The following is a 576,716-nucleotide window of genomic DNA, read 5'->3' as shown; positions in this document are numbered from 1 at the left end:
AACCTGGCCTAGTGAAAGGTGTTCCTGCCCATGGCAGGGGGGTTATAACAAGATAATATTTAAGGTCCCTTCTGGCTCAAACCATTCTATGATTCTATCAAATACTGTCTAAATGTAGAGGGCCCACAGCAGAGCTGTGCACAAATGGGAACAAAGCTGTTCACCCTCACACCCTCAAATGTTCCTCAAATTGCCCCAGCCATCCTCCTTTCAGGATGGGTGTCTCTATTAGCCTGTTTTTGCTGAGCTCAACAGCTGTTCTTGCAATGGATCACACTGACAGATGCAGGCAGGGAGGCACCGGTGCTGTGAGCTGACCTAGTAAATTCATTCTGTTTGTTACTTGTGCCTTGGCTCTCCCTGCCAGCAGCTGGTCTTCCCCTGCTCCTGAGACAGCTGTTGGGCCAGGATGCTCCTGCAGGGCCCATCGAAGAGCTCAGGCACAGGATGCAGTCTCAGCATGTACCCTTCATATAAAAGGCAATGACTTCCTTGGCCTGAGACTACTCAATCCCCTGTCTTTCTCAGGCTGTTGCTCACATTTCCTGGAGACACTGGAGGAAGAAGTTTGGGGACAGAGAAATGCAGCTGAAATGAGCTGGGCTTTGTATGTCTAGGATTTGGGGAATGATTTTAGTTACTCTGCCTAATGCAATTATTGAGATTTAGTGTCAGTGGTGTGACTCCAGGCATGACACATGCTCCCTTTTTCACTGAACCCAGCTGAGACTTGGACTCTGCCTCTGTGAAGCTCTTCCCCTCTGTTAAAGCTGTGAAAAAGGAGAAAACCATTGCCTGAGCAGCTGTGGGACAGCAGAGCCACAGAGTTGGTGCAAGTCCCTCCACCCCAACAAGGTCTCAGAGGACCTTCTGCTGTTTGCTGTTTTGTCTTGGTGGCCTTTCCAGGTCCTGCTAATCCCTTGGAATGCTCCAGGCCGTGGTGGTATCTCTCCAAGGCCTGGCAGGATGATGATGCTCCTCCTCTAGTGAGCACATTGCAGAGCGCTGGAGGGGGCAGAGTGCAGTACTGGCCATGGACACTGGATGCTCCCACAGACCAGGCAGTTTTATCTTGTCTGTTCAGTGCAGTTCAGCTTTGCCCTTCTGCCACCAGGCTGTGATCCTTGCAATGAAGTTTATGTAAAGCCCAAGCTCCTGGACTGTAGTGATTAGGTGAGACCTAAACTTCTACCTCCCTAAACACATGTATGTATTTCTATATGCATTTATATAGTTTAAGCCCATCTGATATGAGGTCAAACCATGACTCAAGAAGTAGGCTGATAAAACTCAGAGACAGAAAACCAAACTTGTTTGAAACATCAGCATAATGTTGTATTGTAGGGGAGAAACAATTTTGGTGGACTAAATCCCAGGCCCTGTTTTGTTTGTAACTCTGATTAGCCCTGGGTCATGTCATGCAAGTGTTCCTCTGGTAGCTCCAGGAGTCTGGTAGATGCCACAGGTGCTGAGACAAAAATATGATCCTCCTTGCTGAGCTCTCATAACAGCCCTTATTCCTGCCTCCACAGGAGTGGAGGAGATGAATGTGGGGAGATGAATGTCCAGGGCACTCTGCTCTAGGACATGAGTGTGGGTATGAACCCCTCTGCCCACCTACAGCACGATCAGGGCTGGGAAGGGATGGTAGGACCTGCAGATACCACTTCAACCTTGCTCTGTTGCTTTTGGGGCACGTCTGTGTTGTCTTGAGAAAGTCCTGTTGTGTCCATGTTTCAGTGAGACTTAGGAATAGGGAAAATGCACTGATCCAGGGGTCCAGGAATGGCTTGAGTGAGTACATTTGCTGCTAGGTCCTTATAGAGCTAGAGAGACTGACGCTGGCTGCAGGAACACCCTGCCCTGTCTCTTCAGGTAAGATCAGGTCACTCTGTGCTGTCTCTTGCCCCTGTAAAGCTGCTGCAATCCAGCTGTCGCTGGCTAATTGGCTCTGGCAGAAGCTTTAGCTCAAAAGCTCCTGTCTGGTTTCCTTCCCAGACTTTAGTACACTGCATGTCCCATGCCTGTCCCAAGGCTTCTGCTCAACTGTGGAATGGCAAGGCAGGAAGGGGGTGTAAAGCTCAACTGATTCTTGTGAAAGATTGATCAGTGCTGGAAGCTCTTCCCGTGGCTCTCCATTTGCACTGGTTACTGCTGAAATTGTCTGATAGCTTAGTGATGTTGCTGCTCTCTGGCTTGATTGAAGTCTTTGGAGGTAAAAACGTGACTTACTTTCCCTCCATAGTTTCTGGAATTGTGCCCTGTACTTGATTGAGTCATGCACTGTGGGTCTGTAATTATCTGTGCTACCTACATATCCATTAAGGGGTTTCATATGTTAATCTCACAAGAGCTACTGCTCATTTTGACGTTTTCATCTTGCCGGCTGCCCATAACCCCTGCAAGCAACATGCTGGGTTAACTGCAGGGTGAGTAGAGATGCAGCAAGCATTTCTCCTTGTCTGCCTCTCCCTAACTCGCCTTTATCCCTGATCCCAGCTGTGCAGGTGGGATCCCAGCACCCACCTGAGGCTCCTGGACCAGCACCGAGCTGTGGGGCTCTTGGCACATGGGCTTCAACATGCCTTTCCAAGCATCAGAGGGTGATGACTGGCTCTGCATCAGCAAGGTAAGTGCAGCTGGACAACAATTTTGTAGCATCTCTAAGTTTAAAACCAGAGAAACTGTCACATAACTTGGTCAGGTATTGCTGGAATAAGTGAAGGACAAGCCATGCACTCAGTTTTATCAGTGAAAACAGTGTCATCTCATTTCCATAAAACTGAATCTTATATTATTTACTAGTTGCAGAACTAAATCCACCTAACTTTACTTAATCTTCATCTGTCTAAAGTAATGATTTTTATAATGGGTTGTTTGACAATTTTAGTGAACCAACCAAACCAATCATATCAGATTAAGGAAAAGAATTCAGTGTAGGTTACTTAAATTCTTAAAATTTAGGACCACTTGAAAGTGGAAATGCACAAAAATGCAACATTTTGATTCTGTTTAAAGAATTCAGAAGTTTCAAGTATTTGCTTGCTTTCTTCCAGCTGTAGCTACTCATTAAATCTAAAACAAAGTAGCTTAACAGCTTCTGTTTATCTCAACTAATTTACTATTTCTGGGGGTGTGGATCTTGCCTAGATGTGAGTACGACCCAGTCTATCTGAAGCTCAGAATTTCCTTGAAGTGTTAGACACAAATTATTTAGCTTTTAATACCATTTGTCATAGAAAAAGACTTCACAACATACCTGTTATGTCACATCTGTAAGGCATTAATCAGATTTTAAAAAATCCCACATCACTTTATCATTTTCATCTCTGAGGCAGTTTAACACACTTAACTTTTCCGAAAATGTGCTCATTTTGGTCCTGGTTCAAGGAATATCCATCATTAGGACAGCAGAGGGACCCAAAAGTGCATCAGTTGCAGTTTAAGTGACTGCTTGAAATTCTGCTCATACTCCCCCACTAAACTGATGCAGCTTTCACTGCTCACAAATGTCACATGCCTGTGTATGTCATGAAATGTGAACTGAATATAGAAAATTGGGTAAACAATCATAAGTTTTGCAAAATACAATTCTAGAGCCACCTCAGCTTGCCCTAGGAAGCAGGGTGTCTTAGACAGTTTTACTAGAATTTGTTAAATAATTTATATTATTCTTCCTGTGCCACCATTTGTTCTTCCAGTATGACCCAAACTAGGGGAAAACACTTAAGGGACAAAGTTTGATGTCTACCAATGGATCTCTTGGCTTTTAACATGCCAATAATGTACAAAAGCCATCCAACCACTCAGACATTCCAATGCCACAGCACATTGCCTGTCATAGAGCAGGAGCCCACTGGGGCAATGAAACAGAAACTGGGAGATATGACAGACCTCAACATCAAGAACCTTTCAAGAAATGAGGAAAAAATTATAGAGTATTGAAGGAAACAGAGGAAAGGAGGGTTTTACCAGCAATATTACTATGAGAAAATGCTCAGATATACAACTCTTGAACATCAGCTTTGACACCCATTTTTTTTTAATCATCTGTGGACATTTTCCTATAATATGAAAATTTAAATGACTTTTCTGAACAGCCTGAGAATCATCACTCATGCCCAGCTGTCTGTGCTCAGGAAGGAGCATGACAGGTCCAATCCAGGGGTTGATCTTGCAGCAAGTAGAACAGACTGGAGATGAAAAGCCCAATCAAATCTAAAGGTTGAGATGTTTTGCTCAAGCGTTTGTATTCGACTATGACTTCTCTGATGCTCTAATCCTGAGCTTGACTTGCTTTCCTCTCAAGAGCAGCATAAATAGTGATGAACAAGGCTCCCACTGTTGAGTACCAAATGCATTAACAACACAGATATTTAGCACTAAAAATCTGATGCAATTTTAGTGTTTCAAAACACCAAGGTCAGTCTTCTGGGGTGTTGCAAGTGGAGGAGGGGACATCACTCAGCAGCAGTGCCCCATACAGGCTCTGCTCCAGGTCACCCAGTCCCCTTGCATGCATGAGCTCCAACCAACCCTGGCTCCTGCCATGATAAATGATAAAAGCTGCTCTTTTCTGATATATAAACACCTTGACAAATGGTGGGGGGTGAGCAGAGCTAGTGTGCAATTCCAACCAGAGAGTGGATGGAAAAAAAAAAACCAACAAAACCAACAAAAACTTCTAAGCAATGTTAATGATGCACTTTTTGCTGTGCCTGGCACCCCACTCATAGTGCTTAGAGCATTATGCAATTTGAGAACAAGTTCCCTTTGACTTGTACCCATTCTTAACAGAAAATGAACTGGTAGGAAAATTATTTGCTAGGAGAGACGTAGAAATTAATGGCATGGCATTGTATGTGTCTGTGTGTGGCAAGGACACAGGCCAAGCTCTGCATAGACTCCTGAGAACTAAATGAGCATCCAAGTGCTCAAAGCAGAATCAAAGGATCTCCAGAGATGAGCAAACTTCCTAAACAAGCATAAATAATGAAGCTCGGGGCTGTATGAGAAAGCTCATCAGTATATAAATAGTTCATTTTGAAATCCCCTATTATAAAACACCTTTAGAAAAGGGCAGGTGAATGAATGGGGAGCTTGAGGCCTTGTGTGATTACCAGTGATCTAAAGGATAATGGGGGGTGATACAGATGGGCTGGGAAACACAGATCCAAAGTAGACCAGGTGCAGCAGGTAAAGCCAGGAGAGTCAAACTTGGCACCATGAGCCACTGGAGTCATTTTTCACCTTTTCTCTAGGAAAACCTAACCAGAGATGCTCATCTCTCCACGAGGCAGTTCTTACTGAATTTTCTGGGTTGCTTATACCTAAAACATGCCCTCATTAGTGAAGAGCCCATTCAAAGCACAGATGTCAGCACCACTCACTGGTAACAGCATATTGCTAATATTACTCACACAGGAAACTCGTAACACTTCGAAGATGTGCCTCATCTTCTCTAGGATAGAACAGTATTTTTCCCTTCTAGTCCTGTTATTCTCTCTCTCAACATTTTCTTTTCACAGAAATTTTTCTCTGTCAATCCCCCAGCCAAAGCACTTCATCAGGACCCTACACTGGATGCAGCAGTCACCCAAACTACTGCACAGTAGCACCTGCCACAACTCCTGCAATGCCAATAGTGTAATGTAAAATAGTGTAATGTAAATAGGATTCTGCCCTCTGACACCAGCATTTCTTGTTTTAAGCAGCTGTAATGAATTAGGAGAACTGAGTATTTTTCTTTACCCTCTGAAATACAGTTTTTACCTGGCCTTTGTCTTACTGGGGGCAAGCGTTCAGCGCTTCTCACATCAGTCTTAAATACATCCTGAACAGACAGAGTGGAAAATTGTCTTAAACCCTTTGGCATCCACTTGCTGTCAGTTGAATGTCAAGTCAGGAATAAAAATTGGCAACTAGCTGTAGATTTCACAGTCATGCAGCAGGATTTGTGGAGCTGAATTTGCAGTTCCATTCTTGGCTTCAGCTGTCACTCCATGTACTTCCAGTGATGAGCATTCATGCCACAGTGAGGAATTGGAGTTGTCAGATATCCAGGGCTTACTGAAATAACTTCATTTTAAAATGAACTGCCTCTTCTGGTCTGAATAATCAGACAGAACAACATACAAAATGTTTGACATGTATTGGGAGCCTGGTACAGTCTCTGACACATGAAAATATTTGGAATATTTCAGAATCCATTTAATGCTTCCCCAGAGTTTTGCAGAATGGTAAATTACAAGCTCTGTAATTAAGCCATACATTGCCTTTGATTATGCTTCAATCCTATTTCTTTTAATAGAGATTATGAAAGCCATTGATCAAATACTTCTCAGGCACCTCAATATAATCTAAAAGGAAAGTAAATGTTAACAGGCAACTTATAAACTTTGCTGTTAATAGTTATTCCAAGGCTCAACTACACTTAGGAAATGCAAGTAAGTCAAAACTGCCCTCTCTATTGAAAAGGCAAAACAAAGAAATCAGCAGAGGTGTTTTCCTCTGAATTTATAAGTAATAAATATGTTGTTCTAGAGCTAAGCAGAAAACTAGCCATTTATCCTTGCAGTTATTCTGGTAGTTTGGCACAGAATCATATTGTATGTATAGCCCAGAGAAGCCATGTAGTACAGTGAGGAGCTGTTGTGAGTGACCCACTGTCATCTTCCTGAGCACCTCCAATTCTATTATTACGGATATTGGACCTTCTTAGCCTATTTCAGATCAGCAAATACTCTGAAATTCTGGGACAAAATCGCAGTGTCACCGACATAAAAGAAAATCAAAATGGATTTTTTTAAAATGTTCCTTGTATAAAGCAAAAGGAAGGAGTATTGCTCATTTACTGTTAACCTTCTGTTTGTAGACTAACTTTAAGCAAAAAAATATGGGAATATCTTTGAATACATTCCCTTCGTTTGGCTTTCTCTCTCTGCCCATCACAACAAACTCTACAGGTGATTCAAGTGCAGCGTCTTGACTTTTTTCAATTGTTTAAATTCAAAGGAATTCCACTGCACCATGTACCAGTCCTACATTCCATTATCTATGTGGCTGCAGCCTTTCCAATAAAGGATCACTGTTCTAGCCTCAGGGGTTCTCCCTGGACTGTGTGTACAGGAGTCAGTCAGCTTCTAGATCAGAAATCAGCTCTAGGAGACAAAACTCCAGATATTCACCTTCCACACTTACCTAAAACGTGATTTTTATGCATCAGGTTTCTGGTTTACCAGTTTAAAACACAGCTTGGGTTGGCATTAAACCACACAGAGCCGTGGTTATGAAACTATATTTTCTGACAGGTCACTGAGCTGGAGCCTTGTGTGCTCAGCCCAACAGCTCATCTGTGCCCGCTGTCCTGACAGTCTGACATGTGCTGTCAAGGTTCCTTTCCCAGCCAGGCTGGTGCTCCACTATTCAGCACCACTGTCCTAATCTGCAGTGGCACATACCAGTCTCTTACTTAACTACTGACGCAAAACCCGTGCCTCTGGAATCCAAATAAATCCTCCAAAACCCCCAAAATTAGTATTATCGATGGTTTCTCTATTATGCAAGCTAAATGTTTAAGGCAGCACAGGACACAAACTATGAAAAAGGTCTTTATTATTTACACAACTGCTATAGTTCCTTAAGAACAATATATACCATTTTTATTTGAAAGGGTCAGTCTTCTTTCAAATACATGAACTGCATAATGCACAAGTGTTGGAAATGCCAAACAGCAGTCACATCACACTTCTCTAGTGCAGGCATAAGCAGCGCAAGTAAATGATATTTTAAGAACAGTATGGCTGAATATTGTATTTAAACACAGTGTTTGCACTTTGACAAGATTTAGCTAGAAGAGAACAAGGGTTTTGTTCATGCTTTGTTAGGAATGTGACTTTCCCATCTGAGGTTTAAACCCTTTATCTGGCATAGGGGAATTTTTCAGGCAGACTGCTTTTCACTGACCAAATAACAGTGGGTTTCTCTCCCTCAAACTTCAATCTTTTGTTTTCCAGTAAACACTGCTTTATAGTACAAGTTCACATACTGGGGTAAATTTGCCACAGAGGTGGTACTTTCCCATCTTACTGTCTTGCACAGAGAAACACTGACATACTAATACATACCAAACTTAGACAACTTGTAATTTATAGACTTAAATACTGGAATGGGAGAGGGAGACTGTTTCTAAAGATGGAGGGAATAGAGGACTTATACAATTCATACACTGCCAAGGTTGGCTTTTTACTCAACTTTTTTTGGTCTAAATATTTCTTTCTAGTTTCAGAATGGTTTTGGTCTTTGATGGTTATGGTTGTACTTGGGCAGCAAAGGAGAGGAACGTATTTTGAGAAGTAACGCCAGAACTGAATGCAAGAAAAAGCAACTGACTTGTTTCTCCCACTTTGAGCTTATTGCTGTGATCTTTTAAAAAACCCACAACCAACCAACTGGAAGACCAAGTTTAGCAGTCATTCTGGCATTGGGTCCAGTGTCCAGCACTATTATACTCTAGCATAAAAGCAAGGAAAAGTCCAATGATCTTAGTGATGTTCCCTTCAACTCAGTGCCACACAGTTTTATTAGTGTTATTGTCCTTGCTTCTTTGAAAGATACCTGAAAGAAATAAAAGTACAGTTTTTCACAACATAAGAGGTAGGCACAAATATATCCAGGATCTTAATATCAAAGTATGAATCTGCTTTCTTTTCTCACTAACAATGCCCCTATTGATAACCCCAAACTAGAAATGCAATCAACACCACTTATTATTTTTATTTGATTTCAACATTTTTCAGTTCCCTGATAGGTTATCTTACAGTAATTCAAAGTCATGTTTTTAGTTAGACTCTATCAGGCTTTTTAAACAAAAGGGAGGAAGGAAATGGAAACCTGTTTTATTTAAAGAGGATGGAAAAATTACATCAGCTGGAAAAGTGGCTATTACATCTCTTAAGATAAAAAGGCCCATTAGTAATGGCACTCCTTCAAATAAATTCAGCACTTCAGTGAACAGTGATCCAGCATAACCTGAAAAGAACAGCCTTCCACCAGCTTCTTTAGAGAATCTGAGTGATGTTAAATGGCTTGTATTCTGATCCCACAGCTCTCCTAGCACTAGAGCTGGAACAATCCGTGGTGTGACAGTGAAGGCTTTGCAACTACTCCAGAAAAAAGAATCCAACCAATTTCACTGACAGTGTGAGTTATCCAGTGACTTTCACTGCTTTTAAGGTTTAATATTTGACTTTCTGTCTAATCAGAAACAAGAAAGAAAATTGTACCAAGCCTGCAAGGCTGTTCTCTTAAGCACTGAACAGGTGGTTTTCAAACAGCAAATTGCACACACTTTTCTTCACATGCATTGAAGCTTCAGGCTGTTGCATAAAACCATTAAGAAGAATTTTGCCCAAACACTTCAGCTAGTTATTTTCTACCAAGAATTAGGTTGATAACTGGTGCCCTGAGCACTTGGAAAACTCTTGTTCATAACACAGTAACTTGGAGCTGATGAATACTATGAAACCACACAACCAGGGTAGTGACAGAGAACCACTCTGTAACACCCCAGAGCTCTGAAGTAACTGCCAGAAAAGTTGCCACCTAACAAAGGAGCTGGGATCTGAACTGACAGCCTAACTTTGCAGGGAAAAGAGAGAGATTTCCAAGAATCATGTTCCTTCAAATATTCTTTTCCTTTTAGGAAGCATAATTGCATAATTGGCAGTCCTGAATACTGGAGAAGTATGAAAACACAGATGCATTCTGTCAAAATCTTATCATTTTAGGGAACTTGCCCAAACACTACAACCTTACTAAAATTCTACTCAAACTGAAGGATCTTCATAACTTCATAAGTGATGCCAAAGTTCATCAGCTCCACTGTTTCTGGTCTTTGTAGAGACAACCTCAAGCAAAACATGTGAGGTCAGGGACAGAAGGAAGCAAGAATTTTGACTTTGTTCTTACCTTTCCCAATGTTTGTGATTCAGCTCCAAAAAGTCATCTAGTTTTGCTATTTCTTTGAGGTATTGAGTGAGCTTTAGAAGCTCCTTGTCTTTATCCCGATTTAAATGTGCTTTCATAAAGGGCCTTATCTACACAAAATAAATAAACTGAGTATAACCATTGGCTCACAAAAAAAAGTTTTAGATTCTTTATCATTTACCATTAATTAAGGTATATTTTCAGTACTATCTCAAGTTATAACTTCTTACAGGTAGGAGGAAGAAAAACCTTTCCATTAGTGGTCACATCCAATTTGCCCTGTTCTTCCTGCAAACTGGACTGTGGGTGTTTTGCTTTGCACCACCCTGGAACAAATTTGTTTTCTCTTGCACTTTTTTGAGCCTTCCCCTCCCAGACAGACTGATAAAATGATCTGGAATGGACTGGCACATTTTCTAATATGATTTCACAGAGATTTTCGCAAGAGGGGTTTTCAGCCCTGCATTATGAACTGTGTGGCATCACTGGAACAAGATGCTTTTTTTTCAATAAAAAGCCTTTGACAACAATCAGAGCTTCTGTGAAAAGAGATGTCAGAAATAAAGCTTATCAGACAGCTGCTTTAAGCCTGGAACACATTATACCTGGGCCTTGTTTTAGTGATTCAGTGTTTTTGTCTGCAGCTGTTAATGACAACACCTTTCAAATCTGAGCTAGAGGGACCTCTCTGGATAATTCTCTCCCAGCAAGATCTTTGCTATTCCTGATTCTCCTTCCAATTAAGATCATCTTGTTAGATCTCATCAACTGCTACCCTTTTCACATCATGGATACTTTCAAAGAAATCTTGAATTCCTGCATTTGAAAACATCTTTTTCATTTTAAAAGAAATTTATGAAATTTCTTTTAGTACCACACTGCTCTACCATCATATATACGAAGAAATTTAGGTTTCATTCTTATTCAGAATCAGCACTAATAACGGAGCACAAACTGGTTGACAGTTGTATAAAATGAAATATTTGCTGTTCTGTGTCAAAACAGCTCAAGGTACTAATTATTTATCCAAAGAGAACACTCGTGATTACACTGGCATACTACCATGAAGTACAGTCACTTGTTATTTGATTTATTTTCTGTCTATTTAATATGACCACTCTTGAGATTGAACTGCATATATTTCAATGGTGCCTGTCAGCAATGCCCAGCTCAATTATAGCTTGCAGGTATAACTTAAACATAAATCATAATTTTATTGATTTTGGTAGTCTCTTAAAAGCTCAGTTAATAGTGAAACAAAGTTTATTTAATACTACTCTTAGGGAAATATTAATCCAGACAAATGGCACTGTAAATAATAAAATATGCAACTTTTCTAGTTACGAATAGCCTTTCCTTATGATATGGCTGAGAAGTATGAGAAAATACTATTTGAAGGATGAAGAAAAAGTAATAATAAATGAAAATTCCAGTTTACCTTGAGTCCATTTTGTGGATTCATTAGGAAGTTTCGGCCAATATCATCAAACATAATAGTATTCTTTTTGCTGTAATATTCTGAAAACTTTCCCCAGATAACACCAAGAGGCTTCACCTGGAAATACAACACATACAAGGTACCTGAGGCAAATCAGATCATATATAGGAGCTGAAAATACCATCTATAGGAACCTGATTCCAAACTTAAATAGACACTTGTATTCTTTTCCTTTAGCATTAGCGGGTAGTTTGGCTTTAATAAAGGAAGATATGTGAAATAATATAACATAATAAATACTCCACACTAAGGATAAGCTTTCTCTTGGTACTAAATTTTCTTGCAACCGTTACCTACTATTTGATTTGAAACCTGTGACATACAAATGCATGACTCAAAATAAAACATTAATAGAGACTTTAAGTAGCAAAAAAAATCCGTGATTTTAAGATTCTTACAGTTTTCTTGCACGAAAACTTCAGCACAACTTTATTGTTGAATATTCCAAAAGGGTATGGTAACAAGTCAGTTGAATGTAGAAAAAGATCAGGAGAAAATAGGTACTTACATCTATTAGTCCTCTTCGAGGAGTGTGCACTGTTATCATGGCAGCACTGTCCAGCATGAAAGTTATCTTGTAATTTGTGTTGGTACTCACTCCAAGCTCCTGCATCATAAAAATTTACTATTAAAGCTTCTAATTAAGACAGTTTTACTGCTGAACAACTGGAGCCACAATTACAACACATTGTTTGTCACAGGGTGAGCAGCGGAGGATTACCAGAGACATGCTAAAAATAGATATCTGGGGCAATTTAAATTTGTTACACAATGAGAATCATAAATGTCCACTGTTCTACCATGAGAAAAAAGCTGATAGGAATTTATTTTTGCAGTGTTTAGTAGCAGTAACTTAAAAACTGATGTCAGCATAAAATCAAAGCAACTCTGCAGAAAAGGCAAAATACAGAGAGGCCTTGCTCATACCTTTATGCAAAATCTTTCACAAGTTCTACATGCCTCAACTTTACTACCTATAGCAACTGACTGCTATTTGTTCCTTACAGTGAGTTGCACAAATCACAGCCCAATTTAAGATGAAATATTTGTAACAGTTCATTGTTAGCATTCCCTCCTGCACATGTCCAAGACATAAGCCAGAAATCTGTCAGTTTGCACTTTAAAGATTTGATAACTCTTGAGATAAAGACTCTAAGGAAAACGTCCTTTTTAAAGCTAAAAAACTTTAACTAGATGAGAGAGCATCATTTCCACTTCAATTCCTTTCAAATGCTGAAAAGTAGTAGTAAAATCTGCTGACATGGTATAACACAGATATTGCTGATGACTTCTGGTGTGTCCAACAGCAGTAATATGCAAAGCTACATAACAAGGAGAAAATATCCACTGAAGCAGCTCTCCTGCAAATATCCAGCCACATGTAACTGATTTGCTTTCATATGAAAAAGTGAATCTGGCAAATGAAAAGCACTACCTGCCTGGGTCAGTATCCTGTTATACTGACAGAACCAGCTGTTCTAGACTGTTTGAATTCCAGGCATAAATAGATGGCAAATGAGAGATTAAATTTGGTTATCTGATACTCCCTTCTTTTTAGTGCTGTTCCTGCTTTGTAGTTTAAAACAAAAACTTCAGTGCCAAGCATTGCTGGGACCACTGTTCCCTGACAAAAACTGAAACTTTTGTAGATAAGCACTCCTGGTGCCACCAGTTTAAGGAGAAACAGCAGGTGGGATCTAGTGGTAGGAATCTCAATGGATCAAGATTCAGGAACAGGTACAGAGAGAGATTCAGTAACATGAAAGGGCTGGGAAAGCAAACTAGAAATGTAGAAAGGTGACGAGTGCAGGGGAAACAGCCCAGTTTTGAACACTGGTTTTCCACAAGATCAAATCCTTGCACTACACTGACAGACACAAGATAAACATGTAACACTGCCACATGAAGTACAGTGTTTGCAAGGCTCAACACTGATTGTACTTGCATTAACTTCACTTTACAGTTCTGACTACAGGTTCCCATTTCTGAGATCACTCTGAGGCATTTTTGTTTAGAAAAAAATTGTAGAAATTAATTATTTTGAGGAAGAGAACACTAGAAAAAATGTGCTTTGCTCTGTTAAAACCTGAAAAAAATAGTGTATAATAATAAGTGGAGATATAAAAGCTTAAACTTGGAAAACCTTTTCCCGAGGTGGAAACAAGCTTTGATTTATAAAATGCCCCAACCCACAAACCAAACACACAGCAATTCTTAGTAAGCTCATTAGATTTACAGCTAAGCCTGGACAGTAAATATGTTTACCACGGGGTTAGCTGTGCAAAACTGGCTTCCTGCCCGATTTCAGTACGGAAGAAACCAGGACTGAAAGAAGAGCTCTTACAGGATGTTTAATAAGGCAGAGGAAGTCACAGAACCACACAGCTGCAATAGGTAAAGATAAATATGAAGAGTTTCCTCTTGATAACCTACTGCAGCATCTCACATCTGTCTGCTCCTTTAAAAAAAATTACATTTAAAGACTAGAGATCTATAATTAGAGGTGAGATGAAAGCAACTGTGAAGGCTGCATGACAAATCCAAGTTTCAGTAGGTACTGACTTGAGTTTAGTTCTGCTAAATTTAGCACCTATGCTGATAGTTTGTGTGGAATTCTAAAGTTAGACTTAATCTAGTTTTTTGATGGAAACAATTTAAAGTGACTATGAAAATTTAAAATACTGAGGTTATGATTCATACAACCTGCCCAGTTTCTAACCCGTTCTGTAACGATAAGATGAGCCCAACTACACGAAGAGTTACCCAAACCAGGAACCAATCACACATTTTCAGGACAACTTACTTTCATTTTGGCTTCAATCCACTTCATATTAGTAGCAGCTGAAACAAATGGGAGAAAACAGAAAGAATACTTTATCAAAATAAGTCATTAACAGGCAAAAAATGAATAAGCCAAGAAATTGCTCACCTCATAAGTCAAATTTTTACACAAAATTTAATTTCAGAAAGATCTATCTTTATTGTAGCTTGTAGGGTTACTGCCTTAAAGACAGTCTTCCTTCATGGAAGTCTGTTCTTATCTGGAAAAGCTTACTTTTCAGATGAAGAACTAGATGAGCAGTGCAAGTGTTGAAACCATTTTCTAGATCAGCTGTTACTAAACTCTACAGTCTGCAGGACCATAAGGAATGGGGTACACCTGGTTTGAGGAATCACACTGCCTGTGCAGATTTCCTCCTGGAAGCAATGATAAGAATACATAAGGTCTGGAAAGGACAAAGTCTCAACATTGCCCACTTACCTAAGAATATGTAGAAATATTGTTCCAGACTAAAAAAATGACATTTTGCAATATAATTTTAATATGGTTTGAACCCTGCTCTGGCTAAAGTCTGTTCTGCAGCTATTGGACAGGAAATAACCCAGCATGCAAAGGCAAAGGATCAACCATCCCTGTAGACAGGAGAATTTGGTTCATTTGGAAGTTCACTAGGTATTGTCTGGATGGAGATTATTTGTAAAGATCACTATCAAACAGTGTTTGAATGTTGATTATATAGTTCTGTTACTTCAAGCACTTGTTTATTTGTACAAAGTAACACTCAGTAAAGTGATGCTGAGACCCATTGCTGTCAGCTTTTTCACGTAAGAATTACTATTTTTCTAAAATATCCCTAATAGCCGTGTGACTTACAGCCAAACACTTCTGTATTGTTTCAGATCTTGTGATTCACACTAAAAAGCAATATAAAAACCTCCTACCTGGAGTGTCTGCTCTGAATGACAATTTACTCTAAACTCTGAGGTACTGAGTATAAAACTTACACCAAATTACAATATCATAATCCTCATATGCAGAAGTCAGGAATTCATGAAGGTATGGCCTCATCAGTTCTACCCCAGTTTCAGCACACGATCTGTGGTCTAAAAAGAATATAAGAGATAAGCAATTCATTATTAAAGTATAAGTTATTAAAGTTCAGACTGACTTTCTTATCTATCCAAAGACCTGAAGAGTTTCATGAGGGAAACACTGAGGCACTATAAGATCATGCATGAATTCATAGCAAACTACCATCCCTGTTTTAAAGGCAGAAAGAAGAAGCAGAGAGGATATTTATCTGTTTATCCTTAAAAGTCCTTGAGGGCTTAGCTAATAATTAAATCAGTTCTCTGAGTATGAGTATCTTTGAAAAGTCAGGACAAATAGTTCATCTGTGCACTTAGCAAATTTGTAACAGGACATATATGAAACAGACTCCTTAAAACCTAGTCCAGCTATTTTGTAGGCATATATCAAGCTCATTTTAAAGATGCAAACATTGCCTGTTCCAATTCAAAAACTGTTGCCAAAACCTGCTAGCAGAAGACCTTTAAATAAAAATTTTAAACTCAGTAATGGGTTGAACTTTGATCTTAGATTGGAAACAAACCTCATCAAAAAGGAAAGCTATTATTTACTACTCACAGTTATGCTGCCATGACACACCTACATCCCAGAAAAAATTAAGTCAGAAGGAAAATTCTGGCTTCCAAAAAAACCAGCTTGACAGAATTTTCAGGTAAAACATGCTTTTGTGAATGTTTAGTAATAATTTGTAAATAAAATTTGAAGCTATTGTCCCACCCCCCCAAAAAATGGAGTCAATCAGGTACAGACCAGGATGACTATCTTACAATATCTTGCCCTGCCACAAAACATAAGGTGTCAAGAGAAAGACTATTCAGACAGAATACTAAATTGCCACTTTTTTATATCTTCTTGCACTAAAATCAACACCATGCAACATTTTAAAAGCCCAATGCTTTTTAAAATGTGAGCAGAAGACCACAAAATCATACAAAGCAGAAGGTATGTTGTATAAGACAGCAAAGCAAAACTCAAGAAATGTGATCTGGCAAATAAACCGAGCTCTTAAACAAAAACATCCCACAAGTTGCATAAAAACTCACCAAAAAGTGTATAATCAACATCTAGAACCAGCAGCTTTTTCCCTTCTCTAGGAGGATTCAGAATTTCCACTTTGTATTCTTTAACTCTACGGGAAATTTTTAGTAGATTTTCTTCCCTAATGTAACAGTGCAAAAAGTTACAGTTAATTAAAATGCACATTCTACATTCAATAAGAAACAAACTGTTTTAATAGCTAAAACTCCTAACCTATTTTCTACTTCCACAACTTCCTCTTCGATATCAAAGTCATTTACCACGTCATCGTTATCGGGAGGTGGCCCAAGGACATCTTCCTAAAGGAATAATAATAATAAAGGATAACTAGAATCACAGAAGGAAAATAACAACGGATATCAAGTTTCTGTTACTGCACATTACAGGACAAAAATACTATTTAACCAAAATGATTTCACTTAAGTAGTGGAAAGAATTACTAAAGTATACTGATGATCGATCAGATCTGAGAAGTCAGTGAATATCATAATAATAGGTTTGTACTTCAAGTCCAGAGCAATACAGGAGTTTCATGAATACACACTGCTCTCAGAAATCTTCAGGAAAGCTAACTTTACATAGAAAAATGAATGCAAACAGAAATCTACTGTACTATATAATTTAACAAATGATGACTGAAATATTCAAAATTTAAAATCGCAATTTAAATTGAATTTAATTAAATTAAATTTAACCTAATAAACAGGTAAAATATTTACCAAACTCTCTTCACGAGTGCCCATCATCATTATTTTTGTATTTGGTTTCAACTTGAGAGCTCCAAGCTTAACATCATCATCTGCAGGTTTGCCTGTAACACAAACAGGTAATATTTGAATTTTTTTACTGGGATAGATTTTAGAAAAATGTCAATACATTTCATGCTTAACTGAAATAAGCTCCCTGTAAAATACCAGATATCCCAAGCTGTATTATCATTCTCTTCCATATACAGTGTCCTGGTTTCAGCTGGGATTGAGTTAATTTTACTCCCAGTAGCTGGTGCAGTGCTGTGTTTTGGATTTAGTATGGAAATAATGCTGATAACACACTGATGGTTCTTTGGTGCCAAGCAGTGCTCACTATAAATCAAGGGCTCCTCAGTTTCCTGTGCTCTGACAATGACCAGGTGTGCAAGAAGCTGGGAGGAACTGGCCAAAGGGATATTCCATACCATAGAACATCGTGTCCAGCATATAAACTGGGGGGAATGGGCTGGGAGCCACCGATGGCTGCTCAGGGACAGGCTGGGCATCAGTCAGTGAGTGGTGAGCAATGGTATTGTGCATCACTTGTTTCTCTTGGGTTTTACACCTCTCTCTCCCCTTTTCATTACTGTTTTTATTATTATAATTAGTATTATATTTTATTCTGCTTCAACTGTTAAACTGTTCTTATCTCAAGCCATGACGTTTACTTTTCTACCCCCAGTTCTCTTCCCCACTGGGATGGGGCAAAGACCCAGCATCTCTGTGGTCCTTAGTTGCTGGGTGGGTTTAAACCACAACGTACAGACACATTGCTTATCTGGCTAGCAGCAATTTAACTTCTATTTAGCATCTACTTTGCACACTTCCATGGCAACCACTAAAAAATTACCAGGTAAATGTATCAATAATAATCAATATCTGGTGATGTATAAAATGTCTGTATTCATGTTCACTTGAGAGCTAGAACTGGGAGGTAGATGCCCTGTTAGTGGGCATCTTGCCTAGGTTTAGAGGATGTTTGTCCTTAAACATCTCAGGCACATCCATAACAAACATCAAACAAGAATAGTTACCCTTCATTTTAAGCCCAAGTAGTTTTTGACGCTCCGGTAACACTCCAGTAAGGCCTTTAAGAGACTGTTTCAGGTCCAACACTGTGTCTTCTTCTGACAGCGAGGTTATTGTATACTCCTGTCCACCCCATTTTATTATGAGAGAGAGAGACATCCTTGAAGCATATGTTCAGTATTGTTTTCTGAAAAATCTGCTGCAGGAGGAAAACAAAGATCACGTAAGGAAGAAATAGGAGAACTGCTCTTTTCAGAAGACAAACCATAACATCTATTTAAAGTATTCTTGATTTTTTTATTATATTGCACATCAAAGAGCTGTTTGTTTCGCATGAGCGGATGATAAACATGTTGACAAAGTGTTGAAACAAAGGGATAAAGAGCAGTGCTGGAACTGGGGCTCTGAGTTCCACTTTGATGTATTTAGCAATGTCACATTCACCGTTGGCTGTGTTCTGTGCAGGTACAGCCTGTGCACTGCACACCCAGCACTTGAGCAGAGCACTGCAGCACTGTAAAAGTCATTGCAAAGCTCAGAAACGTCCTCTGCAACACTTATGCAACCAAACCACCCATGGGTACCTTTACACATGCAGTAATAAAACAGCAAATATTAAATACCTAAAATACATAAGCACACAAAAATAGTTTTCTGAACACAACAGTCCATTTTTGGCAGTGGATTTCTCTAATTCCTTTCACTGTGCATTACCTGCAGTAATACACACCCCAGGTCACATCTCACTGTAGCAATATCAATGTAGGAATTTGAAAACAAAGCCAAAACATACACCCGCACAATGCAATTACATTGTAAGAACTGCACTTGCATTGCAGTGCTGACAAAACAACCATAATTATGCTATCCTTAGTTTACACAGCATCGTTTATACAAACTGTATTTAACAGTTCAGTCCTACATTAAACACAGCAGAAATCCAAGATTTTTAGGTTAATGCAAAATTAAGAATGTGGTTTTGTCTGTTAGGGCTTGGAAACAGAGAATCAAGGAGCTAGAAAGGTATGAAAAGGCTGATACAGTGTGTCAGGAGATGCAGAGAAGGCCTCTGCACCACTGATGGTTAAATTGTCCTCAAAAGACTGCTATTCAAAGAGAGGGCAGACCTGTGAAAAACCTGGGGCTATCCACCTTCAAGAAATGCATTACACCAATAAATGCAGGTCTGACAACTCTAAAAAATCTCAGAATCCAAAAATCTGATTCTTCTTCCTCTCTAGCATTGTATTGTCAGTGGTTACCTGCTCTCAGACAAAATACTTCTCTTTTATGCAGTAAAAGCTACTGGGAACAAACAAGTAATTGCTCACGTATCCCCACCAAGCTCAGACCAGGTGAGAAATAGGCTAGATACAACCTGCTTGCTGAGGACACTGCAAGCCTCACCTCCACACTACTGCCCCTGTGAGTCCTGAAAGCAAACTGAAGAGGAAAAGTGGTATCACAAAAAATGAATGTTTTTTTTTCCTTTTTTCCCCGAATATTCTCAAATCAGATAGGGACCTGGTATTATACTGTGAAAAAGACTCATGAAGAAGGGGTCTTAGAAGCACTAAGAGGTTCGACTGAGATTAAGGCTGCAGTGTCAAGCAACATTGATACATAGGGTTACTGCCATAAATTATTGCTGTCCACATCCTTGGACTAAGTTTACAGAAAGAAGGGTTTATTTGCCTGTTTCCTTACCTGTACCATACACCTCAAATCATTCTGCAAGGAAATGTACAGGGAAAGAACTGCAAGAAAACTTCTCAAGTCTCTGTCTAGTGCTAAATCGAAACGCTCATCCCTCCAAAGCTGAGCACTTGACCAACCCTTGCTCCTTACACAACCACAGCCCCACCACGGTGAGCAGCATCAGGGACAAGGCACCTTTATCCCACACCAAACACTACGGGACCGAATCACTGAACACAGGAAAGCGGATCAGAAGCAGAGGAAGACACGGGGAGAAGGGCTCTACCATGGGGGCTGGGTGCTGTGAAATACAACTTCCTTGGGTTAATTACACCTCCTGAGCCTTCACAAGGCCCTTGGACCACCAGGAGCCAATGGAATGGAAGGTCACAGAGAAAGCGTTGAAGTCGTGCTGTGAAATTGTAGCATCGCACCGATTTATCTTGGCAGATCGCGAAGAGAGACATCCACATCTTTAAGTCCCACTAAGCAACATAAAGATAAACCCCCCGAAACACACAAAGTGCCTGATGAGCCGTACAAAGTGCGGCCCCGTAACAGGTGGGGAGTGGGGTCTGGGGCCAGCTCGGTGCCAGCTCGGGATCGCCCCCCTCCCCCGGCCGGGCTGTCCCGGCACCGACACGGCCTTGGCGAGGGGAGCTCCCACACGGCGCTGCTGCGGCCCCGGCGCCGCTCCCGCCCCGCGGGGGCAGCGGCACGGCCGCCACCACCGCCCGCCCCCGCCTCCCTACACCGGCCCGGCCTCCCCCCCGGCCCCGCCGCACCCACCGGGCTGCCCGGGGCCGCCGATCCTCCCCCGCCGCACCCACCGGGCTGCCCGGGGCCGCCGATCCGCCCTCGCAGCGCGGAGCGGCCGCTCACCGGCCGCGGCACCGGCCCCGTCCCGTCCGCCCGCAGGAAGCGGAACTGGCGCCCGGCGGAAGCGGGAGGCCCCGGATGTGCGCGGGGCCGGGCGGGCAGCGCCAGCGGGGCTGCTCCGTCAGGGACCTCCCTGGGAGCCGGGTCGCGCAGGGAGCTGCGCCCGTGGGAGCTCAGCGCCGGGGGAGGCCGCAGAGGCGGTTTGCAGGGGCAGCTGTGCCGCCAGTGTGCCTTTTCTGTCGTTAACCTTTAAAGAAGATTGTTCCGTACCCACCGATACCGACTGAGACACCCCCCTGCAGCGCTGCCCCGCTCTGAGGTCCCCAGCGCAGGAAGGACATGGAGCGAGTCCAGAGGAGGCACCAAGATGATGAGAGGGATGGAGCTGCTCTGCCGTGAGGAAAGGCTGAGAAAGTTGGGATTGTTCAGCCTGGAGAGGAGAAGCTTCGGGATGGCCTAATTGTGGCCTTCCAGGGCCTGAAGGGAGCCTAAAGAAAGATGAAGAGAAACTTATTTACAAGGGCCTGGAGTGACAGGACAAGCGGGAGTGGCTTCACACTGAAGGAGTAGGTTTAGATTAGATGTTAAGAAGAAATACTTCCCTGTGAGGGAGGTGAGACACTGGCACAGGTTGCCCAGAGAAGCTGTGGCTGCCCCATCCCTGAAAGTGTTCAAGACCAGGTTGGATGGGGCTCGAAGCAACCTGCTCTAGTGGAAAGTGTTCCTTCCCACTGCTGGAGGGTTGGAATTACATGATCTTTAAGGTCTCTTCCAACCCAAACCATTCCCTGATTCTATGACTCAAAACTCCCTTCACTCCTAAGCTGACTCTCTACAGGTATATTGTTGTATCTGTTGAATCAGGGGTCACTTCTTGGCTACTGGTGGGATTCTTGGGAACTGGCTTCAGCTGCAGCGGTTTTGTGGGTGGATAACGGATGTAGAAGAAAAAATGTACTTTGCCCCAAAATGGCCTTTTGCACTCACATATTCTGCTTTACAGAAATAGTTTAAAGGGAAGAAAGTTGTTGTGCAGTAGTGTGGTCTCTTATGTGAAATCACGTGGAGGTGACACAGACTGCGGTTCCACTTGGTAGAGATGGTGGAAAATATGGGGAAGGAGGTGAAGATTTCAGTCCTCCATTACCTTAGGTCTTGCTGTGTTGAGAGGTTAGATAGTTTTTCTCTTTCTTTTTAATTTGGTGATAAGTAGGGAAGAGAACAAAAGAGCAGAGATAAGCAGCTCTGTACTGAGTCCAAGTTTCTTTGGAGTAGCTGCTGGAACTTCTAAGAGCTATTCCTAGTATAAATAAATCTCAGTGGAGAAGGGCAGTATAAGCAAAAAGTGTGTAGAAGCCTGATTTCTTTCCTAAGTGGATATTAATTTAATGTATTTCCTGCCTGGATATGAATTCTGAGTTTGTTCTGTGTTCAGGTTTTCACGTAAAAGCACTGCTTTGGTTTCCAGAAGAGTGGTGCAAATGGGAGATTGCTGTAATGGCTGTTCTTGTCAAGTTTAGTTTCTGACTGCATGTAAGTCCACTTAAAACCAGTTGCTGTGTTTGTATCCCAGTCACCAAGGGTTTACTTTTTGCTTTAATGACACACAGTTGTCCTCTGCACACAAGGCAGCACGTTGCAGTAGTGCTGGGAAGCTTCCAAAACTGCAACTAGTAATTGAAGTCACACCCTGTCATGAAAATATGCACCCTCTAGGCCTTCTTAAAAATTCAGGCTACAAAAATGACATGTAGTGCGATCGCCTCTCTAGTTATGATTTTTTTTAAATATTTTTTATTGTTTTCTTGTTGGCTTTGAAAAAGCTCTCTTGAAAAAGAGGCAGTAGGGTTTGGGGTTTGGGGTTTTTTTCTGTTTGAGGAGTAATATGAAAAGGTATTTATAGGTATTCATACATATCTAGTTTCTGGTGTGATGCTGGTGTTTTAGTATCCTGGCTTTGAGGACATCCTCGAAAGATGCTCTGATACTGACGACATTCATATGGTGCAGATAAATAATTCCATTTATTTAGCTGTGAAAACACATGGTGGTGCTCAATCCTAACGTTAATAAGTGCAAAGTGGTGATTTGATTATGACCATATAATTACAATTCAGAACCCAAACAGCATAATCTTTTCTTTGTACTGAGGAATATGTTTCTTGGTGGGTTTGCACTGTGGTAATTTAGTAGAGGCAAGAGGCAGGAAGAGCAGTGTGGAAATTCTAAAGCACATGCACGTTCCCTTTCACCTTGATGTGCACTGCTACGTCCTGGGATACTCTAGGGTGAAATAAAAGAAGTGACTGCATGTCAGATTGATGCCTCCTGGCTCCCTTCCCGTGCCTCAGGTTCACATCACGCATTTCTGAGCGTTTTGAGCTATGCACTTCTGTGCATAACTACTGAAGCCCAGGAGCTCTTCTCCTAAATTGCTGTTCATGCTGCATGTAAGAGAGAAAAAACTCCCACAAATAACTCAGGGGGAAGCTAGGTAAGAATCCTTGAAAATTTAAAGCGGAAAACTGTGTGGAAAGCTCCAAAGGTTGCTTTGGGAATTAAGAGATTAGATCACATCTCTGTGATCTAAGGAGTTAGAAAGCAAAAGGTGATGATGTTGCAGGCCTGAGAGATGCTAAATATTTCTCTATTCAGTGACTTTAATGGGGAGAGTCAGTGCAGGTGTTAATGTGCTGCACACTAAGAAGGGACCAACAGACAGATTTCAAGGTCTTAAAAGTTTTGTTTTTTTTTTTTTTTTCCAAATTGCTTTTAGTTCAGAAAACTCACTTGAATATGCACCAGCCTCTCTACCCCACTTATAAATTGAACCCACATTAGGAAAAAATCTAGAACAGAGCCCATATTCTGCACTAAGAATAGAAGAATCCTTAAAATACCTTGGTAGCAGTGTATTTTACTCTTAATATGTTTTATGCTCTTTGGTTTCCTCTCACACCTCTTTTTACAGTTTCCTACAATACTTTATTGCTTTTTTCTGTCCCCTTTCTCTGTTACATAGTTTGTTCTAAGCAGGTGCTAGAAGCAGTGATGTCTGAGAATGTCATACTCTGGAAGTCTAATCCCATCCCAGTGTTCCAGCCTGACTCAGCCGTGTGTGCAAGTCTCCTGCCCTGCTTATCACCACTTGACTGCAGCAGAGCAGCCAGCGGGGTGTGCTGGACACTGCCATCACTGTGCCCCAGAAATGCAGCATTTGAATGCTCCCTGTGATTCTGAGTCACTGTGACTCCAGGCACAACGCTGAGTGCTGCATTCCCAGTGTTCAGTAATGCTTTAGGAGCTGGCAGCTCAGCTAGAGACATGGAAATGTCTCAGGTTTGAAATTAAACACTTTTCCAGGTTATCACTAATACAGTAAGTCTCTGTCTCCGCTTCTTTATCAATAAAGGGGAGGTTAGAATAATATTTATGTAGTTTCCTTACAGGAGTTTTTCAGGATTATTTAGTTATTGTTGGCACTGTGAGATGCTATAAATACTAGAGGCTTGTACCCGTGTACCATATGATTTTCCACTTTCTGAATGCAACTGTTATTCTTCTGCCACTATTCAGCCCAATGATTTTTATTTTATTTACTTCGATTCTTTGTATTCTAGATTATGCCCCACTGGCAAGGGATCTTGGGAAAGAACTGTGATGCTTTTGTTCGCTGAACAAAACCTGATTCATCCCTTTCCTTACATCACCACCCAGCTCTCCAGCTTTTCAACACAGAGATTGCTATGGCTTTCCTTTAGGTACACTGAAAATCACAGCAGCTGTTTATTTGGAGTCAGCACTCTCCAGCATTATGAAAGTGGTAAAAATATATGTAATCATAGGAGAGATTTAATTATCAAAGATATTGCAGAAGTGGTTTCTTGAAGAGAGTGAAAACAAATAGGAAATTGAGAAACTGTGACTGGCTGAATTCTAGAAAGAGCTCTGAAAAGCAGTGAGAGGAAAAATAAGGGTTGATGAGAAGCTAAGTGATGGGCAGAAATTTAGGAAATAGGGTCACAGATAATGAAAAGCAGGGGAATTTTTGAGATGGGGGTACAGAATAAGAGTAGGTAAATCAGAGGGAGATGCACTGGCTCTGTTGCTATTGTGGCACCCAGTAATGCTCCCAATTTCTGTGCCTGGGTATGTGTTTCTGCCTGAATTAAAGTTTAATTAAAATTTATTCATTCCTTTGTTTAGTGAATGGGATAAAATTGCAAGAAGAGAACGGAAAGGCTTTGGGGGCTGGCTGCCATCAGTATTACACACAAGGCACCAAATTAGGTTTCACAGGCAATCTTAATTTTCGCATTATTTAACTTTTGTCTGACTTTATGCAATATAACCTACTTGTTAAGACATTCCTTTGCTATTACATATGTATGTATGAGTATTTTCTGAAACAATGGCTTGTAAAAAGCTTCAAATAAAACTGCCCATGTTATTGTCCACCTTATGCATGCAGCGTCAGCATATTTTGCTGTTCTTTGAGAATTCTTATGAGGGATTTTCTTTGTAAGCAGTTTGGGGTGCTGGCATTTGTCCATCTGCATGGACAAATCAAGCTTCCACATTATCTGAACTCTGAGAAGGTCTTTTCAAAGTTTTAATGAGATATCACCATAGCGGTGCCCTTCTGTCTTCAGTTGCTGATCACTGAAATTCTGGAATCCAAAGGCCTCTGTTAATAATGAGAGATGAACAGTCATTGAGTTCAGAATTCTCAGCCACCCAGTGTAAAATGCAGGAAAGGCTTTTAAAATTCCAGAGAAATGAAGCAGAAAGTTGAGGTGCTTTAAAAAAGCCATGTCTGACAAAACAGTGGTAATGGCACATACCTGATCTGCTCATTACAAAGCCTTTGCTTTTGTGAAGTAGCACATTTACAGAATTATATGCTGAGAGATGATAGAATGAAATAAAGGTGGGGTTCAGTTCCTATTGTTTGCTTGCAAATGGAAGCGAGAACTTTGGGGATTTGCTACAATACTTTCATGATATAATTACTTCTAAAATAATAACAGATACTTCCAGTTCAACTCCTATAAATACCTGTTACCGTCTATAGTTGTGAATATGTATTTGTTTCTCTGCTGCTTGCTGTCTTTTTGTCTCCCGTGCAGCTTTGCAGAGAGGTAGGACTTAGAGGTCCTGCACCATTCCCATAACCTCAGTCAGCGTTGAACTGAGCCCACAAAGAACAGAAAAGAAGTGACTCATGAATTTTTTCCATCTATGGCATGAGTAGACAAGCAGCCCCTAGAAATGAGGCCGAAATTCTTATGCCTTATATGACACTGATTCATACTCCTTGTGATAAGGAGTGAGGTACTGGCAAGTGTTGAACAAGGGCACAGTAGTGAGTGGGCTGAGCCAGGCAGAAAAACAGGGTGGCTGGAGACTGGTGAAGCAGAGTGCAGGGTTTGGAGCGGTGTGTTTACCCCAGGTACAACAGGATTGACTGATAGTGGCATGATTGTTAACAAGATACATAAAACAAGAGCTGCAAACATTTGTCATGCAGGGACCTGTTAAGTGACAAAGGAGGAAACCCAACTGCTGAGAGGAGACACTGAGCAGATCAGAGAAGCCCTGTGCACAAGGGGCTCTGTGAACCTCCTAAGCCTGACCAGAGCACGGAGTGCTTATGAGTAACAATCACATGTGTACGTCCTTAGTTTGGCTGGACATGCAGGTTGGTTCTTTCGAAAGAGAAGAATTACTGAGTTTAGGAATCCTTGCATGGACTGTTTGCTTCAAACTAAGAATTTTTCAATAAAAAGCCTGTTATTTTTTCAAATAGCATTAAAATCTGAAGCTTGTGAAAAATTGTGCTTAGCTCCTCTGTGGTACCTGCAAAGGTCTGGGACACCCCTGTCAGTTGTGCCATTTGGTCTCCTTCCTTCTGCATTGTGGACTGACTGGAGTTTGGGAGACTGGCCCAGTGTGAACACCAAGTGCAACCAGCTGAGGATGCAGCAGAGCAGAGCCCCACCACAGACACGTTCAAACTACCCTTCTCTCGGCTTAAAAATCTTTGGGTACTCAGACAAGGGTAATGTTGCAAAGCAGAATGCCAATAAGACACCCAAACCTCTTATTTTAATATCTCTGCTTCACAGAGTTAGACACTGTGTTAAAGCCATGCACTGTTAATACCCACGTCTGTGAATGCTCCAGTTCTCATTAGAGATGGAAGGAAAAAAGCAATTATTAAGTTGGCTAGCCCAACCCTAGTGAACTACAGGATTTTCCAGTTCAGTGTATTCCCTCATTCCTCACTGCAGCAAAGTTTTTTTTCATGTTCCAGACAATGCGGCTTTGTATTTTTTTTTCAAATATTAAGGTAAAAAACATTACTTCTCTTGGATCATAATTTTTTCCATACCACTTAGGAATGTGTGCTAGGGCCTGGCCACACAACCTTTACAGGATGAGTAAATACTGGTGAGACTTTTCATGCAAAGGCTCTGCAGCATGAACTGGGCTGAGGGAGCTGCCTCTGGCTCAGGTCTCCAGCTGAAAAATGACAGTGCAGTAATACAGAAATTCTGGTGTTTTTTCTGGTTGATCTCACAACAAAGATGACTGGAGATTCTGCAGTGCAACACTGGAAAAAACCAGAGTCAGCCTTTAGTATTTGAAATTAATACAGCACTTTATGTTCCACAAGGCCACTAAAGAGTATTATTAAAATAGCAGGGCTGCCTTTTAAACATTTGCCCAGACACTACCTCAAATTTTGCTGACCGGCTTTTCTGAGTCATCTCCCAGACTCGCCGCTGCCCTGGCGAGTCCACGCGTCCCGGGAGAACCCCAAACCGAACCCAAACCTCAACTTCTGCTATTTCGTGGGGGCGGGCGAAGAGCGTTAGTGCCACACCCCTCTAGCCGGCAGGGAGCGTCACCTCCCCAGCCGAATTCCCGGTGCTTTCCACCCAAAACCCCCTTCCCGTGCCCGGCTCCGGGCGGGGGCGGAGGGGCCGCTCCGCGGGTGGGGCGGGGCCCGCGCATGCGCGGAGCGGGGCGGCGCGCGCGCGCAGGCGAGCGGGGCCATGGCCGCCCGTGCGCGGGGCCGCGCGGTGTCGGCGGCGCCCTGAGGCGGCGCGGCGCGGCCATGGTGCCTCGAGGAGCCGCTCTGCCGCCGGGCACCGACGAGCCGCCGCCGCCGTCGGCGTGAGAAGCGCGGAGACACCGGGGAGCGGGAGCAAGAGGAGGGGGTGGAAGAGGAGGAGGAGGCGGCGGCGACCCCGCGGGCTCAGGTGATTCCCGCGCGCGCCCGCCGCTCCCGCGGCCCCTCCGCGCCCCTGCTTGTCCGTGCCCGTGTCGGGGCTCCCCGGCCTTCCCCGTGCGCAGCCCCCCCCTTTCCTCTCCCCGCCCTCCATCCCCCCCTTCCCCTCCCCGCTCCCCTCCTCCGCCGGCGCCGGGAGCCGCCGGGGTTACTGGAGTTCAGCGGGGCCGGGAGGATGCGCGGGGCCGCCCGCGGCGCCGGCGGTGAGCGCGGGAGTTGCGCCGGGCAGGAGAGAACTCTCCGGCTGGGGAGCGGGGCGGGAGGGTCTCGGGATTCGCTGCCTGCCTGTGCGGGCCCCGGGGATGAGCTGCGGGCTCCTGCCGCCCTGACCGAGGTGCTGCCTTGGCCGGGGGGCTCCGTGCTCCCCACCCTCCGTGGGGTCTGTGTTTTCCCTCCGGTCCCCTCGGCCGGCTGTGCATCCCCCAGTCCGTGCGCTGTCACGGGTGAGACACGGAGCGGAGCCGGGCACCCCTCCTGGAGACGGGCCCTGGAGCATATGGTCATGCTTATGTAAGGAGCAGCCTGCCCGTGGCGTGGAGAACAGGGCTTTTTCCATCTTTCCTACTTGTGTCATGTCAGTCGGTTTTTTGAGACCTTCTGTAGCCTTTTAAAATAAGGTTTGTGATGAGAATTCTCATTTTTCTTCCGTGCTCGAGTAGTTCCGTGTACCAAGTACACTTGTGACAGATGGAGCTCTTAGAGGGATTCTTATCTTCTGGTTGTGCTGTCTTTTTGGGGGTGTGTGTGTGGGACCTGGTGCATAAATAACGTGGTTCAGAGAATAAAGTGGAAAAAAATGTTAATGTTTTTTGTGTAATGCACGCAAGTATCAGCAAACCAGAGAGAATATTAGATACTGGAGGCATACGATGCCACTTATTTACCAAAGAAAAACGAGATTTGTGTAACATGTTTGACTCATAAATATTAGCCATTTGTGATCTCATTCAGTATACTTTTTTTTGAAGTCTGTAGGTGTTGCGGTATTCATTTCTTATGCAGCTTTTAATAAAAGAGTTTCTGTTAACTTGTGTTTCAGACTTGGATGCTTTTACGTGTATTTCAGTTAGGGGTTTTTGTCTGTGTAGTGTGTCCGTAGAGATCAAATGTGGGAGGAGAAGAAGGAAATAATTACTCTTTGATCACTTTTGTTTGTAGGTCAATGAAGATAGATTTAAATATTAAAAAAATACTGTGTTAAGGTGGGAGCTGTTAAGCTATTGCATCCGGTAACTTCGGTTTATCTGTAACCTTGGCTTAGTTTTGCCAGTTATCTTAAATACAAGCTGCCTGTGCATGAGAAACTGTATCTTTTTTTTTTCTAATTAGCTTTAATAACTGTGGTAATCAGCTCTAGTTTTTGAGTTGTAATATCACTAAAGGATTCAATTAATTCATAAACTCATTATCGTTAGGAAATGGTTGTCTTTGTGACCACCATTATGTGGAAGGATCATCAGAAATCTTACAGAGTGATATAAAAGTGCTGCTTGTCCAAAGCACAGGATTCACCTTGTTTGTATCAGTCTTATGAAGAGCTTCTGATGTTAGAGCTTGATTCTGGTGGAGATATGAACTGAGCAAAGTGTTGGAAGAAGTACTGGGGAATTCCTTCCTTTGGAGGTGATGGAAAGAGATCAGTATCTCACTCCAGTTCAGCAGCTGGAGTCCGTGGTGCAGATGCAGAAAGGCACATCATGCCAGTGAGATCTGAACGAATGGGTGTGTCCTGGAAAACTGTATAAGCCTGCCTTGTGTTTCATGTTGCACTCGAAAAAACATTCTTTGAGCTGTTTGCTAAACTTGGGTCGGTTTCCTCCTCTTCACACAGACGTGCAGATGGCTTCTCTTCCCGTCCTCTGGAACCTGGGTGGTGGTTTACTCTTCTGAATCCATTTTTAGCTCCAAATGCACCTGGCAGTGTTTGATGTGGTTAGACTGGACAGTTCACCGTAGTTATGCTTTTTAAGTGCATATCCAGGTCCAGCTCCTTCAGTGTGATTCAGACACCTGAGCCTGTTTCCCTGCCCTTACAGCATCTCCTCTCATTGCAGAGAGGCCCTGCTGCTCTGTAATTAGTCGTGTACTTGGGAGGAACACTCAGAAGTGGGTACTTAGTCTCGTGGAGTTTCTCTGGAAGAATTCTTTGGTTGCATGTCTTGAGTTTGAACATGTTTTAAAAGGAACTTTTCTAGATATTTTCACCATTTGTTTGGTATTTCTGTTACATGAGCCTGGTGCTGCAGGAAGCTAAGCTGCCTATTTCACAGGCCTGGAAGCTGATGCTCTTTATTTACATGACTTAAACAGATAAGGCAGCAGCAGCAATGGAAACTTTATCAGTGTGGACCTAGAGAAATCTTGAAAGTCTTATTTTATGTTTTAACTTCTTACCAGTCAGGTAACTAGTTATTGGCATTGCAGATTCTAAACATAGGCTGGGTCTGTAGCTGAAATGGCTAAAAACTGTCTGAGAAACTGTGGAAGATGAAATATATTTCATCCAGCCATGTAACTTCGTCCTGGTAACACATTTGAGTTGCAGGGTTTTTTGTGAGGCTGATGGGGTATGGCAGCTTTACTTGTGTGTCTGGTTATCCTGTGATCCAGCTCTCCGAGGTGGGATGTCACAGACTGCATCATCCCGGGCTGTCGTTAGTGCTCAGTGTGCAGGTCCTCTGGGTATTCTCTCCTCTGCAGAGGCGCTTTGGGATTGCTGCCCAGATTTTCTCAGAATGTGCTGATACAAATGTGGTTAGGCAGGCTGGTAGGTGTGGGCTTGCAAACACGGCTGTGATGGTAAAAAAAAATGCTGAATAACTAGTTAATAAACCAAACCTTGGACTGGCAAGAGCCAAGAAGGACCTCAGAGCGGTTTAGTTTGTTGATTCAATCTAGATTTTCTTCTGAAGACTTTAATTAAAGATATTATTAATTATAGTTTAATTTTAATGAATTAGACTCCTGTCTTTCAGGTGCCTAACTAAACTACAATCTTAAAATCAGGCAGCCCCTCTTAGTGTGACTGGATTTGAACTGAACATACGCAGGCAGAGTGCGGATCCTGTAGGAATCCACAGAAGGATTTTGCTGCATAACTGGTGGATCTGTTAATCTTTGTTAACACATGTTAGTCCCCGAGTTCAGCTCCCTGGTCTTACCTGCTCATTATGAAAACTAAAAGACACAGGATGTTTTACAGGCTGCCCATAAATAATATAATGCATTTGCTGTATAATTGAGAGTGGGCTGAAACTGTTCATAGTGTATAAATGTACTCGAGAAATAAATCTTTGAGGAAAATTTCACAGCTCTATGATATGTATCTTCATTTTCCTGAACTGGTTTTCTTCTCGCTCATATGAAACTTGCTAGATTTAATGAAAGTTGGAAATATAGATTATTTTATTATTCTCTGCAGTTAACCTTCTCTTCTCTCGTTGTTTTTGTCCTTTTTCAGTATGCCTTTAACATGAATGCATGTTCACTGAAGTTCCTATGAACAGATAAGAGGTTGACCTAATTTGTTTCGCAGTAATATTTGGTTTTTGCAAAATATGTTCTGTATTTGTTTGGAATGGTTAACCTTAGCTGTGCCCCAGTTCACAACTGAATGAGTCTTGAGTGAGTAGGAATGTAGGAATTACTGTGTTTTCTAGGTAGAAATACCAGTTCTCCAGTTACACCACTGCAGCAGCTCTATAGCAATCTGTGTTGTCAGACCAGATGGGAAACAAAAAGAGAGAAAAAAAAATTTGTTTGTTCTTGTTAACTGCTTACATAGCAAGATCAAGCTGTCTGTTTGCTGACCAACTCTTTCTAAACCTTTAAATTGAAGGCTAAATACTCTCTGGTTATTATTTGAAATGACTGAACTGTTGTAGTGATCTGCAAGACCTGAATATTATTGGAAGCGGTGACTGGCTGCCAATGCCAGTGTTGCTGTGCACGTCTGCGGTGTTTCACTGCTTTATTAGTACACTTGGTATCTCGCTGGATCTGGCCTTCTCAGCAGAAATTTTCAAGTGCTGTCCTTGTTAGCCAGTTTGAATTGTATGGGAGCAAGACGTCTTTTCCTTCTTTGCCTCTATCTGCATGGGAAACAGCTCTTTTGATGGATTGGTGACTCACATACTCTGAGTTCTAGGTTTGGGGTTTTTCTTCTGCAGACTCACACAGGGAAATTCTTTTCTGAGTGCATATCTGACAAGCCTTTTCGTCCTGTTCCTTCCATTTGCTCCTCTTTTTTTCTCCCTCCCAAAATGATGACATAAAGATCTATGTCTCTGAAGAATGGCTTTTTTCTGAACTTCAAATTCTTTTTGCTCCCCAGACCAGGACAGCATAAAGAAGGAGTGGTTCTGGGGAGTGAATGGGTACCACTCAACTGTGGGTCTAATTTTAGTATTTGTGCTCTTACACTGAACTCTTCCTTAGCTACAGGTACGAGTTGTAGATTTTGTGTTGGGTTTATTTTTTTTTTCCTCTTCAAAGTCTGTCTAGCAAAGTTTACCTGACAGGAAAACAAAAGCTTTTCCTGGTGATATTTTTGGTTCCAGAATGTATTACTGAAAAATAATCCAAAGTGGAAACTAGACTACAGACCAAAGTCAGCTTGTCAACAGAGACATATAAAAAGTAACTAAAATTTCATAGATGTGAGAAACAGAAGTTGAAATTGTCTCTTTTGGTTTTTAGCCAATCTTGCCAAGTGTTTTAGGTTGTAATATGGTAGGAGAATGAGCATCTTGTTCACAGATGTGAGGCTGAACGTTGCAGGAACAAGTTTGGTTTTGAAGTTCTGATCTTGTCTGGAATTACTGTCTCTTTCTATGGTGATTTTTGATGGCAATAGCATTAGAATAACTCTTAAATTTGCAGATATTCCAGCGTATTTCTGTAACTCTTAATTAACTTCATGATTAATGCTTTCCTAAATGCAGAAACTCTGCTCTGTTGATGTAATTTTATACCTGCTTGGATAAATGGATGCAGGTTTTCTGTGGCCTCATGTACTGCTTTTTACCAGGGTGTATTTTCTGCCTGTGATGTGATAGATTTATATTTATGTTGCTGCAGAAACAACAGCTACACTGGTTTAAGTGGCAGAATTCACAGCTTCAGCTGAAATTTTATGTCATGACAAAACTTCAGAAAGAAAATTCTGTCAAAGGGAAAATATGTGTTATCTTTGAGGGGGTACGTGTCATGTGAGCACACTCAAGGTGATCTCTTCTGCTGATAGAATGAGCTGGGACAGACTAAGGATAGTCCTTTTTTTTTTTTTTTAAATTGGTTTTTGCTAATTCTACTGTTTTCTTTAAAGCTAACCAGGAATATGCTTTTGACAAAATGGGTGTGTCAGGTGAGGGAGGGACTTTTGAAAAATCCTTGTTAGAAAACAAAAATGACCAAACAGTTTTGATGGGAAATTTTTAAAAGCTTGTTTTGGTCAAACAGCACAACTTAAGGTGTGAAGTCTGAAGTTCTTGGTCCTGGTTTTGGCTGTGATTGAGTTTCTTCCTAGTGGCTGGTGCAGTGCTGAGCTTTGGATTTAATATGAGAACTACATTGAGAACACACTGATGGTTCTTTGGTGCCAAGCAGTGCTCACTATAAATCAAGGACTCCTCAGTTTCCTGTGCTCTGACAGTGACCAGGTGTGCAAGAAGCTGGGAGGAACTGGCCAAAGGGATATTCCATACCATAGAACATCGTGTCCAGCATATAAACTGGGGGGAATGGGCTGGGAGCCACCGATGGCTGCTCAGGGACAGGCTGGGCATCAGTCAGTGGGTGGTGAGCAATGGTATTGTGCATCACTTGTTTCTCTTGGGCTTTATTCCACTCTTTTTTAGTTGTGTTTTTGTTTGTTTATCTAGTTTTGTTTATGTTTGTTTTGGTGGTTGGTTGTTTGTTTTTGTTTGTTGTCTCCCTTTCATTACAGTTGTTACCATCATCATTATTTTATTTTATTTTAATTATTATGCTGTTCTCATCTCAGTCCAAGGGTTTTACCCTTTTTCCTGATTAGCCTCTCCATCCCACTGGGAGAGGTGATGGTGAGTGAGTGGCTGTGTGGTATTAGCTGCTGGCTGGGGTTAAACCATGACAATCTTTCCTAAGACTGTTCTCTTTCTTCTGATTTGGAACAGGGAGATGTTTGAAATCATGGGAAAAAAATTTTGAAACACAAGTTACTTCCAAGTCCATTTTTTGTCTTTGTACAACAAGTGACCTATTTTTTTTTCCTTAACCTCTGAACATCCAGCAACTCATGTCATCATCATTTATCTGAGGGTTTTAGAGGTTTAATGTTTGGTCGGTTTTTTTGTTTGTTTTTACACCAATCAAAATAATGTATTGTGAGAGCTCTTTACAATATAATGAGCTTAGAGCAATGGACGTTGTTGCTTGCCTGTATTACATTCTGTTAGAACTTGGCAGCCATTACAACTGAGGCTTTATTTAACACATCCACATTTCTAGTGGAGTTCATTTTAAAGGGTTTCTTATTAGTATTGGATGGTTTGTCAGTCAGTGACAGAAGATGCTGTGGAGCTGCAGTGGCTGCCCCTCGCAGTCCATCCCTTGTGACATGATGTGGTTTTCAAAGTTTGTTTTGCTTTTGTTTTAACAGCATTTGAAATTTAGATTGTTTTCTTAGATAATCTAAATGCTGCACTTTTTAGTTCCCTGAGTTTGTGTGTAAGAGCTTTGGAGGTAGAATTATTCAGCTTAATTTGAACGTGCTAACCCTCGGTTAACTTTCAGTATTAAGAGAAGTTGTCCGTGGGATTCTGGTTTTAGAGTAATTAGGAAAGTGAAAACAAGTGAAAATTTCCTTCTTGTCCTACATGTTTGGTTGTTGTTGATGACTGGAAAAGGTTTGACAGTTTTGAGAATGTCATTTGGAATCAGGTGCTTATTGTCACTTTACATGGGTATTTTTGTGACAGAGTGAAAACCTGTCAGTCAGTCCCTGCCCACCCTTGTCCTGATCTACTTGGAAAAGGATTCCAGCAAAAAACCAGAAGACAGCTTAATTTCAAAGTTTTAATTAAATTTACGGGCTTGGCAAAATAGAAAATCTGAAAAATTCCAAGACATTTTAAAATATTCTCATATGAATTATTTAAGCTGTGTGCCCTGATATTTCTTGTAACTCTTTGTATAATCTGTGTAACTCCCAATTTTGTTTGTACAATACCATCCCTTTAAACTCCCATCTTTTATTGGCATGAAATGCTGAATGCTTGGATTCTGAGGTAGCTGCTTGGGTGATAGTTTTGATTGTTCATTCTAAATATTTGTAGTCTTCTGGCAAACCTTTCAGCATGTTTTGAGCAGCATTGTGAAATGCTGGTGGTGTGTGGGGTGCCCCATGTAGTGAGAAGACGCTTCCTGTGCGAGGGGAAGGATGTGCTGCCCTTGGGGTTTGTAGAGCTGTTGCAAGAGCTCTGTAAAAAGTGTCAGCATTTACATAACTTGAAAAGTCAGACTGAGGGCTAGACAGTGGCAACAGCAGCCCTGCAAGCTGAGGTTTATTGAGCCATATCTCAGTTTTGATCTGTCCTGACTTCTTGAGCTGAATTAATTTTATGTCCTCGTGCCTTGACAGGTGTGAATGTGGCTGAACGTGTGCACATAAGCAGTTTGTGGTAGTGCCTAGGACATGATAACACAAATAAAACCTCACATGAGGATTGTGTGTGTGTGAGTGGGGTTGGTTTTTTTGTTCCTGTATATTTGCATGGTTTCACTTAATGCTATACTTCCATGTTGAGTTGAGGTGTAAAACTTGCACAACTGCAAAAACTTTTATAGGTTACACAGGGACAATATGAAAAAAGTCCTGTAAAACTTTATTTAAATTAAAGTGCAGTTCAAGTGCAGATTTTTCTGTTTCTTTGGTCAGGATGCACTTTTTTTCCAATTGGCCCCCTAATAATTGGGTTGGGAGCCTTTTTTTAAATCTGAACCTCATCGGGGTGTTGATTGTGCTGCAGGTGATTTTCCTTTGAATGGCTTCTTGTGGATAAAACTTTGCTGGGTCATCCCCACCTTGGCCTTGAACACTTCAACTGTGCTTCTCTAATATTGTGTCTGTTACTGGTGCTCACAAACTCAGCCTGGGGTGAATCATGTTCCTGGGATGGGCAGGTGGTGTATGGTAAAACCAGCATATTTCGTTTAGGAACTGCTGTTAGTCTTAGGTGACAGGATGTGGAAATGGATCCTTTTGCTCTTCTTTTGTTGACTTTTAGGTGCTGTTGTGGACTAGCATTTGTTTCTGTTTTAAAAAGAAAAGTGCCCTTCACTGTTTTGCACCATCCATCTTATCTGATGACAAACTCCAAAATTAATTACCTTCTAGTATTTGGGAGTGAGAGGAATATGGTCTTTTGTTTGTATGATTCCTTGTGGTGAATTACATTAAAATGAGTAGAAAAGTTGCATTATTGGTGCTAATCTCCAAACACACAGCCCTCAGATTCCACAGATAAATTCGTAGAGGTTAATGAAGGCTGTAAATGATTTTTTTAAAAACTGAGGTATTGGACAATTATTTCAATTTACATTGAGGAAATGAATCTAAAATGTTTTAAGGACTCTTTTAATCAGTGATTTTTTAATTTCAGAGGCACAGAAATAGTGCTAAAGTAAATGGACACAAGTGTTTGATTTCTAAAGCTTACAGAGTATTTGCAGTTTAGTGCTGATCATGTTAATGTTTATGTAGTATCGAGTACATTGGGGCCTTTTGGCTGAGCTCTTGGATGCTACATTAGTGCAAATAAGAACGAAGGTTTGTTTAGTGCACACCCTTGGACCACTTTCATGTCATTAATCTGCCCTCTCCCCCATTTTACAGTATCACTGTGGAAAAACTGCTAGCAAATTGACCTTTATATAGCAAAAATAGAAGCTGTCCTGTTTGGATTTGAGTTTAACTCAGTTGATTCATTCAGTCGTTTGTGGCCACACAGGAAGCCCCATTCATACTATCACAAAGCCTAATGGCTGTTTGTACAGTGGGATTGATCTGATTACTCTTCTCTCTCTTGTGCTATTTACAGTCTGCTGCCAATTCACAGAAAGGGAGGAGAATGGCTGCAAAGGAGAAGTTGGAGGCAGTATTAAACGTGGCCCTGAGGGTCCCGAGCATCATGCTGTTGGATGTCTTGTACAGATGGGATGTCAGCTCATTCTTCCAGCAGATCCAAAGAAGTAGCCTGCACAACAACCCTCTCTTCCAGTACAAGTACTTGGCCCTTAATATGCATTATGTGGGTAAGTATACATCTATTAAAGAGAAAACACCACTGTACTAAATACCCTTTTCCTTAATAAAAGAATTTTAAGAATTTGGTAATAGCATGCTAATGTATTGATAACAATGCTAATATATTCATTACAGTTCTGCCTAAGGAACAGTTTATGTTAGCAATAAAGAAATCCTGTCCAGGGTTTTCTACTGAACTCTGCTATTTAGCCTTGACACATAAATAGAGTAAATCTGGTGTTTGGAAACACAGCTGAGGCCCTGAAAGAATAGCACGGTGACTTTGGCCTGTGTCTGACTGATGAGGAAGCTGCTGTGACATGCTGTGCAGACAAGAAGTATTATAACATTACTGGCATTAAACAAGGGACTAGGGAAAAGGTGGCCTGGTTTGGACTAACCACAGCACCAGACATTTAGCTTTCATCTGCTGCACAGATCTGTCATTTCAGTTTTCAACCTTATGAGCCATCTGTGTGCTGTGAGTGGATTCGAGTAGGTAGCAAGTCCTTGTGTTGCAGATAAATGGATAAAATTATTAACTCAGCTCAGGCAGCTGAGGTTTGAACCTTGGCCTGAAAGTCTAGCTCTGGAATGCTAAATGTGTGTTTTTAGGAGATGAAAGGATTGATGTTCTGGGACCTGCTCTCCAGGTGAGAGTGTGATTCATCTGCACATGGGGTTAATTAGAGATTGGATTCAGGCTGTTGAGGTTGATAGTCAGTGAGCATCTGCTTGAACACTGCCTGGCTTGGAGAGAAATGGATAGCATATAATCTTCCCACTCTGCAGTGTTTCTTCCTTGTAGATGAGTTTGGAGGATAAAGGTGCCCTGCAATCAGCTAAAGGAAACACACTCTAGTTAAGTAGTTAGAGAACTGTGGGTTTTTGAAGTAGCATGTCCTGATTTCAATCCTGACTGCACAAGTGTTGTGCATATGACTTCTCTTTTTTTTAATCTATTAAATGTCTGCAAATTATTTACTGCATTAAAAATATGTGCAGCTTTCTTTGTTATGACTGCACTATACTTGTGCTGGGATTACAATGTACTTGCAGTGCTAAAAGTTGGTGTCACAGTCCTGTGCCCTTTTCCTGTGTCTATGGGAGAGGACATCTTTGGTGCTGGAATGTGACACAGGACCAGGTGACATGTAACTACAGCTGGCTTTCCCATGCACTTGTATAAGCACATGTACCTTTGAGGAATCAGTTTCTCAGATCAGATTCTAATACAGAACCAGCAGTTGTGCAGTAGGTTTTCAAGATGTCAGTGGGTAATTTCCAGCTGTCACGTAGCCCATCTTTACAGTCATTTGATAATCTTGCCCTCACTGAAGTACGTTGAGATACACCAGCAGAAAGTGCTACAGAGAGGGTGAGTATTGTTACCAAAGTATTTCTTACCTAAATGCTATTTTAGTACTAAATCAGTGGATTCTTATTTTGCTTCTCATACAAGGAATGCTTTTGTGCTGGTGCACAATCACTCAGCAGTTCTTTTACTTTTGCTTTTATGATACTGAGTATCTGTACTTTTCTACCTGGTAGTTGCTGAGCAAGAAGAGCTTCTAAATTGTCAAAAGAGTTGCCTGTTTTAAAAGATTTTCAGACAGCTTTTAGTGACAAAACTTTGCTGGTACTTTTCAAATAAAATTGATTTGTTTCAATCCCTTGGTTGGTGGTTTTTTTGGTTTTTTTTTTATAAGCTTTGTCAGGGTAAGTCAGGGCTAAATCAATTTGCATGCCTACATGACATTTTATATAAATTTAGTTGCTTCAGTTTACAGTATAACATTAATTAAAATGACATATCAAAATATATAAATTGGATTTGTAAGGAAAACAAAGTACTTTTCCACTAGTTTGGGGAATTAAGCTTCTTTGAAGATACGTTGGGGAAAATTAACTGCCACTGTATAATTTAAATAACAATTTACTGTCGATGTGTTTCAACATGCTAATCTGTTTTATTTAGGAAAAAAATCCTCTGTTCATATTTGCAGTTAGGAAACACAGTATCAGCAAAAGCTGTGGCAGCTTTGCAATATCAAACAATCACTGAATTTCCCATATAGGCAGTGTAAGATACTGTCTCGTAGAAGTCCTTCCAGCAGCTGAGGAAATTGGGTGCATCTATCTCAAGCAGATGCACAAGGAACAATTTGATTAGAGAGCTATAAAAATTAATAAACTCTACCAATCTTGATATAGTGAACCTTTTCCTGGAACTAAGGAGGCAGAGTTGGAAGCTTGCTCAGAACTGGGGGTTACAGGAGTATCTTTTCCGTTTTAATGCATTAAATGAAGTGATGTATTTTACAGTGTTATTCACATTCCAGTTAACACTACTGGGAGTATAATAAAAGCCTGTAGGATGCAATTTGTTCTTTGAAACAACTTTTCCCTTTCATATCTTTCCACGAAACAGCCCTTATCTGCTTTAGTGGAGGAAAATATTCAGTCCTGATAACTGCTCAACAGCAAGTTCAGCTGCATGAAATGTAACTAAAGATGCATAAAGCAAAGCAATGCAAACAGAAGAGATAAAGTTCTGGTTAGAATTGGTGAATGTAAGATTAATTGCAAAGTAATTTTGTTTATGAACTTTGTCAGATGGCACTGTGGTTACTGTTTAGGCAGGTGTGAAAGGCCTGCGTTAGTCTTCAATGTGCACTGGTGGATAAAGTTTGTGTTCTGTTGTTTTATTTTATAATACTGTTTTCCTGCATATGAATTACCTTATAGAATTACCATGAAAATTGTTTTTCACTTGTGAAAACTTTCCTAGGTTTAAGTCTGTTTAAAAAGACAAATATCAAACTTATTTAAACAATTTTGGAATGTCTCTGGCAGAAAAATTTTTGTTCTACGTACATGGAAATTTGTGCTTGTTGGTCACAGGGTTGCCTCAAACTTAAAACTTGGTTGATCAAACCCAGTTCTGGAAATATTTTTGGTACATCTTACGGAAGACTTGCCAGACGACATTGAAAACTTAATTTAAAATTACTAGAGATGCTTTGAATGAAATTGCTTTTAGTTTGCTATTTCTACTGGCTATCTGTAAAAACAGGCAAGAATTGGTTAAAATGGGATTGCAGCCAAAATTTACGTGCACGTACGGGTGCTATACAGTCAGAAATTATATTTAAAATAGGAAAAATTCTTTTGCCCTCTGAAAGGAGTGACATGGAAGGTTTGGTTCTAAAACCTGGCCTGTTTAAATACACTAAAATGTGTACATGCACATATATTTTTCTCTTTTCTTCTAAGACTATTGAAAAAAACCTGAATTATTTGCCTTATTTTCAAATATTATCTGTGAGCATTCTGTAGTTCTTCCTGGAGTGTTCAGGAGTGTCTGGTCAATGACACTACAGTCCCAGGACTCTCTCCCAAGTACTCCAAGTCATCCTATTTAGTTGTTTTGGTAACCCATCCAGACGGGCTGAGGAGTAGAGTGTGATAACGTGTGCAGTTGGGCGGTATAACCAGATATAATTCTGACAGTTGATATTCTGTCTGTTACCTCATACACAGATCGGGGCGAAAGAAGCTTAAAAAGCAAACCAATTTTTTTGACCACAACTGTTGTAGGTATAATGTGGTTTCACTAAGATTTTGTTGAAATAATTTTGTATAAATTTAAAGTAGCCTGTTGTTCATGAAAGATCTGTGCTAACAAAAATGGCTTTTATCTCAAACCTCTATGTAGGGTAGACTGACACTGTTTCTGTGTTTTCTTCTGTGCTGTAGAGTAGCTCTGAGAAAACAGATACTTCTTTTTTTATTCCTTTGATGAAGAAAGTGGAAACAGTTGAAACCACATAATTTCCTCCTGTGAAGGGCAAAGCGATACTGTTTGTGCTAACTGGTAAATACTCTGAGCTGGATGGAAAAAGAAGAGTCATGAGCTTAACCTGTAATTAGTCAGACTTGGAATTTATGTCACTGTCATGCTAGGGACACAGAACTGCACTAAATACAGGGTTTTTCTTACTTAAGAGTAAAAATAGAGAAGTTTTCTATCCCAAACTGTATTTGTCGTGGCAAAAAAAAAAAACTCTCAGGGGAAAAAAAAGGTAAGGAAACTATTTAAATATTTGGAATAGGTGGAAGGTGTGACATCTGTCACAACCCTGTTTGTAATCAGTTTCTTGAACTGTGTGGTTAATACCTTAATCTGCTGGTCACATCACTTGCTAGGTGTGAGCTCCTTGTTCTGAATGCTGCCTTTACCAAGGGGCTTGAGGGAGGAGAACCTCCTCAACTTCCTGCCTTGGGTGTTTGCTGACTGCACACTTTGGTCTGCTCGCTGTTCTTTAAGCTCTTGTGCTTTAAGTAGAAGATCTTTTGTTTGCATTGCTTTCTTGTGTTCCCTTCTAAGAGGAAAGATATGGTACCTTGGTACAAACACAGTAAGAGGTGCCAAGTGAAGCTTCAGTGTGAGAAGAAAGAAGCTGGTTCATTACAGAAACAAATTTCCTAAAACGTGAGAAGAGGATATGAGTAAATGTGTAAATGCAGTTAATGCATACAAAGATGAGGTGCTGCTCAGGTTCAGCATCTCTGGGTTTGCTGTCCCATGTCTTCTGTCTCTCTCCTGCCAACACCATTTAGATAAATGGGTAGTAGAACTATTTTCTGAGTGTTACTATTTTATTTTAAACTGTAGCTATTTTTAACCAAATGCAATTTTATGACGTGGACTTGGTCTTCATTTCTTAAAATAATTACTTATGTCCTCTCATTTTCTTTTTGGATAAAATGCAGTTCATGCTGCAGTTGGTGGACACAGAAGGAGGCAGAGTGTGCTGTGCTCAAAATCCAACACATCCTTTTTTCATTTTCCAACTCGAGGCTGCCGATTCCAGTACTGTTCCCTTAGTGCTGTAGGCATTTACTAAGCAGCTTTCTCAGCATGTGTATACTTTCAGGTAACTTTTCTATATAAAGCTGGTATTTCTTTTTGGCAACCCACATCACTTCTTATTTAAAATAAAAGGAAGCCACTAGCAGTCTTCTTGAAAGGAGATGCTTAAAATTTTTGGCTCTGAGTACCAGCCTCATGACAGCATGGCAGTTTGTCCTAGTGATTTAGAATACATTGTGGCTTTTTATATTTTTATGGTTCCACTTCTGTGTTCTTTTCCACTTCCCTGGAAGATCTCCATGCTTGCTGTTAGTCCCAGAGCTCTAATCATTAGCTATGTTGTCTTGTAGAAACAGCCTCTGAATCATATGGCAGAACTAGAACCAAAAGTCTATTTTACTTGGTCAGATAATACTGCAAATCTCTGTAAGGAACTCAGTTCTTGGATTATTTATACTTTGAGTGCCCAATCTGTTATGCATTTAAAAATTCAAGAAACAGCTGTTTTTGGCAGTACCCCTGTAATGAGTAAATTGTTTTGTTGGCATTATTTTCACTGAGATGTGCAGATGTTGATAACAGGATTTCTGATCTCTGTTTACAGTTGTACTGTGCCATGACTGAGTAAATACTAATTTCCTTGTGTGCTTTCTCAGTTTAGAACTAATTTTCCATCATTTTCTGAAGGGCAAAGTATTTGCCACATTAGTTTCAAGTAGAGCACTTATTGCAGTGAATAACATTTGTTCAGGAGCTTTGGCTGAGTGGGAGGGTGAGGAAGAGGTGTGCCTTGGCACTGTCAAGCGAAAACATCGCTCCCCAAAAATGCAATACGTCCTAAAGCCTGCAACACGTGTGGCTGCCTGGAACAGGCACTCAGGTAGCAGTAGTGACACAGGCTGGGTGAAAGCTGCCCTTGGTGGTGGCACTTCTGGTGCTTTGGTGGCTGCTCAAGCCCAAGGGGGTTTTGTGTCGCGCTCTCTCAATGGCTTGGCTTCTGGGTTGATTTGAGGGGCAGATTTTGCATGAGCCAAGTGTTGGAGTCACCTCTGATGCAGGAGGGGTGTCTCTGTGTGGTGGCAGAGGGTCCGTAGGACGTTGCCTTCTGTAACAGAGCAGATGAACGACTCTCCCTCTCAGAAGGACAGCACAGGTGTCCCAGTCAATTCAGAAGACCCCAGTCTGAGTTACCCTTCAAATGATGATTAATACAAATTGAGGATGTACAAGAGCTTTTTGTCTCCCATTTTATGTGATTTAAAAATAAGTGGCTGTTGGGGTTCCTTCTGGGCTTGAGCTTGGGTCTCCAGGGAAGGGGCCACAGAATCTTCCTGGTAACTTGTGCATCATGTATTTAACTACCCCAAGGTCTAAAGTGTATCTTTTAAACATTATCCACTCTTGAGACAGATGATGTGGACATTGACAGTTTATTAAATCTCTGTGTAAATTGTAGTGTAACCAGTTTGGTGATTGATTATCCTGAGAATTAGGCACTCTGGAAATAAAGGTGCTGGCTGTTGTTATAATACTTCTGCCAGCTCCACACTTTCAGAAGTGTGTCGTGGTACTTTCATGTTGTGGCCAATCTGAATAAACTGAAATGGGGACAGTGAAGGATTTGGCTGAAATGAAGTGACTAACTCAGCAGTGCACTGATCCTGTGTTGAGCCAGGAGAGATGGATGTTGTGGTGCTGTCTGTGGCTCAAGATTTGCTGCTTCACAGCAGCATGACTGTGCAAGTCATGATAAGATGGACCCTTTATCCTCACAGGATATGAGCAAGTGGGAAGCTAGGGCCCCCCAAATTCTTTTCCAGTTAATTGTGCTCTTACTTTCTGGCACTGCAAGAGTTGGCGTGGTTTTATTAAGAAATGTTATAAACTCTTTGATGTGCAAAGTTCTCATTTTTAGACTAAATGTGCAGGAAACTTTTGAGTAATCATGTGAAGTGGACGCAAGGGATCTGTAATCATGCAAATGAGCACTAAAGTGTTTAATAAAGAGGATGAGTTGCGACTTTGATCATGCTCCAGAAGCCTCTGCTGTGTGCAGTCAATAAACCTCAGACTCCTGAGTCGGCAAAGAGGTAATTTAGGTGAGAGAAGCTGGGAAACACCTTGGTGGTGCACAAATGGAGGGAGATTGCTGAAAGGCAACGTGTGAGCTGCTGCTCACAGTAACAATGAACATTGCACAGCCAGAGGTTTTCATTGAGCTGAATCAACAAGTCGTAAATGAGGTTGTGAGCCAGTTAATGCATGCATTCTTGTCCAGCAAGGTTTAACTTTGCTTTTCTGCTTAGTATTATTTTCACAGTTTATTTTCTCTGGTGGGGCCTAAATCTGCACCATCTTTCACAAGAGGCAGTAGAAGTTCTCTCGTGCTTCTGAATAGGAACTGAGTGGGAGATCTGTGTATTTTTAAGGTTGGCTGAGTATGTCTTCTGTAGTGCTCCTTAGAGCTGGAAGCCTAAAGGTGTAAGTCTCTTTCTTGGTGCCCTGGCACCAGGGCACTATGACTGTATTCAGGAAAGAGATTATTCTGTCTTGTCTTTTTTCTTTTTTTAACATGTGTTAAACCCATTTCTTTACTGAGGCAGGAACTGTGCTTCTCTGAGCTTGCTGCTTACCCTGAAGCAGAGATGTACTCGGTGAGTTAAAAGAGACAATACACCAAGTCCCAAGGGCAAAAATAGCACAGCCTAAATCGAGGGAACAGAGTGCTCATTGCAGACACAGAGCTCAGAAAGCTTTGGATGGAAGTGAGCTTTAGTTACTTTTAACCCATGTCTAAAGGCTGCCCAGCAAAATGACTGTTTCTCAATCTGTAAATCCTTGTGTGGGGGGACTCTCTCCAAAGGGATATACATTCTCAGCATCAGGATTTCTTCTGACAGAGGAGGTGGATGAGAAAGCTGCTGTGAGAAATTTCATTTCCTGGTCTTTTTTTTTTTTTTTGAAGTGGAATCTTGTTTACGCCATACACTAATTACATCATTTGTCTGGGTGAGAACAAAGGGAATAGAATATTGCTGAATTTGAGCTTGTCTTCCTTTTCTTCTGCAATGAGTTGGTTTGGTAATGAATTATTTGCCTTTTTTTTTGGCAGAGGCGTTGTCGATAAAAATGAGGTTGGTACCACTTTGGGAATAGGGCCTCTGCAGTAAAAATGCAAATATTGCAGTGTGAAGTGTGTTGAAATCTCCCTCTTATCAAGGCACAAGAGGGAATTGTAAATAAGAGTGAATGGGGACTACTGCAAATGTCTATTGCTCTCCCTCTCTTCAAAATCTAACAATTAGACCAAATGGCTGCTTCAAAGGGAACATTTAAATTCTGGCCCAAACTTGTGAGTGGTAGAGTTCATTGCTCAGGCTTCTGCAGTAACCTTGGTTGTCTTGTGCTGCTTCCCTGCACAGTGTTATGAGCATCTGTGCTGTCTGGAAGCTGGTTAGAAGGCACAGTGACTGTTGTCTTCTCATCTTCTGATTTGTATTTAGACTTTATCTTTTTTTTTTTTTTTTTTTTTTTTTTTTTTCACTCCTTCAGTCTATTCTGAAGGATCCTAACTATTTTGGTTAAAGTTGTGATCATGTAGAGAAGAATGAACTTCAGTGACCTCTAAAATCCTTTCATCTAACTTGTCTGTGTTAGAGTGCAGTTGCTGCCCTCTAAAATGTCTTACAGAAATGATCCTGCCATCACTCAGATACATCATCATGTGGCCAAGAAGCAGACTTTCATGTGATAGAATAAGGTAAAGAAAATGGCAGAACTTAAATACAGATACAGTAAACAGGTGTTCTAAGACTATTTATAGAATAATTGAAGAATAAAAGACTGCATAATAAACTCCACTTAGTTCTTCACCTGAAGGTGAGTCATGGGCTACAGTGAGAAGGAAAGGTTTAGAGAGATTTGACTCACGTGCTGGAATGATAAATGGCTGTGGGTTGTTTCGCAGGGAGAATTGTCCCTCAGTAAGGAATCGAGGGAAGGGGGTGAATGCAGCAGAGATGAGGTGGAAGAATGTCAGGGGATGGTGTGAGAGGTGCTGGATCCAGCTCATGAGGCTGTGGTGTGGTGCAGGCTTGTTAAATGTCTTCATGGAGACTGCTGAGGAGTTCCTGCTCTTGTCATTTGTATATTTGGTAGATGAAAAGTGCTGAACAAAGAACGGGAATTCCACAAAATACAGGTGTTTGCTAAGAAAATGGATGATGTAGAACATCTGCTCTGTATAAAACGGTTGCTAGAAGGAAACCTGTAGTGCTATATTTCAAGCCCCCTTAAAAAAGCTTAAAATAAAAATTATACAACCATAGAATGGTTTGGGTTGGGAGGGACCTTTAAAGGTTCAACACCCTTGCAATGAGTGCGGGGACATTTGCAGCTGATCAGCTTGCTCAGAACCCCTCCAGCTTGACCTTGAATATTTCTAGGTGTGGGGCATCCACAACCTTTCTGGTCAGCTTGTTCCAGTGTTTCACCACACTCAAGTTCTTTCTTGTATCTCATCTAAATCGACCCTTTTTTAGTTTAGAACCAATACTCCTGGTCTTATCACTACTGGTTCTATTGTAAAGTCTGTCCCCATCTTTCTTATAATCCCCCTTTAAATGCTGAAAGGCTACAGTGAGGCCTTCCCAGAGCCTTCTGTTCTCCAGGCTGAACAGCCCCAGCTGTCTCAGCCTGTCTCCAAAGGAGAGGTGCTCCAGCCCTCTGGTCAAAGTGATACTGTACAGAAACTAGTGACTTGTATGATAATTCATTGTAATAAAAGAAACTATCAATTATTTCAACTTTTGAAAAGGCACATCCTCAGACAAATGTGCAACTTGTCATATCCACTTCATGAAGGTACTCGAAAAATTATCTTTAATGTTAAGTACATAAATTATATATTGGTGTTTAAAAAAGGTTAGTAAATAGACTTTGTCTGTCTTATCGTCACTCCTGTCATCTGTCTTACCTGAATTGATCTCTTCTTGGCATCCTGTGGGCCTGATGCCTTTTCTAGGAGCATCTTGCGAGATACTTTTTTGAAGACCAAACTGTTGGTAGAATTTTACAGAGGTGGCTTATTGAACATGGCAGGTACTAAGCAGCCTTCAAGTACTTCTGCATAAATACTGACTCTGACATAGTATCTTTTTCAAATATTCGAACATGCTGTGTTCCCAAGCTGCTTTATAGTAGCTGGTTATGTCACTGCTCATGAGTGCTTAATCTAGAGTTGCATTATTTAAAAAGCTGAAGGTATAAATTAATTCAGGAAAAAAGACTGTGCCTCATGTTGCTGCATAGATGGATGAAACTGTAAATGTAACATGACTAGTGTAGCTGTAAGGGTCAGGGTGAGTTCTTCTATAGCATTCTGTTCTTAGCTTCAGGGGAGTTCTTGGCTGTTGCTGGGTTGTTTTCCTAAATGGATTTCAGTGCCAGGCACTTGAGTTGACCTTCAGACGCAGCATGAGGGCACTGCATTGTGATGGAGAGCTCGGAAATAAAGATTAGTAAAGGCACCATGTGCTGGGGTTTTGACCTGCAGCCTGTCTGGGAAAGAGAAGAGTGTGGACATGTACCATCCAGTAAGGAAGTGGACTTCAAAGTACTGCTTTGAGTATCCAAATGAGAGCAGGCATGATAAAAAAATCAGTGTTCTGCTTGTTGGAGAGTCTACTGAGCAGCCATGGTCAGAGTAAAGCTGTATCCACATCATGTGTTTTTCCCCAGTCTCACTAAATGCTAACAAGAAGTGCAGGAACTGCTGGTATAAATGCCTGCAATCCTAGCCTGTGCCAATTCTTGTCCTTGATTTATGCAGCAGTGATGTATGAGGTACAGGCCGTGTGTCCCCATCTCAAATTATGGACGTGCAAAGAGTCTGCAAGCCATAGAGTGGAAGAATTAAAATGTGTCATGCTAATCAGCATGAAAAAGTGTTCTGTGTGTCCTGTGTTTGAGGAAAAGGATATTTTACATCAATGGACTGAATTTTATGATTGGATAGGCTACACTGAAAGTTGCTTTCACTTGGAAGAAGGTGGAGACCTAGGCCTGTTTTCTCTTTGTTGTACAGGTTATGTTCATTGTCATGTTAAAATACTGTGGATCAAGTCCCCTTCTTGACATGTAGATGTGATCTTACAGAAGCTGGTAAAGCTGTTTCTGGTCATGGAGAGAGAAGGAAAAAGGGGAAGGTATTTTGTGTGCTTTGTGTTTTGATGAGAGGAAAATGTAGGTAAGTGAAATTTAAGCCAAATGAAAACAAAGGTGTTAGAGATCTGAATAGTTTTGAGCGTTAGTTCATATTTTAGGAAAATTGGGGTTAGATAGTATTTTTTAAAATATCAATGTCTACTTTTTGTTGCAGGTTACATCTTAAGTGTTGTGCTGCTAACTTTACCAAGGCAACACCTGGTTCAGCTTTACCTGTACTTTTTGACTGCACTGCTGCTTTATGCTGGGCACCAAATTTCCAGGTAAGAATAAATGGATTCATTTTGTTAGCTTGGTTTGGGAATTAGAAAACTAACTGTTATTTTGTTAGTATCTTCTATAAATGGTTTTGTGGAGGCCGTTTTTCTATGTCCAGTGCCTAAATATATCTTGTTGTTCTTTGTGTTGGAAAAGTTTGTGGAACTAAATATGCAGTCAAGTAGTTCTTTTAAGTCATTGAAAATACACCAGGAATTTTGAGTATAATGTCCACTAGTCCGAGGAAAGAAAGCACTTACCACAAGACTAAATGTGGCCTCTGATACAATAATCTGAGTTTCTCAATGGCTCAGCTAACATGCTTTCAGCACTGGGGAGTTTTACAAAGCAGACAGGATGTTACTTGTAGTTCCCTGGCACCTGGAGAGCAAATAGGGATCTGGAAGATGGTAAAAGCAGAGTAATAGTGGGATTTATTCTTAAATTTGTCTTTGTGCAATATATTTTAACAGACAGGTGTTTGGGATCTAAAATGCAGAGCGAGAGGCTGGGGAACTCTGCATCAAACAAGACAAAGTGAACCATCTTTCTTTGGCCACAGCTAGATCTGTTGAAAGCCAATGTAAACTCTCACGATGTCTGATTGGAACCAGAGCAAGTGCCATCACATTAAAGGCTTTGTCAGGGAAGTTTTGAAAATATAGTCTTGAGCCTGACTTAGTTTGGTGCCTGCCGATGGGAAACATTTAAAATGTGCTTTCAATTGATTTAAGGGAAGTGATAGTTTTGTTATTTCTACATCAAAATTATTGTTCCGAAGCATTTGTTGGAATGTCTCTTGTTTCGTATGTTGCAGTTCAGGGGACTGTTAATGAAGGTTTTGTGGCAACTTGACTTGTCACTGTTGCGGCTGTCAGAGTTACAGTTAATGATTTCCTGAAACGATGAGTGTCCAAGAGAGAAATTATGGCCTCTTATTGCCTCAGTAGGAAGGAAAGAGGGATTTTTATCATCCTCAGGGGAGTCCTGAGTTATTATAGTTGGAGTTTGTGGCTGTTTCTTATAGGGTTGAAGGCTTACTTATTAGAAAAAGCAAACTAAACATTATTTGAGAACTTGTGTTGAAATAAAAATGAAGCTAGTAACAAATGCCCGTCAGGCTTTGGTCCAGAATATTTACAGCTAGAGAGGTATATTATATGCCATTCTGGATCTTTAAATGTTTTATAAGAAAGGGAAATGATATGCATTTGGTTGATACTTGAAGGGATAGATAGCACTGTTTGCTTTTAATATCCTTTTTGTTTGTGTTTCTATGTAATAGGAATTCTCACCTCTGTTGCTTTGTGAGGTTTGGGACTTCACAGGCATCATTGTAACATGTTTGATAACTATTGTTTGGACTGTTCGGTGTGTTCATAGTAAGCTTTCTCTATTTGATGCTTCCGGAGTGAGTTAATAAAGACTTTAATTAAATCTTGCATCAACTGGCACAAAAAATATATTTAATTAATAGTCCAGCAGTATTCCCGTGGTATTTTGCAAAGCAAAGGTAGTTGCTAACACTTTTGAGTGAGCTTACCCATTCCCTAGACATCAGGCTGATTTGGTTTGCAAGGAAGCACAGTGCCAGGGATTCTCTGCAGCAGCCTTTGTATAATCAGAGAATCATATGTGGGGAATGGCACTTGCAATAGCTTTACAAAAGAATTTTTGAATCCCGTTAGTTTTCGTATTGAAAATAGTAAAATGTAACAGACAAATCTGTTGGTGGAGCCCGTCCTTTTATTGCCAAAACTATCCAATTCCAACTGGTGTTTCTATTTAGCAGCCTGATCATAACAAACATGCAGTAGTTACATGTGCAAACTGTTCCTTCATGTTTTTTGTTGGCAGTTCTGCTTAGAGCTGAAAACTTGCAGAGACTTGCTTGCATGCACTACCAGTTGGGATGCTATTTAAGACCGATGAAGAGGTCTCATCCTGAGGCCAGTTTGGTTAGTGCAAATTATAGAACAAGACCAGAATCAGCTGGCACTTGTGACTCTGCAGTGTCCTGGAAATTCTGAGCTGTTGAAAGAATTCTTAGTGCTTTTTTTCCACCCCAGAAATAGCTTGCAGTTCATCTGCAAGTCTGGGAATAAGATCATCTGAATTTTATAGTTAAACTCTAACTTCAGACTTCCAGGTCTATGTGACCTTGACAAGTGACTTCATTTCTTAAATGTTTGTTTCCTTGCCTGCAGAACTGAGAATTACCTTGATGTGTAAAGATGGATTAGCTAGTATTTGTGAATACTTGAAGCATCAGAGATGATGCTAGGTTTGTATGTAGCATGTTAACCTGGCAATTTGGGTGGAAATAACATACCATCTGTTTATGGAAGAAAGAGATGTCAGCTTTAAAAAACCAAAATCCTTGTTAGAGAAATTTCTTTGCCCCAGGTTTCCCACAGCAGAGTCTCCAATTCCAGGAAAAATTAGTTTAATAATTCAGTGACACAGTAATAGGAACAGCTTGAGCTGGGTGCCTCCAGCCAGGGACCCAGAACACACAAATCCCTGGGCCTTTGTACCCTTACAATCTATCCACCCCTTCTTCACACACTCTTCATGTGCTTTGTACACACCTCTTGACCCAGTGGTGGGTTTTGGTTTGGGTCTTTTTGTTCCCTGTAGGACTCTGTCTCCAGGTGGGTGTTAGCTGCTTTTATCTGGCTGGGTTGCAGGTTCTGCTGGTAGTCGTGGCTTCCTTATCTTCCAGTTCCCAGTGGTCTCAGGGCGTCCCTTCGTGTAAGTGAGCAGAAATTCAAGATAAGTTTGACTTTTGTAGGTGGGAGTTTGCAGCTTGTGGCCTAAGACTCCAGCAACTTTAGCTAACTCATGCTGAGCAAAACTGCTCATCCAAAAGAATACAGTTGAAAGAATTCAGCCAACTAATCCTAATTTACAACAGTCCTCCCATTGCTTTTGTTAAGCATTCCTGCTAAAATGTCAAAAGGAACTTATGAAGTCTTTCAGGACCTTTAACTATGACCCTTAGTCTCACATATGTTGTTACAAGCAACAGGCACAATATAATCAGAGCAATCCAGGTCACTACTAGATGGAGCATCTGATTATAGATTCCTGTTGCTCTTGGTGACTGCCCAAAGAGAGTTTCCCAGCATTGGTGTTCTCCCTTCTTCTTCCCTCTTTTCATGACATGATGCATCTCTTCTGCATCGCAATGAATGGTGATTAGAGTTTTTTGTCCATTGTTTCATACACTTTCTAATAGTTGATACAGGTCATTGTGCTTAGGAGCTTCCTCACCAATGAAGGATTCATTCCAATGGGGGCAAGTAATAAATCTTCAGCTTATGTATAATTGCACTGTAACCATTGATAGGAAATAATAGGAGCTGAATAATTAAAATTGCATCCTACTGTGTTATTAGAGTTGGAAATAATTGAGTGATTATTTGTCCCTGAAGTGCTGTTATTTACAAACATAAGACTGCAGAGTTCTTACACGAGCAAATCCTTTTCCAGCATATACAAGTACAGTTTCAGGGGTTTCTTCAAAATGTATTTCAAGTGACAGACATTTTGTTCCATGTCAAAACAAATGTCTTGAGCTTTGATGGTTTCGCTTTCACAAATAACTCCCTGTTGTTCTCCTACAACACACGCATCAACACTGACAGTCTGCCATTTGATACTGTTTTGTTGGGCCCATATTCTCTGTTCTAGTGGATAGAGTGCAGTTCTATTGTGATTCAATCCTAATGCAGGGATTGGGTGTGTGGTATAATATGGATGTGTTGCATATTGTTGAGATAAAAGCTGTGGCCTAATTACTGCTGCAGTTATATGGGAAATTGGCTGGATACCACCACAATTGGAATTCTCTTTCCAAATCAGTTGCATTTTCCCAGATTTTCTTTTTTAAATTTCAATAGGAGAGATACCCCATTCCCCTTCTCTTACGGTTTTGGCTACTGTAGATTGTGTCTGCAGTTGTGCTTGGATGCAATTAAGAGCCAGTGCTGATTTCAGAAATTTGTGGGATCAGGTGGAGATGTAGCTAAGCATGTTGTGTTGGGCAGTGAGACAGTGTTTGGTATCAAGTTAATTATTTTTCACAGGTCACATTAACATATATTCTGTTTGCTTGAAATCTGGTGTCCAACTACACACAACAGCTGGAATTGAACATTAAGCAGCAGTTAGTAGCACTGGGGCAATGAACTTTGGTCTTGCTGGGTTTCTCTGTTAAAGCTGGATCATGAGCTGTATCTGATTCACAACAAAAAACGAGAGCTCCTTCATGGGGTTTTATAGAGGTTTGGTCACCCAGCCCATAAAAATCTACACAAACTTCCTCCCATTTAATATTGTTAACTTTATACCACACTGGCTCATACATTGATTTTATACTTAGCCATGCAGCTGTGGTCATCTGGGTTAACAGCACCAAGAGTAGGGAGCTGTCCCACTTCATCTCTTCAGAGTATCAGTTCTTCCTAGTGCCATCATTCATTAGCTGGGTGGTTACTCACCACTCGTTTGACATGAGAGTGGTGTATCTAATTTTCTTTCCCTAAATTGAGTAATGCATTTGTCCAGGGCTTTTATCCTCTAAGCGTTGTCGTAAATAAGTGAATCTTAATTGATTGAAAGTTCCATGTAGTGGCCAAATTTCCTGGGGCCCCCACCAGCTGTCCTAGTAATATATGGCCATTCCTCCTGGCACAAGGCCAGTGTGTGCCTTTCAGATAATTGAGCTGTACCATAAATCTTTTCCCAGTTTTGCTGTACTTCAGCCAAGGGCATCCCCTTTTCTATGCTGAGAAAGAAGAAAGAAAAAACAATAAAAAATACTTTTAGGGAGACCTTCCTATTGAGTCACGAGGTTCAGAAAGAATCTCCTTGCTTTCTGAACTCCTTCTCAGGGAGGAGTGTAGGTGCAGCTGAATCCTGTCTTATTCTCAGACTTGGCCAACAGTTTTTATCTAAAGGATTATATTTCCCAGTGCTAAGAGGGACTTGAGCCCCCTTCAAATGTGGAACTTAAACCCCCTTTCTATGTGCAGCCTTCTGCTGATCAGGCAGCACATCCATAAGTGAGCTGCAACAGCAGGGGTCTCAAACCCCCTGCAGTACTTTCTCCAAATCTGCTTAAGGAATTTTAACACTTACCCTTCAGTGTCTCCTGCTCCAAAGGTCCCAGGTGAACTCACCCGATGCCAGCAGTTGGATATTTGGAGATGAGAGGATGTGAAGGTGGTGGCCTAAAGTCCCATCTAGGTCACCAAATTTCTTTGCCCCAGGTTTCCCACAGCAGAGTCTCCAATTCCAGAAAAAATTAGTTTAATAATTCAGTGACACAGTAATAGGAACAGCTTGAGCTGGGTGCCTCCAGCCAGGGACCCAGAACACACAAATCCCTGGGCCTTTGTACCCTTACAATCTATCCACCCCTTCTTCACACACTCTTCATGTGCTTTGTACACACCTCTTGACCCAGTGGTGGGTTTTGGTTTGAGGTCTTTTTGTTCCCTGTAGGACTCTGTCTCCAGGTGGGTGTTAGCTGCTTTTATCTGGCTGGGTTGCAGGTTCTGCTGGTAGTCGTGGCTTCCTTATCTTCCAGTTCCCAGTGGTCTCAGGGCGTCCCTTCGTGTAAGTGAGCAGAAATTCAAGATAAGTTTGACTTTTGTAGGTGGGAGTTTGCGGCTTGTGGCCTAAGACTCCAGCAACTTCAGCTAACTCATGCTGAGCAAAACTGCTCATCCAAAAGAATACAGTTGAAAGAATTCAGCCAAGTAAATGAATTTGCCACAGTCCTGCCACTCCTGACAAGGTGGATGCTGGTTTTATTTTATATGTAGTTGCACAAATGTCTTGCTTAAAAAAATCACAATTCTTTTACCTATTTCCAGCTAAAAAGCTTGGGAAAATAAATGATGCAGTTATGGAGATTGGAGGTGATGCAGTTAAACACACTGTTAATGCTAAAAAATGGAGTCTACATCATTGTCTTATTTCATGTTTTATGGTTTTGTTATGATTGTATTCCAAGTGTTGCACCTCGCAGAACTTAAAATGGGAAGAAGGTGGGGAGCAAGAGACTGAATTGCTTCTTATGGATAAACTTAAAATACACAATTTTAAGGTTGTCTGTAGACATTAGAAAACTGTGAGAGTGTGTTTGTTGACAGTGGAGATTAATCAGCCAAAGTAAATGTCAGCGATATGAGTCAATTAGGTCAGATAACCACTGTGCCTTATGTCAGTCAATTACAAAGCATATTTTTAGTAACAGAAGACCTTTCTGCACTTTTGGTAACAAAAAATGATCATGTGTGAAGCACTGTATCTCTTTACCTTTTTAGAGCAAGATTAGTCATGGCTGGCCTTCAATGCCTGTTAACAGGCCAGTAGTTGGATTAAATGAGACTGGGAATGCATTCATAAAATGAACAGCAGGCAGTCTGATCGAAGCTTTATTCTTAAATCCAAATTTTCTGAAATAATATTGTAGTTTCAGTCATTTCATTAACTGGTAAATAATGATTTTAGCATTCTTGTTTTCTTACATTGCTGCAGTAAAGTGAACAATCCTCAAATGTAAAAGCTGCAGATTAATACAGCTTTAATTGATCAAAATTGAGTGCAGGCACTTGTTTTTTTCATCATCTTGTATGGCACTGCAGCTGTTCGAGGCATCTTCTGATTGGTATCTGTGCCAAAAGATCCTTGTGCTTGTCCGGGTAATAAGAGAATCATTGCTTTGGCTTCCCTCATTCAGACATCATCTACAAATACTGTTTAAAAAATTTAGGAGATCTTAAAACATTGCTTCTCCAAGCTGGTGGGCCTAAAACTCAATTATAATTGAGAGTTACTTAGAGAATTCAGCCGAGTGCAGACCTCAGTGCAGATGACTGAACCAGACAACAGCAAGAAATGTAGCTCGAAGAAATTTGGGTCATCTCCAGACACGTTCTGGTGTTGAAGAAGCAACCGTAAGTGTAGCTTTGTTTGTGTTTCTTAGCCAAGTTGTGTAAGGTCATCTTACTGCACTTAGTATCCTGGATGATTTTGTAACCTGCTTTCTAACAGATATAGAAGAAACTTGATGTCTGTAGAAGAAACTTGATGCTTTCCTTCTAGCAGCTTAGAAATAGCCAGTGTTTTCACCCTAAATTTGAGGATGGAGCATGATACTGCTAATACAAAGAGCAATTTTCAGCATGTTGCAAGTGCTGTTACTTTTTTCTCTCTTTGTAACTCTGATGGATTATCTTGTTTGTGTTGATGCTTTGAGAAAGTGCTTTCTGCTGGTTCATTTGATGTAAAGAAATAGAAAAATCTTTGTCCCAAAGATTATATCCTTATTGGAATACAATCCACCTTTTGGAAGGTGGGGAAAAAAGCATTAGTGTTCAGCTATAGCTTGATAACAAGGGGGAATTTTCTGTCTAGAATAGTTGTCTTAGGTGCCTTTCAGTCCTTGTGTATTTAATTGTAGGTTGCAGTCTGAAGAACCCATTTCAACATACCTCACGTATACTGTGACGCTTGAAAAGCTGCCGTGAGTAGGCAGCGTTGTCAGCTATGAAGAACAGGCTTTGAAGTGTTTGTTTTAGTACTTTGAGATTTATGTCTTGAATTCCTGAGATTTTTTTTTGCAAGTGAAAATGTGAATACCTTAACTTGGGGGGTAGCAAGTTAATACTAGGAGGGGGGGTATGTTTCCACATTTCTGGGGAGCAAAAAAATGCTTTCACCACCACTGAGTTGCATCTATTTCTACACTAAAATAAAAAGAGCAATGTTGTATTGGCTGTGGTTTCCGGTCCTGTTTGCTGTGTTTTGTCTGTAGCTGTTCCCAGTAAGTGTGGCTTGCTTTACTGATATAAATAAACATGTAATAAAAGAATTGCCCCTCGAGCAAGCAGACTCCCTTAGCTCCATGTGGGGTCAGATCAAGTGTGTCTGTCTGGCATCCCCAGGATGTGATGCAGGTAGACACAAATGGCTGGACAGGATGAGCCAGATACAAGCACAGGCTTAGTTGTGCTGCTGATGCCCGAGGTGGTGGTGCCCTAACACGGGTGGAATTGCAGTTGTCCTGGAGTGGAGCGGGAAGGGTCGCAGGGCAAGGAATAAAAATGGGCTGGAGAGTTGGATGTGAAAGGTCGGGAATACTGTCTGCTGTCCTATGGCAGGGTATTAAGGAGCCACTGGAGAATTCCTGCTGTGCTGTTCCAGGATTATCTGAAAGTGCAAAATGCTTGCTCTGAGTGTGAGTTTTGTATCTGAGTTCTGTTGCTGTTACGTGTGTTAACCTTGAAGACAGAGCCAATGGATAATCACCAACAGCAGGAAAATGCCCAATCTCCTCAAATTCTTACCTTCTACTTTGGTTGCCAGAGCCCACCCTCCCAGCCCACCCTGTTTGGGGGAAATTACAAATGCCCTTTCAGATTTTCAGACTCTTATTAGGTCTGTCAGTTTGAGGGTATCCAGTAGGTCCCCCAAGCTTCCCAGGATAGAACTACACTTTTAAATCATGTTGGATAAAACGATTACATAGCAACTCTGTTCCTGACTCTAGTCCATGACTGTCACTTTTCCTTCATACCTGTTTTTTACTTCAATGCAGAGAACTTGTTAGGTGCAAAATATTATGAGCATTAAATTGAAAGACCTCTCTGTCAAGCCCCCAGATTTTCTCTTCCACACGTTGCTGGTAGAAAAAGCAATTATTGTTAGGAAGAAAAACACTTAATAAGGATACTTAAAAATGGAATGGTGCTTAAGAGGCTTTGTCAATAAGCAGTTTGAGGCCACAGTCTGAAGAACAGCTTGGATGTCCCAAAGGATTTTTACAGCTCTGCCAGTGAGTCTAATTACAGATAATTCTGCTCTCGCTAAAGTCATGCTTCAGTTAGATCCTTCCATCAGTGAAGCTGCTGTAACAGTAATGTTAATATTGCTTTTTGTAATTTAGTTAATTGGCTGTGACATACATTGAAGTTACGTATGTGTGGAATGAATAAATTGCTTCTTGTCTGATCAGTTTGATCATAATAGTTTGTGCATTTATCTTTTTAGGGATTATGTGAGAAGCGAATTGGAATCAGGATATGAGGGACCAATGTACTTGGAGCCTCTCTCTATGAACCGTTTCATGACTGCTTTAGTAGGTAAGTGCTTTAAATATTTGAGATGCAGGAGAGAGCTCTGCCTAATTCTTTTCATTGAAACCCGTGCATGTTTTACCTCTTGGTTTCAATTCTCTTTTATTACTTTTAGTAGTTGTGATTCTTATTAATATGCAAAAGGCATGGGAGGATACCTGTATCCTGCCTGGCCTTTTCTATGCAGCTCTGAAATATTTTCCAGGTGTGTTTGTCATGCTCTGCCGCTGTGTTATTGTCGGATTGAGATTGTTACCATCAGATACATTTTGATTCAGGACAACTGGCTTGTCTATAGTAATATTTATGTGAAAGCACTATAGAAATTTCAACAATAACATGCATTTGTGGTGATTTTGTCAATTCAAGCGTTGTACACGTATTAATTCTTTATTGGGTTTAGAGATGAACATTATGGGTCTCTTACAAAACATGAGAAATATGTCTGTGGGTGTGTGCAGGGGACTACAGGCTACTGGTTTTTTTACAGAGTCTCCAGGATATTTCTAATTAAAGAGTTAAGGAATAAGAAGTCAAAAGTACATTTAAATTGTGTTTGATTAATGGCCGAGATGACTTCTCTACCTAAAAATCTCAAATCCTGAAGAACTGGACTTCCTAGACTGTTTTCCTAGCCTTTGAACTTTGACTGGAAGAGAATAAATGCAGCGTTAAGGTTGTTACAGCAAACCATATGTTCTTCTGAGAGGATACTGGAATACACACACCCCATGTATATTATAAAATTAAGCCTGAGACAAGCTTGGAAGAAAAATCTTCCTTAATTCCTTTCAGTAAGATCTATGATTTTCATCAGATTATTGACAGATTTAGTCAGCCATGTACTGTTGGCAAAACTCAGCTGCTTTCTGTTTACTTGCAGCTGCTACTGGCAGCTAGAAATGGGTTTACTACCCAACAGTATGTTAGGTCTGCCAGAATGTACACATCTCCTGTTTGCCTGCATCCTTACTTCCAAATGTGGCGTTTGTCTTTGCTTTTAGTATTTTTAATAGAAATAACATTGGTAATTTTCAAGGAAATGTTATTTAGTTATAGTTTCTTCTCTCTTGTGTATATTTTGCTGTCTCCTCAAATGACGCCAAAGTACAACTAAAGCTTTTAGCATGTTTCTGTGAGAAAATGTTTGTAATCAGTCCTTTGAATCTCTCTCAGGTGCAATGCAGGGTCCCATGGTAAAGCAGAATCCCTCAGAGAGCTTTGCAAAGCTGCAGGCAGGCCTGGGCAGGAGGAGATTCAGGAGGCATTGTGTCATCAGTAACACTTAGACAGAAACTAAACCAAGAGTCAAAATAAGGGAGGAAAAGATAATACTGGTTTTATCCAGTATAGTTTTGGGTTGTAGTGGGTGTCAGACTAAAGTGTCTCCATATTGTAATGGTGCTTCAGAAGTAGGTGCTTGACTGTACTAGCAAGTGTGTGTATGTTAACATATTTAATATCCCCATTCTTAATTTCCCCTGTTCTTTTAAAGCCAACTTGAAAGTGCAGTTTTGGTCTTTATGGCAAGAGGTCATCTTTGGGGAAGGCCTCTGAAAGTGAACTATGAGTCTTGGCAGTATTTTATATAAATATGAAACATTTTCTCAGATCAGTTCTCTACAAGTTCAGTGGAGTCTCAGGAACGCACGGCGCTCAGCGGTGTCATTGTCACACCAAAATGAATATACAAGTGCTTTGCTCCATCTTTTCCTCACATGTTCTGCCGGAGTGTTGTGCTGCAGCACTGTTGACAAGGACACTGAAGTTGGGTGTATGAGGGAATAGTGGTGCTACTGGTACAGCACTGGTTCCTAAAAGTTCTGGTCAGAATTGAGGGGGTGATGTACAGTGTGCCACTTGGTTCACAAATTTCATCTTTACTAATGCTTTAATTCATTAGTACATTTTGAATGGGCTCTCACAGTCATTTCTTCCCCTGCATCTAATTCAGCCTGATGACTGTTGAGAAGGGTTAATAATGCATTCCTAAGTGCTGGGTGGAAGAAATAAATGCCTTTGGAGATGGCCCCTTGGATGTGCATACTTTGGAAACACTTCAGCTGTGAATGTTACAAAGCTGCTGTGTGGTTTTGGAAGTGATGCTGCCATAAAGACTTACTTTTTTTAGTGCACAGTAATGGGATTATATATTAACTTTAGGATGCCCTGTTTTTGAGTTACAGTCAGTTGTGTAGCCAGGGAGTTTAACATCAGCTTTCAAAAATCGTGAATGAAATAAAGACGTTTCTCTACTCCAAGTGGCTTGTACAGTGCCACATCAGCTTTCTTGCTGTACATTTTCTATTAGCTTATAAGCTGGGAGGCTCTGGCTATGTGTCAGCAATGTTTGATGTATTTGTGGAGGTTTTGGGAAGGGAAGAGAGTGGACAGGAAGTTCACACAATGGATTTCTTCCTTATTGCCTCATTCCCTAGCAGAGAAACATGGTTGGTGTCCTGCAGGGGGATTCCAGTTCTTGGGTTCATTAGCTGTGTCTGGCAGTTTTCAGTCCACAGCATTTCAAGTCACCTGGATTTGATAGTCTTAGCTAGAGTGTTAAAATCTATGATTTGATATGAGGTAGAAACAAATTTCTCTGGCTGATCCTGCCGTGTGATGGTGTGATGTTGGTGACTGACAGTGTGCAACCCCACCTGGAGATAAAGTATGATTTACTGCAGATACAGATTGGCTGTCCTGAATGAAGGTGCTGCTGCCTCAGTTTAAAATGGAAAGTCCCACCACTCAAAGTTCTGTTGGAGACATTCACTCCCTTCCTAAAGAGGTTGAGAATTGACAAGGTGCACACTTCAGGAAGGAGGTTGGGACCTCCAGAGGAAGTGCTCCATATACTTCCGTTGCTGGTGTGTTCAGCTCTCTTCCCATGACAAACAACTTTTGATTGGTGTTTAAATTAAAAAGGTGGGAGGGTCAGAGTTGAGCAGGGACAACAGCATTCTTGGCACGTGGCTGCTGGAGGAAAGCAGGTTTAGCTGTTTACTGAGATAAGACTGGACTCAGAGGTTCTAATTTGTGATTGGAGAGCTCCAGAGTCATCCCAAAAAGCACTGAATTGTTTAATGTGATGCTGTCGCAGTGCTTTATTTCAGATGACGACACTGAGTAAATCCTGAAGAACATATTGGATGCTGGTGTTTGTGTCCCTTTGTGTGTGAAGCTGGGTTGCCTTAGTTACCGCGAGTCGCAGAAATCCTCACAAGCTGCCTGCCAGGCTCCTGAATATTACAGCACAGCAGTGTGCTGGTGGTGTCTTAAATAGGGTTGTAGCAACGTGTGTGTGGGCAGAGAACAACAAAGCAGAGGGAGAATGCTTCAGAGCTGGAGTCTGCTGAATGTTGAAAAAGATGAGTAGAGTAACTTTCTCTGAGGCTTATAAGACCCAGTATGCTGATAGTGTCTTGCTGAGAGCAACGGTGCTTGTTCTGAAAAGACATCTGCTAATTCAAAAATACATCTAGCAAATTGACAGTAGGAATTAAACTTGAAAGAGGACAGTGTGAAGGAGGGAGAACTTTGTATGCTTAAGCAGTAGAGATTAGAGATGTCTTTCAGCTCAGTTGCAGTTATTTTGAAAGCAGAAGACTTTTCCCAGGTAGGGAAGCTTGGCAGAATGAAAGCAAAACCCTGGTACTGCTGTTTCTCCTCTTGCAGCTTCCCTCCCCTGCCCCTCCAGAAGGGCTTACAAGGTCAGTGAGCTTATTGTGAGCACATGGAGTTCATGCTGACCTAGAGATGTTACTAGCCTTGATTTGGTTCCTCTGTTTTGCTAAGCCTAGCTCCTGGTTTCAGGAAGAGTTGTGAAATGCAAACATTAGTGGAGATTGTTCCAAAACAGGGCATAAGCACTTGGGTTTAGTACCACATATTGTGGCTTTTGGATATAAGCTGACATAGATGGTGAACAAGGGTCTGTTTTCAAATAATATGCAGTAGTATTTTTCCTTACTGCAAAATGATGAGTGAGAATTGTTCTTATACAGGTAATGTGCCTTTTGCCCCATGCCGTTTCCTCTGGGATCAAGGATACAACTTCCAGTGACTCTGATAGGAGCAGCTATAATGGAGTGGTCTGCCCTAGAAATACCACCCTCCAAATCTCTGGGCGTAGGGGGGAGATGTGCTTGTGTCCCCGCCAATTATTAAAGAGAATTTAGTTGTTAATTATCTCTCACTTGCAAGCTTCAGTGATAATTTTGAGCAACTGTCTCGGGGCGTTATGAAGTTATTGAAGTCTCAGCTGCTGACCTGGCTGTTCTCCTGTTGCTATTCTTGGCCAGTAATTCCTCTTGACAGTATAAATATTGTTGTTCTAAAAGCCATTGGGGACCTTTGATTGCTTTTTTTGTGTGGATTGGGATGAAATAGTGTAGCTGGGCTTCAGGAAAGCTGATGTGTATACAGATAACAATGAGATTTCAGCTGAGGTGGGGATGGTAAAGAAAAAGTGAGATGACTTTTGGTTTGTCCTCTATATGACTTTTTTCTGGGACTTCGTATTAATCTGATTCTGCATGTGTTTAGGGTTTACAGCTCACTAATCTGTGAAGTGAAAGCATGCCCTGTGCACAGTTTGAAAAGGGTAACTTTAGTGACCCAGCAAAAGACACGGAAGAGCCTGGTTTCATAACAGAGATGTCCTAGTTACAGCCGTCGAAATATGCTGGATGTTGATAACTGTGTTCTGGAAAGATAAAGTATTAAAATACGCTTTTTCCTGAAGGGGATAATCAGCTTGATTCTGAAATGCTGTGTCGCGTTTCCAGGGCAGCTGGTGGTGTGTACACTCTGCTCCTGCGTCATGAAAACCAAGCAGATCTGGCTGTTCTCTGCCCACATGCTCCCTCTCCTGGCGCGGCTCTGCCTCGTCCCGCTGGAAACCATCGTCATCATCAACAAGTTCGCCATGATTTTCACTGGTTTGGAAGTTCTCTACTTTCTGGCATCAAATCTTCTGGTGCCCTATAACTTGGCGAAATCTGCATACAGAGAGCTTGTCCAGGTAAGATGGTGAATGTAACAATTTTATTTTCCTTTTCCTGAGCCTTTTTTGCAGGAAGAAATAAAGTAGTACTTTGGCTGTCTTCTGTGCAGCTGTGTGTGTGTGTGTGTATGTGTGTGTGTGTGTGAATGTGCTAACTCATGCTTTCTTAGCAATCTGAATGTGCTCTGATCCGTGGCATCTTCTTTCTGTAATTTTATGATAGCTTTGTATTAGCCTGATTTACACTGCTGGCCAGCTGAGCATGTCCACTTTGCTTGGACATTGATTATTCCTTCCCAAATCCAGGCTAAAAGATAAGATTATGCCAGAAAGGAATACATTTAAAGCCTCATTAAATGAGCAAGGAAATCCCTGTGCATTCACTGTTCCTTTCAAGAAATGCCTTCTGTATGAAAAGTGTTTGTAATTATAGAAGTGTTAAATAGGGAGTAACACTGAAGATGATTTTGACTCTTAATAATCACTGACTTAGTGATTTGTAACTTGCACAGTGATTTGAAAGGTATTTTCTTTAGAACAGCAGCATTGCTGAGACCTTGAGCAAAAGGTGGCAGAAACAGAGAAGACTGATCTGACATGTGTCCATTTTGTTAATGCTTTGACATCTGATACATGCTTAGTTGAAAATTTACTTTCTCAGTGCTACAAAAACATCACACGTCATGGTTTTTTATATAAAGTATATAGGTTTATACATCCTTATATATATTTCAACATAAAAAGATTGATGCTTCCTTGACTTTTGACTGACTCACTGTTTCAGCTCTCACCACTGGCTGGATTTTTTTCAAACCAAGACACTGTTTTTTTTTCCTTCTGCTCTTCGGTCCAGAAGTAATCTGAAAACTAACTTGTTAAACTCTTTCAAAGCCTTCTTTAAAGCTCTTGTTTGCTGTCATATCTGTCATGTGCAAACAAAAACTTGGCAGCAGTAGGTGCCTGGTGTGCCAAGGTCTCAGCCTGTCATGTTGATCATTGATTTCTGGTTATTTATTTTGTATGTAGTTGGTCTTTAGAGCAGGATTATCCTTCCGTGTTTGTACAGCACCTAGCATGGTCTGACCTCATCCATGGAATCATAGACTTGTTTAGGTTGGAAAAGAACTCTTGAGATCATCAAGTCCAACTGCTAAGCCAGCACTGCCAAGGCCACCACTAAAACACGTTCCTAAGAGCTGCATCTACACATCTTTTAAATCCCTCCAGGGGCGGTGACTTCACCACTGCCCTTGGCAGCCTGTTCCAGTGCTTGACCACCCTTTCAGGGAAGAAATTTTTTCTAATATCCAATCAAAATCTTCCCTGGCTTGTAGATTTGATGATAAAAACTAATTCAGGAGCTAACTGGCAAAGCTTCAATATCCTATTTTCCAGGGAGAATAGGAAAATCTTGCTTAGTCTTTATTTAGAGAGTTAACTTTTGGGGTAATATTTGCATGTCTTTGTACAGTTCAAAGCCTTGAAACAGGTTGGAACCAGCACTTCCATTTTCCACCTGCATGAATGGATACACAGTTTAACTTCCTGAAGTCAAATTCAAATTGGATGTGGATTTGAGACTTGTATCTATTTTTTTATTAGACACATTTAAAACACTTCAGTATCTTACCAGTGTTTTAATTGCAAATACATTCCAGGTTGAGGGGGGAAATAGTTGTTTCTTGCTCATTTGTTTTGTTTGGTTTGTTTGTCAGAATTCTAAATATTGCTGTTACTGAGCTTTCCTCCTCATCTCTAGGATTGCTTGTCTCCCCCTTGCTCCATCACAGTGTTTCATATCTTTCAATGCTGGGCTGTATTACAGTGTCGTCATCATGAGGAAGAAATATTCCTTGTGCTTGGCCTTTGGACACTGATCATACTCTTTCTCCTGACTTTTTGTGCAGAAGGCATGAAGATTTTTTTCCTTGGGAATACAGAAAAAAGGATAGAAACTTTATAACATGTCACTGGGTTTATAAGAGTATTGGATGCTGTTTTTGTAAATGCATGGAGTAGAGTTGGAATGAACAGTTATGTGTGAGTAGGTTTTGACTTGTATTGAGAATATGGGAAAGCAGGATTTTTGTTTTTCAAGAGCTTGCTGCTCTTTGCCTGTGTTCCTGAAACAGAGCAGAAAATATATTGGCTAATACCGTGTTCATGTAACTGGGTGCAACTCTGCTACAAGTCAAGCTTAGTATGCATATTCCAGAGGAGGATATTGGCATTCTGTCTGGAATATTTTCCTAGTTGTGTTTCCATTGCTACAACTTTGAGCAGTTGTTAATTTTCAGTGGGTCCTTCATTGTGGTGTTTGAGAGTTTACTGCTATTTTAGGCTGGATTTGATTGCGGTTGTCAGTGTCAAAGCTTGGTGAATATTGGGATGTTAAACACTGAGACAGCCCTAACAAGTGGACTGTTAGTGTATGTTAGACTGTGCCTGAGGGTATAATTTAAAAGCAGGCCCAGACCCTTGGCTGGCTGTTTGCAGCAGAAGATGCCAAAAAAAGCCTCATGGTTATGAATCTACATTATAAGCATAGCGTGACCCTTTTCCGATGTGGTGGAGCCCTCTGCCAGGAGCTGCACAGGATTGCTTGCATTGGTCCCAGGCCAGGGGAGTCTCCCCCGGGCAGGTGCACTTCCTTCACAAGTCTGTGGGCAAAGCTGAGCACGGGAGCTTGGCACTGCACCACTGCCAGCAGCAATTGCTTGTCCATCAACCCCTGTACATACTGCAGCACGTCCCATTAATGGGGTATCCCTCATGCTTGCCATGAAAGACTAAGTAGGCAGCATTTTTAGCATTTGCTAAAATTTCCTTGCCATTATGGCTTGTATGTCACTGTGGGAAGCAGGTGATGAGGAATCAGTAGTTATGAGTGCTTTCCTTTAGACCTTTTGTAATAAGCCCAGCTATATGAAGTTCCAGCTTCTTGGAAACGACTGCATTGTAACTTAGTCTTTGCAATACAAAAGAAGTAATTTGAGCTTCAGAGTCTTCTGAAATAAGTCTTAAGCATGAATTTCTAAACACTTGGTGGATTAGGTACGTGTTCCTTTTTGAGATACTTACACATAAAATGTCTGAGGTATTAAGTTTTTTTCTTAAAAACCAGTCTGCAAAGTAGATTTACTTTGCTGTTGTGAATATACTGTTGACTGTCCTTTTGGTATCAAATCCCAGATGCTATGACCCAATAACAAATTGCCTTTTTGTGTCTTGCCCAGGTGGTGGAGGTGTACGGGCTCCTGGCGCTGGGAATGTCTCTGTGGAACCAGCTGGTCGTCCCAGTGCTTTTCATGGTGTTCTGGCTTGTTTTATTTGCTCTTCAGATCTATTCCTATTTCAGTACACGGGACCAGCCTGCCTCGAGAGAGAGGCTCCTCTTCCTCTTCTTGACCAGGTAATTGACTTATCTGCAAATAATTAGTTTTCTCAGTTGACTGTCTATTGAAGTGAATGTTGGTGCTCTTTGAAAGGTGAGATATGTATATTGGTTTTACTGCACTTGGATACCCATGAAATATTTGTCCTTACTGCAGTGACCATGTATACAAAATCTGTTAAGCTTGTCCTACAAAGGCATGGATCCCATTCAGAACAGACAGCATTAGCAGAACTGTGGAAGAGTTCTCAAAGAAAGCAAAATATTCCTTTGAGAAGGGAATAGCTATAATTAGAGCATTGGTCCAGAAGTTGTTTTCAGTATATAAATTGGTTTTAAGTCTGAGATGTTTCAGCTGAAGTTCAGTCCAAGTGATATTTTATTCATGCTCATGTTGCTTTCTGAGCCTTGTATGTCTTGTTTTATCATTTTGGTTTGGGACACATTCTTGAGCTCATCTAAGCAGCCAAAGCACCCAACTCTCAAAGTTAAAACAAACAGGATTTGCTGTTTAAAACTGTTCTGTGTCTGTCATTTTCCTTGTTCATCTCAAAATCTTTTCCATGGGTTTGTAACTGCTGTGATTTTTGGGAAGCCATGAAGAGTTCAGCTCTTTGGGACAATTTATAAACTTGTGCTTGACACGTAAACATAATAAAGCTCCCCAGGCTTCTCTTTGATCTCTTAAGCTCCTCTGGGACCCTTACATAGTAGATCAAGTTTAAGAAGAGTCCGAAAATGACTCAAGCAAAAAAATATTGGACATCAAGCAGAAAAGCCAGGATTCTTGATTTCTAATCATTTATTTTTAAGCAAAACTTAGAGTTCCTCAAATATTCTACAGAAATAACTGCTTTAAGTACTGTATTTCTCACTACCTTGACCTGCAGGAACATTTAAAAACTTTTTCAGCCCCCCTTGGCTTGGTAAACAGGCAGGATTTGGAGGGTTACCGGAAGCACTGTACATTGTATATGTAAACACATCAACGTTTTCTGCTGTGAATTGCTTTCAAAGGAGATTTCCGGTTTAAGTAGTCACTAAAAGAGACAAAGTAAATGCCTCTTGGATGAGCTTTGTTTATTTTTGAAGCATATGCTTCCTCAAACTCTTTTGTCAGAGCACTGGACTGCTTCACTCATCAGTTGGTTAATTAGCAGGACATGTTTTTGGCCACGGCACTTTCTCTCCTCACAAGACTGCTGTCCTGAGGAACAAATGAAGATTTTTTTTTTCTCTTTTTTAAATGAATGAGGTGTCAGTGTGTTACCTTGGATTATATATGTGAGGATTTCCAGATGTGTAACCCCTGACGACAGCTGGGTCTTTACCTGGCAGTGGCAGTGCTGTGTTTCAGAAGCCGAAGCACATTCAAATATTGCAGTGCCAGGACCAGCAGAAGAGCAGCCCGAAGGTGAGGGAGCTGAAGTGATGCAGCTCTTCTCAGCATTGTCAGATGTAGTCTGGGGTGTCAGTCTTTGGTGTTCCACTGCTGTAGTAACAGAGAGGAAGAAGCCTCCTGAGCGGGAGTGTCCTCCACTCTCTTATTCTGCTGCTTCCGGCTCAGCCATTAGAAATTCAGACAGGTCTTGCCTACCTGAACCTGGTGTGAATGCTGCCAAACAGCCCCAGTCTCCCAACAGGACTTACTAGTTTGATGTTTGTTTGTGTTACTGTGTGTATGAGGGGAACGTGCCTAAGTGAATCCATGTGCTCTCACTCTGTGGTGCTGGCTGATGTTCCAGCGAGTCAGCTGGGTGGGTTGGGGCTGTGGGATTGCCTGTGGTTCTGATCGCCCAGTGACAGCAGGACAGTGCCACCGTGTGGCACCGCGCTGAGGGGACTGCAGGAATGTCACAGCACAGACCTGGCTCCAGTGGGGAGCTGGGGTGAACTTGTGTCTTGGAAAGAATAGAATACATCTCATCTTTTTCTTCTGTTGGAGGATTTAATGGTGGTGTAGAGCTTTGAATATTTTCATTAAACCAATCCAGTTTTGCTTTAAAACCAACTTACACAGTTAACAGGACACGGGGAGAGCTCATCACATTGTTTTTAATTGATCAACCTTTCCTTTCTGTTCCTTTTCCCCTCTCCCCTCCCAGTATTGCCGAATGCTGTAGCACTCCGTACTCACTGCTGGGATTGGTCTTCACAGTCTCTTTTGTTGCTTTGGGAGTTCTGACTCTCTGCAAGTTTTACTTGCAGGGTTACCGAGCATTCATGAATGATCCTGCTATGAACAGGTAAGTGCCACAGTGTGCCTTGGGTTGAGAAAAAAACAGACAGAAAAGGGATTTATATAGAAATATATGGGTGGCATTGCAGTTTTTTCACTTTTGAACTCTTAGGTGTCCTTGACTGGCTTTTTGTTTGCCAGTCTATGTGTGTGTATTGGAAGGATTTGAGGTGAAAATACTTTTTACAGACTTCTTGGGAGATGATTCATTTCTCCAACAGGTTCAGGGCTGTTAGTTGGGATTTACAATTGCACAGTTTGATTGTCTTAATGCTTTCATTTTCATGAGTCACTGAAAAATTTTCAGAAGCATTAATAATATGAACACTTCTTATTTTCATTTCCTCGTCCCCCCTCTAGCCACGTATGAAACATTATTACTCTATGAGGCTTAAAACAAAGCTTTGTATGTATTGCTTGTAAATTACTATGGGAAATAGCCAAAATATAGAAATTACCTTTTCTCATGCTTGTCCAAACTTGTCTGGTATGAAATTGGGATCCTAGATCTGACAGTGCCTTTCTCAGTTACTCCAGCCCTTAACTCTATAGAAGGTTTCAGATCATATGCAAAAGAATGTTTTATGTTTGGGATTCCAAGATGGGACTCCTAGGTATAAATTTGGGCTACCTAGGAGTAGTCTACATTTGGTAAAGCATATACTTCTGGGTGATGTGTTTGACTGTGTCAAACAGTGGTATTAAAGTCAATCTGAGGTTCCAAGCCAGAAAGAAGTGGACAGTTGTATTTGGTTTAGGTACAAGGGGAATAAACTGAAAAATGGCAAAATTGCTAATTTGCCTAAACTGGGCACCTGGTGGGGTGTTAAATCAAGGGCCAAAGGACAGACAAGAGAGTGATGATGGGGAAATATAACAAGTAGAGAGGGTCTTCCTGGTGGTCTAGGAATGAGGCTGACTGGTGCCCAGATATAGACAGGACAGGGCTGTGTAGGCAACACTGGGGCTGGGGGGTTCCTCCTCTTAAGATGCAACCTGGGTCCTTAAAATGCTTTGCGCTGGATGATGTCTGAGCTGGATGTAGCCCAGATGCTGCTTGTCAAGAAATCTGCTGGTTTCTAACCCAAACTCTTCAGCGTTTCTGGAAACATTCCCCTCTGGTTAGAGCCTTAGCAGGGACGTCGGTGAAACCTAAAACCAGGGACATGTGAAAGGTTGAGACAGAAACAGCTTATTTCCTGGTGTTTCTAGATGTACTTTTGAACCAGCATTGACACACAGATGTGATTAATTGTTCTTTTGACTGTGTTGATCTGCAGGGGAATGACTGAAGGAGTCACACTCCTGATCCTGGCTGTGCAGACAGGTTTGATTGAGCTCCAAGTTGTGCATCGGGCGTTCCTGCTCAGTATTATTCTTTTCATTGTGGTGGCATCCATACTTCAGTCTATGCTGGAAATTGCTGATCCCATTGTTTTGGCATTGGGAGCCTCAAGGGACAAGTAAGACACTGGTTTCCTAAACTGAAAGTTACTCAATGCTCTTTTAGGAGGTGATAAACTAGTAATTGATGGTCTAATTTGGATTTTTAGTAGCTTGTAAAGTTACTCTGTTTTTTTCTGTATGCAGATTTCTTCTCTAGTCTAAATTCTCTAGTTTTTCCCTCTCTATCTTACCCCCCTCAAGGGCACACACTAATACTTTTCACCATACTCTGTGCTGACAAACAGGGCTGACTTTGGTCAGCTGCTCCTGCTCAGGACTGTGTCCATCCACCCTGTGCAAGACCACACTGCTCTGCAGCTGCTGGCTGCCCACTCCCTGTGTAAAACTGCTCATGGGTTACTCTCCCTAGCAGGAGTGTCAGTGCACTGTGGTCTCAGTTAAGCAATCCAGGACTCTGCTCTCCCCACCCACACTCCATTGTGCAGATTTGCAGAATGGTTTTTCTTAACCTCCACTGCAGTTGGGTGGGTTTCCCTCTAATGCAGTGATCTCACACAGCTATTGAGGGTGAGAAGTTTCTAGGAGTGACCCTGTATTAGATATTGTAAAATCTATTCTTTTGGTGAGGCTATGATCTCAAAACGATAGGGTTTACTGGCACAAAGTAAGAGGCAGAAGGTTTGCATTAGTGTCCCACATGTTCTGATCATGTGGGTCAGTTTAATTTGTGTTTTGAAGAGCTGTATTGGTGGTATCTGGTGTTTTCATGTTAATCTGTTTGTATGTTTGTTAATTGCTTTTGCTTTTTCCCTTTCTGTAACCTATAAGTGAAGAAATGAAAAGAGGTTTGTTTATGTGTAGTTTGTTTAGCTTGGAGGCTACTTGTAGCCAACATGCTCTGTCTGCAGCAACCTTAACTTCCAATATAGTAGCAGAGAGAAAGGGAGTAGAGGCAGGATATAAGCATCTGCCCAGCTTAAACAAGCATTTTGTGGTGACAGTGAGTTTAATTCTTCTGCCAAATCTCCCAGGCAGTTCTAAATTATCTAGGATCAGGATAAATTCCATTTCAGCTCTTACTTTCTCCCTCACCCACAGACACAGAATTTCAGACCTCAGAGTAGCATTGTGATGTTTCTTCAGACTATATGATTAACCAATTTGTGCTGCTGTCCTGTCCCCCAATAGTTTCACTTTTTCTGCACCTCATTTCCAGAGCTAAATGAGATTAAAACAAAACCTGAGGAACAAGTAGAGGTAGTATAGTAAATTACTCAAGATATTCTGAAAGCCTTCACAAGTGGGTGACTGTAAAAAGATTGATGGTGTATTTAGGCTGGGGAGGAGATTAGGAAGAAGTAAATGACAGAAGCAGAGAAAGGACTGGCAGAGATGAATGTTCAAGTCCTGCTACCTTTCTTCTTTTGTGATCTCTGAATTGGGGAATATACTTCTAAAGGCAGTAGGGTTAAATCTGGTGATGGAAGGAAATAGCATTGCCCCACACGTATTAGCAAAAAGATACAAAAGAGTTGCAAGAATTATATAATCTAGATACCTCTTATTTATTTAGAGAAGTGTCCAAACAGTTACAGGACTTTCATCTGAAACATTCAGTATATCAGATACTTTTTTTGTCTAACCAGTGACTTGATCCAGTATGACAGTTACTGTAAGTGAATTTTTGCCCATAATTTTTGTGTCTCTATTGAAAACAGCAAAGGTCAGATGAGAGGGAACTTTCCATAGTTGTAGGCCTGCATGAAGGATGGGAATGAGATTGTGCCCAAGTAAAATAGAAACTCTTTTCAACAAGTTAAAGCCTGGAGCAAACATCTGACAGGCCTACATCCAGCAGGCAGTCTGTTCTTATTCTGACAGTCAAATCTGACTTGAAAAATAAAACCCTATTGTGTTGTTTGCAGGAGTCTGTGGAAGCACTTCCGAGCAGTCAGCCTCTGTCTGTTCTTACTCGTGTTCCCTGCATACATGGCCTACATGATTTGTCAGTTTTTCCACATGGATTTCTGGCTGTTGATCATTATCTCCAGCAGTATTTTAACCTCTCTTCAGGTAAGAACGTTAGCCCTGTGAAGCATTAACTGCGATCCTGTTACTCTGAGGGGGGAAATACTTGATGAGAAAAGAGTAGGGATGATAGAAGGGCAGAATTACAAAAGATGATATAAAATCTCTTCCTTTATACTGTATCTGAGGCTAAGGAGCTCCTGGTGTGAGCTGAGAACATAGGTGAATAGAAGTCTATTTCAAAATGTAACTCCAGAAGGCTTTTGAGGGTGTAACGATTATAGGAAAAAGGTTTTTCCCCAAGTACTCATTTGTGTCATTACTTAGCTACAGATCTTTGAAAGCAATTTGATGTTCAAAACACATCAGTGTGAATACAGGAAATGTTTTGTGTTGTGAGTATTTGTTGTAACTTGATTTTTTTAATTATTAAATTTATAAAAGTGTCCCTCATGATGCTCAGAACTTTTGTTAAATCAACTAAGCTGTGCTCTGGACTAAGGAGGGTACAGAAGGGGAAGTACTTGGGAACAAGCTTAAATGCTTTGCAAGAAAGAGTGACTTTTATTTGTCTCAAAGTTCAGCAACAATTTCACTACTTTGGGGCTTGGCTGCCCTCTGTCCAGTTTGGGGTATTGTGTGTACAGAGCTCAGTGGACAATGCTGAATGATTCCAGTTCAGGACTGAATGCTGACCTCGTGGCCTTCAACTGTGTTACAGGTGCTTGGGACACTCTTCATTTATGTTTTGTTTATGGTGGAGGAGTTCAGAAAAGAGCCTGTAGAAAACATGGACGATGTGATTTATTACGTGAACGGCACATACCGGCTGCTGGAGTTCCTGGTCGCGCTCTGCGTGGTGGCCTACGGGGTCTCAGAAACCATCTTTGGTGAATGGACCGTGATGGGTTCTGTCATCATCTTCATTCACTCCTACTACAATGTGTGGCTGCGGGCCCAGCTGGGATGGAAAAGTTTCCTTCTTCGAAGAGACGCTGTGAATAAGATAAAATCACTGCCCGTGGCCACGAAAGAGCAACTGGAGCAGCACAATGATATCTGTGCCATCTGCTACCAGGTAGGAATGGAAGTGTCAAAATAATGGCTTGAACTGAATTACCTCCAGACTATCAAATTCAGTCTGCAACTAGTAAAATAAGTTACTTGAATTATGTTTAATGAATAATACTGTCCTCAGTAAGTTACTGGAATTACCCAGTTTTCTGCCTTGTGAAAATTGATTTGGAGCACTGTCACTGAATAGGCTTTATGAATGAGGAGATTGCTTTGAACAGATTTGTTTAAACTGTCATTCTTATTTCTCCAGTTACACAACAAACTGTGTCCTTGAGCTGCTTTGACACCTCTCATGTTTGGGTTGAGCTGGTCTCAGTAGCAGCAAATGTGCCCTTTCTTCATTAGTGGAAGATTTTGTTAGTGAAAGACAATGTGTTCTCAGTAGCTGATTTGTTATTATTCTGTAGAAGCAACTCAGTCTCTGCAGTCATTGCTACTTTATGTGCAGTGTCAGTTTTGTAGCAGAAACCTAATTATCAAAAGGTTAAGGGTCTTGCTAGTGTAAGCCAGCAGATGTAAGGACCTCAGACATTAATGCTGAAAGTAATATCTTTATCACACTTCTGGCTCCAAAGTCTCTTACTCTTGAATACAAATAGTAGTTATATGTGACAGTGAAGGAATCACCCTAAGATTAGTAGTGTGCAATTAGAGTATGATTGGAGTGACACTAAGCTTGATACAAATTCTTTGAATCTGCCAGATTGAACAACCGTGTTTGAAACACCAGACTATGTAGGTCTCAGCTGACAGAGTTTAGGGTGTCACTTAATTCCTGGTGTGATATTGTTATATGTTGTATCTGTAATTGTGCTGTTTTGTCTTGCACAATTGTTTCTTGAGCCAGCCAATCCTGTGACTCTTATCCTGCAAAAGCATGTGTTTAATTATACCTTATAAACAAAGATTTTTTTGCCTAATTTCTAATACCTGTAGTATAAAAAGCCAGACCCGTCCCATGTTTGAACTGTGTGTGTGTCAAAGAATCATTAAGGTTGGAAAAGACCTCCAAGACCATCAAGTCCAACCTTTGACAGATCCCCACCTTATCAACTAGACCATGGCACTGAGTGCCACATCCAGTCATGCCTTGAACACTTCCAGGGATGATGACTCCATCACCTCCCTGGGCAGCCCCTTCCAATGCCCGACAACCCTTTGAGTGAAGAAATTCTTCCTGATGTCCAACCTGAACCTCCCCTGGCACAACTTGAGCCCATGTCTTCTTCTCCTGTTGCTTGTTACCTGGGAGAAGAGCCCGACCCCCACCTGGCTACAGCCTCCTGTCAGGGAGTTGTAGAGAGTGAGAAGGTCCCCCCTGAGCCTCCTTTTCTCCAGGCTGAGCCTCCTCAGCTGCTCCTCATATGGAGGCTTGTTGGTATGAAGGAAGGAACCTTCTCTTGCTTGGCTGTGGACTGCTTCTGTCTCCTCCATGCCTGGTGGACCCGTTAGATGTGTGGGGCAAGAGGAGAGGAATGGGTTATAAATAATAAGATCTTTCTTTGTGTCTTTCAGGATATGAAAACTGCTGTAATCACACCATGTAGCCATTTTTTTCATGCGGGTTGTCTTAAGAAATGGCTGTACGTGCAAGAAACCTGCCCTCTGTGCCACTGCCAGCTGAAGAGCCCTTCACAGCTACCAGGACTGGGACCAGAGCCAGTGCAACAGCCAAATCCTCCTGCAGAGCGAAACACCAGGCCTGGAGACGCAGCTGAGCCACCTGGTGCTGAATGTGACAATAGGCCAAGTGTGAAAGACAGCCCGAGCAGGGGCAAGGGCCAGGCTGCCGATGGACACGACAGCCTGGAGGCCTCTGCCCATCCAGGGGGGTCTCACAGCATGGACAGTGACAAAAGCCCCTGTGAGGCCACCCAGGGAGCAGCTTGTGCTGCAGAACTAATTGCAGCCCAGGAGGGATGCTCTACTCGAGATCTAAGGGTTTGTGTCCAGCTCTGAGGCTACACAGGTTGACATGGGAACAAACACATTTCAGAGATCCACGTTTGACTCAGAAGAAAACCAGTCCTTCCACAGCTGTGAAAGAAGTGTAGCTATTTTTGCTGGTCAAAATGTAATCTCCCATGCTGAATTTTATGGGCTGCTCGGTAGCGGTAACTCCAGTGAGATGTAGTAGAAATGACTCCAGAAGCTCTCTGAACTGTGGGCATAGGAAGGATGTCTGGAAATAAATAGCAGTGAAAAAGAGTGTTTTCAAGATGTAGGAGAGGGGTAAGAGAAGCGAAAGGTCTGTGAGAGGTTGTAGCCAGACAGACAGAACGCTGGCTTGGTTTTGGTCGGGAAGAGGGGTTGCATACAGCCGTGTCCCAGGGTCCTGAGGGGTGTTAAAGGCCCTGAGTTGCCAGTCTCTGACTGATGTGCAGCTTTGGTTGCTGACGTTTTTTTATGGCACGTAAGCAAAAATCAAAGATGTAACAGCAGTGATTGTACGAGAAGATGGAAGCACTCCTAATACGTCATGTGTATGCTTTGGGTGTTCTTGGGGCAGTTGCATTTGAATTCATGTAATCTATAGTGACTCTTGACTTTTATGACGGAGTCGTCAGTATTTTGATGTATATGAAACTTTTGCTAATAATGGGCACAGTCTGGGCTGCATGAAGTAAACTAAAGCTCTAATGAACACTTTGACCTCTGCTGCCATGTGCAAGGAGGAAAGTGGGATGAGTTTTAGGGCACGGAGAGAAGCCTTGCTATACTGTGCTGTGTAATGTTTAATCCTTGCAGCTGAATTAAAACAGTATTAAACTCTGGCGATATTTGCACTTTGGGAATGAGTACATTATTGTGTATGATCAGACTCCGCAAATGCCACTTTTAAAGCTGTTAATAGGTTTGCACCTTTTTTTCTTTGACAAGGACATGTCCATACTTAAATTTTTACATTCATCATGGCTTCAAGTAGAACAAGGGACTGGGGTGGGGAAATAGGCGGGAGTAGGGGGCAGGCAATTTTTTTATGTGAATTTTGATATGAAGAGAAATTAGTCACTTATTTATACAATAGGCTTGACTCAAGTGTTTTTCAAAGTCGGTATTCCTAATGTGAAATGTGATACTATTTTATTTTTAGTAGTAAATTTGGATGTAGACTGACAGACATAGCTGAATGTCTTAATAAATTACATTTGAAGATTTTTACACCTGGTTATGTGATTCTTGCACTGAAATTCCATGAGTTGAGAGGTTGTTTTGCAGTAGTAACCCTTTGTCCCCCTTGGAGATCAGTGAAACTCCCTATGCCTGTGTTCTCCCCCATTTCTCTTTCAGTGCTATGTGTCCTGGTGGTAGCTCCTGGACTCCGCTGGTTCTTGCCAGCAGATCTTGGCCAACGAAGGCATGTTTGCTCCTGGAGGCTGTGCCTGCTGCTACTTAGCCCCAAACAAACCCCAAAGCTGTTTCCTTCTCACCTGACAGGATGGAAATATCAGTTCCACTTTGGGTTTTTTTACATATTAATCAGAAATTTGGAGTTACCGTGTGGTTCATTGATCATTCCAAAGCCTTTATTAACAGCTTGGTGTGTTTGGGGAGGGGAAAAAGAAAGCTGTTGAGAATATTTTTCATGAACTCATCTTTTCACTCCTTTCAGTCTCTGGTCTGGGTCCTGCTCTTCCATACCTGCTTTTCTGTGGAATTGAATCTTTCTCAAAGAGGTGTTTTGTATGTGTCCAAGCTTTCAATCTACATAATTTAGGCTGTTTCCATTCTAACCACACTTAAAAGTCTGCCGAGGCAGGAAATGGGGATTTTCTGGGCAGCACTGTTATGGAATGCTCCTTAGTATGGTGGAACAGAGACTTTCCCTCAATTCACAGGATATGTTTAAGAGGGATACTCTGCTAAACTCTGCTTGCCATCCCTGGATGTGAAAAAATAATCCCAGAAGCTTGTGACACGAGTGATGGGAAACTTTTCCTTTGTGTAAGATCTCCTCACTTCCATGGTAAGGAGCAGGTTACTGGGAAGAGGTGAGAACAGCCAGGCTTGGTCAGCCTCGTGGAAGGGAGGTTGGAGGGTCACGTCTGCTGCACAGATATTGGGGTGAATGCAGGGAAGGGAGAGGAACTTGTGCTCACCTGTAGTATCACATGAGGTCTGTAGTGCAGAAAGGAGTCACAGGGGTCATCAACACCAGCTCATTCCTATCCCACACTGTCACATTGTTTTTTTTCATAAATACAGGAAGTGGTGCTGAAAAAGTAACAAAACCCCAAGGTTTGCCTTCAGTGCTTATGCCAAGAAGCTGTTTCTCAGCCTGGCTGATCTTTTGGCAATTAACCTTTTAATTTATAACCTGAATTATTCATAGCTAACTGGTAATGCAAAAGCTATAGGAAGGGACTATGGATTTACAGCAACAGTCTGGAGGCTGCTCGTTAGGAATCAACAGGCCCACGGTGGGTTCAACAACCACACTGTCTGCCAAGACTACAGGTAGGAAACATGGATGTGGCACTGGAAAGGAGCCTGACAGACCAGGAAGGTACATGCTGTCTTTTAGCAATGATGCTGCAGTATTCCCAGTGGAGTGAACCAGAAGCAACTGTTCTCTGCTGGAGAAGGTGCTCGACGATGTGGTGGCTCAGACAATCTCAAGAGTCCTACACCCTGGCAAGAGGGATGGGATGAAAACAGCTCTGATGCACTGATTTTACTGAAAAAAAAATGATATTTTAAAGACAAAGGGGAGAGAGGCTTGCAGAGTTCATAGGATCAGGCCTTTCCTTCAAAGATGGAAGTTCCCTTCATTAGATGCCAACATGTTTACAAAGAGTTGTAAGAGCAGAATGAGGTGTAGTGTGTCCACTGCTGCAGGATGCATGAGGCAGAGCAAATTTGTCAGTAAAATCTGCTGGACTAGAAAGTTCAAGGGAGGTGATGTGTATGTTTTTGGGTTTGCTTCATTTTTGGTTTTCAACAACTCAAAAATGCTGGCAGAATACCATATTCTGAAAACTAGGTAGCTAGCTGGGGACAGCTAGCTCTGGAAGGAACTTAAAAATACGTCTGTGAGGGATGGGGGTGGGTGGGAAATAAATACTGATAAGCCAAGCAGGCCATATCTGGTGGGTCAGGAAGTTCAGGGCTGAAGTGAGAACTGCCAGAACTGAGGCCAGCTAAGAACTTGCAGAAGAAATAAACTTGAAGAGGGACAGGAGAAAAAGGGGGGAAGGCTGCTCTGGGGGAGCAGGGAGGTAAGGAATGAAATGAACAGTCTGTTTTAGTGCCCTGTAGAGCATGTGGGTGAACACTCCTGACCTCTGAGCTCTGTCTGGTGCAGAACTCCCTCTTAGATGCCGCTTTGAGTTGATTTTCTCTGCAGCTGTGCATGAGTAAATAGGAAAAAAATGCTTTTTGAGTGTTTACGATCAGGGTGTAACTGTAGGCTGAGGATTGAAATTATTTTCATGTGGACTCATGATGGTGGTGTGATTGATGAACATTTGGACTCAAAAAGATGCTTCCAGCTAGGTGATATAATGGGAACAGTTGGGAATTTTATGGCTGGTTGGTTTTTTGTTGGAAATAAGGCACTGATCATATGATGTGGTGGTGTGTGTCTAGTCAGTCCTATATGGTATCCCAGTGCTGCTGATTCATAGAGCCCATTGCTCTGGGCTCAGGGAAATGCATTTACACAAGGTGAGATGACTCCATGAGCAAACAAGTCTGTGGTGAGGAGTTTGAATCGAAAGCCTCGTTTTGAACTGCATTGCTCTCAGCTCCTTTGGGTTTTGGAAGTTTTGCAAGAGAGGAATCTATTTCCTTGCTTGTTCCTAGTGAAACACCTAATTTTGTGCCAAGGCTGAGAGTTCTTGAAATGCACAAGGTTTTCCAGCATGGGAAAATCTCTTCATTCAGAGTCCCCGTTTTCCTGATTAAATTCAATTTGTAAGCTACCTCGATAGTTTTCTAATATAGGCAAAAATTTGGGATTAAGCTATCTGAATGTTTCAGAACAAACTCTACAAGGATTTTGAGTTCAGTTGGTTCAAAATTCAAATTATCCTTGGCAAATAAGATACAAATACAAGAATGTTGATATGGTGTCTAGAAAAACACCCCACTCCTGGGGACAAGTGTCTGTTTGAAGCCTGTTATGTTGCTGGGTAGGATTCAGAATGAAAGTAGCCAAATGAAAGTGAATCTGGTGTTAGTGGATTTTGTTTGGGTCGGGATAGCAAAGGGCAGGAGCTTTAGGCAGGGCATGGTTTGGAGCTGGCAGGATGTCATGGTGATCACTGGGTAGGAACAATCCGTGGACCACTGCGGGTTTATGCTGCTCCGAGGAGGGCAGTGGAGACAACCAGGGAGATTGGTGCTCTATTTTCCCTCCCACATGTTGAGTTTGCACGAAGAGTCCTTTAATTTTTCAGCTTTTCAGTCTCTGCAGTGCCTGGAGCTGTTGTGTATTAGCCAAGTCAGGATTGCTCATTCTAAGTCTTGCCTGTGATGTTGCCCCACAAAAACATTTGTGGGAAAGAATTGACAAATACGTTTTCCTACTAACCCCTTGGCTTTTCTTGCCTAAAATTGTCGGTAAATGCAATTTTAAACTCCATTTTTCTTAGTGTTACAATACTGAATTTAATAATTGACTGGTCCCCATTTTTGTGATATGCATGTGCAATCACATTAAGGATCACAATTCACAGCCCCACACCCTGAAGATACCAATTTTCTTTTTGACAGTGCCTATTTCTTTTAACTGTGGCTATTTTACTTCCTGGTATCCTGCTGGAGTCCCAGGCTAGACGTGTGGTGACTTCTCTCCTTGGTGCAGTTCAGCTGTGCCTGGGAATGCTGAGTGCCAGCTGGAGACTCTGGCCAGGGAAATTCCATCTCTTTTCATAAAAGAAGTTATGATTCAGTTGATAAACCACTCAGCAAATGTATTCTGTGGCTCAAAGGCATTGCTTATTCTCTTGAAAACCAACACTTTCAGAGAAAAATGTTGCTTGCTAAACTTGGTGAACTCTCTACAACTTCCCAAAAAGTCCATAGGTTGCTCTCCAGAGAGTTCTGTCTTCTCCTTTTCAGTGACAGAGATGACCAGGATGAAGATGATGGAGTCAGGAGGAAAAGGGGGGGTTTGGAAGGGAAGAAGCAGGGGCTGGATGCCAGCAGCTTATTAAACAATGCTCAGAGACCTGGCACACACACAAACCTAAAGGTGACCATCCTGGTTAAAGAGAAAATACAATTAAAGAGAAAAACAATTTATATGCCTAACAACACCCAAATTAAAAAAAAAAAAGGAAAGAAAAAGAAAAGATTTCTTAGTGTTACAAGTAATTAGACACAAATTTTCCCAGTGGTTGCCATTTCCTGGAGGCTTATAATCCACATCCTTAAATAAATCTGGTAGCTGAAACACTCTCGACTTATACCACGGCCAAAGAGCAGACAGTCTGCAGAATTTTGCAGCAACAGATGTGAAAGGCCTAGGACTGTGACATGGATAAATGATTTAATTCTTAAGAATTTAAATTGTAAAACCAGCTTAATTGGATCAAAATAATCAATTGAATAGATATCTGGTATTTATAAATGAAATGATATAGAGTTCCTTAATTGACCATAGTCTGAGTTTTCTTTAAATTGATTGTTCGCTTCTAGCTTGGGGAAAAAATGCCAGCTGGAATGCAGAGGGATTAAGTTTTATTTATTTTCCTTGCTAAGAGCCACATTGTGCAATTTAAAAGGAAATGTCCTTGAAAGATGGGTTCCTTTGTAAACTGTTTCAGCCCTTGTTTGTTTTCAGATGGAAATTAATTTCTCAAAGGCCCTCCGTGTTAGAAAGTGTGTGTTGATAAGTAAGGAAAAATAAAAAATTGTAACCTGCTAAAATACATCTTGTTTTCAAGATAAAAATCTTTGCGTGCATGTAGCTGAGTTTGGGGTACAGCTGATCTGGTCATCTTGCTGGAAAAAAGGCTGGTAATGATCTCCATTGGCACAGGTGGTAGGAAACAGTGCATGGGAGAACCTCAAACTCAACTGTTAGATATTACTAGAATTCTTCTTTATGCTTTGATGTTCTTAAATACTGATTTTTAAGCACTGCAGAAGATGTAAGTGAGTATGGCATCTCCTTTCTGAGCTCCATGGGTGCAGCTGGGGGGCTCTGGTCTGTGCCTGTCCCTATGTCCAGCTGTAACACCCAGCAGTGAGGGTTCACTGAAGCTGTTGGAGGCATTTCCACTAAAATTGGGCCCCTTCGGCTATTTCTCACCAGTTACAGTTGCATTTAAGACAACTCTGGTGTTTTCCAGGTCCCCCCCCCTTTTTTTTTTCAGGCAGGACCCTGGAGACAGGTGTTGGTCTGGGATGATGTGCCGCTGCTGGTCAGCTGCTGTAAGTGCAGAATCGTGGAATGATTTGTGTTGGGAGAGACCTTAAAGACCAGGTAGTCCAACCCCCTGCCATGGGCAGGGACACCTTCCACTAGACTAAAATTGCTCAAACCTCCACAATCTCCTCAGTCTTGTTCTCAACAGAAAATATAAGTCTTACAGATTTTTTAGCTGACTCTGCCTGTACACTGATGGGTCTGGAATTGTTCCCTCTGGTTTTGGACACAAGTGTGCTCTGTATCCATCTGTGCTGTGCTTTGGAGGGGACCAAGCAGCAATGGCTGTGGTGGCTTCATGCTCCTCTGATGTTGTTCTCTATCAGACTGTGGGATTAAACTTTCCTCTGGGCAGAAACCCAGAGTGCTCCCGAGGATCCAACCCTTACACCGGTCCTGAAGATGTTTGTGTAAACATCGGGATGAAGTTATGCCCTGTGCAGTGGGACTCTCGGCTTCCCAGGAGCCCGGGTTCGCTTTCCAGAGGGTTTGTTCTTCTCTTCGGTGACAGAGATGACCGGGATGCAGAGGCTGGAGCGGGGAGGAAGAGGTGGGTGGAGGGCTGGGAGCGGCGGGGCCGGTGCCGGCGGCCGCCACGGCGGGGCAGTGCGGGACCGGCGGCGGCACCGGCAGCTCCTGCCAGCGCGTTTGGACAGTTTAAATAGTGCCCGGGAGACTTACAGGGGAAAAAGTACCAATAATAATAATAAAAAAATCCAGGTTTGAATTCACCGCCGAAGTCACGAGTGGAGCTGCGTTCTGTGGTGCTGATGCGCCGCTGAGTTTGCTGGAAAAATGGGATTTACGTTTGCAGGGAATCAGAACTCTGCTCTGACACTGGTGTTTTTCTTTCAGCTTGAAAGACGTTTTTTTCCCCCGTCTTAAAAAGCACAGCATAGTTGACTCTGCTCTCAGCGACAAAGCTCTGAGGGGCCATGAAGGCAATTCCTTCATTTGGAGCTTCCCACAGATAACAATTTGTATCATAGAAATAATTTCATTTGGATCAGGATTTCTGCTCAATATAACCCAAGGGTATTTTGAGAATTGCTTGGATTCTGGAGAAATCCCACTGGACGCCACTCAACACTGTCCGGCTTCAATTATGGGATCAGATATTTTTCTCTCTCCCCTTTGCAGAGGGTTTTTTAGCTCGGATGTGCAAATACAGGCCACTGTCACATGCTCTGATGGGAGGCTGCTCTGCAGCTCCTTGAATACAATATCTTTTGCCTTCTTACATAAATATTTTAATTGCTAATTTGCTGGTCTCATTTAACACAGATTTGGCATTTATCATTTGAACTTAAACTTGTTAAAATTGACAATTTTCTTGGGTACGTATGTTAATAATTTAAAGAGAAAGCTCATTATTAAATTATTATGGGTAATTATTTTGTAACTAGTGTGGAAATTGTAATTTCTGCAGCCTTAAAAGATCCTGGAACAAGCACATGCAGATCAATATGGATCAAATCCCAGAACGTGTAAAGATGCACAGGAAGTGTCTTATGCAGAAAATGTTATATAGCTGGGTGAAAATACTAAAGTTAGACTATTATTTTCTATAGTTGCAACTACAAAGCCTTGGAGATTGACGAATTAAAGTGATGTAGTTGGAGAGTCACGAGAACCTTTTTAAATCTGGGTTCTTTTTTGTTCTGAAGCTGTGGCTGGTGGGACGGGATTTGTGTGAGTGCACCTTGCAGAACTCAGCAACCCCCAGTCAGCATGTTCTCTGACAAAGGGAAACAGACCCGACAGGATTCTGTAGCTCCAGCACTCCCACTGAGTCCACACCATACCTGCTGGAATGAGGGTAGAGGTGGGCTGAGTCCCAGCCCCTCAGCATTTCCAGTGGTCAGGTAAATGCTGCTGATTTTAGTGAGTCAGTACTGAGTTTTACTGGGCAGAAACTCCTGCTCTGACCCCGTAAATGGTGTGGAGGAGCCTCTCCCTGCCTGCGGCCCCAGACTCCCCATCCCTGGGAGGTGTTTGTGCTGCACTCAGTGCTCACGTGTTTTTGCAGGTACCTGCACACTCCTCCCTGGCCCCAACGATGCCTCCGTTGGTTACACTTGCCAGAAGTTTGTTGTGTTTTGGCGGTGACATAGTCAGCATGGATGTAATTACCTTAAAAAAGGAACTTTTGGGGTGCCAGGCGTGTTACTGAGGTAAATGATGCCAGCACAGCCCCTCCAACATTCCCCCATTTCTCAGCATCCGGTCAGTGGTCTCTGCAGCTGGATTTAGCCCGTAGCAAAGCTGTGGAGAACAATGAGGTAGAGTGGAACCCCCTCCCTGCTCCCACCAGATGGCCCTCACGCTTTTTTAATTTCCCTCTAAACGGCTGAGAAATGCTCTGCAAGCACTTGGTGAGTTTAAAAGGGATGGAAATCTTTCCCGTCACTTTATTTTGGAAGCAGGCAGCGTGGGGTCCTGGGTGGTGCCGCGGCAGACACCCCCCAGCTTTCTCGGTCCCCCACTTTTCCTGGGTCTCTGGGCTGAATTCTGAAGGAGAAGCACGGAGGGACTTCAGGAGGACGCAGAGCAGGTTCTGGAAGTGCTGCCGGGCTGGACCTCACACACGTGTGTAGAGACACATCCAGCCTGTGCACCTGGGCCCTGTTCGAGGCAGGTTGGGCTGTTTCTTGCTCAGCCATCAGCCCTCGGTCTTTGCCTGTCGGTGGCTGCCAAATTCTGCCAGTGATGCTTTACACTTTTTGAGAGCAAGGGACAACTTGGGAAGTACTGAATCTGGCAATAACTTCTTTTTCTGTTGATCTCAGAAAAACAAAACCAAAAAAAACTGGGGCATTTTAAAGGGACATTTACCGACTCCTTGCCCCTCACTTTGATACTTGACTTCCAACTTTATGGTAGTTTTATAGTATCGAGAAATTCAAACATAACTTTTCAGCTTGGAAAATTGTGAATTCCTGAGTTTTGGCACTAGTATCAATCAGTCCTTGATCCTGGGTTTCCTAATGCTTGCGCCTTCCCCCCTACGCCAGGATCATTGTCCCTGTGAGAACAATACCGGATCTGGCTCTGTCGTTCTGTGCTGTTGTGGGAGTATTTTAGTGCATTAACCAGTAGATTTGTTTATGCACCGAAAGGTGCTGCCCAGCCCTCACTGCTATAAGCTTTTCCATCTGCATGCCCCCATCCTGACCTTGATCTACCGGGGGGCTCTGGAGGGCTTGTTCACGCTCCAGCCTTGCTGGCTTTTCTATCGGGATTAGCTTTAAGGGGCTCGAGTTGTTGAAGGGTTTTTCTACTGATAAATGGATTGAGACCCATATTTTAATCTCACGTCATCAAACATTCATCAGATACTCTTGGTCATTACCGACAGAGCCAGGTTTGAACTCGTGACCCCGCAGTAAAAGGTCCCATTAGCAATTTCCTTAAACTGTCAAGTCATTGCATGACACAAATGAAATGTGATGGGATTATTTTTTTTCCACAGGTAAAGGCAGTGGATTTCTGCCTAATTTTTATTTACTAATGACTGTGTTACCAAAACACTGTGTTAAAATCTTTGTGCTCTCGCACAAGAAATATGAAGAAATACAACAGTGGGGTTCATGAGATGAATGCAGCCCATCCATGCAGCTGCCCTTCATGGTCCCATGATGCCACACAAATGTCACCCATTTAGTCCATGAATGAAGAGAGGGTTGGAGAGTTCCAGTGGCAAATCCCATCCTCAGCATGCCAGCCACAGCACACACACCCCATGCCAAAATGGGTCTGGGCTGTGTTTCTGTTTCTGTCCATAAGCAATAAAAGCAGAAACTGGCAGACATTTAGGGGACCTTCTCTGGCCCACATCACACTGCACTGTTCTTTTACCAACAATTTTTGTACCTGAGTTCTTTCTCTCTTTGCAGAATCATTTGAAGAAATTTGTGAGGGGGGAAAAAAATTACCTCCGGCAGTCATGTTATAATGACTCTGGTGCTGACAGCCCTTTGGGAACAGTGGCAGCAGCAGGGTAAGTATATATGACATCTTTGTAGTGATAAAGAAACAAATAAATGTTCCCATTAACACTGCATCAGGTCAACAGCTATTCCAGACCAACATAATGTTAGAGGAACCGCTTTGATTCATATCATCTAAGACACACTTTTCTTGCAGCATATCTTCTGGAAGGCACATAAACCAGAGATCCTGCTCTGACCAGGTGGAGCCATTAAAGAATCAGTGAACTTTTTACAAGTTGCTTGAAATATCCTGGCTAGACTCCAGCTCCAGTGTTGCTGCCGTGTCTGTTTAACAGTTCCTTCATCACACCATGACAATGACTGTTTCAGTGCTGGAGGAAGTTATTTCTCCATACATCGTTTGTAACGCATTTTTGGAGGCTTCTGAATGCTTCCTAAGCCCTGCAGTGAGATCAGTGGGATGTGTGCCTTACCATAACAGTCTGCTCAGGAAGCATGAGCAGCATTTGTATGTCATCCATAATGAATGTGTGTGCATATGGAACAAACACACGTGCACACAGATGCCTGCTCAGACAGGCTGCCCCTTTCCTGTGCAATTCAGCATGAGCTGAGCTTCACTAAGGACTATGATGTCTCACTTCCCCCACAAGTGCTAGTTAGTGAACGGCAACTTCCAAGAAATTTTCACGTGTAAGAGTGTTTAAGCACACTTTAGCTTTGCTAAAATGCAGACTTTGAAACAGGTACAAACTTTATAACTAACACAAAATAACACAGAATTCCTAATGAATTCCCTTCCTTCCCATGTAACCAGCACTGTCCAGGTATCTTTTTACCAGAACTTTTCTTACTTTTTCACACAGGTTGAATATTTTTGACAAAAAGTCCTGAGAAGGGACATGAGAAGAGCAGGTGGATGTCTTTGGTCTGCCTCGAGTCACACAGATCCTACACAAAGATGAAAAGAAAAATCCCCTGATCTGGATCACAGAAAGCTGGGACTTGAAGTTCAAGTTGTCCAAAGCTCTGGAAAGTACATATAAACGTGAGTCTGTCTTGGTATCTTAAACTTCATTGCAACCAAAGCACTTCTGTGCTGTGTTCTGGTAAAATCTCACTGGTCAAAGGTATGCCTGTGGCTCCAGACAAATTTCTGAGCCAGATGAACCTAGTTCTGCTTCTGCTGAAATTGTAAGACCTTCTGATGTTGACATGAATGACAGAGAAAATAGGTTCCGAAATGGTCAGCACAAAAAGAACAGCCAAATCCTGAGCAATCCGGTCCTAGACATAGAAAACATAACGCTTACAACCTACCAAGAATCGAATCTTTAATTCCCCAATTTGATGGAATAGCCTGAGATTTTGGAGGGCATCCTTCAAAGGAGCTTGTGCACCTTTAAGTTGAAATCCCGAGAAGCGAAGTCCTCACAGTTCATGTAAGTGTTTAAAAGGAGATACAGATTCCAGAGTCACATAAATACTTTTGATAATATTCAGTCTTCATTCAGGAAAGTGTGTGACAACTTTAGTGGATATTTAAATCCATTCCATGTAATATGCTTAAACTCACCCTCTTAGAGGGAGGGAGTGCACACCTCTGGGTTTCTCCCTTCACTCTTCAATTGTAGACATGCTCTTACATCTCCCTGAAGCCAATAGCAGTTGATTATATGTTTACATGCTTTGCTGAACTGACAATGTAAAAATCGTAGCAAGGTTCTGTGTGATAAAAGAAACATGATTTGTCCAGTGCCTGCCAGCATAAACTGGTATTGCAAGCTTGTGTGAGTACTGTAGGGATCAAAAATCTGCAGTTGTCTATAACATAGCGCCATTTCCACCAGCATATCCTAGAATCACAGAATGGTTTGGGTTGGAAGCAACTTTGAAGATCATCTTGTTCCAATCCTCCTGCCATGGGCAGGATGCCATCCACTAGATCGGGTTGCCCAGGGCCCCCATCCAGCCTGGCCTAGAACACTTCCAGGGATTGGGCATCCACAACTTCTCTAGGTAACCTGTTCCAGTGCCTCACCCACCTCTGAGTAAAGAATTTCCTCCTGTCATCTAATCTAATCCCTCCTCTTTTGGTTTAAAACCGTTCCCCCTTGTCCTATCACTATCTGCCTGTGTAAAAAGTCATTCTTTCTTTTTTTTTTTTTTCAAACCCCCTTTAAGTACTGAGCCTGAACAACCCCGACTTTCCCAGCCTGTCCTCACAGGAGAGGTGCTCCAGCCCTCGGAGCATCCACTCCGACAGGCCCACAGTACTAAGGAAACAGATTTCGTCTGCACTTAACTGGTGAAAGTGGAGGGCGGTTTCCCCTCGTAGGGGCAGTGTTCCCTTTTCCCATCAGCTGGGCCCCCAGGACGGTCCCCCCGGGATGCCCCGTGCCCGCGGCGCCGCCGGGCGCAATTCCCCGCTTGGCCGCCAGGAGGAGCCGTGGGCACGCGGCGCGGCCCCGGCACCGCCCCCGGGGGTCCGGGCTCGGCCGCGGGGGCACCGCGGGGACCCCCCGACCCTCCGCGGAGCGGGACCCGAGCTGGGCTTCCCTCCCCTGCCCCGCTCCTGCAGCCCCGCGCAGGGCTCACCCCGACGTGACTCCGCAGCTCTGCTCGAATCCTCCCCCCGCTCCCGGGGAGTTGCCATGGGGGGCTGCTGCCCCGGGTAGTAACGGGGGGGGTTGAGCTTGGGGGCCTCGTAATCCTCCCACCTTCTTTCTGACGAGTTCCTGGGAGAGGGTTCACTCTGTCGGGCTCTTGCTGCTGTCTGACAACCCCCCTGCCCACCCTGCCCCAGGGTCCTGCACCCCTCCACCCCCGGGCTCCCAGAGGTGGGTCCCCCCTTCTCCGCCGGCTCTTGAAGGTCGGTGGGCAAATGGTCCCCTCAGAACCCCGCTGTTTCCGACTCGCAGGAGTTAACCCCGACCTGGAGGAAGAGCCCCAACGCCCCATCTTAGCCTGGGGGCAACCTGGGAATCCCTAGTCCCTCAAGGAAGGCAAGAGGAGGAAAGCTCCTTGATGAACCTTTCCATCCAGGTTGCCCTCTACTGCTTCTTCATGGCAGTTGGGGTAAAAGTGGGGTGCTGTCACCACCACATGACAAAGGCATCCAGTCTCCTTCCTCCTGAACAGGACAGGCAGAGCATCATATCCCAGTCCTCTGAGCCTTTTTCTAGTCTTGTCCTTCTCCCCAGGAGCAAGCCAGGTAGGAGGAATAAAACACCCCAAGTACCTAAACAGTGCCATCATCACCTCCCAGGACAGATATTGGGTTTATCTGTGCATGGGAAGTCTTTGTATCAAAACAGGAGCCTACTGGCCATAAGGAAAATAGATATGGAAAGCATTTTTGCTGGGGAGACTAAAAGTGAACTGTTCCCAAACCCTCAGAAAAGTGCAGGTACGTGCTCAGGACCCCAGTGCTCTGCTTTTGGTCCCACCTCGAGAAGAGAGGCTGCTTTTCCCTTTCCCCCCATCGGCACGAGTCTGTTGTTCATCTGCCTTCTCCCAGGAAGGGCAGGAAGGAGCGTGATCCCTTTGGGAGAACCTCATCCAGCTGCAAAGGTCAGGGAGGAGGGAGCAGAAGGCTTTTCTCTCAGAAATTCCCACTTCCAACTACTTCTTCCCTCCTTTGGAGTCTGGGCAGAGGGAAGTGAGGCCTGACTGTCCCCTCGGTGCTGGGAGCTCAGGGACTGGAGGCAGCAGGAGGGAGTTGTCCTGGATAAACTCCAGGTCAGAGGCGAGAGGGGCCTTGGGCTCACTTGGAAACGGCTTCAGGGCAGGGAAGAGACCTTTCCCTATGCAAGAGAGACTCCAGTGCTCTGGACTTTCTGTCTCCAGCTTCGTAGAGTTTGCGTTTGTCCTCTGGAGTGAGGCCTCCTTCCATGGCCCCCTTCTTCAAAGGCCTCAAAGCCAGTTGTTCCCCAGGAGCCCTGTTTTCTTCTACATAGGACAAGCCTTTACCTCCTCTGTTCCCTTTCACTGGCATTTGGATCTCAGCGTTGCCCCATCCCTGCTATCTGTGATGACCAGGGAAACTGTGACCATGTCCAGGTCCTGTCTGTAAACAGCTCTTGCCTGTACTGCAAAACCACAGCTCATGGCTTTGTGTTGCCGGGCAAAATCCACGGCTCAACCGCGCGGTTCTCGCTCGCTTTGGGAGCGGAGCGTTTGCTCACCCCTGGGAGAAAATCGCAGCCTGCAAGTCTGTGTGTGTTTTATTCTGCCTTGAACGTTGAGAGCATTTAACTCGGGCTTGCAGGGAAACCTCGCTGCAACGTGCCCAAGTTTCCTTCTGCAGCAAAACAGTTAAATGCCGAGTCCCAGCCAGTCCACTGAGCCCGTGGCGGGCTGAGGAGTGTCCTCCAGCTCCATTTGCCGTGCTGAGGAAAGGACAGACCCAGCTTTCCACATGAATATGCTCTGGCCTCATAACCAGCCTGACAGTGGTCTGTGTGCTGCTACAGTCAGACCGTGGTGGTCCAGAGAGCAGACTCAGGCAGGGGGCAGAAAGTGAGTGCTAAAAGCAACTGGGAATTCTTTAAAAATCAAAGCCTCAATACGCAGGGTTGGCCTCTGCAGGGTGGATGGAGCACAGAAGTCTCCTTGCCTGGTGACAGCTCTTTTTTTAAATTTTACTTTATTTTAGTTTTTTCACTTTCTCTCTCCCCCCCTTTTTTTTTTTACCCCCAAAGTCCTGACTTTCTCACCCCCTCCCTGTTTCCCTCTGCTTTTCTTTCACACTCCTCCAGCGGGGGTCGAGCCAGTGTTTAACTCTTTCGTCCCGGTAGCAATTAGTTGCTGGCTTTGAGAACATCCGTAAGCCTCAGGTGGGATATCTCCCCCAGCCTTCAGCAGGAGACTCCCAGACCTTCCTGTGTGTTGGACACAGAGGCACAAATCTTCTATAAGGAGGAAAGCAGTGGAGAACGTGTCACTCTTAATGTCGTGGCTGGCTGTCCCTGCTCGGTGGAGGTGCCCTCACACTGCTGCTGGGATGCTGTTCCTTTCAGCATCCAGGAAAACGCATGGAAACGGTCCCCTGATCCCCTGAACAGATTTGAAGGGCAAAATCTGCCAACTGCTCGGTATATTGATTCAAATGCATTATTCCTCCCTGGGCAGATCCCTGCCCTGGGAAAGGAGTAATCAGTGCAGGTGCAAATAGCTTTTAATTGCAAAATGTATCTCACCATGGAGGCATTTAGGCTGGATATGATACAACTGATACAGCAGCAGCCGGAGGAAGACCAATAAGACAGAGCACTGCAGGAGCCAAACTGCTCCTATGCAATACCTATGGTGTAAATATTCATGTGCGGCAGTATGTCCGTGTTCTTCCACATATCCCTGCGATATGACACAGTAGCATTATGAGAAGATTCAAATATCATCTTCGGGGAATGTGAAAACTTGCTATCTGCGACAGTTCCTGTGTGGGATCACAGCAAGCTTGGGATGGGGATGTTTCGTGTGTGGACTCTCCTAAAGCCAAAGATCGGGCGCAGTTTCTCAGTGCCAGCGAGGTGCTGGCAACGGGCTCTGTGCCTGATTTGGAGGGAGAGCTCTCTGCCCGAGGCTTAGCTGTGGGCTCAGGCGGCTGTGTCACACCAGGTGATGTACAGGTGGCTGGGACAGGGTCCTATACAGTTATCGGGCTGCCTTAGGTTGCCTCTGAATCTGTATAGCGGTGCTCAGAGCGTGTCGCACTGAGGCTGGCTGTTCTCTGGGCCCTTAGCTGGGCTTCGGGCAGCCCGCTCTCTTCACGGAGCTCTGCAGCCCCTTGAAGGGGCGGGTGGGAGCCGCCCGCCGCTCCCGGGGCAGCATCTCCCGCACCTCGGAGCACGGAGTGGGGGGATAGATGGACACGGGAGCAATTCAGAGAGAACGCAGACACTTCAGAGATTACCCTCCACACAACGGGTCGGGGGATCCCCCTCAAGCCTCTGCGGTGTGACATCGCCCAGGAGAGAGCGAGTCGCCCGGCTTGCCGGGATGCACGGAGTTTTGTTTCATTATACGTGCAAAGATGGGCACGGCAGTGTTTGGGGAGGCATAACCCATTCAGCCGGCACAGCGAGCTCCCATCGGCGGCAAGAGCCCGTGACAGAGGCCAGATCCCGGGCTCACGGGAACGAGTTGCGCGGGGAAAGGTTGGAGGGTGATGCGGGTAGAGAGGCAGGCGGCAGGTCGGGGAGCCCGCGGAGAAGTGCGGGACCGCGCCCGCTCCGCCGCCGCGCAACCAGCCCGGCTCTTCCCTAGCGAGGGCAAGAATTGGTTTTACTACTATTATTATTTTCCCTAGGAAAACAAAAATCGGACTTCCTAGGAAAAAAAAACAACAAAACAACCAAAAAGAAGGAACTTTCTCTGCCAACCGTCCTGTTCGGAAATCGAGTGCTTGTGCCGCAGAGCAGCGCAGCGTTCCCCGGGAGAGGAGTAGGAGCCAGGGCGAGCGGCGAGGGTCCAGCGGGGATTTGCGGTGGGGAAGTTTTCCCCCACGCGTGTTTCCAGCAGGGATAACCCCGCTGCGTGGGGCGGCCTCTCCTCCCCGGGCTCGGGTAGAGCGGGCACGGCCGGCGGGGCAGGGGCCGGCGGGCACAGGGCATCCCCAGCTTCGGGCAGTCGGGGTCGGCAGCCTGGCGCTGTCAGGGGATCCCCAAGGGAGCGGGGATAGCTCGACCACCTTCGCACTTCGCGGTGCCGCGTTCGGGCTGTGCCGGCGGTGCGGGCTGTGCGGGGGCGAGGAGTGCGGAGCCCTCACGGCGAGGGCCGGCCCCGGCGCTCGGGGAACGAGCCCCTCCGTGTCCCCCGCGGTGATCCCCGAGCCCCACCGCCGCCGAACAAAGGCGCGGCCCTGCCCGTGTCGGTCCCCCCGCCCCGGGGGGGTCCGGGGCAACTTCCCCGCGGGTCGGCCGGGCCGGCCGGGCGGGGCTATGCTAATGAGGGGGCGCGGCCCCGCCCCCGCCGCGGCTACTCGCGGGCGCCCATTGGCGGCGGCGCGGACGGGGCGGGGCGGTGACGCGATGCAAATGAGGGGGCGTGTCCGCAGCGGCACCGCCCCCCGCCCGCCGGGGCTGCGGGGCTCGTGTTCGGCGGCGGGGACAGTCAAAGTGGCTCCCATAGGGAGAGACGGCGAGTCCGCCCGGCGCTGCGGGAGAGGGAGGGGGCACGGGGAGCCCCAGGGTCTCCCTCCGGCCGTCCGTCCGCGCCGCCGCCGCCGCGGGTGCGCCCCTCTCGCTCCCTTTCCCGGCGTGCGCCCGGCTCCGGCAACTCGCTTCCTGCGCGGCTGGAGGAGGGAGGAGAGAGGAGAGGAGCGGAGAGCGCTTCGGCTGGGAGAGGAGAGAAGAAAGAGGGAGAAAAGAAAGAAAGAAAAGAGAGAGGGGAGAAGGGGGGGGGACTTGCCTCTCTTGTCACTGGAAAATGACACTTGATGTAGCAGAGCCTGCCGCAGCTCCCGTTCGTCCTATTGTTTCTTAAACTGCCATCTGAGATTTTTTTTTCCTGCTGCCATCCGAGGGGTGTCTTCATACAAAAGGGACTTCAAGTACTCCTCCGGCTTGTGAGCGCTGCAACCAGCCCCCAGCACCCCGCCAGCCCCTCCAAGCACCCAAACAAACTGCACACGCAGCAAACAGCAGCAACAAAACCGGGCTCTGATTGCCTCTGGATTTTTTTTTTTTTTTAATGTCCGTGCCTGTGATTGCTTTCTCCGACTTGCTTTGATTCCAGAGATCAGCTGCAGAGAGAGAAAAAGGAGAGAAATCAAAAAAACCCACATATAACAGTCCGCCTGGCGATTTTATCACTTTTTAAAATTTCGAGTAAAGAAGGAAGATTTGCGCTGTTGTTTCTGATTCATGTTTGGGATTCAGGAAAGCATCCAGCGGAGTGGGAGCAGCATGAAGGAAGAGCCCCTCGGCGCGGGGATGAACGCGGTGCGGACGTGGATGCAGGGAGCCGGCGTCCTGGACGCCAGCACGGCCGCTCAGAGGTAGGCAGGCTCCGCGCCCGCTCCGCTCCGCGCCCCGCTCCGCGCCCCGGGGCGCTCCCCGCCCGCAGCACTGCTCCCCGCGGGCAGCGCCTTCCCCCCCCCGCGCCAACAAAACCCCTGCCCTGCAGCTCTGCTACCAGCAGTGAGTTTCGCGTAGATGTCGCCAGTTAAATATTTATCCCTATTGTCCCGTAGGAATGACTTTTTATTAAATAATGATAACAATAATAAAGGAAGCAGCGAGTTTCACTAGGTACGGATAGGTGGGTTTAATCTCTCTGGCCCCTTGTGTTCGCTCGGAGGAAGGAGTTTTCAAAACTATGTTTGCTGCTGATTTAGTCTTGAGATCTCCAAATGACACTTTCCTCCTCCGATAAGCAGCGAGTTGTGCACAGATGTATCCAAAATATATTTCTCTACCTCGCTTTCCTATCCTCGTCACAATGAGCAGCTCCTTTTATTTTCCTCCGATAAGCAGGGAGTTTGCAAAGCTTTCTCCAGGAGAAATTTAATTTGAATCCCCTTAATAAAACCACTGTCACTTATCTTAGATTTTTTAAAAAGAAGTCACTCCAAATAGGAGGTGGTTTTGGCGAAGCTGCACCCAGCCTCGCTTTCTCTCTTATTTCTCTTTCTTCCCATCCTCTTCCTCGCGAAAAAAAAAAAAGGCACGAACCAAACCCTGATACCGGATTCGCAGCCTGAGCCCTGGAGCCGGCATCAGCCGGCATCAGTTTAATGTTGACATCTCCCTGTGTCTCCCACCTCGCCCCGCACCCCTCTCTTTGGAGCCCTCTAAGGAAGGGAAAGTTTCTGCAGGGACAACCCTGAAATATTTCAAGTTGTCTCCTGGGCTCGGTGTTTACCCACCGCTCCGGCGCGGGAGGAAAGGCTCACAGGACTGAGGCTGCAAGATAAGGCACATGGGCGCTGGGGTGACAGCTCCGAGCCGAGTTTGAGAAGTGGCAGGACCGATGCTGCTCCGCGGGGCAACGCGCCGGCGGCGCTGAGCGCGGCTCCGCCGCCATGCAGGGCCGGCTGCGGGCGGGCACGGCCCCTGGGGAGGGCTGGTGGGTACCGGGGCCGGGGGGGCTGCTTGGGGCCTCGGGATCGCTTCAGGGAGGGATGGAGTCGGGGCTCCGCGGGGTTCGGAACTTGAGCCTTTCCCCGCGCCCGGAGGGAAAAGCTCTGGGGCTACTCGAGGAAGGGGAAGATGCTAAGCCCCGGGGGGGGCCCAGCCGGGTCCCGGAGGGGGAAGGAACGGGCCTGGGAGTCGGCTCGGGGGGCGTGAGGCCGCATCGTCGGGGCTGCTGCTAACTCGCATGTTTCTGGTCCCAGCGGAGTGGGTCTGGCCCGGGCTCACTTCGAGAAACAGCCGCCTTCCAACCTGAGGAAGTCCAACTTTTTCCACTTCGTCCTGGCTCTGTACGACCGGCAGGGGCAGCCCGTGGAGATCGAACGCACTGCCTTCGTGGGCTTCGTGGAGAAGGAGAAGGTGAGTAGCCTTGTGCCCCGCGGGGGCTCGGCGGCCTCTCCCGGGCCCTCCTCTCTGCTCCGCTCCCCCGGGGCCGCGGCGTCGGCTCGTCCCGGGAGCCACCGCCGCCTCCCGGGCGCCTCACTCTTCCCCTGTCCCAGAGGGCGGACGAGGAGGGGGTGTCCCCGATCCCTCGCTATGCCCGGGGCAGAAGAGAGGGCTGAAAGCTGCCCCGTCCAGCCCCGGGGGCACCCGGCGCGCGAATGATGGAGAAACTTCATTGATACTCTTTTCCTTTTCCCTCCGGCCTCCCGCGCTCTCTTTGACATCAGGAAGCCAACAGTGAAAAGACCAACAACGGGATCCACTATCGCCTGCAGCTGCTCTACAGCAATGGTAAGGGCTGGGAGCCCCCGGTGTCAGCCCCGTCGCCCCCCGCCGCCTCTGCGGCTTCAGAACCCACCAGAGGCCGGGGAGCCGCTGCCCCGGCTCCCCTCCGCTCCGCGCACCCCCACACTCGGTGCCGGGGCGCTGCGGGGACACGGGCGGCCCCGGAGGGCCCGAGCCCTCGGGCGAGCCCAGGCGCTCTGCCCCGCTTCTCACGCCTCTGCCTTGTTTCAGGGATCAGGACGGAGCAGGATTTCTACGTGCGACTCATCGACTCCATGACCAAGCAGGTGGGTGCTGCGGAACGCCCGTGGAGGAGGGGGGTGCCGGGGGGGATGGCAGCCGTCGGGGCGGCCCCCGGGAGCGCGGCGGGGCGGCCCGCGGAGCCGAAACCCGCCCCCGCGGCGGAGCGGCTCTGCCCCGGCGGGGAAGGGAAGGGAAGGGGCCGCCGCCTCCCGCGGGCACGGCCGCGCTCCCCTCTCTGCGGCGTCGGGGCTGCGGGGCGGCGCGGAGGGTCCCCGCGGGACCCCTGCCTGCCGCCGGGCTGGGGGAGAAAAATACAGGCGACCCTCCAGCCATTCCAGCCAGGGCTGGGGCTGGATTTGCCGCTTAATTAATAAGAATTAACCTCCGGCCTCCGCCAGCCCCCGAGCGCCGCCGCCACAAGCCGCTGCCCCGGCGCGGGGCTCTGTCGGTCCGTCCGTTCTTTGCGCTGCCGCCGGGTCCGTGGGTTAAAGGAGGAGCGATTGTATCGTGACACGTTTGCATGTCGGAATAGTTCCCGAATCGCGGCGCGGGGAGCAGCGAGCTCGCTGTCGGACTCGGGAGGACAGCAGGGATTGTCAGTGGAATTAATCCTCATTTTACGCTTGCACTTTATTCTCCCAAACAGAGTAATAACGTGCGTGCATACCTGTAAAAAACGCTTTTCTGTTTAAAACCAGTATTGTTACAAAGGCACTATTTGAACAAATCGGTTCTTTCTCTCTCTTTTATTTATTTATTTATTTTTTTTAATTGCTACTTTGGCTTTTTCTTCTGCTCCTGTCAGAATATTTTCCTCATAGAATACGTTTCTTTCAAATAGTTGGGATTGCTTTTAAGCCTTTTCATCCTTAAAATATGTTTCTTCCCCTCCTAGTCTGTTTTACTTATTAAAGAAAATTCTTAAATTTTATTTAAGAAAAACATTAAGGTTTTTTTTTGTACCGATAGGAAAAGTCAATCCCTGTATGTTGTCTGTAGACACAAAACTCTTGGCTTGTATTTGGGTTTCTTTTCTATAGTAAAACATAAAAACATAAAGCTCTAAGGGCTGAGTTTGTTTTACAAAACTCTCTTTGATGGTCCCAAAACATCTCTTCCTGCTATTGAAGACTGTCTTTCAACAGAAAAAAAAAAAAAAGAAAAAAAAGAAAAAAGGAACTTGGATGAATTTTGCTAGACAATCCACTGTGCATCTGAACTCTGTTACACTGTACACTTCCAAACAGAGCCCATTCCCTGCAGGAATTAAAACAGCAGCAACATACCCTTCTTCATAAAAAACCCCTGGAAAGTGTTTGCTGTCATTCCTTGTTTTTCAGGCATAAATTGGTCAGTTTTTGTTAAAAGCAACCAAATCTTCCTGATAGATGAACTCTTTTTAGTCCTTTTGGAGCTTGTGTATTTCAGTGTAGACAGTGTGAGAGAGACTATCAATAATTATTATCTTTAAAAAGCTTTCCTATCGTTACGGAAATGCAGAAGTCTCTGCTCGTAATCCTGTTGAAAACAGAGCCCTGGACTCATGGAGAGCAATGGATACAAAATAATTTTCTTAACAAAGGCATCTTGCATATGAAGAGTTCATCCTAAGGCACTGTTTGACCTCTTGGTCTCTCATTATTATCAAGTCATCAGAGGGTCTTTGGAGAGAAAGGGGAAAAAATCCCCGAGATACAGTTTATTTGTAAAACCTACCGTGTAGCTTTAAAGCACGCTCACAATGAAGAAGAAGGAAAAAAAAATATCTCTGATTTCAGGAAGTCTTAGAAAAACAAAGTTAGTGCAAATTACAGATTTTGGGGAAAGTGCTGCGGGTTTGAGAAGTGGGGATTTGAGAACAAAAGCTCTCTGAACTTAGATTAGAAAACAGGGAGCGAAAGGCTATTTTAGACACAAACATGTTTGCTTACGTATTAATTTCATGCGTACAATTTCTTTAGACATGACTATAATTGCTTATGAAAAATAGGGCATTGTCACGTCAAAACTGTGGCATGTGTCGCTCTGAATTTTTTTGGGGGCCGGACGCTAATTTCTCCTTCTTCTGTTTTAATTCTTTCTTTTTAAAAGTGAAATTATTGCAGAGTTGGGATCGCGTCGGTTACTGAATGCTTATTAGGAAGTGAAGTACAACACATGACAGAAGCTCACCCAAATGTTGAATATATCATTTATATTTTATGACAGTGAATTATATAGAAGATTCTCAAGTAACTTTCAAATCATCAAACTGTAATTAAATATTGCAAAGACTGTCTGAAAATTCTTTAATTTTTAATGAAAGTTAAATATATATTGTCAGTCTACTTGAAGGTGTAGTATTTTAATGCACGACGCTCAGAACAAATTGGATAATGAAATGATTACTTTTAAATGAAACTGTTGCAGAAGCGTACACGTTTCAGCTGGCAAGTATCTTCTCAGTCCTCACACACACATTCACACACTCGATAATTGTGAATTCCCAGACTAAAATTACAGCTACTCTGAGGTTTCTGGTGGCAAATTAAAAATCCCACAGAAGCAAAGCTTGAATGAGCTAGGTTCCCCAGATCATACAGGAAAGTATCTGTGGCTTTTTTTATATTATTTTTTTTTTTAAATATGGACACGTCAGATTTATATGTATTCTCTTTGTCTCACAGTTACAAATTGCAAGGTTTTGTATGGTTGCAGATTAGTAAGTTAAGTAAGATAAAAGCAAATCAGACCTAGATTTCTGTACATAGGATTGCTGCTCAGAGATTTAATGTGAATGTCCCATCAGCAGCATGTATTCTACCAGCAGGTAGGCAGGGCTTGGCTGTGCTGAGGGCTGTGTATGTAACAAAGAGTAGATGTTCCTTCTCCTAAGTGTTCTTGATCTGTGTAAGTCAGGGGTTTGTTCATGTGGCTGTGCCCAGCTAAGAAACTCGGAGCAGGAGTCCTGTCATGGGTGGAACAGAGGGATCCACACGTCCTGGTGCGCGTGTGTGTGTTCTCTGTCAGCTGTGGAGCAGGACGGGAAGCGGGGCTGGAGAGTGGCGCTACTGAAGTAACCAAGAGTTTTGTTGTGAGCTGCATCCCAGGGCAGATCTGGGCTGTAGGATGAACTGTGCAGGCTCTACCCCAAAACATGAGCTTCAGCTGCTCGTGCGCTCCTTGGGAATGTGGGCTGTGGGACTTCCAAACGGGAAACTCCGGCAGGATTGGTTCAAAGTGCATCATTTTGAGTTGCATTTGGGATGACGCGCTTGGCCTTTGGTGGTGGCCCCGGAGAAGCGCTGGGTGAGACAGGAATTACTTGGCTTTCAGCGGTCTTAAAACGTGTCCCCATCATTTAAAAATTGTAAATACTACACACAAATCATTCATGTGGTGGGGAAGTTCTTTTTTTCAGTTTGGGTAACAGCATTCATTGTCAAAACTGGCTTAATTAAATTTTCTTTTACGTTATATTGGCACCTCATTTTATGTCAGGATCACATTCCTAATGTGTTCAAAACCCTGTAGGATCCCAAACTTTATAGCTGTTGCTTTCCGTAAAGCAGCAGCTCCTCCCGCAGTAGGTCTGGCTCTAACAATGATGCATTTTGAAATTGCCTGCAAAATGTGAAATATGTTTGCTCTAATAAACCCGGACTTTTTAGGCAAGTCTAAGGATTTTAATATATTTATGGAGAAGAGGTGCCTTCTATTTCTTTGGCTGTATTTTCATAAAGTTGAGATATTTCACTATTAGGAAAGATGGAGGAAATAAATCTGAAATACTTCTTCCCCACCCATTTTTCCTTCAGCCGTTCTCATCCATAAGATATAACGGATGCTAATATGGCTCAGGCATCTTAAGAATCATAAGTTTTGCTCGATTGCTATTGTCTATTTCTGAGAGTCCTCATGAGTCAAAAATCTTAAACTCTGTTTATATTTTGCTTTTTTTTCAGTACTGTAACTCCGGATGCAAATAGTTTTTCTGTCATTCTCTGTCATTCTCTGATGTCTGCAGATATTTGATCAGCTCCTATTCTGTGCATGGCATGGCCCTTCTCTAGCAGCTACATGCATGGGAAAAAAAAATGTTATCAATAAGTTCAGAGAAGCCTCAGCAGACTCAGAGAAATTTCACACAAACATAAAACAAAACCTAACCCCTATGACAGGGAAAGTTTACATTGCACCAGATTTTAGCAGCTTTCTTGTGCCTTTGGTGAGATGTCAGAAACGCAGGTGATTTTAATTTTCTTGTACAGAGAGGAATGGAGAAGTTTGGAATTTGCATGCATGATCAGGACCTGTGTTTGGGAAAATGTAAACTCATCACAGTGGAAAATGTGTTGTTTGGAGTCTGAGGGTGAAAACAAAGCTGAGGATTTTGGAGAGACTGCCTGAGCCAGATGGCCTGGTGCATTCCCAGTCTGGCAGCCCAACTGCTCCCTCCTGTATAATATACAGCCATTTGTTCTGGGATATTTACGCTAGAGCTGTTTCCATGTGAATGTTTGAAAACCATTAAAAATGAACATATTAGGAGAGATAAATTTATTTAATTCATGTGAATACGTCGATAAGCAGGCTGTGAATCAAAGGCAGAGAGAGACTGGATAAAATAATTAGATGCTTCTGAATTGTGCGTTGAGAGACAGAGCAAAAACTCCCTGTCCTCTCCCTGGGACCAGAACTCCGCTGCTTGTCTGGGATAAACCTCACTGGGATGAGTTGAAATTTTGCTGGGGGAAGGGGTAAAACCTCAGGTAACTAAGGGTTAAAGATTTGAAGCCAAATAAATGTAATTCACAGTATTTTCTGTGTAGATATATAGTGGATACAAGCCTAATCCTCCCTGGGTGAGACTCTGGCCCATCTGAAGTCAATTGCAAAGCGCCTATTGAATTCGGTGGGGCCAGGGTTTTATTTTCTCCCTGTGTGTACGGCCATATATATGTCATTCCAAATCATTTTAGTTCTGTTTTGGAAAAGACCCTAATTTTAATGAGTTTTTCCTTCTCCTTTATTTCTGTAAAGGAGATACTTTGTTTTGTGAAGCAGCCGAGGAATTTGAAAGCAAGTGGGTTTAGATGCATGTTGGTGATTTCTCTCCTTCTCTTACTCTTTTAAAATCAAGGCCATGACATAACTGAGTAATATAATGACCATGATCTCATTCCTTCAAGATTGTTTTTCGTCCAGTTCCGAAAGCAGGATTGCTTGACTGGCAAACCGACACCACAAGATGATTCTGCCCTCACTTGTACCAGCACAAATCTGGATTTAGTCAGGAATGGTTAAGGACAAAATCTGGCTCTATATTTTTCCAAATTATTTATCAACTCTTTTATTGCTTTATCCTGCTGTCTTTATTGGGGAAAAAGTGGATTATATGAGAACCGTAGTCTTGACTTTTATGTTACTCTCCTTCCTTTTATCTTTAATTTTTTAATTTTTTTTTTTTTATAGTGTGCTCTGTCGCTGAAAAGTTTAGGCAAATCGCTGGACGCACTTGACTGCGATGCGCCCAATTTAGGAATTTTTATTTGCTGGCAAGCAGCGAATTGCATTTAATTTAACTTTTTATGCAGCTTTTGTTTACATGGAAGTGAGGAAATCTTATATTTTTGACACCAATTTTTCGGGACCTGATTTTGAAATCCGCTTGTGCACGAGTGATTGTTACATGCTGGGACTTCTTGTGGAAAGGTTACTTGGGTGAATAACTACTTGCAAAACGGAAGATGAATTTTGTGGGGAAATGTTTAAGTTGCTCAGGAGTAGAAAAGCTATTTTCAAATGCTTATGACACAACACCAAGTTAAAACTACACAAAGTAAACAAAAAGAAAAAAACAAAGTCTATAATTTTGCATTTCCTCTGCTGGTGTTCTGTTGTGCAACCCTAATGTGTATTTGCAGGCTTATTTTTAGCTCTGCTGTGGTCTAAGTTTATGCACTGTAACTTTCACTTTATCTCTCATTAATGTGATCCCCATTTGACAAAATCACGACGATGCTGGTGTGACAGGGAATCCCAACACAATCACCCTGTTTTAAAGCCTGAACTTTAAAAAAAACATAATTAAAAAAAAAAATTAAGATATTTTTCTTAAGAGGAGTACCTTTTCAAATCCGAGAGTTAAACATTTTCGCAACAGTAACGTAGTAGACCCTTCCTGTAAAAATACTTCTGGCAGCTCTAACGATCTGAAACTTTAGCAGTTCCTGTTTCCCTTTTGAAACTAATTGTAGAATTAATGTTTTAGAGCAGCGCGGTTTGCGAGGCGGTCGAGTATCTGCCGTGCTCTGGGGCAGCCATTCATGGGAGTAAACAGTTGGTGCTTTACACACCCGCTCGCACGAGTGAATTGGGACACAGGAATGGGAGATGGGGATGAGCTGCTCAGAAATTAACTCAGCAAGTCCTCCCGCTTCCTAGAATTTCCTAGAAATTCCTGCAGGAATAGGGTATGCGGGAGTAGCTGCGCTGAACGTGGAGAAAACAAAATGTGCACGGGTACAACTTCTATAATTGAATGCAAATAAAGTGAAAAGCAAATCCTTAATGTAGAGGAAGGCAGAAGAGTGTCATGCACGCAAAGAAGGGATCACTGATGCTAAACACAACAGACAAGGTGATTATGTACCACGGTGTTGACTCTGCCCGTTCATTATTGCTATTTAGTTGAGTTATTTAAGTGGGTACCTGGAGGTTAAGTAAGCACAGCAGCAGGAAGGGGAGAAGAGGAGAGAAGGGAGAGGAAAAAAGGAAAGTAAATTTTGTGTTCTGGTTTGTAATTTCTAGTGCTTCCTTGGCCCACTGGCAACAAGATAACCCATACTGGGTAAATTTATTTTAAGATTTAAGAGTGTGAGAAGAACAAGGCATGTCCAGCAGCCCTCTCTCAGGCCCTGCTACCCTGTGTCACACTGTGATTGCCTGGAGGTGATGAGGAACTGGAGGTGCTTGTCCCCACTAAAGGCCTCGGGGGCAGATCTGCTCTTTCCCCCTTGCTCTGTGTTCTCAGAGGCCAATTATTCTTTAACTGTTGATGAAGTCCAAAAAGTGCCGTCAGCTTCCTTCTTGCCTTGGCCTGTCCCACTACCAGGTGAAAACTGATTTGGGGTTTTCTGGAGTCTTTGCCATGTCCCCACTGATCAACCCCACCAGGTGTCAGCCAGTTACTTCGATTCTCTGGTTTTGGCTGGAAGATGCTTCTCCCATCTTCCCCTTTAATGCTGGAAATGAAGATCTTCTGAATTTGTTCCATCTCCTGCTATAACACAGGGATGACTGTAATGCCACTTTACAAGGCTTCTTGCAAACTGTTTGTAGCTCTTTTGGGCACTGAGGGGGAAGTGCCTCAAGGCGGAGTCCCAGCTGGGGTCAGGGGGTTGCTGGTATCTGTGCTGGGGGGACTTTCCATGTGTCCTCTTTACAGGAATGCTGGGTTCACAGGTGTTGTGCCTCACTGCTGGAAACGAGGGGGCAGAAATCAGGTGAAACTCTGTGCCAATTAGTGGCAATGACAGTGGAGGCTTCTGTTTTATCAGCAGTGAAACCCCAACCCCGCTGGCTCTCAGGTTTTAGAGGAATGCAAAACTGAAACTAAAAAATTAAAACTAGCAAAGGTAAGGTAACACAGACCCATCCCTGATACTGTTTATGGAATTATTAAATCATTTTATAATGCATAATATTAGTATTGTATGTTACTATTTAAATGGTATTGAAAGTCAGCTCATGCTTCTTCAGATTTGTGTGTCTTGAGATTTTTACCTCCTCTGGAGGTACAACACCTCTTTCCTTTAGTAGGTTATATTTGTAAGGACTGGGAAACAGTTCATATGATCCTAATTCATCCAATATTAAGGTAACTTATTTTTCTGTCAGTATTTTCCACACTTCAATTTCAAAGTGGTCTCATTCCTTAGAATTTATTTCATCCGTATAGCATACTCATTAAATTTCAATATCTATTTTATCATTAGCTTTAGGGATACCCATAACAGAGGTCATTTTACCTGCAGAGTTTTTCTTCCCCGAGTTTCATCTTTTAAAGTCTGTGTTTTCAAGGCTGAAAAGGTCACACCAAGCTCAAGGGTAGCGCCGATGCTCACATGCAGGAGTGGTGGTCATCCCTCCAAGGCTGGGACTCTGATCCCAGCTCTGGAGTGGCACCCTAAAAGATTTGGGAACCTCAGTACCGTCTAAAGATGCTGTTGCAAAGGAAACTTCTTTTCACTCTTGTTTTACTGCTGGGGGTCTCGTGCCCGGGACCAGGGGTGGTTGGAAAACATAACTCTGTTGGGATGAGATGGCAGCCCTGTCCTGCAGGGGCTGTGAGCACTAACCTAGTTAGTGTGTAATGCCGATCCCTCGTCGCTGGTTCTGCTGGTGGGAGCAAAAGTAGACTCTTCTTGAAATGTGAATACACTGTCTTTCCACAGTTTTAGCTTAAAGGATTTTCCCCGTGCTGTCTCAGAGTCAAATTTCTGAAGCCGGTTGATCCTCTGTTTGTTTTGGTCTCCTCTGCTCTGGTAGGGCCTGCTCCTCACTTATTTATATCCCTGTAACTCCAGAGGTGCTCTCTGGAAAGTGGTGGATCATGAGGTTCAAGGGAAGAATCAGGCCCAGGCATTTTCTCAGGAGCTACCAGGAAAATGCCTGGGCTGTGCAGCTTTTGTAATTAAAAATGCATGAGCTCTCTCTTTTTTGTCCCTTTTTTTTTTTTTTAATGAATAGGACCCAAAGTATACCAAGCCTTGCTGAGTTTTTTTCCCCCTTTTTTTTTTTTTTTCCTTTTAATGCTATTAGGTTTATATTTTATTCTGAATTGAAAAGAAAATTGTGGTTGTCTTGACTACTAAAAAAACCCATCCTACACACTGCTCAAGAGATGTGCAACAGAGAGGAGGGAATTTAGCTGTACTCAGCTTGTGTTTTTTCCAGCTGCAAGTCTTGGAGCAGGTTCTGTGGAGACACCGTGGTCTCTTTAGCCTGTGCCGTGGTTTGAAGCTCCAGCTATGCCTTCGCTTACCGTGATGCATTTTTATTTTCTCCAAACTCAACCTGATGCACAACTGAAAATTGTGTTTTGTTTCTAGGCGATAGTATATGAAGGCCAAGACAAGAACCCAGAAATGTGCCGAGTTCTGCTCACGCATGAAATAATGTGCAGGTAAGAAATACCCCGCTTCCACTTAATTAGTGATGAGAAGATGAATCTGTCTCTCAAAATCTAGGTTGAACCTGCAGCTATTTTCGGACTTAAATTTGTCTTTCTTGCATTAAACAATCCCAAAATAACACAGTTCGGTGTGTGTAATTAGCAGCAAGGTCTCAGTCGTCACACTAGTTTTCAATTATTTATAAAGAGTTATTCTTAACAGAATGCTGCTGGTTTTCATTTAGACACTGTAGCTTGCAAAAGGTCTCCTCACCAAAATTAACAGTCTATTACAGTCTTCTAGCAATAAATGTCTCTGCCCCCAATTCCCAACAAAAACTCCTCAGTAAAATGACAAAATATTTTTTTTTTTTTTTTCGGGATGCACATTAAGGCGTGAGGTCAGGAGGCTTTTTTGTCCTGGTTGCTGCTCACTTGAGGTCCTTGCTCGGATGGAGTGGAGCAGGTGATGCTCCTCCATGCAAAAGACTTCTTCATCTTGATTTTCTTTAAACTTCCCCGTGCAGATTGGCTCTGCCCTGTGCTCTCTTACCCTGCCTAGGGTTGGTGACTTAAATTCAGGACAGTCAAATATCTTCTCCCCCAAACTTCTGCAGCTGCTTCCTTCTCTGTTCTGGCTGATTGAAATCGGTGAAGCCTCTTCTACTTCCTTTTTACCACAGAGAAAGCAGCATCTTCCCCCAGACCCCTCTGACACCTTGGAGAGCTTGACCTCTCAGTCTCAATAAAGTTAGTGGGTGTTTTTTGCATGTCTAAAAAAATCATTTGTTACATGTTGTTCGATGGCAGAAAATAATTCCCTGGTGGAAGACGAGGCATTCTTGCATAAGCTCATTGTTACAATCAGTTGTTTTAAGACTGTAAAAATGCCATTGCATGCATTGTAACTTTTGCAAAACACATTTACTGAAAAGGAGTAACTTGAGGGTAAAAACTAGTACCCACTTCTAAGAGAATAAACTTGGATGAGGGTTTCCTTGCAGGGGAGAGTCTTTGACAAAATATTCAGACTGAAATTTCTCTGTTGGCTGATTTTTTTTTTAATTATTATTTTTTGGGTGTTTTTTCATTCTTGGGATCTGCATGTTTTCATCCTCCATGACATCTCCTCCTGATAAAAACTTGCTGGAAGTGGCACCCTGTGATGCCAACAGGGAAGGAGCTTCTCTCCTTGCTCTGCCAGCCTGGGCAAAACCCTGCACAGCCTCCCCAAAATTCTTGCTTGCAGGATTTTGGGGGATTTTATCTTTCATGTTGTGTTTTTCTAGGCTGCTTCATTCAGTAGGTTCGGCTTCTTTCAGGAAGCCAAAGACAACCCACTAGAGCTCCAGAACAATCCCAGCAGATGGGTGTCTCCAAGAGGTGCCTCAGCTTCTGCTGCTGTTCAGAGCTGCAGTGTTGCTTTGCTGAAGAGTCTTGGCCAGTTCTCCTTTTCCAAATGGAAACCCAGTCATGTTGACAACTTGTAATTGCCCTAAAATTCATTGGCCCAATTAGCACCACTTTGACTCTGGATACACAGTTAGGAACAATTCATGGAAATATTAAAGGAGGCCCCTGACCTGATAAGACTGAAGTGCCTTTAGCTTTTCTCCTGTACCAGACCAGTAAGACATGGACACTGGGCACGTGAGTAAAATTAAGCACATGCCCAAGTGCCTGCAGCATCAGGGTCTGAATGTTGTTAGTTCTGGGTGATGTACCCTCCTGATCCTTAACCAGCAAAGTTTGGACGTAGGAATTACTCACTGAGCCAGAACAACCTACTTTCATGTGTTAATTTTCTCACAAATACTTTAGAAACATAAAGTGGATGAAGTAAATCAAAACTTTATATAGTGGGCTGAGTTTTAAGTAGAAGACCAAATACCTGCATTACAGATTTACAGCCGTTCAATATATTTTGACTGAGGCAAAATTATTTCTGTTCTGGGAACATGGAAAGATGTGCAGTCATTCCCTTTATTAAAGCACTTTGCTCTTTCTTTGTTCTTAAAATTCACTGGATCAGAAGCTTTATTCTTCTCCTTCTATTTATTTAGTGCTAGTCTTTGCTTTGTGTTTCATAACTGTAAGGTGAAGGAGTAGAAAAAAAAACAACTGACCATAGTAGGTAAATGCTGTGTGCCTGATGGGGTGGGGGAGATATATTCAAATTTCTTATAGCTCATATTAGATATTACCCATTTCCTTTGCTGCCTATATGTGTGTAAGAGGGTGCTGTTTGTTTACCAGGCCGCTTGACCCTATTGCACAAATCTGTCATCTATTGTGCTGCTAACACGCTTTTAAATTGCAAATCTGATGCTCTTTAGGGGTCTAGAAGGGAAAAAAACCCTCTCTCTCCACACCATTCTGTTTCTCTTGATTTCTTGCCTGTTGTAAGTGGAAGTTGGGATGTGCTGAATTTGCACCAGGGGTGCAAATGCAGCCTCAATTATAAGCATAAAATTAGAGTCTGTTCCCCATTAATCAGCCCAGCTAATTGCTATGCACTACCATTAGCCATATGGTGTGAAAGACAGCTTGCTCTCCCTAAGATGAAATTTCTTCATTTCAGACATGAAATAGTGAGGGCTCTGTATTTTAAAATAGCTTGTTTTAGATATTTAATTTCTAAACAACTTTCAGCAGTGCTTTCTATCAAGGCTAACTGCACAATAAAACTTTGCATTTATGTGACAAAGCTGGGTATTTATAGTGTACTACAGCTACGGCACAGAGGAGACAAAGAATTCAAATGTATAGGAGAGTCCTGGCTGTGGTATGAAAGTGGAGCTGAGGTTTGCTTCAGGTAGCTGTTTATTTCAAAGGATTTCACTGTGTTTTGTCAAATATAAAAATCTACACTGTTGGCGAAATGTTAATAGCTGGGGAGAATTCACAGCCTCAGTGGAATTTATTAGTATTGTAGGCAGCATGGGGAGGGACATCTATAGTTAATATTGCCTCAACAATTTCCATTATGAAACCTTCAGTGGCTTACAGCTTTGCCAAACTTAAACTGTTCTGGCTGAAATATCCTTTGCAGGGTGTCAGCCTCAGGCTGACTTTCTTTGGAAAGTTTTAGCTAAAATGGTTCAGTGATTTCTGAGAATGAGGTTAGAGTAAAATATGGGTTTTGTCTGTTTAAAATAAGATCCTACAGCTATTTTGGCAAGAGGGTCCTGTACCTCCACGCTTCAGGGTGAGGAGCCTGTTTGGGGCAGGGGTTGTCCTGAGCGCATCATCTGCGGGAGGAAACACACCTCGCTGGGGACCTTCTGCAAAATCTCCCACATGGACTCGCTGACGACTTGTTAGAGCCTGGCAGCTGAGGATCGGAAAGTCGCCTTTGCTTTGCTGGCCACGTGCCACGGCCCCGTAATTTCTCATTGTTCATTGTCCCCGCGGAAAGGCCCAGCGCAGACACACAAAGCAGGGCTCCTTGCACGGGGATGCTCCGGCCACCACCCCAGGGTGGGGACGGGAGCACTGCGGGGGGACAGGTGTGGGGGTGAAGAGACCATCTCCTGTGTGCCCGCAGTGGGGCCAGGCAGTGCAGGTAGAGATCTTCCAGCACAAGGAAGAGGAAGCTATGCAGAGAGAAGGCAGGAGGGCAGCAGGTCCCAAGAGGGTTGGGGTGAGGACAAAGGCATCAGTAGAAGCTGGGGACAGTGGTGGCCAGGGGAGAGAGAGGCCTCAGAAGGAGCAGGATGGGGATGGTGTGGGGCTTGGGCATGAGTCGTGAGGATGGCAATAGCAGGGGGGTAGATCTGGGTTGCAGGAGCTGGAGGAAGTTGTGATGACAGGCTGCATCACTATCAAGGAGTACTTGTTTTAAAAACAAGCAGACCCCAATACAAATCAATTTTCGTAGACTTTTTCTGTGGGCCAATGTGGCATTTTGTGTGAGCTGTGGCTCCTTGACCCACCTGGGGAGAGGTGTCCTGGAAGAATAGCAAAGACAAGTCCTCGTCCTCCTGGCTGCAAAGAGGTGGCATTCTCTACTCTTTCATAGAGCCTTACTGGGAGCTGGACGATTTCTAGGTGGTTTGGAGAAGCTCCTGGTAATTTTAAAATTCTTTCAGGAAAAGGAGAAAGGGTGCTGAATATTTAGGAACTTGTTTCCAAGTGTTAAGTAGGCACTAAAAGCCAAAGCTTTTGAGGCAAATTGAATTAAAAGCACTTTTAAACAGGTCTGAAACTCAGGGTTTGCATGATGTTTTAATTCTCTGCATAGAAAAACTAGAGCGAAGAGGCCTCGAGTTCTGCTTTTGGGGGAGCAAAAACGCAACAGACAAACTCAGGTTTAACCTGCAATTATCTAGAACATGAAAGAATATTTGGGGCCTCCTTTCGTGCCAGAGAGCCACCAGATGGTGGGGCGTGCCAGCCGTGCAGCCCTCCCACATCACCTCAAATGGTGATCAAGGAGTCTCCTGATACCACTGGGGCTACTGGGGTGCACATTTGGGAAGCCCTACCCAAATCAGGGGGCCACTTGATGAGCAATGAAGTGTTTCCTCCACTCTCAAAGCTAGGGTTGTCACCAGTGGTCAGTACCTGACTCCATCCTGCTTGTGGCAGGACCTGACATCAAGGCATTCCCCTCTCTGGGCCCCGTGGCCACCTCTCCTGCTGGGTTAATGCCCCGGGAAGGTGCCAACCTCTGAGCCTGGTGGTGCTTGGATGGTGGTATCTGCCCATCTCGTGCTGGGAGCCTGGGAACCTTTGCTTGCCTGAGTAAATGTGGCAATTTCTATCCCTCCAGTCTGCTGGGAGAATGTCAGGACTAGCCCTGATTCGCTTCAGTCACAAGAACTGCATTGTCTTAACTTGTGCCAACTCTGTTTCTAATTACATTTTAATCATTTAAAAATGATTAGCAGTTTTTATTGCCTTGTTTGTGGGTAAATTTTCTCACCCCACACATTCTAGCTGCGCTCCAATGGCAAGTCCTTTTATAGGCAAAAAAGCCCCCAAACGTCCACATGACTATTTACCTACAGCATATTTTATTCCTTCCTAAATTTTAATACTTTCAGAGTGCCAAGGCTCTTGCATTTTCTGGTGGATCAATTGTGGTATTGTGCTGTAAAATTAAGCAGTTTTTTTTGGCAATGCCAAACAATGTAACTTCCACCGAAATGAAGATACCGCACATGTGTTAACTGTGAAAAGTTTCAGCCCTGAATAGTTGCCTTGAAGCTTTTTGCGGTGAAAAGAATTATGTATTTTCCTCTCTTTGAAAACAAAATTATTATTTTTTTTTAAACCATGTTTAAACAGGCTGTTTTTGTAAAAGGCCCCTTTTTTGTTATCTTTAGTGTGGTTAGTTGCTTTATTGCTAATCTTGGTGGGTAACTGTATATTATTCACTCTATTGTTCAGCAACACAAGAGAACCTTTGTCATACTCCCAATAGGGCTATTTATATAGTGTGGCATTTCTGAGGGCTTCTTCCTGCCCTGATGTTCTTCCACCTTCTGGGGAAAGGAAAATAGTTCATCTAAGAGGGAGAGTGAGCAGTGGTCGCTCCTGACAGCTGCTGAAATACGGGCGATGTGCAGGTCCCTGGACTGCCTTTGGGAACAAGCTTGGTGGTTTCCAAAGACTTGGTTGTGTGTGGTTGAGGTTTACCAGAAAGTTTATGGAACAGAGAGATGTGCTCAGGTCTGGCCAGGGAGAGAAGCTGGGGTGGTCCTCGCTGCCTGTCACTTGGTGCCACCGTGGGATGGGGTCCCTGCAGCCCTCACCCTACAGAAGCTGCCCAGGCTTCATCCAGCAGGTTCTGGGGGATCAAGAAGTGCTTGGGAAGGTCAGGAGCTTCTTGATTTTTTTTTATTTTTTTTTGTTTTTTTAGTTCTTTGAAGCCTTGACTTCAGTGAGGGATTTTCTGTTAAGGGACAGCACAAACAGGAGCTTTCCTTGCAAGATGGGTATTTCCTCCCTGGAGCGGGTGGGTGGGTGAAAACTGAAGGCTTTGTTCAACTTTTTAGCTGGGACTTGGTCTTGTGGGTAAAGATGGGACTTCCTCTGGTGGGGAGAGCAGGACAGCCCTCAGCCAGAGCCCTACATGCACCAGGAGGGATTCCCACCCTGAGCATAAACGTGTATATTGCCTATGAACTTACCTGCAATATATTTATGGCTCCTTACAGACAATAACCCCTGACAAGGAATCATCACAAACAACAATTTAACTTCTCTTAGGAAACAATGAGCCACCTTAGTTCAAAAGAATCCCAGCCTTGAGGTCAGCCATGGAGCAGCGCTTTGGGAGACGGAGCTTATATTTCACATGCCTGCTTTGTCTCTGACCTGACGCAGGGCACCAGCCGTCGGAGCAGTGCTCTCCATGGCATTAGTGATCATTAACATGCTCGGAAAACTTGGGGAAACAGGCACGCTCGAGCATAAAAAGCTGCTGCTGACGGCTCTTGCATTTCAGCTCCCCCATTAACACCAGTGTTTCTTAGAGGGAGAATAATTGTGCTTTTGCAGTTCGGGGTGGGGGGGGTGGTTTCCCAGTAGCTGAGAGCTGTGTAGAAGCAGGAGTATCTTGTGGATGTGTAACATAAGCGTTAAGCAAATGTAAAAACCAGGCTCAGCAGGGAAAAATCTGCTTTATTTTGTGTGCCAGCATATGCGGGACAACTGTTAAACCCTATGGAAAAGAGGCTGCAAATAGGCAGGTCTCCCTGTTTTGGGCGATCCTTGAATTATTATTTGTGAAGGGGGCAAAACCCCTCTCTTTTTATATTTTCCATTGCTAACCAGCTGTGCAAGAAGTTAAACATAGTAATTAACCCATATGTGACCCACTACATTTGACTGATTTCCAGGCAGGGCCGGCGCGGTAACTCTACCCGGCAATTTGAACCTACCATGTTCGTAATGATGATTTTACAGTGTAATGGTCGCACTAAATCCTTTCGCTTTTCCTCTGTAGCCGCTGTTGTGACAAGAAAAGCTGTGGCAACAGAAATGAGACTCCATCAGATCCAGTGATAATTGACAGGTAAGGACTGCTATTGTTTCCTTCCATTTTTTTTTTCTCCCTCTCCTCATTATAATGAAACACCTGCCCTGTGTTGCTAATGGGGAAGAATTAGGAGTATATACCGATGAAATTTTGTTTTTGATACCGAATTAGTTGTGCTTTGCAATTGGGATTGCCTTGGAAGGACCATATGCAGGATAACGTAGGGATAACAGAGCACCCTGCTCTGTGGAGGGCTCCAGCTCTTGTAGCTGATTCATGTGCATAAAGAGGAGATTTTTCTTTCTGACTTTCTGTGACTCAATTCACATGCTATGCCAGGGAAGCTTCAGGAATAAAATAATAATAGTTTGTGATTTATGAAATGTGGTTGGATGCTTATAAATATTTAACTTTTATTTGAAAAATGTTTGAATCATTATCACTTAGCTACTGTAGTTCTGTTGGATGCAATCCATCTACATTTTAAGGCTTTTATTTATGCATAAAAACAGTTAAGAAAATAGATCTGCAATGTAAGGTTTTTTTCCCTCCTCTTATTTTCTTTGGTTGGAATACTATTTTGACTGTATTGTCAGTTGATTAATTCATTTTTGCCTGTCTTAATTATTGTGTTTTTAAACAGATCCATATTGCTAATCTGACATCACTGAGTAAATCATTGTAGTACAATAATGTCTATTTCAGTTGTTCCGAGCCACGTGTAGTTTCTGTGCTTGCAAATTATGCAAAATGGTAGCCAAAGAGCCATTTTTACCTTTTAATTGTCCAAATGCGTTGTACAAAGCCGTGTGTGATAACCAGGTTATTATGCAGCATTACTCTAGAGGAGTTAAATGGCCATGAAGCACTGAAAGTGTCTGTCATCAGCTGGGGAGAGGAACACCCTTGAGCTGATCTGTGAATAGAGGGACCCTGAAGGGAACTACCTAAACGTACAGGGGTGAGAGCACAGAGCAGGGGGCTTCTCCTTGCATTCTTGTCTCAGTTATGTTTGCTATATTAAATTTAAAGTATCTTCCATGCCCATGCATCCATTTTATGAAAGAAAGTGAGGGGGGGTTTGATGTGTTGGGTGCCCCCCATGGAGAGCGGTCCAGGGGCATCGCAGAGCCTTGTGCTCATCCCAGCTCCCAGTCTTACAGTTCTTGGTTGAATGTGGTAAGAAAGTGCATATACTGGAAGCTTATAGTAGATGTTTTGATTAGCTGTAAAAAGTAATCCTGAGAATGTTTAAATCTCAGAAGATATCTCTATTTATTTTAACTGGGCATATTTTCATCTCCTCTGAGCGTTAGGTAATACCAGGGAAAGTGTGTGGGGGGAAAACCCCCCAGTGAAATCTATATAGAGCTGTGTTTTATAAGCGTGCTGCAGAGTTGAACACTATAAACATGGTGTTAGAGTGGCATTTTGAGTGACATGAAAGCTACAAAATTCACATGAATTTTTCATTGTACTGGAAAGTGAGATGTTAAGATGCTAATGGCAGGTTTACAGAAATATTTTGTTTAACTATCTAGTATGCAAAACTGCTAGTTGCAAATCATTTTAAATTTTGAAAGCCAGGGATGCTTTCTGTTATATGCTTCCTGCAAAATGAAGAAAACAGGTACAGGAAAAAAACAGCTTTAGCTTTCTAGCAGTGATCCATTTCTCGGTCTTTACATAAATTGATGCAATAGGTACCAATTTTTAAGTTTCTTTTTAAAATGCAAGCTAAACATAATTTAAAGCTGATAATACAAACCCTACCTCACCACCCACACTGAACCGTGCTTGGCTTGTGAACGGGTTAAGCTTTTAAGTTCTTCACTTGGTTTTTAAATTGTGACTTTGATACAGAAGGTTGATATGACTGTGGTTTGAATAACACTTGATTTTGACCTGTTCCTGTGGGTTGCAATGGTATAAGAAATTTGACTCAGCAGTGCTGTAATTAGCCCTCCCCGTGTTTTTGAAACAGGATTGTGTTACCTGGATTGCATTAGTGTGGCTTCTATTGTTGCCGCTTCGCATCTGTCCCAGTAGGGTACTTAAAACCTTTTCTTGGCCAGGGCTAGTTCAAACAATTTAGGCCAAGTAAGTATGTGCTTTATACAGTTAGTGGCTTTAGTGATGTTTCTTGTGACATTTATCCTATTCATTTTTTTCTCCCCTTTGGTTTGGAAAGGATGAAGTGATCTATGTGGAGCCTTTTTACCTTAAAACGAGTCCTTTAAAATTGTTCTATGATTAAAATGCCTGCATGAGCCAGACCATGTGTTTGGTTGTACTCCACTGTCACTTCTCCACGCACACAGTTTTTAACTATTATGTCAATTGATATGCAAAACCATATTTAGATATTTTTATTTGCATTGAGCTTAGAGAATTCATTTACCATTTGGGCTAAAGCACTCCCACATGCCTTACGCTCCGATAAAGTCTTTGCCTATGGATTTAATCTAACTCTTGCCTTAAATCCTGCGAATCCACAGACTCTGACCTAACATAGAATTTGACATAGAATCTATCCATGGGATTTTTGACTTATGTACTTACATGGAAATGCTATCCTCTTCTGACAAGTTGGAATACTATTTTGGATTGATTAATTCTCTTTGATGAGGTTAGAGAGACTTGGGATAGGGAGGGCTCTGGCTTTGTGGTGGTTTGGTGAACTTGGAGAAGAGGCTGTTTGGCAACTTCAAAGTTACATGTGTTGTATTCTTTTTCAAACACTGGATATACATGAAAAGTGAATCATGTATTTCTATTTAATCAAAATGTGGGATTTTAAAAAAAAGTATGTAGCTGTGTTTGAAGCAGGATATGACTTTATCCTTTATAAAATTGTTCTATATTTTGCTGTATTATAGTATCAGCAGATACAGCGGTGAAAGGGACCTAAAGAAATTTATACTCATATAGTGATCTAAATACTTATAGAGCAGTAATTCCAAGGAAGTTTCTTGGAAATCTGTGTGTGTCTGTATCATCTTCTTAGCATAGCCTGTATATTTTATTGCTAATCGAGTTACATGTGTTGAGATGAAGATCTGATGAACAGGAACTCATTTTAAAAGGGGTATTATTGTCACAATACAAATGCACAATTCCTCTTACGAGTGCAGTGGCAGGGCTGTATTGTAATCACACTTAAAGAAAACACAGAGCACTTCCTGTTATTAAATTAAATTCTAGATTGATTTAACTTTCAAATTGTAACTCATATTTGAATTTAAAAGGTTCGCAATAAAATTCCTGTGAAGAAATTGAATAAATTGTAGTTTTATTACCACTCTGGATATCCTGGTGTCCTAACCTTTTTCCTTACAGTTATCTTAGTTCAATAAATAAAACCTCATTAGACTATTCCCATTTCAACGAGTTTATTAAATTTTACAGGAGTAATTAGCATAAGCTGTGCTAATTTTTCTGGAAGACTAATGAGAGAGCTTCCTAATTAGGTTTGCTTTGTAAGAATCAGAAAAGATGATAATGACAAAAGTCACATAGGGGAGAAAGTGGGGCTTTATGTTATTCCTTGGTTCAGGAAAGAGACTCCTCTCTCGACACACTGTTCCAAACTTTTAAACCCATTTTACCATTGTCAGGACTGATATTTAATGGTGTTACCAGTGCCTGCTGGGGCTTCTTTACCTTTTATGGCTGCATCCAGTAAATAGGAATCCTACTGACTGATAAAATAGGAATAACCACTGCAACCCCAAATATAGTGGCAGAAAATATATATACACCATATATATCCTATACCTCCAGCTTGTGACATTGCATGGAAAAAGGGCTGAAAACAGCCTGATTGGCAATTGCTGATTCATCCCCAATTTTCCTTCTTCCCAGAGTACTTGAGCAGGCTGATGACAGTGACCTGGAATTGTCTTTGCTGAGATTTACCAATACAGACAAGACCTACTTAAGAAATCTGGCCACTATCTTTTGGATAGACAATCTTTAGCCAAGGGGCTCTGTGCTGGAGCTCCCCTGGGTAACACTGTGTGCCCTCCAGGGGCAGGACACCATGGGGATGGCCAAGGTCTCTTCTGGCCCTGCTCTGGCAATACACTGAAGTTCTTCATGTGCTGCTTCAAGTGCAGTTTTGGAGCAATGAGGTTCCTCTGTCTTTGAAAATGTTTATACCTTTCCAGTTCCATCAGAGTTCTTGTCCATGAAGTGGGGGGGGGGGGGAAACTCGTGGATCGGAGGCTGTAATATTTTGTCTGCCTTATTATCAGATGACACCAAAGTGTGTTTTAATGCATGATCTGCTACCAGTGTCTGAAAGGCCTGTGTGCTTCCAACACCTGCTGTACAGGATGCTTGGCTGGGCTCTCCCCAGCACATCCAGCTTCTGTGGCTGTGGAGGGAGCCAACTTACCTACAGATGGTTTTGAAATCTTTCAGCCTTTAACCTGAAAAACTTTATGTTTGTGGGTAGGATTTCACTGTGCAATGACATGAAAAGTCAATGTCTCTGTTTTACCGCTTTACAAGTCATCACGTAGTGGATTGTATTTTACAGGCCTGATCATCTTTTAATCCTAAATACCAGGAAGGTGAAAAAGTGATACAGTGGACTGTATCACACTCCCTATATCCTTCCCCCAGATACACTGGTTAGGCAAATGTGGCGATTTAATGAATTTTGCAGTAGCTTTCCATGCCTGGAGGGAGAGTGATGGAGACGCAGGCAGAGCCTGCCAGCTTCAGGAGAGGTGCTGGCAAGGGAATGAGGTGGGTTTTGCTTGGGACGTAGCTGCTGAGGATTTCTTTGCTGCAGGGAATGGCATCAGTGCTGTAGCTGATCCTCACCAGACTACAGGGATGTGGGCTCGTCATATCACTGGTGACAGAGCAAAGTGACAAGAGATGCCAGGTGTTTTGGCAGGGGTTCCTTTGCAGGAGTCCCAGTTCCTGCCCTGTCCTGGTCATATCAGTACCACAGCCTAGCTGTATAGGGTCAGGGGAAGGCATGTGTGCTGCTCTCCCCTTGCTTATACGAGGTATGGGGCTGCAGGAGCCTGGGGGTCCCATCTGTCCTACTTCATTGGGTGGGCTTTGCACACAGGAGGAGCAGGAGGGCAGGCATGGTGTGCTTTGATAGATCTCAAAACTCAGGTGAAAAACGTTCCTGGGCCTAAATATTTGGTTGTTTTCTGTAATCTTGTACTGGAAAGTGCCCCCTGCATTGCTGTGCCCCTTCCAGAACCAGATGGGAGTTACGGATACAGCAGGGAGGGAGTTGGAGGAGCAGAAGCTGGATGACAGAGGAATACCCCCAGCACTGCACAGAGATGTCTCCCAGGCTGTCTTTTAAGACTGCGCTGCTTAAACCCTCTGGGCCTCTGAGCAGGGTGTTCAGAGAGGCAGAAGTTGGCCTCGAGCGCTTCATGCGAGCTCCTGGAGCCTGTGAACTCTTACATTTCTGAGAGGGGAGGGACCAAAACACGCGTACTCAAGGGTTTGGTTGTGATTGATGCAGCTGAGAAGCATTACCCAAAACATTTCCCACATGACTTAGGCAACCAAATGCATTTTGAGCTGCTGTGAGATAAATGGGAGACTCTGATCAGTAGATGCTTCTCACACAGAGATTCTGCTGTGTATGCTTGCCCCTCTACCAGTGTTCCTCCCGTGGTGTTAGTCCTCTTTCTGGTGATGAAATCATTAGAGCTGGGGGTAACTTTGCAAGGATTATTGCAAAAATCTCTTGGTTTCAGCCTATTGGGTTTGGCACACATCACTGTTGCTTCTAAATTCCTTTATTTTGCTCTTGGGGCCGAATGAACTTGGTCAGGGTCAAAACAGCTTCTGCTTATTGTTTGTTTGATTTCTCTTCCCTCCACCTCCAAGTATAAGAGTTTTTGTATGACCTTAAAAGTATTATGCAAAACCTTAATTTGGACTGAGTTTCACTCAGAAAGTTTGTGATTTTCTCAACAAACCTCTTCTAAGTTTTCAGTTTGTTATTAACCCCCAAACCAGGCAAGTCTTATGTGGATGTGGGTTTCACTGCAAACATTTCACACTAACAGTTACTTGCTTCTCTCAGTGATGCCTTTTGAATCTGCAGCTAGTGTTCTGGGCTTTAGTTGCAATCTTATGCCTGATTATTACTATTTAATATCACGGTGATATGGCAGAGGCTTTTATCACAAAAGAAGGCTCATTGTGCTAGACGCTCTCTAGTCTTTAAGTAGGTAGATGATCCCATTCCTGAAGAGAAATGGTTCTCCTGATGCAGCCTAAAAATTGAGGTTTTTCTGTGGAGAATAAAAAGCTTGTGTTGAATGTCCTGGGATGAAGGGAATTTGAAGACAAGACTAGTCTACTGCTTTTGGCATTTGACTATTAATGCTCATCCACAGCCTGTTTGGGCTTGGCCAATTGTGGCCTGAGTGCGCACCTGGGATGTGCTGGACCTGCTGCCCCGAGCCCCCAAGGTCAGCATGTCCATGTCCATAGGAATCTTCCATGTTGTGGGTGGAAGGTGATCCAGGGCTGAGCCATTCTTCACCTACTGTGTCCAGAGCTGGCTGCCAGCAGGTCAGTAAGTCCCTCGGGCTCTTTTGGAAAATTTCAGCCTTGGTCAGCAAGGATTAACAATTTTAGGAGACTGCACTGGTTTGTCTTAGTCCTCAAAGTCTGTCCTGAAGATCCTGTGGGTTTGCTTGTGCAGAGGAGTACCCTGAGGTCTAACTGAGACCTTGTGCATGACTCTGCTGCTCTGGATACAGGATTTGGGCATCCAAGGTTAGGGGTGCTTTAAAAAGTTTGTTTGGCTCTCTGCAGTGACCTACTGCAGTACCAAGAAAGCTCCAAGTGAACCGGTCTGGTCCCAGGAGGTGCCCAGGGCCTGGCAGGGTGATCCATCCCTTTGTTTCTCATCACAAAACTTCAGATGTGCTACTCATACCTATCAATTTCTTAATATGAACTCTTACTTCAAAGCATGTCCTGCAGCAGGGAGGATGTGCTCAGCTCAGTGGGCTCCCTGGCTCTATGCAGCTCAGTGCCAGTCCTCTCTCAAGAGAGGGAATTTTTTTGGGGGGGAAAAATAACACTGGCTCTTTCTCATATGCATATATATACGCACGTACTTTCTGGAGTGGATACATTTCCTGTTCCATCCTAGCACCTGATTTATTTCCATATTTGCTGTCACAGTGGGAATGCATACATGAATAAGAGCGATAGCGAAATGTATTTGCAAAGATCATCCTCAGTTTTAATGCAGATTAGCTAAAATTCTTCTGAACATGAAAAATGTATCTCAGCTCTATCCCAGCGTTTATTGGGTAAAAACAAAATCCATACTCATCCTGCAGACACTGAGGTGTGTGTGTAGTTTTCTTCTTGAGAGTAGTCATAAATGTTTGCGTGTCCCAGCCACCAAAATGTATTCTTGTAAGTAATTGGCCACATCTACAAAAACAACTGTGTTAAACTCAAAGGCACTTCTGCCTGCTGGAAGTATTTAATTTTAATACAACATCTAACTAATAAGGTTAAAAGAGAGTAAGAAACACTTGTAGGTTACTGTGCAAATCATGACTGAGATAACTTTCTAGAAATGGCTTTAACACTGTCCTCAGAGAGCAGCAAGTCTCTCTAGTAGTAGTGGGAAATGCTGGTATGAATTTTTCTTTTTCCCCGTAGCATCATGGGGTTTTTTTCTGTAACTCTTCTGGAAAAGTACAGAAAAGCCATACAAAGTTCCCAGTGTGTCACATTAGCAGTTTTGCATAGGTAGTTTGTGATCAGAATATATTACTGTATCAACTGGATGTTTACTTTTTTGCTAAGGACAGTATTTTAGAGGTTTTATTTTTTTTTTAATGGAACAAATTATTCTCTACCTACTTTTCAAAAAGAGCGTGTGGATATAGGAAATGTGAATACAAATTTTCTGGTGCTGTTAATATGTGAATTATATGAAATCAGTTACTAAAAGGCTTTATATCAAGTCACTGAAATTATACACTGGACAGTAGTAAGGTGACCCAGATATAGAGCCTTTCAGTGCAATCGTTGAGATGCTATGAACAGTACTGTTTTGTCTTTGGGTTCTTGCTGCCTCTAAAGGTGTAGGTAGATGAAGATAACTTTAAAAAGAGCTGTTTCTCCAATTACAAGCTTTTGTCCAAGAGCAAAGAAAGATTTTTAGACTAACAGCATTCAGTATAACAAAATTAAATTCCCTTCATCTGACAAGAAGCTGAGTTTGGCAATAGTTTGGAATTTTTTCTTGGAGATAGAGCAGAAAGTGCCCTCTGTACCCCCTGTTTTTCCCAGCCAGCCCTGAAAGGGGGTGACCTGAGCATGGAGGGAGTGAGGTGGGCAGGGTGGATGGGCACTGGGTGGTGGTGTCACACACTGGAAGAGTGGCCACCAGTTCGCTTGGGGACATCGTTTCCCCTTTGCTGGGTTCCCCCTCCAGGGGCCTGGGGAGGGGTGAGGGAGCAGCATCCCACTGCCACCCCCCTCTGTGCCAGGACACCGGGCCAAATCTTTTTGGTTTTGTAACAACACAGTAACGTCCAATCTGGAATTCCGCAACTATGGCATCTCGCTAACCGGCTGAGGCACAATAGTTCAGTAATGTAATATAAAAAGTAATGGTGTTAGCTAACACATCCTTAATAAGATATTGTCTGCTGCTCTGCCATATGCTACCGAGCAGGCTTTCCCTCTGTGGGGCTTTTGAGTTCTCTCAATAAGATTATTTCAAATACTCTAATCCTGAATCATTGACATGAATACAAAAGCCTAGTGACATCTAATAGATGCCTCTTAGCTTTGCTTTTCCTCTTGTTCCTTTCCTTTTTTTTTTCCTCTTTTTACCTGACAAAAAGCTTACAGACACTTGGGCTCTGTCTCTCAGTACCAGCATGTGGGTCCCCTCATGAAATATAAAGGAGGAAAAAGGGCTGACATAGGGCTGATAAGCCACAGAGCAAAGGACCATAGAATTAAGAGTAAATGCCAGTAAATCCTACCCTGTACACTCAGTTGTTCTTTTTTTGTTTTCTTTAACTCTTCCAGTGCCACGCTGGGCTAGAAAGAGATGGAAAGTGGGGTTACAAAAAAAAAAAGCTGTGTTACAACAACATAGTGCCAGGATCCTACAGGCTTGCTTGACACTTGAGTTTTCTTGGTGCTCCTCTCACCTTGACTTTCTTATCAGAGTTGCAAACTGTTTCAGCTAATTGCATCATTCAATGAGCTGAATGTTTAGGTCATTTTTTTTCAAAGATTTAATACAAAAATTAAAAAAGACACTTTTAAGAGTTATGACTGTGACCCTGGAAAGGATTAATTTTATATAACTAAATGTTAGAAAGACTTGAAATCCCACTGTGAGAGCCTAGCTGTCAAAAAATTATCTCCCTCTTAGTGTTGTCTCAATGACTGTCAGAGACAGAAAATCATTTTCTGTTCATCTTCTTTTGGACTTTGACAAACTATTCACCTGTTGATTCCAAAATTTCCTTTTGGAAAAAGTTATTGGTGCAGGATACAGCCGGTGTCTACAATGGGTTAAAAATTAGGTATTTAAAATATAATAATTTTCCTTAATTTTTTCCCATGATTTTGCATGTGAGACTGTGAGGTTTTCCTGACCAGGATAACCATCCACTTCCACCCAACTGAGTCAGGTCTTTTCTGTAAACTCCCTCAATATAATCTTTCAGTTGGATTTTTTGGCATCTGCATCACTGCATAACCATTGGCTGACTTCCCAGATGTTAAGTCACTTTGATAAGTGGATGTTAAAAACCACTTTACCTAGTTCAAATTTTGTAGAAGGATGACACAAGGAGAGGAGAAATGTATTCAGTATTCATTAGAACATTCTTTGCTCTAAAAGAAGAATAAAATTAGCCACACTCAGAGCTATTAAGATCTGATGGTAGCATCTCCTCCTGGCTGCTCCATGTACCTCCACGTTGCTGGCACAGTCCTTCATGAGCTGGAATTTGGCTGCAGACAGGAGCACACCTCATGCCACATCTTACTGGGGGTTATGCAGGCAGGAGAAGGAAAGGACTTGCAGATGTTCTGTGACAGCTGCCTTGCAGCTCAGATCAGGATTTGCCCCTTTTTAAATTAAAATGAGGAAGTCAGGCTGCATTACAAAGGAGTGCTTTGGACTTTTCTGGAGTCTAGGGCAGAATTTTTTTCACAAACTTGGGTTTATGTGCTAAAAGCAGCTCTGTAAAACTTGTTTTTTTCCTTATCTCTGGGTCTTGATTTCCCATTGGCACCATGGTCTGGTGTTACTGGGCCCTGCTGGGCTCCGATGCTGCTGAGCGAGGGATGCACAGCGAAGGAATCTTTACCCTACATAGCTGTTTAGGCAAGACAGGCTACATCTACCTTCTTTTTTTTTAAAAAATCCTGTGAGTTCCATAATAGCTGTGGCATTCTGAACAACGGAATAAACTGAACTGTGGTGTGGGAGGAAAACTTCTCGCTGAACCCCATTATGTGTACATAAATTGTCTGTAGTGTACTGTGTGGCAGGAGAGAGGAACTTTTTTTTTCTGAAGGATTGCCCTGCTGTGACAATGGTAACTTAATTTGTCACAAATTATAAGAAAATTAATGTATCATGCCTTAATTTGTCATTAGTACATTAATACTTTCGATGTCTTCGGAATTTCTCTAATAAATGTCTTCAAAGTTGGCTGGGCATTCATAAATTTGAGTTTTCAGTATTATAATTGTAACCGAGACACCTATGTTCCCTGATTAATTCTTGGAGCTGGTATTTAACAGTCAGCTTCGTTGACATCCGCAGCCGTACGCACTTTAAAGAATAACACGCTGTCGGTTAATATTTCTGTTGTTGTAAAGTGGCATGATTTGGAGGAAAAAAAAAATAGGGAGACTGTTCTCGGGGAAACAAAAGAGAATTTTGGGAATGCTTTTTGCCATGGTAACCCAGTTATCGCTCATTAATCTGTCACATATGAAACAAGTTCCAGACTACAACACTCTTACCCGAGGCAGCGTTCCCGGGGGGTTCACCTGCCGGCAGCCCCCGGCCGGGCTCTGCACAGTGCTGGAAGGGTTAACCATGGCAGCAAATCCCATCATGTGCCTGGTTGGGTCTGAAAGAGGGGGGACCCCCTCCCTGCTTGGGCCACCTGGGCTGCCTGGCCCTGCCACCCCAAAAGCAGCTCCCCGGGGAGATGGGGAGGCGGCCGATGGGCGCCGCTGCGCTGGCTTTAGGGGCCGCCTGTATCTCCAGAAGGAAGGAAGTTTTTTTCCTTCATTTCCAAGATAAGGTGTCATTCATGAGAGCAGCGTGCTGAACTAATCAGGTTAATTGAGAGGCCCTGAATAGCTCTCATTGAGCGGATCCCTCCTTCCTGCTCAAGGCAGATAGTGCGGACGGAGAGATTACAAGTGCTTTAAACTCTTTCTCTCCATCTCTGAATTTCACACCGATTTCAGGATGACGAGGGTCAGAGCAGACGTGTGACACGGGGTGGTACCATTTAGCTTTGCTGGGAGCAAGGCTTTTTTTGTTTTTGTTGTTTTTTTGTTCTGTTTTTTTTTTTTTTTTTTTTTTTTCTTTTCTCTTCATCATCATCATTGTGATTATTTTTTAGTGAGGCCAGTGCTTCCCAGCTCTCCTGATGCCAGGGACACCCTGCTGATTTACACCAGCTGGAGTGGTGTAAATTACTCCACTGTTTTGGAAAGATATAGAGCACTAATGCAGTCACACGATTGGCTCTAGATTGACCTGCTCCTGAGTGTTGTTAATATTAAAATTATTTCAGACCTCACTCATGGCAGGGCTGCAGGAAACATTAATTTTAAAAAGATGTTTTCAGTGTTTGAAGCAGATAGCAGTGGGTTTTATTGCTTTTATGGTATCATTTCCCTTTAAGCCCTTCTAATCGAAGTGGCTGTACATAATTTTATTCAAGTTTACCAGAATGCGAAAGCATTTCCCTCTGGATACTCTTGCCAGATTAGGAACATCCAGGCTCCAAACCTCACTCTAATCTTCCTACTTGCCACAGTCTACTACATTTTCTTTGCAAATATTGTAACTGTTAGAGTGAAGGAGAGAGAATTTTCAGGAAAACAAATTTCCCAAAAATAGTGTGTGTCCCCACTTCTCCAAAACATACTGGTTGCTTAGTTCAATTTAAACATGAGCATCATTGTCTCTGTTGGCCCTCTCCTCTCCCCCCCTGCTTCTTTTCCTTGGAAGTTTCAGGAATGACTTTAATTATCTCTACAATCAAATTCTCACTGCTGTCCCTGTGAAAGCGTGTAGTCATGGATTGCTGGGATTATTTTCTTTAGCACTTGGGGATAGAGAAACTGGTTGTTTGGAAATGAGAACCAGCTGGATTCTCAGAGCCGGCGTTTGGAGGAGCCACTTCGCACAGAAACTCGGCTCTGAGCAGAGTCGTGAACTAACCCCCAAACTGCCGGTGCCAGGTTTGTCACACGGGATTATGCAATATCAGGGCTGGTTTTTTGTTTACCTCATTAATATGCATCTGCAGGGTGGCTGCTGCCTGAGCTTGCCTTAACTCCTCACCAAACTTTCTGGAGGCAGAGGTGCACCCTGCAGTCCCTTTACCCCCCCGCTGGCTTCACCTGACTAAAGCAGAGAAAAGAAAATTAACCCCCTGCTACCAAATAACTGTATATCAGACCTATTTTGCAGATGACAAGTAAGCAGGTGAAGAGAGATTAATGCAACAAAAGAGAGCAGAGATAACTTCTGTTATCTTACATCTATTGTTGCCCTAGAAGATGAGCTGCAGGGGTGACGTTTTTCCTTTCTTCCTGCTTGGAGAAATTAGTTATTTGTCATACCTTATTAGTCCGTTTCAGTGCCAAATTCAGCTTAAAATTAGTACCATACATCTATTCAGAAATAATATGAGCTATGCTTCTAGCTGAGTATTTTGTCATAGGGAAAGGCACAGAAATCTTCTTCATTTAGTTGTACAGATGTAAATTTGGAGATATTTCACTGGACTTAAGAAAGCTGTTACAGATTTCTGTCTTTCTAAAAGAGAGAGGTGTTCATTCTTTGGAATACAAGGATTTGTTTCTAGGATTTATTTACATTTTAACATATCAATATAAAATACATATATATATATAATTTCTCCTTTAAGGGTTCTCTCATGCTCATGCATACTTGTATTTCTCTGCACACTGTTTTTTAGGGTGGTCTGTAGTTTAAATTGTGACTTCTTAATGTTTAAAATGCAATAGTGACTAAATGAGTAGCTTAGGCAAAAAGTCAAGAAAAGAAGTCTTCCTGTTTATTTATTTAAAAAAGTTTATTGCAAGGAAAATGACTGATCACTGAGCTTTGAACCACTACTTATAAATGATTTGATTTCTTTAATGCCTGCAGTATGACTTTGACTCTATTAATGTCCCCTTTAGCACAACTAAATTATTTTTTGAAAGATGAAATCATTTAGCTCTGAACATGCTTAGATCATACCATGACCTAAAATCTCTTATATACATTATATACATTCTCACAGTGGATTTGTATTTTTAGTGGTTTTGTTTTTGTTTCTGTTTTTTTTTTTTTTTTTTTTTTTTTTTTTTTTTTTTTTTTTTTTTTTTTTTAATCTGGATTTTCTGTTTGTTTTCTTTTTAATTTAATTTTATTTTTTTCCCCCAACAAATAACTGCTGCATTTCCAGTCACTCAAATTTGGACAGAATTTTACTTCCTGTTTCAAAGGTCAAGGAAAGCTGACCTCAACAGCAGTGTTGAGGCTGCTGAATTATTCATATCATTGACTTTGTGTCAGCTTCCACATTTGTGCAGAGGGATGTTTTATTCATTTATCTCATTTAGGGACCTGCTCTGCACCTGTTTCTACCATTAAGTACCCTGTAATTTGCATTTGATGCTAATTTAGTTTCATATCAGCCTGGTCCCCTCTTGTTAATTTAATTTTCTAAGACCCTTTTCATTACAGTAGAAATGTTTCCCTCTTTAAAGCAAACATCTATACAAGTAATTGTATAAACTGCCTTTTAAATAATATCTTTTAGAAGATTCCATCGTTTAATTCCTTAATTCCTATAATTAGCCATGGTTTGATTAATGTTTCAAAGGGTTAAATTAAAATGCAGAATTACTCAAATGCATACTTGAATAATTTTCTCTCTGCTGATAACAGTTTCTGCATTGCTGCTTTTATTCTACTCGTGATTCTGAATATTACACGTACTAACAAGCACTAATTTTCCTCATGTAGTGATTTTCCTTTGCTAAATGATAGCTGGTTTTAATGTATAATTGTTGAAAACTCCGTATTGCCAGTGGGATACTTAATTTTTTTCCTTCTGATCGATTGTAAACAGTTAAGAGGAAACGCTGTGGCTGAGGAGCTGCTCTGGGTTTCTCTCCAGATTGTAAGAAACTTAGGGATCTTTTATTTTGCCAACAAGCAGCGCTGCTGTGTTCTCACAAACAGCCTGATTAGCGCCGATGGCTGCAGAGAATAATTTGGAAATATTTACAACCATCATGGATTTGTTTGTGTAGGTGAAAATTTACATATGCTGTGATCCTACAGGGCAAAATGCTCTGGGGTTGTCACCTCCGAGCACATTTATGCATGTTCAGTGCAGGAATATGGCACCGGGGTAAATAAATGACCAGAGGGGCTATAGTGGAAAATCAAGTCCCTTCACTCCCCCACGGGTTTATTTAGAAGGAGGCTGGATAATTGCAGCTGGGGGTGGGCGCTGTGCCGAGGGATGGACATCCCCTTCCCTCCCCTCCTTTCCCCTCCCCTCCTTCCCCAGCCAGGGGAAAATGGAGATGTCGACTCAGAGGTTTCAGGGATGAGAACCCCCCCATTCCTTGGTGGGTGTTGGAGGCGTGACAGGGAGACCAGTAGAAACACGGGGGCTGGGAGCAGCGGGGAGCTGGGCTTCATTACCCAGCACAACAGCCCGTGCTAATTCCTCCCTCTGTTTACACTGGGGAGGGGGGAATCAGGGCATCAATCCCAGGGGACTGTCTCCCCAAATCCTTCTGTGCCCTCCTGGGGATGGGAGAGGTCTGGCTCTGTTTTGATGCTCTAGGGAGGGTCCAATGCCCAGCCGAGGCTCCAGGCTGGTGCCAGCCCACTGCTGCAGTGCCACGTGTGGCAGGAAGGATGCAAGTCCTGCATACAGGGGCAGTTTTGCATCAGCTTTTGTTTTGCCCCAGCAGAAGGTGACACTACTCTTCCTCCAGGTCCCCCTGAAGTCATGATGAGTTTGGGGAGAGATGCCTGTGGGGTTGGGCTGAAAGGGGGCTGTTTTGCCTCTGGGGTCCCACTGGCAGTAGTGCCCAGGGCTGCTCCAGGGGCTAAGTCTGGCTGTGATAATCCCAAAAGTGTCTTATGTTACCTGACATGCTGTTTAGACAGACGGGCCTGAGATGTGGGATCTGGGGCTGCTAATAGCACAAGGGTTTGATATTGGAAATTTGGATTGAAACAAACCCTCTGGTTTTGTGTTGCTGTTAGGATGTTTTGTTTTTACTTGTTGTGGTGACAAGGATGTTTCATGGGCTCTGTTTGTGCTGGCAGAGCCCCCAGACACCAGTGTTGGGGGTCCAGAGTGGGTTTGTGTCAGGGGTGCCCACCTGAGTGCAGCTGGTTGCAGGAGTACCAGGGCTGGATGATGGTTGGGCATGGACCTGAGTGCCTGCAAGCATCACGTCTCCCATCAGCTCCAAAATTCAGAAATTCATAATTGTTCACCCTTTATTTTATAATATACTCACAATGATGGCCTCAGAGCTGGGCATTTCCTGAGTATTAATGACCAGCTGGGGTTAATGGCCCTTGCTTGTGCCTTGAGCCATCAGCTCCTCCCGACTGGTCATTAATTCCCAGGAAAAGCCCTCTGTGGAGGTCATTATTGCCTAATTATCTCCATACACTTTAATGCCAGTTTTGACAATGTACAGTCTCATACTTTGAGTTATAGGTACTTTATAATTCATTAAATAGCTTATCATTAAAACTGCAGATGATCTTGATTATTATTTATTAATGTTTTCCCTTTGATTTTTTTTTTTTTTTAAATCTGATGCTCCCATTCTGTAGGAAGGAGGGGACAAAGGTAGACAGGGTATGGCTCCGACGTCAAAAACCGTCACACGGCAGCTCTTCCTGTCTGAAGGGGTCTCCCTGATTTTGAAAGGTCCCAAAGGCATGTGTCAGCTGAGCTCAGACCTCAGCTCTGAGCTCATCTTGCTTAGCCCTTGGCAGAAAGCCTTGAGCAGCAGTGGAATGGCCACCTCTGCTGGAGCTCCCTGTGCTGGCCCCACAGTGTACGAGCACTGGCAGGATCTGGCCCACAGTTTTGGCTGTTCTTGCCTCACTTTTCTCTTTATCCTGGTGCAAAGTCAGGCCTGGGGTTTGCTTCAGGAGCCCTTTATGCCCTTGGTGAGTTGTTCACGGGGTGAGCTCTCTTGGGGTTCATGGCTTGGCCCTTTCCCCAACAGCATCGTGCAGGTGATGTGTTTCAGTGCAGTTTAGTGGTGTGGGAAATAAATGGAACAGGCTCAAGCCAACCAGAGGGACTTTAATTTGTACTTTTTAATGAGAGTGTGCATCTCTTCCTCATGGGAGAAGCTTCTCTTCCTGTCACTCAGGTGTCCCTCTGCATGGTATGACAGAGCTGCAGGTGTAGAGGCTCAGTGTGCTGCCTGTGTGTGCTGGGAAAGGTGCCACTCGGAGCCCAGCCTGGATGGCTCTGTGCTGGGCTCTTCCCTGGAATCATGGCCTATGGAAATGGCCAGAGGAGCACTGACACTGACTAGGGGAATTTACTGTCTTATTTACCTCAAATGGCCCCATCCTGCAACCTTGGCTGGTTCTCCCCAATTTTCCACTTTTTTTTTTTTCTCCAGGCTTTACAAATGAAATGTCTGGAGAACAGAAAACTAAACCTTTGTGTCCGTGGTTCCTCTGAGGTTTGGGTGTGCAGGATCCCCGGTCAGCACCGAAGGAGGCTGTGACCTTGCTTGGGGGAGCTCTCCTGTGCTGGCTAAGGGGCTGTGATGCTGCCCCATGCTTGGGGTAGATTGCAGTGGAGGAGGACTCTGTTAGCCAGAAAACCCATTAGGATGTTTGCTCCCTGTACTCAGTCGTCACTTGTGTTTTTGTTGCTCTTGTCTGACAGCATCAACTAGTTTCAACAATAATAATAATGCAGTTTTGGAGCTGTTTTCTCCATTACCTGCATCTCTGTTGGTTTTGTGTTCTCTGGAGGAAAAGTTGTGTGTGGATGTGAAAATACTGGCCTCATTGAGCCATGCCATCGCCTTCAGAGGAGGCCAAATTTCACCCACTGTATTTGCTTTTCTACCTCTGAACCATGTTTGTTTACAAAACCTTCTTCTGAACTGCTGTAAACCGCCCAACTGAACTGCCTCCCGTCCCAGTTTGCTCTGGCCTTCCCCAGAAACCAGTCCGTTTTGATTAAAATCATAATGTCATTTGAAAGCAGGGAAACAAACCAACCCAAAGCCTCGTGCAAAGTTTGAAAGTAGCAAGTCGCTGCTGGGAGAAAAAGAAAAACAACCAAACCCCCTAAAATTCAGACTCAACGGGTCTCCTGTTATCGCTGTCAGGCAAGTCCAAGGGCTTGAGGCTGATGAAGAGTTACATCCTGAATAAAAAAAAAAAAAAAAAAGAAAAAAGAAAAGAGGGCAAAAGGGAGCAGTGTTATTTACTTATTTATTTAAGAGCGTAAAAGATTTATGGTAAAGCTAATTTAGGAGCGCGCTCGGCTCTGCATCCCGGCTGTGTGCGAGAGCGGCGGTGCGCGGGCAGCGGGAGCGGGGAGGGTTTGGGGAGGAGGGAGCAGCGCCGGGAGCGCCCCGCGGGCTCCCCCCGCCCGCTCTCAGAGGTGCCATTGTCGGAGCCGTGAATCGGGGCTCACATCGGGGGCTCCGCGCTGTAAATCCCGCCCGCGGGGCCCGGTACGTCGCGGGGCTCCCCGCGGGAGGAAGAGCGGCGGCTCCGGGATGTCGCCCGGGAGAGCGGCGGGAGCGGAGCGGGACGGGCCGGGGGCGCTGCGGGCGCGTGGCCCTTGCCCGGGGGGCGGTGCGGGGTCTCCCCCTGCCTGTCCCCTCTCCTTTCTCTATCTCTTCTTTTTCTTTCTCCTTTCTCCTCTCCCCCTCCTTATTGTCCCTCTCTCTTCCCCCGCTCTGTTATTTTTAATTTTTCTCTCCTATTTCACTTCTCTTTCACTCTTCTGTCTTCTCTCTTGTCTCTTCTATTTTATCTCTCCTCTTTTCTTTCTCTCATCCTTTTTTCTCTTTTCTTCTCTCTTCCCTTTCCCTTTCCCTTTCCCTTTCCCTTTCCCTTTCCCTTTCCCTTTCCCTTTCCCTTTCCCTTTCCCTTTCCCTTTCCCTTTCCCTTTCCCTTTCCCTTTCCCTTTCCCTTTCCCTTTCCCTTTCCCTTTCCCTCTCTATTTTCCCCTTTCCTTTTTTCCTTTTCCTTCTCCATTTCGTTTTTCCTATTACCTTTTTCTTTCTCCTTCTTCCCTTCTCTCCTTATTCTTCTTCATCTCCTTCTCCTTTCCTTTTCCTTCTTTTCCACTTTTTTCTTTCACTTTTTTCTTTTTTTTTGTTTCACTTTCTTCTCTCTTTCACTTTTCTCTCTCCTCTCTCCCTCTCTAATTGCTCCCTTGCTAAAAGCCAAAGACAGAATTACAAATGCTGCCTTGGCATTGTGGTTTGCAGCATTCTTCAGGGATGTTTTCTTCTGCACAGTATGTTCTGTATCTTCCTTTTGGATCGTCCTCTCTGTGAAAGAGAAAATATTCCTTCTCTTTTGAGAGCAGAGAAGCACGGTAGAATTATGAAGTGTAAAGAACATTCTTCCCTTTCTCAACATCCATATAATTACTGTTAAGCCAAACCAAAAAGCCTCAGGCGTAGAGATCACTAGAGTAAAGTTGCATTTCGCAAGACAAAAATTGAACTTGGTGCTCAAAACAAAAAAATTGGTGGCCGATTCCATGTCAAAGACTGTAAAAGCAGGCACGTTATTTTGTTAGGAAAAAGCAGAGGCACTCCAGTTTGTTGCTTTATGGAATATAAAATTAGTTATATTTATTTGTTTCTTCCTGCTTTGCACGGAGCAAACTGAGCTATTAAAAGTCTTGATAAGTTTGTTTTTCAAAAAGAATTAATAGAATGAATAAAGAAAACATTGGAACAGGGAATAGATGTGATGTACAGTGACGATGTTGCCTTTTTAAGTTCTAATTTCAGGGTGGGAGCACAGGAGCCGTGTTGGATGGGAAATGTATTCACGGCAATGAAAGGCTGTATTTGAATGCAGCTTTTTTGTTTACATTTTCAGCAAAACCAAGATGACACAGCTGGGCATGTTCAAAGTGAAATAAAAATAGGAGTGAATAAATAAATAGTAGTAAAGAATAGTAGTAAATAAAAATGAAACCAAGCGAGCGCCATGCTGAGCCTTGCGGAAGGCGCCCTCTGTGTTCCCTGGCGGTGTCGGGCTGGGAAGGTGGTGCCAGCTGATGCCCAGGGAAGGAGCGAGGGTGGTTGGGTGGTGTAGGGAAGCCAAGGAATGGGGCAGGAGTGGAGCTGGACTCCTCTTTGACAGGCTTATCCTCCCACGCTGCAGCCCTGTGGCTTTGACCTGCTTTGTGCTGTTGAGCTGAGCATTGTCTTGTGTGTTTTGGGGTGTAATATTTAGTTGAGAAGGGAAAATTTTGGCTGTCCATCCCAAGGCCATATAAAAACCTGCTCTCTGCAGGCAGAGGAAGAGGAGGGGGGGGTGTGGGAAAACCAGGGAGGCCGCTGGGGGGCTGGGAGCTGTAAGAGAAGAGGCTGGGAGACCTGGAAGTGGCAGGCAGACAGAGATAGATAGCAATTAGGATCTAGAAGCAGGCTGGGAGATAAGGAGTCACCGAAGATTTACTGTATGTATATGGACAGAAAGAAAGAGCGAGTACATTGGGAGCAGAGAGGGAGGTGTGCACGCACAGTAAATCTCCGGTGATGCCATATCTCTGGCGGCTTCTGCATCCTAATTGCCATCTCCTTGGCTGCTGCTTTCTGGCCTCCAGCCACTTTCTCTCCATTTCCCTTCCTACCTCCAATGCCACCTTTGTAAGCGAGGATTCAGCTCCCTGTATAGTTAGGAAGGGTGCTGCTCTCCTGACATGGCTGGAGCAGTTTTCCTATGCCTACTGTGACTTATGCTCTGCTTTCCAGGGCCTCCAGTAAACCCTGGGAAGCAGAAAGGAGCTGTAAATGCCATGTGTTTGCTCCTTGTGCTAGGAGTTTGGGGCACAGCTGGGTGACCTGCACAGCTCAGCTGTCCTTGGGTGTTTTCCCTACGGACAGTAAGAGCCCTTTGCACCAGCTGACCAGGAATCAGGGAATTATGTTTTCAGTGTGGGAATTCAAGAAGTGTTTCTGATTGTCACCTTGTGGCTCAAAGGCAGCCCTGAACTCCAGCTCATGCTTTCCAGGACAGCAATGATCTTTGCAGTCTCAGGAGAGTTTGGTCACTGCCAACACTTTAAACTTACTTTCAGGATCCTGTTCTTCACCTAGGAACAACCTGGAATTGTCTGAATCTTTGGGAAGATCTTTCCTCTCCTTGTTAACATTCGTATCCAGGTAGTTTCCCAGGTGATTTTTCTTGGGTCAAATTCTATTTGCTTTAGCAACATGAGTAGCCCCAAGGACCTTCTAACAAGGAGGATTTACCTCTTGAGGTCAGAAGGATGGTGGGATCTGCAGTATTGCACTGAACTTTGCTTCCCTTCAACTTTTAAGGATATTTTTTTTTCCCCTGCCAGACAGGAACAAATGCCTCTTTGAAGCGGAGTATCTTATTGTGTCATGAATCTTAGAGATCATCTCCTGATTTGTTCAAACTCATACCAGTAATGCTTAATTAGAATAGTTTTATAACAAGTAAATATTTTCTTAAATGCATAATTGATTGTGTAGGGAAGGAAGAACTGCAGGAATGGAAATAATACATCATTTCATTATTAATGGCAATGTCTAAATAAAATGCAGACCTTGTCATATTTAATGGATGGCTGAGTCCATTCTGCTTTAAAACGCAAACAGTTTTTTTTTTAAAGGTGCCTGCATAATTTCAGCCAGTTTAGGTGGCATTTAAGATTTTCATAACTGTGTTTGAGGGGTTTTAAGTTTGTATGACCTAAACTAGGTTTTCTCAAAGCAAACCAATGAGGAAATGGTCTTGGCATAGAGTTGAAAGTTAATATTCTCTTAAAATTTTTTCCCCTGAATAAATTAATTTGGGGATTTTCTTACAAACTGCATAACACCTAATGAAGGTTTTATTTTTTTTTATTGTATATAAAACTGAAGCTAGTGGAGCTCTGCAGATTTACACTCACTGTGGCTGTGGTGCATAGTGTTACCAAAGGGCAACTTCTGATTCTTGTCCTTTTATTGGCTGTGGGAGCTGGCGAGTGCTCTGAGAGTTGCTGAGTGATGCTGAGGTCTGAACAGGATATGTGCAGCACAAGTCAGGCTGCCCTGGCCATGAAGAGCCTGGGACCAGACAAAGGATAGAAGAAAGATATGGCATATGAGCACATCATGGATTTAAGCAATAGAGAGAGTCAAACAGGTTATGAAATGAAGATCTGCTGCTGGCTCAGTCCCTCAGCTTCTGGCTTCAGTGGAATTGGGGACCTTTGGGGCTGTGTTATGTTTGCTTCCACATGAAGAGACCTTGAGGGGTTTGTCTGTGTGGCAATCTGTATTGCAGAGCAAAGCGTTTTTGCTGGAGAAATGGTCCCCAACAGACTGAGGTGGGATGGGTGCATGGCTCTGTCTCCTGGGTTCAGTCCCATTGATCTCCCATGGAGAAAGGTTTGCTGAGGTGTTTGCAGGCTGGAGGCACAACATATTCTCTTTCCTTTTTTGCACCTTCTCTTAAGGACCAGATTCACCAGGGCAGCATTGGAAGTTCCTTTCAGCTGAGCTTCCAGACTTTCTCTCAGTGTCTTACAAAGCTGGAGAAATTTGTCATATTATCCACTGCATGAATGCCAATAACAACCACATGTTCCCATGACATGTACAGGTGCCAGACCTGGCAGAGGCTAATTTTCTTCTGTCAGGATCACTCGTTCTGTATTTTGGCAGTGCTGGGACAGGAGTGGATCCATGTCTGAGTTGTGTGAGTGATGCAGACTCTCCTTGCTGGGGACCACTACCTGTGACAGCCAGCATCCATACTGGGGGTCCTGACAATGATGGTGGGATGGCTGGAAGATGGGAGCAGGGTGACTGCAGGTGGAATGCAGTGGTAGGAAGGAGAATGACTGAACTTGAAGCATCTTGGCAACCCTGGGCACATGCTACAGCTGCTGCTTGCAAAAGGATGTCAGGGATTTTGTTCCCCAGAGTTTGGCAGAGCTGTTGTGTCTTCCTTGCCCAGCACAGACCACAGAGGACTTTAGATCTGAGCTGTGGAGAACTCCTGCTCTTCTCATCTCTAAATCTTTAAAATATTGCAAATAGTTCATTTGTTTTAAAGCTTTAAACTCAAGCCTTTGATGTTGCTTTTAGGAAGTTAAATAATAAAGCACAGTGTTCTCCAAACGAGGGCTTTTGTCAGAAAACCTTGCTTTACAATGAAAAGAAGGAAAACATAAATAAATGATACTCAAATATTTATAAAGGCATTCAGCAGATCAAAATGTTTCATTCTGCCTTTATATTGTTACTTCGTGTCTCCCCATCTGAGACTTTTTTTGTTTAAACCATGCAGTGCAGAATGTATTTTGCTTCTTATATCATTAATTTGCAGTGTTTTACTGAGTCCTTTCTCACAGGGACATCAATAGGGCATTCAAGGGATATGTATGTAAATGTATGAATGTTATTGGCTGTCGGTTCTGTGCCTCACTGCCAAGGATGGTGGGGCTCAGCTCAAAGCAGGAGAAACAAGGCTGGTCCAATGATAATATTAATTGCCCACAGTCTTTGTGTACTTCTGTTTGGACAGTGCACATGTGAGAGATGCCTCTGCCCCTGACGTCTATTAGGTGCCACTGTCTCCTCCTGCCCAGGGAATATGGGACTCCCTGTCTCCAGCTCCTCTTAACCCATCAACAGGAGTGCATCTTGATCCCATTGCTTTGAGCAGGGGGATTGGTGGCCTCCTGTCTGCTTTTTCCCTCCACATCCTTCTGGATCAATGGCGCACTGTGGAAGGGAAAACTGCTCAGGCTCCAAGGCAGGGGGAGTCTCTAGAGACAGAGATTCCAGGAGCTCTGTATGAGTCATGTTTTTGTTGGTTGTTTTTTTTTTTTTTTTTTTTTTTCCCAAATAAACAGTTGGCATCACTTCTGCCAGCATCTGAGATCCTTCTGGTCCTCATCTCTCCACACTGTCCATGAACTGTGTTGCCATCAGTAAGGTCTGGTCATGGTGTTGTTGCCCCAAGGAAAATCCTTTCATTATGACAAGAGGATCTTGGCCAGGTCCTTGGGAGTCTGTTACAATATCAATATGTGCTGCTAAACAGGAGAGGGAAAGATTTTGGCACCTTGAACCTGCTCTGAGGTTTCTACGTGCAAAATGTGCTTTGGAAAAACACAACCAAGCAATAAACTCAGTGAATTTTAACAGAGAAATCAGAGTCATTGTTCACATTTCTAATTTGCCTGGCTGGGGGCAGGGACTCAGAGCAGTGTCCTGTGGTTATCTCTGGGGACTTGGAAGAGGTTTTCAGATGTAGTTCTGAATCCATAGCATTCATTGCTTCCTGCAGCATATCTGACCTCTTTCATTTTTTTTTTATTTCTTTAAATATAAATAAAGTTGATTTATTTGTTTAAGTATTAGCCAAGTTTTGTATTGTAGGTTAGTAAAAAAACCTGCAATCAGTATTTGCTATTGAGAAATGTTAAATCCGCTAAGACCTAAGCCTGAGTGAGTTGTAGCTTTTGTTGCTGGAAACTCAAGGATTCCTGGAATTCTCACTGGGCAATGAGATTATCTATTTTTCTGTGGCTTTGAATTTAACATATTAATTTTCTGTTGTTTAATCACCCACAGTTCAAATGCAAACATAGAAGAAATCCTGTTGTTAAAGAGAGTTTGAAATGGATTAGAGAACTCTTGACAAAACTATGAAACCTCTTAAAGCATAAAGTTGTGTTACAGTTGTACTTTGGTATTCTGGTTTTCACTGTGGATGATGTGAAAAGAGAAAATGTAAATTGACCAAACATGCTGGCAGTTGGAGAAGCTGTTCTGAACCTTCCTATTCATCATTGGCAGAAAATGTTGTGCTGCGTTTCCAGGGCTTCGTCAAGGTACTTGAATTTCTGGGGTACCCAGCTTTGAGTTTTGGGGAGGGGTCCTGATTTCCAGAGCAGAGTTTTCACTCCAATGGTCAATATTTCACAGTTTGGCTTCCAAAGCCACTGAGCCAAGTGAGTGAATGAACCCCTGAGTCTGAGAGCTGAAGCAGCCACAGACATCTCTGGGAAGCCCCAGCTGTGGGGAACAGTGCTAGAGGAAGCCCACCTGGGCCGCTCCGGGGTGGTGTCCGCTCCCCACCATCGTTGCAGTCAGTCAATTGAGGTGTTTGCTTCTCTCTCCTCCGGCTGCGCTGTTGCTCTCCGGGGAGCGGAGCCGCTGGTGCCGCACCTCCCGCAGCGCTGTGATGATCCCGGGGTCATGCAGGGCGTCCTCAGCAGCGCCTGTGATTAGGGGTGTGGTCAGAGGGACCTCGACAGGAAGGTGTTCCCAGCAGCAATCATGTTGTAATGATGCAAATAAAACTGTTTCCTGACTTCTTCGTTCTGATGGGGCTGTAAGACTGTGGAGCTGCTCTGCAGCGCTTTCCATGTGCTTCCCAGCATAGGCTTATGATGAGATTCACTCTGTCCTGCTTTCCAGCTTGGAGTCTTCATGGAAAAGATTGTCTGAGACCTTTCTTTCCACAAAATTATATGTAGAAATTATGTCTTGTGCTGTTATGTGGCTCTCATGGAAATTGCAGTGGCCCTGGGCAGAGAGGAGAAATCTTGGCCAAACACAGTTCTCTCTTCCTGGCCAGCAACCTCCAGGGTAGAGGCCATTTGAGGGATGATGGAGAGGGTAGGAAGGAGAAAAGGGGTGACACCATGGAATAATGGTAAAGCAGCTTGTCCTGCTCACTCCAAAGGGGGCGATGCTGTGCTATCCCCATGGCACCTGCTCTCAGGAGGACCGTGCCCCTGGGTGGCCTCTGGCCTGTGGCATTGCCTGTGGAGGTGAGGAGTTGAGGTGGTTGTTTTCTAAAGAATGCAGCTTATGTTTACTTCTTCCCTAATCTCAAGGTGCTGCTTTTAGCTGTGGCTCCTCAGACATCTGGTCCTGGAAGGGCATCCTTCTGCCTGGCACTCCAGGGACTGCACAGTGACAGGGATCTTGGTGTGTCTGTCTGTCCATCCATGCAGTGCTGTGGGGCTGTGCAGTGGTGTGGTTTAATCTGTTAGGCTTTGCAGACACAAGCCTCATAAAGCCCCAGAGCCCCTGGCTTGCAGTAAACTCTGTGAGCACGGTGGGGACTTGCCCGGTGCCTTCACATGGAGATGGTGGTTGGGCAAGCATCCATCTGTCCCAGGAGTGTCAGTCCATCCTGGGAGTGTCTGTCCACCTCCCAAGTGTCCTGGGGCAGCATTGAGTCTCTGTGTCCTCTCACATTACAGGGCCTTCTCTGTGTCTTCCTTGGCCTATTATAATACAAACAAATAATCATAACAAAGCCCATGTGCCTCCTTGGGAAAATAACAGTTTTCACATGCAGATACTCAGGAAGTTAAAATTGGCAGCTCTGACTAGTCCTGCTGATTTGTCCACACATTTATTCTGATATGATGCTTAAACGGAATCAGGTTTCAGCTCTGGCACTCGCAAAACACAGCTTTCCTACCCCCAGTCTCAGCATAGGAGGAGCAGAGATGGGAAATAAGGTCTGTTTCTAAATGAGTGGGAGAAAAATCAGGTATGTGACTCCTCTAATTCAGACAAGACTGTCTCTCATTGTTTGGCAGTTCGACTATAGCTTCAGTACATGGGAAAAATTTCTCTTCCAATTACACAGCAGTTTTGTGGTGGCTGAGTGCTATAAATGGGACTGCTTTGCAGCCAAAGATATCTCATTCATAAATCCCACTGTTCCACTCTATAATTTTTCTCTTTTGGATAGATCAGTATTCTGTGGTCATATCAACCACAATCATGCAAGCAAAAATGAGTAGTTAAATATTGTGACAGTCCTATAAGTCTTCTTAAGGCGCTGTGCATAACACAGTTATTCAAAGTGTCACTTGGTGCATGGAAAGGGATTGACCCTTTACTAATATTTCCAGTAAAAGCTCTTGATTAAAAAAAATAAAATGCTGAGGATATCTGGCCTGGTTGGACAATTTATAAATTGTGCCAATATTTTGACACCCATGTATATAGACAGAGATATACAGAGATACACGTGGATCTATTTGGGTTATAAAAATGCAGATGTATTATATACTCACTCGTATATTTTTCTTTGTGTTGGGTTTGTGTTGCAAGATTTTGGTAGCAGGGGGGTTACAGGGGTGGCTTCTGTGAGAAGCTGTCAGAAGCTTCCCCTGTGTCTGATGGAGCCGATGCCAGCCAGGTCCAAGATGGACCCGCTGCTGGCCGAGGCTGGGCCCATCAGTGATGGTAGTGACACCTCTGGGATAATACATTTAAGAAGGTGAAAAAAAAGCTGTGTGATCACAACTGGGAGAGAGGAGTGAGAATATGTGAGAGGAACAGCCCTGCAGACTCCCAGGGCAGTGGGGAATGAGGGGCAGGAGGTGCTCCAGAGCTGAGATTCCCCTGCAGTCCATGGAGGTCCACAGGGGTACAGAGATCCACCTTCAGCCTCTGAAGGACCCCACACTGGAGCAGGGGGATGCCCAAAGGAGGCTGTGACACCATGGGAAGCTCATGCTGGAGCAGGCTCCTGACAGGATGTGTGAACTTATGGAGAGGAGCCCATGCTGGAGAAGGTTTGCTGGCAGGACCTGTGACCCCTCAGGGGACACATGCTGGAGCAGCCTGTTCCTGAAGAACTGCACCCCATGGAAAGGGATCCATGCTGGAGCAGTTCATGGAGACCTCCATGGGAGTGACCCAACACTAAAGGAGTTTGTGGAGGGCTGTCTCCCATGGAGCAGGGGAGGAGTGTGAGGAGTCCTCCCCCGAAGGAGGAAGGAGTGGCAGAGACGTGTGATGAACTGACTGCAGCCCCCATTCCCAGTCCCTCTGTGTTGCTGGGACGTGGAGGAGGTAGAGAAAATTGGGAGTGAAACTGAGCCCAGGAAGAAGTGAGGAAGGTGTTTTAAGATTTGTTTTTATTTCTAATTACCCTGCTCTGGTTTGATTGGTAATAAGTTGAGCTAATTTCTCCAAGTTGAGCCTGTTTTGTCTGTGACGGTAATTGCTGATGATCTCTCCCTGTCTTTATCTTGACTCACGAGTCTTTTGTTATATTTTTCTCCCTGTCCAGCTGAGGAGGGAAGTGATAGAATGGCTTTGGTGGGCACCCGGCACCCAACCAGGGTCAACCCACCTCATCTTTGTATGTTCTCTTACTTCCTACAGAGTACGTTTATGAATTTAACATGACTCTCCCTCTCTATTTGCTGTCCCTGGGAAAACCTCTAGCCAGAAAGCTAAAAAATGAAATACACATCTAAGGAACTGTTCCCATGAAAGAAATAACTCCCCGATACCAGTGCTCTGCACTCCTGTATCCATTAGCATTCGGAGCAGCAGCTACTTTACACAGACCCTGTAGGAGAGACCCAGGGTTTTCAGCACTCCCATAGACCCTGTGTCACCTGTTCAGATGGTGTAAATTGGGCAGTTCAGCAGAGCTGAGCTGGTTTTCGTGAGCTCAGAGGCTGGGACTGGCACCAAACTTTGGAGGGACTGAGCAAAGACTCTCCCTCACAACTACACACATTTTTGTGTACGTCTTTGCACGTGTCCCCATGTGTAGGAAGGATGGTGTACGTGAGTGCAATTGCATATCTATGCGTGACTTTTTTTTCAAAGCTGCCAGCTGATCAAAAATGCACAGAATGGTACTTTTGTTTGCACAACGCCCTTAACGGATTCTTTTCCCCCCACTGGTATCTTCTTTCATTTTTTTTTTTTTTTAAACTTAAGCAGAGCTGTCTGTCTAAAGTATATATTCACACCGAGAGGTCTAGTTATCCCATAATAAGCATGTGTAACTCCCATTAGTGTCAATGAGAACTTCACATGCATATCAAAGGGGAGAATAGATTCATGTGCTGTGAGCAGGAGCTGAAATTCAGATTTATAGTTCATGTTGCGTTTAATGGATAAATTCTTTGGCAGAGAGCTGAAAACTATGAGGTGTTTATAACATTCCAGGTTCCCTTCCTTTTTATTTAAAAGCAATAGCAGAACAAAAAATGTAACTACCATTCTGTTGTATTAAAAATGTACATATTTACAGCGAGTACTTTTTTCCCCTGCTCTTCTGATTTTTCTGTAATGGTTTTCCTGTTTTTAAAAACTCACAGATAGTGACCTCCAGGGTCTCTGAGGGCTGGACGCACTTGTGTGGCCAGAGACCAAACTAAAATGAAAGATTAAAGCAATTCTGAAAGATTTCCTGATAGTTCTCTGCCAGTGCTATTTCAGAAAAAAAGTCCCCTGTCATCTGGCCCTCAGCCATTTCCCGGCCACCTCCGTGGGTGTGGAGTGGAGAGACATTTCAGAGCTGCACTCGGAGTTTTTGTGGGACTCTTTATTAAATATTTAACCTTTCCCCTTTTTTTCCCCTGCCCCTGATTCAGCCACACCGCAAGGAGAGCAGTTTTCCTAGAGGTATCCAGCTGCTCTAGTGCCTCATAACGTGCTTTTTGGGAGGATGAGCCTTTGTAGCACAGCCGCGTTTCATCGATGGTTTAAGGAATCCTTTGTGTGTGTGGGGTGACATGGGGGTGGGCAGGGTCACGCAGACATTTTGGCTGGAGGGGACACACAGGCTTGGAGCAGGATCACAGCCTGTGAGATGTGTCAAAACACATCAGTGTGGGACCCTCGACCACCACAAGCCCATCCCACCAGTGCCACTGGTCCATTAATGCAGCGTCTCATCCCTCCGTTGGCCACCTTTGGGCTGGATGACCCTATTCTGGCACTTCCCTACACAAACAGCTGTTTTTCTCCCTTTTTGCCCACTCTGAAGAAATCACAGCACTGGGGACTTTCAATGGGATTTTCAGCTGTTTTTGTGTTTATGGGCAGCAGTATCCAAGCTCTTCTCACCATGGCAGAGCATCCCAGCAGTGCAGTGGGCAGTGACCCTGTAGGGGAACAAGGCATCCCCAAGCTCCTGCTCTGTCCCCTCCCCTGAAAAATCTATGCCTTGGTATCCAAGCCATTGTGTTTGAGGTAACACCCCACGGAGCCAGAGGATTTTAGTGTCTTTTTTTGCAAATAGATGGATAAACAGTCACTTTCTTGATGTTTAAGTGAATTGGTTGCAAAGGGGTGGCCACTGAGGAGTGGCAAGGTGGTCACAGCTGCCTATTAGCTGGGCAAGCAAAGGATTGGTCTTTAAATAAATTCTATTTCAGCCCCTTTCCCACTCAGAAATAATGTTCTGCATTCCAGCATTATCCAGGATTAGGTATTAAGAAACACAAACAGAAGTAAATGTTGTGGTAAAGGGTTCCTAGGGTGAATTTTGGGGCAGGGATATGAGGTGGGCAGAAACCCAGAGCTGCCCAGCCGCAGGCTGTGCCCCAGTTTGCCCCTTGGGCCAAGAAGATGCTCATCCATGTCCCAGGAGTGAGAGGTACTTCCTGCCTGGAGCCTGCAATATGCCAATAAAGCCAGTTCACTGCCTCCATGTAGGAAACATACATTTTCTCCACTATTTTAATTAGGTTTTAAGTGGAATCAGTGGCATAAAGTTGTTTAAAAAAATTGCACAACAGAAACCACAGCTGATCTTTAAAAACTCTTTTTCGGAGGGAAATGGTGATTATAAATAAGAAGGCAGTTTTATAGCTCAATTACTTTAGTAACTTGATTTAACAGCTTGTTTTTTAAATCTACACCAAACCTAAGATAAAGGATTGATAATGTAATATGTAGAATACATTCAGCATAAAAACTGCAAATCCTACATCATACTATTGGAAGAGTAACATAAATGCATGCTGAAGCCTACAGTGGTTTTATTTTAACTAGTATAATATAACAACATGACATGCTGTGAAAAATAAATAACTTTTGAAAATGCATTTTCCAGGAATGAAAGTAATATTGAAAAATGACTGAAGTAATCACTTTTGTATGGATTCTGAGAGCAAAAGAGACGAAGAGAATAATTCAGAACTCAATGCAGTGTTATACGAAAGCATAAAAGGGTTTTTTAAAACACACTGCTCAAGCCTGGGCTGTGTGTCTGCTTACGGTCAGATGTGGTGAACTTTGAGTGGTCCCTTTTTCTGAGAATAGTCTTATTAAAAGTGATGTATCCTGCTATGCATGCGGGCGTTATTCAGCCTTGAAGTGACAGAATATGACCTGTAGACAGAGCACGCGAGCTTCTAGACTCCTGCTAAATGCCATTTTTGCTTTGATTATCATTGTTTGGTGTGGAACAGACCAGCTATAGTGGAAATCTAATCTGGTTCCCGTTAGTCTTAATGGAAACGGCATTGTGTCTTCCCTTTTTTGGGGCGGGGATTGATTTCTTCCTGAGAAATCTCTCCTTCTGTTCTTTGCATACAACTTCCTATTATATTTTTAGCACACATTCATAACCAAATGGGATGTGACACTTGCAAGTTTTTGAGTATTTACCTGTCATTTAATACTTTTTAGTATTGGAACAGTAATGGAAACTGACTTAGGAATTTTGGGGTCTGAATCTTCTCTCACCTATGCCACTGTAAATTTGGAATAAATTTCTTAGAACTAGGAGAATTGATCATATGTGATATAGAGAGTATGTGAATAGCTGCAACTCCTGCTCTTTCCTGTGGATGGTGGCGAAAACGTAAAGAGACTCATACTTTGGGTAGGATACCTCAGGCAGGGCCCTCCATGGAATTGCAGTAGTCACCTCTCCAGTTGAAGGCACAGAAAATCCTGTGCTTGTGGTTGGGCAGTAGAGCAACTGTTATAGCATCTTTTCTCTGTGCTGCTGCTTGTTTTTTTGGAAAAGGAGGTGGTGCATCATTTTCAAAGCCTGTTGATGATGTGTATAAAGGGGACGTGAGGCAGTAGGGGTATTAAGCAAATGCTTGTTGGGCAAGGAAGATGCTTTTCTTTGCAGGGCTTACATTTCCACAGGAAAGTCTGGGCAGGTGGTAACAGAGAGGTGACACCTTGGTGGCCACAGCTGGGTAAGGGCTCCTGATCCACGGCACCACCAAAAGTATCTGTGCTGAACCCTTTGCGTGGTGCAAAGGAAAAACCTGCAGGTCCTAGACCTAAAATTGTCTTCTCCTGCATTGCCTTAAATATTTGCAAACTCTCACTGGGATCAGATAGGGCACAGGAAACAGGAATAGTGCCTGTAGAGTTAAATGTCCAGAAAAGATGCTTTATGTGGCCTTATGTTAGTTTTAATTTCCTGGTGGAAAATGCTGTTAATCTCTAGTGTTCTCCCTTACACTGTGTAAAACAGGATATTATACCTATAGCAATATTAACTTACTTTTATTGAGGAGCTTTTATTTTTGGTGCAAACAGTGACTTGAGCATTGTATAAAGTTGGTAGCCATGTGCAAGGGCAGGCATGAATAGGAGTGATTCAGTGTCTGGGGTACACTTAAGACATTCTTTGCATCCTGTTAATTATGTTAGTTTTGGGATGGACTTGAAAACCCTATGCTGTGGCAAAAAATGGTGTTTTGAAGCTAGAACAAAGGAGTCTGTTAGGTTTGCCTTCCTCAGACCTACAGAGGAGCATTTAAATGAAAGAAGCCTGTCATTTTTCTCCTGCTGCATTACTGTATGTGTAAAACAGTGCACAGGCAAGAGGGGGTTAATTCAATAAAATAAATATAAAATACTCTCCCGGCTGTTGGACAGAGCTGGAAGGGGTCAGAGGTTGCAGAGCTGCTTCACTAGCACACTAATCGATTTGCTGTCAAGGTAGTGGTGCTGGGGTTTCAAGTAAGAGAAGAATTGAGTGCCGCTCGGGCCCAATTTCCATAATTGCTCACTGCCTTTAGTGTACAACCTTTTATGAAACACAAAAAATATATCACTGAATTGTATTGATTAGCCATTGGTCTGAATAATTCACTTAGTATTTATTACCTGACCCTCAGAGGTTAAATAAATCCACTATCTAACTTTGGCTTGTGAGAAATATTACTTATTCATTGAAATGTGGACTGATTATTACACAATAGGAGTGTATCTTTGTTGTTCGTTTTATCTCCTGGAAAACTTAGTCCCTGCTGCATCTTAATGGCAACAAGTTAAAAGAAATATTTATGGATAGCGAAGAGCGTTTTCCAAAATAAACACTGACACATCCGTACTAGCAGAGCTTGCTTTTCTCTTGTGAAGGGTTTTTTCCCCCCTCATCCCATTGTTAGGGTCACATTTCAGGGTCAGAATTCAAAATCCTCCAAAGTGAACTTTTATGTGTGATGGTGAAATATATTCATACGCAAAGTTTTCACTGCAAGCATCAAGTCTGCATAACAGCTTTATTGCTTGTGATGGGATCTAAGTCCATTTTTATAGCACTATTTTTGGGTAGCTCCTGAAGGCCATAAATCTTCCTATCATATTAAACACCCTCTGATAATTAAATTCTCAAAGAAAACAGAAACCTTTCCTAACATGAAAAGATAAAATTTAAAGCAGTCAACCATGGACAGCTCACTGTCATTACAATAAAAATGATTTCACATCACCTTAAAATGTTTTGGACATAATCTGCAGGGCATTTTATGGCTTTGTCAAACATTAAGGCAATAATCAATTATTTATTGAGGAGGGTATTTACATATTGCTTTTAGCATAGCTAAACAATCCTTCTTTTGTTGATGAGCTGATATACCTCAAACACAATAGTGTAGCTCTTAAATTTAATTATATACTCATTTACCATAAGATCTAGTCATCTAGATAAAATTGTTCAGTAGCTTGAAGTATTCCCTCCAAAAAAGATTTCCTAACTTTGTGTAAAGTCTTTCCTCAGTTTCCGGCCTGCATCCTCCAGCATCCCAAAGTATTGTTTTTGAAGTTTGATGGAATTTGTGTTAGGTCAAGAGGAGGAAACTATGTGAAGTTTTTTTGTTGTTTTTTTTTTTTTTTTAAATGAAATGTAAAGGAAAAACCTAATGTGGTCTCAGTGCTACCTTGTGTTTGTTGATAGCTGTGTGTGTCTGTATCCAGGATCTGGGCTTCTAGTTAGCAGGAGCTCAAAACCCATGTTCTTGGTGTTATAATACTGAACCTCTTTTCCTGTATCGCATAATGGAAGGAAAAGTCTGTCAGAAAATAATGGGGATATAATATGTACAAGATCCTCTAACATTTACCCAGGTGGCCAACTTCCTGAGTCCTGAGCATGGTGTGATAGCAAATAGTATTTAACAGTGTTTCAGCCTCTTCAGCTCAGAGACCTGACTGGTGCCTCGGGTCACCAGCGCCGGGAAGGGGCAGTGCCATGGGATGTTGGGGGACCTAGGCACAGATTCCCATCTGGAGTGAGGCACAGCCGCTGGGAAGAGATAATTTTGCATCCATACAGACCTTCAATTTATAATTTGCCTGCTAAAGTGCTGCACGCAATGAACTGCCGGGAAGTCAATTTATCTGCCTCGCAGGCAGGAGTGGCTGTGAGGGGCACCTTGGTCCCAGGGAGTGGAGAATGGGGCTTTTCATGGTCAGGGGTGTCCATGAGGGCTCATCACCAACCACCAAGTCCTGCTAGGCTGTATAATTCAAAGAGGGTTAGTCCCTGTGCTAAGCCCAGCCCATAACTCTTGGCGGGAGCTCAGCCCACTGGTGAAGCTTGGAGAGAGATGGAGCAGCTGGTAGCGGTGATGGGGCTTTTGAAGTGGCTGCTGTAGGTGGGAAGGTCCTGACAGGACACTCCTAGGTCTGTCTAGGTGCCTAAATACCTGCACAGATTTGGCCTTTGGCTAAACTTGAGGGGCACGAATTCTGCCTGATGTGTTTATGTGACTGCTTTACACTCAGTTTGTATTAAAGGGATTCCTTTGTATTCCTCGAAGGGATGTCTTAATGTGTTTTGCCATTGTGAAGTGATATCATTCTGATGATGCCCTCACATTTCAGAGAGAGAAGGGTTAAGAAATGCATCTCTCTGTGTCTGATAGGAAAAGACAAATTGACTTCTTCCTCTGTTACCATTCCTTTGTTCAGGTAAAAACTTCCTAGCTGGGATGCACAAATCAGTAGGAAAACAATTTGAAAAAGCTTATGATGGCATCTTAGGATAATTCTGCTGTGGATGCTGAAAGAAATATGTTAGCTGAACAGTCTCATTTGGAAAGCTAATTATACAAATAACATTTTAAAGCAAGCTAATGTCATAATAAAGTCCATAATAACAGGTAAACATTCTATTAGTAAGAGGACCCTAAACCAGCAGCTCTGTCCTCTGAAGAAAAGAGGTGTAAGTTTCAGTTTAAGCCCCCAGTTTTGTTCACTACAGGAACTTTCTGACCCTTGTGCTCATCACTGTCTCCAATGGTCCTGGTACTGGCTCAGGGCTCTGTGCTCATCTAAAGTTGGTGTAAAACTCTATCAGGTACAATATTTTGGCAGTTTATATTAAAACTGGTCCTTCTTTCTGGTTTTACCTTCTTTCTCTGTAGGAGAAAAAAAAAAATAAAAAGAGAAAAGAAACTGTAGAAAAGAAAAACCCAGGGTGAGTAAGGCTGGTCCCTGCTCCCAGTTACATTTTAGGAAGGGGCACAGAGGAACTGACTGTCTACCAGTGCTGCTCAACTCTGCGCAAAACCAAACACACACACACTAAAATCCCCAGCTGACTCCCCGCCTCCCTGTGACCCATTCCTGGGGAGGGAGCGTCTCCTTCCAGCGGAGCTGAGTGGAGCAGGGGGTGGCAGGGCTGAGTGGAGCACTCCTGCCTTCCCACAGAGTGCTCCTACTCTGCCAACGCCGCCCTGAGATAAAAGATCCTTTCCATTTCCCTTCTCCCAGGAGGCCCTTGATGGGATGAGGCGAGAGAGGGAATGTACCACACACGCAGGGTGTACAGCCGGTGCCTCCCTGAAGCTGCTCTTCCCCACACGTAGTGGTGCATCTCTCTGTTGTTTCACGGGTGATTCCCTTGGCCCGTGTGCCTCCCACTGTGCTGTGCGCCCACGTGCGACGCCAAAGGTAGACATGGCAGTTCACAGCTTTTGTCCAAGGAAAAGAGAGGGGAATCCATCTCTTTCCCTGTCTCTCCTCCTCCCACCGTAGACTTTAACGCATCCTGAATCATACATTTACTTTTCCTTTTAGGTTGCACTGTACATAACATTTGAAAAGCCCTGTCAAAACAACTCATATGGGGGGAAAAAGTAATTGTCTTGATATGTGGTGATTATCTAGAGCTTAAGCAGCAGCAAAGAGAGGGTTATTTTGTGTGCAATTTAACTAGAAGTGCCCAAGATTTCCCAACTGTTCTATTTTTGCAAATGTAAAAGTTTCATAAAAGGGTCAGATTTAGGCCCCTGTGTGGGAAACAACTGATACTGCCAGCAACAGGGCAAGATCACTGCTGTGTTGTGGTTTAAATGTCTTGTTGCATTCCAGGCATTGCTGAACTGTATATAGAATGGATGACTCTAAATCTCTAGGACTTTGTGTGAATTAGTAACCTTTTGATTTTGTTTTAACATTTTTATATTATTTTTAACTCTAGATTTCTGTGACTTCTACCCTCCCCCCCAGTAAATAACACAGGAAATTATTGGGGCTTTTACAAACAACTCTTAGGAAAGAGTCCACTTTTCTATCTCTTTTTGGACTCTTATCTTTTTAATATTCTCATCTGGATAGCTTTGGCCCAAAGCTAGAAACAAATGGAGAACAGGGAATTGCCATCAGTACAGAAAATATATGGATTTCATGTGCAGTAATGATGTATCTCAGCAGAGTTAGTAAAACTAGAGATGTCACATTCACAGCTGGTTAACATTTTACACTTGAAGTCCTCATAACATTTGTATATGTTTCAACACTTCTTTTTTTCTAACTTGGGACCATCTGTATTTCTCATATGTGACACTGACTGGGAAGCACAAACTTTCACAGAACCAGCAAATGACTAGTTAGCTCTACCAGATGTCTGTCTCTTCCCTCTTTATCACTCTATATGCTATTAAATTGAAATTGGGTGGGGGAAACAGTGGACTTCTGAACTAAAAAACGTTCCCCAAAGAAGTTTCAAGTGAAGAATTTGGTTCCCAGGGTTTTTGCTGCATTTAGAAGAGCAATAATAAGAATGATAGACTTGCACATAAGGAAGATTTTTTAATTTTAAAATAGATAATCATAGACTAATCTAAGCAGGTATTGCATCTACAAGAAAGGCTGTTAAAACCTATTTTCCTAAATTTCATTTTGTCCTCTGTGTATCCCTTTGCTCAGCTATATAGATCTCATTATGCTTTACTTTTCATTTCGATGTACCAAACTTAATTTCTAATGCTTGCAAAGGATAAATGCATGAAAAAAACACCTTCTTTCCTGCTGCTCTGGTCCCATTAGGAAAAAAAACAGAGAAGTAACTGGTGTTCTCACTGTGTCTCTTTTGAGCAGTCCTGCCCTGGTGATTACTTTTCCCTCCCTCGGCTGCTGTTGAGCTGCTCAGCACTTCAGGTGTTTTGCAGTGCTATATTTACTACAGCCTTTTGCATTTGAAGGATTTTGTGATGGATTTTAGTGCAGAGTCAAACTATGCTGGCTGGGGGAAGGCTCCAGCAGACCCGGTCATGAGGATAAACAACAGCTTGGAACTGTACAGTGCAGCGTGATGGGTGTCCCCTGAAGTCAGAGACCTAAATTAATTACATTTAATCAAGCCATGCTGAACAACTGAGCTAGACACCTCAACCTTATCACGCTATTGCTTTAATGTCCTACTTACACTCAGAGCTGAGGCTCAGGGCATGGATGTGACCATGCCATTCTGGCCCTTTGCTGGGAAAATCAAAGATCCCTTCAAATGGAAGGTCTGTGGGTATGCCATTAAAAAGTGATACATAATGCTTGAAAAGAATATCACAAAGTTGTTTCAAATCACATTACTGCGAGCTTTCATTAAAGGGAAAACTTACTCCTATTCTAAGGTGTGCATTGTCAGTAACTAAAGTTAGCAGGAATCTGATTCCATTTTTTACGTTCAGACAGACCTGTAGAGACATATTAAGTAGAAAATCCAGAGAAAAGGAGAACCACCTATAGGAAATCTTGCAGGGTTCAGACAAGGGCAGTTTCATGTGACCTCGTAGATTGGATATAAAAAGGCTGCTATTAGTTCCATGTCAGTTCTTATAGTGAATGTTACAGAGTAATGGAGGGTGTTAAGCTGTCAAATACTAGCAAGGGTTAATAAGGTTAAAGAAGAAGTAAAAGCAGACCAACAATAAAAAGAAAAAAAAACCCATGGATAAATATGCCATAATAAATAAAGGATGGCATATCAAGGGGGAAACTAAAGTCATAACTTGGGAGCAAAGCAGTTGGAGAAATTCGTAGCAGGATAATACCATGTGTTTTCTTTTGTGCTGGTGCTATGGCTAACTCCAGGCAGTTTGGGATGCTGCAGGGCAAAGCTGAATCCCCTATTTCCCACAGATATTTGGAAAAAAAATGTAGTTGAATCCCCTAAATGTTCTAAATATAAATGGAGGGATGCAAATGAGTGAATAAATGCATACATGGACTAAGTAATTAAATAAGAGAATCCCAAGAACAGGAGCAAAGCACCTGAAGTTACATGTGAGCCATGTTTTGACATTGTCCTCTGAGATGATTTGAGCTTTGGTGCTTTTTTGTATCTGAATTCTAAAGTAATTCACATCTGTGATTTTTTAAAAATAGGAAAGGTAGAACTTGAAGCTTGAAATGGTATTATTTCTAGGATTTTCTAGCATTTGTCTTAATTTTGACCTGCTAGAACAATATTAAGGAAGGAGTTTTAAAACTTGCTTTCCTCCTTAGGAATATTCTACCTACTTTATAAGTCAGGCCTGAGTTTTGCAACTCCTTACGTGCACACTGTCCTTCATCTTCAGGCACCATTTCTGTGAGCTCAGTTATTCCGAAGAGATCAGTATTGCCTTATCTAAAGTTAAGACTCAAGCAGCATTTGCAGGTGAGAGCTACTGGACTGCAAAAAGTGCTTAGCTGTGACCTTGTTGGGCATTTTGACTTTATTAAAATTGCTGGCAGGTCTCACAAGCTGCTCTTGGGGTGACCAGATTTCTATCACAAACGCAGTGAGCAAGTTATGCCTTCTTTTGGTAAAGGTTCTGGTAAAGGTTCATGGATTTTTTTTTTTTTGTTTATAATGAATAAGGAGCTTGAGAGCAGATTATTTTGCTTCTGTAAGTAGTGGTCCTCAACCTTTTTAGTTGTAGCTCCACCTGTCTTACCTGGCAAAAATATTAGTCCAAAGGACTGTTCTATGAATTGTTTTTTATTTATAGCCAAGTAGCCAAAGTTAGCCAAAGCTAAACTTTGAACATTTGTCTTTGCTTTTGCCTTTCCACATTCTGGTTGCTCATCAGTGTGCCTGCAAAAGTACACAAATAATTTCTGAAAACCTTCTGTCAGTTCTCTCGCTGTCACTTACAGACCACCAGCAGACAGACATCAGGTTGAGAAACACTAAGAAAAGATGTAATGGGTCTTGACGTGGCTTTTAGGCTGCCGGGTTTGCCAGCAGCAGGCAGTGCTGGATCTCATCTGCTCTTTGCTGGGACCATGAGGCTGCAGAGAGCCCCCAGATTGTTCCCACTGATGGCCAACTCCCTGCCAGGGGTAGGAGCCTTGCAGAACGATGGGTGTTTCTGCAGCTACAGGAAAATACTGTCCCCATCCCAAAACACTTTGTGCAGCCATCTCTTTCCCTTTTGCCCAGGGACATTGATTTGGTGGGAGGAAGTTTGAATAAGAAAAGAATAAGGAAAAGATTGTATTTATTTCCTTCACGGAGAAGCCTGAGGATCTGTCTCATTCCAAGACATCTGATTAATTGCTCAACTGAAAGAGCATTGGAAAACGTTTACATCATTTATCAGTTTGGAGGAGGGAACTGAAAACAAAAAATATGTTTGTTTTCATCTTCTTTCCTTCTTTTCCTCTTCCATCTGTCCTCTTGCCCTCTGTTTCTCCCCTCCTCACTGTGGGAAGGGAGGGACAGCAGAGCAGAGAGCTGTGGTGGAGAGCAGCCCTCAGCTCCCTGGCTTCCTGAACTCAATTACAGGACTCATTGTTAATTTTCAGCAGAAAATTGGAACATTTCAGCAAATGGAAAATTTTTTTGTTAAGATGTTCTTTCCTATCCAAAACATTCTTTTCCAGAAAACTATTTTGATGAATAAAATTCTAGTTATTTCTGTCCTGGAAAACATAGCTGGAGGTTCAGCTCTGAGCTCCAAGCTGGCCGGTGTCTCCTGGATCTCTGACAGAAGTTACACATCTCTCTGGGAGCCACACTATAGGATGCTTGGAGCAGAGCAATATGTTTGTTTTTAATGATGCTGCTAGTTTTCGCTATAAATTTGAACAAAGTGGGCGGTATTGGAACCAGCTGCTAGAATTTTTTTGTTTGTTTGTTTTCACGAGAAAAATGGAAACGTACTGCAATAAATTAAACAATATACATATTTTTACATCGCAGTGTCTCTGAGCATCTAGCTGCTAGGAAATTACAGAAGCTGAGGGCAGCATTGGGCCCTGTGTTCATTTCACATGCACTGAAGTAAAGCGACAAATGTTTCAGAGTAACTGGATTTCCTTTTAAAGTGACACTTTATTTGTGCTTGAAAAATGTAATGAGCCTTCACTAAGAGATTTTTCTGGCTGTGTTCCTTCTTTAATGACCTGTGCTTACAAAATAAGCTAAGGAAAAATAATAATAATAAAAAAAAAGAAACAAAGGGAAAAAAACCCAAATCCATTTGGTCAACTTCTCTTTTCATTAAATGGAGAGCAGCAATGCTTTTAGATGGGGAAATAAAATGCAGAGCCTCGTAGTTTCCCATTAATTCCTCATCCTTAATTAGTGTTTTACAGCTAATCCTCATCATATATCTTAAGGAGTTTCACTTGAGTTGGTTCCCCACGAGTTTTATTGCACGCAGAATACTCAGAGTGGTGGCTGGGCGGTGGGAACGGCTGCGGTCTCGGTGTGGAGGGCGAGCTGCTGCTCCTAATTGATTGCTCACTGGAGCTCTCCCCAGCTCGTTACCCCCAGGCCTGACGTTCCTCCATATGCCTGGTGTCAAATTTGGGAAAGCAGCTGGTCACTCAGAGCTCATCCTGCGGGAAGTGGTGGGAGCCGGGGAGCAGAGGCACCACCAGCCGCTGAGGTGCCTTTTGCTGCTGGTTCTGCAGCCTTTAATTGAGCTGTGTGACACCACCAGCCAGAGCTATCAAAATAGAGCCTTTGAGGAGATTTGTGTTAACAAGTTTTCGAAGGAATGTGGGCTTTGTTGCAAGTGTAATATGCAGATAAGAACCTTTCACATCACAATATTCTGCCTCGTGCTGTACCCAACTCAGAGAGCTGTAGAAAAAGGCACTTTGTCAAAGTCAGTGTTATTCTGGTGAGCACTCCCAGGATGGGCTCATTTGGAAATTAACTAAATGCACTAATTTTAATGCCCTCAGTGTATAGAAAATAAGTATTTTACAACTAGCAGCAGTAACAGGAGTGGACTAGACCTTTCCCAGTATCCATAATTGAAAAGCACTGTAGGGCTCATTAAGGTAATTTAAAGTTTTGATGCAGTCTAATGGTATGAAACCATTATAGGGATCACACACGTGGCTGTAGAAATTAATCCCTCAACTATAAGCAGGCGCTGTGCATGTTTTTTTTTTTCAACGTTGCAGTACTTTAAGAATATATCAATTGTTTGTAGTAATTTAGCCCTAATGTTGTGTGCTTTTTGATAAAATATTAGTAATAATCGGCAGAGGGGCTGGGAATTAGCATTTGATTAAAGCCATCTTGGAAGTAAATGTTATTTCGTGGCCATTCTCTTTGCCATTCAGCATAAGTTTATTTTACATTCAAATAACCCGCATAGAAGTGATGGGCTCCTAGGTTTCAAATGATTCTCAGTAATTAAAGCAAAGAAGAATGTCTTGCTTCGTTCTACCCTCTCCCAGCTGTATGAGGACATTTGTCACCTTTCTACCTCTCTTGGGCTGCCAGGTACCAGCTGAGTAAGGCTGTGGGGGTACAGTAGATCTTGCTGCCATTTAGGCTTTGTTGTTGGCTCTCTTGCAGAAATCAATCTGCCAGGAGCTGTGTGCACTGCAGATGGAAATGAGAGTCTCGATTTCAATTTACTAAGCAAGAAAGTTGCATGGGAGGGGGTTGGTTAGGAAGGGAAAACCAGAATTCCTTAGCCTGGCCTTTGAGCCGGGTGATGTTGTGTGCTGAGCCAGGAATAGCACTGGCACTGGCCTGGGATGGAGGGTGCCAGAAACTTTGCTGTCTGTCCATCTACAACATGTAGCAAGTCAGAATTAAAAGAGTGAATTGGAAGAAGGGAGAAAGAGGACAAGTTCAGGGTTTGTTTCTCATTGTTTTCTGTTCTTTGGCAGTTGGTTGGGTTATTTTTCCTGTGCCATTGGATCCCATTCTAATTATTATTATAATTTTTTGTACAGCAGACCAAATATTTTTTTAAGCCTGTGACAGAAGTGTCAGCATAAAGTAGTACCAGAGTTCTGCTAAACATGTTAAATGATACTCAGTGATCAGAACTGAACAGCAAAGCAGAATCTGTGTTGAAGGGAATACCCACAAAAGAAGGGAGGAACACACACATTAATGAGCCTGATACAAAACATTTTTAAAGCATTTTTATAGTTGCTATAGAAACACCTTGGCCTTCACTCTTGCTAATTAGTTGGATTTTGCACATTTTATATTTGAAAATGCAAATTGGATTTCATAAATTATTACTTATTTTTCATATATATTTACAGTACTGTTATCCAGATACATGCAGGAAGTCTGAGATATTAATTAGTTATAGAACACAAATAAACGTGACATTTATGGTCACAGGACACCTCTTGTTTTAAATATTCGTCTGGTAAATGCTTGGAGGAATTGTGCAAAGATTAATGCTTTTGTAGGAGAATTAGGTAAATATAAATGAATGGGGCCTAACGAGTTTTTAATAAAGTGCATTTTTGGAGCAGTAGAACTATAATTATTTTGGTCTAAGGAATGCAAGCCTGTCATTAAGTGGTTATGCAGGGCTAAGAAAATTGCTCAGATTTTTCTCTTTTTCACCCCACTGGAAGCTCTCACCCCTGACACGGATGTGAGTCCAGGGAGGTCCCACAGATGAGGCAGCGTGTGAAATGATGCTGAAAAGCCGCGTGTTTAGTCCTGTCTGTTTTACTTTCTGAAGTCTTGTTTGAGGTGTTGTGCCAATCAATGCACCCTTCCAATGTTGTATGCAGTAGTCCAGGAAATACTCCAAATTCTTCCAGAATACACACAGTACCCTTCTCTCAGCTTTTCGTTCAGTAAACACCCTGTTTGAGTGAGTTAGTGAGGGCTGAGCTGAGGAACAGGCTGCAAAGAGCAGGCCGTGTCTGTGTATAAGTGTGAACAGATCTACCCGTTCACTATGGATATGTGTTTGGAGACTCTGAAAATTCAGTTCTTCTTATCCTTATTTGATCTGTGGATTTAATAACCAAACAAAAGCCTTTTTGCCTTGGTGGTCCAGTGGATTTTCTATTGTACTTCGCTAATTTTACTGTACTGTTTTAGTGATAAGCAAAAATAGCCTCTTTTCCTGCATCTGCAGTTCCGTGAAATACACATTTTTCCACATGCTGGATGCTAAATAGTTTTAGGAAGGCACTTGAATAAAAATCTGAAAAATGTGGCTTGTTCATATGTTATCTCATTAATCAGTGACTTCCGTAGGTGCATGTGTTCTGGACAGCACTCACTGTGGTTTAAATCAGTTTATTAGCTGAGAGTAGGAACAGCTTGTTCGAATCCGCTCTATTTAAACCATGTAAGCAAAATACTAAACAGACTTACTTTATATGTTGCAGTGAAAAGAACAAAAGTTTGGAAAAGGCTTCTTTTCTCTTTTGGAAATTGAAAGCGAGGTGGGCAGGGAACACTTGCACATGCGCCTGGCGTACTCCATAGCGGGAATGCTGCGGCCAGCGGCTATCGGAGCGCCGCAGACAATGCTAATGGAACAGCTCCCAGATCTGAAAACATTTTTGTTGGCTATTTGATACTTGAAATGCCAGCAGACAGCCAATCTGAAAAGGGAAAAAATTACATTTCTGATATGTTACATTGTGTTAAATTGGATTCTGTTGTCATGCCATGTACTGCTGTGTCATTTCATGTATCGACTTTTAACCGGCTGGAACCGTGTCGTTCTTGGAGATTGCAACCTGACAAAATCCAACCTGTGTTATTGAACGAGCAGGTGCTATTTCTCTTCTGGGGTTGTGGAAACCAGAGGAGGAATTCACTCCTAAGCATTTACGGAGTAAAGCATATGAATGTGGAGCACATTTTTTATGCTGATTACTAACTTTCCTGCCAAGCCAAAGAACAGTGCCTGTGGAAGTGAGGTGGACAGACAGCTACACACATGGAGGTCTAGATCTTGCAAAGTTAAACAATATGGAGGAACGGAGAGCGATTTTCTGCTGTATGTTCCACAGGTCTCAGTAAAACTGGATGTGAGCTGGTGAAAATTTTGTCCTCATGTTCTTCTTGCAGCAGTGTTGGCTACCACCCATTCACACCCTGCATTTATCTGATAGACAGGAGAGTACCTGGATAGATCCTGTGCAGCCCAAAGTGTAGTGCTGCTCACTGTGGTGGGTGGCTGAGCATCTGCAGAGGCAGCTGTCTTGGCTTTATGTGGCTTGACGAGTGGACTAAAATAGGGAGGATAATTTGATCCCTTGTAATGAGCTCCCAATTAAGTGTCACTGTGTAGAAATAACACATCAGAAATGCTTAGGTAGACAATGACACATTTTAACTCCTCAATAACAACCAAAATATAAATAAATTTATTTATTTGTATGAATAAAAGTTCAGTGATTCCTGCATAACTGAGGTAGGAGAAAATATTTGCAGAAATGGGACTCGGCCCTCTCTGAGTGATGTGCGTGAAAAGTAGTAATGGTGAATGTAAACGCAAAAGGAGTTAAAACATGAAATTTAAGGCACAGTTCAGTGAAAAGTCAAGGAGGACAGTGTGCACCAGTTCTCAGTCCGACACAGGGGCCGCTTTGCCAGGACGTTGCTGCAGTGGTAATTATCTCTGGAGCAGACAAGCTGTTCCCTGTAGCACTGGCCGGCATTTCGGCTCCAAACTGGGAGAAGGGGCAAATGGACAGTTCTTATTTTGTTGTTTTCTTTTTATGGACATCACCTCTTCTGCTCTCCAAGTCCTAAAAATGCTTTTGGTTTTTTTGGGATGGATTAAGCAAACATTGTTGCATTTTTTTTTGCTGTTTCTCCCCCAATACTTATTTGTAGAAAGAGGGCAGGAGACAAAATGAAGTAAAATGCAGAAGTTTTCCTTTCCAATTTCTTTGCCAAAATGGAGGTAATGAAATCAGGAATCCTCTTGGGATTTCTCTCTCTCTCTCCCTCACTCAAATTTTGGTATTTGTGACATTTGCTCCTCATATGAGGAAATGCTCCTAAAAAGTCCCGTGCCGAAAATGTCAATAAACAAAGCAATAAAAGAAGGTGGGATCGGTAACAAAAAGGCATTGTTTTTCGGTATGTGGTGAACAACAGCAGCACAAACCTCTCAAAATAGACTCCATCCTTCAGGACGAGGCCCCCATACCTCTCCTGCAGAGGATAAATGAAATGGCGAGGCATTTGCTGGTCCCCAACCCCACCAAAGCAAACAAGCCCTTGAATTCAGGGCTGTCATCAGTGCTGGGAAGGCCCTTGCAGGATCACAAAACAAATCGAGCAGCGGAGGGTTTCCGGGCAGCCAGCTAACAAAAATATACTCTCAGAGGATGCAGTCCACTGAGCTCTGCGTCCAACACAGCAGTGGGCTGCAAACCTGGGCTTCCGCTGCTCCGCTTCACCCCACATCTGGAGGGGCTGCGACCATCAGCCTCAGACCGTTTTAGAAATCAGATACTTGGGGTATCAGGAAGTTGATTCGACTTCCACTTCCTTAGCAAAACACACATTAATATTTAAGGTTTTCTTTTATAAAGCTGTGTTCTGTCTCAAGCACAGGGTGAAATTATGCACTGGGAAAATTTGCTGGGATGGAGCTGGAGCGTTCAGTGATTTCAGGCCATTTTCTAAAAAGCTCAGGCTAATTGAATCCTGCTGGTTTGTTAGTGCTTTTTGACAGCTTTATATAAGTACTAAATAATATTTGTAAAAAATGGATATATGTGTCTACACAGGCATACACACACCTACAGAAAGGAGGAAAAAAAAAATCTATAAAACATTTCCACACTCAGTTAGAAAAGAAATCATATTTATTATACTCAGTTCTGAGCTGTGTTCAGCATCTTTCTTCAATTAGATGGCCAGATGACACAGATCTTCCTGTTACTTTCAGTAAGCACAAGCTTTACTATCAAGGTTGGACCTTTTGCTTTTCCTTTCTTGAAAGACAATTTCCCTTTAACCCCCCCCATATTTTATTGTAACAGATTAATAGGGTGCCACAAAACTGATAATGCAATCTTGAATGCTGTGTGGAATTCCACTTCTAATCCAAAAGTCTCATTTTTCATACATTAAAAAATCTTTCTCGCTTATGAAAGTTCCTTTTTCCCCCCCCTTTAAATGTTGCTGGGATAAAAAACAAACAGCAAAAGAGTTCTTTAAGGGCTTTACTGATTCTGTGTGAATAATCTATTTTTTTAATAAACAGCCTGTATATGTTAATGTTATCTGAAGTTTCATGGTCAACAGATGTTCAGTGAAATAATATGCAGAGGTTTCAGTTCAGATGCTGAATGTTCTTTCATGGAAGGTTTACCTTGTGGATCCAGACATGTTGTCTTTTTGGAAACACTAAATCCTTTTTTCCCCTTTTTAATCAGAAATTAATGTAAATGTCCCCAATATACACCAATATTTAAAACAACAAGCACAATTTTGACAGCTCTTTACCCATGTGCTCCCATCTGTGGATAAACTACTACAGTCAAACCTCTGTCTCTCCCAAAAACTGGACTTAGGCAAATAGCTGAGACTTAAACTCAACAAACTCGGTCTCTGCAGGGCTGATGGTAAAAGAGCATTCCAGAGCCTGGAGTCATGTATCAGCCATGGCCTGTTTCCCATCCCCGCTTGCTCAGAGCTGGGAACAATTAACAAGAGGGCCACAGCTGATCCCGAATGATGGGCTGACAGATTGGGAGTGAAAGTGATCTCCAAGGTGCTTAGCCTCAAACCACAGCCTCAGGGATCTCTGGCAGAGATTTGCAGGGCATGTGAGGGGGGGCCAGGGCTGTGCCTCCAGCTGCCGAGGCTCAGCTTCGGGTGCTGCTGATGCTGGAAATGGTTCATGGGTGCCAGCCCTGGGGTCACATCTTGAGGTGAAGAAGAGGCGAGAGGCAAAGGGAGAGGAATAGAGGATTTTCTTTGTGGGAGCAATGGCTTCGCGCTTCCAGGTGGTCTCAAATTAATATTAGAAAAAGGGATTTTGTTGGTATTTAGGGCATTTAATTAATAAGCTGCCAGAGAGGGAAAACAGACTTGAAAGATGGCATTGCTTTCTTGCAATACAGGCTGGATTAGTGCCCCCCTTTAGCTCATGTTTAGCCACTCTGTTGCCTGCTCCTCTTGGTGTGAGGAGTCCACAAAGGCTTCATTTCCAGCATCTATCTGTCTGTCCATCCTCAGAGACATGGACCTTCTCAGTGTCTTCTTTTGTCAGCCTTGGCTTATGTGAGTCTGGCACGTGCTGAAGCAGGAGGGGTTGGGACAGGCTCAAATGTGGTGTGTGGATGGTACAACACCAGTGGAGTTTCCCAGCCCAGCCCATTCACAGCTCCCCATCGGCAGCAGCCCCTGCAGATCCCTCCTTGAGCGCTGCTGTGCAAGGACTGCAAATAGTCACTGTACCTGCTCCCAGTCCCTGAGCTGAGACCCATCAGCCACAAACAAGGGGCAGTTGGCAGTGCTTAAAATTTATAATTTTTTCCCCTGGGAAGCAGCTGACATGCAAACCTACCTACAGAGCCTGGGCTTGCTGCTGCTGCTTTACCTGGATGCTGAACTGGGTTTTAATTGGTTTCCCCAGCCTATTTTCCAAGTGTAATAACTGGGTTTGGGTCCTGAGCAAGTGTGTGTTGTTATTGTTAGGGACATTGCTGTGATTTTCCAAGGAGGCTGAAGGGGTGAGGTGCCCAGGTCCTTTGAAGTGTCAGCCTAAGCCCATTGTGCTACCAAGCTGTAAATCAGTAACTGATAAAATAGTGTCTCTGTGTGTGTGACCCCTTATGTGTGTCCCTGTGAGCAGGCTGAATCTTTAATGCATGGGAGAGGAAGGGGCTTTCTGCAGGTGAATATAAAAGAAATGTTGAGGCTCTTTAGAGGTGGCATCCTGGAGATAGTTATATGGGAAAAGTCAGACACAGCCTAGGGGTGCATCTTTATTTTATTTATTTGTTCATTTGGCCTGGAGCTGGACTGGTCGTATGATTGCAGCTGCTGTAAAACTTATGTAGGGGCCAGTACTGCAAAGTAGGACTGAGAGCCTTTTTGTGAATTCTCTGAGCATTCAGAGAACAATTTAATAAATAGACTGAGAAAGCCATCACTTCTTAGGTTTCTAGAATAATATATTTCCCTATCATTTTTCTCTTAACTGTTTTCTATTAAAATTTTTTAGGAGTGAAGTTAGGGGCACTGAATAATTTCACTTTTAAAAGATGGGAGCCATTTTAATAGATGAAGTGGTGGTTCTGGAGTGGTTTGTGCATTATAGAATTTACTTATCCCTTAAATCTGATGCTTATGCCCTCACTGCAGACTGTTTCAAATGAGGGAATTTTTGCTGGAAGGGGACAAGAGATGAGACACGAGATGGACTCGTCACTCTGGAGATGTCAGCTAATTCCTGCTCTGGTTTTTCTGCTATGCTGAAGGTGGTTGCCCCCCCAGTTTCCTGAGAAGAGCCTGGTATTTTGGATGCCAAGTTTTTCTGAAAAGGTGAAGAACAGAAAGTACTGAGAATTGCTGAGGGCTTGAGGTAGCTGTCATGCCTGAGCACTTGGAAACCTGTCCATGCATTTGTTCCTCCGTTCAGGGTGATGTCCTGGAGCGAGACAACTCCAGCTGCTTTCCAAAGAAGTTGGTTCTCATGGCCAGGTCTGCATCTCTGTCCTTCAGCCCTTTGCACAGGGGCACAGCAAGTGACTTGTATCTCAGCCAGTTTTCTCCTTACAAACCAGGACTGCTACGGTTAAAAGTTTAAACAAATCTGAAATACTTGATTCCCAGGTGTGTTCAGCTTGCAGAAATATTACCTTCTAAGTTAGCATGTCCCCAGCATCCTCACTTAATGAAGTAAACTTCTGTTTGGTGTTAAAACTGAAATATATTTTTTTTCTCTAGTTGAAGTGCATTTTTCTTTTTAAGGTATGAATGTTTCCTTTTATGTTCCTTCTGCTTTTTTTGGCCTAGGTACTCCCTTGGGTACCAATGCAATGGCCATTTGGTCATTCAGGGGGAAAAATACATTTAACAAATGCTTTTCTGACCCATATCTTGCCTTGTGTAGAAGATGGATAGCCCTAATACATTCTACTCTCTTCCTCAGACAAAGCTACCCAAATTTCATAGACAGAATGTATGTTTTCCGTGATGTGAAGCTGCAAATTGTATTTTCATCCAGATTATTGATGTTATTTTTGAGGGGTTGTAACTATGGGCATGGAACAGTCAGTCTGTGTATAAGAGAATGCAAAATGCCCCTTTAAATTATAAATACTCAGCATGAAAAGTTCTGTCACATTTCTTAAAAGCCTGCTGACGAATAGCTTTATGCTGGGAAATGGCTTCCTAAGCATGTTTGGTTGTGTGTGTCTTTATATCTGAAAATGGGGATATTTTATTTTAGAAAGATTCCCAAGAGATCTGCGCGTCTCTTGCAGAATGAACCCCTGTTCGTTGTTGATTTGTGTGAGGATGAGTGCAACGTCACTTTATTGCACTGATGGGATCATATTTAGCGGCCTCATTGCTTGGTTCTTATGATTGCCTGGAAACTGTATCGACACCGGTCATTTCAGAGCCTATTACACTCCAAAACCTAAAATACAGTTGATAGAAAACAGTATCAATCCTATGGCATTTGTGGAGGCTTTTCCATGGCACTGGAGTCTGAAGAGCTGTAACTTTGCAGAGATACACAAAGGCTGTAAGAAATCTGCATTCACTGCTCCTTTTTCCTGGTTATTACAAAGTAAGGAAGAACCCAACTTGGATAATTTTTTTCATCATTAATTTTCAATGAGAATGTGATTATGCTTTAATTGATGAGCTCTCCTGTGAAATCTTATGGCATAGATAATAAAGCTAACAGGTATTTTCCTGACCTGGGGAAAGAACAGACTTTGCCTCTGTATAACCATAGCACTAATGATGCTTAATAGAGAACATAATTTCACCCTTTTCTTTTAATTTTTTAAGTCTGCTCCATCACTCACTTAGGACCATATTGTCAGCAAATGTGTACAGCTTCACGTATTTTTTAAGATATGCTTGCTACCCGTGTGATAAGCCTCATTTTATGCCCCATCTTAGGCCCTCTTCCAGTCTGGGGGTTATTTGTTCCCTGGCTCTAGATTATCTCGGAGCAGGCCCTTCTGTGACTGTGATTTGGTGATTATTGTTCTTGACATTTTTCTCTGTGTAAAAGGAAGAAACTTTCCTGTGACTGCGTTTTGCTGTTCCAGGTGTATGCACTGCACAGCGTCTTTACTATCTACTGATACCCTTTCTGAGGTTAATCTATTGTAAAATTAGATTGTAAAAACGGACAGAGTTTCCACATTTACATGCCAGCACTGAAGGACTTGTGGACTAATTCAAATACTGCACAATTCCTTTCGCAGAAATCATTGCAAAATTCATTTGTAAGTGTAAACCATGCAAATTAGCATGGATTCTTCCTCAGTTCAATTCATCTTTCAGAGGTTGTTACCCTTCCCAATCTGATTGCCTTAAGAACACAGATTGTCTTCTCTTGATGGTGAAACTGCTTTAATCCCCTTTTCCAAAGGTCAACTAATCTGCAGTCTTAAGTGCAATAGATGCAAATACAGTTCTCTTGCAGTGTTCCTTCTAATTTAATTCTCTCCTAAGCTTTCATGTATAAACCTAGTAATGGATCAAGTTTGGAAGGGGTCAAAAGGTTTCTGTTCCAGTAAAATTTAAATTGACATCGCACACTGATAATGGTTTGCTCTACTTTACTATAAACACCAGCTACTACTCTACTGGGATATCATTTTGTGCAACCAGACAGTGATTCCAAGCAGCAGCAGATCACATTCTTTGTTTTGATGCAGAAGTTGATGTCTGCAACCTGTGATACAAGAGAATCAAAAATGCATAGTTTTTAATTCACAGTTGTTATACAGCATCTTTGGCCAACTTATTTTATTCCATCATCCCTAATTGCATTTATAATGAAAAAAAATGATGCAGATTGCACAGAAATATAAAATTAACAATTAATTACCTGCCCATTGCTGAGACCTAAATAAAGGCCCAAATGTGATTATTTTTTAATTAGTTGGAAAAAAGGCTCAGTATTAACCAGCTGTATGTAGCTGCTTTTCTTTTTTGGTCTTTGGTGTAGAAAACCCCCATCTTTAGAAGCCAGTGAATAGACACAGTCCAGCATCCAACTGACTGCAGACAGGAGAATGGCAAGTGTATTCTGAAATATTGACAGCGGTGTTTCCGTGGGTGGAATGTGCCTGTGACGTCCCACCGAGCTGGATCGCTCTTTCTTGTTAAATTCGGAAAAGGGCTCGTGTTATCAGCAAGGGACACTTACGGGATTTGATTGATAAATTTACTGCTCTTGTGGATTACCTTGTCCTTTTGTGCAGGACTGGCAGAGTGTCAGGATTGGGTCTTGACAGACACCAGAACATATGTCCATACTAATTTACGGTGAGGACCAGGGAGCCAGGACGTCGTTAGACACCAGGCCACCGTGACATGCAGTAGAAGGTCTGGATTTTGTTGGATGGCACTTTTTCCTCCTCGAAGGCAGCCTTTCCTATAACTGCTCTCTGTGATCTCACGATGTACTAGAAGTGCTGCGTGATCACTAACGGAGTACATGGAGGGGCACAGCAATAAAAGATGGGGTTATTGATTAGCTTGTCTTTTAAAACAAATGGTTGTACAGAGCTTATAGCTTCATGCAAGGAACTTACAATATTTTTTGTTCTAACCTTGTAAGAGTGTCTGGGCTGCCTCTTTTCTGCAGTGAAACACAGAAGTCGCGTTGGTGTTGCAGCTGTATGAGTCCCTGGTTGTGCCAGTGGGCTGCCCACGCTCTCTTAGGAAACTCTAAATGAGTATTTTTGAAACAAAACACTGCGTAAGGTATCAAATTCTAGCACATAAATATGGGTGTGCATTTTTCACCAAAGCAGATAAGGGCAGAAGATAAACAAGGCATTACATACTTGGAGGGTATTTTAATTTTCAGGCTATCCCAGCATGGGGGCAGGGGTGTGAGGGAGGGAGGCTGCTGGGAGACTCTGCTCACCCTGCTCTGCCCTCCAGGTGTGCTCCCACTGGGTTGGAGCAGGGAGCTTGTGGGAGGACTGCGTGGTTCTGCTCTTTTGTTCCCTGGCTCCCTGAGGTAAATGGCTGGGGAACTTCAGTGAGCATCTTTCGTTAGGTTTGCAAAAAAGGGGAAAAAAAAAAAAAAAGGAAAGGGGGAGAGAAAGAGAGGAACAATCCAAATGTGCCCTGGCAGACTGAAATAGCTCGCCACAGGTTTGAAATCCATTTCCCACAATGGTAAGAATTAAAAAGCCACAAAAGCCGACCTGTACGTTTGTGCTGTATGAGGATTGCTGATACACAGCAGAGCTGTCATTTTAGGAGGAAATCATCCATCATCTGCTTGCTAGTCCCCAATAATCACCTTCTATTACAGTCAGATTGAATCTTCAATCGGTGGCGTAATGCCAGTTTTTCCACAGTTCTCAGTTTCCTGTTCTTTACAGAGGTATTCAAAATAATTTGCCATTCAACTCTACAAATGTAGCACTTGCGGAGAATATTATTATTGTTAGCATGTTGCTTCAAAAGCAAATCTGTGCTGAAGCATGATTTGCTGAATTAATCATTGGTCAGCCATTGATGTTCCTCTCCCCATTTTTTCCCCCCACACCCAGTTACAGTTTTGTAATCGTAGTTGTTGTTGTTGTGGTTGTGTTTCATACACACTGATGCAATGTACAATTTGAAAAAGATGTTGAGCAATGACCCTATTGCTAACGGTAAAAGCAATGACCTGATTAGAGAGACTCCATCAAGCAGAAAGCTAAGGGTGCCAGTGCAAGGAAAACTCATGGGGATAAAATGTCTAGTGAAAATGGTAAATGTTAAGACAGAGTTTAGGGTGGGTTTTATGGCACCTCCCATTCTTTTAATTGTTGGCGTATGGGAATACATTAAAGACAACGAGGTTGTCCAAACCTCAAAGATTCCTGAGCAGACATCATGGGGAGTGTTTTGGGGGTACGAAAGGCCCAACAAAACTTACCCGTCTTTTAAATACTTTAATATATGTGAATTTTCACATCTCTTTTTCCTCTTCTCCCCAGTGTGAATTAAGATGCAGCCTTGTATTAAATTGAATCTCTGCCTATCTTTTGTGGTGCTTGTGATTGCCTCTGCTTTTCACATGTCATTTTAGTCTTCACCAAATAGATTTCTTTTAGTTTTTTGTGCAAAATTGAAGTACTGTATTAAAACAGAAGCCTTCAGGGCATACCGTTGTTTTTTTCCTTTTGGAAAATAAATAATAGTAAAATTTAATTACTGTACCTACTACTTAAGTAAAGTTTTGGTTCCTGAATCCAAAGTCCAATTTCCTACTTTGTGGTTAAAGCTCCAGCATGTTTTGAGGGCAGTGTACTGTTACATGCCTGAATTCAGCAAAGGAAAATAGGAAATAATTCACTCTGGCTTGAAAAGGGTGGGGATTTCTTTGTTTCTTTTTATATTTATTCAGGAAAAGCTGACAATCGTCCCACATTAATGAACAACACTATCAATCAAAGTGCTGACAATGAGCGGAAAAGCGAGGTAGATGTCAGACTGACGGCATATTGCTTTTTTCAGCGAGGCCAGGGCTGTTTATAGCACTTTTCACTGGCAAAACTCTGGCTGCAGCTCGACAGGAATAGAAAGCAGAATCAGAAATCGTGTGTAGAAAGTTGCTCCTGTGCTTTGTAATTTGAAATTAGCATCGAAACCCAGTGACTACCACGTCATTTTCATGTGTTTGCTTTACAAGGTGGCAGGGTTTTTCCTATCTCCTGGCGAAGAGATGATGAATCTTGCTTACAGTAATCAAGAGACAGCTCAACCAATGGCTGAAGCACCTTGTGAATAGAGCAGAGATAAAAATATAGCATGGAGTATAATCCAGTCTCTCCCTGGAGTCCCCTGCTCTGTGAAGGCAGAAAATCCTCCCTGTGGGCACCTTTTCCTTGCCTTTCTTTTTGTTCTGGGCCATTTGCTTGCAGCAAGAAGAAGCTGCCAGGTTCCCTCTCCTGCTGACTGGTCATGTGCCTGCAACAGTGTTGTTGGTACCAAATAGTTTTCTGTCCTGCTTGGCTGTGTGAGATGGGTGATGGGCCACCTGATTGAGGGAGGATGGAGGGATGTGAATACTCACAGCTGAGTTGCCAGATGGCACAGGACCTGGACCGCAGCAGAAATAAAAGCTCTGACATAGCAGAAAAAGAGTATTTTGTCCACTGCCCAACCTGTCAACTCATCTTCATCCTCCCTTGTTCTTTCTGGAAGACGTGGGTTACATCTATAGCCACCTAAATGCCTACCTGAGGAGTCTCCCTTTCTTACTCAGGATCTGTAGTCTAAACCACACGTATCCATTCTCCCTCTCCTCCCCTCCCAGCTGAACCAAGGCCAACTTTTGCTCAAACACTTGGCCTGACGCTGTGCCGTGTAACTCCTCCGGAGCTGCGGGGAGCAGCAGTGCAGGGCAGTGAATCAAGCCCTGCTTCTTTAAAGCCTTTACAGTAATGACTGTGTTATTGGAAATCACTTGAGTCATTGCCCCACTGCACGACCTTGGGCAAGTCATTTCCCCACTCTGTGCCACCATTTCAGCCCTCACCCTGCATTTGGCTGGTTGCTATAAACCGTAGAATCATCAGGGAAGGGCTCTGTCTCTCACAGACGTGCACACCAGCCTAAAGGCAAGATAAAGCAGAGACTTCTGGCTCAAAAAGTGGGAGAGGGAGTGGTGAACACAAAGCCCAGGAATGTTTTGGTCATTTCTGCTTTGAGAATTTAATAAGAAAACAGTTTTTCCTACTTCTCTGCCGATGTGTGGGAAAACTTTTATTAAACTTTTTCATATTTGAAACATCTGAGGGTTTTGAGTTTCCCTTAATTGTCTCTTTCCCACCCTCACTCAGCACAGAGAAAGAGGAGGAAAATGGGGAAAAATGATTAAACTGAAAAATAATGTCGGAGGGCGTCAGAACCTAATGTTTCCTTTTAATGCTTTGGAACTTTCCAAAGACAAGGAAGTCATGAAAGGTTGGAGCAGCAATTAAAAACAAATTAAAAAAAAAAAAAGAGAAAGAATCCCATAGAAGGGATTTCATAGAAGGCTCTGAAGCTTCAGGAGCTTTAAATAGGAGATTTTTACAGCTGTTTCCCTTCCTCTGCTTTTTCAGTGGAAGGGCATAACACAACCTCAGGGTAGGAGGTGCCTCCTGTGACCAGAGAGCATCTCAGCAGGGACTGGCATGGTCCAGATGGGAGGGTTTTAGCCTGACATCTCTCTGTAACTAAATACTGTATGGTCTCAGGTGCAGACTCGGATCTCCTCTGCCACGGGAGGGGATCATCTCGGCTGGCTTACATCAGGTTGCTGTTTAGAACTACGGAACACAGCAGATTTCTGCTTAAACAGAAAGGGCTGGTTCTGTGTTAGGAAGAGCCTCCCAACACAGGTTCCTGTGGGTCAGCTGTGAAAACCCTGACACAACCCTGTCTGGCTCTTGAGGGAGCTGGGTTAGCCCCCTCTCCTCTGCTACAGTGTCCTGCCGGCTCTGGGGCACATCCCTGCATGCTCCCTCCACTCCCCAGTCATGTGATGCTGTCACAGCTCTCTAGGGTGGGGTTAAAGACTGGGAACATTAGGGATGATTGGATGCTCAGGCAGTGCAGGAACCTGGAAAGGCATTAGCCTGAAAACCCCATGATCCATCTCAGACAGATGGGAACAATGCAAAGAGAAAGATGTCCATTAAACTTTGAGCTTAAACTTGTCTCTTTACTCCTGATTTTTTGGCTATAAATAGGAATACTTATGCAGCCTTCCCCCCCTCCCTGCAGTTGTACTCCTGTTGGGGACAAACCCCATCAAAAAGGCTCTCATTTCGACTTTGCAGCTTTCAATGGCCCATGAGAGAGTGTCTGAAGCAGTGAATTGCGTTTGTAAAAGAGCAGAGGGAACTCAGGAGGTTACAGTGTGCAGGGTGCTCTGTGGGAGACACGGAACACCAGCTCTGGCCTTTTCTTGGTGTCCCTGGAATGCATTTCCCACCACACAGCCTCTTCTGCTTGCTTGTAACCTTCCAGCAGCAGCACACATGATTCAGCCCAGTGCAAATCTGTGTGGTATTTGGCTTTCCTGAGACACATAACTTTCTTTTTAATGTTGTCCAGAGGGATCTGCCTTGGAGCAGTACTGCAGATTGCCTTCGGGAGCCTTGCTCCTTCTTTCTTCCGAGACAAACTGTGCTGCTTTTGCAGGACCAGCTGCAGGTACCGATTTACAGGGGTGTGGAAGAGGTAGTATTGCAGAAGGATGGAGGTACAAACAAGACATCTTGTACAATGAAAAGCTCATAATGGGGTGGAAGTAGGTGGAAAGACTGACTCTGTGGAGCTTAGGGAAACAGCTGCCCTCACATCTCCTTCTTCATCTGAAACAAATGAAAACGGGGCTGATAAAATTCATGATGCTATTCCCAGCTGTTTTGTTTAAAGGAAAGTTTCCTTACGTGGAAAGTAACTGAAAACTAGGGATGTAATTGCTGCAAAATGTAACAGTATCTAACAAAAATTACAGCCACTCGATGAAATATATATTTTCTCAGCATCAGCATAAAAGAAGGAACATTCTCGTCCAGAAATGGTATGTAAATAAATAAACTCTAATTGGTTTGACAATGCCCCTTTTCCTGGCAGTGCCAAGAATCCTAGCATTGTAATTACACAGTTCTGGGCAGACATGTGGTTTCCATTAAGAAAGACTTGTGATTGACTGAGTTCATGAGGCATGTCAGAAAAAACACATCAATGTCTTTACAACATGAAAAAATAGATCCCAATTTACTTCCAACTTCATGAGAAATGTGCATTTGTAAATACTCTTGAACACATTACAATAAATGGAAATAAGTCAAGTCACTATTGGGAAAATTTGCCAAATTCATGCTAAAATATAACCTTAGACAACTAAATGCACCTACTTCTTTATGTATAGAGGAGTTCTTGCACTTCTGGCAGGCGTTTAAAATGTTCCTAACTTTTTTTCCCAGTTGTTTCTATTCAGCAGTGTAGTAATTGAAAATGTTTCCAATGAAAATGAAAACGATATTCAAAGTCTCCCACATTTTGTTTTACCTACATCATGCTAGAGCACTTAGAGCTAAGGCATGAGCTTTAAGAGCAAAAAACCTGCACACAGTTGTTTTTTATTTTTTTGTGTGAAAAAGGAAAACTGGCTAGTTAGGTAAGGGAAAATTTTATCTAAGATGATTTTAAACTAAAATTCTAATGACTTGTTTTAATCACTTAAAGTGACTAAAATGTTGGATAGTTTATTTTCTGCCTTAGCATAAATACTTTTAAAATGACAAACATTTTAGGATGCTGCCAAATACTGTCATCTCTTGGCAACCTTAACATTTTATGCTAGATGTATTTTTCTTGACAACAAAACAATTCTGTCTGTTTCTCCTCTTCCCCCTCTTGAAAGGCAGCAGTGGCAAATACAGGGTGTTTTTAAAATGGATTATATCTGTGATGACTTCTTCTATATATAAATACAGATTTAAAATCTACTGACTTTAGAAAAAAAATCCAACTTTTGGGGTCACTGACTGTGCCCTTTTACAATTGTGTTAAATAATAACATTTCTTTCTTGACCCCTCCCAATATAAATTGAAAGAAAAATCTTAATTCTGTGACAAGAAACATTACTTTTATGGCTGGGTCACAGCACAGTGAATGTAACTGTCCTGCTGTGACTCACTGCTCTGCCACAGGCTCCTGGCATGGACATGGGCAAGTCATTTAAACCGTTTTGTGCCTCCACCTCATTGTTGTGAGGTTAAAATCCACTAATCACTGTGAAGTGCTTGCATGGCTCAGCAGGGAGGATCAGACAAGAACCTAGAAATATATGCCAAATCTAGCAAAGGATTTGAATTGTGCAGAATGACTGCAAAGCAGTTTAATACTTCTTAAACTTTTAAAAAATACTTTGAAATGCATTTTAAACTCCGGAGATATGTTGAATTAGCGGCAAAGACTATTCTGTTCAGGTAAGCCTAGACAATGGAAACAAGAAAAAAAAAATGGTCTAAGTTGTTAAAATGGTACAGGAATATATACAAGTTTCTGAAAGGCTTAGAAAGATTGAGATTAAGTTGTAGGACATTTATAAACTTCATGGGGTAAAATTACTTGTAGGGAACCAAATACAAATCTTTTGGCTCAAGAAGAAGAGCACCCTGTCACTTGCAAACACCTTTGGATCTTGGTCAGAATGTCAATGGGCTCCTTTAGCTTATTTCTTGCTCTCTAGAGATAATTTGGAAGTGTGATTTATTTTGATCATTCTCACTCCAAAAAGCCTACAGACTGAACAAAAGGGCTTTTCAGATGCCTTTTGACCGACCAGTCCATGAATTTGCTCACAGCAGAGAACCTTATCTTGCAGAATTAGCTTTTTTTATGTGTTTTAGGGAATAAAAGGAGCCACAATCTTAATTTTTATTAAGTGGGCCCTCGACAACAAACTTCTCAGAAAGAGAAACTGTGGACTTTCCTCAAATGATCACACAACATAAAAATCCATGTTCACTTTTGGGCTGTCACTTTTGTATACATGTATCAATAACTGCTTTTGTAAATAAGCTTTTAGGTAGTGTGTTTGTAAAATAACAGTTTGCAGGGAATGTATGGGAATTTTTAAGATCCACAGTTGAATTTCTGATAATGATACTGAATTTTTAAATCATTGCAATCTGCACAGAATACCTAAATGCATCTGTATTATATCACATCGACCTAAGAGTCATTGAAGGAGTCCCTCTACTCACTTTGTTCCTTGGAGCAGGCTCTGAGTGCTATGAGGTGTGTGGTCAACATGAAAATAGCTTGGAAAAATCCCCATCCTCACTTTGCCAGATACTCTTTCTCAAAGGGGAAGAACAGCTCTGGGGGGGCCCAGAGGAGATGGGGAGGATTCGAGCACTCACCGCTTGCAGTACCAGTCCCTTCATCAGAATATGATGAGCAGTTTCTGGAGCCATTGCATGTTTTATTAAAAATGCTTTTTATAGAAAGAATATCTCGTTCATAGTTTCTCATAGCACAGTTTCATTATGCTGTGCTCTTCTGCTCTGTATATAGTGCTGGTATTACTGATCAGCCCTATTAGCAAGGTTTCAAAAGAACAATTGTGTCTCTGTAAAACCTTGGTACAGCGGTTAAAAATAAACCTTCCAGACTGATTACAAAATCAGCACTGTACTGATGGCAAGAGCAATGCTTCCTTTGCTGGAGTAGCTGCCTGTTTACATTTTACTGTGAGTCTGGTGTCTTGGTTTTTGAGTCAGAAGCATGTAAGGACATTGGACTCTGCTGAGGCAGCCTGCAGTTTTGATGGCTAGGCCATAAAGCCTAAAGCTCTTTTTTTTTTTTTTTTTCCTTAAAAAGGCTCAGTTTAACATAATGATTCTGGGATGAGGGAACTAGGCTTAGTGTAAACCTTTGTCACTGAGATTTGGTGTCTGGGACTGATGACCATCACATCTGAACACAGTGGTCCAGCAAGCAGCCAGTGCACAAATGATTCCATTGAAGCCAATGGAGGATGAGAAGAAGGAAGGGGAGTTTTTGCTGAAACTCCCATGCAGGTGGCCTGCTTGGTGCTCTTATCATTGACTGTTAGTTGCTCATGAGATTTTATGACTTTATTTTATCATGCAGTGGAGAGGTTTTGGTGGCCATGAAGTTTGTGTTTTCGTTTGCTTGTGGAGTGTCAGCAAAAGTCAAGATGATATTGGTGTCTGTTGGGGGTCCTGGAGATGATACAACAGGGTTCTACCCATTAACAAAGGGGCCAATGCTGCTGTAGCACTATAGTGACATCAGCCATGTAGGAATATTTGGGAATCTTCTACCTGTAACTAAGCAGAGCTGTAGGTGTGACTGTGCCTGGGAAAATGGGCTCTTGGTTTGGATATCTAGCCTTGAGCATTTGTTCAGGAAGTTTGTGACAAAGTGGACATGTTGGTGGCAATGGCAGAGCCAGTGCCTTTTCCTTCTTCTTACCTTGTCTGTGACAATGGCACCAGAGCCCTGCCATGTGGACAGAGGCAGAGCGGGATATTGCCAGTGTGAAATCTGTGCACAAAATGGGGGAAAACTCAAGAATCCAGTAATCCTCACTCTTATTATAAGCTTCACAGGGCTTTGGAGGGACCCGGTCACCTTGGAGCAACTGCTGTGAAAAGCAGTGCATCTCTTCAGAGCTCCTCCACATAAAAACGTGTGGAGCGGTGTTGAGCTGTGATCCAGAATTTCCACCCTGAAGAGCTGTGGGGGGTGGGTTTAATGCCAGACAGCTGTGTGGCTGCTGATCCAGCTGCACTGCATTTGGGGGGAGGAAATTCAGGAGCCAGTACCACAGGGGCAGGCTTTTAGTAGCATCAGATGGCTGGGGCTGAGCTTCTCCACGCATCTTCCAGCAGTACTTTACCAGGCAGCTACACCTCCTCTGCTGAACTGAGGTTGCTAGTCCATCTGTTCCCAGCTCCAGAGATGATGGATAGGATGCTGAACGCCCTATTAGTGAGTAACCTAATGCCAAAGTCACAAAAATGTGAGGATCTTGGCTGCTCTGTAGGAACCTGCTTTTCCATTGCTTTGAAAGGAAAGTTAAGCATCTAAACTGAAGTGTAGGTATTGAAATACCTTCATGGATCTTGGATTGAAGCAAGGTTGGAATATGATATCCTTAATATATCACTTTGCTCCTTGTTTAAATATTTATGGGGAAGACTTGGGGCAAGGCGAGGGGGTGATCAGGCTGGTTGTAAAGTGAGAGAGGACATGGGGCTCTCTCTGATGTCACTGCAGATGAGTCATTTCTCCACATTAAGACTAATCTTACAGAGGATTATGAGCCTTATCAGGTTAAAAAGAACACTTTGAAAATATCTTTAAAGCCTTTTAAAGTGCCTGGGCTAGTTCAGGAGAAAGCTTTTTTGCGTCTCTTATTTTGATTACTGTTTGGCAGGGAACTGAACACTGGAAGTTTTCATTTGTTGGTTGTATCTCCAGAAACCCAAATTCCCCCCTGAGAATGTTTAAAATCCTGTAGAACCAGAGGATTCATGGAGTTTAAGCTGCAGGAAGTTCCTCTTTTGCGATAGATAAGAACCCCCTAAGTTTAATGGAGAACCCCCCCATATTTGCATGATCTGAGATTTCTCCCCATATATTAAATACTTCTCTGTATACAATTCCTTTGGATCATTCAAAGAGGTTCACCTTGGTGGGAGTCTCAGTCCTCCCATGCACTGTGATCCATTTTTCTGAATGGCATGTGCTGCTCCATGTTGCATCCACGTGGTAACTACACGTGCCTTCAAAGAGCACTGAAGATGGGTAGTCTTCAAGCTTGCTGCTTAATTACTTTAATTTCATCCTGTTACTGCCCATCACCATGCAATCGGAATCACTCACTGATATTGGAAACAGATACCTGACGGGATGGCCTTGGAGCAGCTGAGGTTATGGTGTAAGACAGTTTTAATAGGAATATGCAGTCAATTACACTTTCAGAAAGGCCAAGAAATGCTTGAACCTCTTCAGAAAGTGCATTTATATACACAGAAACTCCTCATGTTTCCTTTTGGTTCCTTTTTTTTTTTCTTTTTTCTTTTTTTTTTTGAATCATTCAATTTCTAGGAAACATAACCAAGCAGGAGACAAAGCTTTTTCAGTGAAAATGCCAAATAGAGTGCTTGTTTCATTTAAATTCCTGCCTTGAAAAGCAATAACCTTACATTCAGAAAAAATTGCAGTGGAGGATGGAGAGTAATGAAAATGCAGAGCCGAGGTCTATTTGTCCCATCTGAGGGAAAGCAGGGTTACAGAAAACCTTCTAATGAGGTGAATATGTTCTAATGCACATTTGATTTTTTTTTTTAATACTCAAGCTATTTCTGCAGAGTACTTTAAAATGTTGAATTAAGATGTGATTGTTTTCTGCCTGTTGGACTTTCCCTTGCAGCTCCAGCCACACCTCTTTGCTTAACCTGCCCCATTTATTATACTCTGAGCAACATATTATATATTCCAAAGGCATACCATATCCCATCCCAAAATACGTACAGATTTTTTACATGCTTAGATGGGATATATGGACCTAAAAGCAAGGTAACACCTGTGCCACTGTGGGTCTGTGTATGCTGTGTGCAGACTTTGAGGTTACAGAATAGAAATAATACAGTATTTAATATGGAAATAGTGATAAATTTCCAGGTAGTACTCGACTTTGTTATTTTCTAGGGGTATCTGGGGGCATTATGATGCCTCTAACACATGGATATTCTAATAGTAATGCATGCTGCAGTGATAATCTCCTGTACCAAAACAAATAACACATATTAGAATATGGAATTCAAAATTTTTCTGATTGTTAGGTAAAGTGATTTTTAAATTAGTTTTTAATGAGTTCTAATATTTTAATACAACACAAATTTTCAAGTTAGAGGTGCTTTATAGATTTTCTTTTTTTGTTTGTTTTAGACAAAGGGATACAATATTACTTTGTGGGATAACATTTAATTAAAATATACTAATTTATGTATTTGTTTATTAGTTTTATCCCTAAAGCAGCAAAAAACTCTGCGTAATTTTTATGAAAAATGTAAATGAGGACTTTGGCATCACTAATAAAGTGGAATTAGCATACATTTTAAAAGTGGCTTGTTTCACTTTAATAAAATTTATAGCAATCACTTTAAAAGTGCCGCTTTTCTTGGGAGCACAGTGAGTTTGCACTGAGGCGGCGGAGGTGACTTCTCTTTCCTCGGACCAGATTTGAGGCCATGTTTCACTGTCCCATTGAGTGGGACACGTGTGATGTGCCCCTTGCTTTGTCACGTCCTTGGCTCGTGCCCGTGGTGTGATCCTGGTTTACAGGGTCGGTGGCTGGGGGGATGTGCCGGTGGGAATTTGGCTCCTTCAGCATGAAGGCGTCTCCAGAGTTGGCTTTGGCTGAGGCAGGATCAGACTGCTCTGGGAATAACCTTTCATTTTTCTAATTTCCTTTTCAGCTTTATTAGGTTTTACCTGATGAGGTCTTGTCAAAAAGGAAAGTTTCCTCTTATTACTTTCAGCGTATGAGGAGTTGCAAGGCAAAAGCTCAGTCAGTCCTGAGACGGACAAAATTTCCATTGAAGTTTATAGGAATTTTGTCTGAGAAATGGTTGTTAAGATCAGGCCTCAGATTTTTATCCTGTGATATAACGCACCATTGCAAGACGAGCAGGGTTGCTGGCAATCTGCTAATGGGACTGTTTGTGTTTGAGTTTCTCTGTTGTTTTACTCATGAGTACTTACTTACATAAGTAAGACTCTGTAACTTGCCGTGGGCTCGATCCGTGCTGTCGAGGGGTTGTGGTCCGTGGAGTCAGCTCTTGTGAGCCAAAATCTGTAGCCATCAGTGTGGCTGGGCACAGACAGAGGTGCTGGCTGCACTGGCAGTGATGAGGTCTTGTTGTTTTGGGCTTGTTTGGGAGTATTTGTATGCATTTATTTGAAAGAAAAAGCAGCATCTCCTCCCACTCCACTTCCAGTTTCTCACCTCTTTCTTAATCTGCTTATAAGAATGATAAACATGAATACAGGAAGATAAATAGTTTCAGAAACATTTTGAGAGCACAGTGCCAAGCATTAGTTTCTGAAGCTAAAATACAAAAAAAGCTGGAACCCGGTGCTTCAGTGGGGCAGTCTGGTGGTGGATGACACAGGGATATGGGGAGCAGGAACATGCTCCATCTCCCTGTTCCCTCACCATTGAGATCCCTCCTGAGTGTTTAGTGTGAAGGCTCCTTGGTCCCCTGCCCATTTAGAAGAAACATGAAGGATTGTCTTCAATGCTCCTTCATTTAACCTCTCAAGGGGTTTAGATGCCCCTGGATATCCCCATCTCCCCCAGTCCCACACCTTCTTCCCCTTGGAAAATATCCCTGAAATGCAGCCCGACCCCTTTCCCCTCCATCCTCTCCCCCTCCTCCCTGCTGTTACTTATTTGGGTTCACACTTTACTTTAGTGCCTTCACAGACAGCCTGTGCAGGGGCTGTTTGTTCACAACCTGTCAATAAACATACGTGTTCTGAGAAAAATAGTGAGTTTCATGCACAGGCTGCTTGGGAGCGTGAAGCAGCAGGAGGTGGGGGACGGCTCTGCACTGGGAGGCTGGCAGGATGTTTGAGGCGAGAAGAGGAGGGCTGCTGGCAGCAGGAGAGCCATGAGGAAGGGATAGCAAAGGCCACTGAGGAGTGGCAGAGTGCCTGGACCCTGTGTGGGGACATGGGCATGAGCCTTTGTACAAAGCTTTCCCTTCCCCTCTTGGGTGCAGCAACAGGGGTGCCGGTTTGCCGCCCATCCAGAGCAACTTTGCAGAAAGTAAGGTTGCTTTTTATTGTTGTTGTTGTTTTCTCTTTCTCCCTCTCAATTTTTTTGGTCAATTATCCACGTCAGTGAAATGTTTTAATGAGGAAATCCTGACTGCGGGAAGGTCAGGAGATGAAAAGCAGAGCTGATTTTAAAAATAACGCCCAGTTTTACTGCGCGGCCAACTCCCAATGCGTTCTGAGATGAAAGGGAAAGAAAAGCTTCACAGTATTTAAGCAATAAAAGTACTACAAGGAAAAGCTCTTTCATAGTCTTTGGCTGGCATGGCAGGGTGGTACAAGGTATGGGGGAAAAACAACCAACTTCTTCAAAACGGCGTAGGATGTAAAAAGTAACTCACACAGAATTTATGTTCACTACATAGATGTCTATACGTGTGATTTTATATTACATATAGGCATAAGCAGATGTAGGGCCTGATTCTTCAGGCATGTTATGCAAATGAGAAACTTTTCTCATGAGCAGTTGAGATGATCATAAATTGGACTGATTAAGCACATGGTTAAATCTGAGCAGGATTTAGTTCACGTACTTATTCCTATATTCGCCTATATTCCATCAGTGTAAAAACAAATTACACTAATGTGACATTAATATCTATTTGCTACCATCTGGGATCTTTTAAAATGGTATTTAATTTCTTAATATTCTGAGACTTTTTTCCTTAAAAATTTCATGTATCATTAAAAAAAAGTCTAGTCTAAGTCACAAATGCATCCTTTTTCTCATGTATATTTGATACCAGGCTCCAGTCTAATCTGATAAAGTGCACTTTGCCTGTGGTGTCTTACAATAAGCTGGCTGCATTAGTGCCGGGAAAAATCAATACCGATTTATAATTTACCATTGCAAAAACCTATCACTTTTTATGACCCTCCATCCTGGCTCATTAATATTACATTAAAACACACACACACCCCTCTGCAACAGGGCGAAATTGTAAGCTTGTCAGGTTTGTAGTCATAAAGAAAGCTTTAATTGGTCTTAATTTGGGACTTCAGCATTAGATTTTGTTTATTTGTGCGATGACTATTTTTTTAAAAGTCTTGCTTACTTTTGGCTTATTTCTAAAATGCATCCTGGTAATGCATCAATTTCTCAGCCAACATCTCCTTTCAGGTTTGTTTTCTTTTTAATGCACAAAGACATGGTTTTCAAATAAAGCCTCTCCCTCCAAAATTTCAGCCAGGTTAGGTAAATCACTCGAAGGCATTCCTTGTTTGGGATTTACACTCTTGATGGAGGTGATAAAGTATAACAAGTTCTACCCATTGTTAACATTTATTTTTCTAATCATGGTTGGATTTTTTGTTTGTTTGCTTTCCATCAGAGTTCTAGAAGACTGTTTTGGGGCAGAAATATAGAAATTGAATCACTGTATATTATATTGCTTATCTCTCTTATAAAATGCCTTTGTTTCCTGAGCTGGCAAGAGCAAAGGGATCAGTTGGATCCTGTTGGCCCAGTCCTGCAGGGTACAAACAGCTCAGTGCAGTTTACAGAGCACCAGCATCTCCAGCTGATTTCAGTGGACCTAATAATTTCCTTTCTTCACTGTGCACAGAAGATGACAAGAACTGTGAAGTATAGAACCAATCATGAATTCAGTTTTTTCTTACATATTTTAGAAACAAAGTTAAAAAATCAAAACAAACCAAAACAATACCTCACCCCCTGCAAAGAAAATTAAAACAGTTTCATACTCATATGTTTTTAGACTCTAGAACTCCTTATATCTAAATTCTTTCCAGATAGTGTCAAAAATAATGATGTCAGTGTTTATATTGGCAACAGAAAGGTGCTCTTTATTTATTTCATACTATTCCCAGAGAGTTTCCAGGGATTATTTTTTTTTCTCTTGTTAATATTGTGGCGATTCCATCCTAACAAGATGATTCAGTCTCTTTCTTCCTGCATAAAATGTTAAGGAATACATAGGTAAACGACGTGTTAACCCAGAAGTTTTTTTTAAATAAATAAATAAATAAATAAATAGAAACCCCAGGAAATTCAGTGTGTTCTCAAGTGTGCAGTGGATCCGCACCATGCAGCAAGTACATGTCGTGATTGGGTTTTTAAAAGACGTTCGCCTCCCCACTGACTGACAGGGCCTATTGATTTTTTAGGTTTCTGCCGTCATCAGTTTTCAGCCTCACAGCGGCCATATGTCGAGGTCAGGGCGCGCGGGGGCTCGGGCAGGCAGCCCTCGCCACATCCAAAAGTGAAGGGCCGCTGAAAGAAAATCAATCATGTCATAAGTGGGAAGCATCAAAAATTTTCCCCCTGTATGGCCAGGGCCCATCAGGCTGTCTCCACTCCCAGCGAAGGTTAGGCATCTGTCAAGCCAGGCTAGGTGAAAAGTATTAGAAATGCCAGTTAACCCGTGGTACGGCTGAGCGGAGCCGCGCTGCCGCTGCCTTTGTTTGCCCAGGGAATATGACAAGGTTAGCGTTTTCACTTAATTTTTGAGACAAGAGAGCTCCCTCCACTCCCACAGTTAATCTGCAGAATGTACTGCACTGGTTCAGTTTTTGGCAACCAATGGTGAGATGTGCTGTGTGTGCACACACGTGGGCACGTGCGGGTCTGCAACTCACCCATTCCCATGGAAGTTGTACTTTCTTCTGGGAAGTCATCACAGTCTGTTCATACGGTCCCCAAATGTGGTTCTGAAGTGAAGCAGCACCACAGGAGTGTGGCTTTTTGAGCAGAATGTGTAAGTTTTCAATGGTTTGGGTTTTTCCCCCCCTGCAGTAATGATTAAATAATTTGCTCCTGCCCTGTGCAGATCTGGATGTTGCTTGACTCTTGTTTCAGAATATCTTCACTGAATTGACAGTAAATATTTCCATTGTTCTGCTAATTGGGGAAAATCTATTTCATGCACTCTGTGAAAGTATACTGCTGTGCTGTATGATTTTAATCTTTCTCCTCCTGTTCCATTTAAAATCCATACAATTAGATTGTGCAATTATGCTAAATAATCGATCTTCTGTATCTTGTTTGCCACTTACATGATGCCTCTTGCAGAGAGGAAAACGTATCTGAGTATGTCCACTAAATTTGAAATACTGATTTGGTAATACACTGGGATATTTAAGATTATGTTGGCCATCTTTCAAGCTTTCTGATTGCTGATCATGTGCCCTGAGGAATATTGCAGTAGGCTATGGATAATAGAGTGTGCGTGGATTTATTGTTAAGCAATTAGGCAAAAAGAGAAAACAAATTTATCAGGACAAGAACGGGAGCATTGCCTCTTTTATTTTTTTCCTTAATTCTAGATGAAGAGCAGTGCTACTGTCAGTAAAAGCAGATTTGCCCATTTACTTTTGAAAAAAACCAAACATGTATTTTCCATATTTGAGGCCGATTTGTATCCCATCTTCATGTGCAGGTCTTGTTGACTTAGCTGAACAGAAATATCTCTTCCATGAGTGATTCTGCCCATTTAAGCTCCTGAGGGGGATCTTCCTGCAAACATTTTTCATAGTAGAGCACCAGCACAACTCACTCCTGAGCTTGTCCTGTGTGCAGTAGATGATCCCAAGGAGATGATAGGGTAGGGTCTGTGATTTAGACTAAAAGCTGGGCTTTAGTTCACCACTTCAGCATTGACTTTTGCTGCCTGACCCAAGCTGTATACTTCCTAATAAATATTTTAGCTCTCTACACTCCAGTGATTATGCTCTCCATTGAATACAGATAAAAAGACAAAATGTTTCTTTAATCAGTACTGTGATGTGAGACCGTTAAGGTAATAGTGCTTGAAACTATTAGAATCTCTAAGATATTGACTGGCTTGCTTTTGGTGTTGCAATTATAATTGTATTTTTAGGCTGTGTTATATGGTTTTATAGTAGTTATTCTAACTGAGAAGGCTTCCCTGTCCTGTCTTAACTGTATGGAGATACATAGGGGAAGGAATTTTGCAGTCCTGAGCTGCAGGTAGCAGATGACCTAATTGGGACCGATATAATTTGGTTTGAGAGTGTGCAAGGAAATCCAGGTCATCCCTCTGGAATCCGCAGTGAATAAGCGTAGACAGATTTGAGGGGGAAAAGTGTTTGAAACCTTCCTCAAAGTGCATTTTAAGCTCTTGAAGTGCTATGGGGAAGACTGGGGACAAAAGTTATCCTTTGTGAGTTTAAGGCAGATCGGCTGCATCTGGCCAAAGAAGTCTCTCCTCTGCAGGCGTGTGTTCCCCATTCCCTCAGGAATGAGGGTCTCCAGGTGCAGAGCTCTTCAAACTTCATCCACTAACACCAGTTATCCTGACTTGTAGATATAGAGAATTGCAGTCCAGAAGAGATCACAGAGATGCAGTCTGAGTTTCTGCTTGGCACCCACCAGTGAAACTCCCCTGTCCACTGCCCTTTGCAGCATCAGCAGACTTATTGTGAGGTTGGATTTGATGACGTACTTACATGATACAGGACAAACTATGTTTGCTAGCTTTAAACTGGTAATCATTCCAGCTATTAAGAAAAAATAAGCAAGGATGGCACCTCACATTTTAGAATAGCTCCAGATTTGGTTCAGAGGCTGAACCTCTGCTGTATTGCAGATACTGTGCCCAGAGTGTTGTTACAATTGTGGGCACTCACTGTCTGCAGTGTAAGAATTACTCCTGTGTGGCTGAGCAGTGGAGCTTTGCATGGTGCAAACCAGCAGCTCCTGGGAGTTTTGATTTCTGACTTTTCTAAGTAGAGCGAAGCTGGTTTTGCCACTGAAAGGCTGCATTGAGTGAGGGCTTTTTCAACCAGAGTCTGATTCACCGGTACTGAAATAGCTGGCTCCTGGTCCCAGGGTGTCATTCCAAGTACAGTATTTTCTTCCCAAGTGAAAATTAAAGTACTGAGATAACAAAAGCAAAAGTAGTCCTTCAAAGTCACCTGGTAGCACTGACTATGGCTCCTGAAAATGGTAATATGTGTGTATGTATGGATGTGTTTCTGTGCACACCTGTAGAACTTGCTATTTGTTGCAGGTTGTTTTGTGCAGCCACAGCTGGTTGTTCATTGAGGGTCTTTATCCCCTTCCTAATTTGCCTTTGAAGATGGATTAGTTAATGTCTCTGGCACTGCACTCTGGAGCACCGTGGAAGTGTTATAATTGCTCTTTGTCAGCTGGAGGATGTTTCTAAGGAGTGTGAACCAGATCCTTCCCACTGACAGGGACAGGCTGCCTTGGCTCTCCATCCACCTGATGTGGCTCAGAGGGGGCTTCTGATGGCCACGTTACTTCATTCTGGCTGTTCCTGTTTCTCCTGTCACATCGTTAGTCCATAGCTGGGACCAGTGTGTAGGCTGGCTTTGCCTAATGGGCACTCAGGAGAAGACTGTAAATAGCCTGAGCTGTTTAACCCCGGGTTACTGTTGTGCAAGTCTTTACAGCATTTACCCAGGGTAGCTGTCAGCTCTACAGCTCCTGCTCAGCCAGATCAATGTTTCCTTTCTTCTACTTTATTTCCTTCAGAGCTGGCACATTGTAATGCTGCAGTTTGCAGGAGCACTGCTTTTCCTTTAGCTGAGAAATACTTTCTCCCCCCATTTCCTGGAAATTCTAGACCTCCCCTGTATTGCATCTGATACCAGGACTGTGGCTCTTCTGTGCCTGAACATCTTATATGTATGGAGAGTCTCCTTTCTCCTTGTCTTCAACTTCCATTTCTTTTCCTTCTTCCACTTCTGCAGCCTTTTTTTTTCTTCTTTCTCATTTTTTGTCTGAAATACATTGCTGCCGTATGTGCGTGTTCCAAATTCATTTCAGCCCTATTAAAACAATAAATTCTGATGGTTCCATAGAAGCTGTTCAAGATCTCTTGGGCCAAAAAAAAAAAATCCTTTTTAACAAAAAAAAGTCCCTGAACACAGATTTACAAAATACATTTCAGAGCCATTATGGTCTTCTGGGTAAATAATTTTCATTTAAAAAAAATCTTATATATAGTAGACCATGATGGGTTCTAAAGAGCCATTATGGTTTATCAGGGAAATCATATACTTTTTTTAAAAAATTGTCTTTTAAATACTCATTCTGGAATTATTGCAACTGTGATGCATTTCTAGCACAGAAGATTTTTTTCCTGGTCTATTTTCCACTCCAACTAACACAGAAGAAATGAAAATTTTCACATACCTATCTCTTTTTAAAACAGAATGTGATAATATAGCTTAAAAGATACACGGATTGGAAGCTCCACCTTTAGGGTGCAATATACTTTTCTAAAGCCATCCACTTTAAGGGGCAGATGATGTCTAACTCTTCTTTTGAGACAGCCTTGTCACATTCCATGACATTACCTGCCTTGCAAGGGCTTGGTACAGCAGCAGGTGGTGTAATAGGCAACATCTCATTATTTTGGATTATTTTTGGCATTGAGTGGAAGAGGCTGAGTAGGGACTTGTCTGCAATGACAAATTATTTCCTCATAAGGAGCCCCCCTAACTTTTTCCAGATTTTGGATGTTCACCTGGGGGGCTCTTCCAGCCAGTTTCTTGGCATATCCAGACCATGTTATTCTTGCACTCTTAAATCCAGGAAGATTCAGGGAATGACTGGAGGGTGCCTCTTCTCCAGAAGCCTATGGTGAAGATCAAAGCAGGGATGGAGATGTCTTCTGACTGAACCAGAAAATGTGATCTGAATGCAGATTCTAGGTGTTCCTTTCAACAGGCAGTGCATCAGTGGAGGGACTGGGATGAGCTGAGAGGAAGTGCTTACAGGCATCAGGGAGAGGAGGAAACTCCTGCCAAGGACTGTGTGAGATGTCCTCAATTATACAGACACCTTCAGGGCAGCCCCTTCCCTCCCAGTACTCCCCATTCCTCCATGTGAGTACTGTGGTTTATACAGGGTTTTCTGGAGAGCCAGACTTGAAGCTTTGTATAAGCTTTTCTTTTTCTCCATCACCTGACTGAGATTCAGAGAAAAACCAGTCTCTCACCAGCCCTCTTGAATCTGTGTCTTTATTATCTACTTCAGTGAGAAAATGAAGGGAAAGGATCAAAGGAAGTGTCAGTTTGGAAAAAGTCCTTGCAGAACTGCAGAGAAGGGGCTGTAACGCTTCCAAATTTTGCTGGAATGAAGTGGCATTGCAAAGAATTTGAAGAAAGTGAAATATTTGTACTATGGTCACACCTGGGAGTCCAGATGAGCATTGAGGCCCCAGTGTGCCAGATGCTTTCCATGCAGAGAGCAGATGCAGCAGGTGTCTTGGCACTGGTGACTGCTGCATCTTCCCCTGGTGCCATAACAAAAACTGCAAAGTGTAAGATCAACATACTCGAAAAAAATAAAAGAAAAAATACATAATCCATACAAGAATAACTCATGGGAAAACCACATTATCTTAGTTTACAAGCAACTGTCTGTGAAATGAGATAATTGCCCATTATGTAATAGATCTGTGCAATAAAGCTCAGATATGTGCATTTGAACAGTTAATAAATGGACCTATTGCAGACTGAGATGTTGATGGTATAATAGATAACTGGGTTAGAGGAGAGTTGTTCTGTGAAGATGACTAGTTTTTTTCAAGGATGTTGGATATTTGTAAAACTGCAGAATATTATTCTTCCTAAATGCAAGTGTTAGCAGGACTGAAAAGAACTGATGGGTGAATAACTAGGGATGCAGGCAACAAAATATCAGAACAGAATACAAAGGTTTAATTAAAAATTAGATATATTTTCCAATCAGTGTAGAAGTAACAACAAAACAACAGAAAAAAGTCTGACATAATGTTGAGCAGCATGTATGAATGTTACCCTGAACTAACTGAGTCAACTTCAAAAGGACCTGTACACAGTCATTTAGGAAACAGCGTGATGAGCTCTGAGCTTTCTATGGAATCAGAAGGGAGTTTCCAAAATAAAGTTCTGTAAAGCCATAGACATGTCAACCAGTGCAAGGCTGGGAACAGTCATCTCATTTTTGGAAAGCTAAACTGAACTGTTGTGCAGCACAGGGAGTAACTTAGAAATAATTAGTTGCTGAGGTGGTTTTCCAGGTAGATTGACAGCAGATAATCTACAGTTCGTGAATGGCTTATTTCAGTAGGTCCTTTTGATGTGTTTGGTCAGGAATGTAGAGTTAAAGCACTGACTTTCATATTGGTCAGATGAAAATTTGGTATATGTGACAAGGTGGTTAACCTGGAGAGATGATAATGCTTCAGAGGATCCAAAACATCAGCATACGATGCTTTCTTGATGCAGTGTGTCTTGGAAGGTTTCATCACAGTTGCTAGTTTGGGGGCTTGTCAACAGACAAGTGCTTTGGTGGTGACATTTAATGATTATTTGGGGATCCTGGTAGAGCTGTGGAGCCACAGAGAAGTTGCAGTAACTTGTGAGATGTGTTTGTGTGGACACATAGAAAATTGAAAAGAAGATATAGTGTGGTAAAGAACACTCAAAGGGGACTCTCCTGGTAGGTGGGCATGTGCAGAGAAAGCATCTGGCAAAATTCCTACAGTAACAGCCACAGCATTTGCTCTGTGGCCCAGCACCCTGACCTCATCTTGGCATCAACCCAGTGCCAACCAGACTGAGCAGGATGCGGCTGAGTCTGGCGTTTGACCCACACATGAAGCCTGGTAGCCTGTTACTGGCAGTGGGGGGGCAGAAGCTGGGTGCACCAGCAGATTTTCTCTGCAGAAGGGTTAGTTTGATGGTGTTCTCCACTGAACCTCGTAAAACCAGTTATGTAGAGTTGAGTTTTTTTCAGTCCATGCCAACTCTGTTCCCTGGAGCTGTGGGAGTCATTTTAACTGGTATCAGGGGATGCAAAGAGTGGGGGGTGGCACCTCTGTGAGGTCTAAGGACAGTAGCAGCACTTCTCTTGGTACGTTCCTGGACTCCAAAATGCCCCACCAGGGATGAGCAACCGAGATTTCACTGGCTGAATTCTCCCTTCCCATGGGACCTCTCTGAGGGAGGTAGCAGTCAAACCACGAAGCTTTTTATGTACCTTGCAGAGTTTCCATCGCACCAAACCATCTGGGAAATGCTCGTGAAAGTAACTTCCTAAAACGCCGTGCGCGTCATCGGCAGCGACCGTGGCAGCTGAAATGTAGAGCAGCCACACTCCAAAGGGTTTTTTTTTTTTTTTTTTTTTATGAGCTACCCTTGCCTCTGCAGACTAAACTATCACAATAAAATGTAAGACAGGTAATTAATAATTGTGCCAGTGACCTTGAAAATTAATATTGTTTGTTATTCCTGTAAACAAACTGAGTTTCCTTTCCTTATTATATTTTGTATGGTAATTTGGCATAAACACTCTTTTTCACATAATTTCCCCAGTTGACTTTTGTCTCCTTGGTAATTTCCGGCTTTAATAAAGAAAACCTAATTAAGAAGGAGCTGTTGATTGGTTTGCTAGTGTAATTAACACAGGTGATGCTAATGAGTTTCAATGAAACCAATAGTTTATAGGGAAAAATAAAGAGTTGTGCTGCATATGGTGTGAGTGATATCTGCACTTTGGGAAGATGTTATTGTGATTTTCAAGCCTCATGTGAGTGGTTTGTGAACATGGGCGGGGGAGATAAAATGTTTTATAAGATTCATTAGTGGTGTTAGACCAAGTTGAATAAGCTTCATGGCTTGGGTATATTAAAAATCAAGGGTTTTTTTCTGACCCCATTACTAGCATGGAAAGTTTTATCTTCCTGTGGGGAGGAAGAAATGCTAACTTCTTCTGTTCTGGTAAATCTGCGGTACGAGTGATACACTGTGTGTTGGGTCCTGGCTCGGTGGGGCTCAGTAGGTCACCAGCCTCCTGGGATTTGGGGGTACAAGTGGGAAACTCATTGCTCCTATTATCTCCCTACTCCCTATACCAAATAGAAAAGGCTGGGGATAAGCCTGTGCAAGGAGCCTTTTTCTGATTTCCTTGTTGTCACCTCAGGCAGTTCTCTCAATTTTATTTTTTTTTTTCCTCCTGACAACAAGAGCAGGATTTTGCCTCATGTATTTGAGTCAACACAAAATGTGAAATCTTTGTTAGTGTGGGTAAGTGGAGTGGGATGTTCTAAATTTCTGCTAAAGATGCAAATGCTGCAACATCATGCTGCTGCTGGTTTTGTGAGGCAATTTCTTTAGGAGGAGAGGCTTACTTTTGTAATAACATTGATGACATTTAATAGTTGGTTGATGTTTCTAAGAGGCATATATTGGTTCCTAATTTACATAGCTTTTTGTTCTGCAAGGTGAAATAGAGTTATATTTTATATTCCAAAGGTATGCTGTTTTGTTCATTCCTGCCCTGCCTTTACATCTCCCTTTTATTTGGTTTTCTTTTTTTTTTCTCTTTTTCTTTTCATTTTCCTCTCATTTTTCACCATGATGTAGTTAATTCTTTTTTTCAGCTCATGCTACACTTTGTCTTGTCTATTGCTATGTGACAGAAAAGCCAGCGACATTCCATGTCTGGCAGTACACCTCCAGGGACATCTTTTGAACTCTCATAATTTGTATTTATTGCCACCCACTTTGTAAGTTCACAGTTTAATTTGCCAGCAGTGGCAGTGTTAGGCCGACACAGTAAAACAAGATAACGTTAAAATGTCAGAACGAGAGGGGGCATGAATGATGCATTACTCACTGCTAGAACTTGCACTTGTCATGCCTTTCCACCAAAGTGATGTTAACTACCTTTTGAGAGCCTTATCTGACTGGTATTACTCAGAAATAGGATCATTAGTTCACTGCTCTGATTAGAAGGTTGCTATGGTTGATTAACTCTTCTGGAACTGGGATCACGGTGGGAACATAACATGAATCACACAGGATTATGCATCTAGAACTAATTTTATAATTATTTTTTGCATTTTTATAGTTGTTTACATATGTATTTCCTTAATTCACTCCTGAGCTGACAGAACTGAGGGCAGAGGGGAAAAAATGGAGCATATTTTAATGCAAACATTCAAGGTAGATTTCAGTTGAGCTGTTTCTCCTTCAGCACAGTGTGCTAACGGTGACCTATTATGCAAATTACTATAAAATCAGGAAAAACTGCAATTTGATGTGGTTTCTAGAGTTGCACAGATAGTGTTAGTTAAAGCCTCAGCAAAGAGTGACAGCTACAATCAGATCCTCCTGTCAGATGCAGAAGAATCCATTGCTACAGAAAAGCCAGCCAGGGTGAACATAGTGGGATATCTGTAAGAGGAATGTTGCAGGGACCTTCTGAGGATTGAGGCTGGTTTTCCTAAGTGCTTCTGAAGTGCTGCCTTGTGAATAATTTCCTGGATTTGCAAAATGAGCAGAAATTATTGCACTGCAAAAAGATTTTTTTTTTTTTTAAAGTAATTACAAAAAAATTTTGTCACGGCAACAATCCCGTAACCAGTGTAGGAGTTTCTTTCTCAATGTTGTTCCTTTTGCTCCTTCACTGTAGGGATTCTTTGGCCATTATGACTCCAGATGCCATAATGGACAACTAACATTAGTGTTATGCTAAAAAAAAAAAATATCCTTGTGATGTGGACATTAGCAAAGGTGCATTAGTAAGAATAATGTCTCCTAGCCCAGCAAGTACATGGTCACAAGACTGCTTTTTATAATTTCAGTGCTTCCTTCTGTATGCAAACGGTTCTCTGCATCAGCCTATCTGAAGCAGGCAGTTTCAGAGTGAGTTCAGGCAGTACACCTGAAGACCTGACTGAAATACCTAATCCTCTGCTGGTGTTAAGCAAAATGGCTCTAATCCAGGTGACTTTGTAGTCAAGGAGAGCTGGATCAGATCCTAAAGGATGAAGGGCCAAGAAGGATACAATTTAATTGAGTACGATGACTGATTCTTACAGTTACATATCTGAGCAAAACAAGGAGGCTTTGGACAGCAATTACCTGAAAAAGTGATTTGAAAAATACAATCACTCTGTTGACAGTGACTCTGGAGAGTAGGTTTTGGCTGCTGAAGAAGAGATTTTGCTTTAATGATAAGAAATAAAAACTCCTTTGCACCAGAAACATGTTTTAATGAAGTTGAGACATCTTGAGGCAGAATTTGGTTGCCTTCTGCTGTGGACTGTGTGTGGGCATATTAGAGATAAGTCCAAATTTTATATCCCTTACTCAGTTCATCCTCAGACAGTGATGAAAGAATTACTCAGACTTTGGTCATGACTTCATGGGGACTGTTTACAAGAGGACAGTCCTCAGAAATGGATCTTGGTTGGCAGTTAGCTTTTCCATAGAAAAGTATCCACCACTATCCTTTACTTGCTGGGTTTAAAAGACAACCTCTGCATGAGTTGAGAGTTGCTGTTTCTTTTCTGGCTATATCAAAATCAATCACAGTGTAAATCAATGTTTTGTGTCTGCAGAGGAGCTGATGTTCTGCAGTGTTTGTCTTACTAACACAAGCTTAAGAGATGGAAAAGCAGATATAACTTCTACCAGTTGCTAAAACAAGCCCCATGAGTACAAAGCCACAATTAAGGAGTGGTGCAGTACATAAGATTTTTTACTGTTGCACTGAGAGCAGAGATGGAGGATGGTCCTGGCTTTATAATTCTGGCACTTCTAGTTCTAATAGAAGCCTTTTCATGGATTGCATTTGAGCAGGACAATCTATACCAGCTTTTTTTTTTTCATGGAATTGAGCCCATATAATGTAGTTCAGAAGAATTTTTTGTCTTCTCCCCCCCCCCCCCCCCCTTTTTTTTTTTCCCCTTTAAATAAATACAGTAGGTTTTATTTGACTTTAAAAATATCCAGTCCACCTTTGGAAATGATGAAGTTGGCATGATCTGAAAAGACCTCCATTATTATTAAAATTAAATGAATTTCTGAATGACAGTCTTACATTTTGGATGTGTTTTAAATAAGTGTTGAGAAAAGGCTGTAAGGGCAGACCTGATGCGTTAGGCTGACAAGACAGAACTGAAACTTTTGCTCATCATGACAGAAGGCTTTTAGTGACCAGAAGATCTCTCTGCCCTTGCAAAACAATTATTGCACCTGAATTACCATGCTGCTCAGCAGCCCCTCTCTTTGAGCTGCCTCTTGCTGCACTTTCTGCATTGCCCAAATATTCTCATGTCTTGAGTCATATGGAAAAAGAAAGAGAACAAAAAAGAAAGTATCACCAATTTTTGCCTACCTTTTTTTGCTGTGAGCCAAGGCTTTTGCAGCACCATTAGGATGTAGATTATCATATTTAAAACCTGTGATGACACCATTGTACCCATCTGAATGATTAATCTGCTCATTAAAAGAGTGCCGATGGGCTAGTCTAATTGGAACATGGATCTTCTTAAAGGACGTTGCAGGGTCGGGAATAGGAAATATTACTCATAACATAAAGTAGGGATTAATTATGCTACTAAATACTACTGTGTGAAATTTACATATGGGTCTGGTCATTGGTGAGGGGTTAGGAAAAGTGTAAGCATCCCATTTTTATAACCTTAAAAACGTAGGTGGTACATTGGTGGCAAATCTTAACCCCTTGTTATTTCAGAGGTGAGATGGGCTCAGATGCCATGGGAGGGGCAGGAACACAGCTTCCCTTCAATTAATCACTACTGCTTGAATTGAAAGCTTTTTAAACATGTGGATTACAGCAGCACCTTGAGAACCAGCAATGGTTTCTAACTGTACTTCCTGTGAAATGCAGCCCTTCATCTGCTCTGTCAGAGGGCTTGGTGCTGGGGGCAGTGAAGCACAGCAGCCTGTGCATGGAGCCCCTTGGATTTGGAATTGCATAAGCCATGTTTGGCTCCAGTCTTAGCTTGGAAGTGGAACTAACCCTTTAATTACAAGAAACAGGCATTGCTGCTCCAGTCTGCGATGGTAAATTCTGCTTCTTTTCAAGTAGTACTTGGCAAGTGTTAGGCAGTATTGCTCAGTTGTGTGGATGGCTTTTCCTGCGTGTTTCTGTCTCCCCATGGTTGTTGTTGGGAGGTTACTTTAGCTATGGACTGGCAAAGGCAACTGTGGAGCTCTGCTTTTCCCAAACCATCGTAGGCCAATGTATCATCCTCTTCAGGGTCACCAATCTCTCATGGCAGTGGCAGTCAATATACTCTTTCTGAATTAGCAGATGTCTTTATCCTATAGTTGCACTATCAAGGTGATTTTAATACCAGTTGGGGCAGAAATTCAGCAATCAATGGAATTTAGATAGGCTGCAAGTCAGGAAAAGAAGAAGTGAGAGTATCATGGATGAAACGCCTGTTATTTCAAGTCTACCTGAGACACCTTAATGGAATTATGTCCCCTCTGAATTAGTGATGTGCTATTTTATTGATGTTTTGCTGGAGAGATTAAACCAATTCTCCAAAGCCTACATTTAAGCTGCGATCCCATATCTCCTAAATTCCTGGGCAGCTCCCTGTCCACTAGATCTTCCTCTCTGGATATTAATCAACACTGCAGCCAGCCCTTTGGAAATTTTTTCCAAGTCACTATTTCTTAAATCTCACAGGATCCTTCTCCCTCTAATATGTGAATATATAATAAGGACTTCTTATGCATCTGAAACAGGGAGGCAAAACAGTGTGGTCTGTTTCCTTAGTGAACAGGCCCTGAAATTGAAGTTAAAGAACTAATTCCCCTGCAGTTAACTTTGAACCACATCATAACATCCTAAACACTGACAGAATTTTAGGATTGCCCATTACGAAAAGCACAATAGATTTTTCTTTTCCCTTGCAAATTTTACCCACGTTGCTCAATGTCCTGTTAAAGATCCAGAAAACCTTTACTTAGAGGGGAAATTTCAATGAAATTTTATGTGGGGTTTGAGGAAGAATCTCAGTGTAGTTAAATGCATAAGCATCTCTGTGTAATTCATCACTCCAGTATCTGGCCACTGGAGAAGCATCCAGTATATAAGACAATATTCACAATGATGAAACTCAGGATGACTTTCCCAGCTTTACAGCTGGAGGAAATGAGGCAGGGCAGGGCTCAAATCACTTGTACGAGGTTACAGATGAGCCTGTGGCAGAGCTGTGGAAAGTGAATCTGGCTATCGAGCATCTGTGTGTATCTGGTGAGCTGCCTTCCCTCTCTAGAGCTACATGAGCATTTAAGTGTTTTGTTGGATAGAGGCCTGGATGCTTTTAGGGTTTGTTTTGAAAGCTGTTGTTGATTTAAAACACTTTCTCCCACTAATTTACATGTCTGTTCTTGAGGACTGCTATGGCAAGTCCTACCTTAGGGCTTCTGTATATCATGAGATGCTGAAAGACCTTTGGGATCCACTTTCTGATAAAAGCTCTCGAGGACAGAGCAAAGGAATGGGTCACTTGTCAATCAGCACAGGCAGACTGTCCCCTAAAATGGTCCTTGCCCATACCCAGATACTCCAGGGGCTGGTTCTGCCTCAACATACAGATTGTGGAGGGATGCAGCCAGCTAACCAGATGGCCAGGAGTCACTGAGCATGCTTGTGGTGCAGAGCCTCCAAAGACGCTGGCAGCCCGCCAGTGGATGGATATATATAGCAATTTACTTAGGAGATGGAGATGGGGGAATACCAAACTGCTTATTGGCCATCAGAGTGGGAGCAGTTAAAAAGTATTGGCTCCATAATTGCATTTGGCCTCCCCAGTGGCAAAGGCTGAAATCCCTGTGGGAACTATTTTCAGTTGGTTTGTTGTTTTTTTTTGGTAGATGAGCCATTAGAAGAAAAATATGAGAGTTTTTCTTTAAAAATAGTCTGCTGGGATGTTGTAAGTGGCGGCTGGCAAAGTGATCCTTGTATGCCAGGATTCTTCTGTAAGTAATGAGATCACTTGGATCGGCATGAGAAAATGGGATAATCCACTCCTATAGAAAGTGAAAGCTCTGATACAAAGCATGAGTGAGCCTGTGAAGTGTCACTGTATGTTTAGCCTTTGTGCCTTTAATAACCTTGTACTTGCTTCCTAATAGTTGTAAAGAATACAGTAATGCTAAAAACAAGTGTTCCTGACACATTTGTCAGTGTTTCAGTGAACCCTGATGCTGTATGTCATTGATTTGTGGCTACAGACAAAGAAACTTTTTTCTTTTTTTTCCTTGTCTGCCTGCCTTCTTTTCTGATTTTCAATATTATTATTATTTAATTTTAATAATGACTGTGTGAGATACAGGCTGCATTTATTGATGGGCTGCGTTGCTGACAATGTTGTTTACATATTTGGAATGGCACCGCCCCTCAAGCTGCTACAAGCTTATCAAATCACTTTAACTAACTCCCATGTTACCATCAACACTGGTCCAAATCTGTCACAACTGGCAACCTTCAGTGTTTGTTTGAAAAGATGGTTAACAGGTTTGGGTGTCGTCAGAATTGCAGTGCGTGAGCAAATAAGATCATTGCCCAGAGTGTATTGTTAGATGCATTAAATGAAGGGATCACATAGGGCATGTATTAAATTCTTGGAATGTTTTATTATTAATTATACTCCCATGTGCTTTTTGGTTTCCAGGAAAGTGGGTTTCAGGTTTCCTCTCCAGTAAGATTCTAAATGGATAGATGTATATATGGATAACAGAAATAACACATTTTTCAATATAAATTAAAATCTCTACTTTTTCAGCACTATGAAGAAAAGAATCTCACTTGAGAAAAGGGCTAAAATTAGGGATAAAATAAGTTAGGTTAGGGTTAAATAAAAAATAGTGTATTCTTGACGAGGACCCAATTTAAAGCAAAAAGTTTAACCCCCATACTGCACTGAACCCAGACAAAATAGCTTCCATGGCCTTTGTGTGACGTGGAAGGTGAACATAGAGCATCTTCTGTGATATTGCCCTTTTTGGCTTACAAAGTGTATTAAGTTACGTGAATGGAGAAAGTTTTGAAACAGGCCTTAGAGTTTGACATAATATCTCTCAGTTGGAACCAGTGCTTATTACAGTGAATACCTTTTTTTTTCCTTTTTTTTTTTTTCATGTCCATAAAAGCGATTGGGTGACTGTTAGTGAAGCCGTGATATTGGCAGTCTGTGCCTTGACCTGGGATCTGATACTCTTCCCAGGGGTTCTAGCTTAGGAATGCTTACAGCAGCAATGCTGCTAATCACAAATGAGGAGGCAAAACACCACTGGCTTTTGTCTCGATGTTAATCAAAAAGTAGTCTGGAGGGCTGCGTGGGCTGCCTTGTCCCAGAATGGTGGGGAAGTCATCTGTCAGGGCATTAAAAATGTTGGCAACATGAAGGTGATCTGAACTCTGTGTGATGTAGCCATCATCCCATAGCTGATCTCTGAATTTAAAGGTGTGGCAAAGCAATCGGTGCCACAAATTAGAGTCATCCGATTTGCATAGATTAACGAGGGAAGGTCGTAGCCTGGTGACAGGTCAGGGGTGCCCCCAGGGATTTGAAGAAAAACTTTGATTCTTCCTTTTTTTCCTTTCCATGAAGTAATCGTGCTGTTCTATTGTAGAAGGAGCTCTGTTACTTATAAAGGAAAGCTTGTCATTTAAATTCATCCAAGTTAGGACACCACTGAGCACTGTCAGATGTCAATCACAATACAGCAGGGAAATGTTTTTCAACAGATTTCTACCTTCATTTTTCCATAACACAGAGTGGTGGCATAAAGGGGGTCTCTGAATGTACTTCTTAAGGTTAGATTTTATTTCTTTTCATCTGCAAAGGACTGTTTTTGAAGGTATGTAGTAAAGAATCATGGTCATTTCTGTGACAGGGAGGGAGGAGAGTGAGGTGAACGTTGTTTATAATATCTTTTCCATTTGGGAGATGGTAGTGGAAGGTTTTTTGTGTGTGCTGGAGCCGACATTCTTTCTCACTGGAATTGCTGATTGTGTCTCCTCACCAGAAGTTGCTTTGAAATATTTTGGCTGGAGACTTGGGGTCTGTTCTTTTCACCAAACCTCTTTCACCTCTGTGCTGCTGTCCTACATTTTTGTCCAAGCCTTGTGGAGATTGAATGTTCGCCCTACCTGACATCTGCTCAGGAATGAGATTTTGTACTCTGGCCAGTTCTGGCAGAAGCATCAATTTGATGCCCTTGTCATCAGTTTCATAGAGAAGCTGGGGACTGCGTGACTTTTAGCACTGAGCTCCAGTTACCTGCCAAGCTTAACTGTTGGTGTATGGGGCTGGTGGATTTCAGAGCAAAGAATTTAGGAGATGGATTCAGGGTGATTCCTTCTTTTTGCACTCTTTATTTTTGCATATCCCCAGTAATCTTATTTCCATCCGACTTTTCTCCATCTCTGTAGTCATACAAAAATCACAACAACACTTACTGAGGAAAATCTCTCTTTGGGCTGCCACATGCTCTAAAAATTATTGTCATGGTTTGCCAAGCCTGCTGTTCTTGAAGATCCTGGTTTGTCTGATGGCCACTGCGTAGGTCAGGGCTTTTTCTCTTGGAGGTGACATAAGACCACGCTGGCATCTGCCCTTAGGAATGAGAGAGGAGGACTGTGTCCATACGGCTCCCAGTCATGTTAAGCAAAGAACAGATGCTGGACTTGTGAGCAGCTTGGTGGCAGAAGACCAACTACAGGGGAGCTTCTGGCAGCTACTGGGGCTGGCGGTGCCAGTGGGTGTCACTACTGTCAGTCAATGGTGCTTTCTGCAGAGCTCCACCATTCACTGGTGGGCGTTTTTTGCTCCAAGAGTCCCTAAGTGAGACCCTTTCCTGGTAAGGAACAAATAAAGAGATACACAGAAACATAACCCCTTGTTCATAATATTATTACAAGCGTATGTGTGTTTTTTAAAAATTAGTAATTTTTTTTAACCCAGTTGATTCTTTCCAGATCCTACCAGAGTCCTTTTTTTTGGCCTTGAGTAAACCTATGTGTTTATTTAGATATGGAAGGATTTTAGGCTTGCAAGACTTGGGATCAACCATGCATTGATCTAAACATTTACTGAGTAGCAGGCAGTTGGACACAGAATACCCTGAGAAAATGATGTTTAATCATGTGGAAAATTTTGCCATTTGCATCAGCACAATGATACATAGATAAGTGTGCTTTCAGTTCCTCAAACAAACTCAATGCTGTAACTAAATGCTTTATGAAGTTGAACATCATATTGTACACAACTTCACTGTAAAGCCATTACAAGAAAAACACTGTGAAAATCCCCTATTATGCAAAAAGCTGCATGCAATATTTCCTGAGATACAGTAAGAGGTATAACTTTGTGGCTCTTTTTTTTTTTTTTCTCCATTAGCTTTTTGTTTACAGAAATTAGGTGAAGTACCCAAGCATAAATGCTAGGAAATGAAACAGCACTTGGAATCAATATATGTAAGCGGGTATCTTAAGTTTAAACAGGTGAGTAGTGTCCTTGACTCATGAGGTGTGTCATAATAATTGTACTGTACCTTGCTGAATGTGTGTCCAAAATTACAATTCTAGCCCCGTTATCCAGACCAGTGCAATCCAAGCTCTTTCACAACTTTTTTGTGGCGGGCTGATAGCTCTCAATGTATTGTATTTCAGGGACCAACTTCTAAAAGAAAAGTTTATGAAAAGCTGAAGAATCCCATTTGCATGCTGTAATGATAACTTGGGAACACTGGGAGAAAATTTGTTTTCCTGGAGTATCTTTGTAGGGACAGTTCTGCTTCATGGAGAAAACCTGCTTTGACACTGTCAGAGAAAAGTGCTGTCTCTATTTAAAATAATAGTGTTGAATCAGTGTTAGGAAGAGTAGTATTGAGTCATAAAAACTAATTATCACTGTTCAAAACATTCTCAAATACACTTAAGTGGAGGTTTGTTGCATAAACATACAATTAAAGAAAGAATTTGTGATGGATGCAGGAATACGCAGCACACAGACTTACTGTTTACTGGTGCAGTTAACAGATGGGGAGGCCAACTGATTCACAGATGTGCAGCTTATAAATATAAACTAACGTCTTACTAGTGATGTATATCTGCAAGTGGCAACAAATTACTTTCTCTTTAACTCTTGGCTGTATAGTCGGGTAGATTTTAATAATACAGTACGTGACACTAGAGCTGGTGACCAACGATCAACAGAAATACACTGCACTTGCCCAGTCTTAGGGTACAGCGCTGCAAAGTTCTTGTAGGACAAGTTTTCAACATTTTTGGGTTTTTCGTTCGTTTGGTTTTCTTTTTTTTTTTTCTCCTCCCCCAGGAAATGTACAAATCTTGTGTTCTGAAACACATCTCAGATGCTTAGCAGAAGCTAACAAGGACCACATCACTTTTTGTCATTGGATTCCTTTGAGGGGATGAGGGCAGAGGAACAGGAAGGGACACTGGAATCTTTTCATGTTCCAAAACATAATTTTTCTCTTATTTAATAATCCCCTATTCATCTACTAACTAATGCACTGATGAAAATACAGACTTAAGAGGGGGAAGCTGCATTCCATTGTTATATTTGCTCTTTAAATAATTTAGTTGCAAAAAAATCTGAAGCCTGTTTTAGCAGTAATTAATTATTCATTAATGACATGCTAATCACATGGTACTTTGAATATTTAACAAAATGCAAAAACAAGCACTGTAGTTATGTTTTTAATGTAGGAAGGGATTTTTTTACTATATTACCTCTTTTGTGGAAAAAAATAGACCTCTTTTTCGATGGACTAGGGAAAGTCATAGTAGTGGCCTACTTTCTATTCACTATCTTCAGTCACTCTTTGTACAGTGGAATATAATGTCCTTATCTAGACTTAACAATTGACAGGGTGGCAATCCCTTGACTTTTGTCCAAATGATTTCTCAACAAAAATGGGTTAATTATCGCTCTCCGTGGCTTTTTGAATAACAAAAGGCCACGGTTCCTTTTCTTCTTTTCTTTCCTATTTACTGTATGGAAGCCTTTGAAATGCGATAGTTTAATCGGTGACACCTTCTAACCGGGGATTTCTGAGTGCTGGAGCTCTCTGCAATGAGCTCATATTGCTGTGTGTGAACATTACCATGATTAGGAGATATGACCTTTATTATGCCAAAGCCACCCTGGACTTTAAGGATGAAAATAAAACCTCTCCAAACCTCTCCACGCACTGAAGTAGGTTTGGATTGTTTCACCTCATAAAAGCCAAGCAGTGTGCTAACAATGCCCTTTTAATACACAGACTCACTGAGCTATACTCTCTTGACCAGCTTGTTAAAAATATTAATTGTTAACTACACCTTGCAACAGTTCTCTACTGAGTGTGGTTTAAGTGAGCCAGATTAGAACTTCTCAAACCTTGAACATTTCTGTGATTATGCAATAGACTTTAGTAGCCTGGCTAGCTTTTCCCTTTGAGTATTTTGTTTTGTTGTGGGTTCTTGGGTGCAAAATGTAAGGTAAATAGTCAACAGAATTTAGAGTCATTGTCCTTGATTTTGCTCTACTCTGTGATTCCTCAGCAGGAAGATAAGTGACACAGCTACTACTCTAATTTGCATCCTATAGCCTAGATTTTGTTCTCCTTTCTAATTAGTTGGTAACTCCCATTAACGTTAATAGTACTTACAAATATGCATCAGTGAGAGAATGGTTCCCAGTAAATCTGAGCATTATTAGGGCGATACAAAATTAGCATATAGTATACTTCAAGCTCATGCTGAATTTTATAGCTTGGCTGGCTATAAAGGAGTAGAAATGCATTCAGTGACAAGATGAGGGAAAAGCAGAGGTACTTAACTAGAAGAAATAGGAATGCTCATGCATCCCACATGTGATTGTCTTCCCAAATACTCCTTCAATTGAAGTAATGTAATTGTTTCAGAACTAGCTCAGGTGTCTCTCTTTCTTTGTTCTGCTGCTTGGAGAATTCCTCTGGCATCTGTAGCAAAACTCGTAACTGCAGACGAACTGGGCTTAGACTATGTGGATCTGACTCTGAACTTGCTTTTTGTACTTCTGCTATGAAGAAGAGACCAGGCAAACTCTTCTCTTCTCTTCTTAGATTTTTTTTTTTTTGCATTTATGAGATTGAATCCAGTGGCAGAGAATGCCAAAGTAATATAATTACTTGGGTATTCTTTATTCAATCTTCTGAGTGAAGTATTTGCCCTGTGCATGTCTGAAAGCATAAGGATTAAAAGTTAGGAAATACATGGCAATGGGACAGGGAGGAAAGTTTGGTTGTGCTCAGGAACTTTGACAGGTGCCATCGGTACCACCTGCAGCATCTGCTCTCCAGTTGGGGTGATTCAATGAAACATTAACCTGAGTGCTAAAACTTGAGAGATGTCTTAGTGATTCCACAGCTACTGATACCTGGTGTGAAGGACTGACTCCCTAATTTCAGAGTATAATAGAGAGGCATCAGACCCCCAAACACTGCTCATTAAATAGAAGCAAGATACAAAGTTTTTCTTCAAAAATAATTGAAAATTTACCTCTCTGTGAAGTCCCTTGTGCAAAAGTGTCAGAGGAAGGTCCATTTCACCTGGCTAAGACCTGTTCATTACAAGACATGAGCCATTCATAGAGTAACAAATACAATCAGGACTATGGGTTCTCTGCCTGGGATGGGACATAGATGCACTTGAAAGTACACATGCATTCTGGGGAGTGGTTTCCTGTTCTTTATTTTTCAATTACACATACCTAATTTTGGCTGCAGAAAACCAGCTCCTATGTTACATTTCTTCACCCTGTGATTCGTAGTCAAAATGTTAGCCTAATGCATACAAAACATGTGGAAATTTATGCAGATGAATTAGGGTCATGGTAGAGAGAGCAATGATGCATTATCCCAAGCAAAGTATTCCCAGTCTACCCTATTGTTATTATTTATTATTTGACATCACCAGATACAATTTTTATGCTGTTTGGGCACTTCATAATGCAGATAAAAAGATATGATCCCTGCTTGAGATGGAGGAGAACAAATTAATTTCGGACATGGCAAAGCAAGGAGAAGGGTGCAAGAGGGGAAGAGGAATCAAGTGTTAGAGGTGGTCTGATGCCTGTGCATAGCATGGAGGAACAGTGGGGTTTTTTTAAACAAGGAGTGTTGTGCAGGGTAGAAGTGAGTTGAGGGTGGTGTGGAGGGGAGAACTGTTTTTTAAGACCAGACAAGAAGGGTGGTCCATGTTACAGATACGCTGTGGCAGAAGCAACAGAGAGGTGGACTAATGGCTTGTCCTGGTTAGTGTTACTGGTGTAATGCACCACAGAGATTACCACAGCCAAACCCAGGCTTTGTGGGAGGGCACAATTCCCTCAGTCCCTGCACTCAGCCCTGCTGCTGAGTCAGGCCTTGTGCTGATGGAGCGTCAGAGTTATTTTGGACTTAAATGGAGGTGGTACCTCTTGTTGCAAGGCCTGTGTGCAATGCCCGAGCACCTCTCTGGGTGACTTGCCCTCATGTTGCACTCACACTCTGTGTCAGCCCAGTGCAAAGTGAGCTGTTCCAGTGCTTCCACCCACTTGCTTCTGGTTTCTGAATGAATTACACCCGATGCGTAATTTACAGTGACGTGCTGGTTACAGAGCTACTCTGGTCACTCAATAGCACATTTCCACCATTGTCTCGAAGGTTTAAGGCCAAGGGGTGTTTTGGTTGCATAGGGGCAAGGGGAAAGGGAACTTGGTTACTTGTTGCAAATGTGACTTTTAATACCAAATGGCAATTAAATGCCAGGTTTGGGTTTCTGACTACAATTAGTGTTTGGATTATAAATTCATATTTGAGAGACGTCTTGGCATTAAATATACTAAATTAAGTGAGGGGAAGGATCAGGAAATGAGGGGGGAAAAAGGTCCTGTTGAAACATAGTCAGACATGACATTTCCTTATGTCGATAACCATCAAGGGCTTTGCTTCTCCATCCATAAAGACAAGAATGCCACCTGTCAATCAAAGGGAGAGTCACAACAAAAGATCAAGAAAGAATGGAACAAAAAAGTCTTCTCCCTTCGGAAAAGCATTGGCTGCTTTTTTTTTTTTTTTTTTTTTTTTTTTTTTTTTTTTTTTTTTTTTTTTTTTTTTTTTTTTTTTTTTTTTTTTTTTTTTTTTTTTTTTTGCTGCTGATAATATTTATAATGCCCACATGCAAGCACAAGGTATATGTGAGTGGTGTGTAGTTTATATTACAATGCTTCATTTCCTTTTAAAATTGTATTCACCCAGTGGGAGAAATTATACAAATAAGGCATTTCAAGCTACTGAAGCACGACTTGTATTTGTAAGAGATATTTTACAATGCTAGGTTCTTACTTTTGGTGCTTTCAGTCAGAGAGAGCACGTTTTGTCAGTATTGAATGTTCAGTTTAAAGTAAAATCTACTTTTTCTTAAACCACAAAGAAGGTGTTTGGTTCCAGTGTTGCCAATCCTTATTTATAATAGAGAGTTTCTAGTCCTAGAGTTCAGGGGGGGCAAAAAATGAGAAATTGTTATTTAATATTAGAAGAGTCTTCTGCAAGCTTTCCCTGGTTCTTAAAACCTCCTCATTAGGTACAAGTGCTGTTTCCACAACGCATCTGGAGTCTGAGGTGTGGGGATTAGTAACACAGCTGCAATAAGTAGATAATCAGTAGAATACATTTATATACTTTTTACTTTGTCTTACGTATAGTAAGGTTAATGTGAGTGAAAATCGTGGAAGGGGACCACAGTTACAGTGTAAATGGACTGCAGATCTTAAAGTTTGAAAAAATTATTAAAGAAGAATAAAATGTGTATACTGAATATATAATAATGTATGTTTCATATTTGAAAACTTTTCCAATCTAGAGTACTTTGAATTTCTTCATTTTGCCATCCTTTAATAGTCAGATTAAATTCTATATTCCTGGCCTATGGACTAGCTTTTCCTACATGGAAACCAAACAGTATCTTGTAAAATAAACTTCAACTTTGCATGTCAACCTAGTGCTGGTATAACCAAAATAATGTCCAACGATGTAACTTTTACAGTTCAGTAAAAAGCTCCTTGTAGTTTGTGAATGCAAATGGCATCCTGTCTTTTGCAAGCTGAGAACAGATGACAGGATGTTGAGAGAAAATAAAACGTGAAAATATAGAACAGGAAATCAAGACACGAACCCCTTAGATGGGAGCCAGCCATGCATTTTTCTGGCCTGGGAGCAGATTGTGACATTCTCTTGATGGGTGGGTCTCAACAGCCAAAAAACTCTCCATCCACGTCTGGTATTGTAGTCTTTTAAAAGCTGTGTATTTTTGAGCATGTGTCTGATACTGTAGGCTTCTGGGAGCGGGGTCATAAGAGTTTCAACAGGAATTGAGGAACTGTTGATTCCAGAGGCCTTTGGAAACCTGAACCCAGCCATGTGAGTTCAGTAGGGCTGACTGAAAAACAAGAATTTCAGTCTGCAAAATGTGTGAAACTTTCCCATTTAAATTTCTAGTCTTTGCATTTCATAAGATCAAGGATTTGAGTCCAGGTTTTAAATATTTTGGACTAGAGTCCTTGATCCAGTAGCTATTTTAGGCAGAGTCCTCTTTTTGCTTTAAAGTTCTACTTTGTGTCCAAGGTGCATGAAAATTTTGTAGAAATATTTGTAAGAGAAGCTTTCATTTGTCAGTGTAAAATGTACTGCTGAAAACCTGTCACTGGAGACTCTGTCCCTAACCTGCATTTTGAATATCTGGAGCATGTTGGCAGTCACCTGACTTTAGTAGGACTGTGTCTCTTCTATGAGGCAATTCTGTGCCCTGCCTGGGTCTCTGGGTCCATACTAGAGATATATTCTCTGTGCATGTCAGAATAAAACCTCAACACTCATTGATTTCCTATGGGCAAGGGGAGGAGCAGCAGCAAAATGTTTCTACAGGTCTTTAATCTTGAGGACTGGGGGACAAAGAGGGTAAATGACATCTTCCCACAGCTGGGATGTAGCCAGTGAACATCCTGAGCAGTCTGCAGGATGTGTTGCCTCTGCAGTGCTGCATAACCACTGAACTGCAGTCAGAGATGATGATAAGGATAAACATACTGCAGTCTTTCTCTGAGAACTTGTCTTTGCAGCTCCACCATTGCCTAAGAGTTCATATATTGATTCCACTGTCAATATGCTTGATGAAACTACTGCTTTTATGGTTGTGTTTTATTTTTTAACTGTAAAAGAAGCCTACAAATTTAGTTGGTATCACCAGAAAATAAATAAATGCTATGAGTCTGCAGCTTATCTGGTACTTTACTTTATCTATTTTTCCCTTGAATATCATTGAAATTTTTTGTCACTTTTATCTCCCTCTAATTTGCCAATATTTCCTGTCTAATCTTGCTGTCCAAAAAGCATGATGCTGTAGATGTATACCCACCAGTGCCATTTGATCATCACGTGCAACCTTTGTACATCTGGCTTCAACTCACTGATCGTTTTGTAGCGATATCACGTTTGATTTGCTGTCCACCATCAGTACAGTGATCTTATGGCATCTCAGAAGTTTCTCTGGAAGTCATCACATTGACAGTCATTCTGGGTACACACATGCATCAACTGCCCTTCAGAAAATGTCATGATACTTCACAATTTGCATGTATTTACTGGTTGCCATAGAAAGCCTCTAGTTACTGGTATTGTGATCTGAAGTTGTGATTCTCTTTGTGGTAATTACTTTTCCATGTCCTCCTCAATGTTGTCATTTGGAGTTGTTGCTAATGCAAATCAGGGACTTTTCAGGATGGTACAGAGATGGATTGGCATGGAATGAGCATTGAGAATTTGTAGCATGGTTGTCATCATCTCTTGTATTACAGCATATGATGTACTTGTGTTTGAGACTGCTATGGGTCACATATAAGCTAAGGAAAGAACAGAATGAGAATTGGTCATCTTTGATTTTTGCCACAGAGGTGGATCCAGTCACATGAGCACAGTGATATGCTGGCAGTCAGTTACAAATGACTGAACTTCTACCTCTTTGAAGATGTGGTTTGGACACCCCAGTGACTGTTTCTAGTGGTGCTTTCCTCCCAGCGGTGACTAAACAGAGCGTCATTTTTCTCAGAGAATCTGAATGTGCCTATAATCACATGGGGGGGAAAAAAAACCCCATAGGGCATTTTCTTGGTTGACATCTCATGTTTGCATTGAGGCTGAAATCCTGCCTCCTTCACGACCCATGGTTACTGTCTGTGTGGGCGAAGAGCTGAGTGCGGTGAAGGCACCTCTGTGCTGCGTGGGCTGCCCAGCAATGCTTCCCTCCTTTCTCGGTGGGGCTGGAGGGGACCCAGGAGATGGCTAGAAGGAACTTAGCCCTTCAGAGGCAATGAAACTCTCTTGAGTGTTTGTGGGTGTCAACTGTACCTTTGCTCCACCAGGTTTTGTGACATGTGAGAGGAGGATTACCAGGGATTTACCAGAGAGGTTGAGCACATGACTTTAATGCACTAAGCAAGGGTTTACAGTGAGTAAACTTTTACCTCACAGGGTTTTAAAAACACTTTAGTGACTTGGAGCTGTCCTTGAAATGTATCTGTGAACAATACCATTTTCCTTGCTTTTATCAGCAGCATCCTGAAGTGGAGCAGCTGAGCACCAGTTATGAGGAAGGGCATGGTTTGGGCTCAGCAGGCACCAAAGGATTTGTTCAACTATTTCGTTTCTTTTCAAGAGTCTGGGGCTTTCCTCTTTGCAAAGGTTCTTTACCTTGGAGCCTGGGCTCATCAACAATGTTTATGTGCAGAGAGGCCACACATATTTGATGTGGAAGTGGAAGAAAGTTGCTAGGAGCCATGAGGCTGCTGATCAGTGACTTGAGAGATTCCTCCTTAAAGTCCTGCTTTGCTAGGACACCTTCTTTTACAAAGTTTCTTCGGGCCTCAGCTTGTTAGAAGTAAAATGGGAAGAGTAGCTCTTTGTTCCTCCTTTCAGTCTTTCAAATTTGGCAGTGGCACTGCTTCTAAGAAGAGCTAGTGTGAAAATTTTAAGCATCATGGGAAGGGCAGGTGGGTACGTCCTTCAGGTTTCCCGAAAAATTTGTCAGAGCTCAAATATAAAGGCACTTGGTCCCATGATGTCCTCTCCCACTTGGAAGACTGACACCAGGATGAGCCTGTGGAACAATGAAGCTCCAAGCTTCGGTGACAGACCAGGAGGTAGCATTTTGTGAAGCTGGTAGAAACTTTCTGGAGATGCAAACTGTTTGCTTCTACATGTAGTTCCTTCCCAGCCCTTTGTACTAGGTGGGATAAAGTTTTGTGTCAACTGTTATATTTTTAGAGAAATTGAGCTTTTGGATGAGGAGGTGCCTGTGATTTCAGACAAAATACAGATCCTGAAGTGGCTAATCTGCAGAAAGAAACTAATGCCTGCTTTAAAAAGGCCTACAATTTAGGCAACCCAACCTATTGACCTTCTAACTTTGGACTGCCAAGACTGCTTGCTCAGTACATCTGTTTTTCTATGATTTTGCCTGTAATTATGTTGTCCTCTGCAGTTACTATAGTGGTTTATCCTGCTTTGGAAATGTTATGTTTTGAGGTTAACTTTCCCAGGGGGTATGTTTCTTTCTTTCTTTTTTCCCTTTCTTCTTTCTGTCAAAGCAAACAAAACACAAAATCCCACTCGTGATACAGGAGCCAGGCAGAAACCTATTAGAAAGAGTTAAAGCACCTTGTGCTGAGGGGACTCGTCTGTCAATGGGAAGTACTGTATAATGGGGTTACTTGAAAATGGCAAATAGTCCTGCATCTTATTGAATGAAAAAGGACAAATGTCACAGAGCCTGATGGAAAAATAAAGATAAGGTTAGGGGTCATGTGACCCAGACGTGTCCCCTGCTGTCCACATGAAGGGCAGCTCTCCCTGAATCTTGCTGCGATTCCTGCTTTTTGCTCTGTGTGGACAAAATGATGATTTATGGCTCCTGCCGTGGGGGTGGGTGGGTGGGTGAGTTTGCAGGCAATTTCTAATTCTCTGCTCCTGACTGTAAAGCAAAACTTCTTTTCATGTCTTATCCAGCCATCACAGTTTTTTTTTGTGGTGCCACTAACTATTATTTGTAGAAATCACTTCAGGAACTGTTTATTCCTCATTAAAGGTCCAGTCCTGCCCCATTTGAATCAATAGGAGTTTTGCCATTGACTTCAAGGAGAAAGGATGAGATTCTTTTATCTCCAGTATATTCTGATGTGTCACATTGCAGCATTAGCAACTGCAAGGGGTGATAACTGTGGGAAGTGAGTGGTTTGCACTGTAAGAGACAATTTGTATTCCCAGGATGAGGCATCTCTTTGCAATATAATGTCAGGGAGTGCTGTGCTCTGGGTTCTCCAGAGGTGGGACCTACAGATCCAAATGGCCCTGGCCATCTTTGTCATCCTGCAGGGAAGGGCCAAAGGACAAGGTGGATTTGGTGGCTTTACACTGGTTGTGTTCGAGAGCATTCTCTTTCCAGTCACATGGAAAGCCATGCAGTATGGGCCAGGTGTTTAAAATGGGATCTAAGACCAGCACTTTGAATGAAAGCTCTAAATCTGAACTGCAAGTAAAGATTTCCAGTATTAAGCCTGCATATGCCATGTTGTATTTCACTTAGCAGCTGAGCAGTGTCCAAGTGCTGTTTATTGGAAACACTGGACTTTTGCCACTGAAAAATATTTGTGGTGCTTTGCCATTCTGAATAACTTGAAGTTTTTTTGGTTTTGCCTCATTTGACTTTTAAAAAAAAATTATTGGAAACAAACTGAATTTTAAAAATTAATTTGATATAAACTGATACAAATTATTGCCTCTATTCTTCAGGCAAGAAAAGGGAGACATTCCCCATAGAGTTTATTTCTCTAATTTTTTAGTTTCATGTTATTCTAAATAAGGAAAACTTCTTAATTTTAGAACTGTAGTAGTTTATAAAGAACATATTCAATGAAAATGTGAGCTGTATTTTTACTCACCTTAGTATTAACGTGTACCTAGTTCCTTATTTTTTAGCATACAAGAGCAGAAAAGTACCATTTTTACATTCTTAATCATATGAGTGAAATTTTGGGGTTGAAGTAAGTTGCCAGGAAGTGCTGTGGGCTCTATTACGTTCTAAGTTAAGTTGAATGTCTGTGTCTTTAACCTACTGCAGGGCATCAGGAGAGCTGAAGCCCATTTAAGTCTGCCTATTGCTCCATTTCTATGTTGAGATTAGTACTTCAGAGTCAGCTGCTGTTTCAAACATAGTTCTGCAAATTGAATTTAAGATTAGTAATATTTTTTTAATTCTGAAATGTATTTGTCAAGGAATCAAAAAATTTGGGGATTGATCAGACCAGATGCAACATTGATATAAACACTGTCTATTCAACAAGGCCTATCTCTACCTGAGGAAGGTGTAGAATCCTTTGTGAATTTTAGCCCCAGCTCTTGCCAGATTCTACAGACATGAGTATACCTCTGCTTGCAGGATTGTTTTCTGTGTATACGTGCATTTGTAGGAGCAATATCTTACTCACAAAACATCTCTAAGGATTTTTCCTGTGCAAATGTGGGGCCAAATGAAGGATATTTCTATATGACAAATCCCCAGTGAGGAAGAGAGCAGCAGAGACTCGTATCTACTCCTGGCTCAGACTTGAAGACTGTGTTTCTTCCATCTAGTTCAGTTGGTCTGATAGATGTCAACCTCTCCTTACAAAATATGTCTTGTCTTACTGCATCCTCAACCTGTCATGATCCCAGCCCTGTAACTACTCTTTGATTTGCAAAACCATAATATTCTTTGTATCACTAGTCTACAGTTATTTTGCAAGCTGGAAGTGATTAATTCAAATTTTTTGATTAGGACTTGCAAAATAGGATACAATCAAGAGAATTTCGAGATGCACTTGTGAATGGGTTGGCAGCTCTAAAAGCAGGGCTGCAATCATCATATCCAAGCAGGTTACTCAAAGCTGGCTATTTCTAAACAAAAATCCCCTTACAACTACAGTTCATGCTACATTTCCTTCTTAAGGGATAGTTTTAGATGCAAATTCATTTACAGAGGTAGATGAGATGAAATGTGCAACAGCCACACCTGACTAACTCGCATTTTGTATCTCTAACACTCAAAAGTACAATGCTTATGGTAATGAATTTTATCTATTACAAGGGAAAACAATCACCTTTGATGACATTATAGAATAAACACATTTAACAGCATGCTGAATTGCTGAAGTATCATTTTCAACGACCTCATTAGTGTCACTTAATTAAAACTTCCTGCTCTTGACTTTGATGCTGGTGCAGGCAAAAACACAGAGGGAATTGAACAAACAACAAAAAAGGGAGGGGTATCTTCTAGTGATAAATAGCAGTAGTTGCTAATGAAACCAAATTATGTACCTTTTTCCTGCAACTCCGATAAAATAATATGAAACACGCAGCAACTTTGCATCAAACAAATTAATCAGCCGTCAGCAGATTCGCCTGATAATAATCTCCTTCCCTTATTGATAATTTAAGGTAAAAAAGTTGTTTTTTTCTGTACACAGTCATTAGGTTGGTGATAATTAAAGCTTCAGCTTCAGAAATGCCATAATAACCGTTAATTAGCAGGATGCTATTTTCAACATAATTTGCTAATTAGGGAGGGAGCTTATATAGTGTACGTTCCTAATTATGAAAGGGTCTTGCGCTGTAGACTCATGTGACTGGAGTGTAAATGACACCATTATGGGGGTCCTGGCAAATTTTAATTATTTATTTTTAAAGTATATTTTATTCAGAAATACTTAGCCAATTTAAGCATGCAGAGTAACTGCTTTCCCTCCAAATCCCACTCCCTGCACTGGCACATTTTGCCCATCAAATGCAAGGTGCCAAATATTTTGTTGGACAAACTCCACTAATTTCAATAAAATTAAGCTGGCAGAAAATTTAGCTCAATATATTTCTTTCATGTGGTTAGAGGACAGAGGCCAAATATTGCATTGATTGCTGTGTTCTGATGTTCTAATTTCAGGGCAGAAATTGGGTACCTGCTGCTCGAGTAGGATAAATTTCTGTTTCTATCTCAGACTCAGTTTTTAGTACATGACAAAAACAACACCCACCCTTTTTATCCCCATTTTAACTAAGGTGCTTGAGGGTCAGGTATAAGCCTTTTTTTTTTTTTTTTTTTTAAGAATAAAACTCAATATATTTTCTGAACTAGAACTTAATTAAATGCATTATCTAAAGAGACAGAACTGCTAGTATATGAAAAAAGTGCTATGATAACAGGTATATATAGCCTTAAAACTAAGCCAATGTTTAGTTTTGGGATCTAGGCTCATAAATGTCTTAGCTACATTTACTCTGTACCTACATGTTTAATTTTCTATATATACATTTTCCCAGATGTGCATGCATATATATACCTAAAAGCAGACATGGACATAAACCGTATATATTTGCATTTATGTTATAAATATATATATATAATTTTTTAATTTGCCTTTACACCAATATAAAAGCAAAATGCCACTGTCACTCACTGATACATGTTCTTGCTTCCTAAATTGTAATAGTTGATTTCTTTGAACTGTTTTACCTTGTTTCAAATAAAACTATATTTCTCTTTCCCTTTAAAAGAAATGAAAACTTAATTCAATAATAAATGAGCTCCAGCTCGGCATAAGAGTCACTTAACTTAAATCTTTTTGTAGAGGTTCCCACTTAAGCAGCTTGAAAGACAGTAAATCACGTTGGGGAACGGACATCCCAGCTTCATTGCCACGCTGTGGAGCGCTGAATTAATGGCCACCTCTTTAGAATGTATGGATATGCCTCCCAGCTGCTGGGCCTGACAGTGTTATAGCTCAATTAATGTGATTTTGATGTAATTGCAGATAGGGAACATAGCGCCTAAAAAATTATATTTTGCCATAAGAATTATATTTTATCATCCAGATGTGGGGATGAATATGTTAAGTAATGGGGTTTCTATCTATTTTTATTTTCCAGTAAGTTATTTAACAGAGAATTAAGTGGTATAGTTGCTGCCAGTTGCAAATGCTCAAAGGTCTTCATGGGAGGCAAAACATTGTTGTGGTTGCTTGGCCTGCTTGTGGCAAGTATGTCGACTAATTTTGTTGTCTTAGATTTTGTGCTCATGAGATGCTGTAGGAATGTCTCCTTTTCTTAGAATAGGCAGGTACATGTTGAGGGTGGTTTTGTTCTACGTGCAAGGATTAGTTACTAGGATATTCTGCAGGATTCACTTGTTGATCATGAAAAGTGTTTGCTTCCCTTTGAATCACTATAAAGGAAGACAGGGAAGCAGATCATTTTTTAAAGCGTGCATGGCAAAGAGATGGAGAAGGAAGAGGCAGAAAGGGTTACTACAATGATGTTATATGGGACAAAGCTTTTTAGACTGTGAGCCTTCTGGGGCAGAGGTTATCTTTTCTGTGCCCAGACAGGAAGGTTACAGGAAGTTACAGGGATAAGTGATAGTTGATTCCTGGATCACCCTATTGCTCTGGAGGTAGAGAAAAGGTAAAGTGAATTTGTAATCACAGAAATCTGGTGGGGTTTTTTATTTTTTTAAAAATATTTACTCGTTAACAAAAACATTTACTTATTAAAAAACCCGAACAAACCAACACATAAACACATTCATTTGCATTAAGGAGAGAGAACAGAGCATGCATAGAATAAACATAAAAAAAGGTAAAAGCTGTACCTAAAGTAAATGGCAGGCATTATAACAGATTTACGAAAGTAAATTATAATAAAATTCAGGCTTTAGCTTTCAGGTGAGTTCTGAGCTGATCAGCAATGCTCCTGCTGCTTGATTATGAAGGCTCTTCGAGGTGCATGTCACCCTCGCTGACCTCAGTAAAATAACTACAAATGTCCCTTTTATCACTTTTATTACAAAGTGAAATAACATGGACTCAGACAGGTATGAAAAATAATGGAAGCTGACCTGTTGGATATTTACCCCTTTTCAGTAGTTTCTCTGCCATTTGGTTTATTTGCTGTAATTTCAGACAGTGTCATTAGCGTTGTACTTCAGGGCAGTCCTGGCACTTTATCAGCCACCGTTTGCACGTCAGCGCGTGGGGATTTGCAGAGCACCTACAATTTGTTGTCAGTAACTGTTGTGACTGTAAATCCCCGGGCTCTGATCAGCCACTCTGGTGCCTCAGCTCCTATAGGCGCCAGGACTTTGATTTCTTGTGATGTCTACAGCAAATATCTTGAAAGGGTTGGCTTCTCATCCACCTCAGCAAGGACAAATCCCCTGATATACCCTTGAAACACGATTTTCAAGGTACTTAACCACCTAGTACTTTCAGAGGGTTTCATTTTAGATGGGTTCTCTGTTTAATACAAGTAGAGACTTACAGTGTGTCTGAGAGTACACAGTGCTTTCATGGGAGGTGGACCAAGGCTTTGCTTTTCCCTCTCTTGGTGTGCTGCTTTTACATGCCATAGTGGAAGCAGAGGGACAAAAACCAGATTTTTTGGGGGGGAAGGAAAAAAATATTTTGGAGAAAAGAAAAAAAAGCACATAAGAGGAACATGATTGTGAAATCTCGACAGTCGGCAAGGAGTCAAACTGTAAATCCCAAAGCCTCGTTTCATACGTGCACTTTTAAGCTGACTGGATCGTAACTCGACCAGATCCTTTTACTTTCCGAATTGCCCACAGTGAATTAACATGGAGAAATCCTGTGCGCTCATATCCAGACCCTTGGGCAGCTATTAATGGACGGTGCCCAGTTTCCAACGCATTAATTAAGAGATTAACAACAACGCGGCAATATTTTATCTTGCTAATGCCACTACCTCGCGCTACCACCCCTTGGCCTCGCGCCGCCGGGCGCCCCGAGGCTTCACGGGCCGGGCATGCGTGAGGCAGGGTGTGAGGGAGCCGGTGTGTGTTCCACACCGCACCACGTTTGTAGTGTTTTCGCGGGGCAGCGATAAAAATTCAGGGTGTTTTTTTTGGGGAGGGGGGGCGCGGGTGGGACGCGGCTCGGCCGGGCGGGCGCAGTGCGCGGCGGCGGCCGCCAGGTGGCAGCGCAGGGCGGGCCCGCGCCGCCCGTGCCCCCTTGGCCGCCATGTCTGTGCCAACACCTGGGCTCTGCCTTGGGCTTGTGTCCCTTTCTCCCCCCCGGTTCGTCCAGTTTATAATCCCCTGAAAGGAAACAGAAACACGCAGCGCAGCCCACAGCCCCCGCACGCGCGAGGCAGGGGCGAGGGAAGGTGTCTGGCACAGAGCAGAGAGGGAGGGCAGGCAGCCAGCGCACCCCCAGCGCGCCGTCACCTGCTTTGGATGGATGAGCTCAAAAGTTAATTCATAAAATTCATCAGTTGGGCGAGCGCAGATGATGCAGATGGGAGGTATCAGGTATAAACCACAACAGTGGTGTGTTGATAGCGCTGAGTTTCAGAAGCTGGCTGGGTTGTTTAGAAAAAAATAAGTCCTGCGAGCTTACACAGCTGCTGTAAAATATGTCAGGTTGTCCTTGGCTGCTGCGGGCTGTCCTGGCAAGTGGGGATGGGTAACCAGGTAGAAACGTACCTGCCCAGGTGCTGTTGTCACCTGAGAATTCCCAGCAGGCCAGATGCTTGGATTCTTGGACATGTTTTTGTTGGCTGAGCACGTGAAGTTGCCATGTTGGTACTGTAAGCTGGATCCAACATGAGCTCTTTCACTGGGCCTTTTCCTCGCTATTGCGCTCCTGCAACAGTAGAAAGATTTCAGTCTGTGCTAACGCTTTGAGTAAAGAAATTGATCCTTGTAGAGTTTGGTAGTGTAGCCATGGCCATAAATCAAACCAGGGCGCACGACTTCGGATGTAAAACCCTGGCAGACCATGTTGTCCTCTTGCCTTCCTATTTTTTAAGTGTAAAAAAAGGTGGTGTAAAGATTCTTGGGATTTCACTTAGTTTAACTTGGTTTAGCCCACAGAGGAAAGCAGTGCGTGAGGACTAAACTATTATTGAGCGTAAATTTGAGGATTAACTTGTGCAGTCATTTCTGTGGCAACAGCAACAACAAAAAATGATTATTTGCCATACTTTCTACCACAGAGTTGTTAAAATTCCAGGTTTGATCAAATCTGGTTGGATTTTCTTCAACTAGTTCTTCAGAGTGAGAAAAAAGTGTGACATTTTTTAACCCAAGGCTGTTTTGGGACAGCTGTAAGTCACTGAAAAGCCAGTTTTGCCTGAGCACTGTTTAAGCCTAGATTGCACACGGTGCTTCCAGTTACATTGTGGGCTCTGCCAGATGAAATATTTAATATGACAAAAACCAGAAATGGCCATTTCCAAAGTTTTCATTTCCTAGCTATTAGCAATTTGCATAGGATGACAGGAAAAAAAATGATACCTATCATGAAAACAAAACTAGATTGTCTCCAGAGACTTTGATATATTTCAAGATTTACTCAGCTGCAGGTTTTCACTTTTTCTCCTCCCCTTTCCATAGGCAGATGCCACCCAACTTCATATTTCTCAGCCTTTTGCTCTGAATGGTCATTGTGCCTAGTGTAATGTACGTATGCAAATCTTTTTAGAACATTAGTAGTTTTCATAGCTTCTTCAATACCTTATTGTTTCAAGAGCAATATTTTAGCCCTAGCCTTTTGTTAAAGGACGTTGAAGCTCCTATTTGTTATTGTTCGATGATATTGGTCATTATTATACCACTTGTGTGGGATATATTTAGAAGGCCAAAATGTGGGCTCTGTATATGTTTCCATAATAACTGAAGAGATGATCCATTTTCTGTAAAAGTGGTTGAAGCGTTTTTTGACAGAGAACTGGATGAAAACTTGTTTTTTGGGGGAATTCCAACAAAGAGTTGATTGTGACCTCTGATGCTCTGTAGTGTCAAGGACAGATGGGAAGATGGTATGAATCAATATATGTCAACCGCACAGATGGTACAGTCATGCCGTGTCCATATCCTGATCTCCTATCCCTTTGAAACAGAAATTAATAATCCCTTCATTATAGGCAATAGCTGCCAACCAGCTGAAAGATCAGACTGTGACTTGGGGTGAAATTCTCTGCAAGGTTTCTTTGAAACAAGGAAGCTGGACTGAATGTTGATTTTTAAAAAGTGGGCTTGGGTTTGGTATTGACCTACCTTTGGGTAGAGTGGGACCCTAAATGTAGAGGGGCTGCAGTTCAGGCTGCTGTGAGGAATGCAGGGAACAGCACCAGCCATGGAGCAGCAGTGCAGAGGGAGATTTGGGGCATGGAGATGTGTGGGGAGACAGAGAAGCCCTACTTTTGGCCCTGGAGGGATCCTCAGGCCTGAGGAGAGTGGCTCTGCCCTGTGCAGATGTACAAGATGATAGCAACAGCTCACTTTTGGAAATACAAACCGGGAAACTTGGGACATTTATCTGATAACCAGATCCTCTTTGAAAGATGTTAGTGCTGCTCTTGCAATTTTATTTTGCTTTTCTAAAAGACCTTGCTTTTGTAGGCATGCAGTCACTTGAGAATTGCAGTTAATTACTGCTTATGCCTGTCTGTTTTTAAAGCTTGTAATCCCCACAGCTATGGAGAAAACCAACCAACCAGTTAACCAAAAAAAAAAAAATTTAAATAAATCAGAACTCCTCTTTAGGCTCAAATGAGCAGAGGGTTAAGACAGCCCAGTTTCTGAAGCTTCCATGTCTTCTTACTTGCATACAATCCAGCAACAGTGTCAGTTGTGGATGTCCTGGATGACAGTATCTGGGATGGAGAAGCCAAATGAATGGGCTGAAGTGGCTTCTTGCACACTTGGAGAATTCTTGGCATGTAAGTTTTCTTCCTTGCACTGTTGAGTTGTGAGAATATTGGTTTGTCCTTGTCTTTGCTTTTAGCAAACAAGGCCTGATATTAAAGGCCACAGTTTGAAGGAGAATATGTAATATAATCAGCTACTGCAACCCACCAAAACGAGTATTGGCACGCCTGCACAGGCTTCACTGGTAATGATGAATTCAGTATTCACCACATGGACTAATTAATGCACTATAACATCTCCCAGTGCAATTTGCAAGTCACAGATTGCATTAGGTGATACAAATGACTCATTTGTGAACCTGAAGGATGACCTTTGGCAGGACTAACTTCTGACCTCAGAAATATTAAAGAAAGGTTATTTCACCTTGCCATTGTCTCCAAATGCCAAAATAGCCCAATTAAAAACCTTGACATGGAACCATAGGAGCAGATGCGAGTCCTAAAGGGCATTAATTATTTTCAGTGTCAGCTGGTTGTATAACTGAGGCCAAATGAGAGTTTGGAAAGCTATTAAGCCCCTGTCTTACATGGATTGGGTCTAAGGTTTGAATGGAAAATAGTGTGTGGTCTGCATTTGGGTAAGAAACACTGCATAGAAGGGCAGGTTGTCCCAGTGAGAGATATGAACTACCTTTCTTTACAATAACTGTTAGATAATCTTTAAAATGTACCCCTTCAGTAATAAGAATCCATCACAGCTTCAATATTTATGAAATAATCATTAGTCACCATGCTGCGAGGTCGAAATCCCGTGCATATGTTCCGCATTGTTTCCTTGTGTGCTGTTCTCACCCTCCTTCCCTGGCCACTGATCTCGTTGTGCGTGCGCTTTTTTTCCAAATGCGGTGACAGATGAAGATATTGCACCAAAACTAAGTTCCCATATGGCTAATTTCTACATTTGTTTTAACAACACACAGATTTAAAACAAATGAAAACACAAAGACTTGAGTAATCTTGGCGTTCTTTCCAGTGCTCTGTAATTTCTTCCTCCAGGTGGGCTTTTATTGACACATACTGAAATGCCTTGATGTGTCTTAAAAAAGAAGCTAGTCAGACCATAATTCACTCAAAGATTTTCATTTGTTTGGGGCAAAGCCTTATATAACACTCACCCTCTTCCAACCCTCCCTTCCCAACCTCAGCAGTTTGAAAATTATTCGTTTTCTTAGATCAGCAAACAATGAAGGAAAAAAAATATATTTAAAGAGCATGAATAAATAAGCTTGTTATTTACATCCATACCTAGAGGGGTTTATGCCACTAAAATCTGCTTTGGAGTTATTTTTTTATTTATTTTCCATTTCCTCTTGCTTTGGTCATTCCAGCATTAGTCACCAAGAAGAGCAAATGATAATGGTTCTTGGATGCCATGATAATAGGAATAAGATAAGAATAGATAGGTTCTATTTGATAGAATGGTTACTGATATCACCCAAGGGAAGAACTTCCAAACTTCGGTTATTTTCCCAACAGATATTTTTTCTCACCTGCTGGGGATTGCTCTTTGCCATCATAGTTCTGAAGCTCTACCAGGGGAATATAATATTTATGCTTCCTGTTCACAAGACAGGGAACTAAATAAAGGCATTTTTCTGTCCAACATGTTGGTGTGTCCTTCAGCTTCATCTCCAGTGTTGTTGATAATTGTTTAGTGGGTGGTTCAGCCTTGCCCCAGTATAGAACTATTACGTGAAACTCTTCTGTGTTGTGTGAATGAATGAAATAAGACATTTCACGAGGAACTTTTAGCTGTGCCTTGGCTGAAGTGTTTCCTCACTGATGGGTTGTTATTGCTCTTATGAAATCCTAAAGAACTCGCTGTGATTTGCAGTAAAAGATACCACAAATTCAGAAAGGAAGTTTTTCCCAATTGTTTTGTTTAGGCTAGTGTTTACATATCCATGTTATCCTGGTTCAACCTTCACATATCCAAATGGATAATGCTAGTTGATTTCTTGCTTTTAGAATTATAGTTTTTTAGGGGGAGGGGAAGTATGGTCTCATGGTCTAGTCACAGGACTTAACTTTGTTTGTTTGCATTGTAGAATTAGTCTTGCTGTAGTCACATGGTGAGTTAGAAGCATCTTACTGCCACATTTATGCTGTTCCTAGATTAGGGTAATAATGCTCCCTTAGAGTTCCTAAAATGGTTGTTGTATTTCTAAAGGACATCTCTTCTTAAGAAGATAAGGGTAAATGTTTATGGAAGTTGAAAGAGAGTGAGAAGAGGCATGACAGAGTTGCACATAATTTCCACATCCCATTAAGGAGTATAGTAGGTGACATAAATGTAACCTTTCTTATGTTCACATGTGACTGGCAATTTAGCTTTTTCTCATGCAAGTCTGTTGGTGTGTTGTTACTCGCAAATGATGCTTTTCCATAGCACCAGTGAAACCAGGAAGAAAAAACCCAGTAGTTGAAAAGGGCAGTGAAAGGAAGGGAGAAGCAGATGTACAAAAAAAGTATAACTTTGTTGAAATATGAGTTTTTTCCATGAGCAGTGAAACTAATGAAACTAAACCCTGTTTTTCCACAGATTTGTATTGTTTCCTGTGCTCCTTTATCACAATAACTCCATTCATCATGTCTGCTTGTCACCATAATGTTCTTTGATCACTGGCATAACCTTTTTAGCCCTCACTCCAATATTCTCACTACTTTCCTATGAACCTGAGTTCCGCTGCAAACATCCAGTGCTCTCCTTCCTTCCTTTAGAACTGTCCCTTAACTGTGCTCCTTGTATCCTGTGGTCCCTTCCAGCTGGGCTGCACAAGGATGCACTTGCTGCTTGTCTGGTTAAGTTGTACCTGTCTTTCCTTTCATGGCAGAACTTGCTTCTTTTACTGTCAAGGCATTTTCATGAATATATCAAAACTTTACTTTTTTTGAGACTTTCGTAGAGAATGGACAAAGGGTTAAATCTATTAGGAGGAGAGACTCGTGAGCAGACAATGTGATCTCACAGATCCTGGTTTCCTTAGGAAATGAGTCTAAAAAAAAAAGGCCTGATTGCCTCAGGGGAAGAAGACAGGAAACTGGCCCACTTGCCAATTATGGCATTGTTTTCTTTGTGATGTGGTTTATTTGCCATACTGGTGAGCACTGTACCAAGATCTGAGCTCAAACGTGTTTGTGTATGTCTGATGCTGCTCAGTGTTGCAGTAACCACATTTTCTTGTGGAAACAAGCTAAAATGGCTACATAGGAATATAGGTCAGGGTTAGTAAAGTGAACTCATTCCTGGCTTTGCAAATTCTAATAATACCTATAACAACACACCTGTGGTTTGAAGCATTTCAGTTCCAGAAAGCCTTTTCCAGATGCTTGTATTTTTGACAAATGTTGCCTCCTGTGTTGAAATGTTCTGCATTAGGCAAGATCTGAACATTGTCAGAATTTTTGATTTAAAACTGAGGTATTGTTCTTGAGTTTCTGAATGCATACATTCTACTCAAAGTTGTGGCCTTCCTGTAGGTAGTGCTGGTGGTTTGGTGATTCGAGTGGATGAACCTGAAATTCAGCAGAGATTTAGTCCCTGGGTCGCAGAAGTGTCTTTCAGTGATTTGTTGAAAATCTGGTTTGAGTTCTCGGTGCTGTAATGGTTTGAAAACGTACCTTGCTCATGCACCCTGGCTTTTGTTATATAATAGAAGGCTTTTCCAAATGATCTCCCAGAATCCCCTGGCACTGTGCCTGCGCTCAGCCGAAGGGGAGGCTCATTCCGCGTGCGATTTTACCATTTTCAACTTGTTGTTTGCAAAATTTAAAAGGCCGGATTGCACTGGATTCCATTTATACTGTGTGGGTGTATCCAGGATGTGCTTTATCAGGATGTTTGGAAAGAGGTCTCACTCTGAAGTTGCATTCAGAATTGTTCCGTTGGCTTTGTGGTGGCGGTATGGAATAATTGCATACACTAAATGCCATATGCAGTGTGTAAAATATGATATAGTTTCATAAGAGAGGTGAATGATGCACATGGAGTCAAGCATGACTTTAGAAGAACATAAGAAGACAAACTCAGGGCAAAAGAAAAAAATATCCTTCTAATTTCACCATATTCCGTTTTGTGGCAGGATATGATATCCAGCTTTTCATTCGAAAACTAAACTGGTTTGGGAGACTTAATATCCTTGGACACTGCCACGGATTTGATATTTTTGCTAAGGTTCACCTATATTCCTCACATTTGGGCTCATTAGGTAGATTATCTGAATTGCAGCCTGTGTGTGCTGATGGCTGTACTGATTTAAAATGCCATTATGGGCAACTTTTGCATTGGATTACATCCTCCCTGACCCCCAAAGTTAATGGAATTACAGAGGGAGTGGTGTATTAGCCCAGAGGTTTGGCCTACAGTCATCTTTCCCATTTGTGGCAAAATGGTATTGTCAGGGAGCACATGGATTGAGGGAAATGATGACCTCAGAGTTGAGGTTTTTCTTGGGTGTGTAGTGACTGGTTTTTTAAAATTGCTTTTCTTGTAAGACTGAAACTGATACATTAACATTCTCCTGTTTTCAATTAGCAAAAGCTCATTTTTAAAAAATATTGCAGGCCAACTGAATGGTAGATGATAGGAAGAAAAAAATATGGAAGGCCAGCTGTAATGAGTGCCAGTTTTTAACCAATGGAAATACAACATAAAATAGTGGCTGTGGTACATTATATAAACTGTGTTCCACCTGGCTTGCATTGTCCCTTTCTTACATTTATGGTGTGAACATTTTTTCCCTCTCTGGAAGCAGCTGGGAAGTGTAAATTTCAGGTTTAAGTAGGTGTGTGTTGTTGCCTGTGGATCCTTTTTCTTTTCTGCTGTGAGAGTGGGTAATGGCATGACTGTATTTTGGAGAAGGCTATCATGACCAAACTAGTCCTTACCACCCCACTGCACTGTCCCTTTAAATAAAGCATGCAGAGTTCACTTTCTGAAGTTCATTAGCTTGTGTTATCAATAATTTAGGATAATATTCCAGTGGTGCCTAAGTGCCTGGACCACCTTATTTTCCCTGTCAGCTTTCTCATACCCTAGCAGTCCAGTGAACTTGATAAGTGTCCCATCATCCTGTTAATCAAATTACTTATGAACCAAAATTGACAGTTTTCATTAATTATAAAGGATTATTCTAATTGCAATTCAAATTTATTCATTTAGAACAGACGGCATTCAGTAATATTTCAGGAAATTTGCATATTAAATGGAGAGGGTCGTCCATTAAGTATGGTAATGTATGCATATTTCCTTATTTTTAACTTCTGGGCCATATGCACTGCTGCTACTTCAGCAGGTGAAAAACCAGAACGTGCTTAATTTGTTCAACAAACACAGGGGCCATCGCACATCTTTTGGCACTAACCACCATTGTCCTTCTTCCTTTTTATTCCTCCCTCTCTCGCTCCCAAAATAACTTGTATCCTTCGAAGAAACTTTTGATAAGCCTGCTTTTAGATAAATTTGTCATTTTTTAATTTATATTTTTTAAATGGTAGGCACAGCTGGTTGGGGTTGATTGAAATGTTTTGCCATCGAAGCTGTGTTCATTAATTTCTTCAAGATGCTGAAGCAGGCATTAAGGATGCCTGCTGGAGTCCTTCCCAGTGTCATGTGGAACAGCGAGGGGGCTAATCGTCAGCCTTGTAACATCAACTGGTTACCCCCCTCGTGCGGTATGAACCTTTCCCCTCCGGTGAAAAATGAACCTGTCTGAGACAAAAGCACAAACTATGCATGCAATGAGACAATGTCATTATTCAAACCTATATAAGGCTCTGCTCCCAGATCATTAAGAATCATATCGTCATGATATTAATAAGCACCTACCTTAAACCTACGGCTAAAGTTACGTGCAGGTATATTTGTATTTGTGCCTTTATTGATGGTGTTCTAGATTGGGAATATGAAGGCATAGGATACACATGATTGACTTTCAAACTGTTAAACTGCTTCTGCACCTAATGTGAAACCTGTGTTGTCATGCATCACATGATCCAGCCAGCAATGGGTTAGTTAACATACCCAGAAATTATTGCCATCTTGTCTTAATGGTTTTAGTAAAACATCTGTCAACTCATTCATCTTAAAAAACCTAAAAAACAAACAAACAAAACTTTTCTTGGAAAAATACATTACTCATTTACCTTGTTTTTTTTTTTTCTTTAATTTTCTAGGATGACATGAAACCCTTTGGTATTTCTATTTGCAAATATTTTATTTTTGTTGGTTTCATTTGTTTCAGGCTTTTTATGTATCATGTTTGATAATTTTTGAAACTGTCATATTGATTGAAAGTTACTCAGAATAGCAGTGTGGAAATTACAAGTGTGTTTTTTGAGCAGAAAGTGAAATTCAAATTAATGAAACGTACTGCAAATGATAATTATTCCGTGTTACCCTTCTTCTGCCCTTCTTACTGAAATCAGGAAAATCACCGGGTAGTATTGCTCCGTGAGCATTTCTAGAACAGAGTTTAAAGCACATGCTTAAATACTTTGCTGCACTGGGGTCATGGGCAGGAAATGAAAATAGTACTGAAAAACTATTAACTCTGATTTTCTACATGAACTCTGAAACTCACAGGGGAGTGTATTGTCTTTGTAGGAGTTCTTTATTAGTGGTGAGGTATCTGACAGAGGTGTTTTCAGGGATAAGAGGGGTGGTTCTGAATAAAAAGAAACATGGAAAAAAAAATCCTTCAGTTTGAGAAACTTCAAGTAGCTTTTAAGCTACAAATACAGTGTATGGATTCAACTCCTTGATTTTGGAGAATTTTGACCATCCTGTGAAGTGTCTTCAATGCTGACCAGTTTCCCTGCATCAGACTTGTGTTTCTTTAAACAAATCTCAGATTTTGTTGCCATTTCTACTGTGCCCTGAATTTTCTATAGCAGTGGGAGGAGGCATTTCAGCTTTGGGATGAGAATTTCTGGGAGAGGGGGTGCTCTGACACAAAGCTTCTTGAACTCAGGGGTATAGAAGTTATTGTCTATGGTGTGTACAAGGGCAAGTGCCTCACCATATGCGAAATCCATACGCCCTGTTCTTTTTTCCTGATTTTTATGTGGCTATTGAGCACTCCTTGGAAAAGGCCACGTGTTCCCTGCGTTCGGTCTACCTGTGTGTGGCAAGTTCAGCACAGTAGGGTCACAACTTGCACACAGGGCAACTTCATTGCAGGATCAGCGATTTCAGTGTGTTGGTCTCGGTGAACTTAGACCTGTCCATGCGCTGTTTGTCTGTCCCAGAGTTTCTGATTGCAACATTTACAGTCTTGGCCTTATCCACAGTTCCCTAGACCAAATGCTTTTTCTGATCAGTTCATGTCAGGCCTTTTTTGCCTGTCCTAAATGCACAGAGGGGATGGTATCAGCGTTGTGCAACTCTCATCTCTGCTCGAGTTTTGTGCTTGCTGGATCCTTCTTGGGGGTTAAGTCCAATTTCCCGACTGTGTGCATAGAAATACCCAGAAGAAAATAAAAATCTTTAGACTGGCATGGCAAATTCCCATCAGCCAAAAAACCTTAAAAATGTAGTATATTTCTCCAAAGTTCTTGATTTATTTGATCTAAAAATCATTGAAAAACCCTATCCTTGATTATCATTTGTGAAACTTCAACTGAATCGTCATCATTGTTGACAGTTGGCTAAGTTTTGCAAATAACAGATCTGTTGAAAATATTCCCTTCCTTTCTGTTGGTATTCTGATTTCACTCTTTGATATTTGCTAATGTATTCACAATTATTAGAACTTAATTTAATTGACAGGCTGCAGGCTTGGGAAGCACATGATCCTAGCGTTTGTCCTCTGGCTGCCAGTTTTTTCTCTGCACGTACAAGACATTTGTAAATTGTTCCTGGTCTTTACACTTTCCAGCCCAGAGGTAGATTTCTGTATTCACTCAGGAAACATAAAAAAATAAAAAGTCACAGCTTAAGTATGCAGTTACCTCAAGGCAATACGGACTTCTTGTGTTAGTCATATGCATTCTTCTCATCATCCCATCTTCTTTATGTGTATATGCTCTATTTTATTTGCATAAAACTTCTGAAAGTAGCAGGAGGTAGGTATCCTGCTACAAGTATAGCAAGAAAGATGGAATAAGCCTGGAACACTTGGTATTTGTGTTGTTTCATTTTCTCAGAAAGTGAAAATCTTGTATGCCGCACACCTCTGTGTTTATGGGTCAAATTTTTCATAAAATTTTTTAGGTTATGTAATTTTTTGAAAAGTCAGGAGAATATGTAAAATTAGATTGTAATGGAAAGGGTTTTTCCAATTAGCTGTCTTTAGGCAACCACAGTTTTCACCCCAGAACTTCCAGGATTTACATGCTATACCACAAACTGGCTTAGACTTTTCATTACAAGAGCAGATTTTCATTGAAAGAAATATGTAAGCGTTTGCTGATATATATCTTTTCCAGAAGCCAGGTTTTTGGCCTTGCAACCAAGATAATATCTTATTTGGTACACCTTCTAAAGACCAGAAATAGTCTTGATATTTCACAGACTTCTGCATTATGTATGTCCCTGTGTGCATCTCGTGAGCAGACCCTTCAGAAGAAGAGGGGCTGTGTCCATGCCTAGTGGTGCATATAAGTTGTGGTATTAGCAGTGTGTCAGGAGAGATACAAATTATGATAGGGCTCCACCACTGTTCTGGCATGTTGAAATTTTAGAAGAGCTCAGTAAGGTACAAAAACAATACATGAAGCTGGTGAAAATACCTGCTTCTGCCTCATTTTGCCTTAAAAATTAGAGTCTCTCTTACTAGTGTCTAAAAAAAACCCTCCAGCATGCTCAGCTTTTGGTTTTCTATACATTATAAAAGGGGCATAAAATGAGCAGGTCCTGAGAAGGCCAATTTGGATTCTCAGGTGAAGAACTTTGTTCACACTCATATACCCATGCACATGTCACATGCCAAGGTCCAAGACCATTTGTTCTACGAAATATTTAAAGATATGGGAAAATTACCAGGTATTGCTGAGATTAGTCAGAAAGTACATATTAATACATTTTTTATTATGAAAAGGAAATCATATTTAAATAAAATATATGGTTTTAAAAAAGTCATATCTGCCTCAGTGATTAAACATATATGTCTTTACTCCTCTAATTTCATCAAGGTAGTTCCAGCTCACATGACTTTTTGAGTCTGGTGCTAGGAAGCAGAGACAGCAAGTTTCTCCTTTTGCCTTTACCTTTCCCTCTCTTCTGGTGCTCCTCCTGTCCCTTCTTCTTCCCTTCCTTTTCGATTTTTATTTCTGTTTTATTTGTTTTTATTTGTATTTTTATTTGTGGTTTTTTTGTTGTTAATTATTGACAAATAGGTTGTGTGCAGAACACACATCTGAGCAAAATGTCTGTGTGGATAATATTTTGAATATTCAATTACAACATTTATGACATAGCAAATTCTGTGTTCCTAATTCAAACCTTGAATGTATATAATCTTACGTATCACTGACACCCGTGTGTATGAGAGTGGAGAAAAAATTATAGAAATCACGTATGTGTGTATGTGCTTCCTTCAGATACTCTGCCAATCCAAAGCCTTGTCCATGAGATTTGAGTAGGAAAATCCTTGTTTACCTGTGTGGAAATCTGATTATTCCCTGAAGCTTAGGCTGTTTGTGCCTATTTTTAGCAGGAAGCATCACAACTGATTTTACGAGTCATTAAAACTACCCAGCCCTTTCCAAAAACTTGGGTTAGGGTTTTGTACTGTTTCATGGGCAGTGCTTGACACACAGACATTTGTTGATGAAATGATTTTGCCTGCTCTGTAAGGTCAGAGAATTTTGGTGAAAAAGAGTCATGTGGTGAGAGGTTACTAGATGGGGTCTCGGGAGAGTCCCTTGCTCAGGCATAGATTTCTAATGCGCTTTTCGAGAAGCATTTTGCATCTTTGAGTTCTGACTCCTGATGCCCCACATGTAGGTTATTTATCTCTCCATCCTCGACTGACTATCTACATGTTAAGTTCTTTTTGGCAAAAATTGTCTGTATTTGTGTTTTTTGCACGGCACTGTGAGATTTTACTGTTGTTTGCAGCGACTGTAGGTTCTCCTGAGCAGTAGCAACCCCACCTGAGGCACAACAGCTGAGATTTGGACCTCTGGTTGTTGCCTTGGTGCAGCATAGCAGGTGACACATTAGAGGGCACAACTTTTTGGGTACGTTTAACTGTTCAGTGTCATGTATGACAAGAAGCATCATGTTTCACTCTGTCATTTGGTTTGCTGCTACTGATGAGTTTTCTTTCCTAATGTGGCATAATATTAATGTTTCTGCCTGACAACTTCCAAGCCTGGGGGTCAGAGCTCATGTTTCACCACACGAGACACCCGACTATAAATCTTTTTAAATAATACAGAAGGCAAGATGGGGTCACTGCAGAAAAAGCCAGCCAGTCTGAACGATGTGGCATTGATGCATGGAAGAAAGTGTGTGGATTTGGTTGGCATTGCATAGGCACTGTTCTGAAGTTTTTCTAAGGGAAGGATGAAATGCTTCTTTTTCTGCTGAAAAATTTCTAGTCTTAATTCTGGTCTGTTACAAAATTTAAGTCAGTTTGACTGTACCCCTTTGTTATTTTTTCTTTGAGTGTTCAGGATACTGCAAGCGTGGTATAGGATATTCCTGCACGTATAATGGCCACTGTATGTAATTGCTGTGAGCTGATAGCAAGCGATAGATTACTGGCAGCTGGAAATAGATGCATGAAGTAACTGCATGTTGTGTTTTGAATAGAAGAATCTAAAGGGAAAAATCTAAAGGGAGAATCTACATCCACTGCATGGTAGAAGCCAATTCCATACAGTGTCTGAAGATGCAAAACTGCCACAGATTGGATCTTCTGTATGTGCAGCAGTTTTGGGATTTGAACCATGGATTGATATTAGATCTGTACTTTCCCACTTCCCACTACTTGTATTTGTGCTGTTTCTTATAGTTGCAAGATGGATGTAATATATACCTGTCCTTAATATCATCTGAGCAGCACATGGCAGGTTTTGCTGCATTAGATGTTCACTTATAGGATCTGTACAAGACCGTGGGGACCAACCAGGGCATAAACCCATCAATGCATTTTTAATTTTTTTTTCCTGAAAGTGGTTTTATGACTGTATGTTCTTCAAGTTAAGTGGAAATGTTGGTTCCTCTTGTAGTTGTAATAAGAATAAAAATAACCATATTTTCAGAGCATTATTGCCATTATTTCGTGGCATATTCCAGATGTATGGAACACGATGAAAAAACAGAACCCTGTTCTTTAACAGAAGATGTTGGATTTTGAGGGTGTCATGGAGGTTATCTGGCTTTTGTCCTCCTCTGTTAAGGAAAGCTGTAATACTTAAAACTAATGGCTGAGTTATGGGAGTTTTTCAGGCAAATGGCAATTAAAACTTCCTAGGATGAAACTGCCTGTTCCGCTCCTATATGCACACACATCATTGAATTTAATGCCCCTTCTTTGTATGTGTTTTTGTCCTCTGTAATTTTCTACAAGTGACTGGGGGCATGAGTCAATCTTTCAGACTCTTCCCAGCAATGCTACATCGTCCTAGACAATATTCCAGGGAAAACATGCTGTGGTATCCATTGTTTTTTGTCTAGATGACCATAAGCCAGCCTGTGCCTTTTCCTGATGAGTGCAACAAACCCCAGATAGACAGAACCTTTGAAAAATCTGTGTTGAAGAAAAATTCATTGACAGGGGGCAACAAGGGAGACTCATGAGGCAGCACGATGGTAAGAATATAGTGGCTTGAAGGACAATGGTTGTTTTAGAACAGGGAAATAAGGAAATAGGATGGAGCACAAAGATGAGAAATATAGTTAGACTGATAGCTAACAGCTTTAGTTAATTGTTACTGTAATGTGTTTTGGCTGGTGGGTAAGGAGAGGTGCTATTCTATCATCTTCAAGTGTGGCTAAGGAAAATGTGACATCCTAATTTTAGAACAAATCAAGCAGGAAAAAAGGGCTGTCAAGCTGAAGTACAGAAGGGGAGAATGGTAGACAGCACTTGGTAATTCTTGCTCTGCAGGCCTGGGATCCAAAAGCAATATCACTCAAGCAGCTATATAAAGTAGGTGCTGTGGATAAAAGGGAATCAAAACCATATCTTTGTTCTAAAACTCTAAAGCACTTAGCTTTATTTTAATGTCTCTCTTCCCATCATTTCTTGCCACTTCTCCTTCTTTTTCGTGGGAGATGACTGCCCCATCAGGAGCGGACCCTCAGCTTGGTTGTTTGTAGTTTGGGTCTTGACTCTGTGATCTTCTCCTGTCTGGAATGCTGTATGCCCCAGCAGCATTCCACAACAAACCAGATGGTGAGTCCTAAGTTGGTACATAAATGCAGTTTGGATAATGAGGGGACACAGAGCTCTGGCCTTCGCTTTGGATTTTTGGTCTCTTTCTGGTTAATCTCTTAGAATATAAATCACAGTAGTCTGGCGTGTAAAGTAAGTATTTGCATAATCCTTCTCATGGAAACAACCCTTAAAACCTAGGTATTTATTATTATGATCAGCTCTTGGTCTAACATATTCTGAAGATAAAATGAGAAACTTTCATAAAAACAGTATCTTTCCCCCTTACCCCGTTTGTTCAAATTAATTAACATTATGACAATGCCATTTTCTGCATACACACTTAATAACCTCTGGAGAATAGATTAGTCTAATATTATTTGCTTACAAAGATCAATTTTGATAGGATTTTAAGTGCAAACACTCTTGCTTGTAATCAACAATTCCTGCTACTCCGAATTTTTGCATCTTCAACTAAAACATCTATTACACAGACCACCTGTGGTGATAAGTGAATCTTGTCTGTGAAATTATTTTAAACACTCTCAATTCACTAAAAATGTGTATTTATTCTCTGCATTTGTAAGCTGCACACATCATTCCTCCCTCCCCCATACTTGGTTGCTCTGTAATATCAAATTACTCTTAAACCACTTGTGTATAAGATGTCTGCTTTAGAAAAAGAAGTACATAACTGGAGGTTACCTTTTTGTGTTTCCTCTTTTCCATCTCTTTTTTCACCCCATTCCTTTACAGCATTTCTATGTGTTTCATAGTGCAGGTGGTCACAAACACCGGGCAGGTGTAGAGCTCCTAAGACTTTTGTTCTAGGTGGACTAGTGAAGAACTTAGGACTTGGTCTGAAATGAATACCTCTCAGTGAGTGGAATTGGTCATTAGAGATGTGACTACTGAAAGTAAAACACCAGAGTCTGCAGTGATATGGGCAAGTCATGCCATGGGTGTTAGACTGCTTTTCTGCTGGTGTGGGAGGAATTTTTTTGCTCGGAGGTGCAGTCAGTAATGCTCCTGGGTTTTGCTGCATTGGCGTTCTGGGAGTCTGTGGCATGGCACGGTTTGCTGTTATCTGTTATCCCCAAATCACCTCTCTGAAATGAACAGGCTCTGTGCTCCCCCCATGTCCTGCCCTTCTGGAGGGAGCCAGATCTTAGCTGGGCTGACAAGACGAACTCTTTGCACCAAGAACTGTTTCCTGAGCTAAGAATTTTGGGTGGGAAGAGCTCATTGTTGCAGGAATAAAGAAGAGAGATTAGCAGAGAGTTTCTCTTTGCTCTTCTCTGAGGACTTACCTCACTGTGAACCCCAACTGCTGGAAGGGCTTGATCCATACATCCCTTCTGGTCTTGCAGTTCTGGCTGTGTTCACATAATGGTGGTGGGTGTGTGTTGAAGGATGACAATTCCTGTGTGTAGGCAGCCCTCCAGAAGGCCAATGTGTGTGTGGCAGTGGCCTGGCCTATTTCAGTACCAAGTAAAAAAATGGTTTTATAGTTGTTTAATAAAGCAGGAGACAAATGTTGCCCCTGTGCAGAGAGGCTGAATTACGTACTTCATGAACCAAATTAGTATCACAATGCTTTGCTTTGTTCAAGGGGTGATATGCATTTATGGGCCCATTTTTCAGGAAGATAAATATGACACACGCCAAGACTTCCCTGAAGTAAATAGTGTAAATAATAAAAGACTCTGCCAAGGAAAGCTGAGAAATGACTTAATCCTCACCCATTTATACTGTAATGCCAAAGTGCCACTGACCAAATTGTAGAACAAACTGCCCATTTAATCAGTTCTCTCTAATGTTACAGAGCACGTTGTCTTCATTTCTAATGATTCTCAGTATTCTTTCATTTGGTTATTAAGCCTTTGAATTTAAGCATGTGTCCAGGCTGGTCTATTTGACACTGCTGGAGTACTGCTTTATTTGTAGATGTTTTTTGACTGTTAGGTGTTTTGGGGGGTTAAAAAGGTGAATTATTTCACCCTTTAAAAGCGACAACCTTTTATTAAAGGAGGTGTTTTACCTTAGATATTTTCCCCCTTATTTTTATTTCTACTTTGTTAAACCCTTTTCTTCCTTCTCTGGCACCCGGGGCCTGCCAGCCTGGCCAGAAATGATTAAAAGACTGTGTAAACATGTAGGATGGGATTTTCAAAAGTGTTCAATATTGCCCTAACTGGGGAGCATTGCCATTGAACAGTTGTGTGAATGCTGAGTGCTTTTGAAAATCCCACTCTTAAAGTATCAGTGTTTTAACAGAGAACCTCCTTTGACACGGTTGCTCATCACAGGGCACACTCTGCATGTGTGACATCTTTAGTTACTGACAGTCAAGCCTATAACAATGAGACATGGTCTTTGTTGGAACCCCACTGTGGTTTGCTTTTAAAATAGTCTAATAAGGGGATTGGAAAGCTGAATGTGGGGAACTTTAGATGGCAATTTGGGATTTAATCGGGAGAAGGGTGATTGCCTTTGGTTTCCAGACTAACTTTAGTGGCTTGAGTTAAGCTTTTAGAGGTTGGGGAAAGACAGCCAACTCTTTTTAGGATTGGAGCATGAGCTCTGACCAGAATAGGAATAATTTGCTTCCCAGGAAGAGTTTTAATTTAAACTATGTCCAGAAAATCAAGGATACCTCAGAAAACTGTTTGCTCATATGCATTGGAAATGTTCTTATTGGTAAAGAATTTGCCTGATCGAAGAGTTGGGGAATTGAATTTATAATCATACCAAAGTGTTAATATAACCCATATTTCTCAACTAATCAATTCTTTTCTCAATGACATGAAAACATCTTCTCATGCACTCACACAACTGTGGAGAGGCCCGGTGCCAACTGACAGAGACAGCTCAGTTCACAAAGGGTGATTTAGTCACAATATAATGGCCCTCAATCTGTGTGTGTGTCAGTGAGCAAGAAAAACATGTGCTTGCTCCTAATATCTTGTGGTGTAAATGAACAGAAGTGATAGGGAGGTCAGGGGTGCTATGATGGTATAAATCTGTATAAGAACAGAAATGGACTTAGGTATCAGATCAAGAAAAAAAACCAAACCAAACCAAGTCCTTCGGTACTCATAAGTGCAAAAATACCCCTCATAAGTGTAAAAAAACCAAAACAAACAAACCTGAATTTGGGGATAGGTTTTCTTCAATGGGTACTATTTCTGACTTTTGGAAGGAAGGAAAGGCCATCTGCAATATCAGCCTGTGCTGAACTGAAGGCTCAATGCTGCTGTGAGGAGAATGGTTCTGTTCTCAGCTCAGTATCTGATTGCTGAGTTCTCCACTTAAGAGTGGTTTATTTATTTTATTTTTTTTTCTGGAGACTGCAGTAAATGAAAAGAAGAACTTATGATATACCAGCAGAATAAGCAGTCTTAATAGATGCTTCTGGTATGGAAATTTCCCTCTGAATCCTCTTATCTTCTGTTTGTAAACAAGGATGAACATGGTTCTGTGCAAACATTCACAGTAGGTGCCCTCTGACAACTTCGCAATTTTCCCAACCTGATGAATAAATGACTGTTCCACCTGGTATAATTCAAGCATGTAAGTTTGGTTTGTTATTGTAGATAACAGGCACTGGGGAAAACATGATTAAATGCAGTCCTGGAAAGATTTAAACTTAGTTCCACGTTTCTACATTGGGTTCCTTATGCTGATGCAGAAGACTTCCAGTTTGATTGCAGTATCACACTGACAGATCCAGGACAGGACCTGCAAGGCAAGGCCGGGTGGAGGATCCTGGGAAAAGAGAGGAATTCTCTTGACACCTTTTCATAGAAACTTGGTCTGCAGCCTGGAGGAGGTGATCTAGGAAAAGAGGAGCCATCTGCTATTCTCTCTCTCCCACTTCAGAAGCCCTGCTTTGTGCCACAAACATGTGGATGAGGGATGTTTCATGCAGTAATGTTGCTGAAAAAAGGGCAAACTGCGTGTGTTTGGATTTGTGCCTTCAGCGTTCTGTATAACAACATTACATCTATCAGTGCTGGTAGCTGCAATTGGATTTTCATAATTGGTGAAGTATCTGTAGCACTAAGGGTGCTGGGTTCTCTGTTGGCTCTGGACTGAGAAGTAGGAGAAATCCTGTAAATGCTACACAGATGCAGTTGCAGGTGCTTTTTTCTGCAGGGCAGGCTTTAGGGCCTCATGGTTACCAACAAAATTACAGTGAATTTTCTACAGGTAGTATTTGCACAAGTGACCTGTTAAATATTTTTTGGATGTGGAGTATTTGTTTGGGTTAAAAGAGTTCTCTGATGCAGAGTATCTGCTTCTGTTACTGGAAACAAACCCTACTCAGTGCATCGACAACCAAATCCACAGGCTTTGGTTCGTGTTGGCTCAGAGAGCATCAGCTGGGTGAGCTGGTTGCTGAAAATCAGTACACCTGGATGGCATCTCATGGGGTGCAGTGGGGTGAGCGATCTCTGTCCCTTGCTGCTGGAAAAGGTCATGTACCACTACCCCAGGGACCCACTACCCAAGATCTTTGCAGAGGGGTGGTTGTGGGGAGGGGTATGGGGCAGAGCTGTTCTCCTAAATGAGAAAGTTGTGGAGCAGAATGTGTGCTGTGCCTACAGTAGCTTTGTTCTGTGAATACAGAAATTACCATGATTTCAGTGGACTTGGTTTGCCAGAATTTCAGTGGAATCAGCTAGAATCCAGGATATATATAGACTTTTCGGAGATCTTTCCTCAAAGAAAAGAGCTCTTTCATTTATGGTAATGAAAAAATATTTTCTTATTGCACATACAGATGTACAGACATGCTCATTCATACATACAGTTTTAGGAATACAGGCTAAGATAACTTTTCTGCATCATCTTGCTTCTTTCTTTCTTATTGTACCTCTTAGGGAATTTGTAGCATTGTTTTGTTCCACCACAAAACCCGATAAATTAAAGAAGCCCCCTGGAAAAGACAGAGGTAATATAAAACATCTGTGCATTTGTTTTCTGGAAATCCAAACATGATCATCAATGTAAAATGTTAATAAGTTTCATAGACATATTTTGGTCATTTTCCTAATTCTACAGCCAGATATCCTTGAGTCTATTTATAATGAACATATTTTCTTGTTTTTTTGGTTTTTTTTTTTTGTGTGTTTTTTTTTTTTTTTTTTTTTTTTTTTTTTTTTTTTTTTTTTTTTTTTTTTTTTTTTTTTTTTTTTTTTTTTTTTAGTGACACATGCCTCCAATCACAGGAGATGTGTTAGCAGAACTCTGAAGGACACACAATGTCTGTAACATTTCTCAGATAATATTGTCATATCCTTGGAGCAGCAGGCCCATTTTGAAACAGTAATTTGGTCCCTAAAGAGCTCTTTAGCCTCTGCCTTGCCTGCCCACCCTGGCCAAGCTGTCGAAGAGAGCAGCCCAAGATAGATGGTCTGGATTTGTGTAGAGTAATTTAAAGCATCCTGCTTTTTTTTTTTTTTCTGCTTCGTTTTCTTTCCTGGTGGAGAATTTACTTGGGAGTATACTTTATCTGCAGTATTGCTGGCTTATACAGGCATATACAGCTCCTTGATTTTTTTGTTTTGTCTTACTCTTCTTACTAAAACCTTTATTAGAATGCAGATGAACTCTGACCTCAGCTGAGGATTAAGTGAACAGATTCTTTAAGTAATAAATCTAAAGGCATATTACAAGCAAGGAAAAGGGATTTCCCTTGTGTTTTTGGATTTATAAGTGCCAGAGGCTAAACAACTTACAAGGGCTCTAAGATTGCTCCTTTTTTCTAACCTGGGACATGTTCTAATATTGTGACATAGCGAAGAATTAAGCTGGCTTACTAAGTAGAAAACATGTAGAGTAATTGAAAATGCATCATACAGACAGGAATGCTCAATGCAACAATGTCCTGTTACAAAGATTACACTGATTTATAGGGGATGTCTTAACTCCTAATCCCAGGGACACAAGATCGCATCGACCATGTATTCTTTCATAAGCAGCAAAATAAAAAAGGTGGTTAATAATATATATGCTAGAGATTGAAAATGAGGGGGAGGGGGCTGGGGCAGCTTTGACTTTCACATTAGAAGAATTTAACCGTGCCAAAATTTTCATTAGGTTTTTGTGTTTGTCTCATTAGGGAAGTGCAGCTATTTTGTTTTTTGTAGCTGAGAGAAGTAACCAAATGGAGCAAGAATGAATTAGGGCTAAATATTGTTTGGTATAAGCTGTTCTGAAGAGCTCAGAGAGGAAATGGCTGGGGGTGGGGGAGGGAGAAAAGGTCACATGGACCATAGATGTAAAGCAGGGTGTGGAAACAGCTGGAGCCAAATCACCGTGTCTTGAAATTAAAAGAGAAGATGGTGAAAACAGTTATTTTCTTTTGACTGTCCAAAGGGGAAGACTTCAGGGAGAACAATGGTGCTGCTTTGCAGAGCTAACGTCACCAATAGTGACCTCACCCCGCACAAGTTCAAGGACCTCTTCTCCCCCATTAACCATGTGCAGAGTAATCACACGTACTCTTTCCTGATCCATTCATTTTCTCCCAGCTGTTGGTTCCTGCTCTGTGTCTCTGATCAGTCTTTTGTCTTCTCATTTGGTAACATCTCTTCGAAGATCTGCTGGAAACTGGAAGAACTGTTTCTCTTTGGAGTCATCCTCTTTCCTTCCTGCTTTTTATTCTCCACTGTAGTTTGGGGTTGCCTCGTTGAGTTCTTGTTTTCAGCTGCTTCACCTTTGCCAAGAGAACACAAATCCATTACTTCAGTTTTACCTTCTCTGTGTTGAAATTTTCTGCTTGCTGTGTACCTTGTGATTGCATTTTCCAGGTTGCAGAATGCTCTCCTTTCACATTTTCCTCAGTCACTGCTTCGAGTAATAGGGGTTTGGTTCTCAAATTGGTAGGGACAACTCTTATATCACTAAGTGGGTAAAAGGAGAGGCAGAGCTTTTTGCTGGAGTTTGCCAGGCATTTGAAACAAAAGTTTGTGGAAGTTTGTCCTAGGTAGCTCAACAGTTAAACCCTGAAGAGGGCATCAGGACTGACAATGTTTATGTTTCGCTGCTTGTCCTTTGAGAAGAAGCTTCAGATTTCATTTTACACAACTTCAAGCCATCTCCTTTCCTGCTTGTCTCCAGCTTTTCTACATCTTCTCCTGGTACAGATGCTTTTTTCCTGTGCCAAAACCCCTGGCCTATGAGGAATGGGAAATTTGTGGACAGTGTGAAATACATGGAACTTCAATGGCAAAGCAGACAACAGAAAACGTTTTGTGTTATGAGTATTAAAATCCTGACTATGCTTTTAGTTTTATCTTAGATTTTTTGGGGGTATTTTTTGTTTGTTCATTTGTAGGTTTTTTGTTGGTGCACAGATTCCCTGCCACCTTCCTACTTTGTTATATCACGCTAAAGCCTGCTGTGAGACAAAATTAGAGAGATTAATTTATGAATGTTGGCATTATGCAAAGGATTTATTTTGAAGTGAAGGATATTTGGATAGTTGTGTTATCTGACGACTGAATAGAGTGGCCATAATGCTACATTGAACATTTATACATTTCAGGGAAAAATTATAATCTTCGAAGATGCATAATAGGGAGACACTTGAGTAACAGGAGTGTTACACTCAAATTTAATGCCTGCAAAAATGTATGGCCCATTCAGGGAGGGTCCTGTGGGTTTTGTCCCCATCTTGTGGCTGTCCAGATACGGCATTTGTAAGTCTTAATCTTTTGAGTCAAGCTGTGCAGGGTCTGCTGTCAGCCAAAGAGGAATTAGCTGTGCTCCCATGTAATCGATACACTAAGCATAAAAAAAGGCAATAGAAGTAAGCAAGAGAATTAAAAAACTGCAAAGAGGTAGCTGAGGCTGTAGAATGATCTGGAGGGATGCTTTGAAATTGTATAAGCATGACTGGTAAAGAAACTTTCTATATAGAAAAACCCCTAGAGCCCCCAAAGACCCCACAATCAGAAATATTTCACATCCAAAAGAAGAAACTTTAAGGGGGAAGCATGATCATCTGATAGATGACAAGGAATTTCTTGTCAGAAGACCAAGAGGTTACTGTAAATTATTCAAAGATTTCTTTGCCCCTTGCAGTTGACAAGAGAAAATGCTGGAGAGATGCCACTGACTGATAAGTTTCTATTATACATACAATAAAAGAAATAGGAAGGATTTTAAAAAGTCACAGAAAGAGCACGTGAAGCTTTGGACAAGTCAAATTGTGTCCCTGAGATCTGAAAGGTGAAAAATGCTGTGATGTTGCTCATTTATCACAATCCAGAAGAAGGATCTCTCGTGACTGCACCCTGCAAGCTCTGAAATCTGCAGCAAGGAAATGCTCATAATAGTCTTCATGGGAAAAAAACCAAAAACAACTAAGTTGGAGTTTGGAGAAAGAAGCAGAGGGACACATTAGGAGACAACTATGAATCTCACTGCAAGGCTCTGGAGCAGGCCAAATACATGTAGCTCAGAGCCAGTACTTGGATGCTGTTACCCATTTGCTCCAGGTGAGATGATATCAGTTCCACCATATTTTAAGAAAACACCTTATTCTCCTGATCCTTCGAAAATGGAATATTACAGAAACAAATCAAAAAATAAGTAATAAAAAGAGTTGTGTGAACAAAACATTTACCAATGTGATTCCTCCATCTTCTGCTTTTTCGCTTCCCAGCATCTTAATCAGAAGAACACAAACAAGTGAAGGAAGTGGGTATCTTTAGGGGATGGGGGGTTGGAGGTAGGAAGAGGAATACTCAGGATTGTGGAATGATATACGAGAAGAGATTGTAGAGACTAGGAACCTTTAGGATGAAAAAGAAATGAGTAAAAGAAGATATGATCAAGACTATGAAATTATCAAAGGGAATATGGAATGAATATTCACAATTCCCAATACAAGGAGTAAAAATTTCCCTGTTAAATGATCAGATAGCAGGTTTAACACAAACAGAGGAAGTACTTTTTCACACAATGCATAATTAAATTGTGGAACCCATTGCAACAGGATGTTGTGGAGGTCAAAACTGTAAATGAGTTCAAAGAGAGACAAGTTCAAGGAGGATAGATCTGACAAAGTCTATTAAATATGAGGGCTCAGATACAATCTCTGGGCTCGGAGAGCCCTGAAACTTTCATTGCTGGAAGCTGGGAGAGTAAAGTCAGATACGCTTTCCATGTTCCTATTTTCTCCTTTCCTTAACTTGTACTGGCCACTGCTGAGACAGATACTTGGCTCAGTGTCTGCCTTTATGGAAAACATTATGTTCATAGGTATTATACTTTGGAAGACTCCAGGAAAAGCCCTGCCTTTGGAGGGTGTTTGTTCCAGATCTGAAATCCTTTTTGTCTCCTTGGGACTGTGTTTCTGTCAGACTGGGAGTGTGACAACCTGAAGTGCTCCAATGCTAGTTCCCTCCAGAATAATGAGATTGAATAAAAAAATCAGAAGTTTTTTAAATATAGAAGTACTAGTTTCTCTGTATTTGGAGTCTTATATGATGGTGAGGAAGAGTTTCACTTTGTCGTTTTTGTATTTTCTGTTTTTCCTAACACCGTATGAAAACTAGAAATTGACCTTCTTTAAAAATTATAAATCTTCACAAAAATCATATGGAAACAGGTAAAAGAGCTATTATTGTGAGAATTTCAATAATGCTGGTCAGCACTAGAAGCACTACTTTGGATGGGAGTTGGAGACCAAATGGGAGCCAGGGCAGGCTCAAATTACTCTTCCTAAGTAAGCTAATGAAAACTGTTCAGTATTGGTGAACTGTTCCTGCGAGGAGGTGGGTCCCAAAATGCACAGTGTGCCAGCTGGGATTGAACAGGGATACATAAACACATATGTGGACAGGCATGTTGTTATTACTTAATTGTGAAGTAGCATATAATGGCTATAACAAAAGTCAGGATGCTAAATAACATTTTCCATACACAGTGGAAACCAATCCCTGTTCTCAGACATCCTTGCTGTATGTAAGTAGTCAAAGACAGGCACCAGTGGGGAAGAGCAGAACAGAGAGGCACAACCAGATAAAGTGATTAGCCCAAACTCACACAATGGATCAGTGGCAAAGCCAAAAAACAAGCCCAGGGTTTCTGGGGCACAGCTGACAGGATCATGTGCTGCACAAATCCATTACAGAGAAATGTAGTAGCTTTGTGGTCTGAGCTGTAAGTTCAATGTTCATCCACTCCAAAAATATAATGTATGGAGAGTTGAGTGTATTTTAAGAGTTGTTCTTTTATCCTTACAGCAACTGGAAAGGATGGCAGCCTGCCCCGAAATAGTAACTATCAATATATGATGCCTTTTGCAGCTTTCCTTCCTGATCAAATAAATAATTTGTAAGGTTTTGATGACAAAAGGATGTATCCTCTGCTCAGCTATCACCTGCCAGCACTACTCTGTGCAATCTGATTTAGAGATTTAAGCATAGAAATCGTCCTTTCTGCTGTTTCCCCTGGAAACAGGGAGCCCAGCGGAGAGGTTAATCATTTGGGTTTGCAATTCATAGTCGGCAAAATCCAAAATAATTCCCCATCTTCTGAGTTTTAAAAGACACTGCTAAACTTGAAACTTTTAAAGGCAGTGTTGTTGTTTGCTCCCTGATATTGTTTAAATGTAGGTAATTCTAGACAATGGTATACACCCAGAAAGGTGTGCGTTAAATATAGTGAAGCTTCCTTTGCTTTGCTGTGGTACAGTCATGAATGGGAAAGAGCAGGAATAATCCACACCTTCCCCCAGGTTTGTGGTGTATTCTTTATAGCAATAGGTGTGGCCCAATATACCACCATCCCAGTATAGGGAATATATCCCAGTATAAGTGAATTCATTGTGGGTGGAGAGTGAGCTGGGGACTCAGGTGTCTTGGGAATGTGGAGCCCTGGAGGAGAGGAGCACTGATCAGCCTGGTGCCCCTGTACTGGAGGCTGCTGTCAACCCTTTGCTTGTAGTCTGGGTAGGTACAGCACAATCCTAATTGTAGGGAAATGGAAAATCTGGACTGTGCAGTGTCACTCTGTGCTCACCCAACTCAGTGCTGTGATCTGATCAGAAAAGATTTTCTGTGTGCGAGGGTGAAATGAGAAGAGGAGAAGAAAGGGAGCAAGGGAAGGAGATTTTGATGCTGGGGAGGAGACTGAAGTGGTGGGTGGCAGAGGAGTAAATTCATCAGCTTCACAGAGTTAAAGGATCTCTGGGTGCTGGAGTGTCTTCTAACCACATGAGCTGCAGCTGAAGCTCAGAACATAGGAGGTAGATTGCATGTTCTTCATTGAGAATAATCACCTGCACACCATGCAGAGAGTATGTCCTTCAAGTTTAAGGCTAGTAAATTTTCTTTATCTCTCCACTTTTCTACCAACCTATTGCAACATCTGCTATATGTGATATGTGAGGGCATGAACTTGCAGTATGGAGTCATGAGGATGAAGTCAGAGCTTTAGTTCGACCTCTGTATGCTTGGCTGTGTGGGATTAAGTAAAGCAAATCATAAAGTACTGGGTGCTGCTACATTTCCAGGTAGTTTGTAGAAAAAGTCTTGAAAAAATCTTTAAAACAATGATAAAATCAGGGGGTTAAGAGGAAAAAACCCAAAACCTTTCTCTTATGTCTTGACCATTGGGGTCAAAACCCAGTAGACTGACCTGGAGACATTATAATTTCCATTATTAGGCATCTGATGGAGCCATGAATATAAGCACATTTTCCTGGGCTTCCTGTAGTATTCAAATATATTGTAATGTTTCCTGCAGGAAAATAGGGGTAATTGCTGTCACTATACTCTGGGGGCTAACATTCTCAAAAGATATAACTAGTCACTGCAAAGGGGTTGTACCTGAAATGAATTTGACCCATAATATATTGCAAAAATACTATATGCATCTTGGGATCTCAGCACTCTGCATGCTTTGGAGGTGGGTCAATTAAAAGGCTGTAATTTCGGATCTTCATGAAGGTCTTTGGGAATTGGGAAGTCTGAATACCGTAACGAAAATCCACAAGGGTATTTTCACTGTGTGCGTGCATTTGTATCTCTAGTCTATGTATAGATAAAAATTTATTATAGATAAAAATATGCCCAGAAATAGTGTGTGCACAGACATGTACACACACAGAGAATATCCATGTGCACACGTGCACACCCCACCCCCCACACCTCTGTGTTAATGAGCTTTTCCTCTGGAGAGGACAAGTCGAAAGGAGCCAGTCCTTCCAGCCAAAAAAATCAATTGCTTCTTCATGAATTATTGAGATGTTTGCCATCAGTTTCTTTAAAAAAAAAAGTCATTGTTCGATGTTTCCTCCCCCAGCACACTCTTTGCTTTTAGTTGTGATACCATGATATGAAGAGACAGACTCTCAGATATAAAAGTTTTCATTCCTTTAATTACACAAGTATTTAAGTGTTTGAGTATTTTTTCTCTTTTCTCCAGTTTTATCTGTATCTGTGCACATACACACTTTTCCCATAGAGCAACTGTCATCCTCCTCCCAGCACTGAGCTGAGGAAGGGACCCTGCAAGTAAAAAAAATCATTTCATAGGAGAAATACTAATATTTCCTCTGCTGCTAAGTGCAGTACTGATGTACTGAAGCTCAAACACAGAATCATGGAACTGCAAGACACCACTAAACGAGCACTTTTGCTTCTTGTGTAAATAGATAGATTAATGATGTTAAGTGAAAACCAGGCCTGCTGAAATGTTACCTTCCTTATGGTGCTTTGAATTTCCCCTATTTTTGATAAATGAACCAATCTGGCAATGAAATCCTTGCACAGTATGTTAATAATATCATAGCTGTACTGTGAAATAGTAATGTTTGTACTGTCTCTTTGCAAACAATAATCCTTTGAAGCCTGATGAATCTATTTTCAACCGACTTGTCTGATTGCTGGTACACAGGGCCTCCCCTTTGAAAATACAGCTTAGAAGATATTTAAAACCCAGGAGATAATAGGCTAAGGAAGAGGGACAGTGGTTTAAAAGGCAGAAATGTGGTGAATACTCCTCTTTTGTGCTTCACTTTCTTCTCTATGTCTCCTGTAATAGTTTGGTAAGCACTTTAAAAAATATTTCCTTGCTATGTTTTCTAGCCACAGACTATTGCCCCGTGTGTTTATTGCAACATTCAGTTTTCACTTACAAAAGTAGCTTTTCCCCTCAATCACTTGTGAAGAGAACTGGAAAAGCAGGGGCAGAATGTAACCAGAAACTTTACTTGCTAAATCAGGTTTGAAATTGAGATGTCTTCGGAGGCTGACTTTCTCATGGTGACACTTATTTTGTTCTTGTGGTGTGGGAGAAGCTCTTATTTATATTTATATGGAGTTTATCATATTTATATATCAACAAGAATATCTGGACACAGCAAACTAATTTCCCAGCAGGAGTTTTAGTTGCAGCTTTACAAGACATTTCAAATGTGGACACATCTGAATATACTGGCTTTGTATACTTGCTAATAGGAAGATTTAGGAGGTAAAATGAACTGCAGAGGCTGTGAGAAGAAGCAGTTCTCACACAAGTTAAGTAAAATGAGGAGTGAGCTGTGCAGGCAGCAGCAGATCCTCTGCCTGGAGAGTGCTTGTCACTGTTGATATTCAGAGTGAGGAGCTCTTGGCACTTCCCTCAGCAAACAGAGGTGTCACATCAGTCCTCAAAACCCCTCTCACCTGACCTTGCACTCCTCACTGCACAAAAACACAGACCTGTGTTCCACAGTGGCCAGAGACTCACCGTCCATATAAGAGAGAAAGTCCTTTAGCGGAGAGGAGATCGTAGGAAAGGACGGTGATTTGTGCAGCAAGGCTGTGTCATTCTTTCTTAAACATCCTGGGCCTGTGCATCTCCTGCTTACAGACCTTTCTCCCATCCTCTCTGCTGTCTCCTGAAAGATCACCTTCTTAAGGACTTGCATGAGTGAAGGTGGTATTCACCACACAAGCAGTAGAAACTGCACCCTGCATTTTAGGTGATGAACTGCTTTGGCCAAATTCAGGACAGAACACTCACCACACACTCACTGCCCCTCGCAGCAGACCACAGACTTCTAAAGGGGTACTGTTGACAAACAGAAAGACCAACTTTATTGCAGCAAATAATTCTCTTGTCTCCAGTGCTTGTAAGTGCATCAGGATGCGAGCAGCAGTGGATTTGGTGCTGTAAGGGGTGTAATGGACTGGCAGCAATTGGGAGAGGAAAGGAATCCTGAAAACCAAAGTCTCCAATCAAATGGTTAGCAAAGAGCCAATTGTTCTATTTACAAGAGCTCTCCTGCCTGGAGGAGAGGCAAAAAAAAAAAAGTATCAAGACAAGCATTTCCTCCCTGTAATGATAAGGAGCTGTTGCCTGCAGCATTCAGACTACACGGTTTCACAGATGTTTAAAAAAACCCCAGCCAACATTCTCTCTCTACCTTAACTATAGCAGCAGCACAATTGTCTGTCAGTCTTTGTACATAGCAGAGTGGAAATATTGCCCTCCTGTTTCTTTAAGTCCCAGGGACTTAGTAAAATTAACACTAAATGTTTTAAAAGAAACCCTATCAAAAATCACTGATGATTTCGAGTTATTATTGAGCATGGGTGTCTGAGTAGCTTGGGGCAGTGCACATAAACTTGACAAACAGGGTACTTTAGTGCTGCCTGCCCAGATCCACATAATAGGGCAATGAAGCTTTTATTCATTCAAAGAAAGGTTGAGTTTGATTGGCAGGTCAGCCTGCCTGAACACCGCAGTCTCTTTTCCCTAACACTTCACTGCTATCAATTACAGTTTTGAATGTGAATTGTTTCTAATGTAAAATAATGCCAACCTCTGCCTCTAACCTCAGGCCAGAAAGCTCTCTTGTGTTTCTTTTTTTTTTTTTTTTTATTCATATTCACTGACTGCCTGAGGAGTCTGTTTCTGCTTTGTGTTTTCTCAGTCTCTCACCAAAGCGCTGCCATCAGGAACTGGATTCATGCACAGCACATTATTTTCATTGTATTAACGATTGGTGAGCAAAATTAAATAGAGTGATATTACCCACCCCTCCCTTCAGTTACCACAGTAGTAATGTTTGTTTTTGTAAACATGCAGGTTCAGAGACATAATTCATAATAAAGTTATAATCCATTACAAGCAGGCACGACTCTGAAATTGCTTGATTTTTATCTGGCAGTTGACTTAAATCTGTTTGCAAAACTTGCCGGATTGAAGTGAATGCAGATCTTATTTAAATCAGGTGATTTGGTTCAGCTGCCATCTGTTGGCCGGTTCATTATTATGATTCTGTGGTTACAGTAGTTACCTGTCTTCATTTATTTCAGTAAAACAGAAATTACATTTAGTAAATAGTGGGGGTGTTATGTAATGTCTCTTTACCCCAGGGAACTGGGTTTATGTGTGTGCATGTATAAATTTAACACAAAATCTCCTTTCTATGCTGGATGACCGTTTATGCTGCAAGATGCATTTCCTGTTTTTTCTGACAATTCTCAAAAATGAGTTCCTCCAAAAGTGGCATATAAAAATGCCATGTGTGTTACATTGTGGTAGGTTAGAAAGGCCCTGCAGGATGGGATTTTTAATGGGCTTCCAGAGTGGGATATGTGGATTTAGGACCCTCTGAATGGTGGAGTCTCTTGTACAGATTTGTTTTCTAGTATCAGATGCTGTTGTTCTTTTTTTCTCCTCTTTCATAAGGTTCATTTTCCCTAATTGAGGACTTAATTGTGTCCATTGATCCCATTTCACAAAAGCTTCTATTCCAAATGAATTTCCATCTTGCTATTGTTTACCTGATTTTCATCAGCATTTTCCCCTCTCTCGTGTCTGTGGCTTGTCTCTCCTGTTCCATTATGGAATCCATATAACGCTGCCTCCAGTGACATCACTTCAGGCTTTCTCCCGTCACATCCATTAATATCTTGATAGGGATATACAGGAAAGACCTACCTTTGCTCTTTCATCTCTCTTGAGACAGCCACTCTGCAGAGTAACCTAGAAACAAGCCCCCCCCTTTTGGATGAAGTCGCTGACAAAAATACTAGTTTCAGGATGGAACAGTGCTTTGGATAACTGCTTTTCTATCAAATACGTTCATACGTGGTTTTAACATATATTCAATTTTATGGTGCGATATTTTATTTGTAGTTTGTGGTGGAAATGGATCTCTTACTTTAGAAAAAAAAGTGGATTAAAATGATAAATGATACTTTGCGTGACATAGCTGGAGACACCTCCTGCTCCTGGTGGTTTTATGTTTTCCTTGTGCGCTCTTTCCTGCTATCTGAGATTTCTCCATTAGTTCCAAGGATAGGGTGGGCTGAAAGTTTGAAACAGGAAAACCTGGTGTCTGTTTTTTTTTTCCTGTTATCAAGTTTCACTTGACCATGGTACATGTCATGGCAGCCAGCAGAATGCCTGAGGAAATTACAGATTTCCCACCATATTTTGTGCTTCTGTCATGCTTTACATTAGGTGAATCCAGGTACAGTTTCTAGTTTTTCATAGTGTTGTTCTTTTAATTTCAGATGAAAACAAATTTCAAAATTTTAGGCTTCTAAGTGAGACAAAAATTCTGAATTTTGACCATTTTGACATTCACAAAAACTCATAACATAGCTGTTAACCTATTCCTGGCCAATTGGCAATTTTTATAGCCACTTTGCCATTTGGGCAATGAAAGTGAAGTGGCACATGGTCCGATTTCTGTGTTACACTAGCTTCAGAGCAGAGTAACTCCATATTTTGCATAGGGAATTCCTGATTTACAAGCTTAGGCTAACAGAGCACTTTCACAGCAAATACGTTATGTAGTTTTGGTGCAAATTAATGTGTGCCTTGCTCTGCTCCTCAGTAATTGCCTTGTGAGGCTCAGGCCTTAGGAGTCTGAATTCAGAGTGTGTGGAAAGGAAGCTGTGAGAGATGCCACCTACTCCAACTCATCCTCCGCTTTCCAAACAAACACGGCACAAACACATTGTAAATAAAGATGACTTCAGACACAGCTCTTTTCATGGGTGAATGAGTTACACTGGGCGTTTTACTGGCAAGCGAAACGTTACTTGGATTCCACGTTTGAATACTTGATCTGTTAGCATTGCTGGATTCTTTCGTTCCTGTGTATTGATTTAAAGTCTCTACTGCAAACAAGCAGTCAGCTCACTGGAAGGCAGCGTTTGGGGGAGATGCTGATGCCCGACTAGTGGCTGACAGAGCCTGAGTTTGCTCTAGTCAGGACTGCAGCAGCACGGTTTTGTTCTCCATGGCTCCAGGATGGTATTTATGTGCCATCTCACTCTGCCCAACAGTCACCAGAAGACATTATTTCTGCTGCAGGCCATGGCAATTTGGCAGTGCCTGTGCTCTTGATGCTGTAATAAAGCATTGGCATTATCCAGCAGGATGAGGAGGATCATATTTACCTTCACTGGAGTATGAAGTGGTTAAGGCTGTAATTCAAGAAAGCAATTGAGCATTTAATGTAAATCCATCATTGTTCTGCACATACTGAAGCATATGTTAAACTTTGACTTTAATGAGACTTGACCAAGTGTTTGAAGGTCTATATGTACTTAAGATCTGCTGATATCATGAAGACTGTTTAGCTGGACTTTATGCGCAGTATGAATAAACACAGGTTTAATATTAGATGAAAGAAGTCCTAATAAGAAAGTTTTTTGGCAGATCAGTCTTTTGACTTTTGTTTTCATGAAGTCTGTTGCAGTCCATAATGCATCCTTCTTTCATTTTGGAAGGAAAACACAAAAAATTTAATAATTTAACTTATAATTTTATGAGGCACAAATATTTTTGAATAGTCAGCAGAATCCTTCCTCAGTTGTTTGGAAGCTTAAGGGGTTTAGAAAGTTCTTCCTTAGAGATAAATAAGCTGTCAATTCATGATGAAGAAAATCAAACTTGTGCTGTTGATTTTGGCTGTGGTATTTGCAAAAGTATGAGAGAAATTTTTGCAGTCGTAGAGTGCTCCATGTGTTAGCATTTAGCTTTCCAATGCCACATTGTGCCTCTGATAGCATTTCTAAAAGGTAAACAGAAATGTCAAAATAATGAAAATAAAAGATTAACCATTCTGATTTTTGTGAGTTTGAAATCAAATCTATATTGCAAATTAATAGAAAGCCAGATCAAGTTTCAAAAGCTGCTTATTACACCATTGCCTGGCTTTTTTTTTATCCCTTCTTCTGAAGGCCTTTTTCAGACTTCACCAGATTTAGATTGTGAAATGTCTAAACAGAGGTTCTAAACAGAAACCTGGGAGGTATAGAAAGTATGCCAAGAGCAAATTAGTTTACTTAGTTCATGACTTTAATACACCCTTGCAATTAGCAGAGTATTTCCTTTGGACTGTGGTCTCAAGGTATGCATTTCTGTTCATGATTTTTTTTTTTTATTTGCTGCCTTTCAATGAGAAAACCCAAACTCCACAGTTCTGCTTTGCTGGATTCACATGTACCAGGAGTTTGATCATGTCCAAGTTACAGTTTGACTCACAATTCAGCATCTCTAAGTGCATAGGCAGGTGAGAGAAAAAAGGCTGAATTAGGAGGTGGTTGCAAACAAAGCTGAATTAGGCTGTAAAACCTGCTGGTGAAATCTTTCCCCTGATACACAAGTTTGTCATGGGCACACACACTGAGGAATGTGTTGTTTTCCATGTTCTTTTGCTGGAGAAAATACATCTACTTGCTGAGTAAAATATTGTACTCGTGGCAATAAACATTGCTGAAGGCACTGGTCCCTTTAAAGATGGATTTTCCCCTACAGATATCCAGCTCCCAGATTCTCTGTCTATTTGCAATCTCCCCACTTCCTTCAACTGACTTCACTTTCTTCTCAGTGCCAAACCTTCTAGAAACAGCTTCAGTTCAACCTAAATCTTCCAGAGCCACCTTCATGCTGGGCTCTTCCCTCCCTGGAAAACAACTGCAACCCACCCAGTAGCTGCCAAATTGGCACCCACAATTGCAGTGTCTTGACCCAGCATGACACAACCCCTCTCCCTCAGATACCGATCCTGCCCACAAACCCCCCACAATGGCAGCTTGACCCTGGCTGACACAATTGCCCCTTGTGTTTGCCAAACCCACAAAATTATAGGGGTCGTGCAGGAAAAGGCCGTGAGGTGGGTGAGTTCGTGCTCTCTGTGCTGTCTGTGACACTGTGACCCTATTCATGGGCACATCCTTGCAGCAGGACTCGGCAGCCTGTCTGCAATGCATCGCTTTAAATTGTAGCCTTAAAAGATCCTTTTTTAGATGCGAACGAAAGACCCAAGAAGAGTTTGAAAAATAATTAAAAAAAAAAGTCAGAAATGTATTAAGATTAGTAAGAACCATCTGATGCTGCCTCCTTAGTCCTATAATTTTTCTGTTTTCAATCTTTATTTCTCAAGCATGTGTGTAGACTGCCATGCACCCAAATCCAGTCTCGTAATTTATATTTGTACATGAGAAATTTTCAAGCTATTAAAGATGTGTTCGTATTTGGCCTGGAAGAGATATCTGATGGTCACTCAGGTTCCAGCTTAGCTTCTTTTAATAGCTGGTGGTGTTTTAACTATGTATTCTAGTTCCACCAGTTGGAAAATGGGAGAAAAAATACATCCTCATTTCAAAGAGGCGATGTGTGCACTAATCAGACGGTGTTTATAACACATATGTTCTAAAATGTAATTTCATATAAATAAATCTATGTATATTTATATATAATATAAATATATGTAGAGCATGTAAGTGTGCACATACATGTCTCTGAGTCAATGTGCACGATATGCATGTAAAAGATTTTTTTTTTTATTTTTTTGCTAGTGTATTATTAATTTACTCGTGTGCCACTGAATGCCCTAACTTGGGAGCAGGATTTGGGGAGCTTTGCTCCCAGATGTGTTTTGCTGCAGGCCCACTGGCTGTGTGCTGGGGCAGGATGCAGCAGTGCCATGCTCCTTACAGGGAGGTTTTCTCTGGGCTTGCTAATACAGGGAAATTTACTGGCATAATTACACCCGTATAATTATGCTGGAGTAGTTATACTGCTGTAACTCCCATGTGAATGCTCTTGTGCTGCAATAATAGTGCCCATATGGGGAGTTATACCAGTATATCTCTACTGGAAAATATCTCCATGTAGGTAAGTCCTCCTTTAGGGGCAGATTTTGCAGACCAATGCACTGCACAGCCCTTCCGGGCCCTCGTTTTGTACATCGTGGTTGGCTTTTGGCAGCCACGTTTTGTGCATAGGAAGAAGTTGTTTAGAATTCCTACCAGAATCTTTGAAAGGAAGCAAACGTTTTCTTTCACCCATATAACATTTTTTTGTCTTCAGTCACTTTATTTATTTTTTAAATATCTTTTAATATATAACAATAGAGATGTAACTTCTGACTTTTGGGTTCAGGAATTTTCTTTTTAGATGTACTAAGGATCAGATATAAGCCATGTCTGGAAGCAATACTTGGCCAACAGCTGAGTGTGTGTGTATGTGTGTGTGTTCATCTATCCATGATTCATTCTGAGGGCTGTTTTAGCCTTCATAAAATATTCATGCTGGTTGTGCATGGTTCTATAATTGCCATCTCAGGCCTTGAATTATTTATAGGTTGTACTGTTCACATAGTCTCATTTACTGATAGAACAGATAACACTATACAAGAGGATCCCAAACACTCTAATGCCTGTTACTTTGCATTAAGTAGTGGAATTATATTACTGTAGGTGTAAAATGCTGGCCTTTTTCTCCTCTCGCTTTAATATATCATTTTTGTATTTATAATATGCTAATTGTTGAGATGCTGTTAAGCCTCATAATTCCTGCCGAGTTTTGCAGAAATCAAGATGTGGTTGAAATGATTTAGCTCTTGATCCCAAAATGATTGTTCTAAATCCACCCCCCTCCCTTCCTCTGGTTGTAACACCCAGGGTAATTTATTGAAGTGATGTATGAGTACACATGCATACCTGAGCTCCTTTGTTTTACACTATTGATCAGTTTGTGTATCTTAACTGCTACAAACATTCAGAAGTCCAGCTAATGCAGACATTCACCAAGTGTATTTTCAAGTTCATTGTACTCAATTAAGCGCTGACTATGAATTCATCATGAAAAGTGATCTTATTTCCATCAAATTTCCTATTCATCTCTTCAGTGATTAATTCTGTCAGCTTTTCTGACCTACTTTTGACTTTATTTTTTCACAGAACATGTAGAATTGCATCAGTTTAGCTTGGACATATAATGCACTTGGAGTTTTCTTTGCCTGCTCAGATTTTGGTTTATTTACTTTCTGAAACAAGTGCTAATTCTGTGTGGAAAATGCAACTGAGGTAGATTTTATTTAAATTTTTTAAATCCTTCTGCTTTTCTAATTGAAGGAAATAATTCTTGGAGTAGAAATTCAGTCACTAGCAGAGCCGTGCACTGTAATACCTTCCTTTCTTTTCCCAAAACCTCTTGCAAGTTTTTGTGAAGTCCCTTAGTATTGGCTTTTCCTTAACTGGCTTGATGGTTAAGAGCATAATTTTTAAAGAGTATAAATAGAGTATAAATAAAAGAGTATAAATTGCTATAATAGAGAAGTGCAATAGGGACACCTAGGAAGGGAAGGCTGCTGGTGGCTCCGGAATAGCACAGGATCCTGCAGAACACACCCAGCCAGGGTCTTTGTAGAGCTGCTGGTTCATATAGGCAGGTGGGAAGGAGAGCTGGCTAAAGCCCTTCATTTCAGTGCAGCTGATTTCTTGCTCGCACAGGGATTAGGAAGGATGTTCTTCCAGCTGAGTTTCTGTTTGGCTGTTTCCCCCAGGGAGCCGGTTCCCAAACACCAGCAGCAGCTCTGCTCCAGCTGACAGGCTGGGGCTGCTCCTGCCCTCCTGGCCCTCCACTGTGTTCCCCAGCAGTGATCCAAGGAGATCCTCACTGTGGGATTCAGGCGTGTGCCTCTGCCTCTGGTGGCAGTGGACTGTCTTGTATTGGTAGTGCTTTGCTCCGTTGTCTGTCCAGAGGTCTGAGGGATCTCTGATGTTTTGGAAGGGAGGAGCCAGACAGGTATGTTGCAAGAAGGAAAAGGTGTTTGGAGGCTTAGCAGTGATTATGGATGATTATGGACATCCCTGCTCAGGGGAAGTGTGAGCACCACAGGTAACAGAAGAGGTGAAGATTGAAAGTTTACCCCTCTCAAAGCAAAGTGGGGATGAAGGCACATCTAGGATGAAGCCAAAAGGAACTGCCAGAAAAAAAAATAGAGCAAAAAGAAATGTTTCTGCAAAACAAACCATTTTGGTGAATAATAAATTCTTGAGAAAATATGTCTCTGCCTGAGCCCTTATTTTTCTTTATAATAAATCATTATAAAATAAACCTTGTGACATTCACCGTTCTCTACAATGGGCTGAATTGAAAAGAGCTGTGTTCTTTTCTGTATGATTTTGAGAGCCCTGAGGGTCCCTCAGAGAAAGAAACAATGTTATTGTCATGCAGATTTCTTTTCTTCAAAATTTCAGAGATTCCATGAATCCCTTGCAACAGGGTAACTCTACTTTTTCCCTTTTTTAAGGCTTTCTCCAGCAGTGCCTGTGTGGTGGCTTTATTGTAATCTTTACCTTTCTTATGGAATTTTGTAAGTTTTCAGAGCTAAGTGTGGCTGCTGTGGCATGCAGACAGTACTAAACTTTCATGTTAGCACTCAACTTACTTTTTTGTTTTTCCTGCTCATTTAGAGCTTAATGTGTATGAAAGGAAAAAAAAAAGAGAGATGATGAAGTTTGTTCTTATCTGCTTTGTATTTTTTGGTAGTATCTGGTGGCCTCTGGTAGGTCAGATTTCTATACAAATGTTGCCCCACAAAATTTATAACTGAAAGGCCTAAAGATGGTAAATGAATGACAGGATAGTGAGGAGAATGGGATTAAAAAAAACAAGTGATGTGGGTGTTGAACTACTCAAATAATTTGATTTTGTTCAGGTGCAGCGGTCTCAACTTCACAGTTACTTGGAGGGAGGATTAGCACCATATAAGTTCTGAGTTAGGTGCTAGAAACACAGTATTGCTCTTTGAGAAAATAACACCTTATTAGACAATTACCAAATAAATTTTCTTTAGTGAAATTTTTAAAATATTTAATATCTTGGGGAGCTGACCTCGGACTATACCCTGAAACATCAGTTTCCTTCAGCATCAGGTAGTGCCCAGTTACATGGAGTGCAGGAGCAGCAATGCTCAGGCCTTTCAATAGAATTTTACAATCTCTTTCAGTCTAAAGGTATGAAGTGCCAAAAAAACTGGCACATGACCTAGAAAAACAAATTGGTCAGTGTGGTTCTTTCACTGGTACTGCCTGTATAGACAGAATAATTTTCTTAGAGACATTTAAAGCCTATGAAATCCCCCTTTATATATCAGAAGTCTTTAAAAGAATCTAAGATTTTTTTTTTATGCCAACAATACATGAGAGAATCCTGGATGTGTGTGACACCTTTTAGAAAATGTCTTTGTCTTTATCCATCCTTACTGTACCTGTGTGCTAGGGAAGTGTCATGATCCCTATTTTAAAGATGGGAACAGAAGACACAGAGAGATTTAAAAGTAGATTTATAAAGGTGTTTTGACTTCTAAAGGTGCAGTAAAATGTGCAGTAGGACTTTCAAGAGGGCTTAATTGCATCTTTAGCAGCTTAAAAGCAACTGGGCGGCTTACAAAGTATATGAAGCAGAGACAGGAATAGGTCTTCTGAGTCCTGGTGTAGTCCTTCAACCATTGGGTGGCCCTTCCAGGGTGGATTGATTTTGGAAAAAAAGTATTACTTTATCCTTCACTGTTGTTCAGTATTGCTGCTTCAATGGATGTGGAAACATTGAGTTACGGTTGCTGGAAATAAGTGAAGAGCTTTCGTTTATGGACTTTCTCCAGATGACGTTTTGACACACCGGAGGTTTTTCTCTAAGAGTTTTTTCATGCTGGCAGACTCTCAGACATGTTTCTTTCCCACAAATCTTAATTTTTCACAGGGTAAACAGGGGCAAAAAATTGTACCTAAAATTCAGAAAGAAAATTCAGTCATGGTAGGATTCTTGGGACTGTCCTGTGCAGGGCCAGGAGTTGGCCTTCGATGATTCTTATGGATCTGTTCCAAATCAGAATATTCTATGATTCATTCAGATCTATCACTCCCAGACTGGCTGTGGGCTCATCACCAGTGCATTCACATCTCAGTTGAACTTTTCAAATTTTTGTGTGTGTTCCAGTATGTTTTGTTTCCTAAGGAATGTGTTGCTGTAACAGGATATGCTGATGTAAAAGAGACCATAAGGGTAAAACTGGCATTACTGTCAGGAAAGCTTTGTTACAAAGCCAAAACTGGGGTTCTGGTCTGTGCTTTGGTAAGAGTCAGCTTCCAAGGGTTGAGGAACTCAGCTCTCAGAGGTCCTTTCCTTATCTGTCTTCTTCCTCTGCTGCTGACAAACCAGTTGAGCTCTATAAAAGGTGCTTCCAGTGACAACTTCCCTCCAGGCCACAGTGTGCATTTGCAACATGCAGTTTTATTACTGCATATAGTACTTTAATGCACCTGTATGTAGATCCAGATGTCTTTCATCATTCCTGAACCTGCCCCAGCTGTAACCAAAGTAACCAAAAAGACACCAACATTTTCCCTGTTACCTTTCAATGCTTACACTTTTTGCAGGAAAACAGGAAGAAGGTTATTAAAATATACATGTATATCACATGCACATTTCGTGTACTCTGTTCCTTTAAGTTATTAAGTTACACATTATACATACTGTTTAAAAAAAATCAGTTTTGCTCAAGAAGTAGTAAAGAAACTGTTGGTGCTCTGCCAGTCATCTGCAGTTTAGCATCACATTTTGCAATACAACTCTACAGTGTTTCATTTCTGTTTCAAGTTGTGGTTGGCTATGGAAGCACTAAGAATGGAAATATTACAGGTGTTCAGGCTAATTGTAAGTCAAACCAAAGATTTGGCCCCACTTGTATGTAGTATTGCTATAAATGATAGTATCTATAAACCTGCTTGGCTTAAACTAGTGCAAGTGAAACTGTAACATGATATATACAGTAGATGTGTTTTCAATAAAATTGCTGAAGACTTTTTATGCATTCCTATAATACTGTGAGGTATCTAGTGTTCATATATATGCATGTCTGAATAGATATAGGCTGATAAAATATAATGACCGGGCTGAAAAGTATTCTGCATTAAAATGCATGAAATATACCTGTAACAGCACTTTCAGGTGCACATTATCCATACCCTACACCATTTCCACACGCAGTGTGTGCGTGCTTGTGTGCACACACGTGCCCACGTGTGCACGTGGAGCTCTGTCTTCTCGTGGTCCCCAGTGTGCAGTTTATAGTTTGGAGAGAAATCATCCTCCATCATTCGTCACTGCTGAGCTGCAGCAGACCAGGCCAGCACATCATTTGTTAACAGCGACAAAGCTGCGCTCATAAACGCCGACATGTTACATTAATTTATAGGCACTGAGTGACTTATTAAATGTGACGTGTGAAATATAACAGGGCCCGGTATGGATGATTAGGTTTTGGGCTTTGAATTGTTGACAAGGCAGGGGTAATGAATTGCGGGACACAAGCTAGTATGTTTCCCCCTCATTAGTCAGTATTAGCTGCATTAATAGTAATAATTGGATATATTCATCATTTAAAATGTTTTAATAAATGTTTGGACAGCACCTGATCTAGGCTGTCAAATATTAGACTGGAAGGTTTGTGATGGGAGAAAAATTATGCCATTCCTTCTGCAGAGATTTATACAGCCTAAGGGGTGCCATTTGCCAATGTCCTGGGAGAGGTAACGGGTGGAGATAGTTTGGAAAAAGACAGTGCAACAAGAGAGAAACCAGCCTTTATTGCATTTCAGGAAGACATTTCCATTTTATTCTGCAGACTTTTTGGTTCTGAGCTCAGGTCTCCAAGGCAAGGTCTCAACTGGTTATTTCTGGCCCCATGCCAACCTCAGATTAGAACTTCACAAAAGGTGTGCATGTTGCCTTCTGAATTTCTGTTTCATTTCTTCCCTGCTGCAGACTGAATGTTGCCCAGAGGTCAGGAACTTTCCAATTTGGGGTTTTGGCTTGGAGTCATCATTACTTTGAGCTATTAACATATTTAAAATTCCAGAAATTTTTCTGCCTGGACATCTTAAAAGCATGTTGCTCTATGGGATGAAGGCAGGGCATTTCTGTGGGTGTTCTGCCAGCTCTGCTTCCGTTCTTGGTTTCTGTATCTCTAATGCATTATTGCCTATAATTCAATACAAAGATTCCTGTGATAAAGGAAAAGAAATATATTTTTTTTCCTCATTATTTTGTGATCTTTGGAATTGGAATTTAAAAAATAACCTAAAAGTGTTACCAAGGAATTCAGACAGGAATTCACTCTTGCTTTAAAAGTGACATGTAAGTGAAAATTCTAAATGACTGGATGGAGATCAAGAAGACCATGTCCAGTTGCAAAAAAAAAAAAGAAAATCAGTTCCAAACTTGTGAGACATCAGTTTGCTGTAACGTGTTATGTAATGAAACCCATTTTTTAAAAGCAACCTTCAGGATATAAAAAAGCAACAGCACATGGAGTTATTGGCACTGCATCACTAGACTGACAATTTTTTATTTTAAAAGAAGAGTCCTCTAAGGAAAAGCCTCACTAGTGTGGGAAGCAGTGTTTGGTGACTCAGTAGGAGGTTTACTTCCCTTTCAGATGCTGCTGAAGAGGTGTCACACTAGGGAATGCTGCGATCCTGGAGGTGCTGTCTTTCAGGAGAGACACAAAGTCAAGTGTCTGACCACCTGTAGTTGTAATAAGTCCCAAGACACTTACTGAAAGGATGAAAGTTTTCTCCTCAGTGTCCTTGCTAGTTCCAGGTAGCTGCTTGTACTGATCATTGGGAATCTTTAAGATGAAGGGATCTTCATGCTCTCCTAAGTACAGTGAGCCAAAGCTCTTTATATTCATGAACTTACTCTGTGTAAGAAGTTTCTGGAGTGCTCAGAAGGTGCCAAGGCTAAAGCTAGCTGTAGATAGGCAACACTGCAGCTCCAGGTTGGCAGAAAAGCTTCACTGCAGGAGTTGGAACAGTGCAATAATTTTGTACTTGTTGCAGTTATTCTGCACAGTGCAAGAAATCTTTGAGGGTAGAAACATGGTCATTCAGTTGTAATCAGAATGATTACTCCCAACTTGGAGTAATGTTATTTCATTTAATAGACACCAAAGTCACATGGAACTTGTATGTGATAATGTACATTTCCTCCTGATTTTGAATCAAGCACTGAGCACTATATTGTCAGGGTTGTCTGTTAGTTGGTGGTTATTTTTGACAAGTCAAGGTGAGGGTATTTTAGCATGTTGTCTAACACATAAGTATCTGCTCATAAGTTTGTCATTGGTACTTCACAGTATTTCTTCAAACTCCCACTTGATTTTTATTTGGAGATTAAACAGGGGTTTAAAACTTAGGATCATAGAATCATTAGGGTTGGAAAAGATCTCCAAGGTCATTGAGTCCAACCTTTGACTGAACACAATCCTGTCAAATAAACCACAGCACTGAATGCCACATCCAGTCCTTTCTTGAACACTTCCAGGGATGGTGACTCCACTGCCTCCTTGGACAGCCACTTCCAATGCTGATCCCTTCCTTGCTACAACTCCTTTCAGGTGTTAGTAGAGAGTGATGAAGTTTTCCTAAACCTGTGCTGGCTGGGCCTGATTGTCCTGTACATGACATGTGATCACATTTGTGATAGTTTGTTCCATAACCTTCCTTGGCACTAGTCAGGCTGACAGGCCTATAGTTCTCCAGATCCTCCTTCTGACCTTTCTTGTATATGGGAGTCACATTGGTCAACCTCCAGTTGTGAGGGACCTCCCTGGTTAGCCAGGAAGGATAATAAATGATGGGGAGAGTGGCTCAGGGAGCTCTTCCACCAGTTCCTTCAGTACCCTAACTTGATATTGTATGTTCAGCTAATGAGGTTCATTAAGCCTTTAGGCACATGACTGTGGGTTTATTTCCTGAACTAGTTAACTCTGGGCCTGGAGTCTCAACTCACTAGAAAAGATGAAAATTTGTGTTTTCTCTAGCTTTATATTAATATCTCCGAGATCAGACCCTATCTTGTCATCACATTATTTAGCCAGTCATCTGAAAGGCTTTCAGCCTTTTAATTACTGAAATGTATGTATTAAAGAAATGATAACATGTTTTAAGTTACCTATTATGCAATTATGTCTTTAGTGGAACTTTATCAGAGCTACAGACTTGAGTAAAAGGAGAACAATCAATATTCAGTACTCACGTTGAGTTCTTGATTTAAGCTACTGTCCAGTTAAAAAGATTTTGGGTGAAATTTGCTGGTGATGTTTCCATTACTGAGGAATTATTTTTTTTCCAGGGAGGTGATAGAGGGGGAGCAGCTGTAAGGTTTTTTCTGATGCTTTTTACTCTTTGCCAGTTGCCAGCACAATTGCTCTCAAAAGAAGAACAATAGAACATAAAATAGAACTAAAGAGTAAAAGGTTGTTAAGTTGCAAGTACTTCCTACTCCATTGAATTGTAACTTTCATTGGTAAGATGTAGATGAACAACAACTTTTATCTGTCTGCCCTGACTGCTTGGCAAGGTTCCTTAACTGCTCATTGTAAACCTTTTTTCCATTGCTGATGCTGTCCTCTGCAGTGATACAGAAAAGTAATAATTCTGCAGTGCTGATATAGTACTTTGTAGACCCTCATGTTCTGTGTTTTGTGGCTGTAAATCCTACTGATCACAGGTATCATCCCTGCTTTCACACAGAAAGGCATCTCGGTGACACAACCAGACACCCAGGAAAACAGGAGAGATCCCAAGTCCTGTCTGTGTTTTAACACACATGGAAGATGCCTGTAGCTGTTCCCTGTTCCCCTGTGTATCTAATGCTGTGCCTCTGTCCTTACAATGTCTTGGTCTGTTGAACTCCGTGCTAAATATGCTGTTTCTCATCATTCCAACCAACGAAGTACACAGTGGCGTGAGCATAATTTTTGTTATTACAGCCAACTCATGTTCTTACCTTGCTCCAGTTCTAACTTGTCACTAGCATCCTGATCTGAATTCTACTCCAGTTTTGGGGTTTTGTCCTTCAGCTTGGGTACCCTCACTGGATGATAGCTTGAAGGGCAGAGAAAATATTCTTATTAGCTGGATCACCTTTCCCGACTGGTGCAAGAGATAACTTCGTAGCTACAGGCTACAATGCCTTTTCCACATCTCTCTGGCACAGAAGAGTGCATCAGCAAAAGTCTTTTTCCTACATATTCAAGGCTCATTGCTTTAAGAAAAGCTCTGAAGTACTTAATCCAAAACTTGTGATATAAGCAGATATGATTGGATTCTACATGTCTGCTGCCGAGGTCATTATTTCTAAGGTTAATTAAGCTCTTTCAATGTCATATTAAAGGTAGGAGACATATGCAATATTTATTGATGACATCTCCAGCGTTACATATAGTGTGATCCTCTTGCCTAGCATATCAGAAACTCTCTTTTACCCTTCCTCTTTCAGTCTTTCCCCTCCAGTGGTGAATCCCAATGAATTTTACAGTGTCTGGGTTGCTTGCCCCTACAGACACGAAAAGATCTGCAGCATTTTATACCTGAAGCCATTTCAGGATTCCCTGCAAGTACCCCTGGAATATCTTCTCTTGTTGAACCACCGCGTGCACAACTCAAACAAAGTGCCTCCGCCTTTCCACAAAACAGCCTTTTGCTTCCTTCCAGCACTCAAAATAGCCACTATACTCCGGATCCAGTGCTCACTGCCAGAGCTCCCTGCTGCAAAGGAAAGGAAGGCTTTATTCTCTTAAATATCATGAAACAATGGGAACCCCTGGATGGAATGTCCAGCTTGTGGGCAGGAGCTGAAAGCAGCACTTGACTTTCTTCCACAATTTTGCACTTGATCTCTTCTTGTATAAATACAAATATACATTTGCATTTTTTTTTTCTGGACAGCTAAATATAGACTTACCCTACTAGTTTATTTAAAAGATTCCTTTTAATTGTTTTTTCCTTTTTTTTTTTCAAGAGAACCAAGAAAGGTCATTACAAAAAGTAAAATCACATCTCCCAGCAGCATCTCTTGTTAGACTGTTCTTTGTCACTTACTCTGACCAGGTTCCCAGTTTAGTTTAGTTTTTTATTTATTAAAAGTTAGCTTTCAATAACTTTAAGTTATTGTGAATTTTTTTCTCCCTCACATAAGGTCCTTCACTGCTGCTACTTTACTTGAAGCAAACATTTAATTTGTTCTTTGAAGCCCAAGTTGTCTTAGGAGGGGATGCAACCAACCTCTCACCATACTGACACTTCCCAAATACTTTTCTTTAATCACTGAGATGGGTCAGGTGAGGTAAGTTCCACCCAGCTTCACAGCAGGATTGTGTGAACAGGAGATTTACAGTCACATTTCTAAATTGTCCATCACTGTTGCAGTTCTCCTGAGGATTTAGTGATGCAAAAACTGAGACTGGAGTGTCAGTCCAGCAGTAAATCCCACAGTCTTGCAAGGTATATCTTGCTGGTGGTGAGGCAGTGGAGCAGCTGCAGCCGAGAGCCCCTGAGCTTGTCCAGAGTCAGCATCTCGTGGTCACACTTCTGCACATGTGTAAAGTTTCTGTTGCATTTCTCTGGGGCTGGAAACTTCTAGGGTTGTGTATTTTTAGTGTTTTTGAGACATGAATTAACTCAATAATCCCTTTCTTCATTTCTTATGTTCTTCTGATTCATTACTGGTGTACACTACACGTTATTGTAAATAAGAGGTCTAATGGCATCTTTCTTTGTTGTTTCTCACTCTTCAGGCCATCAGTCCTGCACATAAATCTGGTGAAAAATAATTTCCATGTCAGTCTAAACAGACCTCCTGACTTTTTTTCTTAATTTTTTTTTAACATAAAGCACTTTCCACTTAAAAAAAAAAAGAAAAAAAATCTTGAGAACAAACCCGAGCAGGTTCTGAGCCAGGTCTCAGGAGAGAACGCTGTTGTTACACCATGTCTACACCTGGTGTAAGCGTTCCAGGATGCATCTGTTCAGGTGGGGTTTGAGTAGCACTTCATGTCTGTTTGTGCAGAAAATTTTCTCAGTGCTTCAGAGGCTCAGACTCTGGCCAGAGGGTATAATGCACATGTCCTTTAAACAGCTTCACCCTCTGGGTTTTGCAGATTTGGGCAATAGCACTGGTGTGTTGATGTTATTTAAGGATATTGTTGGTGTCAGGTTGTTTGAGGAATCACTGATTATTGTATTTGTGAGCAGACTGCACACCATTTTACGTGCAGGTGATTTGCATGTGCCTGATCCAGGGAAAGGTGGGAAATGTGTTTCCCACACATGAAATATTCACCATGTGAATCTTTATAACTTTCTCAGGAAGCTGATGAAAGAAACATGTCATCAGCACCCTCAGCTCAAGGTGACACGTTTTAGGGTCCCATGCTTGCTGTGAGAAAAGCAGCTTCAGATGGCTGGATTAGCACTGCTCTCCAACACACCCTGACTTTGATACTGCTGCTGCTTTTTGGTGACCATGCTAAAGTTACAGGAGTTTACCTTGAGGTAGCAGGCAACCAAATACTCATATCATGTTGCAATAACAGCAATGCTGTTATCTGTCATCACTTACGCTGAACAGAGGTTCTTTTAGGAAAAGTATGACTCTGGCAGGGCTGCTAATTCAGTGGCATTGTGTGAACTATGACGGACCACAGAGCTGCTTTATAGTTTTTTTCCAGCGACTGAAGTCTAATGTCTTTAGTAAAAATTAAAAATAGTTAACCCACTTTTATGCCCTGGTATTTGAGGAGTGAAACAGCAGTGAAATAGGGAAAGAGTGAAGGAAAAGTGGTTAAACTGAAACAAATCAATAAAATATTGGGGTTTTTGCTAAATAAATCAGGATAAATTCTGTTGGTCGTGGAGCTGTACTCACTTGATAATAAAATACTTCAATGCTAGAAAGTCTGTCACAATTTCAGCTAAAGCACTGGCCCATCAGCTTGTAAAGAGCAATCTGTGATTTAAAGTATGCAAAGAAAGGCAGTGCTGGGAGTTTTCTGTGCTATGTAAGCTGACAACTGAGCTGTGCATGGGGCTCAAGTGCTCCTCTGCTGATCTCACTGTGCTGTTTGTGTCAAGGCAGTGTAAAGGGTGTGTGTACGTTCAGATATCTTGGATCGAGCTGCCATAAACCAAATACATGGTATATATTGTGCACACAGGTGGTGTAAAGTCCTCCCAACTTTTTTGTTTTTATGTGATATGAAGGTAGCTGCAGTTCAAATTTAATAAATTTTTAGATAATGGAGCTGGGCACAAGTAAAGGAGATATAGGAAAATTCAGATTTTTTACTACTTTAAGGAAAAAAAAAATATTAAAAAGTCAGACCTGGGGGCAAAATTAAATTACAGAAAACTGAGCACTCAAACCTGCCTCTGGACCATTCTTAATTCTGTTTCATGATGTTGTCTTTTGATGGTGTTATCTCTTTCTTTTCTTATTAAAAGTCTGGGAAAATAAACCAAAACAGTCTCTCTGGGATTTTAACTCACTCATGGGAGAAAATGCCAAACACACTTCCCCAAACTACTCTAAATTTCTCTGATGCATTATAACTCAGTATCAGAGAGCTGGAGAAGTCCAGAAGATGCAAGATGAAAAATTGATATGCTGTGCTTCGCTGTGCAGAACACACAGACCTGAGGAAAAGTGACTGGGAACACTTGCTGAAGCGAGCAATGAGTAATTTAAGGCTGGTTTGGGCAGTCCTGCCTCCTGATTTGGTGATTATGTGGGTGCCTCCTCAGCTATTTGCTGTGCTGAGCTGAATATTTACTGTATTGATAACAGCAAACCCTGGCAGTGCTGGAGCTCCAGGAGCCAGAGCAAGTTCACAAAAATAACGGAGGAGACTATTCTGTTTCTGTTATTATGGCACTGCCTGAAGAATCTCTGTCAACAGATTTCAGCTGCTTGAGGCTTATTCTCCTTGTCATGTTGCCTTTTTTTGGACCTTTTCTGCAGTTCAGGAAGAAGATATATATTCTCTAGTAAAATAAATAATTTTCCAGGCTTTGAGTTTAGGCTTTGTGTTTGTTTGTTTGTTTGTTTATTTTGCAAACCAGTGAATTGTTTAACATCCCGTAAAAGCATGTCTGAATTTGCTTCCATTTTAAATCAGTGAGAACTCTGAATCCATGGAGGGCAGATTTAGGATTTTTTTTTCTTAATTTAGGATATTTGACAACTCAAGAGGTTATGTTTAGAAGAGAGTTAGATGGCTGTATCTGGCATTTAATTTCTCTTCTGCAGAATAAATTTCCTGTTGTAAAAATGCCACAAAAGGTAGCTACTGCTGTTTATTGACTAAAGAGCCAAGTAAAATCCAGCTGTGAACATGTGGGTAATAGGAGGTTTTCCCCATGCCTGTGTTTGATTTCCATGTGCAGCCTCATGTTGGTAAATATCAGTCTCAATTATTCTTTTGTGAATAGGGTACCTGACATAATCAGTGAGTTGTATGCGAAAAGGTCTAAGGGGAAAAAACCCTAAAACCCAACAAAACCCCACTCCAAAATAGAAAACTGCAACAGTAGACTTGTTAATAATATGAATTTTCATACCTTAAATGCTAAGGAATTCACCCCCTCCTTTCTCTGCACTTATTAGTAGAGCTGGGTTAAACTCAGGCCTTCTATAGTGTAGGAAATTCCATTATTTTGTCAATTTTTCACTGGCAAAGGGGAATAAAAAAGTGCTTCTTAAAGTAAAGTTTTAAAATGTGGAAAAATTAAAGGAATTATTGTTCAAGAAAAAATATTTTAGCTTATTTTTTTAATAAGTTTGGAATTTTCCATTGTAAGATAGGAGTTTTGATTAGAAGAGTCAACTTGAAAAGGAAAAAAAACCAACTTTATCCTTCTGAAATTTCTAAAGAGGCATTTCATAGAATTGTAGAATCATAGAAAGGTTTGGGTTGGAAGGGATCTTAAAAATCATCTAATTCCAACCCCCTGCCATGGGCAGGGACACCTTCCATTAAACCAGGGTGCTCCAAGCCTTGTCCAACGTGTCCTTGAACACTTCCAGGGATGGAGCAGCCACAGCTTCTCTGGGCAACCTGTGCCAGGGCCTCACCACCCTCATGGGGAAGAATTTTTTCCCAATATCTAATCTAAACCTTCTCTCTCTACCTTTTGATTATTTACTTTTCCAAGTTAAATTGCATTAAGCAATACATTTTCTCTATATTATTATTTTAGTGGTAAATTACTGACTAGATCAAGTTACCAGTAGGTGCAGGAGAAGTTATTGATTGGGAAAGAGAGGAGTGTGTGAAAAGCGCAGAGAAAACCCTGAAGAAGCAAACATAACAGAGGCAGTACACACAGGGCTTACTCTTGGATGGGCTTTGATACTTCTTGATATGCTATGTTTTCACCACAGCTAAAATACCCATCAGATGTTGTTTGAGACAGCTGTATTTGTAGTATCACATAGGCTGACAGCAGAGCTGGGTCTTCGAGGTGCTGAAGTATGTGAGTAGTAGCTTTGTCTCCATCAGTACTGCTTGTGTATTTAAATTTATGCACATATTTAGTACTCTGCTGAATTGGTGTGCCGTACAGAATGGGCATGCAATCCTTTTATCTGATGGAAAGTTGCTAATTGTCCCCGTGGCCCATGTATTTTGGTTTTACTAATTTTACAAACCCACATATACTTACTGCTGTGTTTCATCCAGGAGTCTAAAGTTGCCCTTTTTCTCTCAAATGTGTTTATACCTCAGAAAAGGTGTGTTTTGTCAATTTTGTTTGCCCTAGCCAGGTTTAAGTTGTATAACCAGCACTCACTCTCTGGATAGCCACTGGTCTGGCTGACCTTGGCAGCATGACAGCTGTCGTATTTTCACATGGAGGAACTGTTCTTGAACAACTTCTCCAATGTATCAGGAACAAACAAGCTTTTCTTCAGCATCAGGAATGCAGCACGTCTTCTTTCCAACTATTTTTTTCTCGTTCCACAGACCTATTTATTGTGGCAATGGCAAGAAAATCCTCCTGCTAAACCTTCATGTTTGAGTTCCTTTAAATTCAGGGGAGTGACAGAAGAGCAAACGTTGATCATGTCAGAGCCTGCTTTCTTTAATTTAACTCTTCAGTTATTTTTAATTAACATGGGTACTAATTTGTAGTGGCAAGAAAAGTATGAGGGGAAAATCCTTTTACATCTTCATTGCTAGAATTTCCATTTCTCTCGTGTATTTAATTTAAATCCCTGTGGTAGTTAGCAGTGGCAAAGAGTGGGATGCTGCTGGGGAGGGTGTTGCAGAAACCCAAAAGGCTTGCAGTGTGATGGGCAGTAGGGGAGCAGTGAGCGGCAGGGAGGATTTTATACAAGTGGAGTGACCTCCAGCTGGTAGTGTGCTCACTAGATCTGTCAGTGGAATGAGGAGAATCCAAGCATGGAAGGAGCAGGAGCAAGAAGGGAGCTGGTGTCAGGAGTTGGAAGCAGCAGCATGGGAAGGCAGCTGTGGCAATCAGGGATGGGGTAGAGTTCCTCCTTAGCAGAGAGTAGAGGCACCAAAATCTTTGAGGGAATGCAGCAGTTTTATTAAAAAAAAAAAAATCTTCATCCCCAAAAAAGAATTTTCTGTCAAATTGAGAGAAAAGGGGAGAACACTCCTGGAACAGCCAATAACCCATTTGTTAGAGCCTGGCAGAGAGAAGTTCACATTAATTTGGGGCCTGATTCAGACTGGGAGTTTGTGTTTAGCTGAAGGTTGTATTTCTACACTGGACCTTGCAGTTACTCAGAGATTTGTAGTAGTGCAGTGCCATGGCGTGGATTAACTGCTCAGCAATTTCACTCCTCGAGTAGTTTTTGCAGCCCACACTGAGCTGCATCTTAGCACACCTAAATGCAATCTAAAATTAACTGTTTTCCCCCAAAACTTCACTCCCATACCCTCCAACCATGTGTCTGTAGGATAAGGGGTGGAGCATGGAGCCCTTTGGTTTAATACCTGTGTAAGACAGTAAAAGTTTGTGAGTTTCTGAATTGAGCTGAATCACATGGAGCTGGCTTGTATTTCTCTGCTCCATATGCACAAATGCTCTTCACACCAGGGATGTTAGTAGTCAGGAAGGGAGTCAGAAAATATGTTTTGGTTGATTCACGCAAAAAAAATAAACCTTCAATGGTAGCAATAAATATAATTGATGACTGAGTCTTGTGTGGCAGAAGAACGGGTATTTAGCAATCACATAAGTTTGGAAAGAGAGTTAAAGTTGAAGATTTTATTGAGACTCCTGTGTTTTGCACATTTTTTTCATCTTCGAAATGAATTTCAGACTCCAGTAGTTAGTATTAGTGCTATATATCCTCTGTGGTTACTAATAATGCTATACAGCCCTGCCAAATGTGGAGAAAGAATTGAAAAAAATAACCCTCTGTGAAGAAGTTAGATGCAAACAAACGGGGATGGAGGTTTATACTTCCAAAGAGCTCAGTTCTATTGGCACTTCTCCTGGACCAGTCCTGTCAATCTAAATCTGAACTATTTGCAGAGTGAAGTGTTGCTAATGAGCAAGGCTGGCAGGACCAGACTCGAGGTGATGAAGGCACCTGAACAAGCAGTTGAAGCAGGAACCAAGAGACTGGGCTGAACCCCATGAATCAAAATGCTCTGCTCTACCCTTGTCTTAATCTGTTCTCATCCACCTTCCTGCCAAAGTGGGGGGAGACCGTCAGCCGGCACGTGCTGTGCCAGCTCGGGAGTCGCTCGGCTCTCGCCTGGATGTGTGGGATGCTTTTGTGTAGCCGGGGGGACTCCAGCTCTGGTGTGTTCCTAAACAAAGTGCAGCCTATAGTTTGTTTTGTCTTTCAGTGGAATTAAAATACAGCGCTTGGCAGAATGTGTTGTGTAAACTGGTGACTTTTTGCTTAAAATGCAGTGAGTGAACTTGGCTGTGTAAGCTTGGGGTTCCTCTGAAAACAGTTATTTTTTCAAGTTAATTTTTTTCTGGAGTTGGTTTAATTCAAAGGAAGTTTTGTTTGCTTGCTTGCTTGCCTGAGGTTTTTTGGTAGGTTTAAACAGATGAGCTTCATTTCTTCTGCAGTTTATTTTGGTGACACTTCTGTAGCCTTTGGGGGATATAGCACAGTGCAAATGGAGTTAGACTTTGAAAGTTTGGGTTAGAGTTTTGCAGAATCCAAAAGCCAACTCTTGTATTTTCTAGTGATTTTCCAAGCCTTTGAACTGGCATGAGCTCAAACTTCGTGAGGTTCACAAAGAGCTTTCGATTTTTTTGGGGGGGGGGCTTGAATCAACCCACCAACCCTCATTAGCCATCACTTGTGTGCTATGCAAAGCCAAACCATGAAGGTGCTTGCCACGTTTGCATGGCTGACACTGCCTGTCACCACAGATATTTCTAACTATTGCATGTCCCCGCTCCCCCTGGAGCCAAGGTGTTGCTCCAGGGCTGCAGCAGACAGGGGGAAGGCTGCTGGGCTTGGAACTCAGTGAAGCCGCCAAAATCCCCCAGTAAACCCAGGGCAGCGCCAGCTTCTCCCCAAAGAGTGAGTGGCTCTGAGAGGTTTTGCCACATAAGGGCCTGTTCGAGGCTGTAGGCACCAGCTGACAGGGATGTCTTTGCCTCCCAACAGATGGCCAGGCTTTTTATTTCAGCGAGCAATGTCGCGCAGAGGGGTGGTCTCTGGATCCTGCCAGCGTTTCGCAAGACAGGGCCAGCTTAGGGCAAGAGGGATCTGATGTCCGTGCCCTTCATAGCTTGTGAGCTAAATGACGAGCTGTTGACAGGAAAGCCATCATCTGAAGTGTAAGATCCTGAATTCTCCCCGCTTTTCGTTTTTCTTTGGCGGAATTAATACCCTATTTGCTTGTCTCTCAAAATCCATTCTGGCACGAGCACAAACCCTCGCCTGGTGGCAAGCAGTTGTCTGGATTCGAGATGCCAAGATTTGTGCTGACAGCTCCTTCTACACAATCTGAGTCAGGCTGTCACAGCTGGCCATTAGAGGCTTAAAAAGACACATACACGTACAACAAATAGCACCACCTTTGCGTTGTTGAATATCAAAAGCTGCTTGATGAGAAAATGCAATGACTAACACTGTTCTTTATTTTAGTGTAAACAAACACTGCCTCCAAACCCGTGTTCAAGTGTGGTGGCTGTTTATTTTGTGTTGATTGCTTGCTCTTATTTAGAAGCTCAGGTCTAGAAGGGACTCCCTGGGTCAGGAGATCCAGTCCTTGATAATCCCAAGCATCACATTTTATAATCCTTCTAAATTACCTTGCATTTCTTTAATGAAAACAGTCCCTTGGAGTTTCAATTTGTCCTTGTAGACATTTGTCTAGTATGATTTTTTTGACATGGAGCAGCAAGCACCAAAACTTGCCTTGTTGGGGGGCAGCATCACAACTAGAGCAGGGCAAAGAATGCTGCTCATCAAAAACGGATTTTCTGAAGCTGTTTACCCTGCAGTGTTGCCTTTCTTGGTGGCAGTCTGTGCAAATTCTGCTGACCTAGTGTTCAGTTTGGGTGCTAAAGGAGGGATGCTTTCAGACTGAATGTAAAACAGGATCAAACTGTACCCCACCCCACTCCTGGTTATGGGAACAGGGCAGATTAACTTCTGCTTAGTCACTGGTGGTTATTGCATGTGTAATGCTGCTGTCTGGTTACACTGAGGTTTGAACTTGCTGCAGGATTAAACTTTGCACGGCTGAGCTTTAGTAGACCTTAGTCTGTAGTTTATTTTGGACAAAAGGCTGATAAACTTTGGCTTTCAGGGAGGAAGCCTGGAATCTGAGACCCACGATTATTCACTGACTTGTCTTTATGAGTTTACAGTCCACTGATGCATAACACTGAAGGAAATATTTTCAGTGAAATGTTTGCTTTTTTCTTTGGCTTTGTAAAATGCAATGTCTTTTCTTAGAGATATATGTCAGGGTCATATAGCTACTTCAGTGAACTGTGTATGGTCAGGAAATAGACTGCATTAAAAATATTTCATTTTTCCATGAAGTCAGTCTTTTAACCAAGACTTCCCCCCTTCTCCTCTCAGGGATTTGGGCTCCCACTAGCCACTATTTGAGCATTAATTTTATTCACAAACAGGGTTTAATCATGGAAGGGAGATTTCAACTGTATGGAACATTTTCAGTATTTTTGTATTAAATCAAAATTTGCACATGACAGTGAACTTGTAAAACAAAACCTCATTTATACATAAGGGAACTTTTGTATCTGACATTTTTCTGTCCTCTTTTTGCTGTGCTGAATTATGTGTCTGTTCCTTGCTGCTCTGGATGGCACAGGGAGCCTGGCCATTTAGTGTGGTAGAGGGACTGACTGCAAAATTTAATGGCTCTGACACAACAGAAACATGAAATTAATGCTTAATAAATAATAAATAGTAATAATTAGTAAATATTTAGGGTGTGCTTACATGTTTTGCTAGATTGGGGCCCATGCAAGCTCCACTTCCTCTTTGGATGGTCAGTGGGATGATTTGTCTGAGTTGGGAATATGAACATAAATAAGTCTTTGTTGGACCAAATGTGCAGATGTCACATAGTAATACTGTTTATAAGACTGTTTATAAGACATTAATGTCCGTTTCTCTTTATCCGCAGGTTCTTCTTGAAATTTTTCCTCAAATGTAACCAAAATTGCCTAAAAAATGCAGGAAACCCTCGAGACATGCGTCGATTCCAGGTCAGTCAGACACGCTTCCTCCTTTAAAAATCAGCAGCTGTTAGGGACAGAAGTACTTTGACCCAAACTAATCTAGTAATTCATTGGAAGATGCTAAAAACATAAGGTCACAAAATATTGCCCGAGGACTTCTTGTCACAGCAGAATTGGCGGGAAGTAGTTGGGTTTTCTTGCTCTGGACAAGAGAACTCTTAAAGATAATGTCATCTCCACCGGAAGGGAAAGCATGAAAAAAAAATCAAAATGACCTCACTGTTGTTTTTGGTTATGGGACTCTGAGACATTCTTTTCTGCCTGGAGAACTATTTCTCTTCATGGAAACACTAAGTGAGCACCATGTTTATTGGAAGGGGCAGAATAGGGTGTAAGAGCGATTAATAAAATCAGCAGTTACTCTTTAGCAGTGGTAAAGACTCAAACGTGCATCAGTGGGATGAAGGTCCATCCCTCTAGTCAGAACTTAGAAAAAGCTACCACTGGGTGTATCTTTCTTGGGATGTTTTGGTCTGGTATTCCCCAATGCTGCAGCATATGGCACTTGGGAGCTGCAGTATCAACACAGCTTCAGAAGACCAAAGACATTTTTTTATGCTACATCTACATCCACGACTGCTTTTGGGATCAAGAACATTGCTGTCCCTTAGGAAGACAGTCTGTACATGCATTTTGCCAGTGCTGGCAGCAGTGTGAAGTGGTGGCAATACTGAGAAATAGATGCCCCAACCCTTTTATTGAAGACATGATCCCTTAACTGTGACAATAATGCTTTATCTGAGCATGTGCTGAATAAAAATATGGGGTAGAGAGTCAAAGGACCTCCTCTTTTGGTAGGAGGAGTGTATATAGCACAGGGAGAAAACATGGTAGAGCCTGTCAGCGTGGCTTTGCCTCGGGGTACTGAGGAAGAAACAAGAGATTTGTTCCATAGACCACATGGGTCTCTAGAGAAAGACAACTCCAAAATACATTTGCTTTCTGTAGTGATTCAGGACCCTGTTTGCTTCTTTTCCAGCATTGTCGCACTTCAATAAAAGTGCTAAATGTTATGTAAATGACAATATTATTTATATGTGGAATGTCTTTTGTTGAACTGCTTAATTGCAGCAACGCTGGAAGGCAGAAGGGTGTTATTTGTCCCTGAGCATAGAAGTGCAGAAATGAGGAGATGTGGCCACAGGGATTAAATTAATCAGTATAAAAGCTAGCGTTACAAGGCAGAGCCCTCGGCTTCTCACCCCACACTCCTCCCTCCGTCATGTTTCTCCTGTGATTCAAGAGGGCTTTATCACTGAGAGAGAAGGTGGAAAAAGGGCTCTCAGCAGCACAGGGGTTTAGTCCGAGCAGTCACCCCTGGGGCCTGTCAGAGCTTGCTTCACAACATGTACACTCTGCTGGGTTTGTGCTCGTCCAGGCTCGAGGCTGATTTTCATATGGTGATGCCTTTGCGTGTTCTCTCAGAACAGCAATCAGGAGCCTGTGTCAGCGGGTAGGTAGGACATAGGAAAGGTTGTTGATCTCTTGACTTGTAAAGACATTCTGTCATACAAACCCAGCTTCACAGCAGTTGAGCTTTCCATGTGTAAACAGAGACTGCTTAATTACACAGGTCATGTCAATTAGTGTGACCTTAGCATTTTCAAGAAATTAATCACTTTCAGCCGAGTGAACCACTCCTACTATAATACAGGGTGGTATTGAAGCTCTCAGCATTCTGTTCAGTGCCCAGGCTTATTGTTTTACAATAGATGCTTTTGTTTCTTTCCTTTTTTTTTTTTTTTTTTAAAGTTTGAACTTGTTGCTCTTTTAGCAATAGACTTCTTAAAATAAAACAGCTGGACTCTACAGAGCCCAGGCTTCATTTATAATTTCTTAGGGTGAAAAGGACAAAGCATGCATATAGTATCTCAATGATATGATGCTCCTAGATGTTTGAGGCAATGTTGTGTAGGAATCAAGTGAAATCTGGGCCCCTATGAAGTCAGTGGAGGGTTTGCTATCAGCTACCTTTGAAATGTTGCCAGTGACTTACAAGGTCTCTAATGATGATGTCAAAATTCTGGTTAAAAAACATAAAGATAAGATATTTCCAGATAATTATTAAATAGTAGCATACTCATTTTACACAAACCCCAGAGACTTTTCTTTCCTTCATTCCCCTATCTGTGCTGGACTTCGAAGCTGCGCAGAGATTTGTCCAACTTTTGGCCACGGTCTGTCACACGTCAGTCCCCAAAAGTTGCTAGTAGTTCTTGGAACATAGTTTATGGTTTTGGTGGGAGAAGCAGTGAAGGGTCAAGGACATGAGTCTTGCACTATCTGAGGACCAGCTCTGCAGAAAATTTCCTTTCTGAGTCAATTTTAGGGCCGGGTTTTTCCCCTGCAGCAGGGAATTGTCTGATTATCGTATGATATAATAGATGTTAAGAAAGTACAGGGAGGAGGCAGAGTGTGTGTTGATTCAGGCGACCTGTGTGTGAAACTTCATTCAGACTCACAAACAGAAATGAATTAGGAAGTTTTATCCCGAACTTTCTGTGCAAATGTGGGAGTGTGATAAGTCTAACATAAAAGCTGTTGTGGGCCTGGAAGGAAATAAATTTCTCTGTATGTCTGAGATGTCCAGGCATGTGACAACTGGAGCAGTGTGGAGTGCCAGCAAAACTGCATGCTGGAGCAGTGCTGGCCCTGGCTGTGTTAGTTGTGTCTCTATTAGCAGAAGGAGACAGTCAGGGAGGAGAAGTCAAGTACTATGCAGGGACTCACACAGCTGAGTTGAGCTTTCAGCTGCGCTACAGACTCCCTGCTTGTCCTTGAGAAAATAATTTACTCTCTCTGTTTCACTAACCCAATTGCACAAAACATTTGGTGTTATCATGTGTTATCACCTTTGTCCAACCTTGCCTTTTTATTCCAGAAACCCCATCGAGCAGATGCTCAGTCTGGTTTTACATTCTTCATCACAATAAGTCATCGTTCTTGGTGGGATGGGCTATAGCACCCCAATTAGTTGTAATAATAATACTACTAAGTAGATGGTGTCATGGGTGAACTCTGCCCAGATTTTATTTTTCAGAACTAAAAACTCATTCATACAATCTAAACAGTTTTGTATGTTATTGTAATTAATGAAACCCAGGTGCCCTAGTTATCTTGTTGTTCTTGTTTTAGCACAACTGCTTGCAAACTGACACATGTCAAGTTTTAATTTAGAGAAAACTTTTCAGGCTGTGTCACTGTGTAAAACCCCAAACATTCACTTATTATGAAAACCTTGAAAGTCACTTAGAAATTGCCATGCTGTTTGATTCTGTTACCACAGCCTCTTCTGCAGCCGAGGCTGCTCGTTTGCCTCCATGGGATGCTGCCACTCATGTTTGAATTGAAGCCACTTGTGTCTTATTGCAAATTTGCATAAGAGACAGAGATGATGCTTCATGAATCCCAGATAATGGAATTTGGACATGCAAGGCTTCATCCCCAGAGAAGGGAAAGGCAAAAAAAAAAAAAAAAAGGAAGACTGGAAAATAGCAGTGAGAGCTGTGGCCCAATTCAACAAGGTAATTAAGTGCTCGGCCTGTCCTTGAGCACGTGAGCAAAATTACTGAGTGTATTGTACTTATGTGCTTTAAGTTTGGCACCTTTTTGAGTGTCTTGTTAAACTGGGAGTGATTTTTGGTTACTAGAATAAAGAAGTCAATACATCGCAGGAAGAGGTCACCAAGTGGTGATGAAAATAAAGATATGCTCAAGCCATTTACATCTTTCAGAAGAGTTGCTACCACTGGAGTTACAGGTTTAACACTAATGACATACTTCAAACCTGGAAATCATCTTAACCAGATTTTCTCTGCCTTTGCCACTGGCTGCTGCAGACATTGCAAAAATATCAGATCCTTCACCATACACTGGAGAAAATTGAAAGCACAAGGAACATGCTATGTCTTAATCAGTTAGCAAAGCTTAATGGGCTGTGGTTAAAAATGAGGAGTCGTGCAATGCTTAATTTTGACATATTAGGTGAGGTACTATACCAAATAAACAGGCCGAGTGCTAAACGTGGATAAATAGCTTGATCTCCAGGCTCCTGGTCTCTGAATATTAAAAAAAAACCCCAACTAAGCCCCAAAGTATTCACAAACTGAACTATTTAATGGCAGGAGGAATAATTCACAGAGCTGGGATACGTTACTGTGGTTGATAGTGCCAAGTTCATTGAAGAAAGTTGTAAACTGATGTGTTTCTTTCATACCTCTGTCTCCCCTGCTGTTGATACAGGATTTAAATTCAAAATCTATGAAGGGCTAAAGCTAAAGCTCAAAATCATTTTCCATGTTTGCCTGTCCCAAATTAAAACTGTGTTTTGTTGACAAAATTTGGAAAGGTTTGAGATTTGGCAGGCCTGGTTGTCCCCGTGCTTACATTAATGTGTCAGCACCTCATTAATCATTTATTAAACTGTAGTGTGCCTTTCCCTCTTACTACAGTCTGTGTTTTAGGATGCCTCAGTGCCTATTCCACATATACTTTGGCTCTCCCCTCCCCCTAATTTTATGATTTCTCCACAAATTAGTTTTAGCATGTGCTTTAACTTGAACATATCCCAGTCATTTCAAAATCAAAATGAGGAGACTGTAGTATTTTTTTAGATTAAAAAATATGAGTTGAACTTGTAAGTATGTTAAGTGCTCTGTAGCAATCCAAGTAGGTAACTGTGGCACACAATATTCAAGGTGCTTTTTTTCTCTGTTAATAATTGGAGGCATTAATATTTTGTTAGTGCCATGTATGCTCAGTATTCCTCTATTAATGAGAATTTTCATTTAAAGAATTGAGCAGTAAGGGTGTGCTGCTTCTTACAGGTGCACTATGAATAATCTTTTTTTCAAACAGACACATAAGAGGGTTTTTTTCTCCATTTCCTGCAACTGGAAACAGTTTCTCTTGGGGATTCCATTTATAGTTTCTTCTGCTAACGACACCGAAGAACCACACCAATGTGGTCTCTTTGTAGTAAATCAAACTCTCTGTTCAGGAGGGAGGTAGGAAGACACTGTTAAGTAATTCAAAATATGTTGCATCAACAGTTTTGGAAACCTGAGGGGGGGAATTAAATGTAGATTTACTCACATAAAACCTTGCCAGGATTTTCTCCTCAAGTTCTTCCCTAGAAAGGTGCGTGTATACCAAAAACTACTTAAATACAGAATTTTCACAGGTTTGAGAACTACCTTACTGTTAGTACTCTTGACTCATTATTTTTCTGGAATCCTATTTCTAGAAATGTTCAAAAGTTTTGGTTTCAGCACAGGATTGATCAGCTTCAGTGGGAAATCTGTGTGTACTTACAGCATTTTAGAACTGAGGAAAATATTTTATCTTGTAGCCATTGTTATTAATTGTAATTGTGTTAATTTTCATATGCATCTAATCAGTCCCATAGAAGAAGATAAGAGCTAGCATAAGTCATGGAGCTGTGACAGGTGATGCCAAGGATTTGGCTCAAAATCCCAGTTGCAAAGAATTTACAATGGTTGCAAGTGCACAAATAGAATTGCAAACCCTGAGCCACTTACTATAAGATCATATTTTATTGAAAATATTATAAACTTTATTCTATCCCTCAGGAATGCAATAGATAAATTACTTTTGAAATCCCTTTTGGAATTTTCTATATAGGGCTTAGGGTTTTTTCCCCTTAGTTTGATTTCAGAAAAATTTTCCTGTAGTGTTTGGTGCTTCCTTTTCCTGAAATTTCCATCTATAAGAGCTCTTGAATAATTTATTCTGTATTTTAATATCTTCCACTTAAAACACATACAAAAATCTATTGCCTGGAATGCCATTCTGAGGGATGGGTTTAGGATCCTTTCAATATAAACTATTCTCTTTTGTATTCCTCTTTTTAAAGAGGAATGGGCTATAGGCAGTTTAACAGCTTTGCTTACTTTTTGAGTGTTTTAATCAGGGGTCAGAAATAGGTAGAAAATTTTTTCTTTCACTTTTTCTTCCCCCCCCCCATCCAATTCAAGTGATGGAATTGAATAGTTGTAAGCGATCCTTTAAGTGTCCCCATTTGACCAACTTTGAGAGGCAGCAGCTTCCTGAGAGAGTTGAACCAATGTTTGCCAATCCTTGTAAAGCATTTCACCTCTTCAGAGGCTAAAGCCTCTCAAAACCAAGAACAATTAAAGCGAGAGCCTTTCAGAGCAACTGGGGAATTCAGCAAAATAAATCAGAAATCCTCTGCCGTGGCTCTGGAGGCTTGCCTCATTATAAGAGCAGATCTATTAGCCCCCTTGCCATTGTCTTTCATTTCTCAAGTGAGGTGATTCTAATTAAATTAATCTGCATGTCAATCTATCGGTGATCAATCAAAAGGGCTGAGGTCCCCCTTTGCGGCAGTGTGCTTGCGGCTGACAGGGGCTGATAATGGAGGAAGAAATAAACTGTCGAGCAAAGTTAATTAGTCAACATAATAGGTGGATTAAACAGGAGCTGCTGATTGCTGTTTCACATGTCGAAGCATGAGGTGGGAGCTGAAACTGCAATTAACAGACAATTATTATATTTGGTTGTAAGAGGTCGCATGAATAAACATATCTCTGTGGGTTTCAGTCTTTAATCCCTTTCCCTGTTTAATGTAAGGAGAAGTGTAGGTCATTTCTTCTTATTGTTTTAGTCAAAGTTCTCGAAGGCAATGCGTGCTTCTGGCAAACCAGCAGCCAGCTGAAGGCCAAATCTTTGGCTGGGGTAAAACACTGGGAATGACATTGTTGGGAAAATATTGTGGGAGGGGTGGCTGAATGAAAGCTAGGGAGTCTGACACTGCTTGGTCTGAATGGGGTAGGAGGAGACCTGGTGTGATGGGCTCTCAGCTCTGCAAGGGACTTGTCCCATGCATCCCCTTGTTTCCTCTATGATGTCTCATGGCTCAGGTGCCCTCAGCCTGAACAGGAATTTCCTTTATGATGGTGCCTACTGAGCCTCAGGTTTGAAGGGTCCCTCTGGACACCTCTGAGCAGCTGGGTCTTCTACTCTGGACCCAACATTTGCCTGTTTTCCCCTGCTGGGTTGGCTCCTCTCCCATCTCAGGCTGCTCTGGGGACCAGAAGTGTCGGATCCTGCCTCCAGTGCAGTCCTGCTCTGTCTCCCTCACCTCAAACCAAATCCCAGGTGTTGACATTGAGATAAGTTGAGAAATACAAATAATTCTAACACTGGATGAATAGGGTTGTGTTCTCCAGATCAAGACCCCACTGTCAAGCGTGCATGTGTACACAAACATACCTATACGTACTCCCTAAGATAGAGCTTGGGAGAAATTTGGGCAAGTCCAACAACCTGCAGTGACCGTACTGAGGGGATGGCAGCAGAGAATGGTGGGGGTAAGGCACGCAACAACTCTCATTACAACTTTACAAAATACACTTTTGTTTTCTTTTATTCTCATTTGCAACGTCAACAGCTCTATCTACTTCAGCATGGAAACCGAGGGATAATTTAGGGTGAAACACAGCTGCCCTTGTGTATAGGGGAAAAAATACTTAATAAAGATCCTCTTGTTAAAATGATGGTTAACAGTGTGCTGTCTGCCATGCAGCTACAAACTCTGCAATTTGACTTAAAACTGCATCAAAAGCTTTCGATGCCAAAGACCCACTCATCAATAGCGTCTCTTGTTAGATTTGTACAGCATAAGCACCAGTTATTATGCGAAATAGCTATGCAATTTTCTACAGCTCCCAGCTGTTATTTATTTAACTGAGTTTATTACACTCTGTGCTTTTTAAAAAACATACAGATATATCCAGTTTTTTCCTATGTTTTGCTCTTGTGCTTGCAGGTCGTGGTGTCTACAACAGTCAACGTTGATGGCCATGTGTTGGCAGTGTCGGACAATATGTTTGTACACAACAATTCCAAGCACGGGCGGAGAGCTCGAAGACTCGATCCCTCGGAAGGTACGCCTTCTTATCTGGAACATGGTAGGCATATCATTTTCATTGGTTGGCATTGCTACTTTAAATGTGGATTTGTTTGGTTTGTGTCTCTGGCTACTGGTTTCAAATTGTCCTGTAACAGTTTATACCCTTGGGGCTGGATATTTTAAAGATACTGGCCTCCAGATCAAAGGGGAAATTTTTCAAGTAGGTCAGCTCTAAATGCACTGAAATGACAAACCATTAAGCAAACATGGGTGCAAAGTCTGTCCTGTGTGTCAGTGGAGTGTGGTGATTTCTTTTTTTTTTTTTTTTTGTGCTGGTTCCATCTATTCAGCACCCAAAATTGGAGTCTGATCTTTTTTTATCATTGCCTTGATTTTTGACTGTACATCTAAAGCATCCTGCATATTTTCTGAAGTGCTCAGCATCCAAATTTTGGACTGGATTTCTTCTATCTATAGGGTGCTGAGCTCTCTAGGAGATTGAACTGCCCTAAATGAAAGCAGAGCCCTTTTGGAAATCCATCTGCTTACTCAAGCCATGGATGAATGTTCTCTTCTGGCTCCAGCTGTGCCAGCTGAGGACATTGCTCTTCCCTGCATGTCACAGCTGTTTGTCTCTCCTCCCTGCTCCAGGCTATTCTTCACCATGGACGTGCCAGCTAAGATGGTTGTCTGCTTGCTCCCTGGCCTCCTTCAGTCCAATGAAGTTCATTTGCATTAAGAGTGATTTAAATAATCACTCTTTGCCAATCCAGCTTATTTTGCTGAAATGATTGAAGGAGAAATGGTGCAAGGCAATTTGTCTGGCTTTTCTGAAAGGACAGTAAACCCCAGCAAGGGTGGGATGAGGGCACGTGGCTGGAAGTAGCCTGGGGGACAGTAATCTCTTCTGTAGGGTCAGCTGGTCCTGGAAGGGAACATCTGCTGGTGACTGTAGGTGCTTAAAATGGGAGTTGTTGAGTGCAAATGTGCTTTGAAAAATCTGGATTTGATTAATGTTTTGTTTTGCTCTTTGTCCTCAAAGCTGATGACTACTGCTGAAAAACAAAACAAAAACAGAGGGCATATCACTCCCCTCTCTCTGTTCCAGCTTGGTAGAATAGCTCTTTGTCTTCAAAGCTGTTTATAATCCTAAATTCAATAGGTGCTTGCTCCCTCTAAGAGATGTGTACCCTCAGCTCCCATTGAAGTAGTAGAGTGCAGAAGGCATCAGTCCTTTATGCTGGTTTGTTTCACAAATATTTGCCAAGGATCTGATGAATAATTAAATAGATTTTTCCAAAGAGTTTGAAGAAACCAGATAAAATTTTCTCTGGGAAAGCAAATGCCACTCAGAAAAATGTTAACTAGATATGTTAAAAGAAATTATTAATGCTGAGAGATGGGAAAATGTGTGGGTTTCTACTGCTCAGGATTCCTCTGTAAATAGTTTTTATTCTGTTTATGCTTTCAGGCATCAGTCCTGCAAGCACTTATGCATATATTTAAGATTATGCTCACATATGGTCTTGTTGGGATCAATGAGGCTTCTTGTGTCAGAGAAGCTGAGGGTATTGATAAGTGTTTGCAGAATCGGGTCTGTAGTTCACACTTACTAACCTAGAATTCTTAGCTCAGCAGCGTTTCTCATTATATAAACATAACTTACATCTGTATTTATTTAGCTCTAACTTTTTATGTAGGCTATGAGCCATTTTCAGTCATAATTCATGTTATAGAATTTTTTTTCATCCTGCCAACAACCTAATTTAATAAACAAACCACTGTCATAATTTTTACCGAAAATTTATAAGGAATGTACGAACTCTGTCTTTATTAATTAGCAGAAGGCAGAACATTACAAAAGGAAACTTCTCTCGGCTCAACTTTGTAATCTTTCCATTAAGTCTAGTCTTTAAAAAAAAATCCTCCTATTCTTTCACTCATATTCCTACTAAAGTAGTTGCCATATTTTTGCATGTTTTTTTTTCTTTCTTTTTTTCCCCATTTCAGTCTTCTCAGTGCATACTTTTGGTCAAGGAAGTACTTAGTTTCTCCTACATAAATGCTCTTACTCTCATGCAAGGTAGTATCTCATTTTACCACAGATATCATTGCCACTCTTACAACCTGAGGAATTCTGTTAGCAAAAAGAAACAAAAAAAAAGGTAACGTTCTGCTTAGACATTTACACGCACCTTAGTTACTGTGCTGATATTAGAAGTCAACATCTGCAAAATATCTCCATGTGTACCTTTTGGGGGAAAAGTGATTTTTCTAATCTACTTTCTCAGGCACCTCTCAAGTAACCTCATAAAGCAACTGCTAGTAAATTCTTACTTTTGAATAGCAACCTTCACACTACAAAATTGCTCTCTTTCCAAAGGCTTGGTGGAGTCTTTCTTTTTAAGCTAAACCCTTCAATCCAGCTCTCCAGGAATTCTATGCACATGTGAGCCCAAGAAAAAAGGAGGAAAAAAATCCAGTAACTGTTTTAAATGATGCTGTTGGATATCTAAAACATTTAGCAAAAGAAACAAAAATAAAAGGAAAAGGCTTAATGCTCTTGAATTTTGGGCAGCCTCCACAAACCTTAGACCCATTGGAATAGATGACAGTTTCCTCCATGGAAATTAATTTTTATTTTCAGTTCGAGTCACGAAGTATATATTATTTTTCTTCAGTTTTTGGAATTTTTATCTCAGATTATATCAAAGAGACAGTTTGTTTGCCTTTCCTCTTCCCAGCTTTTCTGCCTCCCTCAGGGGAAGGACAGATTGACCTGAGCAGTGTCCGTAAACGGGGAGATGGGAAGCGAACGTACTCATGGTTAGTTTGTCTCTGGTTCATTGCTCTGGTGAGCAACTTCTGATCGTAGGTTTGTAAATTCTGGGATCTAACTATAATATGCCCTTGACAAATGTACTCCTGTGGACTCTCCTAGGTGTTTAACTTTTTAACACAAATATCTGATGGCAGTAGAGATGAATGCCTGACTTTGTGAGGACTGGGAAAAGGGGAGACAGGATGTAGCAAGAAGGTGTGTTGATTGCCTAGTTTAGTTAGACAATATCCAGCTTATTTTTCCTTACAGAGTTGTGCTGGGACACACTGCTCTTAAACATTGAGTTGCAGTTTATGCAACACCAAAAAGAGAGTTTGGGTGCCAAAAAGCTGGAAAGAAAACTGCACCTCCTGAGCCACTCAGGAGCCTGGCGTCTCCACATTTGGGTTTTACCATCTCATTAGCAGGTAGCCTGGATTATTTTTGGGACACCCAACATATCTCTATTTATATCTTGCTCGTCAGACAGTAAAATGAAAGTTCCTTTTCGTAGCTCTTTCCTCTGAGTATAACCAGGACCTTAGATCATGGTTTTGTATCCACACGCTGTGCTTGAAACCAGCAGGTTAAAAAGCTCGTCTTTCAAATAAATATATCTATCTTTAAAAGTAATAGCTGGCAGAGGCCTTTTATTTCATCCATCTCTGTGTGGTATAAATGGGGTAAGCCACACTAATCTGTGGTTTTCAATAATTATCACTTTTTCATTTACAAATAGTTGGATCCTCACTTGTTTTATATTTATGGTAAACCAGAAAGCCGATGTGGTTGACCTTTCTAAAGTATATATATCTATAGTAAGATGTATAGTGAAGAGCCAATAGACCCCAACAGTAGAATATATTTCAGCTCGTAGTTCATCCCAGGGTGTCAAATTTAAAAGCAAAATCTTTCCAATGCACTTTAAGTGATGAAATTATGAAAGGGGAGAATTCGGGCAGGGTTTGCAACAATTCTTTTCAAGTTTACCAGCATAAAGTCCATGACTGCAGATGTCTGCAAAGTTTCTGGTTAAAACTCTCGTACCATTGCAAAGTAAAAATTCTTTTTTCTCCCCCAATTCTTTGAATGTCTTTACAAGAATGTAAAGCCAATTGCAGCATCAATTTCTCTATTCTTTTTCTTCTCTGGCAGAACGCAATGCCCTCGAAAAATGATAGTCCCTGAGACCCTGTCAGTTTGCATGCTCTAACACTTTATTATCTAATGATCTAATACGCAACAAGGCAAAGAGGAGGTGCTTATCACCCTGACAAGATGCCTAAGAGAAGTGACTAAATTACTTTATGTACCATTAGCACTAGCTGCCACGGTGAACTCACTGTGAGCGTTTATGCAAATATTCTTGAATACATTCAAGTGGCCTTGTCAGGAAGACGACTGACAAGCAGCTTAAATGCTTTGGTTTTTAAAGGGATAGTTTTATTTCTTTTCCTTTTCCTTCCTCCTCCATAGGAAAATACTGAAGGATTAGGTGATAGTGAGGTTTGCTGATGATTTGGTTATGAGTGAGCTCAGCAGCAGCAAAAGATGAAAGATGCAGAATAGAAATAGGGACAAATTATAAGACATGATGTCAAAATTTGCAGGTGGAAGCAGAGACAACCATGATTTCTAAAGCAATGTCCTGCCGTTATTTTAATATGAAATATACATAAATCTCTGTATGTGTGTATACCTAAAATAGGGCATTATGTAGCAAAACCATTATTAGTGGCTGCCTTATGCTGGAAAGGATAGTGCATGACTGGATTATTTGATCACTTTATTGTGCTACCTGAGACAGTCAAGGTTTTACAATGTTGGTTTAGCTCATGACAGTAATGAGTGACTCAGACCATTTGTCTGCAGGTGCAAAACCTCCTACAGTAAAAGAAAAGTAGTTGCTGTGCTGGATACAACAGGTAGATTCTCTTGTCAGCAGTAGGACACTTAAAGAGCATTTCTGGACAATCCTGTCCATCCTGGGCAGTCTGAGAGCCCACAGTCACTGCACAACCACAGATTTTCCACTAAGTCCTCAGATTTGAAAGCAAAAATGATTGCTAGGCTGTGTCTTAGTTAATAAGATATTTTCTGTTTAGGTTACTAAAAAAAGGAAAGTTTCCCCCACCATATAAACTATTTTGAGAAGATAATCTTTAAAATAAACCTTTGAGATTGACTGCCTTTAAATATCATTGTTATCTAGTCTTACTGCAATAGAACTGTTGAGAATGAATTGAATTTAGCTGTATGCACTGGGCAATTCCTGAAAGATGCTCAGAAATCTCACTTAGTGACCTGTTTCTTGTGCTGTAAGTGCCTTTGCCACAACATTAAGCACTAAAAATTGACAGTGTGGGGAGTCATTAGGAGAATGCCCCTATGAGCTCCATTTTAACCATTTCAACCCCGAATCCCTTCATGTTGCCTGTCTCCGTGCTAATTGATGAAATTATTACTACAAGACAGAATGCTGACTGAAGTGAAAAATGTCAGCAAGTTGAGAAAACTTAATCTTCAAAACTTGATACATCTTACCCTTAGATGGTACAGGTTCAGGTTCATAATCAAAGTTAGGGACTACTGCATTCACAAACTGACCAGCTTTAAATAAAGAAACTTTAAAGTTTGACTTGTTTCATCTATGGGTGGAAGCACCTGTCATAGCTTAGTGCTGTGCTAAGAAGAACATTTTTGTGATTATATGAGAAATATAAACACACAAGCTTTTTCTGCACCGTATCATTCCATATAGAAAAATGCAGGGGGCTTGATTTATTATTTAGAAGGAAAATATTGAAAAAAAATATTAGGATTCTACCACTCTACTTGAGGGGATCTTGCATGTTATTCTGAGTTATGTTCACTTTCTAATTTATTTTCTATGAGGGAAGAATACCTTGGGTTGTTGGACATCTCTATGCATACACAAGGGAAAAAATGTGACTTTTAGAACATTGCACAACATGGATAGTAATAACAGTAAGTGAGCCTTGATATACTGAAAGATTGCAAAACTTCAAGCTGGAAATAATTTTCTTTATTTTTGCCAAGTTGTCTTTTTCATATCAGTTCCTTCATAAATGCAGTGACTCATAAATTCAGGCAATTTTTTACATAATGGCTTGTTATATGTTCTTGGAGCTTGACCTCACCGAGTGTGTAATATTAACCTCTTCGCTACCCTGTGGACTTACTGTATGTTTCACAGAATCATGGAATAGTTGGGGCAGGAAGGGACCTCTGGAGATCATCCAGTCCAACTCCCTGCTAAAGCAGGTTCGCCTGGAGCGGGTTGCACAGGATCACATCCAGGCAGGTTTTGAATACCACCGGAGAAGGAGACTCCTCAACCTCTCCAGGCAGCCTGATCCCATGCTCTGTCTCACTCAAAGCAAAGTTTTTGTCTCATATCCAGATGGAACTTCGAATAGAAATGAGCGCACTAGGACTGGATTAGTTCAGTATGTCTACTCGGATGGAGTTAGAGCATTTGGCCCTCTGAAGAGATAATACATGGCCAGAAAGTAAAGGTGCTTTACTTGAGAAAATTTGTAGATAAAGATTCCAGTATGATCTCATCAAAATTTTAACTCTGGGGCCACTTGAAGTAAGTTGTGAAAACTCTGTCAGGTTATCAGGTTATTAAGGCAGGGTGTGGTATTTTTCTAAAAAGTATATGGCAGGTCAGGGAGAGGTTAAGGGTTTGAGCAATTCCTCACCTGGGAATTGCTGAGTTATCTGATGGGTGCTGTGCAGGATGTCAGGCTCTGTGATCAAAATGATCTCTTCAGGAATAAAATCATAGGATTCATCAGGTCAGCAAAACATGGCAGAGCTAAGATTTGCACAGCTCCAATTTAGGTAACCAAAACTGAGCTGATTAAATTGAGCCCCACCAAATTATACTTATGTCTTTTTTCATCTTCACCAGAGCAGAGTCTCTCTCTACAGGCCCAGATACTGCTTCCTTTTTGGATATTACCAAGAATTGCATAAGAACTGGGTGGGTGGGTAGGTGGAGCCACCCTTCTCATAGCCAGTCACATCAAACAAAAAGCAGAAAATCTTCTGTTTCTATTTGTCTGGGTCATAAATCATCCATTAAGGAGAAGTACTCAAAAACTTAGAATATCTGGCTGCAGCAATTCTGATCTTTCAAAATTTATTTTTAGTCTGAGGCTAAATGAAAACAAGATTTAAACAATGAAGGTGGATTTTAAATGGCTGATTTAGGCGAGAAAATTCCAGAATTTCAGTTCTGCCATTAGTTCTGCTATTTATGAAGTTGGAAGTTTGAGTTAATGATTTTTTTCATTATTTAAAGATTATTGCATAACATATATGTACTAACATTGCTGCTGCTATGTTGCAGGAAACTCAGGGAGATACTACTTCAAGTATTCTAGTCATTAATAAAAGGATTGCTTTTACATAATGTCCATGGAAGTACCTCTTGAAAAGTCAAATTCAAATTTGGCTACTCCAATTACCATAGTTAGAAAGGATTCCTGCTTGACAGTCACTTATCAGGGATCTAGTGTCAAGTTTAATTGAGAAAGGAAAAAATGCTAAAATGGAAGTGGGAAACTCCTTGATTTTAAAAAGATAGGGTGTGGGAGTTTCTACCTATGAGCAACTGTCCTTTTTGGTTTTCAAATAAATTATAAAAACAAACAAACAAGCAAAACAAAACCAAAAAAAAACCCCCACAAACAAACAAACCAAAAAAAAAAAACAAAACACAAAAAACTCAGCCCTTCCCCCTGAAAATCTAAGTGATGTCAAGCTGTGATATGTTGTTACCTTCTATTGTTACGAGGGTGTCATGAATTCATGGAAAAATAGTACCTGGATGAAGATAAAGAACATTTTGTGAATTTCCCAGAGGAGCTTTCAGAACTCTGCTCCCAAAATTGCAAAAAGAAGAAAATATGGGGAAAACTGCTGTTAAATTTTGATACAGATTTGTATAGAAAAAAACCTGTTTTGTTACAGCAGACAGATAAGAGAGAAAAGTTCAGATGGAAATTCTCCAACCACCATAAGAGTTGACTCTTATTTGGAGAGTTAGACCAACCACTTGCTGGAGGTTTGAGGTTTCTCTCCAGACTTCAGAGGATTTGGAATACAGTTATGCAAGTAGAAAAACCTTAGCTACTCTGTTTGGCAGAAACTTCACAGGTGCCAGTACAGGAGAACATTCAGTAGCATTCAAATAGTCAATTACTGAGCATTCATTACATTTCAATTTGCTTTTCTGGCCACTATGTCATTAATACAATGGCATCATAGGGGAGAAGACTGACATTAGGATTACAGAAATGTTTGAGAGTGAAGTTTTGCCAGATGTTGTTTTTTCAACCTTCAAAAATGGGCACACCAGGTAATGACAAAACATTCTGTTATTGTGGTATGATTAATATTATTTCTGAACAAATTCCTCTAATTTAGCTTTTTCATTATAGGATATCTTTATTGGTGTTATGTTGGGAAAAGATGTTTTTTTCCACTTCATTCCCCTGCTGATTTGGGCAGAGTGCGAAGGAAAAGAATTTTGTGAATTGTGGTTTGGAAGTGAAGGCCAAGAACTTGTGATTTTCTGAGAACTCATCTGGATGTTTTAAAATGTCATGAATATCAAAGAATGGTGTTCACAGCCATTTGCAGGTATCTGGACACTTCCAAATGTTTCATGTTGAGCACCCCAGTATTTAAATACCCCAAAGCAATCAGTGGTTATGAAAGGTCTTTGCTCCCATGAAAATTAGGTCCAAAGCTGTGAATCAACTGAGTGATAACAATCTCAACATTAAAGTTTTGTTCAGACGAAAATTTTCCACCAAACTGTCATTTAGAATGTTCTGTTTAGAAAATTTCAGAAATACAGAACTCAGTATTTTTTGCACCTCAGGCTGTACATCTTCTCAGTGAGCTGAGAGAAGATTGGTGTGAGCATCCGAGTATCCCTCTTACTGTCCATTGCAGGGGGCCTGCCAAGTGTTTCCCCAGCAAAATGAGTATTTGACAAAGCACCTCCGTATGCAAGGAAATTAGTTAATAGCATAAATCAGGACACTGATGCAGAAAATGGAACCCACCGGGGTGGTATGTATGGAGTGGTTTTTCTAATCTGATTTGCCATCTGAAAATTATTAATGCTTAGTAGTAAAGAATAAAAATAAGCTACTAATAATTAATATTGGAATGGAGACAGGCTTTGTGTTTGGCCCAAATCCAGAATACAAGATTTTCAGGAGTGTATGGCATTGCAGAAAGTGTGCTTTCATTAAAGCCAGTAGTGCAACTTCATAAAGTGTTTTTTAAAATCTTAGCTCAAACTGTTTGCTGAGCATAACCAGAAAGCTTTGTTACAATTAGTCCTTTCTACTTTCCACCTTCATTCCATGAATTTATAGTTCTCTTTGTGACAAAACAAATCTTTAGCGTGAAAGTGACTGTAATATAAGCAGTGCTGGTTTATGACCTCATTGAGCAAAGTGAATAGGCTTAGGAAGTTTATTAAAAAGATCAAGAATAAAGTTTTGTGAAAAACTTGCCTAAATTTTAGTGGTTTAAATTTATTTCTCAAAAGTAACTCAAACATTTAGATCTACAAGTTAAGGTACAATGGCCACAGTGAAATGCTTAACAAGATACTGCCCTTCATGAAGTGGATGTTTAGGACTTTTTGAACTTCTGATCCATTCTTGTGAGGCAAGTGGTCACTATTGTGTAGGTATGCCAAATCAACTTTTTTGGAAATTCTTGGACCTAAAGCCAAACTCTCAAAGCGCCAAGGTGCCTAAAGCTCCAGGTAGGTGTTTAGTGGGATTTTTAAAACTGGCTGCAGAATTTCTACGCCTGTCTGCCCCATACTTTGAAAATTCCATTAGTTGCTTACAGGAACCCCTGGATGGGTGGATACTTCCAAAAATCTGGTGCTTCCAAGTGCTGCAGGAACCTGTGTGCTGTTTACCGTACCACCGTTGAAGTGTCTGTTAGCAATGGGAGTATAAAGATCCAAATTAATTATGTTTGGTCAATACCATATCATTATGGTTTTGTAGCAGCTTTCTCAGAGGTTCTGTATCTATCCTGTGAAAAAGCAAAGAGTGTTTCCCACAGAGGTCCCTTTTGGGCTGTGAAATGGCAGCAGACGTGCTGGATCTCTCCCCCACTGCTGGAGACTGAATAGACAGCTCATGTTGCTGTTCCCTGAAAACCCGGGCTTGCATATGGAATCCATAGGTTTGGTGTTACGTGACCCATGCCGAGAGGGAAGGGCAGCACTCGGAGGCAAATTGCAGGCCTGACTGCAGCGCTGCTCATCTTCCAGCTGCAGCTTGTGGGTTTGGTTTGAGGTCACAGTACTTTCCTGCAGGTGAGAGCGTTGCTCAACTTCATGGGCTCTTTGAGGAGATGAAGGGAGAGGAAAGAAATATTTCTGACCAGGTTTGGCTCCTGAGGCACCAAAAGGTAAAGCTACTCTGATTAGGGGCCCTTTGGGGAAAATTATTCTTTTCCTGGGATTGCGACCTTGAAGGTGATGCTGAGTGCTGCCTCCTCCTTCAGCCCTGAGCCTGAGCAGAGATGCCTGCTGGAAAGCCCAGAGTCAGGTGTCTGCTCTGTATCAGCTGCCAAATATTTTTTTATGAGGTTCCTTCTGGCTACTTCCTCCCTATGATACCGTCTTGCCGAGGTCCCTTGGTACTTCCATGAGCCAGCACGGAACTCCCTGGGTCTCCAGGCTTCCAGAGGTGTCTTCCCATTTCTACTCGTTGTATAGCAGAAAGAGGATCCTAATTTAGACAGACTGACTCACCCAGCCAGAGCCGGAGTCTGATGTTTGACATGCTGCAATGCCTTAGGTAGGTGGTCTGAATACGGCCCTAAATAAATAAATAAAAACCTTGCATGACTTTATCAGACACATTGAAAGAACAACTTCTCTAAGCGTTTGTAGGCTCGAGTCCAAAGTATTCACTCACATTTTCAGCGTGCTGGTTTTATGTGGTGTCATTGCTGGACAGATACTATGAACTATAAATATAATTTTATGCTTATGTTTTTGCAAGTAAAGCCTAAATGGCTGGGAGGGGGTGCCTGACCTTGCACTCAGAGCAGCACAAATAACAGAGGAAAAAAACAGTCTGAAAGATCCTGCACAGCAGAGACAAGGGGGTCTCAGTCTCTGCCACACAATCAGAGCTGCTGCCTGAAATGCAATTCAGGTTATGTCGCCTCCATTGCTGTACTGTTGCCATCACAAGCATGGGCTAAGTGCTATATTGCATTGCTGAATCTATTATTATTATTATTATTATTATTATTATTATTATTATTATTAATTATTATTTTAATTTTTTTCCTTTTTCTTATCCACCTTTTCCGTCCCAGGTAGTCATTAGTTTGCAGTGTATTTCTGGCCAGGATAGAAATTTATTTAAACCTTCTGATCACTGGGATGCTTTTCCTACAGAAGAGCCAGATTTTCTACCTTTTCCCTTGGCCCAGGGCCTGGAAACCCGAGGCCGTGCATCGGACCTCAGTCTCTCTGTTGGCAGCTCTGTGTAACCTGTCACAGAGACAGCCTAAGCACAATTTTTTGCACATGATGAATATGGATCTTTGCTGCATCTGGCAGGCTGCAACAATGAATGCAGAAGAGTGTCATTAATAGATAATAAAAGCAGAAAGCAACATTAATGGGAATAAGCTTTTCTTTTACTGGGACTGATTATTACTTTTTTGTTCTTGGGCTGTGACTAGATCGAGCTGCAAATAACAGCTACCAGTGCTGTGTGCATGCATGTGTTTTGTTGTTGGCTGGTTTTTAATCTGAAATATTTAACCATGACATCTTCAAAGTGCAATTGTGTCATACATCCTCATACACTAATAGATTTCAAAGATGAAGAGCCTTACTGCTTTATGTTTAGTCATGCCTTCATCTATAAATTTATGGGAGTATTATAGTTTAATGAATTGAACAAGTCCCAGAACAACAACAAAAATGCTCTTTTGTTTGAATTTAGATATAGCATACTTTGTTCTTCAAAAGAATAATAAAACCAATATGTTTCTTTAGTGGTAAACTTCAGGGTAACTTCGTCTCACATAACTAATCAAGTACTCAAGGATATGTGTGTGCACATATACATATGTGTGTGTGTGTGTGTGTGGTAAATAGGGGCTTTCAGTCGTGGTGTTAGACATAGGCTGAACATTCGTATTCTGATAGCGATAGGCAAACCTCCGAGAACAGATGGAGCAGAGTTCAGCACAAAGGTTTAATCCTATCAGGATGATTCCTGTATGGCCATCTGGATAATCCGGTGCACAAATTCAGTGCCTGTTAAAAGTACAACGTAGGCCAAGATTAGCGTCACAGATTTTCCACTAGACTTGTTCATATTTGACTTTATGATTCTCAGACTCCAGAAAATTGCATTAGAGAGCCTGTGATTTGTGAGAGAAATCAGATGAGGAATAAGAACTCTTAGGGTACTTGAATTTCCCTTGAAGAAAGTGGATTACAGGCACTCCCTGTCCCTGGCAGGACTGCTTTGTGTTTCTGTGCGGGTTGTTCTGTTTCTGAAAGACGATTACTGTGAGCTCTCTGTTGTGGGCAGACTTTCTCAATTCTGCTGAACAAAGAGACCTCAGCTAAAAATTAATTTTAGTTGGATCTTGTTTTTATCAGGAAAATACATTTTTTGTTTGCTCTAGAATTCGTCTCAGGTGAATTTCTGATTGTTGTGCTGTCATGACATAGCAGGAGTTTTAACTTATTTTGGGGGAGCAGAGTTCTGGGTTTTATTTTGTGATAGTGAAAGACTCCATTAAATTTTAATTGATACTAATATTTAGTTTGGCAGTGAGAATTTAGATTTTGATTGAAGTCTATGTTTCATCTAAAATAGTTTCTGTATATCATCAACTAAACCTTGCCAATGTGGCCATAACATACCAGTGTACATCAGACCATCAGGGCTCACCCCTGTTGTAATCTGGATGTTGAGCTTTGCACACCTTACAGAGAGGAGGTGCTGTGGCCAAGGTGCTTTTGTCTAGTCCCATGTTCTAACTCTAGAGAGATTTGCCGTGAGAGATTTATTGTTTTGTTAAGATACTGATGGAAAATAAAAGAGAGAAAACAAGACTAGAGTGAGGGTAAAACAAACCTGGAATTCAGAAATTGCACCCACCTGCCCTTCTGTTAGGTTGGGATTCAGCAAAACAGTAAACCACAGGGTTAACATTCAGCAAATGGCTAGTTCCATCCTATAAAATGCTTTGTTGGATCCTTAAGGACCAGTCAGGAAAATTAAGTATTATTTGGAGTATGCGAGCTATGCAGAGATGTTTGTTTTGACAAACTTTTAGGGTTGATTCATATTGCATATTTTGGGCTTCCATTCGCAAGGTTACCTTTATCCTCACCCAGAAATTGCATCAGTGCAACTATTTTTAAACTTTAGTTCACTTAACCAGATGCAGTCTCCTTTCTGGACATACCTATTGTTTTTGAATAGTCATATTTGCTTGGTTGGGCTCTGTAACTTCATCAGCGGAAGTTAAATCAGTGGGAAGCCATTGAAATTGAAGTGGGGGAAGCATAAAGGATTTTTTTCACTGTTTTACTAACAAAACTTTTAAAGTCCGTATTCAGATACAGCGGTGCCATCCCATGCATGTATCACACCTTCGTCCCCTGCATGGTATTGCCTTTGGCTTTGCCTTATCATTCCTGTGCCTTTGCAAGTAACACCATGGGCTGGAGGAAGGAGTGAAGAAATAAAAGTGCAATAATTTGGGGGCTCATAGGAAAGCATTTGTCTTGCTTGGGGTCAAAATAAGTCTGTGCATCCCTGAGGGAGGAGAGCAGTCGCTGGTTTGGTGTTGGGGTCTCAGCACACGTGGCCCCATTTGCGGAGCTGGAAGTGCTGCCAACACTTTTTAGGCCCTATCCAGTATTCTCGGATGTGCTGTTTTATCTCCCAGTCCAGTGCATGTCCCTGTGAACCCAAGCTGCTCAAGAGAACAGAGACTGTGGCAGTGCTGGAGCTGAGAGGCTGCATTGGTTTAGGCAGGGAGCAATGTTTGGCCAAGGCCACCCACAACAGTTTCTTCATGGCTGACTCAAAATGGAAGTCCTCCAATTCTGGGGCAAAAATAATGAATGCAAAAATCATAGCTGAAAACCTGCACAAAATTTTCTGGGAACAAAAAATCAAAGCAGTGTGTCAAAAAAAAAATCACAATAAAATTGTTAGGCTTCTTGAAACGTATATATATTTAGAGAGAGAGTGCATATATGTTTTTTCAAGAATAATAATACCTGTGTTGTTTTTATATATTAATGTTTTGGCTGAGCCTATATATTTAATTTAACATAATTTTAACTGTTTTTGCAACATTTCATTTTTCTTGGGGAATTTATTATTTGCCAAACAAACAAGACAGACCTCTCTTTGAAGGTCAAGTTTTACTGACTTGCAGGAAGATATTAAGGATTCTGGCTGTTTTATTAATTTTTGGAAAGCTGGAGGTAGCTCTAAAAGTAGAACAAAACAAACCAAACCAAATATGCAAAAAAACTCCCAGCACTTCCTCTGTGATGTGAAAGAGTTTAAGAGAATGAATGATAATGCATTTCTTGCAATCATATAGAGATAACTAAATCAATATTTTATGGAAACATTTTAAGTAAAATACACAACAGAGATTTCTTGTAACAGGTCTCCCATTATTCTGGATTGCCTCCTTTTTCCATGCAGTCATTTTTTAGGCACTGATCAACAACTGAGAGCTTTGGAAATCATTAAGGAAAGAGAAACACAGAGGACTCCATAAAATGTAACTTTGCTGGCTGAGGCATCAGCAAGGATAAAAGAGAAACACTGGCTTAAGTATTGATTGTAGGTGGAATATTATCCCAGGTAATTTACATTTTCAATTCCCATTAATGGGAACTGAGCATCCAAAATGTTAGGCAGAAAATTCACAGCCAAGACCTTTAATTTCACTATTGGAAAACAGACACAAAGGCAACCTTCCCTCCCTTCCCCCAACCTGGAGGGCTTGCACGGCGCGTATATTTTTGGTTCAGTGATTTCACCCAGTGCAGATGTCATGAAGAACCAGGAGGAGGTTGCCATTTTTGGCAGGGTGTTGTAATCTTTAAAGCCTGCACATGCTAAGTCCCAAATATCAAGATGCCGTAAAGGAGAGAGCTGGGAAGGGGCAGCAGGGCATCACATCCTCGTGCCTGTGTCGCATAAAGCTGCGTGAGTTATCTGCTCGAGAGGGAAACCTCTGTTACCCTGTTTCCTGCACAGCAGCTGCTTATTGTCAGGAGAGAATAGGAGAGAGAACCGGCTGCGATAGGCGAAAGGAAAGCAGGAAGATCATCACTTTAGTAAGATAAACAGCAAACACATTGTTTAGCTTAAGAGTGAAGATTTAATGCTCTGGTACAATATGTAAAAACTCTGCCCGTTCCCTTTCCCTGAAGTGTCCATGACTGACCCTTTGGGCTGGTCCTGCAGGCTGTGCCCATGCAAGCTGGTCTCACAAACTTTGGCTGCTTTCTGCTTGTGCTGGATACAGCTCCAAGAATGCCTCCACATACCAGGCTGGAGTGGTACCTTTGCCTGGGCACCAAACTTTTTAGGGTTCACCTTTTCAGCATGCTCAGATTAGGTGAGCAGACTGTGGCAATTCTGCTTCTCAGGAATGAGAACGTTATTTTGGGAAAAACAAAATAAAGCCCCACAAACCCCGAACAATCCTTCCCCTCAACAAAACAGCCCAGCTCAACCCCCCCCAAAATATTTGGTTTATTGTCTCAAACTAGCGAATTTTGGAAAAATGATAGTTTTCAGTTCTGAAAAAAACCCCACATTTTTCCCATGTTAAAATTGGTCTATTAAAGTGCTTAATGTTGAAGATCCACAAAAGCAGTGATGAATGAAATAACCGTTCTCTCCTGTGTAACACCTATGTAAATTTATAATTCAAAAAAGGAAGAAATAATGTTTTTGTTCCCTTCTAAAGAGAAATATACCTTGCCAAGCTAAAATAGCTGATCAAAAGAGGCCTCGAGCATTCCAACAAGCGCTGCACAACTTCACCTCCAGAGTGCTGTGGGAAAAGAATTTAGGTTCAGACCATTCCTGGGCACTGCCTTGCTCAGTGACAAACCCTACATGTTTTCAGTAGCTGTGAGGTACCTGAGGGAAGATCTACACCAGATGATATAAAAATGCTGTAGATATCCCAGAGTTAGCTCTGAGCTGTTGCTATGTTTGACTGTCTCCAGCATTGAGTAGCCACAGCATCAGTTCCTGAGATCGGTGTGTTGTCCTTGGTGTGTTGGTTCTGCTGCTGCTGGTTCCTGTGTCAGGTGTGTCTTGTGTGAGCCCTGCATTGCACAGGGTGGTCCACATGTAACCTCAGTTTGTTTTGAAATGGGAAGCCCCAGCTCCATATACACTGCACAGTTCTTGGCAGCTTTGCATAGGGCACTGCCCAACTATCTTAAAAAATTGAGCTCCTTACTCTGCAGCTTCTTCAGCTGGGTTGTTAAGCACTGACTTGAGTGGTTTGTTGAATCACAACTTCAGTAAGTGATGGTTTTGAGTGCTTAAAACTGATTTGTGTTGATATTCTGAAAAGCAGTAGTTTGGTGAAAGCATTTAACAGGTTGCAGGATCAGACCCATAAACTGTGGGTTAATCTGTGGCTCATTTATTTATTTAGCTAGGAATTAGGTTTTACCCAAGGAAAAAAAAGGAAAATTAAATTAAACTCCAGATATTTTCAGTACTTCCTCTAAGATGAGACATAAATTCCCTGTTCCTCTTAATTTCCAGTTTTAACTGCCTTTATGCAACTCTCCTTGCGTGTCACAATACTCTTAAAGAGAAGAAAAATAAAAGCATGTGCCCCATCATTTAAACTCCTGTTGTGATGCAGCAACTGTTGTCAGAGCCTCATCTATGGAATAATAGAGGATGAAACCACACTTCATGATAAAAACTGCAGGCGAGGTCATTCTTACAGTCACCAGCACAAACTGGATATTAATCATAGAGCAAATACATTTCAGAAGCTAAATAAGAGCAGTCCCAGAGCCCTGCTGATAGCTGTGCATCCCACTAATTCACCTCAGTGAACATTTACCTCTAAGCTCAATTAACCCTTATTCCAAGGCCACCCATAAACTTTGTGGTAAATATGCTTTTTTTCCCCTCTGGCCTCTGTTTTCTATCAGTGGAACAGATCATTTCTGTTGGAGGATAAGAAGCTATCTCTGTTTAGAAATGCAGGTCCCTAATTAAGAGTATGAAATGTCCACTGTGTGTTTATGAGGGAGTGGAATTGGTAGATTATTGATTCTGTAAATTCAGAGGCTCCTGAGGGTGTCTGCTATTTCTCCTGTCATCAGGTGTTATTTGAGGCAGGTAGAAATGCTCAGGAGGCAGGTGGGTGGGGGTGTAGGGGAGAGCAATTTCCTGGTGCAATTGCCTGCACACAAAGTTGGTTGTTAAACGTGTACAAGAAGCTAAGAGGAGACATCATTGCTGTTGTTTAGTTATTATTATTATTGTTATTAGTATTATTAGTACTGTTATTATTCTCCCTGCCAAACATTGTTCAGAGGCAAATTGGAAATGTGGTAATTAGGCCCTGACTGGTAGTGTAGTACTCGTGTCCTGAGCCAAAGTTCAACGCCCTGAAATGAAATTTAAACCAATTAATCTGTTAGATTTTTATCGCTTGTCCGTGTTTTCTCAGCAATTCCCTCAGCACGTGGCCTTTGATCAACTCTCATACAAAAGCTAAAATGTGTGCCTGCTGCTAGCAAGATGGGGCTGACATTAACATGGCACTCATAAAACAATCAGAGCAGTGAAGCCCTCAAACAGACAGGGCATAGTAATATTTAATAAAAGCGCACACATAATCTTCAGAATTAGCATTTTGTGCCTTGCAGTACCTTTGGGAGAAGAGCTTTTATTTGTGGAGTGATCATTATTATAACAAAGAAGAGCTACCTAATAATTTCCACTTTAACTCTGCAATATGCCATGAGCATTTCTGAACCATTATGCTAAACTGTGGTGGGGTAATCATTTTATTGTCACAGTTTGAAGGAAGAAAAATCCCCAGTATATCAGTAGCTGGGAGTTGCAGGAACACGGGAACACATTGACACACACAGCACACAACAGAAAACTTTCGGTTTTGCTCCCCGTGTGCTGCAGCTGGTACCTGCCATCCTTTGCATGGGAGGTGACAAGATTTTAACAATGTGTATTCTGAGAAAAGATGAAGATTTCATAAGAACCTCATTTCCCCTGAGGTCATTAAGGACTTTGCTCATAAATCCTTAACATTTATCGATAGAGACCTCAGCTTTGAAGTCAGTGGCAAAATTCCCGTTGGCTTCAATAAGTTTGGGATTGCAGTGCCTCCCTCTGACACCTCTATCTGTGAGCTCGACCTGCAGGAGCAGCACAATGAAACATGTCAGATGTGAACACTGATTTGCCTTGATATTATGCAAAGAAGGAGGGCGGCTCATTAAGGCTCAACTGCTGGGCCATTTCAGCAGGTGGAGGATGTGACCACATCACCTTCAGCAAGGAGCTGCAAGGTCTGTGCCTGCAGTTGGAGGGTGATGTTTAGTTTTTCCTCAGCCCCACAACTGTTCTGAAAAGGTGCAGTGACCATAATGCTCTCAACACTAGAAAGTCTGAAAATCTTGTCTGAGAGTTGGGCTACCAAACTCTTTTTGTTCTGATTGTAGTGGGCTTCCAGTTTTTCATCTAAAAATAAAAAAAGTTTATATGTGTAGGAATGTGTAGGAATGTATAATTATTCTTTTTTTGGTTATAATTGTTCTCTAGACTTAAAGTCTGTTCATGTTATCAATTCTGTACATGTCACTGCCTTTATTGGAACTGGTCTAAGGTCCTTCACTGTGTTTTTCTATCAGTGAAGCTTCAGGCTTTGACTAAAATCTCTTTTTCTACAGAAAAAACTAAATTTTATGTAACTTATTTCTATTTGTTTTAAAAACACCATTTTAGAAACGATGCTTTGGTGTTAAAGAAGGGCATGAGAAGTGATAATATTTTGAAACAAAACATTTTGTTTTTCTTGGAAATATTGAAGAGTGTTTTAGTTAATTTCAGATAGAGATTCTGGAACTTTGCATTCTGGAAAAAAAAAAAAAAGTTCTGTATTTTGGTTTCTCCTCTGACCAAAACAAAATGTAGAAAAAGGTCTCCAAGTGAAAAGATTATTCTGCCTAGTTCTGTTTTTCTAGGGTTGCACAGAAGTAAACACCTTCCAGACAGCACTTTGGAAGTTGCCAAATGATTAACAGAAGAAGTATGAAGAGCTGAGGGCCTGAACTGGCCAGACATTTGTACCAGGGGCATAAATAGAGCTGAGGTCATTGCCTTGCCCCCTCCCAGTGTTACCTGTGGTGATGCTGCAAATGGGACCCAATTCTTCCATCCTCCTTGGTTCTCCAAGCAAAGGGCCTGGGAAGGGCAAAGTTTTAGTAAGATTAATGTCCTGAATGAAACTGGTTGTTGCAAACATGTCATTGTATAAACATATTTTGTGCCTTCAAAAACAGGTAGCAGTCTGGATGCCTCCCTCAGCACGTCTCCTCAGGCTTCCTTGGGATGCAGCCCTTGAGTGTCGTATCCCTGGCAGGGCAGCACCTTCCTGCAGCCCTTCCAATCTGTATAGACACTTGCAGTGTAAAACAAGAGAAGCTGTGTGGGGAAAGTTGGGAGGTCCCACTGGTTTTTGTGATATGGGAAAATAATGCCCTGAAATCTTTTGGGAATGCACAGTGCTCTCGCTCCGTCTCATTCTGTGCCTGCAAAGGGTACCATCCTGCCCTGCTTATTAAACCACCAAGTCCTGCCTTTTCATCCTCAGAGGAGATGTCCTGGGCTACTGCCAGCAGTGTTCATGAGGCACTGATTCAGCACAATTTCTACATATTTAAATGAGATTACACGTGTGATTGGTCACATTGACTTTGCGGGTGAGAGTGTCCCAGTGAACAACTCACAGCCCCAGTTCAACTCAGAAACCTGTGTCTGCCAAAGTCCCCCCAGCTGCCATGGATGAGACTTGGCATGTATTTGATAGGAAGCAAATACATGTATAAAGTATCAGAATCAAATACATGAGGAGAACACAGTGCAGCACCTTGTACCCCTGAGTGCAATGCAGGGACTGCAAAGAACATCACAAGGTAAATACAGGAACTTTAGTGGGGACCTGTAACTGCAGAGTGGTATCTTGCTTTTAATTTAAAGATGAATTGAGTTATAATTTTGAATCGTAGAATCATTTACTTTGGAAGAGACCTCTAAGATCAATGAGTCCAACTGTAAACTCAGCACTGCCAAGCCCATCACTAAACCATGTCCCCAAGTGCCACATATACACTGCTTTTAAATACCCCCAGGGATGGTGACTAAACCTCTTCTCTGGGCAGCCTCTTCCAGTGTTTGACAACCCTTTCAGCAAACCCTGCATATGTTTTCTGTTAATGGCTTATGGTCTCAAATAGTTTTTATTCAGTGGTATTTAGGAAAAAAATGTTGCTTGTAGTCTTTAAGAAAAGTAGCTCATTCTCTGACACATGGGAAACTGATTATCTCTGGGTTTTATTGTGGGGGGTTGTGTCCACAATCAACTGGGAATATTGGAAAGGGTGTAATTTGGAAGTGATTTTAATTTTTATTTATGAAAAAGTTTGATCCTATGAAAGGGCTAGATGGCATTTTGAAAAGCTGCTTTCACTGTAAATCCGTTGCTGTGAACTTGGCTGAAGGGAAAGCATTTGCTTTTGGACATTGCAATGGTTTTTATACAGAGTTTTATGCAAGTAACTTGAATCCAAATTAAACATATTGAAGTTACTTCTGTGCGCGCGCTACATTTTCATGACGATAATGTTGGGATGTTTCTTTTGTTAGCTCATGTAAAAGTTAATGGCTGTGCTCTGCCGAGTTTGGGGTAGGGTAATGATTTTTTTCTGCCTGTTTGTGTTTTTCACTGGAGCTGGCATCCCCATCAGCTTAAGTAGTGGAAAAGTTTGTGCCTGACACAACGTTTTGTAGGTAGGGACAGGGTCTGTTTGCTCCCCATACATGCCTGCCATCCCCGGTGCTGTGAGAGCAGCAGCGTCCACAGAAACACTCACTGCTCAGAGTGACTCAACAGCTCCCTTCCCAGCTCCCTCCTGCTTCCCAGCTCCATGCCCACCCGCCCTGCCCAGGGGCTGGGAGGAAGGAGCTTAGCAGCCACACTGACTCTTGCAATTAGCTCCAACCAACCAGAACTTCACTAAATAATCATAAAGATGCACAGGGTCTCTTTAGCACTTTATGTCTGGAGCATTTTAAATTAGGCTTCTGTGAATGAGTTAATTTTCTGTCTTTACAATTAGAAGAATTTAGGACAGGGGCTGTGCCTCATTAAGTAATTCACCACACCGCCACATTAAGTAACTCATGGGTGCAAGGGTGTTATCCTGCATGGTGCTAACGTGGGTGACTTTCACACTCCTATCTTCCTAGTAAATCCTTACTAGGATGAAGTACCTGAGTGCTCTTCCTTCAGAACATCATCAAATACTCCAAGTCACAAACCAAATTAGCAGCTCAGCCAGCCTTCCCACCAAGCAGCAATTCACAGCCAAATGCCAGCAACCCTAAAAGGAGAGGTATATTTGCATACATATATATATACATACATATATTTTCAGCTAACGAAGTTCTACTGGTTGACATTGCAGAGTCAGAATAGGCAATGACAGCCCTTCATGAGTTTGCAGTACAGCAGCCTCTTCTCTCTGCTGAGGCCTGGGTTCATACCTAAAGAAAAGAGTCTTTCTTTCCAATGCTGATGTTGACTGGTGGAGTTAGGCTGCTCCTTGAACCTGTTTTTCATGACTAATAAAATTACTGCAGTACCCACTTTACTTAAATGTTACCTAATGGTGTGGTGTGATATTCTCATCTCATGCTGGATGAGCAAGGAGAAGTTGGTGGCATTTGGGGTGGAGTGGCTTCTTTTCCTCAACCTATGTGACCATCATGAGACTCTGCAGCAAAAAGTTACCCAGGGCTTTTTGCCTAACTCAAGTTATGTTATTCCTGTTGCTTCAAGACAATTAAATTCTGAGTTACCCCATTACTGCAGGGAAGGAGAATCAGTGTGTCAGTGTTTATATTGCCCTAGCCCACCAATATTTGAGCTGAGCCTGCTTCTGCTTACATCATCTTAAACCAGAAGTTCTTACTCCAAGATTTAAGGTGACTACTTTGAGCAGTGCCTCTCATTTATCCCATGGATGCAATGCAACTGGAATGACTGGATGGCAGGGCTGTGGGGTTTGGTTTGGGGTTTTTTTGTAGTAGCCAAAGCATTAATCATGGCAGGATGCTTTAATGCTTGAACAACCTGGATCTGATTGCAGAATAGTTAAAGAAATGCTGAGGGTTACACCCTTTATGATTTAGCCAATATTTTCCATAATATTTATGGGAGTTTCCTCGATGAATTTGGGTTCTGATAGATAACAAAGAAGAATTACCAATGATTGTTTTATTAACTCAGGTCATGCACATTTCATATAGAATAAAAAAAGGGATTTGTCCTGATTTCCAATTGGTCTCTGCCCATCATGCTGTGATTTTTTTTGTTAATGTAGGATTAAAAAAATTTTTTTTCAATGCAGATAATAAAACCAAACAGAAATTAATTGAGAAAAAAAATGCTTCCAAAGATATAGTTTGAGGTCATGCACATGTACTAGAAAGAACATGATTGCTGAAATCTTTTTGTTAGTAAGGGGGGAAATGAAAGCTCCTTTTATTTTATTTTTCTCACGTCTTCTATCATTAAAATCCGGTTCTAACAGCAGAATACTTCTCTTTTTCATGTGTGTTGAAAAGCAGCTACACCATGTATCAAAGCCATCAGTCCAAGTGAAGGATGGACTACAGGAGGTGCCACTGTCATCATCATAGGAGACAATTTCTTTGATGGGTTACAGGTCATATTCGGCACCATGCTGGTTTGGAGTGAGGTAGGTGTTGTCTGAACGGTAATGTCTAATAGCTTTGTCTCGCTTATAGCCAGCCTGTCCTTTCTCTATGCCACATGCTAAATCAGCAACAAATGTTGAGACATGAATCCTTTCCTCATTCAGGTTTATGAAAATAATTAGTCAAATTTACCTGTGGCAGAAATCCATTATAGCCAGGGGATTTGCAGCTCCTCTCACTGGCCCAGAATTTAGCTCAGTGGATTTTATTACAAGAAAAGGGAAGGATAAATGCCTGTGTGAATAATTCTGCATTTAGCACTACAATAGCTAAGGGCCCACAGGAAACAAACATTTAGGTGATCCTGCTTTCCAGGGAAATTGGCTGCTTGCAGCTACAGCTCAATGAGGTGGAGATTGCAGAAATACAGCACCTCTGAATAGCACATCCTTAAAGTGTGGATGCTTGATCATAATTGCAACCAAATACACTGTATTGTATCCACAGTGGACTCATCATATTTAGCAGGGGCCCCTGTGGTTTTCACAGTAACCTTTTTTTTGTTTCTTACCCACTTTTCGCTGTTGCTATTTCTTCCAGTTCCTTAAATCCTCTCTTCTCCCTGCACATAATTAATCATGGGTTTTGGTATTCCCCAAAAGCCTGTGAAAAGTTAAAACCCAGGCAGCTTCACCCGAGAGGCCACATCCAGTGTGCAGGGCCATAGGAGCCGTGGCAGAGCTCCCCACGGGCACAGGGAGGCAACTCCAAGGAAAGGTTTACCTTTTGTACCTATGGCTCTTCAAAACCATTTTGGAGGTTTAACAAGAAATTGTTGTTTTCATTATTTTAATACGGAAATAAACATGCTAACAGACAACCCAGCCTCTCTAAAGTATCTGTACAGTGCTTCCCAGTAGCAAAAGGATCTTCTGCTGCTTTAACTCATATCCTGTAACTATTATATCAACAGTATGGCTTAATTCATATCCAGCACATTCCCCTTACTGATTCCATTGCACATATGGCAGCATTTTTTCCATGTGAAGAGTATTCTCTAATGCCCTTCATGGGCTTCACTGTTCTCTCTCCCTCTCTCATCCTTCCACTTGAGGACAAGTGTGGATGAAAGGGCATTCCAGAAAAGGAGATGTAGTAAATGAGCCCTATTCTGAAGCCCTTATGTGATCATGAAAGTGCCCCTTGGGTCCAGTGTAAGCATCTTGTGTGTTAGTATTGAAGCCATTATGTCTACAGACATTTAACAGGGAAAGGTGAAGAGGCTGGGAGGAAAGTGCTCTGATTTTGGTACTGCAGAATTGGATCTTTCATTATAAATCTTGATTCTATTTATTAGAAAAAGCCATTAATTGGCAATTTCTAATCTCAGGAGAGTGAGTGCTGGTCAAAATGTTGTTGCTGATGGTTGCAAGGCCTTGTCATAAAATTAATAATATTAGAGAGGGTCCAGAGCAAAGCCAGTCTGTTGGCTGTGAATGCTGTAAGGGGCTGCAAGCTGGTGTTGAGTGAAAAATGTGTCACTGTCTTTCCCTTACAGAATTGCTCCTTATTTCATAACCTATGAGAGGAGTAGAAAATCCTATAGGGGAAGAGAAATTCTTTCTAAAAGAAGCAGAAAAACATGATAAACAAGTGCAGAAATGCATGAGCTGTCTGAGTGATCCCTAAATAATAGTGATCTATAAATAATTCAAATTACACATACAAGCCACCTATGAAGTACAAAATAAGTTCTTTCATTTGCCTTCCCATTTCTAAAAATGTCTAGAACATTTTCAGTACCCATGAAGAATATTTTTGTTTTATTTTAATAGAGTATAAAATTGAACTGTCAATCCTCTGAATTTCAGTCCATTTTAAACTTGGAGCAGGTTCATCCTGAGTTGCCAGTCAGGCCCAGTTTTAAGCAAACCTGGCCAGGTTATTTTGTCATTGTATTCTGGATGAATTTTAAAGTTCATCCTGTGGTTTTATGAGTCCAAAGAAAACATAATTTAACCGAACTGCAGAAAATCCCAAACAAAACCAGATAGGCAGAAACTAAAGAAAAAGAGTGAGTCTTGCAGAGCATTTTCACAAGGATTTTTCTAGCTTCACTTTCAGTTATAATTGCAGGTGGTTTGGGGAATGAAGTCTAATATTTAAATTAAGCATCATTTTGCTACAGACTTTTCATGGGACCTTGGGCAAATCACATAATCTCCTTAAAGTTCAATTCCCTTTCTCTAACACAGTAATAAGATTACTCACCTTCTTTGGAGAGGTGCTGTGAAGATAATTATTGTAAAGGTCCTATATTACTCAGATTTTATTATAGCAAAGTCCATGTAAATACCTGAGCTTCATGGATATTTAAAATATAAATCCTACCACAGCTCAGAAGCAGAGTTAAAAGCAAAAAAAAAAAAAAATTGTTCATTTGAAGAGTGAGTTTGTTGCTGTCAAGCAGTATATGTTATAAATAATTTGAAATGTAAATAATATATTTTTAATTTCTTTTACATGTATTCAAGTTTTGTAATTGAAATATTTATATGCTTGAAATGGAGTTGACTGTGTTAAAAAAAAGGAGGTTTAAAATGGTTTCTGAAACACATATTTATTATTTAAACATATATTTTAGCTGTAAACAGTCTAACATAATTGCAACCTTTCTCAGCCAGGGAGAACTAAATAAAAACTTAATTTGTCACATTAATTTTGTGCAGAAATGCAGATACCCTAAGCCAGTAGGTTCAATTAATCCGCACCTCCCATATTACTTTATGAAAATGACTTTAAGAGCCTGTGATATTTTTAGAATTCAGCAAAATGGGCCACCTAATGCCTTTTTTTTCCAAGGGACTTTCGTAACCGACAAACAAACAGGGTTGGTATATCGTGTGCACATGCTGCATCTGGACAGACAACTCCCAGCAAATAGTCTGTTTGCCAGACAGACTCTGCCTGTCTGTTTGTGCAGTCCACAGGCAGACAGAGCTGTTATTTGTAGGTTTTTACCCAGGTTCTGGGGCTGTGCGTTATTGCAAATATTCCAAATAGGAGCTGCTGATAAGAATCCTCTGTTGTTTCTCTCTCTTATGGGGTGCTGAAAATCCAAGAGTCAAGTTTCAGGGCAAATACAAGATTGTGAAGACAAAATTAGTTTCTTATAAATATTCCACAATATTTGCTTAAAATGAACTATTTCTTCAAACATTTTCCTGCCAAGAACATTCCTCCAGCTGTACAGAGTCAGCTGGAAACAACTTCTTTTTCTTTTATATTAAGAAAAGATGAAACACTGAAACATCTTTTTTTTTTTTACCTTTGTACAGCACAGAAACAGAGGATGACTTTTTGGTTTGGTGGTTTGTTGTTTTTTTGGGTTTTTTTTACTGCTGGTGAATCAAATTCTGTGACATAGTTTTTTATTTTGCTTTTTATGTTTGTTATTGATTTTGGAAGTCTCTGTTTTTGAGTGCTTATTTTGGAGCTCTGACTCATTTTTAAAAAATGAGTAGGCACCCTCTTTTTGCAAACCAAGGCTTATTAAGCAGCATCTGGATGGCCAGAATTGAGGCATGCAAAGTCATTGGTCGTTTTTTAAAATATAGGCACCTTAAGGGCTCTGTTCTCGCTGAAAGCTGTCATTACCTTCAGTTGGTGGGATTTTTCTTCATTCCTGTCCTAATGGTCCTCTTCACACAGAGTCAAAGTCAAATTTATGACTGATTGTCACCATTTCCCTAACCACAAACCAGAGCTCAAGCATGCAAAAATAAACTAGTGACTCAGATTAATGACATCTTAAAAAATGTCACTTTTAAAAAAAGAAAGTAACCTGGCACTCTGGAGACTGTGAAATGATGCTGTATCACACAAGAATGTCTAGAATATAGTAACAAACCACAGAAAGAGGCTTGTTGTACACATTCAACCCAAATGTGTTTTGGATTTTGAAGGACATGCACCTCCCACCATTCTGAAGATCTCCAACTCAGGTTTTAATGCAACCCACTGCATGTCCCAGATCAGATGTAGGAATTTACACCAAACAACTATAATGCAGTTGCCAGGTAGCTTTATGTCCAGCTCCATTTCTCACTTTGCTAAATGCTGGAATGGAGGAGGAAGATGGATGTGGCATTTTGGCCGATGGGCTCATGTCCAAATCACAGGTTAATATCTTGCTCAAGATTTACATTTAAAAAAATGTATTCATAAATGTACATGACTAATGTTTAAGAATTCTTGGTTCTTGGCATGTTATTTGCTATAGTTGTTTTGATGTCTGTTAATCCACCAAGAGTTCCCAGCTGAGGTGAGAACATACAACTGGCCACGCTGGGCCTCACAAGGAGGTTCATCTGGCTCAGTTTCTTGGGTTTGGCATTGGGCAAGGACAGATGTCTGTAAAAAAAATGGGGTGAGCATGTCATGATGCTTCACCAAAACTCTCTAGCAGTCTCCAACTGTTTGGGGCTCAGAGGCTTCCAGAAGTGGTGTCTTTACTTTTAATATCCCTGGATGGTAATAGCTTGCCTCTTCCAGATGCTTTATGTGAAAATATGAGGCAGATTATGTCTTGAAGTGTGAAAGGATGGTAGGGAAAGGTGGAGTGAGTTCCCAGTGTCAGACCACAGGTTGACAATGTAGACAGGAAAGCATCCCATAATCCTGGAGTTATTGAAGTCAAGGGCAGATTTGCTTTTGCCATGGGTGGGCCTGGAGTGCCCAGAGCTGTGCAGTACCAGTTGGGTCATGGGGATTGCAAAATGGGGCCAGGGCAATTTGGAAAGCTGGTCCCAGTCTGTAGCACAGATTCTGGCAGCTCTGTGGAATCAGAGTTTGAGACCGAAGGTGGGTTTCACAGGGCAGGTTTCCATGCATAAGGGGATATTGTTTGTCCCTTAAAGACAATTTCTTGATATGACAGCAATATAGGGAACTCCTGGTATGTAACCAAGCTGTCCAGTTCCCCTCTGTGTGCATGAGAACTGAAGGCTGACCCAGAACAAAGGTCCTCCTAGCTCAGCACCGTGTCCCTGACAGTGGGCAGTGACAGATGCTAAGGAGAAAAAGCAAAAAGAAGAGGCACATGTGTTCCCCTGGTATACCTCCCAGGCTTTAGTTCTAGAGAAGAGAGGAATAAAATACATCCTGAGCATCCTAAACCATAGGACTTCAGACATAATGTTCACCCTTTGGGAATGTGTGGGCGACATTATTGTATATTTGTGGTTTTAAACATAGTTAAACTTATTTACTTCAGAGCACAAAGGAAAACCAAACTGTTTGTGGAGAACAAACCAGGAAACTTGCCTAACTCTCCCCAGCTCTCTGTAACAATGGACCATAAATAGGTCAGACATTTCTTGGGAACCAGGGAAGATGAGTATTGGAAAATGCCACAAATTATGTTTAAGGAACATTAAAGTGGTGACAGACCAGTAAATGCTGGGAAATTCAAAGATACAACCAGAAGCTGCCTATATAGCTCATGCCAGAATGGGGGTGAGGGATAGAAGGCTCATGCTGATGTAGTAAGATGAGCATTTTAACCTTTACTATTAAAATCCTTGGCTGTTTTCACAAATATTTTTTCCCTAAAAATGCCAAAAAACTTTTCTCGTCTTGCCAGTTCACCCAGTTAACTAGAACCACTTGAGGATGGGATTTATCTCAGTTATTTTTGGCTGCCTACAGTTAAGCATCTAGTCCAAACTTGTCATCTTGGTTCACTGGAGAAAGGTAGATGCTTCCATAGAGTGGCTCATCCCAACATGAGTGAGAGGTGTCTAAAGCACTGGAAATCAATTGCTATTTGACAGAGCTTTCTGCCTCTGCTGACTGTTGAGGGCATGGAGAGAATTGGCTTGGACTTTTAGGCTTAGGTCAGCCCAACTGTATGACAACTCAGTTTAAGTAAAAGCATTCCTTGGAAGTTTGGTTTTTGGTTTTGTTTCTGTTTTAGTTTTGTTATTTTTTTTTTTAACCCAGTTGATAGAGTGAGTAATTTAGAAAAAAACCCGCAAGTTTCTTTTAAAAACAAATAAGTTTCTAAATCACATAATTTTGAAGCAGAGCCTTAAAACATGTTCTTTGGAGCTCACAAACAATAAGACATTAATCCTTTCATAATTTCTAATATGACATATGGCTTCTGACTTCTCTAGATCTGACTAACTTTTGGAGCATTTGATGCTGGTAGTTTTGGTTTTAATGTTCAGCTTGATTTAATATTAATTTTCTTAATTTAAATATGGAGAGCTTCCTACTGTGTATGTCATTTCCCTCCATAGGACAGATGGCTCTCAGGCAGATATTACTCTCCTTCTGTGCTTTTTTTTAGTCCTGTGCCCTAAACAAAGAAGTGATTAAAAGTCTGGGTTTTGGTAGGACCTTACAACAATGCTGAAACATTTGGTTCCTAGTAAAATAAGGTTAAAATTAGCTTTTTATTTAAAAAATCTATTGAAATTTATTCCTTAATCCAGCATATGATTCAATTAAGATCATATAGCATTTGACTGACTGGATGGGGTGTTCATGGCTTTGCTCACTGTCAAGGTGGGTTATGGTCTTGGTCTTGTTTGCTTCTTTAGAGGTGTGTTAATGTGCCACAGTCAGAGAAGAATTATCCATGTGCCAGAGCTGTATCTTTGTTGCTGGACACAGCCGTGTCACCTTTTCTATGTACCTCTTCTTACTGTTCTTGTCAGAGAGATTTGACTTAACCTGCCATGAATTGGTGAACTCCTAGATGTCTCTACTATTATTTTCAGAGACTATGTCTTAAATCCAGTCCAGAATTTAAAACCTTGGGCTTGGGCTGAGCAGTGAATCTCAGCCTGGGTTTGTGCCATGTTCACACGTGTAACCACGAGTCGTTTATCAATCAGGTTTGCTGGACATTGTCATGACCTCAGTGTCCACCTGAGCAAATGCAGGCATCCTGCTGCTGTAAAGGAAGTTATTGCATTAAACCAGGACTAATGCTTGTACTAGGAAGCAAGCGCCTGCCATGTATGAGAACAGAAATAATGTTGTTATGGCTGAGGAAGAGAATGCTTGTAAATATTGTAGTCACTGGCTTTTGTGTGGGTTACATCAAGATTGTATTCAAACATTGACAGGTTAATTACATGTTTCAAAGCTTGTTTACTATGATCTGAGAGGAAACTGTTATTAAAGAAGTGTTCAGCGTCTAACAGTGCTTTTTTTCTTTCTTCTCCCTTCTCAATGTTTTCTCTAGCTGATTACTCCACATGCCATCCGCGTACAGACGCCTCCCCGACATATCCCAGGGGTTGTAGAAGTCACATTGTCCTACAAGTCTAAGCAGTTTTGTAAGGGAACGCCTGGAAGATTCATTTACACAGGTAAGGATGTTTTAGTAGTACTAGGTACAAGGTGGAGAAAAAGGGCAGGCGATGTATCACACTTGCAAGGGTATGTATCACACTTCTGCTTTCATCATTTTATTATTTTGGCTGAGGATGTCATTGAAGGCTCCAATTTGAGGTTGGATTCAAAAGTGGGTGACTGTGGGGATGAGTCTGAAAACATACCAGTGTGGGATTTTTGTTTGCTTGTTTGTCCTCGCAATGGGACAGCTCTTTACCCAGAAGGGGAGAGGAACGAGGGAAACAGATACTTTTGTACTTAAAAAGAGGAAGAGTGCAAGCACAAAGAGCCAGACACACTAGTGCAATCACAAACCTGCCTTCCAAGAAGGATCCTGCTAAATATCTTCTTCTCATGTTGTCTAGCAAGTGTTGGAAGTGTTCAAAGCAGGCACCTGTTTGCCTGCCCATCTTACCAGAACATACTTGACTCTGACTTCCAGGGAGCTTAAGTAGCTCTCATCCCAGCCAATGCTGCAGACACAGTGACTTACAGTGTGTTTTGGGATGGTCTCCCTCACTTGAGGCCACTAAGTCTGAATGACTTGACCTGAAGAATTATTAACAAAACCCCCACACTAGGATATTGCAGATGCTGTCAATGTTAAACCACTCTCAGTAGTTGTAAGAATGGCCTAGAAAACAAATCAAGTAGCAGCCTAACTTTTTTAAAAGAATGTGTATCAGTGATTCCTCAGAAGGTGTGCATGCTACAAGAATTAATGATTTTGTCCAGGTTTTGATGTTCTTGTTGTTCACATTTGCAGACAGGGCTACTGCTGTAATTGTTTGCCTGCACTATGGTTCAACACAATCCAATGCAATTCACTTCCTCATCCTTGATTTTCCCTGAAACTTTAGGAAGAAGATATATCGTAAATACTTATGACTGTGAGGCATCCTGAATTCCACTGGGCACATATATTGCTCCAGCTGTCAATTTATACACAGGGATGCAAGGCAGAGGAGAAAATTCTGTGCTCCAGCTGGGCAGCAAAGCTCTCATTTGAATTTTCTTAACACTAAGCAAGATGAAGAAAGGTGCCTTATAAAGATCTGTCGTCTTTTTCAAATACCCTCTCCCCCAGTTGGGATTATGCGCTGGGTTTCTTTAAACTGGCTCTTAAAATGTTCATGTATTGCCTTGCTGGCCAAGAAGCAGGCACTTGTGTGCCTGTGTGTATTTATTTGTGAGCATTATGATTTCAACAGTGTGGGAAATCTGTATATTGGACAATACACACCATATCAAAAAAGTTATTCAGAGTTTGAATGTGTTGGAACAAATGAAAAAGCAAAGGGTCAAATTGCAACTGGTGCAAATTGATGGTGTGTGACATGTAACACATGAGAGTGTCGGCCAGAACTCTGGACTGTCTGACCATGAAGCCTTTCCCTCCTCACTTTCTTACTTGCAGCAAGTTATGCTCTGCTTTCTGTCACCTCACTGGGGTGACTGCACCTGGGCCTGGTGAAATGGCAGGTATGCATGTGGAAGGAGAAGAAAGGGGGGAAACCCACACCCCTCGACTTTGCAAAGAAATTTTTTTTTGATTTTTTGGGGAGATTTAAATGTAAAAATGGCTTGGACCCATTTTGGTGTTGCTTTCAGATCATTGTTAATTAGCTTTTCCAGTAAAAAGCAGGGCAGCAGTTGAGCTTATCTACCCAGAAGCAGATGGCTGAATGTGGAAATAAGGTGTCCCAGTAGGGAAAGTGTTTCCATATATGCATTTTCAGGTTGGTGTTTAAAACACATTATTTTTAATACAAGAAATGAAAGTTATGAAATACTAAAAAATAATGATAAAATCAAAGACGATGCAGTTCATGGACAATTCTCTTACTTATGCAGTTACTTATGGAGTTACAATAGATACAGAAAAGCTATTTTAACTTAAATCCTACCTCACACAATTTGCATTTTCCTTTTAGAGGCAGCCTGAACTTAAAAGTGGCTTTTTAAAAAGGACTAAATGAAACTAAAATAAAAACAATTAATGCATCCTGACCTTCAGAAGTGCCTTCCAGCCCTTTAAACAAAATGCAGGTTCAGTACACGCCTGCCGATTAGTTTTAGTTAATTGAAAATTATAGGATTGACCCAAGAGGAAAATTTTGTTTGCACTCCAATCACTTTTACAAATTAAGGAAAATTACCACAATTTTGTTTAGCTAAGGTTTCACACTGAGTTCACGAAATTAGCTCAGCCATCCCAACAAAGTCAGCACTTTGTTAGTGAGCACTAGAAAAAAACTAATAGTCTATGGTGTGTACAAACGAAGCATAGAGAAAGCTATGATGCTTTAGAGAACTAGGCCAAGTGGTTTTAATTAGGATTATTGGTTCATTGTAAGTTTTGAAGAACAATCAAACTAGCAGATTAGCTGTTTCTTTTAAAGCTAGAATTTCTTGCCATTCATTTTTCCCATGAGAACTTGTTTTAACTCCCACATAGCACTATTTTTTTTTTTTTTTTTTTTTTTTTTTTTTTTTTTTTTTTTTTTTTTTTTTTTTTTTTTTTAACAAGGCCTGCAGGAAATGGACCAATTGGAAGCTGGGATACAGTAACATTCCCCAGCATCACTCCAGCCGATGGGAGTTATTCACAATGTTCTTCAGTGAACTCAGTGTTCTGGAACATATTACAAAACCACAGAGGCCAAATGTTTTCTCAGAGGAGTTTGGCCTCTGTTTTTGGCCGAAAACATTTCAGCATCACTTGCTGCTTATTTACCCTGCTATTAAGAACAAGAAAACGGCAGAGGAGAAAAAGGCTGGGGGGGGAGGTGTGGGGAAGCAAAAGAAAGTGTATGTGAGAGAGAAAAAGACCTGGGGTTTGTGGGCGGTGCAGGAGTTGATCAAGCGTAGTTTCCTTTCTGGTGAGAATGTCCCTGCTCGTTAATGGTCCCATTTTGTGGTCAGGTCTCATTTAGAAGAAATTATTTTTAATCAGTGTTCAACAAAATATCCCCTCAAGCCACCTGGCTGTAAACTGTTTTTTTCTTACTGTTAAGTAGTTAAGTTCTCAGAAGAAAATACCCAGTGACCCATTAATTTTAGCCTTTCTTTCCCCTTTAACTGCAAATAAGTTAGTAACATGATCTCTAAGTAGTCCATGTGCCATCTAGGAATCAAGGTCACATATATACAGAGAAATCCTGGCTTTTGTGAGTATTTTTGAAAGAAATAAACCAGTGTCAACCCTGTGCTTACAAGAAAACATAAGTTTTTTATTTTCCATCTGCGGAGCAAGCCACTAGCATGCACTTAGAGAGCAATTACTTCTTAGATTTAAGCTCTGACATTCCTGAGAGAACATTATTAGAAATACAGAAGTCTGAACAAATCTTTCACGTGTGTTCATTTTGGAATAATATTAAAAGTCCATTTTGCACAAAGGAATACCCAAAAATGCTGGTCAGCGTTTCCCTGTGGTTCCCTTCATCTCTAAGTCTCTTCTGGCACTGGAGAGCACTGAGTGAATTAAGCTTCATGTCACAACTTGGGACACGAAGGTATGTGTCACTACCATTATTTTAGGACTGGAGAAACCGGGATAAAGCTATTAGGGATACAAATCTGTAGGTAGTTTGGCAAGGTGACTCAGGGCATGTATGGTTGAATTGGCAAAAATTTGTGATACCTAGACAGGCCTTTGAGATTTTGTTTTGTTTTGCTCTAATTTAAAAAAAAATAGATGCATCCTGGACAGCATGATTTTCACAGGCTAATTTTGCTGTAGTACTAAAGTGTGAGACTTTGAGTGGGACTGCATGGATGTAAGTGAAGGTAGAATTTATTTCACTGCATATTGGAAAGGACATATGGAAGGTCCGTAAAAATGCATTATGCTGTGTCTTCTACCACCTGCTCAGTTTAAGATTTTGTGCTTTTTGTTCCCAAACCAGAGCAAAGGACTACACAGGGGACAGAAGTACAGAGCTTTGTCACCAGGGTTATGTGTGCACCATGGGGTTAATTACAATTGTTGACTGAGTAGTACCCCAAATAGTGCTCCTTCTTTTTGAAAATAGGTTACATGGTTGGATACAGTTGGAATTTAGGGGCCATTTTAATTTGCCTTGCAGGGAGGCTGCGGGCTAAACCCTTTGTGTGCTGACAGGGCACCTACAGAAACGGGCAAGTTCCCTGCGGTTCGTTTGGGGTTTGGTACAAGCTGTGGGATGTGCTGCATCTCTAGAAGTGCTGCTAACAAGAATGGGTGCATGGAGGGTCAGTGTGGACACACAGGACTTGCTGTGCAGTGGGAATAACCCAGATGCCAAGTGCTGATCCTCCAGGATAACTGTGGTGAGGGCCGAGTAGGTCAGAGTGGACACTGCCAGGGCCAACCAGCGCTTGCGTTACCCTGTTGGCCATTGTGTGTGGAGGGATGTAGAAATCCTAGTGCTGTGAAGGTCAGGATATTCACAGAATTTCTGGGAAACTGCCTCTTTCTCTGAAATGTCATAGGGCTTCTCAGGGAACTTTACACTCCCCTAGTCCCTACAAAGAAGAAATAGCCTCATGTGGAAAAATCCTGCTCCATCCTCATTTCACCCTCTATTTACTTCTGAAAACATCTGAGTCTGTATACAAACAGGAAGAGCCTTACAGATTACAGATGATTTGGTTAACATTTCCACAAGTCTCAGTTTTAGGTGGCTTCATTTTTAGGTTTTTAATTTTAAATGGTTTAATTTACAGAAGCATTACAAAAGAGTAGTTGTCTTCTGAGAATCATTCTCTTTTCATTTTTTTAAGTCAAATACCTTCAAGAGTGAGAGACCAAAACTACTTGTCACCATTTAAAACTTCAGTCCATGGCCTTAGAAGCAGAGGTTGAAGTCACGTACAGAGATCTAGTCAGAACTGGAACCACTTAAAAACTGATCTTGAGTCCCTAAAGTTTCCAGCCTGGTAAACTTACTTGCTAGTAAAATTTTCTTCTTTCAAGAAAGCACCAATAACTATGCAAAGTTCAAAAGATACATGATCAATGAAACAATCAGTTTTCAGAATGGAGAGTTATGGAGTTTTTGGACTTAAAAAAAAGAAAATTAAAAAAAAAAAAGGGAAGAAAAAAGAAGTGGTGAAAAGAGACAGATCTGGCTGTCAGGAGGTTCCTGTAACCCCACTGGAGCCTTTCTTGATCCCTGTAGACTGGAGTTTGACCCTTGCACCAGCTAACCTTGGTCATAGCCGTGTGTCTCTTAGTTCCTGAGAAATGTTAAAACCTAGTGGCAGTTTTTCTCAAAATCAGTAACACAACCTCATTAGTTTTACAATGCCTCATTCATGTGTGTTTATTATTAAATCATGAGCACTTAAATAACTGATCAGTATAAATGAGGAGAGAAGGGCACCATCAACAGAACAATAAAAATAAAGGAAAAAATCCAGCATCTCTGATGCTGTCTCAGGTTTTATCCTGACATGTTTATAAAATTCTTCACCCTCAAAGATACAATCATTAATCTGAAATGAAATATAGAGCACATCACTTCTCCAGAAGACTGACCAGCTATGAGATCTGGTAGCTAGCAAATGAATGCCATTTGTTTTTAACAGCACTTTTTTCTGCCTTTCACTAGTAAATACCAATAAGAGTGGTAGAATAAAAAGCATTGGATGTCTTGAAGTTAAATAGTGCTACAGAAGAACAGAACAAAATCCTTCAATATAAAGAAATGTATAAAGTTTAAAATAAGAGCTGGTGTCTGTTCTTAAAAGCAGAAGAGTCTTGTGCTGCAGGTTATCCTGTACTTTGCATGCTCCATATAAAATCTGTTCCTCAGCTCAGAGAGACTCTATAGAGGAGAGATGGTAAATCCTTAGTGCAGCACAATCAAGTAAGGAAGAATGAAATTAAATCATTTTTAAATGTAAACTTTTACTGGTAAATTTAATAATGCCACAGTCACTGGAGAGCTGGGTGCAGCACTCCTGGGTCCAGGACACTTGCAGGTAAAATACAGATGGGAAAACAAAGAAGGGATTGGTGCAGTCTCTCCCTCCAAGCCCCCTACATCAGAGATGTGATCTGGGTGCTACCAGACCTTGAAAAGAGAAGTTACCCTAAGGAAATCTCTATTTGAGTTTAAGCTTGAACCTGGCCCTTTCTGTGTTCCAGTCCATTAACTCAGTTGCTCTGCTGAGTCAGTCTAAACACCAGTCTAACCACCATTTTTTTAGGGGGAAAAAATGGTTGCAATTGTTTTGGAACAAGACTTTCTAGAGGAAATAGTTTCAGTCTTTGTTATTTGGTGGTGCGTTTGGGGGTTTAATGTTGTTCCAAAAGTGTTTGTTTGAAGTTTGTTAGGACATGCCCAGTGGAGTGAAGTATGGACAGTCACAGGGTGGAATATTAGCAATATTATGGTGGTTGGTTTGGTTTGCAGAAATTCAGGAAAGGAAGCTGGGAGGAATCCTAATTGATTTCAGGAAAAACGGTGTTACCAGACAGTGAGAAGATGATGGAGGTAAACTGGAAAATCCCTATTGTATGCTCATAGGAACACAGAACCCTCCTATCTTTGGTATTTCTCAAACACTGGCAGCACCATAACACACTGCAAAAAAACAATCACTAAAAGTGTGCAGTGTACCTGTAGGACAGCTTCAAAATGAAAGCAATTACAGCAACCGTCAGAATAGAGCTGGCTGTGAAGGAAACATATTATTTTGCATATTTTATGTATACACTTTCCAAGAAATATGACCTTTATTTTCTAGTTAGAGGGAAGTGCAATCAGAGTCTACACAGCAAAGGGTAGCTAGATCATTAAAAAGAATATTTTCTCTGATATTAGAAGTCTAAATGGGCACTAGTCCTTATTCACAACCTTGGCTGTTTCTGTCTGCCCTGAGTTAATAAGTGATAAGGCCAAAAGAGAAATAAATCACTGAAGTCCCTGTCCAAAGAAAACATATTGACTACAGCCAAGCAAATAACAGCCCATAACCAATGGTCCCATTCATCATTCATGTAATAGGGATATAAAGTATTCTCTACCTATGAAACCATGGAATAGGAAAAAGCCTGATAAGCCCCCAATCTAAGCTATGTGATTTGATTATTAAAGGACATGAACTGTTTGTCACATACCTTTAATCTTTAAGATGTGTTGCCATTTCTAAACTATAAATTTGTGGTGAAGGATTAGAAAGCTATTAATGATAAAGGTATAAACTAGACTTTATAAGGATTCCTGCAATTGTCATGCAACCCTGTAGACCCTTGGAACCTTAACCCATTGAATATGATATAACATAGTTATCTGACCTTCATAGACAATAAACCATTTTTTGCTTTTCAAGTTCCAGACTTACTCCATGATAAATTAACCTCTGGATTCACAAAATAAGCCTTATAAATTCTTTTCTTTATCCCCACCCCAAAACCTTTAAATTTTCACACCTTTGCTTCAAAACTGTTATTCCAGACTGAAATTATCAATATTTTTTTTTATTCTCCTTTTAGCTCATGTCAGTTGCTATGATATTATTCCTTTTTTTTTTTAAAAAAAAAAAAGGCCAATAAAACAGAGAGCTGAGATGAATTTCTAAAAAGCCTGAATTGTACTTTGTTTCTACCAGGGGCTTCACTGCCTTATTTCTTAATGTGTGGGTATTCAGGTTAGCCAAATGCCACAGAAATGGACAGTCTAGAGTAGCAGCAGTGGCTGTACTGATCACCTTAATGCATTTTGGTCCTGTGCTCTGAGGACAAGGCACTATCTTTTTGCTGGCCCAGACAAGTCCTTGACTACTTGTTGCATATTTCATAGACTGTTAGCTGGGAATTCTGGCTGCCTCGTGGGTATGTGTGTACCTAACTCATCCTTCCTGCGCTTCTCATGGGGTGCAGCAGGTTTTGATTTCTGCTGGAAGCAGGAGCAGGATTTACTGTGTGTTGTTGAAACACGGCCAAGCTGTGGCCAGGCTGTCAGAGGTGCCCGTGCGCGGGCTCTGGTGAGGAAGCCAGGATGTGAGTTCAGTGTGCAGCTGCCTGAGGCATGCTCTTGCACAGCACTACCTGCCAAATAGCCTCCTTAAGATGTGCTTAATCCTTTGAGGTGCTTGTTAGTGAGGGCTCATTTTGCTTAGGCATTTTGTTCCAGAAGTGCAGGCAGGCTGGCTGGCTCAGACCAGTGCTGTGATGTGCAACATCGTTCCCTGGAGGCAGGACTTGGGCAGCCTCTCCTGCTTCGTGCTTGTACTAGCATCCCTACACAGCCAGTAATGCTTATCTAGCCTGGTTACAGCTCGCTGACAGCAGTGACTACAGAGTAGATGTGCCTCAGTATAGCCCATGTCTACAGATTCAGGCTTTTTTGTTAATATATAGATAAAAGGAAAATCTTGTACTTGTAGCCTTTCATCTCAGTGGATGCAAGAGCAATTTATTGCATGGAGTGTGAAGTTCTTTGTACTTTTCTGCTATCTTGCAAGAACTCACACAGACTCTTCTGCTTAGTTATGAAGATATCAAGTGCATAAATGATGTGGTCTGCCGTGGTGTCTGGATAGAGATGCTGGAAACAGTTTAGTACCAGTATAACTAGGTTCAATCCTCACAATGGCCAAAACTTTGCAGAGTTACCTCTTCTCCATCGTTGCAGTGACCATCATTGCTGTATTTAAAGTCAGTTTGAGTATTTTTGTATGCAACACTGCAGTCTAGAGTGCAGACGTACCCTGGGAGGCTGGGGAGACATTGTATTGTTGGGACCACAGAAGCCAAGAAAGATGAGCAACTCAGAAGGGAAGGGAATTGTAACCACAGACTTTTAAATGATGTGAGACATGTGGCAATGGTCCACATTTATTTTATGATAATGGCAGACTAATGTCTTATAGAAGTTAGAATTTCCTTCAAGATTCAATCTGCACAAAAGTTTCAACATCCCCAACAAACTTCCCTAAGACCTTCTGGAAGGTCACTATCATCGCCCAGTTGTTGCTAAGGGAGAACATTGTGGTGCTAATATTACTGTATTTTTTTTCAATTTTCAAGAAAATCTCAAGACCAATTGTTTAAGGTCTGTATATAACTGTATAACCTTCACTGAAAGGTGTTTTGCCACTGGATCTTGCCACTTGTCTGTTGTGAGCTCTGCAGTTAAATAAAGATATTACATTAAGTCTGACAAGCCAAGCATATGCAGATTTTATTTTATTCCAGAAGGTAGGACAGAAGTTATTTAATATATTACGACACAAACATGTTAGCATGATGTAAATTAGACTCAGGTTTTGCAGCATGTCAGCTATTCTGCATTAACTTCTTTCATACAGCACCAAACTTAGACTGCCAATGACTGGATAGTTCATGGCAGTTTCCACCTTGGGGAGACAAGTGTGAGCCATCCCTTCAGTATCATAGTAAATATCCTTGATTTGGTCCTTGAAGACCTACAGTCTTGCATAGTTTGCCCTAAGGTATTCGGATGGCCATACCTGTTGTTATTTCATCTCTCAGTGTCTTCTGTAATATCTATCCTCTCCCCTCTTAAATGTAATTTTTCTTCTTTTTCTGATTGCCATAAATTGTGGTTAACCTCTTTGCTTGAGGAGTTGTGGACTTGAACTGCTGTTGGATAGCACCAGGTGTCAGCATTGGTGGTTAAAAAAAGGAAACCCCATGCCCAGCTGACAGAGTGTTAATTAAAAAAAAATTCCACTCCCCTCCCCAAACCTAAAAGAACCCAACCCAAAAACCACAGAGAGAACCGTCACACAATAAACTAAGAATTTTTTTTTTTATGACCCCATGGGACAGAAAATGCACATGGAAATCAAGATGTTGTAAGAGTCATCTAGCAAAAATACATATTTGTTAAAACAGAAATTGATGCCAAACTCTCCGTTTTAAATTAGTGAAATTTACAGAGCAAAACCTGGAATACCTATGAATAATTGTGGAAATTGCTGTACCTTGTCTGCTTAAAGGATAAAAACCTAATGAACCCTTTGGAGCATGATGCCTGCTTGACTGTCATAGATATCATCTTAGATGTGAGTGAATCACGATCAGGAAACTTCTCTCTGTCTCTGTCTGCAGATGGGCTCTAAACAAATGTTTGAACAAGCAGGATGAGAAGCATTACACCCTCAGTGCCTTGCCTGCCAGGTGCTGTGTAGGAAAGTAACCATTATCCCAAATACTGCAATCCCTGATAGTTTCTGCAATACATGTACTTATGGCCCCCTTTTTCTTTTGTTTTGCTTTTCCCCCCCTAACTTATATCCAATTCCTAGCTTTCAGTGGGATACTTTCCGTAGAAGACTACAACTCTTCAAGTAAAAATACAATTTGTATGCTCAGGCATAGTTCTAGTAGCAAGCTTATATTTGTAAAATTGAAAGGCAAGATTTTGCTGCCAGAAGTAACTACGAATTCATGCTGAAAGGTCACCTCTGCAAGGGAAATATTTTTTCCAAATGTAGATCTCTGACTAGTTTCACCACTCCAAAAAGAATTTTCCCTAAAGTTCACATGCATGTCGTGCACAGCTACTAGAAATAGTCACTAGATTGTTGTGCCTAAAAATAGGTCTTCAACTGTCTGTCATACTGAAAAACAATAATATTTTCTCTCCAGGTTTTTAATTTTGAGGTACTTTTTGTTCCCTTAAATCTTTTATTGAACTGTGCATGCCATTTATTCAAAAGGATGAGAGTGAGCCATGCCCTGCCTGTTTACCTTAGATTGTATTTTCCCTGGGTATTTCCATCAGCTCAGGATCTGGTGTTGGTAGAGGGGGATCTCTGGGCAAGGCACAGGTCTGGCATGCCAGGGGTAGGAACAAGAATCTGCACTAGTTATGTTTTGTTCTGGAATGAAGAATTTAGTTCAAAGTTCCCAAAGACAAGGCCAGTCTGCACATTGTTTCTTCACCAAAACTGTTCATCCTTTCATTGCTTGCAAGTTCTGTTAAAAAGACAAATGAACCTTCTTTAAATTGGGGCCTAAGGGAAAGGATGGAAATGACCCCCCTCCCCTCTCCAATTTCCCCCATTAGACTTTTTTTCACAGATGTTCATGCTGATTAGAGTTGGGAAATAAGGGTATTTCTGTGGACCATGAATATTCATTTGTTTTTTGGCAATGAATTTCCTTCAGTTTCCCTGTAGTGTTTTGCTCCCTGTGAGTGTCTGAACAAGTGAGTTTGCTGAAACAGTCCGTTTTAAGAAAAAATCAGAGTGTGCTATGGAAAGTGAATTTTCCATGGTGTATATGTCTTTGCCTAGACAAAGGCAAAGCTACATAAAGATACAAAACTTACTGTTTGTTGTTAAGAAACATGACTCAAAACCAGCAAACACAGAGGTGAAGCGATGCCCTCTTGGAACACATCCTATAAATGGAGAATTTAAATCAAAAATTTGTAACAATCCATTCTGTAATTATCTATCTCTAAGGATAAGGTTAATCAGAAAAACTATTTGACAAATACTTTCATCTAACAGGATAATTGGAGAAAAATATCTCTTTGGACAGTTACTGAGCAAGAATGGTTTATTATTAATTATTTACTCCACCGTAGTACTGATGCCTAGATTTGAAGAAACTGCTGGACTTTCTCCTTGAGGGGTCTGTGATGCCATTCCTAATTAGACCAAATGGATATGAGCAGAAATCTGTACAGTTTGTAGCAGAAAATCCCAGGGATTTTTTATTTTTCCTTTTAAAATTTTTAAAGTGTTATAAAACATTGAATGGAGATTACTGTAGCTCCTACTGCTTGATCTTGTAATTCTGCAGTAAATGTGAGGATGGAAATTTTAGCTGAAGTGTGGGGTATAGCCAGGATCTTGCCCTGCAGCCCGTGAGCAGCCAGGCCAGGCAGACTGCACGCAGGATTATGGCAGAATTCCTCCAACTTCAGTGGGAATCTGCATTTTCCTTTCAAATTGTAACATTTTGGTCTTTGGGATCACCAAAAATTGTCATTATTTTCCGTGTAGCAGCTTATCCAGCGTGTTCTGTGGAATAATGTACACAATTTTACAATAACTATGTAATTAACTCACTTTGCTACTCTCCTCTCCAGGGAAACTCATGCTTCTATTAATGCTATTAGGAAGGTCCTATGCATAGAACAAAGAAAGTGGTGCAGCAGATGAGTTAACATGATTTGATTTGCAGATGCTTTAAACACTTAGCAGGAGACAGCTACGGAAGCTAATTAAATCACTCTAAGGTGCACGGGATTATCTGCTTTGTAAGAAACAATTTCAGTGAATTATGGTCGCCCTTTAGCTGAGGGGAAGTAAAAAGCATATTTGTTTGGAATTAAATTTCCCACGCAAAGTGCCCATCAGACCTCTCTTTCCCTGTGTTTCTAAAATAGTCTTTTCTAACAAGTATTTTCTAGGAACCTGAATTTGGATTTTGTAAGCTTGGCGCTGCTTCCCACTTCCTTACGTAAAAATTTTCCTACTTAGCTATTGATTAGGATCTGCCTTTAAGCAGTGTCTGGAGTAAAAAATCGTGTTGGTACATTCAGTACCTCTCAGATACTGCATCTTATTTAGTGTACCGGAATTCCCAGTTTAAAGTAATCACAAAATTTATGGAGAAACGGATAAAAAAGGTTGTAAAATATCGATTTGGGGAAAATAATAACACAACTCATCTATAATAAGAAGAAAAATGAAGCAATAATTCAGGTGTATTGAACGGCTTGCTGCTGGAAGTATTGATCCAGTGCTTTAGTGTGCAACATCGCACCTAACATTGCAATGAAAGAACAGCACTGCATTCCCCTGCTCATTATTTCCCAGACACTATTGCCTTGTTACACAGGTCCCACAGAGCCTGGACTGCCAGCAAGGGAGGAGAGGAATCCCCAAAATAACCACAAACCTGTAATATCTTAATGCCACAGTATCCTCCTGTAACAACATGCAGACACTGTGCTCCAGTGCTCCTCTTAAGACATCCCTGTAGTTTGGTTTATCTCGTTTTGCTCTTGCTCTCTTTGCTGTATCACACATATTGCCCATGTTCTGTATAAATGGTACCTCTGTACTGTCTCTTTTGATAGCACATAATCAGAAATGGTGTAATTGGGGAAACATGCTTCCCTTAAATATTGACTTTCAAGATCCACGTATAAAAATTCCCAATCTCATTGCAGTGTTTCCTTACGGTGGCAATAAGCAAACATTGAAAAAAAGGACAGCAAAGGTCAGTGGAATTTTAGAATAAGCGCCCCGACATTTCCACAGCATTAAACTCCATCATGCAACATTGCATTTCTGTTTATCTGCTGACATCTGCAAAGGTACCACACTTGATTGTTTGGCATAAATAATTTAGCAGCAAGACGTTTATAATGAGCACAGATAAGATTTACCCATGTAAAAAAAAAATAATTAAGAAGTAAGAAATTGTACGAGGTAAAAAAAATAGTGAACTTCTGTAAGAGGGCAACGTTTTAGGACTTGTGAAGGCAGACATGCATCCTCTTCTGTGAGGAAGCTGCTCTGTATGTGCTGTAAACTTACTGCATCCCCCATGATCATTATCTAGAAATATGAGCCAGACCAGATGAGCAAGTTCTGAACAGATCAGGCCTCCTGCAAATTTCAGCTAACATTGATCTGCAGGATTTGCACTGGATCCTCAGCGTTGTTGGACTTGCAAGGCTTGTCCTTTTTCCCCCCTTTAATCCATACAGCGAGGGAGGGAGAGTGAAGCAGACACTTCTGCTCAAGGAATGGGGGGGAGGGAGGAAAAATGAAAGGAAGAAAATAATCTATGGCTGACGCAGAGGCCAAAGAAAATTGCTTTCTGTAAACTGCAAGGCCCCGCAGTAAGACTTGAACCGTCGATACCGAAAGGAGCAGAGGTTGTGATGGCCATTGTGTCTCACCGTGTGCTGCTCTCCCAGGCACAAGTTCTCCCTCCATCCAGGCCTGCTTTCCCTGGGCAAGGAGGGCTGAGGGTTGTGCTGTGGCCGCAGCCCTGGCAGGTTTAAGACACCTTTCATTTGCATGCTCACAGATCTACGCTGGCTCAGGAAGCAGAAAACGTGCAATTGTTTTCGGAACCTAAATAACATTTCTTGTTTAGAAACCCCGGGGGAAAAATCCTTGTCAAGCTGGCAGGCTGAGCTGGCATGATGATAAATGACTGAGGTGTGTGTTCTGACTCTGCGGGGACACGTGGGGTGAAGAAAACCCTCTTCTCCTGCACTCTTTGCATCTACAGTCAGGAAGGGACAGTTGCATACTGTTGCCTCTGGAAAGAAGTAGGGCCATGCTTTTCCATTCACTAATTGTTTTCTCGTTGAGGTGTTTGGGTTGTGGCATCTTTTTAGGGCACTGGCAATGCCTGTGGGGTTTTTCTGCCTTTGGTGATTACAGTCATAGGACAGACAAAAAATGTGGGTTATGGCTGACACAGGAAACAACTATGGCATGGGGTGTCAACAGAGCGGTTAAGCAGTTTCATCTGTTCACACACATGTTTTTTTAGAAAACAGTTTGAGACTTACAGTTATTGGCCAATGAAAGTTTTCCTATGGAAAAAAATTTCCTAGGGATTTGTGTAATAAAGTCTAAAGCTGCATGATATTCATCACAGATTTTTCTCAAATTTGTGCAGTGATTTCCTAATAGCTTTTGTCCCTTTAGATTTTACAAATTTGGTAATTTGAATTTTTATGGAAGTTGTTCCCCCCCCCCAAAGTACTTCTTACAGTGCCAGCATTTTTTTTCTTTCCAGGGAAATTGTTTTTTTAGCATACAGTTTCATAATGAAAATTTCTTTTGCACTAAAATTTATTACATTATTTACTACTTTTTTTTCCAGAAGCTCTGCACATTTTAAAGAAAATTGGTAAAGGCCCAATTTTTACAGACATTACTACCCAATTTTCACTATATTTTTCACTAAAAATTGTGTAAAGCAATTGGTATCCTTTAATTTTTAAGAACATCCTTACTTAGAAGCAGCCAAACAACTTGGTGGAATTCAAGGAACCTCTTTACGTTACTTAAGTGCTATATGAAATTAGAAATCTAATTGTCAACCATTGCACATTTTCATGGGAATATTCTAAGATTCACAACACCTACAGTCCTTACAGTAAGTCTAGACTGCTTGACTACAAACATTTAGCAGATTTTCCATCTTGTATTTTGATCTCCACCGTTCCATTTCGTAGCTGTGCTGACCAGTAGGTTTGGTTGGACTTGGGTCGTCTCCCTGTACATCCCGAGTTAAACCCACTCACTTCTCTGCTGGCAGCACTGGCAGGATCCCCTCTTCCCATTTGCTTGATGCTGCTCTTACCTCCTCCAGGGCATCTTCCATCTCCTCGAAAGCCTCTCTTTGGACCATTGCTGCTGAAGGAAAGCTGGGTCACCTTTCACATGATTTAAGGTCCTAATATGTGTATTGTAACTGTAGGTACGGGTACCACAAACTGATTTGAGTCCCACACACCTCTTGGACAAAAGAAATATTATCTGTCTTCTTTTGGCTTTCATTTCCAGTCTTGTTTTGTTAGTTCCATGTAAGTAGTTATCCAAGCCTTTTTAATATGGTCTGAACAGGCACTTTGACAATTGCTGAGAGAGCAAGATGTTATGTACACAGTGTTTTCTTATTAGAAGACTTCCTGTAACACGTGTATGCAGCTTGAGTTCTTTTAAGCTCTAGTCTGGTAAAACAGAGGGGGGAAAGGCTAGAGAAATGGTATTATCTTGTTAAATTGCTCAGAGCTTATTTAGATAACGAATTACTTGGTACTTTTCTTAGTACATTGTACAGTTGCCTTTTTTTTTTCTACAGTCATCTTTTTTTCATTTTGTACTTTGTTATTCTGATGATGCTGAAAGACAAAGAAACAAACTCTTCTCCCTAATTCACTCCAAAGAACGTACCATCTCTTTCTATTTTCTTGTTAAAACCAAATTGTGTGCAATTTGTAGGAAATTGAAACCACATTTTTCACTTAACTTTCCAAAATTAAAATTTATGAGGAAAAAGAAGCAATAAAGCAGTTACAATCTGGTCATCTATTATTATCTCTGTGGTTGGAGTAGTTCCACATTTGAAGAAAGTGACACCAAAAGTTTATCAAGCTTGTGTTTATCAGAAATCTCACTTCTCTTATTATTTCAGACCACAAGAACTGCTGAAACTAGTATTATGCACTTGGAAATTATCATGGTGAAAAAGGACTTGGGTGATCTATAAAAACAAAGCTTTTCTTCTGACTGAAAAACACAGAACAATATTCGTCTTCCTTACTCGTTCATTTTAGAATATTGATGTTAAAATAAATTTAACAAATTGTGCTCCTTAAGCTGATTTAACAGAATTCATTGTGAAAAAGCTTAATTTTCCTCTAGAACTATTTCTATGTATATGTTTCACATTCTTCTTTTTCTTTTGCTGTTGTGTTTCCCCTCTACTGCATTGCTTGCTCTCCGAGAACAATGGGAATGACAGTCCAACGCCAGGAATCTCGACTGCTCCAGCTCTAGAATGTTAGTGGCACTTGCTTTAGTTTTCTCATTTTGCCTTTTTTGTCTCTGAATTAAAATCAAGCCAAATGATGGATGCCCATTACAATCAATTGTTTCAGACAAGCCACCAAAAGTATTGTAGGATTCATTTACATTTAATCAAATTACACTTTATTTGCAATTCAGGGAAATGAGAACTCTGCAGTAAATCAAATATTTCCTCTCCAAGGGCCCCATTCAGCAGAAAATATCCACAATCTTCCAAGCGGGTGCCTCAATGTATGTAGCAAATCTTCCAGAGGGAGGAGAGCTTGTGCCAACAAACCTTCTATTGCAGTCTCTGTTCAACAGTTTTCAGGGTTGTGGACACCTAAATATTTTCCAGGACAAATGCAGACCTTTGAACAATGAATTGTGCAGTGACTTGGAACCTGCTGGCAACTGACTTGCATCTCTTTAAGTTCCCTTACATGGGCCACCAAGACACATTTGCAGGATTTCTGGAGTCCTGGACGTTGGTGACCGCAGGTTGGAAAATGCTGCTCTTTCCTCTGTCTATCCTGTTGTTTAAATGGGAAGTCAATGACAGTCGCTAAATGTTGGTTTTGGGGGGCGATCTTCCATGTTTCCAAACGATTTCATCATGATTGGGAATAAATTAAGAATACAAATACATTTTAAAAACTTCAAATAGCATAAATTCTACTTGAAGGCAATAGTGCAGTGTTGGGCAGATACTAATTTTTACTCATCAATGCCTTTTGAAGTTAGAAAACTTTATGTGCTTATGAAGGGGAGGTTATCATTGACTCACAGCTCCTTTCCTACGCAGTTTGCTACTGAGAAATTGTGCCCAACGGGCAACTCTTTACCCTTGCCCAGCACAGCACAAAATAATGAATTTTGAATTTGGAACCTTGTGATTATTCACAGATTTATTCCACTAAAACTTGAACAATAGCAGGATCTCGGTGTTGCCTGACACTACCAGACAGTGCAAACTGCAGGTCCACAGCACTGGTGAGCAGCAGCTCATCATCCAATGGCAGAAACCCCTGTTTTTAATCTCAGGCTTCTTTTGTAATTTTGACTCTGTTACTTACAGTCAGAATTTTAATTGCATTTACAGTTCTGAAAGTTCATTTAGGTGCCTGCTGGGATTTTTAAATAGGCATAGGTACCTAAATTTTATGGCTTTGTGGTTATTTGTTCCCCAGCTCTAAAACTGAGAAATAATTCAGGACAACTATAAATTACAAGGAATGTATGGTGCCAAATAATGTGGAAAGAGTTCTTCTACTAGGGCAAAAAATCACTGCATAGGTACACAACAAAGAGGGTCACTTCACTCTTGCTATTGGAAATACATCTTTTTTGCAGGGGAAATACCTTGAAACTTAAGGTCTCCACAACCATAATCTGATTGAAATACAGAGCTTTTAATGCTAAAAAAAAAAAATTTCTGAACAAATCATGTAATGTGTTCTTTCATCCAGTGGGATTTGAAAGCCTAACCAATAATAAATAATGATTTGCATGCTTAGTAGTTAAATGTAATAAAAATCAACCCTGACTGCTTTTTTAAGAGTATTTGAAACTAAATTCTGCCATCTGACACACCAGAGTTCAGTGGGTCAGTTTAGCTGAAGGAAGATGAATGCTGCCTATAGAATAATATGGTATTTCACAGCATAACAAGCTGTAAAGTAGAGTTGGACCTCTCCCTTTCCAATTATTTAATATGAGAATATTTGAATGTTAAAAAAAAGTATTTCTTTCCAGTTTTGTTCTGGGTGCCCAGGAGATGATGTATTTAGTTTCCTTTTATGAGTGTTTCAGTACATGTTTTACTTTATACTTGTTATAAACTACTGAAATAGTAGTTTTTGAAGGGGACTTTGTTATGCTGTTGGGGGGGGTTGCAGAATTACAGAATGAAAGGGAACAAAGGAGACTGACAGGTAGAGCAGGGTAATCTCGTGGGATTTTTTTGCCTCTTTTGCTCATTCACTTTTGTTTTGTGCAACAAGCAAAGTTTGGAAGAAAAACGTGACATTAGATTTTCCTTTGCTGCTTGGGAAAAGCATCTACCAGCTTGCATGTCCTAGACTTAAATATCATTGCTGTGTCTCTCCCAGCTTTGGCTTTGATGAGTGAGGATCCATCTGCTCCAGCAGGATGCACAATACCTTGTCCATTTTTGTACTCAATTGACTACAACTTAGATTTATTTTTAATAACTGCCTTTGCCACTGAATGTGGATCATCCACTCAGACAGGGAAGAGAATGTAAAAATCAATGACAGTACAGTGAGTGAACTCCACTAGTGGGAATCTTCTTACTTTAGAGTCCATCTAAGGTGTGGGCCATGCCTCCCTGACTCTGCCCAGTGACACACACAGGCTGCCAGGCACCAGCACAGGCTTTTCAGCACAAAATCAAAGTGATATTCTCAGAAGCCCAAGACATTGGACATTTTTGCAAATTCTCCCTTGCACAGAGCCAGTGTCCAAAAGCCTTTGTGGCTGCTTTGCAGAGGAGCCAAATGCAAGACTAGTAGCTCCTCTCTAAGTGTGCAGCGCCAAGGGATGGAGCGGGAGGCTGCTCCTCCCCACCCCGTCCCTGTGTCCTCCTTGGTGAGCGAAGGTTTCCTTACCACGAGTGGTTGGATAGCAAGACCATGGGCTTGGCATGGAGTGGGATCATGGAGGAAGGAAGAGCTTCACTGAAGTTTTTGATACACCACCTAGGAGAGCAGGAAGCAGGGATGCCCCAGGGCGGTTGTGATGGAGCTGGATTGGAGCAGGAGCAGAAGCATCGGGTGCTTTGCTCTGCGCAGACTAATTAACTCTGGCAGGCAGGTGCTTAATACTTTGCTCACTCAGGGCCTTAGTGAGTTTGTCTGTTTAAGCGCATTCTTGCATAGTGCTGATGGACCCAGAAGTGTATTTATATCCATTGCTTACTGCCTGGAAAGCTACAAATCAGTTACTGATAAATATGCCACTTCCAGCAAGATTAATGCTAAATTCCTCCTTTTAGAGTAGCAATTTGCAAATTGCTAAATTAGATTTTAACATTTGAATACTCTTTTTTTCATGTCACACTTGCAGCATCTTTGTTTTTATCACCTGATGATACTGTTTGTGTCGGTATTGAACTTTGAGGCATATTAGTACAATACACATATATTTTGGTGGCAATTTTTTATGACAACAATTCTTATGAAATCTACTGGAAAAAAATTATGCAGAATAATGTAATCTATTACACTGGGATTTGCTTTTGTTTTGAATTGGATGGAAGGCAGGTATTTGTTTTATACATGAGAAAATGGTAATACTATGCTACTTGAAAGGTATTTTATTGATAACTTCAGAGCTGGGATCTGAATTTTCCTATAGGCTGCCAATGATACCTAAAAAAATTGTAAATAAACAGATGAAAATTCATGATTATAAACCTGTGTGATGGTATCAGGGTTAGGGTTAGGGTAACTTTATATTTTTCACTCTATTCTCTAATAATTTTCTGGTCGCAGTCTTTAATCTGTTTATTCTACCTCTCTGTTGAATTAGGGAAACTGTAATATTTCCAACTCAGGAAAAATTAATCCAAACCACAATATTTTTAAAATCCTATTAAAAGTAAAATGGTTAATTTTGGTGAGCCCTACTGGAGTGCAGAAAAGTTTCAGCTCCCTCAGAACAGTGTCAGTTAGTTGATGAACAAGTGCTGATGAGCACAGGGGTGTGGTTACTGCTTTGGGGTGCCACCAAGCAGCTGAGATGTTTTGCTGCATATCCCGGACTCAGCAGTGAAGAACCAAAGGTCAGTTCACTCCCACTGTGAATGAAACATTGCAAGTGTGTCATGACAGGACTGTGAGTTTCAGTCTGGATCGTCTTTTCCTTGCCTTTTGCGGCTTATTCTTGAAGCGTCAGCTTTATAGGGAAACAGTTGCACTTCAGATATTTTAATTTCCATACTCATCTTCACTGGTTTACCAAGTATTTTCTAGATGGTAAATTGTGAGGGTGGAAGAGAGGCAAGATGCAAAGGGAGTGATATAAGCAATTATTTTTAATTCCTCTTCTCTTATGCCTGTGAGGCTCCAGATTCCAGATTAGTGATCTCTCTATAGGCGTGTTCCAAGGCTATTTAACTCGTATTTGGGGGCAGAGCTGCAGTATAGCTGCAGTATTTGTTGATTCCCCTGTAATTGACTGGCAAGGTGATCTACCGCCGATAATTTAGCAAAAGCCTGTTCAGCCCCAGAGCACTCATTTTGTCATGAGCATAAGCCCTTGACGGTGCTTTGCTCATCCCCTCCAGCACCTCCCCTCCTTCGCTGAACCTCCGATCCCCCCTGAGCGCGGGGCTGGGAGGAGACCTGCCAGCAGAGCTGCTGTGCAAATGGGGCACTAATGGCTTGCGAATCTGAAGATGGTTAACTGATCTGCGCATTCAATTAAGATGAGTTTCTCAGTTAACAGGCACCCTGGGAAGAAATGAGTTACTTTCATTTCTGGGATTATGAGCACTTAATGGAGAAGACATATCAGAATTCTGCCCGTGTTGCATGAGATAACCCTAAAATGCAGCACGGATTTTCAACTTACTCGTCTAGCAAAAAAAAAAACTTGCCAGGTGAGAGGAAGAAATCAATGCTTGTGTGAGTTCTCTCGCAGTCAGGCTCATGAGGCTGATTGTAAAATGGCATTGCATGCAAAGTTGGATTTTACTTTATATTTTTCTTGAGGTCTATTCCTTTGCTTGTGACTTGCCTATTTCAAATTATAATTCAAAATGTGATTTAAATAATATTTACCATATTCTTTCTGTAAGTCCTACAATGTGAGCATAATATCTGAAAAAGATGAATGAATCTGACTAGAGCTGGAGACTAGGCTATCTGATGTGTATATGCAATAGGCTAACTAAGCTCCAGTCAGTAGCAGTATAGTTTCACAAAAATTGCCACAATGATTCTGCTTTAAACTGGTTCAGGATCTTGGACAAAGTGAATTTAAGATGAGTTTATGGTGGACCCAAATGACTAATAAGCACATTAAAGGAGGAGCGAAGAAAACAGAAATATTTTGCACCTCTTTTGCACTGACGTTGCTGATAGATAAATGGGAAGGAGGTTTGTGGGGATGATGCTCTGATTTTGGGACTTCCCTCTGTATTGCAACTTTCCTAAAGAATAGGTGGTATCCCTGTGTCTCATTACTTGTATAGCTAAGCTGAGCCAGCAGCTGTGTCTTGGTGATTGGCTGCCTGGAGGGCATGGCTGCTTTCTTCAGAAGTGCAGATTGGATCACAGGCTGGAGTTTCCTACCCCCATCTTGCAGAGATTGTAAGCAAAAGTATATAATTGTAAGCAAAAGTGATGAATGATCACAGAATCACAGAATATGCTGAGTAGGAAGGGACCCACAAGGATCACTGAGTCCAACTCCTGGCCCTGCACAGGACCAGCCATGTGCCCGAGAGTATTGTCCAAACACTTCTTGAGCTCTGTCAGTCTTGGTGCTGTGACCGCTTCCCTGTTCCAGTGCCCAACCACATTCCGGGTGAAGAACCTTTTTCTAATATCCAACCTGAACCTCCCCTGACACAACTTCAGGCCATTCTCTTGGGTCCTGACACTGGTCACCAGATATACCATGGAGAAGAGAAAAGGCAGGAAGGACTTTTCACCTGTTTGCAGCACTTTTGCTGTGTAAGAGTGGTTACATGCTTTTTGACAGTGGTGCGGAAGTACCTGTAAATGAGTTCTGAGAGAGCCCACATGGGGAGAAGGGTGTTAGTCAACTTAGGCTGAGGAAGAAAATGAAGTCAGATTGCCTGTTGACTTGGTGAGATCTTTTCTTGGGTGTAATCAGTGCAGTAAAGGGTATCTTGTAAATTTTCTTTACCCCTTCTTGTAGGAATAATTGAGGATATTTTGCTTTCAGTGCTATATTGGTCAAGATCATTGCAGCCACCTCAGAGGGAGGAGAGAAATGAATTATTCTTATGAGCCTACTGTACCTTGGCCATTGGTAGATGGTTCATGCCATATTACTCCTTGTTTGTTTACTGACCTCCTCAGAAGCTCACCTTGGTTAATGAATTAGTTTCAGTTAAATTAGTTTCACATTTGGATAATTTTATTTTTACCACCACCCTGTACTCCATTTGATTAAATTAAATCAAGCATGTAGTCAATCACCTTTCTGCCAAAAAAAAGACAAAAGAATAAGAAAAGTCATTGATGTGGTTTTCCTTTATTTATAAGTTGCCTATTAAAGCATCTGAGGGGGCATTTAGCTTGGTCCTGAGGTACAGCTAGTTGGTGCATGTAAGGCAAAAGCAATGCTGCATCTTTAAACAGGCTTGAATAAGATTTCTTTAACTATTGAGCCTAACTCTGAGATCTCCCCTGCTGTGAGCTGTAAGTTGCTTGTAGGCTTGTTCTAGAGAGTAATAAGTATTGTTGTTTAGCAATTGTGTTGTTGAAATTCAGCTCCACTATGTCTGACAGTATTTATCTAAAATACTTTCCCTGGTGCGTGCTCAAGTTCCAGTAAACCGTGTCTTATTGTGCGACCTTTTCATTTTCCAGTGAAAAGGGATCAGCTCGTCAGATAAAAGCTACAAGCTGAAGTACAGGAAAAATGCGTGCTCAGAAAATCCGAGCATGATTGAAAACAAGATGTGTTAAATCAATGCAGTTTATCGCCTGCCTATTCCTGGCAATTGCTGTTCTAAGCTCATTCTGAGCACACACTAGATGATAAAAGTATAGTGTCACAGTGCTCACTGGGGTGTGAGGGCAGGGAAACATGTTTATCAGACAGGCTGGTACTATTTTTTTTTTACCCTTGATAACAGTTATTGTCAAAATTTTTGCAAAAAAACCCCAACCCTGAACAATTATAGAAGCAGGTGATATATCTGCTGCTAAAATCAGAAACTTGTGAGAGCTCTCAAATTATACATTTCTATTTAAATGTTACAAACTAGCAAAGAACAAACCCAACTGTTTTAATTTTAAACTATTTGCTGCACCATCAAGAGTATGTTCAAAATGGTCCTTTTGCTTTCGAGTGAGTAACCTTATCACAATTTCATGTAGACAAATCAAAGTTAATATTTAGAAATAAATATGTTTGGAAACTATTGTTTTCTCAAGGGATTTAACCTTAGTTACGGAGAGGGGTTAAAGACCTAAATTAAACCTCATAGCAGGTCAGTCCCTTTCAAGAGCACCACACCTATAATGTTCATTACAGCTAGGCATAGTTCATCTCATTTTTATGATTCAGCTCTACTTGTGTTTCTCTGTGAATCTCATTTTCAAAGATTTTGGATGTGATAGCTGGTGTTTTTCCAGTTTTCTCTCTTGAAGATTCTTTTTGCTTTGACCATAGTGCACTTGCACGTCAGAAGTCTACAATTCTGAGAAACAGCCAAATTTAGACTAAGATGCTTTCTGATAGGAATGCCTTTGGCATTCAGGCAGGACACTGAGTTTTTCTTTATGCATCCCTTGGTAATAATTATTTTTTTAATAATCTGAAGAGAAGATGAGAAATAACAAGGTTAAAAGCAAGACAGGCATTACTCAAAAGGAAATATTTCTGCATGAAAACATGTTTCAACGGTGGTTTTCAATGCTGTCTACCCCAAAGGAGTTTGTGAAGGGTGACAAAAAGAAAAAAACTTCCTGTATATAATACAAAATTATCCCTATGACAATTTTAAAGGTGTCTGCCCCTACATTGTAGAATTTGAGGAGTCCATGCAAAGGAAAAATCTTGAAAATATGCATAGTAGAGAATGAAAGGAAAGGTTACATGAGGTGACAGTTTAGCATCTCCCACACTCTCTATGGTACATCTCTGCATCTGTTTCTGAGCCAAAGTTTAAAAATAAATGCAGTGTCTTTCTTTTCAAAATGTTTTAAAGTAGGTCTAAATATAGGTCTTATAGCTAACCTTATGCACCCATTATTTTAAATCTTGGCTTGGATACATTTTTGTGCTTGTGTGTATGTGTACACATATTTTTATTTATTTAAATGAAGGGGCAAGCCATTGAGAGCCAGCCATTTTCAGTAAATCTGTTGCTGCATGTTCATGTGCAGTACCAGAATGTGTCTGAAAAATTGGAAAATATTCACGTGTAAATGCTCTTCTTTGCCATTTATAATAACAGCCAAAGGTGCATCAATTAACCTAGACAAGTAGGTTAAATGATGAAGTAACCAACATGCATTAATTTCCTTCTGTCCCTCTGTATACATATCCCCAGTGAATTCTACCAGCCTGTTGTGAAATTGGTATGTTTAAATTCCAGTGCCTGAAACTGGACTCTGTTTCAGACTCCCTTAAGGCCTAATCTTCCCCATTAGACAAGAGGTCAGTGCAGTCAGAGGAAGAAGAAACTGTGAAGCTCACAAATTGTTTGACTTTTTTTTTCCAAGCTAGATTGCAGGTTGCTAAGAGTGAACATTCTGAGTTAATGTGTTTTGAGAAACCAATATATGATTCTTGCTAGGCAAATCTAGTAATTTCATCCTGTAGCTTTCATAAAAAATTAGGGCTCAAGACATGCATTCCTTGCATCTTCAGCACCTCCACTGGTGGCAGAGAGTGGGCTGGGTGGGAAGGAAATAAATCCTCTGGTTCTTAGTTGCTGAAGAAAAATTGTTTTCAGGAAGAAAATATCATGCTGTCTATCATGTTTGTAATAACACTGATGAACACAGTGGAGCTGGCCTATTGCATTTTTAGTTCAAGTAAAGAGCAGTCACTAGGGAAACTCAGGAGATCTATGTGTTAGATTTGTCATTTGACACAGCTCTTTATTTTTCTTATTTCTTGACACATGCATGTGGTGTCTGTTGGGCCATTGAATGGCAATAAAATGTAGGAATTACATTTTTTCAGATATCCCTATTTCTAATTTAAAAAAATGACACAATGTCACAGTTTGATTTTAAAAATGGAAATTCAATGCACAAGAGCATTTTTAAGTGAGGGATTAAAGTGAGATCAGAAAAGCAAGGAAATTCTGGGTTAGCCTTGGAAGGGCCTTTCTAGCTCAGACCTTTCTGTGCAGGCTCTCGCTGTCCCACCCGCTTCCGTTTTCCATCACTTGTGGGAATAAACACTCCAGGGAAAGTCAGTGGAAAGAAAACTTTAAAAAAAGCAAGCCAAATTCACAACAACAACAACAACAACAAATAGCTCAAATGCTTGCATGTTTTCATTTAAGGAGCTTTAATTAGCAAAGGAAAAGTCTTTTTCTTTTGAGAGATTTGCAAAACAGACTTTTTTTTACTTGATGATGGGGTTTTGAAGTGGGTTTTTTTTTGGTGTATTTGTAGACCATCAGTAAAGAGGCCACTATGCATAAGAGTTGGTGGGTAGGGTTTGCTTACAGCCTGATGTGTCAAGATATTGCTTTGTAACATCTTTCATTATCATTGCTGTAAATCAGGGCATTAGCAAGGCATTTTAGCGCCTGAAGTTTGACATTACTATGGTCTCTCCTGTCCTATTCCCATCTTCTAGAGGCAATGTTTTATTTTGTAAGAGTCAGGGGCTTGTAGAAGAAATCACCCAGAGCTTGGAAACAGAAACCCTATATGTTAGTGAAGGCAAACACCCCGGATCAGCTCTGTGGCAACATCTTGCCTCAGCAAGAGGCAGGAGCTCCTGCTTCCATCCTTCAGAGAGTCCGTGCTCGGTAACAGTGAGGAGCTGAAAGTCACAACTTTTTTGTGACTACTCTCAGTTGGAGTTGCTCGAACCCCATTCTGCTATTTCTCAGCAGTGTTTACAGCCTTCCCCTGAGTGTTTCACTTAAAACAATCAAGACCAGATTTCTCCTCTGAGATAGGGACGGTCAGACCTGTGGACCTGAGGCAAATTTGTTTGTAGTCTTCAACCTTTTTTTGGTTTTGGTTACTTGAGCCCTTAGAGTCCTTTCCCTCTCCTTGCAGCCTTTTCCACTAGAAAAGCATAAGGGAAGTTCATAGGTCTAAGTGCTGCTTTCTCATTGGTTCTGGGTCAAATAGAATGAAAAAGAAACAAGGACTGAAAAATAAAAGGAATAAATGAAACCATGAATGCATGGGAAACAAATTAACTGGATATGTTTTACATTCTGAATATTTCCATAATGCTTCTATGTAGCGTGTGTTTATTTTTCTTTGAATAATAATGTTAAAATGTGTCTAATTCAATTACTCTCTGCATTCGCTGAATGAGTTTTCCTTGGTGAAGAGTTCTCCTACACTACCCCAAGCTACGAATTCCATATGATATTTGAACAGGTCCTTTTAATTGCTGATATTAAGTGTCGATCATTCTGCTGTAAGTTGGCAGCATGGCCAGAGAAACAAATTCCTTTCTCAGATACATCAGACAGTCATTCAATTAACGACCAAAGCTTTATTGACACAGTAGGAATTCATTACGTGAAATATTAAAAAAAGCTCTCCACTGACTAGTTAAAAAAAAGAGACTTTTAAAAGATAGTGTATTATCTACATGTGGTTATTAAAATTATTTGTGAAGAATTTGAAATTGTAGTTATGATGGGAACATTTTTTCTCACAGGCATAAGCAGCATTTTTGTTGAAAAATAATTTGGACTTTGAAAAGATGAATATAATGTACACATCCTTATTTCCTTTGACATTGTGCATTTTCTTGATTAAAAGCCTTAGATTTTATGAGTTATGGCTTTAGACTTGCTGAATAAAGAGCTTCATGGCTTATTCTGTTAGAGTCTAATTTGAAAGAAAGTTCTTCCTCAAGGGTTTAAGAAGTAATTCATAAAATGGTAAGAATAATAAATATTGTGCCTTAACTCATACACTAGGATAGATAGACAGATTTTGTACACCTGGGTGTAATTTTAGTTAATTCACACAAGAGACAGGCTGAAAGTTTATTGTTTGGAAGGAGAAAAATGGCTTAAATCTTGTATTTGCAAAAATGATTATATTAGCTTAAATGAAAATGCTACTCTATTAATGGCTTCAATAAGCTTTGCATTTCGAAAAGTATTTTAATAAAAAGTTACCTGAAGTTTACTGCAACTTAAAATATGTAAGTGAGGGAAAAGTACTTACCTTGATTTATATGTCTTTTGGAGGTGTAATTATTGGCTTTTTACTCACCTATGTAAAACAATGTACTTTTGTAAATGGATTTCTGGCCACTTTACTCCTTTTTTTTTTTCCACATAAAAAGTAAGCACTGTCAATCAAAGAATTTTAAGGTTTATTTCCTCTTTAGAAATGATTGATAGCCTTTTAGATTTACAAGTTGACAAGTTAAAGGGTTCTATTGGTATAATTATGTACTAAATTCACAGTCTTTCAATTTAAATGTCCTTTTAAAACCACAAGATTATCATACCTGTATTTTGAAAAGTGGGCCAGTCAGTTTGGGTTGGTATACAAATTGCTTCCATTAGCCTTGGGACCTATTTGAATTTAGCATAGTTTTTTAAAGTTAGTAGTACTTTCAATAGTACTTTTAAAATATAGGGTAAAGGGAATGCATTTTAAGTACCATGTAGCTTGTTTTTAACGTATGGATGTCAAGAACACAAATAGAGAGTTTGTATTCCTTATCGATTCTTTTTTTCTAATCATGGGGAAAAAACCCATTATTTGAATTAGAGCACTGGGAAATGTGTTATTATGAATGGGCTTCAACAGTCACAGGTACTGGGGCAGAGGAAAGCCCTGGAGGAAGCTGCTGTCTGACCTTGGCCATCAGCTGCCACTGACCGTGGCCTGAGCTCTGGCTCTTCTGCAATGCTTGGAGATCAGAATATCCCCTTTGCTTTGGAGTTTTGCCAGCTCCTGACACAAAACTGGCGTGGCTTTAGCGCTGAAGGTGGGGTTAAGTATGTAAACAGATCTGTTTCTTTGAGGGATGACTAATTACTTTTGACTTGGGTTGTAAATGAACAAGGAATGGAGGACTGATATTGTCCAGTCTGTGGTTACATGCTCAGGCAACTAAAGATTTTCTTTTTTTTTTTTTTTCCTATTTATCTAATATTGAAAGGGTTGAATGGTTATAGAGTAATAACTGATATTTAACAACCACAGTTTAGGACCCAATCCTGCAGATTGCTGTGTGCAGCCTCTCTCCAACGTTCAGCTAAAGCTGAAGCTATTTGAAGCAAAAAGTTTTCACTATCTCTCATAGGATGTGTGATGCCTTGTGAGATTGGACCATAAAGTTAACATTTTTTTTGGTCATTTAGTTCAGAAAATACTCAGAGGAAATACTCTGAGGATTTCAAATGTGTTGAATGTGTGGGAAGATATGAGAAAATGACTGCTAACTCGGGGGGATTTCAGAACTGGCCTCCATTTATAATACTGCAGAATTTAGTAACTACTTTCCCAAAGGATCTAAAGGGAAAATGGCCATAAACTAGACTGAATTAGAGAAGAAACACATTTGGCAGAACCATGCTAAAAATCTTTGAACATATTTGCAGAAGAAATGTAAATTTGAACTGTAGGGGTTTTTTTTATCTTATCAGTGAACAGTTATTTTGATAATAAATGTAAATAGTGTTAATTTATTGTAAAACTTGAAGATGGTTTAAACTAAGCATATCCACAAGAAGCCTTGTAAGTAACTTGAAGGTACTGAAACCAGGGGCTTGCAAACCAAGGTACTGTAAACTGATATTTTCTGCGAAACTGTGCAACAGAGAGGTCAAGGTGTGAAAGGAATCGTGGAAAAAAGGCCCAACCATCCCAAAACTGGAAAGGGCAGGGGAAAAGCCTTATTCTTACCCCTTCCATATGATAACCTGAATATAAATAAAAGATCAGATTCAGATATTTCCAATGAAAGGAAATGCATGGAAAAACTCCAACCAAACAAGGAGACTAGAGGGATGCCTTGACCTCTTGGGTAATGAAAAGCTCAGAAAGTAGAATCCTGAAGGACTTCTCATCTGGTGTTACCATAATATTGCAAGAGTAATTTTGGGATATGATCAGAAGATTCCTTTCTGATATTTGAGGAATGCTGGACCACGTTCCTCTCCAGCCAGTCCCCATCAGCCACACAGCTGTGATTCAGCACTGTCGGGCAGGTCCACACCCCCCTACACCACATTGCTCTGCCTCAATTTGCAGTACCATTGCTGGATTTGCTTATGGGGGTGGGATGTACTGAAGGTCCAGAAGGAGATAAAAATCTGACCCTTTGGTTACCAGTAGGACCATTTGAAACGTGGTTTGAAAAAAGTAATAATTTAAAGGGATTGTTTTGTGGGCTTGTTATGGCACACCAATTAATTAAAAACAAGCCAGGGATTATATATTAGTTTCATGATCACATGAAGATCTTTAATTTTAGGAGTACAAAAAAATGATCTATTCACTTAAAATGTGGAAGTATGGACAGGTTGTGCCATGTTGATCAGTGTGATGGAGCTGTGTAACTTGCTGTGGGATAAGCAACACTGAGCCACATGAGGGTGCTTGCAGAAGTGAGGCTGGGATATATAGTTTGATGCTAAATCTCTTTGCAATACTCTAATAGCATCATTCTAGCCACATAATAAAGTTCATAATAAGACCTTCATAAAGGTGTAAGATATATTCATAAATTAGTAAGCAGATCTTGTGCAAGAAATAATTGTGCTTGCAGTTGATAAGCTAAGACAATAAGAAAAACTTTAAAGTGACTCAAAAAATGAAAAAAAATTCTTTTTTTTCCCACCAAAAAAAGGCTGAAAATATAAAAATCCAGATTGGAATTGTTGGGGTTTTTTTCCATTTAACTCAAAAAATTGCAAATAAATTGCTGTGGAAAATTTCACCATCTCTATTGGCATGGGAGAGTCAAGATGCACTGTTGTTTAGAGATGCTCAAGAATGCTTGACTGTTGTTCCAGTTCACCAAAGCACTTAGGAAATTTTAAGCACATGTTGAAGTCTCACTAACATCTGAGTTTTAAAGTGATCATATGACTGGAAATATAGCTAGAAGGTCATTCAATGCAGTCCCCTGTAATTATAGGCAATCATATAAAAAACATAATATGCTCAAATTTGCTTTGTTGAAAGCAAATGGGTTTAAGTATGTGCTTACAGATAAGCATGTGCTTAAAGGCTTGACACAATCAGAGCTTCCATTAATGCAGTGTTCCACTTCCACTATTCCTATCCTCCATTTTATTGGACAAAGACTAGAAGTAAAAATATAGATTTTTATTTTTTTTTAATTCATTAAATCTTTTGGATCAGTTTAGTGCAGATTGGAGCCTGGGCTGCTGAAGTCAGTGTTGATGAATAAAAAGTAAAACTTCTGCCAAGATAAATGCATGTATTTCACAACAAAATCATCTGTGAACATTGCACGTATAATCAAGTCTGGAACAAGAAAGGTTCCTGAATAGTTACTACTTTGGTCTTCCAATCACAAAGGACCTTCCTCATAATATATAAGGAGGAAAAACCCAACACGAAACATGGGGTGTAAAGTATTTTTCAAATTAATTTTATTGTACCTTTCAGACAAAATAATTGCTTCCTATTTGGAAGATGTGTGCAACATTCCCAAATTTTTCCAGTGACCTTGTTGTAGGAACTGAAGTGGTAAGGTTTGGTTTGCTGTTTGAACGAAAGCCCCAGAAACAACCTCAAATAGTGCTTGAACCAAAATGTCACAGTGTGTGCTGATTTCAGTAAAAGGGGATTGTGCTGTGGTCCTTCCTTGGTCTCTCGATGCCTTTGCCCATTGTCACAGCCCAGCGGAGCCGCTTGCGATGCCTTTGTCACATCACGATGTTGTTTGTTGTTGTTTCAGCTCTGAACGAACCCACCATTGACTATGGTTTCCAAAGGTTACAGAAGGTTATTCCCCGGCACCCTGGTGACCCCGAACGCTTGCCAAAGGTCAGCACGAAGTTTATTGTTTTATTAAATATGGTAAAGATGGTTACTGCATGTTTTTGTCTGAAAGTGCAAGACTCTATAAACGTGATGGTCCTGGTTTGGTACCCAACCCAGATAAGCTGAAACAGAGGCATGACCAAGAAAGCCCAATCAGCAACTTCCACTGCAGGCTTAGGAGACTTCTGTGACCTTCTCAGTCACAACTAACTCCAATAGCTCTTGCCTTGGTTAAAAGCAAATCTTTCTTGTGTTCTAAAGTACTTAAAATGAACAGATTTCTGGTTACTCTTTTGGGACTGAGCAGCTTATTCATAGGAGGATGATGCTTTTTGATTTCGGTATCACAGCAGTACTTGCCAGCATAATTCTGAGAACTTCACCATTGATAAAATCGAATTATTTGGATCTTGAGGGAATGTGTGTCCATTGCTGCTGCACCATGTATTGGTTTAGGATAACAATGATTATATATACTGTTTTATTTCAGGATTGCTAGTATAATTAGAGCATTGTGGAGTGAAGTGATGTTTGTTCCCATGAAAATTAGTGAGAGGTTTTTGTTGATTTCTGTCAAGTAAAAGCTGTGAGAGAAAAAACATAGTTCACATATGTGAAAACACTGTCTGGGACTGCACTCAGGTCTCTTCTTGCTACCTTGTAAGAATTTGCCGTGAGTTTTGTGAAATACTGGAGAAAGAGATGAGATATTTGAAAAAGTGTTGCTTGCTGCCACAGGAACTCTGAGCTGGAGTCACTGTCTGTGAGGAGCTGCAACCACGTATTTTATCTGCTCTAACATCAGGGCTGTTACTGAGCGAGACAGAACACTCCCTATGGAAAGGAAGATGTGAATTTGCAGACCTGAGACACATAACAAATTAATTGTTGAATTAATGCGTGTCCAGGATAGCCTTTGTGACTGGGTAGTACTTGTGACCTTTCTTCTGTAACTTCCTAATATGTCCGTAGGTTTTCATCAGGGATTGTTGTAGGCTTAAAATAGTTAAATTTCTAAAGTGTTTCAAAGGTGAGATTTCATGAACACTGTAAATTAATTTATTTAATTTCTTGACAGAAGTAAAATTCAGTGAGTGACTTTTTTACAGGCCAGGCTTGCTCGGTCTTTTATCTTCGCCTGGGAAGGCTGCAGACTCTGGTTTTGGGGTCACTGGTGTGTTGTCCTTCCCTCTTACCACCACAGAAACATGCTGTCCTGGAGAGTTACATTTTCCATTGGCTCTGTTCACCCTCTGCAAGCTGTCCCTTCCCTGACTTTTGGACAGATTTGCAGCAGGACACAGCTTTCATGGCTTGTCAAATTTCCATCCAGAAGTGCAACCCTTTCCAAAGAAAGAGAGCATCCTTCTGTAGGGGCTTTTTTTCATCTGTATTGGGCATCTGCTGCCAGATGTGCTTGTGGAGAAAAATTGTTTCTGAGAAAAGGAGAAGCCAGCCTTCAGTATGCACCAGGTATTTGCAAGGCCCAAAAGTAATGCTGCAAAACTCCTGAACCTGACATTCCAGCTGACTTGTGGATGGCCATGGCTTTCATCTAAATTAGGAAATTTAAATAAAATAAGACTGAGCAATTCCAAGTTGGGCTATGAAGCTGGGGGTTGTAGTGCATCACCAACCTCTGTAGGTATTGGACCCCCTTTCTGACACCCCTGGCACTAACGGGGTCCCTAGGAATGCTCCTCTCTGCTGGTATGGGAATGCAGCCACCAGGTTGAGCACCCTCCTCTTTCCCATTTAGACTGAGACTGTTACCACATGTTTCTACTCCCCAGTGTCATGGGACATAAAAGCAGGCAGAAGAGAGCTTCATCTAGCTCTGTATCCCAGCTTCAACATTTAGCAGGTATTTTAGGATATTTGAGAATGAAGGTTAGTCCTGAGTCATCTGTCCCCTATACACCCTCTTGGCTTAATGTGTTTGTTTGGACTGTCTTTTAAGCTATTTTTTCAAATCTTTAAATCAAGGGAAATTGTAGTTATGTATGCAGAGGTATGATGTTATTGCCAAAAAAAAGGTTACTGCTTAAGGGTTGAACAAACTCAGTGAAGAAACACTGTGCAAACTTAGAGGGAAACAGGACGAAGAGAGGACCTTTTTTTTTTTGTCTTTGGGTAATTCCTTCTATGCAAGCTTGAAGGTTGGACCTCAAGTTCAAGACTCATTAATATGCCATGCACAGAGGCTGAATGCAGCAGGGCTTGGCACATGTCGACTTCTGTATTTGAGGTACTGATGGTTCAATTCCCAGTATTGCTCGCTGGCTCCAGGATCACAATCAAGGACGCAGTGAGTCTGTGCTGGGTGAGCACAGCACAGTGCTCTTCCCCATGTCATTAAACCAGGAAGGGCTTTGGCAGTATTCCACTATAGACAATTCTCAGTGGCTACTTAGAAGAGTGTTGGAAGCCATATGGCTTCCACAGTGGAACCACGGGCAGAGAGGGCAAATGTTTGAGAGAAGCAGCAGAGAGGAGATCAGTGTTCAAAGCTTTCAATACCCTTTCCTCCATTTTCCTGTCCTGCCAGTGCATCATCACTTTCTGTTCATTAAAAAGCTTGTGCTTATGCATTAAATAAATAAAACAAAACACATTTCTCTAATTGCTGCTAGGGTTTGTGGCCATTATTCCATTGAAACACTGCTGATGAATTAGAGATCTTTCAAGAAGTAGAAATGGTTACAATTGTTGTGTTCATAAGGTCATGTTGTCCTTCCCATGGACCATCCAGAGCATTCTGCAGTGTGACTTATCCCTGCAGTCAAGGAGAACTGTTGAGGCCATCAACTGAGTGTTGGCACATGCTCTGCCCTCCGGAGCTGATGAGTTAACAGCATTTCTAAAACCATTGAGGCTATTTCAGAAGTTTGATCTCTATTAGTTTAGAACCAATATTTTCAGAAGTGCTCATTATTTATGCCTGGGATGAATTTTTTTTTTAAATGTTCTGGCTATCTGCTGATAGCAGGCAAAGAAAAAAAACCAGGTTTATTTTTTTTTCTCCTTTTCAGTACTTCAGTAGCCAAATTCCAGGGGAGAATGTCCTCCCATAGTGAGGAGAATGGGAGCACCTGGGAACCAGGGTCTTTGAACTGCTGGACTGACTGTTGATGTAGAAATGTATTTAAAGTGGAATTGAAATATATAGTTTCTGGAGAAGAGTTGGAACTGATGTTGGCAGCTGGGCTATGGAGCCAGCTCTGAGCCAGAATCCTGTTCCCTTGTACGGAGAAGGTCAGGGAAAGCAGCCAGTGGAGGGATGTCACTAGCATATGTGCATGTCTGTACATACACACCCACATGCACAAGCATATACACCAAGAGGAGAGACAAGAGGCAGTGGGATTAGCACCCAAAGCTTGGAGTGAGATCAAGTACCAGGAGTGTGCTGGGCAGTGTAGTCTTTCCTTTCTAATACAGACAGGAGGCAGATCAGAGGAAACAAGAGATCTCTGGGGAGAAGTGAAAAGGAATACCATGATGTTAATGTTATGAAAGTGTATCATCCTGTAGGAGCAGTCTGTAGAGAGCCTGCCTGTGGAGCTGAGGAATAACCCTGCACGTGTGTGCACCATTTCCATCTCATGTGTTCCCATTTGCGCACACAAATGAACATGTGTTGTTGGTTCTTGTGTACAAAACTGCAGTGGAGATCACTGAAGAGTTCGGATCCCAACAACATGTTGAGTCTATTAAGGTTCATTCATATAACCACCCTACAATCCTTAAAATAAATCCCTGGCAAATACGTTGCGATTCTGCACTTTTGTTAAAACTCTGCAGCTATAGCTGTAAAACAGCTTCAACTGTGAGCTAGATTTGAAACACATCCATCCTAAATGATTTAATAGCAATGATTCCTCTTTATATGCAATTTTCTAGACTTTATTTGCCATTTTCACCACTCTTACAACTCATCACTTGTGTTTAGATTAAGCACCAAGATTGTTCACTTTGTGTTTGAGAAGCAAGTCATTGCATTGACCCCCTCTGTGATCTGACGTCCTCTCCCTTCCCAGTCTGTTGCTTCAATGCTTTCTAGGACACCCCTTATCCCTCCTGAAAGGGACCTTTACTTCTGGTTTCTCTTCATGTAGATGAAAGTGGAGCCTCTCTCTCTCTAATGCATAGGGGCCTCCCTGCTGAGCAGAGAGAGCAGGTAACCAGGATCCTTCTTCCCCTCAGCTCCTTTTCTTTGGTCAGTCATTAACCCCCCCCAAACATATTCCACCTCCTCGTTTAGGACACTAATAGAAGACGTGGTTATTAGGAATCAGTGACTGGCAAAAGCAGTTGTCTTTTTCCATATGAAATCCCACAGATCTGCCCTTTATCCATCGTGACATGGTATTGTTTATATTGCAAATAAAGGTTGTCTCTAAACGTGGGTGGTTGGCCCAGGCTTGCTACTGGAGGTTAAAATAGCAATGAAGACAAGGCAGCTCAGGTTTGCTGCTTCACACAGACCCAATGGAAATTCCAGAAAGGATATCCATCTGCTAACTCAACATACTGGGCATTTTAACCCAAGTTAGTAATTTTCAGCTAAGGAAACACTTTTTTTTTTAATCCCCACCCAGTGTAACAGGAGAATTGTTAGAAAACTTTTTTACTAAGTATGGGCAGGGAAGGGGAGCATGTGAAGAGGAACTATTGAAGTTCAGCACGGAGGGCATGGGATGTGCTTGGAGGTTTCTACATTCCACTCTAAAATTTATAACAATGTGAGACCAGAGTTAACGTTGGTGTTGAATCCTTAACAGTTGTGGGTTTTTTTTTAATTTCCTAATAATTTGAGCATTTAGTTGATTGAGGGTCTTGTGTAGGTTTTTGGGGTTTGGTATTTTATTTATCCTATTGAAAAGGTTTAAGGAGAGAGTTCCAAAGCTTTTGAGAAGATGACCAAAATGCCGAGGTAACTGTGAAAGTATCACCCTTATGGCGTGGTGGATGTCAGAGGCGTGTCTGGGAATCTGCAAAGAGTCTGAAATGAGGGAGATAAGGGACAGAGCCACAGCCGCATCTCGCTGAAGGGCAGAGCCACACACACATGGCTGGCAAGGAGCCCTTTCCTTTCTGAAGGTCAACAGTGTGCATACGCATTTCAGTGAGCTTTCTTTATAAGTGGGTCAGCATTTACTCAGCAAATGAGCAGATGGTGTAATTTAGAATCTATGACAAAACTTTTAATAGATCAGAGCTAACATGATGACAAGGAGCTCTGCACTGTTCTCCATTCCTGATTTCTGCTTTGCCTTGGGGTAAAAATCATGCCTGGGATTGGGTTTTCTGGTCTGCACATTCCATCTGAGCAACTCAAACCACTTGTTTGAACATCCTGTAAGAGGGATCCCCACATTTCTCTGTTCCTGTATCCTCATACTTGTTGGTTTTAAATACAACAATTAACAGGAAGACACCACACAGGTAAACACGGTCCCTTTGAGGACCAGAGTTTTTGAAGGAAAAAGCCACAGTTTGAAGAAAGTAACAAAGGCTGCATTTGTGTATTTTGCTCCATGGAGCTGAAAATATCTGGTAAATTGATCCCGTGGGAGTAATAAATACACATTACTTTATCTTGTACTTCATGTCCTATACCCCTGAGCCTTGATAGAACAACACCACTTAATAGACTTAAAAAAGAGTAATTACAGTCATTGGTTGTGTGATATTTCAGCCCTTCCAGCCCTGCCTGACCTTCTAATTTAGCTCACCGTGTCTAACTAATGCATTTATATTCATCTTTTATGAAGCATGTGTAGTACAAAATTGACTTTGCAGCCTTTAGCAAGCTGTCTTACCAGGTTTAGGATTGGGTTAGTACAGCGTACTGTATAGCATATGTACATTTACAGCAGAATTTTGCACGCATATGACTCTGATCATCTATTACTTTTTTATCCTTTTGGAAATAAAATAAAAAAATATTTATTCCATTTCATCCTCCCCTCCCCTTTCTAAAGCTTTTTTTTTTATTGCGGCATTATTTACAGCTAAACATGCAGGGAAGAGGATGCAAGCATTTTTAAAATGATTACCACTAATGTTTCTACTTGTCAGAAGTGCTTAAATTTTCCTGCACTTTGTCTAAAAACTTAGCACTTTTACCTTTTAAGAATTACAAATTTCTAAGATCTTACCAAGCTGATTTACAAACACAGCTGACAGTTTATGATGAATGATGTTGAAAAATGTACAATATGTTTCTCTGTCATTTCTGTGCATGTATATATTAAGAAGAAGATTAAGAAGAGAGAGAACCCCCCTCTGAAAGAAACCCTTGAGTTAGAGAGCACACACACAAATCTCTCTCCTGTGTTTCCTCATAACTTCCCGCTCACTTCACTCATCCAGTGGAGCACAATTGTTCTCTGTGCATTTTCTCCCACCATATGGTATCCTCATTACCATACACTAAGGGTCCATATGGGGAACTTGTGAAGTGAACTGTATTCATTTTAACTGCCAGATGAGCAGCCTTTTGCTTTGCAAGCTTAGCTTAAGTCATCTGCTGTCTTTATGTTGTTATGGCAACATAGCACCAATAAAAAATTCTAATCTACTGTAAGTGTCTGGGATCACAGTATTTTAAATGCTCATGGTAACTGTCCTCTGAGTGAGGCTGCTTGTTCTTTTAGTGGGACAAAGGGTTATTGTCAACTCCAGCAGGTGGCAGTAAAGAAATTGTTTCTTTTTTTTTAAACATTTTAAAATATATATATATTTTTCCTTTTTCCCCAGCTCCCTTCACCTCAGAAAGTCATAGAATTACACAGTGTGGTCAGTCCTTTACAATTTCTAGGATTTCTGATGCTCAGGTCAGAATCACAGGTAGTACTTTTAAGTTACAGCTCAAATATTAAAGGTAGCAAAGTCTGAGACTGCAGAGGCAGCTCATGCACTTTATTGACAGAGATCCAGGCTCAAGTACCACCTCACCAGGATTCTGATGCCTCCATAGCCACACAGCTAATTCAGTTTTGGAGCTGTTATCTAGCTACATTTCCAAACTCCTGAATCAAGCACAAAACTAATTAAGAATATTGTATAGTAATGGAAATAGGCAGCAGCATCCTTAAATATAAATCATTTTCACCTCTGCAGGCCACATGATATGTTGCATCTCCGTCTCCCTATCTGCACCGAAAGTGAGCGTTTGTAGTCTCACTTCATCAGTTCACATTAGCCTCATGCTGAATATTTAAACACAGAACAATTTGAACACACCATGAAGAGAGACAGTGACTGCACTTTCACTTGGAACAGCAAGAGCTCATCTAATAATAATTTAGTAAATCAGCCATTTAGTGGCTCAGTTGTACACTGTATTGTGCCAAATAATATTCAGTTCAACTGTATGCTGGTGAAATGGAAATTCAGACTCCAGTCACATGGCACATTTTTACTCAATGGAGAGATGAAATGGAAAATCACCCTCCCAACAGACTGTTTGAATGTAGTGATTTATCAAAAATATAGCAGAGTGACAATATAAACAGCATTTGGTTGTATCGGGTACAATCTATTCTAATTAGGCTTTTATTATTGTGGTTTCTCCTGCACAGATTATTTGATAATTCAGGAATTACATTTGCATCTTCGGTTTATTTTATATATGGGCAGAGAGCAGATCTGTGTAGTTACTGCATAGTTACAATCCTTTAAGGCCCAGTCCTGGGAAGCCTGGAGAGCCCTTTATTGCCATATTTTGAGCCCTGGCTCACAGGGAACACCGTGCCCTGAGGAGCAATGGGGAAACACAGCTGCTGCCATGGATGTTACCTCATAGCATGAAAGCAATATCAGATTGATTTCTTTTTCCTTTTTAAGACTATCAGGATTTGTAGGGAATTGTAATATCTTAGACTAACTGATATAACTGGAATAAAACAGGGTTTTCGGTGCCCATCCTTGTTTCCTGCATGCTGACTGTAGCTTTTCTTGCCTGTATCAGTCTCTCTAATAAAAGATATTACCTTAACCTACAAAACTTGCCTTGGTTGTAACCATAGACCATTGTAACTTCAGCCAAACAGCTACACTTTAAGGCTGTCTCTGATGAAGATGGGGAAGAGAGAATATTTTCCTAGAAAGTGTGTTGTGAAGTTTAATTTGTTCCCATTAAAGTGGTGCTTTGAGATCTTTGAACGGAGGGCATTGCAGAAGTGTGAAGTAATGTCTGTAATCTCACCTACAGTTTCCATTTCTAGCCTAGTTTTAGGTGTTATGCGGTGGTTTACGTGGTGATGTAAAATATGATTGCCGTGTATTTCTCACAACACAGTCCAATTGAGTAGCAGAAAAAAACATCCTCCAAACCATCATGATGCCATTTAGCAGAGAGTGCTGGAAGCAATAGGATGCCTGTTGTCGTAATTCTTCTAAGAAATACAGAGCTTCACAATCTATACCCAGCTGCTGACACTAGAAAACTCAAACATTTTGGTAAAATGAATCAAGCAGTAATGTTTCTTTTATGAGATCTCAGAGGAAGGGAAGGTTTGGCACCATTTGGAGATCAGGCTCAGCGATCCATCATAGCAAAGGCAGCTGTCCTGGTGTGTCTCGTAGGTCACTCGATCGAACTGGTGGCTCTTACAACTATATTATTGCTTATGGAACAGTAATTGAGGCACCATGGTTAAAAATTACCTGGTCTAATAGGCAGTGAACAATTTGCACTCAATACAATTATAAGCCAAATCATTCATTTCATAACACTTGGACTAATTTATTTGTTGACCTTTTAATATCCATAGCTCTTCAGTAGCATTAACTGCAACTCGGACAAAATCTCTTGTTCATTTTACTTTCATTGATTTTTTTTTTCCCATTGAGGCAATAACAGTTGTTTGAGTACAACCTTTTCTTTCTGTTGTAAAAGTCAATCATGTAACTTATGGTGATATAGCTCAACCGGACTGAAATGTCCTCGAAGTACAATAGCACAATCTCAACCTACTTGTACAAACACAGATATGCACTTGGGATTTATTTTAAAGAATATTTTGGAATATATTTGTGACTATAGATGACAAATGATGCATCTGCTGAGAGGAGAATGAAAAAAAGATAGAAGCATTTTTTAAAGTGGTGTCAGATATATGTAACCCATTTTTTGTTCGTATGGTATGGGTGATCCAAGATACAGAAATTTTAGAGTTTGTTAATGTTGTTCTTTAGGATGACCTAAGTGTCTTTAATGCTAGATTCACAATTTCACCTGGACATAGCATCTTGAAGTCCAATTATTTGGCAGAATAAAGAAACTTAATTTTTCCAAATGTGAGCATCTGAGAAATAAAATGTGTGTAAAAGTATTTTTAATAAGTAGGAAATATTTAATACTAATATTTTTATAATCTGAATTGTCTTTCATTTTTTTGGCTTTAAACCAGCATGAGAGCCAAGAGGTTGCTATGATCAAAAAAGTTACTGAAATATTGATTTATTTTGAAAAAATCAGTATTTTGAAGTGATTCTTTAAAATATGTTGGTGTAGTGACAAGGGTAATACTTTTCCTTCACCACTGGAAAAAGAAGCCCTAGATCACGTAAAATGCTGTGCCAGCTTTTACATTGTGGAGGTGTACACAGAAATATAGTGTTAACCCTGTGAAATGTTGGATAAATTTAATTTCTTAAATACATGGTTATTCAACATTTATAATTGCTTGGGATAATTTTCACTGAATATTAAGACTGTAAATTAAAAATAACAGTATCAGGAACAAAAAATCTTTTGTTTCTGATGAGAAAGTTGAAATTTTTTTAGAATATCTGATCGAAGTAACTTCATTGAAGTCATCTTTCTGAGCCAAATTCTCTTTGTACAATAAAATACTGTAAGTCTTTTGAACACACAGTTATAAAATATGGTTGTTACACTCTTGGCATTTTATGCTTCCCTAGAAATTACCACTTGGTATCTACACCTAATCTCTGGCCTGTCTTTTCATTTCAATTGAGTCTGAAGTGGTCCTTGGCTGTAACGAGAATGCCCCTTTCAAGAGAATTCTTTTAATTATACCGATGATAAAATGTAAGTGAAAGTCATTTGTAGGGGTTACGACTGAGCAGTGTTTTAACTGTAATACTAAAACCTACCAACGTTATTCCAATCTCTATTTCAACATTTTTATGCGTCCACTCTCCACAGAATATAGTGGAATATCATTGTAGGTCAGAATTTCAATGTGTCTTATTTTTTCAGTTTTCCTCCTGCTATTAAAAGTAATCTGAACTCTCCATTTCTAACTACTCACACTTCCTACCTGAAGCCAGAAAAGTGACAGTTTCACAGATCTTAATGATAAGCTGGAAATTTTGTTTAGTTTTGTTTACTTTGTTGGTGTTTTTTTATCCTTCATTAAAAGAAAACATGGGTGGGTCTTGAACTGAATGTGATTGGACACTTGTTTTTTTTCTTTTACAGAAAAGAGATAACTTGGCATACTTAGATATTTATGTGGGTAAATGCATTAATAAAGACCAACTCTGAAAATAAATTGACAAAATACATATCTACAATTTCCACTTTAATTGCTAGATAGTTCCTCTGATTTAACTCATAAGGAATTCTTGCTTTGCACTACCAAACATAATTATATCTCTCTGTAGATTTAAATGCAGTCAAATGAATTATCATCATCATGATGCAACACGATAGAGTCTAGAACTGACCTAATGTGAGACAAATTTAAAAGTGATACAACTTCACCTGTGTTTGGAAAGTCTCTGCGTATACAAATCATAGAAAATAGATCTCAGCCTCTCTATTTGCCAAGTTAAATGTTTTTCAATCATACAGATCCATATTTTGATATCTACATTGTACCACACACAAGACACATTTAGTCTTTTTTTAATCAGTCATATTCAGGGAATTTTTCTAATGGGCACAATAATATGATCTATAGAATAAAGCTTCTAAAACAACCTGTGCAGTATCTTTGAATGACAGTCGCAGAATTTAGTGCCTCTGTTCATTTTTCCAAATTCTTTCAGAGTTTACCTAAGTCCAGACCCTTCAAATAATTCAAAACATTCTTCTTCCATAAAGGGATGTTGACAATTTCCCAAAAATATATGGGTATGAAATGGTCAGGAGAAGATTTTGAGTAATAACTCTTTTTTTTCCCTTACAATTCTCATCTGCAGCTGTTTTCCAAGAAATAGGAATGTTAATACTAGCAAGAGGAAGAACTATCAGAAAATCTTACATGTGTAAAACCAAAAAAAAATCCCCAAACCTAAAAACGTAATCTCAGTAAAGAACATCAAAGTACTGTAGGTGCTGGGGTAAATAGTTTGGGGTAAATTTTAAAAAATAAATGCCTGAGGTTCCTGTCCAAGATGACCCAGGGGCTGAAGGTAGCGGAGACACATAAGGAAAATTTAGAGTGCGAAATGTGCTTTCAGATCATTGTGACAAAACTTTGAGATCAAATAGAAGAACATAATCTAATATTGTCATTTGCTTGCTTATATGTTCATGGATAAATTGGGAATAATCTTTTGGTAGTCTAGATAGATAGGAATAGTATGAGTCACTGTAACCTGGTGGGAAGGAGGAATTTCTATAAAGGAAGTGGGTGAAGGATTTTCTGTTAGATATCAAATTTAGTTTTTGTAGACTTGCCTATTTGTGCTCTGGTTCATATTTCATTTATATTGGCTTCTAATGATTCACTGGATATGACAAACTGATCACAGTATGAATGATGGGATTGCATAACTGAAGAAAAGTATGCAGAAGAACTGGTCTTTACATGCTGGGATAAATACTGCAGCCTTTTGTAGAGTGTGGAAAATGTGTTTCCTCTCGTGATCTCTCAGGTTTCAGACTGAGGGTATCTGTCCTTAGATCCTCACAGTGTGAGCTTGCAGGATAATCTCTGGGAAGTGCTGTAGGAGATGCCAGGGAATTACCATGTTGTTCATTTCTTCATGGCAATGTTAGTGAGTCCCAAATATGACTGACATCCACCAACTCTCAGTTGAGGTGTTGTAGGTTGTGAGTAGATATAAGAGTACAATGTAGTAATATGTACCAGCCCTGCATTGTGTACATGAAACGTAGATTGGCCTCATGAGTTAAAATTTGACAGCTCTGAAGGGTTCCTGCCAGTAGCTGTAAATGCCTTTTCTTGGTAAACTGAGGGATTGGGGCAAGACATGCTGTAAACATACTTAGGAGAACCAAAGTTCTACAGCTGTCAGAGGACACAGATGTGAGTCATGATGTCACTGTTGTCCCTAAAGTCCCTAAAGGAGATGATTTATGTCCTGGCAGAGTGATTTTAGTTCTGCATATCTGCTCTCACATACCTGCTCTTCTCACTTTAGGGATCTGACATTAGCAGAGAACTCTAGAGCTTCTGGCAACAAAACTATCCAAATTACTTGTCAGATGCTTCAGTTGATGATAATATGGTAGGAGCATCCAGACTCTCAGCTGATGGTTTATTCAAAGAGTTGTTCCAAACCAATGATATTAATGCTGGTTTATTCCATGCTACTCTGTATCTAGATGAAGTACACATCTGTGCTAGCTACTAATTCTGTTGCCATTGTTATGTGCCCATCACTTATGGAAATGAAGACCATCAGCATGAGTAGTGTGGGTTAAGAAAGGAGGCTGATACCTTTTTTAGTTTTTAAGTACACCATATTAATGGGAAGACAATAGTGGTAAGATGGGACACTTGCAAGGGCAGACTTACAGGTGATCATCATAATTTTGTTCCTTCTTTTGTCAGCAGTATTTGCAAAGAAGACACTTTGGATGGGGTGTGTTTCCCCTGTTGCCATGCATTTATCACCTTTGTGGTTAAGAGGTGTTTTAATCATCGATTCTCAATGTTTATGGCAAGATTCGTGCTTGCATTTGCACTTCAGTGTTTGTTCTTTCTGCTGCCTCATGGAGGCTTTCTATATTTTATTCATAAGGTTGGCTCATTGTGGAGCAGGTGGTAAGGTTATGCATGACTGTTTTTAGTGCTGTAGATTTAGGCTGTGATTTTTAGTTTGGATGAGGCTGATGAGACTACAATGGCTTGGAAAGGCTAAGGTTCTAGCTCCCACTGTAGACTTGTTTTCTGGAAAATGCCAATGAAATTCAGTGGCAGGAATTAAGTGTGCTGCCATCCTGTAGGCAGTGGTAAGCTGAAGGTGGTTTTTTTTTCCCCTCAAATGAAGTAGGTTGTCTTTCATTTTGCCTTCCTGTCTTTGTAATACCTATATGGTGTTTACTTCTTTGGTATGATTCAATTATAATATATGGAAACAATTCAGTTGTTTGTTTGCTGGAGAAGTTTTCATCTTTATGTGAATACAAATACCTTTTTAGAGAAATGGCCCTGTTGTTTTATACTTCCCATTAGGCTGGCACAGTTCCTTCAGTTTTACAGTAAATGGAGGATCTTTACATTTTGAATGGCTTTTACGAGTCTTTATAAAAGTATAATTGCTGAAAATGATACAATAATGCAGTGCTCAGTGTTGATGTGGAGACATGGGAGGTTCTGGACAGGCTGAAACTCTTGTATAGCAGGCTCGATGACTGGCATTTTAGATCTTTGGAATCCTGTTAAATGTCTTTCTACCTAAATGTTGGATTTGCCTTTACACTTGAAAGAGGTGTTCATGATTTTTATCTTTTAAAACATAATGTATACACAAATTTTAAGTATAAGTTTAAAATTTAGTTCTAACCCATATTCTTCACTATCACATTTTTAGTTTCACCCATTGAAAACCACAGGGAAAGTCTGAGTGGAAATTATTGTAATTTTGACTAGAAATTTCAGAACGTGACCTTTCCAAGGTGAAGAAGTGAACTGGAGTCTGATGTTGAGCATTTTGACTCTGCAGAAGTGTTTTTTTCTTGCAAGTAGCCATGAGAGTAGGAAGTTAGAAGGCAGAGCCAGGGGGTCAGACATAAGAGTCAAGGAAGTATGAATGACATCATCATCCCTAAGTACCCTCTCAGAAGATGAATGAGCTCTCTCTTGTATTACAATGCTAAAGAGCATTAGAAGGTGATATGATATCTAGACAACACATAAGATAAATGCCTCAGAGTATGCTAGAACAGCTTCCCCTCCACGCCCTCCACAAGTTCATAAATCCTTTGGTGGTCTCAATAATACAGTATGTGGCTGATGAGTATTATATGTTGTGGTCAGCTTCTTCTTGACAAAATTCATTTAGATTTAACAAGTACCTTGAACATTGTCTAATTTAGTTACTTAAGCCAAACAACTCAGTAGCTCTAGATACCCCTTATCTCACTAGACTCATGGCCCTTTTGGGACACAGAGTGTGGTTTTTTCACTAGTTTCTGAAAGCAAAGTAAGCAGATGTCATCAGAAGAAATATCCCCCTCTTTTAAATCTAACACAAAGTGTGTTTGTCATGATAAAACTCGCAATGCAAGTTTCATGATCTTAATGAATTCCTCCTGAAGGGAATGCGTGCCTCCAACAAAACATGCAAAGGTGCTGTAGGGTTCAAGGTACATTCAGTCAGAAGTGGATTCAGTCTGAATTTCAGTCATTGTGCTTCAAAAGCCTCATTCTAATATGATTTTATAAATCATCACTTTTCTACAGTGATTTTGAAATAGGCAAAGTTGCAGTAAACTTCACTATCCAGGCCCATTTTTGCTTACGTAAGCACCCCTTAGTAAGTTCAGAAGAAGAATTTGATCAAAATATTTAATTGCATTCATGTTTCAAAAATTAAAAAAGTCAAAATCCCTCCATAGAAAATCAGCTTCCGTTTGGAATAAAAATGATCTGTGGATTTTTGGTGTGTAGCTGCATGGACTGCAGTGTTCTAATGCATCATATTTAATTGCCAAAGTAATTTTTCCTTTTAATAATATTTGCTCAGTTGTTGTTTTTAGAGAAATAAAATAATGCTCATTTGAAACACAATGTGAGAGAAGGACACCCTCACTTTAGCTCTAACTAAATACTGCAAAGTCCTTTATTCTAAACCAAAAACTGTCAGACTTTTAGCATTAATAGAAGAGTGGATCTTCCTTGACAAATGGCCCCATAAATTAGATATTAGCTTTAGTCAAACTCTGTCTCTCTCAGAAAATATTTCCACTTGCATATTCATTTGGAAGGACCTTACATGATGCCCACTTACTGCTATGAAAATCTAGGCTTCTGAGATGAAAGCAAAGAAAAATTGCTGTGAACAAAAGAATATCTGGAATAGCAGACCTTGAGCTTATGCAGAGATTTCTTTTTGTAGAATGTTAGTTTCACTCACTTCTCGATATGTCTGTCTGCTGCTCTGTCCACCTCTCTATCTGTTTATCTGTCACCACTGCAGTGGTAACTTGCAGTATCAATTGGATTTTAAAAGACATATATCTTTTATACTAGCTGTCCTTTTTTATAATACCTTTTACAAATTTAATCAATGCATTTTAATATACAATATAGTTTAAGTGCAATATACGATAAATATTCAAGCTTCATCTTAAACATGCTCTAGCCTTTAAATTGTTAAAACTGCAGTGCCCTTTCAATCTACTTACATAATGTCATAAAATATACATTTCAAGGTAAATGAAGTCAGCTACTTCAATTTAGTCCCTCAAACTGGTAGTAAATGAGAGGTTAACACTATGGTGCCAAACCCATTATTGAGTAAATTTAGCACCTTGGACAGCTCTGTAAAATCTTTATTGCTTTCCTGACCTGCTCGTCATGTTCTGTCTATGTGTTCAGTGGCTCTCAGCTCTGATTGAAAGGCAATATATTAGATCCCGAACACAAACATGCTCGGGGGCTGCTTCACTGTGAGCGTAATGACATGGAGGTGAGAACAATTTTCTGGTCACCGCAATCCAAGCACCTTGCAAGGTCTGCTGCTCTAACTTATAGAGGACTTTTGGGGCTCCTTTGTATGTGGAGTCGTAACAGTGGCTTCTATTGTAATTTAGGCAGAGCTGCAAAGGATTTAAAATGCATTCAGAAAACAAGAAGTTAATATCTTGAGCATGTCTGTGGTAACATCTTATTGTGTGTTTTTAAAGCTAATTTGTGTCTATAGGAACTACCGTCAGCTCTGGAACAGGAGGGACCATTATTTGACACAGGAGGTTTTTTGTGCAACATCTACTTTGTGTGATCTGAAAATGTCATAAACAAGAAATGTTTTTATTGTGTGAAAATATTGTTAGAGAAAGTATGAAACTCAAATTTACAGACTCTGAAAATGTTGAAAAAATATAACCATTGACTAGCTAAGAAAATTGAATGCTACTTGTCAAGCAGGTTTCAATAAACCATCATGACAATTAGTTTTATTTACATGCAATATGATATGGCACTAAAGAACTTGTAGTGCTTAAGAACTGGAATATATTTTACACTAGGTAGAGCAGCTGTAAGATTCTATGTAATTACCTCATTTTCTAACGTGGTCTTCAGTCTCTTTTTAGATGCATTCTAGGGTTTTTAGCTCAGCATTACATAAATAACTATGATTAGTCAGGTAGAGCAGAAATGACTATTTAAACTTTCTTTTTTTTTTAGTAATTTGGCATAATGACAGCTTAGGTTAACAATATTCCAAAGCGGTTTGTGGGCTCTGTATCACATTCTAATTTTCCATCAGTGAAATATATAGTGCAAACAATTTCGACTGAAGTGAAATAAATCCTAGTTTGCAAAGTCAAACACCTGTGCAGTAATTTTCCATCTAAAATCATCGATTGAGAAAGATAGAATTTTTTCAATAACTTCTCTGCTCTTCTCTGGTTTGCATCTTCAGTGTGAGGAAAAAAAGGGCAAGTCAGTGTGCTGATGAACAAGGATTGTTTGTACCTGAATGTTGTTTGTAGTCTGTCTGCCCATGATTATACTGCTAACTGCTGTGGTCAAGCTACACAAAAAAAACCCCACTGTAAAACAACAGTCACAGCAGAAAACAAACACCAACCTCAAAAATCAAACAAACAAACAAACCAAGCAAAAACCAACAGAAAGAGGCTGTAGCAACTTTACTCAGAATCTGTTTCAAATGTAGTGATTTAAAAATCCATCAATTATGTATCACATCTCACTTCATATGTGGAAAATAATTCAAATGTGTGTTCTGAGACAGGGGTGTGTGCAGCAGAAGGCAAGCCTAAATGTTTACTGGGAGAACAAAAATCCTCCATCTCATTTTTGAATTTAGGACATTATATATGTCATAAGTAGTTACTTCAGTATGACAACTATTTTATCTTATATTATAGAGAATTTAAAATTGAAAAAAATGCTAATATGCATCTAAAAGCTTGTCATTTGAAGAGTTGTTCAAGGATTTTTGAAGAGGTTATGGTGACAGCAAAATGAACGCAATTATATCTCTATTTTCTGATCAGAGTCTACAGTATATGAAAATTGAGCATTACTGTTTCTTTTTGGTATAAAATATGGCTATTGTGTAAAATATTTTAAGTTTAAAAGTTTAACTTCGTAGAAAGCTGTAAAATCGTTAGAACTGGTACTATTTTTGTAAGCTACCTGCAGAAATATGCAATGGTGAATAGCATCTTGTTAGAATATTAGAGCAGTACTTAGGGGCTGGGAACTACAAAAGTACATTGTTTTACTCAAAGGATGTTCTTGACCGGTTTTGATCAGGCAATTGGGAATCTGCTTTGAAAGATACTTTGAAAGAATAAGAAAAAAATTTCCTCTGAGTTAATTCTGCAATGCAGTTTTATGTTTTCTATCAGGGTTATTATCAGGACACTGTAAAATATAAGAACACAGGAAATGCTATTATTCCTTGAATGCCAGTATGAAATGACCTAAGACATATTAAATGAAAAGGAACAAATGAGAAAATTGAAGGGAAAAAAATTGCCCAAAATGGAGAACTAAATCCCAGACTGTTTTAAATTCTGCTGTCCATGCAGGGAATTTTTCCAGAAAACACTTCATGGTACTGGGCTGTTCTCTCACACTGCATGTGTTTTACTCTTGGGCATCATTTTATGTACGTGGATCCTACCCTGACCCATGGTATCAGGATACAAACTGAAGAAGTTGAAAGGTTACATTACCAGTAGCATAGGACTGATTGGATATCTGCTGAATGTGGCCTGCTGGGTAAGGTCACAATTCCTGCAGCATGCAATTAGGAATAAAATAAACACATTGAAGGGATTCATAACATGCTCTGAATGACATTGATTGCAGTAATCTAGTAAATGACCTCAGGATTGTATTCTGCAATAAACCGATGAGTGGTTTATAGTGCAGATGGTAGAGACAATTGAGTGATGTATTTTATTTTGCAGCACCAATGATTCTCACCTTTCGACTTGATTAAGCGTGTGTGTGAATAGGATGAACTAGTGATTTAACACCATTCAGTGTTCGCTGAGAGTTGTTACAATTAAGGTTTACCTGGTGGGAGGAAAAAAAATAAAACCTACCACAAAACGCTAATAGAACTAATAGAAGAGAATAAAAGATTCTAATATTTGTTTTCCTCACAAAGAGTTTATTGAACTCAGCAGAATGCATCTGTTTTTATATTGACAGGAAGTAATACTTAAGAGGGCTGCTGATTTAGTAGAAGCACTCTATGGTATGCCACATAATAACCAGGTAAATGCATTCTACTTCAGCAATTCTTTAACATGGCTATGTCTTGGATGTATAGATAGGGGGCTAAAGGTATATAATACTACAGTGGGAGAGAAGAATAAATGTAGAGGGCAATGTCATATCTGGAGTGGGGTTTAGTTTGCTTGTTTTCTTTTTTAAAGGGTGTGAATTTAGTGCTTGTGAAAGCAATGTGTTATTAACCCTGGAGGCTTTTGCCCACTTTTACCAGATACTATAAAATATGGGTGATGATATGCATTATGTCTTGCCACCAGTGATTTTTCAGTCTTACCCTAACAACAGCTTTAAGGTGGAGAAAGGCTCGGCTGCAGCCCCATTCTGCCAGTTGGTCTTTTTATACAGAAGTGTGGCCGTTGGGACTGAGACTTCCAACTCCCTTACCACAGATGTCAGGATTTGTCACAAGGCAGCAGATCTTATAAGCATTAGCTCTCAGTCAGCTCACTGCTGTAGAAAGAAAAGCATCTAGTTTTTGCCTTTGGACAGGGAACTGTTTCATTTGAGTCTGTAAGAAAAGGTTTGTCAGTCGCATTGGTAACTCTTTTATTCTTCTCCCCCCCCCTTCTTATCCTGTAGGAAATCATCCTGAAAAGAGCCGCAGACATCGCAGAAGCGCTCTACAGTGTCCCCCGCAATCACAACCAGCTCCCCGCCCTTGCTAACACATCAGTCCATGCAGGAATGATGGGAGTGAACTCCTTTAGTGGTCAACTAGCTGTCAATGTTTCCGAAGCCTCACAAGCCACCAACCAGGGTCAGGAGAAGACTCGTCTTCCTCTCTCTATGAACCTTTTCTGATAAAAGTCAGGGGAACGTTCAGAGCAGAGGCAGGGAGGTGGTTCAGGCAGCCCCATCCCAGACTGTCCACACCCTTGGAATGACACAGGGCTGCCACGGAATGGGGCTGCCCCTACTTGGGAAAAGCACTTCTGCCTATCTCCTCAAAGCTTTTCATTTTGCTCAGTATAATACTTGTATTTGTGTTTAAATCCCACTAATTTTAAATTACTCGAGCATGTACTTAATCTTAAGTACTTGCTTATATATTTTCCTGAGCGTGGATGATCTCTCAATTTGGGCCTTGTGTAGCACTTCTTTATAATATAAAATTATCCCTTGAATATTTGTCTGGTTTAGTTGGGGATATAATATTGGCACTGTGTTTTTCTCAGAGTTTGAGACTTTTATAAATTTTACAATGAGCAAAGAATAGAAATATTTACAAAGACACTTTCAGAGCTTCTCTAATTTTTAAAATAAAGTGGGTTTCACTTTGTACAAAATCAATATTGTTTTAATTCCTACAGTTAAAAATAAAAAATAGGTGAAACACATTTTTGTAAAAACCATTTGCATTTTCCACAGTCCTTTTCTCAGCTCTATATATTACCCAACTTAAAAATTCACTTTAATGAGAAAATATTAGAATGAGGCTGTTTTCTAGGGGAGTTGACAAAATTATTTTGCATTACACTAAAAAAATGGAAATTATTTCTAGATTAAAATATTCTGTGGATGTGCTGTGTGGTAGGAAGAAAAATTGGCATTTTTTTCTTCCAGGAGTGAAGATGCATTTTGTATTTCTGTGCTTCCAGAAACAAATCTTCCTTTATGGATATTTGGATATGAGTTTCTGCAAATGTACTCTCCAGAATTAAGTAGAGATTCAAATTTTAACTTGCTGCTAAATTCGAAACTGATTTTCTACCACATAATAATCAGACTAGGGCAAAAAGACAAAGGATATTCCACTACTTGGAGAAATACACTCTACATTTTCTGAAGTGTGCACTGAGCATCTAGCATGAGATGTGTTAACTGAGAGTGACATCAGAAAAGAGTTAACAACAACCACGTGCTTTTAACATACCTTGAGTTGCTGTTTGCTCCTCACTTTGAAAATGTAGGTCATGTTTACTCCATTTCCTACAAACAGCTCTTTCAGAGCGAGTGTTCCTCTAACACCCAGTGGTGATCTTTGCTCGAGGGCATGGGTTGCCTGAGGAGCTCTGAAGGTTCCAGCCTCCCTCCTCCTCCTTCTCCTCCTCCTCCACCCAGCAGTGACCTGGAGCAGGGAGGGTTCACAATCTGGGGTTGCCTGGTGGTTGTGGGGGTCAGTCCTGGCCCTCCCTGTGCACACCATGGCTGGACTAAGCTGCTGCCTTGGTACCAGAGTCACTTGCTTGTAGCTGTTTGTGTAAGAAACTGTTCTGGGGCTGATACCAACTTCTAAATGTATTCCCTCCCCACAAAAGGTTTTACTCGCAACTCGAGCAGCGTGTCACCTCATGGCTACGTGCCAAGCACCACCCCTCAGCAGACAAATTATAACTCTGTCACAACAAGCATGAACGGCTATGGGAATGCTGGAATGTCAAATTTAGGCGGTTCTCCAACCTTCCTGAATGGATCTGCTGCCAATTCTCCCTATGCCAGTGAGTATTACATGGATTTTCTGTATTTTGCGCATTTTCATTAGAAGGAAATGGTGACTTCCCTGTGATACTCAATATTTAGTTTCTGTTTTGAGCATTTGAAACAGATCTTGGTGCTTTCTCTATTCTCCAAAGCACCGAGGCACTTTGAAGACACTAGCATTGCCAAAAATGCTCTTCTCTGTTTATCATCATCATCATCATAATTATTAATTGGGAGTCTCATAACAGCTTAAAAATAATATCTCTCATGATTTGGTCTGATACTTTCATAACTTACCTTATACTCTGTAAATAAGAAACACTGTCCTCACCATTGACTTCTGAGCAAATATCTTTATAGCCTTTATAAAAATTATGAAATATTATTTGGCCTAAGCTTGATTGCTTATACTCCATTTGATTTTTAAGTAGTATTACTTTGGCTTCACTGAGAGCTTAATATTAGTCAGTGCAATGTGACAATGGCTCTCAGAGTTTGTGTTTTAGTGTCTGTACAGTGAATGCCACAAAAATGTAAGTCTTACAAATCATATATTCCATGGCGTGAAGAGCTTATGGTCTACAGTCCCAGTTACGGAAATATTTATGTGTAGGACTAAGTTTCTGCATTTTGATATTAAAGGTTTAGTAACCTGTTTAAATATAAATACATTTCTATTGGTAGAGGCCTATGAACCTCTTCTGCAGCTGCTCACTCAGCTCAGTAGTCCCTGGTCACATGAGAACGTTAAATGAACGGGACCTGCCCAGTTCCTCTGACATTACTCATGTGGCACAAAGGATTCCACTGACATCTGTAGAAAGCTGACAGCAGAATCAGGATGGAAGGTCTTGTCATATAAATAGGTTTATAGGCTGAGACCATAGCATGAACACGACAAACAGACTGATGAACATACCAAGGTTTACACATCAAATTTAAGTTAATGGTGTAACAGCAGTAATGAATTATTTTGAATTGCATTGCTAGAGTTCAGAAATAAAAAGGGGATAGGAAACCTGACAAAAAAAAATAACTTAAAGGTTTCTTATCTGCTGCAAATTTAGAAGAAATTATTTACCCACATAACGAGTACTTATAACCTGTGAATTGCTAACCAGTGATTATTTTTGTGCTTTAATAATAATGTAACATGTAATGTTACAAAGTACGTTACTTATTAAGTTGGATTTACTGTCATAGAAACTGCACACTCTGAATTCATAATATAACATGATTGATGAGACATCTCCTTTTGGAAGCAGATGCCAGTAATGCATTTAAAATACTCCAGCAGTGTATTATTTCATATTTATGAACGAAGTCCTCTTTAGAATAGCATTTCACTTTCTAGCCCTGGTTCTCTTTTCTATTTATATTTTGGGAGGTTTTCTTGGTAAATCTGTCATTCTGCTAATGCCTAATCCATTGAATCAGAAAATGCTTCAATCATGACCTGAAAATTAAAAGGTGGCATTCTTAATTAAATCAATAAACTAATTGCTGTATAGTAGCAATTCAATTTAGGTGCTTTGATTGCTCTCCCTTAGCAAGTACTTCCAGACACAGAGTGACTTCAGACTAAGATTGTATCTGTCAGACTGTGAAACTTTGAACATTTAATTTCCATTAATTGATTTCCTCAGTGTTAACAAATATGATATCAGATTCTCAAATAAGAACTTAAATAGGGTGATTTTTATCTACGTAAATGCAAATAAAATAATAATTCAAAGCCCAGATGATCAGAATTTTACTCTATAATATGTAATTATTCACAGCCCACTTGTGTATCTAAGCAGTTTCTAAACAGGAAGATGAATGAAAGTATGGGATCTTATATTTAGTCCTTTCCTTTTATTTTCAGGTTTTTGTTGTTGTTGTTGTTGTTGGATAAGAGGGGAAACTGGCAGAGGTTTCTGAATATTAAAGTAGTGAGTTTCATTTCATGAAAACAAATTCACTTAAAACCTCAATGACAAATACATGAACCAAAGATATTTATCCCACTGTATGGTGAAATTATGGTTTAAGGATATCTGTGTTTAAAAACTGAATTTCCTATATAGCAGGTTTGCATTTTGAATGCTCAGTTCAATCTCTTAAAAAAAAAAAAAAAAAAGGACAGCATCCGAGAATCAGAATTCTCTTGTTTCTGCAGCCTGTTATTATTGAACACTAAGAAATGCCTCCTTGGGGGGTCTTTTTTTTCCTCTAGTTGTGCCATCAAGTCCGACAATGGCCTCCTCCACTAGTCTGCCCTCGAACTGTAGCAGTTCCTCTGGGATTTTCTCCTTCTCACCAGCCAACATGGTCTCAGCAGTGAAACAGAAGAGTGCTTTTGCACCTGTTGTGAGACCGCAAACTTCTCCTCCTCCCACCTGCACCAGCACCAACGGCAACAGCCTGCAAGGTACGTGAAGCCCGGTCTGGAGAGTAGGTGGCTGCTCTCAAACTGTGAATTCCCAGTGCCTTGCAAGGCTCTAAGCAACACTGAGTTGTCAAAGGGGATAGAACACAGTGGGGGATCCCTGGTGGTCTCTGTCTCAAAGTCTCCTACTGTAAAGAGTAACTGGACTCCACCACCAGCCCACCTTGTACCGCAGGTGTTTGGCAACCACCCTACCTCTAACTCAACTAATACTGCTGAATTGAGAGGCTGTGTCCTTTAAAGCACAGACCTACTGTTATGATAAAAACAAGTAATATTTCAGCTTACTAATACCGTCCTTTTTCTTTCTTTCCTCTCTTATTCCCTGTTGTCGTCCTTTATCAGACCAGTCTTTTGTGGACTCTAGCAAGTACTCCACTGCAGGGTCTCTCCAGGGGCTGGCCTTCTCCTGAAGTACGTCACTCAATCTTCCCTTCCTTTTTGTCCTTTGTCATAGTACACTTGTGCAGAAATCCTACTGAGAGCAAATAGACCTTTACAGAACTTGGCACAAACCTTTCCTTTCATAAATAGGAGATGCATTACAAACTAACAGGAACATTTTCCAGTTTAACTCGTACCAGGGCAAACATTAGTTTTCACTGATTAATCTATTTCTGTGCCAATTAATTCCATAAATGGTGCAGGCCCTTTTGGAAAGCCTTTTGAACTGCTGGCATCAAGGGGCTGCTCCTTTTCTGCCTCCCTTCCCCTCTCATTACAAGTATTCCAGCATTAGCACCTAAATCCGTTTGAAGCGTTGATGCAGGTGAGGGAGTGATGGACAAAAGCTTGTCAAACTGAGGGTGCTGCAAAGCCCAGCACCACCCACCTCATTGTCTGGCTCAACCTGTTTTACAACATGGTGCCTAAACCTTCTTGTGTAATTCCTTCACTGTGCATTAGTGTGCTGAGACATTTTCATGCTCGCTTAGATCCAGGAGTTTCCATAAACAGGTGCATCCAGCTGCCTCCAACAGTGCCAGAGGTGGGAAAGATTTTGTGGTATGTGTTGTGCTTCCACCAGATCTGAGATCTGTTTCCTTTCCACGTGCCTGTGCAAACTACCCAAAGAGCATGAGTGGGAAATAAAATCTATGATTGTCAAAGCCAGGTTCAGAAGGAGCTGTGCAGAGGCAAGGGAATATTGTTCCACAGACTCCCCATGTCACTGTATGGCCTCTGGAAAGAGAAACACTGGGCTTGAAGGCATAATGCTGATAACACCATTAACAGCCAAAAAAAAAAAATCTATATGCAAGCAGAGTAGAAGGAATTAATTCGTAAAGGCTGGGATCTATTGTGCCTGAAGGAAAACATTGTCCCTCAGTGCATGTTATTCTGGTGAATTGGGAAGAGGAATCCTTGAAGGTGCACAAACACACGCTCAGAAATTGCATAAATACTTAGGAAGGTATATGCAGAACTTGGATACCTTCAATCAAGACTTTGTTGTAAATACAAACTGTGTCAGGAATTAAACACAACAAAATTTTCAGATGAGCTGTAGCATTTAGGGGATTCGTTTTTGGACATTTAAAAGATTGGGCACTGCTGACAGGCTACAAATTTTAAAAGCAACAGCTAAAAATATTTTCCATCTGAATTAAAAAAAAATAAGCTTTTGAACATGTTAATGTTTTTCCTCTCTTTACCTTGTCCCAGCTTGCTGTTGAGGATGGAGAGAAAAAATGAGTAACAGGAGAAAGCTTTTTCAGGCACCATTTTTCTTTTCACAAGACTCAGATTCCATGTACTGTGTTATGAAAAGCAATTATGGAATGAGCTGAGAGCACTGGACACAACTGGGGCTTTCTGATTGTCTCCTCATTATGTCACATCCACGCCTATAATGCCCAGAAACCACACAGATCTGAGTGTTTTCCCTAATTTTTATTTAGCAATTCAGTTTTCATAATAGGAATGAGACACCAAGAGATGGTTCATTTTCCGGTCATCATTGAACTTCTTGGTGAGTTAAAGACACACAGCCTTTAGTCCCATGCCTTCTGACACCACCTGAGGCTTGTAATAATCACTCAGAGATGCACTGCCTGTTGTGCCTTAATGCTTAAATAAACAACCATGTATAAGGAGGCTGTCTTATCTCTCTTGGGCTTCTGGATACATCAGAAAGCAATCAAGCTTTCCTTATGTAGCTTAGATATCAGCAGTAACTCACTAAAACAGCAGCTAGGCTTATCTGTTGTTCTCCTTGCCATGCAATTTTGTAAAACCCAAAATGCATTATTTCTGTAATTTGCTAGCAGCAAATACAAATTAGTGTGTGATAGAAGAAATAAAGGCCATTGGTTGGAGTTTCTCTACTCTCTGCCCTCCCTTTTTGGAGGTGGTGTGATCTCATACCTACATTGTTTCCCACTGATATCTCTGTTTTCAGGATCGATAACATGCTACAGCTGAGAGAATTTGCATGACTAGATGTAGCACTTACGGAACAAAAGTGGAGTGATGTAAATGAAGACTTGCAAAGAATGGAAATATCAAAGCTTTTAGGCAGAAAAGATATCATTTGCCATTTGCCTTGTAATTTAATTCAGAATTTCAGAGCTCTTCAAAAATAATAATGCTTTGAAAAAATGAGTGTCTGTGGCATTTGTTTCCAATGGCAAAAGGTGCATGTCTGATCAGTAACCACAGGGAAATGCCTAAACCGTGAAGGAAGGAATTGCAGTTATCTCACCTTTTTTGGCTCTTAGGGTACACAGCTGTGCTGTCCCAAGAGACACAATTCTTGACCACTTATTGGTGAGATTGATTTGGTTCTGAGAGAGAATTTTTTGTTGGGATAATATCTTGACATGTTCTGAAGAACAGATACTTTTTCTAATGTAAAATTTCAATACATTTAGAATTTATAAAGGGCTGAAAAGCACAAAAAAATGCTGAAGTAGTATGTACAGAGGATTAACTCTATTGCACTCATCACATATAGGAAGGCTCTACCCGTTCCCATGTCCTCAGCTCCTTGCTTACCTGACTAGAAAAAGAGGGATCTCTGTGGTCAGCTATGCCTTTCTCTGCACCAATGTCCTCTATGCTTTGCACATCAGTGTCTTCCTGTAGGATTTAAAGCAACTTACCTCTCTATCCCTTTCATCCTCATTCTCAGCTCCTTGGAGAGCCCTTATGTGGGGTGGAAACAATCAGTACAGTAATTCCATGTAAAACCATTTCTGAATTATGAATTCCAATAATTGAAATGCCGTTGCAACATGTCACCTCTGAGGATGGCCTGTTGCAAACACGTTGGATGTGTTTTGCATTCTCGCCTTCTCCTCTCATTTTATTTCATTTAATCAGTGCAGTTTACTCGAGCTGTTCTCCCCTTGCTGATTAGACTTGTAATTCTTGCACATATGGTGGTGTTTGTGGAGAAAACATTTCCCTCCTCTCCCCCTCCAACCCCAAATCTGTGAGTCTTTTACTTTGGCTCTGTTCTTATCAAATAATTGCAGCTGTAATTAAAGCACAATGAATCAGCATCAGTCACAGGGTTGAGTTCTTCCTTAAGAAATTACATGTCCAGATGTCTGCAATGGCAGGCAGTTCCAGCATTTAAATCATGTGCCCATGAAGTGCCACCAACCTGAAGGCAAATCTGTTTTCTACCTCTTGGCAAATAACTGTACAACTGGCATTTTAAGGACACATTGTTGTTACAGTTTTCATCATAAACTTGCATGACTACCCCTTGTAATGACCTGCTTGCTCACAGTATGTCACTTGGACTCTTGGTATGTTTGATCTGCATTGAGTCCCCAGTAGATACAGAGAGATCAAGCTGGAAGTCAAACTACTTGGAAGACTATATCTGTTGACTTTTAATAAATGTCTCCCTTTTAAGAGAGGTGGTGGTTTTATACCATTACGCTTCCTAGCCAGTGAGGCTAGGAAGCATAATAAAGAAATAGTGGTGATTCAATTTAACCAACAAAAGAGAAAATATTCTAAATAAACATTAGCATATGACTCACTCGATGTAGTTGGTGGTGTCTGCTACAAGTGTAATAAAATCATCAGATGCTGGTCTGCTAACCCACCATATAAGGACATATTTCAAATTGAAAATTAGATTTGAGAGTTTAAGTCCCTTTCTGAGCATCTGGAAATACATACATAAGGGATGAACACTGAAGTTGTAAGAGAACTAGCATAGGAGAATGACCCATGTCAGTGTGACAATGCAAGGGACACCTTTCCAGGTCCCTAACAGTGGTGGCCTGTGGGACTCCAGCTGTTTTCTTATGTGTGGTGCAAATATCTGCTTTGCTTTTAAATGAGTAATAGAATGCATGGCAATGGCTGGGTCAAATTTAGGCCTCCTGTCCATTTCAAGATTTCGAAACTAAAATCAGAAAAATAAGTTGGTGTCTGATACTGATATTGGGGAAAACCAGTAATTTCTACAAGAAAACCAGTAATTTCAGCCAAATCACTTGCAATTTAAACCACTTTCCAGTCAGGAGGCTTCCCATGATTGCTGTGTACCTAGTTGTCTCTAATGAATGATACTTATGTATAAATTTAACTCAAAGTACAGCTGAGTACATTTCTAGTAAATGTTTAAAGCTCTGAGGATTTTAAAAGTTGCTTGATAATGCAGAAAATTAACCTTTTCCCCCTGTTTTTCTCTTTCTCTCTCTTGCCCCCCACCCCTTTCCTTCTGACAGCTATATCTGGCATGATTGTTCCCCCCATGTGAAAGAATTGCCTTGAAGAATTTTATTAATGAAGAGGTTGAATTCTGCTTCAGAGAGAATCTGATACAAGTCCCAGAGTGGAACTTTTTACTCAGGCCTTTTTAAAAATAAAAAAGAAATAAAGAAGGATCTTACAATAACTGCAGATTTTTAAACAAAACAAAAATCACCATCCTTGCAAATACTGAAATTAACAATCTACAATTGCAAGGTGTTGATTCATGTTGTCCATCCCAAATACCTGGGAGATATATTTATTGTATGTTGTTAAAAAAAGAAGTCCACTTTTTTTTTTCTTTGTGGGGTGGGGGCTTGCTTTTATTTCCTTCTGGTTTTTTGTGTTTTTTTAAGGCTTGATTTAACTCAACACCATTTGTCTTTTATAAATCATACAATTACGCAAGGGACACTAGAGATGGAACTCCACATTTTTAATTTATGAATTTTTTTTTTTAAAGCTGTGTAAAGAAAAATGGAGTGATGTCATTTACATACAAGTCTGTATGGGACAGAATAGAAGTGCCAGTTAGTTTTTCGTAGAAGAATTATGGCCATTTAAATAAGGGTCGGCTCATATATGTTGCTTATCCAGTGGTGACTTGCTAATATGATGCATTTTTAATGTTCTAATTAAATAGGTTTCACTCCCTAGAAAGCTGATATTTTTGGGTGATGAGGGTGGCATGAGGGGTGGGATGAGGAACCTCTGTCTTTAATATCAGGCTGAATAATTGTGTAAATAATGCAACAGGAAAAGTTCATCATGGGACACCAGGTTAGAAGGGGGCCCTAAAGTCTAACCTTTTTCAGCAAAACGTTGGTGAAAGGGAAGGTAAGGATGCAAATAGCAAACACGTTGCTCTTGAAACGAAAATCCAGTGCCTCTAGATATGATGCTAAAACTGCAGAATTAGACGAGCACAGCTCTCTCTTTAGCTGATGTATCAGACTCCTTCCAAACGAGTGGCCTTCCTGAAGCGTAGCATCGCCTGAGCCGCGCTGGGAACGCCGTTTGGATTTGGCCTGAGGACACAGACTGCGGCCGTCCCTGTGGGGTTTTTCAGTGTAGCACTTCTCCCCTCGGCCTGTTTTTATGGGGCAGGATGAGAACAGCCCCGGATGCCGTTCCCCATCCTCCCCACCTAAAAGCACAGGTTGCGTCAGCCTCCCACTGGGATCATTCCTGTATCAGTCGACCCTCTCAGTCTGTATCATACTATATAAAGCAACAGGTAACTGCTTTTGAATAGTGAATGGAAACATGAGGTTGGGGGGGGGAGGGGGAGGGGCTGTTAGGAAGGTTTCAAATCAAAACCATAGCTTCTGTTTTACAAAAATTTTGCTATCATTATCTGGGAAGTGTTCTTAAAAACTATTAGTCAAAGAGGCAGCAAAGCTCTGAAGATGCATTACCTGATATTTTTTCTTTGCTGTTGTGTTTTGTATGTAGTTATAAATACTGTAGATTTTTTGTGATTTTTTGCCAAAGTTGTTGTTCTATTTATACATTTTAATGTCTTAAGACAGTTTTTCAATATCACAAAAAAAAAAAAAAGAATTTTACTGCATATTTTGCAAAAAGAGCTCACTACCTTTAGCTTGCACATACTTGCAAATTAATTAAAGAAAAAAAAAGCTTTTTGTTTCTGTTTTTTGTTTGTTTGTTTGTTGGGGGATTTTGTAAAATATCCATATAAATAATGTATTTATCTTTGGAATTTGTACATTGCTTTTTGTCCCCTACAAGTTTATTTTATTGTGTATGTTTGCTATGTGAAAAGTGCTGATTTGTTTGGTCATTCACCGTTGTATTAGCTGTTTAAATGTGATTTTAATACATTTCATTTATAGGGTTGATTTTTTTAGTATTGTTTAAAACCATGCTTCCATTTTTTTTTAATTTCCACCCAAAAGCCATTGTCTATTTTTGTATTATTTGTAAGTTAAGAAGTTTTTTCCAATATATGGCAAAAGGTAGCATATTATTCTTGTAGCATTTAGTTATGTAGATTTACAAAAAAAAAATGTATCCTTTGCTTTTGAGGCTTAACAAAAACTAATGCTGTTTTACTCTATTAATATGCATGGGATTTCTCCTCTTTGGAGTGACGCATTTTTGTGCATTAAATATGGGGAGAAACTTCATAGAACTCAATGAAAATACTTTCTTTCTTAAGTCTGCTTGTATATTTCTCTGTCTTTCACATAAATATAAACCAGCAGATTGGATGCCTTAACAATGCAAATCATATTCATTTCACTTGTACATTGTACTGTGCACCAGAACTGTCAATCATCACTAACATTCTAAGAAAAAAAAAAAAGGAATTGAAAAGCACAAAAGAACTGTTTTGTTACCTTAAAACAATATAACTTTTTTCTAGTCAAGCAAGAAATCATTTACAACGATGCTGCAACTGTGCATGCTTCCTGTATGAATTTTGCAATGGTTTTCACTAGAATGTCACAGTGTGATCTTTGGGGGGAAGGGAAGAAAACAGGATTTTTTTTTTTTTTCATGGTGAGAAAATAAAAGAAGAGAAAACTGGAAAATGTGAGAGACATCAGTTTATTGCTTCTCTGTATTCCAAGTGATTATTCTAATTCACATAGTAAAGCAACAGCACGACAATGTAATCAAATTTAAAGCCATATTTTGTCCAGTGACACCGTCGATTACTCTTGTAGAGCTCCACTCAGTCCTAGTGATTTTGACACCACTCTTAGCCACGATGTTTGTAGTCTCTAAGCCAGTGTCCAAAGATCCTTTGACAATGTGCATAATTTTGTTTTGTTGCAGCTACTTATCGTGATCTGATGAATGGGAATTTATCAAAAATCTCCCCTGCACCACCCTTGTCTTTTACAAAGTAAAAGATGCAGCTGTTTACAGAATATGGCTTTAAGTGGAAACATTCAGATTTCAGTTTTAACAAGGTGAAGCTTCACAATGACTGGATTGCATAAAGTAATGCCTATTTCCTCACAGTTGTACTAGGATGCAGCTAAAATGAAGTCATCTCTGAAACTACTAACCTTTCACCTTCTTATCTAAATCTTTTTGAATAGACACACACACTGTACAGTTCTATTGTTAGAGAAACTAACTACTGTAGAGATTGTTATAATTTTTTTGCAGAAATTCAAGCTGTAAAAACTTTTCAACTTTCACAATATTTAATTAAAGTTACTTCCTGTCTGTGAATACAGCTCCTAGTTGTGTGTTTATTTTTCTGCCTCTGCTAGCTATAAATGGGGAAAAAATAAAATGAAGAAGCCAGAGGCTAGTGAATTAAGGAGAAACAGAAATTCATGGAATTACACAATGAACCATAGTGAATGCTGGTGCATTGAAACTCCTTTTCGTCTATCTCTAATGGATTTCAAAGGATCTTCACCCAGGATGCTAAATTTCATCCTGTTATCATTAATCTTATTATTTCCATTGTTTTAGCCTTGTTTGCCCGTAGGGCCAACATATTTTTCTAATGGATTTCAGGAGCATTTCTGGCTTTAGGTACTCAGCTGCAAGAGCTGTCTCTCTCTAAACACAGTGATCACACAAGGCAGTGCCAGAGACCCAGGGAGATTTAAGTTTTCATCTTGGTATTATTTAAGTCAATGGCAACACTTCAGGGACCAGGTCTTGAGTGACCTGCTCAGGCCTAGATCTAAGAACTGCCCCAGCCTCTGCTGAGCTGTAACTGGCTTCTTGACTCGACTGTGAAGGAGGCTCCTATAAAGTGTTTCCATTCTGCTGCCCTTCCTTAATGACAAATGCATCAGCTGCTAAATTCATTCTGGGCATTCTGTTTCGCTCTGTACTCCTCTGGCAGGAGAGGACCATGAGGAACTTTACTTCTGGCATGTGGAGGGCTGACATACTGGAACTTAACTTCTCTGTAATACAGAAGACCTTTAAACACCACACCTAATGCAAGGTTCCAAGCATTCCCATGGAAGGAATAGGGACAATCAAAACCCTTTAAACACCCCACCTAATTCAAGGCTCCAAGCATTCCCTAGGGAGCAATGAGGATGTTTGGGGTTGCAGTTAAAATTTACTTATAAAAATTAAATTTGCTAAAAGCATGAGCAGCTGGAAGTGTCTTCTTGCAATGTAAAGTGTTGGATATCTCTTAAATGTTAGCAGATCCACTCCAGTAGTTGTTAGAGGAAGGAAAGCTGTTGGCAAAGTCAGACCCCAAATGTGTTTATTCTGTCAGCACAAGAGATCTGTTTCTTCTGTCTGAGATAATTCTCCTGCTTCTCTTTCACTTGGTGTGAATATTGGCAGCTCTCACTGCAGCTGAAGGCTCTGTGAGTGCTCAACTCACTACAAAGATGTTGGGTCACATGAATCTGAAAAGCAGGCTGAAAGATTAAATTCAGGATGTAGTATAACCTGTAATAGGTGAAGCAGAACAAGAGCTCTTTTTCAGTCTTTTGGATCCAATGACAATGACTTTGTTTGAAATTTAAATTTAGCCAGATTTAAAAAGAAAGGGGGGGTGGGCAGGGGATTAAGATGGCATGAGCCTTCTCATTCAGATGAAGAGGAGTCTGCTGGTCAGCCCCAGTGATATCCTGACAATCAAAACGGACCTCACCTGGGTGACAGCACTGTAATAGATGATGAATTGCTTTCTTGATGCCAAAACAAAACCCTCCAAAACCCAAATCATATGAGGACCAGGTGCAGGGTTCACATTCAGGCTGCAGAGAGACACATGGCCATTGATGGGTCATATGCCCAAAAGGAGAGGAGTGTATTCTGTCATCAAACAGGGAAATCTAGATATAAGGTGTATAATGGCATGACTTATTGATGCCCTCTTGCCTCGTGGCTTCATAGATACTCTTAATTATGACTGTACTAATAAAAAAGTGCAAAACCTAACAGTGAGCATTCCAAGTCCACTCAATACAACAAGGCCACCTCTCAGAGATGCTGTGCAGCAGCCTGACATTGAGCTTCACCGAGACACTTGGTCAGCTGGTTGCTGCCTCTCTGCTCACCCACCAGTTGTACTCACTGCGTCGTGTCATTGCCACCTCCTGCCTGTCCCCACCACCATTGTCTCAATGGCACACTGCCTGATTTGGGCCCCATTTGACATCTCTGTTTCCTCTACTCCCAGAAGGAGCTGGCTCTGGCATCCCTTTTCCCCAGCATCTAATGCTGATATTTCAGTAGGGGAGGTCAGGTCAATACTTTAGATAAATAAGTAATAGTTCCAACTCCACAACCCTCTTCACTCTTCCTCTCCTTGGTGCCCTTGAGGATACAACTAGACCAGAGCTTATGGCACTGCTCCAACATGATTGGCAGGTCATGTGAAAGAGCACACATCTTAGAAAACTTTAATAAAGTAATTCCAGGACACAAATGCCAATGACTACCCAGGTCACAGCCTAACAGCAGGAATGACAATTCTAGTTGGCTTTTTTGTGTAGGCCTACAACAGGAGTAGTAAATACAGTGCTCTAACACACATTTCCCCCAGAATTGCCAATGAAAATACTTCACCACTAATTTGGATGCATATTTGAAGATCTCAATCAAAAAAATTACTTAGATAATCACTTAACCCTTTCCTGAAACATATAACAAACTCTGTCCTATATGTCCAGTCCAGCCAAACTCTGTTTTTTATAGAGGAATGAAATTATTCTCTTCATTTTTTTTTGAAGTATATGAATCCCTAATTTTCCCACATTTATTTATGTCAAAATGTGTCTTGTTCTGTAGGTCCTTGCAAGAGTTTTAGCGGGTTTGCAAGAGTGTCTGACCATGTCTTGGTGATTCACTGCAGCCCGGCAGCTCCTGACCAAACGTATCAGAAAGACAAGGACTGAAGATGTCTGTAGCTCTGTACGAGTGTGCTCTGAGGGGGCACAGGTTATCTGGTTGAGAATAACTTCAAGATTAATTCTCCAGTGAGGAGGCCTCTCTGACTCTCTGTAAGAAGGCAGCAGCTCAGACCTGACCTTAGTTCAGGAGGCACAAAAATGCAGCCATATTCGTGCACCTGTGTGTGTGTTGAAGGGAGAGAGCTGTGACAAGCTCTGGGAAGCAAGCCCCAAGGTGAACCTGGCCATAAAAGTTAACTTTTCTTCAGAGTCGAGAGGAAAAGGGAGCACAAACATCGCACAGAGGCTCATCTGCTTCATTGCTGTGCTTCAGCTTTCACCTCCGCTCCCTGCCAGACCCACACCCGCCCCCAGCTTCACAGGGGTCCTGCCCACTGCCCCACTGCCTCCCTGCCAGGAAGGGCTCTGCCTTCAGCCTCATTTCCACAGAGCATTGCTCACATTGTTCACCACAGCCTGCCCCAGGCACAGCCTCTCTCCCCCACCTCACCACCATTAACTTTGCCTTCAACCTCTGCTGCATCATTGCCTTCTCCTGAGGGTTCCCTATTTATATAGAGGGGAAAATGCTGTTGCTGGGACTGGAAATATTTTGTTACCTTTTTCTGCTTAAGTGCGAGGCATTTTTATCTGTGATCTCTGGAGACTTATGCTACAGTGGGACTGATTTTATCCACTTACTCAATGCACTTTAGTTCAATAATGATTACAGAACTTCTACATAATATATTAGGTATAGCTGATTTCCCAGGGTTTGTAGCCCTCCATCTCCCTAAGCATTTAAAAAGGAATCTCTCTGTGATAGGTATGTTATGAATGATACACTCCTTGACAGTCATGATGTAAAAGCAATAGCAGCAGTGGGTTGGGAAGGAAGAAGAGGCAAGCATTGGGCTGGAAAATGCCAAAGCCTGTGGATAATGCAACCCAGGAGCAATGACTTGCTTTGTTCATTTTATCACTGCTCTTTAGCCCATCTGCAGTGATTGCAATCTATGGAGTTCAGGCAACCCTGGCCAGATTCCCAAACCCTCCCTCCATCTCCTTAACACAATCTGAGGGTTTTGGCACTTCACTGGCTCCATATCAGGACCGGGTTGACCTGGTCTCTCTTTCCCTCTCATTCTCTTTTTTTAAGTACAAGTTGAGCTTTTCAGCTTGCTCAGCTGTGGATTTAGCAGTCATGAGCAGGCCTGTCTCAGCCAGCATGCCCAGCTCTGAGGTGCCTGAAGGAATTTCATAAAGCCTGAACATTTGTTTTCTCCAACAGCAAAAGGAGTAGCAATATTTGCGGTCATGGCCTCCTACACACCTATGGTTGGACTGTGTGCCCTGACACAAGAGACCTGGTCCTCAGCTTTCCTCAGTATGAGAAGATTTCTATGCATATTTCCCCAACCACGGAGATTGCAAGGCTTCTCCATCCTCTGCTATCCCAGATGTTAGTGACCCTCTGCCTGTGTGTGCTCCATCTGCCCTCCCTGGTCTGGCTGCTCAGCACCCTGATGGCAGAGGCCATCCAGCTCACCTCCATAAAGCCCACTACTGGCTTGTTCAAAGCCCATTCATTTGCCATAAGGAATTTTTCACACTGAACCAACCACCTTGAACCAAGCACACAGCTCATCTTATTGTCACCAAACTCCCCAGTTGATGGTGATGGTGCTCTTTTTATTAATTTTTTTTTAAATAAAACCCCCATTTTAATTAATTTTATGATAGTATCTTAATTTCAGTAATGCTTTTTGGCAATGGGTTCCGCAGGCACAGTGTTCTATTTACTTCTTGTGCAATGGGGTGAGTGGCTGCTGCAGACCCGAGGGAATGGGGACAGGGATGGTTGGGAATGCTGCTGCCCCTGGCCAGCCCCAGTGGGGCAGTGCAGGGCAGCTCCCATCACTGCCACAGCCCCTGATTGACGTCAGGAAATAGCTCAAGGAAAGTTGCTACCAGCTAACAGCTGTTTCAACAGTTTTAATCACAAGGCGAGCTGTAAGATAAATAAATAAATAAAGCCTATGAAGTGACAAAACAAATGGCCTGGTATCGGAGACAGATTTGAAGCTTCTGGCTGCCTTCGTAGGAGAGCAGCCTGTGAGCTCTCACCCTCCCTCCCCCAAATAATTAATTTATCACTTAGCAGCACTGTGTCTCTCCAGAAGGCGCTTGGAGATGGCATTTGAAGGTGAACTCCAGCCCTCTGGAGGGGCCCGTGGGGCTGGGGAAAGAGGCAGCCGAGTGCTGGAGTCTACAGGTGAACCGGCAAAATCGCAGGAGGATTTATATCAACCTGCTCGAGCTACCATGAGCCAGCACGAGCTATTTTGTTCTGCCATCACAAATCACTGTTATGCCCTTTCTGCCTTAAACACTGTGGATCAGCTATAACAACACTTGATATTTATTTTATTTCAACTATCACTCTGATTTGTCAGGTGTATTTTTTATGCACAGCAGGTGTACCCTAATGGGGTTAGGGAATAAACAGCAAATTGATGGGCTTACACACCCATTAGCTAATGGATTACTAAGCAAAAGGGACTCTGTTTAACCCCACTGCACTTAGCCCACTGCTAGGAGGAATGTTAAAGACTATAAGCTAACACTCAAATGTCTCTTTGCGGACCCAGGGGAAGAGAGCTCAAACTTTAATGCATCGCTTTTGATAGGCAGGTGAATGAATGTGGCTATCATTATGCAATCACACAGCTGTGGAACTATTTATCAGCCACACAACATGCCCCATGAACTCTGTGAGCTCCTGTCCTACCGTGCTGCCAGACTGTCCCTGTGGTGTACAGAAAGGGTTAAGCAGCATGAATTCCCCCCAGACAGAGGTGCTTCCCAATTCCACTTGCACAGTGCATGAAGGAATCACAGAGCTGCCACTGTGGCTCCACGTTCCCATAACCCAGCACTACACACCTTGTTATGTGTATTTTTGTGCAAAGGCCTTGTGTCGACACCAGCTTTAATCAGTTATTTCAAGATAGATGTGCCTCGTTAGCATCAGAACAATGCAATTACTTCCCCTCCTCCCCTCTCTCCAAATCCTGGGGTTTTATTGGCCTATTAATGGTTTGATTTGTTGTTGGTAGAAACAAGAAGGATTCCAACTCATTGATCATATTATCCTACAGATATCCAGCAGAATAAATAAATGGGATAATAAAATCCAAACCATCCGCTCAAAGGTTACATTTTCTCAATCCTTTAGTGTTCTGCATCATAGTTTATGTTCCCTTTCAACCACAAATACACCGTTCACTGCAGTACATGATGGTTAAAAAAGGTCTGTAATGTTAAAGGTTATATTTGCAATCTTTTGCCATCTTTCTCACATGGAAACAAGTCCCACTGATCCCGCTGTCCACAAATGCAATAAGGAACAACCCTCTGACACAGGTGCATAATCAAAAGCCAATTCAAAAGGAGCCTTCTGTAAATATCACCTAGATCCAGGCATATGCATGCTTGGCTGGAAGCATCGGAAGAGTCCTGCTGACTTCAATGGGATGGCTCGGGCGTTTGAAGAGAAATAGGTGCATGTGTGCAGGAGAGGTGAAGGTCGAGGAATAAAAAAAACAAGAGAGAATATAGTTTTGTGTTGCTTTTCTCTAAGCAGTGACACAAAACCTCACAGCCAGGGGGAAGCTAAGGTCCTTTCATATTCCTTTGTGGCTGCCTGTTCCTGGGGTGCTTTCAGGTGTCCCTTGCATTTAGCTCTGTAGGCCTGTTGGGGTTGCAGGGCTGCTCAGACAGTGCTCTGAGGGATGTGGGATGTCTGTGGCAGAGAGAGGGGATGTGGCACTGATCATGGTCTCTCTGGTCTTTGCCTTTTTGCTGGCTCCTTCCCAGATCTGGGGAAAAGGAAAGAGCTTCAGACACCTGAGCTCCTCAGGTGGGTTAAGAGCTCTTCCACAGCAACTGCCACAGATACAGAGCAAGGATAGAAGACACTGTGATTTCAATATGATCAAACTGACAGCCCAGGTCCCTCCTTACTACGGGGACCAGCAGTCAAGCAGAAATCTATTGATACCCATTGAAAGGTGAAGTGCTCTGTTATCAACTCCCAGTGAACCTCTGCAAGTCTGGTGTGGTTCAGGTGATACAACTTTAGCTCAAGGTTGTAGCCTCTGCATTGGAGACAGTTTAATTTATGCTGGAATTCATCAGCATCAGTCTAAGAGGCTGGAGCAGCGTAGCAACAAGCTTGTTAATTACTAAGCAATTATTTTACTCAACTTTTAGACCAAGGGGATACCCAAAATATCCGCATCTGTTTCATTTTGAGCTCTTATTGTTCCTTCCATGCTGTAGCTGAGGTTATTTTACAGCACCTGTCAGTCATAGCAGTAACAACTTCCACAGCAGCAGCTTCCATTTGGCAAGCTCACTGCACAGAAAGTGCTGTGATGGAGTGGAAAGGGTTTCTTTCTTAATATTATCTTCCCCTAGGATAGACTATCTTGCCCTCTCCAGCAGAACATGCTTGGATCACACTGCAGAGTTTCTGACTGCTGCTTTTAAAAAGGTATATCTGTTTGTTTCTATCAACACATTTCAGCTCCTCTGGCATGCTGTCTCTGCAGCTCTAATAGAGACACTTCACATGTAATAGGGTCACACAGTGATCCTCACGTTCAATTCCATTCTATCACCATGTTAAATTGAAACAATGTGTGTGCATCAGATTTCTGCAGTGCAGGGAAGCTGCAGCACCTACAAGTTTTGTGATGTGATGAAACTAATGATTTGGATTTTATTTTCTTGGTACCACATTCAGCTGGTGAACTCTTGAAAATACACCCTACCTCATTTTCTCTCTGTCTCTTTACCTCTCAAGAGCTTTCACCAGCAGATCTACTTTCATGCTGGGGAAAAAAAAAAGTCATTCTATCAGTAATTTATGGAAATTAGAAAGCTGATTAGCATAAAGCTTCTACTTGTGATAGTGGGGTTACAAAAGTGGGTTGATAGGTAAAAATGATCTCCTTAGTGATAATTAACTTTGATCTCTTAAATAACTGTTAACTTTCATAAAGAAGGAGAGTACAAATGACATTTGCATCATGGCAACTGTAAAAAGGCAGAACATAACTTTCATTGGAGATTACATGATAAGCTCTGTTCTCACAGAAAATATACTCATTTCAAAGCAAAATGACATGGATTGTCAAGGACTGCTGGGTTTGTTCTTATATCCTGTGCTACCCTGAGTGCACTGAGATGAGACATTGCATATGCTTGTGTGAACAGCTCTGTACACCCATGTAAATGATATGTATTTATCTACAAGAAAATGACAATGCACACTCTGCTTAGCACTTCTATGAGACCATTCATCCAAGGACTCCCGAGTACTTTATAAACATTAATTCATTCTGACTATGTGACTGTGAGGTAAGTAAATATTAGTCTTTTTGCAATATTATTGGGAAATGAAGAGACACAGCAGCTAAGAGACTTACTCAAGGTCAGTAGATTATAGCTCGAATCCCGAGGTTCTGGCTGTGTGTGCAGGAATGGCCCCCTAGCTCAGGAAATGTCTTTGGGCACTGGAGCTTCACTGTGCACTCCTTTAACTTTGCTCTGAGTACTGTTTTGAAAATTTTCCCATCAATATTTATTTCTGAACAATTTCACAGTGCCTGTTTGGGGTTGGACAGTCCAACCACCTCTGTTTTACAAGCGGGAAAAATGAGGCAAAGTAGAAAGAAAAAAATCCAAATTACTGACTAGACATGAACATTCAGTTTGAGAGATTAAGGGCCCAGCAGTTTTAACCAGGAGATTCCTAATCTGCAGTTCCAAGTTTAAGCCAAAAGACAAGTGGTTGTCTTGAGTTTTACAGACTCTTTAGCAACCAAGTCTTCAAGCAAAACTGAAGTTGTAGAATCCCACTTGAATTTAACACAGAAGCAAATGAAAATTTTTGAAGCCCAGTGTACCAGACAGTAGTTGTGAGTCCTCTAAAAATGGATCTCAGCAAGATTTACAGATGTTGCTGAGGTTGAGCTAAAGTAAGCGTAAACCAGAAGTTATGTATGAAATGAAGTGTGTATCAGGAAATGAACACACACTCACACACAGGGGAGAGAGATAAATAGCAAAATTAAAATAATATCTTCATAAATAAATCCTTACACCTGTACAGCCTCTGAATTTTTCAGTTCATGGAAATCATCTTAGGATCTTTCTTGCACACTTAAAGCTCCTGGCACACTGACTTGTTGCAAAGAAACTATTGCAACATCTCAATATCTTTCTTCACTAGCTCCTCCAGACACAGAGTATGCCGGCCACTCTCTGAATCATTTTATCCTGTCATCTCTCTGCCTTTGATATGCATGAAGTTAAAGGGAAATGGCAGTCTCCTAATTTCTATTTCCACCCAATGTCATGGGAGAAAGGAAAGGGAAAAAAAATCACTTTTTTAATGCAGCTTTTAAAATAGAAAAGCAAAAAAAATTTTTTTACAGCACTTAATAGGCCTCCCTTGCAATTTAAAAACTGATTTTCAGAAGCTCATATATTCAAATCTCCAAAGTCTATTTGAAGGCACATCTGAAGGTGCACCCTGCAACCTGTGTGTAGCAAACTCTTTTGAATCTTGTCCTTGAAACAAAAATTAGTGCCCCATGGGAGCTCAGCAGTGTAGACAACCACTAACTGCAGAATGACTGAAAGCAGAGCTGAGAGTCCTTGCAGCTGGGAGGGAGAAGGGGATGAGAGAGCGAGGGAAGATGAGAAAAGCCTTCAGGAGCCATTTGGGAGACACTCACTGGGAAGAAGAAAGAAAGACATGCACTAAAAACAACAGAAACACAGGTGGAAATGGCCTACTGGGAAATCAGGCTGTCAACAAACAAAAGCCGAAGGCCAGAAAGCAGTTTCAGTAGCAGCCCCTGCTAACAGGGCTTCAGTGTTCAGTAAATAAATTAGCAGCAGGTTTGACTGTTTGGAAATTAGTAGTGACATGATGAAAGCAGCAAATGACTTGCTTTTATCTGGAGTGGAAGCACTAAACTTCCAAAGAAATCTTTGCCTGTATTAGGAGAAGCAGGGATGCTTACATCAGCTTAGACTTGAACAACAATAGTATCAGAAAAGTTTCGTTTCATTTACCAAAGGCTCAGAACTTCGTTTGCAACTAATGAAAGCTGTGTCCCTCTGGGCTGCTTCTGACAGCATTTCTCCTTTGAATAGTTTATCATTTAGGAGGTAAAAATAACATAGGTAGGTAGATAGACAGATACCTGAATGTTTGAAAAAAGTAGAGTTGGGACATTAGATCAACTCTTCAATTATTGCAAACTGGGAAAACTCCTTTGGGAGAAACTCCAGTGATTTACTTCTGTGAGAATTTGATTCTGTTTAATTAAATGGGAACTAAATGAGGGGCTGAATAGTAAACACTTCAGCACGTGCTTAAACATTCAGCAAGTGCCAAAGTCCCATTGATTCCATTGAGATATAATTTGCTTAAGCACTCCTCCCCAGTAAGGGTTCCAACAGAATCAAGGCCTCAGTTACTGGAGCTGAATGTTTATCATGTCAGAGGCATTAAGAAGGGGCTTTTTTCCCACATCCTCATCTCTCAGAAAGATGCTTGGATAAGGAGTATTTGCTCCAAAGTGAGCAAATATTTACATAGGCTGTGCTGAGTGTGCTTGATACAGCAACAGGTCCAGGAGGCAATCTGGCAGACACAGTACAAAGCAGGGATGTCTTGGGTAGTCCTTTTATCTGGTGGGTCCATTCCACTGTCACAATGTGTGTGGGTCCACATAAAACCTGAAATAGGAACTTTTTCCCTAGCACAGATAGGCCTGGTGTGTCCACGCTGCCTTTGACAAAGGGAAACAGGCACTGCTGTATCTGTTGCCCATCAGTTTGGGAGCTGGAACTGGTTATGTGGTAACACCCTAACCCTAATCCACACCACTACAGGTGATCAAGACTTGACCCCTCTGATCTAATAGAACCTGTTCTGAGCCAGGGCTCAGACCAGATGAACTTCCAATCTAAATTATCCCATGGTTCTATGGAAAAAAATCCTGACAGAAATGGTGAAGATTATGTGCAACTACGTGATAGCTGGTACAGGTCTGTGAAAGGAAGCTCAGGCCCAATTATACTGAGAATTTAATTAATTAAGGCAGATGTAACATAGCTGGATTTTTAGTTAATTGTTAGTTTAGTTCTACACATGAACTCAATAGGAAAGCTGGAGTTGCATAGCCTGCATAATAATACAATAAGGTAGACAAAAATCTATCCAACAGCTAGGAGCCAATGAGTTATCATCAATGGCTTTGTGTCAAAAGAGAGAGAAGTATCAATTGGTCTCCCACAGGGATTGATACCAGAGCCAGTGTTAATCAATATACTCATTAACTGCGCAGAGAAGAATGTAAATTCAACAACCACTGGATCTGGAGAAGATTCAAAGGAATGGTGGGGATGTGGCAAAGGAGGTAGACGGCATATGAGAAATAGGATTGTAGTCAAATGATGTGCAGATTTCATCAGATGAATGAGCAACATTTAATATTTGTATATTTAGGGAAGAATTTTAGAGAATACAAATATAAAATGTGGTGGGGATAGTGCCTAAAACCATCCCTTCTCAAGGGCCCCAGGTTAGCCAACTGCTTATTTCTTGCACCATTGCAAAAGGATGAGGCAGTGTATGAGTTTTGATCCATTAAAAGTCCTACGAGACCATGTGTTAAATTACCACTTAACAATGTGCTTGGTGTCAGGTGTGAAATACCGCAGCCAAATGTCACAAGATATTTTGATTAAAAAAGATTAGGAGAGTCACTAAAATTCTGTGAAGACTGGTTTCAATCTTAACCTATGTGCTTCACACTGACTTTGATTAAAGAGATTAAAATATTTAAGCGTGTGGCAGATGGAAACTGCACCAATGATGATAATGGGACAAGATTTGACTTCCTACAGTTTGGTATTGAAGGTGATACTCTTAATGCTTTTTCTCCCTCATCTGCTCAAATCTTCCTCATTTTCTGCACCTTCTCCAAACTTAGCCCTGGAATTTTGATGTGTGCATCTCTATATATGCATGTATATATACATTTGCTCAAAGATCATGTTGCTTGGTGAAGGTGTGAGTGAGCTGACCCAATAGATAGATATTAAGTCCAAACGAATTGTCATATTCATCTAAAATGTCTCCTGTATCACACAGGTCAGATCATTTCCCTGCATGGGTATCTCAATTTTTAGTTTTAGAGAATATAGTAAAAATTCATTCTGTATTTTAAGCCCTCATCTGTTGGAGAATGCATGACCTCCCTTGCCCAAATGTTGATGGTGGGTTTATACATTCCCTATCTGAATTGGTTGTTGTAGCAAAAAAATCAGAATTTTTTTTCCCTCACATAGCTACCCAGTGTTACCATTTAACTCCATAATGCATTATAACTATCATTTTTATAAAATATGCTTATAAACTAGGAACTTATATTACTCTCATTTAAACCCATGAAAACTCCCATGGACGTTAGTGCAAGCAGGACCTGATATTTATTCATCGAAAGCTAGAACCGTGTGATGGAAAATAAGAAATCTTTTAAGCCACAGTTCTTAAGGGTATGTTGTGTGGTGTTTACTGTTCAACACATCAGAGCCTCATGGCCATATTAGTTGTATGAATGGGATAAGATTACTTGGGCAATTTTCCTCTACATTAGAAACAAATCACAGCTAAACCTCTGCTGGCTCCATACATTTTAAATTCCCATTTTCTCTCACTAGAACAGAAAAATAAATACATAGATAGCTGGCCAAACTTAGGAAGTGTTCAAAGTAATCAAGTGCAAATTCCCTCCTGTTAAAATGTGAACAAAACAGAAAACCTTTGACTGAGAGGTAACTTCAGAGATAAGTAGTTAGATAGATGCTATAGACAACAAGACACAAACAAATTAAATCTATTCCACTGAAACAGTGATATAATTTCCCTCCAGAGACTAAGACTGACAAAATAAACAAAGAAATAACATGTTTCTTAACTTGTGAAATGTGACAGTCAATGGCAGATAGCAAAACAAAACTAAACAGTGCTACAAGTTCTTAGCACAAACATGCTGTTCAGAGACGATGCAGTTCTATTTTTCTTTGACTTCGACCTCCTAATAACCGTACTTTTTCACACTTTCCTCCTCTGAGGTTTTTCATTCCCTTTCTAGCGTGGTCTTCCTGTTTAAGAAACACACTACGTGTTTATTTTGAGGGACAGACTGATGGTGGAAATTAGCACATCTGGGAAAGACAGAGCTGTTAGTCTGCGGCTGTAATGACATCTCTGAAGGCTCTTTGCCCAACAAAGCGTGCAGGGACATGCTTCAGTTTGGCTTTGATGGCAGATAAGACCTTGCTAAATGTTGAGCACAGACTGCAGAGCTTTGAAGGCACATTGGTGCCTTCAATTGAAGTTGCATTTGAAGGACATAATTGTTCATTTTAAAGTGTTATAGATCTGGGGCCGAAGAAGGGAGCATTGGTCTACGAGCTGCTCGGTCATCAGGAAATTCTGCCAACTGAATTTTCAGGCTTTTCACAATGACGGAAAGCTTTATAAGGTTTCAGATCAATTCTGAGACTTCAGCATCAGAAATTGTGCCACGTAGCATAACCTAATGACTTCACAAGTCCAAAAGAGGTATCCTCAAGAACAGAGAGTAAGAGAAACTTCAGGCACTACTGAGATGGCCATACTGTAAAAGCAAGCTCTAAAGATAGAAGCAAAAGCATGAGCATGCCAAAGTGCAGTACGGCTCTAATTTTCATGTTACTCATAGCAATCATTTTTCCACGAACAATCTGTATATGTCACTTACAAATATCTCATTTATCCCCCATCCTTCATATGCACATAATAATCCTTTCACTTTATTTTAGTTGATAGTTTGCCTTTAAAATGTCAGGTCTTTTCCCCCTCTAAGTTGCAAATTGCTTTTGTACCTAAAAGTTTGTAACAGAAAATATCTTAGCTCAGAGCCACATGACAAAAAAATGGATCCTTTTGATGCAACAGATGGTCAGAAAACAGTCCAGGTCTCCAACTGCCATCTCTTATTTAGTGAAGGTGAGGTTCTTCTCCAGATGTCTAACTTTAAACATCTGATTTAAGCAGCTTCCTTGCTCTTTGCAAGAGCAGCTCCAATGGGCACCTCAGCTGGCTAACGTTCCCCAAAACCTTTATTTCAGCCTTTTTGGCTGACTTGCCAAGATCCCACAGGAGGATCTTGTCACACAAGACTTAACCTCTGATTCATAGCACTGGACCATGTCTCCTCTCACTACTTCTTGAAAAGTCTAGCAGAGAATCTGGTCTCTGAATGGCCAAAAATAAAAAGTTTTCTGTTACTATGAAGAAGATAAAAAGAAACAGAGAAACATAAAAAGAAACACAGAACATGAAATATGAAGCAATGTAGAAACCCCCAGGCTGGTGGGAGATGAGAGTGAAGCCAGCAGGTTCACTGCCTGTGTCTGACCAGCATTTTGTGGGGCAGTGGTGCTCCAAGCTCTGTTCAAAGGGCCAAAGATGGCTTGTGGAGTGATGCGAAAGATGTTGTATGTTTTCAATCAAAAATTTTATGATAAAGCTGCACGGTGGTCTCCTGGAAATTATGAGGTTTGAAAGTGGTGAAGCTTTCTCCAGGTTTGGGGGCTGTGGCAGTGCAGGCCAGCTGAGCTATCCAAGAACATTCTCTTTCCATGTTCCTCAAGAGAGCAGCTCCTGCCTGCCTGCCTCCACTTGCAAAAACAATTATGGAAAACACACAACATGAAACACAACAGCCACACATTTAGGAATGATTTCTCAAGGGTGTTGAGTCCAGGTGGCTTCCATGAACTTTGGTGGAGCAATTTGGTTTGCAGCATCCCCGGCATACAGGGCTGTCTCCTCTGCCACTAAAGAGCAGCCACCGTACATTTAAACTAGACTCTGAGTGTGCTCTGCAGCCCATTCCCATGTTAAATAGTAATTCTGAATTACATAACACCACACTCCTTTCCAGCCTTCATCTGATAACAATAACAAGCTCTGTATCTTAGAGACTCGCACATTTATGTTGGCACTATTGGAAATACTAACGCAAACTGAATCTCTTCTGTGTTCTCAAAGACTAACAAATACCATTCATTTCCTACAGATTAGTTTCAACCTAACAGGCGTTTTGTTGAGCCCCAAAGAATATTTCATTTATTTAGATAATGCTGATTGCTCACTTATGAGCGGCAACTCATTCAGCAAGAACTAGACTGTTATAGCTCAGTATTTTTTAGAAGAGGGAGAAAAAAACAAACAGCAACTTGGAGATTGCATTTAATACTCAAAAGACAGCACATCATTATGATAAGCGGATCTATTGCTGTGAATAATGGAGAAGGTTTAGTCACACAGTGGTACAGATACACTTAGAATAAATATTTAACGGCATGTTTTGCAAAGCTGAAGCATGTTCTAAGCCCCCCATCCAATGGCTTGTGCTCAGTGCCATCACAGCACAGGATGTGTATTGCATCAGTATGCCAGGAGCGACCATGCGTGAGGGTCCTTGCAGAATTTATGAAATTTGTGCAGTAAGATGGGCAGAATTATTCCCTGACGGAAGCAGACAAGAGGCTGTTCTGCATGGCCACAATCCTACCACTTCACGAAAGAGCACGTCCATCCCTCTCCACCTCTCCAGCCTGCTCACATGCTCGCCTTTTGGGTCAGGCATGCAAAGCTCATGCCAAAAGAATGGCACGAAGCCAGCCTATGGTATGCCACGGGCAGGCATGTTTCCCTCTGAGGAAAAATGTTCAGCCAAGTTGGAGGGGAGGAATCAGAGGAGGAGAAAAAGAGGCATTTGCTGCACTTTCTATGCTCCAGCAACTCCTGTGCCAGATGTATTGGTCACGGGCCAGTCAGCTGCATTGAGCTGATGGGACCGAGCAGCCAGAGAGAAGCTGCTGGGAGCGTGGGGCTGCCAGCACTGCAAAGATGAGGAGTGTTATGGGCTCCCAAGGCCCGTTAGCCCCCCACTAAATCTGTCTGGGGTTTGCCCCTTCCTTCTCCTGCATCTTGAATTTCCTGTTCGTGGAGGCTTGGGTACTCAGCTACAATAACAGCATGATGGGTTTCTAGAAAATACGCACATTTCCCGCCTTATTACAGTGGCACTTAACAACCCCTAAGATTTAGTAAACACACAAACTCATTTGGTATGAAAAAATGGAACTGAAAATTGGACTCAAATGGAAACCTCTATGGGAGATTTATTTATGAGTGTGGAAAGCATGGGTGCAAAGGAGAGGAGCTGGGCTAGCATACAACTGGGAACGGAGAGTGATTACAAAGGAAAAGAAAGAGAGAATTAAAAACATAATTGAGAAAAACAGAAGTTAAAAAAAAGCATTGAGAGAGCCTATTTTCTGCAAGGTCTACTCTTTTGAAGGGTGGCATTACTATTGCTAACACGAGGAATAGGTTTCCTCTCAGCTAGAAAAACATTTGGATTTTTTTTTTCCTTTTTATTAATCATCAGTGGTGTGGGGAGGGGGGAAACCCCCTGAGAATTCAATGACAGGAAAAAAAAAATGGTTTGTGAAGTCAGACTCAGTTTGCGTACCTAAAAAGCAATATGATTGATTTGCAAAAACCTCTAGCTTCACAAAGTTCTTCCATCTCTAATGAGAACTAACAGCATTTTTGTCCAGCTTCCCTGCAAAATATTGTTCTAGTGCTGAATCCATCAACAAAAATGGCTAAGCATTAGCTTTCTTAATGGCCTCTGGTTTCACTTGCCAGCAGCTGCAGATGGAGTGGGCTAAGCAGGGCTGAGGCTGCAGCGTGCTGGTCTGCTGCAGATCTCAGCTGCATTTTGCTGTTTTAGAAGTAAGATCGAATAGTGAATTTTTAGGATATTCTGAACACAACTTGTTTTAAAATCGCAGTGTTTCTAGCTCTGGTTAGGCACAAGTGTCTAATCCAGGCACAATTATTGTAAATTGTTACACAAGTGAATTTTGTGGTGAATATACAAAGTATAATAAAAGTATAATAAACAAAGGAAGGAAAAAGAAGTAAAGAAGGAGGATAGCCTTTTTAGGTAGAGGTTTTATAAGAGGTTTTATTCCATACTGACAGCAGAAGTTGTGATTTTTTTTTTAATCCTTTTTATCTCTCTCTGTCCTTTGAGTGTGTGATTACAAAATACCCTCACCTCTACCTGTCTGCAAGAAAATACAACCTTCTCCCTCTCTCTCTGACTGCTAACATACCTACACAGCACACATGAGGTGATCTCAGCACAAAAGGCCTGGTTAGTCCCAGCAAGGAACCCAAACAGGCTGCAATGTCTGTATTTGTTATGATCTGTGGTGCACCTCCCTGGCCATCACCCTCCTTGTCTGCACACTCTCTCACCCCTCTCTTTGAAGAGAAGTGTGATACAGCTATACTAGTCTTCCAATGAGGCCTTCAGATGAATTTGTTATTTCCTAACTTTCAACCCCAGAAGAAGCAGCCTGAAGTAGTCTGGTAACAGAACCCTGGTTTTGGAAGGTTTTTCTTCTCTGCTTTGAAAACCCCTGTGATTAAGACACTTTAGATAAACTTGAAGAAGAAGCAAAAGCCTAGGGACTGATCTGAATTTATTTGAACTTCTGGGACCTTGTGAAATCTGCTTGTCCAGTCACAGCACCAATAATTTTCCATTTATCTGTGGACTAAATAAACTTGCCTTCCAATCACTATGCACTGGGACTCCATTTTTTTCCAAAACTACATTAATATTCTGTCAGGGACTGCTGGGCAGCTGAGACTGGCAGAATGAATTTAATCTAAGCACAAGAAACAGTAATTCTAATGTCTGCTAGTAAACAGAGAGATTAATAAATATCCCTCAAGAACTAATATCTAAGCATCCTTCTTTCACCTTTATTAAGATTTCAGACCCAGAACTCATAATAGTAGCCTCCCTAGAATTTGTTATCTGCTTATTATGAGAGAAAGGTGTTTTAGGAAAAAACTCTTCCTGCACTCAGCAACTTCTGGGTTATAAAACAAAATAGAAGTGAGATAAATATGTTTGAAATGTCAGTTGTAGATGGTTCAATGTAGTGGCATTCCTTTTAGAAGACACTCATGTTTTGCAGTCTGCATTGGTCTGCTCAGATATTTTTGCACTCCTTGAAGAACTTCATACCGACAATGTAGTCACAAAAAGCCACCTTTTAACAGTGAAGCACCCCGGAAAGCAATGGGCTTGTAAGGAATGAAAGTGGAATTATGCTAAAGATATGGGCCAGGCAGCAATTGGCACTGTGTCTGTGTTACACAAATAAAAGACAATGAATGGTACAAGATAATAGTTCCCAGTAACTACCTAACTGAACTTCATACCCGCATAGCTCCTCTTGCCTTCATGGGGAACCTAAATTGAACAACACATCTTAGAAAGTTTTTGTTATGCCAGAGAGGATTTAAGAATTTGCAGCGTGTTTGGCATGGATAGTACTGGGGTATAATATAAAGGATTCAGCATCATTCATGGAAATGAGCTTCAAAGCCCATCAGGGATGAGCACTGTGCCTTCTGCCAATGGATGCTGCTCAAGCAAACTTCATACCAGTGAAACAATGAGCAATAGCACCACTGGGCCTCTGACGGGAGCTTTCGAACTCATCTAACACCAAACAATTAATCAAGAAGAATACATACATATTTCCATATTTCTGCTAATAAAATATGCAGAAATATTTGTTGCTTTTCATACTAAGTCAAAAAGTGAAGTACGTTTTCAATGCTCAGCAGAACAACATCATTAACAAAGAGTGGTACAGAAGTTTTAAAATGCATATGAAAGAGTTGGCAACTGTCATAGGAAAGCAAAAATCCAAGAAACAATTTTCTGGTAATCAAAGCTAGCATTATTATAGTATCACTGACATCTCCTGCACTAAACTTGTTTCTCTAGCAGTTATGACATGCCAAACTTAATATGCTAATATTACTTTCATTATTAGATGACTACTAGGGTAAGAAACTTTCAAGTCATGACAACATAGTGTGGGACACACCTCAACAGCAAAATATTTCATTTTGGTATTTTATATATCATATAAAATGTGTAGATAATTTGAATGTCAAATCTGTTGACTTTTATTTTTTAAGTCAAATCCCTGAAGAATTTATAAGGGTTTATGATGAATGTACTTTTATACCTGTTGTCTGCGTAAATCCACACTGGTAAAAATAGCATCTGTTTTAAAGAAAGACAACTACATGCTCACAAACTTTTAGAACAGATCTGTATAGGAATAGCAGGTAAAACTTGTCCATTTGTTGCTTTAAGTGTTCATTCTCAGCCCCCTATTGTTAAATATCGAACTGAAGGAGTTCCTGAAACATTGATAAGAAGATGAAAATCATTCCCTAATTTGCAGGGAATTGTGCTAAAATTCACGTTGATAGACAGTTTGCTGTAGACCCTCATAGTTGCTGAAATGTATGCCTAGTGGTTGGTACCTATCAAAAGGGAAATTAGAATAAATGAATATTTAAATATTTAAATTTCCTATGATATGTTTGAAGTGCATTTTCAAAGCATTACCATCAGATTTGAGAAACCAGGGCTCAATTGGTTACAAACTCCACGCTGAAGAGTTTCACAAGCCTCCCTGCTCCCCACCTTCTACTCATTAGCAATTGGAGTGGCTTTTAGGTGCCACGGTGTAATTGTAACCAAAGCCACACTGTGCCCGCCCTTCTCTCTGAGTTTCTAAGCATCCCCTTTGGCTGACCTTTGGCAGCCAGGAAAGCACGGTGCAGAGGAGGCAAAGAGAAGCAATCCTGAGTTGTAGAGAAGAAAGGGGATATTGAATAAGCTGCACTGCTTTCTCCAGAGGGTTCGATGTCACAGACGTGCAAGTGACATAAAGAAAGTCAGTGCTTTCTTTATTAAGGATATATATTTTGTAGAGGTAATAAATGTATCTATTGACAAACATATGTGTGCCTCATACCTGTTTGTGTGTATTTTCCATATCCGCCCGTACGTATGAGTTGGCATCTCAGTGTAATGGAAAGTGTACATTGAATTAAGAGGCCCTGTACAACCACAAATGAGAGGCTCTGTTCTGTGAAACAAAATTAAACAAGGTGTCCTCACAATGTGGCAACCTGAGCATGGCAGAATCTAAACGTCTCCCTAATCTAACAGTTTCTTAATATCATGACAAGTTAGATTAGCTGCCACAAAGACCCCTTAGGCTCCATTTAAAAAAAAAAAGAAAGAAAACTAGAAAAAAGGAAGAGTAATCATCAGCAACAGGAAGAAATAAAATTTTACATAGAATACTTTTCCCTGCTTATCTTACAAAATTATTATTATTCGCCTTCTTAGTTACTTCTATTCATCAGGGTGATGTGGGCAGATTGTGAGAATGCCAAACATTCTCCAAAAACTGAAGAGTAAGCAAAAAAAGAGCTGCTCTTTAAACCCTTCACAGTTTATAGCCACATTTACATAACATTAAATAAGTCAACAAAGGCATCATTAGTTCCCATTAAAATATGAGCGAAGAAATTTAAACGAACAAGACAAGCTAATTGGTAAGTAATGTTGTGTATCAAAAATTATGACTATAAGATTCCAAAGTTAATGGGAAGCCCTACAATTGTGTTTACTAAATGTTTAAAAATTAAATTAAAGGTGAACGTGGAGAGCCAGAAAAGTTTTCTTGCTGTCATTTGGGCTGAGCGTGAATTGTGAAGGTTGACACTGCTCCTTCACACAGTCTGAGAGTCTCTGGAGTCACCAGCCCATCATTTGATCCCTGTCCATCAGCCAGATTAGGCCTCTCGTTGCCCAACAGCACTGAAACAGCAACGTAAGCTATGATACCAAACACAAAGATCAGGTACAAGCTTGTTGTGAGTCTGCTCCTGCAGGTGTCAAAAGCTGGATTAAACTACCTGCCCATCGTGCTTGCCCAGGTGCTTCAGAGGGAGGTAGCAAAAGCCACTGTTTACCATGCAGTCAAGAAGGAACCTATTTCTGCTGTCAGAGCTGGGGCTGACCCTCGCTGAGCCAGCTCTGCCATCGCCACACCCAGCACTTGGCGAACAGGAGCCAAGTCCTTTTCTGCTGCTCTTGCCCATATCCAGGAAGTAGCCAGGACTCTTCTACCCTTTTCTGAGTTGCAGACCACTAGCTGCTCATGCTTGCTGACCATAGTTGCCTTTAACCACTCTTTAGTCCATGAAGCTCCATCAGTTTACTGGCCACAAGTTGAAAATCACTACTGAGTCTGCTTTTATCTTTATCCCTACTAGAATCCTCCTCAATTGCTGCATTTCAGCTGTGCTCTACTCCCTTCCAAGAGACAGAAACCACTGAGTGGAGATATAATCCTGCAGTGCCATTAATGAGCATAATTACAGTGCCACATTATGCTGTCCCTCTTGCTAATTGGTCATTCATTTGCCATTGCACATGAAATTGCAGGTGTTATTGCCTTCTTGATGCTTATCTGAATTTGCCAGGTAGCACCAATTCCCTTCTGTTTCATTTCTCAGTCCAGTGGGATCAGTGTGTGCTTAAAAGCGGAGGACAGGACTATCTCATGTTCTATCTCATATGCCCACATGTGTGGAAATGGGTTTCAGAAACACCACACAATTAGATCAGTATCATATTCTCAAGCACACAGAGCTGTTACAAATACACCCATTGATCTTCTCCTACAGGAAAGTTTTGGAGATGCTGGCTAAAAGTGTCTAGAAATAATGGGTTTTTAAAAATCTAATAGTAAGTGCAATAGTAATTGTATCGTTTTAAGTGGATGTGCTTGGATATTTGGCAGTAAGGGAAGTTTTGAGAGAAATAAGAACCTCATCGTGTTGGAATGTAACTAATTGTTCAACCATAATTCAATGCAACCTTATAAAACTCATGAGACAAAGCTGACATTCACCCGTTCTGGACAGCAGCTTGCTACAAACTAGCTTTAACTCAAATACTATGACTTCTATGAACATATGAACAAGTGAAATCCCTGAATTGATGTGACAGAATTTTTGGTTCACTGAGAGACAGAAAAGTCTTGCAGATATCTCGTGCTAGTTCATAGATTTACAGTGACAGAATTTTCTCTGCCGTCTTGAAATCTCTCTTGATTTATTGCCCTTTCCACTAGTTTACATTCATCTAATCAAGGAACAAAAACAAAACGGGGGTATCAGTAAAAAAGCAGGTACCAAGCATTATGTATGCATCAAGGATGTATACAAGAAAAATTGTTCACAAGCAGTATGTCATCCTGAATCAGGAAAGTGCTTCAGTAGGAGATTAACTCAAAGCATGTGCTCGTTTACCACAGTGGGACTCAAGTACACACTCAAATTCAGCACTTTTTTATGTGTTCCTCTGAGTAGGGATAATTTCCTGATATAGGAACTACATGCTGATTTTTCTCCCTTAGGATAATTGAAAAACATTCATGTAAATTCCAGTTTGTTTCAGATATGGGAGAAAAAGCAAACTGAAACTCAGCTAACTTTTCTCTCACTAGTTCACCAGAAAACCTGCCCCACTCCACAGCCAGAAAATGCTTTTTCTTCATGCAACCTAATGTAATTTCCAACTTGGCTCTGCTTGGAGCAGGCTAAGATGGGGGCTGGACCAGAGTCTTCCAGATATCCCTTCCAACCTCACCAGTTCCCTGATTTTGCTCTGTATTGGAGACCTTACATATGATGATGCCTTTAGTTACAACTAAACTCATTTCAGAAAAGCATGGTAAGGAGCAGGATGATAAATACATTAACACATAAATAAATACAACTTTGTTTGGATGAGAGTTGGGTATGAAACTGCATAACAAAGAGGAGGGAAAGTAACTTTTACATTACCCAGCTGCTCTTACAATAATATACAGAAACTCTGTGAAACATTTCATGGTTTATTAAACGAAATTTTGTTTGCAAGTGGTGAGTTAGGAAAATAAACGTCCATGTTTGTTTTCATTTTACTTTTCCCTGGTTTGACCAGATCTTCACAGCCTTGTGTGCCAGCATTGTCCTCTGGGGCTCATTAAAAAGCTCCGTGTTTGCTACTCTGATTGTCCAGGGAAATCAGCAACAGATTGCCATTAACCCCAGGAGGCCAAGAGCTAGAAATTCTTGATGTGTTCCCAATTGTGGGCAATAAGATCTATTGTAGCCATTGGAGCCAAAGGGTTAATTTTATCTCTTCTATAGCTGCTGTCAGACCTCCAGTAAAACAGTGTGTGACCACTACGGGGTACTGACCACTTAGTACAGCACTACCTGCCAGAATTGGCTTAAGAATGAGTGAGATCAAGGGGCAGAAAAATACTGGTTTTTTCTAAAGCACATTGTATTACTGGTGTTTACTTCCAATTTTCTCCTGGGTCAAATGCTTATTCTTAGTAAAATGGTCTTGCCTCTTATAGACTCAGCTCCACAGGAGAAAGCAAGTTATAACCTTGTCTGAAGATGTTATCTTTTTATCTGTTCACATTAAGTTATGAAGTGTTGCAGATGGCGTTAGCAGAGACTGTCAAGGATATGTTTTGACCTAAAGATGTGCTCCCACTTCATTATTGCTGCTGTTAATTCAAATTTATTAAAAAAAAAGCAACAAGAAAATTGATTGTCTACCCAAAACACAGGAAAAATGGTGTCAGCATGTGACTGACACCACAGTCCTGGCACACAGCTGGTGGGACTGAGCCACGGGGTTACGTGTTTCTTCCAGGGAGTTGTCATTTCCGTGTCCAGTATTGACTACTAAGGTGCTGGCAGCAGGGGAAGTCACATAGCAGTTAAGCAGAGCACAGGCTCTGCCTGATATTTCTCCTTTACCCCTGTGAATGGACAGGGTGAACGGACACAGCGGGCAAACAGCTCTGCCTGCCCTCCTCAGCCACTGTCCTGGGCCAATGTGCCCACCTGCCTCAGCTGACACAGCTCAGCTCTCCCAGGAGCCCTTTGGCTGTGTGGATACAGAGCAGGCTGTGGGAAGGGGTGCTATGGGTAAAAACATTTGGGATGCTGCCTTCAGCATCTGGCTTTGCTCTCCTCTGTACAGTGCCATCCAAAATCATTGGTGATGATACTGACAACCCAAGGGTCCAGTGGTTGATTTTAGATATCAAGTTGCCCTGGAGTTTTTCAAAACCCTTGTTTTGGAACAGTCTCTGACATGGACTTCAGTCTGACCCTTATGGAATATTGGGTTTGCACTGAGACAAGGTCTGGGCAAACAACCCTCTGAGCAAACACAGCAGAAACCAGGGGAAGAGCTGGGCTGGGCTGGCTCTGTCTGTGCCAACTCAATGTTCAGTTCTGCCTTTTTGTTCCTCTGTCCTTTCCTTTCTTCACATCTGGTATATTAACACTTGCCAGCCTCTCAGGTTCTGTGAAATCACAGTCCTTTCCAGGCTTCGTAGTGCTTTGAGACCCATACCTGGGACATGCTGCAGAAATGTAAAGCATCCCTATGGATGACCTTATCACTGGGAAAGGAATCTTAAATCCGATCTATTTGTGTGACTCCTGGAGAGCCACTGCTGCATTATTCATGACAGTCTCCTCTTCTTCAGAAGGCTAATATTACTTCCCTCCCCTCCTCCGCCCCCATACAGCATTCATAATATGAATTTTATATTCTGAACTAAACCACACAGTCCTTTGTAGTGGTCAGTAATAGGATTCCTACCCATACTTAGCAGAGTCCACATCAGAGAGAGCACAATCAGCCACCCCAGGAGAAGAGTTCCCAAGATCTCCTCTTACAAGGCATTGTAAAAGTTATAAATAGATTACTCTCTGTCCCTTTGTAACTTCTGGCCCTTTTCCTACACCAAGGGAACATGTTTGTCACTAGGACACACAATATGCACTTAGATGTTTGACATCTCTGCCCTCATCAGATGGGCCATACAGGATTTTTCGACGAGATAGAAAATGTGAGATGTTTGGGATGCGGTTACGAGTTTGAGAGCAGTTAAAAGAATGTTAAGAAGAATTAGCCATGGCAGCTTACTTGGTAGTTTGTTATGGCTCCCATTTTCTAATACATCATATTCTTTTATTCCCCTAATTACTTTTTTTGTGTGAAAGACAATTCCCAGGGAACGAGCACTTCATTTCTTTGAACCACTGCCAACAATATGCACCACAATTGCTGAAAGCAAAAGAGAGGATCTGGCATATCTATTAGAGCTTTGCAAAGACATACTTTTTTTTCCTCTCTTTTTAACCTTGGCTTTCCCTTAATACCAGCACTGAATAAATGAATTACATTTCCTATTTTCCTCCCTTTCCTCACAACTTCTATTTCTGTTTTCAGATTGTTGTTTTTCCTTTTTTTTCCAAAAAATAAGTCAAGTCTTGATGGGTAATTATTACATCTCATGCATCTTCTGTCCCAGTCTTCTGTTAAGAAACAGCAGCTAAGAAAACAAGTCTAAATTAACAATCTACTTTGTAGAAAGTGATTTTAAAGGCATTAGTAAAGCACTTCTTCCACCTCACTCCCCATCTGCAGTGTCCTTCTATACATCCTTTTAGCACAAGCTGTATTAGCTCACCTTGAGATGAATGAAACCCTTTATTCAAAGGGAAATCACACCCAAATCTTCCCTGATCTCAAACATTTCTCTCCCAACTTCATATCTGTAGCAGTGATACAAACCAGCATGCCCACTTTTAAAACATAGAAATTTTGGACTTTTACTCTGGCTTCTCATTAATAAGACAGACACTTCCATCCATCAGGAAGAATGGATAATGAGTGCTAATGAAATACTTGAAAAATAAACAGCTTCCAGAAGGGAAGCTGAGCTTCTTGGTTTGGGTTTTATGCCCATTTCTACCCACTTGGGACTCAGATGTTCCCAGGTATTCTTGGTGGAAAATGGACAGCATCTACAGACATCAGGGATCCCTCACTTCCCTGTAAAAATATCTGGGATTCCGGACATTGAAGTGGGGGATATGTGACCTTGATCCAATCTGTTAAGTGCTATCTGTTCCTTGAGCACAATCAGAAAAGATGATCCTAATCCTTTCCTAGGATTAGAGAATTTCCAAGAGTTGTTTTTACTGAAAATAAGGGCAGTGAGCTGTCTGTTCATCACATATGACTTACTAATCATTTAGCAAATACTTATTTTTCCAGGCATTTGAGCTGCAGTCCTGCAAGAGTTTTGCTTGTGAAAGTCCCACTGGGCGAGGCCTTTAGGAAAGGAATCAAAAAACATTCAAATAAAGGACCGTGCTCCATCAGGAAGAAACTATTCCACCTGAAATCTTACCCAGGAACTTGAGGGGGTAGCTGTGTGGGAACTCTCATTGCAATCTCAAACCAGCAACTACTGGGGAAAATGGAAGCTACTGTTTACTCAGAATGAGGGAGATCTTTGTGTCTGCAGTCACGTACTGAAAAAACTCCTGAGCTGTTAGTTGATCTCACAGCATCCTGATGCTCAAGAAAATGGGGGCAGGGGAAGGGAGCTTACAAGCTTTTTTGTAGTTCAGTATTGGTTCAACACAGAGGTAAGTAAAAAAGTCATCATATCATATATTTCTGGCTATTTCAAATATCTAATTTATATACATTGAATAAACAACCTGGAGACATATTTGTTCCTATATTTATCTCATACACAACTTTACCATCTAACTTTGGTCTCTGCCTGCCTGAAGTAGATCAGTATGAATATATACCCATAGAATTGCACTTTCCCTGCAACTAAATGCACTTGGAGAGATGTGAATAATTGTGTTTTAAAACATTCGAAAAAGAAAGTCTCAAGATTTCTGTATTTCTTTCTTTTCCTCTATCTTATAGCCTTAGCAAAAAACAAATATTAAAAGTTTGGTGCTCAATTTGCAATGCAAATTAACGAATATGCTAATGACTTGATTTGTGTACACAAATTCTATTTATACAGTCACATTCTATTGTTTGAGCATGCAAACCATGTGCACACCGATTCAGCAGCTGGATGGAGACTTCCCGAAAAATGAACTCCTTAAATTCAATTGCTATTGGCACAAACACCAAAACAAAGCAACACAAACAACAATCTTTGGTGACTATGAAGTGATACAAATCACTGTTCCCAGTTATGTTTTAGCAGAGATTCACTAGGATGCCCTGCTCTTCCTTCCATGATGCTGGGAACCGGATCCAACATAACCCTCAAAACAGCCCATCATTCTTTGCAGATTTGTGCATTTGCTATTTTTGGACCTTGAGGATATTTTGGAAAAGACAGAACTCCTGGTGCCAATTCAGTCACTCTTCCAACAAATGTTTTCTTCACCACCACAATATATATGCTCTCCATCTCTCTCACACTAAACCTAAGTACCGGGGAGGTGTGTCAAAACACGGGAGAAATCCCAGATTCTGCAGCACGATCCCTGCCAATCCCATCCAGGGTAATATTGAGCAGCCCAGTGACTGCAACAAATTCTGCCAGCTGGACAGAATCCCTTCTTGGTCTTCTGCCAGCTGAGACATGGCAGAAACTGGTCACTCCCCCCACAGACACTAATAATTTGAGGCTCAGAGGCAGTAATGTCCCACTTGGGTGGGGATTATGTCCTCAAAACCCATTTCCTGCTCCCAGGTGAGGTCTCAGCAACCCTTCATCAGGCAGAGTCCAGCTCCTCTTGGGCTGGCCGAGCAGTGTAAAAACCCTGGGATCACATCTACAGACAAGCCTTTACTTTTTAATCAGTGGGGGAACAGGTCTAATGGGATGCCAACCTGACGCTGTAGAGAACAGAACGTTGGAAATATTGGGGGTTCACAAAAATTTAAAGCAGGAAAACAACAAAGGTAAGAATTTTCTCAGCAGAGAGCAAAATATGTCACCTTGGTCTGCTTGAGTTAGTACTTTATTTCTGGATTGAGTTGTATGTCTTTAATTCAAGTAGTGAAATATTTTACTCATCTTTTTTTTTATATGGATGAATTAAATTATTTTTGGCGAAAGATGTAAAATATGTTGGATAGCTTTGCACTGTTTTAACATATGTTACTGCAATAATTCAGGCATTATGAAAAAAGTTATTAATATGATGCCATTGTCCTACTTACTACCAATTTAGTAAATTGTTCCAGAAATAGATTTTTTTTTTCAGGAAAAGTCTTTAAATATGATGCCAAAAATGTGCATCTTTCATGGGACATAGTCTTCAAGGAAATATATACCCATCTGAAATTGCCCAAGGACATTCTAAGTCCATTGTTTGCCCATGTAAAATGTTTCCTTTTTATTAGTGTGGGTTTTCCCTTATCCCTCTTCATAAAAGAGAGAGAGAGAAAAGAGAAAAAAAATGATACAGAGCTCATTTCAAAATCCATGAAAAGCTGGATACTCCCAAAATTCCAACAAGATTACAGAGAAATCTCATCTGGTAAATATTACGTTCTGTTTTTGTCTTTGCTTAAGCTTTTACACAACTTGACAGCTTGTGGTATTGTGCCACATTTCAAAGTTAACGTTTACAAACATCTGGCTTGGGTTCAACATTCCTCTCCACATGGACCACAATGTCTCCAGCGGACATTGTTTGCCTGTATGGAGCGAGGTAGAAAATCAGAGCTTTCCTAGAAAATTATGGAAACTTCAACAAGCAAGCCCACTTCCATTATTCATTGACAACAGCCTTGATTTTAATGCATCTTCATTTAAAAAAAACAGCTTTTGTGCCCTTTGGTGTACATTAACATTGGGTGGGAAAATTTTTTTCATCCATGAAGATAGTCACTGGTTTAGAAAAAATGTTGTATCCTGAATTGAGATGAAAGTCCAATATGACAATTGCTGTGAGTAGGAGACACAGTGCAGGCCAAGTGAAACATTTTGTCTCAAGCAGTTTTAAAATGTTTAATTTCATTATTACTATTTTTGTAGGCATTCAGTGAGCTTTTTTTTTTTCCCAAAAAGTCAAAAAAAAATTTTAATTTGGAAAATATTGAAAGGAAGTATTTGGATAGTCTGGAACATTTTAAAAACTATCTAGTGATGAAAATTTTGCTAAACTAACACTCTTTCCAGCAAAAAAATAGCACTTCAGTAAATCCACATTCCTGACAATGCAGCTGTAACAATTTCATCAACATATTTTGAATGTGGGTGTAATATGAACAAACACTAATGGAAACATATTTATTTCCCATAAACTTGATGTCTCTCAAGCTTTGGATCAATAGACGAATTTTTCCTACAGCATTACTGAAACAGCTAAAATTCAATACATACCTAAGGCCATTTGTATGGCTCTAGAATTTGAGTGCCCCACCATCCTGTGTACCCCATGGACCTGAACACTGGGGCAGCCTCCCTAGTGAGGTGCTGAAGGGCTGAGGACACTCAAAATCTCTCTAGATGAGCTGACAGGTAACCAAAAGCTTAGCAAAACCAGTTAGTCTCCACTAAATTATGATATATCCCTTTTTAATTGGATTTTTTTCAGAACAGTCTCTCGTCTCCAAGGGATGGTGTCGGATTACCAGCTGTGGAGTGAAGATCTCCAAACATTTAACCTCTATCCTGACTTATAAGACAGCAATAGGTGTTGGAGAAAAAGCAAACATGTGGAGGAGATTGTTAAGTGGCCAGTAAACAAGATTTGGGTTTCAGATTCTCTGGTTTGGGAAATCTCTAGACTGCAGGCTGCTGGAAAAGATCACTGTATACACACCCTGTTTCTTCAATGATACATTTCTTTAAAGGATGGAGCTGGGATTAACAGGGAACTGAGACCTGAAAATTCCAGGTTTTATTCTTGTGCCTTTTACAAGTGCACTGTATGATCACTACAAAATTCCTTAACCTCTCAGATCCTGTTTGCCACCCTCCAGAATGGGATATTTTGACTTTAAACTTCAGAGGATTAACCTTTGTAAAATAATTTTTACAGGTTTTGATAAAAGTTGACATTAAAAAAAAAAAAAGGCAAAAAATAAAAAATATTTCCTTGCAAATTCAGCAGCATGCCTGTGCTGTCTGGGCACACAGATAGGGTTTGGGACAAGAGTTATATGTACTGTGGAAATAGTCATTCTTTATTCATTTTAAAAGGTCAACACAGCTTGCCAGCATATCACTGCTGCAGCTGTTGCAGAGCTTGTTATGGCATTAGGCTGACTCGGAATGATTTCCTTCCAAAGCATTCTGGCACGGAGCACAACCCGACTCATACCCGAAGTGAGGAAACCATCACTGATGGCGCTGATGACAAGAAAACACGCCGGATGGCCAACTGTGGATTGGAGGCTGGAGAATGGAGGGGGGTGAGAAGGAGGTATGAGCCTCTTCTATCGCTGACCTGGCAGCACTTTCTTTCCACCACAAAGCAAACACACAACGGGCTGGGACACCTGCTACTAATTTGGGTGCGTGCAGGCGCTGCCCGTGCGAAATCTTTAGCGTTGTTCCTAGCTAACAATTCTGATTTCTGATGGAAATGATCACAACAACTTGCATGCTGTGCAGCCCTTGGCACAGTGCAAATGTGCTGCTGATAGCAGGGAACTGTTCTTTCTTTCTCCTTTTTATTGCTTACTTTTGTTCTTTTTTTTTTTTTTTTTTTTGATCTATGGGTGGAACCCCCATCATTGTCAGAGGGAATTTCATACACCCTCTGATGACAGATTGAATCCTTGCAAGAATGTATCATTTAAACAAAAAACACACACAAAAAAATTTGGTCTTCTAAAATTTCAAATAAGGCTAAAGAGGAACCTCCCTAGAAGGTCCTTCTGAGGCATTGTTTTAGTGACATTACTCTGTCTCACTCTCTCAAGAGCAAAGAAAGAATATCTTTCTCTAAAGGAGATTCTGCAGCCAAAACAACCCACGTGCTGCCCCAGAGAGACCCTCCTGAATGGTCCATTGTTTGAGCTCTCCCCATATGCAGATCTCCTGTCTGAAAACGCATCTGCAGCTTCAGACAACACCTCTGTGCATCATATGTCTACTCTCTCACTTCTGATTTGTTAGGTGGAATATCCAAGCTGCATACTGCACTCCAGGCCCTGTCTTAAAATCTGAGATTTTTAAGGGAGGAAGGGACCACTGAGATTATCCAAGGTGTTATCCAGCCTGATGTCCTACATTGCACATCCCACAGTTTGCAGTCAGTGATCCAGGCACCTCAACCAGGAAACCAGGGCTGTAGTGAAAGCTTGTCTTGGAAAGCCTCTATGGGCAGGACTAACCCAACATAATATAAATTCAGCTCTCTAGAAGTTAACTATCTAGTCTTAATTATTCATTAAGACCCCTGCAGCCTCCCAGATCTCATGGGAGCAGGTTCCAGCAGTTGGTCACCCTCACTGACAATATTTCATAAATGATATCTATGAAGAAATTCACTGCAGTTTGCAGCATATCCCGTGTGAAAAATTAAGGTACTTTCTAGTGTCAGGAAAAAAAGGGAGTTATATGGCTACCATTTAAAACTCCAGAAAGTGAAAAGCATCCATGGTTTAAGCCCAGATTGTCTGGCCTTGTAGCTTCACTTGGATCTTCATGTTTGCTATACAAACACTTCCATTTTTCCTCCTTTATTATCTTGACACAAGATATATAATTGATATATAAGAGCAAACTCCAACAGCCTCCCCACTGCAATGAGTGACATAAAGCAGGATCTCAGCAGACATTACACAGACCCACAGACAGAGGGAATTGGAAGCAAATCTTTCTACAACAACCTTAATTACACATAAGAGTCAGATAAACAATACATAGCACACCTATTTATGTATATTGCAACTTACCATTAGGAGGTTGGCTGTGACAGATCATGTCTTCACATAGATCATTTGTAATGAAAATTTCCTTTCAGCCATGAAAACCTCTGAGGTCATGCAACTCTTCCTAAATAGCTGGATAGAGTTACATCTGCTTGTGTGGATGTGCACGTGGTGGATGTGTTTCAGAGGAGAGAGGACCAGTAATTCTTGAGTGCCATATTTACTTCTGATTTAAGAGAGGAGCACTACATTTTTAAGTGTCTGTTCACAAAATTTCCTTAACTGGGAAGCCTTAATGCAAATATTGTAGTACACAAGGACAAGAGGAGATTCTCCCAAATTCTCTCAATAGAGAATTGATTTTATTTTTGCTGTGATGATCTACACACCTGACGTGCACACTATTAAGCCAACCTTTCTCTTGGGAGGCATGTTACCTCTATCACCATCAGAATCTATCAGCCAGTGGGATGAGTGGTATAGACCAGTTCAGTGCCAGCGAACACTGGGATGGGTGACAAATTCATAGAAGCTAAGAAGGAACCTATTTTTTTAAAATCAGGAACAAGTCCAGATCCTTAAAGCATGGCCAAGTCTGCTGGCAGGCAAAGGAGGCTGCACTCAGTCAGAAAGGTGGTGTCCCTGAAATGGAAAAGCTCCACTCTCTGCCCTTACACATCTGTAACCAACCGCTCACTCCACTCTGCAGGGGCACTGTCATTTACCAAAAGAATTCTCTGTTTGCCATGGGTGTCAGGTGCCTGAGGGATGGTCTGTTTGCACTAAATACCGAGAGGCTGCCCTTCATAAAACTGAACAAATACTTTCTAACCTACAGAGAGAGAGGTTCACAGGAGATTCCACTGAGCAATTTGTGAAGAGTGAGACACACTCAAGGTAGATTCTTTGTAACGAGGAACAGTTTTCAGAGAAAATGTAAAAACATATGCCTGCAATGCAATTGCAGGTAGCTATTTATTCCTGGAGTGTGGGGGCGCAAAGCAGGTATAATATCTTAGGATTGCATTGGAATTAAAGGCCTGGTTTTGCCACGATTCCTCCCACACATGGTACCTTACTCTGCTCATGTCGACTTGGAAAGCAGTCTGCCTCTCAACCAGAGCTGGGGAGCCAGACTCCCCAGTGAGCACAGGTTAAAAATCCAGAGCATCACAACCTGATTGCTTCCCAAATGGCATATTCTGCTTTTAAAAATGTTCTTTGCTTAAAGCATCGTGCAGCACCTCACTTGTGTCTATGCTCGTGTTTCAGCCTGGTGCAGCAGTGCAGCTCTAAAGTAAATCCTTTGCTCATCCCTACCTACCATGCATTGCTTTCAGTCACTGAGGGGCTCCTCCACATGAGTGGGATCTGTTTTGGAGGAAACTGCATGAGATTCCCAGTTCAGGGGAATGCCAAACGTGCCAACTTCCCGTGGAACATAAAGTCCAGACCAGTGCCTGGTCCTTCAAACCTCCTCACACCACATGTGATGTGATGACACCTAATCCAGTCATCTCTAACCCAGAGTAAAACCCTCAAATCTCACAGACTGGAGATGTAGGGGTGTCATCATCAGCTGTTTTGACCTTCACATCCCTCTAATTGTATGCAATTAATTATCAATATAGAAAGAATCTACACATGCCCTAACACTGGTGTAGAGAAAGACTGGTCACTCCCTTTCCCCATGAGTCCCGCATTTGATTGATTCTTAAATGGCCTATAAAATAATTTTATTTTTATTTTTGAGATCTGCTTTAGAAAATTGACAAGAGCTGATTTGGGGTTATGCCTATTGTCAGCTTTGCACCACCAAATCTGCTAATTGTCTACATCAAAAGCAAATCAGTTCTACTCACTGTGGCCAGTTCAACACCTTAGACTAGTGCTTAACAAATAAATGACCGGCAAAGTGGAACCCAAACACAGTAACATCCTGTCTCCAACACCCCCTTTCTGTTTGTCACCTCTAAGCAGAAAAATTCAAAGGCATGCAGAGTTTGGAGATGCTCATTTTGGTGACCAAGGTCTGGTGTGGAGATGCCTCTTTCCTCATCCTCTGATGCACATTTTAAAATCTAGCAAACACTCAGAAGTAAAAGGCAAAGGCAAGACCTATTCTGCAGGAGTCCAGAGCTGGCATCTCCCAGCACCTAAGTGCCAGCTGCCAGATAATTTTGTTTTTATTAGGTTGACAGCTACACATGGGTGGGTGCCAACTTTTGTTCATTATATTTCATATTTTATAGCTCTGGTTTAGGTTTGGAAAGCTGTCGGCATTTGGAACGACAGCAGCACCTGCCCCTGAGGGACAGTCAAGGGTTTTTTTTCCCCCCTTCCCTTTCTAACTTCTCTCTCTTCTGTGACAGCTGCACTTTACACTGTTGCTCACTGGCTGTGCTCCCCCTGCCCCCCCCCAGGGCTCTACTTCTCTCTCTCAGCTCTGTGTTTAAGTCACGTCACGAGCAATGTTTAGCTTTGCTGCAAGAACTCCACGGCAAACAAACCAAACTCCAGCAGATTGGAAAAGCAGCATTTTGATAACCCTCTGCACATGACATTGCAGCCCCAACGAGCTGTCCTTCAAACTGCCCTGCCAGCTGACCCGTGCAGCAGATAGGGATCAGCCCAGGGAGGCTGTTCTCCTCCACAATGGGGCAGCTTCAAAGGAAATATATGAGTTTCAGCAACTTGGCCAACTGTGTCATTCAAAGCTGCAGTGAGGACGTTGCACAAAGGGTCAGCTATCTGCCAGCCACTGCCAGTGCTGATAGGCTGCAGCGTGTTTGTAAAGGAATAAAGGGTCCTCACGTTACCTGGGGATTTCTTTCAGCCAGGGAATCCTTTAGTGGTGATTGATTTCACCATCTGACTGTGTAAACCTGCCCAGTGGAGCTCAGGACCGTGACTGTTTTTAAGTGTCAGACATCAATTGGGAAAGAAACGTTAACTTGCAGATTTTGTTTGCATTTCTCTATTTTAACTGACAATTTCTTATTTTTGAATAACAAACTATTGGTAAACCAACAGAGATTTCACTCTTCATAAGGACTTTGCAAAGGATAAACCTTATTCTTTACCAACAATCTGTTCTGGAATACTTTGCTCTAAATTTCTTATGGGAGAATCAAACAGTTTGCAAATTTATTAGGCAAAAGTCTTTGACTATTTAAAAAAAAATACTATTTAAAAATAGTACTATTAAAAATGGTACTATTTTAAAAAAAATCAGGAAAGAGCACAGCAACTGAGTCGTGATCCCATATTTAGAAATTGGATGACCCTTCATGCCACAATCTGTGAAACTTTATTTATTCTTCAAATATATTTCACCATTACACCTGACTAAAATGAGGAGGGGGGGAAAAAAAATCATTGTTAAAGTGGCAGAGAATAAATAATGAAACCTTTTTGAGCCAGCTCAATCTAGATTCCCCATTTACTGCCAAGGAGGAATGTTGTCCTGGAGCATGCACTGAAGAAATCTGCAGCTGTCAGGTTGGCTCCTCAAATCCAGCATGTTCGATGTTCTTTCAAGCAAAAGCATTTTTGTGCCTGTGAGTGTGGGGACTGCAAATTTGGAGGGAGAAATCAACAACATCCACTGGCTGCGACCCTTATTTGTTGGTCAGATATGCAGACTTGCATTACTATGGTTTGTGAACTAGAAATCTGACAAGAGCAATTTGACTCTTGTATTTACATTTCTAGCAGTTTCATCTTGTCATTTGTGGTTTTCTTCAAATTAGAAAACAATTAAATGAAGACTCTGGCAAAGAAGTGGAGCCAGATGTAACAGTTTCTCTTTACTCTTTGTTAATAGCAGCAGCAGCAATGTAATTTAATTCTGTCAGCTCTTCAGCTGCTCAGCAGCTGAGGAGATATGTGAAGGAAGAAAAGGATCATTCTCCTAAGATGCTGGATCAGCATCCAGTACTCTATCTGCCAAAAGAGAAGAGGGAAGCCCTTGAACCACGATTCTGCTGGGACTCTGGGACCATCACCCAAACCACTCTGACCTTACATTGTTTGGAGAGGGAAGAATCATGAGCTCAAATTACATTATCCCAAAAGTGATATCCTTTTATCAAATAAATAAAATACGTATACAGCAGAAAACTGTATGGATAAAAAGGGAATTCTTTCACATTAGTGAAATGTTTGTTCACAGACAACACTAATGTCATTACTAAGTCAGATACAGTCCTTGAGAAACAGTATGTTGATTCCCAAAATATTTATTTTCACATGTGCCTCAGCCATCTGACCTCTCCATGCCAGACACACAAAATTCTCCTGCCTGCTGTAGGAGAAACTCTGCCCTCAACCTGTACAGAGCTGCTTGACCACAAGTCTCTGAGATCATGAGACAGAGCTTTCCTTGGGACAGAGTTCCCAGTGCAGGAAAGCAGGCACCAGGACTGAGAAACCTGCTCAGTCTGCAGCCAGTCCTCTTTTCCCCTCGTCACTGTGGACAAGTGGCACCGACAGAGAGACAGAAAAACAGTTAAGCACCTGACCCTCCATTTCTGTTGGAGTTTTGTGGGTTTTCCTGACCTGTCATCACAAAACCAGAAATGACAGCATTACTCAGAGAAGCGTTTACATCAAATATTGACACACCGTATTTAATACTACACCAGTGAAATATCTTTATCGCTATATAAGCATCCAAATTTGTAATTCTTCCTGAGATATTCTGCAAAATATAATAATAGGCTATTGCAACATTTATGGGAGGGAAGGCAGTTGCCTGATATCAGAGATTTAAAACCTGCAAACCCAACAGAGAATTAATCTGAAAGGAAACTGGGTTAAAACATTATCATAGTTACTCTGCCATAGCACAGACTCCTGCCCCATGAGGGCACTGCCACGCAAACTGCTGATTCTACATTTGTCACATTTGGGTTTCAGCAGCCCCTGGGGTAGGGATAGGTGCAAAATTTAGGGGCTGGAGGAGAGGAAAAAATAGTATCTTAGAACAATAGAAAAAAGGTAAAAAAATTACACAGAACTAAAAAAAAAAATTAATTAACAAATCCTCATAGAAGAGCCAAGTCTGAGATGTCTGCATGCAGTGGGATGTTCTTCTATTATCTTTAACTATAAATGTCCACAAAAGACTGATATAAGACAATTCTTTACAGGACTTGCCTTTTATTCTCGCTTTACCAAGGGGCAGGACCACTTATTCATCTCATGAGAACAGAAATCAGGTGCCTATTTGCTGGAGGAAGTAGGGTTACAGGGTCTGAAGCCACGTTTTAGCACTGCCAAGGTCCCCAGCCTTATGAAGCTGCTTTCTGCAAGGTCTGTAGCATCATTTTCCCCCTAAAAACAGGCTGGATGCATCTGCCTCTGGGAATGGCCCTCCATATTTTAAAAATGGGCTCTAAAAATTAATTTTTAATACAATTTGGTACTTGAGCTCCAGAAGTGAAGATCAAAGGGCAATCTAAACACTACCCTCACCTATACAGACACTTCTCCCGTTGAAGTCACCAAAGAATTTGGTCCACGGTATGTTACTCTTCCTTAGACTAATTAATTTTTACAGACTAATTAGTATGCCACATTGCAGATTTGAACAAAATGCTCCAGTTTCAACTGGTTTGTGCTTTCTTGGAAGAGAATTTGCTTGAAATAGTCATATTCTAAACAGTACTTATTAGCAGCATGAAAAAAACCCAAAAACCTTGCAGTAGTCATGTTGATCTTGAATGACTGACTATAAACTCTTCTGTTACTGGGGTTCCCTTTCCTCCTCACAGAAGTGCTGAACTCCCTTTAGTCTTGCACACCAGTGCCAGCTGCCTAGAAACATTTTTAATTAATGTATATTTTTGTGCTGGAGGAAAGAACATGGGTTGTGCTGATGACTCTCTTAAAGAAGATTATAATCCCAGCAGCAAAACAAGCTGCTTGTCTAGATAAGGATCAATGAAAATGCTGTACATGGAGGCTGAAGCTGGTGCCTTGAAGCTACAACCTGGGCTGCATGATTTGTGGTGATACTGTATTTTAACAGCAACAGAAGCCATAAAGTCACAGTTTAAAACCTCTGCTCCAATCTCCTGTTGCTCCTGCTTCAGTCAGATGTCATCAAAGCATAAAGAATAGGCTCCTACAGATCTGACCCAGTGATGGTTGGTCCTCTTAGATTTTCCTGAACTTCTGGGACTCCTGCCAAACTGGACCCAGCAGGCCAGGGAAGCTCACTGGTGTTCTAGTTTCTTTGCTGTGCTTATTTGTCTGAATGGAAAGGAAAATGTTTCTTGAAAACTTATTCCTGCATAAAAAACAAACAAGACCCTTCCACAGTCCCCTCCCCAAACACCTGTAACAGGCTTTATAGGAAACATATGATTGCTTTCCAAACTAAACTTCCAAGAACACAACTGCTGAATTGTTGTGGGTGTCATTCCCCCTGATATTTTAAGCAAAACAATAGAAGTAATTTTTTTTCATTATCCCAAACAGATTCAAGAGCACAGTCCCGGCAACACGCACTCGAGATGATCTTATCCACATCAGGAAAGTGTCTACAAAACTTTTCATGGAACTGCTAGAAATTAAGCATCAGAAGAAGGAATACAACATCAAATACTGGTTTGGATTACACTCTTCCCACCTGCCTCCTATATTGGATTATACAGTTCCTTAGTGTTAAATGTACATACAACAAAATAGAATTCAGGTGAAGTTCTGGTTTAGTTTTTGTCTGACCAGCTACAAGACAATACATGCAAGTGACTTCAGGAAAACTTTGCTTATAAACTAAAGTAAATTATCTATGTGTTTTTCTGATGTCTTTGCATTCAAAACCCCAGTAGAGTTTATCCATTAATGGATGAGAAATTAGAAGAAAGCCCTACACTTTAACGTGAAACATGCACTTGGAAACAGTTGGAAACTCAGCACTTACAACTCACAGAAATAATGCACTGAGGAATATTTCTCCTTAAAACCAAGACCCCAGTTAAGTGTTTTCAAGAACAACATCATTGTCTCCATGAAGATAACCCAGTCCTCATTATTTACAATCCCTGAAATATTCAAGATTGCTGGTATGGGGGCGAGCGGGAGGAGGTTGTTATTTGCTTGAGATTTTATTTTCAAGAAGGTAAAACACTCTTTCTAAAAAGAGATTATAAAGGACACTTTCCAGTAGGTGGGTTTTTTACTACTGGGTGTTTTTTTTTAGCATTACTTTTTTTAACAAGTACCTTTGGACGATAGCTGCAAACTTTTCTTACTTCATATTTCTGTCACTTCTGTATTCCATGGAAAAGTATTGCACAGTTGCTCACATGGGCAAGTTTTTGCTTCAATTATCAGTAAATTTCCAGCAATTCCAGAGACAAAAAGAATCTTTTGCTTAAGCTAGGGAAGTAATTCCTGTTGCTCACTGTAGTGACCTCTGCCTTGGACCTGCAATTTGTTATGTCATAGTGGAGATGAGGAACAAAACTGGTGCAGAGTCATTTAAACCAGTGAAAATAAAGATAGTCACTTACCTTTCATCCTTCAGTGGAAGATACAGCGGCTGGAAGTAGGAGATGGGAGAGAGTTGCCTTTGCAATCTGCAGAGAAGTATGTTGGTGCAAGACCTAGAGGAGGATCACCTGTTAACACTTTCAGAAGGACTAAAGAGAGAATGAAAACACAAGAGACAGTTAAGAGCAGTGAATGAAGCAGAAGAACCTGTGCTAGAGGACAACAGGAAGGAGAATCACCTGGTGGGGGAGTGGGAAGGGTCACACCTGCAGCATTAAATAATAGGCTCAACAGAAAAAAAAAAAAGAAAAACAGTGGAAAAAAAAAAACAACCTCCCAAAATAGGTGTAGTAGCAATAAGTTCTACTTATTGTATTCTATTCTGTTTTAACTCTAGTAAGAAATTGCTAAGTTCAAACTTCCTTTAGTTCTGCCAAACTCCACCATGTTACTGAGAACATGGCAAACTTTCCTTTTCTAAAAGAAAGTTTGACTTAAGTAACTTTGTAATGATTTTTTAATGTAAAGGTTTCATTCTTTTTATTTTTCCTTTCTTTTTTAGTTTTTAAAGGAAGTGCAGGAGGTTTCACAGTGTCACTGTGCTTGAGAAATGTTTAAAACTGCATGTGCAGTAGGTCTGGAACCCATAGGAAAACAAAAACATTGTTATTTTTTTTGAAATAATAAACCTGTGAGCATTAATCAAGTCTCACAGGTTTCTAGACTGGATTAACAATCAGTGTATGTAGGTTGGGGATGCTATACATCATCACAAGGTACTCCATATGATGTTGAGAATTTGATAAAAAAGAAAACTCTAGTACACTGTCCAGCTGGTTATCTTTACACTCTCCTTCTGTCAAGAATTTACTCCCAGCACTGAGAAGTAATAATAACTATATTATCCCAATTTTCCCTTTATCAGTCTACCCCAGCCCTACATTACTTCTGAGAATGGAAAGCAGAATATACAATGCAGTAATTTCTTTCTCTGCTGATGCAATAACATCAGTAGGAATGGCAAGAAAGTTGAGACATATACCAGCCTCCACCCTTCAAGGCAGGGCTGGAAGACAACAACAGAGACAAATTAAGGAAGGTTTTGGGGAAAGTCTGATCTCGCAGGATCCGCTGGAAATGCTGAGAACGCAAAATGAGTCTTTTGCAGATGTTCTTTGCCTAACTGCTAAAATTTGCAGGTCTTGTCTGTTAACTGAATTATTTTGTTCCAAGCTATATTATCCCTCACACTACTCTACTCTAGGTCTTTTCCCTTGTTTCAGCATCCCTCTCCTTCTCTTCCCACTCACCAACCCCCCTCTAAAACCTGCTTTGGAGGGTTGCTTGACCCTAAAACAGAAGACTTTTCCAGCTGACATGGACTTTTCCAGCTAATACAAATGGAAAAAATAACCCCACAGCCCTTCAGTTTTGACAACCTAACTCAAAGAATGTGAAGCCCTGCAAGACAAAAGGTATCAGAAGGTCTCTGCAGCCACTGGTTCCCGTTGATAAATGCCTATTATCTTACCAGCTGGGAGACAGCCCCTATGCCATGTCTTTCCCTTTCCATCACTATTGCATAATACACCTTCATTTCATTTCTGAAAGAACTTTGTTTACCAAGAGGAAAAGCAAAAAGAATATGTTTTGTCACCTCTATGCTAAACCTATTGTCTCCTTCCTAAAAGCAATCATCTTTAGATATTAAAATGGCATGATCTGGGTATTGCATAGCATTTCTTCTAATCTGCCTGCATTGCCAATTCAGTTCACAGATTGCATTCATTCTCCTTTGAAAAGCTTACATTGTTGAGTCAGAACTTTCCTAAGAAATAGCATTTGCTCACATCAGCCTCACTGACGCGAGGCAAGGACAAAGTCAAGAACAGAGGAGGGACTGTGCTTTGTAAGGGAACTGGAGAATCAGGGCTGAAGCTGGTTATGGCATTTTTTGGAACAATTCAGATTAAAAAGCAGAAAAACACCAAAGTTGTTTTTTCTTTCCAGTCATGAAATAGTAACAGCAAGAAAGGCATAGATCACAAGTCACACTTAAACACAGTGATGGATAATGCACTTCACCATAAAAAAGGAACAAATAAGTCAGAACTTTTCCCAGCTAATGTTCCAATCTCTTTGGTCCTGGTCTGAACTCAGCTTTTTGACCTACCTTTGAAAGGGGTAGCCTCCAAACTCCCAGCCCCAAATGCAAGAATTTTGGGGTGTTCCATGTTCTCATACAACCTAAACCTTGCAAGTCAGTGCAAAATGTCATCCCCCTTTACAGGCAACAAATTTGAACTGGCTCTTCAGCTCACCAGTTCCTGTGAACACTAAGAACACTACGAAAGATGGATGGATGGATGTGTATATATCCAGCCAGCTGAGCCTTCTATGTTGTACAGAATCACTGATCCCACTGACCAAATCCTGGTTTTTTTGTTTGGTTCTTTATTTAGGATGCAGAGAGTAAAATAGCACAGCATTGTACACAACTTCCCATTCCTAATCTCCCCTGAGGCAGGTGAACCCTTCCCTGGCTTTATTTTTGCCTGCAGTTTGGCATTCAAAATTCTCCCTACACTACAGGCAGATGCCTGAGTTCCAGCTGTGCTGCAGCCTTGCTGGGGAAGCACAGAGCAAGGGCAATGGCTTGAAGGAAGCAATTCAGAGACATCATTCTCTATCAATGCAGGCCACTAATACCAATGTAAAAGATGTCATGCTGCATGGATCACCCATCTAACCCTAGAGAAGGTGTTAACAAAGACACAGTTTTAATTTTGCACACGGTAAGATCATGCAGGGCTCACAAAGCAGCAAGAAACGTACCTCTAATTCTTATGTGTATTTCCAGACAAATGATGCAGCTTTCTTTATGACATCAATTTATTTTTCACTTTGCAATTACGTAAAAACAGCAATAACATGGGAAGAGAGATGATGTGACGGATCCTAGTGCTGAATTATTCATTGCCCTTCATCTGCTGACTTCACATCAGACAGCTCCCAATGCACCTCGCATAAATCACAGTGGATCTTTTTTGCCACAGCCACTCTAAGATCCTATCGTGTGCTTTTTCACCTAAATACTATAGGATAATGGTCTTCTTTCAAGGAGGGGATGCACATACATTGATTGGAAAGGAGGTCTGTGTCCTGCAGTCATTAATGTTTGGTGAGGAGGAAGAGTAATGTAATGCACTGAAAAAGATCCATCAGATACATAGGCTTTATATAGAAGAGAAGCTATTTTATATACATATAAGTCTAGTGTTATGATAAGGACTATAAGCATATAATTTGGTATACCTAATGTTCAACATCTGATAAGCTGTATTACCTCCCACAGCTGAGTCTCATAGACAGCAATAATATAAGACATTTGGGGAGAATAGAGAAATTAATTTTGTATATACTGTTCCTAGGACTTGATCAGATGAACTTCAACTCCACTTTGGGGCAAAGTGATCAGGGTTTGCTTCATCACAGAACACCCACAATAAAAACTGTGAACTGCAAAGAGATGTGTTAACTTTAATGAGCATTCAAAAGAAATTTGTGGTGCATGCCATGCACTATGCTGGTTTCCACGCCAGTGAAAGGTTAATCAGTGTGTTTCACTCCTACTTTCCAGGCCCTTGGGTTGGTTAATCATTGCTCACTGTGAATGCTTGAGGGACTTGGATTTTTACCACCCTGCCTGCACAGGGTCTATTGCAGTGGGACCACTTCTCACATACTCTATAAGTTCTATCCCCTACTCTATGGTGGGTATACAACAACCTTCTCAAGACATTGCCATCTTTCATTAGCCAATCTCTTCATCAACGTTTTTTTTAAGGATGGCTTGACAGGCTGCTATTTTATTTTGCTGCAAACAAACATGGGCAAACCTCCTTTTCCCCTTTTTCCCTCAAGCTACTTGGGAGACCTTCACAGATCACAAAGGTTTCAGTAACAAACCCAAATTACTGTGCCAGAACAAATTGTGATACCTCAGCTGAGCTGTGGTAACCATCAGTACACGAGCTCTTAGCCCTTCCAGCAGCCCAAGGTGTTACGGCTTCCCCAAGCCTGGCATGAAAGGTGTTGAGCAGAGTTGACACACAGGCAGTTACAGTAGCTCAGTTGACATGCAATAATACATTAAGCCACATTTAATGTCTCCAAGGCTTAGGTTCCTCTTTTAATTCATGTACTACCTTATGTTGTAGCCTAGAGAACTGCCTACAGCAAAGATCATCTTTCAACCACTTGGGCAATTTTGTTCCCTACATTGCACCGTAGCATTTCTGTCCACCTGCTCCAGTGGTTCTCATTTTTGACACAGCATTTGCTTCTCTGAAGCTTTGCATTGGGATTTATTCCTATTATTAGTATTTGTTTGTAATATGGCAACTCTGTTCTGTCACCCCTAAAGAAGTACAGACTAAAAAGAGCGTCCCTGCATGGAAGAATTCAGCCATGCTCTTGCTTAATTCAATTTGTCTGCCTATACCAGAAGCAGGAGGATGTAGAAACAACAGGATATCAAAGAAAAAGAGGAAAAGCAGCAAATAGGAGCTTTTCTGTCACAGACTAACTCTTTTTCAGGACAGTCTGGGACAAGCCTAGAAAATAAAGCCTGTTTTACCATATATTTGCTACATTTTATGATTCAATGACTACAGAAAGTGACATCTCATAAATATATATGAAAAATATATGCAACATAAGTCAATTATCAGTATTAACACATCTTTTCTCTTAGTTTCTTTTTTCAATAAATAGTAGAAACTGAGATTCAGAGCAAGTAAGGGACTTGGGGAGAGGGAGGCTATAGCAAACCTAGAACTAGGTTCCAGGTCTCTCAAGTCCTAGCCCAAGGCATAAGCTAGAGTGGGAATATTCATGTGTATAAGCATTTGCAGGATCAGGGCCTGCAACTGTAATCCAACTTGGATATAATCCAGCTTGGATGTAATTTAATTTACTCATGAGATCTCAGTTAAAAAATGCTGGTTTCATGAAAATATAACATTACTATTGATTTTTTTTTAAGCTGTAAATTGGGCAAATACAGACGTAAATGCAAACCACAAAATACTTGAACAGATGCACAAAGGACCAGTCACCAGACTAAAATGATTGGAAACTTGCTTCCCCCACCCCTTCTTTCTTTCTTTCTTTTTCTGTATTTTATTAACATTTATAAAAGAAGAAAATATGTATTTCTGACCTCTTTGTTAAAAATATCACAAGATTCATTAAAAGAAGTATTTGGAAACCTCAAAACTCTTCTCCATTTCAATGAATACCTGAAATCCAAAGCCTCTGATTAAGCAGAAAAGGGATGAACTGTTATGTGAAGCTGACAACAAGAATTGTGAGCTGAAGAATGGCAAGTTCATTGGAAGTAGCTGGTAATGATTTCATGCAAAGGATTAGAGAGCTGGAGGGGGGCAGCTGAGCTGAAGTTCGTTTATAAACAAAGAGCCAGTGGAGGGGTGCAGGGAGCTTCCAGAAATTGCTGGGCTCCTGAAGACAGTAGGAGAGATGAATTTTCTGCTCTTGTAAGGCAACTTCCTAAGGCAAATGCTTCAAACGTGCCTGTTTACTGTCAAAGACGGTAATTTCTAAAGTGTAAGCTACTCCCGTGGATGGCATGGGGATTTTTGGCTACTCAGAAGCCCTGGCTGCAGAAAGGTCCCCTCCCTCTCATTACAGAATTGCAGCCAAAAGGAAATAAAAATTATATTTCATTAAAATGTTTCTGTGTAGAATTTCTCTTTCTTGCTCAACTAAAGTACAAAAACTCCAAAATGATGGTTTCAAAAACAGAAAACTGTTCCATTTCTTCTAACAATCCAAAATTTCCTCCCAAAAGCATAACCATTGCTTCTGGGAAATTCTGATTAACTGAATAGTTCTTTTTTTCTTTAAGAACAGTTTTAATGTAGAATTATTTAACCATTCCTAAAATGTACACTTTTATAAATCAAATATATTACATCTAGGAACCCAAACAATAATTTGGAAAGCAAACCTACCTAATCAGGCTTAGAAAATAAGCTGGCTTTGTTTCTTAAAATAATTGTATTGACTTTTTAATTTTTAAATATTAAAATGTAGCATATTTCAATGCTATAGATAGTAAAATGGTACAGCTACTATCAGTTTGAATGGACTGTACTAAAACAATGCCATCTGCTAAAACCAAAGTGTTTCCTTGAATGATTGAAAGATATCGATCCATAAATACATGGATGTTATTGATGCTGTTCTCAGCACGTGCTGAAGGATCCTCTTTGAACTGAGCATGGGTTTATTCTGTAATCAACTTTTATTTTTCAAACTTTCATCTTTGTAAGAAAAAAAAAAAACACAGAAAGAGTCTAAGGATACCTCTTAAAACAAAGCAAGGAAGGTGCTGCAGAGCAAACCCCCAGGTCAGAGCCGGCTGTTAAGCACTGTCGAGACATCTGCTTCTCTCTCTGGTGCTCCACGGAGAGCCTAACACGGGGAACACGCTGCCTGTATAATTTACAAATCACTCCGACTGCTTTAGCCTCTTAATATCACTAAATCTCTTTCTCCCTTCCCTTTTCACCCCCTCCCTCTATTTCCCTGCACTATATTTATATCTGGGAGGCTGCGTTCAAGCACTTGGAGATGATGTTTCCTGTGGAAACCTTTGAATTATTTCAACAATTTCACAGCATGTTGCTTTTCTCTCCCGTTCCTTGCTGCCTTGTTCTGGTGATTGGTACTAACAGTAATAGGAAAAATGGTAAAGAAAACAATGCCAAGACTGGCTCTGCCAGACAAATCCTAACACAGCACAAAGATCTGATTTCAATTAGACCTGCTTGAGGGAAAGAAATACTGCAGCAGGGAATGGATCCTCTGCTGGAGTCAGTCCCTTTGGGCCGGGGGTCCTGCCCGTGCAGGCAGCAGTGGGCAGCAGGATGTGCCCCGCAGACCTCAGCTCCCCCCACTGCCAAACCCCTTGTTCCAGTCTTGTAAACAGCAACAGATTGTTTGCTGGAGTCCACTTTGCATAAACGCTGCCAACAAACCATGCCGTGTCTGAACTCTTTTAATATATTTAATGTGGATTCCAGAAGCCCAAGTGTGCTCACACACAGATTTAGTAAAATATCTGAAGAAATCCCAAACTGCTGTGCATGAAGATAACTAATTGTGAGCCCCAGTTCTTACCCAGAGAAAAAGTTTTTGTGTCGGGTTGTTGTTTTTTTTTTTTTTTCCCCTCTGCTGAATGGAGACTATGATTTCCTGCTTTCTTTTAAATTTTTAATATTGCACTTTTTAAAACTTTCAAACTATTGATTCTTTTGCTGTAAATCCAGAGTCTCCTATGAAAGGTAATGAAGTGAGAGGCAGAATTAAGAATGCCCAGATGTGTTGTAGCACATAAGAACAGTTTACAAGGAAAATGCAAAACTGCCAGCAGACTAGCAATGGGTTAGCTGTCTATATAAATATATTGTGCAGGAAACATATCGCCAAGCCTGGCTTCTGGACTTTGGTCTGTGGCATGTAAGCTCAGTTGCTACTGCCTCTGCTGACAAAATGAGAATATACTAATTTTATGATGGTCCAGAGCAGTTTATGCCAATCCTCAGCAAGGAAGCTACAATTGTTTCTTAAAGCATACGAAGGACTCTTAATTACACAGAGTGGCTGGCCTTGACCTGGTGCAGGGAAGGAAAAAGGCATGGATGTCCAGCTCATTGTTAACCCTGCCTCTTCCTCCTGGAGTTTGCAGCCCAGCACCTGCCTCCTCTCTCAGCCCCCTCTTTGTCCTCCTTACCCCTCTTTTTTGGGGCAGAAGGGCCCTGGACAGATGAATTCAGATCCCTGCAAAAATCTGCTAAATGGAATTCTTAATTTCCAAGATTTCCTGTTAATTTCACAAAGCAACTTCTTGTATAAGTACAATCCTCTCTAGGTTGTGTTGGAAGGACCAGGCACTCATTCACACATGTTATTAGGTTGCAACAGAAAGAGTTTGAAATATATGCAACAGAAATATATACATTCCCAGCTTTCCCTTAAATTAAATTTCCTATCCTATTTCTCATGTGGGTATGGTCATTTTTAATTTAAATTTGTTAGAAATAGACATTAATTTTAAGGCGATTTCATAAATCCCATGCCAGTGTTATAAAGCAAGCATGTAAATATGTCAGTTTGCAGAAAGCCAGGCTTTAAAAAAAATATGAAAGAGCATAACACTGCTGACATTCCCATCATAGGCTGAAATTTCTGTCCAAAGCTGCTTTCTATCTCAGTGGCAAGGAACCATTTCTGAATAGCACAGATAAACAGATATGCAGAACCTCTGGGCCGTCACTTGGCAGCGTGTGCGAGGCGGCTGCGCGCAGGCTGCTCCTGCTCCACAGCTGTCCCGCGGGAGGGAGGTCCAGCCTCCACACCTCACATTGTCCAGGCAGGGGATGGGGCAGCCACTGCCCACAGGATCACCCACTCCCAGCCATTTCTCCCGCCTTTCAGACTTTACAGCTGTGCATCCCTTGCAACTCCAGTGAGGAAGGCAGAGGAGAGAACAAGGGGTGCCACCGTGTCCTTCTGCCTGCAGATGTGGGACTGTCTGGTGGAGTGTCCTCTCCAGAGCTTTGCCCAGCCATGGTTTAGATCTTTAAGATATCGTGGATCTGTCCCTCTCCCATGGAGGAACCTTTGACAGACTCCTGGAGCTCAAAGCATTCTCCTCTCAGAGGCCATGTGACACTCATGGGATTTGGGGCTGGACACACTGGGCAGGTCTGTAACTCTCTGCTGCACAGAGTGAAAGGATGGGAGCACTTTGCTGTGAAAAATGGGCATTAAATTCAAGACATATTGTTCTTCCAGTGCAGAAAAATGTTCTCTATAGGGTGGTCTGAGGACAGTCAGTGCCTGTTATCCTCTCTGCTCAGGCAGGTCAGGAGGTGGGGAGCCCATGAAGGGTTGTGGCACAGTAACCACTGTGGGGGTGTGAGTGCTCAAACCTGCTCCAGCCTTTCCCATCCTCTGCTGTAATGCAGCTCCCGCTGGGCAGTGCTTGGAGTCGGCGGGGAAAAGATGTACCACAACATTTCTCCTTTAAAACAGAAGTTGAGCTCATCTAGAGAGAGCCCTTCCACTGTCCAACTTTAGTTCCCTTATTTACAGAGCAACATTTACTTCTATTGCCCTCCCCCCGATGCTATTTATAATATAGGGAAGTGTTCCTCATACAAAATGCCAGGGAAAAGTTTTCCTGGGCTGCTCAGCCCCTCACACAAGGGCTGCTTTGTGTCCCTTGCTAAGGGCTTCCCATTTGGAGAAGCTGTAAGTCTGTAAGAAACAACAAAATTTACAGGAGAGTGTGCTTAACATTTTGTTGCAGCCTTTGAAAGCCTTTACGAGAAGCTGAGTATTTGGAGCAGATAACCCAGCCATGCATAGACTCGGCTAGGATTTCTATCAACATATTACTCTAATTTTCTCCTTTCCTATTGATCTGCAGGGTACCACCTCTTCAAACTCCAGACAAATTGATCCTCTGAGTAACATCTGTGCACACTATTAATCTTTTTCACACATTTGATGTTCCACATTACTGGACACAGGATGCACAATATGACTCAAGTGTTAATCAACTAATACCTGAAAATTAGGCTTGTGTCTACTGTATAAACATTGACAGACTATCCATCACCTGCCTGAGTGAATAAATGAATTTTGCCTTTATTGCATGCACAGTAGCACTTGGGTCTGGAATATTTACTGGGTTTAGAGGACATCATACAACAAGACCAGTGTGCAGCCACCCCAGGCAGCCACCTGTGCAGGACAGGGTACAGATGGGGGGGGACAGCAGACCCCCACCTACCCCAACAGACCAAGTGGCTTCCAATTACAGCAACAGGCTTCTCTCAGTGTATTTTGCAGCAAAGAAAAAGGGGTGGAAATCTATTGGACAGATGAACTAAGGCTACTCTATAGCTGTCCCAGGCTACTGTCCAACTCAGGTCCCAGAAGGAAAACAGAAACAGTTAAAGTGTCATATGCACTATACCTGATTATACTGCACCTTAGCTTACTGTGAGATATTTGTCTCTGGTGCAAAAGGTTCTGACCTCACACTAGTATCAGACCTCATTGCAGCGCTTCCTGGCAGGCACAGAGGCACTGTTTGCAATGCAAAACTCTGGACGTGGCTCTGCCTTTCTTTTTTTTTTTTCCCCCTTTTTTCTCCCCTCTGTAACCATTGAAACAGATGGTTATTTCTTCCTAGGAGTTGGTAGAGCAATCTGATTGCAACGTCTGATTGTGATCATTGCTGACTCTGACACCCTCCTGGCAGGCTCCTCTCTTCTGTTACGTCAACTTCCATTTAACAAAAAAAGAAAGGGGGAGCAGAGGACAAGGCACAGCTGAAAAGCGGCGAGTTCGGGTCCCTGCTCGGGCCAGGCCAGGCTGCCAGGCTGCAGCAGATCAATGGCCCCCACCCTCGGCACATGAAAAGGGCCACAAAGATTCTGGCTGGGCTTAATAAAAGGCAGTCAAGGCTTTGCTGCAGCATTGTCTCTGGGTAGGACAAAACTGCTTGAATCATCTTTGTTCTGATTTTTCTTTTCTTTTTTTTTTTTTTTTTTAAGTGGCTTTCTTGGAAAAAGAAATTTATCCAGGGAGGGTCTCTTGTGACAACTTCCTGAAAGCATCTAAAAAATCTGGAAAATTAAATATGTGAGGTTATTTGGCAACTAAAAAGTGAAACATTGTATCTACAGAAATTAAGCTGTTGGGTTTTGATGGATGCCTGAAAGCTTTGAGAGAAAAATACCAAAGGAAAAACAACCTATTCTAGTAACAAAAATAATTTCCTCCTCACCAGGAGAGATTAATTCACTTACATTCCCCTCTCAGGCTGGAATTCTTCATGCTCCATCTTTTTCTAATAGTAATTTTTTGGATTTCCCCCTCCCCCTTTTTTTTTTTTTGCAAAGAACAGCAGAGGCCCCACAATAAATGGGAAAGGAGCCAGGCTGAAAGGGTCCACACTAAGTAAGGGTTGGTGGAAGAGCGTGTTAGAGCAGGTTGAGCTCCACAGGTCAGAGGCAGTCACCATAGCTGCTAATTGGGTGAAAGAGATGTATCTCCAATTCAGGTCTTTTATGGAGTCACTCTGGAGCTGATAATCTTCCTCCTGGCTTTGCAGGAACCACAACATACCCGTGTCCTTAACAGAGGTACCTCAGGTAAAGCACTAAAGGTGGAAGGTTATTTTTTGTACTTGCTGGCTTCTCACTGCACCTCCCCATGTAAGTACTCCCCTTCCTGTACTTTGTCTCTCCACTTTGGCATGTTAGTTCAGTCTTCACTGACACCTCCAATCAGTATGGAAAACCAAATAATGACAAAATAAAAATGTCTAAGAGCAGGTAAAGAATAATAGCAATATTTAAAAGCCTAAAAAAATTCAACTGCAAAGAAAACAAGGTACTTTCCCATATATATTTATATCGACACATGCACTCCTACAAGATTAAATATTCCATCTAAAATGGCTCCGTGAAGACACTACAGGGCTTACAAATGTGAGCTCTTAGAAGTCCAGAGAATTCACACTCCAGATCAGCTAAAGTTGGACACGAGGGACATAAAGGAAGTATTTTACATAGGTATTGCTCATATGATTACTTAATGAGAAAACACACATAGCTTATATATTTCAGAAGAGCCTAATTTTTCCATGAATGATGTCTAAAGCTCCAAAATACTATGTCTAAAACAGCTCTGGAGGTCCCTAACCTTGTTATCTGCTACCTGGCAGATACTCCTATTATTTATTACCTATCTGCTATGCTCTGGGTAAGACAACTCTGCAGCTGAGTGCTTTGGTCAATGTCCTAGGAGAGGAGATGTGGAATTGAACCACTCAAAGAGGGCACTGAATTGTTTCCCCCCCTAACCCAGGGAGTGCTGTCCCCTTTAGGTGGTGGTATGGAAGGAAAACAGCTACATCATCCATTTTTTTTCAAACAAAACATAGCAGATGAAAAGTCTCTGTGTGAACAGGCAAGGGTGCTGTTACTGAGGTCCAGAGAGGTGCCTGGGTGGTAGAAATCCAGAATCAGCCCTGGCATAGCACTTTTCATTAGCAAAGAATAGCCAATAAAACTGGTCAAAACTAGTTATCAAAATTCTCTCTGCTGCACTAAATGGGAGGGGCTTAACTCTCCCCAAGCATCAGCTGGGGAGCCAAAGGTCATGTACAGGCTGCTGGACTCCACTGAGAAACCAAGCATATGAAAACTAGACAATATCATATTTTATGCCTGCATCCCTCATCGACACTCATGCCCACAGTGTGATGATCTGCAGCAGAGTTGATTACAAACAAAGCAAGAAAACATTCTTTAAAATCTACTTAATTGCCTGTACCTCCTCTCCATACATCCCAGAGAAGAGTCCCTGCTATCAGCTGATGTGGGGAGGTGAACCATGAAAAAACAGGTTTTGCTCAAAGTAATTCCGTTAGAGCCTGAAATGACCGGGTGAAACATGAGTAAGGCAAATCATCGCAGAAACACGGCAGCTGGGCTCCATGACATCACTTGCAGGAACCAAAGAAAACGAGCTTATAAGTTATGCAGAAAAAAAAATGTGTTTGTTTGTCTGCTTATAGAGTTACAGTTTGTTTTCTGAATGACGAAAAAAAACCCAAACAAGCTTTGAAAAATTTGGTCCTGATATTTTGCTCTTTAAGGTAAATGGTTTTGCATTTATCGAAGCTGACAAGGAAATAAAATGCTTGAAATCCTTTCTGTTTGCTGTGCTTGAAGACGAATTATTGCAGAAGCAATAGTACCACACGCTTCCAACAAAAATACAGTAGTGCACAAGCTAAAAAGTTATGAAAAAAGGAAGATGCAGTGGTTAACATCTATATTATTGTTTCTCTCATTTGTTTGCATGTCTTGACCTTATTGGAGAGCTTATCAGGAGCTAGTTCTTCACAGACATCATGTTTGTTGTCAAGGGATATCAAATAAATGACAAATAACTGCTTTTAGAGTTCAAAGAGTAGAAAAATAACACAAGCCCGGATATTTACTGCCTCATGTTTAGCTTACTCGCTTGTGTCTTACTCCAGGATGTGCTTGAATGTTTAAGCCACAGCCCAGAAGACAAATCAGAAAACAAGGAAGTATCGTACACAGACAAACCAGCTTCCAGTTCCCTCGTGCTCAGTAGCATGGGTATGTTAGGAACTTCTTTCAAGGTACTGCACTTAACTATTAAACAAAAAACAGTTTCCTAAATAAGGCCATTCCTTACCCTGGAGGGGTAAACAAATATTTTTGATGGATTCCTTTTTTCATGAAAACAGAAAAGAAGAGCTATTAAGTCAGAGAGCTGGGAGGGGATTCACGGAGCTGGAGCCATCCCCTGGGCTCCTCCTTCATCATGAAAAAGAGAACAGCACTTCCTGAACCAACCCGTTGCAAGCAAAGTGCACCTCAGAAAGGTGACATAATCACCTCCAGGAGATGTGGGTTCCCTCTGGATTATATATAGTCTACAAACAACCTCAGTAGACTTTCTTTGGCAAAAACTACAAGAAATTACCTTCAGTTTTTCTGTAACATAGCCAACTTGCACCCACAGTGATTCTTGTTCCTTGCCATATCCCTGATTTCACCCCAGATGGACAGTCCACTCCTGTGCTCCTTTCCAGCACGCCCAGCCTCATGTCCCTGTTTCTGTTTCCTGGTTTGGTTCCTGCCTCACACTGTGCCACTCTTATTCCAGTTTACAAGGCCATAGCCTTGAACACGTTATCATAAAAAACTGTCCACTGTAAAGATTTCCTCATAAAAAAACCTCCCAACTCTGTTCACAAATAAATTAAGAATGTGCTTAAATCCCAGTGAAAGCACTGGAACACAAGCATGTGCTGAAAGCCTTTCCTGAACGGGGGCCTATCGCCTCCCTTTTCCTAAAACCTATTTCGGTTGAGCTCATATTTCTTGTTGGCAAGAACTTAAAAACAAAATGAAGGAAAAAAGTTTTCCCATAAAAGTTGAACTTAATAGACCACTTCAGCATACTTAATTGCCATATTTTTGTGTATTGATGCAAATAATTATTAGTGGACCATTTTAAGGAAAAGGTTATATTTCATATCAAAAATACACCACAAAATGAGTTAGCACTGTTGCACACCACAATGCTTTGCAAAGTTAATCAACCTAGATAGTTGGAATGTGGGAAAATGCTTTGTTTCCAAGTGGAAAATGATTACAATATACTGGGAGTTGTTGTCTTGCCAACTGCCTTTTAATCAACTCTTTTCCTATATGGAATGAAGGGCATGAAACATCTTAAAACTGCAAGCAACCTCTTCACTCAAAAAAAGCCAAAAAACCACGGCAGATTTTATTTTTTTTAAGTGGATGAAGGAATCCACTGATGTAATAAATGTATCCATGTATTCCAAGCATAACTTGGAGCCAGTCTAGTTATAAACTCCTTAAGATCAAGGTTCATCATAAAACTGGGCCCTACCTTTATTTTCGTAATACTAGCGGTTGCCACCAGAATTCCTGAGCCCCTTCTTCACGCCATCTGGAATGCATACATGAGCAAGTTTATGATGAAAAATATACTGTGCACTAGAGCTGGGCTTTTTTAGGGTAAAAGCAACTACAAAGGCAGTAATGTGCAGGGATTGTACATTTATTTTATTGCGAGAGCCAATGTGTTCTTTTCCTTTTGGTCTAACCCAGCTGAAGACAGATCAAACTTTGCAAATGGATACGACAGTATGTGTTCAGATTTGTTCTGCGCTATCTGGAAATGAAAAGGACACACCCAATATCTTTATCTACTTAATCCTGTCATTGTTTCATTTGTTATACAGAATTTCAGTCTAGGTCAGCTGTTATGTCCAAGGTTGGTCTATGGCAGGTTTTATGCCATATGTGACCCTGATACCTTGGAATTCATCACTTCTATTACAGTTATCTTGGGACAACACATAGCAAAATTCACTTTGGTGACTTCTCTAGTGTCACTACAGTCGAAAACTGTTAGCTCTGGTCATCTTAAAAGTTTGCTCACGATTGCCACAGCCCAACTCCTAATCTAAGTACATTTTCATACTATGTGTTATTCTGGGTCATTTTTTAGGGGAATCTTTTCATTTTGGGGGGAGGGGAGGAGGGGGTTTAGCAAGAATGGTGTGAGAACTACCTTCTTTCTTTTACTTTTTCAGATTTTCAGCCCAACTTTACTAACTCTTGCTGAGACCAAAAACAGTAAAGTAAAATAAAATCCTAAATTTCACGTTAGGGCTCCAATGCAGGAATATCCTTACTCACGTGTTTGACTGAAAGGTAATGTGCCATTTTTAGCAAAGTCAGTGTCCAGACATCACATGTTGTTCTGCACCTTGAATGAAGGCAAGGTGAATTAAACATGTGTTCTATATCAGGTTTTATATCATCTTGAGGGCTTTCCTGAACAGTGTTGAAGTCCTGGCTTAGGGCTGTTAAGGGCCTCTTTTCCCTCCTTCAGCTGAGAAATGAGATCTAGCCACAAACAAGCCTTTCCAATTGGGGCATCTGCTTTATCATTTCCTATACCAGTGCACAATTATCAGCTCTTTGATTTAGTGAAATAGCAGAGGAACATTCTCAGTCAGCAAGGCCAGATCCCATAAAGAAAGGCTCTTGTAATAGCACAAAAATGCTGTGAGTTTCACAAATATAAGCACTCAAAAGATAAGAGCACTCAGCTGTCTGCAAACCCTTCCTTCATCTGTGTCTCCCTTTCGACACTCATTCAAGGCAGTCACCAACACCATGGTCCAGCAACAGGGAGGTGAAAGGGGTGATGCCATTGACAAATGTGCTGCACACAGTGGATCCACTCATTCCTTTGCTCTTCTCTCATTACCGTGTACCACAGATTTCCTTTCAGTCTTACTGCCTTCTTAGAGTTTTCTGTTATGAATCTGCCACAAACATTTCATAAACATGAATCACGTGACAAAATAAATTCTAAAAATGCCTTGGACACCATCAGGCCAGGTAGGTCCCTGACATCCCCCAAAGTGGCTGGCAGGTCCGCAGTGTGAAGTTCCCTGCAGCTCTCCCATCTCCACTAGTCACAGGCTCCTATTGAAACCAGCCCAGCTCCTGGCTGCTCTGCACAGGAAATCTTTCCCAACAGCAGTCCCATTTTCAACAGTAACGGCCAAAGCCGAGCCAAGGCCATGCACAAAAAGCCTAGTTTACCAGATGAATTCCCACAAAACACAAGTGACGCTATTCAGGATCTCATAAGCGGTAGGTCAGGGAATAAGGTGTTAGGACTCCTAAAGTTTAGCAGGAGGGAGCTGCTTGTCCCCCGGCCATAGGCTGCCTGCAGTACTGCAGGGCTAATTGCTGCACATTCCTCAGCCATGATGTCACTGGATGCTAAATCTTTTGCTCCTATGGATGGAGGGAACTCGTGGTGTGTCTCTGAGACACCCCAAAATACATGTGCTGACCTTTAAAGAAAAAAAAAATCTTTTACCATACATCTAGCAGAGCCAAACTAAATGAAGCTGAGGTCTCTGTCCAGCATTTGGAAGCCAGTTAAAATAGGAAATCAGTGTTTCTCTAAATACACAGAGTATATTACCTTAGTCATAAAATTGGGGACTTTCAAATCTAATTTGTTCAGCACTAGCGCTGTTGAAGGCTGGGAAGTGTTCCAGAGGAAATCACCTCCACGCAAACAGAGATTAGCAGCTCCCCATTGCAGACATATGGAAATGATTGCCTATAATCTCCGGTAATTGTGGCTGTATTACATTCAAATCCTGTTTTCAATTTTCTTAAACTTCTAGACTGATTGTGTTATTAAATCATGCTGGCTGATGTGTTTAATAAGGACCTATTAAATGTTTATAAAATTAGGGAAATAAATACGGGCTTTTAGTCAGATTGTGTGATGGATCTGGTAACCTATTGTTAAAAGTACTGCTGGTAAAAATGTGTCTAAAAAAATACACTTAAAGGCTCCCTTTAAAATTAGAAACCCAGTATTCAATACAGCCTATTTCCAAAATGATCTTTGCAGATGTTTAGAGAGAAAAGAGGACCCCAATTAGAAAGATCTCACTGAACTGTGGGAAGAAACATTTCCTCTGCAGGATGATGGATCCTGGTTTATGACAGTGCCAGGAGGGCACAGAGTCAGGGCACAACTGACTCTGGTGGGCCAGGGTAGTCACTGGGCACCTGGATGGCTCCAGCACTGGTGATGTGGTTGCCAGGGTAGTGTGGGGCCAGCTGAGGCCAGGCATTGTCCCTGTCAACTCTGAGTGCCCAGCCCTGCAACGGATGGGCAAGAGCCTCCCATGGCCCTGCTGTCACTTCTCTACGCACAAACAGTCGCTTCAAATAATTAAAGAGCTGCAAGAGACAATGACAGAAAATTCACCAAGGTAGAAATTATTTTTTTTAAATCTAGGGATGAGTGTCTGATGCAGAAGAGAGGTTAAAGGATCAATCTCTGCCTCCTCCTCCCTCCTACCACCCTTCTGCTGGTGCCCCTTTCCTACACCATGCTACCCACAGCCAGAGACAAAGCCTTTGTCTCACAATTAGTCACCCTGAATAGCTCCTTGCATGCCCAATGTTGCTTTATGGAGGCAACCTTCAGTTTTTAAGAGCTATCTCTGTGCTTTCTTCATTCTCAACTCCCTTTTACAATAGCTCTCACCTGGCTGGGGACATGCATGGATCTAACTTGTTTTAACCATGGCACACATGCTAAAGTAATTTTGTGCTCTGTCTTAAGGGCAAACATGAACCTGTTTTCTCCAGCAAATTAATCTTTTATTTTATTCTTTTTAGAGGGAGGGGTTGAAGAGTAAGGGGGATTATAAATTAATTAATTACTGAGTTTTTCAGCATAAAATGCACCGCATCATTATCTTTGCATAAACACACCATCTTTTAAAAAATATAACTAGCCTATAACATCGTAGTTACAGAATATGATCAGGTAATGAGGAACTTGCATGGTTCACATTAGAGACTTTGAAAGGTTTGAAGAGAATTGGATATAAGGTTAATATTTGGCAGAGCCTTGTAAATAGCCTGATTGTTATTTTATATTGGCTGAAGTATAAAAATCTGTGTTGCGTGCCAGCAAAAGCCGAGTGGTGTGGCCAGGTAGTTACACGGCTCTGTTGTTCGCCTGCTTCATGTAGGAATGTTCTTGTTCTCAGTAGGTTATTTTTTGTGTGTCTGCTTATACTCAGCTAAAATAGAGCAAGGACCCAGCATGGCAATTATTTTTACTAAATTTTGTTGGTCTGCCCTCAGGGGACCTTCTCCCAGTTTAATTGTTGGAGGGATTGTTGCCTTCTGGGATTTTATTTCAAAATGTTCTTGTTAGAATTTGCTTTCTTCACAGAGTAAGGGCTTTTATTTTTTAAAATTTAATCCCTTTTTTCCAATGCACATAAAAATGCATAAAATGGTGTATCCTGAAATTAATAGAGATGTTTCTTGTTGCACAGATTTCTAAATTATTTGTCTAAAGATATGCCTAGAATTGATTATATTAAAGGGGTATAAATCTTCTGTCCTCCTCCCCCATGCAGGAGGTTTGGAAGTGAATTCATGCAACCCAACTGCATTTTATAAGTTAAGACAAACATGGGAGAGATCATTTGTCTCTAGCTGTACATGAAATAGCTTATAATAGTTGCAGCTGAGTACATGAAGTATATGTTAGAACCCCTTTGATATAAATCCCAGCATCGGCCTACAAAGATATTGCACTTATGTCTCTGACAGGATTCACCCATAAATAATAATAGGAGAAAAATCCAAATTTATAAGCTGCTATTTCTGGGTTTATTTTTAATGTGACTGAATGTTTGTCCCACTTCTCCAGCAGGCACTACATTAAGCAGAGCATGGGCAATCTGGTTGGAATCAACAGAAAGAAAATAAATGCTGAAATGTCCCCTTGTTCAACCATAACTGATCAGAGACATGGGACAAGCTTCACGTGAGGACAAATATCATCCTGCTGCATCACTCAAAGCAACTGAGGAGCCACTTAACCCATTTTTGCTATTTTTAGATTAGTCACAATATATGTTTGTTTGGGGGAAGCTGTCCCCTTTCTCAAACATATGGTTCTTCCCCCACTGTCTTAAATTACATTTACAGGCTATGAAACCTCTGTGGGCTAAACCTCAGCTCATGTGAATTGGCATTCTCTGCTGAAACCAGCAGAGCGGTGCTGGGGTCTTGCTCCCAGCCTCTCTGTGACAGTCTACCTGCTAATTTCTTTTAGAGAAAAGAGTGGATGAGGTCAGACTTTATTCCCCTGCTTCCTTCTTCTCTGCTGTGTTTTGCAGTTAACCCAGCATCTGTAATTAATCTGATAGTCACCACCTCCTTCATCTTCTACCCCTCTCCTTTCTGCACCCTTGGGAAGGTTTGGAAACGAAGCAAAGCGAGCTAAACACATGCATGCAGGTAGCTAAGTTCACCCTGGATGTCAAAGCACTTTTTTTCCACCCAAAATAAAAACAGTGTGTGGGCTGAAACTCTGAAAGGTAAAAATAAGACCCTTGAGCCTCTAAAAGTAAACTTATCAATTAGGGCATTTGAAAAGCCTGGACGTCCCTTGTCAACCCTAATGTTAACAGTTCAGCTCACATATTGGGCTCATTCATTAATTAACTGTGAAGCAGAACTGGAAGCATCAACTCAGATCTTTAAAATCCTCCACCTCAGGATGGAAAGCACAAATATCTGCCCGCTGCTCCACTCTCATAGTGTCACTGAGTCATAAGCTTACAGCAAGATTGGGAGGCCTCAGACAACAGTCCACATCACAGAGCCACCACATGTAATGCGACATAATTTTTCCCAATTAGTTGTCTCTCTTCAGGAAAAGCCCGAGGCGGATGCAGCAGACGCATCCCTAGAGAGAGCAGCCCGTCTAGGTAGACTTGAGATCACTGGCGGATCAGTGAGACTCTGCCTCTGTGTGTATATGTATAAAAAGCAGGAATGGGGAGAGCTCACAATCCAGCCAGTCTTGAATATTCCCAATTCTTGCACAAGAAAAAAAAAAAAAATTAAAAATTCACATAATTGTGCAGGAGAAACAAAATTCAAATAGCAGCAGTTTAAAAATTTCTTCTTATTTGACGCCAAAAGTAGAAGAAAACCAAGCAGAGGGGGTAAAGTTGAAAAAATAAAATATAAAAAACCACAGTTCCTCCCCAAAATAGAAAAATTCTCACTTCAGCAGTTTTACAAGCTCTTCATTGTTGGTGGTGTCAGAGCATACTCTAAGGTTGGGAGCTTTTTTTTATAACATGGACATGGCAGCCAGGCTGACCAAGGAGAGCTGGCAACAGCCCATGGGGCAGCAACATCCTCAGCATGGGCACCCTCACCCTCTTACACACTCGAGCACCCAAGGCAAACTGCTCCTCACCCTGTCCCAGTTCTTGTGTCTGTAAGAAAAGAATGGAACTGATCCCTATGGGTAGACAATCCCATGGGATTGTTATGACCCCACAGTGAACATCCATGGGATTCTTTGAACATAAAAACACCACTTGACCATCATTTAATCAAAGTCACTTTGTGTTCCTCATAGACCATTTCTGTTATTTTCCCCAGATTTTTCAGTTGCTGAAACTGCACAGGAGACTCTCATCGCACAAAGACCAGCAAAGTCAATGGAAATGTTTCCATTCCCCTTTTGGCCAACTGGATGACTAGGCTGGGACTGGAAAAGTCTTCTTTGGGCTTGGTCCTGCGGTACTACCCCCTGACTACCCCTACACCTGGTTCATATTAGGCAATAAGAGGAGTGGGGAGGAGAGAACATGTCAAACAAGATAATTCATGGAGATCCCAACCAACAGATACTGGCCCAGGTCCTCTGCTATAGAAGAGTCACTGATTTCAAGGAGGTTACCTTTGTGTGGAGGAAGAAGTCTGCAGGATGGAGAGAACTGATGCACAACGTTCATGAATTCGGATGGTGCTCGATGAAGCTGCCGTTTGCCCAGGTCCTGGGGGACCACAAGGCTTCCTCAAACGGGTGTCCCTGAGAATAAAAAGCTGGTCCCTCTTCCTAAGCAAAAACCTGGCAGTTCATGCAGAAAGAACAACTAAATAGAAAGAAGAACAACACTCCCTTGGCAGGAGAAGTTGTGAAAGAGGCTTGTTTTCAGACTGGCTGACAGTGCACACACACACACAGAAAAATCTGGTTTTTAAGTAAATGTGCTGGGTAGAATCAAGGCTGGGGATGAGATGGGGTATGTATGTGCACGAGTGTGGGAAGCAGGGGTATTTGGCATGGATGTCTTAAAAACTTGCTCAGGCTGTTTGGGGACGGTTTGCAGCACTTTATTGCTTTGGCTCAGCTGTTCTATTGCACAAGTTACAGCTAAAGGCTCTGAAAGAGAGGGGAAGAATGGAAAAGTGAAAGGTGGGGAAGTTTCAAGTTTTATGTCAGAGCAATGTCAGGCTGGAAAAGAGAGAGGGATGATGTAATAGGTGGGGGAAAGAGAGAGAAAGGAGGTTAATGGGGAACTGTAAAATTTCAAATGCAGTATTTTATTACAGTATTGAAACTGATGCTTACAGTTTAACAATAGAGCTGACATGGAATAGCTTAGTGGTGTGAGCCAGCAGGATTTATGATTTTTTTTTTCATTTTTTAATATTGCAGAAGGAAAGCCTCAGTCTTGTTTGGGTTGACAAGCCTCAAGCCTGGTAAACTGGAGTATGCTTGGAAATGCTGGCCACTGGAAATCTGCCTGGGCTTACTGCTCCAAGGGAGGGAGCCAGGGCTGTCAGGTATTTAACAGAGCCTGTTGTTTCCTTTAGAAGCAAAAGAAGAAAAGTGGCAGAGAAAGCAGAAGCAGAGCTACCTGTGGTCAGCCCCTGATTCCTCAAGAAGAGATTCCCACTGGAAGTGCTTCTTTGAGAGTGGGGAGTCTTCTCCAGGCTGCCCCTAGCCCATCTCCAAATGACAGAGATGCTGCCAAAAACGCCTTGTGAGCCCAGACAGGGAGGAGCTGGGCTCTTTATGAATCTGGTTTGTAGCCCAGAGCACTGTACAATAATAAGCAGCTTGTGTGGTCGTGGGAGGCTTTTCTGAGTCTCAGACACAGAGATTGAAATTATTTCCTGTGCTGATGGTCAGCACTGGATCTGTAATCATGTCGGTCCCACGTACGGACACAGACCTCAGTGATGCTTGATGCCAAGGTGACAATGGATAGAACTGCAGGGCAGGAAGGAGTGCTGCATGGGGAGAGCTGCAGGGATCTGCAGAGGGGCTGAAAAAGCCCAGAGATGAGGAAAGCAGGTCAGTGTGTTGGGAACATGGGCTTCAAAACAGGCTCAGAGGATTCCTATTTGTATCCATGAGGTAAAACAGATCAGGAGGACAACCTTGCTCTAAACATTTCTGTTGCTTGTGAGCTGTACTAAAACCAGCAGCCATCATCCCACTGACACTGGGCAGCAACAATTCACAGCTCAGTCCCTCCCGCAGGCCCAGCCAGCAGCAAGTCAATACCCTGTGCCCCCTGAAAGACCCCCACAGGAAAGTATCGACAGTCCCATTCTGCTGCTTCTACTGTAAATAGAAGATCCTTAAAGTTTAAGTAAGCAAACAGATTAATTCTACAAAGCACTTGATACATTGAGTTAAAATGTCCAGAAAAATTAAGAATTATACTCTACTAAATTTGCAAAACATTCATAAAAAAAGTATCACTATTTATTTCCTATTGCATATCAGAAGGCACACAAATACATTCCTTTTTCAGTGGGAAGATTGTTTGCCAACACCTCCATGACTTGGGTGAATCTGAAGGAGGCAAAGCAGGAGGCTTCTCTCTCCTTTCTCTGCTCTTGCAGAGATGACACAATCCTGAAGTTAAATTCCAGCCAGTTATCCTGTCCACAAAGCAACCAGCCCATGAAAGGATCTTATCAGCTCCTGAACACAAGAAGACAACAGGGAAACTCTTTAGCTGCCTCTGCTGCATCCAGTCTTGATCTGTTTATAACTTTAAAAATAGACAAATAAATGGAAACATAAGTCCCGTGCCATCATAATCATTGTTTCTAGGAAGAGAAAGAGAGGTTTTGGTATGTGGGGTAGCAGGCAAATGCCCTGAACCAATTTACTTGATGAAGAGAAGGTAAATAGAACTGCCAGAAGAGATGTATGAGACCTGAGCCACCTTCCAGAGGTGGCAGAGCGAAGTTCCCTGAGCCTCTGACACAGGGACATCTGTGCACTGCACGCAGAAAGAGGCAGACACGGTCTGTAAGGGCTGGCAGGGGATACCACTGTGAAAGGCTGTGCCTGCTTGCCATTAACAAAGCATTTCCCAAGTGCTTACTGGAAACTTAAATTCTTCAAGTTTTAAAATTTTCTCTTTGATGAACCAGCTGTTACCTTCCCAATGGATCTGTGCATACACAGGAAGAGAAAGTGGCTTCTGCATTCCCAGTCCCTCACACAAGGTGCTGGAGCCTTTCACCAGCAAGGGGGCGAAAGCCTGGAGCTCCTACTCTGAACCAAAGACCGAGCCCCTTCCCCCTAATGCAAGGGCCACATCCTGCCCTGAGGAAAGAGCCTCCTTTGGGTGACTTTGGCTCCAGAGCAGTGCCACATGGAGGGGTATACATGAAACACTGACCTAAGCGTTGGTCCTGGCAGCACAAGCCAGGCCCCTGTGCAACGCACACCGGAGGCTGAGTCCCAGGGCTCCAGGTGAGGCCACTCTTTTGCAGCAGCCCCGGAACCCCAGGACCCCTCCTGTGCCATGGGCAGTGCTGTTCCCTCCCTGCCGTGGTAGCAGCGAGAAGTGACGTTCTGCAGAGCAGCTTGCCATTCTCCAGTTTCCCTTAGTGACCAAGCTACATATGTTCAGAAAACTGAATTTATGTCGGCGGCTTGTTGTTCCCAGCCAGAAGATTCAGTCTGATTTGTATATAGCTCTGCATAAATTCCTCGTTAACCTTTACAACCATCTGGAGCGAGAGTCGCTCCTCATATCACAGCGGACTGCGGCAACAGCAACGAGCGTAACCGAAACCACCGGCCTTTACGAGGCTGTGCCAGGCACCTCGCCGGGAGCTGGAGGAGGAGAGAGAAAGGAAAAACCACCTCTACGGGGTCCCCAGCCCATCACTGCCATCACCCCACCCAGCCCACTCTGAAGGGAAGCACAGCCCCAAGCAAAACCCATGGCAGTGCCCTCCCCAGAGTCAAGGGGTTGTTGTTCCTCTCCTTCCGTAGCAAAACCCCTCAACCTTCTGTCTCTCTGTTCAAGAACATGCAGCTGCTTAATGCGAGGCTGCTGAGCCTCCGACGGCAGCCACGCGCTTAATGCTTCAATTTCCACATTTTATTTTATATGTAATTTAAAGCCCATGGTGCCTTAATTGTAAAATAGGCCTTATTAAAATAATAGCTCGAGAAGCAGTGGGGTACCCTGCGCAGCGGATTGAAGCTTTCTATCTTAAATGCTGTTTACAAAGATTTAAAAGGGAGATACAACCAAAGTAGAGCTGTAGAGATGTCTGCAATGTGAGCGATGGACCAAAGACCACTGGATAATTAAGCCTCTTTCCCTTTCCTTCCCCTCACCCACCATGTTATCACTCTCTCTCTTTAGGTATCCCGAGTGCACCCTTTGCTGCATTTATGATTGATGATGCAGTACAGATACTTCGGTACCAGTAAGCAGCGTGGGGCTTTGATTAATGATGTTGGTGGCACTCCCAGAAGACCAGTGGCAAATAATATTGTTATCTGAAAACAACTAACATGAGTAGGAGACCAACAGGGTCCTATGAGTTTGGAGAAGTCCTTCTTGTCTAAAATCACCTTTCTGCTTTCCAAACCCTACTTTCCCCTCTGATCCCAAAACTTTGAACTGCCTATAACCTCCCTACATCTTGGCCCATGTAAGGGACAGTCATAATCCCAGTGTAAGTTAGGGCTCCCTCAGGGCTGCTTTGATTTATGTTGTGCCTCAGGTCTCTCAGGTAATGAATGAGCAAGCTCTGGCCAACCACTTTGTCACACCTGATCTCCATGGAGGTTGAGAGAGCAGGCTGGCACAGAGGTGTTTGCTCTGCCCAACCAGCCTTGCCTGAACCACTGCTGCAGGAGCAGAGGGGCCATGAGGTGACTTACAACATCACGGTCACCAGCACATAAACTGCCCATTGAGTTTGGCATGATAGTTTCATTTTATCCTCAGCTTTGCATGCTCCAGACACACTGGGGCTTGGGAAGGGTGTCTTTTCCCCCCTCCACTGTCTGTGTTGTACCCACACCCTCTCGAGTCTGCAAGGCTTGGCAGGGTTTCGTTGCCTGCTCAAAGGGCAAGTGCATTCTTCCCATCAGACTTCAGTCAGACACTTCTACTCCCCTAGACTGAAGGATGAAACAGGAGGCACAGTGCCCCGGGGTTTGCATGCTGTGGCTTCTGAAGCCTGTCTTGCTGCCAGCATGAGCAGTCAGTGCTCACACTGTAGAGCTGGGTGACTGCACTTCTCCTGCGCTCACAGCAGCCCTACTGACAGTTCTCCTGGTGATGAAAAGCACTTAAAAAGCAAACCAAAACCAAACAAAAACCAGCTGCAGCCCTGTGGATGTACTTCAGCAACATCAGCAGACTGATCCTAGAGTGGCTGCTGCCTGCAATTAAAGGTGCCTTTCACTCATGGACTTTTGGGAATCTTCACCACTATGGATGTCCCTGCGCTGCCAGTGAAGTGCAGGTCTGCCCACTAACAGGATCAGGCTGCCAGTGATCCCTGCCATATGCACATCCCTGTGCTTTCTCCACGGGAGCCACAGGGGGCAGGGAGCCTGCTTTTCCCCTGGCCTTCCACCAGCACAGTGACACTGCAGCACCCTGACACCTATTGCAAGGGAGCTCAGACACTTCTTACACCCCAGAGAGCACAAACCGTGCTGGGCTGGTGTCCCTGCTCTGAACACACCCCAGCACAAGCACAGTCCTGGGTCCTGTGCTTCCAAAGCCCTGGAGAAGATGGCAGGGGCTCCCGTACAGCCTGAGTTGTTTACAGGGAAAAAATAGGAGCAGGGCCAGCCTCCAGCTTGCCAAGGAAAGCCCCATCTGGGGGACCAGGCACTGCCAGAAGCTGTAACCAGGCACAGGCAACTCAATTACAGCCACTTGCTATGTGCCAGAGCAGGGGTTGGAGGATCTTTTGGCATGTGCCAAAGATCTTGGTGCAGATCTACGGATAGAAGTGACAGAGAGGTACATGTAGCAACATAGCATCTGCATGGCAGGATGTGATTTTGGGGTCTGGAAGCACACAAGTCTCCACTGACCCTCTCTCTCCACCTGCATGCTGCCCACAAAACCCATTCCCCAAGGGCCACTCCCAACTTTCCAAACCCATCAGCAGATTCACACAGCTGCTATTTAAAAATAAAATAAAAATAATAAAAAAACCCACAGGAGAAATAATTCCTTTTTTTTTTTCATCTTGTAACAGTAACATTTCCCCTCCCAGCACTCACACTGGCTGGAGGCCCACAGCTGGATTATTTAGTCTGACTCCTGAAGCAGAAACAGATTTACAATTCAAATTCTCATGAAATGCAAGGGTTAGAAACTTCACCAAACTTTATATTATTGGAAAGAAGAGATTCCCAGAAAGGGTCCAAGCTAACTGCCTTTAAAACTGTGATATCTTTACTGTATAAAGAAGCTACTTCATGCTGTCTTTCAGATGAGTTTAGAATGCAGTAATGCTTTTCTTCACCCTTTGCACCCTGAAAAGAGCTAAGGCTCCACAACTTTTAGGGAGAGATTTTAAAATCAGTCTGAATAATTTTTAAAATATATTTTAAAAAAATTAAAAATATTTTTTTATATTTAAACATAGGATTCATAAGCAGTACAAGCTCAAAAGGAGGGGTAAAGTCTTATCCTTTGCAAGGGCTTGCAGATCAGACATGTTGGGGTCTGTACTTAACGTTACTAACAAGTCACTCCAGACTCCCAGCATTTCCATCCAGCAGCCACCTACAACAACGAGGAGCTGAAGCTTAACATCAGAAACCAACAAATGCATAACTATGTTATTTACTACATTTTTATTTATATACTTATAGATTGATATATAACATATCACCAGGTAAGGGTCTTGGTAAAGGTTTGAAAAAGTAATTTCTTTCTTAGAATATGACACTTATAGAAAGTAAAACATTTTCCAAATATATTTGACCTTATTAAAAAATCCTATTTTAGTGAATGTTTCAGATTTTATTAATATTTTTATCATGCTTATATCCCAATTCTCTAATGAACCTTAAATTGGATTAGGCTATTCTTAAAGGAGAAAACATGGGAAAATATAACTGAAACAGCAAATGAGTCCATTCTGAACTCTGCAAATTGAGAGCAGATTCTCATTTTTAACATCTTCAATAAAATGGCTGTTTGGGGGAAAAAGAGGAGAAGAATGACTTTTCTTTGACCTACTCTGACAAAGTTTTACTGTAAGACAATATAGCATCACTATACTGTACCTGGGATCCAAAACAAGTGTGTCTGCCTTGCAATATCTCTGCAGGAATTATCAGTAATACTATATGTTCCAGTTTCAGATGGTTCTAATCAATCTTTTAGTATCTTACATGTCTGCCTATTAAGCTAGAGATGATCGCTTGGACTCTGAACTCTCTCTTTCTTTGTAAAATCATCTTGAGTAATATTAAATCATGTTGTCGGAGCCCTGGAATTTCTGGGTTTCATCAGCATTTGCCCTCATTTTTCACATGGCAAAGTTAAGGAAATATCTGGTAACATTTTAATTCCACGTTATTCAATGTGGCTTGTATAGGTGTGGTGCAATCGAGTCCTACACAGGAAAGGCTGATTTGAAGCCCTGGCAGAGCGATTAGCTGATTCCTCAAAGATATGGATATAAATTTCTCCTAGGCACATCTGCCCTGTCTGCTTTTAATTTTGAAACACCAGCTTTAATTTAGAAACTGTACTGCAAGCTCTCCCTTTTGTGAGCAAGAATGACATAATTTGCTGAGCAAAGACCCAGAGCCAAGCTTTTTTGTCTTGAGTAATCAATGAGTAGTAACCAACAGACAAATGTTCCTTCACTAATTCTCCTCTGCCTTCGCAGGTTATTGCGCTGTGTGGATCTCGGCTGAATGGGGAGGCTGGGCTGTGCAGCCCCCCCTCCCTCCCAGAGCTGCAGAGATCACCTCCTCTCACATTCTTGATCAGCTTCCCTGCAGCAACAGCAGCAGCAGATCACATGGAAAAGTAATATTAGGAAAGTATTTAATGTATTTATAGCTGTCTTCTAATGACATTTACCAGCTGGAAAGGAGGAGGCCTGCCAGCACCGAGTGATCAATCAGCTTTGAGGAACTCCAGCAAGTGCTCTCGGGACCACCAGCAAGCCTTCCTCCAGCCCTGGCTCCACCTTCTCCCCTTCAGCTGCAGATCCTTGGGGCAACTCATGCTGACAGTGTGTTTGCCTGGCCCTTATCACAGTGGGACCTTGAATTTAGCCCAGGGCTGAGGCTGTTGCAGCGTACAAATAAATAGTGCTAATTCTTAGATTACAGCATAGAAATTTCTGTTCTACATCAGCCAGGCAATCTGTGAGCATGGGACTCATTAGAAACACCCTACATAGTAAATTTAGTGTGCCAATCAGTTTTTCCAGAGGACAAGACGAGAGATTACTGAAGGCTGTGCTTGGCCACTGTTTGTAGCAGACCTTCGTATCTCTCCTTACAACAAAATGCCATCAGGAAGTAGTTCTGGCTGTTGCAGGAGGAGTTACCTGCACTTGGAAAATTGCAAAGACCAACCCCTATGGAAAAGATCATGACTGAAAGGTCCAAGTAAAGCACTTTTCTGCTTCCCAAAAGATGTGGATATAAATAGGACTGTGCCTGAAAATGAGCAGGCAGAAATGAAACACAAATGCAAACAGAGATCAAGTATTCTAAAGTAAATAAAGGTTTTACTCTATTTGTCCCCACACAGAGTGTACCAGACCCATCAGCAAAGCCAATTCTGTCCCTACCCTGCTGCCCCAGCTCTTGTGATGTATAAGTGAGGCTGGACACGGCCACGTTGTGCAGAAAGGCTGAGCCATTATTCTGCCTAAGTTCAGGTTGACCTAAAGAGTAATAATTGAGCAGAAGTGCACATTCCCATGACCGCATTATCCCTGGGAAGCCGTGCCCTACTGCTGCATCCATGCACGCTCCTGAAGAGAGTCCCTTGGGAGAAACTCGCTCTCTGAGCATCATGCCAACCTTTTGTTTTAACATCAAGGGGTCTTCAGCCATCTTATCTGTTACTCTAATTGCTCTGACAAGCTGTGGAGATACACGTCATTTAATGAGTAAACCTATAAAATAATCATTTGCTGTCTGTGCGCTTGGTGCTCAGAATCTGCTGAAATTTCATGTGGGAAAAAGCTCCACTGGGCTTGAAGGAATGACTTTTTCATTTCCCCCTTTTTCTCTGAAAGGGAGTTTTACAGTTACTGTAGGAGTTCATGTCTCTCAGATTTCAAGTGCCCATTGCTATTTTCTATCCCCCTCCCTCCCTGTACAAAATGTATCTAATATATTTTCGATCTTGTTTGTACTTGTTATGATTTGAGATTGGGAGTTTAATTTCTTCCTTTTGATAATTGAATTGATATTCAGATAGGAAATAAAGGTTTGTAAATGGTCACCATTTACAAGGCAGGTAATGACAGTGAGAAGGCAGGAGACTGCTTTGCCAGATCTCTGCACTAATATTATTTAAGAAACAGAACTTAAAAATCCCATCCTCTTAGAATTGCATAACCATGAATAGAGACAACAGGAGGCCAACAGAAATCTGTAATACCAAAAGCTGCAGGATGAAACACCTTGAGAAATGTCCCCTGCAAAAGATATCCCAGCAAAGTACCTGTACATAGTAAAAGCAGTTGAGAGTTGCTAAAAACCTTTTAGTGATTTTGAAAAATATTTCTCAACTGTGTCCTCCTTTTCAAAAAAAAAAAAAAAAAGGCATTTCAGCTAACTGAAAAGTTAAAAACCTAAATGGGGAAAAATACTTCAGGTTTTGTTCAGCCAGTTTGATTTTAATTTCTGTGGTTTGGTCTTAAATTAAAATGAAATATTTGGGTAAACTGTAAAAATAAAATAAAAATAAAAATACCCAAATCTCAACTAAAGTCCACTCCAACCCCTATTCTGGAAGTACGTGCACATACCCTTAGGAAAGATGTGGTATTGTGATTTTCTTTGAAGAAACTGGCAGGGCAGTAGAGCTGTTGCCTTCTCAGAAAGCATTTCCTGTGTACAATTTCCTTATGGATTTTCAGACCCCCCATTAGGATTCTTTTGCAGAATAGTTGGATAATACCTGTACATAAAAGAAGCTAAAGTATCTTTTCCTAGATGGTGGCATCAAAATATCAAACAGTAGTTTTAGAACAAAGTTACAGGTTTTGGGCAAAAAGAGTTGCAGAAAGAAAACAAGACAGTGCAAAGCTTAATATCTTAATTCATCCCTCTGTGTGAAGGGAGGAGAGCTGGACTGACTAGTATTGTAGGAAATATCACTTCAGCTTTAGAATTCAGCACACATTACAGAGAAGAAAAGAGGCTTCTGGAGAGAGTGAATGTCAACACAGCTTTTGGGGTCGGGTGTTTTCCTTCTTCTTTAACTCAGACAAATAAGCTTTCAGAAGTGCCAACACACTTCCACAACTGATGCTCTGCTGCTTCTGCTCAAACTTTTATAAGGAAATTTGTTATCATAGTGGTTAACTAACAAACCACATCAGGGCTTAAGGAATCCTATAGAAATAGCAAGATGAATTTCTGTGAGCTGCTGAAGCAACTCCAGAGGAAGCTTAAGTGATGAATATGTAGGGATGACAATATGGGTAATGAGAGCAGCTACAATGGCATTATGCAAGGACTGTCATTTTCCCTGTGTTTGTACAGTGCCTACAACCAGGGGACCTGACCCAGCTGACTTCCTCTAGAAACTACTGCAATCCAAATAACAAATAAAAATAATGGGATTAAATCTGAATATGTGATATAAGCCGTCATGCCGCAGGGCACATACAACCCACCAGCTGCCTGAGGGGAAGGTAGGGAGGAAGAAATTTTCCCCATAGGCAGGTCATCCCATGGCTGCTGTCCCTGAGGTTTCTTGGATCCTTCTCTGAAATGTCTTGTCTTGTACTCCTCACTGTGAGAGACAGGATACTGAACTAGACGGACAAGCAATCTGATCCACCATGGCAATTCCTATGATCCCATAGAGAGGCTATGAATAATTCAGATTTTCTGCAAAGAATCCCCCACACTTCATGCAAGTTAACTGGTGTCTCCAAGAGAAAAGATCATATAACCTCTTTATAACTGAGTCATCATCACTATTTATGTGTGTATTTGACAGTTTATGGGTGCCTCCCTGCACAGGCTGTTAAAATGAGATGTAATTAAAATTACAACCTATCTTTAATAGGTTTAGATGTCACAGAGGGCCCAGTCACAGAAAGCCTTAACTAGAATCTTTGGTGGGTCAGCAATAAAAAAGAATCCTGACTTTTAGTGAACTGGCATGAAATGTTAATTATTTCTGTCTCATTCTTACTTAGAAGACGCCCTCATCCTTGCAAAACACACTTCGAACTACACCAGGCTGCAGTGTCAGCAGGAAGAATCAAGAAGGGAAGCACTGGGGGGGATCCTCTTCCATCAGGAACTTTCCCTCTGGGACTTCAGTTGGTCTGAGCAAAGCCTTGTAGGAGCATCTCTCACTCTGAGCCTTATCTAAGGAAGGACCAGCTCTCAGGTGACTGGTGGCCTGTCCACACTGGGCACTGGAGACCCCCTTGCTGCTGGAGCCCCACGTGTTAGGTATTCCAGGGCACCTCCTGGCTTACTGATAATGGTTTTATGAGTCTTCTCATGTCAGCTATTCTCACAGTCCCCTCTTCCCCTTCTTTCCCCACATACATATTCAAGGAGAGAGGGAGCTGCTTTGGTGCCTCTTGTGCTCCCCTCTGTGACCTGTTGCATGGTAGTTGCTCACAATTTCAAGATTTTATTAAAATATCCACCAAAGTATTGGGGGAATGTTTTAACCCCAAACAGCTTCTGAGAAATAAAAGTTTGAAACAATTAAAAAAATAATTCTGAAGTTTGGAGCTTCTACTAGAAGGGGACAATGGCACTGGGGCACTTCTGAAAATGTCTCCAGGTCACACTTCTGAGCTAGTTTTGGAAAACTGTGCCCAATATGGAATTTCCAGTCTCCAAAGAAAAAAGGGGTGAATATAGTCATGATTTAATGATATTACTTTGGTAAGGACCAGGTCAAGTACCTCTTGAGAAGCAATAAATAAGTATAAAAACTAGCTGTAAGAAAACACACATGAAAACATAGGAAGAAAAACATTAAGTGCTTCATGGCCTTGAGGAATGGACACCTGCAAAGAAGGAATCTGGTCTATATACAAGGATACCTTGTAAGGACAAATATTTGCCTACAATATACACATTTATATGCAGACACAGGATTATGTGCACATATAGACTCTATTTCTTTATTTGCAAGCAACTGAAATTTGATATAAAGTCAGAATGTCGATGAAGAGAATAAGAAAATCTTGTAAAGGCAGTTAATGGAAAATGTCTATGTTGGAATAATCTAATTGGTCCCTGCAGAGTATTACAGGTTAGGGCAAAATTTTAGATAGTGACAAAGGAGGAGAAGGAGTGAATACGTGGGAATATTCCCTTTTTCTTAAGTACAGCAAGTCTCTGTCCAGGTAGAAGCAGGGGATGTTGGTGCAAAGAGTTCTTGCCTCTTCTTGCAAGCAGGGAGCAAACTAAGAGTCAGAAATTTTAGAGTACTTACTTTCCTCCTGCATTCAAAGGAGAGCATGTGGGGATCTCATTGCAGGTCAATGGGTGTTGCAGAATCTCAGATTGTGGCCCTGTATCTTTGAGGATGTACTGCAAAATAACATTTCACCCTCACTATGCCAGCCCCTTCAGGGCATTTCTTTCAGTATTTTACATTGCCAAGCTTTATCTCAATTACGCTGATGGATATTTATTGCCATTTTCCTTCTTCAAGTCTGAATCTGGCTTGCTCTCACTGAAGTTTAGATATTGCCATTGACTTTAGGTGAATCAGAATCAAGTTGCCTACCTAAAGTACCCAAATCACTGTGCATGCTCACAAACTACAAGAGGAAAAAATATCTTGTACGTGAAGGTCCTCAGGAGGAAAGGAGAATGGCTTGCACTCAGAGATGACCTCAGTGAGTCTGTGTCTCCCTGGGTATGCAACATGTCAGTAGCATATATTCAAGACAGATGAAGAGCTTAGAAAGTATAGAAACATGGATTCACATGTGTCAGCTAGTATGTGTAAAAGCAGCTGCTTAAAAATAATGTTTAGTGTTTGCCTTTATGCAATGACAGGAAAGGAATTCAATGTCAAAGTAGCCACATGTGTTACTTTACTCCAAAGCACACTGTGCTCTGATCCTTAATTCTTACAATGCCTTCTTGAACTGTAAAACCATCCATACACATCTCTCCACACTACCTACCAATAACAAATGGATTTGCTGAGCTAATGACCCTGCCATTTGGGTTGACCTGCATATAAAAGCCCTCAGGACAAATCCAACAGGCGAGCTTAAACTCTAGTGTGAAAAGTACTCGTGTTATTATAATATTATCCAGTCCTTCCAGCCACACAATACTAATGTCTTGATCTGAAATGGTAGGAGTCAGTCAAACATAACCCTCAGTAACCATCACACCAACATGTGCAATCCAGGGAATCCAGTTTAGACATTTCTGCTGCCCGGACTACAAGCTCTTTGTGGGTGCATCTTCTGTTGGGGCTTGTGAGAGACGGAGCATACTGTCAGTAGTTAAATAATACATCCATATCATCACCATATAAAAAATATAGCCAAAAATCTGTTCACACAAAGATTGTTGCTTTAATTGTCACTTGGATGCTCCTAACCACTTCCTCTCCAGCTGAGAATAAAGCTGAATCTTCCTCTCAGCTCCGTTTCCCTCCCTTACTTTGAGTGTGCACCTACTTGGGCTGCTCGCTCAGCAGAGAGAGACTGGCTCTGATGCTTTGTACTTCCAAGAGGGCGCCTTTCTCAGGTAGAATCTTGTTAAATCATTAATAAATCAATTGCTGCTCAAAGTCAGTTGGGGGGCAGTGACTTTTTGGAAGCTAAAGAGGACCTTGGAAGGCTTGCTACAGTGCAGCTACTAAATAGCAATGTGAACCACCAGAAGATAGGCTGGTGGACAACTCACTCCAAGTGCATTCAAAATTCATCCATGGGGATGGAAACTGGTCTCAGCTGGATTGCTAAATCGCTAGCTAAGAAAAAAAAAATTATGTACATTTATTTCAGTTCATGTCAAGACTGTAAGTTACAGTGTTCTGATCTTCCTACTTTCACAAGTTGGTTCAATATTTAGCATATTCTGGTAGCATTTTCTCCAAAGTCAATGGACTCAATCAACTGTTTTCTATGTAGCATCATAGGTTGGAATGGAGGAACTTGCTGCAGTATTCCAGGCTAGACAGCTACTTTTGTCTCTTTCCCTGTTTCCTGCTTAAGAAAACAGTAAAAAGAAAGGAAGAGTGGAAAAAATAACTACATGAAAGAAAAAACTAGATAAATGGAAAAGGAAATCTTAATAAGGTTCTTTTTTTTTTTCTTTTCCTATTTTTTTGGAGACTGCTGTATTAAATTAAAGTCATACATAGGTTTCAAAGAAAATCGTATGTCGGTGGAATGGTGAGCCCACCTGACAACGCATGCTAACAGAATTGTAAATGTAAAGGGTAATGCTTGTCACTTCCTGACAGCTCTAAATGGCCTTTTAGTTCAGTACGCAGAGCTGTCATAAAAAAACATAAAAATGCATATGCAGACAGCTGAAACTGCAATGCACATCATTATCTGCAAATGGTATAAGTATCCTGAACAAAGGGCCTTCCAGTTTAAGGACAAGCATAAGACATTTTTCTGCCTCTAGCCTTAAAACAAAGTGCTGTCAAGAAAACAAGATTCTCAGTGCCAGAACTGAGGATTTTCTGTCAATCAGCAAGGTGCTACATTTGTACATATTTTTCTGACCCCAAATATGAGAAGAGCATCCTTAACAGATGTGTATTTAACTTCTGGCAGATACATCTGTTTCTTCTGGGTTTTTTATTTTTTATATCTTTTTTTTTTCTCCCCCTCAAACACACTGCTGAGCAGAACAGTTTTGTTGTGTACTTATTAGTTCCTTCTATCCTGGGTTTTCCTCCTTACTAGTATAAAGTGTGGTGGTTTCACCATTATTGTGCCAAGATGGCAATGTCAAACTGGATAACTTTAGGGACTAGTGTTAACCCAGTATGGGAACCATCCAAAAAAGGCTCAGGTCTGTTCATGACCACTGTGCTAGTGCAGTTATGGCTTAAAAATTTTCAAAGCAGCAAGGTCATGTCCAGGGCAGTTTTAAAATGCTCAGAAAAGTAACAAGTGCTTAGCAAATACATCCTCTAGAAGCATTAAGTATAAACCTGTCCCCTGCACAACTCCACAAAGTATTAGTGAAAATATGAGGCCCAGTGCAGTGTGAGTGCAGTGGCTGTTCACTGACCACTGGAGACTGATTAGAAATCCCCCAGCACTCCTGTATTACCACATGTGCTGACATTTCTGCTCAGGACACCTCTCCACACAAAGGCCACATGATATGATTTAAGGATCAGGAAGAAAAGGATGCTCTGCTCTGAGGGCAAACTGGCATGAACAAGAACTTCCAACCCAAGCATTAGAGTTCACCTTATGAATGCATAAAAAAGCAGCAAGACAGCAGTTGGGATTTCCTTTTTTCCCTCCCGAACCTCTAATCCAAATCTCGTCTACACTGACCCCAGATATCCACAGATATCCACCACACCATGTGCATGTGGTGACATGACAAGGGGGAATGGTTTCAGACTGAGAGTAGGTTTGGATGTGATATTAGGGGAAAAAAGCTTTACTGTGAGTGTGGTGAGACACTGGCACAGGTTGGTCAGAGAAGCTGTGGTTGCCCCATCCCTGGAAGTGTTCAAAGCCAGGTTGGATGGGGCTCTGAGCAACCTGGTCTAATGGAAGGAGTCCCTGCCCATGGCAGGGGGTTGGAACAAGATCATCTTTAAAGTTCCTTCCAGTCAAGGCCATTCTATGATTCTGTGATTCTACCACTGAGACCTTCACTAGTAGCTAAATCATCCTCTCCCAGCAAATAACCTGCACAAATATTCATTCACCAATACAATCAGTAGACCAAAGGTGCATAACCACGAATAACCAGCAAGTACTTGCACAACAAACCCCAATTTTCAAGCTGCTAGACAGCTAAAGGTGTCCCTCTAAAATCTCACCTTGGTCCCAGTTTCAGTTATACTCACATGCAGATACTGCCAGCTCATTAAATTGCATAAACCCCTTTTTCTGTGGATTAGTGTCTCCATCAGGTTTTCAACACTTAGTTGCAGTGCTTTTCCTGCTATTGTCCCAGCCCTGGGCTCAGGCAGCACTTTAGGATCTGTGTATGCAGCACACAGTCTTCCAGCACTGAACACAACTTAAAGTCCAGGATCTGGTGTGCACAACACATCTTTGATATATTTTCTCAGTATCTTGAATTATCCACTAAATGCCTCATTCCAATGCTCTCTGCTTGCAGCATAAATCGTGGGAATATGAATCAAAGGGGTTTCAGAACTTCTGAGATCATGGAGGCAAAATATCTCAGTCCACAAGAAAAGTAAGGGAATATATGTCACACAGAAAAATTCCCTATTCATCTCATGGCTTATATTTACAAAGTGCTGTGTTTGAATCTGTAAATTTTCCAGCATGAAATTGCCCTGAACAGTTGCTTAATGGGATCCTAATTTTCCTTTAATTAATCACCTTTAGAATTTCTAGCTGTTTCTCCATTAAAATCCACATTTATCATATGTATAATCTTCATTCCTTTCTTCCAAAATTGCCCAAAGAAACCATCCAAGGATAAGGCTGCAATCCTATAAATTCATTTCTTTTGTATCTGCAGTAAGATAACAGGGGAAACCACAGTCATCTTGGAAAAATACAGAGTTTGTCTGAGATTTGAAAAGATATGTAGTTTCTGGCTGCCTCTCCCTTCATGGTGCTGTTTGAGACATCTGAGGACATCTAAATCTGAAGTTTGGTTCCTGTCTCAATAACTGAGTCTAATCCAAGCTCAAGAAAAATAACATCTTAATGCTCACTCAACAGTCTTTCTTCCAAAGCTGCCTCTACAGATGCCTAAATAACTGAACACAACTCTGCAGTGCATCCTCCCCAGAGCCACAGCTTGCATATGCATTTTTGAAAAAAAGCTTTGCAGACTATGTGTAAAGGCCCCATCTGGTGATGCCTGACATAACAGTATGTTTTCATCTAATTACAGTACACTTAAAAACTACACTGTGCACTATTGACACAAAAACACAGGGATACATGTCTGTCTGTTAATAAATTTTGCTGGACAGAAGAAAAATGTTTCCAAAGCCAGTGGGGTGAGCTGATGAACCAGGCATCCTATAGGAGTGGAAGAGGAAGGAGAAATAAACAGCCAAAATAGCTTTAGGATGGAGATTGCTACATTTGTGAGAGAGATGCACAACATGCCAGTTTGGAGACTGAAGTGACCTATCCCACCACAAAACAAGAGAGAATAGGCAAAAGCATCACTGGTTTCCCTGCACGCCTGGCCTTAGGATACATGTCCTTTCCTGATGGATGCCTTCCCCAGCTATTCTTTTTGAGCACATGTTTTTACAGTGACACTGTCAAATATGGCAGTGAGAATCCAGGACTAATACCTATAGCTGAGCTACAGCAGCCAAAATATACCAATGTTTTATCCACAGTGATATTAAGCTGGATTTGAACACGTATCATCCAGACAAAAGCTTCTATATCCCATTACCATGACCTGTGCCAACCGGGCCTCCCTCTCAATCTGTTCCCTTTAAATTTACAAGGAAGGAAATAACAAGAAAGAAGGACACTCTTTTATTACATTTTTTCAAATAAAATGTCTGTGCTTTTTCCCTGGATGGTTCCAGCCCGATTTATACAAGGTGAATTTGACCTTCAAGAGGCAGAACATCTGGGAATGACAATTAAAGCCATCTGCACCCAAGGCAAGCAGGTTGCTCGCTATCCACTCCGTTCTGTCGCCTTCAGAACATAGAGGAGGGGGAGTAATCTCAAGACAGCCATCCCTTTTTTATTGACTGTCTCCTGTGCTTTCAGAGATGTGAAAATACACAGAGCCCGACTGCACTCCTTCCTAAGGAGAGCGGCACGAAAACTCCAGCAGGGCTCTTGAACATTTGTGATTTGGGTTCTGTGGGAATGGTATTACCCAGACTCAGATTTTATTTCATAATTAATCCAGCCTCTCTACATCTCACCAGTTGCAACTTGGCTTTTCTGCAATAGGCTCTCATGTCTCCTCTATGTGGCTTTTACCTGTCACCTGAGTCCAAGAGGAGTCAGAGGAAAAATCGTTGAACCCTCTGCTCCTGGAGGTGATGATTTAAGCTCCGTCTCTATTTAGGAGGGCTGAAGATGTTGAAGATATTATAAAACACTGGTAAAAATCCAAACCACCATTTTCTGTAGGACTTTTGGGCAACTGGACGTTCCCTAGAGCTTGTAAATCTTCTACTGGTTGGTGCAATAGGGTAAAATAACTCCCTAAAATTCAGTTTTGAGGGTTTGCTGTTAAACCAAATACTGTTAAGTCCCGTCATGCTGATTATCATTGTACCAGTTTTTCTTTGTGCTCTTCTGCTTACCTGCACCATCTGATTTCCCATTTCATATTTTGCTGGTGAGCTCTTTAGGACAGGAGGATTTTGCTAGTAGAGCAGGATTTTGGTTTCCAGCCTGAGAGGCTACAGCAATGCAGGTGACAGAAGTAATTAAGGCACTAGCTATGTCATATAGAAACTCATGCAGAAGGATCACATTAACTTTTGGACAGGCAGTATAGTGTTAGCCAGACCTGGTTGGAATTTCTAAAGCAAGGGAAAAAATACAAAGCCAGAGGATTGGAAAAAAACCAACTAACCCAGAACTGGAATTTTTCCTGTGGTATTTGGAGTATTGTTATTTTTATTTGCTCTTCGTATATTTTTTTCAACCTATTTAAGAGCTCCCTGTGTGCCACCTATTGGTCCAACCCACGCTCAGTCCTTCTTCAGACAAAAACAGTGGTGGAAGAATTGTGCGGGGCCAGAAAACAAGACATGGGAGGCCAGAGACTGCATATAGCACAACTGTCCAAAAACAGGGAAAGGAAGTGTATTTTTCTAGGCGGGTCAAGCCAACTGCAGCCCAAAAGGCAGTCACACCCTCTGCTTCAAACTACGGGTGTGACTCAGATAAACCAGCAACATGAAATTACACCAGCAGAAAGACATTTTAGAAAATATTCCACACCATGGATGACATATTCAAGTATTATGCCTTTGGAGATTTAACCCTGCCTTCTTTGAGTGAGAAACCAGACACTTGGAGAATTAACCGAGATTATATTGACAGGTCTTGGTTCCACAACAATTCCCTTTGTATGTGGCCCATAAACATCTTTCTTTCCAGTGTCAGTCATACATTCATCTTCTACCACAATAATTCTTTGCTAAGATCCCATTCCCATAATAGAAAGAGGGAGAAAAAAATTGAGTGACACCTCAAACAGTATTTGATAGTCTAACAACAATTTCTAACTTCAAAGACTATCTACATAAAAGTTGAAGACTTTTGCTACAAAAACCAAACCACTGGGAAATCATTTTCCATCTGACATCAATTCCCCAGCTACTAGAATGAAGGATTTAACTAAAAGTATAACTTTTACTTGAGGTTCTTTAACATTTTAATCTATGCCATGAGAAAGTATGTACATAGACAGGTTATATTGTGTCAGAATCCAGGAATGGGGTGCAAGAGAGAGGGCCCCACAAAGCAAGGAGGGCTGACCTTCATGGTCAGCTGATAACCACTCTGACACATGACTGAGTTTCAGTAGTTTAATAGATTAGGGTATGCATTGGAGTATTTCACTGATTAGCCCCAATTTTTTATAGACACTAAAATACAAGAGGTACAACCAAGAACTGTCCCAACTCCCAAAATTATTGTCCTAAAGGAAGGGAATGAATTTTTCAGAGGTGAACTATTACAGCAAATCACTTCTAATGCACTGAACCACTGGAGGAATCAATGGATGCAAGCTATGAATCATGTATTCTTGGTGCTGGCAAGCAAAGATCTGTAAGGTTTGATGGTGGGGCATTTTCCCTTCCCAGAAACACTGACTAAACCCCTCTAAGTCTTTTGTAACAGTCTTTTTTTTTTTTTAAACCTGCTTTCATTTCTAGCTGAAGAGAAGATTGCATGTCTAAGACATCAAGTTGTGACCTTGCAGTGAATTAAATGGGTGAGCATGTTAAAAGGCTTGTAAATGTATCTGGACCTTTTTTTTCTCACCATCTGTTTCATACTTGATGCCTTGATAGATAGTTCAGCTTATTACCCACCACTAACGTCATCTCTCTGCTGAAGCCTTGTTATTTGAAATATGGGGTCTCTCCTTTGTGTAGCAGTGACTAAGTAGATTGGAACCCACTTAAATTTGTTTTAAATGCACTAAATTGGTAACATGCAGGGTTGCTGCATACCAGTTTCTAAGTTACATAGTAAAAGTTTAAACTGTTAAACCAATTTAACGCAAGAACCAGGCACTCTGTATGGCTGAGAACAGTCAGGTTTTCCAGTGAAATGTTTGCTTGGTAGCTCACATTGTGCAGAGGTATGCAGATGCTTTTGCCAGGAGAAAGTGAAATAATTGATGCAGCTGAAAATGACCTTGATCTTAAAGTCATTACCTCATTCCTTGAAATATCTGAAAATACAATGACAGAAGTGAGGGCCTGAGTGACTACTGTGACTTTTACTTCGTCCTGAGTATCAGTGTGACATGGGTACATGCCAACAATAAATCATTTTCCTGGAACACACAACAGTAAGAAGTTGGGGTCATGTTTTCAAGCTGGCTTTTTTTTTCCCTTTTTTTTTTTTTGTGTCTGTTGGTTCCGTGTCTCTGCAGACTTTACATGACGTCCTCCTGTCTGCCTACATTTATTTTACAGATTAATGATACCTGCAACTGCTCAGCTGAAAGGTAAAATAACAGCAAGGGTGATGAAACCACATGCTCCATGACATAGGAGGGTGACTCATGGGGTCAGGAATGAATTCCTGCCTTTCACCACTGGCAAAGACTTCTATTGCTACCAAAGCATGGGGAAGCAGTGACAACACACACCTGGAGATGCACAGAAGTCCACAAGTTCCACCTGCTTTGTCAGATTTCCAGGGAGAAGGGCAGACTTCCCCAAGCTGCCACAGAGCTGGTTGTACCACACCACAGGAAGTCTCTGGGGTGCTTTGAGCCCAGCAGAGGCAAAATAACTTTTTGATTATCGGATTTCTTTCTGAGTTGCCAAGGTTAATCATACCTGCTGAAGATGCACTGAAGTGAGGGGCTGGCAGGATCACACTCCCTCCCACACAGCTCTCCACAGGAGCAGAGTCACCCTTTCTAGTGGGGCAAGTTGATTTCTGCAACCTCTGTTCCTCCCTGACATAGCAATAAAAACGTCTTGTGCCTTACGAGTATTACAAAACAACAGTTTCCCACCCTGTGGGATCATTGTCATGCCTGCACTGAAGATCTTTCTACACTTTCTCTTTGAAAAGGAACACGCACAGAGGAGCAGGGAATACGCTGGCCCAAAGAAGAGAGGGAAGACATTTTAAATGTAGTGAACTAAAAGTTGTGCAACAAACATAACTGCAACCAAACACCACCTGCCAAGTGTTAAGAGACTTGATTCATGCTACAAAATGTCACACTAAGCAGCTTTGATGCAGCCAGCTGTCACAGGTAAACCACTACATCTAAAGATGATGGGTTTCAGAAGGAGCTCAGGGGGAACCAGAGAGTCACATTGGTGACTTTACCATGCAGAGGAGCTTCTTCAGAAACAGTGCAAGAACCAGAGCTAAAGCCAGGCTGCTACTTGTGCTATAAACACAGGCCATAGTCTTCAGGAGTGGAAGCTGAGAAGCTCCAATGGTTTTGGTGGAATTTCACCACCTTCAAGACAGCCCATAGGTCCAGGAGGCAAAGTGCACATCATGGTTTTCTCTTTTCATCTCTGACCTTTCCACGTCTTCCCTTTCTGTGACCCATCAGAGCTCATGTTGAGAAGGAAAGTATCTGCAACAGCAGAGATGTAAAGCTTTCATAGCTCTCATTCACCACTTATATGGAAATGTGTTTTCCTAAATCTACCAGTTAAATCCACATCAAGGTGTTACAAACACTTACTTGTGTTACAGAAGATAGCTAAGTGTTGGCAGGATACCTACATCCTGTACATGACATGCAGTCAAACTTGATTTCTCTCAAGCTCTGCCTGGAACCATTTTCATTTAATTTTATGTAAATGACAACTCTAACAGTGGCAGCAGGACCTCACCAAAGAACCAGAGGTTCTGTTTCCCAAACCAAACACACTCCAGAATCTTCCAGCTCAAACTGAGGTTTGAGCAAAGACCTGGATTTACTCACAGAGTTCATTTTGGAATCCAATTTTCTAATCAATTCTTCATTGTTTAAATCAATGCTGCTGATACAATGCATCAGAGAACCTATCCCCTTGACGGAGGATTTTTAAAAGCTGTATTTTATGGTTATGTCATCACCAGGCATTTAGGGATTTAAAACACTTGTGAAATAGGATTTTCTGGTAAAATCTTGTGGTGTCCATTAAACATACAATATATAGCAGAGGAAATACTTGATTACGCTTACACCCTTTTCTCTGTTTCTGGTAATAATCCAAATGAATGCAGCTTTGCCACATGGTTATCAGTTCTTAAGATGGTTTCTGAAGTTTGTAGTTTTACTGTTCTGCCTCGCAGCTGACAAGTTAACTGGGACTACATTAGCTTGGAGCCAGTCCCCGCAGATATTTTGTATTTACCCATGATATTACCATTAAAGCAAGTTTCCCAGGAAATCCATTCAAATGCCTTTAACATATTACATATATGCATGCTTTTGCAGCACTCCCATATGTATATTGTTTTCTTGTGTGCTGTATACAAAGCACATGTGGCATCTGTAAGCATAACAAACGGGATCATTAACTGAAAAATTATTTATGCTCACACAAATTGTGTGAATTTGCACTATTAGTTCTACTAGAACTCAGCACAGTGTCTACATAATTGAATCCTTTCTTGATATCTCAGTATGGGAATCCAACACTTAGCTGGCAGCACCAAAAGTGTCATTTTTCTAAGGATATGTATAAAAAATGAGGCTTTCCAAAGTAGATGTATGGAGCAATATATATGTTCCTGCACTCTGTGCTGCATTACAAAGCACAGCTCCTTAGCATATGTCATTGTACCAAGAAAATATTCTGCAGGGCATCAACTGCAACATATACAACTTAACATAAAAAACACCTTCTAAGACATAAGATAAAAAAATAACTGACACTCTAAAAGTAGAAATATCTCTATTTTAGTGGAGTGAGTTTCCTGAATTTTTCTTCCCAAGCTGACCTAGCCCTTGACTCCTGGATTTGCCATTCCTCGTTACCAAAGAAACTTCTCTGGAAGAGGGATACTTTGCATGCATTTGAATCAAAGTTCAGAATTTCTCCCTGTCTAATATATTTAGCAACACAAAGGGACAGTGTCTTGGAAGTTGGGAATGAAAACAAAATGTTAGCTCATGTAACACGGTTCCATAGGGCAGCAAGGAATCTCATCTTTGAAGCGCTTAGTAAATCCATCAAACAGCCAACACACCACAAAAATGAAATCAACAGGACAAAAAAAGCCCAGAAACTTAGCACAGCATAGGCAAGGAGCAGGAGACAGCCTGAGTACTACCAATATACAGGAAATATTCTACACAGACCACTAACCTGTACTGCCATTTTCACGAATCCTAACACATTCAACGTTCTTTAGTCTTAAATGTATACCACGCTTTCTTTAGGCATCATATTCCATTCAAAGAACCTTAATAGAACATTAACAAAACACTTTTTCTTAATATCTATTATAGGGAGATGTACAGAAGCACAGAAAGGAAAGCATGAAGCAATTTAGAACAAGAAACAAATACAAATAATGCAGTCTCCCAAAATTATGGGCATGAAAGAAAGAAAACAAGATTCCAACTTTCAAAGTACAGTTCCTTCTATCACAATCACTAGTAAAAATGACTAGGATAAGTGGGAAAATATCAAAATAAATGTTCTCAAAATTTAAAATAAAAATTCGACTATAAAATAACGTTCTGGTTGCTTTTTGTTACAGTTTTCCCCATAGAATGACAAATGTAATAAAACACAATCTCCTACCCACACCAAAATACTGTTTGGCTGAGCTCTATTTTTGGTGCAAATATTTCTCTGTTGAGACAGCTCACTCATGTCCTCATCGGAGTCTTGGAAGCATTTTCTGGCTTTACTGCATATTCACTGTGTCAGTAAATCACATAACATGTACACCACAAATTAACATTTGAAAAATTGGGAAAGTCATCCCTATTAAAAAAAGTTGTTGTAAAGTTCAGGTAACCACTAATTGTTTTGTTTAAAGTTATTGGAATTAAAGATGTTTACAGCTACACATGCTTTTTCTAATCAGTAGTAGCTCAAAACTACACACATGAGTAATGATCTCAAGCAGTTGAGTCCAATCTGAGCTAAGTAAAGTGAGTGTATCAGAGAGAAACTTCTAGCAGATTCCTATGGGAATGGAAAGATCTTGCATTCAGAAGAAAGGAAATCCAAATCCTCATTTGCCCTTACTCCATAACAAACCCCACCCAAGTTCCACATCTGCCAAAACACACCCTGTTCATATCATACAACCATCCAGTAGAAGATTACACCACAACTCTGACAATGCAAAGACAGACAAAAGTTTAAAATTATTATTTGAATTACCTGGATTTACTGACACTGATAGGTTTAAATCCCCAGGGGACAGGTTGTATCATTAGCAGAGAAGGTGAGGAAGATAAAACAGAGGCAATTACTCAGTACTTCATAATAATCTGAACTAGAATTCCCTGAAGCACTTGTGTTTGCCTGACATAACTCATAGGACAGTGCTTGAGATAGAAGATACACACATATTTTCTTCTGCTCTCCTTGGAAAATTGTGCATTCCTGCAGACATATGGAAGGAAGCAGTCACTGGTCACCCCTGAACATCACTAGTGCTGATGCAGGGAGCCCTCAAGCATGAAGTCAGGGTGTCCACTGCACACCCACTCAATCCCATCAGCAATGGGAAATGTACCCAGAGTCTGTCTGCTACTTGGAAGGATCCTGATGTGAATGGAATGTCAGTCAGGAGAAGTCATAAGAGTCCTAAAACATGTAACTTACCCCAAAGACACTTGTCTCTCTGGGTTGCCATTATAATTAACAAACAAGGATAAACTCTTCTATCTGTGGGCAATTTAGAGCAAGGATTGTGCTGAGGTGCTCTGAATTGTCTTGGTGAGCTCTTGTCTGCAGAGATCAGTCTCCTGACAGGTACCATAATATAGGATCCTCTTTAGAAAGATAACAACAATAATAAAAAAACTCCAAACTTGCTTAATTTTCACACTCATGACCCTTGGGTATGTGTGGAACAGGTGGGTTGAGGGGCAGCCTTGTGATGACTGCAGGGTCCTTACCAAGCTCAGTTGTCATAATCTTCAAGGAGGGAAAAAAAGGTTTTTTCCCTTTTGTTCCCAGACATGTGCAGGTCCTGGCATCTCTGCAGGCTCACAGTAGAAGACCTGTCTTATTCATGCTGCAAAAGATCTGGAACCTGACACTTCTCTTGGGCACTCAGTCCTAACCGGTAGGATTTGTCTCTGACACTCTCCTTTTGAGACAAGTGTCAGCAGGTGATGAACTTTGTATTCTTTCACTCCTGCCGCTTCAGAGCCTGGATCTCTGTTTCTACAGAATTTATGAATGGTAAATGTCAAGCTCTTTGTTTTTTTCAGGGCTGTAGTTCTGGTGTCAGAAAAATAAAGGGAAAACGAACAATACTCCGCTTTCCTCCATCCTTTATTTTGCAAATTCTTGCACTGGAGAAATAGAGCTGTATTTATTGGTGTACAGTAAGCACAAACAATAATGTGCAGCGGGGAAGGCTCCAACATGTCTTTGTGGCAACCTCCTGACTTTGCCCACTGAGCTGGCTGCATTGGTGCACCTGACAGCGACACGTGTGATACTGTAACCACACACCTTGCAGGGCTTAATGATATTAGGTAACTATTGTTAACTTTTGCTATGATTTTAGTAATTTGGTTAATTAGTTCCACCTCATGAGGCAAAAGGTCTCATAATGGCACTTTGCAGGATGTTCATTACCTGAACAGATTTCTTTCTCAGGTCAGGGCATCTCTAGCAAGGGCTCTGTGGTCACTGTATAAGGATTATGGCAATGGAAAGGATGATGAAAACTAGACTGTAAGCCTGCCCTCTCAGTGAACTAAGAGCTCTCACTGGTCTAACATGACTGGACAAAGCTGAGATTTAAACAGTCTTGGCTAAGCAAAGCAAATTGTTGAGCATGAACAGTTTAGCCATCGTGCCTGTTTCTGAATCACTCACATCTTGTTCTGCAGATTGACCCTGATAATAACTTAATGCAAACATATTTCAACTACAGTGACCTGTGAACCACTTACTTTGACTCTGCCTTTGTCAGCTCTGCCTTTGATTACTCCTTACACAGTCCCAGTTAAGAGCACTCAACTCCAAACACACACCTACAGCTCAGTTATTTCAATAACTAGGGAGAAACCCAAACCTGATCATCACAGGCTTTCAGCAGAGCATAAGCACATCCTTAAAGGCTTGTCTGATTCTGGATCACCTCATTACTGAAGTTATACAGTACAGGTTTTTCCTTCCCTAGTGAATTACTCACACTAAATGACAGCACACGAGCACCCAGTGTGCCAGAGCCACATCTCACATCCCTTTGGGGACCCCAAGCTCCACCCTCCTGCAGCCTGGCCAGCCCAAAACACCAACCCTCTTCTCTCCTCACACAACAACAGGCTCTCTCACAAAAACACCTCATTTGCACAGAAGCCTATTAGAAGAACAAGAAAGGAACAGAAACATGATCAGATCACTTATTCTTTTGAAGGAAAACTTCTATTGGCACATCTACTGCTGCTCTGAGCAGCTGTCATATAGTAATTTTGTAAGAAATTTAGTTTTAAACCAGGAGGCTGAAGACCTCATAATTGATCACAGCCAACACAGCTTGTACATTTTCCTGGAGACAATCAGACACCGCTATCCCTAGTCCAGGGCATCATGACGGCAGAAACAATACCCCTTTTCCAAGGACTCCTTAATACCCCTTCCTAATAAAGAGTGATTCCTTGGGAAGTGCTGTACCTACTACGCACATGTTAATACCAGCTTAGGTTTCATTATGACTAATGTCATTATAGTGGATTCCAAATGAATTATTCATGATTGGCTCCTTCTTTTAATGCCTTTGGCATTTGACATGTTTTCCACATTGCCTGCAAAATGCCTGTGGTAGGAAAATGCTCATAGGTGTCCTTGGCAGCTAGAGGCTGAAAAGCTAACTGTTGTGCTTTATACTCAATGAGTGGATTTTAACATTTTCAGGAGAGAAAGTCTTTTGCTTCCCACAACTGGTCTTCTTTAAGTCAGTATAAAATAGGCTGGATAGAGGCAGATATACCTATCTTGGTTCTTCAAGTGAGATACACGGTGTTACTTTAAAATAAAAGCAAATACCATCTTCATAACTCTGCACCACAAGTACTGCCAAATAAAATGTCTCATGTTCCCTAAAAAAAAAAAAAAAAAAAAAAAAAAAAAAAATCCAATACTGGACCTCAGACTGAAATTTCTAAGGCAAGGGAAAGCATTCCATATTTCCCCATCTCTTTCTTCAGCCCATGACTTCCTTTTCTAAGTAAGGAAATGCTTGGGAGGCAGATGTGCTACTGAAGTTAGTGGGATCTGAATTTAGTCAGAACCTGAAGGACATCATGCCACAGCACAGCCACCAGAGCAGAGATAATGAGTAACTTAGCCAGGCTGTCACCATCCTGTCCTGTTCTTAGCACAGCTCACCACATTTTTCCACTTGTGGTTCTCACACACTACTGTTGGAGGTTTTTCCCAAGGAAGTAAACATTGTACAGTTTGATATATAACACCATCCAGTTTTTTCTCCCCAAAGAATTGAGCTTAAAGGAACTAGTGGTGCCCAAGGAATGTGGCAATTGGAGACTCACAGGTTTCTTATATGCCTAAAATAAGATTTATTTTTTTTTTTAGACTATCCACACCTGAAAAAAAAGACTTTGTGTCTAACAAGAATTAAAACCCATGTTCCTCTCACTGTGCTCAAGGATGTGCCTTCCCGTGCCCCCCAGGGGACACAAACACATATTAGAAAGGTTGGATCAGGTCATGCCAAAGGCCCATCCAACATCCTGTCTTTGGAAATGGACAGTAATAGGCATTTGAGAGAAAGCTTATAAGAAGGGATGCAAGTATGAAATTCTCAATATCTTCTCCATTTCAAGCAATTTGTGGTTTAAGGACTTCCTGAGCCATAGCCTGCATCTGCGTCATCTCATTTAATAGCCCTTTGGAGACCTTTGCTTCCACTCGCTTGCTTAGCTGCTTCTTGAACTGTAGATCTCTATGACATCCCGTGGCAATGAGCTCCACAATTTAATTATGCATTGTGTGAAAAAGTAGATTCTGTTTGTTTACAGCCTGTTGCACAATTGTTTCATTTGGTACTGCTTAGAGTTATAATCATTCCCAACAATCATTTTTCCATATCGCTGCTTATTTTAGATGGGCAATAGATAGACAATACTGGAAAGCACTGAAGTTGCAAATTGTAAACAAATGTGCAAAGGTTTTCAGAAAAGATTAAATTTAGAGTGGGGAAAGTTAATTTACATATATGTGATAAATATATAATCAAACTATTAATATTTTCATGCATATTTTTTAAAGTTGTATAAATGTGAGAAAACACTAATCACTATTTTTTTTTGCTGTGACATTACCTTAGGAACACCAAAAAAAAAAGTTACTCCCATCTTCAATACAATTTCCATTGAAACAAATGTCCTTACACTACAAGACATTCATATTGTACAAGTAGCAATATTGGAAATCATGCCAATTAAAGCTAAAGTGGAGTTTCCTTCCTAACACTTAAAGCATTCTCAGTTGCTTTTCCAACAAAAAAACATACTGAAGTATTCATGCTATTCCCTTGCTGTAAGTATCATGGCAATGTTATCTAAATAAAAAGGCAACAGTGAAAAAGTTTTTAAGAGAGCCCCACTGTATGATTACTGGCTGTTGGTACTTGATGTAAAATATCTGACTTACAAAAGCACTTTGGCATGTTTTTGGACAAGCCTTATCAATAGCTGCAATGAGAAATTGCTAACAAAGGACTTTCTGTACAAACAGCAAATGAGATGCTTGCAGACAGAAGGGAATTTATTCTGAAGGGGAAAGAATGAGGTCCAGTGTTCTCATTCATTGGCCCTTCACCTAAAGTTGTTTTATTGTTGTTCGTGTGTGTCTTAAGTACCATGAAGAACAGCATATGCTATTACAGGGATGTCCTATTTCATTTGATTTTGTTCCCCATAACCAAGAACCACTGTCATTATCAGATGGCAAAAGTAAACCAGTGATAAAAACCTGGTGTTCATTTTCCAAAATAGTCTCTAGAAAAGCCTACTTGCCACATAAGTCAAAGTTGGAGATGTAATATTGTCAGGACATGTTTAGTTACCAAAACAGTAACTCTAGTAAATGAATACAGAGTTATAAATTATTTCTTCACCAAATTGTAATTTATAAATATAAGAACCTGCTTTTCACTTTTTAAAAAGTCTCCATTAGACGAGGTTAGAAAAAGAAGTTAAGACTGATGTCAGAACTGGAACAGTGATCACCAGGGAGTGACAGCTTCTTTATCTGGAAGTAAAGACACTGAACTCAGCTCACTGAAGAGACGCTGCTTGTGCCAGACATGAGACTCCCCTGGCTTTGGGTGATACTGTTACAGCAAAGGAGCTGGGCCTCCAAAAATTCACAGCTCATCTTGAGGAACCACCAAAGAAACAAGAAATTGAGCATTTAGATTCAAAGCAGATTCACACCCACTGAAAGATTGTGAGAATCTTCACCTGACACTAAGGAGCGTAAGTCACTCATAGTGGCATAAGTCACGCTCCTGCACTGGCCTTCAAAGGTACCTGTACAGCACAGCACAGAGCCCAGCCTTGCTCCAGCTCTCTCCCCACTGGCACTGGAAAAGTCTTCCCCTTTTAGTCCAGAGGCTCTCACGCAATCTCTGCCCTCTCTCAGCGACTAAATAATTTTGGTGGTCTGCACAGAGGCAGTTGTAGGAAGAAATGAAGGGTACTAAAATGTTATCGAGCTGCTTCTCACTTTCATTTCTGTGGGAAAAAGAAATAAGCAAGAACCAGCAAAGACCCTGCTAAATCCACCCTCAAAGGGAGATGTGAAACCAATTAGGCTGGCCCAGTACCCGTAAAGTTGCTGTCTACACCATGAAATGTTATAAAACAAAACAGAACACAAAAGAAAAAGGGGGGGAAAAATAAAATCAATAAAGAACAGGTCATGCCAAACAATAAGCCTGCAGGTGCTTGCAAGGTGCAAATCCAATATGAATAGTGGCACTTTTAGAAAACCAGCTATGACCGAGATGAAACAGAGCAGAACAGAAATGCAGAGGCAAGTGAGGATGCATTTTCAAAATATGTCAGGATTTATTCTGTTCCTAAAAGAACCAGACAGTTAATCCACCCTGTTGGCAGGTGCACGATAGTAGGTGATTCCTTGCAACAACCCCTATAACTATTCTCATTATATTATTCTCCAGATGGGGATAGCAGTAAAGGGAGCAGAGTCAGAGGATAGAGCTGAGGAGACCATTTGCCTTGCTTGCAATGTAACTTATCGTGCAAAAACAAAGGGCCACTCAAACAGAATTTCTTGAGTGGGGATGACACACAGCATCGCTTTGAGTGCCTGTAGACACCAGCATCTGCAATGCTTCTTTGGGAATTACAGGTACCTCATTTTGGGGATGAGGGAGATGATGGCAGGCTGTGCTCCATTTGAACAATGACTGACTAAAGTAAGAAATGAGGTGACCTGGCTTAAGGATGGAGGGGGGCATTTCTCAAAGAATTTATAATTAGGAGTTCAAAGTGTTGTTGTCCTCTAAATAACTACACCCTCCTCTTCCCCCAAAATTCACTTTTCTGCAAAAGTTCCTAAGGAAAAAAATAAAAACAGGTTTTATGGATTAAAATATTTCATTTCTGTTTCAATCAGTTACCAGTTATCTCCCACAGAATACTAAGAAATTTTCTTTCAAATTAGGAAAACGTTGTGTGTGTGTGTCAATAAGTCAATTTTAACATTTTTTAAATTCCTCCACTCTGTTTTACCCTGAAAACAAGGTTGACTCATTTCCAGAAGGTTCAGCAGCACTGAAAGACACATCAACAGCTGGTGGAATATGGTTTCTTCAACTTTTCTCAAGCCAGCTCTTGTCATCCATAGCAGGATGAACTGGTCCCATCTGCTGACCTCCTGAAACAGTGTGGCTGCTGTGAGTAATTCTGGGTTTTCCCACGCAGTGAATAATTCCTACCAAGTGTCACCATCCCAAAGCCTGTTGTTAGCACCTACCAACCTTGGAGGGAGGAGACGTACAGAGTAAGGATGTTTTGTGTTTTCAATAATGGAAAAAAACAACTACGCTAAACAGGAAAAAAAAAAAAGCATCTTCCATACTGACCCTGCAGAACACACTTTGCGCTGCTTGTTCCTGAGTACTGGATCCCTGGAGACTGGAAAATTCATCCTTATTTATTTATTTAAATTAAAAATCCTAGCTGTGACCTTAGAGGTGTATGTTCATTATTATCAGCTCCAACGCACTTGTCACAGCTTTGGCTAGAAGGGAAGCCAGAGGAGGATTTAAAAATAATAATAATCTAAGAAATTTCTCCATTTCAAATGTCATTGGTTTTTTGTTTCTAATTAGAATATGGTTTGTCTTTCAGATTCCAAAGCTTTTGGATTAGTGGTTTTAAGCATGATGTCATTTTCCTGTCTATATGACCACAGCACAGCCTTGCTTCGAGTGTTTGGTAACAACAGAAAAAATAACCGTGGAAACCTATATGCAATTCTGCAGGACCTGAATTATTGCCACACCATTACCGGTCAGTTCAGGAGCAGATGGGCAGGACTTCTACAGGGGGATGTGTCTATTCACTCTTGTCCTTTCCAGAAAGTAACTCTTGGCCAAAAAAAATACAGAAGGCCCTACTCAGCAGCTTACACAGTTACCTGTTCCAACTATCCACTATTTGCATATATAAAGTAAAGCTTGTTTGTCTTTAAAACAAAACAGGCAGAAAAAAGTATTAGTGGACCAGATTTATTCGACTTATAGCTGCATTATATTATTCTACAGCCAAATTTCATCCATATGTGGATTGCAACCCTTCAGAGACTTAAACTATAAGCAATTTCTGGTTTGCCCTCTCCCTTTTTCCCCCAAATGCACTTTTGCTCCCCTTGCAGAGCAAACAAGACTGCTGGTATGTGGGATTTGTGTTAGAATTAGCACTGCAAATGTTTTTGGTAGCCTTAACAATGTAATTCAACTTATTAAAGACAGTTTTTAGTCATATTATTTAAGGACAGTTCCCAGCTCTCAGAATCTCACCTAAGAGGGTGAACACCAAACTGGGATGAAAAGACAAAAGATAATGTGATAGTTAAAAAGTAATTTGGCTCCAACAGCAAGACAGCAACTCTTTTTCAAACTGATAAGATGAATTTGGGTTTTCCAAGTGTTTGAGTGTTTTTGCACATCTCATTATTGATGGATCTGCTGCTTGTGTGAGCAACTGGCTTAGCAGCAGTGATTTGGGAGATGCTTGGTTTTCTTATGGATATATTTCAATAAGCCTCTGAGGTAGCCTTGTGCTTTTGAGTCATCCACTGTCATACCTACTCAATAAAAATCCACCCTTGGTTGTCTCTGCTGATTCTGAGCAAGTGAGAGTACAGATCTTCTCTTGCATGTTCAGAACTGCACTGAAAAAACTACATGGGGAGGAGCCCTGGGGTGATGGACATTGCTGGGGTAGTGAAAAGTTACCTCCCTTCAGCTCCCCTGAACAGGACTCAATGGACACCAGGGGAGAAAACGGGCAGCTCGGCCACCAGAAACGTGAAACCACCCTACCCCTTCTCTCCTTCTTTTCAGAGGCCAAGGTGCACAGGCACCCTGCATGTAGAACAGTTCAGTTAATATTTGAAGAGCGTCCCAAAAAACCATCTTGCCGACCCTCCCTCAAGTCTCCATGCCAAACCCATTCGTACTGAAATGATAATAGCTGACAGGAATCAGTTTAGTTTGGCTGAAAAGGCAGCATCTTAAGGAAAAAATATGGGTTTGGAGGCCCACCCAAAAATGCAAAGGCTGGACTCTGTCTGAGAGCAGAACTTGGCCTCATGTCTCCACTCCCACAAAAAATGCTTGTAAATGTTATGCTCTTTGGGCTGTATTTTTTTTCCCCCCTGCATTAAAAACTGAGTGAATTTAGTGCTTATAAAACCAAGGGGCTGATAGCAACTGGCTAGAACCAGATGTTAGGAAGACTGGAGCATATCAAACAAACAGATCGTGCACATATAACTATTCAGAAGTATGTAGCTGCATTACTTATTCTCAGTCAGATTATCAAACAGATTGATTTCTGAGTATAAAAATATTATGTCCAGACCTCAGAGCTTGGGAAGAAAGGGAAGGGGGGAACACAGAGACGCCTGTAGATATCCCCATCTATAGACTGAGAAAGAAGATATATATTCCCTCTCCTGCATTCTTTGCAGCTCTGTCCTTCCCTGCTGACCCAACCAGCAGTGCATGACAAGCTCAGCGGGGACAGATGTAATGCTCAGTTACATCTATAACCGAGCAAGTTGCTCAGACTTTTGAGAATAAATGTCCCTGTGTGGGGGACAAGATGACCTCCCAGGACATCCAGCCCCACGTTCTCCTGATGTGGAGCCATATGGACTACTTTAACCACCACCATCCAGGTTGCACACAAATCCAGACACTTCTAGCGAGACTTGTACCAGAAATATGCGCCTGGAGAGCCAGTATTCCTTTCAACAAGGCATGGAAGGTAACTGGTGCAATCTGCCAGTAAGCCCTATGGAAACACAAGCCTGTGTAGCTGGCTCCCTTATGGGATTTGAGCTGTTAGTTTTAATGACTTGAATGGGGTGGGTTTTTTTGAACAAAAACTGGATCAGTTTTATTGACTTAGAGTGAAATGTTTCCGTTTATAGCTTGAGATTTCTGCTAAAAGATTTAAACAAACTTAAAGGCTCCTCCTCTGCTCCCACATCCCCAGCTCCATTTGGTGCATCCCCAGTTGGCTTTATTCAAACATCAAGGCCTCCTAAAGCTCAGTTTTGGCCTTTCAGGCTCCCCCTAATACCACCACCTTCCTTGCTGCACAAGTTTCCAAAGCATTTATCTACCAGCAGGGACTCATACTGAGCTGGTGCTAATGAAGCCCTTCCTGAGCCTTTTTCCACCACTGCCTCGCTGCCAGCCAGTCTCTGCTGACCATCAACCAACAACATAAAACCCAACACAGCCACAACTCAGGTTCTTGTTTAGTTCAAATTTTCCTTAGATTTCCATTTCACAGGCTTTGAGACCAGAAGGACCTATCACATCCCTCACTCCAGCTTTTGCCACCACACAGAGCCTTTACTGCACCCCCTGGAACGTCAGCGGCAGCACAGCATCCACCACAGGTGGGTTGTGACTGCAACAGGAGACTTGAGTGCCAGCAACACCTTAAGCCCCAATCAGGGCAGAGTTTCAGTGGCTGAGATCTCTCTCCTTAGGGGATCCTACCCTGTGAACCATACTGCGTGCTACATCCCTAAGGACAACAACTAACTTCCTGCAGGAGGTAATTCCTTCTCAATTAGATCCAGAAATCACTGCACTCTGTGTGGAATCTCAGAGTTTCTGCTCCTGCTGTATAGCAGCAGTAACAGATCAGAAGACACCATTCCTGAGGGCCATCCCTCCCTCAGGACACCATCACAGTTTTTCTCTTTTTTCCTCCTTTTCAGGCCACAATGACTGCTGGTACTTGATGCAACTTCACTTGAGTTTGACATACCACATACCACTCACCTTATGTATCTGCCTCGTCCAAATCACGGAAAGACTGAGATCTATATGTTCTTTAGTCATCTCTGCAGCATGATCTGGAGTCACAGGTTGCCATTATTAGGTAGAGCCTGGGATGAGAGGAGACAGGAAGTTAACAGTAACATTGATGACTGTGGTGGTGGGTGCAATTTTAATTCAGTGACTCAAGCTTGGCAAATAGAAAAGCTGCAATGTATTAAACTGTGAAGAGTTTACAAGAGCTGAACATCTAAAATATGGCTCTGAGAAATTACTCCTTAAAGCAGGCAAGCAAGAGCATCACGAACAGAACCAGGAGAATATTGTTTTCACAGGAAACAGTCTGTGGGTGTGTTATAAGCTCTGTTCTTTGGCCTGTCACCACATAATTTCTGCACTTCTTGTATTTCTCTCTTTTCTCATACTCGAGCACTGTCCTGTGATACAGCAAAAGTGCATTTACAGCTAAAATTACAAAAGTGGTCCATTATGTTTTCTAAGGTAGCAAAAAGGCTGCAGTTTGTCACAGCTGTCTAGAGCCCCAAACGCCTACAACTGGCAGAGCTCTGATCCCTTTTCCTCTCCCCAGGCCCAGGCTGAATCTGCGTATTTGTGCACACAGATTAAAGTTATGTACAAACAGCTCTTTTAATGTTCTCTCTGGAAAAAAAAAAAAAAAAGAAGAAAGAAGGAAAGAAAAAATTGGTGCTTCAGTGAAGCAAGAGGTCAGAGCATTCCTAAGCACTTATTTCAGAACAGCTCTGCTTCGGCTGCTGCTTCCTGGCTTCCCACAGTGGCCACACCAGCTTTCCTATCTCACAGGGCAGGGGGAGTGTGGTGAGCCATCTCAAGGGGGCTCTTTCCAGAGGTGAAAAGTCTCAGCACATCCAGCAGAAAAGTTGCAAAGAGATGGGACAGGAGCAGCAGACCCTCAGGGTAGAGCCAAGATCAGGAGCCCAGGAAGACACAGCCCTATGTCATTCCAAGTTGACACTTTCCCTTGGAGACCTCCCAAATTTACCACACCCTTACCTCTTCTGCAGCTTCCCCAGGAAAAGAGGAATTTAGGGACAACAGGTACGGATAACTCTCAGGCACTTCTCAGCACTCATGGTATATCTAAGCAGAAGCAAAGGTTCACCACCAAGGACCTCCAAGCAGAACATCTCAAATACCACCTCCTCTCTGCTCTTCCCAAAACCTTTTATAAGCTCAGATCCCACAGGTGCACTTCTCTCAGCCTGGCAAAGTCCTTGCTAAAAGAAGTAAGGAAGCCCAGGCCTGGCCCTACTTCAATTAATTACATTAGTTGTGTTTTCCCTATGTCAGATGTGTTGAGGAGTGCACAGCTGTAGAACATCTCCAGCAATGGGGAGGTTCATCCAGGATATTACTGGGTTGTTTTCATCTCATCAGAAACCAAGCAAAAGAGTCTGGAGGAAAGTTTATATGAAGCAAAGGGCCCATGGCTGTTTGGAAGCTCCTGTTTTGCTCTGGGGTCATAACTCTCCCATTTAGAAGTGGTTTCAGGAGGCTCAGGTTATGATCAGATGAAGCTCCCACAACTAAAATGTCAGAATCCCTCTTTCAAAATCAGATGGAAAAAGGCAGATCTAAGGTCACCCACCCAGTGGGCTTGGGTTCAGCTGGCAGGACACGTGCCAGAGAACAATTGACTTTCTGTAAGGTCCTTTCAACCTCAAGTCCAGCCCCATTTCTGCAAGTGAGACACCAGTGTTGGCCTTAAAAACTAAGCAGGGACTTGCAAGGGTGGGGGAAATTTCAATCTACTCACTGCAAATGCTGGGCTGGGAGAAGGTCTGGATTTAGGCTTAAATATCAGTGTGATGCAGTATTAAATCATCCACATCAGTCTAATTAACACCTTCTACACTACAAGAGAGACAAAGCAGTTTTATTTCATTAACTCAGGCTAAGTGGGCTACATTAGATCTTGGGCAGGCAAAGCTAAAGGGGGCACTGCTGGTGTGGGCACAATTTAAAAGACTTTTCACTGATTCTAAGCTTCCTCAGCTGAATCAACCCCACCGAACAAAGCACTTTTTTTGTTCCCCGTGGAAGAATTGAGGGTCTCATCTAATGGTCAATAACTTCAAATCCCACTCAGTTGCTGGGCATGGGGCAGCTTATCACACCATAGTTGAGAGGGAAAATAAACAATGAGCAAACTCTACAAAGCAGAGGGGGGATCCTCTCTCTGTTAGGCCTGCACGAGCCTCAAGATGGAAGTCTATTCTCACTTGAGGCCTTTGGGTGCTTGTACAGTATAAATATTTACTAATAACATAGAGAGAGTGAGAGCAGGAGAACAGTCATTTTTCTCAGTGGCTTAGGGTTAAGTACAGGGCAATGGCATCTTAAATCCAGATGTTCTCCTTTTGGGATTTGCCCACGAGGCATATTCTCATGAGATTTCCCTGGCGTTTTGATTTGGATAGTAGCAAGCACTTTTAGCCCAATGATATCATGAGCAGATGACTCAAAATGCTAAAGGATTTTCTTTGTAAATTCCAGCAGTTTATTTTATGACTAAAGCAGGGAAGAAACTTTTGCAGATTTCATCTTCCCATCCTTCTGTGTTTCTATTTTCAATTAGTTTTAAAGGATTCTGAACCATGTCTGCTAGCAGAAGATTTATTTAAATTTATATATTATATATAAATACAAATATTGTGTGCACATGAGTGTGTGTGGGAGCTGTTCCCAAGGAACTGGTAAAATGACACATCCTGATGGAGACAGAGACAGTGTAGACATTGGGGGCTGCCCCTTTGGGAGAGTAAGATAAAATAAACATAGGAACGCCCCTCCCGTTGCAATTGTAGCAGGGCACAATATTTAATGCCATTTTACCTGTGCTTGAAAAGAATGGTTCAATAGTTAGAGTCCTTGCACCTGTGGGCAAAACCGTGCCCAGATCCTTTATATAAATGCCCTGAATGTGACAGGGGAGGGTGCATTTGTACACGAAGATTCCCACCATCTACCAGCTGTGAGGGCAGGAGCCAGGAGGATATTTAAACACCAAGCAAACACTGGACACCAGAACCAGACCAAATAAAGATGGGAAATTCATTGGGGGTGAAGCTGGGCTGACTTGACCAATGCAGTTGCACAACATCATCAATTCAAGGCTTGCACAGGGGTGATTTTTCTCTCTGTCCAATTCACTAAGGACTTGCACGCTACTTTGGTGGATTTTCTGCACAATTACAGATTATTGCCATGGTAACAGATGCATCACATGACAACTTTGTTACCTCAGAGACAAGAAACAGCTGCTTAAAGAAACAGGCATCCTCCAGGAATGGGGATATTTATTTTCTTTTTTTTTTCCTGTTGGCTTCATAGTGTTTTAGGAGGCTTTGCTGTTTTTCTCATGGATGCAGCTTCCATCCTTTGGGTAGTTAAAAATGTTTCAGTGCATCAACTGAAAGTTATTTTCTCCCACGTCATATTTTTGTCTCTTACTAGAAATGCAGCATATGTTTGAAGAAAAAAAAAATAGAGTCCCTGTAATTTTGGGAGAAACAAAATGGCTTTTTTCCTCCCTCATCAGCATCTCTTTCTAATGCTACCATTTTGCTTTTATTAAGTTAAAGAGCACTGAAGCATTGCTAATAATATTATTTGAGAGAAATCCCAGATCCCCTGAAGTTAATGCTGCTTTGCCATTGGTTTGAGAGAGGCCACAAGTTTTCTCTCAGGCCATATTTTGCAGACAGACACTCAAGGCACTCTCTCCTGCAGGTTCCTCCAGAGCACCAGCCACATGTTAGTGAGTTTAACTGGCCAGGGAAACCCAAGAGATGATATATTCTTGTGTAGTTTAGTAATTATTCTTTGCACTCACGAAAAAAAGAAGTTGAGAGATGTCATCATTGATACTTCAATTTTTAGGCAATTTCAAATTAAGAAGCCTCTTAAAAAGCTTCACCAAGTAAGCCAGGCAATTTGGATTTTTAATTTCAATTGCCAATTTATTCTAATTTTTCATGCATAAGGTATAATAAACCCTTTGATTTTTTACCCCTGTTTTTCAAACTGCTCTCCCACTGAATGTTACCTCCTGTTCATGTTGGGGGGCCTGGTGGGGCTCATTCGCTGACTGCACCAGACACCAATGGCACAAATGACTGTCCCCAGCCCAGTGCTCAGACCTGGCCCCTCAGCATCTCCAGGCCCCATTCCATGCATCCCAGCCTTCCCCATCCCGTGCACCCCAACCTTCCCAAGAGACCTGCCTCAAAGTCACAGCCCCCGGTGGTGTTAATTAAGGACCTGCCAGCTCCTGGGCTGGAGCTCAGACAGTCAGACCACTTCAGCCCACAGTGAATGTCTGGTTAATTAAAGGCTTATAATTAACCTTCATGGCTGGAATTTCCCAAAGACCTTCATGGGCTGAGGTACACAAATCCCATCGACCTCAGTGGGAGGCTGGAACCAAATTGCTTTAGTCCCTCACTGGGGAACCCTCAGCACACCAGCAGAGTGGGATGTATCCTTTTCCCAGGTTTGGGTGTGTTCTCCCAACCTTGCAGAGCTGCCGAGCCCTCCGAGGGAGCTGGAAAATAATCGTGCAAAAACCCTGCTGTGTCCCTCTGTGCCACTGCAATCCCTGCTCACACCATAAAACCCTGCTGTGTCCCTCTGTGCCACTGCAATCCCTGCTCACACCATAGGTGTGCACAACCAGAGCTGGGAGCCGACACCGAGCTCTGAATCCGACGGAGCCACTCCGGATTTACCCCAACATAAGGGAGAGCAAGAGTCTGGCTCAGAGTTTTCATGCGAATAGCCCCAGAAATGAGAACTGAGGAAGAGAAACACATCAGACGTGATAGAAACCCAGATGTTTTTTCTTTAACCATTTTTTTTCATTAACAATTTTTTTTTAATTTTCTTTCAGGAATCGGACTTTTTTTTCCCCAAAAATTTTAACTGGGAAGTCAGCTCTGCACAGGACATTTTTGTTAGTGAAGCCACTGCCTTAACGTGGTTTCCTTCAGTTAAATATTTCTGGTAAATGAAATTCTGTTGTACAGCTTAAATTAGCACTGTAATTTTTTTTGTTGTAGTTGTTTTTATTTGACCACATGAAGCTCAGTGACTTGTAACCCAGTCCCTCAGCCTATTTTTAAATTTCATGTGGACCTTTTTCAGTCATTTGGTAGCTTTTTTTAGAAGCATGAGAATGGAAAGACCAAACAATGTTGCTTTATCATAGAGAGCTTTTGTTTCACAGGATCGAAATTGAAATGTGTTTGTTCGGCTCTCAGCTCAGGCTTTGGGGAAGAGGAAATCACAATTTATCAGTGAAGGCTCCTAGTCTTGTAATTTCTGGTTCATGCTAGCCCTCTATGGAAGATGTTCCATGCTCATTCTATGATTCTAATCTTGGTCCAAACTATCCAGAGGTCAGCAGACAAAATTAGATAGCCCAGTTCCTGCAGGCTGCTCACATCCTGGCATGCACAGGACTTCGGGGTTTTGCCCTGACGCCCTTCTTTTCCCTGGTTCCCCCCTCTCCTCTGGCTTAACTGTGGTAGTGCTACTGATAAACCCTTAGCTGAGGCAGTAGTGATAAAAGGCTTCAAGACAGGGCAGAGGGATCCCTCTGACACCTGCACTTCTGATCCTAAAGATCAAGCTGTGTTAAATTGTGTTTGAAAAACTCAACAAGATCTCATTTAGGTGCCACGTTGGGTATTTTCTAGATCATCCCACCCCCTACTTACTCGTTAAGCCCAACAAACAATTTTGTTTCCACGTGGTGACAAAGGAACAGGGGTGTGATGAAGGGGGAGAGGGATGCTCTTAGTCCCTCAGCAAAAGTAAAAGGCGAAAATCATCCTATTCAAATGCCCCAAACTTAAACAGGGCATTAGGCAGAATTAACAGACTAGGCCTCCAAGCCATCAGAAATTCCCAGCTGAATAAAAGATTGATTTCAAAGACTCAAAGATACCTCAAGGCCAGCATTTCCAAAGAAGATGGGAGCTGATTGGAGCTGAAGCATTCCTCTTGTTCAGTGCATTTGAGTGAGCACTTTAAGTCTCCAAAGATTGAACTATAAAGAGAAATTAGTTTATTAATAATTCACAGGCTCCAAGAAGAAAAAAAGTCAAAAGCATATGCTCACGAACAAAGCTGATTTTATTTTCCCTGTTTAGAATTGAGCAACATGTAGAAAAATGCAGGGTGTCGAGCTCAAAAATTTAATTCAGGGCTTTCTCTCTTCCTTCCCTTTAACCCAAGCAAGAATATATTCCCACTTCCCCATGAGCACTGAAAGTTCTTCAAATCCCAAATGGTTTATGTGAAACATTAAAAGCACACTATCATCTTCAGCTCTTTAATAGTTTAGGACATTTTCATGGCATAGTTATTATCCAATAGCTCTTAATTGCAGGCTGTACATTTCAAGACAACACATTCACAGACTGGAATAACAGAGATTTTAGACTCCCCATCCAGCAATATGCTTAAGCACATGCTTACTGTTAAGCATATGAGGTATCACATTGAGTCTGACACTTCCTTGTCCCATTTCACTGGGTGTATGAAATTTGTAATATTCATCTGCTTAAAATCAATCATGTTATTCCTCCCACAATTAGACATTATGATTCTGTGATTGTCCCTTATAATTTTGGTAATTGCTTGATTATAGGACACCAGATAAAAACAGGAATTGAAGAACATGCTTATTAAAATTCACTAAAAGACATACAATAAAGAGGTTGGGAATTTAAGATAAAGTGCTTTCCATTGCCCAACAGAGAAATTACAATCAGAGTAGAGTTGACTTCACAATTTTTGTCACGCTTAGTGGAATATTGCTTCTTCTTGAAAAATCCTTATTTCCCTCTGCAGGAGAGCTGAATGTGAGGTATTCTATCCCAAAAAGAGCTAAGCAATTAGCTACTAAAGGGCTTTTTTCCCCCCCCTAACCTCAGTAAAGAGAAAAATCTCATACCATGACCCAATCTCAGCAAGGAAAAACCAGATTGTGAGTTAGAGTTACATTACTAATGTGTCAGTCCCATTTGTTTCTTGGTTTCCATTCTATTGAATCACGGTATTACTGCTTTTGGAAGGAATCTGATGATAAAGAAAGCCACCTCCCAGCAACTGAGGAGAGCGATAAAAGAAGAGGCCAACCATCATCATCCTGAAGGAAATACACCAGCCCTGGAGCCCTGGAGCAGCTGTGATTCCCACGGGACTCTGCTCTGACTCAGAACATGGACTGCAGCTGATGCTCGTCCCCCGGATCCCACTCACAGCCAACAAACTGTTGCTCTCTGAATGTAGTACTTTAAACCATGTGAATTTTTTCCCCCAAAGATAATTATTTATTTCACCTCTGAATGAACCAATGTGGAACGTGTTCCAGAGCAGCACTAGAAGAATGTAAAAAGCTTAGATAAATTCTTTGCAAGATGACTTTCCTTTTGTCCCTTCTCTTTGTGAGAAATGCGTGGCCATGAGACACCAATTGCTGTCCTGTCAGCAGGTTCCTCACAAGATGCAGAGTTCACAGTGCACGAAGTGCAAAACAAAGCAGGTTTAGTTGCTCTTGGCTGCTTATAGTTGTTTCTTAATACTCTGCATGATTCAAGTAAAGGATTAGGCTGTTGTTGCTGTGATAGGTGAACTGCAAGAGATGGAGGTTCACATTCTAGAGTTACTATTTCATCCTCTCCCAGGCCAATTTCCTCTTGGCTCCAAACAGACTCCTTGAAATCCAGGGAAGTTTTGCCTGACTATGGAGTGAGTAATGATTCCAGGAATCAACATTTGGAGATAACACCAAATTGAATATTTTTGCTAAATTAACTTTCCTCCTAAGGTCATCTCTGTAACACTCAAGCACACAATGTGTTATTTTCAAAACGAGCCAGTCTCTGTCTGTTTATCATCAGGCCAATACATGAATTACTGTTCATTTTTCCACAAGGCACATATAATTTGAGGCTGTTAGGCGGGGCTCATCCATGCCTCCACTGGGCAGATGTGTTCCCTGGGAGCGGTTGTCCAGGGTTTGGCGGTAATAACCCAGCATGGGCAGCAAAATCAATCCCAACAAGTTTCAGAGGGACCCTTCCAAAGCTCCCCAGCATGTGACAGAGGGCTGCTAATGAGAGGAAGAGATCATATTCATTGCATGAGTGACAGGTGAAAGGGAAGATTAACGTTAGCATACACCTGCTCTTTGGTGCCCCAATTAAGACCTCCTACTGTCAGCAGTAACATAAGATGCAAATCAGCCAATGCCCTTCCCCCTCCTCCAGGAAGGTTGTAGCAGGATTTGGAATAAACTACAATGAGAAAAGAAAGGCAAAAGCTTGAATGTCCTCCTTGCTCTGTGATTTGGTTTTGTCCCTATCCTGAATTTTCCTTGCCAACACTCGCCTCATTCTTCTCATCTAGAGAGGGAATATGATCTGTTTCAGCAAGGGATCCCTGCCCTGGGGACAATCCCAGGGACAGACTGGAAAGCCGTGATTTGAACTGACAATATTCATCCCTGCTTTAAATTCATTTGAACCAACCTTGCTCAAGCCACTGGCAATAGACAGAGGAGATGGGTCGAAATATCATTGAAGGAGATACGTGGAACGGAGGAGGAGGGGGTTGCTCATCAGCTTATCATGCACTGGGCCTAGGGAATTGCTTCAGAGGCAATATTGTAATGCTGCATTGGCAATCTGTGTTGGAATATTGCAAATCCATGAGTAGCTCTCGAGAGTGCTTTTCCAATATATCCATAATATCCCTTTTTGTCTCCTCCTACTGTCCAATATTAATCAAATATTGCTTATTTGATGGAATTCCAGTTGCAAAGTTGGAAGACTTCTGCTCAAAAGTGATTGTCCTTTCAGCTTTCTTGTAGCTGTCATGTGAGTGGCCAGCCCAGAAAATGCAAATCAATTCCGAAGGGAGAAAAAAATTTTGAACAAATTTGCATCCTTCTCTCTGTTAAAAAAAAAAAAAAAAAGGGGGGTGGGTTAAAGGAGGTTTGAAAATGCTTTTTTTAATAGGTTAAAATTCAAACTGGCAGTAGCGTTTTGGGTAGATTTTGGAGATCAGTCCTCCAGGACCCCTGCCTCCCTTTCTCCCGCCCAACCCAATGGGCAGAGGTGACCATGCTGTATGGCAGGCAGACAGCCAGGGCACTTGGCCTTTCCTTCCTCCTCCCAGCTCTGCTGGCTGTTGGAAAACATGCATCAATTTGTTTTTCTCCCTTCAGGCAGAAAATAAAATTGGCAAAAATCTTCCCAGCAGGAAGCCAGGAAGCCCTGTTTAAATTTTCCCAAGGGGAGGGGGTAACTCAGCAAAGTCAGAATTTTCCTGCAGAAAATTTCAATTTGCGCAAAGACAACATTTTATTAGAACAATTTATTGATAGAAAACAACTAGAAACCTCATTCCAGAGCTTTATTGGCAGAGGAATGAACTTCTGCATTTCACAACCTCAGACTCTTTTCTCTTCAGCAAACTGTCAGCTTTTGACCATGCAATTAAAAATACCTCCAATCTTTTAGTTTGTTGGCCTGCTGCACTTTCTATCTGGGGTGACTTAGCCCAAATCATCTGAAACAATTACATACAGTCAAAGTCCTTCAAGCTCTAGAAACACTGATGCATAGGAAGGGAATAAAATTCATGGGACACTCTCTAGTTCATCTATCTCATCTTGTAATCTTTTGACAATATCCATAGACAGGAGCTAAGTGGAAAGCAATAGCTCTATGGCTCAGTTTCTCAAATTCCTACTGATACTGAAATTAGAGCAATGAAACCTTTCTCCCAGTGGTGTTGTGAGAATAAATTCTTCCATGGCACTAAAAGGCCCTCAGATATTAATGCTGAGTGCTTACAAGGATACATAGAAAGATGGATTGTGTGTGTCCTTAGCCCTTAGAAACCATTAAGTTCCATTGCTCTGCAAACCTATCTGATATGCCAGCTCTGATCCTTGAAGCTGTTTGCATCCAGCTGTCTCCTCCACAGGCACATTCAGTGGGGTTGGAATTGTCAAATTTAAGGAAAGAGTCAAAGAGATGTTTTGGAGAAAATCTGCCAGAAAGGTAGGACACAGCACAGAACTGATTCAGCTTCTTTATCCCAGCATGTCCTCTCCAGACAGTTCTGGCTTCCTGTGAAGATGTACTGGTGGAAAGAGGAGAGTGCATGGTGCCTATCTTGGGATGAGATTAGGATGGACAGTAAATTTGTGACTAGTTATTATGCAGAGACGTGGGGAAAAAAAATTTGCATTTATGTATTAAAGGATGTTAATTTGCTCAGAGTAATTTTCCATAGATTTTATTGATTGATTTCAGGCTTTGGGGGTTTAACTGCCATGTCAGTTTGCCCACTTTAATTTAGCATGTGGATGACTTATAACAACAAGCTGGTTTTATCACTTGAAGCCCTTCCTAATTAATGATAGACAAAAGAGGTACAGAGAAAACACTGGGTGAGTGTTTTCCTTTCCCTTCTCTTTCATCCTGGTGAAGCTCTTAAAACTTGTGAGCTTCAGTAAATTATTTGGAAAACAGTTAAATACATAGGCAGAGCAGCAGCAACAACAACTGTACAAAGCTACTATTTCTCACAGAACTGGAATTATTGCAATAAGCATTATTGCAGACTTATAGCAAGAAGAATAAATATCATTAAGAAAGGTCTTTATCAATGCCTTCAGCCTCATAATTTTCTACTGCTGTGATTCAGCTATTAAAATGTACACATGATAGGGAAGAAATCATATTGTTACAAAATGAAAAAGGAGGGATCAAACCTGGCTGGGATCAAACAGGGATACAACTGTTCTGCCACTGGCTTAGTTCACAGTACTGGGCAATGCATCGGACACCTCCCTGTTTCATTTGTCCATCTGTAAACTGTTAAAACAATTCTCACCCCAGCATCCAGGAGAAATCAATCATCAAGACTGAACTGAACCAAATAGCCATTAAGTTCTTGGATGGAAGACATAATAGAAACACAAATGTTTTTACTTGAAGTGTTATACTGCCCTCAGTTAGACTCTGCTGGTGGTGACGTTAAACTGAGCACATTCTCTTTGCTTTCAGGACAGACTGTGCTTTCAAACTCTTTTCAGAAGATTGTATAGTAATAACATTTGCTTTATCCTGAGTCCCTTGCACTGTTGCACCCATTAATAGGCATTGCAAAACCCTAAAGCTTTAATTCAGAGAGAGCCCTGAACACTCTTCAGCAGCTGCCTGCAAGCAGACCTCCAACTCCTCTATGGAATCCCTCACCTTAGAGAGATCCTTGCCATGAACTGCCCTTGTCCTTCCCTTTACTTGCATACAGCAGTAGTATTGCCAATTCTAAGCACATCATGGAGCCAAGCCCCTAAAGTGGTCAGGACAGTGCTTCCCACATAACTTTGAGGTCTTTAAAGGAGGAATACATTTACATTGTCCTCACACTTGACCTCTGGTTTTGGTCACACCTTGAACCCTTCCCCTGAAACCTCTTGGGCCTGGGTTATCCTTTGGTTTTCTGAATGACAGCAGAAATTCTTGTGCAATCCCATAAATCCATCAGCTGGGGCTTTGATAAAGATCCTGAAGTAGTGCAAAGTGCAAGTTCGTTCTAAAAGTGGGTAACACCACCAAGCTCACTAGAAAGCAAGCACAAATCACTAAATCTGTTGAGTGTGGAGACAGACATGGAGCAGAGCCTGTCCAGAGCAACTCCTGAGGGTATATTTCTCCAACAACTCTACCACATCCTTCCAGGGGTTGCCCAAAGAGCCATGGTGTGGCAGCCAGCAAAGTACAGAGGCTTTTTAGCAGATTGTTGCCACAGATAAAAAGATTTCTGCAATTCCAGAAACTCTTTTTTTGTTGTTGTTGGTTTGTTTGTTTGTTTGTGGGCTTTGTTTGTTTTTGTTTGTTTTGTTACAAGCTTCCATATTATACTGAAATATTCCAGAGTTTACTTTCAATAAATAATACAGAGAGACTAGTTTCAGATGCAACTACAATTTGAGCTTTGAGCTACAACACTGACGGCACTGCCCAACTTTCCATCAGTGCTTTGAAAGACCAGAAGGGAAAGTCCTACCAGAAGTCACCACACCACCCAGTGCCCCTAATTCTCCTGGCTCCCAGTGCAGTCATTTGGCTGCACTGTATTCCCAGACATAAACCTGAAGACTTCCCATCTTCTTTACTAAAGGGTGTTCTCCTTTCCTGTGCACCTTCAACTACACAACTTGAATTAATCCAACCATTATTTGGCCCAAGCTCAAAGCACAGACACAATGCACATGATAGTGTCCAGTGTCTTACCAGGCACTTTTGTTCAGAAATTTTCTTCCAGTCCTTCAGGTCTGGCCATTCTTCAGTGGTGGCCTTGGCACAAAGAAATGACAGCTCATCATTTATCTGAGAGCTCTGTGCCTTCCCCAGCTCTGCACGTGCCAAAATTGCTTGTGGAGCTCCATTGGTCCTGACGATGCTTTCAATTTAGCAAATGTTTATGTGACTCTTGGTTGGAAAAGGATGGAAAAAAGTCCAGGCACATCACTCTAAATAGATCTGTGGGTAACACTTTAGCTACACATTGAACTTAGATTTAGTAGCATCGTTATTGCATGTAATGTTTATTTTATTAGGTTTATTTTATTAGTGTGCCCACAGCAGAATGTAAGCCTTGTCTTTGTCAACTCAAAAGGCACCCCACAAGAGGCTCTGAGTAGAAAAATATGGTGCACTTCATTTTTTCCTTTGGAAAAGCCAAGCAGATGCTGATGAGTGGATAGTCACAATAAGTGTGTGTTTTGAATACAGTATTAAGCTCTGAAACTCAGCTGAGTTAGCTTGGTGGGAAGTTAGGTTTAATTTGATCCTGTCTCTGAGTGTTCATAAAATGATGCAATTCAGCTTTAACCAGATGAGTAGTATCATCAAAATACATTATTTAAATCCCACCCCCTCAACCATGTGGCCAAATTGGAAGAAGTGTCACTTAAGTATCTCCTTCCAGGCCAGGAAAAGATCAGTCACACTTTAAATTAAGTGTCTCAAGTAAGGATTTAATTTAGACTTAATAAGACAGCGATTGTACATTAAATACCATTGGGTTATTAAAACCATATTCATTGAGGTTTTACAGCTATGTCAGGACAATATGCCATAAATGGAAAAACTGGTAACAAGACACAGTTATTGATTCTGACAACATGTGCTAGATAGGATGCATTCATATGTTCAGTAAAAATAAGATAAACATAGAAGAAACGCCCACAAGCATGTTTTCCAGAGTCTCCATGGATCCCCTCACCAAAATGTCAGAACTCTAAGAAACAAGAGTAAAATTATCCTCCCCACCTCCCTAAGAATGAGATTTATTCCTCCTATTGTTGGAGAAACTGAGGCACAGAGAAGGTTTCAAAGGCATTTTCTCAGGCTTTGCTAAAAAGCTTTTGAGAGGGCAGAGATTTTAAACTACCCTCATGCTCCTCCTGTGCTTTAACCACAGGACGAACCTGGTAAAGACTAGGGTGGGTCTGAACAAGGAGGCTGCTGGTCCCACCAAGCCAAGGACACAAATGTCCTCAGACATGACAGAGGACATTCAGCAGGGTCTGCCAGGGCAGTCCTTTGCTGAAGGGGGAGTGTCAGGATGAGTGAAGCATAGCAGATCCTGGATGCACTAGAGTTTATGTGTAGGGAGCTGGCAATACCTCTGCAAATGCTAGGAACAATATTGCATTTGCTTATATTCATTTACACAGAAATATGCATATCTGTGTGTGAATGTGTATATGTAATACCTACGTATGTATAAGAGGACTTTAAAGGAGGGACTTTCCCACCAGAGCAAAACTTGGAAAAGAGAATGTTTATACAAAAAAACATTTTCCTTGCCAACAAGTTTCCGTATTTCCCTTACTGTTATTAGAGACATTTGTGCTTAAATCAGAGCTCCCAGCCCTGCCTCTCCTTCCATCTGAGCCTACACAGATTGCATAATCCTCTGTTTGTGGCATCATCATATGTTGCTATAGAGATAGAGAAACGTCTGTGATGATGATGATGTCAAATCGCTCAGCCAGATAACACCAAGACAGAGGAGAAGGGGGTCTATAAACAGAAGCAAAGCATCATCTCCAGTAGTCAGTAAAGAGGAAAGGTAATATTATTTATAGACCTTTAAAGGTAAACAGATGTCAGCTCCAAACAAGCGTGACTTGAAAGCTTTCTCTAGTGTGAAAGTCCCCGGCTCTGCTCCCATTTTCAAAGGCTTTGCTTCATCAACATGACTTCTTCAACTGCTCTTTTATTCAGTGGGCTCTATAAATTTGGGAGAAGTTATGCTGCTACTGCCATAGGAATGTGGCAACACTATGAATGCTGTGTCTGTCTTATCTTGTGGCTACATCTGGAGATGGGATAAGATCCCTTACTCAGAAGCAATATATGTTGCTCCTATTCAGGACTTGAGACTGGGTTCAGACCCAAATGCTCTGCTGTTTTTCTAGAGACCAGCACCCAAAATCCCCAGGGCAGGGAGCTCACAGGGTGACAGGGAGACAGAGGCATGGCTGTGGTGGGATCCTCACTCCCAAGTCCGCAGGTAGATGTCAGAATTGCGGCGTTCCTTAGAAATGAAAATGTGTTCTGGCTCTTGGAGGTGCTCTTCAGGCTTAGTTTGAAGCTCAGCCTTACTAAGGGGAGGCAGACTGGGTGGGTGTGTGGCTGTAGAGGTCAAGAGACTGGCATAACTCTGCTCCACACCATGTACCAACATCCATGGGTATGAGGATGTTGAAGAGGGCTTCAAGCTGGTGAGGTTTGACTGTGTTCCTATGAGCATCCACCAGCCAGATCACAAAATAATTCAAGCCCTCTTCCTGGCATGGGGTTTCAGGACAAGAGCTTGGTGGCTACCAGCACTAACAGACACACATGGAGCTGTCAGAGATCCCTCCTGCCCTGACCAGGTCCTGCAGCCACCACCTCACTGCTTTGGTAGCTCAGGCCTTCAAACTTAGGAGCCACTTTGCTCTGCAAATACCAATCTGGTGAAGCAGACCTGATTTCTCACTTATATTTCATCTTGAATTTCTGCCTACATCCCAGTTCTCCTCCTAGCCTTTCAGCACAATCAAAACACACATTTACATGACAGTTGTAGGAAGCTGATCTGAAAGACAATTATATTTTACAATTTTTCTGAACTCGAGAAAATAGTGGTTTGGTTTCTTTCCGCCCCAGACTGTTTAATTACCGGGGTATCGCGGAATGCCTGCATTGTAATAAAACTCCAGTGTGTATCCAGGTACCAAGGGATTTATTAACTTGCACTCAACACTGGCAATCAGCAGCCAGGGTCAGATGTGCCTGGTGATGATGACATCACCATTTTTGGCAGCTCTCACCAATGAGTGTTGAGTGAGGTAATGTCCCCAAAATTAAAACTGACAGCAGGATTAATAATGATAGATTCTTTGAGCCTTTTCTTTGTGTTTTAAATCGGTGTTCTATTTCTTCTATCAGAGGTTGCCAAAAGATCATCATAATGTTCACCCAGAATTTTCAATGCAAAACTGGGAAGCATGGTAGGGACACCAGTGAATGATACAGGGTGAGCAGGTTACTTCAGGATGATTTGGTCACATTTGGGCACTGACTGGCTGTATTTCCTCCTAGAGATGGGCAGGTCTCATGGCAGTGGACCAGCTGCCATCCTCCCAGACATGCCAGCTTTCAGCTCTGTGTACAGCTGGAAATAACTCACAGGGATGTGGTTGTCAGGAGCTAGGGGAGATAGGGACTTTTCCCTGCAGATTTACATCGAGTTCAGTCAGAGGAAGAGTGTGTGTCCTGCTCCAGTCCTTTGAGGTATCTCCAGTGGTACACCAAAACATACCTGCTGCTCAGGATCATTAGGCCCAAAAAACCTTGCCCAGCACATACGTGGATATTTTCAGATTTTGTGCAATTCAAAAAAAAAAAATTCTGGAGCAGTTTGCAGGTGGTTTAGCCTGTGTGGCCCAGGAGGCTTTTGATTATTTGTTTTTGAAGTTTTGCAAGGGAAAGGGAAAGGAAGGGAAACTCAGGCTGTGGCTGACACCCTGTGATCAAGGTCCCTCAGCCCAAGACCTCAGCAGCCACAAACCAATGTCAGGAGTGTAAAGCACAGGTTTCAGCCAAACTGACCCAGTGCCAACTGACACCAGGGGACTGGAACCTGCATTTATTTAAACATTTGAACCTGGCCTTTTTTTTGCTCAAATGAACCTCAGATGGAATGGTCTTCCTGGAACATCCCTGAAATCTGTTACACTGACAGCAACCATGCCATCACCACTAGAGCCCACGGATACAACAGATTTGAAACTTTCTGTACAAAAGACACAGAGCATCCAGGGTCCTACTTTCTGGGACCACTGCTCTCACTTTTTGGGACCCTCTTTTCCCACTGCTCCCACTACCTTAGCATTTTGCTTCCTTGAATTCCACTTAGATTCATCTCTTGACACTTCTCAGTGCTGTTTTTACCTATCCTGATCCTTCCCTCCTTGCCTGCATTCTCCACTGAGATCGACACAATGAAACAATAAAGCCTGGATATGAGATTAAACTTCAAAGTCAGATTTCTTATATGAGTTTGCCAAATTGGACAGAAGGAGACTTGAAAGATTAGCAAAGGCAAGTACCTGGGTTTTTCCTATTAATCATATTCTGTCACAGCAGCAAATGGAGGTGGCTTGGGTATTTGTACCAGCTATTGGCAAATTAAGTCCTCCAGTGGTCGTTAGGCACTAAAATGAAGAAACAGAAAGTACTGGAATTGTTTGGATCTCAAATAGCTTATATTAAATAGTATTTACTACCACTAATAGTCACCTAGCTCAGATAAAATCCATCCCATCAGTGCATTACTCTGCCTGAGCACAAACTATAGATCTGAGCATTTTATGCACTTTAAAATCCTGTAAAAGCATTTTACTATATTGTCTTTGTGCGTAGGTGGATGGTACAGTGCATAGAGCAATCCCTGAACACTCTCATGAAAAAGGAGGACCCTTGTAGGACCAACAGTCCTTGAGTTGTCTCCCCACTCCTTGCTCCATATTCAGGATTCACATTGCCTCTATATTGCTAAGTCAAAATGAAGACATGGAAATCTGAAATAATGATGGAAGAAATGAGAAAAGGTTTGGTCATTGTTTAATTCACCAAGAGAACAACCCCACCTAAAACTCCTTCTGCCAACTCTGACAAAGTGGCCAAAGATAAAGGCAAATATGCCTCGGAGATGGAGCACAGCTGTTAAATTAACAGAGAAGACAAAAAAAAGTGCACAATAATTTAATCAGTAGCTGTGCCCACTCCGTGTTTCTCCCCTCAGTGTTATTGGTGACAAACATAGTTTGAGATTTTAGGTTTTTTTCTATACAGATGTTGCCCTTGGAAAGCCTACTAATAAATTTGTAGAACTCGATTTCTCTAATGATGATAAAGTGCTTTAGTTAATTAAATCTCACAACACTTCTGAAAGAGTCAAACTGAGCTGTGCAGCAGCCTCAGTGCAAAATGCAGGTCTTCCAAAAATGTGTTTGTGGGTTTTGTGCAGCCACTCTCCCACTCTAAGTTCATATCAGTTGCAAAAGAACCTCATGGGGAAGGTTATATACAAATTGGCAGAGAAAATGCATTGGAACTGTTTTTACTAAAAGGTTTGTTGAGGTTATTTTTAAGCAAAAAACTGCCCTGTTACCACAGCTGAAATGTTTTGCAAAAATTATCTTGATTTCACACGAGATTTCAACAGAAAAGTTTGTGAAGTTCAGCATGGACTAACTTGTCCCTCTCAGCAAAAGGGGAGAATGGGCAATCAGTCCAGACCCTGATCTTGAGGTCTGAGTTTCATATTGCAAAAAACTTGGAAAGATTACTTTTCATGTCAGCGCAAAAGCATCTCAAAATTGCAAAATGTGGTCACCAGACACAGTTGTAGTTTTACATCTAGTTCTATCATCAGGCAAGTTTGGGTCTGTTTTATATTTCCCTTTCAGGTAGTGGATTTGATAGTACAAGTAATTACAACAAGAATGCCTCCAGTCAGTACCTACTTGTAACAACCCCTTCACGTGGCTGTACACGTAGCATGGCATATAGACCTTTGAATCTACTTCATTAAGAAATAAGCATTATATTTGCTATTAATGCTCTGCTACACTGCCCATCTTTTCAATCTGAGTAGGAAAATCAATAAGGTTTCACCTGCAATGAGACCCTTTAACTAAGGTTAGGGCATCACAGTTCAGGCCCTGCCTCTTTGCATGGTGCTGATCTGAGGACTCCAGAGAGGTTTGCAGCGGGACACATTAGCCCATGGTTTTGCACTTGGTTCATGCAGGCTCCAATTCAATAGATTAATTAAAGGACAATGTGGTATTAGGGGAAAGAGGGTATCACATTCACTTCCATGTTTGCAGAGAATCCAGATCCTCTCTGCCAGCTTCAGCTCTGTGTGGAGTTTGACTGCTACATTTTAAAACACAGCAAGCAAGAGCTCCTCTAGGATAAAGAGACTGATGCAGAGCTGCTTACAGAAATGTGAGTTTTGGCAGCGAGGATTCATACAACCTACCTGGGAAGATAACAAAGAATCAAGACCTATCTTCACAATGGGTACCAGCTTCACTCTTTTTAACATTGTGGATCCTGTGGTGGTTTCCTTCACTCCCAAAACCACTAATTTAACGTACAGTACAGTCATTCTATGTGGGGGGAAAGAGAAATTCTTTCTTCCTTCCTGTTGGAAAACTCTTTGGCAGTAACGCTTGGATTGTTTTCTTTGTAAATTATATTCATGCTGTTTTCAAGATGTTTTCCTGACTTTATTGAAATTTGACCAATTTAACGAGTAATGTAGAACTTGTTTCCATGTTAAAAAACTCTCAGAGCTGCTTGGGAATAATTATTAAAACTTCCATGTGTGCAGCAAAGCCAGTCACTTTTTCAAATAGCAAAAAAACCTCAGTCTCTAACAGAAGGACGTTGCTTTAACAATAGGCATAAGTAATGCAAAACCCAAGGCCACCAACCTTTGGAGACCAGGGGCTGCACTGGCTCCATGCCAGGAACATAACACTCACACCTGGTTTTCATGCCAAGTTCCATTTAAAAAAAGTTTTAATCACAGATAAGGGACCAATACAAAGCCCTGAAATCAATGGAGAGGCTCATATGGAGTCTATCGGAACGTGACTCAGGCTCCAAAGAGCTGACCTCTCCCACAGCCATTAATACATGCTCCAAACTCCTTCAGCTCCCCTTGAACCAGGGACACAGGGACTGTGTCCCCTTGAACCAGGGACACAGGACAGCTTTGGGGGACACAGGGACTGTGGTTTGCTATAAGCCCTACCTGATGCAGGTATAGGTGACAAGTAGAGCATCTGCATCATCTCCCTGTGACCCCCATGGCGGCTGCAGAAAGCCAGGAGGTCTCTGCCTAAACACTCGGTTTTGCTAAGGATGGATGTTAAACCTAAGTGTGCATTTAGAGGTTTGATGAACTCGATGCCCACAGTCACAGACAGGTCCATGCTCCACAATATTCACGCAGTATTCATCTGTCCTTTTTTCTTTTTTAAGCCCTTCAAGATCCGAAGTGTAAGGATTCCCTTTTGATTGGCGGTTACCAAGATGAACCCCCTAAACTGAGGGGTTTACTGCCAGTAGCTGCATGTTACTTTAATGATGAATTTTAGATGGATATCTTTTGAAACAACAACTCTAATATTATTCAGAGCAAGTCAGTAGCTGCAGAAGCCTCCTGAAATACCCACTGCATGAGTAGCAGTTACACCATGCATTTCATGCAGCTGCACCAGCATTAAAAACTCCTGCCAACTTTTTTCCCCTCACAACCTATTTTAAATTGGTGGCAGTAGTGCAGCTGGCCACACCTTCCTGCCCCAAAACCCCTCTGAGCTCAGCTCCATGCAGAGCCGTGTGAAGGCAGCAATGCCAGGGAGGTCCCTATACCACAGACCCTTGTCAGGATAGTGGGAGATGCCCCCGTTGTAATTCAAGCAGAAAGCAGAAGGCAGCGCTTGCTGGTTGCACAGGATGCAAGGAGAGTGTTGTGCACATGTAGTTTACAGAACTGAAATACAGAAGCTGACATTTTTATGACTTTCATAATCTCTCCAGTAAGCAGCGTTACCGCGCGGCAGAGGCCGGGTCTGCGCCCGTGACAGGTATGAGGAGAGACAGGGGTGGCGTGTTTGGGCAGCAGCCTCATGCTCAGGCACTTCTGCCAATCCTTTGGGGACTCTCTCTCTCCAAACTGTGATGCCAGCTTACACAATGAATGCTCACCAACTTATAAGGGACACGAAAACCTCACAGATTTCTCTAGCTATAGGTTTTGCTTGCTACTTTCCCTGGTGGCTGGAGACAGGTTCATGGGGGCACACACATGCATATATCCCTTTTTCCTCCCCGACCCCTTTTAGCCTCTGAGGGCAGCAGTACTCCTCTGCAGCTGCCTTTGAGGTCCTGCTTTCTCTGTAGGATTCCCTGTAACACTTATAGTCCTCATTGCAGATACAAGAAAAACACAACTGGAGGTTTGGGCCACCAGAATAAATGGCCAGACATCTAAATCAATGGCTAAACAAGTGCATTTGTGAATTTATGGGCACTCCCTGCTTTTAGCTACTTCTGTACTGTTAGTTGGCTCAGCGACTCTGAACAAAGCCCTTGTAACACTCACATTTCCTCAGCATCAATAATACATCCCAGCGGGGCAGGCTGTGCCGCGCCGCGGCGAATTGAGCTGCACCGCGTGTCACGGTGCTGCAAACCAGTGCCAGGTAACAGGACTAGATGGGGCTGTTGCTGCTGTGATGGGCTCCAGCGTGGCAGAGCAGAAGCTCTGCTCCCAGGGAAGCATCCTGGCTTCATCATTCCAGAGGCTCAGATGCATAAATTGCCTTTTTTTTAACTTCTTTTTTTTTTGACACTCAACACCAGAATAGCTACATCTGCCTGGCTGTTACTAATTCAGGATGCATTTAAGATGATATTCATTAAACACCTTTCAATCAAAAGGATGAGAAGCCTCTACAGCCATGACTCACGGAAGGGGCTCACCCTGGCAGGATGGGCATTCAGGGAGATCTGTTTTTCCAGGGAGGCACGGGATTACTTTTCAGGCATCATATGATGAGATGAGGGAGGTGGAGCTGACACAAAAAGGTTGTGCTTCCTTTTCCTAGCAAGCAGAGCCTGGATTTTGCAAGGAGTTCAAAGAGATAACACACACCCATTCACTTCCAGAGGAACTTGGCTGCTTTGATGTCTTTGAAATCTGCCTGCCTTAATGCCAGGCAGATATTGGCAATGCCTTCACCCAATTACAGTGCCCACCCCTTAAAACAGGCAGCAAAACATCTTTTCCACATATATGAGGCTCAAAAAGAGCATTTAGGAAGCCATTCCACCTTTGTAAAACTCAGCCCATGGGTTCACTTTAAAGCCTGAGCGCAAGAGCAGAAAAAGGTATCAAAGACAGCTTAAAGTGAAAAGTCCTCCATCAGCAGTAAACCAGCAGCTGAATATGCAGCACACCCTCAGGAACACATCAAGTAGCAAAAAAAAAAGTAAATATATTGTCCTCTTAAGATTAAATTAACAAATAGTGTTTTTATTAAAATGCAGCACTTCTTCAGTATAAATGGCATTTATACATAAAAGAAGATTATTTATTTACCCTCTTTCTCTCCAGGGACACAGGACAATGCGTTGGTTGGAGAACTTTGCCTGGTTCTTGCTTGCACATCTGGCTGATGAAGCAGAATTGTGTCTGTGTCCAGATGTTTATTCCCTGTGGTTGAATGGAAATGACATGTAGGGAACAAAACAGGTTTGGTTAAGCTAAGGAGATGTGGGAAAGTAAATTCAGCCAAGGATGGAGGAAAACAGTAGAACTCAGCTAAAACCATCACAACTCACTTTTTACTGAAAATTGTTCTGAATCACTGAAATATTGATAACCTAAACAATTCTTAGATTTGTCACCTAACAAAAAAAAAAAAAAAAAAAGGAATAATTCTTTGATTTTATGCTTTACCACAAGTTGCAGCACACAACTTCCTCTACAACTGCTCCTTGATGGTGTCACATCTCTGGGACTTGCTGTAAAATCCTCTGTCCACTTACAAGTGAGTCTGCAACACGTCGCAGCTCTTAAGGGTGAAGTTTATGAGTCCATAACTAATATTTTCAGCATTCATTCCTTTAGTGCAATGTAAGCCCTTAAAAAGTTCAGACCAGGATGACAGAAATTGGTACATACATAGTAAATTGCTTGGGTAGGCAAAAAAAATAGAAGCCCAAGCCTTGAAATTCCTCTCACCCAGAATAAAATAATTGCTTTAAATATTACAAATTGTTTTTCTTGCAACTACTTAAAAAATACTATTCATGTGCATCTGTCTGTCTTTGCCATGACCAGAAATGAAATCACAGCTGCATTAGAAATATTTTCAGAATCCTCAAATACTAAACACCTTTAGGCAGGTCATACTACAGCCAAGACACAGCTTTTAAAAGAAAACACAACCATGAAACCAGATATTTAACATTGTAAAAAGCATCCTACCAACTATACTATGAAATGTCCCTTCTGCATGGGAAAAGAAATTTAAAAATAACATCACAGGTGTCTATGAATTGTTATTTTTTTTTAATGCAAAGAAAAACTAGCAAGCCAAATTTTACCGTTGCATAGCATCTGCTCTTTGCTAAGGCTGCTGCTTGCTGAGAAACAGCCTGGCACACATGACAAGGACAGAAGTTATGCAAGAGAACTAGAAATGGCCTGAATACCTGAGGGAAGACAGGCTGGGTCACACCAGCAGCAAACGATGAAGATCACAAGCTAATAAAAAGCAAGGCAGCCCCCTCCCCAGTATCTGTAGGTGTGAACAAGCATGCAAAGGATGGATCTTGAACCATCAATAATGATGCTTGGTTTAAAATAAAGAAGCTGAGAGGTGTTGGGGGCTGCTTGGCAAGGGGCAGGGAGGGCCTTTGCTGCTGCATCTCTGCCACAAGGCTGGGGAGAGGCAGGTTCTCAGCCCAGGGTGGCTGCCAGGAGCTCTGCACATCCCAGGGAGCCACCCAGCCACACTGCCCTGGTTAATTGCCCTGATATTATTCCCGAGTGTGGGAGGGTTTCACCTCCTGTTTGTGAACCTGGGCTGCCTGTGATCAATTTGCAGTAAAGAGTGCCAAAAGTACATTTTATACAGTAAAGATGATGATAATAATAATATAAAGTCAATAATGTATATATATGCATATATATTATTGAATCTACAAGCTGCATGACAGGTTACTCAAGTTACCTTTGTTACTCCCAAGACATTTCAAATGTAGCCATCTCACAAAATCTGACTTCTTACAGGTTCAGGAGCTTTTAATCTCTATGAGCATTCTGGTAAACAGAAGGGTTAAGTATTCCTTGCCAGCAACACTTATGGAAATGCTGAGGAAGTCAGAGCCAGGACCAAAGGCAGATTTCAGAGGAATTCTCCAAAACACCAGCTACAAATGTTACAAAGTTCACCAGCACTTGCTGTCAAATCCAAGCCGCTTTTGGGCAAGGCAGAATCTTGCACATAAACCATTTGCAGCTGTAAAAAGCAATCCTGCTTGCTCCAGAGAGTATTCTTTCCAAAAACCGAAATGACTTACAAACATTATCATCAGAACTGAATGAAAAGGAAATACAGCCTGCAAGAATAATTTTTGCACAATTAGTCCCATTTGTGCAAATATTTACAATCAAGCTTAATAGTACACGCACACTCCGACTCAAGGGTGATGAATGTACTCACCATTTATTGTTTTGCACTGTCTTCAGGGTCTGAAATATTAATTGGCACAAGAAAAGTCCTGACTTTATAAGCTTTTGGAACTGCTGATAACCTGATAAACAAAAATGTTAAGGCAACTTCAAGAGCTAATCAAAACCCTGGCAGGCTGGAGAAATGTCAATATTTACAGCAAGCAGCCTTTCATCAGTTAATCACTTTTAACCTTCATAAACTAAGATACTATAGAGGACTTCAGGTTAATATATGAACTCTCTATTCAATTAAGGTATTATAAAGGCAGTTACAAACAAGTAAGGGATCATGAAGTGAAGTACAGCTGAATTTATCAGGGGAGAAGCAGGCCAGACAGGGAACAGAGAGCCCCAGCTTCAGTGTTTTAAAGGAAGAAGTGTTCTGTGTAATTCTAAAGAAACAGACTCAGCATTAGTTCCAAATATTTTATTTCACACATAAAGCACAGTACCCATACCCATGCTAATAAAGAACAGACTTGTGCCAACCCTGGTGCATGCTTTTGTTATTGCATTATAGTTCCTGAGAATTATAGTGCATAATTAAATAGAAAAAACTTGAACCTGGAATTATAAAACCGTCACCACAAACCAGCAATTCCACTTGATATGTATTAAGTCACTACTTTTTTTTTTTTCTTTTTTTTTTCTTTAAGGAAAGAAAAAGGGAATCAAGGAGGAGGAAAAGGCAGGGAGGGGAATAGAGGGAAAGAGAGAAAGAGAGAAAAATTCTTTTCCTTGTAAATCATTAAAAATGCATGAAGGTTTAAAGCACGCCAGAAACAGCCTGCGCATTCATTTAGGAGACTACGCACGAGAAAACCCACTGCATTAAAAGCAAAAAAAAAGAAAAAAAAGGAGATTTTTTTTTTCTAAAAGTCAGTATGGCAGGGAAGCCAAACAAGCCATGGAGGAGATTGGTAGGGAGGAAATGTTCCAGGCAGGGAGGGGCTTCTTGTCCCATCCCCTTTCCTGACTGAAAGCATTGGGGGGCACGAGTGCTGCAGCATTTGTGATGCTCCAGCAGGGCTTTCCGAGTTTTATCTTCCAGAGGAGCTAATCACAATAACAAACATATGGATTATTATTCTTGCTGTTGAGTTCAGCTTCTGCCATAGAGAAACCTCCTGGTATGAATGGCTAATTTATTGAGCTACAGATGTGAGCTCTCCTTTGCACAGGGAATGCAGTGAGATACAGGAGTCAGCAGGGCCTGGGATCAGCAATCCAAGGTTAAATATCTCTTTGATTGTTCCTACCTCCTGAAGGCACTTCAGCTCAGTGCTTCCTGCCCTGTGAGAGGGAATGCTTGCTGTAAACGATGTCCCACTATGAGAATCCTGGGTTTTATATAAGTAGTTTATCGTTACGAAACATCAGACATCACACACCATTGGGGGAGGATTTTCACCCTGTACAAAGCCAAGCTCCTGTGGGACAGGGTATCTGACCTTGATGTGTCATGCTGTAACTAGAAAGAGACGTCAGGAGAGAAATGGCTTTTATTGTGGGGAGCTGGTTTGTTTGCTGTTTTGAAGTTTTCTGCGTCATCCTCTTTAAATTTTTAGAGTGAATTTATTGCTCTTGAAATCCATATCCCAGGGGCCTGGGTCTGCTCAGCGGAGGAGAGTACACGGGAAGCAGTGCTGCAGCTTTCCCTTCCAGTGTCTCAGTCCTGACTTGCAGTAAATGCTTGGAAATTATTTAAAAAAAAAAAAAGTAACTAGTTAGTTCCATCTCTCTTGGCACAGCAATACCAGAAAAACCCAAGCCTCATGTTTTTCCTATATACTGTGTACATAACCAGCCTGAGAGCACCATTCATGAGCTGGGAACCACCTAACAGCCAATAATAGCTGGTAATCATTGGTACACCCAGCCCCACTTACCATTAAATCTGTGCAGAGGGAAGGCTCTATGCAGGGTGCTCAGCTCTTGTGTCCCCAGTCCCTGTCTCTTTGCAGGTCTCCAGGAGCTTGGAGTGCTGCTCCATCCTGTTACACGTTTGAGTCGCCTGGTCTGTTGGTGTTGCCAGCTCTTGTACCCTTAGATAAAATATGAGAAGGAATAGAAACACTAGACCCCATGACTTGACTGACACAGGGTTTGCTGTAATCTCTGATAGGGAGACAAAATACCCAACCCACGCCTGCTGCCAGGCTTCTGATGTTGGTCTGTGCAGCACCTCCAGTAGGGAGCACCTGGGCTGCACAGACCACAGGTGTCATCCAGTTTGAGGACCACCATAGCCTGGGATTTTCCAGAGCTGAAATTTCAGAAACCAGACAAAAGGGCAATCTCTATTTTCTGGTCCGAGTGGGAGTTTCTGCTGTGCTGTTCACTGCTCCTGACCGGGCGTTGCATAATGCCAGCCCTGCTGCATCCCTCCTAATGATGCCATTTTCTCCATAGGCAGGAGGCAGTCGGGTTTTGCCTAATCAGCAATTTTAGAGCTTTTGATTCCCACTCCTCCCCACCCCCTCTTTTTGTCAATATTCATTATAAATGCTTGAAGTCAGGGTTCCTTTTTTGCTGACTGTGCTTTCTCTGCCTCACCCCTTCAGGTGGATAGCTGACAAGTGACCACTTCATGCACAAGGAAACTTTAAATGAATCCCAAAAGAAAGTATTTGTGTAAGAATGAAAGGGCATTCCAGGCTTCTGCTGAGTAATGGATGTGATAATAATTGTAGGGGAAAAGATCCAAACAGTTGGGTGTTGGTTTTTCCTCTTTCTGCAGCCAGGCTCTTGATCAAAAGATGTAAAAAGCCTGACAGTTGCTGGAACAAGAGCTGCACTTTGATTCTGGGGCACACAGGAAGGATGGCTGCCAACACAGGAATCAAGAAACTGGCTATTGCTCCTTTGAACTGTATCAAAAGCTCATCATATGTACTTCTTCCAATTAACAAGTGAATTTATTATGAGTATAAATGAAGGGCTGGTAGCCAAGACTGGGAACAGACAGGAAGGGGGCATTTTGCTAGTTAGGGCCACAGTAATGCACGGCAGCTCAACATCACAGCTGCCACCAGTCCCAACCCAGCCTCTCCCCACCACTTGCTCTTGGACCCTGAAAAGCCACTGCTAGCCCTGCCACAGGCCACTTTTCCTGAGGGACAACCTCTTGTTCCTGACAGTCCGTCAGCTTTGACATGAGGAACAATAAAACTGCAATCAAATGCCTTCCTCCTGTGTGTGGAGGCTGGGGATCAGGTTCCGCCTGTATCTCTTACCTTCCATCTACCACTTTGAAGGGTTTGTTTTTGAATTGTATCTGGATATCTCAGAGTGGAATTTCATTCTTCTGAGACTTTTAAAAGTAGACTGAGTAAAGAATTAGCATGAGACAGGGAGCAGCCTCCAGCTCACAGAGCTTTCTGTCATTATTGTTGGCACTGTGGGTGCTGCCCAGAAAAGATGATGCTCTCCAAAATATGAGAATCACCCTGGGAAGCAATGAAAGGCATCTGCCTACTTTTTGCTCCTCAAAGAACAAGGGCAGTCTTCCTTCTTAACACAACATAGGTATAGATGCACTAGCTGAGACTCGGCTGGCATCTTCTCAGTCAGAGTGGCAAACAAGGAATATCTTGGGAAAGGGTAAAAAACAATATATGAAGGATATTGAAATTTTTCTGTTTGCTCTATGTCAGCTTAAAAAAATATGTGAAAGGGCAGATTAAAGCAGAGCCCACTCCTCAGTTCTGAGGCATATTTGTGAAGGATTGAATTCCGCCAAGTTTTGTGCTGGTTTGCTTGCTAAAGGAAATGTCCTAGTGGTAGAATGAATGTATCCAGAAGTTAAACTAACATGTTTTGTTCTGGGATCCAATACAGCTGATCAACTTATATCTTTGAACAAGTTACTCAGATTCAGAGTGTACTCTAAATTAAGTAAAATTCTCCAATTTGCTGCTGCATCCTGGTATGTCTATACCACTCTCGTGCTGCTCAGGGTGTAGGAAACACCAATGGTGCCAGCACACACTCATAAAGCCCATGTAAAATGTCTGGAGAGGAGTCATTCTTCTGCACCAGAGCAAAGATGCTGTTTCCAGTATGCTGTTAAAGGAATAAGCAGTGCCCTACACTTTGGCCATGCTTTCTGAATGAGATGTCCTGGCTGCTTAGCTGAGGAGGCTGTCAGCATGACTGATCACCCCTCACTGCCTCAGGAAAGGGCTTTTGTTTATATTTCAGGCAGACAGTTTTACTGCATTATATATGATCCTTGCAATTGTTACCACTATCTGCTTCTGCCCTAAATATAGTGTGAATGTTCCTTGCCCTTACCCTGGTGTCACTTCCATCCTTCATGTTCCCACTCCAGGTCTCTTACACCGGTTCCAGAAGTGACAAATCAGTACAAATGCATCACTGCTCTGCAGGGCTTGGCAGTGAGGCAGCAGTGTGTGCCTGGGATGTGCCTCTCCATTCACAGGCATGCCGGGGAATGCTGTGTCTTGGAGCTGAACAGAAACTCTGATCCCGTGCAGTTCCTCTGAAAGCTTCCCATAAATATACAAGGCTTATGGTGACAAGCTTGCATTAGATTTATACCCCCAGGACAGAGCAGTCACTTGTTCAGTCATAGAGAATGTCCCCAAGTCCCTCGCAGATTTAGTGGTGGGTAACCTGGTAACAGGACAGAGCTTTGATCTCACTGCCTGTCGGATTTCACTGCCTTCCTGGGGATTTTGGGGAAGGGGCAGGGAGAGAAGAAGGAAGGCATTACAGGGCAAAGTTGAGAGAGAAGCCCTTGCTTACTTCCTTCAGTTGAGAACTCACTTAGAAGCATCAAGATGGGGTTTAGGAGTGATTATGATCACACAGGTTCTCTCTGTACCTATTCTCCCGTGCCGATGCTCCTGTAAAACCAGCTCGCTCTGCAGGGCAGAAAAATCTGTGTCCACCAATTCACCACATGAGTTTTCCTTTGGACAACTTGTAACCATGCACTGGCCTGGGCTAACTGGGATCGAGTGAAGGATCCACTGAGGTTACAGCCTGAGTAAACTGAAAATAGACAAGGAAAACACTGACCATGACAAATTCAATGGCAAAGCGGGAAAGTGCAAATGTCGGCAAGTCATTTCCTCTCTGTAATTAAGGTTCCCTGCAGAGCCACAGTAAATGCAGAATGATCCAATACCTTACAGATTTCAAATTTCCGATGGCATTAGTGCATCCAAGATGCCCTCAGATCATTTGCAGAAACAGTCCAGTCTAGTCCAGATCTGGAAAGAGACTTCTTTCTTCAGGTGAGGGTGTAGCTGTTTCATACAGAACTCATTAGCCACTCTGCTGAATTGCCAATTACTAATTGTTTTGATCGGTGGCTCTTGAGTAACGTCCATCTCCTGGGCTTGCTCAGGACTAGTCATTCCTTCCCAGTTGCCACTAATGGGCTCTCAGGCAGCAACCTCTGCTGCTCTTGTTGATCTGAGAGCATTCATTTTACTTAACTTTTTGAGCTACCCTGCTGGCTAGATTTTTCCTTTCTTTATTAACGTAAAACCAAAATAAAGCAACAAAAAAACCTCTCCTCTTGTTAAAAATAGCAAGCAGAGTTTTTTAGCAGATGACCCGTAATGGCACATCAGTGACGATGCTCTGTAAAAGATAAGGAGAATCCTGGCTGCAGCTTCGAAATGCAAGCATGCTGCTGAGAGAATGATTTCCAGTACTCCACAGTACCATGAAGTACAAGGTCACACTTCCTTAAAGCCAGAGTAAAAGGGGAGTATTCCTATTTTCTCCAGTTTCTCCAGGATAGTTAGCTTCACTTTTCCTTCAGTGCCCACCCAGACAGTTGCACCAAATGTACACAGAGAAGCAACAGCAAATAAAAAATGTGACTGTAAAATTGAGCAGTAGGATTTACCAGCTAATAATACTTTAAACTTTTGAAAATAACTTGATCAAGTATCAATGAGACTCCTTTGAAATAGCAAACCATCTCTTGCATGAAAATGTACTCACCAGAGTGTAGTTAATAGCCAACCATGAGAGACCATTTTTACCACTGAAATTGCAGCTAATTCATCATATCTCAGGGGTTGGTTGTTTTTTTTTTTCACTGGTAACTTTCATTCCATCAATACACTGCAGCAATTCTTCGTACAAGACAGCCCTGATAAAGCAGAATAGAGACAAGGTTTGGAGAAATAAAGTGAGAACGTGCACTCTGTGAGCCCAGAGCAAGACAGAAAAGCTGAATAACACATAGTGCCGAGGCACATAAACCCCCCCGAAAGAAGTAGCTGCAGAGCTCCCCCTTTAGCTGCAGCTCATTAGCTTCCAAACCTCCACAAACTTCCCCAGAAATGCGGGTGAACTCTGGTGTCGAGATCACAGCTATAATTGCAGCTTTTCCCTGAACAGGGGCTGCTCAGACTCACCTGGCAGCAAACAGAAATTAGGTGAAGTGGCAAGTCCCATGGACTCCTCAGTCGTCAGCACACACCAAGTCAAGCTCTACAGACAATCCAGAAATAACAGGGCAAAACAACAGTGGGTTTTATTTGTCACTGTCTCCACTTTACAAATATTTTCTGTAAAGAAAGTTAATAGCATGGGACACAAAACAACATAGTAAGTGATAATATTACTAGATGATGCCAGTGCACTTCTACTAAAATCAAATCATGGTTTTAAAAACTGGAAAAATAAGAGGAAACACCTTTTAAAAAGCACCTTAAGACCACAAGAAGAAAAAAGAACGCTGTATTCAATTGCCTTAATTTATTTTGCCTAGATTTCACACCATATAATTAAAAAGTTAAATTGATTTGTGCTGATTCAAATTTTAGAACTGTCATCTTCACTACTAGCACATGGTGGTGGGAAGCAGCGAGAGGTCTGCACCTTTGTGCTGACTGCTTTGAGCATCTCAACACACCCAGCTTTTGTCAGAAATCTTTGGACCGCTCATTAAAATTTCCTGGCTTGACTAACTTTTTATTTACACTAATACCCACTCTCATATTAACAGGGTGAACACAAAATAGGTAAAACCAGCAAACAGTGAGCCAGGCTGCTACACTACACACTCCAAGACTCCAGGTCAGCAAAGAAAAAAAACCCCAAACCAGGGTGTGTGCCTGCTTGGTGGGGTCCTCGGTACCTGCTGAAGCAGATTAGAAATTCAGTGCAGGGGATGTATATTGAAATGCAAAATTCTTCAACAATTCTAGCATCCACTGGGAAAAATCTATGGGATAGGATCTATAAAAAATAAACTAGGGCAGGAGAATTATTAATCTCTCTAAAGCGCAGTGAGGGCTCCCTTATTGGCACTGCACCCTCCAGAGGATGTATCCCCACTGATCTGCAGCCACATTCAGCTCACATATTTATGTGTGTGTGTTTTATCACATGCTAACATGGGACTTTCTTTGATTTGTATATGGGATTAAAAAAACCGAAGTTTCCATCAAACTTAGGGAAAAGCTTAATGGTGATTTAAGGCAGTGAAATCTGGCTTGCCACCAGACTGTGACAGCACTGTATCTTTTTCTGCCAGGGTTAGGTGCTCTCTGGTACAGTAGCATTCTTTATTTTTTAAAAAAAAACGAAGAATATATTAATCATTTATGAAGCTGTGGAGTCTTTTCTGGACTCTGAGCACTGTTAAAGGCGCAGGGTAGGCAGCGTGTGGCAGGAGAGGGTGGGGAGGGAGAGGAGCTCCGGACGTGGCTGCAGCTCTTGGTCTGTCTGAGAGCAACGTCACGGCCACGTCTGGCGGGTTTGGAAACACACGTCAGCAGGTTGGCCTCCTGTTTGTGTTTGTGAATAAATTTCACTTTGCAAAAGCAACAACAACAACAAATAAAATAAAAAGCCCGCAACACCCTTGGCTGCACAGGGTAAAGCTACTCAGCTTTCAGCCCATGTGCTTAATAACATCACCTAAGGCCATGCCGTGAACACGCCGCCTGGGGAGCTTTTTTGCTCATTTTTTTTCCTCTCTGCCACATTTCATCATGCTTAATAAAAAAATTCAATAATTGTTAGCATGGAGATGAACCACTTTCTCTGGGAATAGCCCTGAAAAACCAGCAAACAACCTGCCAAGGAGCTACTGCACAGAAACTGAAAGGAATTCCCAGCCCCTTGTGTCCTCTTTTGAGCAATTGATATCCCCAGTGCTTTGCATTTTACCTACAGTAAGAAACGTCCCTGTCTGGGGAGAAAGGAACCAAGAGGCAGCGGCTCAGCCTCGGAGTGACATATATAATCTAGATTGGCTCTCCCAGGCAGACCTTTGATTGAGGAGGAAGAAGAGCAGCTGGTCAAAGTAATCTGCTCAGAGCAATTTGCATAATTTTCTCCCCCGTTTCCTCCGGCATTGTGAGTGTGTCTGGAGAGGAACACAAGCGGCAGATGCTGCGTCGCTCTGTCACAGGGTACAGCAAAGTGGAGAACGTGGGTCAGAATTCATCTGCTAAATATCCCCAACAGGTTAAACAGTTCTGGAGAGCTTCAGTCACAGATCTCCTTTGAAAAGCTTTTTCTTTCTTTTTTTTTTTTTTTTCTTCCTTTTCCCTTCACTGAGTACAAATGATTCTATTTCTCCAGCAGTTGCATGTTTCCTTTCACACTTGTGTGCTATTCAGAAAGATGCTCTTTGTGTTTCTTTATGGAGCTGGCTTCCAGGACCAAGTATTTCTTTCCCCTGCTTGGATGAAGAACTCATTACAAATGGGTTATTTTAGAACAGAAAGCCAGGCTTCTGGATTTAAAATAAATGTGCTTTTAATATTGAACACAACATTTTTAATTGTGGCAAGAAAGGTTAAAAGCCATCCTCCAGCGTTTCAGTTTCATATTGGGTCTGGGACTCTGGTGGAAGCTGCAAATCTTGCAGCTGATCCACCCATTTTCAAAATGGGTGCCTAAAACTGGGCACCTGATTCGTGGTCCTGCTGAGATGAAGGAATCTCTGCAAGGAAAGAACTGTTTATCTACTCTGACCAGAGCTCAAAGCCCACGCCATGCTCCCATGGCTTTAAACTATCTGCAGGAGCCCAGTACAGTGGATACTACAACCTATGCTAAGTGCCCAACAGCCAACATTTCCTAACTCAGGGGACACTGTGCAGGAAATACCTGGAACCACCTGCAGGGGCTCTGCCCTCTCCCTTGGGCCGTCCCGCCTCTGGTGCCAAGGTTTGCCTTGTGCAGGATACAATGAACTTCTCTGGCACCCGCCTGAGCCTCCAGCTGCCAACGGAGGCCAAATGTCCACGGCCAGCAGAGCCCCCTGATTTAAAATAGGCAAACTCCTCAGCAGAGACTGTTAACTTTGCCTTGTGAATGCTCCAGAAATCAAGTTTAAATATCAGCTAGGAAAAAACCTCAAACACATAAATATTGTTTCTACTCTTCCCTCCTGGGAAGCTATTCCCCAAAAAACCCACTGGTATGACTGAGGATGGGAATCCCCCAGCAAAGGTAGGGAGGTTACAGGACCTCCTTGAAATAATAATAAAAAAGAAAAATAATAACCACGAGTTTAGCACTCCTGATTCAGAGCACAGACCAGGGTGCCTACAGAGGTTGACAGCTACCATGCAGCATCCAAGGCCAAGCGAATACTGAGGAATTTGGATTACCCAGCCTCTAGCACTACCAGACATCAGCTCCCTCCACAACTGGAGCTCAGACAGTCTGAAGCAATGTCCCTGTTGGCCATCTGGGAAGCCACTGTCCCAGCAGGGATAAAACATGCTGTGTTGTGCAGTCCCTCAGGCTGTTATCCAGCTTCATGTTAGATGCCAGAATAGGGGCCAACGTCTATTTTAGACTTCACAGTAAGCCGTGATAACATGATGCTGAACCAACTGAAAGGACCCCACTCCAAAGGGGGCTTTGCCACACTCACTGTTTCTCCATTACCTGATAAAAACTATTATAATTCTAAAAAGGTTGGAGAGATTTCCCCCTGCTCCATCTCCCATGCCTCTCTTCAGTTCCCAGACAGGGCTACTTTTTTCAGACACACACTACATTGCCTGTGTCCTCCATCCCCAGCCCACCTCCTGGGCCAGGGAAACTCCAAAAAACCACAGATCAGCCTCAATTGGGCAGGAGTTTGCTGAGTAGAGCAGTAAGTCTAACAAACAAATTTTCTCACAGACCGAGTTTCTGAATATTTCAAAGTTCAGGACAATTTATTATTGTTCTAATTTATTTCCTATAATACATACAAGCTTGTACTCTGTACCCTGCAGAACAAGCTCAGCCTGACTAAACCTGACACCTGCAGAGTGTGGTGGGAGCCACCATTGTCCAGGATTGCTACCCATTTCCCAACCAGCTAAAGAAGTCTGGAAGCCTCATGCTACTAATCTGGGACAGGAACATCTTCAGCCACGGGAAAAATATGAAGTCTTTTGGGATGGAAAGAGAAAGAACAAAAGTTTTCTTTAGAATTTTTTCCTTAGTGCCCCTCCAAATCCTGCCTCTCTGAGCCGAGCCTAGCAAAGCCAGCTGCCAAAATACAGTTTCAGCCCTTGCTATCCCTCTCAGAAGAGTGAAGCCAAGCCACCTGGGCTGCAGCCCCTCACAGGAGATGTGATTAATTTTTGGAAGAGGAGTGATTTGTTGGCATGACAGCAATAAACAACAGCCTCCATCAATTAATATGAGATCGGAGTGTCTGTGTTGTTCCTCAGTTTTGCATCCAACAGCACCCACTCTGCCCTTGCTCATCTGGAGGATATCCCAGAAATAAAAACTAAAATACTTTAAAACCCCTAGATTTAGGATAGCAACAGAGCTTTCCTTTAACTCTGTGTTAACATGTCCTGTGAGGTTCTTCCTTCTTTAGGTAGCTAATTACAGAAACTCAAAGAATTAATTTGTTCTGTAAAAGCCCCTTTCATTGTTCCGTTAGCACGTCTGGTAAAATCACAGTTTTCATTTAGTAAGCCAACATGTCCCCTACCCTCTCCCTCATTTCCTATTACTATTAGTGTCAGCCTTGTACTAACCCTCCATTTCTTTTTTTTTCTTTTTTTTTTTTACTTTTTTTTTGTGTGGAAACTAACTACCTTTCAGTCACTGAAATGCTAATTTCAGAGACAGGCAGTAGGCAGCTAGAAGATAATGTTACATGTTTCCATCCTCCCACAGGGGAAAAACCTGGAGGAATCACAACATCTGAGATGCTTTTGCATTTTGGATAGGAAGACAAAGGGAAAACAGTTCATGTGTATACACAGACACAAATGCATTTGGAGACTGGGTCTTAAGAGATTAAAAACATAATTGATATTGGGTGCGTTTGCTACTTACAGAGCAGGTAAAGGAGAGATCTGAGCTTTAGATTTTCAGAAGGAGGAGAAACATAGTTGGAAACTCCCTGTTTAAAATAAATATATCGATGGATATTTTCTTCTCAGGAATATGTACTAGGAAGTGGCAGTATTCTTCACAGAAGTACAGAATATTTGTCATATTTTCTTGCCGTGTCACTTTTTCTGCACTGTTTCATTGAGGCCAGTTCCTGAAGGAACAATTGCCTTATTGTCACTCTGAATGTCCCAGGAGCTATGCAACACAACCAAACAAAGAGGCAGGAGGGGGAAGAAAGACAGAAAAAGTGGAACAACTTTTCCAGTGTGAATCACTAGTTCTTAAGTAGATCCTTCTGACACGGCAGCTCGTCTGCCGAAATCCTGTCCCTGCTTCCTCCCCTCAGTGTGTGTGGGCTCACGCCGTTGCTTCCTCTCTCCACTTTGGGTATTTGGGTTCAGTACAGTCTCCCTGCTAAGAAAAGGAAAAACAACACCCCCTCTGAAGTCACAAAATCCCTGATGTGGCCTTTGGGAGAACTCACAAATTTCCTGTTGTCTCTACCTGACGAAAAGAGATTGATCCAGGGCACCTAAAAAAACCATCTCTTTGTTTCAGTTTGGTTTTTAATGCAACATTGCTGGTATTCACCACTTCTGATTTGGACTGGAAGGAGGCAATCCTTGCGATTCCTGATGGCACAGACCAGGCTCTGATAAGTGAAAGAACCAGGAAAAGGCAGCTCAGGCCTCAGCACAGGGACAAGAACCCAAGAAACCCAAAGGCAATTCTTACAGGTGGACACAAGCAGCCAATTGCTGTGGTAGGATGTCTGATCTATGCTCTTCCTACACAGACTGTTGGGGATGTGTATTTAATCTTTGAACGGGACCTCATCTAAGCTTCTTCCATTCCATTGACATCATCACAAGCAATTGCATGAACTTAACTTTAAGAGTTACCTCTCTCAAAACCTGAAGGCCGTTGCAAACGCTATACTGAGGAGCTTAAATTATGATGAAATTTTTCATCAGACAGCTTGAGAGTTTTTTTTCCTGAAAAACTTATGCCTGCCTACATGCCAGAAGTATTTCTCCGTGGGGTCAGGAGATCAGGCTGACCTAGCACCAGGATATTATATCTGTGCCTTCAAAGTGGTGGTCTGGATGCAGATCACTCAGTATTGTTGTATCAGGCTCTTGGTTAGATTCTACACACATATTTAAGTGAATTACTATATAGTCCCTTTATTTCCTATCTATTTTTCCATTCCAGAGAATGCTCATTGTTATTGGGTTTTTAAGCTGAGGCTCAAGGATCACATTTGATTGCATAGGACAAACCATTTTAAGTGGTAAAGCTTAAGGATGGAAAAAATGAAAATTATGTAATTTAATAATGAACCGCAACAATGGAGCACAATCTTCCTGTGTATTATTGACAATGATCATCTCCGGCTGCCAGCACTGCTGGCTGTGAGGATTCAAGATTTTCCCTGCGCCAACGCAGACCTCACTCCTATTTCCAAGCTTTCCAAGTGCAAACAGACCACAGGCTGCTTTGCATTACAGGGAGGCCTGCCCGTTAGTTTTCTATGAATAGAGTTTCACAGATTTTTACAACCCGGTGTGTGCACACAGGCGTGCAGCATCTTCCCCGCAACATTTTGCTGACCTCTGCTCAAAGCACGTGGACAAAGGGATTTGGCTGCACAGAGGGCACCTTGTACACCTTGATACAATCCTTGTATTTCCTGTGGAGGAGGGCCTTTGCTCAGCACAGATGGAGGCAAAGCATTTCTGCTGGGTTGGGCATTTCTAAAGCCAGCAGAAAGCCCCTTGCCATTAGACCCCACTGCCCCTCTCAACATTGTGTTCCTCTGAGCAAACCCAACCCCTTGCCTTTTGTTTCCAACTCGTTCCCTGAATTTCTGGATTTGAAAAAAGCCCAAATCTCAACTGAAATCTTACTCCACTCTGGCAGCCTCTGCCGTGCTCCTTGTCTACGTGGAGCCATATGGGGCGTGTGTGGTTCCAAGGCCACCATCGGCCAGGATTCAAGTGCAAGACTTTCAAGTGGGTTAAGCTTGCAATTGTAACAAGACTATGAATTTTATCTGACCTGACGTCAGTATTTTGAGCTCCCTGTTGCTTTGGTGGGGAGTTTGTTGCCCAGCAAATCATCAAGATGACACACTGGGTTGTCACAGTTTGCTGGTATCCAATGAGTCACTCCTGATGAATAATGACCAACATTTTGAAATTAATTAAGAAAGGCTTCCAAGGTATAAGATGGTAAAGATAGAGCTGTTAGTGACACGATGAAGGTTTTTACATTGGAGGCAAGCTGCCATATTTCTCATTGTTTATGCAGAAAGGTCAGCTCCTCACTTCCAGATGATCAGGATAGTCCTAAGAAGAGGAGAGGAAGAGTACATAAAGGGACATAGGAAAACCAACTCTGAAAAAATAAGCTGCATCCCAAACCTCCACCAGAAATTCCAGCAAAACTCAAAAACCCTCCAAGAAAACAATCTGGAGATTCAAGTAAATCAGATTGCCTAAACTATAGATTCACTTCCTTCTTGTGAAACATCTGTGGAGGCTGCTCACATCCTGGCCCTTCCACCCACTCCCACATTCCAGCACCCAAAAAGTAAAAACGAGATCTGCTCTTCGGAGGCTGGCTAGCACGGACGCCTGAGTGCCAGGTATGTGCAGCTGTATGCTTGATTGCTAATCCATCTGCAAGACTCGGCGTGGGCCACTTTTGTTTGAGCCTCGAGGATGGGAAAATGGGTTGGAATAAATAATGTGAAAGCCCTTGGCCTTTTGCCTCTTTTGAAAGCTGAATTGGAAACAAAAGTTCCTTCCAGGTTCTCAAATGCTTGGTTAGTGCCACCCATTTGCTTATTATGCTGCTCCATTTTTGGATCCCATAAGAGAGAGCAGGCCCTGCAACACAGGGAGAGCAGCTTTTCTCCCAGTGCCTCCGAGACTGGTTGGAAGGAGAGGGAGCTCGCAGGAAACCTGTTTTGTGGAAACATTAAAGCAAAGATTTTGCTTCAGAAAAGTTTAGTGAGCACAGGTAAATATTCAGCATTGGAGAATGTAAGGGAACAAGGTGATAAATCTGGAACTAAACTCAACAATCTGAAGGACCTGGATGCACCAAGAGTGGACAAGCCACTCTTGGATTGATCAAAAATAGATTCAACATAATATACAAAAAAAATACAAAGTTCAGCTAAAAAACCCTGCTCCCTTCTCACTGGTTTATATTTCTAGTTTCTTGTCCTGGCTCTGCCTCATCTTCTCTCAGTGGGCCATGGGTGTTACCGAGCAGCATGGTAATACTTGGTCCTAATCCTAAAACATGGATTTTTGTAAACATCAGTAAATAAAATTATTTAACATCCTGCCTGAACATTGTTTTAAACCTCTGCATACAAGCAAGGGAATGCCAGTCCCATAAAACTTACATGGAAAAAAGAAAAAATCTTCTGAGTGAATTTTAAGTCACCATTTCTTGACAGATAAACATCTCAAAATTAAGACTTTCCAAAACTATTTTGCAGAAAGTGAGATATAGTTAGAGACACTCAAACAATGCCTGACTGAGGGTAAGGCATCCACTTGAACTATGGGAATCCAAGTTTCCAGACTGCTTGAGCTGGAGAGGGGATTTTGAACCAGGGGTTTTGCCTCCTAAGGTGAGTCCCTAACTAATGGGATACCAATAAACCATTACATCTTGCACACTGAGACACATTCAAACAGCCACCTCCTACCCTTGAAGCAATATTTCTCCCACTGGGGTTGTCCCTCACCCTCTTCCTAAACCAGCTGCACGAGTCCCTCAGACACACCAGTGCCTCTTCTTTAGGACTCACTCCCCGGGCTGCTGCCACACATCCCAGATCCCCACCTGAGACATGTCCCCTCACTGGTTTCCCAGTTCAAAGTATGGGATGGCTGCTGCTGGAGAGGAAACCTGGGAGGTCTGATTCTGGCTGTGCTGAGTGAGTTCATTTCCCAGTCTCCTCTCATTGTCTCATTGCACGTGGCAGCCTGGAACGCTCCCAGATGAAAGCACGGATGGAGGGGGCACAGTCCTGACCTCCCCCTACACCTTGTCCCAGCTCCTGGGAGGAAACGAGCTATTCCCAGCTCTCTGCTCAGGCTACAAAAGGGGCACCTCTCCTCTAGAGAGCGGCTTCCCTGACTCCCTCCATCTCCAGGATGAAATGGATTCATCACCTCCAGGATGAAATGGATTCATCACGAGGTGCTTAGCGGGATGAGCCGCCTCCACTCAAATCCCGGGATTTGCAATTCGTGCTGCTTCGGGGCTGTGGGAGGGCGTTGGGCTCACTCTCCCTTTCCATTTGACTCAGCCTTCTCATAGCAGGGATTATCCTCCTCTATCAAAGGGAAAGCTGCGGAGCAGACGCCCGCCTATTCTTCCCGAGCACTGAGCCTGACAGCCGGCTTTTCAGCCCCGCTCCCATTACCAGCTGCCCTACAATGAGGGAGCTAAACTCCACACAAGGCCCACATGGAGCTCCAGAAGGAGCTGGAGGGCTGGAGGGTGCGGAAGGGGAGAGGGAGAAGCGGGCGGAGTGGCCAAGGGAGAGAAACAACTCATGCAGATGAGGGAGAGTTAATCCTATTTAGCACATGTATATTATCAATGAGTGTGTGTGGTGGGGAAGGGCGAGGGGGAGCCCCCCACTGCAGGCAGGCGGAGGCAGACAAAAAGGTCATTCATGTGTGGCTCACAGAATTAAGAAGGTACCACAATCTGCTGCTGGTTTGGCTCCAAATGCTTCTTCGTATTCAAATCAAAGCCCCTTCCCCCAACCCGACCTGCAAAACTTCCTCGATTCCCTGTCCCTGCCTCGCTGTGCAATTACCCGTCCCAGTTTTACTTTCCATCCCTTCTGGTGGCAGTGGGGAGGTGAAGGGCAGTAGCACTTTAGGACCAACTCAGCACCATAACCCAGGGATCAAAATTTCAGCTTATATTAAGATTCAGGCTTCAGAAGTGTAACACTGGTGTGCTCTGCTTTGTGCCCCAAGAGTTACTCCAGAAATGGCTATGGACCCACATTTCCATGGCTCTGGGCTTGATGCTGAGAAGAAATTGTAAAATGCTGAGCCCTCCAGAAATTTTGGGTCTAGAATTCAGATATCAGCCTGAGAGCTCAGGAATATTTTGAGTTGATCCTGGACCATCATTAGCTGTGGCTTTGCAATGAGACTGAGTTTCCAAAGATCCTCTCTGTCCAAGTTTTCTCCCTAGCACATTGCGCCAAGTGACTTTATACATCATCGTCCTAGCTTGGCTGTACAGCATAACAGTGCCTTCCCCTGCAAAGTCCCTGCTTCCTGAAGAGCCCATGAAAAAGAATCCTAAACTCAGGGTTCTTTTCAACAACAGTGTGGGGATGAAAGACCAAGGCTGGAGTGAGTAATTTAAAATGCATAAAAAATCTGAGGCTTGAATCTACAGGCTGCCCCTTTAGAGAAAAAGCGAAATGTATTTTGGACAAACCATTTGACTGCTTATGAACCACAGACACAAACATTGCTCCTTAATTTGCATTCAGTGCCAGAGGAACCTGCACTCCCTCTAATGAGCACTGCCAGCCACCCTTTTCAGAACTCCCCAGCCACCCCAAAGAAACCAGCAATTCCTCTGGGACTCTGACACTGGCTAACTCCAGCCTTTGGATGGCTGCTTGTGCTGTGTTGCACAGATCTCACTTCACCCCCCAGTAATCTCCTTGCCTTCTCCACAGGAGTCGGGAATACAGGAGCTCTCTCCTCCCCTGCTGTATGTGCTCATAGGTTTTAATCCAATTAAACTGTTCTCTCCCCTTGACAGATTCCCTTTTTTCTTCATTTGCTTTCAATAAAGAAGCATCATTTGCTTGGGAGCATTCCAGGGTTGCAACAACAGGCCCTTTGCTTACATGTGTCGCTTACAAGTGGAAAACTGCAAACGAAGCTCAAGGTTTATTTTAGAAGGAGGGTAGAAATGGCCCTGTTATTTAATTATTTTTTTAAATGCTTTTAAAACCTTAAGCAAATTAAATTGCAAGAGGAATCTCATTCTTATTCTGGGAAGACCCTTCCTCGTCCCTTTCTTGTACCAGATTGGTATGTCAGCACAGGCATATCCATTGCCTGGCTCTCACAGACCCATCAAGCATCGATTTTGACACTTAACAGAATTAGAAATGCCAGCCATCCAAACCTTGATGGCTTTTCACAGGGAACAAGCACTAACCTCCATTAGGAGGCTTCCCTTTATCACATAGATCCTCTTATAATTCAATTTGCAATGAAATTCTCCCCCATTTCCCCAAACCCTGCCAGCTGCCAGTCCCATTCCTCTACCACCAACACTTATTCCTCAGTGAGACAGACCTATATCCAGTCCTTTCCATAATTTAAAAAAATCATCACTTATACCACTTCCCTCTGCTGGAAGGAAGCCACAGTCAATAGGTGAATCAGGTCTGCACCTTGTACCCCTGAGTTAAAAAATGTTGAAAAGAGGGTGAGCAGAAACCTTTCATAAATATCTCTTGTGCCAACTGAATAAAAATGTCGTAATGCAGCACCCCTAAATTCCTTGTAAAAATGTGCCTGAAACATGAAGATAGCAGTGAAAACCTCAAATATTGTTGGTCTGCAAATCCTTCAGCCCTCAAGCAAATAACTGTCTGTACAGAAACAAAGTCAGGAAAATCCAACTCAAAGATAAGTGGAACTGCTGTTAATGTGAGGCAGTGCACTACCTGGGTTTGATCCAAAAATTAGTCAAGTTCTTCATTTAACTACAGGGGGTGGTTGGATTAGGTCCCACTTGGCTGATGTGCCAGGGGCAGGAACGTGCAATTCTCTATCTCTCACCTCCTTTTAAATGCTCTCAGGCTCTTATGGTATTTTACAAATCATTCAAGGACTTGATGGGTTAGCAGGAAATTTCCTTTGTGCTGTTGTGCCAGAGATGAGGAGCAGATCTTGTAGGCAGCTCTTCATTTTACAGTCTGTGAGATCCCCATTCAGTTGCAGTAGGGGAATGTATGCACAGGATTAAAAATTATCCATGATTACAATTTAGAGTGTTATAAACCACTCAGCACCTGGAGCCCTGGCGAGGCGATATTTAAAGATTAATAAAATAAGCATTTGAAAATCCACTTCCCCTTTGGTTATTTGCCAGGATCATAGTCCAGAATATAGCATTTTCTGTGCAAGAACTGGTAAGCTGATTAACAGCTAAAGGAGAGCACTTTTGTGCACTTCCTTCAGAATGTGCAGTACATACCATATCATCCGCATGAATAGGGGGAAGCCCATCCTGAAACTGTATCTTAATAACTGGAAAGTTAGTCCAGGGATTGTATTTTAATAAATAGTTATTGAAGAAGCAATTGCTGTTCAGATATCTGGCCAAACTGAGTCTCCATCAATTTGGGATTAGTTCAACTGAGATCTAAGGGGTTGTTTGTCTAATGATGATTGGACTCTCATTAAATACACGTTTTCATTTTCACTATGTTTTTGAGGGTTGATCCCCGAGACTGAGCATATACATTTAACTCCACCAACCCATATAGTCTGGCTTCATCTCGTGTTCAGGGTCTGGTTCAAAAATCGTTAAAATTAGTGTCTGTGTTTCCACTGGCCTCAGTGGGCTATAGATTTCATCCCAGTTCAGGAGATCTCTTGGTTTAACACCAAAGTCTACTGAAGTGAATTAAGCAATTCCCATTGACACCAATAATTTCCAAACCATGCTTGTTTATCTCCAGTTTAAACTTAAAAGCATCAGAAGACAATTAAATCAAAACCAGGGCAACTTAGAAAGATAAATGGCATTTCATATGGACTCTAACCCCTTAAAGCTGTATATGCTTGGGTAAAGTTTTTAGAAATTAAACACATTTCTCCCCCCATAATATATTTTTTCTCTTCAACAGTCTATACCACTGTTTCCACTGGAAAGGGATTTGGTGGTAAGTGAGCTTTACCCATATAACTTCCCAAAGTACAGACAATTGTTGCAAATGATGCTACCCATTAACAGTAAATGCTTTCACTGTCTCCAGCTCTATAAATTGCTAAATATTACAAAGAGCTACTCCTTAGTTCCTCCCATGAGAGATTTGAGATGGGACTTTTGTGGACACAACTGGTAAAAGTAAGAAAGGATTTCTTCTCCCTCATCCTTTGAACAGCTGTTTATTGAACAAATATATGGGAAGGGAGAGGCACTCTGACCTGAGTTGAATTCTTTTCCGTATACTTTCCCTTACACTCTAAGAGTTCCTCTAGAAGAAAGTCATTGAGAAGACAATTTTAAACAATTAGCACTCCCTGTTATTATTTTTACATGATTCTTCCAAATACTAAGAGAATAAATACAAAGATCAGGAGTTCCCTAACTTACAGATTTAGTTTTAAGGTGTTATTTGTACCAGCAGTATGAGAGGAATGTACACCCAAGACATAAATAGCAGAGTCTGTAGAGGATGGAGTAGGGACATGTTACTCCAGCAGGAGGGGCTTATCCAGATGCCAGTCAATTAAATGTCCCTGAGAAAGGAAGATAATTCCTTTCCTTCACCCTGTTTCTCTCAATACTTAGAGGGCAGACCCTGTTTTCACTTTCCCCCTGCCAGCCCTTATCACCTCCATTGGCTTTCTAGGAGGGACTCGAGATTAATGCCATGTAGCAGAGTAGATTTAAGAATTACTTTATTTCAGTAGAAAGGTCTTGCTGCTACTTTAAAATATGTCCTTCTCTTTTTCTCTGACATTGCAATTAATCAGGGCTCCCACCCACTCAGAGCCTGTCTTCAGATTTTCTCTGCCTTTCACTTTCCTGTATAGAGGAGGCTTTAGAGCCTGCCAGAATTTATGGAGGGAAGTAACATGGATTCAGCCAGGGCCTCCGAAATCAGGTTCAGATACTCTCATGGCACATCTTCTCACCCCTTATCACAAGATGGACCAGCAGCTGGTCCCTCTCCCTAACCCTTCATCTGCTTCTGTACCCCAGGGCCACAGAGGGTCTTGTACAGTGTAGGGTCCCAGCTCTGCCAAAGAGGAAGCAAACATATTTAACATGGCAAGTTTGAGAAATCTCAGGGCTCCAATTAGCATAATTAACTTAGAGAGTCTAACAAAGGGCACTGTGCAACCGAATCCCTTCCAGCAAACCAGCCTCACAGGCTCCCCCCAGCCTCCAAATCTGAGGCTTCAAGGCTGGTTTTGGGGAGGGGGCCAGAACCAGGGGAGGGGGGGGAGCAGAAATCTGAGTTTTGCTCACAGTGAAAGTACTTTTCCATGAACAGAAGTAATTTAGCCCTTTGTTTGTAACATTACTGTATTTGGCTAAGAGTTCTGGACTCAGTCTGTCTCACAGTATCCAATAGTCAGCCTCACTATCCAGGAGCCCAAGTCAAAGCCTGGGCGCAGAGTTAATCACTCCCAGCTGCAGTGCTGTATTCAGGCCCAAGGTCTGGGTCAGATTCATCACCAAACAGTTCTCTACAGGCACGAAGTCGCCATTAGGTATTAGGAGCAGGGTCATGTATGTACAAGGTCGATCACAGAGAGAAATAGGGGGATTTTGTTTGTTTTGCATATTTGTTAGGAAAAGGAAATCACTAAAGAACAATGTAAATGTTATACCTTCCAACTGTAAATGTTATACATCTTACTAAAAAAGTAGGTCTGGTTATTTGTTTTTTGGCAAAACATGTCTTTTTTTCCTTTGTCAGTAGGTGCAAGTTGATTTCTGGAACCCAAAACACCTCTTTTTGGCTAAATACCTGTTTCTTTTTTCTTTTAGTAGCACACCCTGGAGAAGCATAACTGAACTGACATAAATTACATGCAGAGGAACTGGGAGTTTAATGAATAGAAGACTCGTGGAATTCACTTGATGTTGGCACATTAACACACTTTTTCCTGTGCACTGAAAGTAGGTTCTGTAGTTTTCCCACATGAAGTGGGAAGAAAAAAAAAAGGAAAGAAAGAAAAGAAAGAGAAAAATAAAACTTTTAAGACTCAGACCTTAGGATTCTATGAGCAATTTGATAATTTTGTTCAGTCCCTGTGAAATGACATTTGAATGAATCAAGACCAGACAAGCAGGACAGTGACAAAATAGGCAGCAGAAATCTTCACATCTCTTCTTTGGTCTGTGCTTAGTAAGTGCTTGCCAACAAATAACTCTGTGATAGCTTTAATTTGAAATAAAAAATAGAAGTACCAGCAACCTGGCCCTCTTAATCGTCTTTCAAATTACAAACTCAAACCCAAAATTGGCAATTTGGAGTAAGTAGCAGCACCAACAGAGTAGTACCGATGCCCTTGGCAATAGCAGCCATTTCTGCATTCCCTCTGATTGTTTAAATACTACACACTGGTGACTGGGAATCTTTTTTAAAACAGAACCTGGGCGCATAAATAAATGTGCTCTGACTTGTGTTCATGCTGTTCCAGCATTATAGGAAACACATTTGTTTATCAGGTTTGATTAAGCTTACACGATCCAAGTTCTGCCAGAGTCAGGAGTGCATTGCACACATCATTTGATAAGAGAGAAGGGTGAGTTATGTAAACACCTAGCAACATGTGAGGGAGATTTACTCTAATTGTTTATGTGCCTTTGTGGGAAGATTATAATCATGTTGTTTCATTAAACAAAACAGTTGTACAAGTTCTATAAGACAAATTGCCTTTTGCTCTTTTCACTCTCAAAGGTCATCCTGTTACCACTGATTAGCACCAGACAGCCAGTCATACTTTGGCAAAAGGCAAGTTCATTCATAACAGGAATGCAGAGTCTTTCTCAGAATAGGTTTCCCAGTGACTGACTTGGCAAAGACACAACAGAGAAAACACTGCTGCCCAATATCAAACATTCACCTTCTGACAGCTCCAGAGGACATCCATCCTTCACAGCAGTGCTGAGCATCACCAGCTCAAGCCTTTGGCTGCATCAGAGCCACAAGTAAATATGCAGAGGTGAAACGCAGGTAAATCATTTCCAGATATTGCTAACTAATGGAGTAACCAACCTTATTGTTAACTAATCCCCAAAAGAACTGTTAAAGTTTGAGAAAATACAGCAGCAGAGGAAGCTGAAGATCTCTAGATCTCTCCTGGTGCTGGAGAAATTTCTTCACAATTCCTCTTCCTCCACCTCCATCTCACTTCATTATAGGCAGCACAAGGAGTGGTCATGGACTCTGTTAATACATACACACACCACTCCCCAGAGCTTGGTAACTATCTTGCTTTGTCTCTTTGATAGGCATGTAGGAAACAAATGAGAAGGAGAAGATGCCTGAAGAGTCCATTAACATTGTTAGGTTAGATGCGTTGACAATAAATCGATTCTTTTTGACGTGGCTGTCGCAGTAATGAAGGTACATTTCTGGATAACTCTTCTTAATGCAAGATAAGATATGGATGGCCCATGTCTTCCTGACATATGTCCAGCATATCAAACGGTGGCATAAGAAAAGGTTGTTCTTTTGATGCGCTAATCAGAGATAAAATTTAAGATTAATGATGATGGGTGTTTTTGTCTGTCATATTTTTTGAAGGATAGAGGTCATACACTCCTGGGGATGGGAGAGTTAGTGCCCTACCTCTGAAAAGAAAATGAACACTCAACAAGACCCATATTAAAAGGTCCCTCTGTTCTCTAGAGATTAAAAGAGGCAGTCAAAGGAAAAACATGCCTGAACTTGAATGTCATGGTACATTTCTCCACTGTTGCTGAGGTTGTGGCATTTGAAGAGATCTTTTAAGGCTCTTTTCTTTGATATATAAAAGAAATTTTTAGCACAGTGAAGAAATGTATATAAGGGTCAAAGTGGCAAGAGGAGAGAAACAAAACAAAAAATTAGCAAGTACCAAGAAGGCCATGGATGGAAATATGAAGATCTTTTCCTACTCCCAAATATACATGGGCCTGTCATTCTTCATTGCATTCTGCTCTGGAGTCCTATTTGTCCTTTGAAATGGGGCACACTCAGGGCTGTCCCAGCTGGTGGGATCCAGACCAGCTCTGATGTCCCAGCACGGTCCTGACTGAGGGCATGAGAAGCACCAGCACCAGTCCTGGGACTGTTGCACAGCTTTCTCTACCCTGCTGGCTGTCAGGGTGCAGAGACCAATGCTTATAGGTATGCCTTGGCAATGTTATGCCTTAGTTTCCCTACATTTAAAGCTGATGTAATACTAATAGTAATATTATCCACTATAACACGAGAGCTTTGGCCTATTTTGTTTCTTAGGTGAGGTATTGTCATGGTTTAAAACAGATGGCAACAAAGCACTGTGTAGTTACTAACTGTGCCCCAGTGGGATGGGAGAGAAAGTCAGAAGAGTGAAGGTGAGAAAACTCATGGGTTGAGATAAAAATTGTTTCATAGGCAGAGCAAAAGCCAAGCACACAAGCAAAGGAAAACAAGGAATCCATTCCCCTCTTCCCGTGGGCAGGCAGCTGTTCAGCCAACTCCAAGTAAACTGGGCTCCATCACATGTAACAGGAACTTGGAAAGACAAACAACATCACTCCAAACATCTCCCCTTTCCTTCTTCTTCCCTCAGCTTTCTATGCTGGGCATGACACCAAATGGTCTGAGGTACCCCGGGGTTATAGCTGGAGTGAGCTGTCCCAGCTGTGTCCCCCCTAGTTCCTTCCTCTGTTTAAACCGGTCGTAAAAGCAGCCCTGAATTATCAACACTGTTTCCAGCACAAATCCAAATCAAAGCCCCATACCAGATACTATGAAGAAAATTAACTCTACCCCAACCAGAACCAGCACAGGTATTCAATTAATGTTTAGTGAGACCTGAAATCTATGGAGGAGAGGCATTATTACCTTGATTCACCTTGAAGACATCACAGAATTGTATTGAAGGATCTATAACAAAACCCTTGGTGGTAATAAAAAACTCTTTTCTGCTTCAAAGTATTGTTTCAGCCATGGAGAGAATTAACATTTAATTACTTTGAGAATAAAGAAACAAAGAAGCAATTAACTGCCTTCAATTCACTTAGCAAACTGATGAAGTCATGCAAAGCATATTTTGACTGGAGATAGGTAAAAGCCAAAATCTTGAAGATTAATGCTTCTAAATTTTGGGATAAGTTCAGGCACAACTCCCAAGGTCTGAATTAGCCACCAGTGTTCTAGTTTTGCATCTAACCAAAAATGGGAAAAAGACCAACAACTCAATAGAACAACTACTTTTGTGCTACTTTTGCAAATAAAATCTACAGAAGCAAAGTTTGCAAAATTTCAGCCTTAAACCGCAAGCCCAGTTCAAAACTTGGCTCCCTAAAAAGCATCAATTTTTCTCTACCAAAGACCATAAATTCCTTCTGGAAAAGCTTCTGTTTAAAAGGCTACAATCTTGAAGCTGTTGACTCTAACACTTATGTCCCTAAGTTAACTTGATAGCACTGGAACTGATTTAAACAAATAGAAAAAGAAAAACTGTTAAAAAAATACCACATTTTTTAATTTCAAAGCTTTTCACTTTAAAATATTTGAGGTCATTTTTTTTCTCTAGGTTTTGTCACTGAGTGCGATGGAATCACTGATAATTCCCCTGTTTTTTTCTCCCCTTCATTTTTACTGTCTATTTTTTATAGTTTTCTTCCTGCAGTTTGTGTCCAGTTGAAGAATTGTGAAAAGGAAAAAAAAATTGAAAAATAAAAACAAAACACCAACTCCACAACTTTAACTTTTAAGGAGAAGTAAAAATGAGTGAGGTACAGAGAGGGACCCATTCCAGAAGGTTAGGTATGTTGTTACATTCTCTGACTTCTTTGCCTGCATGGGGTGTAAAGGTACAGAAAATAAAAAAAAAATATCTGAAGAGTCTATATATAAACTATTAACATTTGAAAATTACTGATTTTACAGTCAAATACCCTCTGGATACACAGTTTGTTGTGTGTCACCAGATTCAGGAAAGACACCTTTTTACAATGAAAAGCATTCTGAATTCTGGCTGGAACGTTTTGGGTTTGATCTCTTTCCTAGGACATCCAGTAGACACAAGTCCATCTTACCAACCTCCTAAAATACCACCCATTTCTATTAACCTGCTCCCCCATTAACCTTCACGTACTTCCAGGGTAGCACTTCCCATTTGCACTGGTCCTGCAGTTCCTAGTCCTTGAACACTGCTCCTTCCCTTGCAGCTTTAAAACCAGGGATTCATTCAATACAACTACAACTAATTAGGTAAATAAATAAATAGCAGTCCAGCAAACCTTTGCTAAGGAGTTTAACATTCAGCTACCAGTAACAAGCCTCCAAAGCCATTCAGCAAGGTGTTTTTCTTACCTCTCAAAACAGCCCATCATGTAGGGTGGAATGTCAGGAAGAGAAATTTGGTTTAAGGAAGTTATAAAAAGAGTTGCCTGCAATCAGCTGGCACCACTCTTCATCAACAGCAATAACAGGCAGCTGTGGCTCTTCCTTCCCTCATGGCTAAACCAGCTCCAGACCTGGCCCTTTGTGTCTCCTTTCTTACTGCTGACCCAATGAAGACTCTAGGTTTCCTCTTCTGCTCATGGTCTTATATTTCACTTTTTGGATTTTTTTATTTTGTTTAGTGTGAGTTTCAAAAATACAGCAGTGAATTTTCAAGGAAAACAGCCCCAGCTTCAAAGCTGGCCCACCAATAGGGCTTCTAGGACCAGCTGCAAAGGCAGCCTTTCTGTAGGGGTGAGATGAAACATAAATTTAATAGCAAATGGAGGCTTAGGGCCATATGTGACATCTCTGAAATCTCAGATATTGTTCTCACTACAATCTAGCCTCAGATCATGGAAATAGGTTAATATTAGCCTGTTCAAACAGATTTTCAGTCAAGATCTCACATAGAAACAGCTGGAAGAAAAAGACAAATTAAAAACATACTTTTGTTTCTTAGGGTTTTTTTTCCATTTCAACCTCGGCCTGAAGCTGCAAGTACAGGTTCTGTGCTCCAAATTCAGGGGCAGGGTGGTTGGTTTCCACTCCTTCACTGAGAACCAGTCCCACTCTCTCCCCATCTTCCCAGAGAACTGTAGTTTCTTCATAGATCCACTTCTCCATCTGAGCTTGCAAGTGACACTGCTGATCTTTGAGATGAAGAACTGGGATTCCAAACTGATTTACAAAGCCAGCACCGAGTAGATGAACAAAATGAAATCATAGCTGCCTGACCTGCTTATACACTAAAAGGCCTTGGGGGGGAAAAAATCAATTAATCAATTTGTTTATGGAGGCGACTTAGCAACAGGGAGCACATGGAACTGATTGGTTGGGTCTGTTAATAAGCAAGTTGAATTGCAGATAGTTGCATCAACTGATTTCAAATTTTGGGATATTGATTTTTGTTAAGAAGATTCATTTCCACTGACCCTCCTCCCAGAGAAAGAATCACTGTTCCTTTACGTCAAAGTAGTATCACTATGAGATTAAGAATTACCACGTTATCATTTCAAGGAGATTTTGGTACACTCAGGGTTTCTAAGCCTGGGCTAAACAGAACAACTTGTCTGCTGCTTCTTTGCTTTGTGGAAGCACCTTAGGAGACAGTGCTCATAAGATGCTAAAAGGCAAACATGTTTAAAATTAATCATATTATTTGCTAAGTGCCTGTTTCGTGGTTAAAAATTAGGCTATGTTCAAAATCTGTGCAAAACAAAATGAGAATTTATTTTTTTCTTTTAGATTGTAATTATTTCATAATACATGTGATAAAGAAATATATAAATATCAGTACTACCTGACAGTTTCTATAGTTTTACTTAATATTTTAGACTCTATTTTTTGATTGACATTTGAATCCTACGATGTATCTGGGTTTGCAGTAGATATGGTAACTGGACATTCCAAGTGGTAGTGGACATTACAGCCCACAACCTCTCGACAGGCAGAGGTTAGCCACAGGGAAACCTGTGCATCCAAACACCCACAACCTGGAAACACCTGCCTGTCTGTGTCACCTTACCCCTGTCCCCATTCTGCAAACCAACACCTTCATTTCCTGCTTTCTGCCACCCCCATACAGATGCTGACATCTCACTTCCACTCAGCTTTTCAAGGCATGGTTCTTATGCAAACATTACCCTCAGAGTTGCCACTTTGGAGAGGGCTGCAGATAACTCTTGTGGGGATACTGGACATTGCAACATCCTGGGAATGTGCTCCAGGTGCCTCAACAGAGAAAACAGCCCGTGGGATGCACAGGCCACAGAGAACCCAAAGTGGGTGCAGGACATGCAACCTAACGAAGTGAGGAGACCCTGTGCAAGGCTTACACCTCATGTGCACTGTGCATTAACCTTCTGACTTAAACAGAGTGCTGAGCCTCAATGAAGACTCAGCAGGAGTGTCCCAAAGAGAAGGGAGGTGTTATCCTTGGGGTTATCCAACCCCAAGCACTGCTGCTAGAGGGCCAGCAGAATCATAAGGAGGCTCAACCCATTTGGAAGATGACAGGAATTATTTGGTTTCTTGCTCTGTTTCCTCTCAAAACCTGGTGCATGATGCACACATTTAATTTCTGCTTCTGGCTGAACAAGTTTGCCCATGATTATAAATCATCTTGGTGATTTCTTTGGGATCTTTGCCTCATTTATGCTCATGACCTCGTAACCTCCTGATACCTTTACTTACATCAGGACTTCTTCCACAGTTGTGCCGTTTATTGTCATTCTCCTGAGACCCCAAGGGCAAAGGGAAAGGAACTACAGGCACTTACATCTGAGATGTAACAAATACGGGTTTGAAAAAAGTATAAACAAAGGAAAATGTGAATGTGGGGAGCACAGGATTGCCCAGTGCTGAGTTTCTGCAGAGGCCCTTTTATTTACTGAACATTTATGTGTATACGAACATTCAGCCCTTGATAGAGCAAAAAGAGCTGGGTTTGATACTAACAGCAAAAATATTTGCTGTAAATGTCATGACACGCCTTGTCCATAATATGATTTTTTCCAGATGGTTATTTTTTTCAAATTACTGAATGGAAAAATATGTCTTAAGACAAGTACACATAAAAATAATTCTTTTTCCTATTATTGTTTTTTTTTTTCTTTCTGCATTTCTAAAAGTACTGCTGCCTGCCATGGGATGATATGCTGGGAGAGCACATACATCCTGACACCTGATTAATCATGCAAAGCTGTGAGTGCATAATTCTTAACTGACAGGGTAGCTGACCAGGAACCATTTTATTACATGAAATACAAAGGTGTACACTGTTTACACCCTCTCCAAGATGATTTCTAACATTAAAACATTTCACTGAGTGAGTGGTAGACAGAAATTCAAGCTGGCTTTAACTCCAAGTAAACCCATACCTCTTTTGTTGGCTGGGACAAGAACCTGCTTCTGGATCCAAAATGATCTCAGCTGGCAGTCCCACCCAATACAGCAGTTGGATGATTGTCTTGATCCTGATCTTAATTTATTAAATTTGGTGTCCACGAGGTTGTACCAGATGTGGTACACCTCTCCTGTAAAACAACATCCAGCTCTGGAGTATATTTGTTTGCCATGGAGAAGTGGAGTCAGTTGAGCTCTGCCCACACAATCTGGAGCCTGGAAAGAAGCTTATCCAAGACATGATTGTGCTGGGGCAGACAACAGACTCCTGCAGAGCAATGGCACAAGTTTGGGAAGATCCTCGTGACAAGCATCATTCCATGCTTTCCACTTGCTAAGGCTTTCTCTTATTCACATTCCTGAGAAGCACAGTGACCTGGCAAGCCAGTGGGGGTGAAGGATTTCAGTGATGGAGTTCAGTGATGGAATACAGTGAAGAGTCTCATGCAGTAGATGGAAGGTGGAAAGGGAATAACCTGGCTGTGGGCTGTTCAGAAAGAAAATTAGGGACAGATTCTTGAGGTTTCCTCTCCTGTTCTGCAGATATCCAGCTTCTGCCTTTCTCTGAGGGCTCAACTTATCGTTTAGCAATCCCCACCAGCAGGTAGAAGGCAAACTACTTGTTGCTTTCCTGTCCAGCACTCTGCAAGAGGTGTGGGCCCCACGAATAGAAAAGCTGCTGCAGGTACAGTCTGGATTTTTATGTATTAATACCATGTGTGATGCCAAATGACACTGTTCCCCAGCCAGGAGTGGGGGCGTTGGCTGAAGAGATCAGTTAACACAAACTAGAGATTGACTTTCTAGCTTATGGCCCAGATCTGAATCTTATGGTTCGGTTCTGGCAAGGGGATGAGCAGCTTTGGCTTGGACAAGAGTTAAGAGAACTTGGCATTTTGCAGAACAGAGCCCTTAATGCAAACCAGTTAGTGAAGTATGAGCCTTGCAGTTTCTCTTCTGTAAAAAAAAAGAAAAAAGAAGAAATTTGGAAAGGGGATAGAAGGGCAAAGTTCAGAGTGGTTTCAGATTCCCACAATAACAACGAAGCCCAGCTCTTTCCCAAACACTTGCACATTTCCTTAGAAACAGGTGACAGACATCTGCAAGGCTGAGTTCAGCGCTGGAACAGCCCAACCTCCCTTCCTTGGTTGTGGGTGTTCTGCTCTGACAAGAGTGAGAGAGATTCAGCTTAAATATTTCCAGACAATGCTGCAATTTATTTTCAGTGTAATAGGGGTCATTCTTCACTGAAAGAATATAATAATTTTTCTGTGTGAAAGCAGGAGAAATGTGGGGAAGCAGTAGATAGCAAGACTTACACCCGCCCAAAGCCCTGTTAAACAGCTTTCTCATGTCTCCACATCCTGGGTATCACACCCAAGACAGTAATCACAGCCACCAAATAGCACAGGATCCTTTCCTTCAGGGAAGGACTCTCCAGAAGTAAGATGATTTTTCTGATCCTGAACAAACTGTGGGTCTCATCAGCTGCATTATGAAAGAAAAGTGTGAAGAACAAAAGGGATGAAAATGACCATCCAGCAGCAATATAAACACCCTGCCTTTCTGAGACTGATCAAATAACCACCACATGCACCTTCCCAGTTTTCTTCTGGGGACCCTACGTGACCCTGCACAGTACCTCATCTGGTGGGGTAACACTTATTGTCCTGGTTTCCTCCCTCCTAAATGGGCAGATTAAAAAAGGCAAGAAGAGCAGAGAGTAGAGGGGTACAAACCTCTCATCATCACCATCCCCCAAAGGATGAAAATACAAGACAGGGGAAGCATCAACAGTCCTGAAGGAAACAGAGATTTCACCCACCCATGGAGGAAAGAGGGAAATTCAACCAGTGGTCACTTCATCTTTCTGTTCTTGTGTTTTCCTAGTGTAAAAGACAGTCTAATACTTCCTTTGCAATGTGCACAGCAAGACACTGTAGGTTGGGAGGTGATGTTACTGCAGAGAAGAGCTACAGGGGCTTTGCAGTACTCCCTGTCCACCTCAAACTCTAGATCTGAAATTTGGTCCTTAAATCTAGGACAACTCCAAAAATAATAAAACCCATTTCAATTCAAGTGGCAGAAAAGCCAAGACTCAAACACAATACCTGCCTTCCAATAAACAAGCTTTTCTGTCTATGAATCTAATACACATTCAATTGCTTCTAGTTCTTTATACAAGAAATGTTTCAGTTGGAAAACATCATTACTTAGAGAGAAAAATAAAAATACCATAGATGGTTTTAAGCTCTACATCTGTGGAAATCTCATTAGGTAGTTCTAGATGTACTGGCATATGGAAAAAATCATTCCTCTAAACAGAAAAATATGTCATAAATGTCATAATGGGGTGTTGGAGAAGCACATGAAATTAGTTTGGTTCTTTAGCTCAGCATCTCTGGCCGGAATCATTAAAAAGAAAATACTTGTATAAAGCATTAAACAGTTTTTGTCAGGGTTTGGCAGTATGGACCAACTTGGAGTCTAAAGAGCACTGAATACTCAGTTTAAAGATGTAAAACTCTGAAGAGCTATTATAAGTTGGAGCCAACCCAAACAGTTACAGAAGGTGAGTACAAGTACAGTGAACCCCAGGCTGGAGGGGGTCCTCCAGCCACAGGCAGGGACTTTGCTCTCAGCAATGAGCTATTCAAAGTCTCCAAGGGACATCATTGTTCTGTCCCTATTCACTGAGTGTCACCAGGCATCACTGAGGACCTCAGGCCAGCATCACCTTCAGAGAAGTTCACTTAGGAACTAACAGTCAGGTGTTGAAGTACTTCAGCCTCCCTCGAGGTGGACAGAGGTGGGAAGCACTTCTGAGCTTGGTAGGCTGGCACTGTCTTCAGCCTCTCAATGCCCACTTAACTCCAGCTTCTGGGCTAGATAGTCGTATACTGAAGACTTTTAGGCCCTGTCCCAGTCATAATCACTGTGCTAAATTTGGGGTGGGAATAAGCACTAGGCTTCCTTCTGCCAGGTGCCACATCCACACCACCTTCACTGCAGAAGCTGCAAGCTCTGTGAGGTATTCAGTGCCCTCTAAAGGCCCCTGTCCTTGAGCTGACTCACAAGATACACTGAGAAAATGCCCTTGGAACATCCTGAATCTGTCCCAAACAACTTTCCATGCTCTTAGGTGTGTGGAGCATGTGGATGACTAGAGCAACCACAAACTGTTTGCTGAGGGGAGATACTTCACTTCTGGCTGCAGCAATCCCTTAGTGCTGATTGCTGCTTTGTTATTGCAGACTGTCTCATCAAAATCAATGTGAGTGTTAAACATCAGCCCCCCAGGCCTTCACAAGGTGCACACCAAGAAGGTGTAAAGCAACTGGAGATACGATTTCCTTGGGTACTTTGTAAAACACAAGCCATGATCAGAACCAGTCATTAAAAATCCTGTGGCAATCTCTGCAACAGAACGTTCGATCCATTGTCCCAAATCTAATCATTACACTCTGCCCTCTGCCCATTTAGCATCCTTCTAGTGTTTCAATTGAGGATGGTATTGCAGTGCATTTCCTGACCTGAATAGTTTAACGGATCATAATTGTCTCATGGTTACTCCATGCTCCTGCAGTCGGTTTGTTGTATCCATCTGTTTTCTTTATTCTTCCATGCAAACTGTAAGGTCTTTGGGGCCAATGGCTGCCACTGAGCCCTGTGTTAATACAGCACTGAGCACATGGGGGGCCTGATTTTTAGGTTCAGCAGCAGAACAACCCATAATTAATAAATGGCGGCTTGTCTGTTCTAAGCAGAAAAGCAGCACAGCAATCTGTCAGGGTATAGAGGAGGAGGGTGTGACCTCTCCCATCAGGCCTATGTCCCTTGGGGTTCTCCTGATCATCCTCATTTTCTTTGGAAAAGTTATGGTGCTGAGCAGTTTTTTGTGCATTCAGTTTCACTCCAGCCCAGGAACAGATGGTGGCACAAAAGAGGAGTGACTTAAAATCACTTTGTCCTGTTCTCCCCCTCCACCTGCTCCTAATCACAAGCCATCCATACATTTAAATACCAAACAAGAGGAAGCAAAGAGCTTGTGTGCAACAGAAATACCAAACAGTGTTTGCATTAGAAAAAAAACAACTTAGACATGCCTTTCAGCCCCTAGCAGCAGTCCCCATGGAAAATAATGTTAAAATAAACAAAAAGCAACAATTCCTTTCTGACTGATGATTTTATAATATGGTTGGTGTCGCTAAATGCAACCAGCCGTCCCTCCCACACTCCTGCTATCCACTCAGAACTGTCCTCCTGTTTTAAGGGTGTCTCTTCACCCACTGACATACGCACATGGATTCTCTTTCTTAATGATCTTTAAGCATTATTAAGAACAAAAGAAATCTTAATAATGATATAAGCCTATTAAATGATGACAATGATAAATCATTAATAGTGATGCAGAATGGGCAGAAATGTGCAGTTAGCACTTCTAGTTCTTCATGTAGAAAGAAGCAGACTGATGTATCTTTATTAAATGAGGATGATGAAGTGTTCCCCAGTCTATTAGTAACTAAACGTGACGTTAAACAGTATTTATCAGGAAGTTATCTCAGTCTGTATACCTAGAAATCTTGAAGCCAAAAGTCCTGTAAGGCCTGGTTTTCTATGGTTCTGTAGTGTTATTTTTTAATAAAGGTTGAAAACAACTGTCTTTTCAAAGACTGGTGCATTGTTTGTGTATCTCCTAACCTCAACCTGGCCCCATCTTGTGCAGTTCTGCCATGCACTCCTGGGCAAGGTTAGAAGTTGGCTGGAAGGTCCTCTTGTCACTACTGGGAAAAAAATAGTGTCTGTGAGGTTGTCTTTAAAGTACCAGAAGGATTATTCAACAGGTACTAAAATCAGCTGTAGACACAGAGACTACATCTACACTACGAGGGGTGGCTGCAACCACCATGTGTGCCAGATATTCATGTTAACTCTGTGCTGGCTCAGGCAAGTGCCAGGATGAGCAGCCACATGGCAGCAATTCTCTGCAACCCTCTGGAAAAAAGTTGTCCTTGGCAGATCAGCTAGAGTTACCTGGAGCTACAGAGACCAACAGGTGCTGCAGAAAGCTGGTTCTGGCTCTTGGGAGTTTGCAAGCTACAGTGAAAAGCTGCAGATACAGAGCTGAGTCCTGTCCTTGTTAAGCAGGACTTTCCAGCAAGTTGTCCTTACAAAGTTATGCAGGTATTGACTGTGCCCATCGCTGTTCATCTGCCACCCAGATATCTTTGTTTTTGATGGGATTAAGAGGGAGCTCTAGGGGAGCTGGTAAATTCCCCCACCCTGGGGTCCCTCCATCCTGTGATGGGATCTGCATTCAGCGACCTGGCCATTGGATTTTTTTTTTAATTATTATTTTGTTTTTTGACAGGAGACCACTTTCCAGCTCAAACAGGCCAGCAAAAATGAGAGATTCCCCTTGCTCCTCCCTGATCCTGCCTGAGGAGCCCAACAACCACCATTACTCCAAAGAAGGTCATTTACTTTAAATTGCCCCAGGCCTGCCATCCATGTGCAGTGCTCCTAAACCATGTTTCTTCTCTCTGCTCTGTCGATGCCCCAGAACTCTCAGCAGAGGCTTCACGCAGGATTGTTGGGATACTTGAAACAAGAAACTGCCGCGCTGCTGCATTTGTGCTATTCAATGGAAAATTGCCTTCATCGGGGACACTTTGATTCCTAAGCTGGGATATGAGGAGCTGTAAATCAGCATAGTCCCACTGCTTCTAGCAGACTTACAGGATTTGTGTCAGTACAGGAATTTGCCACTTCGTTACAAAGCTCCTTTAGCAACAACCTACCCTGCACGAGGCCCCGTGGCCAGCCAGCAGAGGTAGTAATTTTCTCTTCACCGTGGTAAATAGCAAACTCATAGAAATTATTTTAATCAGCTATAAGTGCACAGGAAGGCTCTGTGCAGATAGGTGTGTATTAACAAGGTGCACACTCATATCACACTGCTAAGTATTTTTGGGTGGCCAGTGAAGCATAGCTGCCTTTCAAACTGCCTCGGAAGGAGAAATATTAATAAACTCCCTGCAGCATGCAGATTTGATTGAATTTCTCATGGATCATAGCTCGCCTGCAGCAGGGTGGCATACCTGTCAAGCTAAGACATTGTTCCATAATTGTTCCTGATGCATTGTGTGCTAATTACCATTGCTGAAAATAATCTCCAAAGATTATGGCAGGCATCATAAATAACAAGCCAGCGGTTCGACACCGCATTATGACAAGGCCTCAATCGCTCTTATCTTTTACTGGAGTGGAGCCTATGCATTAGCTTTACTAATGAATCTTTTTCATTTGTACAAGTGATGTTTCCATTTGACAATGACATGAACATAAAGTGGAGGTTAATTTACTCTATTCCGAGAGGTTCATTATTTAACCTGACGTTGAGGACAAAACAATGTAGCCTAATAGATGGCAAATAGAAATTAGTTGTGATGAATTTTGCCATTTAACACTCTCAGCAGCAGCACACGCAGCAAGAGGATGAGTTTGCTTCAGCAGCAAAACCGCTTTATTTCCACGGTTCTGAAAAAAAAAAAAAAAGATTCCCCGACTCCCAGAATCCCCCTGTACCTTGTAAAACACGATGGATTTACACAGACATAAAAACTGCTGGTAACTAATGGCCCAACGTTGTCATTGTGTCAATTTTTATCAGATTAGTTGGCATTAACACTGTATCACCGATTGCCTTACAAGCCAAGCTGCTGTGAATTGGATTGGATTCAGGTAGCTATTAGAATTGCCAATTTAAACACTCAGGGCTTATCTCAGCTTTAAGCCATTGACAAAAAGGTTTGGTCACTTCCCCGACATCTTCTGACATGTGTGCTCTGGGCGAGCGATGCAGCATCCGGTCGCTGGCTGCACTCATCCCTCTAGGCCTTCAAATGTATCTATTCAACATTAATTTAACATCATCCAATGTGGTTTGAATCAAGCAAATATTTTCCTTGTTTATTGCACACGCTCATTGTGCTGTTTCAAGGAGGTTTATTAATAGTTTGCAATAAATTTGCTAAACAATTTGCAATAAATTATGCAGTCATATTTATAGCAGTGACACATTTTAGAGGACAAAAGTTGACCTTTCCCATGCCTCAAAGAGAGAAGGGGCAGGGTGTATCCATTACAACTCAGTCTTTCGTAGGCTCATATCCTGGTTCCTTCAGCTCACACAGAAGATAAAATGTATCTGCTCAAAAGCTCGTTTAATTTGTTTACAAACAATGGGACATATTCTCTGGGACCCTGTGAATGCTGCTGGGCCAGATTCCGATATGCCACAGGAACTGAAACCTGTAGGGTCTATTCAGAGGAGTTTGTGGGACAAGGAACCCTTTGGATTTGGGGTTTGCTTGTTTTGTTTTGTTTTGAAAGGCTTTTTCTGTTTTGTTTGTTTTTTCATTCATAGCTTAAGAAAAAGCAACATCTTAGAGGAAACACTCCAATTTCAACAATACTGCATTTTCCAACAACAACAGAAATGTTCCTCTAATTACTTCCAAATCGTATCTAATATTAAGTCAGTGAGAGATGTTGTGATGAGTCTGAGGGGTTTCTCCAGTTCTCCCCTGACCCCATCTCACCCCCCTGCTCTCAGCACTATCAGAGCCACCTACATCCCTTCACTTATGGACCACCAAAGGAAGGCCAGTTACAGGGATGGACACAGACAGTGAAAACTGCAGCCTCTTGTTACCATTTCTAGAGGTGGTTCACAGCAAAACTCCACTCTGCCCTCAGCTCTGGGGTTTACATCCCTCTTCCCTGGGACCATCCTCCTCCACCCTCCCCATTCATGTCCAGCTGGGAATACAGACTGCAAAGGAAAAAATACTCCTCCATATTTTTCCATATTTTTCCAGACATCAGGGATGCTCAGGTTAACTCTCTCCTGACAAAGAGCATCACGGGATCCTCAGTGACCACATGTGGTCAGGAAGCAGTTTTCACATTTCTGAGAGGCAAATTCTCCTGTCAGGCCAGGATAATTTTCGTGTGGATGACTCAGCATGTGCAGGTTGTCTCCCTGTCATCCACCACCCCAAAAAGAGGGCAGCCCATTGTGGGTGCTGGTGAGGTAATGGCCTCTCTTCTCAGAGTGAGGGAGCGCAGTGGTGAGAAAGAAAGAGCATCGTTCTAGGAACGACCTGGGCAGCAGTTTGACTATGCCTCTCTTTTACTTCATATTATTACAGCATTACATTCATAGTCAAGGGTCAGCTGCCATTTCCTGGGGTTTATAACTTGCCTGTTCTAATTAACATCAGGCTCAAACTTGGTAGGGAGGCGGGGTCAGCCCAGATGTTAATGTTATTTCAAAAGTGCCTTATATCAGTGGTGTTATTTAAAATATATTAAACAGGGAACGTTTAGGGATATGCCAATTCCAGGGTTGTATTTTAGACAAATATAAAGACAGGGTTCATCTTATAAGAAAGCAATTTGGGATAGACCTTGTACCTCTACAAGCAGTTCACCACTGAGAGATAGGAAGAATCAGTTCTCTGCTGTCCACAGGGCTGAATCTGCCAGGAAGGGGGAACAAGCACTCCAGCTGCCCTGTCCAGGCTGGTTTCATGTCACACCAGAGCTGATATTACCTCAGAAGTTATGGTTTATGAACTCAGAAGCACACTTTCTCCTACCAGGAGAAACAGTTTCTTGGTGTTATTCTGCCCAAAGAACTCTGCCTCACAAAAGCAAAGCCCTCATCTGGGTTTTCCACTGTCCCCTACCCTCATTACCCTGCGTAGTGAAGAATTGGCTGTACAGACTCATCTAGGCAGACAGGAAATAACACTTTAAAGAGTTGTCTTAAATATGCATTCTCCAATTTCCAGGATATTTTTGCTGGTATTGGAAGTGCACTGGTAACACCAGTCTATAGAAATTGTCTATAGAAATTGTTGTCTTCCCTATTCTGGTAGTAGACTACTAAGGGTTGTGTTGAAGCCCTTTCTGGTGAGTTAAAGACTGGCAGGGATTCTACCTTAACTCTGAATGCCAGTGCTGTTGTGCACACAGATGATTTCCTGTTGTTTTAACCCAGATTTCTGGGTTTCCCAAGTCTGTGTTCCTCTCTGTAGCTTCACTTCACTCAGGCTGACTTATGATCTCTCTGTTTCTCCGTGCACTGGCCTGCAAACTCCAAAGCTCTTGCAGCTTTAGGAGCAATTTCATCCTACTCATTAAAAATGTGACCCCCAAAATCAGCACATCCACTTAACCAGCCTCCACCCCTGGATCACATCTCACTTGCTCATCTACTGAGGATCTACCTTTAAGACAGGCCCTGGTGTCCTCCTCGTGTTGCAGGCAGCGAGGTAAGTATCGTGGATGCGGGAGTTGCCTGAGGTGATAAGGGGAATCTGTGACAGAGGGCACAGAGCCCGCACAAGATTGGGCTCTGAACAACTGGCCATCCTTCCCCAAGATATGGCCTCTTCCTGAGGACTAATTCCTTCTGGTTTTGGCTGTGGAGGGGGCTTGAAAAAAGGAGCACACAAAATAGCCTTGGCTTGCATGATGCGTGTCACAAGAAAGAGAATCAGATGTTTAGCCTGTGGGGCCTATTCCCAAAGGGCATAGAAATTATAACTAAGTGAAGGAAACCTATTTCCAGTTGGCTTAAAATTATTCTACAAAGGGTCATGTCTCTGTTAGAAAAAGAAGTTAGAAATCCATACATCAAAGAAGACTGAGAAGTGCTCATTAGTTGCCAGTTACATGATGCTTTCAGCTGAGGGCTGGTCTGCCCAGTCCCCAGCCTCCTTCCTTTTCTGCATAAATTAATAGAGAAGTGTCATATCATCAGTCTTGCTACATTTACATGCCCAGGACTAAATGTTTAGGGACATAGCTGGTACAATAGCTTTTTCCTCCGTGGTAAAGCTACCAAAACTGCCCCAGGCAAAAAGTGACATTTCTCCAATGCTAACAGAGAAAAATGCTAACAAGCTAATTTTGCCTGTTTTGCTTTAATTTTGATTAGGGTCTCACTGGCTATGGGTAAATATCTCGGTCTGATCGAGTTGAAAGTGTGCTTTTTGCTTTGCCTTCACTCATTAGTGAACAGCAGGAGCAAATACAGTGGGTAAGCTGATTACAGCTCTTGGCTCCTTTCATGGGCCAGTGATGAATTCCTCAGGACCACATTCCACCTAGGTGTTATATCCCCTGGTGTTCCACACAGCAGTCACACACCCCTGAGATCATGCTTAGAGCATCTTACTGGTTTCAGCTTGGGGCTGTGATTTGTTATTTTGTTTTCATTCTTTTTTTTCATGCAGAAACTTGATAACTTCACCAACTCTTTCCTGGATGCCTTTTTTTGTGTTTACCTTCAGAAACAGCAACATTTGATCATGTGTTGAGAAGCTGCATGTTGCCTTGTAAACTCAGAAATTATTTTCAGGTGTATTCTGTGGGCATTTTTTTTTCTCTCAGAAACTTAAGAGGCCCCTGTAGCAATACCTAGATATAGGTCTTTATAGAGTCCTCCACACAAAAATCCCTTCTGCTCTTGTTCACGTTGGTGGGGGTGAGCCAGTGGTGTCAAAAGCAATTGAATGGCTGTACCACAGCATGTCAGACAGATGAGAGCACGTTTACCAGAGGAAGAAGAGGACATCACTGATCCTGCTCCCACTGCCTGCAGATGTTGCTGAATGCATCAGGGTTAGCAAGACTGTATTTTCCTTTTGCCTTTAGTACATTTGCCAAAGAGCCACAGCTCCCTTACAGAGGGAAAACGTAGAAGGACAATAAATGTTTCTGTAAGCCAGAAACAAAGGTGGGAAACAAGGAGCATCCATAGCCTGTGTATCTTAAAACTGTCTGAAAAGGAATGACAGTGTGGTAGTTTGCTGTTCATGGAGGTGAAAAAATGGCAAGTAGAAGAAAGAAACCTAAACACAGGGAAACATCTGCTGTAAAGAGTCACTGGAGAAATAGCTCTGTATTAATGTGGGAGGTGCATCAGCCCCTGGTGCTGCACACCAGAGGTGTGCAATAAACAGGAAAAATTGGGGGTCAGACCAAGTCATGCAAGAGCCTCTGGCTCTCTCCTGCGCCTGCTTGCTTAAGATTAGTGACCAACACTGAGTGCCTGGGAACATTCATACCTCTTGACATCCTAGTGCTGTCTAGGCAAATATTGGCAAGACCCCAACCAGGAGATCTGCAGCTCTTGTTCCAGGACTAAGCAACTCCCTTGGGATTGTCAAAGAGGACTTGGGCCACTGCTATAACCTTTCACTGCAGACGCTGTCAGCTCTGGAGCGAAAAAAAAGAAATCCATCTGTAGATGGATGTAAAGAGTAGAAGATTCCCACACTAAAGGACACCAGAGTCCACATACTGGACTTACCTTGAGAACCACAGCGTAACTCTCTGGAACACATGGACGTTAGGAGAAGGGTTATCACTTGGGCAAAAGGTGACTGCTAGAGCAGCACAAGCAGAGGGAGGCTTAGATGGGCTTTTAGCCCGACATTGGCTCCCCACAAGCAGTGACCTTGTCTTGCCAATAAGATCTGTTTCATCCTTTTCCTTCCTTATTTTCACTCTCAAAATCTAAGATGCATCACAGCACATCACAAATCTGCACCTCTTAAGCAGAGAGAACCGAGGGGTCTGTGAGCCCAAGAAAGCTTCAACTTTTTTGTTTAATGTCAGGGGTTATTCTCTAGCAGGCAAAAGTTATAAGCTGTTCCCAAGATCCCGGGATGCAGATTCAATAAAGGCAGACAAAAGATTTGAGGTTATGTTCTTCAGAGGGGAGCTTCTTTTGTTTGGTTGGTTTGTTTTTACTCAAAGGGCATTTTTAATTTGTTCCTCAGTTGGTTGTTTCCAAATATATTTGTCTTAGCCATCTTCCTCTTTCCCTGCCTCTCTGGTTCTTATTTTCATAGCCATTAGTAAATGCATCACCAGTGGGATCTCTTCTCTAGGATTTATGTTTAGAGTTAAAAATTAATTTCATCCCAGAAAAGAGGATGAAGGGAAAAAGTGCAAGAAAATGAGAAAAATATAAAAAAAATAAGTAAGAAAGAGAGAAATCACAGAGATGTTTGGATGAGAATGAACAGTCTCCTCATTTTATTGGGAGAGCCCTGATGCCAAACTCTGGCTTTGAGTCACAGTGTTCAAAAACATATTGTTCTAAATATATTAATTGAAATATAAAGAAGATTTAAAAATTAAGACCCATATTAGATTGACTATTAAAACTATATTCCAGTACAACACAAAAATTACATATGAATGAAATTGTTGATATTTGCCAGAAGCAATGGTTACTCACACAAACTGCTGGGACATTGCCTGGTGAAATTCAAATTACCAGAGCTCTGTGAGGACAGACTGGCACGTTTTTAAACTTGGCTTCTAGCAGATTAGTTTGCGTTAGCATTTCCCAGCACACATGAAATGAACATTAGCTTATATAGTTCAAGGGAGTTTAAATAGTTAAAAAATCCAGGTAAACCAGCTGAGGTGCTGGAAGTGACAGGGGATGGACAGAGAGACACAGCTGTGTTGGAGCCTCTCCATCACCTCCAAGTTCCTTCTTTGCCAGGTGTGGCAGCTGGATCACCTGCATGACTGCATTCTGGTGAAGCCATTTACTAAGTAAATGCACTTTGGTGTATTGATTTATTATTTAGTGATTTTATTTATTATTAACCTAGTAAAGTAACCTTTACTAAATTAGCTCATTTAGGCAAAACCAGGTCTCAAAATGCTCCCTACAAATACCTGAACACTGCTTAGGGAAGCACCCAGATCTGGAAGCTGGGAGGGGGCAGCAGGAGATGGAAACATGCTCGACCAGCAAAACTGCAGCCAAAAGAGACTCTGTGATCACACAGGGCCTTCTGCCCTGGGGCAGGAAGGGCTTGTCCTTGCCCAAACTCTTGATTTTCATCAATATAAGTGAATGCTGAAAAACTGTAAACTTTCCATCCAGTCATTCTCAATTTATTGCATCAGGAGGGAATAAACATCATACATTTTCTACATTAGATCTACCCCGAGCTGCACGGGATTTATTTTATTTAGACCACACATTGTGTGGTGTATTTATAAAGCAGAGTCCTCTGCATTACAGTTCTGCTCCGGGAGGTCTCAGCTGAGCCATATATTGAACAATCACACACTTTAGCAAGCTGGTGAATGTCAGTAAAATCTAGAAGTTGCAGAAGAATTTGGTCAATAGGATGGAAAACTGGTAGGAAAGCTGGGTGTGGGGCAGAGTGGGCAGGAGCCTGGAACTGCTGTTAAACTCTGAGCTGTCCTGCAAATCGCAGGAGCCTCTTCCCAGCATCCTCCTGGCACGCCATGAGTCACTACTGAGGCTCCACATTGAGTTATCACCATTTAGAGTGGCATTTCCTTTCAGACTGCACAAAGCAAAGGAGCCATATTAGTAAATTTATTGAGTATTTCATTAGATCAATATGGAGTATGATTTAAGAGCCTCTGCCCAGGCTCTTTAAATCTATTTAATCAAACCAATTAATAAAAAAAAAATCTAGAAAGTTGAAACATATCCTGTAAGGTGCATCGTAAATATACTCCCTTACTTAGGCTTTTGATCTTAGACAGGTAATTAACGGCTTTGGTTAAGTTCAAGTCATTCCCTCATGCCTGCTCATGGTCATAAAGCCCCAGGGCTATGCATAGTTCATGGATTTATTATGTTTTTTTCCAGTTGCAAAAGCTTCTCTAGGTCTGTTTCCTTTTTTTTCCCCCTTCCCTCTGTTAATTCCAGCAATGTGGATTTCTGTGGCTCTCCATCCTGGCTACAACAGCAGTGCCTGTTACACGTTGTGCAGTAGCACGATGGAAAACAGGGCCCTTTTGTCTTCTTCTAGCTTTTGGGATACCATAAATACAACTGAAAACTGGATATCCCAACAGTTTTGCCAGAGCCATAACGTGACCATTGCACATGCTGGACTAATACCCCTGAGAGAGGCATCAGCTTTGCTTCAGGAGAGATGAGACAAACCCAGCAGGACACTGACCTTCTCCCTTCCTCATCCAAAAGCAACAGGGTGGGAATATATTCCTCTGTGGAGTAAAGAGGCTCTTAATTCTTCAGCTAGAAATCTCTCAGCTGTTTAGACAAGAATAGAGGAAGCTGAAGGGAGAAAAAAATAGTGTCCATCACAGCAGGGATGCATAGTATGCTGGAGAGAGAGGGAGATCATGAACAAATTTCTTCCCAGACTCTTTAAAGTCAAGATAACAGCTTTATCTTGCTTTACAATCAAGGAAATCCAGGCTCTGGGGGAGAGAGGCAAGGGACAGATGAATGGGTTTCCTCTAAGAACATGTAATATATATCAGTGTCTGAAGAACATTGGTCATAACTCTTGGACAGTGCCCCAGAACAAAATAAATAATGAGGAGTGCTGGGCTCACCTCACGGGCTGCTTGGAGCAGGAGAGCTGAGCCTGATCACACTCCTCTCTCCCTTCTGCTCACAGTAGGCATCTGGTTTTACATGAACAGCAATGGGAGATGGAAAAAAAAAAAAAACAATGTAAAAACAACTGCCTCACTTTTTTAACACAACTCCCTAGAAGAACAATATCTCTTTCCTAATGAGTGTCAGGTTAATTTTCCATAGGATTTGAACATCATAGGAACTATATTGAGGTATTCCAATAATAATAATGGCCAGTCTTCGCGAGCGAAGATTTTTGGGAAAGGTCATTAACCCTTCCAGCCTGCGCAGTGGATTTTTTAGGTAGAGACACAGCGTGCGCTGAACTGAGCCCACCCTTTAGTCCTGAGGTTCATCTGCCGGGGCCGAGCAAAGCTTGGACAGTGGCAGTGAGGTCCCCAGGATGTAGGTTTGTTTAGAGTGACCTTCTCTTAGGTGGATTGCCTACCAAGGCTGACAAGCTCCACCTGCCCAGGGGGCCGGGAATCGAACCCGGGTCGCAGAGGTGAGAGTCAGGCACTCTAACCACTAGACCACCAGAGGCCCCGGTATTCCAATATGTATATGTATAAATATATGTATACATAATATATGTATAAAATGCCAAAGGCCCTTCTTCTACTATTTTTGATAAAACAGTTTAAGACTAATAGGGAGCACTGTAGGAGAAGTTTGTATTTCTCAGTGTGTGTTATACTACCACTCGTAATTCCCAGGAACCACCAGAGCTACTAAGAGGGTTCCATGAAGACCTCATCTAGACAGGTAAGCCAGAAACAGGATGGAGGATTCTACCCTGTGACAGACAGGACAGTGCCCTGACGATGGTCTACAAGTTGCACTCAGGTTTCTCAGCACCCACTTCAACCTTGTCACAGTTTGCACCTCTCTGAAATACTCTGCCACCACTTGTGCGTGAGGACTGCAGTAAACCTTCTGATCTTACCACAGAAACCCTGGAGGAGAACACCCCTTCTCCATACATCACACCTCAAAACACTCCCTGCAGCCTAAGACTTCCTGGAAAATACTGGCAGCCACAAGAGCTGGGGTGGTTCCCTGATTCAAGATGAGACAATGGATGATGTGACAGGAATAAAACTGGTGTGCAGCAGCGAGAGGGAGATGTCTACTGGTTACCTACCTCTACCAGAACCTTCAGGATGAGTCAATCTGACCTTTGACTACATAAGTGAGAGTCCACAAAAGGATCAAAGCCTTAACAGCGGCCCTGAAACAGGGCACAGACCATACCCTTGCTTTAGCATTCAGTTGGGCTTTCCATTGCGTGAGCCTCCATGTCGCAGTGAAAGGAGTAGAGAGGAACATCCCTTCTTGAGAGCATTTACAAGCACAAAAACCCTATTGGAAATCCTTTGAAGACAGCAAAGGTCCTTCCATCAACTTCAGCCAACCTTGGATCCAGCCCAGAGCTAACAGCTGAATGACTCACTGGTGAGGATTTTTATTCCACAGCAAAGAAGAAAGAAGGTGCTGCTTTCAGAGCAGGTTGGGGTCCATGCTGATCAGACCTCTCTGTATTACTTTCAGGAACCCACGGACCAGACAGAATCTGTTTATTCTAGTATCTACTCAACACTTAAGGAATTAGAGCAAAAGCATTATCAACTGTGTTTCACTGCCAGAGGGTTTTTTAAACCTGTCATGCTCCAGAATGGGGCCCTTCCTTGCTAACCCCCTCTCCCTTCCCTGAGGTGGCCATGTTCACTGGGCTTTGGATGAGCTGCCACTACTGTGGTCCCATTCTCACTCAAACCATGTTTGGCTACTGGGAGTGGGGAGGGGGGAAGGTGAAGGGTCCTCTGAAAGCAGGAAAACAAATCCATAGCTAGTAAATTATATATAGCTCTTATCCCACAATTAGTTTGTAATTCTGAAGGACTGCAGACAGTCAGACTCCTGTGTAATAATCCCTGAGATCAGATTCACATTGAATTGAAGGACTTTGAAGAAAGATAGACAACAAAAAATAGGCTGGAATCTATACCAGTTTACACTAGTAAAAACTCTGTCCCTGTAAGGGGTTTTAGCAAAAATGTGAGGCTTTTTTTCAGTTAGTTTTTCATTTGCACAAGTTCCTTTCCCCTTTATACGTTTTCTCTGTCTCAAATCCAGATTCTTCTTCATCACTACTTCAGTGTTGGTCATAGTAGGGTTTCTCCTACTTTACACCATCGTAAGACACTGTCAGAAAACAGATATCACTGTGGGAGAAAAGATACATATTTCTAGTTTGGATAATTAGAAATAGACATTGAAAACAATGTGTGTTTTATATATCATATTATATATATAACATTGCAAAATGGGTGGTAGTTGAATTTATCCATTCATCATAAATATTGATTACTTGCGTAGTAAGTGATAAATCAAAATGCAGTAATCACTAAATCAAAGATTTATATGAGTAAAGAGCAGCAAAGCAATTAATCAATTCCCTGTACAGCCAATGATTAATTAGGTTCCAGTCTGAAAGTATAGAGGCTGGTTTACAATTAAGACTATTACAGATAGGCTTTATATATTTTTTTCTTAAACATCCTGTTCTTGAAAAGGAGATAAGTTGACCCCAAACAAACAATGCCCTGAGAAGGATCAGATGATACAGTTGTGTGTTTACATTCAAGGCTCTCAGTTCCTAGAAGCACAGATCACAGGAGATGGAAGCAGCAGCACGTTGCTAAAATCTCACAGTCAGACCCCTCACTCTGCCTGGGCTTGCTCGGTTTGGAATAGACAGCTTGGAATAGACACTCGCTCCAAAGCACAGGATTTGGGAGCTAAAGCCATCAGAGATACTCCTCTGGGTCAGCATGCATCCTGGTGGATGTCTCTAACCCGACATGGATGCAGAGTGCTTCTGACACTCCAGATACAGCAGCTTTGCACAGGTAGTGGGCAAACCTGGAAGCATCACAAGGTGCCCCAGTCCTTCCAGCTCAGAGGAAACTGTATCCTGCTGAGCCCCAGGGAGTACCAGCTGCAGCATCCCAGCAGTGGGCCCTGCCTGCAGTTCCTGGTGACAGGGCTAGGACAGAATTCAGGGCAAACCACAGCCTGCTCTACACACCCATTACACAAAGTCACAGCAAGCTGGTACCAACAGGGTTATCATCACTCCCTGATCTAGATCGCAGGGAAAATTGGTGTATCCCACCTCCATGGTTTGACATGACCAGTGCAGGATTCAGTTTTGAGCCTGCAGCACTGCTGCAGCCAATTGCACTGGCAGTACTGGGGCTGTCATGGGATCAGCTGTGTAGCTCAGCAGAGCTGGCACAAGAAAAATATTTGTTCCCAAATTCTCCTACCAGCAAGAGGTCCTCCTTATGCCAGCCAGCTGTTTGGCAGGACTTATTTCCTGCTCTTATTCATCACAATGCCTTAGCCAGGCGAGTTTTGTGCCTGGGAGAGAGCAGCATTTGCACCGTGTGGTGGCTGTTTTATCCCCCTCCCTTCCTCCAGAGAGCTGAAGAACAGGCCTGAGAGCAGCTAAAAACTGGAGAAGAGCAACAGGGCATGCTACCCTGGCTCAAGGTGCACCCTCAGTTCAGAAGGAGGAGGCTTCAATTCATACAAAATGCTCTTTTTTGGCATATTGAATATGCAGAGGTCATGAGTCTGCAACCCCACCTGTGTACCTTTCTGAGGCTTTCCACATGTCCATCTAAGCCAGATGAGAGCTCTGGGGCTCTGTGGGTAGTGACAAGTTCTCAGGTAATTAGTTTACTCATCCAGAAAATGCAGTTAAAGGTTACCCAGACAACTCCAGATTTAAAAAAAAAAAAAAAAAAAAAAAAAAAGTATTTTTTAAGAAGAAGTTGAATCATGTTGTTTGACATTTTGAAAATGAAATGTTACAGCTCCATATTTCAATGGGAAGGTTTTGAGACCAAATTTGCTCAAACTCAGGTTTTTTATATATAGATGTATACCCTCTTTTAAAACACAACAAAACAACATGTTTTGCATAACTCAAAGTGATAGTTTTCAGAAAAGATGACAGTGGTGAGAGCTATTTCAGAAAAAAACTTGCTTTGTGTTCTCTTAAAATGACGAAAAAGCTGAAAAATTAATTATGCACACATCTCTAAAGCACAAACTGCACAGTGCAGCCTGGGCCCAGGCAGAGGTACCTTAGAAATCCCTCCTAGTCAGCAATTGATTTTTGATCCTGCATATAATAACTGGACAAGGTATGAGAGCATCATGTGGCTAATGGTGGGTGCTTTGCACAGAGGCAGAAGGGAAGCATCTTTTCTGCATAGCATTGCCTGCAAATGCTCTTTTTGACCTCGTTTTGCCTCAATGCCTGCATTACTCACTCTGAATTTGGCTGTCTACCTTGCTCTCAAGCCTCTTGTCTCAACTTATTTGTGTAAAGTACAGGACATATGGACAAAATAACCAGAGCGATGCCAAAGCTGTAACCCAACCCTGTGTGTTCTGAAAACTGCAGGGAAAAAAAGAACACTTTTTTGGTGTGGAGAGAGGGAGAGGAAAGGGGGAACTGGGATAAGGAATCAGCTAATTAGCCTCATCTACATTTCAGCTACATGGTTCACAGGTACTAAATCATTCCTGACATATTTAGGTTGCCATTTATTACCAAAATTATTCAATGTGAATTTTGCCATTTAGGACGTGTTAAGAAAAATACTTATGCCTTCAGAGTGACTCCAGCTCTGATCCCTTCTGACATAATGGCACCAGTGGGCCATGGTTTAAGTGCAGCCATGCCTGCCTGCAGTAGCAACCTGGGCACACAGCTGGGTGCACAGCTGCAATGGACAGGACTGCAGGACTGGATCTCAGAAGTGAGTTTTTAGCCCAAACCCCCCACATCTCTACCATCCCCCACGAGTCACAAATTAATATCTTCTCCTCTGCTAATCTCAGCATTCAGTGCAGTGTTCCTGAGATATACTGAAGATTTCACGTGCATAAAGACTTAACTTCAAACTTAGTCTTGAAACTGTATAATCACAGTGCAAACACATGTCAAAGGATACACACAAATATGTGTACACACACATGCTGCACATGACTGCTAAGCTGCCTTATATTTTTAGTTAAATCTTCATTGTTCTTTGATGGGTTGTCCACATTATGTTGAGCCACAGCTTCACCTCCCCCCCTCAAAAAAAACCCCAAACCAAACCAACCAACCAACCCACTTAAAAAAAAAAAAACAAAACAAAAAAACTAAAACACATACACTCAAACCCTTAGCATGCCTCCCTGAGGGGGGGACTTATGGGGCCATTCAGCAGACAAGTCCTCCTGGAGAGTAGGTGGATTTAAAAATATTAGTATATAAGTCATTCCCTGAAGACTTGAGCTGGTTTATGGGAGCCAGAATTGGAAATGGCACAGCTCTACACTGTATTTGCAGATCACCACCAGCCTGGCAGTGGTGCCTCTGACCACCAGTGCAACCAGCTTTTCTCTTTACTGCTGTATTCTCATCGCCCTTCTAATGGAGGAATGAAGTTTATCACACTTGTGTAACCATGTGTGTATACATCTTAGGTCCCCACTTAATGACTTTAAGATGTAGTAGCTAATTCCAAAGAAAATTTGACAGAGCAACCAGGTCTCAGAGAGAGAGAGAGTTCACACAGGCTTTATGAAAATAAATTCCTCATAGGGGAAACTGCTCTTACTTAAGCCTTACCACAGAGAAAATGTTAATAAACTCACTATTAGACATTAGAGAGTCAATGTAGAAAAGAAATGCTGGAATCCCAGCTCATCAGTTCTGTTTTCGTGGAAAAAATTGTCTAATCTGGATTTAGTTTGCTCTTGGCCACTGCAGCCAAACACTACTCTAAAAAAATAAGAGTTGCCCATACATTCTCTTATAAATTAGTAAACAAAGCCCACCCTATATTTGAGGTGAGGTTCTCCGCATTAATGACAGGCTGAAGATGAATTTTAGTGATATATTTTTAGCTGGTCAGTTCCTCTGCCACTGAAAATCAGCATGAGTCCACAGACGTGAATAAAGCAGAGCTGATTTCCACCACTTTACTTATTATTGTTGAGAATATATTCATTCCTGCATCTCTGAGTTCAAAGAGGAAAACAAAAATAGCCTTTTTCATTAAAAAAGTCAATGTGGGAGAGGTTAGTTGGCAAGATTTTTCCAGTGAATGGGTCTTGATTTTGCAACTGGCTTCCAATCGAGTCCAAGGCAATCCGAATTTGACTTTAAGACTATCTGCTGAACTATTTTCCCAGGCATTTGAAACAGATGAGATGTAACAGCAGTTTCTTCCCTTAGCCAGGGCCAGTTTCCTATCAGAGGTGCAAATTCAGATTTATCTACTACAAGAAGCTTAATAAAAAACACTGTTTTCCCCCTCCCCCAGTCACTGGTTATCATAAACAAATCCCTCAGCAGAAGCTAAAAAGAAGATATTTTGAGGTTAAAAGCAGCCTTTAAAAGAAAATGATGTTGTACATCATCCCAAAATTTAATATGACTTTATGCACAATAGTAATGTGCCTGGTAATGCAAAGATTTTTCTAAAGTAGCTTAATAACAATCCAATATTCTCTTCCTTAAAAAATGAAAATGTATGTCAAAAAGGGATCTAATGTAGCTGCTGCATCTTGTATCCATTGATGGAGAGAACTGATTTACATAGATAGCATTTAACATACTATCATCATTATCCTATCAGTCTTCTGTCTAATCTGGAAGCCTTGAGACAGAGTTCTCAATGTTCTCTGAGGTAAAAAATACCAACCAAAATTATGGTAAGGGGGGAGAAAAAAATCAGTGAGGGACAGATGAATATCAAATCAGATGAGATAAAAATGGGACTTTTTTTAGCCAGCATAGAATGAGCTTAAACTGCTGAAAAGTGGATAAAACAAATAATGTTTAAGACTGTAGCATACGGTACCACAATGATGAGGAATAAAAGAGAGAATTATGTTAATGGTTGGGTCTGTGTGTGCTTGTGGAGACTGCTCTTAGATTGCTTGTGATGGCTTGAAGGATACAGATAGACAGTGTGGATCTCTGAAATCCAGACAGTGTATAATATTAATTTCCTTTCCCTCTTACCCCCTTTTGCATCAATTAATGCTTGTGGACAATGTAAACAACTGAAGGAGGCCTTCCACTGCGAGCAGGATGGGGTTGTATGAAAACCTAGATGGGGGGAGACTGTCCTGACGTCAGTGAGGTTTTGTTCTTTCTATTTGGACCAAGTTTGCACATAATTGCTCATCTTCAACACAAGTATGGGTATGGCAACATCTCCTACCTTTTGCTCTCTCCCACTTTTAGTCTTTTTTAAAACTCAGCAAACTCACCAGTGTCTACATCTTTCCCTGCTCTGGTGTCTTCCCCCCACATTGCAAAGGGCTGCCCCAAAGCCCCCAACTGCCCTGTCAGCAGGCAGGACCGGGTGTGCAGGTCCATGCACACTTCCCACCAACACCACAGGACTGAGGCTTTCAGGAAGGAAAGGATGTAAAGGCACTTGTGTTTGTCCAGAAACCTTTTCTTTTGAAAACAGGGCAACTAAGCAGGTGGCAGCTCAGAAAGGCATATGAGGAGACCGGGTCACGGCTCAGGTCAGCAGGTTAGGGCATCAAAAACAGCAGAAGAGAGCCGGCAGCCAAGGAAACCGTGCGGGCTCCCATGTGAGGTGACATTATGGCCTTGCGGCTGCCTTTGCTGCACTCTGCACCTTTAAACTCTTATTGAGTGGGCTTAACTGCAGCCACACGAGCCAGGCCTGATGCAGGGCCATATCCAGGAGCCACCCAGACTGCTCTCTCCTCATTATGCAACCCTGTTGTGAGGTGGCATCCCCTCATACATCTGTGCACTGCCCAGGGCGCAGGGCAGGAGGGTATTTAGCACAGAGCTATAAGGGCTGCAGCATCCCATTAACATCCCACAGATGTGATGCTCCTGCTCTGGGTCTGTGGTGGAAGCATGGCTGGGCAGTCCTTCTCCACCCCTCCCCACATTGAGCTGGATGAGGTTTATGACTGCAAGTGATCCCACAACACTGGAGAACATGGATTTTCCTTATAGTCTTATATTGGCCATTATAGCCCAACCACTGGGTCATCCCACCTCTCCCGCCAGTCCTTTGGCTCCCGCCCATTTGTGTGCCTGTTTGACAGATGGGTTCCCTCAGTCAAAACTAAACAACTCTCGTGATGTGAGGATGTGGTCGCCCTCTTTGTCTGGGAAGGCATGGCAGGAATTCCTGCAGCGGAAGAGCTCCAGGCCCTGATCCAAATTTGCCTGGAGCGAGCTGAGTTACGAGGATTTCAGTGCCGTTTGGATCATGGTCCATTCACCATCCAGGCCTCTCCCAGGACCCCAAACTAATCTCTCATAGGAGAGTGATGCACAAATCCCTAAGTGATGGTACAGTGAACACAGGGAATCAGAGGGCACTAAAGGAAATGGAGCATCCCTCTGGTGCTGCCTGTACCACATGTCCTCATGTCACATGGCTGCTCAACCCTCCATTTAATGCTGCATCTACCCTTGCATAGAAGCAAGTATGATGCAATATAAAGCCTGATCTAGTTGCTGCACCTAATTATGAGGAAGAATAGAGCAAATTTTACCCTTACATGGACACAAAATGCCAAAGCTGTGCTGCTACTGGCGGAGTTCCCCTGTGGTTGCATCTGTAGGGCACCCAGCAGGGATTTAATCCTGTTGTAAGTAGCATTATCTTGAGCTCAGATATTTGTTCTGGGTTTCACAGGGTTAGCAGTAGGGATCAGTCCTGCCCCCAAAACCTAGTGGCTTTCAAAGTGGAACGTGATCATTTTATTAAAGGGATTATGGGTCATTATTTGTCTGCAACCACAAAGCACTGGACTCAGTGACTCAGGAGGTGCCTTCCAGTATTTTGCTGCTGTGTTGCTAATTGAAAGAAAAGCTGTTTGATTCCCTGTCCTCAACATTTATCATACACAAATCCCTTGAAGATGTTGCAGGTTTCTGTGGGAGCCCAAGAATCCTGGGACACAAAAACTCTTAGAATTTCTAAGTCATGTTTACTTGTCTGAGTTTTCTTAATTTTTTCAGAAGTGGAGAAAAAAAAATGGGATCCTAAAAGAGTGAGTTGAAACATTATTTTTCATAAATACATCTTCCTTTGCCTTCTTGGTATTGTCCTTCTCAAGCACATGCAGTCTGATCATCATCGCTCAGAGCGGTGCAGCAGACAGGAGGCAAAATGTCAGAGATCCAGACTAGCAAGAGCCACTCTCCCCACACCTAATCTAGACCAAGCTTAAAAAATATCTCCTAGAAAACAAGTTCCACAAGGTGAATTGCCTGGAACAGATGAGACAAAGGAAAAATTAGATGCGGAATCTGTAGCAAACCTTTTTCCAACCAACCATGGTGTTAAATGGGCTTAATAGAACTCTGAAAATGAAAGTTTTCTTGAGGAGAAACAGCTATATGGATTTTACCACCTTTTGGACAAGTAGATAGTGCTGGGGTACAGCCTGAGCTATTTACCTTCACTGTGGTCTGTGGGACTGTGAGATAAAAAGGTGATGGGTCTCACACCCACTCATGCCAGGTGGGCTCATGTGATTCAGAAGCAAGACTGAGGTTTCAGCATGTAACTTGCGGCCCAGGGTAGCAATGATCAGAGTGTCTCACTCCAAAACCAGGACAGAAATGGAAATATTTTCCTTTAAAGAAGTTCATTTGGAAGAGATAAAAAATAAACCTTTTTCTTAAATGCAATAACTGAGAATGCCCTGATCCTGGAGACAGACATCTAAGCAGATGCAAAGGACTCATTGAAGACAAGCATTAGTGTTTGTAAGATAAAGCCTTTATTGATACTTAAAGTTCCATCAGTTTAACTAAATGTATTTTTAAAACTCATTTAGTGAAAACATGCAAAACCCTTGGGCAGACACTCTAAAATTGTTTTAATGGTTTTAAATTGAATTGGCTTCATGATTCCTTACTAAATTAGACTGTGCTAACTTGAAATTGTTCTGCAAGTGGCCACGCAGCTCTGTGCACAAGATAAACTGAACCAAATTTTCAATGCAATTTCAGTCAAACCACCTTACATGTAAATGTGGAAAAAGCTTTAAATACAGGAAGGTTGTTAAATATAGGATGGTGACACAGCACCTGGCTAAACACACTGAACACACTGAACCTTGTCCACTGAGACTCAGTGTTAGAATCACTTCCAAAACCTGATATATTTGCTTTTTTAATTGTTCTGTACAGTTTTTAAGTACTCAGTTGACTACTGATAAATGGTTTTCTAAAGTCTCTGCAGCTCTCACATTCATTGGAGTCTACTGTGTTCAGCACTCCAGGAGACTTCACAAGAACTTTTAAATTATTTTTTTTTTGGTTCCTCCATGGCTTTCTGAGACGGAAAGCAAAGAGGTAACAATAAAATGGCAGAACCCAGAGACAACAATGACAGCTCCACAGACTATGATACTGAAAGAGTGACAAGTATTTCTAAAGGCTGCTTTGACAACTCATACTGGAGTTTTCCTTTAAGTTACAATCATTCTTCTGAAGTGGTAAAATTGGAGCCTGAAGGATCTGAAAATGAAGAAATAAACTTGTGTAGAGTTGGCAGCATCTTGCAGTGCTCATGGAGCATCAGTTATATCTATAATGCCCTGTCTTGCACCTGCCAAAGTTGCCTCAAGACTCTATTGCTGTGCCATGGTACGGCAGCTTATTAATAAAGCTACTGCTCTGCTTCTGGAACTCCAAGGCAGCAGACAGGGAGGAAGTGTGGTATGATGGCCTGGGCTGCCACACTGGTACCTGTCCTGTTCCCTTTGTGTCGCCCCCAGGCCTTCTTAGGACCTTCCCAAGAACTAATAATGAGACTGTTTGTTCCCTTTCCTGCTCCAGACCCTCCTGGTTACTTAGAGGGGTTATTGGATTAGCAGTTTGAGGTTTGTTCCTTGCTCTCTGTGCAGAGCCACAGTGACGAGTCACTGCGGTCACTGTGCTGGATGCTGCAGGGAAAAACCAGACAGCCCCTTCCCTAGAGCCCAGCACTGAAGAGAAGAGGCACAGGTGAGTCCATGAGGACTAGACCTGCCCAGGATGGCATTGGCCCACCAACAGCTGAGGTGTTTAAACCCAGAAAGGTCCAGATTGCAGCAAAGGTGTGGGAGATGTTGTTGTGCAGCTGCACCTGCCTGAGGCTGCAGGGAATCACAATCCCAATGCAGCAAGAGACCAGTTGAGGGACTGTCTGGGTCACATACCTGTTCCGGAGATGCTGCAAGAGAAAAACAGTTACCTCCCGCTCTCTCCATGTAGGATTTAGCCTGAAGGTTCAACCTAACCCTAGAAATCTGTTTTCGCCTGTCTAGTGAAATGATTTCTTGCCTAAATAATTCAGTTGCTGTCAGCTTTATCAGCTGGACATCAGGTTATTACTGTTTTGTTTAGAGGGCAGCAAATCATTCCATGAAAAAGTGGGAATCATCTGTGAATTGCAAAAGCTGGCAATCAGACAAACATCAAGATGTCAGGGAACTTCTGAGCCTGATGCAGTTAACTTAGACCTCAGCATCACCCTGCTTGGTGCCTTCCACCGAAAGGCTAACATCCTTAAATTTTGTCTTTTCCTTAGATTGGGGAAATTCCTTCTTTTCCAGGCCAATCAACAGAAGCTCACCACGATTTATGGCTTTGATGAGTGAAATTTTCAGCCTTGAATCTACAGACTGATGCTTTAAATACATTATAGAGATTATCAGCAATGTATCAAGGTGTCTTTGCAGGATGGTATAAACTTCTACTGCACTACTTATTGCCATAAACCATACTTCCAGGTTTTTATTTATATGCGCATTAGCTCAATATGATTGGATCTGTAGCCAGCCCTGTGGACTGGAGTAATTTATATATATCAATAAAGGTCTCCAGCCAGCCACTGGGTGCTCTAAGGGGAACAGTAGTTCCATTTAAAACATTAGGAACTGGAGAAATTGAAAATAACTCTCTATTTAGAGGCCAAGAAGTAAGACAGCAGGCAACAGAGGTCCCAGCACAGCAAGGCTATACTAAAGAGATTGTTAAAATGTCATTTCACTTACATATAAGCCCTAGGAAAAAAAAAAAATTAACCCTTTCCCTCTCATACTTGCTACAAATAACACTTGAAAAGAAAACATATTCTTCAAACCTAATGTGTTTTAAATAACCCCGAGGGATATGACCATAAAACTTTGAGCGACACGTTCAAAGAATTCAGGGGAGTTTACCTGCAAAATTAGTTTTAAAAAAAGACAGAAAATCTCATTACCTTTGCATTTGTTAATGTTAGAGCTGAAATGTAAAAGCAGCAAAAAATCCCTCAGTGGCTGGATTTTACAAGGCACAAAAAGCCTACAGGAAGAAGTGTCATCTTGTCTACCTAAAACAACCAAACCCAATACTATTAAATTTTAACATTAAAGTGTCTTTGACTGCTTATTCCTTTAACAAGCAAGGAAAGCACTACACAGGCATCTAGCAGAGATCTGCTGAGGTTTACCTGACTCCCCTGCTCCTAAGTTTCCCATGGTTCATGGATACACTTGGCTGGCAGTCCAGGTTTTAACAGTGTTTATATAGTAAAAATTTCATCTTACAGTGAACTTTAATGACCTGTAACTCAAACACAGCTTGATCAACTTCCTATAATTTTTTCAAAAATTCTCTTTAACTTTCTGCAAAAGATAACCAGCAGGTCAGAAGGAGGATAGGGCAAAACTGTTCAAGACAGAAAAAAGGCATATGAAGCTACACACAAAAAACAGGCTGTAGGGGCTTACTGTAGTATGAACTATGGAGCCACACGATTCACATCAGGACAAAAAAAGCATGTGGGATTGTTAGAGAGAAGCATCTGCTGAAAGAGGGCCTTGCCCTGCTGCACTGCTCTGTATTTTGTTCACTTTGAGCTAGAAAAGCAGCAGGAAAATGCGAGCTCCTTCTCTCCATCCCAGCCCCTCTGCTCTCTCTCCTTTGCAGGACTGAAGTGCCAGGGCTTCATTTTGCTTTCTCAAAATCGGCAATTTTTCCGAGGGTTCGAAAGACCAGGGTGTGGGACCTGCCTCATGCGAAGCGAACCAGTTGGGTTTTCTTTCTCTGTTCTTTACTTAAACTGGGGGGGGAGGGTGTGTGGGGAGGGAAATGAACCAAACAAACCAGCAGTGTGGTGCTAAACTGAGGAGCAGTCATTTCTAAGCAAACATAGCGTGGCTGATGCGACCACAATCGCCGAGTGATCAAGACTTCCCCTCTCCCGTTACGCCCCCGCACCCCAAGAGAGGGAAAAAAAATTGCTTAATGCATAACAATGCCATCGTGTGCGGGAGAATTCCTGCCTTGAAGGAAGTGTCCCCACCAGAGCCCCCGCGCGCAGCTCACAGAGCTTTGAACGCTCCTGCTGTCCTTGTGCCCCAGCCAAACTAAATCCATTTCTATTCAGAAATCAGATACTGCCCTGCTGTTCCAGGTTTTGTTTTGTTTTTTAAAGGTTTGTTTCTTATATTGGGAATTTATTTGCGGTGGATTCATTTATGGGTCACGAGGTTTTAGTTTTCCAAGAATATTGCTTCCTGCTCTAGGGAGATAGTGTGGGCTGGTGGATAGAGCCATTGGGTGGAGACTATGGAGACCTGAACTGTGGTTTGGAGCAGGTCATGCCCTGTAGCCTCTCTTCCCATCTTTTCAACAAAACCACCCACCCTCCTAGACTCGTGCATGGTTTCAGTTCTCCCACTAAAGTAGTGATTCCTAATTAATATAATGAAAACCTTGTATTTAATCCCTCCAATGAGTGGGCCTGCGTTGATATCTAAGTCTTGTGTTAGACCTTGTGTCCTGGAGAAAAGTCATCTTAGGATACATAAGTGGGAGGAAAGCATGCCGTGATGTAGAGAAAGGATATATGAGAGGAAGAGATGTCAGTGTGACAGGGCAAAGGTGAAGGAAAACTGCAGAGATACATATCACAGCACTGTAGCTGATGAATGTGGAAAGTTTGCACCATCTACTGAGAGTATCCAGCTCTTTTAGATAATGGAAACTGGGCTAAAGCTTGTGAAAAAGGTGTTACTGCACCGGCCCCAGTGGCAGTGGCCTTCCATGGGCTGCATACAAGAACATGACAGTCCCTGTTTGGCTGGGACCGTGTCCAGATCCTGGTCAAACCAGCAGGTCAAAGGCAGGGTCCAAACTGGAGGTCCTGAAAATGTTTCTGTCCATCCTGCATGGTATCAATGGTCCTTCATAGTTGTTGATAATTATGGTGGTTTTTTTCTGAATAAGTGCATTAGTGCCTCATATTCTCACTTGGTTGGAACCGCAGGCACACCGTGCTGCAATGGCTGTGTTATTCTAACATTATTAAATGTGCACTCTTCTTTTATTAGGCTTTTTAATAACATTTAAGTTGCACTCCTGGGAATTTTTGCAGAAAGGGAACATTGGCCAGCCTAATTTGTACATGAAAATACCCCATAGGCCAAAGAAACAAGATTCAGATGAATTTCACATACAGTATGACTATGAATTCAACAAGCACTGAAGGAGCTTTGGGGTGTAAAAGCATTCAGCTAGGAACACTCGAATCCCATGTGTTGTGCTCTTGAGGCTCTATCTTGTTTGTGCACATTACTGCTTGCATTTCACGTGTATTTTTGCTTCTTTAGTAAATGTACCCAAGTTTTCTCATTCCATATCTAAAAGGTTCTTTATAACACCCCACAATAGGGCAGTGGAGAAATTACTGTCCTTACAGGAGACCCTGCTCTGCATGTCAATCTTAAATCACTTAATTCCCAGGCTACCAGAAACACAAAGCCCTTAGGGATGTCCTGGGTGAGTTGTCCAAGTGCACTCCCAGCCAGGAAATTCGTGGGTGTACAGTGGTGCTAGAAGTGAAGGCAGATGCTTGTGTCAGACACCGTGGGGACAGACTCTCCTCTTGGGGAACTCACCAGCTTAGGCAGGAACAGGATCAAAGCTCTGGAGAGGAGCAGGCTGCCAATGCCAACTAATGTCTCTGAACACAATTCTCTCTGCTTTGCTCTAGCTGACACTGCTGTTAAGGAGCTTTTATCTATAATCAGCTGTTTGTCATCTTCCTTGCTACTTCATTATCCCTTTTGAAAAAGTATTTGCAATAATTTTAGATTAGTAAACAAACAAAGTCACTTTAAAAGGGAGAAAACTGTGCATAACCCTTTTCCTTTCCCTGGGAAAATCATAACTTCAACTTAAATGTTTTATTTCATCTCTCTTGGAGAGCTAGCACATGGAGATCCTGACAGAGCAGGCTGCAGGAATTCACAGGAACAGCACTGCATTTTCTTGCTTACAGCTGCCTTCCCTGCTGCAGGGTTACTGTTTTCCTATAATACTGCACAGTTTGAAAAATTGAGCTGTTAAAAATGTTAGAACTGAAAATGCACAGCATTAGATTAAGAATTAAAGTGTCTGAATAGACGTTCCTCTGACAAGACATGGATTCCAAGGAATGGAGTTTGGCTTTTGGTTTTTCCAAAAGTTCCCTGACTTACATTAGGTGAGTCATTGAATATGTCTCTGCTAATTATTCTCTCCTTCTGGTTTGTTTCTTTAGAATCAGGTAAATAACCTCATGTCCCCATCAGTATTCAGCTATTTTCAAAACAAATGTCTGTGTTTTTAACAGGAAAATTATTCAGATAAGTGCTTACTGATGGGAAAATTATATGTTCTTTAATGTTTGTGGAGCACTTTTCTCTCTACATACAGTCACTAGCACATGGGAACTCAAATCTGGTTTCAGAGTTTGCAGAACTCCCAAAATGCACATTTTCAATGGCAAAAGCACAAAGAAAAGATGGGAGAGATTTTGTCACAGTGGTTCAGTGGTGCAGTCCATTTCCAGGGCTGCAGCTCTGCGTGGGAACCCTGACTCAGCAGTGGGAAGTGAGTTGCATGGTCACGTCTCTCTGAAGCTTGCAGGTTACTCTGTGGTTTCTTTCACATAAAGTTCATGGGAACATTTTGTTCATTTTCATGACACAAATTCTGTTTTTTCACTTCTCATGCTTCATTTTGGGCATGAAATGATGAACAGACCCAGAACCTCAAAGAGAAACTCATTGGAAACCACGACATTTCTTTGGTCTTTGTTTTAAAGCCAGGAAAATCCACAAAATACTCACACTTTCTATGAAAAACCATCATCTGGTTTAAGAAAAGATCCTAATCAAACCTTCCCCTGATTTCAGTGAGGAATTCCTGATTTATGCCAGAGTAAACAAAGAAGATTCAGAGGAACAGTGCCCAAGAACTACGCAGTGAACCTGGCCTGGGTTTCTTGTTGATAAAAAAAAGATTTGAAAGTAAATGAGTTAGAACAAGATGGTAGCAAACTGGGGTCACTTTCAGGTTTTTTAATGGACATTTTGCATAATTTCAGTCACAAACCATACCAAGTGCAGGAATATCCACTGGGAAATACAGGTCCAAATTCAGCAGAGATGGGACCCAAATACTGGGCTTGGCTCGTGTGTGTTCTTTCAGTGTTTTGCTTCCTCAAGCCACATGTTGGCACAGGAAACACACATACCATGGATCTGAAATGGTACTTGTTGTGCTCTACGGTCCTCCAGGACATCTCTGGGATGCGTGGGGAGAGGGAAGCCGGTGGTTCTCCTGAGGAGCAGTGGTGGAGCTGGTTTTATCACCGCTTGGGAAGTGGTTGCAGCGTCTGACAATAGTGCTGATATATGAAACACATGTGAGGACAGTGGAGTACACATGTGGCCTGGTTTGCACATTGCCTTGTCATTTTCTCTTTCCTGAAAGACAAATGCAAGGAAGATGATAGACTTTCCAGAGGCTGGAAAATTATTTTGGTGTTTTGTAATTCTGTTTTAGCTTGTGGCAAGGCTGGCACAGCAGGGCCCGTCGAGTGTGTTTGTACCAAACGTAGCACACTCCTAAATAACCCTGATCTCAGACACTGACGTTAGCAGCATTAGTCCTAATCTTTCTATATATAGTGACTTATTGAAAAGGTCTTACTTCAAAACTGCTGCTGCTGCAAAATTGCTGTTGCTGAGTAATATGACCCATGATATTTTATATTTACTAGAGCAGATCTATCTCATCCGTGCTCCATTTGATACTGCAACAAGAGATATGTGCAAAGAGTTAGTCACTGTGACTCACATAACCTCAGTCCCTGTAAAGAAGCTGTGTTTCATGCTTTCTGTCGTCTTTTTTTTTCTTCATAGAAAGAAAAAAAAACAGTTCTAAGTGAACCAAGAGTAAAAGGAGGAGATGGTAGTAATCAGTTCCACCTAATGATTGATCAGTTTGTGAGGAATGCTGATCAACTCCAGATGTTGCATTCCAGCCTCAAAATGTGATCATCAATTCAGAATTCCCATCTGGTTTGTCTGACACCAACAACACAAGAAGTTTTCCAAGAAACTCTAAAAAAAATATGTGGTTGTTGGGAGAATATCTCTGCTCAGACCAGTACATTTGCCAGTAGGATGTGGTAGTTCCCTTTTGTGTCTCCTATTGGTGTTCCTGAGTGACTTGTATATTGATGGTATCTGACAGAAAACCACACATTTTTTGGATGGACCCTTTTGGGACACCCTAACTTCCAAGGCCAGGGATTTCTGGATGCTGCTCTCTCTGTCTGTGCTGCTGGGGAACTGTGGGTAACACTCGAGTGTTAATATTTTAACTCCCCTCCAAAATCAGAAGCTAATTGGAGTCAGCCATCCTGTCCACTTACCAGATGTCACAGGAAGCACTGACTGCCAGCAACTCATCAGTTTTGCATTTGAAAACTTTCTTTTTTTAACTTCCTTATTTCTCAGAGCTCCGCTTCCTTTATTTACTCACCTACCCTATCCATTCCATAAAGCAACCATACCCCTGGATAGCAAGATGCCAAATTCAGTTCTCATTTACTGATTCACCATTCCCACTGATTTTAACAGAATTTATGTGAGCGTTACCAATGGATCAGTCCGGCTCTGACCCAGGGGTCTGTACAGAAGTGGCCACTCCCATGCTGCTGTGAGTTCCTCAGGGGGGGTAGGACACTTGCCAGCAGATCTGTTGTCCTCCTGAACCACATGTGGTCAACATCAAGGTGAAGTTTGCCTGCAAGTGAAGAGGCAGGAGGAGGCCAACCCCCTCGCAAAGACACAAGAACAGAGGAGGAAGGCAGCCAGTGGAAGCCTTGTGCACATGCAGTAGTTTTTGCCCTTGCTGGGTCCATCTCCATCCCTAGAAGTCAGATCTTTTAAGTACAGTTTTTAATCATCTAATGACAGCTTGTCCTACCACAGGACGGGGCAGCCACCACCAGGCAACCAAACACACAGGCTTAGCTGTCCCGTCCCAGACACTGAGCACCCACACAGATTCATGCTCGGGGATGGAGAAACAGGAGGAGGCAGTAGTAAAATGAGAAGCCTTTGGGAGGCTTAGCTGCTGCCCTTTACAGTGCAAATCCAACCCTCTTCTGGAGAGCAGGCCTGGGAGGGTACAGAATAACCCCCAGAAGCATCCTGAGGCTGGGCACATCAGCAGCACTCACAGCCACCCTGCATCCATGGCACAAAGAATCCCAAAGTAATGGCTCGGTCTGGCCAGCCCTGCTACTGCACACCCAAGGTAATTATCGAGGGGAATTCAAGCTGCCCACTGGAAAAACAGAAGCCAGGCTTGGAAACCAGTTGCATCATGAATGACAGTGGTGCTGACAGTTTTAAAAGCACTCAGGGACTTTTTAAAGCACCGCTCACCCATCTGAGAGAACCTTTCATGGGGCAGGAGCCACAGCCGTGCAGGCGGGAAGAGCCCGAGAGCTGCAGGAAAACAAGGAGCTGCTGCCATGTTGGGCTTTTCCTCTGCATTTCTAGATTTCCAGGCAAGGGAAACCCAAAAGCACAGTACTCCTCACCGAGTTATGGCCTTTGATAGGGACTACCTTTGCTTGTTAAGAACACCTTGGCTGTATCTAAGGGCATCCTCACAGCGAGGCAGTGGCAATGGCTGGGAGACTCCCGGCACACACCCGTGTTGGATGGGTGGTTAAGGTGCCCCCACACACTTAAATGCATTTCCTTGCTAAATTCCCTGCAGTACATTAATTTTTACTGATTGCTAATGGCTGCCTGGCTGTCTCTGAGGCAACTGGTCCAGTTATTATTAATTTCCAGAGTAGAAGAACAATAGACGTTCATTTATCAGTGGGGTACAAAACAACAACCATTTTCTGTTGTTGTTGCAAACTATAGTTTTTAACTATAGAGCTCCCACACTGATTGTGTTTTGGGTCATTTCTTGCCATAAAAAGTCCTAATGTAAGAAAACTTGGGGCAAGGATAAGAAAGTGAAATTGAAGCAGTGCTCAGGAGAAATTTCAGTCTCCTTCTGTGAATGAATATGAAGTGAATGCAATTTTTCAGCTGTCACTGACCTATTTTAGACCCTCTCCTTGCCAAAGAAAAAATTCCCTAGGAAACTTCATTTGCCATAACATGATTTTTCTGGAAGGACCAGTGAAAAAAAAAAAATCAGAAGAGAAAGTTTAAATATAGGGTTCATGAGCTGCTTTTTACTTGATGCAGGAACAGGGGCAAGCAGAATAAATGACTTTATGTCGGTGCTATAACCATTTCTATTCAGCCTGCAGGCCAGTGGGGAGAAAAAGTGACCCAAGCAAAAGTTAGCATGGCCTTAAATCTTTTCTGACATGCACTGTCTGATAGGGAATCCTAAAACACATAAGCCTAGCTGGCTTTGAATGCATTTCCTTGTGTATGCTGTAATGGAAACCTGCTGGATTTTGCATGCCCTTGATTGGGTATATTTTGGGGGATAAAGTCTCTGCTGGTATAACTGTTTTGTGGCACTGGACTTACTCACAAAGACAATTCAGTCTGGTGTGTTAAAGGCAGGGTTAGGAGAATATAATCACATCATTGATTTAATTACCCCGAAATGCCATTTCTTACCTCAGAATGGAGATCTAAGGGAGCAATTTCCAATGGAAGTAGATGTATTGAACAATTTCTGGTGTCACAAAATTCACTGGTAGCGTAGGTTTATTTAAGACTATTTAACTATATATCATTTGCATGTTTGTTTTAATAACTATATTTATTGTCATGTCAACTGACAGAAGCAGATTAGTATAGAGTGTGCAATATTATTCAGAGCAGTAATATTTTAGCATACCCACTCTGTGTCAGGCTACAGCATTTACCAGCCTCTGAGTGGTGGCTCAGTTTCATATTTACACATAATTTTGTGAAATTGCAGAGGCTTCATTGTCACAAGGTGGGTACAGGAAACACTGGGTGAGTAATTCTAAAAATGTGATAGTGGCAGAGTGAGCTGTTTTATTTTCAGATGTTTTTGAGGTATGGGGTGGTTATTTCCTTTCTTCTTTTTTTTTTTTAATTGTGACGTTATAGAAAGCAAATACTCACTTACAGGCAATGGGAATGACCAGTTATCCCTGCTGTTGCCACTTGAAGCAATAGTTCTGCCTGAAATACCTATACTCTTACATTTTTATTATGCTTCAAGATCAAGGCAAAAATTGAGAAAACTTTCCAAATTATTTTACAGTCTTCAGTTTTTTAACAAGAATTAATCTCATTTCTTAAAATATCAAAATTACAATTTTTCATTTTTGAAAAAAATTTTATTTCTACACCTCTTTCCTTTTTTTTTCAGACTACCAATCTCCTTCTCTCTCTGTGTTTCCTGTGCTCTGTACTCCTGTGTATTTACTGTAAAACAGAGTTTCTTTGTAAAATGCTTTGAAGAAGAATAATTAAATATGTTATATGGGAAAGTACTATCATTAACATTGACATACTAGAACATTTTGAGAATACTGAGGTTGAATTTACATATTTAACTGCAATCTCAGCCTTGTTCACAAAGTTGTTCAATGTGCATAACTGAACTCAGAGTTAATGACTTGAGTAAGTTCTGTACCAAGAACTCATGCCAAGGATCTGGAAATTTTGATCAATTCAAGAATATCCAACCAGCCAACATGGCCAGCTTGGGGGATCCAGGGTGTTTTCCGGGGTTTCTGACCCTGGTGAGCTCTTCCCTGTCCTGCAAATTACCTCTTCCAGTGGTGGATGCATCCTCTTACCTCCCACCAAACTTATCCTTTTCTGAGGAAGCAGCCCCCTGCAACTTCCAAAGCTCTCTAGAGAGTCGGTCACTCTGCCATGCTTAAAAATAAACTTTTCAGTCTGAAGTCCCATGGGAAATACTTCGTTAGGAAAGGGGGGGGAGTGAAAGGAGTTAAATCATTCACACTATTAGCTCAAGTGGCTACTGCAGCTGGTCCAGTAAATGCCAACCCAGCCAAAGCTCAGTCATTTTCTCTCACACACATTGTGTATAGTGAAACGAGAGTGTCTGCAGATTTATTAGCTTGTATATAACACTAAATTGATGAAAACATCCTCTAGGCAACTTCATCTACTTTCCACTTGCATGTTCCCATGACAGTGACAACTTGTTGTGTTACAGCTGACCTGTCAGCCTCTGCTACTCCCTGTTCATTGGGGGCTGTCTGTCACTGGATGTATATGAAACGGGAGGTGAGCAGAATACACCAGGCAGTTATACACACGTTCCTCCCAAACAGCCTGCTTAAAAACTGGCAAAGCTGACAGTGCAGAGATTATTGTTGAACCCGGATTCATCCAATATATAAGTCTGTTCTAACAGATGAAGGGTATTGCTGCAAACATTTTCACCTAGCTACAAATAATCAAATTTCTTAAGCTGGCAGGCCAAAAATAGCAGCTCTGGGTGTTTTCTGCTTTTGCAAATAAGTGGTGAAAGGGGCATTCATTAGGTCCTCTTTTCCAGATAGAAAGGTGACCAGCACAAATCAGGTATCAGGCAAGGAGTGTGTGCTCCTTTGTTACTGCAGATGTGTCAATCCCTGGAAACAAAAGAATCAGCACCCATCTAGGAACAAGCTCCTGTTAGTTAGCAATTCAGAATGACTTCCAAAAGCAATCCCTTAGTCTCCAATGATATCTGTCTGACAACTACTTAATCTCGGCAAGAGCTGTGTTAAACCAGCCTGTCATCATTGCTACCTCTCAGGTGTAGCTTGAAAAGGGAGAGAGAAAGAGAGAGATCTGTGAGTTTCAATCACTTAGAAGAAATTATAACTTTTTAGAAGCCTGTATGCAGATAGCATTTACCATATTGAATGGAAGATGACAGTTCCCATATAGACAGAATGGTACAATGCAAAATGCCAGCTTCCAGGTGATTCTATCCCATCTCCAAGGCTGTCGGGAGCTATCAAATTAATGTTGAAATAATTGTCACTTGTGAATACCTGCCAGTGCAACCAAGTCGGGTATTAAAAAAAAAAATCCCAATTGATCAGCCTCACAAAATGTTCTGAATACTTAAAGAAAAAAGTTTCACTGAGGTGTGACGCTGCTGCATATTCATTTTAGCAGAAGGATTTTTTTTTTAAGAACAGAAGCAAAAATGAAAGTATTTAAGTTTCCTCATTGAAGCGGTGTTAATATCATCACTGATTCTTTGATTACTTAAAATTCAGAAACTTTTATGATAAAAGAAGCAAATAAAAATTAGCTAATGCTTGAACCTCTTGCTACTAGAGTGATTCTCAATAAATCTTGATGCCATTCTCTCTCTCTGTCTCATTGCTATAAAAATTTCCACTTTGTTGAAGTTCCCTTTTATCTCTACACATCTTTACAGGGGTTTTATTGGGGTTAATAGTTTTTTTAGGTCCTACTGTTAAGTGCTCTTGGAGTCTAACCTAATGAAGAGCAGGGATAGATCCACTGTGTCACTCCAGTCCCATCCTTAACATTTCATAATAAATGACACCATGGGAAACTATATTCTCTATTCATGGAACACACGCGGCAACAGCAACAGCACTGCACATTTTCTCTGTATTGACTTGCCAATGTACCTACAGGAAAGAAGAAGAAAGGAATATAGTCTCTGAGCTGTATCAGAGCACTCCCAGCTCCCAGTGAAACTTCGCTCGGTACTTGGCAGATTTGAATTTTTGACATTTCTTCTAAACTTCTTTAAGGTACCAGGTTTCAGTATTCACCAAGCACACCTGACTACCCAGTATATGGCAAATGATTGTATCCTCCTCTTTCAGACTTGTCTCTCACCCCTTCACTCTTTGCCTTCCCCACTTTGCAGAGGGCTAAGTGCAGTGCACCCTCATTTAGGTGCATTTGAAATCTGCAACCAGCGCTAAATTCATCAGACAACATGTTAGGAGGTTGTTCATGTAGGCAGGATATTGTACCAGTACTCTGGGACCTGTGCTGGCCATCACATGAATGCCAGGAACAGTCTGAGACTCCAGTACACAACTGCCAACCCTTCAGTCACCTGGTCCCTGACTCCTGGAAGGAAGCACAGTCCCTCAGTGACAAAGGAGCACAATGTTTGGTCTGATTTTCATCAAGGGCAACCACGCTTGCTTTTCTCCTGGAAAGCAAATACAGTGTGTGCTCATTGCTCCCCAGTCCATTGGTCTTTTCACTTCTATATTTAACCTCAAGGCTGGTCAGACATTTCATGTCTTGTGAGCCATCATTTGAGGGGGGTTTATGGGCCATGAGTCAAATCACTGGATACCGCCATGCAGAGCCCATGTGCTAAATCACAGCACAGGCTGAGACTGTCCATCCATGCAAATTATCTTGGAGCCTCACAGTCCTCTGATAAAGTTTCCTCTGTCTCTTTTTACTTCCTACAAGCCAGACAGCTAAATTCTGTTTTCTGAGCTAATAAAATGAATTCTCTGTTAAGAACTCCTGTGCTTCAAATGATGAGGTCTACTCAAATTAATTTTCAACCACTTAATATTTACAGTATTTTAACTATCTCTTCTCTATCTTATTAGATCTTGTTAACAAGTACCTAAAGCTATTCTTTTTTTCTTTTTTTAAACAGTTATTATAACTTGGGCTACATTCTGATTTCTGTATTATGGAGCAAACTGGAGACATTCTATACTTAAAACTGGATAAATGAAATAGCATTTTGATTCTTGCGTGTATATGAATATGGACAAAGAAAAAAATATCTGCCAACAGAGATTTATATAGGACATTTGTATGAAGTATATCTGTGCACACCCCCATGCATTGACATGGTTAATACATGTTGTATTTAGTTCTTATATATGTCTGGATGTTTCTGTTCCTGTGTAGTTAAATATCCTGACAGTGACGTTCAGAGACAAAAACAAAAGGCAAATTCCACATTTCAATTTCAGGCCATATATCTCCAAATTTTGGAGTTACCTTTGCCAAGGGATGGGCCCAAGCTTAAAAACTTTTCCCTTGGAAGCTCTACCCCCCAAACTCCCTACCCCCCAAACTCCCTAACACTGTCATGACAAAGGCAGCAGCTGTTTTCCCAGGCCTTTTCTGAATTATTCCAGCAGATTAAAATATACATGTATATATTTATGCCGACAAGAAGGAGGGAAAGTGCAACTTCTAGTCAATGCCTAAATTTCCTGCCTCCGAAGCCCAGCTGGAGAGCAGGAGTTATAACAGAAAACAGCAGCACAATTAGCTGGAGTTCTGTAGCTGTCTGCAGCAGACTGCTTGCTCCTGTCTCTCTATAGGTGGTCTCCCAGTTCATCAGTTCATAAATAAGTAATTTGAAATGTGTTCCTGGGGGAAATTTTCCTCCTTCTCTCCTGAACAGACTGTACTCATCAGTTTTCCTGTTCTCCAGGTACCTGGCGTTCTCATTTATAATGGCCAGAGGAACTATGCTGTTCTAATTCTTGCTTCATTACATTTCCTAATGCTTGTTTTCAGCAGCTTCACAACTGCACATTTCTTTATATATTGATAAAAAAAACTCTTTGCATATATTATTTATTGGCACTTTCATGTTAGCTTTACTGCTGATTTAAATGGAATATTTTTACATACAAAGTAAGACTGTGAAGTTGGTTTCAGATCTGAGGTTTAGATATTTTGATTTAAATTATGTGGGGGGAAAAAATTAATCAGCAAGAGAAATCGTTGTCACTGACCATTTCCCTCCCCTCCTCATCACACCATCTCCAGACAGATAGGTAGCACATACCGATGCTTCACTAGAAAGGAACATTTTATACTTAAGAGAAAAACACAGAGGCCAGATCAAAAGCTTAAGGAGCCACTTTATAAAGGTCTTAGGTAGTCAAGGATGTAGCAGTATATACAAAAACAACTTGGCAAGTAAGTTTTTAATCCTAAATGAACAGCAAAGGAAATCAGGCACCTAATTCACTTAACTCTTTTGAAAATACCTGTAAATGCTTACTGGTAAGTATCTAAGGTCTCTACGAGAAAATAGGTCCATTGGCATGTAAGAAAAAGAACAACTGGTGGAAGGGATAACTATGTTAATACAAGTGCTCATGCAAAACAAAGCAGTAGGAACCCAGGAAACAGAGTAGCAAACAGCCAGGTTAAATATTTTTGAAGTTTTGTTGAATAAACTAATTATGTGACAATAATGAGCCTCATCACCATCGGAGTGGATGGGCAGCAGCTCGCAGCAGTCGCATCCCCTGTCACCCGCTGTGACCACACACAGCCTCCTGCAGCCCGGGAGGGGTCATGACATTGTCAGTGCCAAACGAGGTGTGGGGGGGTCAGCACTGGCACAGAAGCCAAAATGTTTCCTGAAGATACATTACTGGGGGTTCCTGAGAGGGGAAGACCAAGACTTCAAGGCTTGGTTGCCCACAACAGGTGGAGATCTGAGTTGCTGCTCTGGGAGGGCTCTTCTTTTCCATGTTCCCATGAAACAAACTCCCCAGACCTTTAACAGCTGCCAACCAACGCCTCAACCCAACTCTGACACGTGCATGTGACTTTAAACTGGTCTGTTCTAACTGGTCTGTTTTTCATTCCTTGGTAGAACAAAAGGGAAATGTTGCAACCTTGAAAGCCACCGTGAGATGCAATTGCCGCTCCCCAGGAAGTCCAGATTAGGAACTGAAGTGGAATTAAAGATGCAAAGCAAAAGTGTGTCTCTATAATGCCTGGAATTACCACGATTTTATATTGCTCTTTTTGGACTTAATCAAAGGCACCCATTGACTGTACGGATGATTAATCAGGCTTTGCTTTTTGCCATATTACACTAATCAATGGCTCTAATATATTACACAGAACAGTTCACCAAATGACAGATTTAGAAGCATCTATCTTTTCCCTTAAGAAATTACCCTGAAAACACCTAATGAAGAAGCACTTATTATTGCTTCTAGCTAGGGCCAAATGTTGCTCTTAATTAAATCAGTGAAAATTCAGAATTGGGTTGTTGAGTTCAATAATTGGCTTGTGAATGCCAGTTATAATTTTGATTTTCCTATGTTTCAGACGTGAATGAAAACTTCCACTGCAAAGATTTATTTTATATAAGGGGACACATATCTTACTGTTTTCTTCTAGTTTTTTAATATATCTATGTAAATTAGTTATATAACTGGATCATTGGCTGGTTACTGGACAGTTTATTTTTAAAGAAACATGAAAAATATTTTAACTTTTAAAAATAGAAGGGCTGCTCTGTAAACTGAACTAGGGAACTCTAAATAGCAAGCCAGTATTTTTCTTTGATGAAAGACATCAACATCTAGTTGGGCAGGCTGAATTCAAGTCTACTCCTTTTTCTGTTCTATTAGACAAAAATTATACCACAATCAATATAGCATTGTCAAGCTCAAGTCTTCAGGTACCATGAATCAGATCATCTCACATCTGATCAGCTTTACCTAAAAAATAGAATTAAAAATATCTAGAATCCTTTTCTGCTTTTATTTAAGGCTGTATAAGGATTAACCAGAGTTCTTCCCCCTGACAGCATATTTTTTCTGTTTTACTATAAAAACAAGTATTTACATGATGCCTGGAGCTGGAGTTTTAAGAAACACATTAACTATTTTGACATCCACAGTCATGGATTATACAAAATTATACAAAATTAATAAAAAAAAATTTAAAAATTGAAGACAAGAGTTGATGGCAACTGGCATTTTCCAAGAGTTATTAAAATCATTCAGTGAGAGGTGAAGGGGGAATACTTTGTAAACCTTCTGGAAAAAAAATCATAATTAAAATAATCTTCTTTTCTTCTGGGATTTTCTTTGGTGGAAGGGGAGTTCTGTCACCCAACTGGTGCTGAATTTCTGTGTTAGCCTTAATTATTTGCTGGTTACCTGCATAGCTCAGCAGTCACAACTGGGGCTAGATTTTTCAGGAGAGCTCCCTTCCCATTTCAGCTCTTGCAATGAAGTTCATGCTACTGGATTCTCCCTAAAATTTTGAAAAAATATTATTCTTAATGGGTACAGAAAAAAAAAAAGTTGTTTTTTCTGAAGGCTGAACTAGCAAAGAAAACAAACTTAGAGAAAAGGCTGCAAAGAAATGTTTTTAGCAGACTACTTGCAAAATGAAATCAAAACATATTTCAGAGCCTTCCCTTGAAAGGGATGGGGTGGGAGGAGGAGGGGGAGCAGGAGGCAGCCAGGCTCCAGCAAAGCACAGATGCTTTATTCCGTGACAGGCAGGACTCTCTGGGACTGCAGGTCTCTGCTGCACTTCTCACTTGGGCAACTTGTTTTCAAGTTTCAGTAGTTCCCAAATGACAGCAGATCAACACATTCTCACAGGGGTGTTGGCAGAGAGAGGGGCAGAGGGGGCAGAGCAAAACTGGCACCAACAAATCTTGCAGTTAAGTGGTGCAGAGAGCAGGGGAATTGGCTGCAGCATCACTATCCTTGTGCTGTCAGCTCTGTGTGTGACTCACTCCCCTCTCATCGTAATATTCCAGGCAGGGAAGACACCAGACAGGTTACTTGGCTGCAGGAGCACCTTATCTAAAGTCCTCCTCAAAAGAGGAAATGAGCCTATTTGCATTTTCCCGCTGAAGCACCGAGGAATGTTTCTCGTTACATTATTCTGTGTGCTCAGGTTTGCCCCAGGCCTGCTCGTAGGCTCGGAGAGCTCTGAAAACACCTGTATCCTTCCCATTTCAATGCACGCTTCAGACAAATCTTTTTGAAGGCTTTCAAAGGAGATAGACTAATATTTTTCCACGCTCACATGTATTTTTTTCCTATGAGATTGCTGAAAACAGAAATTAACCACTTGATTCCCACTTATTCCCCTTCCTTGGTTTATTTTTTTATCTGTTAAAGCTTCCCTCTAGGTTAGGCTTTGGCTGTGTGTCTTTCTCCACAGGAAAAAAAAACAAACAAACAAACCAAAACCTACCAAATCTTTAGGAATGCACTCTGACTCAAGAATCTGTCACATACCTGAATGAAAGATTCAAGGGGACATTTCTATTGGGAAAGATTTGGCACATTCCTTGTTAGAAAATTCAAAATCCATTAAGCCATCTCTCGCATGGATTTATTCTCTCTGTTGAAAACATCCTGAAAATTTATTACAGCAAGGAAAGTTACCACTTCAAAAATGGTTCAAGGCATTCCCTTCGTGTTGGGCTGTTCCCTCCTACGAAGGTTGGAACGATTGCTGGGACCAGATCCAAATTTTACCAAAGTCAAGGCAAACATCTTTGTATGAGTCCATGTGCATCCATCCCAGGCTGGGTGGAGGAAAAGCTTTTCTGTCTACAAGTAATTGCACAAATATTTTTGCCTGGATGAGAATAAACCTGGCAGAAACACTTCAAAGGACCCGAGTTTAAAGATTATTGACTGCATCAATAAGTGGTGCCTATGGAAAAAGTTGGGTGCTCTCCCCACACTTGCAGGAAACCGATGGATGCGCTGCCTCTCCCTGTTCCTGGGAGGCTCTCTGCCTCCTCCGTGACTCAGTTTCCCCCTCAGGTAAAGCTGTGAGGCCAACCCTCCACAAAAGGCACAGCATGAGGGCTCCTGAAGCACATTGCTTCAGTACTGCCCACTGTGGTGAATATTATTATTTACACTTGGACTTAATTACACAGTGAGTGTACATGATTGTGCACATGCACATGTGGTTACCTTGGTGACAGCTTTATCCTGATATGAAGTGGCCAAAAGAAAACACCATGGGGGATTGGCAGGAATAAGGGCAAGAGACAAATTAGTACCCATCAGTATCAGCTACCAAGAGCCTGATGCCAAGTTACTTAACTTTCCCTGTGTTTTTTTGGTAAACCACAAATGCCCCTAAGTCTTCCCTCTCCCATCATGTTTTAATGCAGTTTCATTAAGCATAGAGTGAGGATTTTTCTAATGCATTCAGTAATTTCCCACTCTCTCTCCTAAACGATGATTTCATGTGTAACTGGCAGGAGATGAAATTTCAACAGATTGAATATTTCTCTCTCTCCTCTGCGCATGCATACATACACATTCCTTCAGTCCCCAGGTAGAAACTGTAATTCCCCTATATAAAAATGGGGGGAAAACATTTTTTTTTCCTCCTTTTCAAATGTATAACATAGTTGTGAAGGCTAATTATAAAATAATGTTTATACCTTGGAGACCAAGACAGGAGGTTACGAAAATGCTTTAAAAGTCCCAGTGCTGCAATAGAAGAATTTCATTAACTGAAACAAAGCAGAGCTGGTGAAAGTTTGAAAAACAAAGTATGCAAAACATTAAAAAAACAAAGCCAAATCTATTTACTGGTCTGGTACGTATCAGACTTTCAAGGTTCACAGTGATTCCTTCACGTTCCTAAGTGAAAAATGCAATTAAGAGGTTCAGTTTTGTTCCTAAAATCTTGGCTTTGAAATGCTCAGTGAGTTTTTCTTTCAAGCCTGGAGGAACTGCAGTGCTGACTGGTTCCCAAAGAAGTTTAAGTGATGCTATCCCACCCAGCACCCTGCAGGATAAGGCTCTGTGTTACCTGGGCTGTGCAGAGTCCCTGCACCAGGAGATAACCCTCTAACACAGGCTGGGGGTACCCATGTGCTCGGAGCCAATTCCACCCCTGCATGTAACAAGTTGGCCCTGCGTGATTGTCCAGTGGACCTGCACATGAGGAGATGAGCCCTGACAGACACAGTCTTTATCATGGACTAAAACTGGCTCACAGCAGTGCCCCACCAATGTCATGTTTTATGAATTGCCATGTTGCACACTGCAGTGAGCTCTGCCTGCCTGGGCTTTGGGCAGGCAGCAACAACTCAGCCCTTCTCCTTCACTGCCTGCATCCTCCAAAAGTAGCAAATAAGAGCAGAACCAGCAGCATCTGCTTCTCTGCAAACTCATCACCATTAAGATTCAAATATAATGTGATTATAACGCAAGCAGAGGGATTAGACCATCACAGTTCAGCTTGCCAGGACACCTAACATGGGCAGCACAGGGCTCGTGGCACCCTCACCCATGGGGGCATGGGCCACCAAACAGAAAACAGGGCAGCACTCCCCTCCCTGGGCCACGGCAGCACCCAGGGCCAGCATGGAGCCCAAGATGGGCAGAGTCCCACCTTCATCCTCAGAAGGACCAAACTCTTAGTGTCACCTCCACCAGCCACAAAGGGTGGGAATGCCACTCCAGTTACAGAGAATGTGGATTGACTGGAACAATTGGTGGTGCTGACTCAGCTCTGACAGGCACTGCTCCATCACGTGTGGAACACCAAGCCACTGGGGAGCAGAGCAGCAACATTAGTGGGGAGGGTTGGTGATAACCCACCCAGGGCATCTGACCCTGCTATTCATTTTGACAAGGTCTGTCCCTTGCAGGTAAACTTTGAGATTTCCTGGGACTTCTTTAGCCCCTTAAATTGCCCCTTCCTGCCTCAAAGCAAGGAAGCCCAATAGTTGGGATCACTAGACTCAAACCTGCACAGGTTTTCTCATCAAGTTGGGCTTAATGTCTTACACTGTCACTATCTCCTACTTGCCCACGAACCTCTCAGTTCCCATCTGTAAAATGGGAAAAATAACACTTTCTTATTCCCAGGGGAGCTATGGAGGTGAAAAGCACTGAAGATTGTGTGGCATTCAGAAGAGTTGCAGCTGGAGTATCACAGATAGTTCCAGCATGGGGCTATAACTGCAGTGATATATGTGTGTATACACACACACACTTCTAAAAGTGTTCAAGAGCATAAATCTGGTTTGAAATCTTGCCCTTGCCTTTAAGGTCTCTGACTACTGATTCCACCTCAAAATAAGTATTAGTAAAAGATGTCAGATCCCAAGCCAAGCCAGTCTAAAAGTATTTAACTTTTTGCATATCAGAGAACTTGTTTTATTTTGGCTCACAAAGGATAGCCTTTTTGACAAATATATCAAACTGCTTCCATCTGCTAATCACAAGGGGCAGGACGACCCATTAAAGGAGTAAGAGGTACATCCATGTGACAAGCAGGGCTGTTTAATGAAACACAACTAGCAAGGCTTCAAAATCTCTGCTGTAAAAGTGGCTCTGAAATTTTCACTGAGACTTCAATGAAACAAAATCACCTTCTTAATGCTAAATATAGTCCCACAAATGCTGAAAGTTTTGCACAAAGAAAGCAGGCTGCACGTTTTCAAAGGCACATTACTTTTTGTGCCTTTTTTTTTTTTCTGATAACTGAATAGGATTTCACAGAGCTTGCTGAATGTTTGTTTGAAGTTTTCTTTTTTAATGAGGAAATTCAAAATTTGTTAGGGAAAGGTTTTTCCTGAATTTCAATTGATCCACCTCAGAAAAATGAAGACAAATCCTTTGCTAAGACCAAACCCAAAATATCAAGAAGTTCACACAAAGCTTCTAACACCTTGTGCTTTTAACATCTGAGGAAACACTCAGTGGATAATAAAATATAAAGTAAATAGAAAAAAAAAATGTTTTTGGTAGCAGAACTTTCCCATTCTTACCAAAAGATCTCTTTAATTCTTCAGGAATTTTAGACTATTGTCTGGTATTGTTTGAGCAACTGTTTGAGTCTGTTTGTATTTTATTGAGGCCACTTGACCTTTCCCAAGCTATAGAGCTTTGCCCTCTGTTTCTGAAGAGAGTATATAGACCCCAGGAATGGCAGTATCACACTCACAGTGAGGTACTTTAATTTAAATAAAAAGAAAAAATTGCTTTAAATTTGAGCATCTTGTTGTGGGATCTGTGTCACACATACAAGGAAAAATTCCATTCTTGAGCAAACTTGCTTCCTGAGCAAACTTGCTTTTCCTCCTTTTTAAGCAACCTGGAAGACTTACTCCTGAGCTCACAGCAGTTTTACATCCAGGCAACTTCATTAAAACCTTTGGATCAATTCCTTAATTATTTACCTCCAATTTCACAAGAGGACAATCAGCCCCTCACTTGCTTTTTTGGTTATATTTGGGGTTTGCCTTGTATTTTGTTCCTCTGTGCTAGAAAATGGAATAGCAAAGAGACATAAGAGAATTGTCCATTGGAGAATGTGGCTCTGGAGTTACAGCTCCTCCGAGGGCTTGCATTGGAGTCCTATAAAACCTGAGGTAGGCTCATAGGCTACTGGAAAATTTATTTACAGGCATGAATAACACGAACAACAGAATACACCAAGTCTGAGTTACTCCAGCTTTCCCTTCTTTTCACCTTAAAAAACCAGTTGAATGAGAAAGAAGAATGACAGTGAAGGGAATAAAAATTAAGATGAAATATAAAATTATGTCAGAAAAATCTCTTTCTGCTCCAATTTGTCAATGTCATTCCTTCAGACCAGACCAGGAGCTCAGCACCTACTGATTCAAGGGAAGAGGACAGCTCCTCTTGTGAGGAAAATGAGACATTTTCCTTGGAGATGTCTGTGGTTTCTTCTGCAAGGAGTTGAGCAGTTTCTATCACTCTGACATGGTGGGTCCCTGTTATAGCAACCTGCTCTGTAACTAACCTGCAGTCCCCTTGCTAATTAAAACCTTTTGTTTCCAATCCACCCCCTGAGCTGCTCCCAGGCTGGTGGGAGTGCAAGAGACAATTTGATTTCATTGTGGAGGAAGAACATTTGCAGGGTTGAGCTTTGTTTGCTTGGAAAAGAGTCACCAGAGGAAGAGAGGACAGGTGATTGACAGCTGTCAGCGACAGGTTTGGTGCACATTAGCACTCCCCTCCTGCTCCCCACCCCCAAGCGCACCCACAGAGGTAGGACTGGGAATCTGTGGAGGCTTCACTGCCCCAAAATCCCAGGCTTAGCTTGTGTGTGACATCAAATCCACATTACAACACAACCAGGGCTTGAAGACTGCCCCATGGTTGATTATTTGCTGATATTTCCTATTTAGTTTAAACCAGCATACTGATTGTATCAGCCATAAAGCTTTATGGAGGTTGGTTTATTCCCCCCTTCAAATGGACTGTTCTCTTCTCTGTCATAAAGTTAATTTTATAGTCTTTGTTCATTTTCCTAATCTGCAAATTACATCCTCCTGTACTCTGATTACTTACTATTGGAAAAACAGACCTTCTGTATTTCCCCTCTGCTTCCAGTTTGAATATTCTTTGTATTATCTTGATGACCTTAATCTCTTTTTCTTCCCCCCACTGGCCTTTCAAGGAAGCAGCAAATGCACCAGCAACACTAAGTGTGTCGGCCAGAAAAAACAATCCCAGCCCCTGCTCTATGCTTAGTCCATCTGATTCCCTTCTTCTTTTTCTTTCGTTTTTTCTTTTTTTTTTTCTCCCCTCCTCCAACAACAAGGACTGTGGGAAGAAATGGAACTGTGGAGGAGAGGATTTGGCATCCTTGTAGAAATCCTTCATTTCCTATTGGGAAGGAAGGCAGCTTAATATATTGGGAAACAAGGTATTAATATTCCAGAAACTGACTATTGAACATGTTGCAACAAACAGGTCATTTTCTATTTAAAGATATGTTCATTTTTTAAGAAGTGTGTTGATGCACATGTTCTCATTTCTACCTAAAATGGCCACACCCCAGCAGCAGTATATGCAGCACTGGGAACAAGGGGAGTCCCACGGGAATTCATGGCTGGGCACTGCTGAAGTCCTGCTTGAACCTCAAAAGTAAGGCACGGGCAGGTTTCAGACTGCTCCATGTCCTCATGTTACTTCTGTCCACTGAATGAGCATCCCTAAAACAGATCCTGAGCTCTGAGTAACTGAGAAACCAGACTGGCAAGTTTGGAGAAGGAAGCTCTGAGGAAAGAAAACAAAAATATGATCCCATCCCAAACCCCAATTCTTCCTCACTGTGGGATATTCTCTACCTGTGGTTTTCACTCTTTCTCATTGCACATCTCTAAAAATATGACTGCACATGAGCTGACTGACTCCAAACTTGTTTTTGTTGATTTCTTTTTGCAAATCCCTATGAATACCATGGGATTCAACAGACTGTGGTTTGAACATCATAGATCATCCATCCTCTGCATCAGACATGGCTACTATTCATTTATAGGCTACAAAGTAGGGAAATCAAACTGCACATCTTTACTTTCAAAGTGGTGGACCCTGGTCACAGTCCACTCTGTATGGAGCATCCCAGAGCATCTCCTGAGAAGCTCCAAATATTTCAACAAACACTGTGCTTTGATGGAAACACTCACATACTCTCTGTGGGGACTGTTGGAGCCTTAACTGCAATGTCTAACCACAGTTCCTAGCCAGAAGAACTTCCCTGGAAGAGACCAGCCCGGTCCTCAGCAGCACACAGGGCAGAGCAGCTCCCGACAGCCCTCTCTACCTTCCAACTCTCCTGTCTCTCTCTTTCCTGCCTCTTCTCCTCTTTGCCAGTTTAATGCTGTGGGAGCTGCTGTTCACAGTCCCAATTTTCAATGCAGGACCGCTCATGTGACCCTCACTTGTAAACAGCAGCTCCAGCCGGAAAAAATAAGACACCAATTAATTCCAACAGCCAACTCTTTGCTTAAAAACCTTACATTATTTCACATTAAAGACCGGCACCCTCTGTCTGCCTGCAAACTGCCCAGTGCCAGGAACATATTTATAGAAGGACCTATGGAAGGAAGGGGGCCTGGGTTTTTTTTTACCCCTAGTAAACACAGAGATACGAGGATTGTTTCATTTCAAATACATGTGCAAATTCTCCAGGGCGCAGCTCGGGGGCCGGAGCAGGAATGGGGCTTTATTTGTAAGCTGTTAGTCTTGGCAACTCTGCAAAATGTTTTCCCCCAAATGTATTTTACACTCATAATTACTGCATGGTGGGTTTATATCAAATCCCTATAACTTCAGATGTGTGACACAATCTATTAAAACCCATACATAATTCAGGGGCACGCTCTGGGGCGGGGGTGGCTGTGGGGAGCGGGGGCCGGGGCCGCTCCGGCGGCGGCCGGGCCGGCGGGGCCGTTCCTGGGCTGCCAGCGCCATCTATAGCCGGGCTCCTCCGCCCCGAAACCTCCCACCAGGACGCTTTTTGACTGTCCTGCCTGCGCTCACGGCCAGCAAAATCCCCGCGCCGGGGGTCTCCGAGAGGCTGGAGCTGCCGTGAGCATCACCCGGCTCAGCCCCGCAGCGCTGCCCCCGCGCATCACCCGCAGCCCGAGCCCCAGTCCGTGTCCCAGACCGTGTGCCAGCCCGGCTCCAGCACCCCTGGCCCTGACAGAGATGCTTCATTGCGAGACAGATCTTTCTCATGTTTGTTTTTCTTTTCTGGCTGTTGTTGTTTCCCAGAGCGGCTAAAGGCGCGCAGGAGCCACCGGACGGATGGGAGCTGTGGGGCCATCTGGTTCAGGAGCTTGTTGTGACCAACGCCCAGCGCGTGATGCAGAAGAGGGAGGGCAAGAAATGTCAGAGTAGACATTTGTTAGGAAAAAAAAAAAAAATAAAACCTTGCCTTTGCACAACATTTTTCTTGATTGCCATCATCCAGGGGACGGACTGTGTCCTCCAAGAGAACAAGGTAATGAAGTGACTTGCCAATCATTTCAAATGAGAGCCGAGCAATCCCCAGTGAAGATGGAGAGGTGGTCGGTTCTTCATTGAGTTGGTGGATGTCAAATTTGGCCCAGTGTGAATTCAACTGAGTATTTTGTAATTCAAACAAATATTGAAGAGAATAATGTGTGAGAGAGGGAGGGATAATTTCACAGAAAGCAAGCTCAGGTCTGTGCAGGCTTCAGAGCCTACTAAGTCTAGAGAAGAGCCACGAAAGCTCTGTCAGGTATTCCAATTACTGAATTTCTGTTTCATAGAAACTTGCCTCAGAAATTAGAGCTACATTGAAAAGAAAAACCAAACATGAAACAATGATGCAGGTAGTGCCATCCTTTGCACACTCTGGCTCTTCCTCTGCCACTCTGGCCAAGATAGGAGGTAGTACCTCAGAGATGGTACCTAAGTAGTGCAGGGAAGTACCTTTGACAGACGTGTATATTTACCCACTGCCTTTCTTGTCCCATGACTGTAAGTTCTTAACACAATAGCAGAGTGAGTTAACTGGCCTGACTCCCCCAAGACAGTTGAATCTAAGTGCTTTCTTGCACCATTCCTCACCCTAAATGAAGGAGTTGGAGTAAAGTTGATGTGGCCAGCACCTACCCACCTTGTGACTGAGTACCTCTGTCTGACTCCACTACAAACCAGGTAACCAAACCAGTGCATTTCACAGCCTGAAGAGCCAAACAGGACATTTCATCATTGCTTGTCACACAAGAGAGACACCCCAACTTTTACACCTCACTGAAGACAGCTGAAGCTCACACTAAGCCTTGTGTGCACCTAGTCAGAAGCACTGGATGAAAAGACCTTTCCAAAGTCCATCTTGACCCTTAGAAACTCAAGCTTTTTTAGCAGACTGAAAATTCACATTTGCATCTCCCCCTTTCCCTTCTTGAAGAGCCCCAGGTCAAAGTCCCCTGTTGAAAGAGTGGCTCCAAAACTCTCACCATCAGCTTTGGAAATAAAACACACTCACTGTTTCTTTCCTGAGATGCCTGCTGACCTCTTCTCTCATGTAACATAAAACTTTCACACTTCAGCTTCTCTGGGTTTCTTAAAGTAACACTTGGAAACACAAACCAGTCAACACCTCGGGGAGCCAGGGCACTTGGCTGAGGCACTGCACTGCTGCTGCTAAGCCAGAGCTACGCAACAGGAGCCAGATGACCAGACAGTAGAGACCTGGGAAAAACGCAGGTAAGGGCTTCTTGATAGGCCCTACAATCCATGGAAGAGTGGCACTGGCCATTGCTGCTTCTCCCAGACACCTTCCAGGTCACTGTAGTCAGGCTTTTCACCTCCTCTGCATTTCTCATTCCTGTATGATATTTTGCTGTTCTTTTCCTCAGCCTTTGTACAACATTTTTCTTGATTGCCATCATCCAGCAGATGCTTCTAGAGCAACCCGAAATGCTCCAGTAAGAACAGTGGCAGAGCTGCATCTGACAGTTGCTGAGCAGAGAGAGTATAACTGGAGAAGATCTTGGAAACTGAGTGTAGTGTACTCACACAATACTTGCTCGCAGGAGAAGTGAGACCAAGCTCTGGTTTATCTGAGCTGTGGCCAAAGCACCGTTGCCATAGAAAACTGAACATGCCATGAGAGATTCCTTTGCAGAGCGTAAATTGCCAATCACACTTAATTCTGGGGGAAACAGGAGTGAAAACATCACTTGCTCTGGATTTGTGCTTCCTGGCATTTTCCAATGTATTTCACATGCTGTGTTCCTGGTGTTTATAAGCGTGATAAAGTCATATGCTCAGTGGGAAGAGATTCCTTTGCACTTCATACAGTGAGTGCTTGTTCGTGAGGGGCAGCTGGGGATCCTCTGTCTCCCCCAGGTTGGTGTGGTGCTTGGTGGATCGCACAGCAGCGCAGGGGGGTGGTGGCCAAGTCAGGGAGCTGCCATCAGCACACACTCACCGTGTGCACAGCAGGAGCTGAATATTGATTCGCAGCAAGTATTGCATCACCAAGCTCATTTTTACTTTTCCCGTTGTCCCAGGAAGCCTAAACTGAAGCTCAAATCCCAGAATGCTCTTATCGGTATTTCTTACTGCAGCAAAAGTGTAGTTTTGTTCTGAAATGGAGCTCTAGAAAAGGTATTATCAAATTCCACATTTGCTGCTTTTTAGTGACTTCCCAGAAAATTGCCTTAGTTTGCACGCAAAGGATTGTCTCTTTAGTTGCAAATTAAACCTGAGATCTAAAACTGACTTTGGGTTCCGTTGCCACCAGGAATAAAGACTCTGCAACTGCAGCTCTGCTAATTGTTCTGTCAATTACCGCAAATTAATTTGCTCATATTTATTTATCGCTGTTCTATCAAAACTGCACTCAGAGCTATGCCATACACCGATAAAGACAGATTTGCTGTGGGAACCTTGCAGCTTTCCTTTGATTTGCTCAAGCTAGGACTCTATCTGCTGATCCTGCAAGGGAAGCAAAGCAGGTCAGGGCCCAATCCAGCATCCACCAGACTGGTGTAAACGACTGTTGGATCTGGCCTCTGACGGGTTTTGAAGAAAGTGTTCATTTTAATAAAGATTATTTTTCTTTTGCTGTTGTCCCATCATTTGGAATGGAGAGAAAACAGTTACAAGCAGCCTTCCTTAGCCAGGTGAAGTCAGGTGAACAGTATATAAACCCAGTTAATATAATAACGACACATGTGATTGTGTGTAATGTGGCAGGCAATTGTACACTAAACAGGAACATTAGTGGTCACTGCACATGATAACTCACTGTGACACCTCTTATTTTCCACTGTACAGAAAGAAAGAAAACAGAATAATGTCCTTCCCCATGGCTCCCTGCATTTTACAAAAAGCTTGTCATTAAAGAAGTGTAATTTTCTATTCCATTCTCGACAGACGGTTCTTTTGCATAAAATATTCTCCTGCTCTCTGCCCCTTATTCCCTAGAGCTCAGCTCCCAAAAGATATTAGTCCCCTTTGGAACAACCTCTGTAGGAACAAGGCGCCCCAATTCACCTAAAATTCAGGGATATCAAGTCTGACAGCTCCACACACTGAACTCCTGGCCTAAAATAGCCTCTGCTTTTCAGATTCCCAACAACTAAACTCTTCATTGAGGAATTCTAGTTGATGCATATTAGAAAACAATCAGTATATGTCAAATAAAATATCGATATAGATTTCTTTCCACTATAACACATGTATTTGTATATAAATGAATCAGATATAAAATGTGCAAAGCCTGACAAATAAACATTTTGTATAACTATAATACTAAAGATATTATTCATCATCTTACAGTGAAGGACTGTTTTATAGAAAATATCTAGTCTTTCATGTTTTTATAGAGGGGTTGAAATATTTTGCACAAAATGCTCTTAATAAAAAAAAATCACCTTTTCTCCCTGAAAAAAAAATTTTCATTAAAAATTGTTAACTTAATTAACATAATCCATTTGCCTTGGCATTTGCTGTGTCTGTTTCTGCTGATACTGTTAATAAAGATTTGATCAGAATGATGTTTCAAATTATTTTAAAATTTGTTTTCCAAATCCCATCTTTTCCTCATGGAAAATCCTAATAAAAAAAAAAAAAAAAGAAAAAAGAAAAAGAGGAACTTTAAAAACTACTCTGGAAAAGGTCTGGGGGGTTTTTCAGAACATGTTGCAGAAAAATATTTTTTAAAGAGTTGGAGTGTAAAATAACTATAAATTCAGTACTGGAAAAGAGACAACATACATCTTTCTGTAGTGTTTTCTTAAAATGGCTTCTTTAGTTTTGACCAGCTCTCTGCATTTCTGTTTCTGGGGACGACATGATTTGTTAGAACTTTTCGGATCATCTGTCATTTAATACACTATTATATTTTACAACACCAAAGCTTGGCTGGATTATCGCTGCTGAGAAAACACAAACCCATTTATACAATATATGTGTTTATTTTAGTGCACATTATAGGTATGCACATGGAAGAACCTTCCATGGGAAATGTGTTCCTATAACATATAACTACATAATCTACTATATATAAAGCAGTGCTTACTCATAGATAATTGTATATAGGAATGATAGAGGCAAAACCCTTCATCTCTGTGCAATTTTGTTAGTGGAGGCTTTGCAAATGGAAGTTCAATAGAGCCACCCTGGCTGGAGCACAGCACTCGTCGGAGCCGCACAATTCTTATCTCACCGGTGGCTCTCGCAAGGAAGATATGAAAGTCTCATTCTTTCATAAGAGGGCTGCATGGAATTGAGGATTGTATGGTTCTGGGGAGACTTACTGTATAATATCAGAAATTGCTAGACATTTGAAGACAGAAATGTCTTTCTCCTTTGAGTATTGCATCCTAAGTGCCAGCCAGAAATGATTTATACATGCTCATCCTTATTATGGACTACACATAATAAGGGCATGATAGAAATCGTATCTGCATAGATTCAGGCAGTTCCAAGAGATCTGCTGCCAGTTTTGTTTGACAAGACACTCAATCAAGTGAAAAGGTTCAAAATATTTCAGGAGGTACCGTCTGCATTTTTAAGACCCAATATTTGTATCCACATAACAGAAATCCTAAATGAGAGCAACATTAGCCTGTATTCACCCCAAGTTGCATTTTTCAGAGGAAAATATTTGGAGCTGGACTGCCAGCATTTTAAAATAAACATTTTGTTCATGTCATAATTTCAATAAGATCCAACACATTTTGTTTCTTTTTTCCCTCCTTTGAAAAATGTAAAACAGTATAATAATGTGCTGGAAAAAGAATCTCAGAACACCTTTTGTTATTATTTTATTAATTGGACTGAGGGAGTTCCATTATACTACATACTGCCTCAACAGCTCTCTTCAAATCCTACCTGATCTTTGAAATGCAGGTCATTTTCCAAAGAAGTAGATGCATAAAACAAAACAGAACACTTGTGGGAATTTTATACACAGAGAAATTATAGTGATGGGAATTGACATTCCTTAGAGTGCATCAGATTTTCCATGGAATGTTCCACTGCTCCCATTGAGGCCCAGTTCATCCAAACTTAAGTAGTCCCATTACGGTCAGTAAAACTATTCACATGAGTAAAGCTTCACAGGACTTGCCTCTGATGGGCAAGGAAGTAGGGTAGATCTTGTCCTTAAAAACCCAAAAGCAGCTCAGCCTGAGGGATTGGCTTGGTTGTCGCTCACAGACTTAAACCTCCCCACCACTTCCCACATTTTGAAAACCCAGGGACATGCAAGTCATTAAGCTGCTCCTAGAAAAGCTCTTTTTCTAACACAATATTGTGCAGCAGAGACTGAGTCATGTGTAGGCCAAGAGGCTGTGCCAGAGCAAAGCACCAAGGAGTAAAACATTCACTCTTCCAGCGCTTACTGCACTGACAGTTTGATAAAATGGTTCAAGGCATAATGTTCAAACTGAGGGAGAAAAAAATTAAAAATCTAATAATAAAGTTAAATGTAACTGTTTTAAAGTATAATTCTTTGGAGAACTCAGTTTTTATGTTGGGCCAGCATTTGAAGTAGCACTAGTCATTATTAACGGGAAGCACAGATAGAGGAGATTTAAATCACTAAAGTAATAAAATCTGAACGAGGGCTAGCACCTTGAAAGGCTCTTGGAGAGAAGATTGCATACAAATGCAATTAAAACGATGCTTATAAAATACTAAGATGTTAATTGGGTTTAGTCCCAGAAGCCCCAGCAGTACAGTATGTCAGAAGTTAGCTGGTTTGAAGTTTAAAAAGAGTGGTTTAATTTGTACACCTTGTCCTAATTACGAAGCTTTCTGCAGCCTGTGTATCGGCATGGTTTATTGTAGCTTAGAGCTTTGTAAAACAAACACACACCAGTTAATTGGGTTATTGCAATGGAAAATTGGGCTGCAGAACTGAAACCTTCCTTGCTAGTGTTTTTTTACAGCTTGTAATGAACGCTCCAGCAATGTCAGGATAGACTGATTTGTAAGGTGTGCAGTTTACAACTTGGTTATACCGCTGGTCCGAAAAATAGGTGATACAGTGAAAACAAAGACTAGCACGATATAATGTTGCTGAGCTGGTGGGTTGAAGCCCCAGCTGGCTTATTTATATCTTGCAATCCCCCCAAATACTCCAGCAGGTCTGAACTCTACATTCCCACATTCGAGAAAGGACCATAATAAGGCAAGGAGAGAATACCATGGTTGTTCGAGGAGCCCATGGAGGCTGTGAGCACCTGCTGGGGGTCCTGTGAGGTCGTGTGTTTTTTCTCATAATCAGTAAATAAATACTTAGAATAAGAGCAGAGTAACACAAAGAAAGGGGCAGAATGGAAGACGTTACTATTCAAGTGCTGCTTAGGACTGTTCTCCTTGACATTCATTTGTGCCATTCAGCTGATACTCATTTCTCTGTATGAAGGAACACTTTACAAAAGAAAATCTAGGCTCTCCCCTCCTGTTTTGCTTCAGTCCAAACTTCACTGAGCTGGTGGTTTCAGAGCACACTGCAGCAAAGACCTTATCCAGGTCATGAAGCCTCCTGTATGTGTTTTGTTGTTATTTATTGTTAATCATGCTCTGAGCCTGACACACCTCAAACTCATACCAAAGACATAAAAATTGCTTTGCTGAGGTCAGTGGACTCATCCTAATAGGCAGCATTTAGCAGGAGAGGAGACCAAGACCCCTACCATCAGCTCAGAGGTGATCACAAAGACAGAGTGACCCTGGCCTTCCCACCCTGCTTTGGCTCTGCCATTCAAGGCCAGATCCCAGGAAAAGCTTGGAAATTTTACAAATCCTCAGACGTTGCAGAGGGTGATGCGACAAACTGACATTTAGCTCTTTGCTCTGGGAACTTCCTCCAACAAGGGGAATTTCTCCCCTGCCTTCCCTGAGAGCTGCTCTTTGTCTCACTTTGGGACAGGCTTTACTGAAAAGCAGCGAGATGCTCTGGATCACCTGGGTTTGGACCTGCCCTGCTGCAGGTCAGATCTGTGTGTGTTCTGCACACACTGGGGAAAGCTGGCAATGCACAGGGAAGAAAAGTGACTGCTACAGAGCTGTGCCCAAAGTCTCCAGCAGCAAGAACCTGGAGACGCTGAACAAGTCAGGGTACAACAGAACTAGTGTAAGGAGTGACTGGTCCTACAGCCAGCAGACTGCAGGAGGGAGGAGGGAATGTCACTTTACGTGTCATTATCTCATTTCTGTGTATTATTTGTATCATTATGGGCACAGTTGGCTGGTTAGGCACTAAAAGACCACTTTAATTAGTCTGCAGGTAGCAAATAAGTTGCCGAGAGGGAGGAATGGTGAGGCAATCAGAAATGCTAGCTTGAAATGCTAGCTTTTTGCAGTCCAGGTGACATGACCAGCCTCAACAAATCACATACAATGGGTCTAACCTTCTGGAGTCCTGACACACTTCAGATAGCTTAGAAATGTATAGTGGTATGTACCTATGCAGATAAAGTCCTCACATATAGGAAATTGATACTGAGTTTGGATCATCACCACTGGTTTTGTTTGATGGGAAAAGCATGCTAAGAAAATGAACCCGATTCCTGAGAATTCCAGGTTTCCAGGTCGCCCCTTCCCACCTTCCCCAGAAAGCAGCCTGTCCACACACCTATTACTTCCCTTTAAAGATTTGCAAAGCCCTGTTTTCCAGTCTCGAGTAGTTGCCACCCCAATTGCTGCATTTACATGCTACTTAAGATACATCAGGGCATAATCTCACCTCATTGAGGAGGGGATTTACATGCATAACTTCCATTAGCATTTATAGGATATACGCATATAACTCACAGCCCAACACAGAGTGAAAATATAATTATCATAACCATTGCCACATTGCACGAGGCTTGGGCATTCTGAGGCATAGGTCTAATTAGCTCTAAGCTGCAGAAGATTTGAGGGTAGTAGTTTCTTTTTGACTTACTGCTCAGTGCTTGGTCTGAATATTCAAATGCATTGTTGCTTTTTAAAGTAGCTCCTTCATGACTCTTTGTGTCATGTCAAAACTCCCTTATCTTAGTGACTTTTTGTAGAGGTCCCTACAGGCGCATTAAGATACATTTTTAGCCTGTTCTGTTGATCTCTCTGTTCTGGCTTCATTGTTTATAAATGCAAAAGACCAGTGCTGCACTGGTAACACTTTTATTTTTTATTCACCAGAATTTGCTAGCAGTGAAGTTATGTAACACTAAAAGGAGACTTACATGTGCTATTTCCAGATAAATGCATTTTCTGTGTGCTGAATTTACTTCAGAAGTTTGTGATATTTGCAAAAATGGCAACTCAAGTCCTTATCACATAGGTCTACCAGCTTTCGTTGTGTGCAATATTCCCTGAAGCTGGGAACAGTCACTCTTGGCTTCCTGTGCAGGCAAAGAAGAGAGAAACACAGTGCCAGGAGACAATTAAGATTTTATGTGGATTGAATGACGCTCAAGAAGGCCTATTTCTGTTTATTGAGATGAGAAATTTTTCCCACCTTCTCCTACAGACCTAGCTGATGTACCTGGAACGCTTTTTACAAAGTATTGATTTTAGGATGCTAGATCCATAACAATCCTGAGGTAAAAGCCCAAGTCTGTGAGAGTACCTATTATGGAATATTTTCTTTTAAAGGATCTCTGTGAGACAAATGCCTCTAAACTTGTTTTTTATAGGAGGCCAAGCCTCAAGGTCCTTTCTTAGTTTTGCTCTCCTCTACACAATGGATGAATAAAAAATTGGATACAGGATGAATAAAAAATAATGAGCAAGATCTTCAGTGTTTGGGCTTTCCTCTACGAAGAGCCATCACACAATTCCCGGTGGCTGCCTATAGCCACTAGCTCAGCTCAAATGTGCTGCACATTATGCCAAGTGTTCCCAATGCCATTTGAACTCTGAAGTGCATCTCCAATCACAAATACACCTGCTGTCTCAAGACCCTGCAAAAAAGCTTAACTTCTGGACTTGATGGGGGAATCTTTCCTACCTCTGAGGGTGCATCTTCGCATTGCAGCCACGTTGGTCTAACAGAAAGCCCCTGCCAAAAGGAAGATCCCACCGCAGCCTCTACCTACAGCCACACGCTCCTGTGTCTCCCTCCCTGATCGATGTAACATGGGCACTGGGCTGCCTTTCTGCTGAGGTTGCCTTCAAAAAAAAGGGCACTGCTGTCCACCCACCAGTCTTGCTCCTCCCTCATTTTGAGTATCACCCTCAGAGCCAGTGCCCAGCATATAAGAGCAATGCTCCTACAGCCAGGATCCATCTCTGGAGAGAAAGTAAACATTGCCCTCTCCTTCTCTTTCCTGAGAGTGTTGGCAAACTCCACTGCACCAGTGATATGACTGGCTAGTCTGAACTTGTAGAGAATTCCCTCTGCCATGGCACCACTGCCATTTCAATCTACCTCTGACTCCTTCCGAGGCGCTGCGAGCCGGCTTTGTTCCACTCGCTGTTCTGGAAACAGGAGATAAGTGACACCCTCCAACTTGCCGAGGGCTTTGGGAAAGTCATCTTGCTGGAGGAACTGTAGGAGAAGTCTCCCTGGGAATAGCAGCTCATATTTAACCTCCCCTAGATCATGTCAATGTGAGTCTGGAGAGAACAGGTCTTTCATTTTTCTTCCTCGGTAAGCTACCATATGTACCTCATCCCCCACTTAAGCTAAGAGATTGATGGCTAAATTGCTTAACCCTGGTGTTTTTAATTAATTAGGTCTACTTCATAGAAGGTTTAGTACAGTAGTTTAATTTAGACTTTGCTCAGTGCATGATATAAAATCCAGATTTATTACTATTTTTTATCAATTTTTATTTTTATATGATTCAATCATATAAAAAGACTACTGTATGTTATAGACTTTAAAAAGTGATTCCCTGTAGGTATTGTAAAGTATTGGGTCTATTATATGACAGTAGTGTGTTTATAGCTGAGTTTTGGTGCATTGTTCAGGAATCTGTTCAAAGACAGCATACAGAAAAGATATTTTATTCTGTAAAATAGTAAGGGAAAGTACCTGTTCTCTTTAAATATCATCTTACAATGCTTTTACATAATACTGAAGTGTATGGGATAACCACTGTTTAAGGATCTCAATACTAGAAAGGAAAATACTTTGAATATTTAGAGAAAAAGGGCACAAGAGTCTGTTGATAGATCTTTCGTAAAAGACCTGCAGAGCTGTAATCTGGTGAAATCCACTGTTATTCTTGGTTAATGAGCAATTTGTTAGTTAACAGATGCTGTTATTAACATGAGAGGTACCTGGTTTATAACAGCAATACTTAATCACCGTGTGGGGTGGCAGAATCATTTATAAGAGCCAATGCAGTGGCATTGTGGCAACTGTAAGTGCTGCCATGTGGGAGAACACAAGGTGAAAAGGTCACATATCTGTTCTGGTGCATGTTTTTGTGCTCCATTATGGGCGATTCTGGTTGCATTTTGCAAAATCCAAGCAAAAGTGACAAAAAGAAATGCAAGTGAACACTTAGTGGAGACCATTTTAGTCAGGGAACTGGTTATATTCTCTTGATTTTATCAGTCATATTCTGTTGTATAAATCAGGCCCCATGAACACAAAAGGTGTAAAAGATACTGAGGTATTGAGATGATCCAGGAATGGAGGTTACATGAGGACATAACCTAGCCAACAGACAAACTGACAGGTCCCTCTCTCTATAAGGTTACACTGTCAGAGACTTTCAGAAAGTTTGGGGATATTTCTCTTTTACGGAGTATTCAGTTTCCAGAGCCTGTTATTTTCAGATGGTTGGTTTTTGTGGAGAGTCACACAGCTCTGGCCCAAGTTTATTTTCCAGTATTTCAGCTATTAAAGGTGTTTCAAGGTAAGTACCCAAAATCTTTGTTTACTTCCTTGAATTTTGGCCCAAGGAGCCCAGGCTCTCTTCTTTTCTGAGAAAATAACACCAGAATATTGCTCATATTTTCCCACAGTGATAAAGAAATATAAGGGCATTTATGACTCTTATCAGGGAAACAGGGGAGAATGAACACACTGAGGTACTCTCACAATGCTCTCCTGCCCAGCTGCCAGCTCAAAGCTTGATAACATGAAGTCTCTCAGGGCATGCCACGAGGAAACCCTAGTAAATTCAAATAGCAAAACAAACAAGCACCTTCTAAAGATGAACTTGCCTTCCTAGATGAAAATTTAAGTCTGGAAAGTCTGAAATTTTTTAGGCTGAATTTTAATCCTTCAAGGTGCACCGGCAACTGTGGAACACAAGAAGTGACCATACTTCATAAGAAAATAATGTCTTGACATTGCCTGTAAGCCCAGATAGAAAATGTTACCTAGGAAGACCCTAGGAAAGGAAATTGGGATACTCCATGACATCAGATTTAAAATCATGAAAGTAGCAAACAGGAAGGAAGGATTCAGCTACACTTGATGCCTTTTGCTTCCAGTTCACCAAACATTTCCTCCTTCCTGTAAGTATCTGTCTGACCTGAGCAGACCTTCAGCCAGACAACCTTCATCCTTGAGTCAATCTGTCATTGCACAGGCTGTTCTAAAAGAGGTGGCAGCTTAATGCGGGTTATTGATAGGCTGAAGACATCAGAGTCCCTGGTATCATCAGCAAAGCACCCAACAGCTCTTCAGCAGCAGCTGCACAAGGGACAGGGAGGACTTGGAGAGAAGCAACTGCTCAGTACAACCCCTGTGGATTCCTCAAGGGAATATGATGTAGCTACCCAATGGTCAATTCTTTCACCAAAGGCACTGGAATTGCT

General features: G+C 41.6%; 3 protein-coding genes across 13 annotated transcripts; 2 read left to right on the top strand and 1 right to left on the bottom strand.

Moving 5' to 3' along the window:
* Nucleotides 1-7,597: 7,597 nt before the first annotated feature.
* Nucleotides 7,598-20,790, bottom strand: UBLCP1 (ubiquitin like domain containing CTD phosphatase 1). Of its 3 annotated transcripts, none has more exons than XM_027718761.2 (11): nt 20,701-20,790; nt 18,178-18,371; nt 17,114-17,205; nt 16,608-16,693; nt 16,400-16,515; nt 15,272-15,370; nt 14,289-14,326; nt 11,994-12,092; nt 11,426-11,542; nt 9,970-10,097; nt 7,598-8,616 (listed from the first exon to the last, which is right to left on the bottom strand). In XM_027718761.2, exons 2-11 carry the CDS (start codon nt 18,329-18,331, stop codon nt 8,589-8,591), a joined length of 957 nt encoding a protein of 318 aa, XP_027574562.1. In that variant the 5' UTR covers nt 18,332-18,371; nt 20,701-20,790; the 3' UTR covers nt 7,598-8,588. The 3 variants fall into 3 exon arrangements, with proteins under 3 accessions (XP_027574562.1, XP_027574563.1, XP_027574561.1); XM_027718762.2 differs by having other exon boundaries at nt 18,178-18,368; nt 20,660-20,775; XM_027718760.2 differs by having other exon boundaries at nt 20,660-20,774.
* Nucleotides 20,791-27,808: 7,018 nt separating this feature from the next.
* RNF145 (ring finger protein 145) lies at nt 27,809-76,155 on the top strand. Of its 2 annotated transcripts, none has more exons than XM_027718657.2 (11): nt 27,809-28,017; nt 37,127-37,340; nt 48,588-48,696; nt 57,758-57,849; nt 62,631-62,866; nt 66,085-66,260; nt 68,348-68,488; nt 69,762-69,944; nt 71,814-71,961; nt 72,638-72,994; nt 74,509-76,155. In XM_027718657.2, exons 2-11 carry the CDS (start codon nt 37,157-37,159, stop codon nt 74,950-74,952), a joined length of 2,070 nt encoding a protein of 689 aa, XP_027574458.1. In that variant the 5' UTR covers nt 27,809-28,017; nt 37,127-37,156; the 3' UTR covers nt 74,953-76,155. The 2 variants fall into 2 exon arrangements, with proteins under 2 accessions (XP_027574458.1, XP_027574459.1); XM_027718658.2 differs by lacking the exon at nt 27,809-28,017 and adding an exon at nt 28,231-28,249.
* A 16,319-nt stretch (nt 76,156-92,474) lies between these two features.
* Nucleotides 92,475-367,138, top strand: EBF1 (EBF transcription factor 1). Of its 8 annotated transcripts, none has more exons than XM_027718750.2 (17): nt 92,475-93,325; nt 94,664-94,820; nt 95,132-95,195; nt 95,421-95,476; nt 104,528-104,601; nt 111,545-111,613; nt 265,897-265,978; nt 273,822-273,939; nt 296,742-296,872; nt 304,090-304,216; nt 335,595-335,683; nt 354,274-354,339; nt 354,937-355,114; nt 356,616-356,795; nt 358,997-359,191; nt 359,555-359,623; nt 363,904-367,138. In XM_027718750.2, exons 1-16 carry the CDS (start codon nt 93,192-93,194, stop codon nt 359,620-359,622), a joined length of 1,788 nt encoding a protein of 595 aa, XP_027574551.1. In that variant the 5' UTR covers nt 92,475-93,191; the 3' UTR covers nt 359,623; nt 363,904-367,138. The 8 variants fall into 8 exon arrangements, with proteins under 8 accessions (XP_027574551.1, XP_027574550.1, XP_027574549.1 ...); XM_027718749.2 differs by having other exon boundaries at nt 296,739-296,872; XM_027718748.2 differs by having other exon boundaries at nt 273,822-273,963.
* The last annotated feature ends 209,578 nt before the right edge of the window (nt 367,139-576,716 follow it).

This window comes from Pipra filicauda, unplaced genomic scaffold (genome assembly GCF_003945595.2).
Source record: "Pipra filicauda isolate LSUMZ 115617 unplaced genomic scaffold, ASM394559v2 scaffold3_size10097308_pilon, whole genome shotgun sequence".
Lineage (NCBI taxonomy): Eukaryota > Metazoa > Chordata > Aves > Passeriformes > Pipridae > Pipra > Pipra filicauda.
Note: the sequence above shows the minus strand (reverse complement) of the source record. Positions and strands in the feature narration are given on the sequence as shown.

Bases quoted from the DNA above. Each gene is read 5' to 3' on its own strand.
- UBLCP1 (XM_027718761.2), bottom strand. From the start codon at position 18,331: ATGTCTCTCTCTCTCATAATAAAATGGGGTGGACAGGAGTATACAATA. The intron at 14,327-15,271 runs GTAAGTTTTATA...CATTTGTTTCAG, and splicing joins TTATGATATTGTAATTTGGT to CTGCTACTAATATGAAGTGG. The intron at 11,543-11,993 runs GTAAGTACCTAT...TTGTATTTCCAG, and splicing joins CTCGAAGAGGACTAATAGAT to GTGAAGCCTCTTGGTGTTAT.
- RNF145 (XM_027718657.2), top strand. From the start codon at position 37,157: ATGGCTGCAAAGGAGAAGTTGGAGGCAGTATTAAACGTGGCCCTGAGG. The intron at 62,867-66,084 runs GTAAGATGGTGA...TGTCTTGCCCAG, and splicing joins CATACAGAGAGCTTGTCCAG to GTGGTGGAGGTGTACGGGCT. The intron at 68,489-69,761 runs GTAAGTGCCACA...GTTGATCTGCAG, and splicing joins AATGATCCTGCTATGAACAG to GGGAATGACTGAAGGAGTCA.
- EBF1 (XM_027718747.2), top strand. From the start codon at position 93,192: ATGTTTGGGATTCAGGAAAGCATCCAGCGGAGTGGGAGCAGCATGAAG. The intron at 104,602-111,544 runs GTAAGAAATACC...TTTCCTCTGTAG, and splicing joins ACGCATGAAATAATGTGCAG to CCGCTGTTGTGACAAGAAAA. The intron at 273,964-296,738 runs GTAGGCATATCA...TGTGTTGAAAAG, and splicing joins GCCTTCTTATCTGGAACATG to CAGCTACACCATGTATCAAA.